Source organism: Heterocephalus glaber, unplaced genomic scaffold (assembly GCF_053883595.1).
Source record: "Heterocephalus glaber isolate CG9 unplaced genomic scaffold, H.glaber_assembly_v1.0 deba00001497, whole genome shotgun sequence".
Lineage (NCBI taxonomy): Eukaryota > Metazoa > Chordata > Mammalia > Rodentia > Bathyergidae > Heterocephalus > Heterocephalus glaber.
Genome location: NW_028258320.1, coordinates 282,856 through 741,295, shown reverse-complemented (window position 1 = coordinate 741,295; position 458,440 = coordinate 282,856). Strand labels below are relative to the sequence as shown.

The 458,440-nt window shown below is 46.9% G+C and overlaps 11 protein-coding genes, 2 long non-coding RNA genes, 2 other non-coding genes and 1 pseudogene across 48 annotated transcripts; 9 read left to right on the top strand and 7 right to left on the bottom strand.

Moving 5' to 3' along the window:
* Window positions 1-5,095: 5,095 nt before the first annotated feature.
* Pxt1 (peroxisomal testis enriched protein 1) lies at window positions 5,096-16,034 on the top strand. The gene is made up of 3 exons (XM_021259436.2): window positions 5,096-5,323; window positions 8,621-8,748; window positions 15,115-16,034. Exons 1-3 carry the CDS (start codon window positions 5,152-5,154, stop codon window positions 15,217-15,219), a joined length of 405 nt encoding a protein of 134 aa, XP_021115095.1. The 5' UTR covers window positions 5,096-5,151; the 3' UTR covers window positions 15,220-16,034.
* A 24,406-nt stretch (window positions 16,035-40,440) lies between these two features.
* Window positions 40,441-55,180, top strand: Bnip5 (BCL2 interacting protein 5). 6 transcript variants are annotated; one of them, XM_087184437.1, is made up of 13 exons: window positions 40,441-40,580; window positions 45,528-46,138; window positions 46,964-47,140; window positions 48,356-48,420; window positions 48,583-48,829; window positions 49,282-49,467; window positions 50,180-50,241; window positions 50,335-50,554; window positions 50,905-51,036; window positions 51,889-51,953; window positions 53,031-53,297; window positions 53,883-53,994; window positions 54,997-55,022. In XM_087184437.1, the coding sequence occupies exons 2-12, from the start codon at window positions 45,532-45,534 to the stop codon at window positions 53,985-53,987; spliced, it is 2,133 nt and encodes a 710-aa protein (XP_087040563.1). In that variant the 5' UTR covers window positions 40,441-40,580; window positions 45,528-45,531; the 3' UTR covers window positions 53,988-53,994; window positions 54,997-55,022. The 6 variants fall into 6 exon arrangements, with proteins under 6 accessions (XP_087040563.1, XP_087040564.1, XP_087040562.1 ...); XM_087184438.1 differs by having other exon boundaries at window positions 48,580-48,829; window positions 49,336-49,467; XM_087184436.1 differs by having other exon boundaries at window positions 48,580-48,829; window positions 50,338-50,554.
* A 503-nt stretch (window positions 55,181-55,683) lies between these two features.
* Window positions 55,684-93,841, bottom strand: Pnpla1 (patatin like domain 1, omega-hydroxyceramide transacylase). Of its 8 annotated transcripts, XM_021259924.2 has the most exons (11): window positions 93,245-93,835; window positions 73,630-73,862; window positions 72,038-72,103; window positions 71,426-71,635; window positions 70,634-70,694; window positions 65,327-65,869; window positions 63,111-63,189; window positions 61,591-61,716; window positions 59,014-59,189; window positions 56,122-56,234; window positions 55,802-55,970 (listed from the first exon to the last, which is right to left on the bottom strand). In XM_021259924.2, exons 1-10 carry the CDS (start codon window positions 93,447-93,449, stop codon window positions 56,164-56,166), a joined length of 1,770 nt encoding a protein of 589 aa, XP_021115583.2. In that variant the 5' UTR covers window positions 93,450-93,835; the 3' UTR covers window positions 55,802-55,970; window positions 56,122-56,163. The 8 variants fall into 8 exon arrangements, with proteins under 8 accessions (XP_021115580.2, XP_021115583.2, XP_021115581.2 ...); XM_021259922.2 differs by lacking the exons at window positions 55,802-55,970; window positions 56,122-56,234 and adding an exon at window positions 57,268-58,506; XM_021259926.2 differs by lacking the exons at window positions 55,802-55,970; window positions 56,122-56,234 and adding an exon at window positions 57,268-58,510 and having other exon boundaries at window positions 93,245-93,834.
* LOC147825516 (U6 spliceosomal RNA) lies at window positions 67,032-67,138 on the top strand. Its single transcript, XR_015440624.1, has one exon. It is a non-coding gene; the product is annotated as a U6 spliceosomal RNA (small nuclear RNA).
* Window positions 93,842-114,547: 20,706 nt separating the features above from the next.
* On the bottom strand, window positions 114,548-149,142 carry Brpf3 (bromodomain and PHD finger containing 3). 8 transcript variants are annotated; one of them, XM_021259929.2, is made up of 13 exons: window positions 149,081-149,142; window positions 142,980-144,447; window positions 139,927-140,083; window positions 137,442-137,573; window positions 135,060-135,188; window positions 134,454-134,766; window positions 133,458-133,763; window positions 131,303-131,809; window positions 128,560-128,653; window positions 124,281-124,375; window positions 121,453-121,550; window positions 117,599-117,753; window positions 114,548-116,579 (listed from the first exon to the last, which is right to left on the bottom strand). In XM_021259929.2, exons 2-13 carry the CDS (start codon window positions 144,419-144,421, stop codon window positions 116,396-116,398), a joined length of 3,612 nt encoding a protein of 1,203 aa, XP_021115588.1. In that variant the 5' UTR covers window positions 144,422-144,447; window positions 149,081-149,142; the 3' UTR covers window positions 114,548-116,395. The 8 variants fall into 8 exon arrangements, with proteins under 8 accessions (XP_021115588.1, XP_004846746.1, XP_087040560.1 ...); XM_004846689.4 differs by having other exon boundaries at window positions 124,281-124,378; window positions 149,081-149,140; XM_087184434.1 differs by having other exon boundaries at window positions 124,281-124,378; window positions 142,980-144,426; window positions 149,081-149,100.
* LOC106009533 (uncharacterized) lies at window positions 147,995-180,977 on the top strand. The gene is made up of 5 exons (XM_087184389.1): window positions 147,995-148,000; window positions 148,168-149,084; window positions 173,851-174,106; window positions 176,805-180,056; window positions 180,368-180,977. The coding sequence occupies exons 1-3, from the start codon at window positions 147,995-147,997 to the stop codon at window positions 173,936-173,938; spliced, it is 1,011 nt and encodes a 336-aa protein (XP_087040515.1). The 3' UTR covers window positions 173,939-174,106; window positions 176,805-180,056; window positions 180,368-180,977.
* LOC147825515 (small nucleolar RNA SNORA1) lies at window positions 158,537-158,672 on the top strand. Its single transcript, XR_015440596.1, has one exon. It is a non-coding gene; the product is annotated as a small nucleolar RNA SNORA1 (small nucleolar RNA).
* A 2,539-nt stretch (window positions 180,978-183,516) lies between the features above and the next one.
* On the top strand, window positions 183,517-188,585 carry LOC147825514 (uncharacterized). The gene is made up of 2 exons (XR_015440232.1): window positions 183,517-184,046; window positions 188,179-188,585. It is a non-coding gene; the product is annotated as an uncharacterized LOC147825514 (long non-coding RNA).
* A 382-nt stretch (window positions 188,586-188,967) lies between these two features.
* Window positions 188,968-196,752, bottom strand: Mapk13 (mitogen-activated protein kinase 13). Its single transcript, XM_004846694.3, has 12 exons — window positions 196,501-196,752; window positions 195,964-196,093; window positions 194,623-194,681; window positions 192,684-192,792; window positions 192,539-192,568; window positions 191,873-191,920; window positions 191,620-191,734; window positions 191,474-191,545; window positions 190,571-190,650; window positions 190,352-190,430; window positions 190,104-190,280; window positions 188,968-189,878 (listed from the first exon to the last, which is right to left on the bottom strand). Exons 1-12 carry the CDS (start codon window positions 196,617-196,619, stop codon window positions 189,796-189,798), a joined length of 1,101 nt encoding a protein of 366 aa, XP_004846751.1. The 5' UTR covers window positions 196,620-196,752; the 3' UTR covers window positions 188,968-189,795.
* Window positions 196,753-211,426: 14,674 nt separating this feature from the next.
* Mapk14 (mitogen-activated protein kinase 14) lies at window positions 211,427-280,940 on the bottom strand. 7 transcript variants are annotated; one of them, XM_087184431.1, is made up of 13 exons: window positions 280,418-280,581; window positions 263,008-263,145; window positions 255,426-255,555; window positions 248,786-248,844; window positions 235,640-235,751; window positions 235,216-235,245; window positions 234,831-234,878; window positions 233,619-233,733; window positions 232,798-232,869; window positions 225,352-225,431; window positions 219,521-219,599; window positions 214,713-214,886; window positions 211,427-213,693 (listed from the first exon to the last, which is right to left on the bottom strand). In XM_087184431.1, the coding sequence occupies exons 3-13, from the start codon at window positions 255,438-255,440 to the stop codon at window positions 213,626-213,628; spliced, it is 852 nt and encodes a 283-aa protein (XP_087040557.1). In that variant the 5' UTR covers window positions 255,441-255,555; window positions 263,008-263,145; window positions 280,418-280,581; the 3' UTR covers window positions 211,427-213,625. The 7 variants fall into 7 exon arrangements, with proteins under 7 accessions (XP_087040557.1, XP_087040559.1, XP_004846752.1 ...); XM_087184433.1 differs by lacking the exon at window positions 263,008-263,145 and having other exon boundaries at window positions 280,242-280,940; XM_004846695.4 differs by lacking the exon at window positions 263,008-263,145 and having other exon boundaries at window positions 280,418-280,922.
* Window positions 280,941-281,040: 100 nt separating this feature from the next.
* On the top strand, window positions 281,041-350,502 carry Slc26a8 (solute carrier family 26 member 8). The gene is given in 22 exon segments (XM_021259934.2): window positions 281,041-282,855; window positions 288,598-288,964; window positions 289,981-290,171; window positions 290,896-291,082; window positions 297,580-297,719; window positions 303,893-304,009; window positions 306,467-306,648; window positions 308,180-308,344; window positions 310,646-310,795; window positions 324,597-324,710; window positions 329,454-329,531; window positions 332,131-332,226; window positions 333,614-333,720; window positions 333,799-333,868; window positions 334,431-334,523; window positions 334,606-334,737; window positions 339,897-339,926; window positions 339,929-340,282; window positions 343,140-343,194; window positions 343,286-343,470; window positions 348,438-348,467; window positions 349,666-350,502. Coding segments are annotated over 19 exon segments (2,760 nt in total). The 5' UTR covers window positions 281,041-282,855; window positions 288,598-288,964; window positions 289,981-290,171; window positions 290,896-290,897; the 3' UTR covers window positions 350,143-350,502.
* Window positions 332,340-353,371, bottom strand: LOC110349618 (uncharacterized). Of its 2 annotated transcripts, XR_015440231.1 has the most exons (4): window positions 352,576-353,371; window positions 339,778-339,901; window positions 333,619-334,626; window positions 332,340-332,785 (listed from the first exon to the last, which is right to left on the bottom strand). It is a non-coding gene; the product is annotated as an uncharacterized LOC110349618 (long non-coding RNA). The 2 variants fall into 2 exon arrangements; XR_002395704.2 differs by lacking the exon at window positions 339,778-339,901 and having other exon boundaries at window positions 352,576-353,368.
* Window positions 353,372-362,469: 9,098 nt separating this feature from the next.
* On the top strand, window positions 362,470-436,020 carry Srpk1 (SRSF protein kinase 1). 5 transcript variants are annotated; one of them, XR_015440205.1, is made up of 18 exons: window positions 362,470-362,586; window positions 363,085-363,145; window positions 386,087-386,205; window positions 387,456-387,564; window positions 388,796-388,883; window positions 389,828-389,915; window positions 399,108-399,214; window positions 400,117-400,282; window positions 401,874-401,899; window positions 402,321-402,534; window positions 402,916-403,335; window positions 403,661-403,761; window positions 410,424-410,531; window positions 418,302-418,371; window positions 421,893-421,985; window positions 427,551-427,616; window positions 431,528-431,642; window positions 435,426-436,020. XR_015440205.1 is itself a non-coding variant. In XM_087184366.1 (17 exons), exons 1-17 carry the CDS (start codon window positions 362,574-362,576, stop codon window positions 435,458-435,460), a joined length of 1,884 nt encoding a protein of 627 aa, XP_087040492.1. In that variant the 5' UTR covers window positions 362,470-362,573; the 3' UTR covers window positions 435,461-436,020. The 5 variants fall into 5 exon arrangements, 3 of the variants coding, with proteins under 3 accessions (XP_087040492.1, XP_087040491.1, NP_001297236.1); XR_015440206.1 differs by having other exon boundaries at window positions 431,531-431,642; window positions 435,426-435,487; XM_087184366.1 differs by lacking the exon at window positions 431,528-431,642.
* Lhfpl5 (LHFPL tetraspan subfamily member 5) lies at window positions 431,187-445,786 on the bottom strand. Of its 3 annotated transcripts, XM_021259939.2 has the most exons (4): window positions 445,375-445,786; window positions 438,038-438,274; window positions 433,849-433,875; window positions 431,187-432,054 (listed from the first exon to the last, which is right to left on the bottom strand). In XM_021259939.2, exons 1-3 carry the CDS (start codon window positions 445,784-445,786, stop codon window positions 433,865-433,867), a joined length of 660 nt encoding a protein of 219 aa, XP_021115598.1. In that variant the 3' UTR covers window positions 431,187-432,054; window positions 433,849-433,864. The 3 variants fall into 3 exon arrangements, 2 of the variants coding, with proteins under 2 accessions (XP_021115598.1, XP_004846756.1); XR_015440230.1 differs by having other exon boundaries at window positions 433,849-438,274; XM_004846699.3 differs by having other exon boundaries at window positions 431,187-438,274.
* Window positions 438,271-443,018, bottom strand: LOC147825513 (coiled-coil domain-containing protein 112 pseudogene; annotated as a pseudogene). The gene has a single exon (XR_015440229.1). The product of XR_015440229.1 is annotated as a coiled-coil domain-containing protein 112 pseudogene (transcript).
* Window positions 445,787-446,004: 218 nt separating the features above from the next.
* On the top strand, window positions 446,005-453,607 carry Clps (colipase). The gene is made up of 3 exons (XM_004846702.3): window positions 446,005-451,803; window positions 452,921-453,043; window positions 453,385-453,607. The coding sequence occupies exons 1-3, from the start codon at window positions 451,699-451,701 to the stop codon at window positions 453,511-453,513; spliced, it is 357 nt and encodes a 118-aa protein (XP_004846759.1). The 5' UTR covers window positions 446,005-451,698; the 3' UTR covers window positions 453,514-453,607.
* Window positions 453,608-458,440: the final 4,833 nt, after the last annotated feature.

Here is a 458,440-nt window from a genome sequence, read left to right as displayed (position 1 = left end):
GAGTTTTAAATAAACTGCATTTGAAAAGGCAGAACAAATATTCAAACCTCAAAATATACATTTGCAAAACTAGGATTTGAGCCAGTGAGACCTAATGCTCCCAAACATTCTGGTCACCGCTGAGCCACAGAACACCCTCAAGTAGCCCAGGCTGGCCTCCAACTCATGGTGATCCTCCTGCCTAAGCCTTCCAAGAGCTGAGATTACAGGCGTGCACCACCATACCCAGCACCTAAGTTTCTTTTATCTTCTCAAATAATACTTCTCTTAAAGCCAAGTTTTCAATAACTGAAAACATGCAAAATCTGTTTACCAAAGCATATGTGCTGGCATTTTAGCTCCTCTCTGAGAAACTTCATAATGAAAAGCAGACAAGGCCGGGGAATGTAGCCCAGTGGTAGAGCAGTCCCCTAGCAGATCTGAGGTCCTGGGTTCCAGCCCCAGTCGAGCTAATATTTTAAATAGAATCAAACATTTTCTAAGGAGGTACTTGGTTTTCTAGCAGATATGTCTTGTTTAGTTCATTTTTTAATGATACACTTTAAAAACTTGGCAATAAAGGGACCGAGGATGTAGCTCAGCGGCACCACCGCTGCCTGGCAAGCACAAGGTCCTGAGTTCATTCCCCGGTACTGGATAAAAAACAATTACGCAAAAAATTAACAATAAGGTATGTGACAGAAAGAGGTAAATTAAGAAAGGTTTCCTCTGCTTGTTAAGGCAGAGCTTGGGCAAGCTTTCTCCCAACGTATTCACTACTCTGATGCCTCCTTAGAAATGAGTCAGTGACTATGAATGTTTGGGTTAGGCACACAAACCGGAAGTGGTCTCCATGTGCACAAGGCAGTGAATACAATATTGGGAAAAAGAGCCAGGTGGCTTCCGTTTGAGGCTCTTCACCTCTTACTGACTGCGGAGGTCACACGGAAGCTTGGGTTTCTTAGTCTGTAAGGTGATCACTGAACTATCTTTGCCATGAGGTTATTAAGAAGAACAAAAAAAAATCATCAAAAGTTTACATTTTATTACCTCGAAGCAATAGATAAATTTAGGGTGCTATTAGTATGAATGCTATACTCACACCCCATCCAGACTAATACTGTCTCTAAAAGGAACATCCCAGGATCGTTTGGGGAGGTAAAAATCCCTTCCTTTTAAAATTAAAAAAAAAAAATTTTGAAACAAGGTCTTGCTATGTAGTCCAAGCTGACCTCAAACTCAAGGCAATCCTCCTGCCTCAGCCTCCTGAGTGCTAGGACAACAGGCGTGTACCACCACGCCCAGCAAAAAAATCCCTTCCTTTGTGGCAGCCTTCAATTACTTTTTAAAAATCCAAACATACTAGTTTCCTTAACATCTGTTACACAGAAAAGAAAGAACATGTTACCGTGACAACATTTTCAATATTTTCTCCCTTTATCCATAATCACTGATAACAGTATTAACATTTTAGAGAGAATTAAACATTTCTGAAGGGGGAGTTGGTTTTCTAGCAAATATGTACTGTTTAGTGCATTTTTTATGGTACACTAAATAACTGCCTCCCAGATTCTTATTCTTTTTTTTTTTTGGTACCGGGGATCGAACTTGAGACCTTGTGCTTGTGAGGCAGGCAGCGACACCACTGAGCTAGATCCTGGGCCCTGGATTCTTACTCTTAAAAGGTTGCCAAACATACACACACATACACACACACACACACACACTCTGTCACACTGTGCCTATGTCCTGTGCTGAATCTGGAAGGAATTGTTAGGAATTTGCTAGCTCTCGCTATGTAGTCCAGGCTGGCCTCAAACTCTCTGTGATCCTCCTGCCTCAGCTTCCCCAGTGCTGGGATTCCAATCATGTGCCACCACACCCGGCTCAAATCTCCCTTTTGATGACACACACCCCCAGTGTCGCCCCCCCCCCTCAGGTCACCTGCACTTGCTGCCCCAAGCTCTGCCGAGTTCTCAGGGTGCCCTCTCGGCTTCTGCAAGCACCCAAAGCCCGACCCTCCTGGCCCAGCTAAGTTCTCTCATCCGCTGTTCATTTCCCATCTCCGTGCCCTGTGGTTTGGAGCCGCTTCCAGTTCAGTAAGTTGCAATGTGTGTTTCTGAAGGGTTGTGGGTTTTTTTGGTACCAGAAATCGAACTCGGGACCTTGAGCTTGCAGGCAGGCTGTGGAACCACTGAGCTAAATCCCCGGCCCTGAAGGATTTTTTTCTCTCATAATTTTTGGGTGATTTTTGAGAGTGCCAGGCAATTTTTGAGGGGGAAGTCTTGAATAGGAAGGACTTCGTGTTTTTATTTTTAGTTCTTCGAATGCCTTGAATCCTTTCCTGCCTTCCAGCTTCGCACTTGGCTCCAGCTCTTTTTGGGGGTGGGGTGAGACCGGGTCTCCCTTTGTGGTCCAGGCTGGCCCTGAACTCACTGTGTAGCCCAGGCTGGCCTCGAACTGGCAGCAATCCTCCTGCCTCAGCCTCTGGAGTGTTGGGATCACAGGCGTGTACCACCAGAGCTTCCAGCTCTGTTTTTGTTGTTGTTTCTGTTTGGTTTGGTTTTTGGAGACAGGGTCTCACTATGCAGTTCAGGCTGCCCTTGAACTCACTGTGTAGCCCAGGTGGGCTTTGAACTTGCAGTGATCCTCCTGCCTCAGCCTCCCGAATGCTGGGATCACAGGCCGGCACCACCACGCCCAGCTGCTTTTTCAAATATTACTTGTTTCTCTATCAATATTCTCTCCACTGAAATGCAGCTCATCCTAATTGAGATGTCCTTACGTTAAGTGCAAAATACATACTAGGTAGCCAAGACTTACGCTAATAAGAATGTAAAATATTTCATTAATAATTTTTATATTGATTATGTGTTGAAATCTGCCTTTATTTTGGGATATAGTGGGTTAAAATATGTCATTAAAATTAATTCCATTTGTTTCTTGTAACTTTTTTAATGTAGCTACTTGAAAACTTTTAAAATTTCAGACATGAGTCACTTACTGGCCGTATAAGGCTGCTCTCTGACCTTCGTGGCCGCTCATAATCTTTTCCATTCCTTCCCCTTCTAGTTACAGCTTAGGCTTAGAAAGCAGAGTAGAAATGTGACAGCTACTCGAGGCTGAAGCGGGAGGATCGAAAGTTCAAGGCCAACCTGGGCAACTTAGTAAGACCCCAATCTCAAATGTTTTAAAAGAGGGAAAGGGGTGCTTGGGATGTAACTCCTGGGTCAGTGTTCTTTTGTTGTTGTTGTTTTGGTTTTGGTTTTGGTACCGGGGATCGAACTCAGGTCCTTGCGCTTGCACAGCAGGCAGGGAAACCACTGAGCTAAATCCCTGGCCCTGGGTCAGTGTTTACTAGAGAAACAGACATAACACAAGATAGATATTCCACTAAATGTGAATGTACAAGACTGGCTTAACTATGGCCACCCATGGAGTCGGATGAGGAGGAGGACAGAGGGTCCAGTCGCAGGCCTGGAGCTCACTGCAGTGTCCCCTTCGAGTCCATCTCAGGAGGCTGATGGGTCTGCTCGGGAAGCCAGGAGATGCCGTCCAAGGTGAAGGCGAAGGCTGGAGCTCCTCTGAAGAACAAAGGCGATCCCTCCTTCTTTGTTTCTCCTTTATACCATCAGGGTACAAACTTCTCAAGTTGACACAGTCACTTAACCTTCACAGGAGGTTCAATCCCAATACCTTTTCCCCCCAAAAAGTTGAACTCTGCTCAATATTGTTATTTTGTTTTGCAGAGCTGGGAATCGAACCCAGGGCTTCACGCAGGCAGGGCAAGTGCTGTACTACTGAGACACGTCCCTAGCCATGTGGCCAGGCTTTAAATCAAGAGAATTAAACGGCCAGGAAGATAATGAAAGTCTGACTTCAATTTTTCATCTCATTGGATTGATGTTAGGGGGATTGGGCTGGTAGAAGACAACCTTCATTAGTACAGTGGACCCTTGACTTACAAACTCAATTCTTTCCTGAGGGCTGGTTGTAACTCAAGTTGGTCAGCTGAAGGCTCGGGCTCCTCTACACAGCCTTTAAAGTCTCTCTGCTGTGTACAGGCAGATCTCAGTGTCCTTAGAGAGACATTGGCCCAGGATTTCTCTTTTTTTTTTTTCTGGTACTGGGGATCGAACACGGGACCTTGCGCTTGCAAGACAGGCATGATGCCACTGAGCTAAATCCCCGGCTAGCCCAGGATTTCTCAACCCCACACAGGAAAGGATGCTGTCATGTTCCTCCCAGAACTCTTTAAGAGTTAAATCTGTGTCTGAGACCATCTGGAAGCACAAGCAGCCGGCATTCATGTCGTAACTCAAGACTTTGGTTGTAAGTTAAAACTAGAATTCCAGTTGTAACCCAAGTTGTTCATATGTCAGGCTGGTTGTAACTTGAGGGTCCACTTATCTGTAAATATAAGAATGTTCTGGGTGTAAAACACATGTGAGGATGTAGAACAAATAATGTCTTATATTTCACTCCTCCTGGTTTTGATCTATTTTTCTTTCGGCTATACAAACCTCCCCCCACCTTCTCGTATTGGGATTGAACCCAGAGCCTTCACACCAAGGTATATTTTTTATATTTTACTTTGAGACGAGGTCTTACTAAGTTCCCCAGGCTGGGCTTGACATTATGATCCTCCTGCTTCTGCCTCCCAGAGCGCTGAAATCTCAGGCGAGCACCACAGTGCCCAGATCTTTGCTTTTTCTATGTGTTCCAATGTACACTCCTCCCCTGGTGGAATATGACTGTTGAAGAGATGAAGAAAAACTAAGTGGGGAGGAAAATGTAGGGTGGGCAGCAAATCTGATGACCAAGAAACCCAGAAAAATGTGAACTTGAAAGGACCTTGGAGATCACCCTGTTCCACACCCAAACCCATAACCCATTTATTTGTGGAATAAAAGCAGTTGAAGGAGGGGTGGGAGTGGTGGCATACTCCCATAATCTTAGCACTCAGGAGGCTGAGGCAGGAGGATCACCACCAGGTCAAGGCCAGCCTAGGCTGCATAGTGAGTTCAAGGCCCACCTGGACTACATAGTGAGATGCAAAAAAAATTAATAAAAATACATGCAGATGAAGGATCACTATTCATCTAACATCCAAATATTTACTAAAATATCAGGAACATTCTCTGAAAATACATTTTCCAACAGGGAAAAAACATGAAGAAGCAAAAGCAGCATGGGATTGTTTATGATCCTAAACAAGTTGTGATTCCATCTCTCAATGTAGCAAGTTGTTGCCACTTGCTGAAGGCAAAGTACAGACCTCAGAAGGCATACAAGACTGGACTTGTCTGCCCCCAGCCGATTTCAGCCATGACCGGGAGCCCAGGTAAGATATTAGCATCAAACGAGGATAAGTATGCCACGTAGCAAGAATTTTTCTTGATACTGAAGACATAAAACCGGCAGTTAAATATATGGCTTAAAAATTAACAGTGGGAGATCTATTAATCCAAGTTCTTAGCTTATGAAAATCCAAAGCTGATTTGACCTCGTGGCCCTAACTGTTTTACTTTCTTTTTGGTACTTTGGATCGAACTCGGGACCTGGCACTTTCAAGGCAGGCGCCAGAACCACTGAGCTAAATCCCTGGCTGTCTTACTTTTATTAGCTCTGAGTCACTGATGCAACACTAATTATAATCAAATTGACTAAAATGGGTCACATTTATCTTTTCATTGAAAAAAACATTTTTTTTGTTTTGAGACAGAGTCTCACTAAGTAGCCCAGCCTGGCCTGGAGCTCATAGTGATCCTCCTGCCTCAGCCTCCAGAGTGCTGGGAGTACAGGCACGCGTCACGATGCCTGGCTTTCCATAAGAGTTTGTCTTTTTTTTTTTCCTTCGGTACCAGAGATCGAACTCAGGACCTTGCACTTTTGAGGCAGGCAAGGTGCCACTGAGCTAGATCCTTGGCCCCACGAGAGTTTGTCTTTAAACTTGACCTGGCAATTTCTGTATTATTCAGGGAGGGAACATTCACTTTCAATTCCTTCTTGATTTTGCCAACATAGGAGAGAACAGGGAGGAAAGTTAGATTTGCAAATTTGATTTGCAAAAACACGATTCCTCCATGTCCCAAATGTTGTCAAATTAAAGTCTTACCAAATTAAAGCTGTATGTTTTGTAGAGGTTAAAAAGAGTGTTGGAATTAAATGTATGGGATTTAGACCTTTATATTAAGCAATCCTCCCGCCTCAGCCTCCCGAGTGCTGGGATCTCCAGTCTTCAGTGAGATTCTCTACCGAAAGCTGTGTACATGGATGCGCGCAGCTGTTGCTCTTGTAGTTTGGGACAAGCTGGCTACAAGACAGCGGGAGAGGCAGGGCCGTCTAGGGGAGACTCCCAGAGCGATCTGCCTGTTCCTCCCGGCTCTGGCATTGGAACCAGGGTCTGTGGAGTGCCCTGTGGTGCCCAGGACCACGTGGGTCCTGGCGTTTCGAGATAGAGATGACCCAAGCTCAGGCCTGTAGGGCTCCCGAGTGGTGGCTGAGACTGGGAGGGCAAGCGCCCTCCCGTGCTGTCGCTCCCTCCTCTGCCCCTCTGCCTGCCTAACTGCCCTGGGTGTATTTCATTTTTCCAGGGCAGAAACCAGATTTTGTATTTCCCCTCTAGTAAATGGCCCATCGATATGCTTTCCGTCGGCTTCTGGTGCAGGCTGGCCTGGCCCTGAGCTGTTTGGAGAAGCGAAGTTTGCTTCCTGCTTAATCCCTCTTTCTCCTCGCCCTCCTGGCGCCTCGTCTCAGGCGAGCTCTCAGCCCTTGCTGCAGCTCACTTTTTCTAAGGAGTCTAATAACCCTTGCAGGAGTTAACTCAATATTAGGGTGTTGTTTCAAAATGGCATGCGATGAGAGGCTCGTGAATGTGCATTTGTTTCCAGATCCTTGTTTTCTTTTGAGGCAGGTGTGCGCCACCGCACCTGGCCTATGTTTGAAAACAATAGAAAAAGGAAATAACAAGGGGTAGGGTTGAAGTTTTGATGAAAAGTTCACCTGTCTCTCCTGCTGGGTAAGCCACCTTTTCAGGGCCTTACCCTGGGCAGAAGTGAATTCATTAACACACAGAGCCCCTGGCCCCTGCCTGGGCTGTCTGTCTTCACATTTTTTTTTTTTTTTTTTTTGGTACTGGGGATTGAACTCAGGTCCTTGTGCTTCCAAGGCAGGCAGTGGAACCACTGAGCTAAATCCCTAGCCATGTCTTCACATTTTATGAAAATGAAACAGACTCTAGGCAAAACTTGCTTTATTTAGAAAGCCGTACCTGTATCGACTTTAGCCCAAATTGATTCCCTTCTCCTCTGTATTCCCAAAGGAACTTGGGAACTGTATCATCTCCAACCCACGGGTTGTAAGCAACCACCCAGCAAGTAGTTTATACAGTGTTGCTTAGAAACACTCAGTGGGCCGGGGTGTGGTGACTGTCATCCCAGTACTCTTGCAGGCTGAAGCAGGAGGGTCGCAAGTTCAAGGCCAGCCTGGGCAACTTAGTGACTTAGCAAGGTCTTACCTCAAAAATAAATAAATAAATAAATAAACAAACAAATAAATAAATAAATAGGGCTGGGATTGTAGCTCAGTGTGAAGGCCCAGTACCACACACACACACACACATACACAAGAAAAGAGAAAAAAAAAGCAAAACAAAAAACTCCACGATCACTGGAAGCAAATAAGATTTGGAGGCCTCAGTCAAGGAGAGTGGGCAGAAATACTAAATGGAAAAAAAAATAAATTTCAAAACACTAAAACTCCAGTCCTGCGTGTCCCATGCCACAGCTGCCAGCCACATTAAGTTATCCAGCACTTGAAATGTGGTAATTGAAGAAGCGAATAGTAAGTTTTACTTAATTTTGCCAGGCATGGTGGCGCACCGCTGTAATCCCAGCACTCGGGAGGCTGAGGCAGGCGGATCACTGAGTTCAAGGGCAACCTAGGCTACATAGTGAGTTCAGGGCCAACCTGAACTACAAAGGGAGAGACCCTGCCTCAAAAAAAAAAAAGTTTTACTTAATTTTAATTTAATCCCAATTGATTTACTTTTCAGCAGCTTTTAAGGGCGTTTGAAATAACTTAAACATGTGCATCTGCTTTTCTGTCAACTCCATGACCTCTAAATACAGTTCTAGGTTTTCCAGTGAGAAGTTAACACTTGAATTGAAATGTACTAGAAGTATGAAAATAAACACTGGATTTCAAAGACTTGTGTATAATGAAAAGGATGTAGAGTATATTACTAATAATTTTGTGTTGATTATACGTTGTAATGATAATATTTTGGATATATTTGCCTAAGTAAAATATATTACTAAAATGTAATTACACCTGATTTTCCTACATAAAATTTAAAATTGTATATGTGGGGGTGCAGCTCAATGAAGAGTGTTTACTGAGCATATGTGCTGTTCCTCTTGTTCCTTCTCCTCCTCCTTGCTCTTTTCCAGTGCTTGGCTTGAACCTGGGCCTTGGGTGTGCTCACAGATAGTCAAGTTATGGCTTTTGACTCTGAGCTTTTTTTTCTTGGTACCGGGGATCGAACTCGCGTCCTTGTGCTTGTGCAGCAGGTGGTGAAACCACTGAGCTAAATCCCTGACCCAAGTTATGGCATTTGAATTCTTTTCTATCAATGTAGACCACAGTCCGGTTTTTCAACCCAAGGAGAATGGCGTTGGCCAGAATCATCACCAGGAGGAGATAGTCCGGAAGTTGGCCATGCAGCTGAGACGCATCGGGGATGGCATCCACCGCAGGACAGTTCAGGTGAGACCCGGTTAACAGAGCAAGGCCCCACCACGTCGGACAAAGAGCGAACTGGACCATGGCTGCCCGTGCCCGGGATGCCCAGGAAGGGCCGGCACTGTGCACGAGTAGTGTGTGGATCCGAAAGCGCCAGACCTGCACCTCCGACAGGGGAGACCTGGCCCTTCATGCGCCCCCACTCTGTGTGCGTGGGGTGTGAGGAGCTGCTCCGCACCCTCGGAGTAGGATGAGGGTTCGGAGCACCTGGGCAGTTTAAGGAATTACAGCTCACTGGGCCCAACACTGAGAAATTCGGAGTTCATTGGCATGGGGTGAGGCCTGTGTGTCCAGCATTGTAAAAGCTTCCCGATGCGCTTGCTGCCTGGGTGGGAGGAGAACCTGGGCCTTAGCTTGGGGCTGCCCTCGAACCAGTCAGAAGGTTTTGATGTGAGTCCTATCAATTGCTTAGTTTCTCCGGACTGTGATGAGCAATAGCAAGGGGCACCAGGAGAGCCTGATGATCGCTGCTGGGAATCTCGGGGTGATGGACTCGCAGCTCAGTTTTCCTCCGGCACAGCCTGTAGTGGGGCTGCGGTGGGAGGCTGGCTGCCTCGCTCCCTCCTGGAGCTCTGATGATTCCTGTGCATCACTGCCGCTCCCGCCACGGCCACCGGGCTGTCTCCAGGGGGTGCCGGGTCCCCTTTTCTCTGCTGGTCCAAATGTGGACGGCACACAGCCCTTCCTTCAAATCAAACATCCCTAAGACAAAGCATAAATGAGAGGTCCCAACACGGATGCTGTAGACAAGAAGGAAACAAAGAAAAGAAACACAGATGATCAAATGACATGTGAGATAAACGGGTTTCATTTGAATGAGTGTTTATTGAGTGCATACTGTGTGCCAGGCCCAGTAGCTTGAGCAGTGAGCAGGACAGAAGATGAGTCAGTGCTCCTTAAACTCAGAATGTAGGGCGAGCAGATGATGAGGCAGGTGAACAGGAAACAGTAGGGTCAGGCGGGGAGGTGGGCTCCGAGCAGGAAGAGGGGTACTGAGTGAAGTAGAGCCTACAGGACCAGCCGATGGCTGGGATGTGGGCAGGGAGAGGAGTAGTCATGGATGATGCCTTAGTCACTTTGCTCCTGGCTGAGACACGTAACAACATCTGCAATTTCAAGCAGGAGAGGTTTGTTTTGGTGCGCCCTTCAGCCCATGGTCAGCAGTTCCAGAAAGAAACAGCATAGCAGAGGGACCTGAGAGGAAAACTGCTCACATCATGACAGCCAGGAAAGAGAGAGCTAAGGGAGGAGCCAGGAAGGGAGATAAACACTTCCAGGTCACTCCCATGGTGACCTTCCTGTTAGGAAGTCAGCTATAAATCCCATAATCCAGTCATCTTCCGAAAGCCTGGCCTAGGAGTGCGTGAGACTTGTGGGGGACATTTAGATATAAACCATAACAGACGACGCCAGTGTCTGGGGACTGAGCATCTGAAGGGATGGTGGTGCTGTTTACTGAGATGAAGGACAGATTTGGGGACAAGACAGGGCCCTATTTGAGCTTGAAATTCCAGTTAGACAAATGAGGAGAAGTTTTGGAGTTGTGTAGGAGTTGGAAGAACCAGTCTGGAGTTCAGGGTGTTGCAGGTCAAGATAAGAATTTGGGTTTGTTTGTTTGTGTTGAGACAGGGCCTAGGTATGTATGTAGCTCAGGCTGGCCTCGAACTCACAACAATCCTCCTGCCTCAGCCTCCTGACTGCTAGAATGTAGGGAAGCCCCATTACCCCCGGCTTAAGAATTTGGGTTTTAAGGTGTTTGCTTCTCTGTAGGCTCACAGGCTGCATCAAGTCCTAGTTCTCAGGTTAACTTGATATAGAAGAAAAACCAAAGCTATATAATAATATTTACTGAGCCCTTGCTATTTGCCAGGGGTCATGCTAAGGACCTTACTAGCATTGTTTTCTTCATTCTTACAACCACTAATGGAGTTGGGACTATCATTCCTGATTTTCATATGAGGAAGGCTGGTCCTCAGAGAGGTTGAGTAACTTCCTAGGTTGCACAGGGGAAGCTACTGATCTAGGGCTGGAAGCCATGTTAGGCTTGTTGCCAAACCCATATGCTCCTCTGCCCTGCTGCCCCAGCTACCAGAGCCAGCTCCAGTCACCTGGGCCCAAGAGCATGGGACCTAGAGAGGGGTGGGCTTACCCCCCGCCTCTGGAAGTTTTCCGCAGGGGACCCCTTTCGGCAGGCCTCTTCTTGGGTGGGATATGAGGGGTTGCTGGCCTAATACGTGAAAAACCCTGGGTTCAATCCCCAGTACCACAGAAGAAACCTCATTCGGAGGCTTTACCTACTGACCTCAATGGACAACCATAGAGGAATGCTACCCTGGAAGCTTAACGTACACGGAAGAAACGCTCACACATGCCCTTCCCACTCAATGCCTAGTCAGCTATGGCATAAGGAGTTCAGTGTGCTGGTTTTAGAGTTGAAAGACCAGTTCCAAAGCTTGGCTCACTGCTTCCTTATTGTGTGACTTTGGAAAAGTTACTTAACCTCCCTGGGCCTCTTTATGACATGAGGTGACAGCCAGGCATGGTGGTTCATTACTATAATCCCAGCACTCTGGGAGGCTGAAGCAGGAGAATTCAAGTTTGAGCCCAGCACGGGCAACTTAGTGAGACCTTGTCTCAAAATAAAAAAGGGCCGGGGATGTAGCTCAGTGTAAAGGCCCTGGGTTCAATCTCTACTAGGCAATATATCTATAAATCAATATCACCTGGGATTTAGCTCAGTGGTGCTGCTGCCTGCCTCACAAGCACAAGGTCCCGAGTTCAATCCCTGGTACCAAAAAAAAAGTCAGACTTATATAAATCAATATCAAATATGATTGTGAAAATCAAATGAGGCAATCTGTGTTTGTCACTTAGAACAGAGGCTGATCCACAGAAAATGATCACTAAGTATTATCTCCACAAAAAATTTGATTTTTTTCCGCTCCTGCCCTTTCAGTATTCAGAGCTGAAGCCCTCTTTGCTACGTGTCACGTATTACTGCACACGTGTGGTGGTTACTGAACTGCCAGTTTCTCTGTAGGAAAGTTTTCATGTATGCCTGTACTTTATAAATTTTAGGCAGTCTTTACCTCAGCTTTCCTGCTTTTTGTTCAGCTATTTGAGTACTCATGTCTCCTTTATCTGAAGGGAAGATCGGAGCAGGAGGAAGTGCAACCCTCCACTTCCGGTGCCTCCTCAGCCCGCCCCACAAGTGACCCTCTCATAAACCCCCCGGTTTTCTTCCTTTACACTTTAAATGGGAGTTGACGCCCAAGCCATACATTTAATCCTTCCAGCTCAGTCGGTTGATGCTGAACGCTCCCAGCTTTGCTTTCTTTCTTTCTTTAACGAACAGCATTATTGGGAAAACAATGCATATACTGTATAACTCATCTATTTGAAGTGTACAATTCACTGGTTTTCCGTGTGGTCACAGACTTGTACAGCCATGAGTATGGTCCAGTTTAGGACATTTCCGTCACCCTAAAGAGAAACCCCAAACCTATTAGCAGTCGCTTCTCATTTCCCCTATGTTCCCCACCAATCCACCTTTTTCTCTGTGGATTTGCCTATTTTGGGCTTTTCAAAGAAGTGGAACACAGGAAGGCGCCTCTCACAAGACACTTCCATTTAGCGTATGTCCCTTTCACAGTTCGTTCATGTTGCAGCGTGTACTTTGCTTCCTTCCTTTTTATCGCCGGATAATACTCCATTGTTGGTCTGCACCACTGATGCATCTGATGGCATCTGAGTTGTTTCCACTCTTTGCTCTGTTAGAGATGATGAGGCTGCGAACATTTCTGTATCTGTTTTTGTGTAGACAAATGTCTCTGATTTGTCTAAGTGCTGGCTCCTATGTCAATTCTGTTTTGCTTTGTGGGAATTTCCCAAAGTTTCAGTTTTTCAAAGCAGCTTTACCATTATACCTTGTGGCCCGCTCACAGTGTGCGAGGGTCCAGTTTTGCCACATCCTCTCCACCGTTTGTTGCTGTCTCTCTGATGGCAGCTGTCCTGCTGGGTGTGACGTGGCATCTTATTTTGGGCTGTCCTGATGCCTAGATGCCTGATGTGTCTCTTCGCATGCACTTATCAGTCTTTTATTTATCCCCTCTATTCAGACCCTTTGCCTATTTTTTTTTTTTTTTGGTACCGGGGATCAAACTCAGGTCCTTGCGCTTGCACAGCAGGCAGCAAAACCACTGAGCTAAATCCCCGGCCCCTTTTTTGCCTGTTTTTCGCATGTGGGTTTCCAGTTTTCCCAGCAACATTTGTTGAAAAGGCTACTCTCGCCCTATTGAACTGTCTTGAGATGTGATGATTCACTTCTGGATTCTATATATCTATCCTTATGTCTGCAGTAGCTTTCTTTGCACCTGGCTTTACCTAGACTATGAGCTATATCTTCTTTTATACTGTAAAATTGCATTTTAGAACACTTTGTCTAAACATTTTAAAAAAAATTTCTCCTAAGTTCCTCTCTAAGGCATTAAAGCCTTTGGTACTTCAATGAGAACTTCAGTGAGCAACTTTCACGGAATTCCAGATGTGCCAGAGCATATTTCCCTCACAGATGGTCATCGTTTATTTAGCGTCTGTGCTCTGTTAAATCTGGTGGTCACGAGGACCCCAGAGGGCTTCCTGCTGCGGCTGTAGTTAGACCCCATTACCCCACTGTTGGGACCGCCAGAGGCACGCACCAGACTGCACTTCCATCTGCTGAACTGACTGTTTTGTTCTTGCACTGCCCGCATTCTTTTCACTTAGGCAAGTGTTGTGTTTTCAGAAGGGATCTGTGTTTCTCAAAAGAACATCTATTTTACCATTTAGTTGTGTGGGATATGTGTTCAAATGCTTATTTTTCTTGTTGCTATTTTTTAAAAAAATCTGGGACACATTGTTTCTCTAGATATAAAGTGTATTTTCATATAACATACCTTCAGCTTCCAATTGCTTTTAGGATCTTTTTTTTTTTGAGACAGCATCTTACTATGTAGTCCAGGCTGGCCTTGAACTCACTGTGTAGCCCAGGCTGGCCTCAAACTTTGCAGCAATCCTCCTGCCTCAGCCTCCCAAGCGGCTTTTACAATCTTAATTGTGGCTCTGCAATTCTATTCCACAGGACTCTTTCCTTCTGAGTGCTGGGAACAGTGGCTTCCTTCTAACCCTCCCAGAAGTAGCCTGATTTGAGTATTGTACTGTTTCCTCTTGGAGCCTGAAAGATCCAGTCATGCACAGGGAAATTCTTAGTTTGATTTTTTTTTTTTTTTTTTTTTTTTTTTGGTACCAGGGATCAAACTCAAGACCTTGTGCTTGTGGGGCAGGCATGGCGCCACTGAGCTAAATCCCCAGCCCTGGGAAATTCTTAGTTTGTTAGAAAGAGGAATAGAAACTAACATTTCTTGAACAGTTTCTTCCAGATACTCTTTGAGATACTTCCACGTGTTTCCCTTAATTATCCCAACAGTCCCACAAATTACAGACACACAGGAGAAGCGCTTGGGTTTCAGAGAGGTTGTGTAACCTCCTTAAGGTCACTCAGCACCTGAGTTGCAAATTATGAGCCTCTGATCTGGTTTCTGTACTTTTTCTCACCTACCACACTGGAAGGAAATGCATCTGATTTTCCTGACTGATATCGTTATCAGAAGGGGAAATATCCTTTCGTGATTTCCAGCTAATGGAAGAACAATGTCTACATTCCTTATCCTGCTGCTATTGGTTTCTCACTCACTCATTCATTCAACTAATATTTATTGAGCACCTGCTATGCGCCCCGAGCACACTCAATTCCTTCTTTGAGACCAGGAAAGTGGCTGGGAAGCCACTAGAAGCCAGAGGAATGGGTCATCAGCCCTGAAAACAGAGCTGCAATTTCCTGATGGTCAATATGGAGAAGCTGGGCACACGCCAGTAATTCCCCTGCAGTTTTGGAGGCTGAGGCAGGAGGATCACAGGTTTGAGCCCCATCTGGGCAATTTAGCAACTTCGCAAGACCATGTCTCCAAATAAATAAAGAAAAAAGAAAGAAAGAAAGAAAGAAAGAAAGAAAGAAAGAAAGAAAGAAAAAGAGCCGAGGACGTAGCTCAGTGCAAAGGCCCTGGGTTTAGTCGCCAGTCCAAGGGGGCTGGGGAGGGGCAGGTGCACCGAGAAACTTCCAAGACGTCGGGGAGGATCAGGACAGACCTGGCTGCTTGCGTTCAGCTCGTGCGATTCTTAAACTGTCTGTCTGCTGTATGGATTGAATCAGGATTTTCCAGGGCATCAGATTTCTAACTTGGATTATTCTAATGCTCTTGTTTTGCGACCTCTCTATTTCTCTTTTGTGAACAGGATCTTCGACAGGAAGACAGAGACGCACTGGCTCGCTTTGTCTTGTTTGTCTTTGGAAGACTTCAGGTGATGCTGCGCCTCTTCTGGAATAACCATTGGCTGTAAAAGGAACGTAAATGTCAGCTCTGCTTTCCTCCTCCTCGTGAGAGCCTGAGGCCTGCTGGGCTCCACGCCTTCGCTTTTCACAGCCTTCTCCGCGAGTACGTGGAGAACCGCAGACTCCCTGGCCGCTGCCTTTCAGTCGGGGGCAGCGAGCTGTGTGATGCCTCGATGCCTTGTGGTGAAGCCCAAGGAGTAACTGGGAGCCCGGGACCGCAGCGCTCCTGCAAGGACGCTCCACGCCCTTGCTTCCAGCAGTGGGGTAGGGCCTCATCCTCAAACCAGGGCCCACACAGGGCCCATCTGCCACCCCATTTCCACACCATCAGCGCCGCCGCCGCCGCCGGGGCCTTCCCAGCCCTTCTCCGGCTCTGACGCCACGTGTCCTGTCTTTCCTCCTGCTGTTTATCCTTTCTCCCTCTGTGACCCTCCATGTCTTCCCTAAGCACCCTGAGCCTTGCCCAGCACCGGCCTGCGGCCTGCCCGTGGGCGGCTTACTCTGCTGTTGACCAATCAGGTTCCTGAGCACCAGACCTGAGTGAGTTCCGAACTCATCTCCAGCAGGAACTGGACTCCTATCCTACCCCTGAGTGGTTCCCCGGGTCTGATTAGACCCTGTGCTGGTTGAATTTATGGGCTCATTCTCTATGCCTCTGAACTTCATCTTTCTCTTTCACTTTTAAAAAAAATCTGTCTCATAGCCTCCTAGCCCCTGTTAAAAGGATTGTATGTATTAAGAACATTTGTTGTTATAAATTAAAAGTTTTCTGTGTGCATCTTGAGTTCTTCATAGGAAAACTGTTATTTAAAAAAAAACTAATTTAAAAATGAAATAAATATTGTTTTACTGAGCATGCAACCTCTGAGCATATGTCTTTTGTGAAGGGATGCCACATATCCCTGCTCATACGGGTTTGTAATTTTGTAGATACTGTGTCCCATTTGTCCTTCCAAAGGGAACTGTCCCTGTTTTTTAATGTGTCTCAGGCAAACTCCATTTATTTTGATCAGTTTAGGTTATGGCCAGCTGGCATAGAACAGATTCTGATATTTCCTTTTCATTTATTTAAAAAATTCTTTTGAATAGGTATTTATTCATTTGGTTCAAAAAATCAAAACAACATAAAACAGTTTAGAGTGAAAACTCTTGCACTTTTTTTTTTGTATCAGGAATCAAACTCAGGACCTTGCACTTGCGAGGCAGGCGGCAGAACCACTGAGCTAAATCCCTGGCCCTTTATTTTTTTGAGACAGGGTCTCCCTATGTAGTTCAAGCTAGCCTTAGACTACGTGGCCCAGGCTGGCTTCAAACTCAAAGCAATCCTCTTACCTCAGCCTCCCAAGTGCTGAGATTACAGGCATGTGTCACAGTGCCAGGCACTTGCTCTTATGTTTTACCCTGAATTCCAGTTAGTTTGTTTGTTACTCCTCCTTCCAGAGTTTCTTTGTACATACCAATGAAACATGTATTCTTATCTGAGAGCAATTGTTCCAGAATGCACTGTGAATACTCATAAAATAACACAGTGTTTGCATATAACCTATGCAAACCTTCCTGTACACTTTAAATCATCTCTACATTACTTATACAACCTAATGCAGCCAGGTATTTAGCTCAGTGGTGCGCTGCCCACCTTGCAAGCGCAAGGTCCCAATTCAATCTCTGGTACCAAAAGAAAAAAGAAAAAAAAACTAATGCAATGTAAGTAGGTTGTTATACTGAATTGTTTAGGGATAATGACCAAAAAAAGTCTGTACATATTAAGTACAGAAATAATTTTTCCCTGAACATTTTCAGTCCTAGGTTAGTTGAATCTGAGCATATAGACTCTTGGATATGAAGGGCTACACACACACACACACACACACACACACACACACACACACACAATGTATGTATCATCTTTTGTGTTGCTGGTACCAAATACCCAACACCCACAACTCAAAGGAGGACAGGTTTATTTGGACTCACGGTTTCAGAGGGTTCAGTCCTTGGGAGAAATGACATGGTGGGACAGCCTGGTGGCGGACAGCTGCTCAATCCATGGCAGCCAGGAAGCAGAGGGAGAAGGAAGAGCCAGAGGGAGAGATGTACCCTCTGAAGGCCCCCAGTGACCCACCCCCTCCTACAGGGCCCGCCTCCCACCAGCACATTCTGCCATGAACTCATCAATGGATTACACTGATGAGTGTAATGTCCCACAAACACAGAAGTAGCATATAATATACACTGGGGTACCTCAATTTTTTTTTTTTGAGACAAGGTCTTGTTATGTAGTTCAGGCTGTCCTTGAACTCACAGCAGTCCTCTTGCCTCAGCCTCCTGAGCGCTGGGATTACAGGCGTGCTCCTGGCTCTAATTTTTGCTTAGCATGGTGACCAGGCACTGTTCTAGGTGTTTTACAAATGTTAATTCATTTGCTTTTCATAATAATGTGGTAGGTATTATTATTATTATTATTATTATTATTATTATTATTATTGGCTCCACCTTACCATTAAGGACATGGAGGCAGCAGTTAGTAGAGAGATTAACTTGCTGCAGGGCTCTAGCTGGTAAGTCAGGTAGCTGGGATTCCGAGCCCTGAGCACAGGTCTCAGCTCCGCGCTGTCCTGACTGTAGCAGCGCGCACATGGCCTGCAGGCCACCTCATCCCGTGCTATTCGGAACTTGGGACCTGCCTTCAGCCCCCTTGATGGACATACGTTATTTCTAGCCATTTGCCGTCATAAACCTTGGTTAAACACAAAAGCATGTGTGTGCTGGGTGTGTGCTGGTGTATTGGTTGAGTTTCTAGTGCTGAGATTGCTGGGTCAAGGGTCAGTGCATTTGTAACTTTGCCACATCCGGCCTTCGGCCTCTGTGGGGCTGCACCACTTAGAGCCAGCTCTGCCTCTTCACGGATGACATCATTACATTTTTGAAGTTTTCCCAAATTAAGGGGTAAAACCTGATATCTTAGAACAACTTCAGTCTCTCTCTCTTTCTCTTTTGGTGCTGAGGATTGACCCTGGACCTTCACAATGAGCTACATCCTTGGCCCTTGTTTTATTTTGTCTTTCAAAACAGGGTCTTGCTAAGTCACTCAGTTGCCTAGGCTGGGCTCAAACTTTCAATCCCCCTGTCTCAGCTTCCCAAAGTGCCAGGGTGACAGGCGTGCACCTTCATGCCCAGCTCAACTTGTACATTGTAAAAGCTGAGCACCTTTCTCTAGCTCAGAGGCTGTCTGCCCTTTGCTTTCATGCATAGCGTCTGCTCCTGTCCTTTGCTTTTCTCTTTTGAGCGGGTGGCCTAGGCCCACCCTGATCCCCAGGAGTCCCTGAGCAGGCCTGGTCCACTGACCGGACAAGCGGGGACCCCGCTGGGCCCTCTGCACTTGCCCCTCTCCCCCAGCCTCAGAAGGGACAGCAGGGCTGCCCTGTCTCCTAGACCCGGGCCCCACAATGAGCCGGCATCTGACCCGGCTGAGGTCCCACTCCAGCTCATGGGAGGGGAGCAGTGGTGGCGCGGAGCCCCTGGAGTCCTGGGCCTCGCGCCCGCCCCAGTCTGAAGCGTGGTTTCCAGGGGACCCGGTGGGGAGCTGGCAGGGGACAGGCCTCGAAGGTGGACACAGTCTGTTGGCAGAGATGAAGGAACACTATTTCCCACTAAAAATAGTCCTTAATGCATTTCAATACGGCTGAACCTTCGCCCGCCCCCGGGTTTTCCTCTCTCCAGGAGGCCACGCTGGCCCGGGACCTCAGCACAGCCAGGCCACCTGTGGGCACCCGGGTCCTAGGCAAATGTGAAACTCTAGCCAGGCTCTTGGGCTGCCAGGGCGACTCTGTGGGTAGAGGGGGAGAAAAGCTGACTGGAAAATAAAAAAAGTGACTCACAAACTCTTCTTATTCAAGGAAGTGCCTTCCTTCAGTTCCCATGACTCTGCTGGGTTTTACCTTTTCCGTGGTGAGGAAGTGAGAGGAGGTAGACAACCAGCTGAGGCGGCCGAAAGGCCTCGCTGTAAGACCAAGGTTGGGATTCTGAGTTATTGGCTGGAGAGTGCACTGTTGTGTGTATCTAGAACCTTCTTTCAGGGAACTATGTTTAATTTTTATTGTTACAAAAGTACCAAGTGCTTATGGTCAAAAATTAGGAAATGACGGAGAAATGTAAGAAAAATACAGAAACCCCAAAATACAGCCAAATCCACCCAGAGATGACCACAGGGCCATCTCCTTTCCACTGCCTTTCCTGGGTGCTGTTCCTCCCTCAGGAACACGGAGCCATGCAGCGCCTGTAACTGAATGTAACCTCTCCTGTGTTTCACTGGCAAAGCTGGGAAGCCGCAGAGCTGGGTGACATCTTCAAGGTCACAAGGTTCCAAAGGCCAGGGCTCCACGAGGGCTCTGCTGCTATGTTTTGTCCCATTGAGCATGTCGCGGACTGTAACATGGCGACAGCTCGCTGTCACCTGTCACCTCGGGAATTCCCTAGTATTCCAAATGAGGAAATGCAAGCCCCTTCCCTTGTGCTGGGGGAGAGGGTAGGGAAGGAGAAGTGAAGATCAAGAAAGTTCAGTCAGCACTGCGGGGAGCACAGATGGGCAGGCCTTCTGGGTTTTTAGAGGCCACCACGTGTTGCTCAGGGAAAGGGGAAGTTGAGCCTGGCAGGTGATGGCGTTGGATTGGCAGGGTTGGGGGAAGAACATCTGACCCCAGGAACTTAACCCTACCTACAAGGTTGAGTGAGTGCCCTTTCAGATGCTTTGAGAAAAGTACCCTGGTACCAAAAAAAAAAAAAAAAGGGAACAATTTGATCCGATTTTGAGATATCTATCATCCTGTCTGTTGACTAAAGACCTAAGGATGGAAATCTAACACAACTGTAAGAAACCCTCCTCAAACAGTGCTCGCTAGTCTCCCTGGGTCCCTGGAAGATCAAATTTCCCTAAGACCCAACTTGCCAAGCTGGGAGGCTCACTAAACATTTGTTGAATGGATGACTGAGTGACCAGGGGTCTTCAGTGAAGGCACCAGAACGTCCAACCAAGACAGGAGCCTTTCAATGGAATGCTTCTGAGAGGGCCACCAGGTCCCCTGTGTCCTTCTCGTGATGGGAATTTCCTCTTCGTGGCTTAGTGGGCAGCACAGCCCCCAATGAGGGTCACTGTGGCCTGTGATCCCCTGCTCGAAGCCTTGTTCTTGTCCCCAGCAGCAGATCCTGGAGTACTAGGGACTGAAGGAAAGAGATAGATGAGAGAGGGAAATCCAACATGCATTCTCTCTAGTTCCACAACTCCTATTTAGGTACAGAGATCGAGTGCTCGCTTTGGCAGCACATATACTAAAATTGGTACAGGGATCGAACTCAGGACCTTGCGTTTTCGAGGCTGGTGTGGCGACACTGAGCTAAATCCCTGGGCCACAACTCCTGTTTATTGACTCCTTGGAAGATATTCAGACAACACACTTCTGACCCTCAGTAAACACCTCCCAGTCTTAGAAGACAGGCAGCACCAAATGACTCCTTTTCCTGCCAGCAACATCCCAAGTAAGCAAACTGCTGACACTAGATGAAGGCTTGGCTTTTCAGACAGCTGGGGCGATGTCAGCCCCCAGTTTCCCAGTTATAGAAACTCAGTTTTCATCCCTGAGCACCACATTCCCTCCTCCACCTCCAGCTTCCGGTCTGATAGTCAGGGCCTATTGGCCTTGGTATGAAGGTGAACAATTTTTCTTGGCTTTGGGAAGTGCCATGTCCTCCCTCCCTCCCTCCCTTCCCTTGTCTGTCTGTCTGTCTATCCCCCCCCGCCCCGTGTGTCTCAGGATTGAACCCAGGGCCTTTGCACATCCCTAGCCGTTTTGCTTTTTTCTTTTGAGGCAGAGCCTCACAGAGTCACTAAGTGGCCCAGGCTGGGCTACACAAGCCACATTTCTTTTTTTCTTTTTTTGATACCAGGAATTGAACTCAGGGCCTTGTGCTTGCCAGGCAGGTGCTATGCTGCTGAGCTACATCACTGGCCCCAACAAGCCACATTTCTACCCTGCAATTTGCTCTGCCCTTGGTCTGACAAACCAAGGTGTACAGTAGAGCAGTAGCAGGCCCATTCTGGGGACAATCATGATGTCCTGATTTGGGGGAGAGGTAGGAGGTGGGCTGGGACGCAGGAGTGGGCAAGGTTCGGCAGGGTTCGCCCCACCAGGAAAAGGGTTCCCAGCTGACTCTCCCTGCCTGCAGGTGGGGATGGAAGGTCGACCCCACCTCCCCGCTCTGGGCCGTGACCGCCAGGGGGCGCTCAGGCCTCGGTTTGTCACGCAGGGCCGGGACATCTTATCTTTCCGCTGCTCGCCATCTCTCCTGAATTCTGTCCTCTCTTAGTTTTGTTTTGGTTGTGTGGCATACACTCAGAATCAGTGTAGTCAAATGCATTTTTCACTTTTATTAGACCCGTAATGTCGAGAGCAATGCTACATAATTTTAGGGAAAAACCATTTGATTAGGCCTAGTTCTCCTGCCTACAGGCCAGCTATGGCATCTCGAGAAATAATTCCATTTTGGACTCTGGTCACAACTGAGACCTCAATGATCCAGTGATGCTGTGTTGCTCCAGGACAAGATTACACCGGCTGAAGACATCCTGGGAGGAACCAAATCTTCATCTGCTCAGTTCCTCATTGTTCTTGGATTGTTACACTTCGTTTATCCTGATGTACTGAAGTCTCTGCAAGTCATTTGTTACATCTGTTTCTCCCGATTGGTAAACTGGGAGCTTTCGTCTTTGCCGCCCAGAGCAGCGCTGATCAGACCCAAAGCTCAGCTTCTTCTCAAAGTCTCATTTTTCTACCTCTCCTGTATAATAAGTTAGTTCGCCTTGTGCTGCTGTGGCTCGCAGGAGACTAGGACTCACTGCAGAGGTTCTAGTAATAATGTCCCCTTTCCCTGTTGCCTACACTCTGTCCTGGGCCAGTGGTCCAGCTCTCCCCTCCCCTGGCTTAGAGTTCCTGATTTTCTATCTTTACTTCAATTAAGATTTGCATCGTTCTCACTTGTAACTCTTTCACCAACGTGGAATTGGCTTTGTAAACTGTGGGAAGTGAGGGTCCACATGTGCATCATTTTGGGGCTCAATTGTTGTGCCTAGATTGCAAAGTCCCCAAAGACCACCAAGGAGCTGTTTCCGATGTAAACACACGAGGGTCGTTTATTCAAGCTCGAGCGGGGCACTCAACCGTCACTGATGCAGCGGATCAGGATTGAGAGCCCCGAATTCCAAATCAGCAGGGTTTTTATTGTGGCTACTGCAAGGTTTAGGGATGTTCCATTTAGCAGTTACATGATTGGTTGATATTTAGCAAGCATGGGGGGTTGAGGGGTGGCTACATGTAGAGTTCATGGAAAAAGGAACAATCAGCACATTGACAGAATGTTCTATAGATAATGGGCCCGGGAGCATCTGTTTTCTGGGCAGACGGTGGATTGAGTTAGGAGCTGTGTCTCTTTTTTATCTGTTGTCCCACAGCAAGGACATTTTATCATTAGTTTATGGGCACAAAGGAGACTAGGGGAATAGTTGACTTCAGTGAAGTGGAATTTATGTCAAGGCCACTTTACTGTCTTATATTTATGATGGAGTCAAACTTTAAAATGGAGTTAGTTAGGTCTCACACGATGAAGGAAATACAGTTTTTCTAGATAGAGAGCCCTTTGCACCTTCCACCATATCTTAGACCAACTGTCTTTCCCACTGCTAGGGCTGGATCTGGACATCCCTCAAAGCCTCCAGTGCTCTCAGGTGGGGCTTTGGGTGTGGCTGGATCTAGGGTGTGGCTGCTGGGATTAAAGTGTCTCGCCCTGGGTGTGGGTGGCACCACCCAAAGGCGGGTAGCCTGGAAGGGGTAAAAGGGAGGGCCGGCTGTGGTTTCGCTGTCCTCTGTCCACCACGGACTGTTTTTCCTCTGCCAGGCCACCCTGCCTTGGAGCCAGCCAGTTATGCAGTGAAACCTCTATGAACTGTGAGCTACAATAAACCTTTTCTCCTTTAACTTTGTGTGTCAGATATTTTGTCTTGCAACAAGAAAAGTAACTAAGACACCCACTGAATTAAAATCCTACTTCTGAGCCTCCTGCTGCCTTTAATCTCAGCACTCTAGGAGGCTAAGGCAGGAAGATCGAAAGTTTGAGCCCAATCTGTGGGGCTCTGTAGTGATTTTGCAGGATTTTGTCTCAAAAGGAAAAAGAGAGAGACCTGTAGGGAAGAGGGAAAGGGGACGTTACTAGAATCTCTTCAGTAAGTCCTAGTCTCTTGCGAGCCACAGCAGCACAAGGCGAACTAACTTATTATACAGGAGAGGTAGAAAAAATGAGACTGAGAAGAAGCTGAGCTTTGGGTCTGATCAGCGCTGCTCTGGGCGGCAAAGACGAAAGTCCCCAGTTTACTGCACCTCTTATTCAGTCCATCGGGAGAAAGAGATGTAACAAATGACTTGCAGAGACTTCAGTACATCGGGATAAACAAAGTGTAACAATCCAAGAACAATGAGGAACTGAGTAGATGAAGATTTGGTTCCTCCCAGGATGTCTTCAACCCGTGTAATCTTGTCCTACAGCATCACAGCATCACTGGATCATTGAGGTCTCAGTTGTGACCGGGGGCCAAAATGGAATTATGTCTCGAGATGCCATAGCTGGCCTGTAGGCAGGAGAACTAGGCCTAATCAAATGGTTTTTCCCTAAAATTATGTAGCATTGTTCCCGACAGAGACCGACCCTGTTCTGCTCGGTATTAACCCTCCCCCCTTTACTGTTCCTGGAGGAAACCTCTTCTCACTGTGGACCTCAGCTACATCCTTGCTTTCTGCCTCTGTGGCCACCACGCCTGCCTCTGAGCTGCTGGCCGGGTGTCATCAGGCTGCTCTTGGGTCCTTCCCACCTGGGTGTTGGCTGCCCCGTCCCAGAACTGACAGGTGCCTGGCACAGCTGCTGCTCTCTGGTTACTGGTGGCATGAGCGAGACAGTGCACATGAAGCCTGCTTCTTGTGTCTTTTGGCGACAAGACGGAGGTGGGTTGGTCTTTGTCATTGCCAAAGTGTGGTCTTGGATAATTCTCTCTTTTGCTTCATTTTTTTTGGGGGGGGGTTACCAGGGATCGAACTCGGGACCTTTTGATTGCAAGGCAGGTGGCAGAACCACTGAGCTAAATCCCCGGTCTTCATTTTTTTTTTCTTGGTGTTTTGAGACAGGGTCTTGCTATGAAGTTCAAACTGGCCTTGAACTCATGAAGATCCTCCTGCCTCAGCCTCCCACGTGCTGGGATCACAGGTGTGCGCAACCACACCCAGCATTGTTTCAGTTATTGCTTTATTTTGTTTTGGGGGTGCTGGGGCTGGAACTCAGGTCCTCGTGCACACTGGCAATCTGTCCTACTGAGCCACACGCCCGGCCCCATTTTCTACCTGTGGAAATAACCCCATGGAGCTCTGATCTTTATGGCACGCAGCCACCAGGTGGAATTTTATGGATTGATTGATTGATTGGTTGTACCGGGGATCAAACTCTGGAATTTATTTTTTTTTTAGATGGTTCCAGGCCGGGCTGTCTCATGTGTGACCTTGGACTTCCCACCGTGACTTGGAAGCCTTGATTTCTCACTTGATAAAGAGTAACAACAGCAGCTCTTCATAGGACTATGTAGCCATCCAAGCACTCATTTATTGAGTTCTAGGTGCTCCTGGCCCCAGCGCACTTGCTCAGGACCCAATGACAGAGAAGGAGGGGCCCGGGCAGGGCAGGGGGCATGGAGCGGGTTGCTGTGAGGAGGCGGCCTGGCCTGGAGGGGCCGCGGGGTGTGACTAAGTCAGGCCTGCAGCGGGCTCAGTGCAATGGCAAGGACGCAAGGCTCTGGCTCCTGCTGTGCTACGCCCGGCGAGAGCTCTACCCGCTCAGCAACGTCGATTTGCGCCTGCGCGCCCCGGGCTCAGGTCGGCCCGGGGACCCTGGGCATGGGGGGACCTGTCCTGGATTCTTCCTCCTGGTGCTGCCCTCTCCTCTTCCTCCCACAACCTTCCCCAGCACCTGTTACTTAAAGAACAAACAAGCAAGCAACCCCGCACCAAAAAACCCCTAAAATGTTGAAGCACTCTGGGAGGCTGAAGCAGGAGGATCGCCAAGTTCTAGCCCAGCCTGGGTCCCCTGGTGAAGGCCTATAATCCCAGCTACTCGAGAGGTTGTTTGAGGCCAGTTGGGAAATTTAGGGAGACTCAATTTAAAAAAGCAGGGATAGCCTTTTAGTACAGCCCGGGGAATCCCATGAGTCTTAGAACTGTCTCCACCCACAGGAACGCGAGGTACAGTTGTCCAGTGTGTGCACTGCGCATACGCCCTCAGCTGAGGATTTGTGCAGGAACCTGGAAGCAGCCTGACTTGCGCGCTGGGCGCCCCGCTGTGCATCCCCTCGCAGGAGGGATGTCTTTTTAAGTTTGTGCACCAGAGGGCGACAGGGCGCTGCTTGGTGCCAGCCTCATCCCCGTCAGTGGTGACCTCGGGCCTCGCGCGCCTCCACCTGCCCAGGGGCGTCAGGCACGAGCTGTTCGGCTCTGCAGGACCAGCTCGCGCCCTGGAGGTGCCGCGATCATTTTACTCAGGGGGACACGAGGGGCAGCCGTCACCCCGGGGAGCTCACCCCGGTCCGCAGACTCATTTGTTTTCGAACTAGGATTTAAAACACGCATCCGACTCGCCAAGGTAATGGTGCGCAGGGGCGATGCACTGTGTCCTTTTTAATCAAAGTTCGTGAGGTAAAAAGAGAAAAGTCCCAGTGTCTCCGGAAACGCATCAGTGCCTGGTCGCCCTCGCTTAGACCCTGGAGCAGCCTTGCGAAGCGGGTGCTTCAGGTGTGGAAACTGAGGCACACAGGTGAACAACTTGCCCGAGTTTTCCCCCCGTGAGGGGCTGGCAGGAGGCAAATGACTAAAGTTCAGGGTTGCTTATTTGGTTCAGTCCCCCAGTAGTCACAGGCAAGGAAATGAGGCCCAGCCAGCAGCAATTCTGTTTAATGAGCTCATACTACATTGTGCTGTGTGCCTTCGTGGGTTAAATCCTCACAATGACCCCATGGGACGGGAGTGTCCCAATCCACCTTTTCCGTGTGTGGACAATGAATCCTAGGAAGTGCGGGGTGTGGGGTGGAGGCTGATGTAGACTGCTTTGCCTTCCAGAACCAGGCGAACATGACCTATGAGAGAATGTCCCTTGCTCCACGCCACTGTCACAAACTGAACATCAGTAGGAAGGCACGGGGCAGAAACTCCGGTTTGGGCGAGCAGCCTAGGGGCCAAGGTGAAAAGGGAAAGCAGTGCTGGATTGGGTAAACTGGAAGCCTCCTGCAGCTGGGCCAGGGGCTGATTTGCACCTGGGGCCTCAATTCCAGATCTGTAAAGACCTCGAAGAAGATGGTCTAGGACAGGCGCAGCCACTCTGAGAGCAGAATGGGATGGATTCCACAGATTGGATGCTTGCGGGCGCTCTGTGAGGAGCCGATGGGCCCCTATGGAGCCGCCTCCGGACATCAGCGGGGTCCCGGCTAGATGCTCTGCTCGCGGGGACCGGGAGGGCCTGGAGCTCCCAGCCAGGCGACACAGGGCACAGGGGTGGCCCCTGCCCAGCTCCTGAGCGCGCGTTCAGCCGGGGCCTTCCGAGCGCGTTGAGGACGGAGGCTCGGCCCAAGCCGCTGCTCCCCCGTCTAGACCAGGGAATCTACGGAAAGGCCAGCAGCTCACAGCCGCGTCCACCAGGTGGCGCCAGGCCTCCGTGTTGGGGGCGTCAGCGCCGGCCGGTTACCTTCTCTTGCGGGCGGTGAGAGCTTCCCCCGGCAAGCTCCTCTGCGAGCGCTCAGCCCGCCCGGACACCTCTGCTGGGGAGCAGCTCACCACCTACAGAGGGCTGGGTGAGGAGCAGGGGTGGGGGTGAGGCCGAGGCACCCAGAAGCCCCCTGTCCAACCTTAGTGTCCCTTTTCCTCTTCCAACCTGCGGGTCACTGTTTCTGAAATTCCTATCTTCCCAGTCTGCTTGCTGGGAAAACTTATCTTCTTTTCTTATCCTCAAGTTGTCTATCAAATTTCTGAGCAGGAAGCCAGGTGCAGTGACGCGGGCCAGTAATTCCAGCGTCCCAGGAGGCTGAGACAGGAGGGTTACAAGTTCAAGGTCAGACTGGGCAATTTAGCAAGGCCGTTTCAAAATAAAAGGTGCGGGGCTGCTTCGCAGTAGGAAGGCCCTGGCTGGGGACGCAGAGGACCGAGCGTCCTTCCTCACCTAGTGCCTGTTAGGGAGCTGGGCCTCAGTTTCCACTTCTGTAAGGCGAATGACTGCACCCTCTGCCCTGCCTGCCGCATGAAGTCGGGAGATAAAATAATGTATTCCTGAGCTGAGCACCTACTCTGTGGCTGGTGCTGTTCTGCAAAGCGAGGCCAGAGGAGACAAATACAGAACGGACGTCGGGAGCGGGGCGCGGTGCAGCCGGAGATGAAAGTCCGCGGGAGGAGGCTGTCCTCGCCTGGAGCCTCTGTCCCCTTCCGCTCAGCCGAGTCCCATGAGGGGCCATCAGTGTGGGCCTAATGAGCACACGCGGTGCTCGGGAAGGCTGCGGGGGGCAGCGTGGGCCACAGCTGTCCCCGCCACACCTCAGAGTAGGGGGCTCGCTAGGCGGGGTGGGGTGACACACCCGGGCAGTCCCAGCACTCAGGAGGCTGAGGCAGGAGGATCCCATGGGTTAAGAGGCCAGCCTGGGCTACACAGTGAGACCCTGTCTCAAAAAACCAAAAACAGAACCCAAAACCCTCCTGGGATCGCCATCCCCACCCAGCGACCCCCGGGTTCAGTTCAGCTCTCCACGCCCCAGAAGGTGCAGCCGGCGGGGATTTCCCCAGTCCAGGGCCGCCCTCCCGGCGGCGTGACAAGCGCGGGTCCCAGCCGCTGGCCGGGCCGGGGCTGCGGGGCAGGCAGGGCCTGAGCGGGCTGGAGGCCCCCGAGGTCGAGGCGCCGGGGCCTGGGACGCTGGCGGGCACGGGGCGCTGCCTACGGGCGACGCCTGGTCGGGTTCCAGCCCTCGAAGGCGGCTCCGAGCCAGGCCTGTGGTGAACCGGGCCGCGTGGAGCTTCCAGGTAGGAATGGGCCCTCGATGGATGGGGTGCTGCCCCCAGTGGCGTCCCCCTCCTCGCGAAGCCGCCCGGGCACTGCCAGCACCCGGCCTGGGCCTTGGTCTCCCTCGGCCCCAGGCGATCCGGGATTCGGCGGCAGAGCCCCGCCTACTTCTCCGTGTTCTCGGGCATCTGGGACAAGGGGAGGGGCCTGCGACTCGGGCGGACCAATAGGAGAAGCCCCGTGGCCGTGGCCCCTGTCCAGCGAGCCCCCCCGCCCCCGCTGTGGGCGGTGTCCCTGCCCGGAAGTGAGGGTGGATGGGAGTGAAACCCTGCTAGGGTCTGGTACTAAAATAAGGATACAGATGATGGAATAGAATCAAGAGACCTGAAATAATCACAAACATCAATGGCAACTGATTTTTAAGAAGAGTGTAGCATTCAACAGGGAAAGAATAGTTTCTTCAACAAGTGGTATTGGGACAACTGGTATCCACGTGCAAAAGAGAGAAGTTATAACCCATACCCACACCATGTACAGAAATTAACTTAAAATATATCAGACATAAATGTAAAAGCTAAAACTAGAAACCTCCTAGAAGAAAATATAAGAAAGAATAGGGCCAGGAATTTAGCTCAGTGGTTCTGCCGCCTGCCTCTCAAGTTCAAGGTCTTGAGTTCGATCACTGGAACCAAAAAAAGAAAAAGAAAAGAAAATATAAGAATAAATCTTTATGACTTTGCATTGTGCAATCATTTCTAAATATAACAGCAAAGCACAAAAAGAGAAAGAAAAAAATGAAGTGAACTTCATCAAAATTAAAAATGCTTGTGTTTCAAAGGACAACATGAAAAGATTTCTTTCTTTCTTTCTTTCTTTGCTTCCATCTTTCCCTCCTTTCCTCCTCCTTCTCCCTCTCTTCCTCCCATTCTTTCTTTTCTTCTTTTGGAGATAAGGTTTTCATTATGTTGTTCAGGCTGTTCTTGAATTTGTGTGCTCAAGTGATCCTCCTGCCTCAGCCTCCCCAGTAGCTGGACCATAACTATGCACCACCAATCCTGGCTCTATTTTTTAATTTGGAAATTTGTTTAAAATATAATTTTCAAATAAAATGGTAACTGAGCATTAAAAAAAGAAAGTGAAAAGACAACCCATAGAATGGGAGAATATATCTTCAGCTCATATATCTGAATAAGGGACTCATCCAGGTTATATAAAGAACTCTTATAGTCAGGCATGGTGGTGCATGCCTAAATGCCTCCTTCTGGGAGGCTGAGGCAGGAGGAGCACAAGTTCTAGCCCAGCCTGGGAGACCTCGAAACTTAGCAAGGCCTTGTAAAAAAAAATTTTTTTGTTTTAAGTACTGGGGATTTAGCACAGTGTGAAGGCCCTGGTTCAACTCTCAGTGCTAGGGGGAAGAAAACCAAACAAACCTCTTTCAACTCAATAATAAAGACAAATAACCCAAATTAAAAAATATATAAAGGGCATGAATAGACATTTCTCCAAAGAATATATATAAATAGCCAATAAGCACATGAAAATCACTAAACATTAAGGAATGTAGCTCGTACCGCGATGAGATGCTACTTCACACCCCCTACAATGGCAGTAATAGAAAGATGGGTTTTCTATATATATATATATTTTAAATTAATTTATTTTTTGTACCAGGGATTGAACTCAGGACCTTGTGCTTGTGAGGTAGGTGGTAGAGCCACTAAGTTAAATCCCCAGCCCAAAGATGGGTAATATTAAGTGTGAGAGACAATTTGGAGAAATTGGAGCCCTCATATGCTTTGTTGGTGGGAATATAATATAGTGAGCAGGTCGGAAAAACATTTAACAATTTCTCCAAAAGCTAAGAAATTTACCACATTACCCAGCAATCCTACTTTAAGTAGAAACCCAAGAGAACCAGCAACATACGTTGACACACACACACAAAAAATGTGTACGTAAATATTCACAACAGCAACATTTGTGATAACCAAAAGTAAAAGCAACCTAAACTTTCATAGACTGCCAAATGGCTGCTGCAAACGTTCTGGAAGAAGATACACAACTCTGAATAGAAAGAAAGAGAGAAAGAGAGAAGAAAAAACACTGAATTGTATATTTATTTATTTGGAGGTGCTGGGGATGGAACCTAGGGCCTTGTGTGTGTTAGGCAGATGCTCAAGGATTTGTGGCTCTACCACTGAGCCATATCCCCAGCCTGTTGTACACATTTAAAGAGTGAACTTTATGACATGTGAATTCAATCTCAATAAAAGTGTTAAGAAATATTTCCTGGCTGGGGATGTAGCTTAGTGGCCTCGCACCTGCTTGGCAAGCCCAAGGTCCTGAGTTCAATCCCCAGCACCAGCCCCCCTCCAAAAAAAAAAAGAAAGAAATATTTCTGAGCAGGTGAGGTGGCACATGTCTCTGATCCCAGCACTTGGGAGGATGAGGGGATCGCTGTGAGTTCGAGGCCAGCCTGGGCTACATAAGAAGACCCTGTCTCAAAAAACCAAAAAAAAAAGTTTTTGAGGAAACAGAGGTCTGTGTGGAGTAGCAGCATCCCTAAAGGGGGCATAGGTGCTGAGGCATCTTCCTAGCCCGGGGAGGATGGGGTACAACAACAAGATGAAGAACTCAGGCTTTGAATCCTGACAGCTGTGGGTTCAAATCCTGCTTCTGCCTCTTATAAGTTGGTAAATGTTAGAAAATTGACTTGACTTTCCCTGAGCCTGTCATCTATAAAATGAGAATATTTCCTCTTTTTTTTTTTTTTTTATGATTCTGAGAATGAACTGCTTGGAAGCTGCTCAGTGTTCAGTCAATGGCAGGTATTTTTATGGTTCTTTTCTCCAGCATATAAAGAAAAGAGGTCTCAGAAGGTGACTTTGGCCTTGGACTAAAGGTGGGGTGGATTTGCCCAGTTGAAATAAGCAGACAAATGGGTTTTGGCTCCAGCAAGTGACCCTCTGCTGGCCTGGGCTAGGGGGTGGCAGGAAGGCCAGATTCTCAGCCTCTGCACTGTCACCAGGTGGGGACTGGGAGTCCCGCTGTCAGGGGCTTGCGAGGGGACAGACCAGGTGCCTGGATGTTTTGTTTCCTCCCTTGCTCCTGGGAAGGAGCCGGCACCACTGCAGCCTCAGATGTCAGTGTGGCCCCCAAGTCAGGCCAGACCCCCTGGCCACGCACTGTGTTCAGACAAATAACAGCCGCTGACTGGTGTCTGGAGGGGGTGGGGAGGGCCTGGGAGGCTGGGGGTTTTCTTCTCATCAGTATTGCGTTCTGGGGATTAATGAATGATTTTTAGTTCATTCTTTGTGCTTCTGTGTACTTTCCAAACTGTCAACAGGGAAGAGGGCCTGATTCAAATGCTACCAGGAAAACCAGAAGTGTGACTCAGGATCTGCCACTGCCCTTTATCTGGGGTTTGCTTTCTCTTATCTCCCCTGGGTGAAATCAGCCAGGGTTCAGTTTTGGGAGAGCCAGTTTTAGCAGGAAGGGGTCAGAGCCTTGCAAAGGCTTTGAAAGGTATGTCTGTGCGGATTCCATGAGGGGTCCCCCAGTGGTGCGACAGCAAGGAGCTACCCTGGCCCAGGAGAGACAGCCAGCGTGCTGGGACATTGCTGGGATCCCACAGCTGCTCCTGGGGCTGGATCCACAGGAGAAAGCCCTTGTCTAGCTCCTCCTGCCCTATCCTGGCTAGAGCATTTCCCTGTCAGATCCTAAGTAACAGCCCAAACGAGCTGCAAAGGAGTCTGGGAAATGTACTTTCCAGCCTCTGAAGGAGAGGAAGGGGCTCTCAACAGAGGTTGAGATGGATATGAAAGGGCCAACCCACAGGGACTGGCCTTCTCCCTTCAAGATTGTAACATTTAATTTAGTCTAATTTTTGAGATAACTGCCAAGACTTTTATTTTTGTCTGTATAAAAATTGCAGTTTAAGCCAGGTATGGTGGTAGTATAGATCTGTAATCCCAGCCCTCTGGGAGGCCGAGGCAGGAGGATCACTTGAAGTTTGAGGCCAGTCTGGTCTACATACAGTAGTAGTTCAGGAAGCAAATCTAGTAGCCAAGAAGCATGCGGGAAGATGCTCAAGTTCAGAATAATTAAATAAGGCAAATTAAACATCAGTGGCTCTCAGGCACAATTGTAAGGCTCCACAGTGTCCACCGTGGGTGCGAATATGAAAGCCACAGCTGGAGGTGGTGCAAATATTTATTCATTTACACAGAGACCCACTTTGTAGTTCAGGCTGGCCTCAAACTCGTGGCAGTCCTTCTGCCTCAGCCTCTTGAGTGCTGGGATTATGGGCGTGCACACCATGCCCAGCTAAAAGGTGCAGACTTTTAGAAAGGAGTTTGGCAGGGAATTGTGGAATGGAATTTTTAAAGTTTTATTTTGTTATTTTATTTTATTTCTTTTTCAGTACTGGGGATCAAACGTAGGGCCTCCCACGTGCTGGGCACATGCTTTACCATGAGCTACAGTCCCAGCTCCGGGAGGGAAACTCGTCTCCCTTGTGACCCAGCCGTTCTCTTTCTGGGAGTACACCTTTCAGAAGTGTTCACACACGCACATGCACACGCACGCACACATTGACAGAGACCCTCCGGCTCACACTCCCATGGAGAGAGGGTGGAGGTCTGGCTGTTGGCTGTCGTGCCCCCATTTCCCTGTGCTCCCCATGGCCCCATGAGGGACTGAGGCAACTTTTTTCAGGGGCCCCCTTGGCTGTCTGTCTGTCATTTATCTATCTCCCTATCCAGTCTCCTCCATGCCACTCCCACACCGTTGCAGCTGGACTATCAGCACGCTGCTCCTGCCTCTTCAGAAGCGACTGCTACCTTTCTGAAGAAGGAGGAGAGGACACCCTGGGGAGGCCAAGACCAGGGAGGGAGGCTCGGGGGCCATTGTTAACATCCTCAACCTCCCCAGCTAGCCTTCCAGAAGATTCCCTGGCTTCAGCCCTGCCCCCTCACCGGATCATTGCCCTGACTGCTGTGGCTCGGAGCCCTCCACTAACCACAGACCTGCACTTGGACCAATCACAGGCTTGAAGCTGCTGTTCAAGCAGGACTCCCAGCTGCGTCTCAGGTTTCTGTGGGAGGACTCTCTCCTGTGTACCAAGCCCCGGTGCTGCAGCACAGCTCTGTGAAAATCCCCTCTTTGTGGGCCTGTAAACCTACTCATGGTTTATTTCTGTGGGCTCCCAAAGTCCTGTGAATCTACTCAGGATTCACAGCCAACTGTGTCAACTGAGGGCATTATCCTGTGTCATCTGGTGACATCAAGACTTCCGGCCAAGCTGCACTTTGCCAGTTCATGATTTCCTTCTGACCAGGAATTCCTCACTGGAGCTGGGCTGATGACAGCACCCAGCCTCCTCTCCTGCCTCGAGCATTTCATTATAGTGACGACGGGTGACCACTGTGAATAACAGCTGTCACTGGATGTAAGGCCCACTCCAACCCAGGGTGATCTCACTCTGGCAGCCCCCCTAAGTCACAGATCTGCAAAGTGCAGCTCTGCTAGCCGTCTGGATGTCGCCAGGTGACACCAGGTGATGCTGGGCTCCAACAGTTGACACAGCCAGCTGCTGGTCACTGCCGCTGCTGACTGGCGCGATCCACTTGCGCGGGACGCCGCAGGTGGACCCCGCCGGGCACTGTCTCTGCGCTGCTCTCTGCCGGCTGCTGGCCTCTGGATGGAGCTCTTCGTGCTGACAGCTCCTCGTGTTTACTGCTTTCTTTTGGGACAAGGCTCTGTCCACTCCGCTCTGTGAAAGTCCCAAGTAGATCTACAGGACTTTGGGGGCCTCAGCACCCGAGAATGAATCAGGAGGGGATTACAGGAAGGCCAGGGCCTCTCCTCGGGAATGGGTGGGTAGCGGGAGGGAGCGTCCTAGACCAGCGGGGCAGGGCTCCGATAGCAGCTGCGGCCCGGGCCCAGTCAGAGGGCGGGGCGGGAGCTTGCCTGAGTGTTGGTGTGTGGAGGACCGGAAGTGGGGAGTGGGGGGCGCCACACGCCTGTCCGGCCGCACCCACGTCAGAGTGCAGGGTGGCGGCTTGATAGCCAGGGGGACACCAAAGCAAGTTGTCCCCGTCCAGGGGAGGGGTGAGGGGAGCAAAGGGAAGCCGCTTCCAGCTGGCATGGGAAAAACAAGGGGGCTTCGCCTCTGTCTGTGCAGAGGTCCCTTTTCAAACAAGTGCGGCAGTCACGGGCCCCAGGCCTGGGACCTGGATGTACCCTGTGGGGGCCGCTGTTCAGCGAGGACAGCTGCTGCCGCGCCGCCCTGGCCGCTGCACTTGCTCACGCCTCTCCGGTCGCCTGCATGGCCTCACCCCGGCCTGTGCGGGTGGGGACCCTCCCTGCACCCTGCAGATGGAGGGCGTGGTGGGCTTCGCCCAGAGTCCAGAAGGCGGGATTCAGTCCTGGCAGGCTCTCTGGGAAGGGGGTTCAGTGTAGAGGGCCGAGGCTGGGGGCTTCTCCACATCTGCCTGAGACCCCGTGAGTGAGAAGGAATGGTCAGATGAGGAGGATGCAGGACGTTGGAGGAGGCAGGAGGACGATGTGGGCAGTGAAAGCCTGTGTCCAATGGGCAGGAGCAGGGCCGGGTGCGGGAACCGGAGATATTTGCTTTATCATTTGCATCATGGGCTTGTTTGTAGTTAGATTATGTTTAATTTGGGTATGAATAAAATGGGCTCTTTAAGGCTCTTCTTGATAGAAACCGGAAGGGGGAGTTCAAAGCATTGACTGATTCATTCATTCAGCAAGCACGGGTTGGTCGTCTTCAAAGGGCTGAGCGCAAAGCTAAGTTCTGAGGATGTAGATCTGTGAGGGACTGGTGGCCCATAGCAACATGGTCTCCACGAGTATGAGGAATGCCCTTGCTGCCATGGGAGGGAGACCCCACTCCTTTTCCAACCCTTAACCTTCTTCCACTCCTTTTCCAACCCTTAACCCTGGCCACCTAGTCATTTCCCCATTCTCCTTTGCAGCTAGGGCTGGACATAGAACTCAAGGTTGGCCATTAAAATACAGGAGAGGTCCACTGAGAAGCATCTGGGAAAGCTCTTCAGGTTAAAGGTAATGCCACAAATGACAAAGTAACACCATCTCTTCTGCCTTCTTGACTGTCTTTGAACGTGATGGTGGCACAGCAGGATCTGTGGCAGCCACCTTGTGATCATGAGGTAATGATCATTTTAACAAATTTGGTCCTTGTTGACAGCACTGAGCTGCTGCACCAAGCCCCTCACTGCCTACGGTTGGGGACTACTGGCTACAAGGAGTGATCAAAATATATAGTGAATGTTTACATTTTAAAAGTGTGTTACAGTAGAAGACACATTGCCTTTAATCTCCCTCAAAATATCCCCCTCCGCTTTGAACACACTCATCTCATCATTACTGCCACTTTCTAGAGCAGTTGTGAAGTCCTCTTTCTTTAGTTGTGCTGTCTAGCTGCCTCAATGTCCTGATTGTTATTCAAAATATTTACCTTTGCTGGTCATTGTGACTTTGGGGAAGAGCCAGGAGTGGCACGGTGCCAGACCCAGTGACTAAGATGGATGAGGACACAGCGTCATGGTTTTATGACCTGCCTTTCTGTTGGATGGCGCTTGGCAGCTGCATTCACTGTTTTATTCGTTTTGTAGCCAGATTGAACTCAGGATCTTGCGCTTTCGAGGCAGGCGGTGGCGCCACTGAGCTAAATCCCAGGCCCTCACCATTGTTTTTATGGGTTTTTTTTTTTTGGTTTTTTTTTTTTGGTATCGGGGATCGAACTCGGGTCCTTGAGCTTGTGCAGCAGGCGGCGAAACCACTGAGCTAAATCCCCGGCCCTCACCATTGTTTTTAAATTACACCTCCTAAGGACACTCCAGAAAGAGGACGCCAAGATGACACTACAGGCCAGGGATGCTGCTAAATAAACATCCTACGACACCCAGGGCAGCTCCCTCCCTCCAAAAATGAGCATCCGTCCAACATGTCAACAGAGCCGCGTGGGGACACTTGGCTTTCTCAGCTGATCTGCTGATCCGAAAGCCGAGGGGGGGTGAGCAGGCCGAAGTCCACCCCAGGGCACAGGAAAAAGGAGTTTGTAGAATTATTCCTTCAGGCTGCACCGTGAGAACTGTCAGGCTCAGAGCGCGATCCCTGCCCCAGATGAGATCGCACCGTGGGCCCCTCTAGAGCTAACACTGCGCCCCCCGGGTGCCTGTTGGTGCCCTGTGAATCACTTTTTCAATTTCCTACAGCGCTGCAAGGCTGGGATCATTAGCCCCCCCCCCTTTTTTCTGAAGGTATAGTAATGGGATGCTTTTAAAAGACTGGCAGGTTCACAGTAGCAGCATCACTTAAACAACTTATCATTTTGAGGCTCAATTTCTTGAACTATAAAACAACAACATATACCTTCTAAGTTTTGTATTGTAGGGTTTAAAAATAGTGTATGTAGAAGCTCTTAACCCGGGCCTGACGCACGGTGAGCATTTTGCAAATGGCTTTTGCTATTGCAGCGACCGTGCGCCCCCTGGCGGTGAGAAGCCGGGCTGCAGGCCCCACTCTTCCACGCCCAGATGCCCACGTGCAGGTACCCACAAACAGCTGAGGGAGGGAGATTCTGGGGGTCACTGGAGGGGCAGGGACGGTCCTGAGGAAGGGGTCGTTGATGGGAATTGAGACTCGCTGAGCAATTCAGTCATTCTATGCAGCAACCGAAAGAATATTCTGAGACCACCTTGGGGTCGGCGGACTGTGGTCTTGATCCTGACAGGCTCGAGACAGAGTGAGATCTTCGCGTTTCGGGGTCCCGTGAAACTGGGTCCCTGGTGGGGCGGGAGCTGACCCCATACCTTGATTGGCCAAGCCTGGGAGGGGCGTGGCCCGCTGGGCGTGGTCGCGGGGGCGTGGTCCACCACTTGCTCTTTGCCCGGGGAAGGGGGGAGCCGCTGGCTCCAGCCTGATCCCTATGTAAATACCCTTGCCAGGATGGGGACAGATTTCTGGGAAGCAGAGTTTCATACAGAGAATTTCTCTTGGGAAAATTTGATTGTTCCTCAGAGCTGCCCCCGAGATAGGGCCTCCTCCTCCTCTTCCGATTCCTTCATTTTCACCCAGGGCCAAGTTCATCCGACGTCCCAGGTTGCTCACGTGGGCCACGACAACAGGGCAAACGACCTTTCCAGACTCATTCGCAGATCCGTGGGAGAAGAAACGATTCTTTCCACTGGTGATTATACGATTGTGGGCTTAATCAATTTTCCTGTCACTGGGCATCTGAATAGCTTCAAGTTTCTATCCATTACAAATACTGCTGACCAACACACGTGTGTCGTGGGGGACGCAGGCTGACGCCTTTCTCTGGGGTGTGTCTAGAGGTCTGAGCTTTCACGCTGAGCTACATTCCTAGGCCCTGTTTGTTTGTTGATAGACAGGGTCTCCCTACATCACTAAAGTTGCTCAGGCTGGACTCCAACCTGCCATTCTCCCTCCTCAGCTTCCCAGAGTGCTGGGATTGCAGGTGTGCACCGTTGTGCCCGGTGCCACCCAAGTTTGGAAAAGAGTTGTACAAACTGTGGGAGATTTCTCGTTGCCTGTGTCCTCGCTGACACGGGGCCTTGTCAGTCTGAGAGCAAAAACCACAGCTGTACACAGCAGCCAGGCTGAAGCATGCAGACACGAAGTAGGGCGAGCACAGCCAGGGCTGGGAGAAGCCCCTGGGCCAAGTCCCATTTATGCATGGCTCAGAATGGGCAGACTCCTGGGGGGCAGCGGGGGCTCGGGGGTGCTCTGAGTGTGCAGTTTCTTAAACTGGAGCTGGCTACGCAGATTCATCTTCTTAGTGAAGTTGACCGGGCTGTGTACTTGGAGTCTGTGGTCTTTTCCATTTGTTGGACTCTTTTTTGGTGCTGGAGGTGGAAGCCAGGGCCTTGTGCCTGGTAGGAAAGCACACACCACTGAGTGACAATAACAAACAACGAGAAGGAATCTCACAGAATATTCTCTGGAGTTCTCCCTCCCTCCCTCTGCTGTCTGTCTTTGCCGAACTTGGTTGGGAACTGTCACGGTCAGAGTACCCTTCCTCGCTGGGTGACCTGCTTGGGGCTTGGCTGGAGGCTTGGTTGTCTGTCTGACGTTCCAGGTGCCCTGTGAACTGGCTCCTTTTTCTTCCTTTGGCGCCGGCCCTGTCTCCAGATCCCCTGCCCAGGGCTTGGCCCAGGACAGCGCGAGGGCCCCTCAGGTCCCCTGAGAAGAGGTGCAGTGTCTGTTCTCCTTCCAAGCGGGCACCTAGCAGCGGCCATGCCCACAGGTGGATGGCTGGTCACGAGAAGGCCCTGCACAACCTTCCCTGGGGCGCCTGCCCTCCACCTGCTTAAAATTTGTGATCAAATCTATATGACAAAGTTGACCATTAAGCACTTTAAATGCATAGCCCAGTAGCATCGCATAACCAGCTCCGCTGTCCATCATCAGAGCCTTCCATGCTCCCAAACTGAAACTCCATTCCCACTGAACACAAACTTCTGTTCCACTTGCTTCTGTGATTTTCTCTTTTTGTGGACTTCAAAGGGCCTGGCTGAGCCTATTTCCCTCTGATAAGAAAGAGCACACATTGGGAGGCTGAGGCAGGAGGATCGCTGTGAGTTCAAAGCCAGCCTGGGCTAAAGAGTGAGTTGAAGGCCAACTTGAACTACATAGTGAGACCCTGTCTCAAAAAACCAAGAGAGAGAGAGAGACAGAGAGACACAGAGAGAGGAAGAGAGGGACAACACACATGCTGGAGGAAGTCGTTAGCATACGGCAATTTCACTGAATAACTAAAAGATGTAGAATATAATTTAAGCCTGGGTCGCCCCTTGGGCTAGTAAATTCTCTATATTCAGTGCTGTGATGATATCTAGCAGGTAGCTGGGTCCAAAATCTGTTTGTTGACTGATTGGAGCATTAAAAGCTCTCCTACCAATAACGAAATATTGGCTCTTCACTGAGGATTTACCCCATTCCATGCACTGTTACTACTCAGAAAGGACTTAAAAATTGGGCTGGGGATTTAGCTCAGTGGTTCCAGCACCTGCCAAGCAAGCGCAAGGTCCCAAGTTCAATCCCTGGTACCAAAAAAAAAAAAAAAATGCATCTGGCCCTCAGTACCGTTTCTTCTTTTCTTTATAAGCATTTCATGTCTAGCCCTGCCTCAGTTACCTGCTCAGATAACTATTTGTTTTATAAGTGAGAAAGAAGCTCAGAGACATTCTGTTTGCTCAGTGTGCCCCTAAGTATTTTGCAGTGCCTTCCCATGTCAGTTGACCCAGAGATTTCTGACCAGCTTTTTGCTTTTATTTAAATAAAACTCTTTTTCTTCTCTGAATTTTGGAAACATGTGTGTACTCTTTCTTATATTTATTTCTGATTCTCCTGCCTCAGCCTCCCAAGTAACTGGGATTAACAGGTGTGCACCACCATGCCTGGCTATATAAGCACTCTTAAAAAAATAAATTTGGGCCTGGGATGTAGCTCGGTGGCCCCATGCCTGCCTCGCAAGTACAAGGTCCTGAGTTTGATCCCCGGTACTAAAAAAAAAAAAAAAGGCAGACACTATAGAAAGTGAAAATTAGACTTTTTAAGGCTTTTTAGGATGTTCTCTCAAGATTCATGGCTACTCTGGCCATGGGTGGCAGGATTGGAAACCAGCTTCCAAACAGGCTTTGTCCCCAGGTCCAGAAATGTGCGTGTTCTGCCAGTAACTTTTCTTTCTCCATCCTGCCCTCCCTGCTGATCTTCAGAGAGAACAGAGGGAGGGCAGGGGCCACACCTGTTTCCCATAAGCGCTTGTTTTCAGTGCCTCCACTGGCCACCCTCGGCCAGGCGCCGGGCCGCTTTCTAAGCAGTGGTTTCTTATGGGGACCTGGATGCAATAAGGAAGCCGTCAACGGAAACTGTTTTTTTTCCAGGGTAGCTGAGCTAAGTCTCCTATCTCTGGTGCGACGGGCAGCCTGGGCAGGGGCGGAGACCTGCCACACCCTGGCTCCTGGGATTGGCTGTTGGAGCTCAGTTTCTGGGAGACAACGCTATATAGACCCAAAGGGTCCCGATGCACAGCAGCACCAGCACCATCTTCTCCCTGGGGAGTGGGGCCTCCCCTCCCAGGCCCAGCTTCCAGCTAACAGGGCACATTCCCCGACCCAGAGCCCTTGGTCTGGAGATCCCGGCCCAGAGTGTCCCCAGACAGGAGCGACTTCCGAGCTCCAGGGTAGGTAAAGCTCTATCCGCTTCCTTAGGGGCTGGAGGAGTGGGTTGGTATCTTGGGGTCCTGAAAGGAGAATAGACCCAGGAATCAGACCCTGGGCCCAGACCCCCAGTTCTGCTTTTAGCTGGCCAGGTGCTCCCTGGGCCTCAGTTTCCCCATCTTTACAGTGATGGAGCAAGACCCAGTGGTTCGACCCCTACTGGATGTCACTAGAAGAGCTCAGAACTAACTTGGATTTAAACCTCTGAACTCAAGTCCCAAGCCTGTGCTCAGCTACCTCCCTGGGCAAGGAATTTCATGTCCCTGGGGCTCGGTTTCTTCATCGGCCCAAAGCGGGCAGCAGTATTTACTTCTCCCCCTGGTGACAGACTTGCTGCGCAGCAGGTGGAACGGAAGGCATTGTCATTACCTGTGGCTGTGGAGGTTCTGCGATTCCTGAGGTCCTTGCACCTTGGTTTGAGGACAGGGAGGTTTTATAAAAAGGGCTCTGGTGGCCTGCTCTTCCCTTCGAGGGGGACCCAGTGAGCAGGGCTGGATAAGCCATTGCCCGACCAGTCCTCGTGTGCCCTTGTTTGTGGCCTTGGGTAGGGTCAGGCAGATCCAGGTCCTCTGTGTATCCTGTGTGTCCTCTGTCCTCTCTGAAGTAGGACAGGGCCGGCCCTGAAGAGACCCAGGCGCCAGGGAAGTGGGCTGGAATCCAACGTCCCCAGGGGCAGGGTGGCCTCTCCTGGGTACGTAAGGGACCATCACCACCAGCCTGAGGTGGCGGCCCCCAAATCCAGGCCGGCACGGTGGCCTGTCCTGCCTGGAAGGATGGTGACCCCCCTGGAGCTCGTGTCCAGGAGAGGCTGCAGGCCTCGCTGCTGGGCTTGTACCTGGCCCCAAGGGTTCCCACAGCACAGGAGGAGGCTGAGACCCTTCAGGGTCCCCTCCCTGGGAGCCTGTGAGGGGCCCCACGAGAGAGAGGTGGCCCCTTGAGTTGTCACTGTGGAACACCTGGGAGGCAGATGTGGAGCAGATGGGCAGTGTCTCGGGGCAAGCTGACCCCTCGTCCCCACTCCAGGGCTTGTCTGGAGGTTGAGGGTCCCTTAGAGGCCAGGTGGGGGAGGGTCGGGTGCAGGTGGCCAGGCCTGGGGACACAAGGATGTGTGACTGCAGGGTGATGGGAATGTGCATGTGGAGAGGTCTCTCCAGCAGACAGCAACACATTTGCTGTGTGTGTGTGCATGTGTGTGTGAGTCCGCATGTGTGTGCCACACGTGCTGTCTCTCACAGCAGCCCCACAGTGTTACCTCACTGCCAGCTGTGTGAGGACGGGTGGAGGAGGCAGTGACACCAGCAGGACACAGGGCCAGATGCAGTGCTGGAGAACAGCCCACCGATGAGGTCAGCGCTCAGCTCAGAAAACAAACGAAACCCGGCCTCGTGCTTGGGAAAATCAGCTGACCTTTGTGCTTGGGAAAATCAGCTGACCTTCCTGCTCGGGGAGCCTCCTGCGACTGCCGCACTGGCGTGACGTCATGTCTGAGGAGTCCTGTGACCTGAGGGTCACCCGGGTATTTCTGGGTTGATTTGGACTTTGCTCAGGAATCTACTCTCTGCCAAGGCAATAAACATGTTTACAAGATCAGTTTGGTTTCCAAGTAGGACTGGCCAGGGCAGCAGGGATTCCCTGAGCGACTTGGACCCAACAAGAAAAAGAGGAAGGAGAAAGAAAGTCTTTGGCTGAGTCCTGGATAAGCAGGATTTTATACTCAGAACACTCAGACTGAATTGTGGCCATGTAGGGTGGGAAAGGTGGGTCCGACTAAGTCTCCTCTCAGCCAGGCGTGTGGCGGTGCACACCTGTGATCCCAGAGTCCCGGAGGCTGAGGGAGGAGGATCGCCATTTCTCCCTGCTTCTGGGGCAGCAGCAGCTCCTGGGCCTGGGTCTTGTTCTTAGCTTCTCTCACCTCTGCTGGGTCAGGCCACGGGTTGTTCCAAGGAGGGGGAGACCAAATCCAGGCAGTTTTCCTGAAAAGCCATCAAGAATGGACAAGCGGGGAACTGGGAAAACCTGGAACATAGACATTTGTCTGACCCACAGCAAATAAGCGGGGGAAACCTTTGGCGGTGGAGCTGTTACTGCTCTGAGGAGAAGTGCGGCATGTTCTTTGAAGGTGATAGGATACGGTACAGGCAAAAACAATTTCCACAGTGACAGCAGCTTTTTAAAAGATTATTGTGCCTCTCTTCCCATTAGCTGGGTAAAGGTGTTCCAACTCTCCCTGACACTGTTTTGTAAATATCTCTGGTTCGGGTCACTTTGATCTTAAAATCAAATAACCCTCAGCCAGTTGTGCTGGCACACACCTGTAATCTTAGCACTCAGGAGGCTGAGTCAGGAGGATTGCTGTGAATTCAGGACCAGCCTGAACTACATAGCAAGACCCTCTCTCCAAAAAACAAACAAAACAAAACAAAAAATCAAATAATTCTGCAAATGTAAATTTATCTTCTTTAAGACTGTGTGGTGCTAAAGAGACAGCAGACAGGGGTGGAGCATTTTGTGGGCAGTGCTGACAGCATCCCTGGTCTCACCCGTCCAAAGCCAACATATTCTTCAGCTGCTAATTCGAATCTAGATTCCCAGCGTCAGGCATAATTCCTGATGCATGGCAGGTGCTTAAGAAACCTTTGCTGAAAGAAATAATAGGAACCAGAACAAATATTTCCCTCTGTGATTTCTTCTTATCCCACCTGTGCTGCATTTCGGAAGCACAGCCAGGCTCCGAGGCTTCAAGAAAGCTAGTCCATGTCCACGCTGGGTACAGGTGTGGATTGCTGAGGTCCCCTGCAGCACAGCTGACCCTCTTAATGAACATCAAAGAACAAATACTGCCTTCTGAATCACCACATCCTCCTGCCTGACCTTTCCTCCAAGGTCATCCACACTGCTGGCACCGGATGGCCTCTACCTCTGGTCACCCCGAGCTGCAGCCCTGTCCAGTCCGTCCTCTGGAAGGAGGGGGGGGGCGTCCTTTTGTCACCTTCGAATCTCTCTGTGGGAAATAGTGTTTTTCCTACGATTTGTTTACTTAGAGACAGGGTCTCGCTATGCAGTTCAGACTGGCTTTGTACCTGCTATGTAGCCCAGGCTGGCCTCGAACTCATGGCAAGCCTCCTGCCTCAGCCTCCCAAGTGTTGAGATCACAGGTGTGTGCCACCACGTCTGGCTGAGGGCTCTTTCTTACTCTTTATGTGCCTTTATGTGCCTCTCACACTCTTGTACCTTGTATGAAATTGCAATTACAGATTCTTTTGCCTCCGTGCTGGACATATTCATAAAGTACATTAGCTGGTCAAGACAGGGGATACGATTTAAATACATAATGTACACCTCATACCACTAAATACTACACAGTCAGGGCATGAAAAAGCTGTAATGGCAAATTGGAGTAGGCAACCTGGGGAACCAAACTCCACAGGAATCTCTGGGAGCTCAGGTTTGGGATTCAGAGCCACATTTTATTTCTCTTTCTATTTCTATCAAAGGGCTTCTGAACACATTTGGAAAAATTAGAAAGCCCCAGGAGTTTCAGACTGAAGACACAAACAAAGCACCGTGCCTCCTCCAGGTGCTGCCAGCTTTGGGGCGGCGTCGACCTTTCCCATTGACAGCTGCTTTGCAGGGCCGGGGATGCTCTGAGAGGGGAGTAGCCTGTGTGTACTTAGCCCATGTTAAGCACGTGTCAAAGCCACTTCCATGCTGCACAGTTTTCTGTCGGTGTTGCCTGTCTATTCATTTGTTTAGTAGGTGCTTATTGTGTGCCAATCATGTGCCAGATGCTGTTTGGGCTCTCAGGATACGAGGTCTAAACAGACAGAGGGGAGAGAGTACAGCTCAGGTATAAATGCTCAACGATACGATGTGTGATATTAAAACATCAGGGGGCTAAGTAGGGGCAGAGCACACTAGTGGGAGCTGAAAGGGAAAGGAGAAGGTGGCGTTTGTGCGTTTTAGCGGAGTCCTGAAGGAAGTGAGGGAACAAGCCACAAGGCTGCTGGGGGCAGAATGTTCAAGAACATTCTGGTCAGAGTGGAGCCCCCAAGGGGACCAGGGCTGAAGGACAGCAAGCTGGCCTGTGAGAGGGGTGAGTGAGGGAGTGAGTGAGGTGTTTGGAGGCCAGGCCGTGTGGGGCCTGCTGGCCTCTGAGAAGCCTTGGGCTCTGAATGGAAGGGGCGCCCGGCCCACGGAGGGTGGCAGGAGAATGACACACTTGAATGTGTTTGCAGAGCCCCTGTGGCTGCGGAGGGGACATTGCTGGCAAGAGGACAGCAGGAAGCCCTGGGGCCTAGACGGAGGTGGTCGTGGCATGTGGCATGCTTGGGACATGAGGCCAGGAGTCTTTGTCCATGGGTCAGATGTGGGATTGAGGAAGGAAGGAGTCAGGCATGACTTCGCTTTTGGCCCGAGCACTCAGGATCCCAGAGGTGCCATTTACTGAGCTGTCCCAGGGAATATTCAGGCGGCCAGGGGCCCTGGGCCAGCAAAGGTGCATGAGCCTCCCAAAGTTGCAAGAGGAGTAAAGGTGGCTCTGGCTCCAGGGTATCAGTTTCTTGTTGCTGCTGTAACAAAATCCCACTCACTGGGTGGAATTAAAGCAAATCGATTATCTTTAGTTCTGGAGCTGGAAGTCCAGAGTCAGTCTTAGTGGACTGAAAGGAGCCAACAGCAGCACCGTGTTCCTCTGAGAGGCTCTCGAGGTGCCAGGACCAGGGTGAGAACTTGTTTCCTCCTCTGGAAAGGGGAGCAGTGACACCCCTTCCCCTCGGGGTACAGAGGGCTTCACATGCAACAACAGCTTGGGGAAAGTGTCAGCAGGAGAGGGTGACGTCATTTACAGCAGCACACGGAGCAGGGCCCTGCCTGTGGGCCTCTCCTAAGGGAGCTGTTTGTTTTGCTTATAGCCAGATGGAGACCCTGGGGGACCCTTGGAGAGCCCAGTCTTTGGATAGGTCGCACACCCCCAGGAAGGATTTGCAGTCGACCAGCTGCCAGTGCCTCTCACTGCCCGGCACGCCCTGCAAGAAGGCGCCCTGCTGGGCCATCAGCCACGGGGCTAGATGTGCCCAGAGCCCCACCCCATCTTCAGGGGCTCAGGGTGCTGAGGCTGCTGCAGCCCACACTCTAGAGGAGATGAGGATGTTTCTCCTCAGTGAGCAGAGGCACCCACCAGACACCAAGAACAAGGCCCAGAGGCAGGCCCAGCAGGGCTGGCTGAAGACCGTGCTGAACTTCTTCCTGCGGACAGGCTTTGAGGAGCCTAAAGACAAGGCCAGCAGGAGGACAAAGGGGAAGGAAGAACCCCCAGATCCCCCTGAGGCAGCTGAGGAGCTGGCCCTCAGGAAGAAAGCCCAGGACAAGAAGGCCAGCCACAGGAAATGTGGTCACAGAAAGCATGGTGCTGAAGAAGACAAGGGAAACCACCACCGAGAGGCAGGAGGCCATGATGCCCGGCCACCCAAGGTGGCTGCCACCTTGCGCTCTGAGGAAGCTGAAGTGGGCCCAGTTGGCAGGGGTGAGCAGACTGGCCGTCCCTGGGGTGACCCACTGTCCCAGCCTGAGGGCCAGGGTGCTCTGAGTTTGCTCCTGAAGCCTCCTGACAGAGGGGAGGTGAACTGTGGGGGCCTTTGTCTGAAGCAGAACAGCACCACGGCCGACTGCTAGAGGCCAAACCACCTGGAGGTCCCACTGTTCGATGGCTGTGTGGCTGGGACTGGTGACTTTCTTCTCTGAGCCTCAATTTCCTTTTCCTCCCACAAAATGGAAATGCAACAGTTGCTGTCTCTGGGGCGGCCACCGCCCATGCAAAAGTGCTCGGTGCATGGTGTTTTATATTACTAAGGAGCCTTCAGTTTGAGGAGCAGGGATGAAAAGTGGCGGGGTGGGGTGGGGTACGAGGGTCAGGGAGGGAAGGTCCCCCCCACGGGTCCACATTCGGGTCCCGGGCTTTGGGCTCTAGACCTTGTTTCTAAACGCGGTTCCGCCAGGCATAAATTGCCGCGTGAGTCTGAGTAAATGGCTGCCCCGTGGAGCCTGGATCATGGGGTGACCCGGTCCCCAGTGCCTTCCTAGCCTGGTGCCCAGCGGCCTCGGTGAACGTCCCAGCCTCCCTGAAGCACACAGAGCTCTGCCCTGCACCAGAGCTCGCTGTGGTGTGACAGGAAGAAGAGACTCTAGGAAGAGCCAGGCTTTGGGGTGCAGGGAAGGAGTTGAGGGGGTTCCTGGCATGAGCCTGTTTTTGAATCAAAATCTTGGCACATCTGAGATTTTTTTGGTTGAGCTTAGAGCTGGCCATGGCAGTGCCTGTGGTGCTTGAATTCTGTGCTGCTTTCTCGTGTAGGTGCAGTCAGGAGAGTGCCGCTGACACACACTCACACCCCCACTCGAGGCACTCCAGGTGGACACGATTCTGGTGGCCCCCAGTCCTTGCGCGCCAAAGGGGCCCGAGCTGGACTCCTGGATGTTTCTCCCCCAGCCACAGGGCCCAGGCTGGAAGAGGAGCCCAGGAAGCTGGACGGTGAGTGTGAGCCCCTCGTGTCCTTTTGTCTGTGGCTGGTGGCTGTCACGTGCACACTCTGATCTTTCCTGGCTTCTGCTGTTTCCGACCACGCTTACTTATTTTAGGACCTCACAGAAGGGAGTCCTAACAATCAGAAAGGCTGCTGGGAAATGTTCCTGCCTTCTGTGCTAATGGGAATGAGACTTTGTCTTTAGACTTGTAAAACGTATTTTATTTTAAAAATATATGGATGAGCAAGGACTGGGGTATGGCTCTGAGGTAGAGCGTTTGCTTAGCCTGTAGGAGGCTCTGGGTTCAATACCCAGCACCATTAAAATAAAATGTGCAGAAGAGTGGAAAGAATAGCTCAATACACATTTGCGTTCTTTGGCTGCTTACGTGTGGATGTGTATCTTTGCAGAATCATTTTAGAATAAAATAAACCTTCTTCTCTGAATACTTAGACACAGGTCCATAAGAAATAAGGCCAGCCTCGGACACAGCCACAGCACCATTATCCCTCCTAATAAATGGGTGATAATGCCCTGCTCCCTGAGTCCTCTGTTTTTAAAAAGCCGGATTTTGAAAGCGAGGAAGTAGAGGAGCCCTGCACCCGTCAAAGAGTAACTACAAAACAGGGTGTTAGTTCTTCTGTAGGGCATTTAGTTACTTTACAGGTAGCGGTTCTCTCACCGGAAAGGGGATCAGCTGGCAGACTGAGGCGAAGAGGAAGAAGCCAGACAGGATTGCTAAGCGGGAGACGCGAGTGAGGCCGGCAGGGACCACAGCAGCCGGGGACAGGGAGTCTTGCCCAGGCCTCTTGCTGTGTAGACAGGCAGGCTGGGCACCCTGCCCTGGGTGAGGCCAGTGGGGCACCGATGGTCTGTGGCTGCTGAACACCCCTGGGCTGTTCGGCTCACACTGCCGACATCCTTCCCTCCTTCCCCTTAGCCGGGCGAGGGGACCCACCATTCCCCCTCCTGGAACTCTGCAGCTTGGAAGACTAGCTTTAGTCTCACGAAGTGTTTCCAGGGCCCAGGCACTAGGATCCTCGTTCCCAGGAAATGAGCTGAGGCCCAGAGAGGATAGGAGACTTAGCCAGTCACACAGCTTCCCGGACCCAGAGCAGTGCCTACAGATATGTGAAGTTGAGGAAAGTTAGTGGGGCCCAAGTTGGAAAGCAGAAAGAGCGCTGAGTGCCTTGGGAGTGACGGGCGCCGTGCTGTCTTCCAGAGGAAGCTGTCATCCAGATGACCGTGGAATTCCTCAAGAAAGTGGGCGACCAGTGGGAGGACGAGGTGAGGAGCAGCACCCCCAGAGCCCCTAATTTTCCTCCTCCTTCCAGGCCCATGCAGGGGCTCAGCACTGTGCTCCCCTTGCCTGGGGCCACCCTGCAGGGCTGGGTTGCCTTCCTCAAGGCTAGGGCCCTGACTCAGTTTCCCTCTTGTTCCCCACAGCAGCTTCAAGCTCCCCAGCCAGAAGTACTACTGCAAAACCCAGAACCGGCCTGCAGAAAGAAGTCCCAGGAGAAAAAGCCGGGCAGCGTCAAGAGAGCCTTTTCCCTGAAGAAGTGCGGCCCTGAGGAGCCCAGGAGAGCTCGTGCTGCTGCCGCCGATGTGCCCAGCCCCGAGGCCCGGCGGCCCAAGAGGCCCAGCTTCCTGCCCCTGTGTGTCCGCGGCCCCTGGCCCTCCACCTCCAGCAGCCCTGGTGAGCCCTCCACCTCCAGCTGCCCAGGGTCTGGTGGTTGCCATAGCAACACTGCACTCCAGCGCCTTCTCAGGGCTGGGATTGGCCACATTCAGGGCTGTCGTCCTGTTCTGATCTCCACCTGGCACTGAGCAGCATGGGAGGGAGCACCGGGGCGGAGAGAAGGACCGGCAGCCGGTGACCTCCCATACCATCCCTGAGGTCCAGGCCGCCCAGCATAACAGCACCTGAGGCCTGGGGAGGTGGTGGAGCCTGAGCCGGGGGAGAAGGGGTCACAGGGGGAGGTGGTCCTGGCCAGGGGACATAATGTCCAGCGCGGAGGTTCAGGCGCACGGGAGGGACAGGCACCTGCTCTTTACCTGCAGCACCTGGGGTGGTGAGGCTGGGAAAGTCAGCTTTCGGGAGCCCGAGGTGGGGTGCTCGGTGTGACCCAGCCGTGGTTTCCACTGCAGAGTCGGGACACCCCACACCCACAGACACACCCAGAGCTCCATTCTGCTTGCCAGGCTCAGAAGGACCGGGAGCCCACGAGGCCCTGTCTTCGGACAGCGATGGCCCCAGTCCCCGGGGGCTCCCCACCTGCACCCAACGTCGGGGACCCGAAGAGGAGCCGCCACTAGACAGAGCCTCGGAATCCAGTCAGTGTCCCGTGGTTCACTCAGAGACCCCCTTGGGAGGCTCCTGGCCTGAACCCTCCCCCTTGCAGAAGGGAAACTGAGTCAGAGAGAGGGAGGGGCCTGTGGGCCGAAGGCTGAGGAGGCAGCCCGGGCCCAGTGCTCGACTGTCCTGGGCAGCAGGTGTCATTTGAGGGGGGCAGACAGCACGTGATGGGGGTGCAGGGCAGGTTAGACAGCGTGACCTGAGGGGGGGCCCAGCCTGGGCTCCCACCCCTTCAAGCCACCTGGGCTTGGGCAGGCCCCTTCCCCGCGGGTCCCAGCTTCCTGTCAGGAAGATGGGGACAATCACGGTACTTCCTTCCTGGGGTGGTCGGAGGCTCGGATGAATTGGGCCGGGTCAAGGAGGGATGCTCCACCCTGGAAGCTGGCAGCCCACTTAAGATTTTATCTTTGGCAGAGCCAGGGCTAGACACATTATCACTGTCAGCTCGCTGAAGGGGGCCGGAAAGGCCCTGTCCTGTGGTGATGAAGGAGGGGGCAGGGCGAAAGGGTCTTCTAGGTCAGGGAAGGAGACGTGACATGGTCACCAGAAGCCAGCTGTGCCCTCAGGCCTCCTGTCAGTGCTGTAGCACCCAGGAGGCCTGGCGATGAAGCACCCCAGAAGCTGCCAGAGTGGTAGGAAACAGCCTGACTGCATAAAGCTTCATTCACTAAGCACTCCCATCTGTTCTAGATGACTTCATGCAGAAGATCCTCGCTCTGCTCCAAGATGCAGAGGAGCTGGTGGGACAGCAGGTGAGGGGGACATTGCTGTACCCCCGCCCCTCAGGGGTCCACGCTGCCCTCCCGGCGCTGCTGCCTGACTCAGTTTCTCTCCTCTCCCCACAGCAGCCTCCAGGGCAGGAGACTGAGGCAGCTGTAGAAAGCCTGGCCCCAGCATGCAGGAGGAAGTCCCAGGAGAAAAAGCCCAGCAGCCTCCGGAGAGCCTTTTCTCATAAAAGACACAGCTCCAAGGAGCCCAGGAGAGCGGGGACTGTGGGGGCCGCCACCCCTGAGCCCCGGCCACCCAAGAGGCCCAGCTTCCTGCCCCTGTGTGTTGGCGGCTCTGGTGAGCAGGTCTGGGGTTACCATGGTGATGGGAATTTCCATCTTGCTGCTGCTTTCTGCTCTGGCCGAGTGGCTGGGGACTGTGTCTGACCACACAGGCGCTGAGGCCCACATGTACACAGTGGCTCCCTGACATTTATGGAGCGCCTACTGTACCCCACTGCCTCACATGGGTCTCATTCGGATGGAGGAAGTGGGTTCAGACAGGCTGAGGGAGCCCAGCCTTGCAGAACCGAGGGAAGTGTTCATGGGTGGACTCATCCATGTGGCTGTGGCTTTCTTGACTGCCCTATTCTGGGCTGTGAGGCTCTGAGTCCTTCCAATCGCTCACACTGGTGCTTTTGCCCTCAGACCCTGAAGGCCTGGAGTTCCGGGAGCCCTGGGCCGCAGAAGAGACAGCATCTGGGTTCTCAGAAGCAGCCTCCCAGGCCAGGAGCTGCACACCGGACGGGGGCCATCAGCCGGAGGGAGCACGAGAATCTAGTCAGTACCTCCCCTGCCCTTGGGGGGCTTCGCTTGTGCACAAGTGCCACGGGCTGATCAGCAAAGGGGGGCAGATGCAGGTAGAGACACCTGTCTCTTTTGCAGGGAGGTGGGGGGACCTTGGATGCCCTCTCATGGGTTTGCTTGAATGCTACATATAAGACCCTGGTCTAGCCGAGCGTGGTGGTGCACACCTATAATCCCAGCACTCAGGAGGCTGAGGCAGGAGGATCGCTGCAAGTTCAAAGCCAGCCTGGGCTACATAGTGAGATCCTGTCTCAAAAAACCAAACTCCTGGCTTGCTTGGTCTGGTGACCATACTGTGTACCTGGGTAATAGATGGTGGGCGGGGGTGTCATTTGATCTGCAGCATTGGCAGATTTCAGTGGTACAAACATTTCCACCCAGTCAATTTCAAAGTGCCAACAGTCGGCAATGGCTACGCCATACATTTCCTGCCTATTTCCCAAGACCTTCGTGTGAGCACCCAGCTCCCAGTGGGCTGATAACCCAGGTGGGAGGGCACGTTCCTGTGTCAGTGGCCGAAGTGTTCCCTCCTCGCTTTCAAGGCTTGCATTCCCAATGTGGGGAGGCCTCGGTTTCCCCTTCTGTCAAATGGAGCTGACTGTGGGTACTGGGGAGGCCCGGCAGGCCAGAGTCCCTTCTGTCTCCATGAAGCAAACCACAGCAAAGCCCGAGATTAAGGAAAGATTTTTCCATCCCGGCTATAACTGATCTGCATGCCGCATGGCCGAGAAAACACAGTCTTTATTGACGGTGTGTTGTGCCAGTACTCAGCAGGGGGATGTGACACCACCCACGGGCAGCCTCATCCTTCCTTCCTTCCTTTAGAGGAGCTCATCATCCACGAGCTGGTGGCGCTTCTCCAAGACGTGGACGGCGAACTGGCAAAGCAGGTGAGCACTGCCCAGGCCTCCCCAGCCTGGTGCCAGGGCCTCATCTGCCCTCCCCTAGCCCTGGGTTCCTTCCCATCCCCATCTCCACACTGGGTATATCCCTTAACTTCTCTGAGACTCAGTTTCCTCTTTTGCAAAATGGGGGATGTATCGGTCAGCTTTGCTATAGCTTGACACCCACCACTTAAAAGAGAGGTTTAATTTGGCTCACGTTTTAAGGGACTCAGTCAATGGCTAGTTGGCTCCAAGGCAGAAACATCACGGCGGAAAGCAGAGCAAAGCTGCTTAGTTCATGGAGCCAGGAAGCGGAGCAGAGGAATAGCACCAGAGAGGAAGGGTCAAGGGGCCAGACATAGACCCCCAGGCCACGCCTCTGTGGCCCACCAGACGCAGCCACAAATGCACTCCACCACACCCTGGCAGATCCCAAAGCCAATCAAGTTGATAGTATCAGTTCCACCATGAGGGATAATTACCTACTTGACCAAACAATGCCCACTTAGAAAATGCCAGATAAATAGCAGAAGAGGCAAGTGTTCCTTACAACATAGTTTATAACACTCATGTGGCTCCCCTGCCACACAGGACCTCCCGGTCCACATCCCTCACCTGGAGCTCAGCCCCATGGACCACTGCCCTGGAAGTCTCCTTGTGCCAGTTTGAGGGCCAGCAGTGCCGGAATCTCCTCCTCTTCAAGGCCCTTGGTATGGGTGTGCCCCAGTTCTGTAGCATGAGGCTCCCTGCCCTTGAGAAGGAGTCTCCCTGGGGAGACCTTTAGGTTCCACATGAGGGGGACAGTTTACAGATGGGACATTGGTGCCTGTGCCTCGCCCCATCACCCAGGGCCCCTCTGCCGCCTCACGGTAGCCCACGAACACCCTCTGCTTTCCCGGGAGCAACCCGGCCTTTTCTCTTCTGGCTCACCCTGCCACTGTGAGCAGGATTCTGCAGCAGGGAATTTTTGCAGCAGGGGTGGTAGAGGAATTTGACAAGAGGGGGCTTGACCAGGGCAACCGTGCCAGGCTGGCTGCCTGGGGAGGGAGCAACACTAACGGCAGCCTTCATTTCTGCTTCCAGATCCAGAGGCACCCCAGCTTTAAGAGGTGTTTTTACGAGTTCTCAGACCCCTCCCTCAGGAAGCTGGTGGCCACCCTGCGCAGCCAGAAGACCTGCCCGCCGGATGGGGACAGGAGCCTTCTTCCCGAGAGACTCTTCCCGTTTGCCTTTGGCGTGGGTAACAAATATGCTGATGGTCAGAGCCGCACCATCTGCAGCCTCATGGGCTCCAGGGCTCACTTCAGCCAGCACGGCGATGCCCAGGACCCATTCAGGGAGGCCCAGCTGGTGAGAGAGGGCAGGAGAGGCAGCAGCATTGTGGCCTGGGTTCAGCTGAGAACTTGTAGGATTCCAATCAAATGCCACCACCTCACTAGGGCCCCCGGGACAATTCTAACCCTTGAGGACTTTTCTCGCTCCCAGACTGTCGCTGACGACTCCGTGGCTAGTGTCTTCTTTACTCAGCTCTGCTCTCCGATCATAGGCACCTGTTCCTACTGAGCTAAATCCCTGGCCTCCTACATCTTGATATCAGCGTGGGAGCTGGGCTTGGCTACTCTCTTAGCGGCCTTGCTATTATTTTATGGGTTCTCAGCTCTAGACTGTTGTAAAATGTAAATAACAAACGCAGGAAGGTCATATTTCAAATAAGGGGGGCTGAGGTGGATACGAGGGCTCCATGGGCTGTTGGTTTTGGAAGGCTCCCAGACGTGGGTCACGTGACCAGTGAAGATCACTGTCGGCCCCTGGCACTCTTTCTTACTTTCTTTTTCTTTCTTTCCTTTTTTTCTCCCGCAGCACTGGGGATTAAGCCCAGGGCCTTCACACTGACCTACATCCCCAGCCCCTTTTAAATTTTTTATTTTGAGACAGGGTCTCACTAAGTGGCTAAGTTGCCCAGGCTGGACTCAAACTTACAATCTTCCTGCCTCAGCCTTCCAGAGTGCTGGGATTACAGGCCTGCACCATCACGCCTGATTACTTTGTAAGTGGCTTTCATGTTTTGCCGGAGGCTCCCCCACAGGCTCTGAGATATTCCTGTTAGAGGTAACACTTGACACGGATCTTTTAAGAATCCTGAGTTTTCATGTTTTCTGGTGGACTCTGATGAGCACATTTCCTCATCCTTCTCAGAGTCACAGAGGCAATCTGCCTCCCAGCCCGGCCCACAGTGCAGAATCTGCTGAATGAAGGGGTGGCTTTAAAAGAATGAGTTGTTCTCTAGTTGCTGGTGGACAAACAGGACCAGGACTTGTACATGCAAGAGGTCCCCTGGCAGGGCAGACCTTTCGAGACGTTGCTGTCTCGACACGCTCTGTCTTCCTGGTCTTACTGCCCGGTAGTCGGAACTCACAGACGCCCGGCTCTATGCTGGCTTATTTTCCTGGTGCAGACACCGCCTGACCTCAGGCCTCTTTTCTTGGCTTTTCCCCCAGTGTGGGGACATCATGGACAATTTGTCCTCTGGGGTGGGTTAGATAATGTCTTCAGGACTGATGTAAGAGATGCTATGGACCGCAAGGGCAAGGACTCAAGTTTGATCCCTGGTACAAAAAAAAAAAAAAAAGATAACCAAGAGATGCTATGGAAATTTCAGTTTTGACGTCCTTAGTAGTCCTGAGTCCAGCTCTTGGTTTACTAATCATTCATTCATTCATTATTTGCCCACACATTTGTGCAAAGTGCAGCGAGGTGTGGGCAGGCCTGGCCTTTGGGACTTCATGAGTTAGTGGAAGAGACAAGTGTTCACTGATGACAAAATTTAATAGCAATCAAATTCCACACGTTTGGCAGCTGAGGTTGACAAAACATATTAGTCCTGGGGGCTCCCAGGAGGTGGCAGGCATTGATTTTGGCCAGCAGGGCTGGGGAGGCAGTGGATGGGGAGGGAGGTCGGGAACAGCCCTGTAGCAGTGGCAGCCAGAGGTGGTGCTGGCCCACAAATCGCTGGGCTGTGGCTACACCTGATGTCCCTTTCTCCCCCCAGAACCTCACAAGTCCCGAGTGTCAAAGTCCAGATTAGAAGCGGCGCCTCAACTCCAGTACCTTGGACCTGGCCGAACAATTGGCACCTTTAGCCAGGACGCCCTGAAGATGCTGTCTAACTTCCTGACCCCGAGCTTCACAAACATCCCGAAGACCATACAGCGTTGCCCGAAAATGTTCGAAGTCTTTGGCCATGAAACTGCACCTGGAGACCTCCCTGGGGAGTCGCTCTGGCTGGCAGCGGGGAGACCCCCTCCCGGCCCTCTCCTCAAATGCCAGGCCACCATGCAGGAGGCCGCCCACACTTCCCCTGTGTGGCCAGAGAAGCTGATTCCTTGTCCCTCTCCCATCTCATGGGACTTGCTAAGAACCAGGGAGAAAACAGATGTGAAGAATGATGTAAAAAGTCCCAAAATTATCCACTGCCATGCCCAGCGTACAGATACGCTATTTTTACTAGAGCCAGCTCTGGGCAGTTTTCGGGAAGCGGAGGACTCGGGGTGGCTGCAGTGTGTGAGAGGTGCTCAACACATCCTGGGCAGTGGATCCGGAGACTCATGATGAGTTTCCAGCTAGTGGCAGTAAAGGGTCTTGAAAGGGTCTCCTTTATTCTGGACTTGTATTTGCATTTGCACAGAGGTGAGCTGTGGGATGACAGAGGCTCTGGCTTCTTCACCACTGAGCGGTTTCAGGTGGGCCACAGGTCCAGGTCTACGTGCAGGCTGCCGGGCTCCAAGCAGACCCCAGCTCCCGTGCACAGGCCCTGGGACATGGGCCATAGGGGACAGGGTGTGCAGACCCACATGAGCCTGAGCCAGCACTGGGGCAGAGTTAGGGACTCACCAACTCGCCGCCTTCCTCGCTCTTGAGAGGTGGGGAGGGCTGAGGACTTTGTGGGACCGCTGTGGGTGGAAGTCGGACCGCGGAGACGGCCACCTTCACGGAGAAGGTCAGGAGCCTTTTGTACATAGTTTCCTATTCAAGCGAGGAACTTTTGTTGTATGAGTCCCTGATGCTGGCATCTGAGTCTCATTTTTTTTTTTAACTGCATTATTTGAGCAAATAAAGAAATCGATTGTGCAGGGCGTGAGTTGGTTATTCTATGGAGGCAAGACAGACTCCCCACCTGCCGCACCCAGGACAGCTCCTCGCCTTCGGGGCTGTGGGCTCAGCCTCCCTGGCCCGCCTGGAGTTCTCTCTGGACCCTGTCCCTGCGTCCCACACTTGGGTGGTGAATCCCTGTGACAGGAAAAAAAATAAAGGTGCTGGGTTGAGTGTCAGGCGACCCGGGTTTGGGGCAGCTGCTCACGGGGTGCTGACCTTGGGGACAAGACCCTTGCTTGCCCCACCTGATGTTCTGCAGCTCTGTGACTCTCACGATTCATTATAATCCCCCAAAGGTAGGCCAGCCCTGATTTCTTATTACTCCCCAAACTCTGGTGCCCAAATTCTGCCCTCAGAACGATGGAGGACGCCCTCCCCCTCCAGCCTGCATCAGCATCTTCTTTTCAAACCTGGGTCCATGCCCCGTCCTTGAAGGTTCAGGTAACACTCGGAGGGGAGCAGAAGAGGGTGTTGGATTTCTCAGCTCAGAGAGGAGACCCAGGCTCTGAGGGCCCCTCCCCTACACCCAGGACGCTTTATGGGGGCGCCCAGTGCAGCGGGACCCTGTGGCTTTGAAAGTCTGCTGAAAGGTGGGCGCGACTTCATGACACAACCTAGTTCCCTCCCCTGAGAAGTCAGAGATGATGGGGCCGGTTGAGTGGGAGGTTGTAGGTGTTTTTCAGACCACTTTGTGGGGCAGAGCAGCATCTGGCCTTGCCTTTGGGACTAGCAAGGCCTCTCGGTCTAAGCTCATGGCAGCCTCATCAACACTGACCTGTGCATGTTGGTTACAGAGAGGAGAGCAGCCGGGTGTGGTGGAAAGCACCTGTAATCCCAGTGCTCTGGGAGGCTGAGGCAGGAGGATCACACGTTTGAGCCCAGCCTGAATAATTTAGCACAAGTCTGTTTCAAAAAAGGGCCGGGGACATAGCTCAGTGCAAAGGCCCTGAATTCAATCCTCCGTACTGGGGGGGGGGGGGGGGGCGGGGCGGGCAGGGACACAGACAGACAGCCAGAGACACAGAGAGACAGAGACAGAGAGAGAGACTAACTAGGGTTGGCAGATCTAGCCAATAAAAATATGATGCCCAGCTAAATTTGAATTTCAAATAAACAACAAAGAATTGCAGTATGAGGGACACATTTCTACAAAAACAATTACACGGTGTTGATCTGAAGTTTTAATTTAACAATATGTCCTGTGTTTTATCTGGAACTAATGCAAGAATAATCTTCTTAATTGCCTCAAAACGTGGGAAATTAACCAAAATTTAGAGAAACCTGCAGGGGATTTATTGATTCTTGTAACAGAACTGATATTAAAGCACGCGGATTCTGCACAAAGGTAATAGTTATGAGTGAGTTCGATTCCCAGGTGTGTCTGGGGACAAGACAGAGCCCCTCTGTCCCCTGGGTGGATTCCGGGCCACAGCGATGAGAGGCCTGCACCTGGGGACCACTCCAGTCCCCACCACGTCCCCAGCATGGAAACCTTCAGGTTCTGCCCTCGACCGGCCTGGGTGCAGACTCAGTCAGAGCAGGTGAGGAATGGGAGACGCCTGTGACGGGATTCTCCCCGGGCCCCATGCCCACCGTGTCCCCTGCGTCCCCTGTGGTGTCCGGCTAGACGTGACTCCCCCAGCTTGGCTGGCCACAACCTGCACCTGCCCCCCTCGACCTCCCAAATCTGCTTTGCCGATTCTTCCACCTTTGCGCTGGGATTTGCATCCCGGGATTTGTTAAGCAAATGCAGCTGGGGTGCGGGGAGCCAGGGATCCTAGTCGCATTGTGGCTGGGGAGCAGCTTGGGCTCTCTGGGGAGCTGGGCGCATCTTGTCTTGGATGGGCTGCAGAAATCGAGGCTGACGGTGTCTTTCTCCCAGACCATTGTCACTGGGGGGTGGACAGCAGACGGTCTGCTCTCGTTGGTGCCTGGGAGGGGACATCTCGTGTCCCGCAGGCTTGACATTTTCCACAGTCACAGTGATGGCCTTGACACTGCAGGGCCATGGGGGCTTTGAAAGACCCCACAGCCCAGGCCACATGCCAGGCTGACTCCAGTAGTTCCAAGGGGACCCTTGGGCACCCGGGGGAATGAGAAACAAAATAAAAGAGGAACTCGCTCTCTGGACACCATGGGGAGCAGCAAAGGGAGTCTCTGGCTCAGTCCTGCCGGACCTCCGAGCTTTGCCCCATGGACGGGGTCCCGAGGAGGAGGGAAACTGCAGTGGAGTGTGAGGGGGCCCCGGGAAGTGGGGAGCTCTCTGGACAGGAGCTGCTCAGGGAACTGAGCCCAGGCACTGTCCGGGTGGCTCAGGCCTGGGAAGGTGTCAGCAGCCGGGTCCCCAGGCCCTCGGGGCCACTCACGCTGTCCAGCTCCAGCTCAGGTTTTCTCTCTGGGCTCACACCTTCCTAGGCAGAAGTCATGGAAGTCATGGTTTCTGAGTCCTCCATCTCCAACCTCCCCAACCTCAGCCCCCCAGGCAAGCTGATGCAGAGAAATTGGAAATCTGGGTTACAGCAAAAGCTGATTTTGGGGTTCACAGGGATCCTCGGCTACTCTGTAAGTGGTGTCTCCACTGGAAGGTATTTGGGACCTCACTCAGTTTATAAAGTTCACTTGGTGCTGAATTCTCCAAGAAGGGTGTGGGGTGGAGGGATCTCTAGAGATCACTGAGTACAGTTGTGCAGATTGTGCACTGGACAAGTACGGGGCCATGTAAAGCGAGTATTCAATTCATGGACATACAAGTGTCTCTGTAATTATTGGTAGTTCAGTCCACTGCCTTGTTCTAAGAAAACCAATACAGCAAATTTCCAGCTGCTGGTAGTCAAGTCCCTCAGGAAAGGCACTATTTCCCCAGTGCTTATGGGATGGCATTGACTTTGACCGTGACTGGGGGGGGGGGATGCACCTGGGTGAACAGGCCGGGGGGTCACCACGGCAGCCTGGGACAGGACAAGCGGCGTCTGTCCTGGGGGACACCCCCGGCCAGCAGACTCTTGGCTCCGGCTGGGATGAGGCCCGTAGGGGATCCACACGGTCTCAGGGGCGGAGAGCGGAGAGAAGTCGGGTGTGCAGGGCGCAGACCTGGATGTGGGAAGCACGGGACGCAGGGTGAGGGGACCCGGACAAAGAGGGGCATCGGAAGGCCAGGCTCTGAGGCCGCCTTCCGGGCTGTGAGACTCTGGGATGGCGGGGCCTCTCTCCGCCCCATCCCTCCCGAGCCGCTGCCTCCCAGACTGCTGGGCAGCCCCGGCTCCTGGCTCAGGAAGTCTCCGCTGGCCCCAAGAACTGGTGGATCTCCATGCTTTTGGTACTGGGATGGAATCCAGGGCTTTCGCTTTGAGCTCCATCCCCAGCCCTACCTCGGGCCAGAGCTCCGCAACTGAGCTGCCTGTCACGTGTCGTTCTCCCTCCGGGCCGCTGGGGGCGCTGTAAAGGCTGCATATCCCCCAACGCCCACCAAGAACAAGGTCTAACTGAAAGCTGGCTGAAAAATAGGAGTCAGTGAATATGAGTGCGTGCGAGGGAGGGACCATAGACCCGTCAGGCGCTGTGCGATACTCAGGTTAAAGTCAGCCTTCGCCCTGGACACAAGGAGTGAATGGGTATAGGTCAGGTGTTAAGTTCGACGGTAGCTTGCGCTGCCTGCTGTGGACCCGGCGGACGGGAGCAATACCCACTGAGCCCTGCACGTGGAAAGCTGCAAGGTTAAAGCCTGGGCTCTAATGAGAAGCCAGGACGTGACACGGGGCCACTTACAGCAGCAGGGAAGGGGCGGGTCATGCCCTAGACCGCCTGAGAGCCGCCCTCTGGTGCAGGTGACATTTAAGTGTGTTAGTTTGCACCAGTTTGAAACCATACAAAAGGCAGCTCCACAATCTCTTTATCTACGGCCCTTGGTGGCAGAGGCTTTTGGGAATTTAGAATTTTTTACATTTTAGAAAAAGAAAAATAATGCGTTGTTCATTAGTTTTGTATTCCCTGAAGTAGGGCCTGGGGGTAGAGCACCCCACAATGAAAAACATTATTACTTCTGCGGCAGGGATTTGAAAATTCATACTAAAATAATGGGTTAAATAAAAGCCATAAAAAACTTCACATCTGAGCAGGGAGTGATGGCCCACACCTGCAATCCCAGCACTCTGGGAAGCTGAGGCAGGAGGATGGCAAGTTTGAGCCCAGCCTGCACAAGTTAGTGAGTTAGAGAGACCCTGTCTCATAATAGGGAAATCCACTCTCTAGTTCATTTGCTGGTGGGAGTATAAAACTCTATAATCCCATGGGACTGGGATGTAGCTCAGTGGTGCCTCGCCTGCCTTGCAAGCGCAAGGCCCTAAGTTTGATTCCTGGTTCTGAAAAAAACCAGAACAAAACCATGTAATCCTCTTGAAGACAATTTGGTAACATGCGTAAAAACTTCCCCATATCTTTGGACCTAGCAATTCCAGTTCTAGACCCATACACCATGTGGACAGCTGAGCCTGTCTGTACAAAGATGTGTTCATGGGGATATTTATGCCAGCAATGTTGATTATGGCAAAAAGTTGGAGACAGTGTAAACATCCATCTAGAGGGGATTGGTAACATATGACATGACATGCTCACACCCACAGAATACTATGGATCTGTTACAAACTCAATAAATCCATATTTGCCAGAATCACAATATATGGTTTGTTCAAAAGCAGGCAAGAAAACAGTATGTAGCATATGGTGTCATGCTCATAAAATAAAAGTACATGTGTGTCTGCTATGCTTAGAAAATATGGAAGGATATTTACCTACATATTAACATATGGCTGCTGGTGTTTCCAGAAAGGTTTACTTTCTATTTATGCTCCTCTAAATTTGACACTATTCTTGATAATGAGTACATATTGGGTTTTATTTTTTTTGTACCTGGGATCAAACTCGGGATCTTGCACTTAAGAGGCAGGAAGCGGAACCACTGAGCTAAATCCCCAGCCCATATTGGGTTTTAGAACCAGAGAAAGCAATAAAATTGATCATTTTATAAAAATGTAGGTATAAAACAAAATATACAGATAATTTCTCTTTCAAGCAGGCTAAAATAGAGACTGCCCTGTCCTGAATCATGAAATGACTTGTTTCTTGTACCCACAATCACTGTGTCCCGTATACTGTTTCCTGTAGGAGGAAGATATCGCACCTATTTATTTTTTTTAGTACCGGGGATCAAACTCGGGACCTTGCACTTTCGAGACGGGCGGCGGAACCACTGAGCTAAATCCCAGGCCCAGCACCCATTTTGAAGATCCAGAAACTGAGGCTCAGAGAGACCAGGTATCCTAACCACGACCACTAAGTAAGATTGGTGAGCAGGCACTCTGTGCCAAGGATGCCTGACTCCAGAGCCCAGGCTCCGTGCCCTCTTCCTCCTGGTCCCCACTGTGCTCGAAAAGTGCCTGCAGTCAGTTCCTGAAGCTGCCGCTCTGGGGACTTAGGACGCCTTAGTCACACTCACTGCACTTTGCTGTTAGGTGTTTTGGCTGGAGGATGTCTTGGGAAGCCTTTCCGGGAGCTGCTTGTCTTTTGTTTGTTCCTCTTGAATACTTTGTTCGCCCAGTTCGAGTCTGCAGTGGGGCTCTCCCTGGCAGAGAGGCGACACCACCCGCAGTTTGTTAGGGGCCTGCCCTGTGTCTGCCACTGTCAGGCTGCCCTGCTGACTCGGAGGCAGACGCCCAGTGCAGCCTGACCCCGGAGCGCCTCATTGTTTGCTTATCCACAAGTATTCCTCTGAGTGATGTCATGCCAACTTGGCAACTGAAACCCCCACTTTCATTTGCTTCTGGATAGATGCAAAAAGTTTACATTATGTGAAATTAATGCATCCTTAATGCCTAAGCTCAAAATTACTAAATTTATACAAATTGTCTAAAAGTTTTTCACATAAATTATCTGCCACGTAGGAAGCAGGTAGGTACATTTTAATAAGTTGGATATAGTATGGGGTGCAAACATCAAAATTAAGAATGTCTTGCTGCTCCCCCAATCCTGCAGCTGTGACCACGGAGGGCCTGCCACAGTCAGAGCTGTCCCAGGGAGGGACCAGGCCACAGCAAGGGGGAGGCAGAGGCAGCTCTGAGCCACGCTCTACACTGCCACTGGTTCAGGGGAGCCTGGGTAATGTAGTCCCCAAGAGATGCTAAAAAACTCCAGATTCTCAGGCCTGTCATAATTGCTCCAAAGATAATAAAGGAGTACAGTGGTACCTTGGTTCATGAACACTTCTGTCTGCAAACAATTCAGTTCTCAAACAAGAGCATTTGACAAAATTTTGCTTCCATTCACAAACTCCACACTGGTTGACAAACAGAACCTTGGTCACCTTCCCCAAGATCCTAAAACAAATTAGCTTCGTGAACCGAAGTACCAGTGTACATGTCACACAGCCAGGACAATTGGTGCACATAATAAAAGAGATTTCCTGGGATGATCAACTAGGAATATCCAGACCTTAACACGGAAATAGGAGATCATTTGGACTAAGGCAGCCCCTGGAGAAAGGCCGGTTGGAGAGAAGTGAATTTGTATCAGGCAGGGCAACCTAAGGCTGGGCTAGGCTGGCTGCTAACCCTCTCCCACTGCAGCCTCACCAGAGAATGAAATACGGGGGCAGCGGTGTGGATATCTCCCGCGGCACTCAAAGGAGATGCATCTTCAGTGGTACCAGAGAGAATTACAAGAATGGCCTCTTCCATGCACACAGGCTCATTTCCGCTGGGTGCCCTCATTTGGGAAGAGAGAAAGGGCTGGACTGTGAGCTATGAAGGGGTGGACTGTAAGTGCACACACTAGAGCAGGACCCCGTGTGCTAGCACAGCTAAAAGGGTGGAAAACATCACCTAGCTGGGCCCCCTTAGCCAGGACGAAGGGAAAGAATACGTTCCCAAGCTGAGGGTGTAGCTCAGTGTGAAGGCCCTGGGTTCAACCCCCGGGCAGGGAAAAAGCCACATACGAGTTCCTGACAACGGAGAAACTTACATCACATTGGACTTGCTGACAGTTTCCTTCACATTAGTTGGAGCTGTGGCACTTTTTGGATTTGAAGAGGCGAGGAGAGCTAAGCAAAAAGGGAGGAGACATGAGTGAGATGGGAGGCGTACTTGGTCACTTACAAAGAAACAAGAGTGAGTGGGTGAGCACGTGGGCTGAGAGAGTTTCTCAACCTCAGTACTGTGGCCACGAGGGTGAGATAATTAATTCTTTGCTGGGGGGCTGTCTTGTACACTGCAGGATACTCAGCAGCATCCCTGGCCTCCACCTGCTAGGCAACAACCACAGAAATCTCCAAATGTTGCTAAATGTCTCTCCCAGACAAGAACTGCTGGATGATCAGGTTGCACAGGCATCTGAAGATGGCCTTTATGTTCAGGTGTGAGGTAGCAAAGAAATGCCTTGCACTGAGCTGCATCTCCAGCCCTTTTAATTTTCTTTTCTTTTTTTTTTTTTTTGGTACCAGGGATCGAACTCGGGACCTTGCGCTTGTGAGGCTGGTGGCAGAACCACTAAGCTAAATCCCCGGCCCTAATTTTCTTTTTTTAAAAAAAGTTTAAGACAAGGTCTCTCTAAATTGCCTAGGCTGGGCTAGAACTTGCAATTCTTCTGCCTCAGCCTCCAAAAGTGCTTGGATTATAGATAGGTGCATCATGCCCAGCTTTGGCTTGTTTTCTGGCTCTTAATGTCCTTGGGTTGGGTCTTACTGTGATGAAAAGAATCGAAGTACACCTATTGCAGAGAAGAGGGGTCACCTTAGCCTTGAGGCACGTCCCCAAAGATGGAACCTTGCTGCCCTGTGCTGCCTGCTGGAATAACAGTGGAAGTTCACCTTCAGTCCATCCCCTGGGTCCCTCTCCCCTGCCCCTACACAGCCATTTCCAGCGGCCATGCCCATGTCCTCTTCTAACTGAATGTTCTCAAACTTTCCTACTCTGCACCTGAATATCAAGACAAACCGAAATGTCTGCTCTACTCCATCCCAGCCAATCCCACCAACTGCAATCATCAAAATCCTGGCCATTTTAACTCACCTGTCACCCCCTAAAAGCCTCTCTGTCCCCCTGAGAGAAGCGGTCTTACTATGTGAACACCCTCAGCACTGTTTTTGTTTTTTGGTTTTTTTTGGTTTTTTGGTACCGGAGATTGAACTCAGGACCTTGTGCTTTCAAGGCAGGTGGCAGAACCACTGAGCTAAATCCCCGGCCTCTCAGCACTGTTTTTGTTAGATATGTGCACTCAATATTTGTTTCTGAGGTCAGTACCGATGCTGGAGAGATTTCCTGGGCATAAGGAATAAGAACAGCTCACCCTGGCACCCCCTATAGCAGTGCTTCTCAAACTATCTGTAGTGAAGAAGCAGTTTTTAAAAAAAATATATAGACCACCAGGCATGGTGGTGCATGCCTGTAATCCTAGCACTTGGGAGGCTGAGGCAGGAGGATCACTGCAAGTTCAAGGTAGGCCTGGGCTACACTGTGAGTTCAAGGCCAGCCTGAACTACATTGAGAGACCCAGTCTCAAAAAAATGTGGTATTAAAAAATACGTAGGGCCAGGGATTTAGCTCAGTGGTTCTGCCGCCTGCCTTGCAAGCGTAAGCACCCGAGTTCAACCCCTGGTATCAAAAAAAAATCTGTAGACTATGTATAATGGACTAGTGCCCTTGGGAAGTACCTCTGTAGAAAAGTGATCGGGCTTCTGGTTGCCATGCAATCGGATCGCTATTGCCATGTCTAAGTGCTTACTCTGAGTCTTCACCTTCATCTCATGTGAACTTGAAACAGTGTGGAAGCTGGCCCTGGTCCGAGGGCCACTCTGAGTATCACAGCCAGCACGGTGGCTTTTGCAAGAAAAATCAGCTGCAACGGCAGTTCAACAGTTCAAACGTGACTAGGCCAAAGAATCACGTGATAGGCTTGTAAAAAGGCCAGACAGTGGAGGCCCAGCGCCAGAGGCCGGGACTCTGTCCATCTGTGGAAGGGCCAGGGAACTGTCATTGCCAACAACTCCCCAAATGATACTTTTGCTGCCCTTGGGGGAACCACCTGCTCCAGAATCACTGTAGCAAAGGAACAAATGACAACTGTGCTGCCCCCTTGTGGTGGTCTGAGGTTATAACATGCAGAGCTGCTGAAGATCACACCCCTGTGTTGTCAGAGATTACTGACAGCAGGAAGCCTTGAGAAGTCAGGAGGGTCCCTACCTCGGGGTTGCTCTGGGCCTAGCAACTCCACGGGTGGCCGAGCAGGTGACGCTGATGGACAGCCTCGGGGTGACGTTGGAGGTGCAGGGACAGCCGAAGGCCTTGGGGACGTAGATGTGTTGAATGGGACTCCAGATGGTTGTACCTGCTGCCGAGGTGACACAAGTGACCGCCCAGGGGGTACAACGGGTGGTGATGACCCAGGTGTTGAGCTGGGGATGAAGTGCCCAGGTGCTAAGTCACCTGGAGAACGTGGCAGTGGTGAGCCCGGCAGCAACGGAGGTGACGGCTTGAGTGAAGAGACAGGTGACCCCAGGGGCCCCTCACTCATGGGCTCAAGCATCTGCACAGGTGGGGGCGCAGATGGGTGGCTGCCCTTTCCGGCCCCCCGGGGAGCCCAGTGTGCATGGAGTGGAGCAGGCTCCTCTGGCCGGGGCCAGGGGCTCTGGGGACACTTAGGGCCCAGCGCCAGCTCTATCTGGGAGTACACCTCCACGCGCGGGAACATCACGCTCCTGGAGGGCGAATTGATGTACACAGCATCTAGGAAAGACGGCAGCATGGTCACAGGTGCTTCCGGCCCTGCCTCCCCGCGACAGCCCGGCACCCCACCTGTTCACAGCTGCGAATCCTTGCTCTACTTACTTGAAGTTATAGTGACAAATGTGACGATTCTTGAAACTTTTTGTTTTTTAGATTTTTTGATTGGTGCATATTAGTATACAGAATAATTAGATGCAGTGATGGTATAATGGTAGAGGCCTATAATGTATTTGGATTATGTTCATTCCTGTTAACCCCCTTCTCCATCACTGAAAGAGCACCTTCTAGTCTCCTGTCCTTTCTTCTCTGCTTTCATAGGTTCCTGGATTCTTGGAACTTACTGGGTTTCATGGGAAGGGCACACAGTGCTGCCAAAATAACAGAAAGAACCCTAAGAAATCACTGTGGACTTCAGTTAATAACGGTGTGTATATTCATTCACTCATTGTAACCAAACCATATCATACCTGTGCTGCACTGTAACACCTGACAGAGTGGGGCATTAATACTAGGGTGGGAAGAGCACAGAAACACCCTGCCCTATTTCACAGTTTTTTTATAAATCTAAAACTATTATTAAAAACAAAGCAAAGCAAAAAAACCAAAACAAACAAACAAACAAACAAAAAGCTTATTAAAAGTCTAGTGGGGAAAATGAGAAAGAAGTTAAATAGACACTTCACCAAAGAAGATATAGTTGGCAAACAGGCAAATGAAAAGATGCTCAAAATCATTAGGCATCAAGGAAATGGAAATTAAAACCATGATAAGATACTACCACACACTGTTAGAATGTCTAGCATTGAAAGACTCACTATGCCAAGTGTCGGTGAGAATTTAGGGAAACCCAACCTCTCATCTGATACTGGTGGGAATGTAAAATGTCACATGGTTTTGAGAAACAATTTGGCAGTTTCTTAAAGAGTCACACATATATTCTGGTTATATACTTAAAAGAATTGGAAAGAAAATCCTGAGGAGCAGGACATAACCTATGTGTCCACCAACAGATGAATGGATAAAGAAAATACAACCTTAAGCAGGAAGAGAAATTCTGTCACATTCTACAGCATGTATGAACCCGAGGACACTGTGAGCAGTGAAACATCAAATACTGTCTGCTTCTGCTTCTATGAGATATCTAAAGCAGTCAGTGGGAACAGTGCTCTCTTCAGCAGCACATGTACCAAAATCAGAACCATACACAGAAGATCAGCCTGGTCCCTGTGCAAGGGTGGCGTGTAAATTTGTGAAGCTGTCCCTATTTTTATCAACCATAAAGAAAGATAAATTTGAGTCCTTTGTAGGGAAGTCAGACCATAATGCTAAGGGAAATAAATCAGGCACAGAAGGTTAAATATCACATGGTTTCTCTTATATGAGAAACCCAAAGTATATATAATTTAAAAAGCAAAATAGGGCCGGGAATGTAGCTCAGAGGCACCACGCCTGCCTGGCAAGCACAAGGTCCTGAGTTTGATCCCTGGAACTGAAAAAAAAAAAAAAAAAAGCAGCAAAATAAATGACAGATATAAAGAAACAAGGAAAGAGACTTTTGTGGAGGGGGGAAGAGACCTGGGGGTGAGGGAGACAGGAGGCAGGGGAGGGGACAAGGCCATACAAAGGACCCCGATGCAGTGTGTATATGTGCAAATTCCCCAGATAGAGTGTGGTTCTTAGGTGTCACAAATCTCTACAACAAAACACAGTGGAAAAAGCCCTCATGGAGACAAAGTGGAAGGGTGGTTACCAGCGGGGGGAGCAGGAAAAACAGGGCATGGCTGACCACCGGGATCGAGGTTCAGGTTGACAGATGAAAAGTCCCAGTGTTCTGTCACACACCGATGTGAGCACAACTAATGCTGCTGAGCTCATGCTGAGAAGTGGCCATGACAGACGTGTGTCTTTTACCACAATTAAAATATGTGTGAGTGAAATACGCACGTACCAAGCAGTCCGGTTATTCCACTGCTCGGTCTTTAGTCAAGGGAAAGCCAAGTGTCCAGGCAGAGCCTTAGGCGTCAGTGTCCTGGCGGCCTTGTCCTGCGTAGCCCAAAGCCTGAAACCACCCGGGAGCCCAAGCGAGGCTGGAGGATACAGGGGCTGCGGTGTTTTCAGGCGATTGGAATGGAAGGTGAAAAGGAAAGGCATGAACTATTCATATTTTCCACAACATGGAGGAATCTCAGGAAAATTACGCAGAGCCAAAGGACCCAGATAAAAGAGAGATCGATCTGTAAGGCTATGTTTACCCAGAGCTCTGGAAAATGCAAATTAATCTATGAGGACAGGAAGCAGACTTGAGCTGGCTTGGAAATGAGGGGGCAACAGAAGGAGACTGCGGGTGATGGATTGCTCGCTGGCTTGATTGTGGCAGGGCCTTCACAGGTGTAGGGTGTGTGTGTGTGCAAACTCATCTGGCTGTGAAAAAGAGGGAGGGAAGAAAGATAAGGAGGGAGGGAAGGAGGGCCGAGGCGGCCTCTTGAGCACACCCGGATGCTGGGTGGGTACCTAGGCCTGGCACCCGCTCACTGCCCGCACTGCTCCCAGTGTGGATTTCTCCGGTGCCAGCCAGCGGTGCCCTTGCCTCAGGCAGAGGGACTGCCTGGCAGCAGGAATAATCAGGTGGATGCCAGTCCTTGGGAGGGGGGAGAGCATGAGATGAGGAGTCGAAGGTGACATCTTTCGGGGTGCAGCTTTCTGCTGGAGGCGACCCCCACCCAGAAATCAGGCAGGGATCAAGAGTGGGGCTCTGGGCACCAACCGAGGTTTCTCAGGAGGTATCTGGGGCTCCTGTCCACATGTGGGGCCAGAGGAAGATGGGGTCCCAGCACCCCAGGAGGACTGAGGTGGGGTAACCTGTGTGCAGCACTCATGCTCGCCTGAAACCCGCACCCTGCAAGGGCTGCTGGACTGGCAGCTGAGTGTCTGGTGCTGGGCTGGGGTTGGGGCAGGGGCAGTGAGGCCGAGGTCCATCCTGCACCCGTGCTCCCCCGGACTTGAGAGGACTAAAAGGGAAAAGCCTTCTGGGCCAAGAGGCGGGTGGGAGAGGCGTGCAGTGGCCGGGCTGTGCCGAGGTGTATCAGGGTCTCCTGAGGCATGGAAGCGAGTCTGCTCCAAAACTCAGCTCTCAATCACTTTTTCTTTTTTTTTTTCCCAGTGCTGGTGGTGGGACCCAGGGCCTTGTGCAAGCGTGGGGCGAGCGCTCTGCCCCTGAGCTACATCCCCACCCACCGAAGCCAAGTCTTAGATCAGGGGCCTCCACACCCCGGGCCCTCACCACCCACCACCCTGGCTCCCCCAGGGTGCTGCCAGCACTTCCTACTCCCACAGCGCCATGGGTGAGGCCCCTGCCAGCACCCGGGACACTGCTCAGGGCACCCGTGCTTTGCACATTTGGGGTTCGGCCCTCACAGCTGCCACCTGCATGGATGGGGGGGCCCTGTCACCAGGGCGGGTGGACTGGACTGGCCCTGGCGTGAGGCCCTCAGTAGGAGCTGCCCCCCTGTGGGCCCTGGTGCTGAGGATTTGTGTGTTTTGCTCCTTTAACCTCCCAGCAAAACTCTGAGGTGAATTCTGTTATTAGCCCACTTTACAGATGAGGAAACTGAGGCCCCAGGAGACCAATCCAAACCCTGCACTTAGTGGGTATCAGTAGCAAGGATCAAACTTTTCCTAAAAAGGAAACCCTGAGAGGGCAAGCAATGATCCCAGAATCACACAGCTTAGGGGGTGGGGTCGGGCCTGGGCCTACTTGCTCCAGGCCCAGGTTCTCCCCATCCTGCTGTCCTGTCCCCCAAGATCCCAGCCCCCTTGTTGGGAGAAAGGACTTGGAAGAAAGTAAGGAGACAAGATAAAGGCAGCCGGAGAAAGCAGGAGGCAAATCTGAAGAAGGAAAACAGAGCAAATATAGCCCAGGAAGAAAAGTTTGTTCACCCTTTAATCTCACCTCCTGAGTATTTTTTTTTTTGGTACCAGGGATCGAACTTGGGTCCTTGCACTTATGGGGCAGGTGGCGAAACCACTGAGCTAAATCCCCAGCCCCATCCTAAGTATTTTTAAAGCTACATACACAAAGCATTCACAACACCATTACTTACAACAGGGAATATTCAGAAACTCAAAGATATGAAGTCCAGGTTTCTGTGCAACTGTGATGGAATATTATACAACTCTGAAAAACCACATGGCAACAGAGAAAGCTCCTGGGAGGGCACTGGGTAAGTGCCCTTCCATCTAGGAGTCCTTTTGTCTGAAGCCCTGTTCCATCTAAGGAGCTAATTCTAAAGCTGGAAAAGGTCCTTTCATTTCTTTTAACAAAGATATTTGCCAGGCCTTCCTGGAGCCCGAGTGTTTAACATGTGCCCTTGGAGTCATTCTGCCCCGATAGAGCCCAGAGGGGACCCAGACACGCGACCCTTTTCCAAACCACCACAGGCCAAGGGCCCTTGTCCCTGACTGGTCAATTAATTCGTCCCTCGAAATCTTGCACAGATTCAAACTTCTCACGTTGATTGAAAACAAGGGAAAGACACAGGAGTGAAAGAAATGAGAGCAAAATGAGATTCTCAGCAGAGATTTGAATACGAATTTCCTAAGTGCAGGTCTGAAATCCAGAAATCGGCCCACAGTTGGGTCCTTGTCCCCGTTTCCAGCTCTCCAGGCCAGAGGTGAGGGCTGCTGCATCCTCAGCCTTCCACTTTCTGTCCCGGTTCCGCTCTGCAACCCCGCTTCCCCCGCAGCCCCCACCGCCGGGGTACTCACTCAGCCGCCTCAGGTATGCCACCGCGTCCTCGTAGCCTCGGTAGTAGTAATCCTGCAGGATCTGGGGGTGTGGGCACCAGAAAACAACCACGCTGCGGCGCCAGAGAGTGCCAGCCCCTTCCCACCCAGAGCTGCTCTTGAACTTTATTTGATGGACTTTAAAATGCACCCATCCAGGGCCCATCGCTCGCTGTCTGCTGAGAACTGGAGAGCAATTCCTGACCGGCAGAGGCCCCAGTGGCACTGTGTTAGCATCTTATGCTGTTCACAGTGCATCCTCAGCCCCCTCTGTATGCTTACGGGAGAACTGGAGAAGATGCATTTGGGCCATGGGACAGGCAGAGTTTGGGGTCTGGGTTCAAATCCCAGTACTACCACTTATTGGCTATGTGGCTGTCACTGCTCACAACCTCAGTTTCTGCATCTGTAAAATGAGGACAGGAGTAATATCTACTCAGAGGAGGCCAGAGGACCAAGTGAGACATTGCCCACAGAGCCTTTCTGGGGGCTGGATTTGGCCCGCAGGCCATATTTTACTGCCCTGCATTGGTCCACTGCCCGTCGGAGCAGAAGCAGGTGGGTAACATTCCTGTCTTCGGTTCTGACATGGACCTGTTTTACAGGGGGGAAACAGGCTGGGAGCGCTCAGGGGACTCATTCAAGGTCACATAGCCAGTTAGCAGCAAGGCCAGGTTGCAGGTCCGAGAGCAGGTGTAAGGGGTCCCCAGAGGGCAGGGGACACAGATGGAGCCCAATCCCTGCCGACTCTCCCAGCCCCGTCCTGCCCCTCACCACCAGGTCCGGGGGGAACAGGGCGTGGGTCATCCGGGTGATGTTCTCCAGGGAGAACTGGAAGGAGTAGTTGAACATGCGGAAGTCGTTGAAGATGGCGGGGCAGTCCCGGGGACAGATGTCCTGCTGCCCGCTGAAGGTGGAGATGGTGATGGAGTCTGTCCAGAAGGGGCAGGGCTGCATGCTGGTGAAGCCGCCGTCGATGTACCTCTGGGGGCAGAGCGGGGGTGCTCGGGAGGCCCAGGCGGCATGGAGGCACAGAACCTCCGCCCCGCCCAACCTACCGACCAGAATCCCTTACTTTGTGAGACCGAGTCCCTCATGGACACATGAAAGACGGCCTCCAAGATCCCCACGTTACGGGGCCATATTTCCGCTCTGTGGGGCTTGGGACGTCTAACAAGCTGCGGAACAGGTTAGAGTTCCGAGAAGCCCGACCCGAACAGGGAGGCTCACGGGAAGGCCCAGGAGCCCCGACACCAGGGATTCTGAGTAGAGAAACACGAGCGACCTTCCAACTCTGGGTCCTCGCTGCATTTGGAGGCCACCCCTCTGCTCTCCCAGGTGTGGTGTCCCAGGTCCCAGCTCACCCCCAGCACCTGGATCACTCACCACGCCGCGGTACGTTGGGGGGATGAAGCCGCAGTACACGGGAACGAAGCAGCTGCAGTACAGGGCCTGGAGGGAGAACAGGATTTGGGGGTGGTGCGGCTCCCGGGGGGCGTGTGGAGATCACTTGGCATCGCTGCCCCCCACCCCAACCCCGACTTCCTTCAACCAAGGTGAAGGTGCCAGACTGGCAAGTGGAGCCCCAGTTCCATCATGGCCTGGTCCTAACTAGTCCGGGCCCTTGCTAAGCTGTGGGATCAGTAGGGGCCTGACGTCCCAGCTCCACAGGGAAGTGGCCTCCGCGTCTGCAGGCGCCAACTTTCCACGGATCAGGTGGAATTCGGTGGTCATTAATCGGTATGTCCTGGGCCAGGCCCTGGACCCGCAGAAGGGTGAGATGCCCACATTTCAAAGATGGGGAGCAGCAGGAAGGTGACAGTATAGTGCAGTGACAGGGGCGTCGTGGAGGTGCACATGGGCATTGGGGAGGGCAGGGCAGGAGGTGATGACCGCAGTGCCCCGGCTGGGGGACTGGGGTTCAAGCAGGTGAGGTGAGGTAGGTAGGCAGGCAGGAGCCCCGGGCACAGCGTGTGTGGTGCAAAGGGTTGTGGTTTTGATCTCAAATGTCCCCCAAATCCTCATGTGTTCGGAAGGTGCGCGCGCGGATCACGGGGCGCTGTACTCAGCTGTGGATCCACCACCACTAAGAGCCCAGCAGCCGTGAACCGGGAGGAGGCGGGGCCTGTCTGGGGCGGGGCCTGGGAGGGCTCCTCCCTCCTCTCGCTGCTTCCGGTGCGCCCTGCAGTGAGCCGCTCTAGTCTGCCGGGCCGGGCCGTCTGGCCTGCCTTCCTGGGTCGGAGCCGGCCAACTTTGGACTGAAACGCGAGCCAAAATAAACTTGTCTCCCTTCAAGCTGCGGGTGTCAGATGGGACAGTGACTTAGGACTGGGGCTTGGGCCCGGCGAGGGCGTGGCGGGCCGTGGCTGCCCTGGCAGGAGGGAGACAGGGGCTGGGGAGCGAGCGAGGCTGCGGCCGTGGGAGGCGGTGAGGAGCTGTGGGGGAAGGAGCAGCGAGGCCCGGCGACCGGGCACGGGGCTGCCCACTGCCCGTTCACCCGCACCCGGACCAGACCCGTGGGCCCGTGACGACGGGGTGGCGAGGCCCACATCCGGGGCACGGAGAAGACGCAGCTTAAGTAACCCCACATCCCTGGCGCTGTCCCTCAACAGATCGCGACTAAAGCGTGTGTGAGTGAGCTTAGCTGGGTGCGTGGTCTGGGAGGCTCCGGCCTCTCCAGTGATGAGCAGCTGGGGAGGACTTGTATTTAGAAGGGGGAGTCAGGGCACAAACGGAGTAATCGGGAGGGGCCGCGCTGCAGCCCAGGCTGGGCGGTGCCTAAAGGAGCCCAGGGACCTGCAGGCCCCGCGCAGGCCTCTGCGGAGCAGCTCAGGGCAGGACCGAGGGTGGCGGCCGCGAAGGCCCCGGCCAGCCGGTCCTGGGCTCCCAGCGCCGCCCCGCACTGCGCCTGGCGTGGAGAGGCGCACGGAGGCCGGTGGGGAGGGTGATGGGGGCCTCCCAACCCCCGGGATCCTTGCCTCGATGAGCTCCTCCTTGGATGTGAAGTCGGACACCACCACGCTCTCCCCGTCCTCGAAGCGCGTGAGGCCCACGTGCAGCTTCCCAGTGGTGACCTTGTAGGCGTCCTCCGGCAGCGCGGTGTACAGGAACCGCCTCATCATCTGCACCATCCTGCAGGACGGCGCGAAGGGGCCCAGGAAGTACTTCTTCACCTCGGCCAGGCCCAGGTTCAGGACGCGCAGGTACTCCTCTGCAGAGGGGCAGAGCGGGCGGGGTCACCCCAGGCCAGGGGCCAGGGAGGGTCTCAGGCGACTTTACCATCCCATCTGCGTCCCAAGGGTCTCGGGGAGGGACCTGCCATTGTGCACCTGAGCAAAGCCGGGCGGGGAAGGAGGAAGGCACTGGCTTCACAGCTCCCCAGCCAGGCAATGCAGAGCCGGACCCAGGTGTCCTACCCCCGTCCACAAGTGGCTACATGACAGAGACTTCCATCTTGACCCCTAACAGAGCCATTTCTCATCCCAAAATAGCTTTCTCCAGCTTTCTGCTCCCCCTGGATGTCTCCTCCAGGCTATGTTCTTTGGGGGTCTTGTATGAGATTCCTCTTAAAACAGGGATGGTGAATGCCTGTAATCCCAGCCCCATGGGAGGCTGAGGCAGGAGGATCCCAAACTCAACCCCAGACTGGGTGACTGTCTCAAAGTAAAAAATAAAAAATTGGCTGGGGATATAGCTCAGTGCGAAGGCCCTGGGTTCCATCACCAACACTGAGATAGTTAAAAGACATTAAAGTGATACCCTGAGACGCTTGTCCACTGGCCTGGAGGCAGGTGAACGGCGAGGAGGTGAACAGTGCCCTGATGCCATAGCATTGTCTTTCCTGTGTACAGCGGGGAGGAGGAGCCTGGTGCTCAGTGGAGCTGTACCCCCAAGCCCCCAGAACCCCACCAGGGGTGTAGGAAGAGCATCGTGCCAAATTCCCACACCGATACCGTGCGGCAGGTATTCTACCATCGTGCTTTCCCAAGGTCCGTCAGTCAGTCGGTTAGTCAGACAAACTGAGTTCACACTAAGGTGTGTGACCCCAGAGCCTACACGGTTCTACAGCACTTAACCTGCTTCCTGCTGATCGCTGCCGGTTCCCACCCTGCGCAAGCTCCTGGGAAAAACGATGGAAATAGCTCTGAGAAGGAGGCCTCAATTTTTAAAGCAAATGTATTTATTTCTTGGTGCTGGGAATTGAACCTTCAGCTTCATGCATGCTAACCATGACTCTACGACTGAGCTGCAGCCCTGGCCCTTAAACAAATATTTGATTGTAAAACATCCTATGTAGACAAACTTCCCCTTGATTCGAACACATTGATTCCATCATTCTTGCCACTTTCTGAAGCAGTTCTGGAGTCCTCTTTTCTGAGTGTCTATATGATGTGATCAAAAACATGGTGATCGGTGCTGTCAAGTGCCATCAAATGGAAAAGCAGGCTCATAAAAACATGATGCTGTGTCCTCATCCACCTTATTCCCTGGATCTGCCACTGGGTGACTTCTGGCCGTTTCCTAAAGTCAAAATGACTGTGAAAGGGAAATGTTTTGAATTGATTCATGACATTGATGCCACCAGGACAGTGCAACTAAAGATATGAAAGAGGACTCCCAGAGCTGCTGCAGAAAGTGGCAAGAACAATGGGATAAGTGTGTTTGAAGAGAGGGGGAAGATTTTGAGATTGACAGCAATATTTTTTTTACTGCAGTACATTTTTAGAAAGTTAAACATTCCTTCTATTTTGGGGGGGGTACTGGGGATTGAACTCAGGTCCTTGCGCTTGCGCAGCAGGCAGCGAAATCACTGAGCTAAATCCCCAGCCCTATTCCTTGTATTTTTAAAATCAGACCTCATATCCAGGAAGCCATCAGGGTGTACATTACCCTCCTATTCACAGAGTGTCGAAGGCATAGAGAGGTTTAATGATTCACCTAAAATCACACCCGGCAATGAGGACAAACCAAAACCAGGAACTTTTTTTTCCTTTTGTTACTCGGTTTACAGATTATACCATCCTGGAGATGGGCAAAATACAATAAATAACTGGGGACCATTGTACGGATGGGAAAACTGAGGCAGAGAAAAGCTTAGTGCCTTGCCTGAGGTCACACAGCTGGGCAGCAGGTTTTTCTGCCTCTAAACCCTGCTCTTGAGAAATTTCTCCAGGTACTGGACTGAGGGGAGGGAGGAAGACGCTGAGCCAGCCTAGTTGCCATGGCAACAGCCTTCTCCAGCCAGTGTTCAGGATCAGACCTGCATCTTCGAGAGGGAACGTCTAGGCTGTCCCTCTCTCCGGGGAGGGGGCCGGGAGGTGAGGCCGCCAGGAGGCGAGGCCCTGTGGTTTTAGGAAAGTCAGCTCTGCCCTTCTAGGACTTGTACAAACAGCATTTCTCTCTGGGGAGATCAGCAGCCAGCTGGAGAGCAGGTTATGAAACAACTGGGTTCTTGCACACTGCAGTGTTGCATCACTGAGGTCTGACATGATTGACCAGTTGGGGCAGGGAAATGAGCCAGGATAGGGACTCATTCTTGTTGGAATTCTTTTCTTTTTCTTCTTTGTTTTTTTTTTTTTGTGGTACTGGGGATCGAACTCGGGTCCTTGCGCTGGCGCAGCAGGCGTCAAAACCACTGAGCTAAATCCCTGGCTCTTGCTGGAATTCCTAATGAGCAGCCTAAAGCCTCCCCAAGGTCAATGACCTCTCCCTCCAGCTCGGGGCCAGGGCACCCGACTCAGTTTCTACACCAAATTTGTTCTTGTCGTACAAAGCACATATACTCTTGGTGGATAAAACAGTTTTTTTTTTAAGTGAAAACAAATGAAAAGGAACACCATGTCTTGGAATTCCTTCATCCAGAGATTAACGTTTGGTCTGACTTCTTAGACTATGTATTTTATTTTTATTCTTACAAGGAATCATGCTATATACTAATTATACTTGGTTTTTTGCCTAATTCAAGTCTACTGCGTCTTTCCTAGTCAAAAAAATTTGTATTCATAATGTCATTTTAGAGAAGCATGAAAAGCAATTGTGAAGTCACCTCATTGCTTATTGAGAAGGTCCCCAGTAGGGTTTGGCTGAATTAGTTTATTTCTTTTGTTGTTGCTTGTTTGTTTGCTTTCTTTTCTAAATTTTGCTTAATTACTTTCCTTGGAATAAATTCCGAGGAGTGGGGATGTTAGGTGAAAGGTATTTAAAGCCCTGTAACACTCACTCTCATCCTGACTCTAGTGTATTCTTCGTGGCCCGGCAACTCGGCTGCTCAAGGGTGGAGATGACGGACAGGGACAGAAAAGCAGTCAAGACAATGGAAATAGTGTTGGATTTGCAGTGCTCACATCTGGAAATTACTGATGCCATCCAGCATCATCGTGCTGCCAGGGTGGGCGGGGCGGGCCGTCTGATTTCTCCCAATCTGATGCCCAATGTAAAATTCTCTCTTGTGGCTTACTCGAGCTATAAACCAAAGGAGGCTCTTATCTCTGCATCGTCTTGCTTCTGTGTGCGCATGCGCATGTGTCTTTGTCTTCCTCTTCAGAGCCTGCCCCTCCCTCTCCCTCTCCCCCCCCTTTCCCTCTCCCTCTCCCTCTCCCTCTCCCTCTCTCTCTCCCTCTCCCTCTCCCTCTCTTTCTCCCCCCCCCTTCCCCACTCTCTCTCCCTTCTGACCCTCTTTTCCCACCTAGGGGAGAAATAACTAATCTTCTGGTCAAAACAAATCTCCACTAGTATAAAGTCAAGTTTTAGGGTTAGGGTGAACTAAGAGGAGGGATGCATTTAGCTTTTTCTTTATGCATCTACATGCTTCACAGCCCGTCTCCTATTTCAAGGCCTGCAAGCTGCAGGCTGCCGGGCTGCAGGACAGAGGGTCCCACACTGGCCAGGTGGAGAAGAGATTTTCGGAGGCCAGGGCTCCACTGCCCGCCCTCCTCCTCAATGCCCTGTCACCATACCTTGCCCAGACGTCCCTTCCGAAACCTTCCCTGTAGGCTGAGCACCTTCTAGCCCCGCACTCCCTTTCCTCACAGAGCCTCCTAGGACATTTGTGAGTGCTTGGTGTTTGTTTGGGGAATGAACAAAGGAAAATAAAAACCTAAATGGAATGGGGATCCCCCAGGGAAGGGCTGCTTGACTTTAATTATCCAGTGATAGCTGGAAGGCAAGATCATCCCAGATGATGCATAGGCAAGAGAATTAACTCTCTGGATTCTTGTCGTCAACTCACCGGGTTTTTTGAGTCTATTATGCCTAGAACTTCAGTAGGGAAATAAGCAATTAAGATGCTAGGATGAAGAGATTTTGGAAGGACCCTTGAAGCCTGTCTCCAAACCATTCAGGGGCTTTCATTCATTTCTGCTGCTTGGGAAAACATGGCCACATACTACCTGGGTTGTCACTGGTCAGTTAAATAACTCTTCACCCTCAGTTTTGCCACCTTGGAGATGGGACAGAAAATGCCTGCACTTTTGAGCCATGAGGCAGGCAGTTTTTAAACTACCTGCCCTGGTAAGTGCTTGATTCTGGTTGTGCCGGTAATTCCTGTGTGACCGTGAATGAGGCTTCCGATGTTTCAGCCTCCTCACCTGAAGAGGAGCAATGATCCCTGGTGTGGGGTGGCATGGAGAGGGGGCACCCCTCATTCACAGTAGTGCAGGCTTAGTGGCAGGCATACCCCTCCCTTGTCAACTCGGGGAGACCCTACAGACTTAGTATGGGGGGATGCTAGAAAAATCACTGAAGGAGAAGAAAAGGACATTTTGCGTGCATCTTATTTATGTGTGTGACGACCACCCCTTCATGGGAGCAGGAAGGGCCTCTGTCTTCTTCGTGCTTTTGTCCCTAGCCCTCGATATCAGCCCGGGACACTGGTAGGCACTCGATACACGTGAATGCGTGCGTTCGTGAATCATGAATAAATAAACTCCAGAAAGCAAAGAGAGAGAAGTAGCTATTCAAAAATGGCCCAGAAGGTCAAAAGAGGCCTTCTCTTCTCGCCTCCACATTACCTCCTGCTGAGTGAAAAAAAATCCTAGAAATACGGGCACTTGGAAGTTGATAATTTAAGCTGCTGGGGATCCCGTTCCCAGGGTGCTCGAATTAGGTCTGCTGTTTGAGGTGGAACTGGGTGGAGAATGAGGCTGCGGGGCTGCGGTCTCTGTGGACTGGTAACCTAGCAACAGCCTCCAACTCAACCAATCACCGTGAGGCACCACGCAGTCAGCCCCTCCCCTTAGCAACACGTGCCCCAATGCAGGGGAAGCCGGGGTGCAGTGGCCCCTGGGGGGGTGCAGTGGCCCCTGGGGAGGCGGGGAGCGCCGCGTCCCCAGGACAGCCCCGCTGTCTCCAGATCTCCGCATGAAGAACCTAAGAGACCGCTCGCTGCTCCTACCTAGTCCCAAATTGCAGGCTGAATTCTTGGCTGTATTTCCCTGGGGGTAAATCTTGACTACCAGACTCCACAATGATAATAATTACTATCGTCTCAAGGACCCGGCTGGCCGGAGCAGGCTTTCCCACCTCTAATCTGTTTATCTTTTGGGTGACAGGATAAACCCGAGGGTCTGTGATCCTGGTTCTGTCACCGTTTTATTTCTACACCCTGCACAGCGGGTGCATTGATTAAAAACAATTTGACGTAGACCATATATAGAGACCTTCAGGGAGGTTTTGTTAAGATAAATCTAAAGTGGAAATCTAGTCAATAAAATGACTAAACACACGGCTTTCTGGGTTCAAGAAACCAGGTGTGATCCTCGACCCTGCCCCGTCTCCCTGTCCCCTGCCTTTCAGAAGGAAGCCCTTCAAGGTACCCCAGAAACTGAAAATTCTGACAGCCTTGGTCAAGAACACTAGTCAGATGAGTTCTCTCATTTTGCAGGTGGCAAATCCTCCCCAGGATAAAAGTTAGGCTCAACAAATATTGGATGGATGGATGGACACAGGATGAATAGATAGAAAGAGGATGGATAGATGAGTGGACCTTAGATGGATAGACGGATGGACATAGGATGGGTAGATGGATGGACAGGGGATGAATACCTCCAGGTCGCATAATCAGTGTTAGCAGAAACAGAATTAAAATGTATGTGAAAACTCACATTTTTCTGCTCTGCTCTGAATGTATTACAAGCTTTGGCCAAAAGCAAAACAACTCTGACCTATTTAGAGCTTATTTACAACAAAACAGAACAAAAGCCATACTTTTTTATGGATAATAATCTTCCGTGCAGACTTTTCCTTAGCCGCATGAGTTTATTCAAGAATTGAATTTGAAAGCTGAGATTGTCTTATATCACATTGCCATGGCAACAGAAACGCCTCCTTTTGTTCATCCCCTGGGCTTCTAGCCAGGGCCCCCAGGCCTCTTCTCTGCCCGAGGGTACAGAGCCCAGGGCCACACCCCATGCTCCTCTTCCTCAAAATCCAGGGACAGGGTTGTAGATGTAGCTCAGTGGCACTGCGCCTGCCTGGCAAGCACAAGGTCCTGAGTTCGATCCCTGGTACCAAAAAAAAAAAAAAAGTCCAGAGACGATCTCCCATCATGCATCCCATCGGAAGTCTTACTGATCACCCCCAAGGAAACAAGGAGAGAGGGAACACGTTTAGAAAGTTCTCTAGAATCACATAATATTCTCAGGGCTACTGCCCTCCCCTCTTGTTTTCTTTGTGGACCCAGAAGGCCTTTCAGGATCCTTCTCCAAGGTAGAAATCAATCCTGCCCCCTTCCAAGTCCTCCCTGCACTTCTGAGGGGACACAGGACATAGCGACAGCTGAGATCACTTCACACCAAGTCTGAAGGGTTCTTCACGTCGTGTGTGTGATCAGAAGACCCTCAGGAGGGCTCTGCGGAGAAGAGGTCGCCCTGAGCTCCTCTTCACTGGGGAGACTCTCATCAGGGCACCCCACAGAGGAAGGCCCAGGGCTCCCTGCCCAGCTAGCCCCCCACCACGCAGCCATGAATTTGGGCTCGTTTCCTGACAGAAGTGATTCATAGCCGCTCCTCTGGGGCACCCCCATGGTGCCTGCTGCTGTGCCAGGCTCTCTCTGGGGCCTCATTGTCTTGTTGAATCCTAGCAATGCTCTTTCAAGGTAGTTCCTGTGGTTCTCTCCACTTCACAGATGAGGAAACTGAGTCTCAGCCAATAACTACGCCACATAGCCAGAAAACAGCAGCTGGGCTCCAAGAGCCCCAGAGCCAGTGTGGCTCCCGTCACCGCTGGGTGCCACTGTGAGGCAGCATGTGGAGCCAGAGAGCTCCGGAGACTGGGCATCTGCCCCTCTAGCCTTCGGGTAGAGCCCTCCGGGGGCTCAGGTGGCCCTGGAGGACAGGAAGCCGAGCTTCAGAGCAGCAGGACAGAAACTGCACTTCTGTGTGTACGGTGGGGAAGGGCGGGAGCTTACTGGGGACTGAACCCAGGGCCTTTGCACTCAAGTACATCCCCAGCCCTTTTTTTTTTTCTTTTCTTTTTAAAATTTTGAGCCCAGTTGCCCAGATTGCCCTCGAATTTTTAACCCGACTCCTGCCTCAGCCTGCCAGCGTTGTTCTGGGGTCATAGGTGTGTGTCGCCATGCCGGCTGGTTGGAGATCACCTCTTCATTCGTGGGCTCCCCAGACTCAAGGCCTATCAGTCTTGGGTCACATCAGACTCTTATCTGATGCACAAATCCTCTGTACACAATGCTGCCTTTCTCTCCCCACCCAACCGCTCTTACTTCTGCACCATCTCTCCAGACCTGGCCCTCGAGCCAGCTGCAGGTCTGGGTCCCCTGTGAAGCCTTCCTGGTCACGAGTCTCCGCTCCCTCTCCCCTCCCTGGCCACAGCTCTGGCACCTGCAGTCTGCACAACTTGTCCCCATGGCCTGTCTTGCCTCTGGCCAGCTGCATTCCTATAGCAGGGTTACCCTCTCCCTGTTACTGCCCAGCTCAGTGCAGAACATTTCAGAGGAATCCAAGAATGATAAAAGTAGCTATGGATGCCTTCAAGAACAGAAACTTTCCATTCTGGAACTAGCACTTAATTTAGGCCCTGACACATGGTTGAGAAATGCTTGCTTCATAAATAAACAGCGAAAGAGTGACATAGGTGAATGAATGAACCAACGAAGGAATGAATGAACTGCAAAGAGCATTCTCTATTCCACCAGGCTGATGGGACTCTTTCCAGTAGGGCCCAGAAAAGTGGAATTCTTCAGGTTCCTTGGCCTTGGTCAGGTCGGATGGGGTAAATCCCAGAGCTCTGCCAAGCCTGCTTCTAACCCTTGCCCCCATGCAGATGGGCAGGAGACCACGTGCTGGGCTGCGGAGGCACTGCTTCCTTACACAGCTCTGAGGGCAGCACGGTCACCCTCAGGGTCCATGGGTCACCGCCTACTCCCCATGGCAGCCAGACAAACCTCTGAGTTATCATTTGTTTGCCTGCTTTGCCCACAGAATTGGAAGGGAGGCTTTAACTCCCTTTCTTGAATTTGATCCTAAAATGAACAATGAAAACTAGGTGAGTTTAATACTCTCTGGGTGTGCCAGTTTAAAAATGGATCCAACCAAATGCAAGTGTGGGGTCCTGGACTGGATCCTGGGACACAGAAAGATGTCAGTTAGTAGGAAAACCAGTTCAATCCCAACACAGTCTGCAGTCGGTTCATAGCAATGCACAGGGGTAGAGGTCTTAGCGTTGGCGAAGGTCGGTCCCCTCCTGATTGCTCCAGGAAATTGAGTGAAGGGTGTCCAGAACTATGGGTCCCATCTTCACAACTTTTCTGTAAATCTAATATTATTTCAAAATAAAAACTTTGTTATTCCAAGATGCAAGGCCGTTAGACACAAAGCGCCTGCTGATATTGTAGCGGAGCTGATGAGTTGCTTTCATAAACGGATGGTCCCACTGGGCAGCCGACACCTTCAGAGCTTCGCCAGGTTTCCCATTTAATGTTCTGCTGTGTGACGGTACAAAGGATTGTTTGGGGAGAATAAATCTCTATCCATTCGTTTGGATAATGTTGAAGCCAGCCTGGTACTGGAGTTACTACCACCCAGGTCATTTTTGTAGCATTTTATAAAGTGCTTTTTGTCTCTGTCATGTCATCTGATGTCACCATCTTGACCAATAAGTGATTAACTGCGTGGCCTGTGGAGTTTAGGGAGAAAGCTCCAAAAGCAACTTCTGAAATCGTTATGAGGAAGGATGGAGACCTTAGGAATTTAGAGAAGTCCCAGTGTTGGGTCTGCTGGGAAAATGATTTAATTTAATCTCTCTAAATCCCAGTTTCCTCGTTTGTCAAATGATTATGAATACAGTATCTACTTAATAAGGTGGTTGGGGAATTAAAATAAAGGCTGTATGTAAAACACTTAGCATGGGACCTGGTAAAAAGCTATTATTAGCAGGACAGTGTGATGTGAACCTGAACAGAACGCCTTTTTACATAAATACCTGCTTTCTCGGGCAGACAAATAACTCTGGGAAGGGCTTTTAATGAAGGCCTCTTTTGTTGTTGTTGTTGTTGTTTGTTTTGTTTATGAGACAGGGTCTCACTGTGTAGCTCAGGCTGGCCTTGAACTTGTGATCCTCCTGCCTCAGCCTCCTGCATGCTGGAATGACAGATGTGCGCCACCACACTCAGCTTTAATAAAGACATTTTGATTCTGAAAGTTTACCCAGCAACCAGGATTGAAATCCAAGTTACATCTGGGCACATGTACATGCACACAAACACACACACACACACACACACGTGCACATTCACACACTCACATGCATGCACGCACACACACACCTATAACAGGAATAAATGGAGGGTCTCATTCACATCTTAAAGGACATCAGAGAGACTTCCGGCTCTGGCAACACGGTGGGCTGATCTACAAGGAACCTGTCTAGCTTCTAGGACAACATTAATAACAAAATGTCCAATACAGAATAAAATGCAACATGAAACAAAATTGCACCTCATGGTTGAACTCACAAAAAAGATAAGGAAGAAATGGGGAGGGACCTGGCAGCTGGTGTGGGACATGAGGAGGGAACGCCTGAGGCAACCGTCAGACCAGAACGGGGCTAGGGGCGTGTTTTGGGGTGAGGCAGATGGGGTGTAGGGGCAGGGGTGGGGGTGGGGGTGGAATTCAGACCACTGCCTAAAGATTCCAACAGCCTGTGGCTGCAGGGATTCTGCGTTTTGTCTCCCCCAAATGAAAGTCCCAATCCTGCACTATATTTAGTCTGAGCTTGAATCAACACAGTGACAGAAGAATTAATATAAATCGGTCCCAGGTTGGCATAACCCTAGGGTGCCTAGCCGGGCCAACATGAACTGCCGGGGTCCACAGACAAGCTCATCGCTATGACGTTAGACACACTTTGGGCCAGGACTGGAGTCCAGGCACTCTGTTCCTTTGTTTTAATCAGGTGAATCTGTTTCCTAGGATATTCAGTTAAGTTTGAAAAGTCTTTACCGTTGGTGTTCTATTTCCAGACCACTTTCTTTCCCCTTATTGATCCAGTAATTCAACATGCATTCATCAAAGCATATTTGCAAGGAACGCGCATGCGCCCCTCCTGCCCCTCACCCTCTCATCTGAGCTGTGCGCACCAACCCCAGTTACCCATGGGAACACAGAAGAGCCCTACCCCCCAGGAACTAAATTCACCCCCAAAGCTGAGTCCTCCAGAGGTAGGATCCACGGTGGGCCCACTGCCCAAACACACCTGGTGCCACCTGGCCATGACGACACCTCCACCGCAGGGCCCAGGAGACCTTTGGATTCTGGAATGGTGGGTGCTGCCCCACGAAGCCCTGGACGGCAGACCTCACACCCATAGCGTCCTCTGCCCCCGGGGAGGAGCGGCCCTGGGTCCTGTTGTGCCCACATCTGTGGGCCAGCGACCCCCACTGCTCCTCTGGCTTTGCTAGGTCCTTTTGAAGCCTCTGTGGAAGGAAGACAAGCTGCTTCACATGCGTGCTCCTTGGTGACAGAGGCCAGCCTCCCACTCCTCCCAAGACACACAAGGCCCTCTCCTACCTCTCCCTGACCAGCCCCCCAGACCGCAGCCTTGCTGTGCTCCTCTGCCCTCAGGCTGCCTCCTCTCTCCTTTGAGCTGCTTGCTGACATTTCCTGTGCGCTCAGCTCCCTGTGGTTTGTTGGCACAGCAGAGTGCCCGCTTCTGTGTATGCGAGTCCCCAGGCCTGGAACGAATGGACGGCTGAACAGTCTATTTCATGGCTAACTTGGCTCGAACTGGAGTGTAACCCTCTAAAATTCACACACTGGAGCTGTAATTCCCAATGCAGGATCCAGAAGATGGAGCTCTCATTAGCAGCTTGACACCTTTACTGTGGGCATCACGAGGACTCAGCCCCCTTTCTCTTCCCCCTCTGCTTTCTGCCATGAGCTGAGAAGACAGGAAGCCCTCACCAGAGACAGGATGGATGTCAGTGCCACACTCATGGATTTCTCAGCCTGCAGAGCCAAGAGCCAAAATAAATCTCTATTCTTTTTAAGTTACCCTATCTCACGTGTTCTATTATAGCAACAGAAAATAGACTAAGACAGGTGGTTTTCAAATTTGAGAAAAAAATTACTGGAAAACTTTCTTTCTTTTTTTTTTTTTTGGTACCAGGAATCGAACTCAGGACCTTGCACTTTCGAGGCAGGTAGTGGAACCACTGAACTAAATCCCCGGCCCTTGGAAAACTTTCTTGAAATGAAATTTTAACGAGGCCCTGTGCATCAGATAGGGAGGTACTAGTTAAAGTCAGGGCTCCAGGCCTGTCCATCTTCCTCCTGATTCCTCTCCACAGGTGCAAAACCACAGGGCTCCTTGGAACACAGTTTAGAGACCCCTGGACTAAGCAGGGTGCATCTCTAACCACTCGCTTCCTGTTCTGGGATCTAAACATAATTATCTGTAAAATGAGGGCATTGGGCTTGCTGATTTCCTTCTATGACATTCTAGTGTCACAGATCATATCTGCAACAGCAGAAAATTCTCTACGAGCCAGGAAGACTCCAAAATAGAATTTGCAAAGAGACATTCAGTGTCACCCCTGCCAACAGCTGGCAGCTCTCGTTTGAGGAGCAGTGTGCATAAGCCATGGGACCCAGGAGGCTTCGTGTGCTCATCCGTTCATCTGGATGATGAAATGAGACAGAAATGCGCAGCCACTAGGACAGGACGTGGGGCTGGAGGACGGGTGGAGAGACCCTCTCAGTGAGAGGGTAGTGGGGTGCTATCTTGGGAGGTGGGGACCTCTCTGCATGGGCCGACAGAGCTCCCTCGAGGCAGGGCACGCAGTGAGTGCTGCCCAGGTCCCTGCAGGATGGGTCACCTGGGCCCTTCCCCCACCGACAGATGGACCGGGCCAGTAGTTGCAGAGCCAGGGTGCTCGTACTGGGTGGGAGACAGTGATTTCATCATCTTCTGTCACCAGTTACGGTGTGTGGCAGGTCTGCTAGTTGTCCCTAACATCTCTTCTCTCCTCCTTCATTAGTTTTCTGTTTGTTTGTTTGTTTGTTTGTTTGCAGAACTGGGCATTGAACCCAGGGCTTTGCACTGAGTTACATCCCCACCTCCTTTTATTTTTTTTATTTTTTTTCTCGTATTTTTAAATTTGAGATGAGGTCTTGGTAAGTCACTAAGTCACCCAGACAGGGTTCAAATTTGTGATCCTCCTGCCTCAGCCTCCCAGAGCGCTAGGATTACAGGTGTGCACCACCACGATTGGCTCTTCCTTAGTTATTGAACCTCCAGTGTTTCACTGGCTGTGTAGCCTCCCAAAATACGCCTGCATTTCCCAGCCTCCTTTGCAGTCAGGTGAGGCCATGTGACTGAGCGACCCATGGATGTGAGCTGCTGGGATGCGTGTCCCCTCTGAGTCCCGCCCTTAGGGGAAAGGGCACATCCGGCCCCTTTTCCCTTTGCAACCAGGGACGCTCCGGAGGAGGTGACATCTGAGGACGGAGAGGCGGAGCCTAGGTAGAAAAGCCAGGGGATGCCCCCCCAGGACCACCGGGGACAGCTTGGGCCAAGGCACAGACATGTGATACCACTCAAGACCACAGTAGAGGAGAAAAGCAGAGTGCAGGGCCTGGCCCAGACCCTCAGCTCCACCCTTCTGTGTTGTTGTTTGGTTTTTTGGTACGGGGATCAATCAAACTCGGGACTTTGCTCTTGCGAGGCAGGCGCTGGAACCACTGAGCTACATCCCTGGCCCAGCTCCGCCCTTCTGGACCTGACACGGGTAAGGTTTTGTGTGTGGGGCAGAGGGGCCAGGTGGTGCTGCTGAGAAGGTGAGGGGTACCGGAAGGCGGTTTCTTTCCGAGGACGAAACACTGTCACCTGAGGAGCTCAGCTCACTGCGTGGGCCCTGCCTGCCCAGCTCCACTCTGTGCTGGGTGCAAACCACCACCCCTTTCTCCCTGGGCTCCTCCAGGGACCAGCGTCCTCATCTGCAGAGATGGATGCTTAGAAACGCCCCGCAGAAGCAGGGCCATAGGCAGTGCCCATGTGACATCTAGGGGAGTTTTACCTTACTCCAAAATGAACATTATTTTAGTAAACCCATCACAACCACAAGGCAATGCTGAAGGGATACAAGTATGACCCCATCCTGTTCCTGCAGATAAATGTTGCAGTTAGATGATGAGGACTTGGGGATCCATTATATTATTCTGTCAAATATGCTTGAAAATTTTTCCCTAATAAAAAGTTTTAAATTGGCTGGGCGTGGTGGCACACACCTAAAATCCCAGCACTCAGGAGGCAGAGACAGGAGGATCACCACGAGTTAGATGTTAGCCTGGCCTACATCATGATTCCAAGGCCAACCTGAACTACAAAGGGAGAACCTGTCTTAAAAAAGAGAGTTTAAAATGGACATAAATGTTTGCAGAAGCATTATTCATAAAAGCCCAAAGCAAAAACAACTCAAATATCTATCATCTAATGGATGAATAAACAAATGTGGTATATCTATTCGATGGAATATTACTTGGCCATGAAAAGAAATGGTGTACTTGACCCATGCCTTGACTTGGTGAACCTTGAGAATATAATGATGAATGAAAGAAATCAGATGCAAAAGACCACATATTGTGTGACTTCTTTTATGTTAAGTGTCCAGAACAGGTACATCTAAAGAGATAGAGAATTTAGTCGTGGCTGCCAGGGACAAGAGAATGGAAGAATTGAGAGGTGACAAGGGTTTTTTTTTAAAAGAATAATTAAAATGTTCTAATACTGTGATGATAGTTTCACAGCTCTGCGAATTAATTGTACACTAAATGAGTGAATTGCATGGCACGAGAATTTTATGTTAATACAGTCTTTTTATAGTTTCTTTCTTTTTGTACCAGGAATCGAACTCGGGACCTTGCGCTTGCATGGCAGGCGCTGAAACCACCGAGCTACATCCCTGGCCCCTATAGTTTCTATTTTAAGAGAAGGAAAGAAAGAGAAACAACTATGAGGGGCTCTGGGCCTGAGTTGGCTGGGGTGGGCTCAGGGAGGGGGAAGCCAGCTCCTTGTCTACGACAGCCAGGGGAGCTCTGGAAATAAATCCAGCCTGAAGCTGCTGTAGCAAAGCTGTTTTTCTCTACCCTGCAAAACTCCACTCCCCATTCATGACCAGGCACAGAGCCCTGGTTAGTCTAGAACGTGGTGGGCGTTTCTTCATCTGCCTGAAACGCTGGCCTGGTCATTTCCGCTGCCACCCAGACAGGAAGCGCTGATGCCCCACAGGAGTCCAGAGCACACTGGGCTGCCACTCTGCCTGCCCAAGAGGCCCACCCAGGAGCTTTAATAAACACTCGGCCCTGGGCCCAGAAACCCCAACTCCATTAGTGCAGGAGGAGCCTGGGGCACGATCTTCCCAGGGGTCCTGTCGCCAGCCCAGCTCAGGAGCCCTGGATGAGTGGATCCTAAAGGACACAATTTTTTCTTTTTCTTTTTTTCCCACAGTACTGGGAATTGAACCCAGGGCTTTCACACTGGGCTGCACCCCTAGTCCTTTCTATTTGGAGATATTAAAGTCTCCAAGTTGCCCCAGCTGGGCTCAAACTTGAGTTCTCCTGCCTCAGCCTCCAGAGTGCTGGGATCACAGGTGTGTGCCACCACGCCCGGCTCTGATGGACACTTTTTTGTTTGTTTGGTTTTGGTTTTTTGGTACTGGGGATCAAACTCGGGACCTTGCACCTTTGAGTCAGGCAGTGGAACCACTGAGCTAAATTGAAGGAGCACCACTGAGGTAAATCCCAGGCCCCTGATGGACACTTGTTAACAAGGAGAGCATATCACAGTTATGGCATGGAAGACAGCAAGCGTTCTACCGGGCAGTGCGCCTTCTTTATCTGATGCCAGGTCGCAGGATAAGCAAGTCTGTCTCACTGTGAGTTTCAGGCCTTTAGTCTGAGCGGCTCTGTCACGTCACCGTGTCGCTACCTTCTCAGGGGCCTGAGCTCCTGCCCAGCCTGTCTCTGCCTGTCCAGCTTCCCTCAGCCTCAAGCGCTAGCTCAGCTGCCACCTCCAAGAGCCCCCCTGTGACTGCACAGCCGAGAAGTGCTTTCTTGCATTAGAATACTGAGGGGCTGCCTGCAAGTTCAGTGGATGGGAAGCCCCTCGTGGGCAAGAGTGGGGTCTGCCTAGGTGTTGCACCTCTGTCTCTGGTAGGGCCCAGTGTATGCCCGGCACCTCTGGGAAAAGAAGGAAAGGACTGAAGAAGGAAGGGACAGAAGGCTCCCATCACTGGGGAGAAAGGTGCCAGGCAGTGGTTCAAGGAGAAAGGGGTTTCGAGGCTATCAGATCTCCAGTCTTTGCTAAGAGAAACATTATTTTCCAAAATTATGCAAGGGCAGCTTTGAGGGAATTTTCTAACCCCACTTCCGGCCAATTGGACATTCAGGAAAATTCTGGTTGTCATGGAGACCACCTAGCCTCAGCTGAATGAATGAATGAATGTTGACTGCATCTCTTTGAAAACCTCCACTGTGTTGAGTGCTTTGCCAAAGGTTTTCCTGTGCCCCAAATTGGGCCTACCCTAGACCTAGGCCCCCTGTCGACACAGGGGTCTTCTCTTGCCTCAGCTTCCCCGGGAAGAGAACAACTTCAGGACGGGAGAACCTGGAGGCAGAGGAGGGCAGGCGACCTCACGGGGAGAGGCCCTGGGGCCCGGTGATTAAGAATTTTGTCTAAAACAGAGAGAAATTTCCTGTTGTCTGCGGGTCATGTGGTTATTTACACATAAAACCTCAGATGATCTAACAACCAACTTACAAGGTCGCTCAAGGCAAGTGAATTTTGTGTTTGGATCAAAATGCGAAAATCACCCACTTTCTTTTCTATCAGCGATCATTCATTAGATGTGTAAAGGCCATAGGAAAAAAGATGCCTTTCCTCACAGCAACCAAAACTCTGAGACCCTCGGAAGTAAATCCGATAAGAGACCTGCAAAATCTGTATCAGAGGACAAAAAGACCAGGAGCAGGGGGCTGGATTTCTAAATGGGAAGCTGTCACTTCAATCCAAATCCCAGCAGAGGTTTCTGTCTCCAGGGGTGGGGGCCCAGGATATGTTATATTTGAAGAGGAGAAGCGGAGGCAAGTGCTTGCCTTGTGCAATGTGCTCCTTATTACGAGGCTGTCTCGATGAAACAGGGCCATGTGTGCAGAAATGGACAAGCCCGCCAGCACGGGAGAAGACTCCACAGCCAGTCTCAAGCGTCCCACCACTTGGACAACCAGCAGTAGCATTTGGGGGCCGCCCCCAGTTATGCAGCCCATGGAAAAATGATGAAGAAATTGGACCTCAGCCAGGCACTGTGGGGCACATCTGCAATCCCAGCACTCTGGGTGGCTGAGGCAGGAGGATAGAAAGTTTAAGTCCAGCCTGGACAATTTAGTGAGACCCTGTCTCAAAACAAAAACTAAAACAGTGGGATGTAGCTCAGTGTGAAGGCCCTGAGTTCAATGCCCAGTACTGCAAAATATAGATAGATGATAGATAGATAAAGATAGATGGTAGATAGACAAATAGATGGGTAGATAGGTATAGACATATAGAGATAGGTAGATAGATCGATGATAGATAAATTGGATCTCTATCTCAGCCCCACGGCCAAATAAACTCTACCTAGGTTGATCTAAATATGCAAGAAGAATTTGAAAAAAATCTGAAAGGCAAAATAGAAGAAACCATTGTTACAAAGATTTAAAATCACAAATTGTAGCCGGGGACTTAGCTCGGTGGTTCCACTGCCTGACTCACAAGCGCAAGGTCCTGAGTTCGATCCCTGGTACCAAAAAAAAAAAAAAAAAGTAAATAAATAAAATCACAAATTGTAAAAGATGGATACATGTGACAACGTTGAAGTTTTCAGAATGACAAAAAAATCAGAAACCAAATAAAAAGATAAGCCACGGAGTTGGGGGAGAGAGAAGCAGGATCCATAACAGACAAACGAGTCACATACAGATTGTGTAAAGAACATTTAGAAGTTAAAACAGAGTGACAGTAATAAAAACAGGACCCGGTCAGGCAGGCATGTTCCGGAGGCGGAGACAGATACACACAGCAACAATCTGTCCTCGGAGGCAAGCGGGATGCGCAGACGCCGCTGAGGTGGAAGGGCTTAGTCACTTTGGACAGAGCTTCTGCCCAGTTAAGGACTGAATGCCCTGGAATAACCACCTGAGGGCTGTGGGGACGTGGGTGGCAGTGTCGTTTACAGTGAACCTGCTACGCCCACCTGCCAGGTGACAACTGAACTGTGCCACAGTCTTGGTGGGACATGGAGCCTTAAAGAAACTCAGCAGACCCAGCCCTGGTTCTTGTTCTTTTTTGTTGGTTTGTTTTTTTGAGACAGGGTCTCACAATGTAGTCCTGGCTGGCCTTGAACTCCCAGAGATCCTCCTGCCTCGGCCTCCGGAGTGCTGGGATTACAGGGTCATATCACCAGCACACCTGGCCTCATTTTTGTTCTGCTGCTAACTGAAGCTAGAGCTCTACACAAGTCACTTTTCCTTCATCTTAGAATGCCAGCCCCAAATACCCTTGGGCCCTTTCCTCCTGCCCATCTGTGCGCAGATTCTACCTGCTCAGAGAGGCCTGTGACCCAGACCTCACTGTCCACACAGCCCGCGGCCTACCCTGGCTCTGCTCTGCCAAGGAACAGTGTGGTTAGGGCACAAGTGTGTAGACTGTGGCCAGACTGGGACCCATTCTGGCCCCCACTCCAGGTCGGTCTGTGTGGCCTTAGTGAGCTGTGTGTGTCCTCCTCTGAATGGAGGGATAACAACATATTTCACCTCAGAACGCGTTGGGAGGACTGAGTTAGCGCGCAAAGACAGAACGGCCCCGATACAAAGGCAGCGCCGGTGGATGGTGAGTTACACCGCAGTCAGGGGACTGAGCTGGACAGAGACACAGGCATGGCGTGCAGAGGCCCACACTGCCACCTCTCCCTGAACTTCTCCGGGCCCCGGCCGCACAGACAGGCACCTCCTCACAGCTTTCCTTCCCTCCTGCACGACCCGCCCTGTCACAGCCCGCCCAAGCAGGTTCCCGGCACTATTTAGCCAACTGAAGGAATTGAATTCATTCTGAAAAGTCTTTGAGAGCCAGAGGGTGAAGACACCATTGATGCACCCAGACAGCATATTTTCAGAACTTGATATATACAGCCAGGCATGGTGGCACACACCTGTAATCCCACCACTTGGGGAGGCTGAGGCAGGAAGATCACTGTGAGTTCAAGACCAGCCTGGACTACACAGCAAGACCTCGTCTCAATCAAAAAAGATTTCCACCCAGCGTGGAAGCACCTGGCCCAGAGGTGGCCTCTAGGGCTGGAATGAGGTCCCCGGTACCAAGTCCTCGCTTGGGGCAGCTGCCCGCATGCGTCTCCTTGACTCTGCCATCGAAGCATAGACTAGCTCCAGTCTCTCGAGTCCTCCCGAACAGTAAGCTTCCCTCGCCTGGTTTCTCCCGCCCCTCCAAGCCGCTCTGCCTGCCAAGGAGATCTCACTCCCTAGCATTCGATTAGGAGATTCCTTATGATCTGTCTCGTCTTTCTAGAATTTCTGCTCCATGGAGGCCTGGATCCCGCCTGGCGCTGAGCAGGAGCTTGGTCAGGAGTGACTCTCCCACCCCACCCCACCCCACCCCAAGGAGCCGAGGGGCCGGGCTGGGGGGACACATCCAGTTGGGGACAGCAGTGTGGCCCCACCTTGGCTCAGAGGCCCCGGGACCTTCCAGGCAGAGATGACACCAGGGCTTGCATATTCCGCCCGTTCTCATTCCTATCTGCTCCCTCTCCTGTCCCCTCCTGCCGCTCTCCCGATTCAGAGCCTTCATCTTTCTACAGAAATATCCATTCCCACCCAGTGGACACGGGCCTCAAGTGCCTCTCCAGGGTGCATCTGCATCCTAACGAGGCCACACTGAGCCCCTTCGCCCGAGTGTGACTGCAGCTCGGTGCCCGAGACCTCGCAGCTGCCCCGTGCCCTGACCACCCCTCCTCCCTGCCGCCGGCCTGGCTCTGTCCCCGACCCACCCACCGTGTTCCTCGGGCTCTGCTTCTCGGGAGCCACCCGGACTCACCCATCTCGATCCCGCAGATGACCAGGGCTGCGATCACCGCCCCTGCCGAAGTCCCGGCAAAGCGATGGGCCGTGTCCAGCATGCGGGGAGCCAGGTCCCGCAGGGCGTCCACAGCCCCGGCCTGGTAGTAGGAGAGGAACCCACTGCCCGAGAAGGAGATGGAGTGGGGCGTGTCCGGGTCCCCCTTGAACACCTGCTCCTCCATCTCCTCTGCCTCTGGCCTCCGGCAGGGAGGAGAGATCACCCTTCAGCACCCGTTGGCCTCTGCCTGGCACCGCTTCCTGTGGGCACTCCGCTCGTGTCACTGCCGCCCCGAGCTGGAATGTGGCCGTCTCTACCCAGTCGGCTGGGGCACCCACGGCTCAGTCACTGCCTGGGCCTGTTGAGCTCCGCCAGGAAGCAGACTCGAAGGTTGGCAAGGAGCCCGGCCCCCGGGGTCGAGGTGCAGACCGCCCCGGGGTGCTGGTCCTGCGCGGTCCCTGCCGCTTCACAGCTGGGCTGGGACTCTCTGGGGCTCGGGCTCCTCAGCCTCCCACCGTCCTGGGCGCCCCCGGGAGCACGCACGGGTCCCGAATGGGGCCACGCCCACAGAGGCGGGCACTGCTCAGCCCAGCTCCACAGGCCCTAAGCATCCAGTTGCAAAACCTCTGCAGCTGGCTCCGTGTGCGGCTCCCTCCCGGCCTGCTGCTGCTACTAAGAGAAGCAGTGGTATGTCACCTCCTCCAGGGAGCCGGGAGTCCCCTCCGAGGGAGGCCAGGCTGCTGTGTGTCTGCACAGGGGACCCACAACACCCAGGGCCCTCCCACCCTGAGCCCTGCCAGGCTATATGGTGTTTGTGTTGGGTCCCATAATTATTTTTCTTTGTTCTTACAAAGGCACCCCTCTGTTTATGTGCTTGTTTAGCCTCCATTAGTTCTGCCCGGCGGGCAAAGCTGTAAAGAGAAGGTCGGCCTTGGGGCCCCAGGTAACACCTCTGCCCCTCTTGGCCCCTTCTCCTTCCTTTGACCCCCATCTGTGCCTGCTCATCAACCTCCACACCGCACACTGCCCAGGAGGAAGTCAACCTGAAATCTAGTCATTCCGGGCGGCTGGGACTTCCTATTTGCTCTTCTTCCCACTCTGAAGTGAGAAGCCTGAGGGGTCCATATTTGGCCCCAGGGATAAAGAGTTTGGGAGGTCAGCAGCCTCGGGGCGGGGGTCGGGGCAGAGACACCCTGTGCTGCGGGAGCTGCTTTGGCAGGGGAGGTGGCCCGTGGGGACAAGGCTCTTTCCGGAGGCCACCTCGTGAGGGAGAGACCCTGCACCGCCCCCAAACTTCATAACCAGGCCCTGGTGTGCAGGACCACTCTCCCCGTCGCCTCCTCTGGAGATGACCCTGCAGCAGGGCCATAGTTAAAATGGAAATACCAAGTCCCTGCCCAATCCCCAGTCCAGCCCCACCTCTCTGGGTGACATCAGCGGTCCTGATGCTGACCCCTGACCCGGATGCCCCCCAGCTCTGGTGCTCCCAAGTGGAATTCCACAGGAGGGAGGCTCTGCCCAGGGCTCGGGTAGGAGGGAGCTAGTGTCTTGGCTAGTGTCAGGCATACAAGTACCTCGCTTTGGGGAGACGGTTTTTATGAGATGCATTCGTGGCAGAGGACATGCATGCATGCACACACTCATGTGCGTGTGTGTGCATGTGTGCACCAGGTGTAGCACTGCTGGGGTAGAGACCAGGGGCATCACCGGGTGGGGCCATCAGCTTGGGAGCAGCCTGGACCCTGCTGAGAACCTGGGGATGGGAAGAGGCTGGGGAAAGAGGGGGTGCCCGGACGAGGACTGCTGCACACTAGCTGTGCTCGGTGAGGTAGGAGGATCGAGTTTGAGACCAACCTGAGCTATTTACCGAGGCTCTGTCTCAAAATAAAGAATAAAAAGGGCTGGGGAGCTAGCTCAGCCCTCCCTGGGTTCAAGCCCTAGAACCACAAAAGAATAAAAACTCTTCAAAAGAGGGAAGGGGTGAGGGGCTGGGAGCAGAGAATGAAGGGCTCTGATCAGATGGACCTGAAGCTGTCACCGAGCTCTGCTGTTTACAGGCAGGCAGCCTCTGCTGTCCTTGTCTGGAAAAGAGACAGGTATTCCTGTGCTCCCAGCTGGTTGTAAAGGTGAAAGATAAAGGCTGTAAATGCCTGGCAGCTGATAGGTCTGTCATTAGCAGAAGGTAGTAAAGTCTAAGGGGCTGGAACCGATGGACCGGGAGATAAGGCAGGACAGACTGGAAGGCTTGCAGAACCCTCCGGGCAGGAGGACCTGGGAGGGGAGATGAGACCAGGGCTGCAGGTGAGGGCGGGCGGAGGACTGCGGTGGCCCAGCCAGGGTTATAGCAGGAGGAGGACCAGTGAATAAAGCCATTGCCAAGGAAGACGCTGAGTGCAGGGGACTGGTTGGATGGGCCGGGTGAGTCACGGCTGAGCCTGGTTTTCTGCCTGCAGGTAGGAGGCAGTGGAGGCGCCTTCAGCAGAGGTGGGGAAGCAGGGCTAGACCCAGGAAACTGGGTGGAGGAGGATTTTACTTTCAAGATTCGTCCAAGGTGACAGCCAGACATTGGCAGGGATGGGTCTGGACGGGGGACAGGAGCCAGGGACCCTGGCACTGAGGGAGGTGGGCACAGGTCCCCTGGAGGGCAGGGCAGCCACGGTGCGCCTCTCCTTCCAGCTCACCCCAATGCCTGCAGTGTAATCAGAAGCAAGGCCACCTGGTTCACATGGCTGGCAGGGGCCTGCGTTCGGCGGGCGCCTCGGTCTCCAGTCCGACAGCGTCGCTGGAGACCACAGTAGCACAGCACAACCTCTGTCCAGACCAGGAATCCACACCGGTGCACCCCAGGAGGCCCCCAAGGAGGAGCAGAGCCAGGCCTCTCAGTGTTTACCCTCAGAGTGGCTTCCACAGCTGATGAGGTCCTCAGTGCCAGAATCTTTTTCTCACCTGTCCCGGTTCCTGACATCGTACTTAAAGCCAGATGTGGTGGTGCACATCTGTAATCCCAGCGCTCTGGGAGGCTGAGGCAGGAGGCTCACAGGTTTGAGCCCAGCCCAGGCAACCTAGCAACCCTGGTACCAACAAAAAAAGTCCCAACAACATGAAGCAAGAATCATTTCCCGACATTTCTGTATTTGATTTCTAAAACCCTCTCCTAGTCATCTGAGGTGATTTTTAACTGAGCTGTGATTCCTTGTATGACTCATCAGTCCCCAAGGAAATCACATCTAAAAAACTGAGATTGCTTACCACACACCCTTCCAAAAAGACAGCCCAAGATAAACACACAGAGGAACCCGGAGTTGCCACAAGCATGAGATGTGTATGTATAAAGTGTGCGAAGCCACCCGGGCTTTTCTTGGGGAGGAAAACAGGTCTAGCTTCTGGGCTGGCCTCTCAAGGGTGGCAAACCACCTCTGTTTACCTCGTGAAACTTGCTGCAATAGAGTATGAAGGTCATTCCATGCCCAAAATATTTAACCTGAATTTAACTGAGACTTAACTTCCCATTTCCAGTAAATACAAAATATGAAGAATATGCAGGAACAAGTTAAATGCTGCCAGGTGGAAACTATCAGACGAAGTGAGATTGTGGGGGACTGGCAGAAACCATGACTGGCTACACAGCCACCATGCCCAGCCCACTTTTTCTTTGCCCGATTTCCTATCAAGCAGCTGGGAAGGCTGATACAATACTTGATTTCCCAGCCTCCTTTGCAACTAAGGGTGCTCATGAGGCCCAGTTCTGGTCAATGTTTGAATCTTTTCTATAAGTCAGGAATTTAAAAATGTACAACTAGAGGGAGAAAGGAGAAAGTCTGGCCCAGTTGAGATGGGACAGAGCTGTCAGGTTGTCCTTTTGTATGACCTTGAAATCATTCATGCGGTCTCATAGTATCCTTTTGCTTGATGAAATAGCTTGAACAGACTGTAAAGTACCAAAAATAACATAGCAAACATCCACGTACCTACAAGCCGGATTGAACAAGTCTTTTTTTCTTTTTTTGGTACCGGGGACCAAACTTGGGTCCTTGTGCTTGCGAGGCAGGCACTGGAGCCACTGAGCTAAATCCCTGGCCCCTTAAGCAAGTCTCAATACAAAATATTTACTATGATTTACTACAAACAATGCAAAATATAACTGCAAATATTTTAATAAATCTTAATATTTTACTACATTTGGCCAAGTATTTCTTTGGTTTATAAAGAAATGAAATATCACAGATAGAAGTGAAACCTTTGAACTGTTTCCTGATCTCACCTTCTCCCTCCCTCCCATGGGAAACCAGGTTCCAAACTGTAAGAATCTTTCTGTTCCATGTTTTTTTTGTTTAACTTTTGTTATATGAGTGCTTCGTAAACAATATATAGTTTTGTTTTATAAATATCCTCAAATTTCACATTAAAAAACACATTGCATTTATTTTATTTATTTTGGTACTGGGGATCAAGCCCTTGACACACTGAGCTGCATCTTCAGTCCTTTTTAATTTTTTCATTTTGAGACAGGGCTTCACTAAATCACTAAGTTGCCCAGGCTGGGCTGGAACTGGAGATCCTCCTGCCTCAGCCTCCCAGAGTTCAGCTTGGCAACAGAATTCATTTATTTTGGGACTTCCTGCTTTTCCTCAGCCTTATCACACATGGCTCAGTCTTCTATAATACTGTTTTTGATAACCTATTATGGGACCCTGAGACATGATTACTGCTCTCCTAGAATGGTCATTTATGTTGGCTCCAGTGTTTTGCAGTAACCAACAAGGCCACTCTGCATTGCACAGAAATTTCTCTGGTCACAAAGTGGGTGTGTCCATTGTACCTATAAGATTTCAATTTACCTCGGTGACTGGGTGACACCATACGGCGGTTAATGCTACTGAAATGTTTCTGTCACTTACATTTCCACTACACAGGGCCACAGGAGGAAGCACTGGGTTTGGGCAAGGGGGGGTGGCAGAGCCTTTGATTGGTTTCCCTGGGACAGGTGGGCAGGGCAGCAGGCAAACCGCCTAGGGTTGGCTACTTGAAATAATGTGGGTGGGCTGTAGCCCCAGGCCCTGGCTGATTGGGGCTGAGGAACAAGGCCTCCCTAGATTGGTTGGGTCATCCAACCAATTGGTTGAGCCTTTTGCTACCTGGCTCTAAGGGAGTGGTGGGGACAGCATCTCCCCAGACAGCGAGGCTGCAAAGACTAGGGCATAGAGAATCCAACTGAAAGAGTATGAAAAATGTTATCTCACAGTCCCTTAATTTCTATTTCCCTGATTATTCGTGAGGCCAGGCGTCAGATCACTGGTTGTTCCAGGTTTCCTCTTCTCTGCGTTGCTTGTTCTTACCCTTTCCCCATTTGGGGTGGGAGGAGGGTTGCTCTTGGTTAATAACGCGTAGACCTTAGCCTGTTGTAGTGGTGCACACCTATAGTCCCAGCATGCAGGGAGGCTGAGGGAGGAAGATCACAAAGTTCAAGCTTAGCCTAGGCAATTTAGCAATTTAACAAGTATTCTGTCTCAAAAAATATATATATATTAAAAAGGCTGGTATGTATCCCAGTATGAAGGCCCTAGATTCAATCTCCAATACTGCCCCCCAAAAGAGTGTAAACTTTGTACCAATATTAGTGCCATTTAATGCACTGAAAATATTCTTTTCCACTCTGTGCCTTGTCTTTCCACCTTTAATGTCTTCCATGGTACAAGTTTAAATCCCAGCACTTGGGAGGCAGAGGCAGGAGGACCACTTTGAGTTCAAGGCGAACCTGGGCCACAAAGTGAGTTCGAGGCCAGCCGGAACTACATAGTGAAACTTTGACTCAAAAAAAAAGTTTAAAATTTTAAAGTCATAAAAGGCCTCATTCTTTTCTTCCACGGTTTACGTTTTTGTATCTTAGAGGCATTAGTGTGATCTGCCATGTAATAGGGTCTAAATTATCTTAAATGATTCAACCCCCGAAGTTATTTTAAATTATTTAAGTGAAGCCTGGGCTATTTGTTCAATCCCCATGGAACAGCTGCAGTTGGATGGGCAGTTTGGCACTATTTAAAAATCAATATTCAAAAAAAAAATTTTTTTAAATCAATATTCAATAGGACACACATGTATAAATACCAAATAATTTCTCTGGTGTGAAAAACTAAAAGTGTGAATAAGGATCAAAATGTATAATTGATATCGTGAAATAGGAAGAAAAGGTCTAAAGGAGTAGGGGAAGTGGGAGGGGTAGGGGAAAGGAAAGAAGGGAAAGGAAAAAATATGAGAAAAGGAGAAAAATGGAAACAAAGTCTTTGTAAATAGGGAAGGGTGGAGGGGGCGAATGGAGGGCAAGGGAAGGGGACAAAAATAAGAACCGAGGGCTGGGGATTTAGCACAGTGGTTCAGCCACCTCCCCTGCAAGTGCAAGGTCCCGAGTTCGATCCCCGGTACCAAAAAAAAAAGAAAAAAGAACCAAGATACTCATGTAAAGGTACAAATTCCCAATTGATGAAGAATGTAACTGTATTGTATACCTAAAATGTACCAATAGGGCCAGGGATTTAGCTCAGTGGTGCGGCTGCCTTCCTCGCAAGGACAGGGTCCCGAGTTTGATCCCCGGTACCTAAATAAATAAATAAAATGTACCAATAAACTTAATAGAAAACAATCAATATTCACAGGAATTTATACTTCACACACATACAGGTCTCCCCCCCAAAATATATGCATAGGGTTTAAATACAACATCAAGTATAATAGCAAAGATCTAGAAATAATCTAGATATCTATCCGTGGAAAACTGATTAAATGAATTATGGTATAAACTACATAATATAATTCTCTTCAATATTGAGAAGAACAAAGCTGATGGGATATACTCTTAATTTTTTTTTGGTACCAGGGATCGAACTCAGGTCCTTGCACTTGCGCAGCAGGCAGCGAAACCACTGAGCTAAATCCCCAGCCCAAGATTGGATATACTCTTAGGGAAAGTTCCCCAAGATACATTGTTAAGTGGGAAAAATGAAAATAGAAGCAAAACAGGCCATGGATTTAGCTCAGTGGTTTCGCCGCCTGCCTTGCAAGTACAAGGTCCCGAGTTCGATCCCCGGTACCAAAAAAAAAGCAAAGCAAAACAAAACAAAAGGATTCAAATAGCAAGTATAATATGCTACCAGTGAGGTCCAAGAAGGGAAGGGAGGCTCCTCCAAGCACGCAAGTGTGAAATTCAGAGATAAAACAGCTCAGAGAGGTTATTTTACAGGGCTGGAAGGGGGAGGGGACCAATCCCTAATCCCTGTGCTGTTTTCATTGGTATCGCTCCCAGCAAACAAAGAAGGGTTTCTGTGGGTGTTCACATTTCCTGTGGGCTGCTGCTGCTCTTGGCGCCCGGAGTCCTCCTAGGTGAAGCGGGCCTTTCGTTCCAACAGCTAAGAAGAAACTGAATTATTGGAAGTGGGCGGGAGGCCGGGCAGTCTCGTGAGCTGTGTCGGGGTGTCGGGGCCGCTGATGACCGCACGGCCAACAGACCTGGGCTCGCTGGTCTCTGCGGAGGGTGGACGGTTGTGGGAGAAGTGGGGTGCGTGGGGTTGGGGGCACAGCGGGGTGTGGATTAAAAGCGGGGCATGGGCCGGGGATTTAGCTCAGTGGTTTCGCCGCCTGCTGCGCAAGTAGAAGACCCGAGTTCGATCCCCAGTACCAAAAAAAAAAAAAAAAAGCGGGGCAGCTGTGAGCCGGAGTGTTTGCCTGGGCCCCTGAAGCCCCAAGACCACCCCAGGCTCAGAGTCGCCCTGCACTGAGGGGCAGGAGAGGCCCTGCAGGCTTCTTCCTTGGGGAAGCAGAGCCCCGATGCCAGAGGCTCCAGCAGCAGAGTCTGTGGCCAGTGAGGCCAGCAGTGTCCAGCCAGGAGGGGTCTCATCTGACACAGGAGCAGGGAGCGTGCCAGGTCCACCCTTTTGACATGAAGGAGGCACACAGGGGACCCGGCACCTGCAGACGCCCAGACCTGCCCCCACCCCATCGGGGGGCTGTACACAGTGCTGCTTTAGGGCTCAGATCACACCTGCTTGAGGGGCACAACTGGAAAGTTATTTACCGTCTCCATGGCTTAGTCTTCACGTCTAAGGAATGGAAAAATAACGCTACCACTCTCACAGGGGCTGCGTGCCCAGTCAGGGTGTGCGAAGCATCCATCGCGGTTGCTCTCTAGTATTTATCACCTTTGTAAATTCAGCAGCTCAAGCCTTGACGGAGGGATGAGCACTGGGGGCTGCCGCTCCTCACCACCCGCCCCCCAGGGCAGCGCAGGCTGCACTCGGGGCCCCAGGGAAGGGGACACAGCTGTGCTCTTTCTGAGACCGGGCAGCTCCTCTGAACCCCCGGGGGAAGACACCACGCCGTGACGCAGCGGGCTCCCAATGTGTGAATATTTGCTGAGTGCATAAATGCGGCTGCTGCTCCCTGTAACAGCAGGGCCACCTAGCTCTCCTACAGTGGGGACACTTTACACGTGGGCCAGATGAAAGCAAACTCCCAAAAGCAAACCAGTGTTGAAAATCATTGACAGAAAGATAGAGAAATGTGTGTGGTGCAATCTTAGAAAAACAAAAGAAAGCAAAATGGTGCTGTTTTAAAACTGATAGCTTTTTGGTTTTTTTGTTTTGTTTTTGAGACGGGGTCTTGCTATGTAGTTCAGGCTGACTTTGAACTCATTATGTAGCCCAGGCTGGTCTTGATTTGCAGCAATCCTCCTGCCTCAGCCTCCTGAATGCTGGGATTACAGGCATGCACCACCAAGCCCAGGCTAAAACTGGTAGTATTTTATTTATTTTATTATTTTTTGGTAGCATTTTAGAATCAAGGAAATAACATACAAAATTGGTGCGCATGTAGAGAGGGACTGTACAATGGAAACCGTTGTGAAGTAGGACTGGGAATTCTCTCTTTTTCACAGTGATATTTACTGGTATATTGACATCTTTTAAAGTTTTCTTTTTGTTGTTGTTTTGTATTTTGTTACTGTTTTGTTTTGTTTTTGAGACAGGGTCTTGCTTTGTAGTCCAGGCTGACCTTAAACTCACTATATAGCCCACGTTGATCTCAAACTTTTGGCAATCCTCCTGCCTTAGCCTCCCGAGTGCTGGGATTATAGGCAAGCACCACCAGCTCAAATTTTCCTTTAAATAGAGTTTAAACTGTTTTCAGGGGACAGTCAGTGGTTCAGAAGGAGTTTGCTAATACCAGGAAGCAGATAATCAGCGAAGTTATAACCCTGGGAAAATCATCACTTCTGCAGCTTGGTTGAGCTTAAATCATTGACATAGCAAAGGCCCAGCCCTAAAGTGAGTTGTGTCACAAGGAAAGAGCCCTGTCCCTTGGCCACTCTTCCAGCTATTGTTCAGGCCTGAATTACTTAGCTCTCCAGGCCATGGCTGAGTGGAGATGCTGGTAAGGCCTGGCGCCCGCTGCCCAGATGGCCAGGCCGTCAAATACACTGAGCGTGCTTCCAGAATTCAGGGCAGCCCTGGCCTGCGCCCTGTGGATAAAGTCTTACTGATCAAATGAACACAAGCCGGAAATATTGCAGGGAAGCTTGAGATAAGTCTGCAGAGTCACCACACAAGCCTCCATATTACAGGCACTGAAGAGTCCAGTGTGGTGAGTCCCATCAGTTTATAGCCTGATTCCCATTCCTCCTCCTTCCTGATCCTTCCTGATTAACAAACCCTAATCATGTTTACCTTCTGTCATCCAGACAGCACACAGGCTCTTTCTAGATTTACACTGTGATATCCTCAGCTTTGTATGGTTTCCTACCTGTGATTTTGCCTCATGGTCACAAAACTGTTGCCGCAGCCCCAAAAGACAAAACACATTCATATTTTAGATAGTAAGAAGCAAAAAGGGCTACGAGCACTTTCCTCTTCCACTGCCTCTTGTGACTGTCCATCACAGCAGGAAACAAGAGCTTTCCCAGGAAATCAATCACACGAATTTCCTGACTATTTTTGCAGCCCTATGACAGAGGTATTACCAGTCTCTGTTTTACATATGAAGAAATTAAATCCAGCGTCCTTAAGCACCTTGCCTGTCTTGTTCTTTACTAGCTGGCGAGCGATGCAACTGATGCTTTGATCCCCAGCGCAGAGCTGAGATCTTTATTTCCACGGCGATGGAACCGAAGCCCAGAGACAGGGCTAACCTGCTCACGGCACACAGCAAGCCCAGCTCAGAGTCCCCAGCCCAGGACTTGGTTCTTCCTGTCACACTGGGCAGTCTGTCTGGACACTTCCCATTAACCTACTGATCCATGGAAAAACAAAATGCCAAAGTTGGGATCCTGTCAATGATTTGTTTTTTTTTTTTTTTTTAAATTGTTCTTGACTTAAGGCTTAGCAAAAATGAGAACAAGTAGATTTCTTTTTTTTTTTTTTTGGTACCTGAGATTGAACTTGGGACCTTGCACTTGTGAGGTAGGCACTGGAACCACTGAGCTAAATCCCTGGCCTTATCTTTTCTGGAAGTCAAAATTTGGTTATAGGGCCAGGGATGTAGCTTAGTGGTGCCGCTGCCTGCCTCACAAGCACAAGTTCCCAAGTTTGATTCCTGGTACCAAAAAAAAAAAAAAAAAAGTTGGTGATAACTTGGTTCAAACTCTTCCCCACCTCCCTGGAAACTCTAGTCTGTTCTCCAGGGAGGCACAGAAGGAACCCGATGGCCACGCCTCTGACAAGTGCCAGCGCCAGCCCCAGGCCCAGAAATCTTGCTCCCTTGCATCTTGGCTAACAGGAGCCTCCGGAGTCTCTTGGTACAGTAGACAGCGAGCAGCTTCTACCTCCTGCTAGCTGTGGCCCTTGGTGGAAAGGAAGCAGAGCAATGCACGGTAGCACCCGAGACATGGGACTCTGTCGCTGTTTTACCCCACTGGGCTTCTCCAGGGCATAGGTGCAGCCATCGTCCATGGCCCACTTATATTAGCCAGTGAGAGGCGCAGGGGAGGGGTCCTGAGCTTTTCCTGGAACAGAGACGCAGTAAGGTGAAAACGGGTGGTAGAATGGGGAACAGGTTTAGCATCCCAAAGGAAACAAGTTAAGATCCCTCCCCACCCCTTCATTCTTGCTTTCTTTGTGCTGTCCTCAGCAGATGTTATCTTGGTTTAGGAGCTCCAGGGTTAGGGGATGGTGCCCACCCAGCTGGGAGGCCTGCAGCCTTCAGCCAAGATTTCCCTATTCCTTTTTTCTTTGGTACCGGGGATTGAACTCGGGTCCTCAGCTTTCGAGGCAGGTGGTGGAACCACTGAGCTAAATCCTCGGCTAGACTTCCCTGTTCCTGAAGCGAGTAGATGTGGACGTCAGCCTTGTGGCTGTGGGGCCTGTCGTCTGGCTCCCACCTACCTATGCACAGCCTGGCTGGTCCCCGACACTGAACCTGGGACCAGTTGGGAAATGCTATTTTCAATTCTCATGAGAAATCACACAGGTTTTTGATAGGATAGCATAGATCTGACCTCCGAATGGGGGATATAAAGACAGTACCTGTCAACTTCATGGCTGGTGTGAGTCTGTTCTCCCCCTGCGGGACGTACTTCTTTTCCTACCTTTAATAAATATAAAACCTCACCAAAAAAAAAAAAAAAAATTCCCCCCTAAACAAATTTAGTTAAGTGTTGCCAGGCATGGTGGAGCACGCCTGTAATCCAGCACTTGGGAGGCTGATGCAGGAGGCGGGCAAGTTTGAGTCCAGCCTGGGCAACCTGGCAACATGGAGAGACCCTGTCTCAAAATACAAAATAAGAGAAGAGCGGAGGGTGTAGCCCAGTGCAGAGGGGAAAGGTTTGCTTAAATTGAAAACTCATTTTGGTGCGGCGGCCCGCCCATAAGATATGTACAGAACAAAGCCGAAGGAGGTGCTCTTGAATCCAGGGGGGCTTGAGTTTGGGCCTTGTCACTGCTGCCGCTGGGTGTGGCCCTGTATCTGACGCAGCGATGGGATGGGATGTGTGTCCCGTGCAGAGCGCCCGGGGCAGTGCTGCCCCCAGTGAGCACATCCCACTGGAGCCTCAGAGCTCGCTGGACCCTCGACCTCTTCTGCAGAGACGTTGTCTAAGAGTTCAGCATGGCTTAGATGACACATTTTCTCTCTCTCTCCCTCTTTTTTTTTTCTTCCCGTAGTGGGGGTTGAAACCAGAGTTTTCCCACTGAGCTACAGCCCCAGCCCCTTTGTATTCTTTGTTTTCAATCAGGGTCTCAATAAGTCACTAAGTTCCCTGGGCTGGGCTCAAACTTGGGATCCTCTTGCCTCAGCCTCCCAGAGGGCTGGGATTACAAGCCGGAACGACCGTTCCCAGCTCCTCTACTTCTTTTAAAGCAAATGGCTGCACGAGAGCAGAGTGGGGCAGCGTGGCTATAAGTAGCAGACAAGTAGGAGAGCTGGGTTCAAGTCCTGACTCCCAACAGCACCTGGCGCCCTTCTGCTCCTGGAGCCGGGCTCCCTGCTCGTAAGAGGCAGGGGTTGGATGGAGTGATCAGCTAGGTCACCCCTGGCTTCCGACATCTGGAGAGATTGCTGGCCATCCAGACTGCTGCTTGGAAGCCTTCGGGAACCGAGACTGGCTGGAAACAATTTGGTTGGCAAAGGTTGGGAATCCTGTAACCTGGGCTTGTGAATGAAGAACTCTCCCAGGATCACCTTCCGGAGCAGGAAGAGCCACCCAGACTCCTCCTGCAGAAGCCCAGTGCTCCACATCCTCCTCCTCCTCCCAGCCTGCCTGCCTCCCCCTCCCCCAGCCCCTGGTGCACAAGGCCGCTTCCTCCTCTTTCTTCCTGCATCCTGGGGCAGACTTGCTCTCAGGTCCCTCTCAACCCTCAGAAAGAGATGCACCCCTAGAATGTGCACCTACTGTGTGCCAGGCTATCTCCAGAGCAGGACAGAGCAGGGGCCAGACGTGGTGGGCTGATGCGGGCAGAGCAGACAGGTGAGCAAAGGAAGAGAGGAAAATACTCAGGGGAGCAGGGGAAGCAACCTAGGGCTGGGCTTCACTGGGCTGGGGTCGTGCCAAGTGAATACAAACCAGCACTCTCGAGAGCCGGTGTAGAGGAGACCGGAGCTGTGTCACCATGGAGTCCAGGCTGAAAGGGAGGAGAGAGCCCTGGGAAGGGTGGGGAAAGGAGGTGAAGCCAGTGGACACTGGCCCCAGGGAAGAAGGCTCAAAGGGATGCGCTGGGAAGAGGCTAATGGTGACATCGTTGGAGGACTCAGCTTGACCCAGGGACTGAGTAGCCAAGGCAGGGAGACAGAGAGCCCTGGGGGACAGGCAGGAAGGACTGGAGAGCCAAGGCATCCTGGGGCGGCCAGCGGATGGAGAGGCGCTAGGTGTCCAGGCAGGAGGAGCTGGGGGAGGACAGAGAGGTGGACACGGAAGCCATGGGGACTTCAGAGTGGCACTGGGCCAGCGTGGGGACCCCCAGCCCTGGGGAGTCTGTGAAGACAGAGTTCCTAGGACAGCACCTTGCCAGGGCTCCACAGGGTGCTCTGAGGACCAAAGGAGATGGCAAAGCATTGGGAAACTGCACAGCCCGCTGTGCTAAGTGACCTCCTACTGTGTGCTGGGCGCACAGGAAGACTCCACCCGCCCCTCCAGAGCAGCCCCGGAAGACAGGGCCTGTGCCCAGTAGCTGAGAGTGTGGATAAGGGAACACAGTGGAGGGGCCAGGTTGCAGAAGGAAGAAGTATTCTTAGGGCTAAGGCTGCACAGATTTGGGACAATAGTGGGAAGGGCACTGTGTGCTTTGGGTCCCCTCCCAGAGCGTCTACTGACAGATGTGCCTGCAGAACAGCCTGGAACGGAACAAGGTCGGAAGGAAGCTCCCAGGTCAGCCACTGCATGAAGCCTGGGTTGGACATGTGGGCCATGAAGCAGGCAGGAGAAGGAAAATTTGCCGGGAGCTGACAGGGAAAGATGGCAAGAGACACTAAGCAAAGAAAAAGGCCCTTTCGGGCCGGGGATTTAGCTCAGTGGTTTTGCCACCTGCTTTGCAAGCGCAAGGACCCGAGTTCGATCCCTGGTACCAAAAAAAAAAAAGAAAAAGGGCCGCGTGTGAAATAGCACATATAAAACAATGGCATTTTTTTTTTTGGTCCAAAAAATTGGAGGAGAATACCTATAGAATATACTTATTTATATATCCACAGAATATTCTAAAACTAGTTATGAGAAACTAGTGCACTTAGCTGTCGCTAGGAAGGAAAAACTGGGAACTGAGAGTAGAGCAAGGAATGCCACCATCTGTCCCTTGTGCCCTTTGATTCGGGGACCACATGGAAGTTATACATGTCTGAGAAAGAGAGGTGGAGACAGAGAGGCAGAGAGATCAAAGAAAGAGGAGGAGGGAGGGGAAGACTGATGGCTCTAGGGTCAGAGAGACTTAAGAATTCCGGCCTCACCACCTCCCCAGCTGCATGACCTTGTCCAGCTGCTCCGCCTCTCTGAGCGTAGAGTGATGTCACAAGGGCTGGCCCGGCGGGAGAGTCAAGCCCTTGGCTGGCATGGGCCCTCCCACTGTGTGACCAGCCAGGGATTCCCACTGTGCACAGCAGCCCCCAACTTCCTGCAGGGCATGGACAGCTCACCCCGTTTGCCACATCTGATGTCCCTGGCACCCAACCGGGAATGCTCACACCTGCAGGTCAAGAATGATTTCCATGGGTCAGTCTGGAAATGTGAAAATCGGTCCAGAGGAAGTCTCCGAGCACTGGAGGGTATGTGGACGGTTACAACCACTTTGGAAAGCGGTTTGCCACTGTCTCCTGAAGCTGACGGTGTGCGGTCGTCCCTCGGACCCCAGAGAAATTCATACCTGCCTGGGAGAGGCAGTTTAGAACTCACACTGGTGCTGTCCCTAGAATTGAAAGCAAACCCAAAAGCCCTTAAAGAGCACAATGAAAAATTAAGCAGGGTGGGCCGGGGATTTAGCTCAGTGGTTTCACCGCCTGCTGCGCAAGCACAAGGACCCGAGTTCCATCCCCGGTACCAAAAAAAAAAAAAAAAATTAAGCAGGGTGTCTTCACATCATGGAATTCTGTAAGGGAGAGAGTGAACTTCGAACAGCTGTGCTTCAGTGTGCTGAATCTCAGGACCCTAGTAAGAGTAAGTTGCAGAGAGCTATTTATTCAAAATCCAGAAAGCCATGGAACTATACAATATTCATTATTATATTTATTTTCCTTAATATATTTATTATATACAATGTACATTCATAATAGATACATTAACTATTATGTAATAATGTATATAATAGTTAATGCATCTATTATATATTATCTATTTATAATACTTATTTTGCTGATTATAGTAAATACATATTTATTATATCTCACGTAAGTGACAGGATTACAAAGGGAAAAAAAGGAATGATAAGAATAAAACTCAGCATAGCATTTAGGGGAAGAGGAATGAGGTTAGGAAAGGGCTCAGAGTTCAAAAAGCCTGGCGTAAGGTGTGGTGGTACACTGCTGCTTAGGAGGCAGAGGCAAGAGAATCCCTGGAGCCCAGGGATTTGAATCCAGCCTGGGCAACATAGTCTGGGTGGGTTTATTGTACCATAAGTGTTTTTTCTTTTATAACTCCTGTTTTATCCCTGTTCAATATTTAATTGTGACAATTTTTAAAAATGAGGCCTACAACAGTGTGAGCAGGGTGCTACCATTCATATAGAAAAAGGAGTCTCCTTTCTCTCTCTCTCTCTCTCTCTCTCTCTGACTCTCTCTCTTGCTCTGTCTCTCTCTGTCTCTCTCTCCAGGATCTCTGGAAAGTTCTATGTGCAGCTGGAGAAACTGGCCACCTCTGAGGAGGGAAGTGAGGGGCTGAGGACCAGGAGGGAGACTTTCCTGAATTTTTGGAATTCTGAATCACATAAAAACCAACTGGAATTAAAGTCATAAATTTAAAGAGAGAAGACTGAGGGCCGGGGATTTAGCTCAGTGGTTCTGCCGCCTGCCTCGAAAGCACAAGGACCCGAATCCGATCCCCGGTAGCAAAAAAACAAAAACAAAAGAGAGAAGACAGAGAGAGAGAGAGAGAGAAAGAGAGAGAGAGAGAGAGAGAGAGAGCAGAGAGGGAAAGAAGAAGGAAATGGAAGGGAAGGCGGAGAGGAGGAAACGAGTTCCGGTCTCAGGAGGAACAGGGCAGAGGTGAGGATGGGCCAGGCTCTGGCTGCCACTGCCTGGGTGCACCAGAGCCGCGGATGGAAGAGAAGCCCGGCTGCCAGCCCGGAGGCTGTACCTAGCCCTGGGTAGACCCCCCCCAGGACCCAGCCCTCAGTCCCAGAGGACAGGGCCAAGCCCAGTGTTCCAGGCCGACCCTGGCTCTGGAATCTTTTGTTCCCAGAGCTGAGCTTCCAAGTGATGCTCCCTCTGCTCTTTCCCTGACCTTGCTTTTTAATCCGTGAACTTCACTCCCCTACAAGGTCCCAGGGATGCCTTTGAAGTGGCTTCAGAGTTTTCTGCGCCTTGGTCCTCTGTCCAGGACTGGGGGTCGGCCAAAAGTGGGCGGCCTTCTCCTCCGCCTTTTGATCCTCCCCTCAAGGATCCGGTGTCCTTGCTGCATGGCCTCATTGAAACCAGCTGCCACGTCTTCAGCCACCCTGGGCCACCAGTCCTTGAAAGAGAAACAGCCCCACCCTGAAGGTGACCGTGACTGGGGTCACCGGCATGAGCCCAAGGGTCTTGGCCTTGACAGGTAAAAGCATGCATGCTAATGGAGGGACTTAGGGCGCCTTCTGCCTGCCATCACTTCGAGGCCTGAGGACAGAGTGCTCAGAGCCCCGTGGGCAGGGAGAGGGCACTGGGCCATGTGGCAGGACCTTATTTTGCCAAGCCAAGGTGGGGACGTGGGTTGTGCTGAGAGGAGACCCCTCAGTGTCCCCTGCCCTGTGTTGGCTGGACTTGGACAGCTGGACTCACCCTGATTCGGATCTCCCCTGCCACGAGAGTGCAGAGCACAGTGCGTGGGAACCAGGCAAAATGCTCGAACTCGGTCTGGTTTTCTCCCTGCTCTCCGCCCTCAGACTGCCTGAAGTGGGCAGTGCCCCTCTGCTAGGCAGAAACCTGAGACTGAGCCATAAAAGAAGTGCTCCTTCAAGCTGTGTGTGTCAGGTATTTGGTCACAGTGACAAAAAGCTGACACACACAAGCCCCCAACTAGAAACCACCACCTAGTTTCCCCCAGCAGCAGACATGACCAGATTCGGAACAGATTGGCGGATTTGGACGATGGAAAGCCCCCGCTACAGCGTAAAGGAAGCTCTGGCCCCCAAACAGGGTGGAGCCCAGGAGCTAATGCTGAGTGAAAGGGGCCAGACACAAAAGGGCACAGGCTGTGGGACTCCACTAGGTCAGGTTCAGGAGCAGGCAGCTGCCCTCCGAGCAGGGGTATGGACTGGACAGAGGCAGGAGGGCCCTGGGGCACCGGAAATGTCCTGTATCTTGATCTGGGCAGAGGCTTCCCACATGGACACAAATATGGAAACTCTGACTCAATTTCAGGTTTGTGAACCTTAGTTCCTGTATGTGAGTTATGCCCCTAAAGCAAAATTATTCAAAGTTTAGGCCCAGTGTGGTGGCGCACACCTGTAGTCTCAGCACTCAGGAGGCTGAGGCAGAAGGATCACTGTGAGTTCAAGGCCAGCCTGAACTACATAGCAAGACCCTGTCTAAAAGAAATCTTCACAGTTTAGACCCATTGCTCCTGCTCGCCAGCTGACCGAGCGGCCACTGACTCTTGCCTGCACAAGTCTCGTGTCCGCTGGGAGCGACCTTCATCCAGTGCTGGTGGCTGCACCCATGGCAGGGAGCAGGAACTTCTCGAGCTACAGAGAAACTGGTCTTTCTGTGCCACCCCGCACGTGGGGCAAAGCTGGGTCCAGGATATGCCCACGAGCAACCTGCCGGGAGGAAGATACAGGGTGGCCATCTCGTTTCAAATGTGGTAGAGACCACTGACGTTTTAACAAAACAAAAATACAACAACAGGCCATGCCTGGCTTAGCAGTCCAGTTAACTAAGGCAAGGGGGAGGAAGAGCTGAGGAGGCGTTGAGCCCTGTGTTCAAACTGCACCAAGAACACAAGAAACTAAAATGCACGTTTACCCAGAGAAAATAAGACACTGGAAGGAATTATATTAAAATGGTTTTCTGGGAAATTAGAATTGGGGAGTTTTTACTTTCTTCCTTGCTCTTAAAAAAAAATCCCCAACTAGATGGTAAAGAACAAACCATATCCTCTTTCCCGATCAGCCTGGATAAAATCTCCTCCAGAGGTCTGTGAATTGGGGGGCCCTTCTGGGGGCCCCATGCATGCTGCATCGCCACCAAGCAAGAACCATCAACACTGCAACCCCAACATGGCCTTGGGGCTCCAAGAAGGGGCTGATGCACAGCAAAAAGGGACAAGGGGTACACACGGCGCTGCAGGGGCCACTGAAGCCAGCCGCCTCCAGCCAGCCTTGGAGGGACCAGCAAAGGGCGTGTGACATTTCTGGAGATAACACCACGAAATTTGGGGACAACTGACATTCTCTACTCCATGTTGCCTCTGGGTCCTGGCCCCCTTAAGGGAAGGGAATGGAATTAATATGAGAAAATGGAAAGATAGGAACAAAATCTTTGTAAATAGGGAGGAATGGAGGGGTTGAAGGGAGGGCTGGGCAAGGGTGAAAAATAAGAACCAAGAGAGACTATGCAAAGGTGCAAATTTCCAATGATGAATGTCATTATATTGTATACCTAAAATATACCAATGGTTAGAATGAATAATTGATAATGCCAAATAGGAAGAAAAGGTCCAAAGGGGTAGGGGTACTGGGAGGGGCAGGGGAAAGGAAAGAAGGGAAAGGAAAAATGATGAGAAATGGAAAAAATGGAAACAAAGTCTTTATAAATAGGGAAGGGTGGAGGGGGTGAAGGGAGGGCTAGGAATGGGGAAAAGATAAGAACCAGGATGCATCATGTAAAGGTACAATTCCCAATGAGAAATGTGTAATTGTGTTGTGTACCTACAATGTACCAATAAAAGAATTTATGAAAAAATCGTAGCATTTTTAACTATTTATCTTTGCCCACCTCAGTCACCCTCTGCTGCCCTTGAAGGGAAAGAGCAAACAGAAGGTTTCCCAAGTGCCCAGGGTGAGTCAGCTCCCTGCCGGCTCTGGCCCTTCTTCCCTACCGAAGTCCATTACAAGGTCGGCCCCATCTTCTGCCCCATCTTCTGCCCCATCTCTCCTCTCCTCGTCCTCCAGAGACCTCCTTCCCTCTTCCAGCTCCAGCAGGGGCTGGGCTGGCTGCAGCAGGCAGGCCCCGGCCCCACCCCACTGCTGTCTGCACCTCGGCCTGGCAGCCTGAGTCCTCGCTCAGAGCAGAGTTGTCAGAGTACTTTTCTGAAAGGCAGGTTCACAATCAAGTGTGAAAGGCAACTAATACAGTCGTGGAAGTAGCCAAACGGACCGGTTTTGGTTCTGCCCCAGAGTCCCCCCACTGCGAGCTCCAGTAACATCGTATCAAACGCTGTTCTGAAGCTTCGGGCAGCACTGGTAGAATTCAGCCCTGGGTTCCACTCTGTGCTGAACACACTCCACCTGCGGAATGACCCGAAGGCGTGGCACTCCTGACACCGTGTCCCTCAGGGCTGTCTCTGTTCCCTCTCCCAACTGTTTCCCGCGAGGGCCTTCCTAGCCACCCCCCTGCCCTCCTCCTCGGCCATTCTGCTGCTCTGGTGGGTTCCGCTGCCCACATTCCTGCCTTTCCACCTTTCTCTGAAGCTCAGGCCCAACTCTTGTTCTCAGATTTTCCGGAGACCTCACAAACTTATCCAAAATTAAACTCCACCTCCTCCCCAAGCCCTTGGCCCCTCTGGTCACTCAACCCCTGCCTGACTCTGGGGCCTAATTAGTAGCCAAGCTCTTGTGCCAAGTCTCTTCCTGTTCAAATCCTCCAGTGGATGCCACCATCTGCTGTGAACCAGCGCGCTGTCCTAGCTCCAGGGTACTTTATGACATTTGTGGTACTCCAGGTCACACAACTGGCGACAAGGCTTTTAGGGTAGACACCTCGCCGCATCGCCACCAGCTTCCTGTTAAATGGTTCTGGGTCATCCCGAGTTGGAATTAGGCACAGTGCTTCCCTGAGGCAGGACTGCTTACACGGGATCATCCAGCTCGTCTTCCCTTGGCTGTGCCTGTAAAAGCCCACCATCTGGCCATTTCCCTTTCCTTTGCCTCCAAGAGTCTAGAGGGATCTTGTCATTTCACGCTAAATATTTTCTGAATATTTTCGTGATTGTCTGTGTAACTCAAAATCCAATTCCTAAGTCAGGATGTCGTTTTTCAAGGGTTAAGAATTAATTGCTTCTTGCTTCTGAAAGTCTTTGAGGTCAACACATCTGGGACCTTCAGATGGGCCGCAGCGGTGTCTGAGATGTCATGAAGTCAGGTTGAATGTCTGAGACAGGACGTGGACCTCTGCACCCCTAACATGTACCACACGGATTACCTGCCACTGGGGCACTTGGTCAGTGTCACACCAAACCCACTTCACATCAGTGACCTCAACAGCAAGAATGTCACAGACCTGTGTTCTCTCCTGTCCCAGAGAAAAGCACAGGAGCCTGGTGAACCAGTGAGGAGGATCCATATGGGAAGGATGGATGGGGGAAGCTGCTAGGCCAGCAACCAAGCCCTTCGTCTCTGGTCTCTGGGGGTTTCCCGTTTCCACGCTTCAGCCTTGGCTGGGTCCTTGTCCCATCCCCGTATCCTGCCACCATTTACCTCTCAGCTGGGCAACCTTGGTCAAGTGTCTAATCCTGCTGGCTGGTTTCCTTGTTTTGTCCAGTGAAAGCCAGGCAGGTTCAAGGATTCCTTCCAGTGCTGGGATTGCATCTGTCTGTCCCAGCCGCCCATCTACAGAATGGGAGCAGCAACAGTGGCAAGGCAGGCCTGAACACCCTGGGGTCCCGGATTTGGCGAGCTCGGCAGAGGTGCCAGAGACAGGCAAAGGGCCATGACTCCCAGCGAATGAGGGCAGGGCTCTTAGAGGAACAGGGGTAGAGGGAAGCCAAGGCTGAGAAGGGGGGCTGGGCCTTCCAGAGGGCAGCGGCAGCGCTGTCTGGGGGGAGGAAGGAAAGTCGGACATGGTCTCCACAGCCTTGCCCAAGGCAGAGGCCTCTCCAGCCAGGGGCCCACGCAGCTGGATGGGCCCACCTGACAGCCCTGGCCTGCAGGAGTCAGGAGGCCCCAGAGACCACATCAAACGCAGCACAGCAACTGCTGCCCATTAGAACATTTATTTCTCAGAGAGAAAATAAGTTTCCGACAGTCATATTATAGTAGGTAAAATTAACTTCTGTATTCTTTACAGGCATAGATTTTTGTTTATCATCTCTTATACCATCTGTTATAAACAATTCTAGAAAGCAAATAAAGTCACTTTCTACAATAAATAGAGCATCATGTGCTTCACAGCAGACGCGACAGAGACACGGAGGCCCCGTGCCACAGCAGGTCTGAGCCGTTTCCCGTTCTAAAAGAGCATTTTTAAAAATGAGACTCAGAGACTGAACGACTCAAAGAGACTGAAAAATAGAGACTAAGAAGAGAAAGTGTGAGGGAAGAAAGATCTAGATACATAGAAAGAGGGAGGGAGCGAGCCCTGGGATCTTACAACACAGGTTCAGACAAAGCTCACAGCGTCCACAGCTGGCCAACTACCTGGGGGGAGGACGGCGCCTTTACACACCACACCGTGCGGCGGAGGTGGAGGACTCCAGGAATGGAAAGTGTAGGCCTGAATAATTCAGAACAGTATTTTACAGTTATATACACCATGTCCTTCCCTAGCCATATGCTGTATTGTTTTTATTATTGTACAAAAGCCCAAATCCCATTCTGTATGTTAGAGCTGCTGGTTCCCTTTTGAACTCTGGCTCGTGTCCCAAATGTGTAAGAAGTCGGTGTGTGGCTGGCTGTAGTTTTAAAAAGTTGAGTGTGTAAAAATGGCAGTGATCTCCCCTGTGACTTTTTGTCCAAAACTCCCCTATGAAAAATTTAAAACAATTAAAAAGAACGTCGAGTTAAAAATCAACATGGCGATCAGTGGCCTGCAGCTGGGCCCTGCGACTTTGGTGCTCAAGAGGTGAAGGAAACGTCCAGAGAACAGACGTTGAGGCCTCTGAAAGTTACGTTGCTTTGTCAGTCAGCATTCCCCATTCACAGTTTTTTCCTTCCATTTTTGAGAAGGTGAAGGTGGGGAAGAGATTAACAAGAAAGAGGGAAGGAGTCGGGTTGAAATTGGAGGGCTGCGTTCCCTGGTAGGGACCAGGGCAGCAGAGCTGCTGGCGGGTGGGAAGCCGTGCCAGGGTGGTCCCATGCTGCCCACCGTGTGTGGTGAGGAGGGCCGGGCCCAACCCCTCTTGAAGGCCAGTAGCAGCCTGCCCTCCCACAGCAAGCCGGGCAGAGGGCGTGGGTCCACCAGGCGTGGCGGGTCAGCAGCGAAAGCGGGGGTCTCTGGGTATGGGGGCAGTGCTGGGGGACGGGGTCCTCGGGGGGTGGCCCTAGCACGACACCCACCTAGCAGAGCAGCTGGCCAAGAGGGGAATGGGATGTGAAAGAAAAGGTCAAGTCTGGTGATGTTTCTGTCAGTTTGGCACAAGAGAGAGGAAGGACAGGAACGGAACGTGGGCTCGAGAGCCTGGGCCTCGGGGTGGAAGACAGACAGACAGGAGGGGCGGGGAGGGGAGCTCAGGGGGAGTCCCGAGGGCCCAGGCACCCACGGCATCTCTGGGATCAGTGTGGGCCTTGGCCGCCCTGGGGGGATGGAGGGAGCCAGGCAGCCCGAGGAGCGCAGGCCTTCTCACCTCAGCCTGGCCCGGGCCAAGCCCACAGCAAGTGGTTCTTCAGTGGAGCGTCTGGAGGGACCCGGGCAGGAGGCTTTGGCACACAGCAGCCCTCCAGGGAACCACATGAGCGGTCAGAATGGGGGCCTCCCCTCCATGGGGACACAGTCCAGCCCCCGCGGGGAAGCTGCCGGCCACATGTCTGGCCAGGGCAGGAGGGGCTTCTCGTGCCCCACGGATGGCAGGCGGGCGGGCGGGCGGACGCAGGCCCAGCTCGGCCCTCACAGGTAGCTGGAGGTGACGAAGGAGTGGGGGCCCCGGACGCGGCTGAGGTGGATCATGGCGCGATCATAGGCCACCTGTACTGACTTGCGGATGCTGGTCTTGCGGCCTTCTAGCATCTTGAGCTTGTCCACAGTGTCTTCCACACCCAGGGGCAAGACTTTGTCCCTTGGAAGCCACTGCCTGAAATGCAAGTGCGGTTAAGAGGCTGGGCTCTGCTGGGCCCCAGGCAGGTGAGCTGGCAGGGCTGGCCGCCAGGTCCTTCCCTGGGCCCTCATTGTGCTGAGAGTTGTCAGGGTTCAGGAGAAACCTGCCATCCCTAAGAGCGGGGCCTGAGCCTCACCTGCCTGGGGGAACTGCAGGGCTATGGCTGGAAGGAGACTTGATGCCAGGAACCCCGGGTCTCCTGGGCCCGTACCGTGTGTGCATGTGCCTATGTGTACACGTGTGTACGTGTGTCTTTAACACTCCCCGGCTGAATATGACACATGGCTAGGAGCACAGCCTTGAGTCGGATCTCGGTGTGGATCCCAGTGTGGGCAATGGGGCCTCCACTTCCTCATGAAAAAACAGACCGAGGGCATGAAGATTTAACTAAGAATAAGCAGTGTGCACAAGGACACCAAGCGACTCCCCAGTCAGTGGTGGCTATCAGTATCTTTCTCACCAGCCAGTCCTTGCTCCTTACTGTGGAAGCAGGGGCGATAGCGCGCCCCTGCTGGTGCCAAGACTCCTTAAGGTGCAGAAACTGGTGAACGAGTCCCTTTCTCAGGCCACCATGCTGCCGGGCCCTGCGGGATTGACATGCACCTTCCCACAGCTGCTGGGAGTGCTGGCAGCTGTTGGGCACCGCTGAGTCCCTCTCCAGGAGTCACCTAGCAGGGAGCTGCCTGGCCCGAGGTGAAAGGCTCCCCGGGGCCAGTGGCAGAGGGCAGAGACATAGGCCTGACTGCCAACAGCTCTCCTGAGTGCACCAGAGGCCTCTCTTTGTTCAAGTCCAGTGGTTCTTCTTTCTCCACTCAGGGCTGCGATCCTCACTGGGACGCACTCTCTCCAGCCAGCCTCCCGACAATCTCCACTTGGAAGGCTTCCCGGAGTCCCACAGGCCACACCCCTGTAGCTGTAATGCTAGTAAAGCACAGCGCCTGTCCCCTCCCCTGGGGCGGGCCTGCACTCTGGCAGGGGGCGGCAGTAGCACTCACCAGGTGCGCTTGTTGTCAAAGAAGAGGACAAGGAAGAGCTTCTCTCCAGCCTCTGCCTGCTTCTGTTCTCCCAGCTTCAGCACGTCCAGCGGGGGGACAGGTATGGGGACGCCATTGTGCAGGAGGCCCTCCCGGGGCATCTTGGGGTCGATGATCTGGAGGGAAAGAGATGGGCGCTCAGGAGGGGGACTGGGTGAGCAGGGCTCCCCGCTACAAGACTCACCACTGCACACCCCGTATCTAAGCCGCAGAGGCTCAGCCCTGTCCACATGAGTGATGGATGGGCTGGCATCTCCCTGGCCCCCAGCTCAGCACACGCTCAGTTCACGGTCCGGTCCTCTGGCCCTGCCCAACCAGTCCTGATGAGGGGCCTGCTCCACGAACTGTCAGGCCCTGAGGCCACAACAGCAGTGGGAAACCTGGGGGGAGGGGAGAAAGTGGGGCTCTGACGCCCAGCCAGGCAGATGAACCCCTTCTCAGGCCTCTTGGGGAGAAGGGAGAGGTTGTTTCCTTGCCTCTCCCACCTCAGGTGCTCAGGGCCTTGCCTGGGCACCGTGGGGGCTTGGCATCAGCAGGGGGATGCCCTACAGCTTAGAGCAGAGCCCCTGCTGCCCACCTCAGCGCTCTGCCCCCGCCTATGGCAGCTGGATGTCCACAGGAGCTCGGTGCACAGCTGGTAGCCTGACCCTGGAGGCTCGGGAGTGCACGGCAGGGCCTGTCTTGGTCGGGTTTGTTTCCAGCACCCAGCACCCCCTGCCTAGCTCAGAGCAGGTGCTCAGCAAAATGCCCGGCAGCACCAACACGTCAGTAATTCTCCAGGTCTGTGGCGCACTTTCCAAGTTCCCAATGCTCCTAATTATCCAACTGCATCTCATTCAATCACTTGCAGATGCCAGGAAGTCTGCGGACAGGTGTTTGCTGGCAGAGGAAAAGGCCAAGCACAGGAGAGGCCTGCTGAAGCCACAGCCAGGACTCAGGCCAGACGCCTGGGCAAGCTGGGCCTCTGCTGCTGCAGCCCTGCCCAGCCCAAGGCCAGAGCGGCCAGCTGAAGACGCCTGTGCCTGGTGCAGAGGCCTGGGAAATGTACTGAGGGAGCAGCTCCTCCAGAGACCCAGCAACCCTACTCCTATACCTGTCCCGGCCGGCCTTTTCTCAGAATGAACTGCTCTCGTGATTCCCCTTTGGGCACCTACCAGCTTCCTCATACCCTTCTCGGGACGGGCAGCTCGGGCAGCTGCTCTGTGAAGAGCTCACTCTGACAGAGAACCACGAACTCTCCCAGGGTGCCCGTCCGGCCTGGGACCCAAGCAGAGGGTCCTAATGAGGACAGCCACACAGCCCTCCCTCCGAAGCCTCCTCAAGGACCAACCCACTGGCTCCCAAGAGGGCGCTGGGGAAAACTTCCTGAGGCCCAAAGCAAGGTGGACAGGGCTGCCCCCAGGAGAGCTTTCGCATCCCCAAATAATAATTAATGGTCCATTCACTCAATGAAGGCTATGCAGATGCAGAACACATGAAAACAAAGCTTACGATAAATTTAACATATTAGACAATAAATGTGTACACACACTATGGGCACAACTGTAATATGTGAACAACCAGTAAAAGGAATGATATAAAGGACCTGAATCAACATGTTAGAATGATGAGGTTTGTGTTGCTTTTTTCCCCTCTATATTCCTAAAATGTTTATACTGTAGTACATATTACTTTTACAAAACAAAAACATGAATACCTTATTTGTTTAAAAGATAAGGACTTAAGCCAGACACGGGCATTCACTGGTAGTCCCAGCTACTTGGGAGGCTGAGGCAGGACAGTCACTTGAGTGCAGGCATTACAGTCCAGCCCAGGCAACTTAATGAGAACCCCCATTTTTAAAAAATGACAAACGCAGGGCCAGGGATTTAGCTCAGTGGCCCAGCGCTTGCCTCGTAAGCTCAAGGTCCTGAGTTTGATCGCCGGTACTCAAAAAAAAAAAAAAAGACAAAGGCTTAAAATAGAAGGTTGAAACAATAGAATATGCAAATATATACTGAAGTCTGCACAGGAGAAAGACTATAGGAGAGTGCAGCAACATAAAAAAAACACAAGTTACATTCAGGCGGGGACTGAATTTCTTTAATCATGAATGAAACTGTATGAATTCGAAGACTGACTGGGGGTAGCTCAGTGGTAGTGCTTATCCAGCTTTGTGGAAGTCCTGGCTTTGATCCCCAATGCTGCTGTCATCCAAAACGAGTGATTTTTAGAAAACACTAGTTTTGAACTGTTTTTCTGTGCATTATGAAATTTAAAAAGTCATGATGATAACCCTAAACACGGACAGCCTTGGTCACTTCCTTAATGACTCAGCACTGAGGGTCTCTGGCCCTGTGAAGTCAGGCAGTCCCGGGCCAGCTTCTAGAGCCGAGAGGCCACAGTGCGACTTCCCACGCTTGCTCTGCCAAGGAAAGGAAGGTAAGCAGGACGGGGACTACGGCTCCGAAACTGTGCAGCCTCCAGGAGACACTGTCCTCATCTGTCCGGACAGGGTCAGAGTTCCCGGCCCATTTAGCTTGGGAGGCTGCTGTTGGGCTCAAAAGTCACATACAGAAACGGGCTGGGAGAAGCACAGAGCTCTGAGTGCACGGGAGAGGCGGGCAGGGCGGTTCCCGCCCCAGGCCTCGAACCACCCAGGAAGCTTTGGGAAAATACTCATGCCTTGTTCTGGCCTCGAGAGTCTCCCTCGGTAGTTTTAGAGTGGAGCTGGCTGCGTGTAAGTGTTGCTTTAAAAATTCCTCCATAAGATTCTGATAGGCCCCCGAGGCTTAGAATCAGTGGCATCTTCCACAGCTGGGTGGACACTCCCTTCCCTACTGAGACCGAGCTCTAAGAAATAACAAGGTGGTAAAACTAAAATCTTTAGATACTGCTACTGTGGAAGAAATGGAAATTTTAGCTATCACTGGTGGGACTATAAATCGGCACTTTCAGGCAACTTGTAGCCAACTTTTGTCCAGACTGAGCCCCTAGAAGGCACTCGTATGAATTCACCATGAAGAACTATCGTGGATGTACACAAAGATAAAGCTACAATAATGCTTATGCTTATTGCCAACTGTTTATTATAGTGAAAAATTCAAACAATCTAAATAACCAACCAGGGAATGATTAAACTTTGGTACATAAATACAAATGAAGATGATGGAGTCATTAAATGATGTTGACAAAGAGTGTTTAATGGCATGGAACGTGCATGTTCATTGTATGTTGTTTAGTGAAAAGGAGGTTAAAAACAGTACGGTCTCAAATATGTGCATACTACGCCTTAAGGCAGGCTGGTTATGCACCAGGTCATCCCTGAACAGATGGAATAATTCTAAACTCCATGGCTCAGAACACGGGCTATTCGGAGCCACGGGCTCAAATTCCCACCTTGCCACTTACTAGGTGGCTGACCATGGGTAATAGATCTTTCTTGCTTACAAAACAGGAACAACTTTGCCTTCCTCAGCATTTCAAGGACTCAGCATGATAGATGTTTAATCAAACATCTAAGCAATAAGAGGGTTTTCAGTCCTCCACAATAAGCATATATTACTTTAATGCATAAGCAAATAAAAAATGCTATTAAAATCTTAAGCACCCTAGTCTCTGTCTGCCTGCTTTTAGCCTTTTAAAAGTTCTTCCAGCTGGGAGCCTTGCTGGTTTGCCCCATAAAAGCTGGGATGAGCTCCCCACCCCTTGGCAGCTAAAGGCACCCTGACCCCCACCACACTCTGCTGGCTTGATCAGATCAGATAAGCCCCCGTGGCAGGCAGGGGGCAGAGCCGCCCAGGGACACAATAGGGTGGCGTCTGGGGCAGACTCACCAAGGCAGGGTAGGAGGGGTAGCCTCGGCACTTGGCCCACACCAGCTCCAGGGGCTCCAGGTCTCCGCGGTCTTCAAAGGGCATCAGGAGGCTTCTGCCTGGGGGTGGGGGAGGGGAGGAGACAGTGCCCAGCGGGGACTCGGAATGACGCCCCAAGCCCTGCCGGTGGCCTCCATTTGACTGGGGCAGCCCAGGAAAGAGTCGGCAACATCCCCTCCACCCTTCCTTTTCCCTACCCTTCCTTAAGGAGAAACTCATAGGCTGGATCAGAGGTTGGCAAACTAGCTCTGCAAATGGCCAAACAGCAAATAGTTTAGGTTTCAGGAGCCACCGGATCTTGGACCCAACTACTCAACTGCAGCTGTAGCATCAAAGCAGCCACAGGCAATCTGGAAACAAGCAACTGTGGCCGTGTAACCGATACAACTCCATTCTAGACACAGAAATCTGAATTTCATGTAGTTTACAAAACATTATGAAACATTCTTGATTTTCTTTTAAATCATTTAAAAATGTTAAAAAAACAAAACAAAACAAAAACATTTTAAGCTCATCAACCATCTAGAACCAGGCAGCAGGCCATAGTTTTCCAACCTCTGAGCTTGAACCCTCAGATGACTTTCCTGGGAAGATGAGACAGCCTCATCCTGGCAGAAGGCCCTACCCGGCTTGGGCAGAGCCACACACCACTCTCCGGCCCCCGAGTTCGGAGTTCTCATGACGGAGGCTTCGTGGACAGAGAGGCCTAGGAAGGGCATCCCAGGAAAAACACTTGCTAAATAGGTTCTGACCAAGGCACGCTGGGCCATCCGGGACACTGGGCCGCACTGCACTCAGAACCACCAGCTGTGCAGGGCCTGCTGTCCCTACTGCTGTCCCACCTGCAGCAGACGCGGCTCTCTCCGCTTGCTTTACTCTGCACCCCGTGCAGCAGCGCACAGGAACGGGTGCTTCACGAGGGCTCCTGGACCCTAGAGGAACCTCTCTTTCTTCCCCACATCTACACACTGGGAACACAGTGGTGACTGCACTCGATTGAGGGAAAAAAGACCCAAATCTCAAGAGTGGCAATTACATTTCCAAGGAAAAATTACCACCTTTATTTTAAAAATGTACTCAGCATAATGAGGCACTGTTCTGACTCCCCTGGACCAGTAGCAACAACAATAAAAAGATAAAACCCAACACTAAAGAAGAAGGCTGAGGGCAAGCAGTGTCACCTAGGGCCGGGGATTTAGCTCAGTGGTTCCGGTGCCTGCCTCGAAAGCACAAGGTCCTGAGTTCGATCCCTGGTACCAAAAAAAAAAAATGTACGAACCACCTCCTCCCCAGTAAATTCCTTCCTTGGTGATTTATTCTAAGAAAAATAACTTTAAAAACAAAAACATGGGCTCACTACATCATGTATAACGTCAGAAGTCAGAGATAACCAAACGTCTAACAATAGACCAGTTAAGTAAATTAGCACTGTTAGATATAGTGTTCTAATAATGAGACAGAAAGGTCATGTGTCCACACGAAAAAAGGATGAGGTAACAGTAAAAAAAAAAGGATACAAAAGTACATGTATTTTAGATTAGCACTTCGTTAAAAATGTGCCTAAAATAAACAGAAGGCAACACAGAGAAATGAAGACAATTGTGTTAAGATGAGACAACTATGAGAGCTCAATTTCCTTTTTAAATCTCTTTTGGCATCATTTTAAGTGAGTTTTAAAAAGAAGAATAAAATGTCACCACCAGAAGCATAAAGTGGGCCAATCCACTCCTGGTTCTGAGCTTGGAGGTCACACATTCATCTGGACATGAGTCCTGCCTTCTGGGGGCCGACAGTCACAGGGAGGAATGAAGCGCACAAGCATGCATCCATCACCACCCACTCCAGAGCCAATGCTGCGGGAAAGGAAGCAACTGGGGAGGAGGGAGGGGAGAGAAGCCCAACAGCCTGTGCCTTAGGGGGAAACTTCCAAAATAGCATCTAGACCGCCCGGGCGGGAACAGGGTGGGCTCAGTCCACTCTGTGCCTGCTGTACCTGGGCACCACCCGGCCCTGTTCTGCCCTCTATACCACTGCTCCAAGGAGACAAGATCCATAAAACTCCAGGGTTACAAGTGAGCTTCAGTGATACAGCTATCACTGACCACTCTACTGAGAGCAGACAAGCAACAGCCATCAAAATCACAAATGCACATTTCCCTCAAGTCAACAATTCTGCTTCCACAGGTATGCGCCCCACAGGGGCAGGACGACCTCTGCACACAGAAGGCTGCTCCCTGCAATACTGACTGTGATAACGAATAACTGAAAACAACCTATCTATCTTTATGGGTGCCTATGCAATCACAGGCCCTCCTGTATAACGGGACAGCCACTCCAAAGCACAGAAGGATCTCTAAGGTGTTCTATTAACTGGAAACAAGGAACAGGATCACGTAGGAATGTGCATATTGGACTTCTCTACCACTTTCCTCAGCATACACGCAAGTTCTAGCTTGTATATTCATGGATCACCTCCGGAAAGGCGCAAAAGCAAATGCTAACAGTGAATGTTTCAAGGAAGAGAGTGCTGGCTTTCATCACATGCCCCTTGCTACCTCTTTTGGGTTTTTGTTACCATGGGCAAGTATTACATAGTCAAACTTCAGGCGATTATTTTTAAAGGAAGGATGCTTGGCCTGGGAGCTCAGGCCATCTGTCCAGCCAGTGCCCCAGGGTTTGGGGCACTCAGGGGTCAGGTGACGGGTTCTGAGCTCCGGCAGCACAGCAGCTGCAGAGCTGGCTCCTGGGAAGGCCTGGTCCCCTCACTCTGCCCGGACCCCGTTCCTCACCTGAGCCACTGTAGTCAGAGTCTCCGTTCACACCTTCCAGGAAGGGCACTCGGGATAGGGCAGGCTTCCCACGGCTGCGCTTGGGAGGTGTCAGACTGCTGCACACAGAGCAGGGGGAGAGGGGTCAAAGGAGGAGTTCCAGCGACCGACTCGACACTCATGGTTTCCCATCTCAGGTACGAAAAGCAAAAAAGCCCTCAGAGAGGCCAGGTATGTCGGCTCACACCTGTAATCCCAGCACTCGGGAAGTTGAGGCAGGAGGATTGCTGTGAGTTTGAGGCCAGCTTGGGCTGCACAGTGAGACCTTATCTCAAAAAAAAAATCTCAGGGAGGATGGTTTCTCAACTTGCCCCCATCTCACACTAAGCCACGACATACTTCCCACCTGGAAGGTCCTTGTCAGAGAAGGTCACCCCCGTAATTTGTCAATGCTTCCAGAAGCTCACGAGGAGTGGCTGTTATGGCTTCCATATAGATGTCCCCTAAATCCTTATGCACTTAAAGGTGGGGTTTTGGGGGTGACTAGGTCATGGGTGTGTGATGCTGGATTCACCCAATAACTGGTTCAGCATAGCTGTGTGTGTGACTGAAGGTGTTTAGTGAAGATGGAAGACCCACCCTGGGTGTGAGTGGCACCAACCAATAGGCTTGTAGCCTGGATGGAATAAAAAGGGTAAGAAGGAGGGCTGGCTGCTTCCGGTCTGCCACACAGGAACTGTTTCTCCTCTGCCAGGCCACCCTGCCTGGGAGCCAGCCAACCATGGACTAAAACCTCTGTGAACCGAGACGAAATAAACTTGCAGGTGTCGGGTATTTTGTCCCAGCAATCAGAAAGTAATTAAGACAAGTAGCCATATCGTATGTCCCCAAAACTCCTTACTCTGTGGTTCACATGCTGTTCTTTAAAAAGCATTTTATTTTTGAGGTATAAAAATTTGCCTCTTTCCCAAATTTTCTATAATGGACATGTCATACTTCCAGAATTAGAAAAGACATTTTTAAATTGAAAAAACAAAAAATCAACTTTTCATTTCCAAATGGTTTATGTGTGAAGTTTTTCTTGGACAGAGATGGCTTTTTTTTTAAACTAAAAAGTACACTTGGGACCAGGGATTTAGCTCAGTGGTTTCGCCGCCTGCTACGCAAGCGCAAAGAACCGAGTTCGATCCCTGGTACCAAAAAAAGTACACCCAATTTTTTGTTAACATGGCTACAGCAGAGGTAAAATATATACTAGACAAAGACTAGAAAGGAATAAACAAATCTGTGAATAGCAATACCAGAGCAATGATATAACTGAGGCCACCCAGCCCAACCATCTGTGTAGCTCTGTGCACAATTCTAACGCACAACCAAGTCGAGAGCTCCTGGGCCAGAAGGATGTGGCAAGGGCCAGCTTTTTGCTACTCAAACGTTACATAGTATTACTGCTATATACCTTTTTCAACTAAAAAAAAGGCTTAGACAGTAAGTTAACAATCCGTATAAAAGTAGAAAATGCTTAGAAAGCCCTGAGTTGGGTTAAGCAGCAGGCAGGGTAGGAATGGGTGGAGAGTGGGATATTCTGTTTCACTGGGTCAGAACTCCCTTATCATTATAGTTAGAAAACTCTATGGCCGGGCATGGTGGTGCATCCTGTAATCCCAACATTCTGGGAGGCTGAGGCAGGAAAATCACAAGCTTGAGCCCAGTTTGGGCAATTCAGAGACTTAGTAAGACCCTATCTCAAAATAAAAAATTTAAGAAGGGCTGGGGATATAGCTCAGTGTAAAGGCTGTGGGTTCAATCCTCAGTACTGAGGAAGAGGGGAAAAAAATGAAAAGGAAAAATTTGCTTAATCCAAACCCATGAATCATAATCCTTCAGTAAACAGAGGTCAGGTTGGAAATCTTGTTCTTATTAGTCAAAATCCGCTGAGAGACTTTGAGGTTACATACAGATGTAAGGTGCTAGTAATTTTATTAGGAAGGCCTCTCAAAGTTCATCCTGAATCTGGGAAAACACCTCCAAATACAACAGAAAAGAGCACAGCAAAGTGGTCAAGAGATTAAACTCTGGAGCCAGACTACCTGGGTTGAAAACCCAGCCCCTCTGCTCATTGGTTCTGTGACCCTGAGTAAGCAACTTACCTTCTCTGAGGTTTGTGCTCCCCAGTGTTGTGGGGAGTTAATGAATCAATGCACGTGAAGTACTCAGTACAGCACCCACCCAGTACTCAGAGAACGGCAGTGGCAATTATTACGTGAAGGGCAGTAATTTCTAATGCCTCATTTAGAGTGATGTTGTACTACAGAGCAACGAGCTCTGAGAAGGTGAGCTCAATAAAATACAACACAATATCCCAAATGCCTGTGTTTCCAATCCACAGGAAAAACACCACTGAGTCAATCCTGACCTGCATGTCAGGCCCCTGCCCAAGTGACTCAGGCCCAGGCAGGCTGCCCCGTCTGTAATTATCTTGTTTGCTGGTTTAACTTCCAACCCCTCAAAACTCCATGCGAGCAGAGGCCTTATCATTGCTCAGAAGAGCTTCTAGCGCAGTGAGGGCAGTCATCAGCAGTTACAGGATTGACCCACAGGAGGAGAGTGCAGCTCTGACTTGCTCAGAAAACCATCGGAAAAGACCAACCAAGGGGCAGGCTGGGAAGAGGGAGTGGGCCTGGGTTTGACCCAAGGTTTCTAATTCTGGGATGACAAGGTTTCAGTCTAATGAGCAATTTTCCTTTATGTTCTTACTATGATAGAAGAGGGAAAAGACAGAGGAGAAAAAACACTGCTGTTCGGTCCTTGAATCTCATTCTGAATCCTGAAATTCCACTGAGAACCACTGAGCTGAAGGAGAAATGCCTTCCAAGGGCACGGTTCCCACACCAAGCAGGGGCCCGGTGGCATCAGCGGCACTGAGTTCTGCAGAAGGGAAATACCCCGGAATCGGCGGGTTAGCCTCAGCCTGTCCTCATCATACACAGCAGAAGGGTCCTCGTGGAGGCAGACCTTCAATCAAGGGGCAGAGGGACAACTGGATGACCTTGCTCCTACTCCAACCCCGACAGACTGGGTTTCCAGACACCTTCTCGCTGAAGGAAGCCAGAAACTCCAACCCAGAACCAGACCTAAGGCATCTTCTAAGATTCTGAACTCTCACTTCTGTCCCGTGTCTGATAATGGTGTTTTTTCTCCATCTACTTCCTGTGTCTCTCTGAAGGCTTCAACAGGGGGAGGTGGGGGGAGAGGGAGAGAGAGGGAGAGGGGAAGCGGGGAGGAGGAGAGAAGGAGAGAGAGAAGGGGAGGGAGAGTGTGTGCTAGGGCAATTTTGAGGCTCTGTGGGGAGAAAAATCTCAAAGGAACAGAAGCAAAGAATCAGTCTAGGCCAGGGTTTAGCCAGCGGTCCCATAACCCCAAATGGAGCCCAGTGGCCAGGGCAGGGCTCACTAAACCGCCATGTAAGCGCCCAACACTGACAGGTAGTCTTTTGGTGCTGCCAGGAACTGTCCTCCCACCTTGGCTCCCAGCGACCATGACATGAGCCTTCAGGCAGGACTGGTCATTTTTCCTCTGTGGACTGAGCCTCTCTCATTTCCAAGAGTCCCACTCTCCCTGAGGTCTTGCTGAACACAGAACACAGAGCAGGGGCTCACTAAACTTCTGGACTTGGAAGAAACTCTAAGGTTCTAGTCTCAGAAATCCTCCCTACTGGTTAAAGAATGATAAAAGAAACCCACCCCTTCTCAGCTCAAGGATGGGAGACGAGCTGGGGCTTTTGTCTGAGCAAGAGGCAACCCCGAAGTACTCTGCACTCATTCCTCATTTCCACGCCACACCCCAAGAGCCCACTGCTTTGAAACTCCAAGAGGCCTGGGACAAAACCAGCGGGGTGATGCAAGTAAGAGGGAGTAGGTGATGGGGCCGGGGATTTAGCTCAGTGGTTCCACCACCTGCCTCGAAAGCGCAAGGACCCGAGTTCGATCCCCGGTACCAAAAAAAAAAAAAGAGTGGGTAGGTGGGGTGCTTCAAGAGTTAACTTTCCCGCCAAAGGAGATTCAGCCAAGCCCCGCCCTCCAGAGCCCAACTTCAGCCTACTAGCCATGCAGAACAACAGCACAGCTCCTGTTAGCAGGAGCAGACCTGGGAGACAAGGGTCACCCAGTTTCCTAGGGGACCCCAGGTATAGACCAGAAGCCTCAGGAAGTAGCAGGGTGAGAACCAAGCTAAGAAGGAAGACGCTTGGTGAGGGAGAGGTGGTGACTGCTGACAAAGCTTTGAGTACAAGGGTCCTTACCTGCAGGCGTCGAATGCCAGGCCGCCACTGAGACCCAAGCTACATTCTGAGTCAGACCCACTTTCCGTGTGCTTTCCAAAGCCGTTGGTCACACCTGCCAAGGACACACAGTGTGAGCCTGTGCACAGTTCGAGCAGGGCGCAGGCCGAGGAGCTGTTCCTGCCCTTGAGAAGCGGGTGGAGGAGGGAAGCGGACAGAGACAAGGTGGGGGAGCACTGCTGGCTCCAGCCATGAGCAGACACTCCATTGCCCTTCCCAGCTTTTTACTAGTTCGGCTGACTCTGGCTCCTGGCATTTGGCTACAGAGGAAAATACTGAGGCTTCCTCACCCTCGGACTCAAAAGTCCCCGATCTGCTTCTAATGTGAAACCCTGCTCAATTACCAGGGAGTCTCCGCCAGGGGAGGAGCCCACGGGCCTTGCCTGTTCAGATAAGCACTACTGAACAGCTGGGAACAGCTGGCCCCATTCTCTGGGGATGGTGTCAGGAGAGGCTGGGGCACGATAGGGGCTCCGTGCGGACCACACCCGGGCCACCTCAGGGTGGCAGTCCGAGCCGAGGATGGCGTGCTTTTCAGGAGAGCCAGAGCAGCTGGGCATCCCCAGGACAGGGAGTTGGAACCCGGTTCTAGACTGGGCCTTGAAATACTGGTCCCTTTTCTGCACTAAGCCTTGGCTTCTTTTGCCTCTGTCCTTGTGGACGATGCCATGCAGCGTGAGCGAGAGAGTCTGTTTACACAGGAGCCTCCTGAGTCGGGTGAGCCGGCCAACCTGGGACACGACCTTTCTGCGTCCCGCGTCCCGAGTCCCACACTCCTGGGCCTGGTGCCCGATGGAGAGCCTAACAGGCACCTTGACCTTTGCACCACTGGCTGCAGAGTCAGTCACACCTGGGAGAGCAGGCATCAGCGCCCAGCTGCCGTGCCAGACCGGGCCTGGCCTCTCGCATTGTGACCTCGATTTAGACCACTAAAGCTGCTGGGCCTCCCTGCCTGGCCTGGAAAAAATCTACACTTGTTTTTGTGAGTCAGCTAAGGTTGTGTGGAAGTGTTCCTGGGTGACGGCAGGGAGGAGCAGGTTCCCGCAGGACCCCAGGCGGCAGCGCCCTCGGGCAGGATGGGCCTGCTGGCCACACTCAGCTCCCAACAGAGGAGCTTGCATTTTTAGCTGTCTGGCTCAGGCAGATATTGTGGACGACAATAACTGCTATATGCCGAGGGCTTGGTAGAGACCGCTTCCCATTCCTTAGAGCCCTACAAGGTAGCTACTGCTAGTTTCATATCAGAAATGAGGAAACAAGCTCAGAGCAGCGAATTACTTTTCTCCAGGTTACACAGCTCAGAAGAAGTTGCAGTCTGAACTTAGCCCCAGGCCTCAAGCTCTTGCCTCTCTATCCACCGACCTTCTGGCCTCACAGAGGCAAGTTTGGGCCAGATGGGAAGGGAATGCACTGTCGAGGTACAAAGCAAAAAAAAGCACGTGCTGGACACATAAAAGCATGTGACAGAAACATGAGGTGCTCCCAGCACTCGGGAGGCTGAGGCAGGGAGATCGCTGTGAGTTCGAGGCCAGCCTGAACTGACAGTGAGATCCTAACCCCCAAAAAGAGAAAGAAAAACACGAGGAGTAAGAGCCAACAGTAACCCATCCCAGCCAAGCAAGCTGACCTTCCCTATCCCGGCAAGACTAACTCCTCTGCCTGGCACTTGCTTCCCCCATGGAGCCCTGAGAGCCCGACTCACCCACGCAGCATGGCTCAAGGCTGGCACCCCCAATTCCTCTGGCCAGCTCACCCCTCCTTGGGAAGCCTTCCCAGCCCCTTCAGCTCAGGTTCCCTGAACAGCTCCTGCAGTGTGTGGAGATTTCTCTGGGCCATGTGAGACAACCTTGTTTCCCTACTAGATGTGCCGCTTCCGGAGCTGGAGCTGAATCAGACTTACTTTGAGTCCCAGATCCCCAGTGACCAGCTTGGGCTGGACATGGAAGTCCAGACCCCGTTACCCACTCACCTGCTCCCACCACCTCTACACCTGGCCACAATACACTGGGTCCCTTGCTGCTCCTTGGACGGCAGGCTCGATCCCACCCCCAGGGCTGCAGCTTGCTAATCTATCTTCTTGCAGTATATGCCCCCCTAGATACACAAACCGCTCATGCCTTCAGCTCCTTCAGATCTTGATTCAAAGGTCACCTCCCTGATCACCCCAGCACACCCTATTCCCCCCTTCCTGCTGGATTTTTCTCCAAAGCTACTAATATAAAATATTTCATTGGGCCAGGGATTTAGCTCAGTGGTTCTGCTGCCCGTCTCACAAACGCAAGGTCCCAAGTTTGATCCCCGGTACCAAAAAAACAAACAAAATATTTCATTTGCTTTAGGTCTAGTTCCCCTCTAAGAGAGATTTTTGCCTGTTTTGTTCACTGCACCTAAGATAATACCTGATGTAAGTATCTGACGAATGAACTAAAATGAAGGTAGGAACCGTGTCATCACATACAACCTACATCCCCTCAGAAGCCAAAAGGGCCACGGACACACCCCGGGCGCTGAAAGCACCCACTTCCCCTGCTTCCCCAGGCCATGGCTCATGTGCCAGGCCCAAATGCAAGCTACAGACCCCCCAATGCTACCACTGGCACCCCCGGAGGCCACTAGGGAGGTGGCCCACTGGGGAAGGCGCCGGCTGGCAAGGCAAAGCGGAAAAGCAGATGAGAAGTAGCGAGAGAAGTACAGGCAGGGTCACCTGTCTCTTCCTCCTGCTGTGGGGACCTCTCCCCCTCGCTCTCACTACCGCTCCTGCTCCTCGGCCGCTTCCGGGAATGGTGCTCATCCTCAGTGCTGGCAGGAGAGGCCGGAGAGCCCGCCGAACCGTGGTCCTCGCCGTTCTCCAAGGCCCTGTCCGGGCTCCTCTGGAGCTTGACCCCATTCTTGGCCTTCCTGAACAGAACCGATGTGCGACGCCCCACGCCACTGAGTGGGGCATCGGCAAGGCTGTCGGGGGCCATCAGAGACAGTCTGTTGCTGCTGTTGTCACTGAGCAAGTGTTGCAAGGGCTCGCTCCCTAGCTGCAGAGGTGATTTCTCCAAGAGCTCATCTTCTTCTACTTTTCTGGGCTTTAGGAATCGGCTTGGAGGTTTGCTATCACTGATGGGTTTCAGGGTGGGGGGATCCGGGGGGGATTCTTGCTCAGACAAAGACGGTGCAGGCCCAGTGGGCTCTAGGGTTGGTGGGGGAGGCAGTTTGGAGTCATCTGTTAGAGAAAAAGAGAGCCTGCTTGAACATTTTAGAAGGAGTCTGCCCTCACAAGCCAGATACCGACACTGAGAACCACAGACTGAAAGCGTGGGCTGCCTTATGGCTCGGGACGCAGCTCAGGTCTTTGACATAAGGCGAAGAGAAAGTAAGGTGAAGTTTCACCTGCACTGAGAAGTATTTCTCCACTCTAGTTATATATGAGAACCACCTAGGAAGCTACCGAAAAATCCTAATGCTTACAGAGACCCAGACCAACTGAAACTAAATACCAAGCGAGTCTAATGAAGTGAAGGTCACAAACCATCACTCTACACCTGAGAAAGCCACCTGCTTCATGGATAACTGGCTATATCTCAGCTCGGCAGATGAGTGGCCCACGATTCTCACTGCACTCGAGTGTCTTCTCATCTGCCATCGATTTTGTTTCACATTACCCAAGTGAGAGTAAGTAAAGAGGGGAGGAAGAATAAATGCACAGACTTGGAAAACTGAGACCCAATCGGTTTAAATTAATGGTGCTCCAACCTGTCTGCCTGCCCAACTCCTTGAAACTTTAAAGAACTGAGACTTCCAAAACACAGCCCAGGCCACCCCATCTGAATCTCTGAGAAGTGAGACAGGAAATCCCGAGGGCAGCGGTGGCAAACCTATGGCACATGTGCCACAGGAGGCTGTTTCTACCACCAAAAGCTCTGAAAGGTTCACCATCACCGCCCTAGGGGTGCTGTTGACAGCTGGTCCACTGGGCATGGCTGCCCTGCAGCCTACAAGTGGGACACAAACAGCATGTTGGCTGCCACATGGCAAGCTGGGAAGAGTCACAGATAGACACAAAGCCTCCAATGCCAAATGTAAGCCAAGTACCCACCCATTCCCTGCCAATCTAAAACAAAATGGACCACTTCCTGCAATTTGGACCCCTGCCTACCAGAAATAACTCCCAAGCTTTGGGACTGTGTGGGTGACAAGCCCTTCTAAGGCCTAGGCTCAGATCCAAAGGCAGGGACAAGGGTGACAATTCCGTCCTCAGAGAAGGATGCGAACAGCTCAGCTGAAAGGCTCCTGGATTTCTGGGGATCATGTCCCCAGCCACTCTTGCAGCCCGGCCTCTCTGCCTGTACTCGGCCAGCTGAGGTCAAAATCATGAGGCAGCTCCAGCATCCAGGCCATGTGTAGGGTCTTTTCCTCCCTGCTGAACCTCGGCGCCCCAACCTAACCTGCTCTAAGGGCCTACTCTCTCCATGGTGGTAGAAAGCAGGCTGATATTTAACTGGAATGCTCAACACAGCTATATCAGGTGCAAAATACTGTAAGATTTCATTAAGTGACTAGTAAACAGCTGTTGGGCTCTGGCACCTGAAACTCCCTGAACTCCCCACCATTCAGCAACTAAACATTCCCATCAGGGGCCATCGGGTGCCCAGTCTCCTATAACAGCCAACTTCTACTCTGACAGATACATTTTGTTCTCTTACTGATTACTATATGTTCTTAATATCATCCCCTAAGCATGATATAGAAGGGTGACTCTTCCAAGGGCTTCCAAGCCCCCTCAATGTGGGGAAGGGCACTCCCAGGAAACCTCGGCCTGGCCTCTCTCCCCCCACCTCCCTGGCATCCTGCCACCCATGCCTCTCTCTTACCTCTGTCCCCATCATCTTCCAGCTCCTCCTGCAGGACCTGCTCCAGCACAGCTGCATCCCCCCGGGGCCCTGCGGGCAGCTCTCCATTGGACACAGTCTTAGTCAGTGAGGGTGGCTGTGGTAGTGGCAGCGGCTGTGCCAGCTTCTGCCGAAGGGTGTTGATCTCCCGGCGCAGCAGGCGGACGCGGCGGGTGCGGGCCCCGCTGGACCGCATGGCACTCACCACATCCAGTTTCTCCAGCAGCTCCTTCAGCTGCACCTCTGGGGACAAATGGGCCCGGTTCTCTGGGATGAGGATGTTGTCCACTGCCAGGGAGAAGGAAGGACAGAAGGGGCTGAAGGACCTGTCCAGCCCAAGGCAAGGGAAAGGGACTGAGTCCTTCGGATGCAAAAGACTCTCCTGGAATGCCCGCCCAGTGGCTTCCAGCAGCATCACTGCGGGTCCTTGGCCCTGTGACACCACTTTCCAGAAGGCAGCCATGGGGGAACAAGGTCAGAGTGTGGGAAACATCTGCAGGAAGCAGTTGACAGTCGCGATTAGGGTTCCATGGAGCAGGCATGAGAAGCTTGGCAACCCCGGCCTGAGTGACTGCTTTGCTGCTGCCGTGGAAAAGCAGAGAGTGGGGCAGGCAGTGTGGGCTTGGAGGCAAGTCGGTGTTTCTGCTCCTCTGCCTGCACTCTTCTGAATGAGGCCCACGCACACCAGCATTGTACTCCCCCTGCCCCACGCTCCAGGCCACACTGAGGGGATCCAGGAGAGGAAGACCCCTTAGCTTTCTTAGACGGCAGCACCTGACTCCCCTTTCCTACCACTCAAAGTACTCAGTAGCCTGGCTCCACTTTAACCTTGGAACTACCCCAGCCACAGGCCGACAGACCCCAGTCTGTGCCTACCGGCTTCCGGAGTCCGCGGCCTACCCCTCGTCCCTGGCTCTCTGGGCTCTGTCCCTGTGCTTTTTCCTGGTCCCTCTCCTCCCACCCGTCCAGACTTCTCACCGTCTTCCCAGGAGAAGCGGTAAAAGTCTTCTAATTTGGGTGATTCCGGCAGGTGGGTGCCCCTCTCGGGGTCATAGCCGACGTTCTCTGCCTGCCGCCGGGCGTGCCGTAGGATGGCCCCTCCCAGGTCCCGCAAGCGGACAGCTGCTCGGTGGAAAATTGTGTCTTTAGCATTATACTTCATGCAGTTGGTAACTATAAGGTTAAAGTCCTCCTCAAACTCCTCCAAGGTGCAGTACAGGTGGGACTCCAGCTTCCGCCTCATAGTAGAAAAATCCATTGGCTTGGATATGAATTCCAGGTAATCTGGAACCTAAACATATAACACCTGTACAATTACAACAACCATTTACTAGCCAAACAAGCGCACCCTTCTCCGGCACTCTTGGCCTCCCACTCCCAGGTGTTGCCATGCTCGCCTCACTCGCAGCCTTGGGGTCTTGGCCCACACAGCCTCCTGGTGCCCCTCACCTCAGCCAGCTCTCCTGGCCTCGCTGGACACCACACCCACTCAGTTCTGTGCTCCCCATGGCCCACCCCCTCCTGGCCTCCAATGACTCTGTTTCTAGTTCAGGGGGTACCCCTTGGGAATTCAGGGGAACTTGCCTCACTCAGGTTGACAGGTTCCGCAAAGATGTGTGCAGGATCCTTCTCCTGCAGCAGGTCCAGGGTGGTCCTCAGCAGCACATTGAAGGGCATCAGCTCCAGCTCCATGGCGGCCTGCTGGACCTTGACCTGGGGGGAGGCGGGAGGTGACCAGGGCATCCCTGCTACAGGCCACTGAAAGTCCTTCTCCAGAACTTGACTGCCATCAATCATGGTCACAAATTTCCACAGGGTACTGAGCTGACTGCCACGGGAGCTCTCACCCACCCGCAGCCCGCAGCTGAGACAGAGGAGGTAGCAGCGCCATGACATGCCCCAGCCCTGGGCGGAGTCTCCACACCAGGCCCAAAGCTGCTCAGGGAGTGCTGGGGGCTCCGCTGTCCAGTCCGGCTGGGGAGGCCTGTTCCCCACCCTCCTGCTGTCTCACCGGAGGCCATGCAGCACAAGGGCCCTCCCCTGATCTGGACTTGGACTCTCCGGCCGGCCTCCAGGATCATGGGCCATTTTAAGTAAAGCTCTTCTCTTTACAAATTACTCAGTCTGTGATATTTACCAAGAGAAGCAAGAGAAGACAAACAAAAACAGCTGCCATTTTGTGACTGCTTTCTAGGTATCAAGCCTCATACCAAGACTTATTAACACTGCCATAATCCATACTAAGTATCAGGTAATGTTTTAACCACTTTATGTAATACAAGTGAATGTTTGAAGCAGGTACAGATGAGGTATTTTAAAAAGAAGAAGCACAAAGAGGCACAGAGAGACTAAGCAACTGGCCGAAGGTCACACAGCTAATAAGGGGCAGAGGTCAGATTCAGTCCCAGAGGCCCTGGCTCCATGAATGCTCTTTTTTTTTTTTTTGGTACTGGGGATCGAACTCAGGTCCTTGTGCTTGCATAGCAGGCAGCGAATCCATGAATGCTCTTAATCGATATATCACAGTGTTTCTCTACTTGTTTTACCTCAGGTGACCACCACAATAGCTCTGAAAGAGAAATTACTAGCCCATTTTACAAATATGGAACCTGCCATTTAGAAAACGATGGCGTTCCCGTCTAAGGTCACCTGGCTAGGAAATACAGACAGCATTTGAACCTGACTGACTGAGGTCTGACTCAGACAAGGAGCATACAGATAAAGTCAAATGTGCCTTGGTCAGAATCTCCCATAAGGGGCTCTGAGACCCTGGTCCCATCAGCACACAGAGGGCCTGGCTCAGCCTATGGTGACCAGAGCCCCTGACAGCCTCACGTTTACGGTGGTTGCTGGTTAGATGTTACTCTCCATGTGTGCCTGCATGAGAAACAGCTGGGAAACCGTGAATTAGACTACAAAAAGTTCCTGCTTCGAGGCCACATCAAAACAAGCCGGCCAGGGATTTAGCTCAGTGGTTCCACTGCCTCGAAAGCGCAAGGTCCTGAGTTTGATCCCCGGTACCGAAAAAAAAAAAAAAAAAAAGAACCAGAGACAGGAGGAGAAGTTGGCTATGGGTCCAGGCCTGTGGTGGCACTGACTCTGAACCTAGGAGAAGGTCACAGGATGCCTTTGATGGCACCCACACTAAGTATGATTGAGGGCTGCCCACGACTGGAGGTGGATACTCAAGGCTCTCAACCTGCTGGAGAAGGACTTGGGTTAGAGCTGAACAGTGATACAGGGATGGAAAAAGAGAAAAAGGAACATTTTTAACCCAGGCCTCTGGAGCATGTGAGTAACAGCTGCTATTCCTGGACCAAAGAGAACAGTTCTGGTGCCATCCATTCAGTTAACAGTACTCGCTCTCTGTCATGTGCAGAGCACTACAACAAACACCAAGAACCTCAGTGGAAACAATAATGACAGCAACTGACCACCCGCCACTGTCCGGCGCTCTTTCTCCTTACACAGAGTCATCTAATCTTCACAAACGAAGGCCTTCATTAGCCCCGGATTACAGATGGGGATATGGAGGCATCAAGAGATCATCAGTTCCCAAGCTCGGGGGCAGAGAACCTCCCTGAACTGAGGTTAGACACTTCAAATGATTTAAGACCGGAAGTGTCTAAGGGCCATGTGAGAACCCTCAGGAGCTCCCGGGCCACAGCTTCTCAAACAGCAATGCCCATTAGAACAGCCTAAGAAGCTCTGCAAGACACTCAAGGCTACCTCCCCTGGAAACTTTCTCAATCAGAAACCCTAGGAACGGGTGCAGGCTTAGGGTATCAAGCTTATGCTGAACCACAAAACCACACCTACGGAGGAGTGGGCAGACCTTGAAGCCTGTAGAGCTGGGCAGAAAAGGGGAAAGAAAGCTGGCACCAGGCAGGGGCTCCTGGGTCTCCACACGAAGAGTGGGAGAAAATGACCTTGAACAAGAGCCCGGGGGCGGGGGCTGCTCCTTACCTGCTCCCGCTTGAGCTTTTCTCTCTTCCGAATCAGCTCAATCAGCAGCCGCGCCCGCTCCAAGTCATGCCGGAGCTTCTGCCAGTATTTCAGCTCTTCCTTCACTGCACTCGTCTTCTCGTCTTGCTCTCGCTGCAGGAGGCCAGAGAAGGAGGAGCTAGGAGCCTCCGTCCTGCTCAAAGTCCTCTCCCTGTTCCAGCCTCAGCCAGCTTCTGCAGCTAGGAATCCTATCTCCTTCCTTGACCCAGGCTCTCTCACCCACGCCCTCTACTCCCCGGCCCTTCCTCTAGCCTGTCTCATGGCTTGTAACATTTCTTCACTGCAACACAGCAAGGCTGCTGGAGAGGGGCTGGGACTCCTTCCACCTACCTCCCAGGACACCCGGCTCCTCTGTGGCCCCAGGGCTGCAGGGGATTTCAGAGGAAAACTAATAGACACCTCAGGGGTGGAAAGAATCTTACCCTAGAGCTTTGACTTGGCTACAAAACAAAGCAATTGTTTTTTCTATTAACTTGTACTATGCGCTCGAACATACTTTGGTAAAAACAACAAAAAGCTGTGGATGCTGTCCTAGAAGAGTTGTCATCGGGAGAAGGAAGCCCCAGGGTATGAAATACAAGCACCTATTAGAATAATAACATAAAAACTGATCATGTAAACGGAATGTAAAATGATGAGAGGATACAAAATAGAGAAAGGGCTTGAGTAGGCAATGCTTCCAGGGGAAAGCAATCTCCGGAGAGTGGAGATCCACTGTCTACAACGGTAGACACGAATAGGCAAAAGCAAGAAGCAAGGCCTCTTCTCGAACTAACAGGCCAAGATGGGCAGAAACGCGGACGCAGAATTAATGGGTCTGCTTAGTGAGCAAAATGGGCTGGCCAGAGCAGAGAAGCTGGACAGCTACGAAAGCCACAAAGCCCCAGGATCCGGCTGGTAACAAGCCTCAAATGCCAGGCAAAAGAGTCTGGACTCAGCCTGCCTGGAGCGGAAGAGTAAATTCTGGAAAAGGAAACGACAGACAGTACCAGCTGCAGAACAAAGAAAGAATTAGAAGCCGATGATCACCTAGAACTCTACTGCTGAGATTCCGGGGCCCTGGGGAGGCTGGGTAGCTGCAGAATGGAACAAAGGACCATACTGATAAATCCCTCAAAACAGCCTGGGGATGATTAACTGTGACCCATTACGGGGAGGAAGAATCAAAAGCCACTCCCAGGTGGGGACCCCTTGATAAGAGGTTGGAAGGGAGAAGGGTCTGCCAAAAGAATAGGGGAGAGTTTACTAAGAGTAAGATAATGGATTCGGGTTTCAGGACCCAGTTAAAGGTAACAGCATCCACATGGAAATAACCCAGAGGGACAGAAGGCAGAAAAAAGGCTAAGAACAAAACCAGGAGCTATCGCTACACAGTTATATTCAATTATGACAGCGGCCATGTTTTCCAAGCAAATGAGCAGGCAGTGAAGCTGTAGGGAATGTTCAAAGAGCAAGAAGTAGGATCAGCCCAGCCCAGGGTGCACTCATGGGGACAAAAGTGGGAAATGGTGTCACACAGAAGCTCTTAGTCTCGGTGACAGGTAACGTCAACTGTACCTGGACACTCAATATGGTGACAATCTGAGGAAAGACGTGCTGGGAGGAGGTCGCTGATGTTTTAGGGGAGGCTTCAGGAAGGCACATGGACCAGAAGGTTCAAGGGGGACCAGATAAAGGTCTGCCCTTCGGAAGCTTAGTTACAAAAGCAAAGGCAATTTGAGATGGAATGTTCAAGGCACCGAGTCTCGTAAAGGCTCACTTCTTCTCTGGAGCAGCAGTGTGGACAGATTTAAAGACAAGTAACGCAGCAGGTGAAGGAGGACAGAGAACTGAAGATATGAAAAACAGAAGGGAGCGCCGGGGATTTAGCTCAGTGGTTCCACCGCCTGCCACGCAAGCGCAAGGACCTGAGTTCGATCCCTGGCACCAAAAAAAAAAAAGAAAAATAGAAGGGAAATTAGGAACAAAAAACATTAAACATACAGCAACTCCAGATGCTAATGGCCACCACAACTGGACAGGCTGTGCCTCACGACTAAGATCATAAATTTGTGTATTTACTATGACACAGTTTTTGGCAGATGGCAGTTTAGTGTCTTGAGAAAAGAGAGTTGTTTTTTTTTTTCTAATACACGCAGTGTAGCAGCCCAGGTCTTTGGCCTTTCTGCCATATCTGGAGCAATTTCCCTCTACACAGGGAAGCTGGGCTGGCTCTCCATTTGAGCCCAGGACTGCTCCTCAGTCAAGCCTCCCACCCAGAAAGGGCTGCTACCGGCTCTGAAGACCTCTGTAGTGGTGGAGGTTGTTCCTGGGATGGGTCACCCAGAGAGAGGGGTGGCCCCCTATAGGCAAAGGTTCTGCAGAGGGCTTGGGGACAGGTGGCAGCCCTGCCTCCTCCTCTACTCTCCACCTCCCTCCACCAGCCTCCGCTCACCACTGCACCTACCTGCTCAGCGTTTCTCTGGGACTGCAAGTGGGAATGTAGGCGCCGGATGAGAGGAACGCCATTCCGCGCCTGCCGCTTCAACAGCCAGTAGTTGTGAAGCCGCTGCATGAACTGGTTTTTCCTCTGAAAGGAGAGACCACTACAGATCTTGTTCAACCTTGAGTAGAGGCACAGGGAAGTGAAAGACAGGGTCAGTGGGCAGCCGAGATGACGGCCCATGCCTCCTATCCAGAGCCTGGTTCATTTCTGAACCCTACCCAGAGAAAGACAGAATAAAATGGCCAAACGCCTCACCTCAGAGAAAGCCTTGAAAAGGACAGCAAAGTTAAGCAGCTCAGATGCAGCAAGAGGTACTTCACTTGGTTTTCCACCTCCTATCTTGTAGCCCTGACCCTCCAGAAGAACCCTCTCCTAGAACCTCTGTTTCCTGTGGTCCTGGACCCCTTCATTCTATGAAACAAGCCTGCACTCCAACTCCCCCACCTTTCTCTTCATAAAGGCAGCAAAAGGTAACAGGAACTTGAGTAAGCTATGGAAAATGGGGCCACTATTTCCTGCCTCCTGTAGCTGACAATTCCCACCAAGGCGGGGGTGGGATTGGGGGGTGGCTTACAACCAGGCTGGAAAGAAAACATACATCAAATTATTGTTTTCTGATCCCAGATGCAACCCCTTACAGTTGTTTGACCTCTGGCTTTTCATCATAAAAATCTCAGCTGCTTAAAGATATTATCTAATTTGGATCCAAATTGAAAAAAAAAAAAATGGATCTAAAGGTGTAAGAGAATGGAGGATCTGAAAACTTAGCCAAAAGAGAAGTCTTAGGGTCAGGGTTTAAGCTATTAAATAACACCTGGGGGATAGGGAAAAGGGTAAAAAAGGAATTAAGAGAGCACATAATCTCCATCCTAACACACATACTAAAAGAGGAGTATTATTCCTACATTGCAAAAGATGGGAAGACAGCTTAGGGTCAGTGATTCAATTACTTGTCAGAGCAATGAATGTAGCCAATAAGAGGGCAGGTTCTGAGCGGGATCTGAAATCTATGATTGCTCTGCTATGGTGCATCCCCACACTGGTTATCCACAGGGTAAGCCAGGCCTTAGGGCTCCTATGGTATTCCCTCTGCTTCTATCTCTTCCCCCAGTCCGCTGCAAAGAAGATAAATTTGGCTAATCGAGACAGACAGGACCTGGGAAGGATGGGCACACTGGGCAGGACTCTCTTCACCTCTGGTCACACATTCCTGCCCCAAAGCCAAGCTTCCAAAATCAAGGCCTGGGCCTTTCCCCAAAGGACAGATCCCCATCCATACCCATGCCAAGCACACCTGCCCAGATGCAGGCAGCCCCCCTCCCACTATACCTCTTGGCCATGGAGGGTTCCGACAGCATTTGTGCAAGTAGGGAAAAGAATAATAATAAAAAAATAGCAGCAGCAGCAGCCACCATTTATTGAGCACTTACTATCTGCCAGCCACTGTGCTAAGTGCTTTATTTATACTCTCGCATTTATTTCTCACAATTCTATGTGAAGGGTTCATTCACAAATCAACGACGGCTGAGAGCAGTTTGGATGACACAGTCCCAAGTGATAGGTCTGTCTGTCTGTTCTTGGCCAGCTCAGCCTGTCCCCAGGAGAGGGATCTAGAGGAGCAGACAGGACATCCGGACTCCACCCTGGGGCACAGCGACTGTACAGATGAGGACGAAGTGGAGACACAGCTCAGGAGAGAGGCAGCCAGAACAGCTCTGTGTCTAAAAGACACATTCAGAGTCACCAAAATTCTCATCTGAGCCACGGCACACAAGAGCCTCCCACGCTGGTCTCCCTGTCTTCTTCCCAGCCTGCACATCTGGCTTCCTACTCCCCACCCCTACAGCTGGTTCCCTGCCACCTTCCCGTACTCCTTTCTCCCTAACCTTCCCTGCAAGAGAGCCAGAGAGCAAGAGCATAGCCCAGAGAGGCAGCAGAAGCCTCAGCTGGGTCCAGGGCCTGTTACTTTCCACCTGGTCCCTACCCTTAGAACAGAATGTGGCATGTAGTAAGTGCTCGATAAATATCTCGTCGAATGAATAAAGGAGTAACTTTACCTCCTGTGGCCGTGGTTTCTTCATCTGGGGATGTGGGAGAAGGTGCAAGGACTACATTAGATGAACAATCGCCAACAGTGCTCCTGCTCTAACACTGCACACCTGCTAGGGAATCGCCCTTGAGATGACCTCTCCTGGAACATCTTCCCTGACTCTCGCCTCTGCCCAGCTCCCATCCCTCCATCAGCTCCACTTCCTTCACTGAGTTTGAAACAGGTACAATGATCTCTCTGCAGACTCAGCGGGGCCCAGGTGGCTTGGTTACCCAGCCCCTAAGTCTAAAGCTTTATCAAAGAAGGAATGAAACATTCTCCCCACACCACCACTCCCTCACACACAGTCCCTGTCATACACAGGACGGAGCTTGTTGGCAGATGTGTCAAGCCCCAGACAGGTGGTTCCTTATCAGGAATAGTTCTATCCCCCTGGGGCTTTCTGGGAACTATTTGGGAGTGTTTGTCATTGTCACAAAGATCAGCTAATGGGAGGGGAGGTAAGAAATGCATGGGACAGTTCTAGCAGATGAATTATCCTGTCCAAAATGCCACTTGGTGCCTTGCTGAAAAACACTGTCTGAGACATTTCTTTTTTGAGACAGTCTCACTAGTGGTTCAGACTGGCCTTGAACTCACTGTGTAGCCCAGACTGGCCTCAAACTAGTGGTGATCCTCCTGCCTCAGCCTCAGAATGTGGCTGCCTAAAATAGCTTGTCACCTGAGTTTCCAAGCAATTTAAATGTTTTGTTTCACCCTAAGCCAAAGGAAACACATTACCCTGCCGGCACTATCAAAATCACAAACAGGGCAGATAAGCCCAGGCTCCAAAAGAGACGTCTACATTTAGAGCACAGAAGGGTATAGATATCTATCAGCCACATTTGGGGAAGGGCCCAAACCTTCCCAGGGCCACAACCAAATGAAAAAGAAACTCTGAAGAGCCCTCCCGGGCAGGCCTCACCTGTGAGAGGGTATCTGTGACACAGTGACAGCAGGGACGGTGGAAGGTGTGTCTCGGCCTGCTTCCTCTGGCTCCTTCTTCATCTTTTGCTTCACCTTGTTCTTCTTGGGCCCTGCCTTGGGGGGGCTGCCCACTCCGCCTTGGCCTTCCTGCTCCTCTTCCGCCACTTCTCCCTCTTCTTCCTCCCCTCCCCCACCCTCCTTCAGCCCATCTTGGTCCCCTGCCTCGCTGAGGCTTCTGGGGGAGTCGCCCTTCCTCCTGGCAGTGGCGGTGCTGGGCGGGGAGTGGGCCGCACAGTAGGCGGTTTTGCGCACTGTGAAGATGGTGCCATTGAGGCTGGTCTCCCGCATGGGCTCGATCTTCATGAAGAGCCCAGCCCGCTGTGCGCATGTCACGTGGAAGGCTGTGTAGCAGTTCACTTTATGGCACTGGATGGCTGCGCCCAGCCCCTTCTGCTTGCAGATATAGCAGGTCAGCTTCCAGCGGGCGGGTGGGATGTTGTCGATGCCCTCGATAGGCTCCAGGAACACAGTGTTGGCGAAGCAGACTTCAGGGATCCAGATGGCACACACTACGTGGGCCCACTGCCCATCGCTGGTCTGTTTGAAGGCACCACCCTTATTGGGGCAGAGGACACAATCCACAGGCCGGGAGGGAGACTGCAGGCAGCAGCGGCACAGCCACTGGCCCTCGGGGATGTAGGGGACACCGTAGCATTCCTGGTGCACAGCCAGGTTGCAGATGTCACAGAAGAGGATGACGTTGCTGTTGTGGCACTCGTCGTCCAGGCAGACGCAGCAGAAGGCGTCCTCGTCAACGAGCGACTGCTGGGCCCCACTGCTGCGACTCTCCAGGTACGACTCCTTCTCCAGCCGGTCTACGAGGAGCTCGAAGGTGTCCGCTGACACTGAACTGTACCCATCTGCGCGCCGCTTCTCGTTCACCATGTCCAGCCAGGCCAGGTCCTCCTCATCCATGTCGTACTCCACCTCCGCGTCCAGGTCTTCAGGTGGCTTCTCGATGTAGCGGTAATAGGCGGCGGGCAGCGGAGGCGCTTCCGGCTGGCTGCCTGCATCCACCACGCGGAAGCTGGGCTGTGGGAGATGGAAGGAGGCGCCGGACGCATGCTTGGAGCAGGACTCCTTCTTTTTGCCCTTGGATGAGGGTTTCTTGGACTTGCCAGGGAACTGAGGCTGCTCACTGTTTTCCTTGTTACTGTTGCATTCGGTGATGTCCTGAGCAGTCAGCTCATCCTCAGTGATGATCTTGAGCGGGTCATAGATGCTGATACGGTGCAGGCGTCCATCAATGTCCACCTCGACAATCCGCTGGGCCTGGGCATACGTCAGCGTCTCTCGGGTCGGGGAGCACTTGAGACTGTAGGGGGATGGCGAACGCCGGCCCTCGGCATTCTGCCGCAACTTCCGGCGGGGCTTCCTCATGGCACCTGGGAAGCCAGGAGACAAGCCTGAGGGGTGAAAGCCAGGAGACTGAGCTGGACGCTCACATACGCCATATCTGCTCGCCATTCCATCTGACGGAATGGCCACAGAGGACGCCTGCTCCCTCAGCCTCCACAGCCTGCCCTCAGGCACCCACACAGCTTCTGCTTTGAGTCTTTCCACAAACACCTCCCAGGGAGACCTTCTCTGAGTACTCCATCTAAAACTGCGACTCCCTCTCCTCCGTCAGCAATGGACCTCACATCCTGCTCTATTTTTCACTGTCACACCATCTTCTACCACGCTATGTAATTCACTAAGGTTTATTTTGGCTTCCTTCTGCTAGAAGGTAAGCTCCATGGAGTTGAGGACTTTTGCCTGCCTGTTCACCAATATATCCCTCATACCTGGAGAGATGCCTAGCTCCTTAGGTAAGTACTAAGTAAGTACTAGGTGAATGGAAGGAGAAATCCAACACTTGGGATCCCTGTCCTCAAGGAGCTCTATCTGATAACTAAAGGGATACAAAAGTAAAGAGATCCTTACAACCGGACATAAAGAAAGACCTAACGTGGGCCGGGGATTTAACTCAGTGGTTTCGCTGCCTGCCTTGCAAGCGCAAGGACCCGAGTTCAATCCCTGGTACCAAAAAACAAAAAAAGATGGAGAGGCTGGGCATGGTGGCATGTGCCTATAATCCCAGCACCTGGAAGGCTGAGGCAAGAGGATTGCCATGAGTTTGGTCTATATAGTGAGTTCAAGGCCAGTGTGAACTACATAGCGAGACCCTGCCTCAAAAAAAAAAGATGGAGAGAGAGAGAGGGAGGGAGGGGAGGAAGAAAAAGGAAAGGAGGGGAGAAAAGGAAGGGAAGGGAGAAGAGGGGAAAGAATAAAAAAGGAACAGAAAAAAACAAGAAGAGCAGCCACTTCTAAGTGCTGTATATTAACACTGGTCCCCAAGAGATCAAAACTTTGCAAGACTGGGGCCCTGTCCCAACCCATCTCACCATGAGAACCCCTCTCTCTAGGCCCTGCCCATGGTTAAGGCATCTGAAATGCCTATCACATGTGGTCTAAGGGCTTCAAACTAGAGTATACAGGGTATTTCCTGCAAAAAGCAGCATCTAGGATAAATGGCTAGCACATTTCCAAGCAGAAACTGAGAACTCTGCAAGTGGCCGGTCTGGGATCCTCACTGGACTAAAAGCCAAGACAACTGGAGCAGAATCAAGGTAAACTCTCAATTCATTGTTATCTCAAAAAATCTCTCTCTCCCAAAATACATACATCTAGGCAGCCCCTGTCCAGCACAGAGAAAGCCTTAAAGTTTTCTACCTCATTCTCTGGATGGAGGGAATTATGATGAGCTACTGAGCTGTGGTAGGTGGTTATCAAAGCCACAATCACCAGAAAGACTTTTGGGGATACGGTGCCCCACAATGTGGCCAGAGACTCAGAAAGGTATGAACAGAGAGGATTTCACAGAGAAAAACAGTTTGTCACCTTGGTTGCAGGATCTACCATCTTTACTTAAAGTGGAGACAGTAACTTAGCATAGTTAACAAACTACAAAGCCCTTTTAATATTTTTCACAACTCCCTTGGGAAACAGTACACATATTGTCATCTCCCTTTTGCCGGGGATTTAGCTCAGTGGTTTCGCCGCCTGCTGCGCAAGCTCAAGGACCCGAGTTCAATCCCCAGTACCAAAAAAAAAAAAGAATGGATGCAAAGCTCTAACTAGGTGGCTTTTGGGGCTGGGGATTTAGCTCAGTGGTTCCAGCGCCTGCCTTGGGAGCGCAAGGTCCTGAGTTCCATCCCTGGTACCAAAAAAAATAATAATAATAATCCCTTTTACAACATGAAGAAACAAGTTCAAAAATGTGTCACTCGAAGGGAAGTCAGTAAGTGATAAAGCTACTGTCTGCAGCCAGACCCTCTGATCCGTTCCACTCCTCTCACGGAGACATAAGAACACCACAGGGATGCCCCAGTCTGGTACAAAAAGACGCTCTTGGGCAATCTAGGTTCTCATCTTGGCTTCATGTGACCTGGAAAAAGTCTCAATCTCAAGCTCTCTGTGCCTCTGTACTCCCTCAATAGAATATACCTCTTGGGGCTGGGGCTTTAGCTCAGTGGTTCCAGAGCCTGCCTCCCAGGCGCAAGGTCCTGAGTTCAATCCCCGGTACCAAAAACAACAACAACAACAAACTAAAATCTACCTCTTAAAGGTTGCTACTTGTTAATAAGGTGCTACTAACATCCTGACTTTGGGGGGGGCAGGGAGGGAGTTGAAGCAGGGTCTTTCTATGTAGTCAAGGCTGGCCTTGAATTCACAATCCTCCTGCCTCAGCCTCGAAGTCCTGGGATCACAGGTGTGCGCCACCAAGCCTGGCTTAACATTCTTACTTAAAAGGTCTTCTGGGCCAGGAATTTGGCTCAGTGGCACCGCGCCTGCCTCGCCAGGTCCTGAGTTCAATCCCCAACAACAACAAAAAAGGCTTTCGAATCCTAAGTGTGACTGAAACAAACCAAACAACGTGGCTGAGGAATGGTGGGTGCCAGGCAGGGAAGGAGGTTCCCAATCCGCTGGAGGCAGCCTGGGCCAATAGACCTGCTTTATTGTCGCCCTCCAAAGGCAAGGAGGCAGTAGAAGAGTTGGGTTTTGGTTTTTGCTTCTTAAAAAAAAAAAAAAATTCTTGAGGCAGAGTCCTATAATGTAGTTCAGGCTGGTCTTGAACTCACTATGGAGCCCAAGCTGGCCTCGAATCTGCAGTGACCCTCCTGCCTCGGCCTCCTGAGTGCGCTGGGATTACAGCCAGGTGCCCAAATCCCCGAGAGAGAGAATGCAGAACATCAAACTTCAATACCAACTTTCAACAGTTTAGTCACGCCACTCTACACTCTTCCTCCCACCTTCTGCCTCCCGGGATGCTCCGGAGTGGCTCAGGCTGCCTAGCGCAGCCAGCCCTGCAGGGAGGAAGGAGGCGGGGAGCGGGGAGAGTCGCCCACAGTGGGCTGACAGTCTACAACAGCCTTCTTCTGGGAGGAGTTTTCTCAGCCTCCACCGCTCCTCCCAGATACGTACCTCGAAAATACCCTCCGAGATGTTCTCAGCAACCCCTGCGCCCCTGCTCGCCCACCCCAGCCGGATGCCCCAAGACTGAGTTTCTGCAATTAGACTGGACCCGCTGCGCTCCACACAAAACACTGAAGAGACAAGGGAAGAGCGCAGTCAAGGTCCCTGCCTCTCGAAGGGGCACGTCTTGCAGAAGAATCTTCAACCTCCAAGCAGGAGAAAGGAGGGAAATAACATCTCCTCTCCACAGGGGAGGGCGAGCGCACCAGAGACTCTCTGACGCGGGAGTCCTAGCCTCACAGAAAGCGAGCGCCAGCGAAGGAGCCGGGCAGAGAGGTGAGCGCCTATTGGCCGCCTGACATGCCCATCATAGGGAACAGGGAGGCCAAGGGACCCCCACAGGGGGCGGGACTCTCCTCTGGCCCAGCCAATTGGACAGCGTGGCGGGGGCGGGGCTTGGCAGCTCGGCTACCAGAACCGGGGGGGGGAGACAAGATGGCGGTTGCGGGAGGGGGTCCTCGCCTTTCAGCCACCCCCCCCCCCGCCCGCCTTCACCTTCCCCGCCGCCACCCTCGCTCCGGGGCAGAGTTTTCGCGCCACCCCCACCCCGCTCGCGAAACCCTCCGCTTCCCCCGGACCCCACCCCGCGCAATCGCTGGTCCCCGTAGGCCCCGCTACTCCCGCCCCCGTTCGGCGCGGCCCCACTGCCGCCCCCATTACCTCAGCCACCGGCCCGGCCCCACCGTGCGGGGCCCCTGGGCGCCGGCGGGCCGGCCGCCGAGCAGATCGGCGCGGCCTGGGGAGCGGAGCGCGGCCTCCTTCCGCGACTCCTCCGCCGTCCCCCTCCCGGCCCGCGCTGGGGCCCCGGCCCGGCCGCCGCCGCCGCTCCCGGGGGAGGAGGAGGGGGAATGGAGCCGCCGCCGCCGCCACGGAGCCCAGCCGAGGGGAGGAGGGATGGGCCCCCAGGCAGGACCCGCCCCTCCGGCCTCCCCCCGCACCTCCACCCCTTCCCTCGCTCCCTCCCCGGCTCCGCGGGCTCTCCCGCCGCACTGGAGCGAGAGCGCAAAAGAGGGGGCACGGGGCGGAATACCCCCGCCCGGGCCGGCGCGCCGCGGAGCCGCCGCCGCCGCCGCCGCCGCCGCCGCCGCCACGGGGCAGCGTCCCTGCTCGGCCTCACGGGGGCGGTGCGGGCGCGGGCGGGCCCCGGGCGGAACCGGGTCTGCGGCCCGCGATCACCCCGGCCCTGCCCACCGAGCGAGCCCGGGCGGGAGCTGCTGCTGTGGGGTCCCGCTGGCAAAGCCTGGCCTGTCGGTCTTGGGCGGTCGGTCGTCATCTTCCCCAGTCCCTGCGGGGGTTTAGGGGAACCACCCCTCTCCCCGAACTGGAGGGTCCCCAGAAAGATTAAGCCTGGGCAGATAACGAGATCAAAACCGGTATGTGGTTTCTTGGGGTGCAGGCTCTTGCTGCACGACCCCCCGCCCCCGAAAGTCGCCCTCACCCCTGGATCCCGAGGACAAAGGTCTGGAGAGGTCCGTCCCCTCCCCCAGCGAGGAGACCGGGAAAGACCCGCGGGTGTCGTACCCAGGTGAGCGTCCAGCTCCTTTCTGCCAGACAGACCTGACTCCGCGCTAGGCAACCTTTCCCTTCTGTATTTAAGACGAGTAAACATAAAAGTTTGACAGTCTGCTTAAGGACGTCTGGTAACTCGTTTGTCACTGTAGGCACGGGAAACGCTTCTTAAACCTGATTTGGCTAGAGTCGGTTAATTTAATGCGCTAGGCGGCTTGCTAAAAGATGCGTGACAAATGGCAACTTCACACTCAGATGTAATCAAACTGGCTGTTTTGATTTTGAAAAATAAATTTAAGAAAAACAGGTTCCTTTGCCCACCCCTTTTTGCCTATAAATTGGAAAGCTTACCTCACATGACTGAAATCCCAAGCGCCAATATTTAATGATGTTTATAGAGGATGTATGGATAGACTGCTTTCAAATGTAAAGATGAATGACATATTTTGAAAGCGTTTCCTCTGCCGGCGCTGGCGATGTAGTTAGGCTTTCTCAATTTCGGGCTTGGTTCTGATGATCCAGGTTACAGGTTCTAGGGTCAAAAGAATGAACAATGAAATCTTAGGATCCAAACCTCCTAAATGTTAGATATGACCATATTGCTAGTTTTGACAGGTATTCGTTACCCTAAGAACTTAAATATCTAGCTTTACATTTAAAAGTTTGATTAAAGCAAAGAAACTAAATTGCACTACAGAAGTCTTTCTGTCTAGATAGCATCTTCTGGCAAAGAGAAGGGCAAAAATACTGTTAACCAATTTTGAAGAAGAAAGAACAGTGGTTTAAAGAGCTAAGCAAGGGCAGGATAATGTTTTGAAAGCTAGGAAGATGAAATTGTATGAATTACTGTCAAATGTTCTAAAGCTAGGGGGAATAATCCTTTAGAGGGAAGGTGTGGAAGAAAAGATGATTAATTGTGAAAGGGAAAGCCCCAGAGGCAAGAGAAATTGCAATTACTTTAGGTTAAGGGGGGAAAAGTGTGTATCTAAAGACTTAACAAAAACAAGAATACTGAATTTCATTTCTTGTTCTTTTACAATGTGAAATAAGCATTTATACATGATTAATATATTTCTTGAAGAATGTTCTCTATTTAGCACAATCCCCATTTATGTGATTGGGAGATGCCTTTTTTCTACTGAAGTGAATGAATAAATACCTTGAGAAAATGCCACGGTTTCTACTTGGTAGTAAAATAATGATTTAAATGCTGTTGAAAATGCATTGTCAACCTAAAGCTTGTGATTTCTAGGTTTTTCTATCCAGTGCCTTCATATTAAGACCTTATTCAACCAAAGCGATTATCTTCCATTTTCAACTAACACTTTTTCTAATGGTAACATTATAGTTGTATTCATTTTTGTTTTTGACACTTGGAATTGGCTTCTATTAGTGTAACTGCATATGTAAGCAGTTCACTGTGATGTAATCTTGAATGTAACATGGAACAATTATGTCATTAAAAACAAATTTGGAACATGTATCAACAATCCCAGAGGCACTAAATTTAATTCCCTTTTATCTTTAGCTATTTTAAAGGGTTTAAATTCTCCTGCTTCTGGTATTTCCATTAAATCTTACAGCAATTAGTTTCAACAGATGGGACCTGGGGCTTTGATTCCAAATAGTTTTTTTGTTTGTTTTTTTAATCCTCCATTTCTAAGTAGAAGCTACTTATTTGGAATAGGAGACTTTTACCATTTTGAACTAAAAGAGGAAACAAATATAAAAAGTCTGCGTTTCCAACATATACCCTTCTTCCCTTGTGTCTCAGGATATCTTTGTTCATGCTTCACTATTATCGTTAGTTTACCAGGGCAGGAAACCTCTGAAGTGGTCAAGATACTACACCCAGTGGATTAATAAAATATGTATGATAAGAAAAAATAGGCCCTTTACTAGTTGCTAAATCATTTTAAATAGAATATCCTTTCCTTAAACACTTGGCCAGAAGAATCTTGAAAAACCATAGTTGGGAGGAATGTTGGTGGTTTGGAATCATATTTTTGTGCTGTAATGTAAATGTTTTAAGAAAAAGAAAAAAATTGAGCTTGATTAACAGTGGGTCTTAGATTACCACACCCTCTAAATTGAAGTCCATTCATTCTTAAAACATATTTGTTGACCAATACTGTACAAGTTTCTTTGGAAAACAGTGACAAAATTCCAACCTAGGAAGGGATGAGTGATCATATGTAGAGAATTTTTTTCTCCTTTCCTCAAGTAGCATAAAATCAAGAAGCAAGCTGGAAAAAACTAGAAAGCACATCAGGAAAAATTAGATATGGCCGCAAACAATGTGGAGGCACCGTTATTCAGAGGATTCTTGGAGAATGGAAGCTTCTTCAGCTAGGTTCTAAACAGTGATAAATGTGAGTCGGTGAACAGTGTGGAATGTCATTGTTAGGCTGGTGACAGGGTGGCCCAGGCAAAGGGACAACATGCAGGGAATAATAAGGGAACAGCCACAAATGGTCTGTATGGGCGGATGTTGGGCCTGTTGTCTCAGTTCCTTGGGAGACTGAAACAAGAGGCTCACTTGAGCCCAAGACTTCAAGACCAGCCCAGGCAACGTAAGGAGACCCCATCTCACAAAGGTAAGAGGGAGAGAAGAGGGAAGGGAGGGGGAAAAGTTGAACTGGGTATGGCTATAACAAGGGAAGAGATGAATATATATATATATATATATATATATATATATTGGGGCTGGGGATTTACCTCAGTGGTTCTGTCGCCTACCTCGCAAACACAGGGTCCCAGTTCAATCCCTGGTACCAAAAAAAGAAAGTCACTTAAAAAAAAAAAAAAATATATATATATATGCTTTACATACACCATTTATCCACAAATCTTTGTTGTTTTTAACTGCAAAAGTCCAGGGGTGCAGGTGCATTTGGCTTTAGGCAAGGAAGGAACTCAAATTACAACACAGGCGCTCCTCTCTGGATGTTTCTCTGCCTTCCTGCCCCTGTAGCTATTCTCTGGGAGGTCTGATCACGTGCTGTGTGAGTTGCTTTCCCGTCGCTGAGACAAAATACCTGACCCCAAGTTAAAGGGGGAGAGGTTTATTTGGCTTACTGTTTGCAGAGATTTCAGTCCATAATTGTCTGGCTCCAAGGCAGGGTGGCAGAGGGGCACCAGTTCAGGGAGGTGGAAGACACTAAAAACAACAAAGGACCTTATGTCAGAGGGACATCACAGAGGAGAAACAGTGCATGCACGGTAGCCAAAGCAACAAGGGACCGTAACAGTGTCTTTCTGCTCCTTTTATCTTATTCAGAGTACTGGGATTTGGGCAGTGCCAAACCAGTCACTCACATGTAGTGGCTTAGTAATCACACGCCCTTAATCCCAGCATCACACACTAGATTCACCCACCTCCGACTGCATGAAGCTTCAGGGGGACTTCCAGACCCAAACCATAATATGTGCTCACTGCCAGAACCAGAGGACGTGGTCAGAAAGTGATTCTCCAGAGGACTGTGGGCACATGTACAAAATACAGTAGGCCTGGCCAGGGGATTTTGCCCAGTGGCACCCCGCCTGCCTGGCAAGCACAAGGTCCTGAGTTTAATTTCCGGTACTAGAGAAAAAAAAAAAAAAGTTTCCTATAAACATAAGAACAACCAAAATACAGTAGGCCCAGTATGCATACTGCATTTCACTTACTAATTTATGAAATAAGTATCATTATTATCCTCATTACCCATATAAACTAGAGCCAAGAAATTTGGATATACCAAGAAGAATTGACTATAGGTAATTAAGCATTAGGAAAATAAAAAGGCATTAACCAAAATGATGAAAGAGGTAGTAGAGAAAAGGGAAGGGAAGGATCGAATTAGAAGACAAATCAGCAATTTGATGTCTGATTGAACAAAAAGATCAAAAGTGAATCTCAGTTCAAACTTGAGAGGTTTTCTTAAAAAGAAGCAGCAAAGGGTTGGTTGTTCTGTCGGAGTTGGGCCTGAGGTTGGAGGAGATTACAAGATCAGCTCAAGTTTTCTGAAGCCTCTTTTGGTCACCCTAAAATACATGTCCATTCTCTGGCTATGTATGAACTGCTGTCAGGTTCTGTTTTCTGCATGTGAAGGCCACACAGGTGAAGAGGGTGAACCTAATCACAAGGAGGAAGCGAGCGTGTCAGTAAGTGGAACATGCCACAGGATATAAACACCTCAAGAGAGGCAGGCAGGGCTGGGAGGCGAGGGAAAGCTGCGAAGAGCAGGGGCCAGTTAGAAAGATGGCTGAGGGAGGGTGAGCCGCCAGCACGAGCAACATTGCAACAGATTGAGCTTCGGAGATCTCGTTGGCTTTTATTAGCAATTTGTGAAGTGGACAGCTTCCAGTCTACAAAATAGAAAGCAGCTCCAATGAGCTAAATGAGAATGGGTGAGTTTTATTGGCAGAATAAAAAGCTGAGGAAAGCAGGAAGAATGAATGAATAGTGGATTGGTCTTTTCATAGTTACTTTCTTTATGGGGATGTAAACAAAATATGGTTGGTTTAATGGGATTTGGTGAACACCTCCTGATTTCTTTGAAGATCACATCTTACAAGTAAACAGTTAAAAAAAAAAAAAAAAAAGCAAGTAAACAGTTTAAACTGGGTGTGGTGGCCCAGGCCTGTAATCCCAACACTTGGGAGGCTGAGGCAGGAGGATCCCTGGAGTTGGAGGCCAGTTTGGGCTACACAGTGAGTTCAAGGCCACCTGCACTACAGAGTGAGACCCTGTCTGAAAAAAACCCCATAATAGGCCTGGGGATTTAGCTCAGTGGTGGTGCCGCCTGCCTTGGAAGCACAAGGTCCTGAGTTCAGTCCTTGGTGCCAAAAAAAAAACAAACCCAAAAAACCCCCAAAATAAATAAAAAACAAGTGTAGGCTCAGGTCGGCTTGTGGCTTCTCCACAAGTAAACGGTTTAGGTTTGGGTTTGGTGATATGGAACCTTAGTGTGAGTGACTCCATTTGGGGCCTGCTCTCTTTAACAGGCAGAACACCCTAAAGGTGGTTCGGGAAACCCTCGGTTATCCTGTTTGATGCAAAACTGAGTGATGTGGCGGGGAAGGCTGGAAAGGTGAAATCAAGTCGAAGCATGGAGCCTGCCAGCTAGGGAAACAGACCTGAAGGAGTAGTAGGTAGTACAGGGAACAGGAAGTGACTGGAATATTTTTTTCATGCTTTAATATTCGTGAAGATAAGAAAACGTGGTATAAGCAAAATATGTGCACCCATGTTTATAGCGGCACAGTTTGTAGTAGCTAAACCTTGGAAACAGCCCAAGTGCCCATGAACTGGAGACTGGATAAAGAAGATGTGGTCTTTATACAATGGAGTACCACTCTGCCATAAAGAAGGACGAGCTTCAGATATTTATAGCTAAATGGATGCGCCTTGAGACCGTACTCTTAAGTGAAATAAATCAGACACACGTGTGTAAATACTACATTGTTTCTCTGGTGTGAGAAACTGAAAGTGGACATAAGGACTGAGATGTATAATGGATGCTGGGAAATGGGAAGAAAATGTTCAAATGGGAAGGGGAACAAGGGAAGAAGAATGGAGGAAGGAAGTGACAAGAAAAAAAGTGAAAGTAGAAGGAAAAAAATGGAAACAAACCTTTTGTACATAGGGAGGGGAGAAGGCTTAAGGGGGGAATGGGATAAAATAAAATAAAATTTTTTAAAAAAACAATGAAAAGAAAATGTGGTACAGTATGGTTTAAATTATCCATCTAGTATGGCTTAGATCATCCTCTTTGGACTTGAATCTACCATATACTCTGTGGAACACTAAACTACAGCAAGCAAGCAGCATGTAACAAGCATAGATCATTCAACCTGACCTAGTGTCTTTTTTCAAACTTTAATTAGTATTTCTATTAAATCCTAAGTTCCTAACTGTGAATGAAGCCAGGAAACCCTAAAATATCTTACTCCCATATTTTAGCCAAAGAACCAGTCCTACAAGTAGCCATGTTCTTGATGTCATTTTGTTAATAAGAGAAGAAAATACCCAACAATAATAGCACGTACCAAGCCAGCACCTGCATTTTAAACAAGATTCCCTTAGGTGATTCATATGCATATTAAAGTTGAAAGATGGTAGATTAGAGGGTATTAGAGAATTCCAGGATGAAGCTATTTTAAGGCCCTTGCATTGTCTGGGAAGAGGGTAACACTAGATTCCTATTAGCCTTTGATTAGTTAAGAATATATAATGTGACAAAATGCATGTTCCCATTTATTTGAAAATGCAAAGTGGAGGTGGTGGAGAAGAGCACTGTCTTAGTCACTTTCTTTTCTCTGGGACACGATATCTGACACCCAAGACTTAAAAGGTAGACAGAGATTTATTTTGGCTCACGGTTTCCGAGGTCTCAGTCCATGCATGGTCAGCCAGCTCAAAGGGAAAATGACAAGGTGGAAGGTCTGGTGGAGCAAAGCTGCTCACGTCATGGTGGCCAGAAAGGAGAAGGGAGGAGCCAGGGAGGGAGATGTACTCTTGCAGGTCACGCCACAGGTGACCCACCTCCAACCAGGCCCCACCTCCTAACATCGGCTATACCACCCCTGTAATACAACTACCTCCCAGAAATCCTGCCTCTAAATGCATGAGGCTTTAGGGGATATTCTAGGTCCAAACCATGACCAGCATCATAAAGGGCATGCAGGACCCTTTAGGAGTAGTGTGTACATGTGTCAAAACCGATCAAGCTACAAAATAGCTTTTTTTGTTTATTTTATATAATTTTACCATAAATAAGTTGCAATATTTAAACTAAATAAAAGGATGAAAAAATAACTGTATTTCACAAGCTAATAAGAAGGAAAAGTGAATCACAAAAACAAGCCAAAAACCCCTCAACCAAACAAAAAGACCAGGAAAGAAGAAAGAATAAGGGCCGGGGATTTAGCTCAGTGGTGCCACTGCCTGCCTTGCAAGCACAAGGGCCTGAGTTTGATTCCTGGTACCAAAAAAAAAAAAAGAAAAGAAAGAATATAAGAGCATAGTAAAGGTAGAAAATAATAAAACGATGGCTGATTTGTTTGTTTGTTTGTTTGTTTGCAGGGCTGGGGATTGAACGAACCCTGGAGCATGCTAGGCAACATCTAAGCCATACCCCAGCCCAAATGATGTCAGATTTAAACTCAGTTTTTATCATCTACTTTTTTTTTTTTTCTGGTACCAGGGATCAAACTCGGAACCTTGTGCTTGTGAGGCAGGCGCTGGAACCACTGAGCTAAATCCCCGGCCCTATCATCTACTTTTTTATAGTGTAGAAAAGAGCAGTACAATGAGTGAGACATTTCTGGATAAGTTTAATGATAGATGGTTAAGATAGGTGATTTGGGCGCACGCATTAGAGAATCCCCCCCCCGCCAAAAAAAAACTTCACTTAATATGTTAGTAAAGAAAAATCCACAAGAATAAAGCAAACGAGGGAACCTCAGTGCTTGAGCCAATGCCAGCACTATGCCCTTGAAATTCCAAAACAGTAAGTCAAAACAAACCTCTTTATTAACTACCCTCAGGCATCTCTTTATAGTAGTAAAAAGTGGACTCATAAAAACTCCAGCACATGGAATCACAGAAGCACTCTGTGGTGAGATCTAGCAGGAGAAATGGTTTGCCTTTCCTTTCTCAAACATTCCTTTAAACTGATGTGAGGGATTTGTTCTCTAAAGTTAAGCCATTCTTGCATCCTTGGAATTAGCCTGGCTTCCTCATGATTTCTTAAATTTTTTTACACACCTCTGTCTTGGTTTACTAGTATTTTAATATTTTTGCATACAGACTATCAGATGAGATTGGCTGTAATTTGCTTGAGGAATTAAGTTTCATTGATCTCATAGAATGAGTTGGGAATATTCCCTCTCACTGTATTCTCTTTTCTGGAAGAGATTGTAGAAGATTGGAATTAACTCTTCAACTTCTTCTTTCTGTCAGTGAATTGGTAGAACTCACTGGCTTAGTCCATTTCTGCTGCTATAACAGAACAGCGGAACAGGGAGATTTATAAAGAACAGGTTCTGGAGGCTGAGGAAGTGTACATCAAGGCTCCAGCAGGTTTGATGTCTGGTAAGGGTGCTGTCCCTGCTCCCAAAATGGCACTTTGTTCCTTCAAATATCCCTCTCAGAATGGAAACAGAGTCTTTGTAAAGAGGGAAGGGTGGAGGGGTGAAGGGAGGGCAGGGAATGGGGAAAAAATAAGAACCGAGACATCATGGAAAGGTACAAATTTCCAATGATGAATGTAACTGTATTGTATAGCTAAAATGTACCAATAAACTTAATGGGAAAAAAAATCCCTGTCTTTTTTTTTTTTTGGTACCGGGGATTGAACTCGGGACCTTGCACCAAATATCCCTCCTTTTTTTTTTTTGGTACTGGGGATCAAAGTTGGGACCTTGCGCTTTCAAGGCAGGCACTGGAACCAATGAGCTAAATCCTCGGCCCAAAATATCCCTCTTAAACCCTAGTGACCACTAATCTGCTCTGTTTCTATAATTTTGTTATCTCAAAAATGTTATGTGAATGGAATCATACATTACATAACATTTTGGGACTGGCTTTTTCCCCTCAGCATAATTCTCCAAAGATTCATCTAGAGTGTTGGTTTTATCAATAATTTGTTACTATCACTAAGTAACAATCCATGCTATGAATGTACCACTGTTTAATTGTTCACCCATTAAAAGACACCCGTACTATTTCCAGTTTGAGGTTTTTATGGATAAAGCTGTTATGAATATTTGTGTACAGGTTTATTGTATGAACATAAATCTTTATTTCTCTGGGATATATGCCCAAGTGTGCAGTTGTTGAATATTATGATACTTGCATGTTTAGTTATGTTTTTTAAGAAACTCCCAAACTGGGCGTGGTGGCCCATGCCTGTTATCCCAGCACCCAGGAAGCTGAGTTAGGCAGATCTCCATGAGTTTGAGCCCAGCCCCTGAACTACGAAGCAAGACCCTGTCTCAAAAAAAAAAGAAAAGAAAAAGAAAAAAGAAACTCCCAATCTGTTTTCCAGAATGGCTGCACTAATTTACATTCCCACCAGCAATATATGAACAGTCCAATTTCTCTGCATCCTTGCCAGAATTTTATACTGCCAGAGTTTTTTATTTTAGTTACTATAAGAGGGGATGTTGACATTTTTATTGTAGTTTTAGTTTGCACTTCCCTAATGGCTATAATATTGAGCATCTTTATATATACTTGTTTGCCATCTAAATATCCTCCTCAGCGAAATATCTGTTAATCTATTTACACATTTTCTAATTGGATTATTTGGGTTTTTTACTGTTGAGTTTTGACATTTATGTATTATAGAGACTGAGCGCTTTGTTGGCTATGTGGTTTGCTAATATGTTCTTCAGTCTGTAGCCAGTGTCTTCATCTTAACACAGTTTTAGCAGGGCGAAAGTTGTTTTATTTTGACTGTAATTTATCAAACTTCCCAAAGCCTCATTGTCAATTACAATGGGCTCTGCTGATTGGTGTCCAAAGTTGGTCAAGGTAGCTAAAATTGCAACACAGGTCACTCCGTTCCATCACAGTAAACATGTTACAGTGGTGACAGTGAGATCTGCAACATTTTGCTGAAGAATAATGAAAAATGTTGATTTTCCATATTAGAAATGAATGATTAAGGAATAGTACAGAATCTTGATCCTGTGCCACAATACCAATACTATGTACAATTCAAGTTCTAGGCTCTTGGGCCAGGGATTTAGCTCAGTGGTGCCCCCACCTGCCTGGCAAGCACAGGGTCCTGAGTTCAATCCCTGGTACCAAAAAAAAAAAAAGACTTGGAGGACAGGTTTCTCTGAGCAGTCTAAAAAGGGCTGTCTTGACCCAGGTGTGGTGGTGCATGCCTGTGATCCCAGCATTCAGGAGGCTGAGGCAGGAGGATCACCGCCAGTTCGAGGCCAGCGTGGGCTACATAGTGAGTTCAGGGCCAGCCTGAACCACAAAGGGAGACCCTGCCTCAAAAAGCCAAAAATCAATCAATCAATCAATCAATAATAAAAAGGGCTATCTTGAAAACAAAGAACCTCAGTAAAGTGTCTTTGATAAGTATTGAAGGAATTACATGTGAAATTCCTTAAATGAAAATTTATTTAATTTTTAAAAATTTATCAAACTTCCTTTTAAGGATGTTTTTGGTGTCAAGTCTAAGAAATCTTTCCCTAATGCTAATAGTTTCCCTAGTGTCAAATACTTTGTATTATATTTTCTAAAAGTCTTTCAGCTTTATGGTTTACATTTAAATCTATAGTATATTTTGAGTCTGAGATTTTTTTTTTTGGTACCAGAGATAAAACTCAGGACCTTGCCCTTGGGAGGCAGGTGGCGGAACCACTGAGCTAAATTCCCGGCCCTCAATCTGAGATTTATGTCAAGGTTGTTTTGTTTAGGTTCAGTTTGTTTGTTTTTTGTTTTTTTGAGGTGGGGTCTCCCTTTGTAGTTCAGGCTGGCCCTGAACTCACTATGTAGCCCAGGCTGGCCTCGAACTGGCAAGGATCCTCCTGCCTCAGCCTCCCAAATTCTGGGATTACGGGCTTGTGCCACCACACCCTGCTACTTGGTTCAGTTTTTTGCCGGTGAATGTCCAATTACTCCAGCATCATTTGTTTAAAAGAGGTTTTTTTTCCTCCATTGAATCACTTTTGTGTGTTTGTCAAAACCTGATTGGGCCAGGGATTTAGTTCAGTGGCACTGCGCTTGCCTAGCAAGTGCAAGATCCTGAGTTTGATCCCTGGTACTGAAAAAAAAACCTGGTTGGGCATTTTTGTGTACTGCTATTTCGGAATTCTCGTCCTGCTCCATGATCTATGTGTCTGTCCCTCTGCCAGGGCCACACAGTCATTAGTGCAGCTCCATTAAAAGTCTTAAAATTGGGTACACTAGCCCTCCCACATTATTCTTTTTTCAAAATTATGTTGGCTAGTCTAATATCTTTGCATTTTCATATAACTTTTAGAATGATTTTGTCTATCCTACATTAAAAGAAACTTACTGGGCCGGGAATTTAGCTCAGTGGTTTCAAGTCCTGCCTCACAAGCGCAAGGTCCCAAGTTCGATCCCTGGTACCAAAAAGAAAAAATAAATTACTGGAATTTTAATAGGAATTGCATAAAACCTGTAATCCATTTGGGAAGAATTGACACCTTTACAAATATGCTTTTAAGGGGTTGAGGATTCAGCTTAGTGGTTCTGCCACCTGCCTTGCAAGCACAAGGTCCTGAGTTCAATCCCTGGTACCAAAAAACAAAAGAAATATGCTTTTAAATTTCTAATGATATGGAGAGATTATTTTTCTCTTTATTCATTTTTATTTTTCTCTTTATATCCCTTTGTTATTAACATCTAATTTAATTCCATTGTAGCCAGAGAATTTTATCAGTACTATGGCAGTTCTTTAAAATGTGTTGAGGCTTGCTTGCTTTATTACAATTATAAATTTTATGATCTTTTCCATGTGTTTGAGAAGAATACATGTTCTTCTAATTTTTAGGTTCACAATTCTATTGTGTTCCATTGTGTGACCAACAATTAATTGTATTCTTTAAACTTCTATTTTTATTTTTTATATTTTATCTGCTTATTTTGTGGTAGTGGGGATTGAACCTAGAGCCTTTGCACTGATCTACCTCCTCAGCCTTTTTTACGTTTTCTTTTGAGACAGGGTCCTCACTAAACTGCCCAGGCTGGCTTCAAACTTGTGATCCTCCTGCCTCAGCCTCCCAAGTGCTGGGATTACAGATGTGTGCCACCACAACCTGCTTAAACCTCTATATTTTTGCTGATTTGTTTGTGTACTTATAACTTCCTGGTATATTTTTCAGTTATGTAATGAGCAACTTTCTCCCTAATTGTGTTTTTCAGTTTTTGTTTTTTTGGTACCGAGGATCAAACTCAGGACCTTGCGCTTGTGAGGCAGGCGCAGTGCCACTGAGCTAAATCCCCGGCCCACCTCTAATAGTATTTTTGTCTTAAAATCTATTTTTCTCTGCTATTACTACTACTGCCTCAGCTTTCTTTCGTTGGTTTTAGTCTGAATAAGTCTTTTCTATCTTGACTTTCAACCTCTCTGTGGCATTATGTTTTAGATAAGACTATTGTAAACAATGTATATTGGATTTGTTTTGCTTTACATTTAATTTAAATATTTCTGTCTTGAATGACATTGTTATTAATTTTATTGGAATTATAATATTCTTGGCCTTCTTTCTATCGTCTTGCTTTGTGTTTCTTATTTGTCTATTTTTCCTATCCTCTATTTTTCCTTCTATCCCCTCAACACACAGGTACCTCAGTTTGGATTTTTTCAAATTTTTCAGAAAAAATTTTTTCTCCCCTCTTCTCCCAAGTGTCCACTCTATAATGGTTTAGAAATTATACATTCTGATTTTATTCTTTTGTGGTTACCATTGATGTTTTCCCATGCATACTAATAAAGTCTTCAGCTAATCAGTACTGTAAGGTTTCTGACCAGTATAGAGCATACAGTGCTTTATTCCAACCACCCAAACTTCTGATTACATTTATAATTTGCCAGTAATTTACACCTGTCCTTTTGGATTTAATGTTTGTGACTTCAGTGATACATTCACATGGTTCAAAGCCAGCAGTTAGAGTGGTCCCCCGAAAAAGTCTTCATCTCATATTTATGCCCCATCTGCTCAGTTCTCTCTCATAGCAAGTCACTGTTCTTAGTTTACTGTGTGTTTCTTTAGAATTTTATTAGGCACAAGCAAATATAAACAGACTTTTAGTACTCAAGCCTGCCCTTTTAATGAAAACGTTAAATGTTTTACATTAGCTGTTCGGCATCTTGCCTTTTTTCACTTGGGATATGTTCAAGATCTTTCCATACTAATGCCTAGAGGTCATCTTTATTTTAAACAGCTATTCATATTTCACCATATGAATTACCATCATTTACTTACCAGTCCCATATCAATGAAATGTGGGTTATTTCCAGCCTTGTTACTGCAAGCAATGCTGGAACAGAATAACCGTACACACGCATCATTTCACACACGCAGACGCGTCTGTGTTGGAAGGCGGGACGGGCCCCAGAAGGCTGTGCCAGTTCACACTCACACTCACATGAGCCACGATAGTGTTTGTACACAGCCTCTTCAGCAGCATGTGCCACCAAACTTTGGATCTTGCCAGCCTCACAGGGGAAAAAGTGATATGTTGCTGAGGTTTTCATTTGAATTTCTATTATAATGAGAGAACTTACATATCCTTTCATATGCTTAAAGCTGCCATTTATTCCCCTTCACCTGGGGCCTGACAAGGGTCGGCATACATTACCCGGATTTTGCAAGTGTCTGTAATCTTTATACCTGCAAGACAGCTTGTCTGGAGAGAAAACCCTTGGCTCACATTTTCTTTTCCTGACTGTCAGGTATTGCTGCACATCCTGCTGACAGTGCATATTGCTGGGAAGAAACGCAAAGACAGTTTTAACTTGTTTTTCTTTTATTTTTGTAGGGAGGGGTACCTGCTTGCCCAATCAATTCTTTATCTTTATACTCCAGTAGTCCTGCCAGGATAAGTTTGAATCACTTTTCCCTGGCACATTAGGTATGACTTTGACTTGAAAAGAAGATTCAAGTCTTTTTTTATCTCAGGAAGGATTTAAAACTTTATATCTTGGAATAGATCTTGATCGAAATCAGAAGCACTTGGTTTGGTTTTCTTCAGAGAGATGAAGATGATCATTTGTGGGCTTGAGTCTCCTTCACTTGTCTTTTATAACTGCCATTTTCTTTCCACTCCTGCATGTCCAATATGGTGGTCATTAGCCACTTATGGCCATTTAAATTAGTTAAAATTAACTTAAATTTAAAATTCTGTTTGGCAGTCATAGTAGTCACATTTCACGTGCCCCACAGCCACAGGTGGCTAAAGGCTACCATGTTGGACAGCACATATAAAAACCATTTGCACCATCACAGAAAATTCTGTTGAACAGACCCATCCATTTGAATTTCTTTGTTCCCATTTCATTTTGTTTGCTTTTGCCATTTCTACACTCTGTGCCCCTTTTGGTGAGAAGTTTCCTCTCTTCCTTGTCTGGCTCTCTGTCTCCTAATTTTCGCCATTTCTCACCTGGTGACGGAACCCAGGGCCTTGCACGTGCCAGTGAAGTGCTGACACTGAGCTACATCTCCACCCGCATCTTTTTTTTATTCATAGTATCTTCACCATGATGATGGGCCAATTCCTTTTTATTACCTTTAATGCAATGAGCTGGATTTTTTTTCTGGCCCAGCCATTTGGAAGAAGTCTCTTCCACGAGCCTGTCTGGTGGGCATTTTCTGAGAGCTTTTGTTTTTATTGTACTTCTACCCACACAGTTTCTGACCAGTTGCTTTCTGCCCCGCGGTTTCCAGTTTCTCAGCTCTTGTGTTGGGTAAAGGATGTGAACTGCTCATGTCAGGGTGAGCCCTTTACCCACAGGAAATGCAGTTCTGCTGATGTTTTTCAAAATCTGCCACCTCTCGCTCCTTCGTCCCCTTAGTCACCTGTGGTGTCTGCCACACTTGACTCCCATGTGGGGGCATCTGTGATGCTTCTGGCATCACATCTTTGGTGTTTAGTTTTGTTTTGTTTGCGGTACCAGGGATTGAACTCAGGACCTTGAGCTTGCTAGGCAGGCATGGTGCCACTGAACCAAATCCCCGGCCCTGTTTTGTCTTGTTTTGAGACAGGGTCTCCCTATGTAGTCCAGGCTGGCCTTGAATTCACTATGTAGGCCAGGTTGGCCTCAAACTAATGGCAATCCTGCTTCAGCCTCCCAAGTGCTGGGATTACAGGCGTGTACCACCACACCTGGCTGGCATCACATTTTTGAGTTGAAAGATTGTTACCCAGTCTTGCTGAACCTGTATACTTCTTCTTATCCCGCAAGTATTCTACAGTTTTTGTAAAACATCTTCAAGGACAGAAATGGCTTTCACCAATCCCTTTTTACTACAAGACTTGACCACTGGGGATTTATTCAGTGGTTCTGTTGCCTACCTTGTAACCACAAGGTCCCGAGTTCAATCCCTGGTACCAAAAAAATAAAAGACTTGACCTTTATTTAACACCACATATTAGGGTTGGGGATTTAGCTCAGTGGTACCGCGCCTGCCTTGCAAGCACAAGGTCCTGAGTTCAGTCCCTGGTACTGCAAAAAAACAAACAAAACCCCACATATTAGACATTTTTACTGTTATCGTTATACAAAATGTCTCTTCAGACTTGCCTACCCAGTACTGGGAATCGTACTGGCCAGCAAGCTCTCTGCCACTGTACTACATCACTGGCCCATTTTTACAGTTTTTTAAACCCACCATTCTTTCTTGAATCTCAGATCTTTTAATGGATCATTTTTCCTCTTCCTGCAATACACCCTGTAGAACTTCTTCAGAGAAGATCTGTTAGTTTTTGTCTGAAAATATCTTTAATTCATCATATATATATTTTTTTTAACCGGGGATCAAAATCGGGTCCTTGCGCTTGCGCAGCAGGCGGCAAAACCACTGAGCTAAATCGCCAGCTAATTCATCATATTTCTTTCTTTCTTTTTTTTTTTTGGTACCAGGGATCGAACTCGGGTCCTTGTGCTTTAGAGGCAGACAGCGGAACCACTGAGCTAAATCCCTGGCCCCTAATTCATCATATTTCTTGGAAAAACAACTTTCTGGTGTACAATTTTAAATTGATAAGTTATTTTTTCAGCACTTTGAGCATCATGCTAATGTTCTGGAATTTATTGTCACTACTGGGGAGTCTGTTAATGGTCAATTTATTTGTTCTCTGTGGTTGATCTACCTTTCCTCTTCAGCTACTTTTTCTGTTTGTTTGCTTTTTGAGACAGAGTTTCACTGGGTAGTCCAGGCTGATCTTGAACTCACTATGTAGCCCAGTCTGGCCTTGAACTTGTGGTGATCCTCCTGCCTCAGCCGCATGAGGGCTGGAATCATAGGCGTGTGCCACCACACCCAGCTTCTTCAGCTACTTTTAAAGCCTTTTCTATCTTTGGTGTTTTGAGTTGTACTTCATTATGCTTAGACATAATTCTCTTTTTATTTATCTTGCTTGCTGTGCATTTCACATCCTGGATCTGAGGATTCACAGTTTTCACCTGGTCTAGAAAATTGTAATTGCTTTTCCAAACATTGTTTCTCTCTTTAATTGATTAACGGAGTGATTATTTTGGAACATTATGGATTGAACGTTGGCCCTTGCATGTGCCAGGCAATCACCGTGCCGCTGAGCTACACCCCAGATCCTCTCTTCACTCTCTTAGTCTCTGACCGATTATACATTGGACCCTCTCACTCTCTCTGTCAAACTCTCTTTCAGAGGTTTTCAATTTCTGGGGCCAGGGATTTACCTCAGTGGCGCTGTGCCTGCCTCGCAAGTGAAAGGTCCAGAGTTTGATCCCAGGTACAGAGAAGATTTTGCTTTCTATTTCTTACTTTTTTTTTTTTTTTTTTGGTACCAGGAATCAGGCACTGCTACATCTCCAGCCCAATTTTTATTTCTTTAAACGTCTTATACACTGAAATATATTCTATGCTAAGTGAAAGATGCCAGACACAAAGCAGTTTATAAGGTTTAATTTCATTCATGTAACATTTTGTAAAAGCCAAAGGTACAGAGTCAAAAATCAGAGCAGTTGTTGCCAGGGCTGGGAGCTGGAAGAGGAATCTGACCTCCTAGTGACATTGAGGAATTTTGAAGGTGAAGATCACTGATACCTGGTTGTGACATTGATGACATGATTTACACTTTCCAAATGTACTCAGCCATACACCTAAAAAGGGTGAATTTTATTCTGTTAAATTATACCTCAGCGAGCCAGAATTTTTTAAGAAGAAGGAAATTGCATCGTTAACCTGAGTTAACCACTCTTACATGCCAAATATAAGTAGTGGAAGTGGGGAGAGGAGGGAAACAAATTCACTAAAATGTACAAAGATGGAACAGAGCAAAGAAAGACAAGCAGCGGCCACAGTTCCCTCCCGGACTTAGCGGTGAAGCTGCAGTTGGTCCCAGCTCCCCCCGCAGCAGGCGCTGTGCTCCCTTTGCCTCTGAGTTGGGGTCTCTGGAATTCTGTCCTTACGCCCAGTAGCATTCTGTTCACTCTTTCCCTGGCTGTGGTAGTAGAAGATCCACCCAGGACGACAGTGCTGACTTCTGTGAAGACCCCTTTGCCACTTGGAAAGTCTCCTTCTTTCCCATTTGTGCACATAGTTATTCAGGGTCAGGCATCCCAGTCAGGATCGTGACCCCTCTTCTGTGTGATAGAGGATCCCCCGATGACCAGCAGTGTAAGCATTGTTGTGCCTTTTGATAGAAGCAGTGCTCTCTCAGGTCCCCAAATTTCGAGTCAGCAGAGCCCCAAGTCATAGAGATGAGAAGCAACAATCTGGTGAGTAAGCCATTAGGCTTCATCATGAAAGGTGTTCTCCCACCTCCACCCCAGTTTCCACACCTATATATTCTAATTATAGAAAATCAACATACACACAGCACGGCCGGTGATTCACACACACGTCCTGCATGCCAGCATGCCAGTCTCATGGGGTGCTGTCCCAGCTGTCCCACACCTGGCTCTTCGCTAAGGCAGCCTACTGCACCAAGGTCAGGCGCGGCAGAGGGTGACTAACACGTGCATGGAGCTTATTGTGTCTTCAGAGATGGCTGGAGCCTGACCTTGTATTTATGACGCTTACAGCCAATGCTAAAATGCTGGAGACACTGGGTCATAAAGTCCAGTGGAAGCTTCCTGCACACTTCACAAGTGTGACCTGGGTGGATTGCCCACCTCGTCCATCCCAGGGGCTCAGTCTGGATCCTTTTGGCTACAAAAATCCCCAACCCAAGACGGGTGTGGTAGCACACACCTGTGATCCCAGCACACAAGAGGTTGAGGCAGGAGGATCTCTGTGAGTTCTAGGCCAGCCTGGGCTACATAGTGAGTTCAAGGTCAGCCTGAACTACAAACTGAGACCCTGTCTCAAAAAACCAAACCAAACCAAAACAAAACAAAAAAAACCCTAACCCAAATGGTCTTACGGGCATAAAAAACTATATTACACAATTGGAACTTGGAGGTAGAGAGGTTCTAGTACAGTATGATCATGTGGTCAGTACTGTCATCAAAGAAGTTCTTTCTCTTGCTCTGTTTTCCATCCCTCTGTTTGGTGGCCCTGGTCTCAGACCAGCAGTCACAAACAACTACGGTCCTTGTATGTGTGGTGTCCTTGTATGTGCTGAAGCCCAAAGAGAAAAGAGAGCTTCCTTCTTCTGCCCATTTCCTGTGTAGTTGTGGGCGTTTTCTTTCTTTCTTTGTTGTTGTTGTTGTTTTTAAGAATTGAGACATATCCTAGAAGCCTCCAGAAGTCCTCAATACCTCCCTGTGAGAATGGGTGTCGCATCAGGTCCTACACTCAACGCTGAGCTCTCCACCGACTTGGGGAACCACTCTGCCTTTGCTTCTGATGGTAAATGCCGCTGTCCAGCCCTTGCCACAGCGGAAGCTCCCAGTCTCATCAAATCGAGGCATCCATCTCATTTCTGTGCTCCAGCAACACTGGTAGCCTCCAAAGCAGAGCCATTAGAGTGCTTTGCAAAAGCGCAAGAACTCGAGTTTGATCCCCAGTACAAAAAAAAAAAACAAGATGGACTGAGAGTCAAGGTTGGTTTTGGAGCCAGAGGTTTAGCTCAGTGCCACCAGTGCCTGCTTGGCAAGCACAAGGTCCTGAGTTTGATCCCCGGTTCCGAAAAAAAAAAATCAAAGTGCTTTGCAAAGACAATAGCACCCCTCCCCCGAGATGTCTTGAGCTTTTGGTGAAGGGTATATAATCGTTTGTATGTGCTGGTCACGGGAGCCCTTCCATAGGAGCAACCCTCCCAGCATTCTTGTCTTCCCAAGTCTAGAATTTCTTCTGCATCATTTCGAGAAACTTCTGGCACCTTGACTTAGTGTGGCCCCTTGTATCTGGAAACCAGGCTGGGTCTGGGTTCTGGTTAACCAGCTGAGTGGATTGTTAGAACCACTCTCAGCTGCTAGCTCAATGAGTCCAGAGCCACAAGGACACCCACATCAGTGAATTCAGTTCCAAGCTAAAATCACATTCCTTCTCATTTGGTGGGCAGACACAGTTCTGCTACAAATTAGCAAAATGCCTCTGCCTGTTTTTGTGTGTAAGCCTTCTCTTAGATTGGATTTGAACTTTTATCTCCCAGAACAATGCTGGGATCTGCCTGTAGTTACACAGGATTGGGTTGCTTTTTTTTTTTGAACAAGTACTTCATTTTAATGTTCTTGTTCAGGGAAAACACTGTCCTTACTGATGATTAAATTTATTAAAGAATGATATTTTCATTCAACGATAATATTCCTCCAAAGATATTTTAGATTCTCTCCCTCTCCACCTCTGCTTCTCCATCTATAATCCTCCTCTTCCCCCTCCTTCTGTCTGAATCCTCCTGTCTCCCTCCCTCCCTCCCTCTCTCTTTCTTTCTTTCTTTCCTTCTTTCTTTCTTTCCTTCTTTCTCTCTTTCTCTTTTATATTTTAAAGCTTATACCAAACAAATCTACAATCAGTAAACAGTCTTCATTTGGTTTTTATCTTCCTAAGATATTTTATTATCCTTATCACAATTTGTTTATAGATCTCCAGTGTATTAAGTCATACAGTTCCAAGTAAAAACTCCAACCCTGCCATATAAATGTATTTTTATTGTTAGAATTCTCTTTATAAATCAAGGTCTGAAATTTTTCATGAATTGTTTCTTTATGTGCTTACTTTGATTTAATACATGTTTTCATTTCTTCTCTCAGATTCCTTTCTTCCATGTCTCCTACTTTCTTTTCTCTTGGTCACTTTTCTTCATTGTTTTCCTTTCAGTTTTTCTGGTAGTGCTGCATATTATGGTACTAGGTGTAAACATTATGAACTATTGTATGTTCTCCATTAGAGATGTTTGATGCAGCATATAAGCATTTCAGGACAGAATTTTTCCATGCAGATATGAGTGAAGCCAGACATAAATGAACCATGATTCTTCAGCATGTATATGTAGAGTCGTCTAATTCCACAGTAAATAATGCGAAGTGAGTATTTGTAAGTGGCGACCCTGTGCCTCCACCTCTGAATGTTTATGTGAGTGTATATGTAGGAGGTGAGTCTCAGGATTGGGTTTCTGTGGTGAGGAACGGGGTAGATGTGTTTTCAAGCCAGGGCCACGCTTGCTCAGCAGATGTGGGTGGACGAGGCTGCTTCGATGGGAGTAAAAGCGGAAGTGACTACTGGGGCTAAACATGGGCGGGTGATTGCATGCAGATCTCTTCCGCCCAAGTTCTAGCTCAGAGAGCACAGAACAGTCCTCTGAAAACTGAAAACAAAACAACAACCACTAAAAGGCAAATGCAAAGTCTGGAAGGAGCTGGGGCAGCCAGTGTGGTTTGGGCACCGGAGTAAACTCCTCCCTCATTCTAGAATCCAAGTTTGACTTTGACTTCCTAAAGCAAGATTCCCCTCACTTTGCCCCAGAACAATCCAGGCCTCCTGTTTATATGAGTTGAGGCCTTGACTTTTCCTCTTTTTTCGTCCCTTCCATCTTTCCTTCCTTCTTTTCTTTTTGTGGTACAGGGGATCAATCCTATGGCTGCTCTACCACTGAGCTATATCCTCAGCCATTTTAATTTTTTTTTAGTTTGAAAGAGGTCTCACTAAGATGCCCAGGCTAGCCTCAAACTGTCTCAGCCTCCTACGTACCTGGGATTACAGGCATGTGTCACTGCCCGAAGTGGGGTACTGTCTTTCCTATTTTTACAATATGAGCAAAAAATCAAAGATCATCAGATGTTGAGAGAAACCTATACCCTACAAATGGAAAACCAAGATTTAAAGAAATAGAAAAAATCTGACATTAGAAACAATTTAGGAAATAAAATGGAAAACAAATAATTCATATTTTCAAAGATGCAGCTTTTTATAACAAGGAACAAAGAATAAGAATGAATTATTGGCCGGGGATTTAGCTCAGTGGTTCTGCCACCTGCCTTGCAAGCGTAAGGACCCGAGTTCGATCCCTGGTACCAAAAAAAAGAATGAATTATTGAAAATTAAGAATATGATTTCTACGGGCTGGAGATTTAACTCAGTGGCAATGTGCCTGCCTCGCAAGCGCGAAAAAAAAGAAGATGATTTCTAATTTTAGGAAGATTATGGAATCATACTTTTTTTTAAAAGGAGCCTTACTGAGGTATTGTTGATATAAAATAAACTGCATGATTTACAAGTTTTGATACATACATATGCCCATAGAAGCCATCATGAAAACTCAGGCAGCGGAACCACTGAGCTAAATCCCTGGCCCCGTACATTGTCTTTTTTGACTGGCATTTTTACGCTTCATAATTGTGTGTGTGTGTGTGTGTGCGCGTGCGTGTGTCTGTGGTACTAGGTAGGAAATGAACTCAAGGTCTTCACACTGAACTACATCCTAGCCCTTTTTAAATTTTTTATTTTGAAACACAATCTTGCTAAATTGCCTAGGCTGGACTCAAACTTGCAGCCCTCCTGCCAGGTCCTCCTGGAGTTCTCAGATTTCAAGCATGCAGCACAATCAGCAACATAATGTTTTTAGGGTTTGTCCCTATTGTTGCCTATATCAGTTCTTCATTCCTCCCTTAAAAAGCTCAAATTCTAAACTGAGTGTGCCTGTAATCCCAGCACTCAGGAGGGTGAGGCAGGAGGATCACCGTGAGTCCAGGGGCAGCCTGAACTACATAGTGAGACCATCTCAAAACAAAACTAAACAATGGGCCGGGCATTTAGCTCAGTGGTTCCACTGCCTGCCTCGCAAGCGCAAGGTCCCGAGTTCGTCCCCCGGTACCAAAAACAAATCTGAACTCTGAAATAAGTGTAAGTTTACAGGAAGTGGCAAAGAGGGCTCTAAGCACCCCGACCTGGTTTCTCCCCCGTGGCACCTTCATAGTTCCAGTGCGCCCTCAGGTTCCGCTGCTGCACCCCAGATACAGAGCCGCCCTCACCCCAAGCTCTCCCTGTCCCCCAGCCCAGCATCCCTCACCCCTGGCAACCATGAATCCAGCTTCATCTTGGCAATTGTGTCATTTCAAGAATGTAATTTAACTGGGATCACACAGTGTGCGACCTCTTGAGATTGGCATAATGAATTTCCCCCAGTGTTCAAGTAAAAACAGAGTCGCTGGATAATAAAACCCAAACCTCGAAGATACTTAAAACAAAACTGGGTGAGAAACCACAGATACCAGGGGCCGGGGCCAAGACAGCACCTGCAGCCCAGCACAGTAGCAGCACTGGTGTGAGAGAAAGCAAAGGGAAGAATGGGGTGTCGGGAGGACCCCAGGAAAGGAGAACCCATATGCCTGGAAAAGTAAGACTAGGAGGTGAATCAGGGCTCGCTGAGAGCAGCCGCAGAAGTCTGCAGAGTTCCTCTCAGCGCGGAGCTGGAGCCGGAGCCGGTAAGTGAATGCCAGCCAGCCCTGACTGGGGCTGGGAAGTGTAGGCCCAGGATCCTGGGACCTGCCTGCCACACCCTCCACAGCAGGGAAACTGTGGTCTGGAATCAGAACTGAGCACTTCAGGCTGAGTGTAATTGTGCACAACAGGAATCCCAGCTACTTGGGAGGCTGAGGCAGGAGGATGGCAAGTTCAAGGCCAGCCTGGGCTGCTTAGTGGGACCCTGTCTCAAAATTTAAAAATTTTAGCCGGCTATGGTGGCACTTGCCTGTAATCTCAGCACCTGGGAGACTGAGGCAGGAGGATCACCATGAATTTGAGACCAGACTGGGCTGGGTACACAGTAAGTTCAAGGCATAATGAGACCCTGTGTCCAAAAAGAAATTTTCTTTTGGAGACAGGGTCTCACTCTGTAGTCCAGGCTAGCCTCGAACTCACGGTGCTGGGATTCCAGATGTGCACCACCACACCCGGCAAAAAACAATTTTTAAAGGCTGGGGATGTAGCTCAGTAGAGTGCTTGCCTAGCATGCACAAGGTCCTGGATTTGATACTCCAGTCCTTCAAAAAAATAAAAAAAAATGCTAGTCAAGGACAATTTAAGACCCACAGGAGACATAAGGACAAAAAGAAATTTGGAGGAAGGGGGCGATGGAGCCAGAATCCCAGAAAGTAAGTTCTAATTTATATAAACACTAAGCAAAAAATGGAAGCAAGAACACCAAACCCAGAATGACTCCCGGAAAGGCATACCTATGTGTCTTCAAGTTTGGGTTTGGATTTTTTTCAAAAATAATAATACTATTCCAGTAAGGACTGAAAGAAAAGGCACTTGGCCAAGCATAACATGCACTTTGGTGTACACCTCCCAAGCTCAGGTCAGCAGGGTGTGACAGCCATGCTCACATTGGGACAGTAATATCTGCCCCTGTGTCCTTATTTAGAAATAGGGTCCTCGGGGGCCAGGGATTTAGCTCAGTGGCACCATGCCGGCCCCGAAAGTGCAAGTTCCTGAGTTTAATCCCCAGTACTTAAAAACAAAAATAGGGTCCTTAGCCAGGCATGGTGGCACACACCTGTAGTCCCAGCACTCAGGAGGCTGAGCCAGGAGGATCCTCATGAGTTCAAGGCCAGCTTGGGCTACATAAGGAGTTCAAGGACAGCCTGAACTGCATAGTGTGACCCCCATCTCAAACTCCCCCCATCAGAAAAAAGATGAGTTCATACTGGACTGGAGGGACCCTAAACCCAGTGGTCTTGTAAGGAGGAGATCTGGAACAGCAGGTGCACAGCAGCAGAGTGGCCATGCAAAATCTGGGCACCCCAGCTGGCAGCCAGGGGACACAGGACTGCGGGAAGGGCTCTGCCCTTAGTGCCTTCACAGAGAGCACAGCCCAGCTGATACCTGACTTCAGGCTTTTGGCCTCCAGGACTGTGAGTGAATACAGTTCTGTTGTTGTGTGGCAACTTGTTATAACAGCCCTGGAAACCCACATCTACCTGCTGCCTTAGCTTGTCTAAATTAAACACGCTAGACAGAAATTATGTGAATGACTTAGTGGGTTGTCCTTGTAAGCCGCATACTTAATCATAACCAGCAGTTATTTACAAAATCAGTCCCTAGCAAGTGCATCAAATATATATCTTACTAATATTATTTACAGATGAAATGAGAGTGGAAGTGTTAGAACCATTAGGAACTCAAATGCTCAGTGACAGAAAGGAAAGGCAAATGGGAAGGAACCAATTAAAATTTCCGTTCTGCTAGGAGAGATGTTGCCAGTTTAAATTCTGTCATAGAAACTTGTTACTAAAGTACCCTTGCTGAGGCTGCAAGGAAATCAGTACAGAAACTGTGACAAGGGTGTAGACTCTGTGTACATTAAGGTCAAACAGGCAGGAGTTGCAAAGTTGGAAACTGTTTGCTTCTTTATCTCCTGAGGTTGCTTCAGGAAGCCAGTGACTGCTACTTTCACTTCATATCATTTGCCTTTTTGTTTTTCGGTTTGTTTTTGGTATCAGGGAATCGAACTCGGGACCTTGCGCTTTCGAGGCAGGTGGCAGAACCACTGAGCTAAATCCCCGGCCCTCATTTGCCGTTTTAAAAAGACAGTCTTACTATGTGGTTCAGGCTGGCCTTAAACTCACTATGTATCCCAGGCTGGCCTCAAGCCTGCAGCAGTCCTCCTGCTCAGCCTCCTGATCTCCATTACCACATCATTTGCTTTCCCTCCGTTTATACAGTGAAGGGAATCACTGTGAAAAAGTTAGAGAACACAGCTGTGAAACCAGAGGCTCCAGAAAACTGAAAAAAGAACGAACCTTTTACTGACCGAAAGAAGCAAATGCCCAAGAGAGAAGAAAGCGGAGAAGTAAGGGATTCAGAATGTGGCTGCTAAAATGTGGAAAATGAAAATGAACGGCCCACAAATTTCTGAAATGAAGTTAAAGGAAGATCATGCTATGAAAAAGCGTGGGAAAGGCACACATTTCAAGTCAGGTGAGTATATCACACGGGAAGAAATCCAGGTGACTTGGGCTTGGGGTGAAGTTTTAGATATAACACCAAAAGCACAATCCATGGAAGAAAAGATAGGTTGGACTTCATTAAAATTGGACCTTTCTGGACATGTACCTGGGGCTGGGGATTTAGCTCAGTGGTTTCGCCGCCTGCTGTACAAGCACAAGGACCCGAGTTTGATCCCCGGTACCAAAAAACAAACAAAGGACATGTACCCAAAACATACAAAGGACTTTTAAAATTCAACAATGAGAAAATAAAGAGCTGGATGTGGTGTGCACGCCTGTCATCCCAGCACTTGGGAGGACCCTGGTATACATAGTGAGTTTAAGGCCAGCCTGGACTATGTAGCAAGACCCTGTCTCATAAAAAACTAAAAAAGGGCCGGGGATTTAGCTCAGTGGTGCTGCCGCCTGGCTCGAAAGCCAAGCGCAAGGTCCTGAGTTTGATCCCCAGTACCAAACAAGTAAAAAAACAAAAAACAAAACCAAAAAAAGGCCGGGGATTTAGCTCAGTGGCACAGCGCCTGCCTTGCAAGCACAAGGTCCTGAGTTTGATCCCTGGTACCAAAAAAAGGAAAGAACCCGATCTGTGTAAGAGATCTGAGGACACCTCACTGGTGCAGATAAACAGGCAGCCAGTAAGCGTGTGAAAAGACACGCAGCACAGTGTATCATTACAAAATCGCAAATTAAAACAAAATACCACTCTATAGCTATTAGACTGGCTAAAACCCCAAATACCAAGAATAGCAAAAGACAGGGGTGACGGCTTTCACTCTCTCTCTTTGCTGGCAAGAATGCAAAATGGTACAGTCACTTTGGAGGTAACTTGGCAGCTTCTTTGTTTTGGTACTGGGGATTGAACTCGGGGCCTTGCACTTACAAGGCAGGCAGTGGAACCACTGAGCTAAATCCCTGGCACTTGGCAACTTCTTAAGAAGTTAAACAATATCATACCACACAACCCAGCAATGAAACAGTTGAGCTAAAAATTTATGCCCACTCAGAACCTCCACACAAGTGTTTATAGCAGCTTTATTCATAATTTACCCTGAATGGATGCAACTAAGATGTTCTCCTGGAGGCGAGTGGATAAACAAATGCATGTGTCTGTGCCAGGGAATATTACTCTGTGCTAAACAGAAATGGGCTTGCCGGAGATTTAGCTCAGTGGTTTCGCCCCCTGCTGCGCAAGCACAAGGACCCAAGTTCGATCCCTGGTACCAAAAAAAAGAGAAAAAAAAAAAAGAAATGGGCTGTCAAGCCACAAAAAGGCATGGTGGAACTCTGAATGCATATTGCTAAATGGAAAAAAAAAGGATGGAAAGGCTGCGGACTGCATGACTCCAACTACCTGACAGTCTGGAAAAGGTAAAACTATAGACGGTTAAAGATCAGAGGTTGCCGGGCACGAAAGAAGAAAGAGCAATGAGTGGGTAGAGTGCAGGAGAATTTTAGGATAGCAAAATGATTCTGTATTATCCTGCAAAACTCAAGAAACTGTACGACACAAAGAGACAATCCTAATGTAAAGTGTGACTTTAGTTAGTAATAACATATTGATACTGGTTCATATATTGTAACGCCGGGTGTGGTGCTGAGCACCTATGATCCCAGCACTCGGGCAGGAGGAGTGCCTGAGTTCAAGGCCAGCCTGAAGTACACAGTGAGACCCTTTCTCCAAAACACAAAAAAATAAAATATGAAAATATTTATTGTCACAAACATACCACACCAGTGCACCAATGTGAGGTGTTCCTAATAGGGGAAGCTGCAGGGGTAGTGGGATGAGGGTTAGGGGAATCTTTTGCATTTTCTGCTCAATTTTCCTGTAAACCTAAAACTGCTCTGAAAAATAAAAATCAGGCCCAGGGATTTAGCTCAGTGGTTCCGCTGCCTGCCTCACAAGCGCAAGGTCCCAAGTTCGATCCCCAGTACCAAAAATAAATAAATAAATAATAAAAATCAATTTAGCTATGTAGCAACTTCTTTGACTCTGTGCAGTTGAATTGAAATGAATAGGACCAGGGATTTAACTCAGTGGTTCCCCTGCCTGCCAAAGTCCCGAGTTCGATCCCCGGTACCAAAAAACCCCCAAGAAAACAAAAACAAAGAAATGAATAACAAAGGGATTCATTTTAAATCTCAAATGTTTAGAAATGTAAAAAAATTATTAGAAATAACTTATGGGCCCCCAAAGAAATCATAATGAAGAAAAATGGGAAAAAATGTTTACTACTAAGCAATAGTGTATCACATATCAAATGTTAGGGAGTGGCCTTAGACACGTGCACACTCATTGCTCAGTACCTGGGGTGCTGGGACCCCACACATACCAAAATCTTCCCAGGTTCAAGGCCCTTGTATAAAACGACATATTTGCTTATAACCTGTGCACATTCTTGGGTGTACTTTAAAGCATCCCTATAACCCAGGGATGGTGACCCATGGGTGTAATCCCAGCACTCTGGGAGGCTGAGGCAGGAGGATCACTGGGCAACTTGGCAATTTAATGAGACCCTGTCTCAAAATAAAATATATAAAAGGGCTGGGGATTTAGCTCAGTGCAAAGGCCTGGGGTTCACTCTGAGTACCACAGTAAATAAGTAAATAAATAAACCTCTTACTATAATACCTAATGCAAATGCCTATTATATTGTATTCTTTTTTTTTAGGTACAAAGGATCGAACTCAGGACCTCACACTTACCACTTATGAGTCAGGTGCAGTGCCACAGAGCTGAAGCCCCAGCCCTATTATACTGTACTCTTAAGGAAATAGTGAAAAGAAAAATCTATAAATGTTCAGTACAGATGAAATTTTTTCCAAATATTTTTCATAAATGGTTGCTTGAAACTGCTGATGTGGAACCCATGCATACAGAGGCCAACTGTATTAGAAAAGGAGAAAAATAGAAAATTAATGAGCTAGGCATCCAGTTTACGAAGTCAGAAAAGGAACAGTAGAATAAATCTATAAAAGAACTAAAATTAAGAGCAGAAAGCTATTTTTTAAAAAAACACATTTAAATATCCAGTAGAAAGGATCAACAGAGCCAAAAGTTGATTAAAAAGAAAAAAAAAAACCTATGGTCAAAATTGAGAGAACAGAGATTTAAAAATTCCTAAGACAGCACTACAAAAATAGTTATGCTGCTCTGTCTAAATCTAAGAATATATATGTGCATATGCATATAATGCCTGTCCTATACACGCCCACATATTTATTATCTACAAAATCTCCCTCAAGACTGCAGTTCACCGAAACTAAATGATGGTCTCTGTCTCTTCAGCACACATGTGCTCCCCACATGCACTAAGAGAGCCCCAACTCACTCCGACAGCACAGGCCAAGGCCCAAGGCCTCAGGAAAGATGGCTCTGGACCCTGCAACAGCTGAAGGGACACAGCCTCCCAGCCTCTTCCTGCTGGGATGCACACGGCACCTGGGGTGCTGCGGCTGTCTTGGACCTCGAAGTGACAAACCTGCAGCTGAAGGTCACAAAGTGAAGGGACTGAGGGCCTGCACCCCAGAAGCTACACCATCCTGACAGTGTCCGCCCTGCACTGACTCCTGACTGCCGTGTGCAGGGCTGTGGGGGAGGGGAGGAGAAGACCTCTGCTTAGGCCACTGATTTTAGGTTTTGTAGTTCTTTTCTTCATCTGAAAACATCAACATCTCATCTCCGTATTGGAGGAATCTCCTTGCTGTACATACAATCCTAGGCCCGCAGGGTTTCACTTTTAGCACATTCAATATGGTATTCCATTGCCTTTTGGCCTCCATTATCTCGGAAGAGAAGTCAGCTGACTTTTACACTGTGAATCCACTGTATGTACTATGGTGTGATTATTGGTCACTTTCCAGATTTTCAGCTTTTTTTCAACTTAATTATAATGTGTTTCAGAAGTATGTTTACTTGTATTTATTAAGCTGTCAGCTTGCTGAGCTTCTTGGATCTGTAAGTTTATAGTTTTTGTTAAACTTGGCAAATCTTTGGCTGTTATTTCTTCAAATACTTTTTGTGGCCCATTGTCTATTTCTTCTCCTTTTAGGAATTGGCTTATATGTATGTTAGAGACTGCATGCTGTCCTATGAGTCAATGAAGCTTTGCCCATTTTTCAAATACTATTCTTCCCTGTTTCTCAGATTATTATAAATTTTATTAGTTTTTATTCAGGCTGACTTTTCCATCATCAATAAATTTAGTGATACTTTTCTCTTTAGTGTACCATTTTAATTCTTGAGTTGGTATTAGATTCTTTTTTATAGTTTCTAGACCTTGGGCTGAGGAAGTAGCTCAGTGGTAGAGCACTTGTTTAGCATCCACAAGTCCCTTAATTCAATCCCCAGTACTGCAACCCCCCCCCAAAAAAAACCCCAAAACCCACACTAGTTTTCTATTGAAACTGGCCATCTGATTATTCATCATGATTGTATTTTCTTTTAACTTGTTGAACATATCTATTATATTCTCAGAAATCTTTTTTTGTTTTGTTTTGTAGCTCTCACTGGCCTCGAATTTGCAGTGATCCTCCTGCCTCAGCTTCCCAAGAGCTAGGATTACAGGAGTGCACCACCACACTTGGCTCTTCTTCCTTTTGAACAGGAATTGCTTTTCTAGGTTGCTTTGTTTTGTTTTTAAGAAATACAGTGACACTTCCGTTTACCAATGCTTTTGTCTGAGAACAATTTGGTTCACAAAGAAGCGTTTAGCAAAATCTTGTTTTTGTTTGCAAACTGCATCTGATGACAAACCACTGCCATCTTTCCCACATGAACATGAATGTGGCTATCTTTTCCAAAATTGTGGAACAAATTAAGTTTGTGAACTGAGGTACCACCGTAGCTTGAAGCTGGGCATGGAGGCATGCATCTATAATCCCAGCATTCTGGAAGGATTGCCAGGCCCGGGCAATTTGGTAACTTAGTGGGACCCTGTCTTGAAAAGTAAGCAAAGGGGCTGGGAGTGTGGCTGGTGGAGAGGCCCTGGCTTTAATCCTCAATGCTGCTGAGACAGTGAGGGTTGAAAGGTCCCCAGGGCTGGGCACAGCACTGGATGACTGTTTAGTCTTTGGACGATGCTGAGGATTCTGTGCTCAGAATAAATGGGACCTGAGCAAAGTGGACACCAGAGGTATTTGATGTGCCACCGATTTATGTCTACAGTTTTTATACTAGGCATTGTGAATAGCCCATGAGAGGGGACATGGATTCTGTTGTCTTCCCCCAAAGAGTATTTGTCTTCAAGAAATTCACTTGGCAAGCATAAAAATCAAATTCTGGGTCCCTTGAGATGGCAGTAGCTAAACTTTCTGCTCAGTTCTTTCAGCTTCCATTCATTTTTTCTGCTTATTTCCTCCTATAGGGATTTGGTCAAGTTTTATCGTACTTTTAAGAAGCCTCCACACCTTCTTCCTTTCCTGGATTTCTATTCCAAACCCCACTCTCTAACTTGTCAAACCAGTAAGGCCTGCAGCTCTGTGCCAGAGTTCTGGCCTCCCATGCTCCTGTTCTGGTCCAGTCCTCAGGCAAAGCCCTTATGATAATCACACATCCTTCCTGCTGCCCGCCCTTCTTCCACTGGTTCTTTCTCCCTCTTTCCACCTGCTTTGGGTCTCTCAAGTACGTTAAAGAATGGAGTGTTTTATTTTGTCCTGGGGCTTACAGTTATTATAACACAACACCTGCTTCTCCATCACTCCTGGAAGCAGAGCTGCGGAGTCTTTTAAACATTCGAGTGAAGGTGTTGGTGTCTCTGAACTTTATTGTTTATTTATTTACTTATTTTTGGTACCAGGGATCGAACTCGGGACCTTGCCCTTGTGAGTGAACATTGATGGAAAGATCCAAGGTGGAGTCATGATCCGGTTATTCCTCAACCTGGAGATGGTACTGAAAACCATGGGGCAGAGACCACCAAGTGGTGAGCACACACAGAAAGGGAAGCTGGGCTACAGTGGCGGGCTACTCCCTCCCTGGAGGAGGATGAGACTTGGAGGAGCTAGTGAAGGAGACTGGGAAAGAACAGGGTGTGCAGTAGGAGGAAAACCTAGGGGGAAATTTAAACTCTAAGACACGTGGCTTCCATGTCTATAAGACTGGAATGGTGATTACTTTGTGATTAGTGTGAAGATTAGAATTTATATATTTAAAGTACCCAACCAAGCTCTTATAGGAAACTATACACTGTGAATGATACTTGTTGTGTTTAGCTTTGTTATTTCATGCAAACAGAATGAAGATCACCACGCTTCTTACCAGGGGTGGGGGAGAATTGACTCGGAAGAGACAGGGAGAGCAAGAAGGACTTCAGGGTGCCCAGATGCCTGGTAGGACTCTGAGGACAGATCAGCATCCAAATGGAAGAAGGGACAGGCTGTGACGGAAGGGCACTTCACCCCGAGGCCTAACTCCCCAAGACCAATCATGAGAGAAGTGCCAGACACTCCTCAATTGAAGGACTCTTTACAAAACCCACGATCAGTACTCCTCAAGATTGTCAAGGTCATCAAAGAACGTCCAAGAAACTGTCCTGGTCAGGAGCAGCCTCAGGACAATGTACACATCCGACAGGGGGGCCCTGGGAGGGAAAGGGACAGGTGAAGACTCTGGAAGTGAGCCTGACCTTAGAACTTAGAATTAAGGAGATCTGAACAAAGTGTGCCCTTCAGTTAATAAGGTGTTGATACCAGTTTGTTAGTTATGAAAAATGTTCCACACTAATGTTCCTCTTACTCGTGTAAGACTTCAACAAAAGGAAAGTAGGTTTGGGATATATGGAAATTCTCTACACTCTCTTTGCAGCTGTTCTTTATATCTGAAATAAATGTTACTATATATTTTTTCTTTTTCTTCCTTTTTTTTTTGTACTGGGGAGTGAACCCAGGTCCTTCACACTAAGCTATATCAACAGCCCTTCTTGGATTTTTTGACACAGGGTCTTGCTAAGTTGCCCAGGCTGGGCTCAAATTTGTGACCCTCCTGTCTCAGCTTCCCACAGTGATAAAATTAAACTTTTTTTTTTTTTTTTTTGTGCAGGGGATTGAACTTGGGACCTTGCACTTGCGAGGCAGGCGGCGGAACCACTGAGCTAAATCCCTGGCCCCCAGAATTAAACTTTTAATAGTGTGCACAGAGAAGAGTTTTGGGAATCATTTTATTCCTGGGTATGAATGAGGTGGCTAAAGTAATGGTTTCACTGTAAAAAGAAGACAGAAGTCCGGGACAGCAAGCCTACTCCTGGTCAGGCAGGGAAGGGTGTCAATTAGTTGGATAGAAACAATGGAAAGGTCTCAGAAAGTGGAGAGGGACCATGTCCCATCACACCCATGCTTGGGCTGAACACATTAGAAGTAGTCAAGCCGCCCCTTGCCCCCTCCCGGCAGTTGAGGTACCTCTTCAGAGAGACAGCTGAGTTAGGTGGAAATATTCTAGGCAGTCAGACAGGGCTGGGCCCTCGAGGGAGCCAGGGCAGAAGATGAGAAGACATCACGATGTGGCTGGAGGCGCATCTGAAGATCAAAGTCTCAGTGGCCAGACCTGCATGCTTCCCTGGGGATAAAGGGAAGCTGGAGATGACTGGGACCACCCTTTTGAGACCTCCCGCATAACGAAACTGTTACCTCATTAGAGGTGGGCCATCCTCTCCCACCCACCGAGACTGAGAGGGCAGATTACTGACCAAGGTGGATGATGCCATCCACATCCCTTGTTACTCCTGGGTCACTATCACCTAAGTGGCTGTGCTTGTAATCTTCTTGGGTTTTTTGGTACCGGGGATCGAACTCGGGTCTTTGTGCTTGCGAGGCAGGCGGCAGAACCACTGAGCTACATCCCTGGCCCTGTACTCGTAATCTTATTGGTTGACCATAATCTTGACCCACATTGTACCCACCTCGAGATTTTGCTCTATGAAACTTCCTTTGAGAAGTGGGCTCATTGGTAACCCACTTTCCTGGTCCCCTCCTGCCTCTCAGAGGCTGTTTCTCCCTCAATAAAGTTCCTACTCTTAAAAAATAAAAATAAAAAAGTAGCCCGGTGTGGTGTCACATGCCTGTGACCTAGCATTCAGGAAGCTGAGGCAGGCGGATTGCCTCGAGTTTGAGGCCAACCTGGGCTACATAGTGAATTCAAGGTGAGGATGAACTACATTGCAAGACCTTGCCTCAAAAAAAAAAGAAAAAGTAGGGCCAGGGATTTAACTCAGTGGTGCTGCCTCCTGCCTCGAAAGCGCAAGGTCCTGAGTTCTATCCCCAGTACCAAAAAGAGAGAAAGAAAAAGTAGTCAACCAGTGAACACCATCAGAAAGAGACAGAGAGGGAGGACAGGGGGAGGGGGGAGGGGGGAGGGGGGAGGGGGGAGGGGGAGGGGGAGGGGGAGGGGGAGAAAGGGAGAAGGAGGAGGAAAGAAGGAAGGGGGAATTTCTATGACAAAGTCACTCACTCTTTGCTGGGATGTTTGCAGCAGTATTTCCTGATGCCAGCATCCCAGTTTACTTCCTGATTCCCAGGAAACCTAAGCCATCAGCTTCTTAACCAGCTGCTTACTGGTGTGAACACGCGGTTCCTACGAGATATGAAAGGCTGCTGAGAAAGTGACATTTAATGCTCTATGACAAGCCCCGCTGCCACGTGCTGCCTCGCAGATGAGGGGAAGAAGCGGAGAAACTGCCTTCCCGTCACCATGAGAAAGTGCAGGGTGCCTCTTGGAGTGTCTTCACCTGAACTGCAGGGTCTGAGGCAGCCCCGTTGGTCGGGGGTGCAGCTGGGACAAGTGCAGGTCCCCCCTGTGGTTTGCTGCTGTACCTGCCCAGTGTCCTCCAAGCTGGAAAACAGTGGCTGTGTTTGTATTCCCAGGGTCCCCGTGAGTGTCAGGAGCATGTACATTTTAAGCACCTAGTAGTATAAGCCCAGCATTCCTTAAAACAGTAGCCCTTGGGCCGGGGATTTAGCTCAGTGGTTCCGCTGCCTGCCTCACAAGCACAAGGACCCGAGTTCGATCCCCAGTACGAAAAAAAAAACCAGTGCCCCTTCCCTGTACCCCCGTGTGGACTTCACCTTCACCACTCCTTGAAGATTCTATGTTAGAGAAGGAAAACGGAGGGCTTAAATACCCAGCCCCCAACAACGGCATGATGGTTACTGTGTGCCACTTGGCCAGGTCATCCATGCAAACAGCTGTTTGGTGACACAATAGTCCAGATGTTACCTCAAAGAAATTTTGTAAGTGCAATTAACAGTTACAATCAGTTGGTTGTAAGTAAAGCAGATAACTCACCACAACGTAGGTGGGGCTTGTCCAATCGGGTGAAGACATTAAGAGCAAAGCTGAGCCAGGCATGGTAGCACATGCCTGGAGGCTAAGGCAGGAGCATCACTGAGAGTTTAAGGTTCCAATAGAAGGGGTTCTGACATAAGAGCGTGGCCTTCACATCCTGCCTGAGTCTCCGGCCTGTCCGGCCTGCCCTATGGATTTTGGATATCTGACGTGCCTATCTGAAGTGCCAGATTTCAGAGTTGCCAATCCCCCACCATCGAGGAGCCAAGTCCCTGAGGTAAATAAGTTTCTGTAGATAAGTAGCTAGAGATGGAAAAGACTGGCTTTGATGGATGAGAAAGAGATCCTGCTGGATCTGTTTCCACTGACACGTGTAGCTACTAAGTGGCACTGCCAAGACTCGGGCCCAGGTCTTTGTGAACCCAAAGCCTTTGCTCTTTCTTAACTCTGCGCTCCGCTGCCCAGGAGGCCGGAAGTCAAGAGCTGCCAGGACCAGGCTGCGTCCTGAAGTGGAACTACATGGCCAGGCGGGGTGCGCTGCTTGGGCCTGCGGGAGGAAAGGGCTGTCTTAGGCTCTGAGCAGGGGCCGGATGTGTCCATGTCTCGGTGGGAGAAAGAGGACTGTGGCAGAGAACGGGTAAGAAGAGGGAGGGGACCGTGGAGTTGCAGACACTGGAGAGCCAGCAGGGACGCGGTGAGGAGAGCCACACAGGAGGGTCCCGAAGACTTCAGAGTGGGGACGCAAGGTGGGGTCCGAGGAAGCCAAAAGGCCCAGCCGGGAGGGGACAGTGGGCCACAGGGACAAGCTGGGCCAGGCAGGTCAGTGTAAGTGGGAAGAGATGAGCCCAGGAAGTGCAGCCCGACTGCAGGGAAGGCCCAGCGTCGGCAGGTGGGCAGGGGAGGAGAGGCAGCGGGCTGGGGCCCTCACTGTGAGCCAGGCCACAGGAGAGGAAAGCTCAAGCAGCAGCTGGAGCTGGGAAATGGGTCGGGCAGCGCGATGGATGGGAAAGCTGAATCTGGGGCGGAAGAAGCCAGGGAGTGAGGACCGGAAACCCCGCCTCCAGGAAGACAGGGGGGCAGGTAGCTGAAGACCCCAGATGGGGACTAAATGGGAGGCTTTCCCGTGGACAAAGCTCCCAAGGGAAGCAAGCTGGGTAATGGGAGGCTCTGGGTGCTTTTCTTATGTTAATTTCTTTAGCATTATGAACTATTTATTTATTTATTTAACACGGGAGAAATCAGGGCCAGGCTCACACTGCTGCAGATGCCACTCAGGAAAGGGGCAGAGTCCGCAGGAGCGCCACTTCCTCTGGGGATACAAGGGAGGTGGAGTGGGCTAAAGTCCTTCCAGAAGCCCAGCACCATGGCTGGGCCAGGGCCCGTGGGGAGCCGAACATGGTCCCAAATGAATGCGCACTCTGGCCTCCGCCGTCAGGAGAAACTCATCCAAGCCATGCTTCCCAGCTCCATCTGCCACCTCCCCTGTCCTGGCGTCCTGGAGAAACATTCCCAGCACTGAGGCCTTCTGGGAAACAGGAGCAGCTGTCTTGCTGGAAGCTTCTCTTCTCGGCCTGTTGACACAGCTTGTCCCAAGGTCTGGCAGCTCCTTTGTGCATATGCTGGTTGGGGAACCAGGGGCAAGGAAAAGATTCACACAGTGATCAGCTGGGCGTGGGAACACACACCTGTCATCCCAGCACACTAGGAGGCTGAGGCAGGAGAACCACAAGTTCAAGCCCAGCCTGGGCAACTTAGCGACTTAGTGAGACTCTCTCTCAAGATAAAAATAAAAAAGGGCTCAGGAATGTAGCTCAGTGTGTGAAGGCCAGGAGTTCAATCTCCAGCACTAAAAACAACAAAACACCTCCTCCACACACACAATCCAAATAACCACTGTAGGGAAAGAACAGTGCAGTGAACACAAGAGGAGCTCCGGCCTGTCAGGCCCCAGGGCCTAAATGTTTCCATGGGTAAAATTGAAGGCACACTGCAGGGAGCGAGCCAGGGCCACTGGTTTTTTGAGCTAGGCAGAGAGGCTCCACAAACCCCAGTGATCCCCCTTGGGCCCAGCCCACCTGGACAGGGGCAATCGGTGTGGCCAGAGGCTTGGTGGGGAAAGGTGGCCTCGTCCGGTCCCTGCTCCCTGAGCAGCCGGAGAGCAGGGCCAGGCTCTGTGCAGGGCCATTTCCATAGCTAGACCGGGGCTCCTAGCTACAGTCCCTGAATCGCCGAACCCAGATCTGTGACCGAGACTGGGGAAGATCCCGACTTCACTTCCTCAGTTACCAGTAAAAGCAGCCAACTGCTAGCCTCTCAGTGCCTTCCTCCCCTCTCTGGTTTGCTGCAGACACCTGGAAACAGTTCACATTCACCTCTACTTCAGATTCACGGGGTCAACAGGCCCAGCCCAGCCGCAGGTCTTGTTACTTACATGTTAGTAAGGATACTGAGGTTGGGGTGCGGCTCAGTGCTGACACATGTGAGGCCCTGGGTTCCACCTGGCACCACGCACAGACGCACAGACACACAGACACACACACACCCATCCCTGGGTTACCACATCACATTTTAAAATAAACTGACAACTCCATAGAGATATGACTAACTTCCCCTACAACCCTGTATTATTTTATTTTTGTGGTACTGGGCATTGAACCCAGGACCTTTGCATTGAACTACATCCCCAGCCCTTTTTTTATGTTTTATTTTGAGACACAGCCTCACTAAGTTGCCCAGGCTGGGTATCCTCCTGCCTGTGATCCTCCTGCCTCAGCCTCCCAGAGTGCTGGGGTTATAGGTTCATGCCCCTCAGCTTTATTTTGAGAAGGGATTCATGGTGCAGAGAAAGGTCAGGAGCCCCCCGATGAGCCGGGTCCTGTGGACACTCAGTGTGCTTTGGCCCAGAGGGAGGGAGCCACTCACCTGGAACTACCCTGCTCCAGGACCACCTCCTGGGGGCGGGCAGTGACCATAACCATGACAACTTACTGGGCCAGAGCTCCAGTGAATGGTGTCGGGCCTCTGTTTCCCTCGGTGAGGAGTCAGAATCCAGCATGTGGCACATGACAGTAATCCCAGTACTCTGGGAGGCTGAGGCAGAAAGATTTCAAGTTTGAGCCTAGCCTGGGTAGCTTAGTGACACCCTGTCTCAGATAAAAGTAAGTTGAAAAAAAAAAGGAGTTAGAGAGCTGGGGATGTAGCTCAGTGTGAAGGCCTTGTGTTCAGCCCTCAGTACTGCAGATAGATGGATGGATAGATAGATACAGATAGATAGATGGATGGAGTGAGTCAAAACCCTCAGCTTCCAGTGCTTCCGCTACCTGCCTTGCAAGAGCAAGGTCCTGAGTTCAATTCCCCGTACCAAAAAAAAAAAACAAAAAACCACCCTCAGCTTCTTCCCTCAGTACAGTGGGACTCAGAGAAGAGGCCAACAGCACCGAGCTCACTCCAGGACAGGAGAGGGCACGACCCTCGGAATTGCTTACCCAGGGTCAGGACAGAGGCCCAGAGTGGGAGAGGGGCTGCAGCGGCCAAAGTGCTGCTCGGGTCCTGGGAGGATTCCTTCCCCTCCCTGGAGGACGCGCCCAAGCGACGCTGGGCCCCTCCAGAACTGGCTTCTGGCCTGTGGGCAGCTGGCACCTGTGCACATGGGCTGGGGCTGTGCCTGGCAGGGACAATTCCCCATCGCCTCCCTGTGTGCATGCTCCACCCTGGGACAACTGGCTGTCACTGTTTGCTCCAGGACCCAGGCTTGGTGGCCCTGAGGCAGGAGCTGGGATACTGTGCTAGGGACAACCCTCAGGGCACAAAGGAGGGAAGGGGCACAGCCCAGTCCTGGCAGTTCTGCCCCTTCCGTGTCTCTGGGTGAGACAATGGGTCCACCCCTCGGCCACAGGGCAGAGCCCCACCCCGTCCTCAGACCTGCCCAGCAGCAGGTCCTCAGGCCAGATCCGGCCAGCAGGAAGTGGCCAGGCTTCCTGGCGCTGCCCCAGCACCCACTGGGGAGGGCCCAAGCCAAAGCGTCCTTCCCACTGCTGGGCACCTTCCCGGCCCATGGAGAAACCTCCCAGGTCTGAGGTAACCCTGAGAGGAAGTGGAGGGGCAGGGAGGGCAGAGGGCAGGACCATGGGGGCGGGAGGAGAGAGGGTTTCTCCCAGGGACCGGCCAGGGCCACCCATTTCTGCCTCCTGCTGGGCTGTCACGCCCAGGGGCCTTTGGTGCCACAACAGGGTGGACCAGAAAAACCAACAGGGCCCGGGGCCATCATTCATTGTCATAGCTCAAGGTGGCCCAAGCACCCCCTCCCCAAACACTGCCCACAGAGGGCCTGGGGGAGGGAGCGGCCTGTCCTTCGGGGAATCCTGGGCAGAGTCCTGAAGGGTGAGTGGGGCAGGATGCAGGGCCTTCCAGGGAGAGGGCACCCAGGGGGCCCGGCATGGGGAGGGGTGCAGGGACCCACCTCTCGGGGGCCTAAGGGTCTTTGTCGTTTCCAATGCTTTATTTTCCGAGTGTTTCACGCCTGCAGAAAGTAGAGGGTCCCCAGACACCCATTCCACCCCCCCTTTGTGTGGCACACGTGTGCAGTGGGTGACCTAACACTGCGAGGTTGGTGCTAACTCAAGTCCTCGGGTCACTTGAGGGTCACCGTGGTGCCGCATGGCCCTGCAGATATGAATAAAATGCAGATTCGCTCGGCCACCCTGACGGCATCCCACAGCAGCTTCACTGCCCTAAAAATGCTCAGCCTGAGCCTCAGTTTATCTCAACAGGAAGCCCACCTGGCTCACGCTGGACATTTCTGACACAGGGAGTGGCGCTGAAACCAGCCTGCAAGTTCCCCAACATGAGTCACAGGGCTTGGGTCAAGGCCAAGACATTCGGAGAGACTCCAAACCTGCTGAATCAGATCCCTGGGATGGGCCGAGGCCGGGGAATCAGCATTTCAACAAGGTTTCCAGGTACACAGCAGGCTCCGTGCCAGTGGGCATTTGCTGAACGAAAGATCCTGGCCACTCCCAGGTTAAACTCTGGAGAGTCAGGCCGTCTCCCAAGGGGAAAGGGACAACGGTGCTGTGCCACAAAGACAAGAAAAAGTCCACTTCTGCCTTCTGGAGCTCCCAGCCCACAAGCCTGCTGCATCTTCCTGGTTTTTTTGTTCTTGGTACTGGGGATCGAACTCAGGACCTTGCTCTTTCGAGGCAGGAGGCGGGACCACTGAGCTAAATTCCCGGCCCTCCTGTTTTTTTACTTGATTAGGTTTACTGGTACATTTTAGGCACACATAATGAGCACATTCACCCTAGGAAGCTGTAGCTGCACATGATGCATCTTGATTCTTTTTCCCATTCCCCTCCAACTCCTCTTCCCCTCCATATTTACAAAAGCTTGGTTTCCATTTTGTTTCCTCTCTGCACCTAAATTGTCTCAGCAGCTGCAGCTCTCTCTGTACCTCGCTTGGGTAGCAGCTGGGTACTTCAGGGTCCACCACAGCACGAGGGCACCTCCCTCACGGCCATCCGTAGTGAGCTGAATAGTCTTCCCCTGAAATTCATGTCCCCTTGAACCTCAGAATGTGACTTTATTTGGAAATAGTCTTTGCAGATGTGAGTAGTAGGGACCAAGACGAGATCATACTGGATTCAGGTGGGCCCTAAATCCAATGACCGCTATTCTTGCAAGAAGATAGAAGGATGGCTGGGCAGGGTGGCCCACCTGTAATCCCAACACTTGGGAGGCTGAGGCAGGAGGATCACCCAGAGTTTGAGGCCAGCCTGGGCTACACAGTGAGTTCATGGCCAGCCTGAACTACAAAGGGAGACCCTGCCTCAAAAAAAACAAAAAATGGCCAGGGATTTAGCTCAGGGAACCACACCTGCCTTGCAAGCGCAAGGTCCTCAGTTCAATCCCTGATACCAAAAAAAGAAGCCAGAAAGATGGAGATGGGAAGAGGGTGAACACACACGCAGAGGCCAGAGTGGCAGCAGCTACAGCCAAGCAATGCCAAGGGCTGTCCAGAGCACCAGGAGCTAAAGGAAGAGGAGAAGCACTCTGTTCTAGGCCCTTCTGAGGAAGCAGAGCCTGACCAGCACCTTCACCTTGGGCTTCAGAACTGTGAGCCACAGGTTTCTGTTGTAAGGCACCAGCAGGACACAGAGGGTCACAGCAGCCCAGGGAAATGGATCCACCGCCGCCGTCAGGGAAGAAAGGCCCTGCGCTCCAGACAGACGGACCGATGGCCTACTAATGCAGTCCAGTGTGCTCGGACCTCTTCCTTCCTGAATTCTGCAGCAGCCAGGCCCAGGGCAGGCCCTCTGTCCTGGGCTTTGGGGTGCTCTTTAGTGGTGACAAATAAATATTGGCCCCAGGGCAGCATCTAGGGGTGGCAGTCACTGCAGCTTCAGGCCACTCGGGCGCCTCGAGTCCTTGCGGGCGACGGGGCTGAAGCTCATGATCTCCTTGTAGATGTGCTCTGCGGAAGGCGGCAGCTTCAAGGAGAGGAAGGGGCGCTGGGCGCAGGAGGCAGCCACCCCCCCCCCACTAGCGGGCAGCAGGAGAGCAGTCCAAGGAGAGAGACACCCAGCAGATAGGACCAGCTCAGAGAGGGGCAGGGGTCTCCCGGCGACAGACAGGCAAGGCTGGCAGCCACAGAGGAGGAAGGAAGCAAAGGAGGCTGCGGGCTGCTCCCGACCCTTACGCTTCCACTCGTCCACTGTGAGCCTCTCATGCTCCAGGGGGTCGCTGAAGGGCTGCTGCGCCTCTGTCTCCTCCTCAGGGTCCCGGAAGGGCTCGAAGAAGGGGTGGGCGAGGGCCTGGGCGGCGGTCAGGCGCTTGTCCGCGTCCAGCTCCAGGATCTTCTCCAGCAGGTCTGTGGCTGCGGTGACACAGCCATGAGCCCCCCAGCCGGCCCGGGGTGCCGGGGCCCCGGAAGCAGCATGGACTCACCCTGGGGGCTGGCGCGAGGGAAGAGCTGAGTGAAGTCCTTCCTGGGGCTCTGTGGCAGGGACTGGATGTAGGCTTTGGCCTGGAAGAGGGAAGAGCACCAGGCCCCTCAGGGCTCAGGGTACAGGGCAGGCAGAGGCCAGCAGGATGAAGGCCGTGGGGGTGCAGTGAACCCCAACACCCCCCCCCCCGGTTGGCCAGCTGGGGCCCATAGCCACCCACCGCTTTGTCGTTCAGCTTCTGCACGAACTCGGCACCTGGGACCCCAGTCACTTTGAGGATCTGGGTCAGCTGGTCCAGGTCTGGGCAGCGGGTTAAGGCACAGCCTCGCTGTTCCCTTCCTGCAGCCCAACACCATTCCCCGGGCACCACGGCCCGGCCCAGGCCCCAGACAGCTTCCCACCTCCACAGCCCAGGAGAGAAGGCTCAGCCTGCAGAGCCAGAGCTCCAGGGCAGCAGGCCAGGCCGGGAAGGAAGGGCGACCTCCTGACACCCATCCCGGGCGTGGGGACTCCCTGCCCTCCCACGAGGCTGCCTGCCTGCTTCCCATCTCTCCTGACCCCTGAACCTCGCAGAGCCCGGCAGAGCCGAGTGTCCTCACCAAAAGCCTGCCAGCGCACACACCTCCCTCCTCTGTGTGCCAGGGCCAAAGTGGGAGGAATTATAAGGGGCTCATTTTCTGTTTTTTCTTTTTTTCCTGGTACTGGGGATCAAACCCAGGGCCTCAGGGACACACAGCAAGTCCTCTGCGACTGAGCTACATCCCTAGACCTGGGGGCTCATTTCATCATTTTGTTCACCTACAGTTTAAAATTCCTTTACAAGGAGCATGTATCACTGAGCAGGGTATGGTGGCGCACGCCTGTAATCCCAGCACTGGGGAGGCTGAGGCAGGAGGATAGGATCACAATGAGTTCGAAAACAGCCTGACCTACGTAGCAAGGTCCTGTCTCAAAAGAAAAAGAGCATCTGTCCCTGTTGCACAAAGGAAAAGTATTTTCTGTGCAAGCGCAAGGACCCAAGTTCGATCCCCAGTACCAAAAAAAAAAAAGGAAAAGTATTTAAATAGAGAGTGCATTGAAGGAATGGTCCCCAGATGGAGCCTGTGTTTCTGGCAAAGGATACAGTCCTTCCCCTTGAACAGGGTTTTCCCAGTCAGCATCTCCGCCATGATGCAGCCGACGGACCAGACATCCACTGAGGGGAGGCGGGCGCGTCACTGCCATCTGCCTGCTCCGCCACCCCTGCCTGTGGGCTCTGCCCTCACTCACCCGTCTGGTTGTAGCGCATCCAGCTGAGGATGACCTCGGGAGCCCGATACCAGCGTGTCACCACGTAGCCGGTCATCTCGGGATCCGCGTGCCGCGCCAGCCCGAAGTCCAGGATCTACGGCTCGAGGGACATGGGAGACGGTGCTTGTGGAGGCCAGGAGGGTCTGGAGCAGCTCCGAGGGGCTCCCACTAGACCCCCATTCCTACCCCCGCTCCACCCTGCCTGGTGGTCGCCTGCCGTGCAGCCACTCACCTTCAGCTCACAGTCCTCGTTCACTGCCAGGTTGCCCGGCTTCAGGTCCTGGGAGGGAGGACAGAGAGGACAGGGAGGAGCACCAGGCTGAGGGGTGGAGATGGGAGATGTCCTGGACCCCAGGCCCCCTCCCCTCTCCAGGCCCCAGTGTCCTCTTGTATAAAATAAGGATTGAAGCAGTGTGGTGGTGCATGCCTGTAATCCCAGTTACTCAGGAGGCTGAGGCAGGAGGATCACAGGTTAGGGGCCAACTGCTCGGGCAATTTAGCAAGACCCTATCTCAAGTAAAATTTTATGAGGACTGAGGGTGTGACTCAGTGATACAGTGCTCCTCTACTACGACAAGGCCCTGGGTTCCACCCCCAGGAAAGGCTGGGCTAGGTATCACCTGCGGCCCATGCAGCTCTACAGGGACCCGATTCTTGCTGCCGAGCCCCGAACTCAGGGCTCACTTGTCTAAAGCAACTCCCCACCCAGCTTCCCAGGACACAATGATTCTCCCATGTTACACAGGCCTTCCTGGGCCAAGGCTGGGTCTGAAAAATCCTCATTCCCTGTTCCCAAGAACTGTCCCTTCCCACCACCTTTTCCAATTCCCTAACCCCCAGAGAACCCCAGTTTCCCCGGAGGTCAGGGGCCCGAGGACCGGAGTAAGAAAGGACTCACCCTGTGGATGACGCCAGCGGAGTGGATGTACTGGGGGGAGAAGGAGAGGGGGTGAATCCAGTGCCCCGGTTCCCTTGCCTGGCACCACAGGTGAAGCCCTGCTGGCTCCCCCAGATCTCTGGGGGCCCTTCCAAGCCCCGTGCACCTTGAGACCCTTGAACATCTGGTACACCAGGTACTGGATCTTGTCCTCGCTGAACTCCATGCCCATGATCTTCTGCAGGTCCGTCTGCATGAAGGGCATCACCAAGTAGCTGGAAGGCATGGGGGCTTCTAGGTGCGGGCCCCAGCCTCAACCAGGCCAGGTCTGAGCTCTGATGCCTTGGAAATGACTCAGACAAGAAGGGGTAGGAAAAACCAGCCCCTCGTGGATCTCAGGGCTCAGGGCTCCCTGTGTGTAAGGCTGCTCAGCTGGCACAGCTAGGGACAAGTACTGGCACTGAAGCAAGGGAACCAAACGGGAGCTCCCGCTCTTCAGAGGGGCCTGCTCCTCACCCGCTCCACTGCCCACAGCCAGCCCAGCTGTGAGCCCGAGCACCTGCCCGCACTTCCTTCCCTGCTTCCCTGTGCTGTTCCCAAGGGTCATGGCCGGCTAAGCTGGCTCCTCTAACAAGCTGAGTGTCTCCCCTTCCGAGAAGGAAACAATAAAACCGCTCTCAGGAAGGGGAGGAGGCTGGTGGCTGGGCCACTGCATCTCTTTATGGGATTGCAAAACAGGTCGAGGGCAGCAGAATGGAACTGTTATTCAAGGTGGGAGCAGCAAAGTCCAAAAGCAAAAGGTAACAGATTATAAAAGGAATATTTTTGAGAAAAGGATTCGTGGAGGGCAGCTCCCTGAGCCTTCTCCCTCCTCCCCCAGACCTCCAGCATCTTCCACCTCTTTGAGGACCCTCTCACCCCTGCTCCCCCGTCCTTTTTTGTTGGTACCGGGGATCGAACTCGGGACCTTGCACTTGTGAGGCAGGCAGCAGCGGAACCACTGAGCTAAACCCCGCCCCCTTCTTTATCCTGGCTCACAAACTTGCTGAAGTCTCACTGTACGAGTCACCTTCCCTTTGTTTCAGTTTTTAAAATTTTATTTTAAAACGGGGTCTTGCTAAGTTGCCTGGGGTGGCCTCGAACTCAGGTTCCTCCTCCCTCGGCCTCCCGAGTGCTGGGATTACAGGTGTGCGCCACCGCACCTGGCTATGGTAACCTGGTTTCTGCTTCCTCCCTTCTACCACACTGCTTGGCTCAAGGTCCCCAGGGACCTCCCCACACTGACCACAGCTCCTCTCCTGCCTGACTGTCCCCCAGGTCCAAGGCTCCCTCAAAACCCTCGGGTGGCTCCCACTGACCAGGCTTACAGTGACCCACCCTCAGGCCATCGCTCGGCCCTAACCCACATTGCTAGCCCAGCCTTCCTCTGGAGACCCGTAACTGTGCTATTCCTAACTGCTGTTGCACAGATTCCACAAAAGCCAGGGGCTGCGTGGAGCTCATTATCTTTCCCCAGGCTGGTTCTTCCTCCACCCTGAGTCCCGAGCAGGAGCCCAGGCATCACCTCCTGGCCTCCCCAAAGATACGGCTGTCTGGCCTGCCTCCCAACAGTCTCCCGTCTGCCCTCGGCATCCCATCCATCCCTGGTTGCAGCCCAAGGCTGGGTCCTGAACCCTGACCTCGGCACTGTCCCTCCTCCCAGGGGCGCTCCCCGCCCCTCTCCCTGCCACCTGCCCACCGGAGTGCAGAGCTGGACAGAGCCCCTCCACGCTGAGGACCTGTGTGACTCTGCCGGGGCAGCCAAGCTGCGATCCTTGCTTTGTGCAGAAAGAACCCCACGCTCCAGAGCCATGTCTGGGCCACAGAGGGGCTGGGGGGCTGCGGCAAGCCCTGAGGACTGGCAGGTACCCAACTTGGCCATGGTGAAGCCGGTAAAGGTCCCTGCCACCTCTTCCCGCCTGCCTTTCTCTCCGGCACCTCCATGGCCCAAGGCACAGGGGCTGCAGGGCGGGAGGCCAAACCCACAAGCGAGAATCTGACCCTGTCTCCTGCCCAAGCCCCAAGTGAGAGCTGCAAACACTCCGAAGCCAGGGCGGCCGACTCACAAGTCCTGGAAGTGGCGCAGGGAGGAAGCTGGGGTGAAGACATCCAGGAGCCCAATGACCTGTGGAGGAAGCCAGGTGAGGGCTGGACAGCCGCCGCCCTCTCCCCCCAGCTCCCTGCCACCCACCTGGGACCACCCACCCTCTGCCAGTCAACCTCTTCCAGCAGGAAGCAGCCCTGGGCTGCTTGGGGCAGTAAAGGGGGCAAAACGGAAGCAGAGGGGCCCCTGTGGGAAGGATGATGTGCTGCAGTCCGGCTGGTGGGGGTTGCCCAAGGCTTGTGTCCAGGGCAAGCGGCACAAACTCCTTTCTCAACTCACAAGCCACCAGGACAAAAGGAGTCAGGCGCAGTGGTGCACACTGGCAATCCCAGCTACGTGGGAGGCTGAGACAGGAGAAGCTCAAGTGCTAGGCCAGTCCAGGGCAAGTTAAAGAGATTGTGTCTTAGAATAAAAAGTACTAGGGGCCGGGGATTTAGCTCAGTGGTTTCGCCGCCTGCTGCGCAAGCGCAAGGGCCCGAGTTCGATCCCCAGTACCAAAAAAAAAAAAATGTACTGGGGCGTAGCTCAACGGTAGAGCTCTTGCCTAACATGTGTGAGCCCTGGGTTTAACTCCCAGTACCACAGAAAGGGAGAGGGGGTGGAGAGGAGAAGGGCCCTCTCTGCTGGCCACATCTGTCCTTGCCTGACGCAGGACTGGCTCAGAGCCCCAAGATCACCGCTGCTTGGAAGTCACGTGGAGGGCTTTGCTGAAAAGGGATGGGGCTCAAAGTACACACAGCACTTTGAAATCACTCTCTGAAATGCTCGAGCTCCAACCCCGGTCCTGGGATCTTGGTTGCCAGGCCCGAGCTGGGTCACTGGATTGTCCACCCTGTCCCAGCAGGCAGGAGGTCTCATGGAAATCCCAGCTCTGCCACTGACTGACTACATAATCCAAAAGCCATTCTGTGCCTCCGTTTCTCCAGCTGTGATGGGGGCAGTGGTATTTATCTAGGCGACGCTGGGAGGACTCCACAAGTCAGCGGGCACAGAGCCCCTACGTCTGGCACACAGTGACTGTCTCAGCCCCACCCAGGAGCTCTGAGATGCAGAACAAATCGCAAACTTCTCCATGCCCGTTTCTTCAAAACAGCCAGGCAGCTGTACCTCCCGAAACTCCTCTACCGGAAATGCCCTCATACCCCGCACCCCTCATCTTACTAATGAAGAAAGAAGCCAGGACCGGGGAGCAAGAAGTTCTCCCTTTTCCCGCCGGCCAAGAGCTCCTGGCACGGGCCGGCCAAGCCCAGCCTGGGCCTCCCTTCCCCCACCCAGAGCTCGGGCAGCTGAGAGCCCCGCCTACGTTCTCGTGCTGCATGTGCTTCAGCAGGCACAGCTCGCGGTAGGCCCGCCTGGCGAAGATCTCGGACTGGAAGGGTCGGCTCAGCTTCTTGATGGCCACCTTCTCCCCTGACCGCTTGTCGACGGCGGAGCTGCAGGGGACAGGCAGGAACCTCTCAGGTCGCCTGGACCCTGTGCCCTGCCTTGGCCCGCAGGCCGGGCTGGCGGGAGCGATGCCCACCACGGCGTGGGACGTGGAGTGCGGGACCCAGGCAGGAGGCAGAGGGGCGGGGTGGCACTCCCCGGGGGTTCGGCACGCTGATGCCAGGGCTTCCGGAGCAGGCAGGGCCTCGGTGCCCTCCTCTGCACCAGGGGTCCCCCCAGGTGACAGCCTGGAGAGCCCGTCGGAATCCGACCTCGGGCTCTGAGGTGGGGAGACAGGAGCGCCCTGCCCCCCCCCCCCGCGCCGCGCTGCTCCGCCCCACTTCCCGGTGAGAGCTGGGGGCGCCGGCGTGGGGTCCTCGGGCGGGGCGGCCGCGAAGAGGCGCCCGGGTCTCACCACACGGCGCCGTAGGCCCCGCTACCGACGTGCGTCGGGGCCGCGTAGGTCTTGGGCAGCTCCCAGGCCGTCTTGTTGACATCCTGCTTGTAGAAGCCCTTTTTCCGGACGAGGCTCATCCCGCGCACCCGAGCTCGGCGGCCCAGCGCGGCGGCTGCGTCCCGGCCCGCCAGGTTCCGCGCCCCGCGCCACCCGCTCCGCCCCGGCCGGGGCGGGGACACTGCGTGTCCCACCTGCCCCGCGGCCGCCAGGTGCTCGGAGCGCCGCCCGCCCCGCCCCGCCCCACTTCCGCCGGCGGCAGGTGCGGGCCTGGTGGGAAGAGCTCAGTCCTCGGCTTCCGCATCTCCGGCAACTCAGAGCCAACTTCATGTTACCCACATTTCTCTTCCCCCGTTATTGTGAAGCCAAACTCGGGAACAAAATTGTTTCATCTTTTTTTTTTTTTTTTTGCCTCTACTTGATACGGATTTTTGCCTGGCGTGGTGGCACACACCTGTAATCTCAACACTAGGGAGGCTGAGGCAGGAGGATCGCCATGAGTTTGAGGCCAGCCTGGGCTACATAGTGAGTTCAAGGCCAGCCTGAGCTACATAGTGAGACCCTGTCACAAACCATCCCCCCCCCCAAAAAAACCCATTTAAAAAAAAATCATTCTTACACCTAAAATTGATAGCACTGATTTTCTTTCTTTCTTTTTTTTTTTTTTTTTTGATACTTGGGATGGAACTCGGGACCTTGCACTTGTGAAGCAGGCGGCGGCACCACTGAGCTTTAGCTCTGATTTGATAGCACTGATTTTCTAAAACCAATGTCCACACAGGTACAAATTTCCGGTTTTCAACAGTTTTTGCTGGCTTCCTAATGCCCTGTGAGGAAATGACACGGGTCATTTGCCACCTGTGCCTAGTGGCTTGTGAAACCCAAAGGAGATTCTGTTTTTAAATTAAATTGCAAAGGCTCTCGGGACAGGGGGAGAGGCTGGGAATGGACGCAGTGCCCTGGATGCCCTGACCCAGAATAGGATGAGGCGGGGCGCATAGCTTCATTTGTCAGAGGCAGACAAACGGTACTGGGTTCTTCTGTGGTACTGGGGATTCGACCCAGGGCCTGACATGTGCTGGGCAAGCACTGCCACTGCTATCACTCCTGCCTAACATTTTATTTTATTTATTTATTTTTGGTACCAGGGATCGAACTCAGGACCCTGTGCTTGCCAGGCAGGCGCTGTGCCCCTGAGCTAAATCCCTGGCTCCTACTTTTATTTATTTATTTATTATTTATTTTAAAGCTCTGCCTGATCATTTTTAATTTTATTTCTTTTTTTTCGGTACCGGGGATTGAACTTGGGTCCTTGCACTTGCGAGGCAGGCGGCGGCACCACTGAGCTAAATCCCCAGCCTGCAACCGTAGCTATGTCTTTTTTTGTGTGTGGTACCAGGGATTGAACTCAGGTCCTTGCGCTTGCGCAGCAGGCGGTGAAACCACTGAGCTAAATCCCCAGCCCCCTTTTATTTTTTAACTGGCTCAAAACACCTTAAAAATTGTGTTCATTATTTATTTTGCTATTCTGGGGATTGAATTGAAGGTCTTCACACAGAGCTACGTTCCCAGTTCTTTTCTGGGTTGTTGTTGTTTTGGTTTTAGACACAATCTAAGTTGCCCAGATGCCCAAGCTGGGCTTGAACTTGTGGTCCTCCTGCCTCAGGCTCCAAAAGAGCTGGGACTGTGGACATGCACCACCATGTCCGGCTGAGAGGGCGTCTTAGCAAGGAAAGGAACTTGCAGGTGGCCGGCAGCAAGCTAGGGGGTGCACTAGGGCCCTGGAGCCCTGGGGCTGTAGCCTGCCACACGGTGCTGCCTTGCCAGGCCAGGCGTAACCAGAAACACCATTCAGGGCCGGATCACCAAGGGAGGCCTGTGAGTCAGTGCCCCATGCCCTCACCTGAGAGCCTGGGAGCCGAGGTCCGGAGGGGTGCAGTCATTGCCCGAGGCCCCAGAGGAGAAACTGCTCCTGGAAGAACATGGTCTCGCTGCTGACCCCCCGGGTGTCCCCAGCAGAGGACAAGCCTCCTGGCCAGACTGGGGCAGCCGGCTGGTCCCCTCTTCCCTGCCCAGTCCTCCACCCCAGCCCAGAGACCCTGAGGAAGAGGAGGGAGGAGGTGCCAGGCCTCCTAGTGATCCTGAAGCTGGTCTGGGGTCCCCAAGGTCAGATGCCAGGGCTGGACACAGGTGAGGAGACGTCTGGCGACCCCAGGTCCTTTCCGGTAGGGAGAAGCTGGGATTTACGCCTGACACAGGCCAGGGCTAGAGCCTCTCTGTGGGTGACAGGGATGAGCCCAGGAGGGTGACAAATAGGAGGTCCCTCTGCCCACGCAGTGTCATCCTTGCAGGCCAGCTGGACACCGCAGCTGTGACGGGACATCTCTTGGGCAAGGGTCAGGAAGTGACTCAGGCCTCAGGCTCGGCTGACAATGACCCCCCTCTCAGGCCCTGCTGGGCCTGTGTTTGCTCAGCAGCCTGGCAGCTGGGAGGGAAGCACCTCGGGGTCCAGTCAGGGCTCCCATGGCTGTGGGAGAGGAGGAGGAGTGGGAGGAGGTCAGCAGGCCAACCTGGAGCCCCGCCCCGGCCCTGGGCTCCTCTCCTCCCTGCGGACTCCATGCCTCTCTGTCCTGTCTGCCCCATTAAAGCGGAGGCGGGCTGAGGAAAGCAACCTGAATTTCCAAGCTGGCTCTGTCTCCTGGAGTTTCCCTGTCCGTAAAAAATGGTGACATTAAAGTATGACAAGTAGGCCTGTGGCTCAGCCTAGGCTGGGTTCTGTCAGATAAGCCAGGCACCTTGAACACACCTACCCCGCCTGGAGGACTCGCCGCCCGAGGCTCACGACCGTGTGACCAAGTGGGAGCTGGGGCTGACAAGAGAGGATCAGAGCACACCCCACCAGCCTGGGCAAAGAGCAAAATCTGAAGCGTGGCGGCTCCTGAGAGCACGTCAGCTGTGCTACGCTGTAAGGGAGGAAAACCCTAAGCAGAGCCAGTGCAAGGTGGGGACTGTGTGTACATTAAAGAGGCTGAGAATGGTTCCAGGCCAAGCCCGGCTCAGTGTCTTCCCCACAGCGCCCGGCCAGTGAGGGAGGGACAGAGCTGGGGAGCCAGTGCCCGGGGAGCTCAGGAAGAGGCATCCAGAAGGACTTTCAAGGTTGTGGCTGTGTTAGGTCTTGTGGGGCAGGAGTCAGGAGATGGAGGTCATTCTGGAACCCGGTACCTTAAAAAATCTTGCCCTGAAGGAGCCCAAAACCAGCTGTTAGATTAGCCATCTCAGAGAGGGACTTTTGGTCCTTTCTGCCATGGGGACACATTCATGTCTCGTGTGTGTTCAGAATGACTGTGTTCAGAGGGAATGGCCTGGTTTTTGTCTCGACCTCTCCTGGTGACAAGTGGCCCTGTGTGATGTTGATGTGTGTGACATGCTCCGTGTCCACAGAGCACACAGGGACTGTGCTGTGCTGGCTGAGAGGACCCAGCAGCTCGTGTCTGTCCCCAAGCACACACGGAGTGACCGAGGGCCAGAGAGGTTAAGGAAGTGGCCTAAGGTCGCACATGACCGCACAACCTGGCATCTGGCTCCGAGGTCTGTCCTAGGTTTCCGGGTGCCCGGCAGGTGTCAGGAAGTGACTGTCACCTTCCTGTCTGGCTGGGGGCTGTGGCAGGGTGGGGGCGTGCTCGGGAGAAGAGGCCCCACGTGATTCTGAGGCCATAGGCAGACTCCACTGTCTCGGGGATACAACGCAGCACCCCCCAAGTGCCACCTCTGTCCCAAATGACAGGGCCCGCACACACCCTGGCCACCACTAGCCCTGAGAAGAGAAATCCTGATACACCCGGCTTCCACAGCATAGGACAGGCAAGCAGCCAGGAGTGGGACCCAGAGATGCCAGCAAACCCCGAGTTGCAAGAAGGCGGGAGAAGCAGAGGGAATTCTGCCTGTGCTGGCTGCTCTGTGACTGGCAATGCTGTATGAGTCTACATAAGGGCCTGGCTCAGTTCTGGGGACACAGGAGGTGCTTGATAGATGCTGGAACTCACAGGGAGCAGGCTCTGCCCTGCCCAGCAGCCTGCCCTGTGTCTGCCCCGGGGGTTGGCCCTCCATTCCACTCCAACTCACATCCAACTCCTTTGTTTTGTTTTGTTTTGTTGGTACCAGGGATCGAACTCAGGACCTTGCTCTTAGGAAGCAGATGCAGTGCCATTGAGCTAAATCCCTGGCCCTTGAGTTTTTTTTGCCATGAACCCACCCAATCCACCCATTCATTCAACATTTGCCTACTGAAGGTGTTCCAGGGACTGATCCAGGCCAGGGGATGTCACAGAAAAGGAACAGATAAAGATGTCTGCCCTCGCCGGGCCTGATGGCACACACCTGTAATCCCAGCCCTCAGGAGGCTGAGGCAGGAGGATCGGTGAGAGTTTGAGGCCAGCCTGGGCTACATAGTGTGACCCTGTCTCAAAACAAAACATTTTGTTTTTCGATACCAGAGATCGAACTCAGGACTTTGCACTTGCCAGGCAGGTGCAGAGCCACTGAGCTACACCCCTGCCCCCCCCCCGCGGTACCAGGGATTGAACTCAGGACCTTCCACTTTCAAGGCAGAACTGGGACCTACAGGAGTGGAGAAAGCCACCAGCCCAGTTGGAGTCCCCACTCTTGTGATCCTGCACCACGTGTCCCTCATCTGTTAGGAGACTGGAGCACCCGGGGACAAATGTGTGGCCCCTGGAAACTCGAGGGGGCGCCACCCCGTCTCCCCACTACTTCTTCCTCATCTGGGGGGCTCGGGCTGGTCAGCAGGATTGGGGTCGCAGCAGCGCACCCCTCGCAGGTCGTGGGCCTCAGCCCAAAGCATCTCCAACAGTGCGGACGCCTCGCCCTGCGCCCTGCGCCCTTCTCCATCCGCCCTCCGCGTGGGCGCCCCCTAGCGGAGAACGCGGGCGGGGACAGCTCCGCAAAGGAGGCGCCGCTCAGCCGGCTCGGGGCTGGCACCTGGGCGGGGCAGGTGGGAACCTTGGCCATGGCCAGCCTGGACCTTGGCCTTGGGCTTGGTAACCTTCATCATAATCTTTTTCTTTTTTTTAGTACTGAGGATTGAATCCAGGGACTTCACCCTGAGCTACATCCCCAAGCCCTCTGGGGTCTCGCTAAGTCTCTACCTTGCCCAGGTTGGGCTCCAACCTGCCATCCTCCTGCCTCAGCCTCCCAGAGTGCCGGAATCACAAGTGCCCCCAAACTCTGCTCTCGATCATAACCTTAATCTGTCGTGTCCTAGTCAGTATCCACCTCTGCCATTAGACAGTGACTGAGGGTGAGGCAGCGTCCTTGTCCCTGCCGGGCCCCATAACCCTGTCTGCCCTCCAAATGCATGAAGAGCTGACCGCCTCCTCCAGGTCAGAGCAGGAGTGCGGTGAGGTTGGAAGGCGAGGGAGGAATCCAGGAGGCTGTGGTGAGGTGCGCTGGGCTCAGGCCTGTGGCGGGGCATGGAGGGGTGACACTGTCCGGTTGCTGCAGCCTGCGCTGGGCCCTTCCGGCTTTCTCGGTTCTGTCCTGGCTTCGCCTGTGACGGCTGTCAGCTCCCGGCCCCTAGCACGCGGCTGGACCTGTGTGGGTGCCACAGGGACCAAGTGTGGGACCTGCACTTGTGCCTGGAACTTGCAGCCCGCCCGTCTGCACCCACTGCTCCCTCTGAGAGCTCTGCAGAAGCAGACCCTCTGCCCTGGACTGCTGCCTACTCCCTTCCTCTCCTCCGCTGTGCACACCCTCCCGATCCCCGGCCCCTCCAGGGACTGGGAGCAGGGCTGAGTGTGAAGCTCCCGTCCTCAGGCAGAGCTGCACGACTCCAGGCGGGCCAGAGCCTGTCTCCGAGCTTCCCCGCTGGGGAGACGGGAGGATGCCGCCCACCTGGCCAGGGACGCGGTGGACGCCACAGATGACACACGCCAGGTTGCAGGCGCAACCTCCCACCCAAGGACACCACAGAGGCACCTGGCCCAGGCCTCCTCCTCCCTGCGCTGCCCCGCACCTGCACCTGTCTCCCGTTTCCTCCCGGCCCTTCACTGCTGCATTCCCAGAACCTAGAAGCGCCTGGCATGCAGCGACCGGCTGACTGGCAGACGGAGCCGACCTCACCCCTCCTGGCTGGGGTGATGGGGTCTCAGCCCTGCTGCACCCGAGGTCGGCCTGGCAGCCTGCCTTCAAGGGCAGAGGCCGGCACCTGGCTGCGTCGCTCCTCCCATGTAAGGTCCCTGTCAGGACACAGACTGTCCCAGGAGCCAGGGAGCCACGTCAGCAGCAAAGACATCAAACAGGACCAGCAGGGCTGGCTGCCGGGCAAGATCTGGGCTCTGCTTCTGATTTGCTGTGTGACCCCAGGTTAAGTCGCTCTGCCTGCCTGGACACATCAGTTTTCTAATATGTGTATTTAACAAACATTGACAGAGCCAATTACTTGCCAAAAATTGTTCCAAGAGCTCTTCATATATGTAACCCATTTTAATTCTCCTAGGAACGCCCTGAGATGGGTTAGTAGAACCTCCCACGTTACGAATAACAAAAGGAGGCCGAGAGGTCACAGTGACTTGCCCAAGGTCACACAGCACAGCTGAACCTCCCTGCTTCCAGAAGGAAATGGCCAGGCTGTTCCACAATCCTGGCAAATACCTGGCTTGGCCACCTTCCGGCTGCCAGCTCCAGCACGCCACTGCTGGCCGACAGGTGTGACAGGGGCGGAGGGCGTGAGCGCCAGCTGGTCCCAAGGTGAGGTGACTGTGCCTCTCCCAGCCCTGGCGGCCCTGCCTGGCCCCTCCCGTCCAGGCCCAGAGCCGGTGACGCATGGCCAGGCGCGATTCACTCCATGATGTGGCGGGGACACTCCTCGCCCCAGAGCCGCCAGGCCAGAGCGTCAGCTTCCCACCTGCGGGACCAGGCCGGCTGATCCGGCTCTGTGCTTTGGGGTGAAGGGATCCTTCACGCCTCCACACAACGCCTCCGTCCTCACTCACAGCCCGGGACTGGGCCTGACACGGCTGGGTCAGGGGCTCCTCATTGTTCTCCATCTCTGCTACCTGCCTAGCAAAGCTTCAACCCAACCGGCCGAGCTTTGCTGGGCATCGAGGGCCCGAGGGTCTGTGGAGAGAGGCCACAGTGCCCACCCCGGGGCCCCTGTCCTGAGTGAACAACACCTCATTGCCTGTGGGTGGAGCAGAGCCGTGCAGCTTCTGGACCAGCCAGGCCATGCTGCCCTCGCGGTGAACACATCCCCTGACCGCCAGGACAGTCGCGCTGCCTCCATGGACGGATGGGGTGCATGCTCACCGCCCAGTTAGAATCTCCAGCAGAGAGGCGATTCTGCATCACGGGGAAAAGGAAAAGGAAAAATGAGTGCAGGGCAGGTGTCTGGGGTCTGGGGGAACAGGCGGTGCTGAGGGAGAAGGCGCCAGGCTGATGGGTGGCAGAGGGACAGGCAGGCCGCCGAGGCACCCCAGGCTCGCCACCTTCACCCACGCTGCCTTAAACACAGAACATTCGAGACGATGAGACCCTATGGCCAACGTGTGCACAGTGCTGGGGATTGAACCCAGGGCTTTTGCACTAAGCTACTTCCCTACGCCCGAGTTTTTTTTATTTTGAGACAGGGTTGCTAAGTTGCAAAGCTGCCCAGGCTGGGCTTGAACCTGGGTTCCTCCTGCCTCAGCCTCTGAATGCTGGGATGGCAGGTGTGCGCTGTCACACCCAGCAACTTCTACAGTTCTTACCATAGCCACATGTTGCTCTGAGGCACTGTACTTTGGTTAACTCATGCAATCCTCGCCACAACCCTATGAAGGTGCTATCATGAATATGAACCCATTCTACAGAAGTGATAACTGAGGTCCTGAATGCTTAAGCACTTTGCCAAGTTTGCACAGCAAGGAAGGGGTATGCAGTTGTACTGTACATGCGTGTGTGTGTGTGTGTGTGTGTGTGTGTGAATGATGGCAAACTGGGTCATTTGGTACCTTCCTTTCTCAGTGGTTGGTGAGATCTGCCAATGCTGTTACCTGGCACTATGGACTTCCTGTCTCATTTTATTTGTTATATAGCAGCATTCTTGTCAGTACTCACTAGATGCCAGTGGCTCACTGCCTCTCCCAAGTCTGACAACTAAAAACATTTCCAGACACTGCAATTTGTCAGTTATCTCAGGCACAGACAAAACAGGGGTGGGTGGAGAGCAGGGGAGCCAAAATCAGTCTGCTTCACTTTTCTCTGCTGTGTAATATTTCACTGCAGTTTATTTTCTGTTCTCCTACTGGTGGACTTCGCAGTTTCCTCCAGTTTTTTTTCTGCTATTACAAATAAAGCTGAAGGCAAATGCTGCTCAGTTCCTTGTGAGTCTATGAGCAAGCTTTTCCAGAACAATTACCTACATACATGCAGCTTCCACCCTTACTAAATCCTACCCCACTGCTTCCAGTGTATGAAAGTTTTACAGCGTTAGTGTCATGAAGTTCATTAGTTTTTTCCTTCATGGTCTTGGGGCTGAAACTTTTTTCAAAGCCCCACTCTACATCTATCTGGAAATAACTGTAGCTAAAAGAGGGAAGTATCTGGGCTGGGGTGAAATTTAGTGGCAGGGTTTCATGCTTTCGTGTGAAAGTTGTGGATTGTTTGCATACTGGGAATCGAACTCATGACCTTGGGTGTGCAAGGCAGGCATGGTGCCACTGAGCTAAACTCCTGGCCCCGAAAGTTGTGGATTTTTACAGCAGTAGGACATTTTCTAGGATTTATGCCAACCTGTTAAGTGCCATTGCCAGGTAGCGGGACAACAGATCTTACTTAGCTACACCGAGCTTGCTGTTTTAAAACAATAAACCTGTTTGATTTATGTCATGAAGGACAGTAGTTAGGAGAAGCAATGTGCCGAGTGCTTTGCCACCTGCAGGCTCAGTGCAGGTCACAGAAATGCCGCTGCGCCGGCCCAGAAACTGGGGAGGAGGTAAGACTGGCAGGAAGGAGCAGGTTTCCTACTGAGAGGCAGGCTTGAGGGGCAGAGCAACGCTCGCCACTGCCTGGGGAGGGAACTCCCGGGGCAGGCAGCACGTCACCAGCTGTTCTCCTGGCGTCACTGCTGTCTCACCAGGCAGCCCAGCTCTCCGTGCAGGACCAGCAGGTCTGTTGTGCCGGAGCAATGGCCCTGTGGGAGTGGGTCTCCGTGTCCGGGTGGTGGATGATGACTTCGTGGCTCACGCCGGAAACACACAGCCGAGCCGGTGGCCGGGTCGGGGGGAGCACCCGGGGGGACATGGCCCGGCTCCCACGCCCCCTCCCACTGCCTGTCCCACTTGCTGGGCCGGTACAGTGACCAGAGGTGACCCAGCCCAGGAACGGTCTCCGACGAGGTGCCCTGAGGTGCTGTCCTAGGGACCTTGCGGCAGCCTGCTGCTGCCATCAGCTCTACAAGGAGACAATGTGACCTTTATTCTCCCGTATTTCCCGTGCCTGACACACGGAAGGAACCGATAGATATTTGTAGACTGGTTGAACGAGGGTGCAAGGTGGCAGGCATAATGACTTCCACTGCTTTCCTGTCTTTTCCTTGATGTTTTCATTTTAAAGCAGCAGATGGATGGGGAAATGGGAATTATCTGGATCACAGCCAACGGGTACCTTCAATCACCTTCCGGTCCTTGTCCTAATTCACTGAATTGCTGTGCACCCAACTTGATTTCTACAGCTGACTCTCGCCTCTCAGACAAAAACCTTCCAGATGGCCTTATTTCCTAGGCAGGGCAAAACCCCGCATACACTGTGCTTCATTTCACATTAGATGCTCTTTGTTTCTAAAGATTGTTGCTGCAAAGACAAGAAGCACAAGACAAGGTGATCTATCTGCGAGTGATTAAAAGCCAGGGCTACACAGCGAGCTCAAGGCCAGTTTGAACTACATTGCAAGACCCCGTCTCAAAAACAAAGCAGAAAAGGAAAGAAAATATTTATTACCATGAGACACACTGCCATGAATCCCCCTCACGATGCTTCCCTTTGCTTCAGACACTTATCCCACTGTTCTTGCCACTTCTGAAGCAGCTCTGGAAGTGCTCTTTCATGAGTGTCTTCAGGTGCTGGGATCAGACATCTGGTGAACGCTGCTAGCAAGTGCCATCCAACAGAAAGGCAGGCTCATCAAAACATGGTGCATCCTCTCCCACCTTAGCCACTAGGTCTGGCACGTCCGACTTCAGGCTCTTCCCCAAGTCAAGGTGACAGTGCAAGGTAAACATTTGGACTCGACTGAGGACATCGAGGCATTGGCAGCAGAACTAAAGACACTCAGGAAACAGCACCTCCAGAACTGCTTCAGAAAGTAGCAAAAACAATGGGATAGATGTGCTTGATGTGAGAGGAAAGATTCTGAGGGGAATTAATGGCAATGTCTTTCATTGTAATAAATTTTTAAAAAAAATTTAAAAACTATGTCTTGGGCACATCTTGAATCTGACAGGAAGTCAAGCTGAAATGTGTACCCAAGTCTGTGCTCCAAAAGCCAGTGTGTACTGTATCCTTCCTGGCACGAGAACGCCTTGTAGTTATACTCCAGTAAATCACTAGGTTGTCCATCTATAGATACTGGTCAGAGCCTCTGAACAAAGGATAACTTAGTTCACTCTACACCCACTTCTCTTGTTTTGTTTTTTGAGAAACAAAAAGGCCTTAATCCAGTGTTGAATATGCTTTCTCCTGAACTGCTTTAACATAATCCTTTTCCTCAAAAAAGAGATGTACCCATTTTTAAAGTCTTTCCAAATTCGTACTTTGCTTCTGAGATACCAAGCCATTTCTTAAAGTTATAGCAGGTTAGTAGCGTTAACCTTTAAGTGTATTTTCAAGAAAAGAGGCTTGGGCACTCCACAAGATGGAGAGGGAGGGAGCTTGAAATTAGTTTTTAAACAGGGATGATTTTGCCAACTGCAGGACTTTTGGCAATACCTAGAGACGTTTCTGGCTGCTCTGGCTGGGGTTGAGTCCCGTGGCTACCGGTGTCCAGGGGCAGAGGCCGGGATGCTGCTCAACACCCTACAGTGCACAGGAGCCGCCGGACACATAGACAGTGCCACGTGGAAAAAATCCCGTGTTAACCCTCGGCGGGGGAGCACTGAGCCTCCCAGCTGGGAGGGGAAACTGGCAAGGCAGTGATCGGAGGCTGGACAGGTGGGTGCAGTCCATTTCCACAGTGGTCTTGAACTCACTGTGTAGCCCAGGCTGGCCTGAGACTCGTGGCTATCCTCCTGCCTCAGCCTGCCAAGTGCTGGGATCACAAGTGTGCACCACCAGGGCTGGCCAGAAAAAGCATTTCTGATAACAACAAAATTACAAATCGCTGCCTGCTGGGCAAGCACAAGGACCTGAGTTTGATGCCCCGTACCAAAAAAAATCCCCCAAAACAAGACAAAACAAAAAAACCCAACAAAATTACAAAGTCATAAAAAAAATAGAGATGACAGAAATGCCCCCAAATGTTAGATCCCACAATCCCACTTCCTGGAGATAGTGGCTAATGATTTCATGCGTGTCCTTCTAGGTTTTTCCTAGCTACACACAGGTTGAGAACTCCTAGAAGATCCACAATCAGACGTGTCTCTCACGTGGCACAGTTGACTCAGCACTCAAGAAGCCTCAGGTTCCCAGTTTTTGGAGAAGGACATAACCAGTGAGGTCTCTGTGAATATTGCTAAATCCCAAGCATTTTGCATAGAAGGGGTGTGGCATACAGTCTGCCACTGCTTTTTTCTCCTGCAGTGTCTCGCACCTCCCCTGCCTGCTGGGTGCACCGCACAGCACATGTGGATCACAGGGCACACATGGCTGGCTCACACTGCGGTCCTGACCTGTGGATGCGCAGTGACCGAAGGTTTCCTATCACAGAGCACAGGGCTCTGAACCGCCTTTTACATTTCCCTCTGTGCACTGGTACAGACCTCTGGAAGTGTGCATGCTGGTTCAAAGGACGTGCTCATTATGAAAACATCTGAATTATACATAAAAGGGGTCTTCATTATTTGCATATTTGTTAACCTAGTCCTTACAGCTACCAGGTTGCAAAGAAGTGAAAGTCATCACAACACAGAGACATTCACTAAGGAAGTGATTACTTCTAAATTAGTATCTGAATCCAGTTGTGTATCCACCCTTGGATTCTAATCTTTTGTTGGTCTTTGTAAACACCAATAAGCGATATAAATACAATGTAGATAAATTGCAGTAATTGAGTCTTGCAAATGATGGTGGATTCAATGAGGTTGATAACGCTAGACAACCACTGTAATCTGAAGCAAAGTTCATAGTAAAAGGAAAGGCAAAGAGGGGTATGTGAGGGCATTTTTTTTTTTCTGGAGGTGGTAGTAGTGGGAATTGAACCCACAATCTTTTTTATACTTTTATTTCATTGTATTGGGTTTTTTTTTTTTGAGACATGGCCTCAATATGTAGCCCAGGCTGGGCTTGAACTTGTGGCGATCCTCCTGCCTCAGCCTCCCAGAGTACTGGGATCCCAGAATGTGCCGCCACACTGGCTGCAGAGTGGTACTTATATAAAAAACAGTATGGAGGGTGGGGATTTAGCTCAATGGCACTGTGCTTTCCTTGTAAGTGCAAGGTCTTGAGTTCAATCCCTGGTACCCCCCCCCCAAAAAAAACCCCTGAATATCAAGACATTGAGGGCCCTGTTGAAAACAGATGAAGACTTCAGCTATGTTTTGCTGGGCCAGGGATTTAGCTCAGTGGTTCCGCCGCCTGCCTTGCAAATGCAAGGTCCCGAGTTTGATCCACGGTACCAAAAATATATATATACGTTTTGCTAAAGTTCCCCCTATGGTTATGTTGCAAAACTGAAATAAGTTATTAAATTAGTTTCACTTGAAAAAACACTTATATCATAAGAATACATATTTGAGCCAGTCATGGTGGCGCATGCCTGTAATCCCACTACTCAGGAGGCTGAACCAGGAGGATCCCTGTGAGTTCTCAGCTACATACTGAGTTCTAGGCCAGCCTGAACTGCATAGCAAGACCCTGTCTCCAAAAAAAGTTGAAATTGGGAATGTTTTAATAACTTTGTTTTCATGATAAAAGTCACAATTAGCTGGGCACAGTCAGGTGCACAGTGGTGCACACCTGCAGCCCCAGCACTCTGGGAAATTTGAGGCAGGAAGATGACAAGTTAGAGTCAAGCCTGGGGAACCTGGCCACTCAAAAGAGACCCTGTCTCAGAAAGACACACAAAAAACAAAAGTCCCAGTCTGACTTCCTTTAGCCTCTAATCCCATCGTGTTGAATAAAATTCTGGCCCCATTTTAAGTAGGTTCCCTTTTTTTTGGTATTGGGAATGGAACACGGGGCCTTGTGCTTGCCAGGCGGGTGCCGCGCCACTGAGCTACATCCCGGCCCTAAGTGGGCTCACTTGAGGCGAGCGTCTTCTGGTGTCAGCTCTTCCTAGGCTGCGTCTCACAAGCCTGGAAGGAAGGCTGCACTCATGCCTTGGATGTGAAGGCAACAGTCTGATCTCTGCAGGAGCAAGTTTCTCTTGTGATACTTCAGGCTGGGTCCTCTCCCCTTCCTAAGAAGTCACTGGGACTGGGAACCAGGCCGGGTGGTGCATACCTATAATCTAGCTACCTGGAAAGCTGAGGTGGGAGGATCATAAAGTTCAAGGCTAGCCTGGGCAATTTAGGGACACTTTGTCAAAATTTTAAAAAAACAAAGTTAAAATTGCTGGAGGGTGTAGTTCAGAGCTTTCTGGGTTTAGTCTCCAGGGAAAAGAAAAAGTGGCCAGGGATAGGAAGACAGCCTGTGGCTGGTTTGCCTTTGATCACGGCTATTATTCCCAGGTGCTGGGTGGGGCAGGCAGCACAGGACAAATACCCGCCGCAGGCTCTCAGTGTCCCCTAGGCACTGCGTGGTGTCCCTCCCCGGACATAGGAAGTTCCTCTCCAGCACCAGCACAGGCCCTGAGAACTCAGCGAGGAGACCCTGTGGCTCTTTAATCCTGGAGTCCAATTCGGTAGTTTGAAGACTATTTTCAAGGGCCATGGAGACAAGACGGAATCATAAAATACATTTGCTTACAACCCTACAAACAGTATGCAGATACATACACACCCAGCCTTTTCAGTGGCAATTTATGTTTTTTATTTTTTATTTTTTTGGTACCAGGGATCAAACACGGGACCTTGCGCTTGCGAAGCAGGCGGCGGAACCACTGAGCTAAATCCCCAGCCCTTCAGTGGCAATTTAAAAACCAAAACACACAGCTTACAGACGGTCTCCGGATGTCCAAGCTGGAAGGAACTTGAACTTCACCATACAGAGATGAGGTGGCCAGAGCGAGTCTCTGTTGCAGCTACTCAGCTCTGTCAGTGCAGCACAAAAGCAGCCACGCAGACAATATGTAAACAAATGAGTGTGGTTAAGTTCTGATAAGTCTTTATTTATGGACACTGAGATTTGAATTTTACATTATTTTTCACATGCTGCAAAAAATATTCTTCTTTTGATCTTTTTCAACCATTTAAAAATGTAAAAACCATTTTTCAGCAGGCTACACAAAAACTGGTGGCGGTGGGATCTAACCCTGTCCTGGGCCACCCTCACACCCAAGTATGGTAACCCTGCCACTTAATACCTGGCTTGCTCTTTGCTTTACCCATCCACATCAAAGGCCCAAACTACTCACCAAAGATACACAACTAACGAGCTCTATACATATTTTTTAAATTTAGGAATAGTAGGATCTGTCAGAAATATGTGCCAGGCCACAGTTGAAAAACACTGATACAATGCCATATTGTATATTAAATTAACAATCAAGAGAAAAACATAATAAATTTGAGGAACTCACTGAATTTGAAAAATAGGCTTTATTTTAACCAGTGGTATTGTCTGACATCCTATAACTGATTACAGCTCGGTTCAGGAATACAAATAAAACAGCGTGTTTCCCACCGTCCCTCCGTGGTTCCCTAGCAGAGAACCAGAGGGGAGCTCTTCCGCGGCTCCGGCTCAGAGTCCAGGCACGCGGGGCGCGGCCTCCTAACTCGTCCACGGTCATGTGTAGAGACCTTTCTAGAAGGGTACTCACAGCAGCCTCCCGACGGGCAATCACACCAGCATTCACACCACGCACGCCGACGAAACCCACCCTGCTGTGGACGGTGAGCGCTGGCGCTGCACACAAGGAGCTAAGGCCTGGTGTCTGCTCTCCTGCGGGGACGGGGTCCCGGCCAGGGGCTCGCCCTCAACCCACCTCCGTCCCTCGGGCTCCAGCGGACTCGGGTCCTCCCTTCCCTCTGCAGTGCGTGGACCACTGCACGAACAGAGAGCGGAGACGACGTGGCCCAAATACGATCTGTCACACAGCCAAGTCTGGAATTGGCTCTGCACTTTCTCATTACACAAAAGGCTTAAATATGTGGATCCTCGCTCAGCACAAAATGCCTGAAATTCAGAAAGTTATGAAAGCAACTCTTCCCCACCCCTGAGCACAATTCAACTATAAAGGTGAATATACAAAATAGTAAAATAGTTTGCCCTTTCTTCCCATCAAAAGGAATCACACTCTCAAAGGATTCCTGCAATGTACAAAATTCTGAGAAAATTTATTTCTCCCCAAACCAAGATCAAAAAATCAATGGTAAGCTGCCAGGAAGACCCTTTCCATAGAGGGCTGGAAAAGACACCTTGTAATTAAAAAAAAATTTAGAGAAAGATAGCAGTAGGAGTTTCTGACCTCATGAGGGTTTATGTTTGCACTTTGATTTTCAGCATTTCTTAGCAATGGGAGTGAAGAGAACAACTTGTTTGCCAGAGTTTGGGATACTCCTGGACAAATCCCTGATCATCTGTCTCCACGATGGCTCCCCAAAAGCAATTTGTTGAAAATCAGATGACAAAAATGAAAATGCACTCATCCACCCGCCCCTCCTTTTTCACATCAACAGCACCTGGAATATCAAGCATATTCCACACAAGACAGCACTGTGGCTGAAGAGCAGATGAAGTCCCTTGCCCCTTGCATCAGCTGAGGTGATGTGGGCTGGATCCACCCAAGTCTTCCTGGGTGGCCGTGCCTGGCCTAGGGCCTCCTAGGGCCTCCCGGAGAACAGGACGGGCGGCTGCGCATGCTCAAACAGCAGGGCGTGCAGGACACAGCCTCGCTCTGCTAGGAGACAGCACACACACTGACAGCAGGAACCTGCGTGTGACTGAGGCCTAGACTCGGGAGACCTCTGCACTGAGGGTGCGGAATAAGCAGAGAAACGGCGACACTTGGGAGCGAAGCCGGAGGATGTACATCTGCGCGCGCTCAGACATGGCCGCCTTCACGCGCTTCCTGGTGACTTCCGGCTCGCAGTGGCCGTTCACTGCCCTGCTACTTGCTTGGCTCAGAACTCAGCAGCTGCAGTCTTTGAACTATCTACACTGACTTCTCTCCTTTTAAGGCACAGACATATTTACAGTTTCAAACATAAGCAGTCAAGTTCTGAGAACCATACTGAGCAAGTTCATCATTGGCTCGTGGACAGAGCCGGTTGGTCCTTTTTGGCTGAACGCATGGCTGGGGGGACTGCTGCACACCTGAAGCAGCCAGAAGGCAGAGCCCTCTCTGTGCGCTGTGGTGTGTGGGCAAGGCCAGAAGGCTTTCCTTCACCGGGGACGGAATCTCAGGTGCGCGGCCTCACGAGAGGCCAGGGTGGTAAAAGCATAACTGGGATTGGGGGCATTTAATATTTTTACTTTGCATTTAACACATCCCTAACAAGATGGCAGCCCTTGTCTCCCTGAGTCAGGGGAGGCTGCTGTGGGCATCTGTAACTCCATGTAATGTCACTGTAATCATAACTGCTCTTATTACGCTCCTATCCTTCCACAAAGACAGACATGCGCGCGCACACACACGAACACACACACACATGCTATGCGTGCACACACACCCCTTCCACCATGGGGGAAGTCTTTGCAGCAAGAGGCACTTGAATGAGATTTGGAGAGTTCCCTTCCCCTCACAGTGAAGTGGGTGGACAGGACAGGGACCAGGCGCTCAGGACTCCATCTCTTCTTGGTCAAGGGGTGCTGGCACAAAGCTGATGACCTCGTCATAGGTCAAGCCTGGAAGTCAGGAAGGAGAGGCCAGATGTCAGAGCTCAGACTCTCTCTGCTGGCTGCACTCAGACTTCTAAACTCAAGCTCCTCCAGCTGAGGCTAGCACTGGAGGGGCTACTTCGAGGGACTGCCGCATCACTCGTGTGTGATGTCCATGAGGGACACAGGACTACACAGGTTCGAGGATCCATGTAAACCACTCATTTCTTCTCATTTCCCTCATCACTGAGTGCCTCCTCTTCACAGCTCTCTGGAGAAAGTGCTCAAGGATAACAGAGCACTTGGAGCTGCAGCCACAGGGAGTCCTGGCTCTGGGACATGACTAGAGTTCTGAACTGGTGTTTTAAGGAGAAAACATGAACTGGACATGGGAGACGTAGTTCTCTCCCCAGCTGTGTTCCTGACTCTACGGCAACAGCTAAGATACAAACTCTCCCTGCCTCAGTCCTATCAACTGGAAAACACCCTATTCGCTACTGATCTCAGACAGATGTTGCAAATGCAAAAACTCCAGAGAACCTCAAAGCTCTAACAGATGTGAAGGGCTGTGCACAAAATCAGACCACAATAGCCTCTCAAAGGTCCAGAGGGTCATCATCTACGACAGATTCCATTAGAGGAGCACACTCATCCTGCAGGCTCTAACTGCAAGTGTTAGTGAGCAGGTTGGAACCCCTTCATTTTTATTTTTCAAATTGGTTTGGGTAGTGATTTGTGTAGAAAAGGTTTCCTCTTTTTTGGGGGGGGGGGTTGGTTTTTTGTGGGGTTTTTTGTACCTGGGACCCAACTTGGGACCTTGCGATTGCGAGGCAGGCGGGGGCAGCACTGAGCTAAATCCCCGGCCCTGGTTTGGCTTTTTGAGACAGGGTCTCGCTATGTAGCCCAGGCTGGCATTGAACTCACAGCAATCCTCCTGCTTCCACTTGCCAAATGCTGAGATTACAGGCGTGCACCACCACACCTGGCTAAAAGGTTTTTAAAGAAGCGTTCCTAATGTGCATGTTAACACTGCCCTGAGGACTTACTTTTCCATTCATCTATGAGGAGGTCCCGGCTTTCAAAGGACTGATCATAAGGATCGGCCACTGGTTCATCATCAGGATCATGGTACTGAGCAAAGTAGGCATGTGCAAGGGCTTGGGCTGCCGTGATTCTCTTATCCGAGTCCAACACAAGCATCTTCTCCAGCAGGTCGACAGCTATCAGTACCACAGGTTGGAAGGAAAAATTGAGAGGTTTTAACATATTATAAAAACTAGGCTGTATCAATACACAGACACAGTTTTGACCCTTCATGTCCAAGTAGAGAATTCTCCAAAGTATCTGCTCTAGGAGATATTATCCCTTCCCCCATTGTTTGACTGTGTGTTTATTTTATATTTTTTAAGAATATAGCTAGGCATAGTGCTTATAATCCCAGCATTTAGGAAGCTGAGGGAGGAGGGTCACGAATTAGAACCCCATCTGGGCAACTTAATCTCAAAATAAAATATAAAAAGGGCTGCTGGGGATGTAGCTCAGTATGAACGCCCTGACTTCAATAAGCAGTGCCAAAAACAAACATTACTGGACTAAGAGTATCACTCAGTAGTAGAGCACTTGCCTCCCATGTATGAGGTCCTGGTTTCAATCCCCAGTTCAGTTCACTAAGAACTGAAAAAAATAACTGGGATTCTGTTTGAACAAACTTTTCTAGAATGTCAAGCTGCTACCACTATAAAGCGGAATCAAAATGTAAACCAAAGGGCTGGGGATGTAGCTCAGTGGTGCCGTGGCTGCCTGTTAAGAGCAAGGTCCTGAGTTCAATCCTTGGTACCAGGGGGGGAAAAAAAAAAGTAAACCGATAGCTGAAGTAACCCATTAATCAGATTTTTGTGTGTGTGGTTCCCCTCTACTGTTTATTTACTAACATATACAAATATATGTTCACTGAACAGAGCTTCAAACAAGGAACATGCAGAAGATTTTTTCCACGGGAATGTGTAGGAGACACTGTGTTGGGATAAAATAAAATTTTAGTTTTAAATATTTCACTAGGAAAACATTCAAATTTACAGAAATAAAAAAGTAAAAACAGTACAATGAACATCATATATGCCTACTATGTAGACTGAACAATTTACATTTTCTATTTTATTTATATGCATTTTTCTAAAGTTTTAAAACATTATAAAAGATGTCATTTTATACCCTATTTTAGCACAAAAACATCTTTCTGTATAATCACAATATTTTTATTATACCTAGCAAATAATTGTCAAATATCATTTAAAATTCTATTCAGTTAAAATTTCTCTGTCAAACTTGTCTGTTACAACTCTGTGTTCAAATGCCATGCATTTGATTGTTTCTTTTTCCTCTTTTATTTTTGGTACAGGGGATCAAACTCAGGACCTTGTGCTTGCGAGGCAGGTTCCAGAACCTCTGAGCTAAATCCCTGGCCCCATGATTTTTTTTTTTTTTTGGTATCAGGGATCGAACTCAGGTCCTTGTGCCTGTGCAGCAGGCATTGAAACCACTGAGCTAAATCCCTGGCCCATGATTTTGTTTCTTTATTCTCAATCTAGAATAATCTGTAATCTGTTTTTTCTTGTTTTTGATCTGAAAAGATATTCTAGTTGTCTTGAGAATACTCCTCATGAGGAATTGTCTGGCTGTTTTGAATCCAGGGCTTCTGCATTGAGCTATATCCCCCACCCCTTTCTTTTTTTCGAGACAGGGTTTCACTAAATTGCTGACTTGTGCAGTCTGGGCTTGAATTTGCAATCCTCCTGCCTCAACCCCCTAGAGTCCTGGGATTACAAGTGTGCACCACCACGCCTGGCCACCTGGCCGCTTCTCAGTGCATCGAGTATCTACACCCTTGCTTTCCTCTATCCCCAGATTTCCCGAATCTGGTAAGAATCAGCTTAGATACTTTTGGCAAGAATATGACAAGATGATGCTGTGTTCTCAGTGGTGCACTCAAGCCCTTTGTCTCACAGTTAATGCTGGGAAGTTTGATCAGCGGGTTAATGTTTCTCCTTTTGTCCCAAGCAAGTAATCTGAGGGATTTTTGGCACCAGGTGAATATCAGCTCCTCAGTTAGGGGCTTTAGCACCCACTGAGTTTCCTTCCCAAAAGCACTGATTCCAGCGGGAGTTAGAAAATGATAGTTTCCTAATCCCACCTTTCTGATGAGGATCTTCCGAGTTGCAGCACGGTGGTGCTCAGGAGGATAAATACTGCCACACCCTCAGTACTGCCAAAGAGAAACACTTGAGACCCTGCCAATCCTTTTTTTGTTTGGTACTGGGGAATGAATTCAAGACCTTGCACTTGTGAGGCAGCCAGTGGAACCACTGAGCTAAATCCCCAGCCCCCTCCATTTTTTTAAAGCTTTCCTCTACAGAGATTTTTTGAACATAAAATTCTTTTTTTTCTTTGGTATTGGGGATCAAACTCGGGACCTTATGCTTGCAAGGCAGGTGCCGGAACCACTGAGCTAAATCCCCAGCCCTCTATGGGTTCTTCATTGTATCCTGCAAGTGCTGCTCTAAAGTCACTTCCATCCTGCCGGCAGCCGTCCACCCTAACCCAGGACCTGGCAGCCAGTCCCTCCCTACACAGCAGGCCTTAGGCACATCTGCCAATCCATTCTTGTTTGTTTGTTTGTTTTGGTACCAGGGATTGAACTTGGGTCCTTGCGCTTTCAAGCCAGACAGTGGAATCACTGAGCTAAATCCCAGGCCCTGCCAATCCATTCTTTTGTTTTTGTTTTTGGTACCAGGGATCAAACTTGGGTCCTTCTGCTTGCGAGGCAGGTGGTGGAACCACTGAGCTAAATCCCCGGCCCTGCCAATCCATTCTTAATGTGGGCAGTGGGGAGGGTGAGGAAGAGGAAGCTTGCTGAAGAATAATTCCGAATTCCGGAATAATCCACGGGAGAAACAGGAGTTCCAAGGGACTCGGAAACAAATGACTGACACTTGTGTTGACTTAAGTCCCTACGTTTTTAAGCAAAGTAGTGTTTGTTTGGGTTTTTTTGGTACCGGAGATCGAACTCCAGACCTTGCGCTTGCAAGGCAGGTGGTGGAACCACTGAGTTAAATCCCTGGCCCCTTAAGTCCCTAAGTTTACACTTCAGCGGCCTGGGAGAACTGCAGCATAGATATTCTTTTCTTCTGAGAAAGACAACCCTTTCAGCTGTTGGTCTTATGACTGAACATCTATTATGTGATAGGCCTTAAGGTCAGAGGTGAGAAAGGGATTTCTCAAAGATCTGGACAGATAGCAACATCAAAGATCCACTGAAGTTTTGATTCAGGTTTTGAGACTAACAATGAAAAAGTTAGTGGCTGGCAGGCAGAACTGCTAATAGTTCTGCTGCTGCTCCTGCTCGGTTGACACGCTGGGCACGAGCTTGTATGTGACCAGGATGTTGTGCTCCAGCTGCCCAGCTAGGGACTTGGACGATGATGCTCGGCAACGGACTGTCAGGCACATTTGAACTGAGAATCGCAGAGCTGAGCACCACATGCACCAAAGCATCCACTCTGCCCGTCAGCAGTCTCTACTGCTAAGTGGACCTAGTTCCTGTCAGGTTTAAGGTTTGGGTCCCAGAGCACGGGTGTGCATGTCCTCAGTGACTGCGGGGACACACACACCTCCCACGCCCCCGAGAAGGGAGTAATGAGTCTGAGAGTCTGTTCACAGGGGGCTGGTGAGCACAGCCAGGTCTAAGGCCCGGGGCTGCTGAGATCTCCATGAGAGCTTATTGGGGATCCCCGGTGTAGAACACGGCTTAGACCAGACACACAGCCATACAAGGCCCAGGGCAGTGCACCCCGAAATCAGTTCCAGTAGAAGCCTCTGCATGCGATGGGTCTGTGGCTCCCTCCCAGGACATGAGTGTGACCCAGCTAAGATCCTCAAGGCTGAGGCAAATTCACCCACAGCGGCCCCTAGCACGAGCATCTCTGCTATTGTAAAACATAGCGACACTGAACTATCTTTCACAGAGACACTGAATCGCCCCTTCACAATCATATGGATGAAGCTCTTGATAAGGAAAAACTACCTAAGCCTTTACCCAGCATCTGAAGAGGTCGCCGTGGCCGTCACCTCTGCAGAGCCAACACTGAACCTGAAGTGGGGTCCTGGCCCGGTCCTTCCGGGCTGCCCTCAAGCACACACCCACCACCCAGGGAACCGAGCTGGAAGCGCTTTCTAGGGCCATGTGGAGCACACTCTCAGCCTTGCCTTACGGGACAGAACGACTCCTTGGCGACCCAGGACAATGCACATGCTCAGTGCCCCGTCCCTCCCCTTCCCCAAGGATCCTGGAGGTGACGGGGGACAGCGAGGACGATGGAGCCATTCTTTGAAGTCTGAGGTGGGGAACCGCTCTGCAAAGAGAAGATGGCTTAGCCTCTGAGAGGAAGAGGAGAGGGGACGTGCGTGAGTTTGGGTGTGGAGCCCTGAACACTGCTTGCTCGGGCTGGTTGGCTCTGCCCTCAGCTCGGGACCCCGCAGGTCAGCAGCAGTTGAACAGGTCACAGGCTGCCTTCTGCACCTCTTCTCACCTCCCTAACCTTTTCTCCCAGTTTCCTTGTTATTTTCTCTTTTCTTCACTGTAACGGCTATTTCCCCCACCAAATTCTATGATTGTACAATACACTTGTCACATGGTTCTCAAAAACCAGAATCCAACAATACAGACACAGATGATAAATGCCATTATCACATTCCAAGATTTAATGGTGCCTTATTTGGTCAAAAGGAAAAACTTCAAATCCCTCTTACAGTCACAGCCAATTTGATACCACAGCATGAGGATATACGGTCAACTTACCCAGGGGATTGGCACCAATAAATACATTTGCAAAGTTCATCTTCGGCATCTGGGTCAATGACTGAATATAGTTTCTTGCCTATAAAAACAAGAGTTTTCAGAATGACTTTGTGTAGCAGTGTCACAGTCTTCCATCTTGATTCCGAGAACAGTGCTGACTGACAGAGTCTGCTCGCTGAGTGCCAGGCCGCTGAGCATCCTACATACCCATGAAGACTTCTCTTACTGCTGCCCTGACTTCTGAATGTGAGCATCCTCTTCATTCCTGGCATCTCTCAGTTATATTTTACATAAACGAGACTGCTATCCATTAATTAAGTCCATTAGCTTTCTGATCACAGAATCAGAAGTTTGAAAGCATCAGTTGGTCAAGATATCTAAGAAGTAGCCCTTTATGAGAAATCCTCAGCTGTCATTTTTTAAAGAGCTAAAAACTGGCAGGGGAGTTCTACTGAAAAGCAGTCAAGAGTGGAACAGGACGTGCACCCAGCTGTAATCCCTTCCTACTTCAGCATGTAGCTAAGGGAAAGGAACACACACGTAAGACCCGTCAAATCCAGAGAAGAGCAATCCCTAAAATAAAGTTAAATACAAAGACTGCTGAGATATAGCCGAAATATTGTAGAGACAAAGTTTGGAAAGGACCTCTGCGATATTAGCTGGTTTCTCACAATATTGAGGGTACTTTAAAAAGCAGTATCCCAATGACCCTGATCCTGCAAGCAGAATTAGATTAGATGGTTAAGAATTGGGAAAGAAAGCACCTAGCCCTACCTAAGTGTTCATATTTACTCTATATTATTTGTGTATTTGCTTTTAAATATACTACACCCATTAGTATTGGGTGTTTTATGATGTTTTTCTTTTAATGAAAAGTCTTCTTTTCATCACTACAGTAAAAAAGGAAAGTACGCGCATAAACGCCAGTTAATGACACCTCTGGTCGTTACCACACGGCAGCGTACTGTGACCACGGGCTCAGACCTGGGAGGGACAAATAGCCCCTTGTGCACTAAATTTAAAAAGCCAAATATAAAAGGATCATCATTTTCCGTTTACAAGCTTGTTACGTTTTCAGTCTCACAAACTGGATGCCATTCTATCCCAATGTCAGCATCTTGCAGTAGCACGTAGGCGATCACTGCCTTAGACCCCAGGCACATGCAAGCCTTCGGGACATTCCAGACTGTGCTGGTTAGACAGGCAATAAAACGAGCACGGCTTCTTCATTAGCCTTTCCTGTGCAGTCTGCTCGGTTCTCACCTCATGGCTTGGCATCCTGTTAATCAGATAAGCAGGGGGTGTCCCCGTCAGGCGCATAATCTGCTGAAGCTGGTTAATATCTTAGATGCCTAGTCAAGGGCATTGTTAAACATACAGTGCAGAAAATGACTTTCAACTCAATTAAAAAAAAAAAAAGATTAAAAAAACTACCCCAAAACAAAACAATACAAAACAAAAGCTCTACTCTCCCCCACCCCAGGCCAGAGCCCAAGGCTGCATTATTAAGGCATGCTTCGGTGAGTGGCAGGAGTTATTAACCAGTGAGTGGTCATGCAGATAAGAAAAATTAATTTTCTTTGGTTTTAGTATCATTGTACTGTTAAATATTTTAGGTTCCCTGAAAACAGATTGCTTTTGATCCAGGATGCCAGCCAGAGAACTGTTTTCAAGTTCTGATGGCCAAAACTTGTTTGCCTATTTTGTAAATATAAAGGATTGAGACAATTTTGACTCAATTTTGGATAATATAAAATATCCAATAGATCAATTCAGAAAGAGGTTACATTTCTATGGCACAGGTTCTCCAAGGAACCACCCTTCCAGATTAAGACACGAGTGGGAGTGTGGGTTGATAAGCAGCACCAAGTTCAAAGACATCAGCAGTGGTACACTTTGAATACATGCCACAAACACACAATGGTAACTGCAGAAAGAGGAGATGGGGTTGGGGGAGTTAGAGGCTAACGGCAAAGGCAAAACTGAAGGCGCAAGCTGCCAACAGTATCAGAGCATGCCGCAATGGTTACTTCCGTGAATTCTAATGAGTAAATAGATCCCTTACCAAACTGCTGGGAGAATTATCTTGCAAGGGTAGAACCATGAAGTTTTCCTTCTTTTTTTTTTTTTGGTACCAGGGATCAAACTCTTCCGTGAATTCTAATGAGTAAATAGATCCCTTACCAAACTGCTGGGAGAATTATCTTGCAAGGGTAGAACCATGAAGTTTTCCTTCTTTTTTTTTTTTGGTACCAGGGATCAAACTCGGGTCCTTGCGCTTGCGAGGCAGGCGGCGGAACCACTGAGCTAAATCCCTGGCCCCATGAAGTTTTCCTTCTGTACAAGCATGCGTGCAAGTTGCACTCCGAATTCTCTTTTAACTGTGCCATAAATATTAACACAATAACCCCCCCACACAAATTAAAAGAATTGTTAGTTTATCATGCATTCATTCTGAAAGCAGAAATGATGATTTTTTTTTTAAAAGAAAATCTTCAGCATAATTTAATAAACCCCTTTTCTATTCTCTTTCTTGTTAACTATCCAATATGCACCACTGCCCAGTCAGTTCACGTCTTTGTGGTTTCCCTGAATCATCTCCCCGCTCTGGCTCATCCTCTGAACATACTCCCTACTCATTAGATTCCTGCTGTTGCACGCCTCAGGCTGTCCTGGGACCAGAGAGCTGTGCCATGTGCTCCACTCTGCCTTTTCTGCTTTCCAAGCCCAAAGACAGAGCCCAGCAAATTCAAAAGGTGGTGATATGTGTTATGGTTTAGATTTAAAATGTCTCCCCAGTCTTCAAGTCTTCTGTGTTCAGAGGTGGGGTTTTGCAAGATCACTGGATCATGGGGGTGCGACACTTAGTGGTGGATTAATCCACTAATGAGTTCACAGCTGAACGTGCTCGTAGGAGGTGGCGCCTACCTGGAAGATGGGTCACCAGGGGGTGCGACCTGGGTTATTTTTGTCCCCACTTCCTCCATTCCCTCACTCTCTCCACTTCCTGGCTGCCATGGATGAGCAGATTTCCTCTGCCATGCCATTTCTGCCTTGGAGCCAACCAACCATGGACCAAACTCTCTAAAACCATGAGCCAAAATAAACCTCTCCTCCTTTAAGTTGCAGGTGTCATCAGGTATTTTGTATCAGCAATGGGAAAATCACTAATAGAGTTCTTTGTAAAAAATTCTTCAGGGTTCTTTTAACATTCTCACAACAAACTATATATATATAACAAACAATGCTTTGCATGCCAACAGAAATAACAGAGAGGGTTTACAAAGCAAATCTCCAACAGCAGTTTACTGCACAGGTTTTAAAGTGTTAGAATCCTGCAATCTCTCTTTTCCTTTCTATGAGCAGTTCTTGGCCTGTACATGTGCTGATTTTGCCTCCTTTAGTCGAATAAGTGATTATATTTCCTTCCTGTCAGGAGGTTAGGAGATTATATTTCCAGAGAAAGTGTAAGTCAGGCTTTTGCTTTCTTAATATGATTTTTGCTCTTTCATTGGTTACTACAGATGCTGGCACAGCAACCAAACTCTGTCCTCAGGTACATGACCATGCACCCTTCTCCTAGGGCACATCCTAACCTGTCCCCAAGCCATGACCATCTTCTACTCCCAATGTCCCATTGCATGTCAACTGGCTTTCCTCATAAATGCCGGCGCCACTACTTTTCAGGGGCAATGAAAACAGCTCTTGGCTTTCTGTTTACTGGATTTCTTCACTAATGACTTTTGAAATTTTTAAAATCTTTGAGCACTTTCACTCACCTGGCTTTGCTGTTTTTCCATTCTTTGCACCACATATCACATGCTTTTAAGATAAACAGGTACTTCGACAGTGTCATAAACATCAAATTAATCTTGCATACACTTTCGTTTTTTGGTACCGGGGATTGAACTTGGGACCTTGCGCTTGCAAGGTAGGCGCCAGAACCACTGAGCTAAATCCCCAGCCCCTCTTGCATACACTTTTGAATACTAAAAACTTTTATCTACTCACCGCAATTATGGAGGCAAACAATTCCTTCGTATTCCTATGCTCAATACAGTATTACTCGAGCAAGCTCTGTATTCTGGTACTCAATTTCATTTTGCACAATGCTGCACTAGAGCTGTCAAAGTGTATGCTGTTCCTGCCCTGCTTCCCATCTCATTAGGTCATGCACCCACTGTTGCTTCTTTCTTACAAATAAATGACAGAGCGTGGTAGATAAATACTGCTTTACCACAGTGGGTGCTCCAGACCGCCTTCTGATGAACAGCACATACCTATGGGGCAGATGGCTAGGGTGCAGGTGAGGACAGATAGCTGCGGCTAGTAGTCATTTCCACAGGGAACGAATTCACTGTCTCAGTCTCGTTAGCACCGCTCATAAATTAACTGAGCTCCTTCCCAACCCTCCTTCTGCCCATGTCCTCTTAAAAAGCCAATCTTTCTAAGCAAATGCATTAAAATAAAAAAGCAAAAAAAAGAAAAAGAAAACAAAAATACCCTGCTCTGCCTTAGCACCATCTCTCCTATCTTCTTTATTCACTCTAATCCAGCTTCTGCATTTCCGGAAGCAAAAGAATACATTCCTTCAGAGGGCCTTACGGTCAGCGACCAACAGCGGCCTTCATGGGGGTGCAACTGGCAGATTATGAGGTCACGTCATCAGGACATCTGGGTCCGTACTCAGCTCTGCCAAATGACTCATCATATGACAAGGGCACGTCACAGGTTTTCTGGGCTCTGGCTTCCCAATTGTAAGAAAATGAAACAAAAAGAAATAGGGCCAGAACAGCCCTTCCCGTCCGTCAGAGTGGGAATGGAGAGACCGCACCGGGCTCTGTGCTCCTGAGAGACGCAGGCTACGGGGAGGGTGGTGGTGAGCTCCGCGGGGTGGGGACCCATCACACTCACCTGTTCAGCCCGCCTCCACCACCCAGCAGTTGTCCCAACTGGGCCCAGGGCCCCTCTGTCAGAGCTGGAAGGCAAATCCAGGAGGCACAGCTGGAGCTTGGCTCCAAAGTTCTTTTTCCTCTTTGTCCAACTGCTTGGCAGCAGACAGAGGGAAAATGAGCTTTCATGGCTCCTCTTACGTCTCTGGCCGGTGTGAAGGACCAAAAGCAGGAAACCACAGCCAGAGTAAGCCAGAGTCACATTCTCTTTGGCTTCTGTCTCAAGCCCTGTTTGGGAGCAGGAAAGCACTAGCTCCAAAGACTTTTCTCAGGGTCTGCAAATTGTAATTTCCCAGGAAGGCCGATGACCATACCCTGTGGGACTGAGGTAACAGGAGTTTTCCTGAGCGGTTGAGGGCTGGGGGGCGGTTGGCAGCCTGGTTGGGAACAAACACCTTCTGCAGGATGTAGGAGCTGTCTATTCTAAAATAGTGATAAGCAAGTGACTTTTGGAGAGGACCAACAGCGTGCAGATAATGCACACCTCATTCTTTTAGTGGTGAAGTTAGACGGATACAATGCAAAGTTCCTGCTCTCAGGTCTAACACTAACCGACAAGTGCGTGAGGGGAACTTCTGAGAAAGACGAAGTCAGGGCTTGAGAACAGACCCAGATTTTCCACTGATCTCTTGCAATGAAACAGAACCTCCAATCTCATTTTCACTAGGGTTCTACTGCCCAGGAGAGGTTCCTGTCATCATCGAAGTACATACCCAGATAAAGAGAGAACACAACACGCTCACACACGCAGGGAGGCAGGCAGGCACATGCACGCACACATGCACGCGCACACACACCAGGGTCGAAGGACAGACTGAGGAAGGGAAGTGGCAGGGGCTCCCACCAGGGCAGAGAATTACAATCAAAGCATCAACTCACAGACTCTGAGGAGATTTTCTTCAAAAGCTCAGCCCCTGGGGTTCCAACGAGTCTTAAAATGAGCTTCAACTGATCAATATCTAATGGTGGACTATAAAGGAAAATGTTGGGACAAAATAAAAATGAAAAACAAACAATAACAAACAAAAGGAAACAAAAAACAAGGAAAATATCCCAAGAACGTAAATTAAAAACCCAAACCAAGCCAGCAGGGTCCCTCATCTAGGCCAGGGTTTCTGCAGGGCGGTCACTTCGGCGGGACGCGCTCCCCTGCACACGGTTCCGAGCATCGCCAGGCGTCCACCCGGGGGCGTTCTGTGCCCGTCAGCATCACACACCAGGGCAGTGAAGCAACGTCGGCCAGGTCTTAGCTGACAGGCGGTGGACGAAAACACAGAGGCTGGCTCGGTCCACAGCTTGGGCTACACTTACCCCTCACCGCCCACCAAAGCGCAGGAGCGAGTCAAGAAGGGAGCACTGGAAAGCACAGGGCTACAGAGGAGAAGAAAGCGGCAGGGCACAGGTGCTAGGGACGGGGTCTATTTGTGCACATCCTCTTCAGGCCTGACCGCTTGAGCCTGGAGTGTGACAATGGAGCCTGCTAGGAGCCCAAAGCCCGACGGCCGGCGCTCGCCTTCCGGAGCCTCTCTTGGAAGGCAGAGAACGCTGAGGAGGAGTCTGCCGGCAGAGGGCGCTCTGCACCGCGCCGTGTGCAGGAGTTGGTAAGGGGGCTGCTGGATGCGGGTTTCCCCTGTACACACAAAATGCATGCAGAATGCCTGAGAACTTCACTCATCCTAAAGCCTGAACTCTTTCGGTGGCCTACACTTCCGTGTATACTCACAATGTATGTGCACGTGCTAATCAGAAGGAAAACATTTCTATTTGTTTTCAATGCTCTTAGTCTTGCCTTAAAAAAAAAACGTGCGCCGGGGTAGTAGCTCAGTGGCACCCCGCCTGCCTGGCAAGCACAAGGTCCCGAGTTCGAGTCCCGTTACCAAAAAAAAAAAGTTAAAAGAAGAGGGAAAAACAGTTCCTGAGGAGATTCGAATAGTTCAACCATATCTATGCTGACACTGTGGGGAGGACTGGGAGGATGACGGACCACACGATTAGGTCTCACCTCTCAGCACCAGGCCCGATGCCCGCGCAGTGCTAATCACAACCTAGAATTACTTTGCCTGCTCACTGTCCGAAGGCCCAGCCACTCTGCCTGTTCGCCATCCATGCCCAGGGCTCAGGGTAACATCCGGCACATAAGGGCCATGCAGGATACCTGAGAACACAGACCTGGATGGAAAAACACGCTTTTGCTTACCATTATATGTATAAAAGCAAGATGACATAACTGAAAAACAATGGCTTCTGCAAGCCATAGTTGCCTAAGCTACAGGAATTGCTTATGCAATACACGATGACTGGCATCTTGCCTTGTTTTGTTTTTTGGAAATGAAATCTACTTAAATGGAAGAAAGTTCTAGACAGGAGTCAGTGAACCCCAGCCCGCTGCCTGCTCTCTCTGTAACGCTGCGCTGGAACACAGCCAGGCCCGCTCATTTATACACTGCTGTCCCAGCAGCTTCCACAGCACAAGGGCAGAGTCCAACAGAAAGCACGCGGTTTTGAAGGCCTGAAATACTGAGAAGCTGCGCTAAGGCCATCCCAGACCCAAGCAACTGGGTCCTGTGGAAAATAGAGAAACAGTAGAAACACATCCACTCACATAAGTTATTTCTACAGTAAGCATAGTAGAAAAAAAATTGTCTCCTGCAAAAATCAGTGTGTTCTGAAGGTTAAAAGTTTACTCCTGGTTTCTTAGGTACTGACAAGAAATGTCTTTTCAAGCATACAACTATGGGGACAGGGCAGGATTGGGGTGAGATGGATACCGCCCTACTCCAATATACTCAGATTCATTATCAGTAAAGGAGCTTCTTTGTCCATTCAGAATTACTCAGTTCACAACACTTTTGCTCCCTCACACTCCAGGAATCACAAGACGGAATGAATGGATCTGTCTCTCCTATGAGAAATCCCTGGACTACGTCAACCCTCCAAAGGTGTTCTGGCGACATATGCATCAAAATGATCCCACAAATAAAGCTGTTGAAATACCTATTCTTGGTTAAGAGACTTTGTTCTGATCACTTGAAGAGAAAATCCTAGCTCCAAGTTTTACCCTAGCCCCAAGGATGACAGAAACTCTCCAACCTTAGTTGCTCAGCTGCCCAAGGTTCCCCCAACCTACCTGGAGGACCACAGCTCCCGCCGGCTACGGCAGCTCCCTGGGAGCTGGGGCCTAGGTCCTCCCTCCAGCTCCCGGTATGAAGCAAATCTCAGCCTCAACTCCTCAGCCTCGCATCCTGGCCCTCCACAGCTGACATCCAGCTTCTTTTCTGCCTGTGCCTCTGCCTACCACTTCTGAATACACACACTAAACACCCCAGGCAATTCTGCGCTCCCAGGCTCTTACTGGTGCGGGGTGTAAACAAGAATATTGTCCACTCTCTCTTGAGGGCAAGCCATTTCCCTTCCTAGTAACTGTCAAGATCCACGCAAAACAAGAATCTGCTGTGGAGGCTTCCTGACTACCTTGAGCTCAGATTAATTCTTTACTTTTTAAAATAATTTACAGCTCTATTCCAGGGTTTTTTTATCGCTCTACATTGCTTAACAGCAGGAGGTGGGCATTTGTCCAAGCAACTCCTGTAAATCACTTTCCACTCCGTCTCATGATCCTGGTGTTGGGCACGGGGCCACCCTACTCTCAGTGCCTTCAGGGAGCAGGCTGGCGAGGACTGCCCGGGAAAAGACTCGCTGCAATAAGCGTTTCACTTCCTCTCTACGCCTCCAGCTTGCCCTCAAAGCCCAGAGCGATCGTATTCTACTGAAAGTTTATATCCAAAAAAGGAGTCGGAAAAGGTGCTTCTCTAATGTTGGGCTTCATGAAGTTCTCAGATACCCTGCTCCGAAATGTTTACACCAAAGACAGCAAACACATACAGAGCGGGAGTGGTACAGGCTGTGGACAGACAGCCAATATTTACAAGCTTAGGACACAGACAAAGTGAAAGCATGCAAACCTCAGCAGACATCACCATGAGTTCTCCAAAAGCCCAAAAATCCACTGAAGCAGCTTCGAGTAAAAGCAAAAGGGACTACAGCGTGGCACACAGCTATTTCCGCAGCAAGCCATCCTTTGTAATTGAGCTTACCCCTTCTTCCCTAGGTAGAATTTTTTTTGGTACCAGGGATCAAACTCAGGACCTTGCGCTTGTGAGGCAGGCAGTGGCACAACTGAGCTAAATCCCTCGCCCAGTAGAAGATACTTTTGTTAGTGTAAAATGCATTTTAATTGTAATAATCACAATTTCTAATATTACTAATATTTAGGCTTTTAGAGACAGGGTCTCACTGTGTAGCCCAGCCTGGCTGCAGAATGCAGTGATCCTCCTGCCTCAGCCTCCCAAGTGCTGGGATTACAGGCGTGTGCCACCATGCATAGCTAAATTTTAAAATCATAAGTTTCCAAGGCCTTTCTAAAATAAATAAAGAAGAGCGTGACAACTTAGGTTTAAGAATTTTTTTTTAGATCAACCTCTTTGTAACAGAAGCAAAAAGTAGTGAAAATGAACATGTAGGTAAGGAAAAAAATGAAAAGTAATGGAGCGATTAGAGGAATGTAAAAGAGGGCCACTCCAGTCACTTTGAAGCACTCTAGGCAACTCCTCGAAAACCTCCACAGGCCAGGGAGGTGAGTAACAGGCAGGGCAGCCTCCTGCTTGTGAGCAGCAGCCTTCCCACTGGTGTTTGGGAGAGCAGGAAGCCCTCCTCGTGACAGACAGCAGGAGCTGGGATGAAACCCAGCCTATTTCCTGCTCCTGGGGGTTGTCAAAACACTCATCTTCACTGTCACACACACAGTCTCTTAAGGTAGCCTGAGTTTGTGCACAAACCTGAGAATTTCAGGGAAAATATATTCTCAAGTTAGAGAAGCAAGTAGGTAAATAATCGAATGAAGTACTTTTTCTTTCTCAACATTTATTAAGACACTTGCTCTTAGTATCTCCAGGAAAACTGCTTTTTTGGAAACGAAGAAGAATATCTGAAACCAATGACTGACAGCAAAGAGCAGAGGTGGCGAGAGGGCTCCCACTTTCTCACATCCTCCAGGCAGAGCGGACACAGGTCTTCCGTACATCATGGCTTGTGATGTGCCCGGAATGCTTCCTTAACATGTGTGGGGAAGATCAAAAGAAGAAATGAGTAACAGTAGAATTAAGGAGCCGATTCACAAGCCAAGGCTGTGATCTCTGGTAGAAAACACCACTTTTGACACATTAACAGGGCTGCAAAACTTATTTTCTCTCTCCTGTATGCTGTCGTGTCAAGAGTCGGTAACATTTCTAACTCACTCATTTTAAAATCGGTGGCACTTGGGGCCGGGGATTTAACTCAGTGGTTTCGCCGCCTGCTGCACAAGCTCGAGGACCTGAGTTCGATCCCTGGTACCAAAAAAAAAAAATCAGTGGCCCTTGAAGTAAGCTAGTGCTACCCTCGGAGACAGCCGGCCACATCCTCTCTCCCTCCTAGTACCCGGTCTGTGTGCTGGGCCACTGGATAGACCGGGTCCGCTCGCCTCCAGGGAAGGTGTGGGCAAGTCATGGGAGTAACAGTGGTGACACTCATCCAGCATCCTGAGGGTAATTAACGTGACTGGATTATGAACTTAAAAGTGGTTCCAAATGACAAATATTTCACTACAATACGAAAAAAGTGAGAGTGGTAAATTTTATGTTATGTATATATATTTTTTTTAATCACAAAAATACTTTCAATTCCGTTTCTGAGTCACACTAGCCATATTTCAACAGCCACACAGGCCAGTCTGGACAAGAGACAGAAAACATTTGCAATACCACCAAGTTCAGTTGGATAGTTTTGTCTAGGCACTACAGCATGCATAGTGTGTTGGCAAGGGAGGAAAACAGGCAGAAGACTAAGCACTCTCTGGAGGCTGCCTTGGGAGTGAGCTACGTTTAAGTCATCAACAGTGTAGCTGCGTGTTTGCTGCCTTTGGAGCCGAGGAGAGGGTGTGGGGCCAGCACAGGCTCCAGGGGCCCTGAGCAGGGAAGCTCTGGAAGTCAGAACAGTACAGATCAAAACACCGGAAAGAAACTGCTTGATCCTGCCGGCACCTGCAGAAAAATGATGGAAGACCGCTAGACTAACCTTTCAGGATCAGCCAAGATTAAAACTAAATTCAACTGAATTAAACTCTAGTTGTTCTCAACCCTGATGCACACGACAGTCATCTGGAGACTTCGCACCACAGGGCCCGTGACTGGCGCACACCACCTCCACTGGAGTCTTTGGGGTGTTGTTCAGGCATCTGGAGATTCTGAAGCTCCCCAAAGTGAGTCTGATGCACAGCAAGGGTTAAAAAACACTGTGCTAGAACACAAATGGGGTGCTCAGTAGGCAAGAAAAAGTACTGGGCAACACTTCCTTCCCTCCTTCTTGTCAGGCAACCAAAGCTGTATCTACACAGCAGGCAACCAACAAGAGGAAGGTTAATTATCCTCCGAATCTCTCATTTCTTATGGGCTGAAAGCATTCTACAAGGGCCATGCCACCAGAGAGGAGAGAGAACCATAAAGGCACAAGAACCACAGTGCTCTGAAAACTTTCTACTGCTAACCTGCCAAGGGGTTCTAGTCTGTGCTGCCTGTCACAGAATTTTCCTCTGTATTAATCATCAATGATTCAAGGGTAAACAATAAAGTCGGTGGAGAGGGAAAGACTGTTTCCAAGACCAGTAACGAAGAAGATGGCTACCATTTACGGGCAGGTTTCAGACTAAGTGCTTTCCAGATAGCACCTCACTGATTTCTTACAACCACCTTGCGAGTTATGTACTGTTATTATCGTTTTATGGTTAAGGAAATTGAGAGACACAGAGATTGGAAAACTCGCTCAAAGCCACCAGCTGGATGTAAAAGAGCTAAGATCTAAATGTGGAAAGTCCGACTCCAGGGCACAGGCTCCATCCAGCGGGCTGCACTGTCCCTGCCACTGTGTGTTGAGGCAGGCAAGCGCGTCAGCAGCTGGCCAAGTGGAAGCCGGAGGTGCGGACACTACCAGCAGGAAGGGGAGGGGACAGAAGACAGCTCAGGACAGCATCTGCTCCAGAGGACAAGCCGGGGGAATCACAAGTCTTCCCTAATTCTCTCAACTTTAAACAGCAATATTTACAGCAGGTTTTGAGAAACAGATATAAAATGAATGAAACAAAGGATAGGGAGAAATACTAGGTATTAAAGTAACTTAAAATCCAGGGGGAGTAGTGTGGTGAGCTAAGTGGAGGGCAGCTGAACTCTGTACTAAATCAGTAATGTTCTGAGAGAAGGAACAGCTTTACCTGAGCCACAGGCTTCTCAGTTTCTGAGGAAGTGTACCGTCTCTAGCAGAAGGTGCGATGCACAGAACACACGACAGACGACATGAACATCACAGTCACAGAAGCAGCACACCCCACGCTGTAAGCAAGGTCACTGACGTGGCTTAAAACCCAATGAGTGTGTCTAGCTTAGGATTACACCAGCTTTCAGTCAGGACAGATGGAGCTGCAGCGTTTCTAAAAGCATGACCACAACCACCTGGCTTACAAAAACCCCTCAACCAATTCTAGACATACATTTTAACATTATTTCCTCCCTAAACCTTTTCCCCAAATGGAACTGATAAGAGTTCCAATAAATCACATTTTGATGACATTAGTACTCAACCAAGAAAGACGCACACAGCAGAGAGGAGAGGGGCTGGAAAGCCGTAGACTAGTCTGGTAATAAAGTGAGGTTCAGATGCAGTCTGGGACAAAGCTGTGTTAGAAAACAAAGGCACATGACAGGATGACCTTCTCCCTTCTTGCTTTTACTATTTGTTGTTAAACAATAAGCACAACAAGAGTCACAGGTAGGTCATTACAGGGATCAAACAGAGCCCTTTTGGGACACAAACATACCAGCAAGACACCCCTGATTTATAGGCCAATATCTGTGTGTACTAAGGGTCTGTACAAGTAGACTAAACCCATCACTGGGATCTAGAACCTCTCCCAAGTATGCTCGGGTCTCAGAACCGTGTGGGTTAATACGATAAGGGACTCACTGCCAACATTTGGCACATGAGAGGGGTTTTCAGTGTATGAAAAGTCTTTCCTTTTATTTTTTTATTTTTTGAAAAGTCTTTCCAACTCCCAGAAATAAAATGAAGCCTTTTCTTGGCCAGGTAAGCTACTCGGCACGAGTGCAGACCTCATAATGAATACCTGGACATAAAAGCAAGAAATGGAGAGGCTTCCCTACAGGTAAGCAGAGGTGATACACATCTGTGGACACTGGAGTGCAGAGAAGAAACAAGAATCCAAAACTTCTTAAAGGATACGGTCTGTACCAGGAAACAATGTTCTTCCAGTCAACAGCTCGGCCATTATGCATCCCACTGACCAGATGTCCACTGGCAAAGTTAAAGAGGAATAAAAGTACATAGGGCGAACACAAAAACATACATAAAGTAAAAATACATACATCATCACTATTATTATACCAGGTCACAAATGACACCATAACTAGGGGCAAAATATTCAAATTAATACTTAAGACATCTCATGTTCAACATCATACTCACGTTTATAGAAATAAGTAAGCTTATTAAGACCCTTGCCTTTAAGGTCTTAATAAAGGGCTTTATACATAGGGCAAATCAAAACATACTTAAGTTATAAGAAATAAGCTACTTGTAAGGAGGAAAATGTTTTTTATTGGTAGCATAGTATATTCTCTCAAGTAATTTTTTTTTTCTTGAGCCAGGGTCTCACTATGTAGCCCAAGCTGGCCTTGAACTCACAGCGATCCTCCTGCCTCAGCCTCCTGAGCGCTAGGATTACAGGCGTGCACTACCATGCCCAACCTTCTCAAGTAATATTGAGGGTTTAAGATTATGAACCCATCATCTCAGAAAGAAGTACTCAGAGAATTACACTGAAAATATACACAAATAAAACCCCAATTGCTAAAACATGAAGTTTGGAAGCTGTGTATAAAAGCACACGTCCTTATCTAAGCAAGTGAAATATTTTCTATTTGTGGACATTAAAAGGATCACGAAGGGAAGAAAGATGTTCATCCCACACCCACCATCTACTTCTCTACCAAATACATTTGAACTGGTATTGATAAGGCAGAAAGAACCAAGGCAAGCAGCACCTGTCTGGTTGTAATGCATCCAATTCAGCATGATCTCAGGAGCCCTGTACCACCTGGTGGCCACGTATCCTGTCATTTCGTCATCAGTGTGCCGAGCCAGTCCAAAATCCAGAATCTAAGGGGAAGAAGAGAGATCAGGCACCGGGACAGATAAGATGCTTAGACCTCTAAAGCCGGCAGGGAATAATCTGATGTCCTAGGAAAATAACACAGCACTTTCATAAACGGATAATGCACAGTAATCATACTACTAGAACTTTTAAAAAATAAAACTAGTGGAAAATACAAATGTGACTCCTAGGTATTGACTTAAGACAATAAAAACATACATGCAACAGCTTGCACAAGAACAGCCTTAGTAGCTTTACAAAGCCCCTAGAATGAAGCAAATACCCGTGTAACAGGTGGATAAACAACTTTTGATAGCCTCGTAAAGTGGAATACTACTCAGTGATAAGATGGAAGAAACTACTGACATACATAGCAACACAGGAAAAAACATTATACTAAGCAAAAGCCAGATGCACAAAAATACATATATGATCCCATTCATTTGAAACGTTAGGAAAAATGAACCTATAGTATCAGAAAGCACAGCAGCGGCTGATTGGAGGCAGGATTAAGTGTGGAAGGATTACCAGGAAGGGGGCCAGGGAAACTTCTGAAGTGATGGAAATATTCTTTGTTATAATAGTGGTAGTTACGTATGTAAATTTGCCAAAAGGTACACTTAAAACAGTGTACTTTATTGTAATTGTTCTTTAAAAGTTGATTTAAAAAAAAAACACAACAAAAAAGTTCCAAAGTTGTTTGCTCTTTTATAACAACTAATTACCTAATCTCATATTTTGATTATTCCGAGTGAGTGCGTTTCTGCCACACTCTTCTCAGGAATCTGTCTAATCTAATAATTAAAGAGGACTGCTTACTTGGAAGTCAGACTGTAATTATCCTGTATTATAATTAATGAATTACATTTCTGATTTAATTTTATTTTACAGTGAAAACAAGACACCCAACGCCACTTTAGATGTCACAAAAACAGCTTCCTCAGTCTACAGCTTAAATGTCAAAGTCTGATATTCCTAAGAACAATACGAATTTTCAGATGAAAAGCCATGGCTTACAAATTCATTCCCGGTGAAAGTTTGCCCGGTTAGCCAAACAAATATTGTCAAGATGGGACCAAACAGTCACTACCGAGGCCCCTACCTTCAGCTCGCAGTCTTCATTCACAGCTAGATTACTGGGCTTGAGGTCCTGGAAACCAAGTGCAGAGAGGACGGGGTCAACTGTGTGATGCAAGACAAGTTACCTCCTCACAGGGTCGCAACGATGAAGACCCGGGCGTAAAAGTCAAGGCCTCACCCAGCTCCACACAGCCCATCCTCACCCTACCATCAGTATGCGGGCCAGATTGGCCTTAAATAGGTGCTGATGATAAATTTCTTTACTCAGTCTTAACCTGGAGCAAAGCTGCAATGTATCGATCAGTACCTCAATGGTCAAAAGTAAGTTTCCCTGAAGACGTCAGCTAAACGTCATCCCTCCGCCCCACCTCCCACCCCACGGTAATAGAAACCATCACAACACGTACCCTGTGGATGATGTCGGCTGAATGTATGTACTATGAAAGAGAGAAAAGCCCGTGAGATGAAAGTTATCTCCAACTCCCCTCAGTCACGTTCTAGGACAGGCTGTGGCACATTCTCACGCATCAGTAGGAACTGCTGGTGTTCACAGTGGGCTGCGAACTGGTCTGGCTGCTGGCTGGATTATGAACTTAAAAGTGGTTCCAAATGATAAATTTTTTACGTATATTTTACCACAATATGAAAAAAGTGAGAGTCGTAAGTCCTTTTTTTTTTTTTTTGGTACCAGGGATCGAACTCAGGACCCTGAGTTTGCAAAGCAGCCAGTGGCACCACTGAGCTACATCCTGGGCCCTTGAGCCCTAAATGGAAGGGAGGGGAGGGAGGGGAGAGTTCATTTCTCAGAAGTATTGCTGATGCTGCCTGTACCTTGAGACCTCGGAGAATCTGGTAGATGAGGAACTGAACATGGTCATCCGTGAGCTTCTGACATTTCACGATGTTGTTCAGATCTGCCCCCATGAGATGGGTCACCAGATACCTAGAAGAAGAGAGGTGTGCAGTCATCTGGAACCGAGGGAAGCGCTGATCTTCTGAAGCTTTTCAGGAAAACCCACCCAGAGAGTATCATAACAGCAGGCGAAAGCTCAAAACCCCTTCTTGGCAGAGTTGGGAGGTGGCTCCTTTTCAACACCACTATTCTACTTTTTCCACCTGTCATCCAATCTAAACATTTATACTCAATCCTACTTGTATCTTTTCCTGGGTTCCCTAAAGAAAAAAATGAAAAGTAAGGAAAGAGCAAAGATGGAGACTGGAAAGATGTATGTGCTGGTGTTGGCTTTCTTAACAAAAAATGTTTGCAGGAGAAATATACAGTATAACTAAGTGTGTGGCAAAGTAAAGTACCTTTTATTTTTAAATCTACTATTATTCTATTTTCATCTTATTACAAACCTTCCATATGGTAGGATCCAAAGTAGGAGTATCTTTAGATTTTTTTCAAACTATTATTTCTTTTTCAGGAGTGACTGGGAATAGGATATTGTTCCCTGACAATATCCCTGCATTCCCCTTAAAGGGAGGAGGAACACATCTGATCATGGGCAAGATGCGGCAGCCCATGGCTGCGCATGGGCGTGGCACTGGTTATTAATCCTCTGTATGCAGTAGGACGAGGGAACAGCTACTACATTCAAGTCTGACAGGTTCACCCCTGAAATTCTAGACCCAGTGCCATAACCCACTCATTACTGAATTATACAGCATGGGAACACAACTACCAGGCTAGGACTGAGATGAATTTTTTCTCTAGCACAATGTCCCTGTAGGCTGCTGTTCTCAATTTCACCAAGATCAACGGGATTAGCCTAGTTGTAACCTTAGACCACAGGGTAGATTTTAGCATTTATCTTTTAACTTCAGTCTCTATATTGCTTTGAGGAAAGGGTGAACTCTAGAGGTAATTTAAAGAGTAAATGAGACTCCACAGTGTTTTCATCAAGGCAGTTTTGATAGAAGAGATGTTCTAAGCACAACACAACACAACACAACCAAAGGCAGCTGGCAAGGACTGCCAAGGACTGGCTCCTGCACACTTCCCAACGGCTCTACAAGTAAGTCCCATCGGGGCTTCAGAAATGAAGGCTCAAGGACAGAACAAGGGTAAATAACCCGCTCAAGGTCAAAAGGAATAACAGTGTCACGAGCAGAGAGCACACACTGCCTCCCAAGTCTTCCACAGAATTCACATCAAGAAAATGACCTTTTACAAAGCTTTATAAGGACCGGGGATTTAGCTCAGTGGTTCCAGCACCTGCCTCGCAAGCGAAAGGTTCCGAGTTTGATACCTGGTACAAAAAAAAAAAGCTTTATCAACCAGGCATGGTGGAGCAGGCGGATCTCAAGTTCAAGCCCAGCCTGGGCAACTTAGAAACTTGATAAAATCCTGTCTCAAAATTTTAAAAATGAAAAGAAGGCTGGGATAAAGGTCAGTGCAAAGGGCCTGGGCTTAATCCCAAATACTGGGGGGCGAGGGGGGGGGTGTTTGAAAATGTCACAACAACTAGGGAAACATTACCGCAACAGTTTTTCTTAACAATTCTCTATCATTATTATCAGAATCAATCTTTAATGAAGAAAAGCTAGCAAAAACCTAGCATAATCCCATCCTAATCATAACTGCCACATTTTTAAACCTTGAACTGGTACACAGTCTGACAAATATGAGAATACTGTGAAAAACTGGTTGTCTTGAAATCAGGAGTTCCTTCAAAAATCTGAGATAATGGTTGCTATAGCCATAATGTTAATTCTGACAAATTTCAAGGCTCAGGCTGAAGAAGGATTCAATTTCAGGGTTACAAGAGTATGTTTTGGGGTAGACCATTCCCCCACTCTGTAAGTTCTCTAACCCCTTTCTCCATCTTATCTCTGAGATTTCCAGAATGCAATGAGACGACAGAGCCGTAAGTACACAAGATCAGTTGGTCCGTACACTAGCAAATATCAACATTGCTGCCACTTTACCGTGAAATCAACTGAAAAGAATTATTTACGGCGGAAGTCTCTCACAGAAACTCCCCTAATCACTGTGCACTGTTTCCCTGAAGCCCCCCACCAATCCACAACCATCAACTGGCAAATTTCAACCTCATGTATATAAAGACTTCCAAAATAAATCAACAGAGGGCGAAAGCCAGCACTCTGCAAAGCTAGTTTATGGATAGCATCTCAACTTCTAAAAACAGTAAAGAAGATAAGTGGGCAGCGCATAAATGAACACACTTTGAAGTCAATTCCAGGCTTAGGGATGAGGCTCATCCATCTTCTGTGAGTTCCTGGGTTCAATCCCCAGCACGTCCCCCCAGAAAAGCTCAATCCCAAAATGGGCACTGACAGCCACACAATATCTATAATATCTGTCTCTAAAAAGCGTATTTAACTACATTTTAGTAAGGCCATGCCTTATACTGTCACTGCACTAAGTGTCAAATTCCCAAAATTAAATTCTTAAAATGTACTAAAAGTTAAACTCCTTAAACAAATTAGGGAAGTATAGTTGCAAAGCAATCTAGTTCTCCTATCCTTTAAAAGGAATTAAGCCAGACTTCAGGAGCCTAAAGACTGAAAAGATGATTCCACGGCCTAATACAATCTTGGTTCTCACTTACAAAGATGTTCTCCTTTAAATTTAATCAAAGTATAAATAGCAGAGGGCCGGGGGATTTAGCTCAGTGGTTCCACCGCCTGCCTCGCAAGTGCAAGGACCCGAGTTCAATCACCAGTACCAAAATAAATAAATAAAAAATAAAAATAAATAGCACAAATCACCCACAATGTGGGAAAAAATTTTCACCAGCGGTCCCTCAGACAAAGGTCTACTATCTCGAATCTATAAAGAACTTAAAAAGATCAGACCTCCCAAATTTAAAGACCCAATCCGAAAATGGGCATCTGAAATGAACAGACATTTCTCAGACAAAGAAGTAGAAATACCAATTAAATATATGAAAAAATGTTAACATCACTGGTCATTCGAGAGATGCAAATGAAAACAACACTGAGATTCCACCTCAATCCAGAAAGAATGGCTGCTATCAAGAAATCAATCAATAACAAATGCTAGTGGGGGTGTGGGGAAAGAGGAACCCTGCTCCACTGCTGGTGGGAGTGTAGACTGGTGCAACCACTGTGGAAATCAGTATGGAGATACCTCTAAGAACTAGGACTGGAAGTTCCGTTTGACCCAGCTATTCCCCTGCTGGGTATCTTCCCCAAAGAATTAAAAGAATCATACCACTGTGATATATGTGCGCCCATGTTCATAGCAGCACAGTTTGTAATAGCTAAAATTTGGAAACAGCCCAAATGCCCATCAACTGGAGACTGGATCAAGAAGATGTGTTTTTTTTTATAAAATGGAGTACTACTCAGCCATAAAGAACGAGAAACTAGAGACATTTATTGCTAAATGGATGCACATTGAGGCAATACTTTTTTTTTTTTTTTGGTACCGTGGATCGAACTCAGGACCTCCCGCTTGTGAGGCAGGCAGCAGAACCACTAAGCTAAATTCCCAGCCCTGAGGCAATACTCTTAAGTGAAACAAATAGGACACACATGTGTAAATACCAAATAGTTTCTCTAGTGTGAGAAACTGAAAGTGTAAATAAGGACTAAAAGGTATAATAGATAATGTGAAATATGAAGAAAAGGGGCAAAGGGGAGGAGGAAGTGGGAGGGGTAGGGGAAAGGAAAGAAGGGAATGGAATCAATATGAGAAAATGAAAAAAAGGAAACAAAGTCTTTGTAAATAGGGAGGAATGGAGGGGTTGAAGGGAGGGCAGGGGAAGGGGGAAAAAATAAAAACCAAGAGAGTATGTAAAGGTCCATATATCCAATGATGAATGTCATTATACTGTACACCTAAAATGTACCAATAAAAGGATATACAAAAAAAAAATAACACAAATCACATTTTTTCTTTTTTAAAGAAAATAGTTTTTATTTTTAAAATATGATAAAATGTTTAAATTCATATTTTAAAGTTGGTAAAAATCTCAAATTTATATAATATTTTGTATCCAGTTTTTTTTGGCAACAAAAACATCAGTATGGTCAAATATTAACTCATTTCACTTTTGTATTAATAAAAAATTAATTTATACAGTAGTCCTGAATAGGCATAAGAACTTCTTGGCATTATTTTGTTTTTAAAAGAAAACACTATTTAATAAACTATATCACAACCCCAAAAGTATGCTGGAAAAGTATAAATGGTTAGAGGGAAAAAGAGCTTCAGTTTGGTCCCACTTTTTGGTATGTCCTGAGGCACCATTCTTTCCTGTTCCTAAGATTACGATTTATTTTTTTTTTTGGTAATGGGGACTGAACTTGGGTCCTTGCACCTGTGAGGCAGGTGGTGGAACCACTGAGCTAAATCCCTGGCCCCTAAGATTATGATTTTTATTGTAATTGGTCTACTTTTAAGATGGCAACATATTAACAAATTATTATTGATGTAGGCTTTTCAATTTGTCCAAAATTATGCATTGTAAGTGGAATGAAGCAGTATTTTCATATGACAAATGGATCTATGAGTAATGAGGTATCTCTTAAATACAGCTTGTGACAATTAAACCAACAAATGGTGAAAATGAGAAAACTATTGACAAAGTACGACCAGGGAATATTCAACTCAATATATGCAGGAATCTGTACTTTAAGTAAAAGAATGAATACCTGAAGCAGTATAAATGGTAACCAGGTACCAAGAAAACAGACAATGAGCTTAGGCAAGAGTATTCTTTAGCATTTACAATGTTAACTAGGGAGAGATGAAGAAGGAAAATATAATATAAGATAGACTCATTCCTGTAGGAAGTTACTCAAATAGCCTGACCAAGAGGTTATAAAAGCCCTAGGTAAAATTATCATCATGGAAAGTGAAAGGCAGTAACTGAATGCTGACACAGACAGGACATTGCTAAGAATAAGTATTCTGTGCCTTCAGGCTTTGGTAGATACCTGGTTCTCCCAAAACATAAGCAAGGACTGAAATCCAAATAAAAATTACTGCCAAGAAATAAAACGCCTTCTGACATTTAGATGATAGCTTGGCAAATCACATTTTTCAAAGTGAGTCTTATGAGTGGAGCTTTGCAGTAAGTGGCTTCCGTCCCCCGAGAGCGCAATTTCAGAGCCTCGGTTAGTAAGCACCTCTCGGCTCACAGCACATCCTCACGATCGCTCCTCCTTGGAAGCACCGCACAATCAGAGGCTGCGTATAAACAAATGTCTTCAGTACCGCTGGCCGGCACCTCTACACTAGTGTCAGTCCTACTCAGGACAGTTATCAGAGGGCAGAAGCGCTTCTTCCATGTACTACCAGGTGTTTAGGACACTCCCAGAATGGACAGTCCGTAACTGCGAGCATCTGAAACCTTTCCTGTGATCCCGGGTCTCAGCGCGGAAGGCAGAGTGATTCTTTTCAAAATGAAACTCAGGCCGTGCCACTCCTAGCCTCCAAAGGCTCTCTATTGCATCACAGTAACGTCAGAGAGCCTTGGGTGGCGCAGAGCCCCGATGGCTACGCTGGGGCACCACATTCCTCTCCCCGGCCCCAGCGCCATACTGGCCGCCGGGCTCTCGCTCTGCTCGCAGCGCTCTGCTCAGCTCCCTCTGCCTGGAAAGCTCCTCCCCTGGACGTCTAGTGGTTCTGACTCCACTTCAGAGCTTTGCTTAAAACTTACCTCAGTGAGGCCCACCCTTTCCACTTTGAACTGCATCCCCCGCCTTACACTAACGCCTCTTCGTGTTGTGCTTTCTTTTCTGCAGCGCTGCCTGCTAACATGCTGTATCGTTTCCTTTCTGTATGCTCATTATTGCTGTCTGCCGTATAGTATTGGAGGAGGGCAGGGCTCCACGCTGCTTGGTGCAGCACCTAACATACCTAGAGCCATGTCTGGCAGACAGCAGGCACTCAATTACTACTGGGAGGGTGACTCAAGACAAGTCACATAGTAAGACAGGGCGAGGACATATCTGAGGGAGACATACATGCCACGATCTTATCTGGTAAGCAGACCGGCTTGTTCTAATGCAAGGGGTAAAGAACCATTCAGCATCCAAGCAGGCAGCATAGCAAGCTTATTTCACAACAAACTAGTCTCACTTAAACCAATAGTTACAAAGATGTACCTCTGCTGGGTGTGGTGGGGCACACCTGTAATTCCAGCACTCAGGAGGCTGAGGTAGGAGGATTGCCTCCAGTTTGAGGTCAGCTTGGGCTACATAGTGAATTCAAGGTCAGCCCGAACTACTGAGTGAGACCCTGTCTCAAAAAACAAACAAAAACAAACAAACAAACACAAAAAATGTACCCTCTACATTATCGGCATCAGCCAAACTAGGCTTAATGTTCTACCACATGGTCTACATTAGAGGATAAAAACAAAAATGCTCGTTAAAAGATAGAGCATTGAGCATGCTATCAGCCAAATCAACCAGTAACACAATGACAGCACAAGATCATTCATTCATTCTTTTATTCATTCTTCTATTATACCCACAAATACTTTTTTTTGGTACCGGAGATTGAACTAAGGATCTTGCACTTGCCAGGCAGGTGTGGTGCCACTGAGCTAAATCCCCGGCCCACCCACAAATACTTCTTGTTGGGAACTGGGGAGGCAGCATGAAAAAACAGTTTAGATAAGAAGAAGGGATTTTTAAACACATCATAATACAGCACGATCAGAGCTACACTGAAGACACCAGGTGCTGGAGAACACACGAAGGACCCACACAGACTGAGGAAGGGGTTAGTATGGAAAGATTTCTCGAAGGACTCAAACTCTAAGCATGACCTTCAAGTTTCTTTGCCTATTTTAGAGAAAAAGGTGGCATTTTACTATTGTATCAGACAGAAACTGACGGTATTTCCTTGAAGAATGTGCAATTCATGTAGATTCCAAATGTGACTCAGTGAAGACATATCTACAAGGCACTTTGCTAGCCACCACTGGCACTGCCACAGACCTCTCTGTAGGGAAAAAGCCACAGACGAAAGCTAGGCACAGGGTACACGCTGCAGTCTATCTACTTGGGAAGCAAAGTTGGAGGACTACGTGACCCCCCAAGTTGGAGACCATGGACAACACAGCAAGACCCTGTCTCAAAAAACAAAACCAAAACCCCTGCAAAGATGAACACCAATACAATTAACTTACTCATCCTTCCCCAGACCACTTCTTTTCCTATATTACCTATTTTGAGTACTCAGTCTGATCTCAAAGAATAGCAGTATTTCTATAAGCCCAAACGACTGGACTGGGTATTTCTTCCCATGAAAGAAGGAAAGTATTATTTCTAAGCAGACAGACAGACACTCACACACACACATACCTCAGAATTAATGTACAATTTACCCAAATACAAAGGAAGAATCACTGGTTATCTACCTTTTTAATACTTCTCCATCCTGTACAAATCTCCTTTCTGCAAACTTCACACATTTCCTTCATTCTGATTTACAAATAAATTTCAACCTCCACACCCCAGCCCTCTCTGCTTCTACAAAGTTGTTGCTTTCTTTAGAAGTGTTCCCACTCTAAGCTTCTCTATAGACTGGTTCACTTTGCATTGTATGCTGTTTAGACACTACCGATCTGACTCCATCCTTTAGTTATTTTAAGTATTATAAGTATTTATGCTTTATCTCTCTCTCTTTTTTTGGTACTGGGGAATCGAACTCAGGACCTTACACTTACAAAGGCAGGCAGCAGCACCACTGTGCTAAATCTCCGGCCCCCTTATGCTTTATCTTTTCAATGAGACCTTAAGCAACTGGAAGACAGAGTGCCCAGCATTTTGTCTTCCATCCACTCTGACACAGTATTTATTCAATAAGAAGAGTCAGTATGCTTTCCAATGATAATCATAGTCTTTGGATTAAAAAAAAAAAGCTGTGGTGAGAAATAAATTTAGAGCCAAAAAACCTGGGATGCAACTTTGTAGGTATTAGTGCATAATTAGGTTCATCTCTGGCAACCTTAGTTTCCTCATCTAAAATTAGAGATAATAATATGTACTTCACCGGGTGGTTGTATCAGATGAGAAAATGTATGTCCAAGCCCTTGTAAAACATAAGATGCTAATGAATAAAATAACATTTGTATTACAGAACTGTCTATGCACATGTTTTTCAGTTTCACCCACACACATAAAGCCCTGCTTTGAAAGAAAGGACATAGCTGTAAAGTCAAGAATTCAAATCAAGCCAGGAATGGTGGTGCACACCTGAAATCCCTAGACTCTAGGAGGCTGTGGCAGGAGGGTCACAAGTTCAAGCCCAGCCTGGGCAATGTAGTGAATTAGTGAGACCCTGTCTCAAGAAGTTAAAAAAGGGCAGGGATGTAGTTCACTGCAAAGGCATTGGGTTCTACCCTCTGTACAGCAAAAAGAAAATTGTAATCAGATATTAATAATGAAGAACATCATTATATAAATTCTAGTTCCCAGAAAAGCCTTGAATCCATTTTAGATTTTGACCTGGCACACTCAACTGAAAAATTTTCTAATGTGTTAATAAAGACCTAGGAGAAACTGCCTCTGCTAAAATTAAATCTCTTTCTTGCACATTATAAAATGTGTTTGTGTGGGGAGAAGGGAGGAGAGTTGTCATAGCACATAAAAGGAACCTTCCCTCCTGTCTCAATCCCACCCCACTGCCCAGGACCCTCTGCTGTCACCTCTCAGGCAACCTGCTTACAGCTTAGGACAAAGCCCCGGATGACCTGGTCCCTCCCCAGTCCAGCTCCTCCTTCAATGCCCACTTCCCTCACCTTTTTGATGCCCACTAGGCTTTAAGCTCAGGGTGCACAGGCCTCTTTTGCAAAGCCTTCTCTGAAGACACCTCATAGCTAGGAGTAGGCGGTGGTGCTGAGATCCCTGAGCACACTGTACCTGCCCTGCCATCACAACCGCACACCCTCTGTTCACTAAACAGCCGCTGCCTGCTGTTCTCAGTACAAACAACTTAGAAAAGAAGAACAGTCTCTCTACCCCCATAGAGCTTAGAGGCAGAGAGAGGAGAAAGACAGTAATGGCAGCATGATGGTAAACATTGCTACGAATAAAGCAGGGGAAGGACTCATCAGTGATAGCATGGGTAGCAATTCAGGTGGGAAAAGGGCTTCCAAGGAGAGGACCCCAGGGAGGGGCAGGAAGTGAAGTGGAATGTGTTGCAGGCTGTAACTAGAAACCCGTGCAGCAGTCCTCAGGAACGTGGGTGAGGGGCCTCGGGCCAAACCACACAGGGTCTCCCCAGACTCATCACACTGTCTTCTGCTGGATCTTCTGAATTGTTCTTTTCCATCATTAGAAGTCTTAACGCAACAGTTAGGGATTATGTTTATTATATTCTTCACATATTAGTATTATAACTAATAGAAGGTGGATAAATATTTATTGAATAAAATCAATAAAGTAGAAATCCAGAGATTCTCTTTACCAATTCAGGGCTTTCACGTCTGTTTATAGTGAAACAAGAAGCTACACTTACTAGTTGAACACTTGGGCCCAGCAGGTGCAAGGCTAGGCTGGGTGAACATCTGCCTGCTGGCCTTTCACTAAAGTGAAGGTGGCCCAGTGACCCAGCTGTGGGTCTTTTGCAACATCACAGCAGAATCCAAGACCCCTCTTCAAGAATGAACCAGAGAGGTCGAGGCTTTAGCTCAGTAGTTCTGCCACCTGCCTAGCAAGCGCAAGGTCCCGAGTTCGTTTGCCGGTACCAAAAAAAAAAAAACAAGAATGAACCAGAGGTAAGAAATTCACTGTAAGAGACCTGGGCTGGGAAGCTGTAAAATAGAGAAAACATGACAGAAGGCTAATTTCTATCTAATCTACGAAAGTTCAATTTTCCTGAAATTTGAGAACATAGTTCCCAGAAAAGTTCAAAAACCCTCCAATGCCTAAGCTTGATAAAAAAAAAAAAGCAATTAAGAAAATCCCACACTATGGTTGGCAGAAGTTGTAGCTCACTCTGAGTTTTGGTTCTAATACTGGCTATTTTTTGCACTTCTAAATATTGGCAGCATGCAATATGCTCATAATATGTGGCCTCCAGCCATATATTACTATCAAGAAGCCAACAGAACCCCTGGGAAACCAAATGATTAATGTGCATAGGATGTTACTTTTTCAAGGATACACACGTGTTTTTATTTTTATTTTTTTGGTACTGGGGATCGAACTTGGGACCTTGTGCTTGCGAGGCAGATGGTGGAACCACTGAGCTAAATCCCTGGCCACATGTGTGTTTTTATATGTGTGTGGTGTGAAATTTTGAAATTTCCTATTGGCTTCAGAAAGTTCTCAGTTATCACTATCAAGGACTTTGTTTCCTGAGGTAAAGACTGTTTCTCAAAATAGAAACTATTCAATAAGAAGCTTAAAATCATCGGGACTCTAGATGTACTTAGCTATAGGAAGTTAAATTCCATGTTCTTATCATCTTTTCCCTTCTACATATTTTCCTGGAATGATATATCAAAACCAGGATTATTTTTACATTCATGTAATTTTCTCTTCCTAACTTCCTCTTTCTAGGTTATTATTACATTTCTGGTAACACTGAAGCTGAAATAAGCTCATAAAAGAAGGAAACATTAGAATGGGTAGCCTCAAATAAGTGATCTTACTCCTTATTACTCCATCATCTCTAATGAAATTTTCTTCATGTCTGTGGCTCAGTCAGTATATATCTTGAAAGATTCATTGTGGTGAATATTTTGAGTCCTAACAGTAAAGTTTTTTTTTAATTAAAAAAAAAAAAAGCCAATAGAGGGGCGGGGATTTAGCTCAGTGGGGCCTCGCCTGCCTCACAAGCACAAGGTCCTGAGTTCGATCCCCGGTACCAAAAGAAAAAAGCCAATAGAAATGTCCCAATCATTTTCAGCCATTTACAAGACCTAGATATTTTAACTGCACACTTTCCAAACACCATTTCCATCTGTAAGATTCAGCCGCCTCCTATTGTCCCTAACGAAGGAAACTCACTACCTACTGTCCTTTCTCAAAGATGTACCCTTACAAAAGAAGTCTGCAGGGTGCCTGCTAACCTCGACATTTAAAAAGCAGTACAAATTTGAATTGCATGACTGCGGAAAACATTGAAATAACCATAGTCCTGGTCAACTGCTAATTTTTTTTTTTTTTTTGTACCGGGGATTGAACTCGGGTCCTTGAGCGCTTGCGCAGCAGGCGGCGAAACCACTGAGCTAAATCCCCGGCCCCAACTGCTAATTTTTTAATAACATAAACATCATCTAAAAAAGTAAACAGCCGCCTCCTGCCTTGCAAGTGCAAGGACCCAAGTTCAATTCCTGGTACCAAAAAAAAAAAGTAAACAGTAAAACATTTTCCCAAGGGCAAGCTTATCACTCTATTTTCAGAGGTTTTATGATATCAGAAGCTAACTACCTGGCTTTTCGTCATCTTACAGGGAAGTTCACTGGGGCTAGAGAAGTACATCGAGTCATCAAGGTCATCCACTTGGTGGCTTGGATACAATTCTGAATGTTCCCTCTAACCAGACTGTGATTTCATCAAGGGGAAAAACTGGTGTTTTGATTATCCTAAGCCTCTTTCCCACACTCTGCTAGGTGTTTTGTACTCAGGGTGCATTCAACAAATAGGACAGATTTTTTCCCAAGAGATGTTCATAAAGAATCATCAGAATCCAGCTACAGTTAAGTAGAAAGAGTAGATTCCTGTTTAGTAGCTGTGGTACTTGTTGAATGAATGAATGAATGAATGAATATTAGTTTAGTAGGTACATCTGTAGTTGGTATGCCCTCATTTGAACGTAGGAGCCTCTAATTAATAAAAATCCTCTAAATACACTGTGGTCTTTCTTTTCTTTCTTTTTTTTTTTTTTTATAGATATACGGTTTTTATTTGAACAGTGGTCTTTCTTAATTAAGGTCTTTTCACACAGGAAAAGCAGATTCATAATTCAGCTCCAGAATTTCTCATTAAGCCAAAATATAGCATTTGCCCAAGTCAGAAAACAGCAGCAACACCGGCTGGGCTTGGGCTGGCGCTCACACATGTGCAGCCTGGTGTGCGAAGGCACTAATGACCCACAGAGCCAGCAGGGTCAGGAGCTGGAGGAACCCCCCCACACACTGAGATGCACTCCGTGTGGCTCCTCATCTGGGCAGTCTCGGCCCAGCGGCCCACAGTGGTGACTGCTTCACTAACGAATCCTGTAGCAGCTTTCTTCCCTTCTCTGTCTCATTTTCCCCAGTCCCCACTAGCGGTTCCAGAGATGCAAGCTCTGCTTTGTAGGAGGACCCCAGCCTACAAAAACAGGAGGAGGATTTCCCAAGCTGGAGGGTCTGCCCCTTGTCCCAGTCCAAAAAGCCTAATACTTCAAAGATCAACATGTAGTTCTAGCATCTTCTCCCACATGTGCCAGGCGATAAAAGAGCAAAAAGCCTATCTGGAACAGGGGCTAAGGTATATTTCTTTTCTTTTTTTTTTTTTTGGTACCGGGGATTGAACTCGGGACCTTGCGCTTGCAAGGAAGGCGGAAGAACCATTAAGCTAAATCCCCAGCCCCTTAAGGTACATTTCTTGAAGAGTACCTTTAAAAGCTAGGATAGGCAGGGCCAGGGATTTAGCTCAGGGGTTCTACTGCCTGCCTCACAAGTACAAGGCCCCAAGTTTGATCCCTGGTACCCACCCAAAAAAAATTAAGGAAAAAAAGCTAGGATAGGCAATTTGAGAAGAAAATTCATAGTCAAAACTCCCTCTACTCTCTTCTCCATGGATCTTTTGTAAAGACTCAACATTGACACTCTCCAAATGGGCAGTGTGCTGGAAATGGTGGAAATACTAACATGGACCACACATGACATAATCTTCCACATCAACCCCACGCTGCAGGCAGAGGTGGATAATAGGAACAAGGAATCTTTTGAAGTCTGGATACTGCTAAATGGTTCAGGGACAGAAACACTAATCCTCATCCTCCAGTAGAGGAAGGCAAACAAAATATTTACTCACACATCACTGAACTCCTCCAGAGACCTTGCAGGTGTAAAGACGTCCAACAGACCAATCACCTATTAAAAAACGAGAGAAAGATCAAGCAGTAAATAAATATCACACTTCCCATCAGGTCTTAATCACGTTAAGCAGAACTAATTCTGAATCCAGCTACCTCAGGCAATAACATCACAGTATCATATATTTAATAATTCCAGCTGATTTTCTATCCAAAGTATGCTTTTGATCTCTACTTATTAGTATCACTTCTCATAACAACCTATTTCATCATTACAAATCTTTATCTCAGCCCCGGGAATTAGCTCAGTGGTCCGCTGCCTGCTTCACAAGCATAAGGTCCCGAGTTCAATCCCTGGTACCAAAAAACAAAACAAAAAACCAAAAATCTTTATCTTATTAGGATCTCTTTGCATAACAGCCAATAGTTTATCAGAAGGCAAAAAGAGTTAGAATCATCCCTGCACCTGTGCTAATGACCTAATGAATTAACAAATGAAAAGAGTGAGTCACATTTCTAAAGTTTTCATTGTAGTAATTTTGCTTTTTTTGGTACTGGGGATGGAACTCAGGTCCTTGCGCTTCTGCAGCAGGTGGCAAAACCACTGAGCTACATCCCCGGCCAGTAAGTTTGCTTTTTAAAATGTATCCTACATTCCACCACCTGCCTCACAAGTGCAAGGACCCGGGTTCGATCCGCAGTACCAAAAAAAAAAAAAAAAAAAAAAAAAAATCCCACAGAAATGCAACCTTTAAAATCAACATTTGTAAACTCCAAAATATTTTCTCACTATATTCTTCATAGTATTTTCTTTTTTAGTAAATGTGCCACCAGAGGGAGAACAGTATTTTCTTAATACTAAGATAATTTTCTTAATTATTATCAGGCATTTAGATCAGATTGTTTGAAATTAACACAGGTGAGGCCAACTTTATATCAGGATAAAGCGAAGAGCTACTTAATGGTAACCTGTGGTGTGTGAGCAGGTTTTCTGGTCATAGATTTACACTGCTGACTTATCCACGTAAGGTACCCCAACTCTGTCAGCTCCCCTTCAAACCCAGACCACTTATTTCAACAGTGAGACACCAAAACAAGAAATAACATACTTCATTTCTAACGTGCCCAGCCAATTTTAAGGGTATCTTAAAATGAAAGCTAAATGATCTTCATGAAAACTGAATCCGACCGGCCTCACTACCAAGCTGCCCTAAATCAAGTGAAACAAATCACTCTATAGACACACTAAAGCTCAAAGCACTGTTAGAAAAGAGAAGACTTATTAGGATATTACTCCATCCATCCACACATCATACTTTTTTTTTTGGTACCAGGGATCGAACTCAGGTCCTTGCACTTGGGTTGCAGGCGGCAAAACCACTGAGCTAAATCCCCGACCCTTAAACATCAGACTTTTGACAGCGACTTGAATCACACAGCTCAACCTAAAAGGGAACAAGTGACCTTGGAATTCAAGCACAACAGTTTTTCAAGTCCATATAAACTGTTCCAAAGGAAACAGAGTCACCCTTCAGACCCTTGCCCACACAACTACAAGCAAGAAAGCCACAATTAACCACAACTGTACCAGCCATTATAATTGTCATTCACATTTCAGAATATTTTGATTCTTTTGCTGTACATAAATTAAAGAGGGGTTATACTCTGCACATAATTTTATATCCTGCCTTTTTACTTAACATAAATGACTATTCTTGCATTTCTTTCAACAATATTTATATATACTGTATCTATCATTTACATAAGCCATAATTTGACCTTAGTGTTTGGTAAATAGATAACATTTAGTAAATGAACATGGTATCTTCTCTGAACCCCATTTACCTCAAATGAAAGACACAGAGTTATCACTGATTATTTTTAAAGTACTCTGGGGATGGTAAGGAGATAATGTACCTGAGGATACCTAACACAAAAGACTAATAAATAAGCAGTTCTCATACCCCACACAATTACAAGGTGCAACACACAAATGCAAGCTCTTTGAGGCAGCTATTTACAGTGACAGAATTTGAAGCATAAAGCTAAACAAAATTATTCAAATGGGTAATGGCTTCAAGAAACACAATGAATTAACTTGGAAATAATAAGAGAAATAGTTACAATATTTACTGTATTTAACATAAGCACCATAAGCAATTTTGTGAAGTTATCCACATTACATCAAAGCACCTTTAATTTTTTTGGGGGGGTTACTGGGGATCGAACTCAGGACCTTGCACTTGTGAGGCAGGTGCGGTGCCACTGAGCTAAATCCCCAGCCCTCACTTTTAATTTTTTTGTGCGTGGACTTTTACAATATACCCCTCTTCCATTCACTGTATTTACAGAGTATTAATCATAAGGAAAATACTGTCATACAAATTTTTCCCAGCATTAAAATAGATTTGGAGACCATTTTAGGAATATTTCATAATCCATTCATTTCTTAAGTGGAAATTTCTTTTTAAGTCATATTTTAGCCTATTCCTTACTCCTGCCATTATTTCGGTCAACTAAAAGTAACACAGAAACCACATCTTTTGAAAGAACCTTTATAATACAAACAAGCAGCAAGTATCTCTAATGGTCTACAGGACAAGGTCAAATCTAAGACTCTCAAACGAAACTTAAGAAAGCATTTTCTTATATTTTAAATTTCAAGATGTACAGATCTCCAGGCCCAGAAGTAACTTCCCAGACAGCAAAAGGATGCGGCTGGAAGGCTGCCTCCCTTTAACTGTCCTTCAAGCAGGTGTTAATGGGAGCAAGATCACAAATTCAATCTGGACAGAGGAGCCGCTGGCTTTGCTGAGAGACTACCTCTCAGCCACTGAAGACAGCCCCTAGAGCCAGTCACCACGCCCTAACTGGGACTCTGCCCTTCATCACCAGCAGGAGGAATAACTCAAAATGTGGGGCAGAGGCATTTGTGTGTAAAACATCACGTGGAAGGCTGGGCGTGGTGGTGCACACCTATAATCCCAGCACTCGGGAGGCTGAGGCAGGAGGGTTGCCATGAATTTTGAGGCCAGCCTGGGCTACACAGCAAGTTCAAAGCCAGCCTAAACTGCATAGTTGGACCCTTTCTCAAAAAAACAAAACAAGGGGGCCCAGGGATTTAGCTCAGTGGTTTCGCCGCCTGCTTCACAAGCACAAGGACCCGAGTTCGATCCCCGGTACCAAAAAAAAAAAAAACAAAAAAACCCCCAAAAAACAAGGCCCGGGGATTTAGCTCAGTGGTTTCGCTGGCTGCTTCACAAGAGCAAGGACACAAGTTTGATCCTTGGTACCAAAAAAACAAAACAAAACAAACAAAAGATCATATATGCATCCTAAAAATTCTACTTGTTATTAATACCCTAAATTTTCAAAAAACTTTAAAGCTACTCTTGTCATCTCTGGACGCTTGGCAGCTAGCAAAAAAGTAGGTAGTGACCCAAAGCTCCCATTTAAAAAAAGCAAAAAAGTACAGTGAAGAAGAAGAGAATGAAGGAGAACTGCTTTGAAACATCCTTAAACTTACAGGAAGTCTTGGTTCTTTACCCGTGAAACTACTTCCACATCGTAAGCACCTAACACAGTCTACAGAACAGGCTGAAAGGCAGGAGATTTCCTGCAGTCAGTCACAGCCCTCTGACCTCTTCCCATCTCCCCTTCCAACATATGTCCAAAGAATACAGAGCTATGAGACATTCGACCATGTACTTGCTTTTGTTCAAATATACAAATCCTAGGGCCAGGGATTTAGCTCAGTGGCACTGCGCCTGCCTCACAAGCGGTACCAAAAAACCCCCACAAATCAGCAATATCTGATATATGAGATGACCTCTGTGGCCGAAACCTGAACATCTTAATATGAAAAAGATGGACTGCTAGTGAGCAAGATACTTATAAAACAACTTAGGTAAATTAAAATTCTATTTTTCTAATGCTGTCAGCAATCTTTTCAGAGTACTGCAATCTTTCCTAAATTAGAACAACTGAATCGCATCACTCTGCAGCCTCCAAACTTCCAAAGCACGTTAGGTTCCAAATGCAACCAGTCTGCTATCATATTAGACATCTTCACGTAAGTATCTCATTACAGAAAACTAAAGCATACAAAAACTAAAGAAGGTTGATTCCTATGGTTACTAGAAAAGCCAAAGCATGGGTGCAAATAACCCAAAATAATTTTTGTCCTAAACATTGGATTAAATTGTCTGTGGAAGAAACTACCAGTAATCTCCTAAACCAGATGTTCTTAAATTAGAATAAGCTACATTAGTGGGATCCCAGGGCCTCCAGAGGTGCTCTGGGGTTCCATAAATGTTTGGTTTGCATTCTATTTTTGAAATATTCTTTATGCTTAAAAACCTGTGACAATGTCTGTGTCACATTTGTTAATGGGCAATGAAAAACAGCATACACACTCAAACGTGTTAGAAACCAAGCATAAACACATCCGTTCGGCTGCCGGGACACTTTGATTTTACGCAGACCTAGGAATTAACTTTCCCCTGCCAGCTTTTTCCACATCGCCACTCCTTGTAAACAACGTCAGTGATTAGGATGGCTGCAGCTCAACACTGAAGGGTGGGGTGCGTGTGCATGTGTGTGCGTGTGTGTGTGTGCGCGCGCGCCTTGCACACACTAGGCAAGCTCTCCAGCGCCGAGTACATCTCCGGCTCTTTAAACTCGCGTCAGGGTCTCTCGGACTGGTCCTCGCCAGCTTCCGCTCTCAAGCCTCCTGCCTCGGAACCCTGGGTGTGCTCCACCGCACACAGCTGCATGGGACTTTTTTAAAGCTCGGTTCTGTACACAGCTGCTCACGAAGATTATAGGAATAGCGGCTATCTGCACAAAACAGGGTTTAACAGTATGCCATCAAAACAAAACAGGGAAATAAACAAAAAGCTGCACCTGTGATTTTAACAGCAGCCATCATGTAATCACAAATCTGTTTCCTGTTATCAATTAGGAAGAAACTTGTGCTAATAAAGCTATACCAATAAAGTATCACTTAATCTGAATTTTCTCCTACTAGAGAGAAAAAAGTCCAATTATGAAAAGAGTCTGAATAAGCAAGTCTAAGTCGAGTCTCAAATCTCTCTGCCCATGATTTCTACAATGGCCTTGAACTCCCTATTAACCCAGGCTGGCCTACTGAGTGCTGAGACTACAGGAGTGTGCCACCACAGCCGGCTCAAGAAACTTTTTTTTTTTTTTGGTACCAGGGAATGAACTCGGGACCTTGTGCTTGCAAGGCAGGCAGTGAAACCACTGAGCTAAATCCCCGGCCCTCAAGAAACTTTTTAACTTGATTCTGAAAGTCAGAAAATAAGTATCCTCGGTCAATAGTTTTTCACTTTGAGTTATTTTCCAATTATAGACACTGATTTACCACGTTAGGATTCATAAATCATTCCTTTGCAGAATGGCACTGTTTTCAAATTACCAAACTGGTAGAAAAGAAAACGTTACATTTAACTTAATTCTCTGCGACACTTATTAAAATAAGAGCTGTCTCTTGATGGTTAGAAAGAAAAATTATATTAAACAGCTGTCCCTGGGTATCATGAGGGTTGGTTTCAGGACTGCGCCCTCACTGTGGATACCCAGATCTGCCGCTACTCGACTCCCCTGTATAAAATGGAACTGTACTTGCATGGAACCTGCACACATCCCCCATTCACTTTAAATCATCTCTAGATGGCTTACAGTCCTAGTATACTGCATTTAAGGAATAATGGCGGGAAATGGTCTGCACATGCACAGTGCAGTCATCATTTTTTTCACAAAAATTTTTTTTGCAAAAACATTTTGTTAGTTCTCTGATATTTGAGTTAGCCATGCTACAATAGTTATATTTTTATATTTTAAAATCACAAATAAATAAAATTTTTGATCTGTGGTCCATTGACTCTGTGGATGCAGAATCTATGGATATGGAAGGCCAAGGGTACACATAAAATAATGTCCAACTTTCAGGGGACTTTCAGTGAGCCAAAGATAGTATTCATTTTTTCCAGTTTAATAGCCATAACCCTCCATATTCTGATAATGTAACCATATGCAAATTAGCCAAAGAAAAGAATACAAATTTTTCTTTTAACATTTTCTTTTAAACACCCTTTTGTTTTTAGCCAGGGATTTAGCTCAGTGGTTCCGCCGCCTGCCTCGCAAGCACAAGGTCCCGAGTTCGATCCCCAGTACCAAAAAAAAAAAAAAGGAGATAGGATCTCACTATGTAGTAGTCCAGGCTGGCCCTGAACTCACTATGTAGCCTACCCTGGCCTCAAACTTAAGGTGATACTCCTACCTCAGCCTCCTAAGTGTTGGGATTATAGGTGTGTACCACCCACCACACCAGGCTAAACATCTTTAAGAAATTATGTACTTCTCTTTTTATATGAAACTTTGAAAAGGAGGTTCCCTGTACAAATCTTTGAGTGAAACCAGAACTCCAAAAAGAGGCACGATTTTATTCCAAGACGTTGTTCACCTGACATAACCCAGTGACCACTAATACCCCAATACCCAGAGAAGCAGGAACCAAACTTGGAACCACTCCAATGCACTGCTGTTTACAGTGATTAAAACAATTTTTCAGTGTATTCAAGACCAGAGTGTATTCTCCTGGAATGAAGAACTTACATTTTCATGTTTCATATGTTTAAGTAACCGCAGCTCTCGGTAGGTCCTTTTGGCATGAATGATGGACTGAAATGGTCTGGACAGCTTCTTCACTGCCACACGCAACCCAGTTTTTGTGTCAAAAGCAGCACTACGGGGGGAAAAAGAAAAAAAAGTCCCACCATTAAAAGTGCTCTAAATACTAGTTTTAAATATTTACAAGGCTATTTCATTTCCAAATTAAGTGGGCTATCACAAAATACAAAAAGCAAAAACAAAACAAAAAAACAGAAAAAACTAAACAGATCTATAATTCTACTATTCAAAGAAAGCTTCTACTTCTTTTGGCATTTTCTTCTAGTTTTTTCTATGCATCTAAATCAGGGACTGGCAATTTTTTTAATCTGTAAAAGGCCAGAGAGTAATGTCTCAAACTTCGTGCAGCCTAAAGTCTGTCCCAACGTCAGCTTGTGGTTGCAGGCAGAAAGCAGTCAGGTGGTAAGATAAAAAAATGGCTGTGGCTGTGTTTTAATACTTTGCAAAAACAGGCAGTTGCTTAATCCAGATGAGCCAACGTTCTGATACACACAGGGTTGGGTTACGTCTATCTTCCTGCCTCAGTCTCCCTGTCACCTTGTCACCATACACCACCTGACCAGAGCAGAGGCCTCAGAAACCAAAGTTTTCAGGAAAATGAGCCCACACAAAAATTTCTTGAGGACAAAGTATTTGGCACCTTCCAGAGGCTGAGATACAGTAGGAAATCAAGTCACAGCATCCTTTCCCTCAGGGGACAGGGAGAGAGAGCAGAGTAATAACATAATTTCACACAGCCATGGATGCTGCGATGAAATATGACAAGATGGATAAAGAGACAGAAAGCCTGCAGCACGTAACTGCAGCAGTTACGTTACTTTAGCGAGGACAAGTGAGGAAACACACTGGGCTCCAAGGTGAACAGTGAAGAGGTAACCATGGAAAGATGAAAAAGAAAATAACGAGCTTCAACCAGAAGAATTAATAATGGTAAAATTAACATTTTTGAGTCTTTACCACATACAAAGAACTGTTTTCAGCTCTTTCCATTATTTTTCTTTTAATCCTTCTATGTATTATTTCCTCACTTACAAATAAGGACACCGAATGGGCAAAGCAGGGAGACTGGATCCAAAGCTCACACTATGAACTGTTTCTCTCTGCTGCCGCTCAGAAAAGCAAGTGCAAGCAAACACATGAAAAAAGAAACAGGGGAGGAGGAAGTTCTCGCTGTTGAGACAGAGCAAGGGGGCTGTGGGGGGGCCGGGGGGGCAGGGATGAGGTCAGAGTGGGGGTCCGCAGGTCAGCCAGGCAAGAAATGTGATGTGGGGCCGGGGATTTAGCTCAGTGGTTCCGCCGCCTGCCTTACAAGCACAAGGTCCCAAGTTTGATCCCCGGTACCAAAAAAAGAGAAATGTGATGTGCATTCCCACTATTTTTAGAAATTGGGCCAAGCCTACCATGCCTCATCTTCCTGTCATCCCAGTCTATCTGCCACCTGAGACTTTCTGACCATCTATTATTACCAACTCTTTCCCCAACAAACAGGATTTACGACTCCACTTAATCCAGGAAGCTCCCTTTCCTTCACATGTACTCTCGCTCTCCACTATGGGTGTAAGACACATTCCTCTCCATCTTCAACCTTTCTGAACCTTCCTGCTGCTGCTTTGCAAAAACTAGGCTGTACTGCTCTGCCGACCCTGCCATTAGAGGGCGCTCTCTCACAGCCCAGGGGCTCTCTGCTTAGCCAGCCGGATGGGTGTTTTCAGGGCCAACAGACGCCTCTTCAAAACCAGTGCTTCCCATTTGCTTTCTAAAAGCCCTGCTCACAATCCTGATACACTGCTCCTCTCTGCTGCTGTTATCTCCTGACCTGGAATTTCCCGTCATTCAATAAAAAGTTTGTTCCTATTTGAAAATCTCTCTCCACTCCCAACTTCTGTCATCATTCTTGGCAATGTCCATATCCAGATGGAGGGCACATCCAGGATGCTATTTCCTGACCTCTCTAGGAAACTCCACCTCATTCGGCCTCCTCTATCCCCACCAAAACTGCCCTCCTTACAAAACTCTCACAGCCAGCACGGTTGCGGTCACAATCTTCCCATCTCTTTTAGTTCATTTCTAGTTTACTGTTCTTGACTACAATGTGTTGCCCTAGTCATCACTGCTCGCTTCTGTCCCTCAGCCCTCTCCTGTCCTCATTTCTCTTCTTGCTCAATGGTAACAGTCACTTTTCTCTCTCTTCCTCCTTCTCCCCATCCAATGTTCTCAGCAGGATAAAGTCTAACCTTAGGTGACCTCAACCATTTAATTCCCCATGTCTGAAAGCAAAGAACTAACTGTGGTTGAAGAAACAAGAATGCACAATCAGGGCTGAGGATTTAGTTCAGAGGTTCTCGAAAGTGCAAGGTCCTGAGTTCAATACCCGGTACTGGAAAGAAAAAAAAAAAGAATGCACAATCAGGCAGACTGGTTGCATTTTTAATTTCCGACCTTAACTTCCAATAGGCTCTCAACAGAGTCGGTCTTCCCTAGCAAGCACATTTGCCTTCTCCCAAGTGACCATTCCACATCTTCTCAAAATCCCAACTCCTTCCCTCCCTCAACAGCTGCTCCTGCCCTCGTTGAGGAAACAGAAACCATCAAGGGGAGCTCCACCTGCCTGGCACCAAATCTACAAGCCCGTCTGCACTTGGACCATTTCTCCATCTTCCCATAACTAAGGAAGGGCTCACGCCCCGACTCGGCAAAGCACCCGAGACCTGGACGTGCTCAGGACCCACCCCATGCTCTTCTCCAGGACTTCACTCCTTCAGTGCTCTACTCTCTAGCTCCCGGGTCACTGTCCCAGCATTAGTATGTTCTAGTTATTTCCTCTGCCTGCTCCTGATGGCTCATGTCACAAGCTCTCCAGAGATCCCCGAAGCACGGGAGCCAGCAGCAGGTCCCACCTGGACATTTACAGGAATGACACATTCTCAGGCAGCACGCAGAACTCCTGACTCAGAAACTCTGAGGTGGGAACAGGAGTCTATTTTCTCAAGCCCTTTATGTAATTCCAACGCACACTGAGCTTTCAGAACCACCAACTGCTATTCAAAGTGTACCAGAAGCATTAGCAGGATCAGAGAGGGTGACAGAACTGCAGAATCCCGGATGCTGGACAAGATCTACAGGTTATTCATACCCTCTTAAGGCTGAGGAAGTGCCCATCTTCACTGACTCATTTCCTCCCAAACTTTCGTCAATCCATTCTACTGAAATTGCTCTTCTCAAGGTCATTCAAGACCTGTTAACAAATCCAAGAGCCACTTCTGTGGACTACCAAGTGACATGCTTACCACTTCACTCCCTCCACACTCTCTCTCCTGAAGTCTATACTAATACTTCCATTGGTTTTCCAGGACCTCTCCGGCAGCTCCTTCTCTGTGTCCGCTGTGTGCTTCCTCTGCTCTAGCTCCCCATGATGAAGTTCTTCAGGACACATCCTGGGCTCTCTCTCCTCTCCCCAATGCTGTCCTCTCTCTACACCCAGGACTTCAAATTCAATGCCACCCAGACTCTGAAAACTCCCTAACCTACGTCTTACTAAAATCTCTTCTGAGCTGACTGCCAGACATTTTCACATGAAAGACACGTAAGCACTGTAAACTTCGCAAGTTCCAAACACCCAAACCATTCCTCTCCCTGTCTCTGTCATCTTACAATAAATGGACAGTCCATGCAGTTGTCCAAGTAGAAATCTGAGCGTTATCTTTCCTTGTCCCCTTCCCTCCAGCCCCCTGGCTGCCCCCATCCAAATCTATCAGCAAGTATTATGGTTTCTACCTCCAAACCACACAGATTCAACTTCTAATTTCGCCACCATTGGTCCACGTGACTCATATCATTAGCCTGCCTTCTCAGGCTGGACTCTCCGCTTCCTGTTTTGTCCCTTCTGATATATTCTGTACTGGCCCCCAATACAATCTTTCAAACATATCAGGGCCTTCAAGCCCTTCCAGGAATTTCTCTGGTACACAGAGTAAAATGCAGATTCCTTCATGGCCTGCAAGGTCCAGGCAGTCAGACCCCACCAACACTCTGCCTACTCCTGTGCTGCTCCTCCCTCCCCCTGACGCCTGCCACTAAGCTCCGAACACGCTGGCTCCTCTCGGTTCCTGGAACTATTCTGGACCGGCTGTTCCTGGTTCCTGAGAGTCTCTTCAACCTTGTCCTCATCCCAGCCCATGACTAAAGCCCCTCATCATTCCAGCCTTGGCTTAGTCACACCCTGAAAGGGCCCAGGCGGTCCACCACAGCACAGTCACTGGCCCCTCTTTACCTCAAATAAAGGGAGGGGTTCTGCTCCCCCCCCCCCCCTTGCTCCTACTGACCCACAAAACAGTGACTTCTCTCGAAGAAGTATGGAGTACGTTTTTGGTCTTCTCTAAACTCAGTTCTCTAAACTGGCTCGCAAGTGGGGAAATGCGCAAGGCTCAGAAGTGACGCGGCTTCTTCAACTCCCCACCTCCAAGTGTGCCCGCCTCTAAGGGCGCCTTCTCCTCTCCCCGAGCTGACTGAGTGTGCAGGCTCAGTTCACTGAGGCAGGTATTTAAATAAGCCCGCCTGAATGACCCGTCCATGCATGCCCCACACCAGCTTTCCCGGAACAAAGTACATGTTTTTATCTCTATTTGTCTCCATTATCTACCACTGAAAGGCAAGCTAGGATTCATCAGTACCCTACAGACCCCAGCAATCACAAATTATAGCATACATTTACTTACCATCCAGTAAAGCGGTTAAATATCAGCAAGGCTTTAGAATCGGACTACCTGGGTTTTAGTTCCAGTTCTGCCACTAATAGCTGTATAATCTTGAAGGATTTAATTAACTTTTTAAAAATCTCATATATGAAATGAAGGTAATATTTGTATCTAATCTGTAGGGAGTCTGTTAGAATTAAAGGTGATAACTTTTATGGCAGATTTGGGAAACAACCTGATCCATGCTCAAGCTCGAGTATTAGATAATAATGTCTGCCTTTCCTACCTGTCCTAAGCACCTCAAGGGCAGCAAGTTGACCCATTTCATTGACTGCCATAGTACAGAGGAATTAGTATATGGCCTAGACTGTGGTTCATTAACAAAAGCTAATAACGCAGCTATTTCAAAATAAGAAAGAAAAATGTCATCATTTAACTACCACTTTTCTAAATTCAATAGTATTCAACAAGAAATTTATATGAATGCTTAAAAAGTAACATTACTGAGCGCTTACCATTGCTAGGCACTGTTTTTAAAAATGGCAGAGCTGATATTCAAATCCAGGTGATGCGCTTCAATCATGAACTTTCAACCCCTGTCCCACAGTGGATAAGCAGGCTCCACTCTGCTCACAGTTCAGCCCGTGTGAAAGTTGTTCTAGTAGCACAGGCTGCTTCCTACTGTAACTACTGTTCTTCACAAAGAAATGATATTTTCCATCTTAATTAAACTCAGGATAGAATAAAAAATACTTCATAAGAAACAACTTCCACTTTACCTATACTACTTAACCTTGGCTAAGTTTTCATTCCCTAATGTTTTACTATTCTTTGTGAACCTAAAAGTCAATGATGAGGGCTGGGGATTTAGCTCAGTGGTGCCACCGCCTGCCTCGCAAACACAAGGTCCCGAGTTTGATCCCCAGTACCAATATATATATATGAATTTGGCCTTTCAAATTTATGTATAAAAATATATAAGATGGTTTCAAGAGTTGGGTTTAAAATAATAAATGTCCATTAAAATCTGTTTACAAGAACAAAACCAGAAACTACCTGAACATTCAACAGGGAATTATTTAAATAAATTAGGGCAGGGCCGGGGATTTAGCTCAGTGGTTCTGCTGCCTGCCTCGCAAGTGCAAGGTCCCAAGTTCAATCCCCGGTACCAAAAAAATTATGGCATATTTTCATGCCCTATATATTGCAACAATCAACAAGAACCTCCATATAGCTATGTGTAATGTTATATTATTTATGCCAAAAAGAACAAGTTTCAGAAGTAAAGAATGATCCTATCTCTAGGAAAAAAAATCTGTACTCTTACATGTATACATACCTACTAGAAGAAATGTCTAGTGAACTCCAAACTTTTAACTTATTATATATTTCTATTCTTTGATTTTTTTTTAAAGTGAGCTTACATCTTTTAATGAGGTCATTAGTAAAGTTAAAAGCATAAATCATCTTTGTTTTTGTCAAAGAGGTGCTCTAATAAAACCACATTAACAATTATATTTCCTTCAAATGATGCTCGCGTGACTATAATAATAGTACATGAATTTGTATTCTGTATCTCTAAAGCATAAGTATTTTTATTTTACAAACAATTTTTTTTGGGGGGGGTACCAGGGATTGAACTCTGGTCCTTGCGCTTGCACAGCAGGCAGCAAAACCACTGAGCTAAATCCCTGGCACAAACAATTTTTAAATCTGTCACAATAACTTCATTGAATATATATCCAATTACATGATTATTCTTATCGATAGGCATTATAGCCATTCCATTCATATTCTCTCTCTTTCTCTCTCTCTCTCTCACACACACACTAATATAAATACAAGTATAATAGATAACTCCATGCACACTGATCCTTCCATAATTGTATGTTTCCCTTAGAACAGACTAATATTTACTTCAAAGGACAAACACTCTCACCTTTAAAACACTCTTACTTGCAAAAGCAGGAACTGTTCAAAGAAACTGCTGTCTTCTTTTGTAGTTGGCAATCCCTATAGTAAAACCCCAAAGCAAGGATATATGATCCATCCCTGCCCCACGCCAACTCCTTAAGCAGTTAAATGCTCTCTATCTTCCTGTTTCTACCACTAATCAAAGCAGTATTTGGAAAGGGAAAAGTACACATTTTGTCCTAAATTGCAAATCAGAGTTACCAAAAACATAATTCCTTAAAAAATGTTTTTTAATTTGATGAAGTAGTTATATTTATTTTCGAAGGGAGGAAGGAACCAAACAATGGTCGGAAACATTAACAAATCCCTTATGATCATGTATCTAGTATGCAGTTAGCGTTCAAAACTATGCCTAACTTCAATGTTCCTTCTCTTCCAGGACACAAGCTGGGCTGGGGAGGAGACTACTGGTTTTGCCTTTCATGATTCACTTACCAGTATTACCAGTTGGGAAGATACCTACCTCTTAATCACATTTTTAAAACTAGTACTACAAGTAGACCTCATTTTCATGAACAGCATCATAAAATGGAATTATCTTTATGATAATTAGGTTCTCTAACTAAAATGCAAGTTGCATTATTTAAAAAGTTTTTCTCCCAACTATGAATTTACACAAATCTTCCAAAGTTATAAAATTAACTCACATTTTATAAAATGATTGATATGATAAAAACACACACACACAAAAAAAATATAAAATTTATAAAAAGTGATTATTACAATATCAGGATGTCAATGTCACTCATTTAACTGCTGATTGTAGATCCAATGCCCAGAACATAATAATATTCATTAAATAAAATTGAATGTTTGTTGCCAGGTGCAGTGACACATACCTGTAATTCCTGCTACTCAAGAGGCTGAGGCAGGAGGATCAAAAGTCCAAAGCCAGTCTGGGCAAAGTAGCAGGAATCTTTTTCAAAATAAAAATGAAAAAGGGCTGGGAATGTAGCTCAGTGCTCCCTGGCTCCAATCTCCAGTACCGAAAGAAAAAAAAAAAAAAATAGCCTTGTTATACTTTCGTAGTTGCCTCAATTCTGCCATTCTTCTCCTCCAAAATCTGTCCTACTGGGGTTTGAAATATATTCTAATATAATTTTGCTTAACTTCTAAATTTACTTATGTATATATTACATTACTCTACAATAAATTTAAAGCAGCCTGGGACTGCACAGATGTAATCTGACAAAACAGAAAGTGACTAAAGGAGAAAAATAAGATAAATAGGAAAGAAGTAAGAAAGGCTATGGATGAGGTTAGCATATACCATGAGGCCCTTGCTAAATAAATATCCATTAGAGATGGACCTCAAATTGGGCCCCGAGCCCATGACGGCTGTCATGAAAGAGGACACAACACACAAAGTTAGGACATGAGTCACAGGAACCGTACAATAAATACAAACCAGGTGCTCAGGAGCACTGAAGAGAGGCATAATTATTCCTATAATAAACCAGAGAAAAGTTCCTCCAGTGTGTGTTTATAAAGGAGATATTGTATAATGTGGTTAAAATGCCCTAATCATCATCATTCAACATCTTTACAAAAATATAATAGTAGGTTTCAGAGGTTCTCTTCTTAGGGCATCCAGCAGTATAGACTACCATCATGAAGCCAAAGTCCCAGGGTTCATTATCAGTACGAGGGAGGAGTACAAACCAGCTACGGCAGAGGTAATCCAAAAGGACATCTGAAATATGTTCAAAAATTAGGTAATAAAAAAAATTGCCTAATAAGCTCTGTAATCCTCAGCTAAATCTCCCAAAGACAACTGCAGCGGTCCACAGAGCTTGGGTGGGTAGGGGAGCAGGGGGAGTAGGTGTCTATGCTCTACGACTGGCACTGGCTTGCAGGTTTCTTGAGCTGTAAGTGAAGGTAGAGCGACTGGCACCGTGACAGTCAGCTGTGGGGAGAAGGGACATGAACTCTTGAGAAGGGGGCTTGCTGCTTCAGTGCCAGGCCTATGAATGGCGGGAACACAAATGACAGCACCAAAAGTTTCCTCAAAGTAACAATTTGGGTTCTCCCCAACAGAATGAAGAATAAGCCGTCACCTGGCAAGATTCAGCGATGTGCAGGGATCATTAAGTGATCTTACAATTTCTTTCAATGGTCACAGATGGCTTCTCTAACCCCTGCTGATACTAAAGGACAAAAGAACCCTCAATAATGATTCAGCTAGGGGTGGGGAATAGCATGGTAGAGAGTTTGCATAATATTCATGAGGCCCTGGTGTTGTATCCCTAGTGGGGCAAATAATCATCATCATCATAATACACAATAATGGTTAAGAACATAATTTTATTTTGGGAAATTAATGGAAATATTTAAATACATTAAAATCTGTAGTTATTCTGAAGTAGTAAAGCCTCATTAGTACATCAAGTTCATTAAAATATCTAAGTGTGGAGAACTAATTTTTAAAAGCATGACATCTCTTCTCCAGATCATACAATTTTAGGCTTTTATCTGACTGAATCCAAGATAATCGGTAACAGCTTTCAAAACTTGCCTTCTCAATAACTAAGCAGTTCAGACTAACTTGCAACTTTCTCCTTACCTGTAATGCCTGACACAAATTTCAATAAATATCACACTGGACATATTTTTCTACACAAATCTTACTATGTTACAGTAATCTACTTTTTCTTCCCGTTTAAATTCAGATGAAGGGGTGTGGCTCATTGGTAGAGCACTTGCCTAGAATGTGAGAAGCCCTGGTTTGATCCCTATGCCAAGAATAAATAATTAGTTCGGGTAAATGTGCACAAATCACAGTACTTCTCAGGAGGATGCTCTGCCTCTCCATTTTGGAAATAATGTCAACTTATAAATGTCAACAAATAAAGGCAACTTGCAAAAACTAGAACTAAAGTCTCGACTGAGGAACCTCAAAATATATTGTCCAGAGTAGCAGGAGATTTAAGATTGACTTTAAAAATTTCTAATAAAGCAAGGTCCCAAGTTCGATCCCTGGTAACAAAAAAAAAAACAAAACTAACATTCATTATAGTTTTTGTTTTGCAGGCCAAACCATCAGCACTTCACCACTGAGCTACATTCCAGCTCCCATATTCCCAACATTTGAAATACAGTTATCTTTCTTCTACTCTCTTCACTGCCTCTCAAATTCTTTAACATCTATATATTAATAATGTATTAAAAATTACAAAATGATGGGCAGAGTGTGGCTCAGTGGTAGAGTGCTTGCTTAGCACGTGTGAAGTCCTGGGTTTGATTTCCAGCATCAACGAGGAAAAAAAGTTCAGAATGATTTGACTAATTCTCTCTCTCTCTCATTCATTCATAGTACTGGGGACCTCAAGGGTGCTGTAGCACTGAGCTATACCTCCAACCCTTTTAAAATCATTTTACATTGAGACAAGGTCTCACTTGCTAAGGTGCCCATTCAGGACTGTAACTTGCAATCCTCCTGCCTCAGCCTCCCTCAGCACTCAATTTCAGATAAATGTTCTTGTGCCCAGCTTACATATAGTAGCCTTAAATGGAATTTAGTTTCTTAAGATACAGTTTTCACATCAGCAAGAACATAAAATGTTACCAATATAATTGTTACAAGCACATCCAATCCCCAGCTTTTCAATTTCCAAAAATCCCTGTCAAAGAGACTTAAAACCTAAATGACAGTCAACAAATCTTATTAATAAGTAGCCCCCAAAATAAAGAGCCCAAAATGGAAAAAAAAAAAACCAAAACAGCAGTTGATCACTATTTGTACAAATTATGGTTCAAAAACTGTTATGTAGGGCTGGGGATTTAGGTCAGTGGTTCTGCCGCCTGCCTCGCAAGCGCAAGGACCCGAGTTCAATCCCCAGTACCAAAACAAAACAAAACAAAATGTTATGTAAGCCAGGTATTTTCATGAAAATCCATTTAGATAGGAAAAAATATTTGTGGTAAGAGTTACCGGGGACATTGTGGGCCTGAGGCGATCCAATTTCTGCTGCAAAAGTATCTAAGCTAGTGCAGCAAAAAATGTTCACAACTGCTTCAATTTTTTCTAGGGATAAAACGAATATTCGAGCAATGTAGAAATTCGCTGACATATACAATCTAAAAATCCAATTAAAATGTGAAGTGCAATTAATCTTTATTGGTGCAAGTTCCATTTGAAAATACAGTAATTCTACACAATATTTCTTCATTTAAAACCTACACCAGGGGCTGAGGATTTAGCTCAGTGGTTCCGCCGCTTGCCTTGCAAGGACAAGGACCCAAGTTCGATTCCCGGTACCAAAAAAAAACCTACACCAGTAACAGTTAACATATTTCTTTGATTGTCATGTGACGTGACATACTTCTGCACTAAGAACAACGGCCAACTCATATGACTGCAAAAATACCACACATGGACTGTTTTTCTAAGAGAGATTATTTTCCAAAGATTCATTACAATGTTATCCCGATGGGCTCAACTTCTCTAAGTTTGCATGCTTTAAAATTTCAATGACAATTTTTTTAATTAAACAACTGTTAATGCCTTTCAAACCAATATGGAAGAGTAAACAGACTAACCATACGCTGCGCTGTAATTGTGTAGTACTAACCTGCTGCTACAATTAAAAGTCCTTTATAGCAAGTGTTTATAGGCTTCATACCATGTTACAAATATATGCTCTGAACGTGACTACATATGCACACACCAGGCATTAGTGTCTTCACTCAAGTCTGTAACTCTCCACCATATACGCCGTGCATGCATTTTTGTGGTAACACTTAGTGTGTTAGCTATCTGATCTCACTCACAGTCTTCAGGGTTAGGGATTTGTATCTGAATGGTTCCGGCTCATCACCTGTCACAAATCTGTAGGCAAAATCCCGGCCAGAGCAAAAGCCACCTGAAAACCTGACTGAGCTGGAGGATCCCCTTCCAAGATGGCTCACGGTCACGGCTGTTGGCAGGAGGTCTGTTCTCCGCACGGATGGTTTTTCTGTCCTCCCAACATGCCAGGTGGCCTCCCCTCAAGCAGAGGTTCTCAGCAGGGGGCCATTTTGTCCCTCAGGGGACACCGACAGTGCCTGAAGCACTTATGGCTGTCACGACTGGTGTGTGGGACGCGCTACTGGCATATGGCAGGAGAGCAAGGGTGCTGTGAACACCCTACCACGGATAGGACAGCCCCACAGCAGTGAATTATCTGGCCCCAGTGCCAATTAGTGTCAAGGTGGAGAAACTGCTCTGGAGCAAGTGATCTCAGACCAAGGGCAAGATAGGAAGCACATGTCTTCTTGGAACTATCCTCCCAAGCCACACTCCATCACTGCACCCACGTCCTATGTATCAGAACAGAGAGTCACCAAGCACAGTCGCCAGGCAAGGGAAGGGAATTGAGCTCTACCTCTAACGCCATCGCATCAGCATCTCCGTTCTTTTACTGTAGTACAGAGGGTCCCAAACTCATGACCGTGTGAGGGTGAGGACTCAGCAGAAACTGGACTTCACAGTTGAACTGTGATCTTCTCCCAGGCTCCTGACAAGTGGCACAACACTCTCTCCTGATGCTGGGCAGCAGCAGAGAACCACAGCCCCCAGCCAGCCAAGTGAACACGAGGGTAAACAAGCCACCCTCTGCTGGGCGCTGTGTTGCTAAGCTCTGGTGTTGGATTGATCAGTTGTATTAAATGTAGTGTATTTTTACTTAATTATATTTTCAATTTATGATGGGTTCATTAGGATGCAATGGCAGTGTAAGTCAAGGAGCACCTATACTACCATTTTCAAGGTTATCTCACTTCTGGGTACTAGATAAGAATCTGTTTATTGCATCCCCCCACCCAAAAAAGTTAAAATTTCATTTAACAAAGCTACTTTTGTATTCTAGTGAATGGTCTCTGCAGTATTTTGATGATCTGATCTTAATAAACTTTATTGAGTACAAACACAGTGTGATGGAGGGAAGAGTAAACCAACAGTTATAGGACTTGAGTCCAGTTTTGCTTTTGGCACTTCCTAACAGGTGACCTCGGCCAAAGCTTCCATAGAGCTGCTTCCAAATCCATAGGACAAAGATGTCACCAGCCCTGCTTATCCCACAATACTGTTTGAAGGCTCGACTAAGTATGTGAAAGTGCTTTATAGACTATATAGAAGAATGTTAAACACTCCGCGTCAAAATGAACATGCTAATCTAAAATACTTCCATGTGTGTTTGCAGCTTCTAGCTGCTTTTCCCATAGTGAACTCCCAATATACATTCACATCTCTTACTCTTGAACTGGAGGTTGAGTATATCTCTGAAGTAATAGAAAAACAGACAGATTATTAAAATATCCCTGAGAGCCAGGGATGTAGCTGTGGCACATGCCTGCCTAGCAAGCACAAGGTCCTGAGTTCGATTCCCAATAATGGAAACAAATAAATAAATAAAATATACCTGAGGCTCCCAATACTTAATGATTTGTCAATCTTTGGATAACTATGCTATGTGAAATATAGTTTCTACAAGTTAAAATACACATTTAGTCAAAAATTCTTAGACAGGATCTAAAAACTACCACAACCAGCAACACAACATTGCCAGTACTTTAGACACTGACCATTATTCCCATATGTATTCTGAGCAAATTGCTCCAGGCTCTTAACAAGCAGCTCATTCGCTTCCTCCCATCCATTCTCTCTGCATGTTCCAGCCAAACTGATTTTAAAACTTTTCCTTCTATTTACAACTCAAGAAACTATAATAGCCCTCTACTGTCTAACGTACTTCCACAAACCAGAAACACCACCGGCTCTCTAAAAACGCAACTGCCTAGTCCTCCAGGCCTAACTCTAACTCCTGGGCATAGAATCCAAGCATCCACATGTTTAGGACTTCCCCGAGTGATCCTGAAGCAGAACCAGAGTGAGATCCACGACTGGGCCAGTCCACTTGAGACATTCTTGGTGTCCACCCAGTCCTTTTCCTATGTATCTCCTTAGGCTATGTTTTCTCCCTTTATTGGAAAACTTCTCCTCCCCGGTTCCCCAAACACTGTCCATCCTTCAAATCCTTCCTCCTCCATGAAACCATTCTAACAACTCTAAACCACAATGCCCCCACTTCTGCACAAACACCACAACCTTATATACACGGTTCACTAATACTTTGTCTTTTTTTTTTTTTTAATGCACACTGGTGGGCATTGAATCCTGTATGACAGATGATCAACAAGTTTCCATCACTATGGTAAATCAACAATATAAACATAAATGTATACTCCCACACACTTCAAACTTTCAAATGATGTTGCCTTGATATCTGGAGTTATAGGAATTTTCAGGTAATTGGTTCATTCTCTGATTGCAATTTTCATGCCCTCGGTCATTCATCAGTGCTAATGGTAAGAGTCATTCCATTATCAGCTTCTCATAATCTAAGGCTGAACCAACAGGTATGTAAAGTCCATTCCAAGGGAAATTAGTGTCTTCCAACAGCATCCTTAAGAAACGTGTAGAGAAGTAATAAAGAAAAGCATGAAACATAGCATTTTGATAGACATGGAATCCACAAGTTAGACATTCTTGAGATTAGATTAAGATGAATAAATATGGAAACACGTTCCATGAACAAGTCCACTGTTGAGACTGTATCAGGTAATGAATTCAAATACCATGCACAGAAAAAAAAAAGAATCTAAGAATGGGTTATGGAGTAGAAAAAAATAAAAATTAGAAAACTGACTGAAAGATGAAAGGAGCTGGGTGTGGTGGCGCATGCCTGTAATCCCGACACCTGAGGCGAGGGAGATCACCACAAGTTCGAGGCCAGCCTGGGCTACATAGTGAGCTTTCTCACTCACTATAGTGAGTTTTCTCACTATGTAGTTCTCTCACTATCTCTCAAAAAAAGAGATGAAACAAGACAGAGAAAAGGAAAAATCAGAACAGAGTACTTTAAAGAAGCGGTAAAAAGATATAAAACACAACATTAAATATTAAAAGTTGCATACTGTGACACTAAAGTACTATGCCACTGATAATTTAGGAAAACTGCAATGTATCTGACAAGGTACCAGTACATGTTGTGTCTAAATGACACAAACTAAAACAAGAATGAAACTGAACTCCCTCGGTGACTGCTACCTGCGATCCACAATTACTACTGTCTAATGTTTTTAAAGCTTAGGAAGAACTTTCAAAAATGCAGGTAAGATGAATTTATAATACAGAGTACTACTCTTGTTTCTTAATTTCATGCAATTTTTTATGGCTTTCTATGAGCATTATGGGTCTAAGAGCTTGAAAGAGCTAGATACTGAAACAAGAGAGATGGGCATGGAAAACACACAGAAGAGACACCAGGGAAAATATGACCTACCAACCTGGACTTCATGCTAATGCCCTAAAATAGTTTTCCTTTCCAGAAACATTCAAAAATCCTAAAATGGGTCACATAATAGCGAAAAAACAAAAACAAACAACCCCGCAACTGTTCATGAAAATCTGCTCTCCCTCATCCGTCACTAGCTGCTTCTCAGTGCCACCAGTGACTCGCCGTATAAGCTCTTCAAGTTCTCCCAAAGGCGACTCGACTTACCAGGCTGTATCCAGGGCCCTGCTCACCAGGAATGCTGTTGTTATCCTGGAAGTTATGAAAATATGTGGCAATGTCTATAAGACATTTTTGGATGCCCAAACTAAAAATCGTTATTGTTATCTTGTGAGTAAGAGACATGGGTACTGCTGAGCATACGCACAAATCAGACCCTAAGAAAACTATCATCCCACCCGAAATCCCCACAGATTAAGTAACACTACGCTGTGTTCAGGAATATAAACACAACTTTGTAAATTCTCATAGTACTCGCTGCTTGTTCTCTTGCTAATTTTTCCCTTCTGTTCTAGCATCAATATGACTTCATACCAAATCGCTAATTTCAAAGCAGAATCTGAAAATGAGGCAAATCAAACTTTGTATAATATCAATTTAAGGGGGTGACAGAAGAAATATATTCAATATAAGATGCCAACACCAATATTTCACTACAGTGTAATAAAATGATCATTAGGGAGTCGTGCTTTATTATACTGAATGAGGAAGATAACTAAGATTTCCATCAGTATCTGGTAGCCTGGAATTGAAACCATTTGTTCAAAAGCTTAAGTTCAAGAAGGTTCAAGCTAGCTAAAAGCTCTAAATAAAAGATTTAACAGGGAAGGAAAAAAGGAAGTTGCTACTGGAGATATGAAGAAGAAAGCAATTATTTCTGGGAATCAAGTTCGATCTACTACAGGGATGAGGAAATACAAGAAAGATAGGTCCAGTATGCACTTACATAAGCCAGACACCTCAAAGCTTAGTGTTACGGGAAAGAGGACAGGATTACAGCACACAGTTTGTAGATGAGAAGACTGTCAAGGCGGAGACCTGAGGCACTCGCCAAAACAGTCAGGGATGGATGGGTGAAGGACCTTTGGCAGAGGACCTACACTCTCACCATCCTTCTCTCCTCCTGCTACAGCCTCCCTGAGCCCTCCACCGGTCAAACAAAGTTCTGGCCTTCAGCAGTCACACACTTTCTAGATCTGTGTCATCAGATGGAAAGCTTTTCTCAGAGATTTCCAAAGCATGTCCTTGCACAGTTGCCCTGTATGTTCAAAGTGACCACTACTTCACTAAATTTGAGAGACACACAGAAGAATTTTAAGATTTCCAGTAGTTTGAGATGACAACTTAAGTTAAAAGACAACAGAAAAGCTAGCAAGGACCTCCCAAACAATCTGGGTTGCTTCCTACTTTTTTCATCTTCATAAACCTAATATTGACGGCAGTGCCTAGCACTGGCAATATGAAATGAACGTACAAAAACAAAGGGGGGCAGGATTTAGCTCAGTGGCACCGTGTCTGCCTCGCAAGCTCAAGGTCCTGAGTTCAATTCCCTATACTGAGAAAAAAAAAGGAAAAAGAAAACGAAAGGGGCAACCTTTTGTGTGGTGTTTTTTTTTTTCCCTTTGCAAGGCTATGTGTTGTGTGATGTCTACACTCTGGACTTAACGCTGTTTAATTCTTTTTTTTTTTTTTTGATACTGGGGATCGAACTCAAGTCCTTGCGCTTGCACAGCAGGCAGTGAAACCACTGAGCTAAATCCCCGGCCTCCTTTTTAAATTTTTAAAAAATTTGGGCCAGGGATTTAGCTCAGTGGTTCTGGTGCCTTCCTCGCAAGCACATGGTCCCAAGTTTGATCCCTGGTACCAAAAAAAAAAAAATTTTTTTTTAAATTTTATTAGTGAGCTGGGGATTTAGCTCGGTGGTTCCACCACCTGCCTCGCAAGCTCAAGGTCCCGAGTTTGATCTCTGGTACCAAAAATAAAAAAATTTTTCATTAGTACCTGTTTACAGTACATAATGGACTTAATGCTTTGAAACGAAGTAAATGCATGCTTCTGGGCATGCACACTCACCTCCCTTTGTCACAGCACAGTGTGACAGTACCACCAAGGCCTAAAGAAGGAGGTTTTGAGGAAAACAAGGAAATCTGTAACCACATCATTCAAAGTTAACAGGAGCCAACATGTTCAGGGTCTAGAGTTAGTCAGACAGCAGCAGGTCTAGACAAAATAAACATTTGTTCTATTACCTTTTTGTTATGTTTCCATGGGAATCTATGTTTGCAGGGAAACTTAGTTTCTACAACCAGAGGACAGAGCTTACAGTAAAAGGGGGACAGCTCTGATCAAAGGCAGAGGGATCAATAGATAGTATAGGGTTCATAAGGTCACCCATCTGTAATATCTTTCAATCTGTAAGACCCATGGAGACAACAGAAAGGTCCTTAGGGTCTCATAAGTGAGACAGCACAAGGAGCAACAGTCCAACCTCTACTAAAATCTGTTAACAAAGGAAACTTGGAGGAAAGCAAAGCAGATACAGGGCCAAGTAAAATAAATAAATGAGACTGTAAATGACTTTTAAAATATGACCCAATGGGGGGAAGGAGAGGGGGGAGATCATATATATTAAGTTATTGATAGTTAGTCTGGATTACCAAAATCACTCTTCAGCCCTGCCCGCGGCTGGAAGGCCGCAGCCCTGGTCCCCACCCACATCCCCCTGCCTCCTGGCTCCCCGAGAAGCCAACTGTGCAGCCCACCAGCAGGCCCTGGGACCGGTGGAAGGCAGGCAGCACCCTGGGCCCCGGGAGCAGTGGCCCCTTGACCACCTGGGCTTTGCCATCGCCACCCCCCCATGCCCTTCTGCCATCTGCTGGGACAAGGAAACCAAAGGATTCTCCCCACTCCCTCTCCCCACTTCCCTTACTCCCCAGCCAGCCCAGAGAAACACTGCCCAGACCAGAAAAGACTATTGAAAGATGATTTATTTTATTTTTCTCTGACCTTTCCATCCTTGGGAACATTTTTTAAAAATTTTTTTAAAAAGACAAAATTGACCATTAAAAAAAAACCAAAAGTAAAATAAAATATGGCCCAATAGTAAGAAAAACCTACAAGCCAAAGGAGTTAGAATCTAACAACCTGTCAGCAAGCTAGTCTTCGTTTTGGCAACAAAAACCTGGAAAAGTAAAGTAAGCCTATGCAATTTAGAAAGGCGGAACGAGGTACACCGGATTTCTAGGGACCAACAAAAATACTGGCTCAGGAACTCTGGGGCTGCTGGGATGGGCCGTGGGTGTGAGTCAGATCTCTGCACCATCCGTGTCTCTCTCTCTCTCTCTCTCTTCTTTCTTTTCTAACCACAAATAGCACCTGTAATGGCTAAGGGGCAGAAATGGGACGGTACAGGCCCCACAGCAGAGCAATGTTAAAGCCTGACTAGGACAGTACCTCTCCTCTGGCCATGACCCTCTGTGGTTCCCCTCCTCGCTTAGAGTAAAAACCACAGTACAAAGGCAAATAAGACCCCAAAGGATCCCTGCACAGCTGCAGCTCTTGCCCTTCACTTCTCTCCTAGTATCTGGCCCCTGCTTCATTCAGCTCTGGCTGTCCTGGTCTCCCAGCTATTCCAGCACAGGGCCTTTGCATTTGCGAATCCTGCAGCCCAAGATTCCCTACCTTCCCACCTGCTCAGGTGTAGCCAGGGTTCTACACCACCTCCGCTGGGTCTTCAGGCAATGGTCACTTACCAGTGAGGTCTACTCTGCAAACTGCCTGTACGTGCAACCCGGGGCTGGGGGTGCAGCTCAGTCTGACATACTGTACACTGTACTTGTGGTTTACTTTCACAGTCATTTTAATAGTTTTTTAAGGGAGCAAGTATTTGTATTTCATTCATATGCTCCGTCCAGCACCTCTGTACACATGGTAGGTGGTGAAGTTAACTATGAAGGTAACTGGGCCAGGGATTTAGCTCAGTGGTTCCACCACCTGCCTCACAAGCACAAGGTACCGAGTTCGATCCCTGGTACAAAAAAAAAACACTATGAAGGTTACTATGTACCACACGGACTGAGGTCCTCAAGAGACAATGGACCCTCTTCATTCTCCCTTTCCGAGTAACACTCTGAAGTTCAGGAAATGGCACTAATATCCACCCATTTGTCCTAGCCCTGTCACTCACCTGTACCCTTTCCCTTCTGCAATCACCTTAGGCGTCAAGCAAGCCCAGAACCCAAAACCTATTTGTGAAGTACAGAACTTGTACCATCACTTTCTTCACTAGAATAAATTCTTCAAAGACTTAAACACTGGAAAACCGGCCAATTCTTAACACAAATGTACTCAATTTACAAAAGCACTATGCAGCTGGGTGTGGTGGCACACACCCGTAATCTCAGAGCTCAGGAGGCTGAGGCAGAAGGATCGTTGTGCGTTTGTAGCCAGCCAGGGCTACATAGTGAGACCCTGTCTCAAAAAAAAAGCACTATGTAAAAATAAAAATAAACTTCTTTCTTTTTGGTACTGGGGATCGAACTCGGGACCTTGTACTTGCAAAGCAGGCAGTGGAACCACTGAGCTAAATCCCTCGCCCTTAAAGATAAATTTCTAATACATAAAGTTTTTCTTACTCCCCCAAAATTTATTTTTTCAAGTTTAGAGATTTTTAGTTTTTGTTTTTGTCCTGAAAACCCATGAGCTTGATATCCAAATACAGAGCAACCATTAGAAGAAATCCCAAGGGGGAACCTACTTTATAGTGAAATTTTATGAGCACTAGAGTAATTAAACCTCTTAGGAACAAATCGGCTTTATACCAAATTTCATCGTAAAGAACAGAAATCTGATGTATTGTCGAAGGTCTAGAGAAGCATGGTTATTTCTCTTTACATCCTGCAATTATATAACACAAGCACGACAGACAGTGCCAACTACAAACGCACACTGAAGAATTTAAAAGCAGTAGGATTCATAATTCAGGAATTGACTATTTGTACTGCTAATTCTTTCAGAAAAAAACTAGCTGAGCAATGAGTTCATTTTTGATTTATCAACTCTGAGAAGGAGCAGACATGACGGGAATGGGTTGAGTCATCACCCTCACATTGGCTGGACAAGCGCACAGTGGGACTGCTTTCCTACAGTCAGACCTCTGTCGAAAGTGCCTAGCATCTCTTTTCTCCACAAAGACAAACTGCACAAGAGGTGGTGGCAGCATCACAGCTCAGCATCAGCCTCTGCAGGACAGGACACTGTGGAAGTGCTGAGACCCCAGACCCAAAACCAAAGTGGTGCTGACAAGCATGCCCTTCCTTTAAAGAGCAATCCAACTCCTCACCTATAAAACTGAGTTAATAGCCCTCACCTTCAGGCTGGGGGTGGAGCTCAGTGGCAGTGTGGATGCTGAGCACCAAAAATAATAATCATAATCATAAATTGAAATAAGTCAGCCTTCATAGAACTAGAGATCACTGACTGGTAACGCTTGGAATGAAAACACTTTATAAAATATAGGCCAAATCCCATATGAATGTCAGGTAACACCAACACGAAATGATGTACCCGGTGAGTTCTACTTAAGAGTCCCAGGACCCAGGAGCTCAGCACCATCTGTGCAGCTGCCCATGAAAGGCAAAGCCAACACAGATCATCTCCGAGGCTGAGCTAGAGGGAGATCCAAATCAGAATACTGGGCCTGACATGAAGAGATTAAACTGGCAGATCGAGGCCAGAGACTTAGCAGATTCTTTATTTTAAATGGAGACCAGTGGAAAACTATCACTGGAAAATGGGACTCGATAAACAAAATAGGAATATAGAACCAACTTGACCGAGCTTTTTTTTTGAGTTCGCTTATAAGTTTTATTGCATCAATAATACAAATATTTTGCATCAATTATGTCCAAATGTATCCTATTGATTGGCACAAATAACATTCTATCACCTTCTTTGCTTTTAGTTACAAAGAAAAGTAAATGGAAGAAAGATCAGCATGGAACTATTATCAACCCAAAGGAAGTAAGGGAGTCAAGAGGTCATCTCTGCAGGCCTAATTGTGATATGGCCCCTAGCTCATTAAAAAAAAAAGATTTAAAATGCTGAATTGCTATGAATAATTTTTAAAATTTAGCTTCATTTAAAAAATTGTATTTATCAGAACAATCTTGTTCCACAAGACACTTAGGGAAATCGATTTTGTTTCTTACAAATTTTGCTGTCCTCTCACTAGAAGTTTTGTTCTACACTTTATATGCTAATGATAAATACAAAAGTACACAGCCTGAGGCCTAGAACATAGTAAGCGATCCATAAAATGTTGTCCTTAAACACTGTATCCTATAGGTTCAGCACTTTATCTTAAGAACTTTCCCCACTATTTGGCAGATTTGGTATTCAAAAAATACTGTTGAATAAATGGTTGAACATGATCTGAGAGTAATTCTCAACTCTCACCTATTTTATGGCCGCCATAGCCCTATCTCCTCTAATTAACACCAAGGACTGGAAACACTGCACCCCAAAGGAAAGGCACTTAAAGTTCCTGTTTACATTTCCTCAAACTCACCACAAAGACTCTCCCCTTCTGTCCAAAACCACAAAATCAATGCTTTGCAACAACGTATTCTTAAACAATTTTGCTTCATTTTCCCCTCAGAGACAATACAGAGTTCCTTAAAACTGCAAGACTTGTTTTAGTTCCTTTTACCCTTCAAAAAAAGAAAAGAGGGGCGGGAATTTAGCTCAGTGGTTCTGCGGCCTGCCTCACAAGCGCCAGGTCCCAAGTTTGATCCCCAGTACCAAAAAAGAAAAAGAAAAAAAGAAAAGAAGGGCTGGGGATTTAGCTCACAAGTGCAAGGTCCCCAGTTCAATCCCCAGTACCCAAAAAAAGAAAAGAAAGGGGCTGGGGTGGCAGAACGCTTGCAGGTGCAAGGTCCTGAGTTCGACCCCTGGTACAAAAAAAAAAAAAAAAGACGTATTTGCAAAACCCTACAAATTCTCAAATTTCTAGTCTGACTCCTTGATCTTTGAGACTCATAGTTGGTTATCACACAGGCTGCTACTTGTTCCTTTTCACAGCTATACTCATTACAAATGGAGATAATAATAGACTTAAACGTTTTTAAAAATTTAAAATGTTATCACACTGCAGAGCAAAAAAATAAATCAGGCAACTGATACATATTTCAGTGATGTTGCATTTCTTAAAATAAAAGTCAGAGGTTCTTTTTAGGAACAGACTTCAGGTCCAGTTTACCAAGTTACACAAAAAATTTTTTGTGTCATTACAGTTACACCTCTTACGGGTATTTGACCTAAAACAGTGTCACTAACCTGACTAATCTTTTTCATCAGGTTTGGTTGCAAATTCTCTAAATCATTTGGATTCAAAGTTTCAAAAAATGTTTTCTGTCATATCTGAAAAGATGCTAACTGAAAGAACAACTTCAACAACTACAATATCAAATGAATCTAAATTCTGGTATTTTCATTCTGAAATCAATTTACATTTCTTTTTTTTTTTTGGTACCAGGGATCGAACTCAGGTCCTTGCACTTGAGAGGCATGCAGCAGAACCACTGAGCTAAATCCCCAGCCCCAATTTACATTTCTTTAAGTCAATAGTCATATATCATTTCAGTTATCTTTTCTTCCACCAATATGTTATAGGTTATATCTTAAATCCCTTTTAAAAAATGCTACTAAACCCAAAAATTCTTTCTTTGAAAAACACACCAGAAACTTAGGGGTTATCTCTCAGGAAAAGAGTAGTAAGGCAGGAAAATAAAAGGAGATTTGTCACTAAATACCTTTATAAATTCTATGCAAAGTCAACGTATTGCCTATTTTAAAAAATTAAACAAGGGCCGGGGATTTAGCTCAGTGGTGCGCTGCCTGCCTCTCAAGCTGAAGGTCCCGAGTTCGATCCAAGGTACCAAAAAAAAAAAAATTAAAAGTATTTTCAAATTCTCAGACACTGCTGGGTTCCATACCACATAAAAGTAATGCACTAAAGACACGTGGATTTTATCTTAATGCACTTCACTATAAAACTGGGCAGGAGGACAGCAAGGAGACCCAGTATCAAATTTTTAAAAAGGGAGGACAGCTGGGGGTGCAGCTCAGTGCCACAGCCTTGGGTTCAATCCCCAGTACCATAAAATAAAAATAAGGGCCTGGATCCTCTGTTCCCATGCAGAACTAGTCACACCAGAAAGTAAGAAAACTTACAAGGAGTTCTATAAAAGCTCACCTAAACTTCCTGTACTTCATGTACTGTATCATCCCATTAAGGTTTAAGCATCATTGGAAACAAAAAAAGAAAAAAGAAAAGAAAAACCTGATACTGTAACAATTAATGTGTCAACCGAAGAACAAAACATGGAGATACTTTAACAAGCTATTAAATACATCTTTCAAATAGATCTTTGAAAATTACCAAGTCAACAATATTGGACGTAAAATACTGCAAATTCTTTTAAAATGTAAACTGTCATACTTCAAAAATGTGAGAAAAATGTCAAGCGCAGTGGCATCTGCAACATAACTTAAGCAGCTTGAACAAGAAAAAGCAATATGATTTGTTGCTGGACACAATTACACAATCTCAAGCACCCAGAAGATTCTAACAAACAGGAAATGCACAATATGACTTTAAGAAACACAGGAATCACAAAGACTAACACATCCAAAAGCCTGGAATTTCTTTCAATAATAATAGTAATTTTACAGGCTCCTTTTCAAATAATGCATGCACACTAAGTACTAAGACATAGAAAAAGCAAGTTAAATCCGACACTGTTTCAGATCTGGAGCTCTCAAATTACAGTAAACCTAAAATACACTTTATAAAATCTTGAAAGTTAGAGAGAAGTTCGTACTTCGTATATTTCAGGCCTGGAAACTGTATGGCATGGATTTCATTTAAAACACACTCACGGTGTAAATTAAAGCTGGAAAATATTTCTTCCCTTCCTTTGCTCTGTCTGCTAGATCCGCAGGAAAAGCACTGCGTACCTCGGGCAATAAATGTCGATAAAGCTTCGTACAAACTCTCTATGGGGCCTTAAAAAAAACTATTCACGGAAACTGTCTCAATTAAAAAATATTTACAATACTTCCCAGCACTGTTAATAACTTTTTGATCCTGAGGGCGCCGGGCGGATCTGAACGTCTTTTGCTCCATATGAGAAAATTGTTTGGTCCAACAATACTAAAATTGAGCAGTGGTATGTGACTAATCAGCGAGGCTAGTTTCTCAAGCTCCGGTCTTCTGGCAGGCACTAACCCTGCCTTACTCCACCCCCCACCCCCACCCCGAAAAGGAAATACGCTTTCAACCGAATCGGAAACACACCACTCAAGCTGGCATGGTGCTCGCCGAGATAAAGTCGGTATTTTAAACTCTATGGGTGGCTTCTAATTCAAGTGCCAATTTCAAAAGAATGCTTCTCAAAACGGGGGATTTCGACAGAAGGCTTGCAAAAAAGTCCTTGGCTCGCCAGTTTTGTTCCGTTGACCGCAGTCTCCGGCGGCGTTTCGCCCTTCTGCTTCTCCAGGCAGCTCCCGAGCCCCAGGTGGGCGCACCCCGGGAGCAGAAGATCCTGCTGCTCGACTGCAGCAGGGAGACCTCCGGGAGCGCCCCTACCCGGTACCTGCCCCGCGAGCAGCACGGAGTGTGTGCACCACCACCTACAGCCCGCGGCGGCCCTGCGCCCTGCACACAGCTGACCACCTACCTGGTGTGTGCAAGTCGAGGGCTGCTGGCAGGCAGGGCTCAAAGGGTCAGCAGTGGCCACCCCCGGAGAAAATTCCTGCCGCCTGGCGCATCGCTGAACTCTAGGGACAGACAGGCCTGGCCCTCGGGCATGGGGGGCCATCCTGTCCCCGTGGCCCCAGGTCCGGCGACACTCACCACACAGAGCCATAGGCGCCGGAGCCCACTGGGGACAGGTTCTGGTAACGCTCGGGCACCTCCCAGACCGTCTTGTTCAGCTCCTGCCTGTAGAACTTGGGCCTCTCCTGAGACATTTTCCAGCGGCCGCCGCGGTACGAGGCGGCGGCCCTGCGGGGTCCCTGCCTGCACCCGCGCCCGCTCCCCGGTCCTCGGTGCACGGCGGGGCGGCGGGGACCCCGCGCTGGCCGCCCGCGCAGGTGTGGCTGCTGCGACCCCGCAGGCTCCCTCGCGCGGCCCCTGTCAGCTGTGGCGGCGGGACACGCTGCAGCCTCTGGAGCAAGCCCACCCAAGAGAAAGAGGACGCTCCGGGGCTCCACGCTGCGCCCGCCGCGCTCCCCCTGCACCCGCTCCGCCAGTAGGCTGCCGGCGGGCTACGCCGCTGGCCACTCGCTCCAGCTGCAGCGCCCGCTCAGGCTCCAGTGGTCGCAGTTCCAAAGCCAGCGACTGGGAGCCTCCCGCCGTACTCTCGCGAGAACAGCTCCCGGGACTCTCCGCGAGCCGAGATTTTACCCAATATGGAACCTGCCAATGGGAGGAGAGGAAGGGAGGAGCAGTTCTCGCGAGAAGAGAGCAACAGCTGGAGCCCAGAGGCACAACTCCCAGAAATTGTTCTAAGGGCGCGAAGGCCGACCTGGGAAGGAGGAGATAAAGCAGCCGCTCTTGCCGCGTGCGCCTCGCGGTGGTTGGCGAGGCAAATCCCTGGCTCCATGGAGGAAAGCGGTAGTGACAAATAGTGCCGGGAAAAGAGCCAAAAGGTCTTTGAACTGCGAGTAGTCACCAGCAGTCCAGCACCTGCTCAGCGTAAGCGGCAATTTCCAAGAAATATTTGCACTAAGAGGCAGTTCTGTCCAGAAAACCGTTGCGTTCCCATCTGTTCAAGGACAAATGGCTTGCCCTTCGGGATTCTGACAAAATCAGCCCCAGAGGCAAATATTAACCCTGCACCAAAACTAAGGTTTTCTATGCAGACTCTCCTAAGCAGTCCTTAAACTATTACGTGCAGAAAAATCACCCTGGGAGTTTGTTTCTGAAAGCCTAGTCCTCGGACCCTCAGGGAGTTTATTTGCATACGTCTGAAATAGGCTTAGAGAATGGGCAGCTTTGTGCACCCTGAGACCATAACGTTAAGGGAAATAAATCAGACACACAAGTTTAAATATCGCATGGTTTCTCTTATGTGAGAAACTCAAAGTATAATTTAAGAGCAAAATAAAGGGTTTTTGGGGTTTTTTGCAAATGGGAATGGAGTCTAGAAATGGGGGAGGAGAGGGAGGAGGTGGGAAGGGTAGCAAAAAGGATTAAGATGTATTATGTACATGTATCAACTCCCCATGTTGAATGTAATCGTTATGTACTGCAAACATGGACTAATAAAAAATTTAAAAAACAATGTATCTTTAGGCTGCAGATGTAGCTTAGTAGTTCATGTTTGCAAAGCATATGTGAAGCCCTGCACCCAAGTGCTTATAATTCAGCAAAGTGTCTGCCCTGTTTCCTTTTTGAAATTAATTAAATTTTCTGGTACATTTTAGATACACAATGATCACATTCATCATAGGGAATTTATACCTGTACATAATACATCTCTAGTCTTCTTTTTGTCTCCTTTTTGAGAATTTAAAAAACCATATCCCTGGGGCCGGGGATTTAGCTCAGTGGTTTCGCCTGCTGCGCAAGCGCAAGGACTTGAGTTCGATCCCCGGTACCAAAAACAAAAACAAAAACAAAACCATATCCCTGACGGTTTGAAACTGACTCTTGCCCTGAAGAGCCATTCAATGAAAAGGATTTTAAGAGAACAGGATGGGTCTTAGGCAAATCAATTGACCTATCCCAGATCTTAGTTCCAGTTTCCAAGATTTACTGCTCTGCATTCCCACCTCATGGTGTCCTTTGTAATAGCTGTGCTAGATAATAAAAGGAAATGAGGCCGCCGGAGATTTAGCTCAGTGGTTCTGCCGCCTGCCCTGCAAGCTCAAGGACCCGAGTTCGATCCCCGGTACCAAAAAAACAAAAAATAAACGGAAATGAGCAAGGTATTGTAAGTCCATAAGTACACCCACTATTACCAACCCGTCCCTATGCTGAGTGTGTCACAATGAGCAGAAGAATTGGACCGTATCTTATTCTTCTGGAAGTAACTAGGTCCAAGCTAGAACAAGTACCGAGAGGCTTCCCCTCCTCGCCCCACCCTCGTCCCCACCTGCCTGCCCGGAACGCCCGCTAGTTCGGAGGCAACGGCTGGGGAACCGCCCGCCTCTGTCTGCAACGCCGCCAGCCAGGCCCTAGCAGTGTGCGACCCCAGCGCCTGCACTCCGGCCCTCGCTGGGGAGCCAGGTGAGCCCTGCCTCTGCGGGGGACGCCCGGGAACCCAGACTGGGAGCGGCGAGGCAGAGGTGAGTCCTAGGGAGGGAGGGGACCGTCGCCTGCAAGTCCAGGCACTCAATATTTGTGCAATGAATGAGTGAATGAAGGTCGTGCCTAGGAGCGTATCTCTACTTTGAAAGGCCACGTGGAAGGACAACAACTAGAGACCCTCTAGCAAGTAACACCTTTCAAATTCCCTTGTCTTTGTTGTAGGAGGCCCATGAATCACGGCACACCCCGTCCAACTTTTCCTCAAACCTCGGCTGTGGTTTATTTTGTTCCCTCGGGGGGATGATATCCTCTACCCCTTCCCCCTTTCTCTTCCTCTCAAACCCTATTTATGCTCTGGACCCCTCTATAAAGCCTTTTCCAACTCCTCATCCCAATAATGAGTATCTCTCAGACCCTGGCTGTTGTTATCCCACACACTGTCATATTAAGGGGAGTTGTCCACTGTTTGTGGCCGAAAAACTCACAAAACTTATTTCCAGACACTAGATGCAGTGACTTAAAGGATACTAAAGGTAAAAGCTTATGCTTTTTCTAAATTCCCAATACATTGCCAGTTAAAAAAACAAACCTAGATAGTAACAGCCAAAGGGTTATTTCTGATGGAATTATAAGTGCTTGTTTTAAAATTTTGGAAATGGGGCCGGGGATTTAGCTCAGTGGTTTCGCTGCCTGCTGCGCAAGTGCAATGACCCGAGTTCGATCTCCAGTACCAAAATAAATAAATAAATACATACATAAATTTTGGGAGTGAACTTTGCTTTCCCATGATTGCAGAGAACTTATGAAAGATGACAATGTGAGGAGAAAAATATTCTTGGGATTTAAGTAATTTTCAGTAATTTTCACATCTATTGGGGTCATAGTCAGGGAATTGGGTTGTATATTTATTTATTTATTTATTTGCATCTAAAATGAACACAGATTCTGTAAGTGAATCCACGGATGGTGAATGGAAGGATAAGGGTAGTATGGGGGGTAAGTACCTGTATTTCAACAGTGCCCCCAAACTTAGTACTGGAAGGCCGACCAAAGATAATTTGCTTAGTTTACAGAGGTCCTCATAGTCTACTTTGCTGGGCCACTTTCAGAGTTTCTGATTCAGTAGTTCTTTTTTTTTGTACCTGGGATTAAACCCCAGACCTTGCGATTGCGAGGCAGACAGCAGGTACCACTGAGCTAAATCCCCAGCTTAGTAGATCTTGGTAGGTGAAGACTTGTCTGGAAGTGTCCTGATAGTGTGCAGAACAAGTTGCTAAGAAATCGTGAAAAGCGGAATGGTGCTAGAGAAATTCCAAATAAGTCAAATAAATAAATAAATAAATAAATAAATAAATAAATAAATAAGGAAATTGTGGTTTTGCCCTTGCTGCTTTAGCTAGACATTTGATGAGTCCTTTAAAACACCTTTCCGTTTGCCCCTCCAACCCATCCCACATTTTTATGACTTGGTAGCCTCTCCCCTAGACGAGTGTAGTGTCAGTGGTCTTTGGAGGGTCTTTCTACCTTGGTCTCCTCCCCTATGTCCAGCATATTCCAATAGAACTTTCTGTAATGATGGACATGTTTTAAATCTGCAGTGTCCACAAGGAAACCGCTAGCTACATGTGGCCTTTGAGCATTTGAAACGTAGCTAGTGGGACTAAGGAGCTGAACATTTTATTTTAATTAAGTCAAACTCAAATGGCCACCATACTTCCAAAACTACTATATAGATTTAATCCAATGCTGATTGAAATTACAACAATATACTTCACAGAACTAGAGATAACAATACAAAAATTCATTTGGAACCAGAAGAGACCTAGAATAGCAAAAGCAATTCTAGGCAACAGAGATATGGCAGGGGGTATCATAATCCCCAACTTGAAACTATACTACACAGCTACTGTGATAAAAACAGCATGGTACTGGCAAAGAAACAGACCCGAGGATCAGTGGAATAGATTACAAGATGCAGAAACAACTCTAGACATACTCAGCCACCTCATCTTTGACAAAGGAGCCAACTGCCCTCATTGAAGGAAAAATAGCCTATTTAATAAATGGTGTAGGAAAAACTGGATTTCAGCCTGCCAAAGATTAAAACTAGACCCATACCTATCACCATGCACTAAACTAAGATCAAAGTGGATTAAAGATCTAAATATTAAGACAGAAACACAACTTGCTGGAAGATAAGTTAGGTAGAACGTTTGAAGACATTGGCATAGGAAAAGACTTTATGAACAAAACCTCAGTAGAAAAGGAACTAGCATAAAGAATCAACAACTGGGATCTCATCTTATTTAAAAGCTTCTGCACTGCAAGAGAAACCACCAACAGAGCTAAGAGATAACCTACAATATGGGAAAAATTTTTTAGCAGCTGTACCTCAGACAAAGGTCTACTATCTAGAATATATAAAGAATTGAAAAAAATCAGACCCCCTCAAATTTAAAGACCCAATTCAAAACTGGACATCTGAAATGAACAGACATTTCTTAGACAAAGAAGTAAAAGCAGCAAATAAATATATGAAAAAAAATTCAACATCACTTGTCATTCAAGAGATGCAGATGAAAACAACACTGAGATTCCACCTCACCCCAGAAAGAATGGCTGCTATCAAGAAATCAACCAATTAAAAAACCAAAAAACAGGGCCGGGGATTTAGCTCAGTGGTTCTGCTGCCTGCTTTGCAAGTGCAAGGATCTGAGTTTGATCCCCAGTACCAAAAAAACAAAAAAAGAAAGAAATCAACCAATAACAAATGCTGGTGGGGGTGTGGAGAGAAAGGAACCCTTCTCCATTGCTGGTGGGAGTGCAGACTGGTGCAACCACTGTGGAAGACAGTATGGAGATACCTCAAAGAACTAGGGCTAGAGGTCCCATTTGACCCCGCTATTCCTCTGCTGGGTATCTTCCCCAAAGAATTAAAAGAATCATACCACAGCGATATATGTGCACCCATGTTTATAGCAGCACAGTTTGTAATAGCTAAAGCTTGGAAACAGCACAAGTGCCCATCAACTGGAAACTGGATAAAGAAGATGCGGTTTTTTTATAAAATGGAGTACTACTCTGCCATAAAGAATGAGAAACTAGAGACATTTATAGCTAAATGGATTCATATTGAGGCCATCCTCTTAAGTGAAATAAATAGGACACACATGTGTAAATACCAAATAGTTTCTCTAGTGTGAGAAACTGAAAGTGTAAATAAGGATTAAAGTGATTAAAATGAATAGTTGATAATTTGAAATAGGAAAAGGTCCAAAGGTGTACAGGTGGTGGAAAGGGAAGGGGAAAGGGAAAAAGGGAAAGGAAAAAATTATAAGAAAAGAAAACAAAATGGTAACGAAATCTATGTAAATAGTGAAGGGTGGAGGGGGTGAAGGGCACACAGGTAATGGGGAAAAAAAATAAGAACCAAGATACATCATGTACAGGCACAAGCACCCAATGATAAACGTAAATGTATTATATACTAAAATGTACCAATAAAAGAATTTTTTTTAAAAAACCAAAAACTCAAATGGCCACCTGTAGCCTGTGGCTTGGTTAGCACACTGGACACCACAGCTCTGGACCACATCACTGACACAATTCATCTCCTTAAAGCACATTTCCATGAACAGTATTAGGCCTGCTCAAAGAATTTTAAATAGCTACAAAATCCCAGTGTTCAAGCCAGCTCAATCCTGCATTCACAACCTTCTGGGAACAGGTTTCAACCTACTTTTTTAGACCTTAACGTCGACTTTACTCAGAACTGTTGGGTGGCTTGCCTTCTATTACCTCTTTTTTTTTTTTTTTTTTGGTACCGGGGATCGAACTCGGGTCTTTGCGCTTGCATAGCAGGCGGTGAAACCACTGAGCTAAATCCCCGGCCCTATTACCTCTTATTCTATTCCCTCTCTGAAATACATGTTCCTCTTCTCTGTCCCCACTGAGATAGAGCTGAAGTAGTGTCTTCCCCCAAGAGGCCTTTCCCACATCTCCATGCTGGGATTATTAGTACCACTCTGTAGGTCCAGTGGTCTTAAGATGTGGCATGTTTTGGAATCAGAAAGATTGGGCTCCGATTCTGGCTCTGCTATTTAATTGTTGTGAGACTATGAGGAACTCATTAAACTCTTTAGAAAATGAGTGTAATCATTGGGAAAATAGCACAGACCCTATAGAAAAGGCTGGTTTAGGCCGTGCCAGCAGTAAGTGTTAACCTGTCTTCCCCACCACTTATAGCACTATATTTTGGTATCTTTATTCTACTAAATTGTAGAGCTTTGTTCTTTTGTATCCCTAGAGCATCTAGCATTCAACTTTTGTGCAACACAAAGTTACTTGACTATGGGTTAAGTAGCATTCTTCAATCTGAAATAAATGAAGGCCTTGAGTGGATACAATAGAAATTTATAAAACTCAAGAGCAGACAAGCTCACCAAATCCTACTCTGGTAGATGGGGCCCACCTCTTGAAATACATATGGAGTAAATAAATACAAGACAATAAAATGAAATGCTCCTTTCTATAAGTAAACTAATAGGATATAATATCTCCAAACTATACAATGACAGAATACAAGTACTTCTGCTTCAAAAGAGAATTACAGAAAGCTGGACTTGGTGGTACTCGCCTGTAATCCTAGCACTCTGGGATGTTAAAGCAAGAGGATGACAGGTTTGAGTGGACCTGGGCAATTTAGCAAATTAGCGAGACCTTGTCTCAAAATAAAAAGTAAAAAGGGCTGGAGATGTAGCTCAATGGAAAGCCCTAGGTTCACTCCCCAGTGACTAAATAAATAAATAAGAGAGAATTACAGGAATTCTTTGGAGATAAACTTATAGTTCATCGTGGGAAGAGATGACGATAGTTTTATGTTTTTGATATAAGTATCTTGATACAGAACTCATATACTGCTTAGAGATATATTTTGTCAGATGTACACTATGTTCTTAAAAATATGTAACCAACAACATTTAAAAGTCAGAAAAAAACAAAAAAGATAAATAAATAAAAGTCAGAAGAGGGCTGGGGATTTAGCATAATGGTTCCGCCGTCTGCCTCGAAAGTGCAAGGTCCTGTGTTCGATCCCCAGTACCAAAAAAAAAGTCAGAAGATTCCACATAATTCCATAAAATTATGACTTCTCCTGGAAAAAAAGCCAGCTCTGGCCACACTGGGCAACAATTCCTGGGCCTAAGCAAGGTGCTGTAGTCTTTGCCAGTCACCACCAGCCTTGTACCCTGGGGTGTTCATATGCTGCCTGTTTCACACCACCATTGCCTTGGGATTCCAGACTCTCACTCTCACCTCGGATAGACATTTCTACCATCTCACTGTGATTACCAGGTTAGTTAGATTGCTGGGAATAAGTATACCCTAGTGGTGGAAGTTTATTTGTAAGATTACATGGAGAAAGTAAGAAAGATTGGCTCAATATTCCAATGGATGGAGGAAAGAAAGAGGAAAAATGTTACTTACATTTGAACACAATCCTACTGCTTTTTGTCAAAGACTTGAGACTCAGTGGAATCTTTTTCTCTTCCTATAACCTTAACAAGGAACCTATCCAATAACACTTGCTTTTGCCTCCTTTTGAGGATTTTGCAGAAATGTGACATTGCATTGTCATTTAACAGATTCATCACTCACACTACTACAGCCTTATTTGAGTGATGCTTTTCAACAAAATTTTTTAGTTACCCACATTTTACACATATCCCTGATCCCATTTGAAGTGAGGAATTCCTCTGCCTTTTTCTCCTCCTCCTCTGCAGATGAGCTCTCCTCCACAACCTCTTGCTGTTGAGAGACAATCACCCACAGTCCACAGTCTGAGAGAGAGCGAGAGAGAGACAGAGAAGAACCACTGGCTCAGTTGTGATCATGTGACTTCAGCATCACATGCCACTCTACTGCAAGACATTGCTCATTTATCACGTTAAAATGTATTAGAAACGTGTGCTCATCTTGTGGAACACTCACAGAACAAGTTACTCACAATCCAAGGTTTTACTGTATTGTAAAATATCTTTCCCATCCTGCTCTGGATTCCTGAAACCATTCTCTTAGTGCTTTCCTGAATTTGTGATCTTTAGTTCATGGATGTCATCCAGCATACAACTGCTACCTGATGTTTTGAGGGTAAATATACAGTATATAACTGTGACCCAATTACTTTCCTAAAACCTCAGTTTTACCACTTGTAAAAGAGTGGAGATAGTACTAGGATTGTTCTAGGAATTTAACAAAGTAATTCATTAAAAAAAATTTAGTTGCCATGCTTAGCATATTATAAATGCTTAACAGATGCTGCTGCTGCTACTGCTGCAGCTGCTGATGAAACACGGTCATTCTGAAGGAAAACAAAGTTTCTGACACATTAAGCTTGTTCACAGCCTTGCCCATAAAATAATTTTTTGTGTGATCTACAGAATTTGAGTGTTTAAATATATCTTATAAAGGTCTAAATATTTTTATGTAAATATATTTTATAGCCTTGTAATATGCATATACTTTTTCTCATCTGCATGAGATAGTTACAGAGCTTATGCCTTTTTATTATTCAAAAACACAGATGATTAATAGTAGTTATACTTTCTCCCAGAGATGGATCCCTGACTATCTTCATGAACTCCATCTTCTCATTCTCTCAAAAGAGCTAAATAAAGTTTAAAGTGACCTTTTGGGGTCATGCTGTCCAATCATGTCATTTTTGGTCAAGGAACCTGAAATTTAGTTTCTAAGAAACTTGCCTGCATTTATACAGCTAGCTAGAAAATAAGCCAGGACCGGAACCCCCATCTCCTGGCTTCTGCCATGCCACGAGGCCACTACCTGGACACTCAACAATTACTTTGTGAGAGATTTGTTGAGGGCCTGCTAAGTGTCAGGCAGGATTTGGGCCCCTGAGGGCAAAGCCATGAGTACTCAAAGTCCTTCTGCCTGGTCTTCCTTTATGGAGCGAAGCCAACGAAGGACAAATAGGCAGCTGTCCAGTCAGGTACTGGCAAACACTGTGGAGAAAAGTACAAGGTAAAAGAATGGTGGATGCTATTTCAGATATGGAAGGGGTTGGAAGACACTGTATTGGTGTCTGGAGCAATTTAACCTTAGCATTTTCGTGAAATTTGGTGAATAATACTGACTTTGGTTTATAGCAGCACAGTTTGTAATAGCTAAATCTTGGAACAGCCCAAATGCCCACCAACTGACAAGTGGATAAAGAAGATGTGGGTTTTTTTATACAATGGAGTACCACTCTGCCATAAAGAAGGATGAGCTTCACACATTTATAGCTAAGTGGATGGACCTTGAGACCATACTCTTAAGTGAAATAAATCGGGCACAGGTGTGTAAATACTGCATTGTTTCTCTGGTGTGAGAAACTGAAAGTGGAAATAAGGACTAAAATGTATAATAGATATTGGGAAATGGGAAGAAAATGTTCAAATGGGAAAGGGAACAAGGGAGGGGGGAGGGAGAAAGGAAGGAAGGGACAAGGAAAAAAGTGAAAATAGAAAGAAAAATGGAAACAAAGCTTTTGTATGTAGGGAGGGGACAGGGAGGGATAAGATAAAATAAAATTTATTACTAAAAAAAGAAAAAAAATACTGACTTTGACTTCTAAATCATTTTCCTACAACATAGCAACACATATAAAGGAATTTGGGCTGCCTGGCAGGACACATGAGTTCTAGCCCTGATTTTAATGATTACTATACAGGCAAGACTGTTTGAACTTCTGAGTTTTGTTTTCTCCACTTGGAAAATGAGAATAGCATGCTCCTTGCATTCACAATAGGGTGCTTTTGAGTCTAAAATTGCACCACACTGAGAAAGAGTTTTGTATAACTGCTATGCAAGGGCAAAATACTATTGTGTGGAAATTTTATTTCCTTAAAAATGTGCTGAGGAGGGCCAAGGATGTAGCTCAGTGGTGCCGCCACCAGCCTCGAAAGAGCAAAGTCCTGAGTTCAATCGCGGGTACCAAAAAAAGAAAAGGAAAAGAAAGTGCTGAGGATCTAGATTTTTAAAATTGCTTTTAAAAATGTGATCTTTTTCTGCTCATGCAGGAATGGTGCGACCAGAGAAAAGCAACCAGAGTTCCACCTCTAAAAACAGACTCAATTCATTCCTGTATAAGATTAATGGAGATGTGTACAATGAAGAGAATTTTCAACAGGAATACAGAAGGAAGGCCTCTTCCTCAGGGACCACGAACACCGATGTCACCCCCATCAGACACCAAGTCCTGTGCCAGTACGTGAGTCCAGTCACACAGCTAGCCAGGCAGGACCGAAACGTATCCTGACTTGGGGCGGGGATTTTGTTCAGTGGTTCCAACACCTGCCTCACAAGCCCAAGGTCCCAAGTTCAATGCCTGGTACCAAGAAAAACCCCAACTTATCCTGACTCCTCTGCTGCCAGCTTCTATCTTCCTTTTCTGCGTTTCTATCACCAGACCTCTAAAGTTTATTGTGTAACTTTTCTTTAGTTGTTTTTCGTGGTTTGTCTTGCAGCACTCTCCTGATTTTCAATTTCTTGGGCATTCTCTTAACCCATCTTCTGTTGCTACAATAAAACGCCCAAGGCTGAGTAGCTTATAAAATAAATAGGTGGCCCACAGTCCTGGTAGCTGGAAAGTCCAGACGAAATGGTGCTTTTTTCCTGGCAAGGGGGGCCCCGGCCACATCACAGGGCAGTGGAGAGGTTGTGTGCAGAAGCCAAGGCATAGGGCGGCCTCACTCTGCAGCTATCTTTTCTCATGGTGCTAATCTAGTCCCACGAGAACTAGAGCTCCCACACCAGCGTTAATCCACCCACGAGGGTGGTGTTCCCAGAGCCTAATTACCTCCCATGAGGCCTCACCTCTTACAGGCTTCATCACCTCCTGGCACCAGCACTCTGGGTACCAAGCTTCCACCACACGAACCTCGGGGACGTCCCGTGCAGGCCACAGCCTGCAGAAAGACCTGGCTTCCCCCACAGTATCTGGGGATGATGTCTAATACACACATCGTTCAATGAACCCCACTGCCAGTCTCCTCGTAATGTAGAAACCAGTCGTGGGCGGGGGATTTAGCTCAGTGGTTTCACCACCTGCTGCGCAAGTGCAAGGACCCAAGTTCGATCCCCGGTACCAAAAAAAAAAAAAAAAAAAAAAGAAGAAGAAAGAAAAGAAACCAGTCGTGCCGGACTAATTAATGGTACCAGAGTGAGATCCTTCTAGCTGCCCACCAACACTGTCCACACAGTGCACTGCACTCATCCCCTTTGACCCCACTGCCACCGCCTCTGATCTCTACTGTGACTAGCGAAGTCCCATAAATCAGGGGCCCATAGCCTGCTTTTGTGCTATGAACCCTTTAACGATCTAATAAAGCCAATGAGCCTCTTTTCAGAATTTTTAAAACTGTAAAAGATGCACAACATCAAATTGGCTATTTTGACCAGTTATATCTAGACAATTCAGGGGCGTTCTTGACATTCACAGTGTTATGTAATCATCACCACTGTTTATTCGCAAAACTTTTTCACCAATTCAAACAGAAACTCTGTACTCATGAAGCAATTTCTCCATTTTCCAACCCCCTTCCCGCCCCCATAACCTCTCTCCTACTTTCTGTCTCTGTGAATCTGTCCGTTCCAGATACTGAATTAAGCAAAAGCACACAGTATTTGTGTTTTTTGCTTGTGGCTTATTTCACTTTGCATAATGTTCTCAAGATTTACCCATGTTGTAGCATGTGCCAGTGCTTCATTTCTATTTGTGGCTGAGTAAAAATCCATCGTGTTATATATGTGTTTATCTGCTCACTTGCTAATGGACATCTGGTTTGTTTCTATCCTTTGACTGTTGTGAGTGATGCTGTGAACATTGTAGAGATCTGTTCGAATCCCTGCTTTCACTGTTCCTCTTTTTCTTTTTACAAAACACAGTATGTGACTTTAGAGACTTCCCAGGAAATCCTCCCAAGCTACCGTATGCCCAGAGTTTTGTGTGGAGGTTATTTGGAGGCTGGACAGGGAAAGATGTGTTCAAAGAGACCAGTGCTGTAAGCCCAAGTTACTCTTTGGCTGTATAATGTTTGTGTCCTCTTTTCAGTTTTTCTTCCAGTCCCTTCACACTGATCTACATCCCAAGCCCTTTTTTTTAATGTTTTTATTTTGAGTCAAGCTCTTGCTAAGTCACTAAATTGTCCAGGCTGGGCTCAAACTTGTCATCCTCCTGCCTCAGCCTCCCAGAGTGCTGGAATCACAGGAGTGAGCCAACACACCCAATCTGTTTTCGATTCCTAGAACTGCCAGGTCATCTGGTAACTCTATGTTGAACATTTTGTGAAACTGACAAACTTTTTCACTCTGCTTTCACCCTTTTACATTCCCACCAGAAATGTACAAGGACTCCAGCTTCTCTTCACCCTCTCCAGTGTTTGTTATTTTCCCAATTTTTTCTGATCACAGACATCTTAGTATGAAGCAGTATCTCACTGTAGTTTTTGTTTTGTTTTAGTTTGTATTTCTCTAATGACTAAGGATGATGAGCAACTTTTCTTGTGCTTATTGGTCACTTGTGTATCTTTTTTGGAGAAATGTCTCCTCATTTCCTTTGTCCTTTAAAAAAATTAGGTTGTGGGCTGAGGATTTAGCTCAGTGGTTCCAGCACCTGCCCCGAAAGCGCAGGGTCCCAAGTTCGATCCTCGGTACAAAAAAAAACAAACTAGGTTGTTCGTCTTTTTATTGCTGAGTTGTAGGAGTTCTTTAAATATTCTGGCTATCATTTATAACTACTTTTGTTCATTCTGTAGGTTGTCTTTTCTCTCTGTTGATAGTTTGATGCCCATTTTTAATTTGATAAAATCCAATTTAACTATTTTTTTTATTGCCTGGATTTTTGGAGTTATAGTTAGAAAACTACTGTCAAATCCAAGGTCATGTGTATTTTCCTCTGTGTTTTCTTCTAACAATTTTATAGTTTTAGCTCTTAAATTTGGATCTTTGATCCTGTTTGAATTTTTTGTTTATAGTATAAAGTAAGGTTTCAACTTCATTCTTTTTTTTTTTTTGGTACCGGGGATCGAACTCGGGTCCTTGCGCTTGCGCAGCAGGCGGTGAAACCCCTGAGCTAAATTCCCAGCCCTCGACTTCATTCTTTGGCATGTAGATATTCTGTTTTCCCAGCACAATTTTTTTTTTTTTGGTACCGGGGATTAAACTCGGGTCCTTGTGCTTGTGAGGCAGGCGGTGAAACCACTGAGTGAAAACCCCGGCTAGCACAATTTTTTGAAGAGACTATTTTTTCCCATTGAAGAGTCTTGGTCAGAATAATCTAATATATAAAATAAATAGAATTACAAAGAAAACTAGCTGGGCGTGGTGACATACGTCTGTAATCCCACACTCAGGAGGCTGAGGCAGGAGGATTGCTACAAATTTGAGGCAAAAAAAAAATTGAGTCCTGCCTAAGCTACATAGCAAGACTCTGTCTCAAAAACAAAAACAAAAACAGTTTTGGGCTGGGGATTTAGCTCAGTGGTTCCACTGCCTGCCTCGCAAGCTCAAGGACTTGAGTTCGATCCCCAGTACCAAAAACAAAAAAGAATCCTTTGAGACACACACAATGACACTAACCCTAAGTACTCAAGTTGTCCTCGGTCACACTCTGGATTTGTCAGTCCCGCTCATCCCTTGGTTTGTCACCCATAAGTGGCACATATCGGTAACAGCATGGAAGGCCCTTGGTGCCGAGGCCTCCTTTGTTTGTGTCCTGCCTGCTGCAAGTCCAGCTCTTGAATATCCCTCGCCAGTGCTGTTACCACTCCTGTTTCTCCTGCTCCCGGGTGAGAAAGAGGATACGGTCCAGGAGTACATTTCTCCCCATTCGCTTCATTTCCACAAAATGATACTCTTTTCCTAGCTATACCCTCATCACAAACAAACCAGGATCATTAAAGAAATTTCAGTGTGGCCCCTTCCACCTGCCCTGGCCTTGTTACCTGGGCGCTATGCTGCCTCCTAGAGGTTTTGATAGCTGTACTTATTTCCTCCTAGTTTTGAAAAAAAATTTTAAATTCTTTTTTAATTTCCTTCTTTTTATATTCTCCACTTCAAAAACACAGTTCCAGGCTGGGGATTTAGCTCAGTGGTTTCATTGCCTGCTGCACAAGCTCAAGGACCTGAGTTCGATCCCCGGTACCAAAAAACAAAAAACACACAGTTCCCTCCATTTCTGAATTTTAACCAGAAAGGTAGTTTAAAATAACCACAACCCTGAATCCAAGCTGCTTAGTTTTTGTTGTTTGTTTGTGGTACTAGGGATGGAATCCAGGCCTCTCACAAGCTAGGCAAGTGTTCTTCCACCAAGCCAAACCCCAGCCCAAGGCTGCTTAGTTTTGAATCCTATTCCTGCTGCTTCCCAGCTATATGACTTTACTTGAGCTCTCCTACTGTGCTAGGCCTTCCTTTCCTCAGCTGTAAAATGGGTACGATAGTAACACCTACCTCAAAAGGTGATCACAAGGATTTAAAGAATAAATAATTGTGAAGTACCTAGGTAGCAATAGCTAAGTGGGGTTTTCTTAGTAAATAAAATAATCTTTTAACTCCATCTCTTCCTTTCTGCAAAAACCTCTTATCTCCTTCCTCATTTTCTTCCTCTTAGCAACAGCAAATATTCCCTTTTATGTTAAAATCTGTTCCTTCGCATCAACTCTTACATCCTCATTCCAGAGAGGCCTGAACTGAAATGCAAATTCATGTCAAAATGCTCAGCCTATTCCCCCTCATCTTCAATTTCCCTTCCTCAGCCCCTTCCTCGATCCCCTTCGCCCTTGGTCCTCCCTCATTCCTCCATTTCCACTTGACTTTTTCCCAAGCCAAAGAACCTTGATGAATGCACAGGGTGGCTGGCCGTCAGCCGAGCAGCACATGGTGAGCAGGGGACCCTGCACCGAGGAAGAACAAATCCCAGTGCAGGGCTCCAGGTCTGAGGCAATGGTCGCTCTCTCTAATCCCGTCTCTCTGTGCAGCCTCCAGCCCAGGAACTCTCATAAGAATAGCAATGTGATGTTTCTTTCCAGCCAGTGTTCTGGCTCCTGGCTCCTGAGCAGCATCTAACAGCTGTCGGTAGGCATGACGAGGTAGTGGAGAGGACAGAGCACTGACCTGGGAGCCAGAAGACCTGGCTTCCGTCCCCAGCGGTGCTCACATTCACTGCTGTGACCTTGGAGGAGTCCTAGTGTGTGGCCCTGAGGATCTTAGAGAAAGCGATGCCTTCTTTCCTGAGCACAGATTTTAGCACTGCGTCCACTAAAGCTACATTTGCTGTAGCAGTAAAATCCCAATGATCTAACACAGCTCACTAGTGAAAGAAAATCTTCATATTCTCTGCTTTTAGCCCACACCGAAATGTAAATAGCAAAAGGCAGTTTCAAACCAAATTGGTTTTGCTGATTGATTGGTGGTGATGCTGCTCTTTTAGAAGATCTAAAGGTGAAACCAGGTTTTTTCAGGCTCAGCAATGTTGTCTTGTTTTGTTTTGTTGTCGTTGTTCTTTTGAGTCAGGGTTTTGCTATGTTGCCCAGACTGAAGTCACGGGCTCAAGTGATCTGCCTCCACTTCCTGAATGGCTGGTGCAGCATTGCTTTAAACACTGAGTTTTTGTTTTGTTTTTTGTTTTTTAAGACAGGATCTAGCTATGTAGTCCAGGCTGGCCTTGAACTTGCAGAAATCCTCCTGCCTCAGCCTCCCAAGTGCTGGGACTACAGGTGTGCACCGCCATACCTGGCCAAACACTGACATTTGGGACCAGAAAGTTCTCTCTTTAGGAGAGATGTCTTGTCCATTATAGAATATTTAGCGGTATTCCTGGCCTCTACCTGCTAGATGCCACTCATGAGAATTGTACTGTCTCAACGTTCCAGTTATCCCCTGGGAACAAAGCTACCCCTGATTGAGATGTACTGGGTTAAAACCTTTAAAAGTATATACATTATAAAGTATAATTTATAATTGCAATTATAGATATATTTGATGTAAGTATCAATTAAAATTATATGTATAAAGTCTTTTCTTTACATGACTAACTCCTCAAGCCTCTGTGTCATTAAAGATGCCATATTCTATATTTTCTATAAATTTCTATGTACCACAAATCAAAGCCCACAGAGTTAATATCTGGTAAAAATTGTATTATATGAGAATGAGGTGAACGTGTGAACTGCTCCCCAGCCATCAAAATCACACCCAAAAATCTGTCCTTAGCAGGAGAAAGCAATAGCAATTCATTTTCTACTAGAAATTAGTAAGCTTTATTCTTTTCAAATATTTAATAAAAACAAGAAAGTTGCCAAGCAGGGTGGCACACGCCTATAGTCCCAGCACTCAGGAGGCTGAGGCAGGAGGATCACCACAAGTTCAAGCCTAGCCTGGGCTACACAGTGAGTTCAGGGGCAGGCTGGAGTACATAGCAAGACCCTGAGTCAAAAAACAAAAAAAGAAAGACAGAAAGAAAGTCATTGTATACTGCACACACCCGTTTTAGTTCTTGCCGTGCACACAGCACTGGTTCTCAAGGTTGATGGCCACAACTGGGGGAGCAGGGACTACTGACATCTAGTGGACAGACAGAGGCCAGCGATGCCACTGAACACCCTCAGGGCACAGGGCCACCCCAGAGCAGAGAACCCTTGCGTCCAACAGCACAGCAGGGCCCCTCCCTGACAACCCAATCAAGTCTCTGCTCTCCTTTCTCTCAGCTGCTCCTGGCACAAGTTCCTGAGATGCATGGTTACTATCTTTCCCTTCCTGGAATGGATGTGTCTGTATCGATTCACGGACTGCCTTCTTGGAGATTTACTTGCTGGCTTAAGTGTTGGCCTCGTGCAGGTTCCGCAAGGTAAGAAAGGTGCAAAGCCTTGCAACCCCAAGACAGTTTGTTGGCTCTTAACCCCTGTGCAGAGCAAACAATGACTCGAGCCAGATGAACAGAAAAAGGAGAATTTCATTCACGTAGTTACCATTCGTTCCCTGGACTGGCAGATTTCTAACCCTTCTGGGATGCAGCCGAAAGACTTGGTTTGGTTTACAGCCTGGGCTGCTTCGCAGAGTAGCTGCCGCCCCTCCTCTGGCTCATGTTTTGGTTTCACCAGTCACATCTTACTCCTGGCTGCAATAGATCTCACTTGGCATTGCTTTTTTCTTAGAAAGGCAAAGGCTGGGAAACAGCATGCTGGTATCTCTCCAGCAGGTGACAGCCCAGGGGCCAGTGCAGAAGTAAGACAAGGCCGCACGGTGGGAGTGGCAGCTGTCTGGGTTTGGGAATCTCATTTCCCACACCATAGTCTGCTAACAGCGGCCTGCGTGTCACTTCCAGAGCCCCACAAGGAACCAAGTTCCAGGAGTCTCTTCTCTGCTCAGGGGAGCCCAGAGCTCAGGCCTCCTGTGAATGTTTATCTTCCCTGCACACTCCTCCTGCTCCAGATGGAGTGTATTAAGTGGGATCATTTTCACCATAAGCAACTCTGCCAGGTAGCATGGCTGACGTTCTCCTGCTACCACATCTCCAGGGAAACAGGAGAAAGTTTACCTGAAACGGAGTTTGTCCACAAAGGGGACTTCATAATTCTGTGTGAGTGTGAGTGTGTGTGTGTGTGTGTGTGTGTGTGTGTGTGCAGACTAGGGAAGTGAGTGCTCAGCCACTGAGCTACACCCCCACAGAGTCTAAACACCTCCATTGCTGTGTTCTTCTGGGGCCCACTTGCAGGACTAAACCTTGTGACTATGCAGGTTGTGCAAAAAGGAGACCAACCAAGAGGGTTGCCCCCTCCCCGCAACCCGTACTGGGGATCGAACTCAGGACCTTGCGCTTGCCAGGCAGGCAAGGCACCACTGAGCTACATCCTGGCCCCAGAAGGAGACCAACCAAATAGGCAAGCAATGGTTAAAATACAACTCTGGCACAGGGAAATTAATTGGGAAATTAAATGGAATATTTACCTATTTATAAATTATCATACAATAAACTGTACTTTTTTAGCCCAGCATGGTGGCGCATGCCTGTAATCCCAGCACTCGGGAGGGAGGATCACCTTGAGTTCAAGGCCACCTTGGGCTACATAGCAAGACCTTGTCTTAAAACAACAACAGGGCGGGGGCTTTAGCTCAGTGGTCCCACCGCCTGCCTTGCAAGTGCAAGGACCCAAGTTCGATCCCCAGTACCAAAAAAAAAAAAAAGACAACAACTTCTTTACATTTTTCTTTTGATGTATGGTTCCATGAACCTTAACACACACTTGTAAAACTTCCACCACACTGGACACAGGAAAGTTCCACCACCCCCAAATCTCACTTTATAGTCTGGTCCTCCCCAGACCTTCCACCCGAGTACCACTGCTGTGGTCTCCAGTCCCACGGTTCTGTCTTTGAGAATGTCATGTGAATGGAATCATACAGTGTGCAACTTTGGAAGGCTGACTTCCCTCATTTAGCATTATGCTTTTGATATCCATCCAGACTCTGTGTATCGACAGTTTGTTCCTTTTTATTGCTGAGCACAACTATTTTAATCTATTTTCCATAGATGTGTTATGATTCACAATGAGATGGGGATAATTAAATTAATTCCTAAAACTATTACTAAACAAATTACTCAAAAAGCAGTTAAGACAGCGTGGTATTGCACAGAGAGACAATTAGCACAATGGGACAGAAAAGTGACACATATATGAATCACCTGATTTGTATAAGATATGTCACTACAAAAACACGCTTTTAATGGTAAACAATGTGAAACAATTGGATTCAAATAAGAAAAAATTATTTTAGATAGCTATCTCATACCATGTACGAAAATGTGTTCTTGGTAGATTAAAGACTTAACTGTGAAAGACAAAACAATAAAGAATTTTTTTTTTTTTTGGGTGCCGGAGATCGAACTCGGGTCCTTGAACTTGCGCAGCAGGGAGCGAAGCCACTGAGCTAAATCCCTAGCCCCAAGAATTTTTAATAATATAGGAGAGTATCTTCATGATCTTGAGGTTCTTAAACCAAATACAAAAAGCAAAAGGAAAGGCCCGAAGGAAAAGACTATAAATTAAATTAAGTAAAATTTTAGAATTTCTGCCTATTCAAAGCCACTGTAAAGATAGAAAGGGCTGTGGGCTAGGGATTTAGCTCAGTGGTTTCTCCACCTGGTACATAAGCCCAAGGACTCGAGTTCGATCCCTGGTACCAAAAAAAAGATAGAAAGGGCCAAGGCTATTGCTCAGTAGTACAGCACTTGCCTAGCATATGTAAAGTCTTGTGTTTGACCCCAAGGAGAGAGAAACAGAGAAGGAGAGAGAGACAGAGACAGAGAGAGAGACTGAAAGAATGGGAGAAGATATTTGAGATATATATATCAGAGGATTTATTTGTGCTCCTAAAAATCCATAAAGAACTAACTAGAAAAGGATGCTGAACATTATCAATAATTAATGGAGAGCTTAAAATTAAAATGAATTGCCACCATACACACTAAAATTAAAAATCTGGCCTTACCATGTGCTGTAGCACAGATGTGAACAATGGGAACTGCTATTCATTGCTGCTTGGAGTTTAAATTGTGCAAACATTTGGAAAAGCAGTTTGACATTCTCTAAAAAATGCCCCAGAAGTTATAATGAAGGAAACTGAAGAAGTTGTAATCTTGAGGAACTTGGACTTTGGACACTCAATACATTTCCTTTTTTTTTTTTTTTTTGGTACTGGGGATCGAACTCTAACTTGGGTCCTTGCACTTGTGAGGCAGGCGGCAGAACCGCTGAGCTAGATCCCTGGCCCTCATTTCTTATTTTGCTTATGCCAAGTTGAGCATGTTTTCTGTTTCTTGCAATCAGTGCAAACTTTTTTTTTTTTTTGAAGAGAGAGGGTCTTGTTATGTAGCCCAGGCTGGCCTTGAACTCATGGTGATCCTCCTGCCTCAGCCTCCTGAGTGCTAGGATTATAAAGGTGCACCACGAGGACTGGCCCCAATCAGAAGAAACTTGCTTAACAACAACAACAACAAAATATGAAGGGAACTTGTAGATTGTCAGAGAACAAAGAGATATATCAACCCAAGCGAGGACCGAGTTTAGGGTCCTGATTTAAACACGAAGATGGTAAAACAGCACGGCACATAACAGGACAAAACACACCATACATCCAATTCCAGTTCTCCCCAGAGGTCGCCTCAAGCTGTGGGCATGACAAGGGGCTGCTGAGGCTGAGGATCTGTTTCCAGGCTTGGTCCTGGGGCTGTTGACAGACTGAGCTGCTCCTCTTTCAGGCCCTGCCTGGTGTTTGCTGACCGGGCTCTGCCCCACGGGATCCTGCTTCCCTGCAGCTGCTGAGTCCCTTCCCACATGGCCGCTACTTGTCTGGGCTCCAATACGAAATGCAAATGCAGGGCCCCTGGGTCTTGCTTGCTCAGAACCTCCATACCATGAGAGCAGAGCACTAAACCAAGCATGAGGCCTCCTAAGCCCCGATGCCATGGGACCACACAGGTCAGCACCTTGGAGGCCAACCCTGGAGGCTGGTAAGCTGGATGAGAAAGAGCCAAAGAGCAACCAAAATCGAAGTTGTAGGGTTTTTTCCATAATATGTGTTTGCAGCACATGCAGTTTACAGTCATCCTGGGGAGTGGGTGCATGGACATAATACAATGTGTTTCTTTTTAAAATTCCCTTTCCCTCCCGCCCACCTCCTTCTCTAATTTCCCTTTCCCCATTTTCACTCTTCTTATTATTAGTCTTAGCTCATGCTCAAGGCATATAATGTTTCCGTCATTGAGGTTATTAGGTCCCTATACATGGAATATCTTAATTCTACTTATTTCCCCTTCGCCTCAGCCCTCACCCTTGATTTCTTGGACCCCTTCCCATTTGCAAGAGATCCACCCCCTTGTCCCCGCTATCCATCCTTTACTAATCTTTTTGTTTGCCCTTGGCCTTACTCAAATGAGAGATCCCATATGGTATTTAAGCTTGTGTGTCTGGTTTATTTTACTCAACATATTTTCCAGGTGCATCCATTTTCCTACAAATGTCTCAAATTTGTCCTTCTTTATAGCTGAGTAGTATTCCATTATGTACAGACATCACATTTTCTTTCTCTGGTCACCTGTTGATGGGTACACAGGCTGCTTCTATCATTTAGCCATTATGAATTGTGCTGTTATAAACATTGTATACATGTATCACTATGCTGTAAAACTATGCTGTTTTAAACTATGTGAATGAAAACAAAGCTGAGATTCAATCATACTCCAGAAAGAATGGGAGTCATCAAGAAATCAAAAAAATAACAAATCCTGGTGAGGCTGTGATGAAAAAGGAACCCTCCTACACTGTTGGTTAGAAGGTAAACCAATACAACCATTATGAAAATCACATGGAGATTCCCCAGAGATCTAAAATTAGAAATTTCATAGGACCCAGCCATCCCCCTTCTAGGTATCTTCGCCATAGTTTGTTTTTGCAGCTGTCATGGCTTGTGTCTAGCTGCTCCCCAAAACCCTCATGTGCTCACAGGTGGGGCTTTGGGGAGGCAGCTGGATCATGGATGTGTGATGCTGGGATCAAGGGTGTGTGATGACTAAATCGGGTCAGCATGGTTGTGGGTGTGGCTAATAAAGGCCCACCCTGGATGTGGGTGGCACCAACCAATAGGCTTGTGGCTGCCCTTTCCTCACCTTCCCGCCCGAGTTCCGGCTCCTGCCAGATCAGCGGGGGCCTGAGATTCTCACAGGAGCGTGAACCTTACTGTGACCCACGCATGTGAGCCCTAGGTTGCCTGGTCCTTCCAAGAGTCTAACGCCTCATGAGCCGAAGCGGAGCTGAGGCAGCAGTGCTAGCGCTGGGTAATCACCATGTATCGAAAACATATAGCAATAAAAAAAGAAACTAAAAAAAAAAAAAATTGTCTCCCACAAAACAGTTTCTGGTGTCAAAAAAAAAAGGTAGGGGCCTGCTACTCTACCACAACCACCATTTATGAGGCAATCAGGGGTCCCCGAAAATTGAGTGGTGGGCCAGGGATTTAGCTCAGCAGTGCCACCTCCTACAAGGTCCTGAGTTCGATCCCCGGTACCAGGAAAAAAAAAAGTCTCTTGTGTAAGATAATAACCCAGCTCACTAGACTCATAAATAAAATTAGATGAAATGTAAGTTGAGGAAAAGCCCTCAAGGTAAGAGATGCGGGCTTAAAAACATCCAAAGCCTGACACCATACACCTTAGTCCATTTGCTTAAGAGATTCCAAACTATCTCGGTGCCTCTGAGAAAAGAAAGTGAGGGCTGGCAAGGAGTGGACAGTATCCATCACCCTGCCCAAGTCAGTCCAGCACCAGTTCCGCCCCCAGTTCCCTAGGGTTTCCCCCAGGGCTGGGCATGGGGCTGCTTCTGAGATGTTAGAGTTGGACCTTACCATTGCGGTGTTGGCTTTCCAGGTCTCAAAAGAAGACCTTGAGTGAGAGCTGGGACAAAGCCCAGGATAAAGAACAGAAGTGGGCGTGGTTGGCACATGCCTGTAATCCTGGCACTCCGGGAGGCTGAGCCAGGAGGGTTGCAAGTTTGAGCTTACCCTGGGCAACTTAACAATTTAGAGAGACCCTATCTCAAAATAAAAAATAAGAAAGAGCTGGGATGTAGCTCAGTGAGAAGGCTCTGAGATCAATCCCCAGTACCAAAAACAAACAATCAAACAAAAATCCTGAGACATAAAAGCAAGAGAAGGTAAGAATGAGAAATGATACAAGGTATTAATTAAGGTAAAAGGATACTGTTATCACCATCATCCTCAGTCACCTATACACATGACTTGGGCCTTGTGGTTTTGTTTGTGACGGTTTCTCACTAAGTTGCCCAGGCTGGCCTCTAGCTCAGTACCTTCCTGCCTCAACCTCCCGAGTAGTTGTGATTACTGGCATGTACCACCATATCTGGCTTCACACTCATCATTTTTATTCTAACCTTCTTTACAGTTTTTATTTAGAGTGACTTTAAAAGCCAAGCTACCTTTTCTTACTTGAATTATCTTGCTTTTCAGGTCTGGTACTTAGTTTGCTGACGAGGCAACTGATTCCCCCTCTCAATGTCGCCTATGCAGCTTTCTGTTCCTCCATAGTGTACGTAATTTTTGGATCATGTCATCAAATGTCCATTGGTGAGTTCAGTACAGAACCACAGGTGGCAGATAAAGTTTCTACCTCAATCATTTACTTACTGTTGAGAAATCAGATTTCAAGGTGTGTTTAAGAAAGGCAGCAGAAGTTGGACATTCTGTCCAGGTGGCTGATGTTCAGATTGTAGAAATAAATACTTCTCCTCGTATGTCATTATTAATGTCACTACCAGAAAAACAAGCCAGCGCGCTGTTTCCCAAAGGGATTAAAGGCCAGTGGGAAGTTTCCTTGGTGAAATTGCCACACACTGCAATCTGTCTGCCCTCAGCCCAGAAAATCCAACACTAGTTTGGCCAGTACTCCGAGAGTAGATGCATTTTTTAGCTGGACCTGTAGCCAAGCTCCATGGGGCTGGCTTACCGTACAGCTTGACAGTTTATTAATTTACAAGGAGAAAATGCTGGCAGAGTACAGGCATTCCTCATTTAATGACCGAGTTCAGCTCCTGAAACTAGGTCATTAAATTATTTTGTCAAAAAATGGAAACGAAGTCTAGGTAAATAGGGAAGGGTGGAGGGTGTAAGGGGTGCACAGGTAACGGGGGAAAAAATGAAAACCAAGATACATCATGTACAAGTACAAGCACCCAAAGATTAATGTAAACATATCGTATACCTAAAATGTACCAATAAAATAATTTAAGGAAAGAAATTATTTTGTTGCTAAAGGAGGAATTATCTGAGTATGTACATTGCAATGTTCAGAACAAAGGAATGGCCAGAGGACACTCCACCTTGATGACCTTGGTTTTGTTTGCATAACTTCCATGCAGTACTGTAATGTATAACAGGACATAAAACTACAGTGCTGTGCTGTACCGTGCAGTCAGCACAAATTACAGGGCCGCATAAACAGGTGTGCTGTACAAAAAAAGACATTGAGGCTTTAACAACAAGATGTACAGAACTGTACACACACACACAAAAGGACGGATCCTAAGTCTGAGCACCAAGTCCTAAGTCCAAACAGTGGTTAAACAGTAGGTCCTGAAATGAGGAACGTCTGCAACCAGAACACTCAAGTCCACAGGATGAGCCCTTTCCCTCTCGGAGTCAGAAGTCCACGTACTAATGTATAATTAGAAATGACCATCACGGGCACCAGAATAGTTGAAGGTCGTGCAATCGGTACATTTACGTAACCTAGGGGAACCGGCACAGAAATCAAATCACAAAATGCCCAAGAGGCGTGGAAGGCATTGCCAACGTTCACTCGGTGAGGAGCTTTCTCCTGGACGTCCCCACTCTACACCTGACCGGGCCACTGATCGTGAGCAACCCCAGGAACATGCTCTCTGCAGGTGTTTGTGTTCTGCCTGGCTGAACCCCTGCCTCCTGTCTGTGGAGTGTTCCTCTGCCTGTTTAAAAGGCAACACTGAGCTGGGCATGGGGCATCTGCCTACTGTCATCCCAGCACTCTGGGAGGCTGAGGAGGTGGAGCCCAAGTTCAAGCCCAGCCTGAGCAATTTAGCAACTTAGTGAGGTCCTGTCTCAAAATTTTAAAAAGCTTACAAGGGGTGGGGATATAGCTCGGTATGAAGGTCCTAGGCTCAATCCCTAGTACCACAAAAATAAATGAATAAATACATAAATGGCGACACTGCCTACTTTACTCAAAGCTATCATGTGTTGATTTTACATCTGGACACCAAGGGAACAGTTTTATCCCCATAACCCCAAGTTCCTGGGCACCTCGATCATTTCCGAATGCTGATAGTAAGGGCTGGTCAAGCTTTTGTTGCCGATACTTTAAAGGTAAGATTTGTGTTTGCCCTCCCATGTGTGCCCAACAGTGCAAAAATTAAGTGAATTACTCTTTGCAACAGGGTCAGCTCAGTGTCACCTTGCACATGGTAAATTTTCAAAAGTATTATTATTTTCTTTCTCTTTCTTTCTTTCTTTTTTTCGTACTGGCAACCACCGTGAACTCAGGGCCTTCACACTAAGCTACATCCCGGCCCCTTTTTCTTTCCTCTTTTGAAACAAGGTCTCCCTAAGTTGCTTAATGGTACAGGCTGGAGTCCAACTTGCAGTCTTCCTGCCTCAGCCTCCTAGAGTGCTGGGGTTGCAGGAATGCTGTTCCTATTATTGTAGCTTTGGCTTATGATCCTTTGGCTACCATCTCACTCTCTCTAAGGGCAGCCACAGTGGCTGAGGCTCATAGCTCTCTCTAGCCCATTTCTCTTTGAATTCCACTCCGCATGTCCATGGTCCATAGAGACTCCATAGCTGGACGTAGCATCTAAATCCTGGGAGTCAGTCACAAGGTATGGATCTCGGTTCTCTTCCTTGCTCTTTCTTTCTTCTCAGTGGCCCCTTTCAAGTGTGTGCCTCAGATCAGAACCCACGCGCTATCAGACCATGTGTTGCTTTTTCTTTCAGTGTCTGTCCGCTTGCATGGACTCGAACTCTGACCTTCGCCTAACATCCTCTCCACAGGCCCCTTCTTCCTCGTGAGTGCCCTGATGATCAACGTCCTGAAGGAGAAGCCATTCAACGAAGGCCACCTGCTCTTGGGAACGTTCCTCAAGGATGACTTTACTGTCCCTTCCTACTTTGACAACTACAACAAGTCCTTAAGTGTGGTGGCAGCCACATCGTTTCTGACTGGGCTGATTCAGGTAGGGCCTTGTAACCCTGACACAGAGCCAAGTACAGGGACCTCTTCCTTTCACTGCTTTTGTGGCAGGGATGGAGCTTCTCTCCTGAGAAATCCTCCACCACTGACCTAGGAAAAGACCTGCAACTTTCTCACCAGTGCCTTCTCCTCTAAGCCAGAGAAGAGTCTTAGAATCTAGAGCTCCACTCCAGATTGTATCTTTTTCAAAATAATTTATGTTCTTTTAACAGGAATAGCACTCCTGGGTTTGCAAGTTGTATTTCTGGTTTGTAAACACCACAGTCAGGCCTGAAATCCTTTTTCTGCAGTGACAAGGAACACAGCTTAAGGACAATAATATGATGGCTTATTAAAGTCTCAACATTGCTGTGTGCAGTAGTGCACGCTTATAATCACAGCACTCTGAGAGGCTGAGGCAGGAAGATCATAAGTTTGAGCCCTGCCTGAGCAATTTAGTGCCTTAGTGAGACTGTCTCAAGATTTTAAAAAATCAAATAAAATTTAATTTAAAAGGATTGGGGATGTAGCTCAGTGCAGAGGTCCTGAGTTCAGTCCCCATTATTGCAAGAACCTCAAAACTCATTTTTGGCAGTGTTTTAAATTTCCTCTGAGAGTCTCCCTGTAATCCCAGATACTCAGGAGACTGAGGCAGGAGGATCAACAAATTTGAGGCCAGCCTGGACAACTTAGCAAGACCTGATCCCAAAGTAAAAAAATAGAAAGGGCTGAGGATAAAGCTCAGTGGTAAAGGGCCCTGGGCTTAATCCCCTGTCCTGCAAAAAAGCAAAGGAAAACTAAAGAAATAAAAAATATTGCAGATAAATGAAAGTAGAATACTGAGAGAGAGAGAGAGAGAGAGAGAGAGAGAGAGAGAGAGAGAGGGAGAGGGAGAGGGAGGGAGAGAGAGAGAGAGAGAAAGAGAGAGAAAGAGAAAATCAGAGAGAGGGCCGGGGATTTAGCGCAGTGGTTTCGCCGCCTGCTTCGCAAGCACAAGGACCTGAGTTCAATCCCTGGTACCAAAAAAAAAAAAAAAAAAAAAAAAAATCAGAGAGAACAAACAGAAAAATGACAGACTTAAGCCTTAATATATGAACATTTACATTAAAGGCAGAGAGGGCCAGGATTTAGCTCAGTGGTTCTGCCGCCTACCTCGAAAGCTAAAGGTCCCGAGTTTGATTCCTGTACCCGCTCCCCAAAAGTGCTGTCTATAAGAAATTAACATCAAATATAATGATACAGGCAGACTGAAAGTAAATGAATGCAAAGATACATCATCCAAATGTTAATCAAAAAAACAAACATTAATTGAAAATAGAATTTACGTGATGCAGGACTCCATGTATGCGACATTCTGGAATGACAGAACTGGAGAACAGATTGCTGGTTAAGGATGGGGGAGCAGGAAAGTGGAGGTGTAGTGGGGGAGAGGAAAACAGGGGCAACTGTAGCAGAGCACGGGAGGGGCCCTGGGACGGGGGAACTCTTCTGGTTTGGTGACCTCCTGCCCTGCCTGGTTCTCTTCTGCCTACCAGCTCTCCATGGGCATGCTGGGGATGGGCTTCATGGCCACCTACTTCCTGGAGGCTATGATCAGCGCTTACCTGGCTGCAGTGGCCCTGCACCTCGTGCTATCCCAGCTGCCTTGTGTCTTCGGGGTGATGATTACTTTCCACGCTGGTCCTGTTGCCTTCTTCTACGTGAGTAACTTCACCCCTTACCCAGAGTTGCAAACGCCCCTCCAGTGGCCTCTAAGGAACAGTGGACCTGAGCAGAGCCTCCCACCTAAAGACAGGATCAAAGATGCAGCTGAGAGGCGGCCTAGTCTGGGAAGTCCCAGAAATAATTTCATCTTATGTAGATTTAAGCCAGTTGGACCATGCTTTGCTTTCCAATAACCATTTCAGCCTAGCCTTTTCAGGAAATATTTAATGATTTATATTAAAATTTCATCTTGAGGGCCAGGGATTTAGCTCAGTGGTTTCGCTGCCTGCTGTGCAAGCACAAGGACCTGAGTTCGATCTCTGGTTCCAAAAAAAAAAAAAAATTTAATCTTGAAGTTACTGTCTCTATCATTAAGTCTTCCTATTACATGCCTCCTAAGAAACATGTATCCTAAAACATTTAAAGGTTATAAAACTCAAAGTTGTCCCTGAATGCAAGAATAAAACAAGCTCAGCTAAAGAATATATATGTTCTGAGAAAATTAATAATGAATAGGCTAATAAATAGAACTCCCAGGCCCTTTCTGTTACACAGAAACACAAAAAGTATATCCTCTTTTTCTCTCTTTTGTGTTTTGTTTTTTGAGACAGGGGCTTGCTATGTAGTGCAGGCTGGCCTCAAACTCATGGCGATCCTCCTGCCTCTGGCTCCTGAGTGTTGGGATTGCAGGCATGGGCCACCACATCTGACTATTCTCTCTTTATTGAATATTACTCTTTTAATATCCCTTTTTCAATGTAAGAAAATGCATATCAGCAACCTCTCCTCAACCTCCATGCTTGTCCTCACTGTTGTAGTAATGTAATTCTCACAAACATCTTGGTACCCACCCAGGCATGGTAGATTATGCTTGTAATCCCAGCACTCTGGGAGGCTGAGGCAGGAAAAGATCGAAAGTTTGAGGCCAGTCTGGGCAACTTAGAGACTTAGTAAGACCCTATCTCAAAATAAAAAATAAAAAGGGGGCTGGGGATATGCAAAGGGTTGTCAAAACATATGTTGAATGGTTACGTTTTTAAAAATGTATTACAGTGAAATATACATTACCATTAATCCCCCTCAAAATCCTCCCCCTTGCTTCAAACACATCTCATCATTCTTTCCATTTTCTTTTCTTTCTTTTTGTTTTTGTTTTTTGAGACAGGGTCTTGCTATGTAATTCAGGCTGGCCTTGAACTCACTATGTAGTCCAGGCTGGCCTTGAACTCTTGGTGATCCTCCTGCCCCCAGCCTTCCAAGTGCAGGGATTACAGGCATGTGCCTGGCCATTCTAGCCACTTTCTGAAGCAGTTCTGGAAGTCCTTTTTTTGTGTCCTTATGAGATGTAATATAAAATTTGGTGAATGCCCCTGCCAGTGCCATCCTGCCAAAAGGTGGGCTCATAAAAACATCGCAGTGTGGGTGGGAAATTTACCTCAGTGGTTCCACGCCTGCCTGGCAAGCACAAGGTCCTGAGTTCGATCACCAGTACCAAAAAAAAAAACAAACAACATTGCAGTGTGCCCTCATCCACCTTACCCACTGGATCTGACACTGTGTGACTTCTGACTCCTCCCCAAAGTCAACGTGACCAAGAAAGGTAAACATTCTGAATCAGTTCAGTACATTGGGACATCTACAACAGCACAAATAAAGACGCTCTAGAAAGAGCACTTCCAGAACTGCTTCAGAAAGGGGCAAGAATTATGGAACCTATGTTTAACATGAGGAAGAATATTTTGAGGGGCGTTAATACGAATATGTCTTTTACTGTACTTTTTTTTCTGGTCCCGAGAATCGAACTCAGGACCTTGTGCTTTCGAGGCAGGCAGGGTGCCACTGAATTAAATCTCCGGTCCAATTTTTTTTTTCTTTTCTTTTTTTTTTGATACGGGGGATTGAACTCAGGACCTTGTGCTTGCTAGGCAGGTGGCAGAACCACTGAGCTAAATCCCCAGCCCCCAGCTTTTCTCTCTGTCTTTTTTTTTTTGGTACTGGGGCTCGAACTCAGGACCTCATACTTGCAAGGCAGGCACTGGAACCACTGAGCTAAATCCCCTGCCCCCCAGTTTTTAAAAAGAATTTAAACATTCACCTGAGTTAGATCTCCATCACACCTCATGTGCAAATGCACAGTACCATAAACAAACAAAAACACCTCCAACAACAAACAACCTTGGTGCCCAGTATCCTCGCCTAGGGACTTCTTTTTTAACTTACGTAGAGGAATATCCTTCTCTAGATTTAGGCAATTATTAGACCCCTTCATGAGCCTCTGTAATTTTGTTTTCTTTCAGAACATACTTAACTACTGTGTGGCTCTCCCAAAAGCTAATTCCACCAGCATCCTACTCTTTCTAACTGCTATTGTTGCTCTGAGAACCAACAAGTGTATCCGAATCTCTTTCAATCATTATCCCATCGAATTCCCCATGGAATTATTTCTGGTAGGTGTTTCTGATGCCCCAATTTCATAGCTCAGATTTTTTTTTTTTAAGGTCTCACTACATAGGTCATGCAGGCCTTGAACTCACTATGTAGCCTCGAACTCAAACTCGAGGCAGTCCTCCTGCCTCAGCCTCCTGAAGACTGGGATTAGAGGCATGCACCACCACGCCTGGCTGACTCAGACCATTTTAAATACCCACTTAGAAAATTGAAATAAAAACACAAATAACTCAAGAAAGCAGAGATTCCTAGGAGCTGTAAAAGTAAGAATTTTGGGGGCTGGGGATTTAGCTCAGTGGTTTCGCTGCCTGCTGCACAAGTGCAAGGACCGGAGTTCAATCCCTGGTACCAAAAAAAAAAAAAAAAGTAAGGATTTTTCAGAAACATGTTGGATTGTGTGAAAGCTGAATGTTCACTAGTTTTAAATGTATGCTATCCAGGTACAATGGTGCATACCTGTAAGCCCAGCACTCTGGGAGGCTGAGGCAGGAGGATTGAAAGTTTGAGCACAGCCTAGGAAATTTAGCAACTTAGCAAGACCATAGATCAACATAAAAAATAAAAAGGGCTAGAGATGCAGCCTTGTGTTCAATCCCTTGTACAGAAAAAAAAGTATGCAAATATTTATAAAATGCTTGTTTTCTTCAAAGAGTTTTTTTACTCAGGTATAGTTGACAAAATTATATAGATTTACTCTGTACAATATGATGTTTTGATATATGTACACATTGTGAAATGGTTAAACAAAGATAATTAACATATTTATCACCTCACACACTTATTTTTTTTAATTTTATTTATTTTTATTGTGAGAACATTTAAGATCCACTATTTTAGCAATTTTCAAGTATATGATACATTATTAACTATAGTCACCATACTATTTGATAGGCCCGCCAAAATAATTCTTATCTTCAAAATACCTTTATCTATTGCCTCTTTCTTGTAATATTTTAAAAACTGGGATTTTCATGCCTATAAAAGTAATACAGGCTCATTCTTGAAAGTTTGAAAATCTTAAAGAAGTTTTAAAATGAAGGGGGAGCCAGGCGCAGTGGTCCACACCTGTGATTCCAGCACTCTGGGAGGCTGAGACAGGAGGACAGCAAGTTTGAGCCCATCCTGGGCAACTTAATGACTTAGCAAGACTCTGTCTCAAAATAAAAGTATAGAAAAGGGTTTAATTCCCAGTAGCACATAAAGAATAGGGGAAGAGTAGAGAAGGAGATACATTCCTGTACTTGTACAACTATTATTGATACTTTTGTATTTTGCTTTATTCTTCCAACCTGGCCCTGCTATGCTCAGAGTTGGTGAATAGCCATCATTTTCTACACAGAAGTTTTGCTTCTATTTTAGTATAGTTGCAACCATACTGTTATTAAGGCTCCTTTTATTCTCGTGACCCTGCAGTAAGGAAAGTGAAGCAGCCAAGATGGTCATTTGTCTAATCCATCGCGCTAGTAAGTAGCAAAGCTAGAGCTGGCTACTGCCTAGTAACAGCACTTCTTGTTTCTTTCTTTAAGTCTCCTGATTAAATTTATCTCTTGCAGTCATAATTAATATTTCCACAGACATTTTCATCTATAAGGCTCAGGGTCTTTTGTTTTGCTTCGTGTTTATGGTGTTGGAGTCAGAGCCCAGGGCTTTGCTCACGTGCTCGGGGTTTTTAGTGTCACCACGTCTCCTATTGGGGGTGCTGGACTATTGGGTACACATGAGAATTATCCCACATGGCCTCTGCATCCCCCAGGCTCCCTTGTAGTTAGGAGGACTCTGTGACTCAAGCCAAGGGAAAGGCGAATAGGAGTGTGTTCCAGTGTCCTTGTCCTGAGGTCGTGATGGCAGGAGCTGTATCTAAGATGACCCAGTCACCAGCGGAATGACTCTGGATCCCTGGATCCGCTGTTTGCAAAGAGGCTGCCCTGGAAGCCACTGACCCACGATGGACTCTCATGGCAAAATAATAACAATAATAATAGTTGTTATTTCTGTATGTTCCGATGCTAAGATCTCTATGGTTTGTACACTGCCACAGCACACATTACCTTGTACTAACTAATCCAGACCCATCTCTCTGAGACTGAAAAGCACTGCTGCGAGTCCAAGCTGTGTCTCCTACCAGTCATCTGTTCTTGTGGAGATGTGTATTCTTTTTTCCTTTGGGTAGTTGGAAAGCTATTCCTTTATAAAGGCCAGAAACTGAAAGGCTGCTTTTACAGGGGGCTTCTCAGAACCCTGCATGAAGTAGTGGTGCAGGGAGCAGTGTACGTGGAAGCAGGGGTAGCCTCTGCTTTTCATGGAGCCTGGCCCAGCTGTGTCTCTGGAGTCACCAGTAGACAGCATCTGTTCCTTGAAGCAGCCTCAAAGCCAGTGGGCATCAACCAGGGTCATCAAAGAAAGGACAAAAGCAAGTGCATAGAGGATGCAGTGGGTTGACGATGGCTGGCAGGTTGGTTTGTAACCCACGGTGAAGATGTTCCTTTGGGGAATGTTGTAAATAATTGTGAGGAACCACGGGGTGACATGGGGGAGGAAACCGAGGCCCTGCAGTACAGTGGGCGGGGTCTTAGCTTACTGCATTTAGACAATCTACTTTTTGCTTTAACAGGTGATTAAAGCCTGCAGCATACTACTTAGACACATGTTAAATCAAGTGATGAGATACTCGGTTTACCACATAGCAGGGATTAGAGCTGTAGATTGGAGCAGGAAAAAGACCTTCCTGTCTCCCTGGCAGCAAAGACATAAAAAGCTTAGGAGAGACAAACTTCTCCCAGCACCTGCCAGGCAACTGCAGCCTAGGTGTGCTGGTGGGAACTGTTCCCACCCACCAATCTGGCCTAAAGATGCTAGTCTCAAATGTTTAGGAAAAATTTCAAGTCACTGTCTGGGATCCAGGCAAAATATATTGACAATTTAAGAGTCCCTCAGCTATACAAAATTATACATACTATATGTTCCCAATTTGTGTGTGTATGTGCATTTAAACTATAGAGCAAACACAAATGTGAAGAGTAGTTGCCTTTGGTAGACTTATTTCTGCTTTTCACTTTTTCATATTTTCTTTATTTGCCTTTAAGAGCAAGTATTACCTTTATACTGGAAATAAGAACTCCCTGGCCACTCACTGTACTTCTTGTCCGTTAACTTCCTCCCTGACCCAAGCTGTGATCCTGATTCTAACTTCCATTGGGATCTGGAGGCTTCCTGGGGCCTTCATCTGATCATAGCATCACAGCTGGGCCAACTGCTCTGCTGCTGCTCAGCGTCTCGCAGAACTCTTCCAGTAGATGCTGGGAAAAGACTGTATGTGGGGAGGAATAATGGGGTAAAGCAACTATGTAGTTAATATTTTAAAACCTGTTTTTTGTTTTTTGAGACATGGTCTCAATGTGTAGTCCAGGCTGGCCTTGAACTCACTACGTTGCCCGGGCTGGCTTGAAATTTGTGGCAATCCTCCTGCCTCAGCCTCCTGAGTGCAGGGATTACACGCATGCACCACCATGCCCAGCTGAAACCTGGGTATTGAGGTGTCTTGTCTCTTGTTTAGTTAGCTCTGATGCAAGATCATGATGAGGTGTATCTGCTTCTACCTTGTCTGTTTTCCCTCTAGCTGAAAGTCAAAACTAAAGAGAGAGTTGCCATTTTTAGAATTAAATGAAGGGGGGAACCCCAGATAATTGCTTCACTAAAGATCTTTTCATTTTATTTATTTATTTATTTATTTATTTATTTGGTACTGGGGATTGAACTCAGGACCTTGTGCTTTCAAGGCAGGTGGCGGACCGCTGAGCTAAATCTTTGGCAAAGACCTCTTGTCTTTGTGCTTCCAAATGCCTCTCCATATTATTTAGGGTTAGTCAGTGATTTTCACTCAATATACCCCAGCCATGCCTTAAAAGGCTCATCTATATGGTGCACTGTATCTGGATCCAAAAAGTATTAAAAATGAGACCCTGATACAGGCCTTACCTGGAAACACTTTCTTTTTTTGTTTGTTTTGTTTTGTTTGGTATCTGGGATCGATCTTGGGACCTAGTGCTTGCAAGGCAGGTGCCAAAACCACTGAACTAAATCCCCTGCCCAAAAACATTTGCATTTGACCTGATGTCTAAAGTTGGTGGGGAAACCGAGGCCCATGCCCCTGTTTGTTCCCATCATTGTGTCAGAGACCAAGGGTGACACGCTTTGGCTGTGTTGCCCCCAGGAGCTCCGGAGAACTGGCAGGGCTTTGCTGCCTCGGAGCTGGCCCCACCCGGCCCTCAGCTGTGTGCAGAGTCTGCTGTGGGCCCCTTCTCATTTCCTGCCCTACCAGAGACCAGAGTGCCCCTGCTCCTAGAAGCGATGCTCAGTATGTAAATAATCCTATGCCTTTCCCCCTGCAGATTCTTGGCTTCACTGCATTTGCTAACAAGATAGACATGGCCACAGAAAATAGCAAGACATTCATTGAGATGATTCCTTTTAGGTCAGTAATTGTACTTTTCATGACTGCTTCCCCTTCTCTGATGCTATCTCTCAGCCCCCAACCACCACCTGATTGATGTTGGGCCACAGCCAAATGCATCTTTGAACGCAGAGGCCTGTGAAGGCCAGAGGGCTGGGACAGCTCCTGTCTCCTCTCTGGTTGGCCTCTGTCTCTCCTCGAATAGCTGAGCCTGTTCCCTAACCCGACACCCGTGGTATGCATGGAGTACCTTTCTCATAGACTTCACAGGTCTTCCCGAGCTCTGTGCCTGCCTAATTAATTTCCAGGGGTGGACCAAGGGGTCCCTCTGCCAAGCCCCCCTCCTGGGGCTCTGTGTTCTGAAAAGGAAGGCTCTTCTGCCTTCTCCCCCTTCTACCGGATCAGTGTCCTGCAGAACGTCACTTTCTTCATTTAGCCATTAGTCTATCATAGGACTCGCCATCAGTTCGCATCATTGTTCCTAGAAGTGACCACGGGATACACTCTTGCTTCTGTTGGAAAAGTATAATGTTTTATCCTCCATCAAACAACTCACATTAGCTAAGAGAGGAAAAGACTGTAGTCCCTTGACTCACAGGTGACTTTTGCAGAGCACTGTTCATCTCCTTGTGTGGAACACTGGGGAGCCCACAGAAAGCAGGGGGCCCTGGCTGAGCTCCACCCTAACAAGGTACAGGCTACTTAGACTCAGTCAGATTGAACTAGTCTAGCCTCAGACTCTACCAGTTCTCAGTGAAATCGGATGACGGCTAAATCCACTTGGGATTCTACTCAGATAAGAATGTGAGCAGATACCTCGCTACCAGGCGAACACAAAGATCACCAAGATGTGGTCTCTGCCAAAAAAAACAGCCATATGGTCAACACTTTACTGTATTTATTGTGTTTCATTTGCTCCTCTCAGTAATACTATGAGGTGGATATTTTCTTCTTCTTATGGTTGAGGAGAATAAGGCTTCCCACATTTCAACGACTTATCCAAGATGAGACAGCTGGACACTGCCAGAGCTACTGTTTGACCCCATTTCTATTTAATGCCAAAGTTAGGGTTGGGGCTCAGTGGCTCTGAGGTGTGCTCAGGGCCTTGGGGTTTAGCCCCCAGTTTCTGCAAGAAGTCAGCGATGTATAATCCTGAGGAAAAAACAGTGCCTGGGTCCATAAACCCCACAGCCAACTTTTGCTTAATCTTTTATCAAAAGATTCAAGGGTATAGTTAGACTAGTGAGGATTTCAAAAATCTAATTTTTAGCACTACTTTGAACTTTCTTTTTTCAGCCCTTTAAAAATTTCTCCGTAGTTGCTAGTGACTAGTAAAAGGGAATAATTTAAATTATCTCCCACCGTGTCCACGTTTCCCTTTAACCTAATTTGCTAACAAGAACTGAATGCTGGGAGGGGATATGGGGAGGATTATTGGGAGGATGAATATGATCAAAATATACGCGTGGGTGAAAATACCACATTGAAATACAGCATTTTGTAAAATTAATAAGCATATACATATATATATATATGTACTGGGGATCGAACTCAGAACCTTGCGCTTCCGAGGCAGGCACCGGAACCACTGAGCTAAACCCCTGGCCCAATAAAATAAATTTTTAAAAGAATAAAGGGTTAACAGAGGACAGTAGGAAGTAATACAGTCATTTGTGTCAGCATACTAAATATTCAATACTAATATCAATTTGGGTAATGAGCTACACTTACTGTCTACCTCTTAAGAGAGCCATGTTCTTACCTAACTTCTGAAAAGGACAAAAGCGTCAAATTTAACAAAAACTTAAATATCTACATCTGCCCAGTCAGTTGGTTCCTATTTAGGTTATTACCTGGAAGCACCAAATGCTTGTAAGTTACAAGGAGGAAATTAAAACAGACATGGAAAAGGATATTCAAAAATAGGAATTTAGATTCATGTACACAGTAATGTGAAAAATTGAGAAAATAGGAGGCATTTCTTCGAGGGTTAAAAGTGGATTCTTTCTTCTTAAAGGAAAATGAAATTTAAAATCCATGAAGTAATGAGAAATTTTAATTAGATAAGCTATTACTTTCTTTATAGAAAAATATACCACAACTCTTATTTTTTTATTTTATTTTATTTTTTTTGTACCGGAGATCGAACTTGGGATCTTGGGATTGCGAGGCAGGCGCTGGAACCACTGAGCTAAATCCCTGGCTACCACAATTTTTAAAAATATAATTTTCAAAAAAATAAAAAATAAAAAATAAATATATAATTTTCTCAAGCATGTTAATAGTTCATTTTACTGAATTTGGATCTTTACACAATTTTTCAGAAGTAAATCGACTTTTGAGTCATATGTATTTGGGTGTACCATTAAAACTCAGAAGATAATAAAAAGAATAAACATTGCAAATAGCAAACCTTACCTAAAACATTAGAAGATAGATTTTTTTTTTTCTGACTTAGAAAGTAGTCTAAGGAAATGGAAAATGAAGCCGGCCTGTGCTCCCAAATTAGATTAAAAGGATTATGCCGGTATGGGTCTATGAAAACACTTCCTCCAGAATCATCACCATTTCTTTTCCTTTTGAAATCTGCTAATATCATGATTGAATGTTAAATCGCTTTACATTTTTAAACCAATGCTGCATCCTGGGAGATAAGTCCCGCTTGGTTATAGCATATTATCACTTTATATGTTGATTTGCTAAAATGAGAAGAATGTTTGCACTGATGTTCATGAGAAATATTGGCCTGAGGTTTTCTTTTCTGGGTAATGTCTGTGTCTGGTTTCGAACTATGCGGACATTATCGAAGGACTTGGGAAGTGCTCCCTCATTTTTAGTTTTTGGAAGCATTTCTATAAAATTGGGATTATTTCTTCCTTAAATATTTGGTAGAATCTGTCAATAAAGGTATTTGAGCCTGCAGTTGTCTTTGTGGGAAGATTCTTGGCTATAATTCAATTTTTAATATGCCATTTATTAAATAAAATTCTTAATAATTATGTAATCATTGTCCATGATTCAGCCTATCTATTTTTTTTTTTTTTTTGGTACTGGGCATCGAACTCAGGTCCTTGGCTTACAAGGCAGGCAGCAGAACCACTGAGCTAAATCCCTGATCCAAGTTTATCTATTTCTTCTTGGGACTACTTTGTTAGTTCTGGTCATTCAAACAACTTTTCCAGTTAGTCTAGGTTGGCAATGTATTGTCATGAAGTTATTTAGAATATTCTCTTATCTTGTTCACATACCATAAAATTCACCATTTGAAAGTGCACAGTTCAGTGAACTTTAGGATATTCTCAAAGCTGTACAACCATCACCACTATGTATGCCCACCCAGAACAGGGAATCAAACTCAGGACCTTGCACTTGCCAGGCAGGTATGGCGCCACTGAGCTACATCCCTTTTTTTTTTTTTTTTTTGAAACAAGGTCTCACTGTGTAGTTCAGGATGTTCTTGAACTCACTGTGTAGCTCAGGCTGGCCTCGAACTCATGGCCATCCTCCTGCCTCAGTCTCCCGAGTGCTGGGATTACTGGCATGTGCCATAACGCCCAGCTACCACTATGTTTTGTTTTGGTTTGGTTTTTTGTTGTTGTTTTTTTTTGTACCAGGGATTGAACTCGGGTCCTTGCACTTGCAAGGCAGGCGGTGAAACCACTGAGCTAAATCCCCAGTCCTACCACTATGTTTTTTGTGGGGTTTTTTGGTACTGGGGATTGAGCTCCAGACCTTGCACTTTCCAGGCAGGCACCAGAACCACTGAGCTAAATCCCCGGCCCTACCACTATGTATTTTTGAAAGATTTTTTTTCACCCTCAAAAGAAACCCTGAACTTATTAGCAGTCACTTCCAATTGGTCCTCCCCAATTGTATAGATTTCCTTATTCTGGACCTCTCATATAAATGGAATCATAAAATACATGGCCTTTTGTGTCTGGCTTCTTTCACTTAGCATAATGTTTTCAAGATTCATCCATGATGCACTATAGATCAGCATATTCCTATTTATGGCTGACTAGTATTCCATTGTGTGGATCTATACATTTTGTTGATCTGTTTATCAGTTGATGGACATTTCAGAGCTTTTCAACTCTCATGAATTGTGTAACTGTGAACATTCATGTGCATGTTTCTGTTTGAACACCTGTTCTCAATTCTGGGGGTACACACCAAGCAATGGAATTATGGGATCATTTGGTAGTTCTGTGTTTAACTTGGTGAGGAACTACCAAGCTGTTTCTTAATTCCAGCTGCACAGTGTTACATTCTTATCAGCATCGCACAAGTATTCCAATTTTTCTGCATCCTCATCAATACTTATTTTCTTTTTCTTCTTTTATTTTAGGGATCCTAGTAGATATGAGGTGATGTGTTGTTTGGCTTTGATTTGCAACTCTCTCTAATGACTAATGACGTGTGGCATCTTTTCATGTGTTTATTCGCCATTTGTATATCTCTTTAGAGAAATGTTTTTAAGTCCTTTACCTGTTTTTAACTGGGATGCCTGTCTTTTTGTTGTTGAGTTGTAGGTATTCTTTATACATTCTGGACCACAGAGCCTTGTCAAATATAGGACTTATAAGTATTTTCTTCCATTCTGAGTTGTCTTTTCATTTTATTGATACTTCAAAGCGTGAAATTTTTTAATTTTGATGAAATTAAATGTACTTTTTTCTTTCATCATTTGTGCTTCTGATGTCAAATCTCTAAGAAATCCATGCCTAAACTCATGAAGATTCATCCCTATGTTTTCTGCTAAGAGTCTTGTGTCTTTAGCTTTGGGTTAATTGTATATGTCATGCTACAGGTGTCCAGCTTCATTCGTTTGCATGTGAATACTCTGTCGTCCCAACACCGTTTGGTGAAGAGATTGTGTTTCCTGATCAATTGTTAAAAGTCACTTAGCCATAAATGTTTGGGTTTATTTCTGAACTCTCAGTTCTGTGCCATTAATCTATGTGTCAGTCCTGATGAGAGAAGTATGTAATAAGTTTTGAAATCAGGAAGTGTGAGTCCTCCTACTTTGTCCTTCTTCAAGATCACTTTGGCTTTCAGGGTCCCTTGCAGTTCTTTATAAATTTTGAAGTCAGCCTCTCCATTTCTGTAAAAAGGGACAGTGAGAATTTAACAAGATGGCATGGAATCTGTAGACCATTCAGAGGTTCATACTGGCCAAATACATCAAATATGTTTGAATTCATGAATATATCAATATTCTAAACTATATGAATATATAAAAATTATTAAAATTACATATACTAAAAATAAATAAAAACCAAAATAGCTTCAAAAAATTAACTACCTAGGAGTCAACCATTGCCAAGGATGTGAAAGACCTCTGCAATGAAAATTCCAGAATATTGAGGAAAGCAACTTTAAAAAGACACTAGAAGATGGGAACACCTCCTTCCTTCACAGACCAGAAAAACTCATATTGTGAAAATGGCTATATTACCAAAAGCGACCTTCAGGTTCAATGCAACACTTATCAAAATATCCACTACATGCCGCCTGCCTCGAAAGCGCAAGGACCCAAGCTCGATCCCTGATACCAAAAAAAAAACAAACCTTCCAAAACAACTTCCTTTTTGCACCATTGGAAAGTGCTAGGGAACCAACTCATTGTTTTGAAAATTGTTAAATAAAGGGAAAGAATTTAGACATTTATTATATTTTTTCTTTTAAGAACTCTTGTTTGGGGTATCCAAAGAGTTGACAGAGCAATTTCAATTTCAATTTCAATTTCAACTCACAGAATTTTTCCATCCAATAAAGAGAGAAGATATTATGGAGTCAGAATACCACCATTAAGGAACACTATTACATCATCTGCTAATATCACAAAAAGAAACAGCTAGCCATTGTGTGCCTCAGGACAGACCTACAGACCACCACCTGGAAAGTACTTTTTCCTTAAAAAACAAACAAAACATGGACTGGGGAATTAGCTCAGTGGCGCCATGCCTGCCTTGCAAGCACAAGGTCTAAGTTTGATCCCCAGTACCAAAAAATAAATAAATAAAACAAAACAAAAGCTCAATCATATATCCTGCCAAACTTGAAGGATTAACTACCAATTTACAGGAAATACAAGGTACAGGAGAATATAGTAATTGCAACACAGGGATGCAGTCAGCAAAATCTAGAAACTCAATAGGACTGATGACCAGGTTTCTTTAGCAAAAACAAACAAACAAAAATTTCAAGGAAGGAAAAAATATAGAGAGAGTGTAAACCTTTAGTTTAAAAGAGATTTAAGATACATAGCAACCAGTGGTTATGTACAAACTTTATATGTATTTTTTCCTTTATGTTTTTTTAGACAGGATCTTGCTATGTTGCCCTTGGCTGGCCTTGAACTTGCAATCCTTCTGCCTCAGCTTCCTGAATAGCTGGATCTTATTTGGATTTTTATTTGAACAAATTATAAAATATATGTTTATACGCTATTTGGGAAAACTGAAAACTTGAACATTATTTGGATATATTAAGGTACTGATAATAATTTCTGACGTATATCTTTTAGAGAGGTACACAGAAATATTTATAATCAACATGATATAACTCCTAGGATTTGGTTCAAAATAATCTTGCAACAGGCAGTGGAAATGTGTATACATAAGATTGGCCATGTAACTGTTGAAGGTGGGTGACAGGTTCAGAAGAGCAATTATACCATCCTTCCTTCTTTTGTGACTCTTTGTGGAAATTTTTCTACTTTAAAAATAAAATATCAAGGGCCAGGGATTTAGCTCAGTGGTTTCACCGCCTGCCTTGCAAGCATAAGGACCCCAGTTTGATCCCTGGTACCAATAAATAAATAAATAAATAAATAAATAAATAAATAAATAAAATATCAAGGCCAAGCATGGTGGCACATGCCTGTAACCCCAGCATTCAGGAGGCTGAGGCAGGAGAATCACCATGAGTTTCAGGCCAATCTGGGTTATATAGTGAGCAACCTTGAACTGTCTCAAACAAACAAAACAAAACAAAAAGTCAGGCATTTGTGTGTGGTTCCAAGAACACAGTCTCTGACCCTGAAAAAGTTACAGCTTAAAACTGATCACACAAAATATGACTTAACAGATACTCTGGACAGCAATCAGATGGTAACAACAAAAAAGTTTATTGTGTTAAAGAAGTAGAGCTTCCTAGCTAAGAAGAGGGTGGGTGATAATACCTGGGAAGAGGTTTGTTTTTTTTTTTTTTCTAAGATCATAATTTTATTGTAATTGGTTTAGTTTTAAGATGGTAACATATTAAAAAATTATTATTGATATAGGCTTTTCAATTTGTCCAAAATTATGCATTGTAAGTGGAATGAAGCAGCATTTCCAGTTGACAAATGGATCTATGGATAATGATGTATTTCTTAAATAAAGCTTGTGACAATTAAACCAACAAATGGTGGCAATGAGAAAACTATTGACAAAGTACAACCAGGGAATCTTCGACTCAATATATGCAGGAATCTGTACTTTAAGTAAAAGAATGAATACCTGAAGCAGTACAAATGGTAACCAGGTACCAATGAAACTGGGAAGAGGTTTTGATCACAACATAAATGTATTGGGCAATGTCTTGTATGACAAGACCTTAGCACAAATAGACTGCATTTAACTAGTAAAATTAGGTAACATTGATTGTCAGCAAAATGAATGGTTCAGCATTCTGGTGACCTCAAAACTATAGGGAAGTTAAAAAAAAAAATTTAGGGCCAGGGATTTAGCTCAGTGGTTCTGCCTTCTGCCTTGCAAGCTCAAGGACCCAAGTTCGATCCCCAGTACCAAAAGAAAAAATTTAAAACTATAAGGAAGTGTTAGTAGAATTGGCAAGCGATTTATATGAAGAACAGTGAGTAAAATTACACCCTGAAGAATGTGAATGTGAAGAGAAGGGAATGCATTGAGCCTGTTACCTCTAAAACACCTTAGATGTGCTATCGGCCAGTACAATCACAGTGGCAAGAAACCGTTTTCCACAAATCCTTGTCCTGTTTCTTGCCATTGCTGCAAATAAGTTGTCTTGGCAGCTTTTGTAGCTTGGCTTGGTTTGCTGGTAGTTCTGGCAAGCTGCTGCCTGGGTTGCTCTACTTGTCCTTTATTACGTGCCTGAAATTCTGGCTACTCTGGTGGGTGAGCCTGGATGATCACAAGTTCTAGGCAGCTTGGGCAACTTAGTGAGATGCTGTCTCCAAATCATATAAAAAGGGGTAGGGGTAGGGGGATAGCTCAGTGGGAGAGTATTTGCCTAACATGCTCAAAGCCCTGGGTTCAACCCCAGCACTGCAAGAAAAACTAGCGAGATAGCATCGGGCTTGCTTAGTACGAAGAGGGTGGAGTGGGGCTCCCCCTCTCCAGGAATAATTCCATTCCAGGTTCATGTTTCCTGCATTACCAGATTTCACCATTGTTGGTGATGTTGTTTTACAATCCATCTCCCTGTTATTAGTGAGCTCCTTTCTGCTCATATTTCTGGGCAAGAGGATTGCCAGTTTCCATAACTACAGAGTCAATTCCAACCAGGTGAGAGGCCCATTCTTTCTCCTGACTGTAAGTCTGTGTGCTCTCTCTGAGCCTCCCACAGCACGAAGGCTGGCCTCTTCCACCAGGAGGGCACTGGACCGTGCATTGCCCTGTTACCACAAAAGGGTTTTCCAGCAGTGAGGGTACTTAACTTTGAAGCCACCTGAATTAACACAAGGGTTTTCCCCCTACAACAGATAGGGTCCAGAGAGGCAAGAATATGATATATAGCATCATGCTGAGGCAGCAGTTCCTCTGTTTTATCTTTCTGGAACATGCTTAGAAGTCAACCACATACTGAGGCATAATAAGAAATGCTGTGAAGATCATATAAAAAGCCAGGGTACTAATACATGTAATTAAGTTGGCCTCTTTGTCCTTTGGTCTTTGTTTTTGTTTTTTAGGGAAAATCTCCAACTACTCTGTTTGGTGCTTTCCTTAGAACTGAAGAAGGAAATATGAAGGCAGGAAGTCCTACTTTGACTTTTAGGGTAGCACAGAAATAAGGAAGAACAGTAGCATTGCGATTCTCCCTGTTGTGCTAAGTCCTGGTGCTCAGGAGAAAAAGTAAAAACACAAGGGTCTCATTTTACCATCTCGAGAAGGGTGCTCTTGTGACCACTAGGCAACATGAAGATGTGATTTAATCTAGATCCTCACATTCGCCATCCTTTAATTCTAAGTATATCTCAACCTGTTTGAAGTGATATAAACAGCACAGTTTTCATACACTAGAAATAAACAGTATATTTTTAGCTCAAAATAAAATTAACATTCTTCAACCAAAAGCAGCTGTCAGGTGTGTGCATTTCTTCACAGGATTTAATAGCCATCGGCCTTTGCAATGTCATCAGCTCCTGTTTCAGAGCTTCCGTGTTTACTGGTGCTGTGGCCAGGACTATAATCCAAGATAAATCTGGAGGAAGACAGCAGGTATGTCAAGAAAGAATTAGCTCTCTAATATACAGATGTATGTCAGTTCATGTGTGTGTTCACAGAGGGGTTACCTGGGTTTAATCTTTTTTGTGTGTTTTTTTTTTCCTTTGGTACCGGGGATCAAGCTCAGGTCCTTGCGTTTGCGCACCAGGCAGCAAAACCACTGAACTAAATCGCCGGTTTTTTTCCGTTTTTTTGAGGCAGGGTCTCCCTTTGTAGTTCAGGCTGGCCCTGAACTCACTATGTAGCCCAGGCTGCCCTCAAACTTGTGGTGATCCGCCTGCCTCAGCCTCCCAAGTGCTAGGACTACAGGCATGTGCCCCCAGGCCCGGCTGGGTTTAATCTTGTTTTAATGTTGTATATAATGGAAAGACCTCTTATACAGACTCCATGCTTGATTAAATTCTTGTTCAGGTTTTATCTTAAAAGTTACTGGCCAGTGTGAAACTTGAAATTCGTTTTCCATAGAAGTTTTTTTTTTTTGATACCGGTGATCGAATTCAGGACCTTGTGCTTTCGAGGCAGGCACTGGAATCACTGAACTAAATCCCTGGTCCCCACAGAAGTATTTTTATGAGTGGTTTCCATATGTTCGCCCACAGAAACCCCTTTTGCAGCTAACATACCCGAAGAAAAACAATATTTCAGGTAAACTTAGCATCAGCTGTTATTTTTTTCCCCTTTAGGGGGATGCAGCCTCATACCCAGCCTGGGAAAGTAAAAATATAATTCTCCTCCCCCTGGCAGCAAACCAAGCTGGCTTCCTGGCTTCCTCCAAGGCCAGGCTGGGCAAAGGACTCTGCTGGGAGGGGTCAGGTGCTTGTCTAGGAGAATCTTGGGAATTTAAGACCATCTGTGTATAAGAGAAAATGGCCTAGGTCAGATTCTCTTCAGGTACTCTGAATTAATAACTCAATGTTTAAGAAACTAACTGTGGGTGGCAAGGGAGAAAGAATGGTGACAGAGAAGACTCTAAAGGCAAACTCTGACCAATGGCAGGCGCAAGGTTTTATGTTTAATTTTTGTTAGTATATGTTCACAGTACATAATAGGTACATGCAGCAGGGAGTCCAATGTTTACAAGTTTCGAACTGACTAAATAAGACAAGACCCATGACAGGGACCCTGTCTCAGCCGTGCAGTGGGACCAGATGTCAGAGTTATCAGAGTTGGAGCTGGGAAAAGCCAGGGAATGAGCCAGGTGCAGATGGAGAGAAAGGGTGGCAGACGTCGAAGCCAACCTGTGCCACAGAACCACAGGGAAAAGAGTCAGGAACTGATGGTTCAGAAGAACGGACATTCAGTTTTTGGGGGTTTTTTGGTCTTTTTTTGTACCGGGGATCGAACTCGGGTCCTTGCGCTTGTGTAGCAGGTGTTGAAACCACTGAGCTAAATCCCCGGCCCGGACACTCAGTTTTAACGCGGGAAGGTAAGTGTCACAGCCCAGGGCAAATGTAAAGTGCAGTAGAAGATGAAAGCTAATAAAAGGCAGATTATGAGCAGAGGTCTTGAGTAAGACGACATCCTGCCGTTGTATAGGGACCGAGTTTTGTTGTCACAGTGGCCTTTTCCTCTTCTGCCTGAAAGAGGGCTATGCTAAAAGGATGTGGCCGGGTGCAGTGGCCCACGCCTGTAAACCCAGCACTCTGGGAGGCTGAGGCAGGAGGATCACAAATTCAAGCTCAATGTGGCAACTTAGTCTCTCTTTTTTTTTTCCTGCTACCAGGGATCAAACTCAGGACCTTGCTCTTGCCAGCCGGTGCATCACCACTGGGCTACATCCCTGGCCCCTTGGCAACTTAGTCTCTTGGCAAGACCTAGTTTCAAAATAAAAAAAGAAGCTGAAGATGTAGCTTAGTGCAAAGGCCCTGGGTTCAATTCCCAGTACCAGAGGAAAAAAGAGAGATAGAGAGAAAGAAAAATGTTCTATGCAAACTCACAGAAACTCTAAATGAAAATGAGAGCGTTTTATGATGCATAGAAATGGCAATCCCAAAGAGTGGTTCTGCTAACTTTGTATGCCATAGTTTGCTGATTTGATATGCAGCATAGGGCCGGGGATTTAGCTCAGTGGTTTTGCTGCCTGCTGCACAAGCGCAAGGACCCGAGTTTGATCTCCGGTACAAAAATAAAAAAGAATATCTTAGTCTTTGTTTGGGCCAGGGATTTAGCTCAGTGGCACAGCGCCTGCCTTGCAAGCACAGTGTCCTAAGTTCGATCCCTGGTACCGCAAAAAAAAAAAAAAAGAATATGATATGCAGCATAAATGGGGGAGACAAGATGCACACAGTTGACAATGACTGAATCATAGTGCGAGGAAAATTGAGTGTAGAATGAACAAAAAGTTCCATAAACGGTGTGAGAAGAAGGGCGGAGCGAGTGGGCATGTCAGGGAGTCCAGCAGGGGTAGAATGCATGTGGCCTGAAGGGAGAAGAGGCCTGTGGTCTGCCTCAGGGCTGTGCTACAGGCAGGATCCTGCCCTGTGCGGGGACACTGGCTGGGAACGCAGCCCAGGCTTTGGCAGGGCCCTGCAGACGGGGCAGGAGTTCCAACCTCGGAGCTGGCCTGTTACTCCACTTCCATGTGGCACATTCCCTTCCAGTGACACCTTTCACCGCACTGCAGTGGCCCTGCCTGGCGAGTCAGGCACCAGGGATGCTGGAAAGCTCTTCCCTGACATCCTGCAATGCCCAGCGCAGATGGCTGGCTCAGACAGACAAGAATGCTTCCGACTCAATGCCCCACATCCAGGCTGCCAGGCTGCTGGGGACCAGGAAAGGCCGCTCAGCCTTCTCTAACCCAGGCGTGTGTGTGTGTGTGTGTGTGTGTGTGATCTCCCCATTTCTCTCTCTCTCTGTCTGCTCTCTCTCTCTCTCTCTCTCTCTCTCTCTCTCTCTCTCTCTCTCTCTCGGCTTTTGATTCACTCTGGACAAGAGCATCCTCACTTTTCCAAATTTCCCAGAACTCTGGGAGAGAGAGTTCCCTGACACTAAAAGTCACTCGTACTTTTGATCTGGCCTAAATGGGAACTGTGTGTATGTGCCTGGATTTCACTCAGTCATTTCCTAGTCTAGAGCCCATTTCCCCCAACTGGTTGCAGTAGTAAGCGAAACCTAGTGGCCCTTCTGGCCACAGGCTCAGCCTGAGGTGGGGCAGATCGTGCCCTTGGCAGAGGGGATGTGACAAGCCCTAGGCCTGCGGCTGGCTGGACTGTCCCTGGGTTCTTCCTGCTCATCCAGTTCTGACCGCTGCACTCCACAGCTGGGCCCCTGTCCTTGTTCCTTGCTCTCCAAGGATTCACCTTCTTGCCTTCTCCCCAGGCTCCCAGAATGCTTTAAAACGAGTTGCAACAAGAGAGAAATGTGCTTGTTCTTTTTTTTGGTACCGGGGATTGAACTTGGGACCTTGCGCTTTCGAGGCAGGCAGCAGAACCACTGAGCTAAATCCCTGGCCCGTGTGTTCTTTTTACAGCAAGAAATGGAGCAGTGGAGAAAGCCTAGTTTCTAGAGTCTAATGGTCAGGGAGGCTGAAGCCAGATACTGCACTTCCTGGGTGTAGGTGACCAAGGGCAAATTTCTTTTGCTCACTGAGGCTCTAGTCCTGAGGACTGGTTGGAGGGCTCATGAGCTCAGTTACCTCTTTCAGGTCCACAGTGTATGACAGATTCTGAGTTCTTGCTTGGATATGCCATTCTTTTGATATGTGGTTACAGCGTTACCCTTATTACAGTGGGAAATGACACTGCTTTATAATATTTTTTATCACTAGGGGCTTAAAAAGTAGAAGTTGACCTACTAATAGAGGATAAAATAATTCAAGACTATTTCCAGAGAGCCTTGGGACCTATTTCTTAGCCTTGTTAAATGAGAATCACTGCTTGCAAAATGACATGGAGCCCAGAGTAGCAAGCCCAGCTGGGACAGGCTCAGAACTGCAGTGTACAGCCTTAGCTTGTGTTGGTGGGTTTTTAAAAATTGTTTTTCTTTCATTTTGTGTGTGCGTTTGTTGTAGTGCTGGGCCTTCTGCATGCTAAGCAAACTTTCTAACACTGAGCCTCAGCCTCAGCCCAGGTAGCTTTTCTGTCTTTCTCTTTTTTGGTACCGGAGATCGAACTTGGGACCTTGCAGTTTTGAGGCAGGCCGCAGAACCACTGTGCTAAATCCCCGGCCCAGGTAGCTTTTCTTGACTGCACCTAAGCAGAGAAAAATGAAAGCAAGATCATTTGGGAAGTGATTGTCATTGAGGTTTTTAAGATGAAGAAACACTGCACTGTGACATGGGAAATTATCCAAGCTCCAAATGGGACAGTGAGGGGTGAGATACTTATTTACATGGGAAATAAAATGGGGAGAATTTTAGAGGTGTCGGTGAGGACCCCACTAGGAATTTTGTAAATTGTGTGAGGAGAGGTGAAAGTTTTGAAGGAACGTGAGCCATATTTTAGGAGACTTCAGATTCATAGCACAGAGCTGTGCCAATAAGGATTCAGATACCCAGGAAAATCTGGAACTTTTCAGAATGCATTCATGCATTCATTCAACAGATATTTCCTGAGGCCCTATATGTGTTTAGCACACTGATAAGACCTGAAAATGTCAGCTCAACAAAAATGCAGGTAGGCTGAACCCAACTCCTTTTAAGAAAAGATGGCCTGCTTCTCACCAGGCCTCAGGCCTCAGGTGCAGATGGGGCCATGTTTGTTCCTGATGGTTTCTCTCCAACTGGCTCTGTCTCCTCAGTTTGCATCTCTGATAGGCACAGGTGTGATGCTGCTCCTGATGGTGAAGGTGGGAAGCTTCTTCTATGAACTGCCTAATGTAAGTAGAACTGTTCATGTCACTAGGTCAAGGACGGAAGCTGGGTGTGCTCAGGCACGCCTGCAACCTCAGCATTCTGGGAGGCTGAGGCAGGAGGATTGCAAGTTTGACCCCAGCTTGGGCAACTTCACAAAACCCTGTCTCAACGCACAAAAATTTTAAAAGGGCCAAGGATGTAGCTCAGTGTGAGAGTGTGAAGGCCCTGGGTTCAATCCCCAGTACCCTACACACACACACACACACACACACGAACCAAATCTCTGGGGTGCATCTTGGTGGCACATCTCTGAGGAAAATTACATTCTATGTGTCCCCAGTGGTTACTCTAACATACAGCTTGTCCTTTTCCTCTAAAACAATAACATCTACATCACAGGTTAAGAGTTAATATATATAATGTCTATTTATATATAAGATATATATATATATATATATATTAAACAAGGTACTGTCAGACAAATAGTAAGCACTCAAGAAACATTATTCTTAAGCCGAGGGCATGGTGGTGCACACCTGTAATGCCAGCCCTTGAGAGGCTGAGGCAGAAGGATCACCATGAGTTCACGCAAGGCCAGCCTGAACTACATAGCAAGATCCTGTCTCAAAAACAGAAAGGAAGGAAGGAAGAAAGAAAAAAGAAATTTTTTTAAAAATTTATTTTTGTTTTTCAGTGCTGGAGCTAGAACCCAGGGCCTTGCGCATGCTAGGCAAGCACCCTACCATTGTGCTGGTAGAGCCCAAGGAACAGTATCTTATTATCATTCATTGATCTTTTTACTGCCTAAGCTATAAGTGAGCTTTATAAGTAAGAATTCCACGAAAGAGGACTAAGTAGGCTTCAGGCGCCAGACCTTGCCGTCACCCCAGGTTGGACACACACTGACACATTCGTGCTGCTCGAGGGACGCCCTGTTCCGGCTCCCATGTTCAAAGTCACCTGCTTCTTGGTTTTCCCCGGCACTAGACAGCAGGTCTGAAAATGGAGTTTTAACTCCACGTCCACCAGGGTGGCTCTCGGTGCGAGGGTGCCATTTCTTCCCTGTGAGTGAGACTTAGAGAGGTCCTGTGTGTTAATTACTGGGTACGATCACTATGTTCTCAGTTATTATCTAGATGGGTTCGTGCTCCGTTACCATTGCTTCTTTTAAATTTTCTTCATGTTCCTGGGAGCTATTACTATAATACACTTAGGGAGGTGGGAGAAGGCCTCTTTCCTGCTGTGACAGTGTGGTCACGCTAGGAAACAGCTTCCCCCGGAGCTGGAGGAGTTGTAAACACGGTCCCCATCCTTCTCCCCACCTCCTCCAGGAAAGCCCAGGTTTCACTGCAGCAGGACCGAATTAGCTCTCCTCTTGTGATTCAGGGATCTTGGAGCCCAACCATGGAACCGATGGCAACATGGTGGGATCAATACGCGCATGTGCAACGCACAAGCTGCTCTCTGATTCTTAGCAGAGCTCATTTCCAGAACTCAGCTTACACCGCACGTGGTAACCTCCGGAGTCTATTTTCAGAGAGTCACTCACTTTGTTGTTGTTGTCATTTTTTCGAACTGGGCCTTGAACTCAGGACCTTGCACTTTCAAGGCAGGCGGTGGAACCACTGAGCTAAATCCCCAGCCAGACAGGTTCATTTTTAATACCTTGGAAAATTCACAATGGATAAAAAATGTCCCCCATAATTACAAATAAACCACTACTAACATTTTGCATTTATCTGACCAACACTGTTTTTTTCTATGAATGGTACCACTTTGGATATTTGTAACTTCACTGTCCATAAAATTTTGTTTAATACAGAGCATGATATGCCAAATTTTCTATATGAAAACATATCAGCATTTTTTGATATGCTGCCAAATGATTTTTCCAAAAGGGCAGTGCCCGTTTATACGCATAACCATGTATATGGGTCTTATCAATGGTTTCAGTTTGCTAATTTAATTTCTAAAAACATGATCTCCTTAATGAAGCAATTGTAGCATATCATAATTAAACTTGAACGAAAGCCCAACTGGAACTAATTTAGAGTTTCTGTGAATACAAGCGTTTATCATCCCATCTGATAATGATTTCCAGGCAATGAAAGTAACACAGATTTGTCACTCAAACTAGACAAGGCCACACAGATAAAGTGTCCAAAGTGGCAAGAGGGAACTAGGGAGGAGGAGACGAACACAACCTTTGCCTAGTCTTTCTCTCACCACTCTCAGAATTTGAAAGGGGCGGGCCGGGGATTTAGCTCAGTGGTTTTGCCACCTGCCTCCCAAGCGCAAGGACCCGAGTTCAATCCCTGGTACCAAAAAAAAAAAAAAAAAAGAATTTGAAAGGGGCTGTCGTAGCTTCACTGGGTGGATCCCTCAGAACCTGGCCTTGGCCTGACCTTGCCTTGTGTGTTTGGCAAATTACGGAGGGGAGTACACAGAAGTGCGGAGAATATTTGATCAAACTGTGAGTGAGTTGGAGCATGTTGTCGTATTTGTATGAAATATCAACATAAAATATCTCTGAGCGGCAAGGCTGACTTTTGTGGTTCCTCAGTGAGAATTTGGGAGTTTTATTGCAAATGGAAAATGAGGAGAGTTTCCCTTTCCCCGCAGGCTGTGCTGGCTGCTATTATTCTGAGCAATGTCATTCCTTACCTTGAAGCCATTTACAACCTCCCCAGCCTGTGGAGGCAGAACCAGTATGACTGTGTGAGTGCTGCCAGGGCCCAGGAAGGGAAGGTGGGAGACAGAAAGACCACGAGGGAAAGAGACCAGTCACAGCCACAGCCGGGAAGAACACCAGCAACTCGGAGGCCTGGTCCTCTATTTTTCGTTACTATTTATTTATTTATTTTTGGTGCTGGGGATTGAACTCAGGGATCTTGCGCTTCCGAGGCAGGTCTCCGTCTATTTTTATTTTTTAAAGGAGAGTCAAAGTTGGTACATAGAGACATGGAGACTTCCTTCCAACTATGTGAAATGAAATGAAATTGAGTGGCAACAGCCCCTTGCAGATCCCAGTAGAAGGGGCTTGTCATCCACTGCACGTTAGAATGACTTTTAATTCAGTTAATGTAAATATCTTCCAGGATAATATACACAGATCCTTTCTTAAAACTTTTTTGCTGTTTTCTTTGAGTCAGGGTCTTCTTGCTTTGTGGTTCAGGCTGGCCTCGAACTCACTAGGTAGCCCAGTCTGGCCTTGAGCTTGCAGATTCTCCTGCCTCAGCCTCCTGAGTGCTGGGATCCCAGGCGTGCACCACCACACCTGGCAAGAGACACAAATTTTAATAAGGGAAGGAGGAGGGGCCGAGACTTAGCTCAGTGGTGCCACCACCTGCCTCACAAGTGCAAGGTTCCAAGTTCTATCGCCGGTAGCAAAAAAAAAAAAAAGGGAAGGAGGGGGATCTTGCCAGGCAGAATGGCAGCTAGAGCACTGTCCTTCTCTCTAGAACAAAAGTCAAAGGAAAGAAAGGGAAAATAACCAGAAATAAAATATGAGGGATGGACTGTTAGGCGAGAAGGGGCCAGCAGAGACAGGGAAATAGGAAAGGGGTGCCTTGTGCCACCAGTCTCTGAAGGGGTAGGAGGAGGTGCAGTCCAGTGCACATTCAGAGCTCCTGGCTCAAGACCCACTGGCCTGGAGACAGCCAGCAAAGCTGGGGGCAGAGACCAGCAAGTGGCAGGGGCTGAGGAAGGAAATATCTAAGGGAGCTTCTACCTGTTTCTCCTGGGAAGAGGAAGGCTAAAGCCACCACCGAGACTAACACAGAAGGTGGTTGGGTAGGGGCCTTGAAACAGCCATTAAAGATTTGCAGAAACTATTATAGTTCTTAAAACAACTACTACCATCTGGCGAGGGTGCATATGAGGAACCTGCAGATCAGAGAGAGGACTGGCGAGTGATGACCAGGGACACTGAAAGAATTGCCAGGTAGCCTCATGTGTGATGGCACCAGGCCATCTGGCTGTGGGATTTGTCTCTAAATCCAGGTGCAGAGGATGAGGGTGGGGGGAAGGGGGAGGTGCCACCATTAGGTTCTCCATCCTGTGAGTTTTTGTGGCCATCATTTTCCCACTGACACTTTTCCACAAGGTTACCTGGATGGTGACATTCACATCCACGATCTTCCTGGGACTGGACATTGGACTGCTCATCTCGCTGCTTTTCTCTTTCTTCATCATCACTGTCCATTCGCACAGGTACTCTGCCTCAGGTAGGAGGTTGGCCACGGCAAGGTGAGGCCCCCACCACCTAACAGCAAGTGCACTTCCTTCCAGGACAGAGATTACCCGCCTGGGCCAGATCCCCAACACCAACATTTACAAGAGCATCACTGACTACTGGGAGGTAAGAGGCCCCCTCGGCCCCACTGCCTGGGCAAGGGACCAGGTACAGTGAGCCTGGCGCTTCATTTTCCCACAAACACCTCTGCAGTTGTCAGCTGTCCATTCCCAGAGGAGGAGGCAGGGAGCCACAGGGGAGAGGTGGGGTCTTAGGGAGCTAAATCCTTACAACACTGTGGCAAGAGGTGAGTTTTAAGTGGACTTTAAAGACTGGCAAGCCAAGATAAAGAGAAGAGAAATGGAAGGGAAACAGAAAAGAAAAATGGAGGGCAAAATGGAAGGAAAGAATCTCCTGGTTCTTGCCTCTAACAGGGAGAGATGCAAATTTATTATTTTTACTTCATTCAAGAACTGAGAGTCAAGTGCAGTGTTGGACATCTATAATCCCAGCACTCTGGGATGCTGAGACGGCAGGATTGCAAATACAAGCCCAGTTAGAGCAACTTAGCAAGACCCAATCTCAAAGTAAAAAATGGGCTGGGGATGTATCTCAGTGCAAAGACGTTGGGTTCAATCCTCGATACTTTAAAAAAAAAGAATGGAGGACTTTACATTCTGTCTTGCAGTTCACAAATATTCCTGGGGTGAAAATCTTCCAGTGCTGCAACGCCATCACCTTCATAAACGTGTACTACCTGAAACACAGGCTGCTGAGAGAGGTAGGCCCGCTCCTCCGTTTGTCCACTGCTCCCTTCCGCACGCTCAGCCTTCCTTTCCGCACAGGCCCCTCCTGTCTTTCAGCTCGGCATGGTGAGGGTGCCTCTGGAGGAGGAAGAGATGTTCAGCCTGTTTAATCAAAGCGACACCAGCCTGGGGGAAGAGAAGATCTGCAAGTGCTCCTGTGACTGTGAGGACCTGGAGCCGCCACCCAGGGTTAGAGAGCTTCAGGCTTTGTCTGTTTTTCCGGTACTGGGGATTGAACCCCGGCCCTCTGCACTGAGCTATCTCCTCAGCCCTTTTTAGTGTTGAGACAGGATCTTGCTAAGTTGCCCAGGCTGGGCTCAAACTTGCGATCCTCCCATCCCAGTCTCCCAGAGTGCTGGGATTACAGCTGTGTACCACCATGCCTGGCTAATGGCTTTTTTTAAAATTGGAAATGAAAGATTTCCAACCAGTTTCCCTTTGAGGTTCAGGTTTTGATAAGAACGCAGGCAGAAGAAGGTATACTGACTACTGTGAGTGATGAGAACAGTTTGCCTTGTTGAACCTAGTTCTCTGGCTTTTAGCTTCCTGGCTTTAGCTTTCTGAAAATAAGTGACTTAAAGATTGTTTTCTGATTCCAACTTGGGAGGGTCAGAGTGGCTGGCTTCTGCTAGTGTCTTCTGTGAATTCTTTTCTTTCTTTCTTTTTTTTTTGGTACCGGGGATCAAACTCGGGTCCTTGCACTCATGAGGCAGGCGGCAGAACCACTGAGCTAGATCCCCGGCCTTGCCAGTGTCTTCTGATGTCTGCCTGTAATCCAGGACATGATGGTGGAGGAGAAGAGGGGGAGTCAGAGGAGATCACCACAGGCTGCATCTCAAGGTTACTGTGGCTGATGAGATCACAAAGTATTGTTATTTCCAAACTGAACTGGGTCTAAAGAGCCCTTCCCTCCAGACACAACTGCTCATTTCTAGCTGTAGGGCCTTGCCGTGATAGACCAGTGTATATCCTACACCCCGGGAGCAGCATCATCTACACCCATCCACAGACATGTGCAGGCACACGCACAGGCGCACACCCCTCCTGTCCCCTGCCATGCAGGGCCCTGAAGAACTCTTGTTCCCATACTCTCACCAAGCAGAGCCTCTGCTGAGCTCCCTGGAGGCTCTGACTTCCCTGCCAAGATGACCGAATCCACACTTGCTGGTCTTCAGTTTGCAGCCACCCTGTGCTGACCACTGTGGAGAGCGTTTGTTTAAAGGACATCATGGAATACACTGAGAGTAAGGAGAGTAAGATCGTCCAGTATTTGTGGAGCTCCTACTGTGTGCTCCTACTGTGGTCTGTAGCATTATGAAAGGATAAAGGATGTCTTATAGCTTTATCTTATTTTTATCTTTTTTTTTTTTGGTAGCTGGGATCGAACTCAGGACCTTGCACTTGCAAGGCAGGCGACAGAACCACTGAGCTAAATCCCTGGCTGTTTATCTTATTTTTAATTGACAGATGACAATCACATATATGTATAGGAATAATGCAGCATTTCAAAACGTGTATGCATTGTAGAATGATCAAATCGGGTTAATTAACATTTCCGTGGTCTCAAATACCTACCTTTGTGGTAAGAACATTAAAAAAACCTCTCTTTTAGCCATTTTGAATTATGCAATACCTTGTAGTCACCCTGCTCTGCAGCAGAACACTAGAATGTTTTCTTCCCATCTGACTGCATCTTCTTCCCTTCCCTACCCACCCTCCGCCCCGCCCCAGCCTCTGGTCAGCGCTGCTCTCTAATTCTATGAGTTCTGCTCTTAGAGTCTGTGTATAACTGAGGTCATATGGTATTTGTCTCTCTGTGCCTGGCAAAGTTAACATAATTCCTCTAGGTGCCTTCATATTGCCGCGGATGTCAGAAATTCCTGCTTCTAAAGGTTGAATAGAATTCCGTTGTGTATTTAGACCACATTGTTTAATCCCCTCATCTGTTGCGGGATGCTTAGGTTGTTTCTGTGTCTTGGCTACTGTGAATAACCATCGTCCCACAATGAACGTGAGAGCACACATGCATCTTCAGCACAGACTTTAATTTCTTTGTATATGTACCCAGGAGTGGGATTTCTGGATCATACGGTAATTCTGGTTTTGTTTTTCTTGTGCTTTTTTTTTTTTTTTTGGTACTGGGGATCGAACTCAGGACTTTGCGCTTGAGAGGCAGGTGCTGGAATCACTAAGCTAAATCCCCAGCCCTGGTTTTGTTTTTCTTGAGTAGCTGCCATAGTGTTTTCCAAAATAGCTATACTAATTTACAGTACCAACAACAGTCTAGAAGGGTTCTTTTTCCCCTATACTTGTTATCTTTCATCTTTTTTTTTTGTACTGGGGATCGAACTCAGGACCTTGCACTTTCGAGGCAGGCCACTGAGCTAAACCCCAGCCCATCTTTCATCTTTTTGATAACAGCCAATCTAAAGGTATGAGATATCTCATTGTGGTCTTAACAGGTGTTTCTCTGATGATTAGAGATGCTTAGCATTTTTTCCAGATGTCTTCTGCCTATTTATATATCTTCTCTCCAGAAATGTCTATTCAAGTCCTTTGCCTATTTTTAAAGATTATTTTCTTGTTAGTAAGTCTTTTGAGTTCCTTGTATATTTTTGATATTAGCGCCATATCTGATGCATGATTTGGGGATATTTTCTCCCATTCTGTGGGTTGCCTTTCTATCCATTTCCTTCCCTTTACTATTTCCTTTGCTGTGCTTTTTACTTTGATGCAATCCCATTTACCTATTTTTTTTTCCTTTGTTGTTTGTGTTTTGTGGGTCACAAAAAGAGAAAAAGAAGTTTTAAGAGTCTGTTTTCAGGAAATTCCTTTTTTTCATTGTGGATATATATATATAATAAAATATACCACTCTAACCATTTTTAAGTTCACTGGTGTTAAGTATATGTATACACATTATTCTACGATCACCACCACAATTCACCTCCAGAACATTTTCATCTTACAGAACTGGAACACTGCATCTATTAAACAAAGACTCCTCATTTTCCCCTCCTCCCAGCCCCTGGAATCTACCACTCTACTTCCCGTTTCTATGAATTTGACTGTTCCAGCTACCTCATATAAGTGAAATCAGATAGTACTTGTCTTCTTGTGACTGGCTGATTTTACTTATAGTCATGTCCTCAAAGTTCATCCAGGTAGTTCATTAAGAATGGTTTTTCATGGAAAATCTCGAACATGCACAAAAGCAGAGACGAGCTTAACAGGCACCAGTGTCCCATCATCAGCCTTTAAGATTTATCATTTCTGATATTTGTTCTTTGGGGTTTTTTTTTCTTTTGAGACAGGGTCTCACTATGTATTTCAGGCTGGCCTCAAACTTGTGGCAATCCTTCTGCCTCAGCCTCTTGAGTGCTGGGATGACAGGCATGCACCACCATGCCTAGCCATTCCTGATATTTGGATGCTTTATACAACCCCCCAAAATAAGACCTAACTAGAACATAGGCCCTAGCATGATTTTTCAGGATGCTCATAATACAAGCCCTACCTTGTAGAAGCAAGTCTATGAGCTCGAACCTGACTGGGGCGGGTGTGTGTGTGTGTGTGTGTGTGTGTGTGTGTGTGTGTGTGACAAGGATGAAAAGCAAAGAGACACAAAATCAGGTTAAAATGTGGAGGGTCAGGGGGCTCTCATCTCCCCTCAACAGAGAGCCCTGAGTGACTGGTGCGCCTAGGCTTCATTCAGACCCAGGTATGAGCAATTAGAGTTCCACAGGATCCATCTGTCTCCCACTCTCCATGGTACTTGTCTGGGCAAACAACATGATCTCAGCTGCTTTTACTTTTCCTTGCAACGTGCTTGCGTGTCGCCTTTCTTCTTAGTGCTTACTGAGGAGGCCAGTTAGGCCTCAGTCTTCCTGATCTCCCACATTACCCCAAAAATAAGCCTCAGTTTAAGATCGTCAACCAGAGAGATGCACGTAGTATGCCCATTGCAACACACGACTGATGCATTGAATTATAAAATAATAATGCTAACATATAATTAAGTATAAATAAAATTATTGACATTAATACTTCAATAAGGGCCGGGGATTTAGCTCAGTGGTTCTGCCGCCTGCCTCGCAAGCACAAGGGCCTGAGTTTGATCCCTGGTACCAAAAAAAAAAAAAGGACTACTTCAATAATATAAATTATAATTAAGTATTTGTAAACTCCTATCAGGTGCCTTTGGACAAAAGGTTGAACTCAGATGAAGTCAAGACTTACTGCTGAATGACCAATTGGAACACAGACACGTTGCATGAATAACATGCACACTTAATAATGACCAGACGTGGGCCGGGGATTTAGCTCAGTGGTTCCGCTGTCTGCCTCGCAAGCGCAAGGACCCAAGTTCGATCCCTGGTACCAAAAAAAAAAAAGGGCCAGGGATTTAGCTCAGTGGTTCCAGCGCCTGCCTCACAAGCACAAGGTCCCGAGTTTGATCCCTGGTACCCCCCCCAAAAAAAAGAAAAGAAAAAATGAACAGACCTAGTGGTGTCTAATAAAAATCTCACTTAATTGCTTCTTGGCCTTTTGGCTAAGATCAAGTGTAAAAATCTCACTTAGAATTACAGTGCTCAAGCAAATGAATTCTCTTCACATTTCCATGTATGTTGAGTTCTTGTCCACACATGTCATTCCCTATCCTTTTTTTTTTTTTTTTTTTGGTACCGGGGTCAAACTTGGGACCTTGTGCTTGTGAAGCAGGTGCTGGAACCACTGAGCTAAATCCCTGGCCATTCCCTGTCCTTTGAATGGATATGTGGCCTCCTCCCGGGAGTCTGACCTCTGTGAACACACGCCCATGGCTGTATCTTCCACGTTCTTGTATCCCTGCTCCTTGGTACTGTCCTTAAGTTTTAACAGGCTCTCAGGGCCTTTTAGGGGATTGAAAGGCGTGAGAGACAAAGTCGGCCCTGCTTCAGTGATGTTTGTCTTAAGGAACGCTGGCAGAAAATTAAGGAAAGGGACCTAATAGAAAGAGGTGCTTCCCATAAAGTATTAGTTGGCATTGGAGACTCATAAGGAAAAGGAATTAATCAAAGGCCATTTCAAGCCCAGCTCACTAGGACAATAATGACATCATTGATGGACACAGGCACTTGAGAAGGGGATGCTGTGGGTAGTGAGGATGAGGAAAGATGAATGTGGCCTTAGTCATGACCTTCAAGTGACAGTGAAGTATCCAAGTAAAAGAGAAATGTACATTCGAACCTGGTCTGGGGCAAAGTTTCAGGAGAGGGAAGTGAATCCAGAGACAGATCCAGTGTAGCTGCAAGCGCTTCCGGGTTGTGGTTGAGTCTCCCCACCCTGTCTGCCTCTGTTGTTCCCAGATCTCCTACACAGAAAGATATGAATACAAAGGGATTTTGACTCATCCTCCAATAACCTGATTCATTGCACACCTCTGGAGCCCACGACCCTAAGCCAAAGCACATCCGAAGGGCGTGATGAGGAGATGCCACATGCAGGGCCTTCCACATCTCAGAGACATCACGGGGAGACCTATGAGAATGTGGACAAAGGCTGGCCTTCCAGCAACACCTTACAGAAGGCCTTGGCCTCGCTGCGGGACACTGGTGCAGATCCAGACCCAGCAAAGACAAGACTGGATGCCCCTCACTCCGATGTGGCTCTGCGACCCAGCACCCACACCATCATCCTGGATTTCTCCTTGGTGCACTACGTGGATTCTCAGGCCTTGGTCGTATTAAGACAGGTAAGTACTGGGGAGGCTTTGCCACAATCTCTGACCCCTGCCCATCACCCACACACACATACAGGCTGTCCCGAAGTAACCCCGCCTCTCATGGATTAGCTGCTGTGTGATTGCAAGGTTACCAGAAACTTGGACACGAGGTGGTTTAAGGTCCATCAGAATGAAATGAAAATGAACCAACTCTGGCTTGTTGAACTGCAGTTGGGTGAACAAGCACGAACCATTTTATTATTTCTCACAGGAATGAAACAAGCAGGAAACTCAACACTACTGAAGCAGTGATCGGTGCTACATCCACTGTATGATCCCTAGTGCGCCCTTCTAGACTTGCTGCACATCTTTTCAGTGCATAGGCTCCGCCACTGCAGAGACAAGCTCGCCGAGACTCCTCCATGGTTTGGCCACTCTGAGCCAGGCACTGTAGAAAGCACTGGGCTGGACTGTTCTCAGATTTGAAGAAGTCGGGACAAATGACACCTCACACCTGGGCTTCCCATCCAGAACTCGCAGGGTCTTCCACACTTTCCCCTTCACTTCCTGCATCGTTAGGTGGAAAAGGACAGGGAAAATGATTTTCATTCAAAACTTCTGTCCCCAGGTCCTGATTTCTACTCTCGAATCCTTTGACAGCTCTCATTTCCCACTCAGGACATTGTAGATGCACAATTAACCAGGATGGTGTCATTGCACATTTTTGCCCAGCCAGCTTATCTCTGTGTAGAGCACTCTGTCTGACTTTTGCCCATTCACTTCCCAGCTTCTGAACACACGCACTCTTTTTTTTTTTTGGTATCGGGGGTCGAACTCGGTTCCTTCTGCTTGCGAGGCAGGGGGTGGAACCACTGAGCTAAATCTCCAGCCCCACATGTACCCTTTTTTGAGGTATGCTCCTTTGGTTTGCCTTCTTCTATCTTTGGATCTTGCTTTCTCATGCCTTCCTATTCCTAAAGGACTGTGATCATCAATTAAGTGACTCAGGCTCCTCTTTGGTCTGAGCCATATGAAGCTTTCCATAGCAGGAGGAGCTCTGGCTGCTGGCCCAGAGATCTGTTCGCTGCCCTGGCTTCCCAGCTCCCTCTCCATCTCTCCTGAGGTGACTAACAAATGGTGCAGGGTCTCTGTCTCCTCATGTGTAAGAGGAGAGCGTTGGAAGAGTTTAGTACCAAGAACCTTCCCATCTATTACATTCCCCGCCCAGCTACCAGACACCACTTTCAGACCCAGGCATATTGGATCGTCTCTTGTTTTAGGAGCTTTTCCATCTTGGGTCATTCCACTGTGTTGTCTCCTCTCAGTCTTGTGTGGTAGTTTCTATTTGAGATTTCATTCCCTCACATGACTGAATGCCCACGTACACGGATATACATTGTCTCTTTTAATTCTCACAACAGATCATATTTTCCTCTGTGAGTCTGAAGCGCACGACTAATAAGGGGCCTGTTCGGTACTTGAACTCCAGTATCTGACTTCATTTCACTCTTTCACCCTTGTTCCATGGTATGGTTCCACCATCCTCTCCTCTCGTCTGCCTTCCGTTCCATGTATTTTGATCCTTGGCATCACCTGGTCTCTGGGGATGATTTTCTGTTCCATCCTCATGGAGCCAGTGTTGCTATCTTTACCCTTCCAGCTGCAGGACATTTGTGGTACACTTTTACACCCTGAAAACAGTTTTCCTCATTCCCTTTGGAAGTGTTCTGTACATGTCCTTATTAGAGGAATTCATTATATTTTATTTGCCATATAATCAAAAACTTAAACCTACTAGAAAGTCCCATTAAGGGCCGGGGATTTAGCTCAGTGGTTCCACTGCCAGCCCTGAGTTCGATCCCCAGTACCAAAAAAAAAAGAAAAAGGAAAGTCCCATTAGTCCATTCATATTGGAGACAGCCACTCAGTTTAAGCTTCTTCTTAACTCATGGAATTTCCCTTTCCCGTTGCTTAAGATGTAGTATATCTGCTGTGGCCTTTCACTAGGTGATTTTATGGCTTACCACATGACCAAGAATGGCTGTCTTGTTTCCCCCAGTATTGACAGGAACAGAGTCTGTTTTATTTTTTCCTTTTGACATTGTAACTCTGTGCTTGGGGTTGAAGTCTACTCCATCCTAGTATTAATTGCTTCTAAGTGGGTGTCAAGATTTATTTCCCAGAGCGTATGTACTGGCTGAAGCGAACGTGAGGCCAGTGTCTGAGGTGTACTTAGCTGGCACTAAGTATCTGATGTTGTGCCAATGTGCAGAGCTGCTCTGGAGGGGACTCTCAGGGTTTCTGAATTCCCCTGCCTTCTGCGTTGCCAGGTCATCTCTAGCCCGTATCTTGCCTCCTCTTCGTGGTGAGCTCCAGGGGACAAAGCATCACACACACACACTGAATGATAACACCGAGATGTGGGTGCCATGCCAATGCTCCCAGGCACCCCCACTGCCCCTGCTCCTCCTGCCATCCTCGGCCTCCCTTGTGCCAGTGTGCTCTCTCTCTCTCTCTCTCTCTCTCTCTCTCCACGATGATTTTCCTTCTGGCCTGCAAGAGATGTTCTCGTTCTTTCTGCACATTCCCAGCACTGTGGATGTTTCCAGTACACACAAGTCCCCTCACCAAATGTTTGGAGAGCAAAACTGGGAGGCAAAGGTACATAAACTCCAGACAAGTGGATGGCCAGTGAGGTTTTATTTTTATTATGACTTTTTCATGTGTGGTGCTGGGAATCAAACCCAGGTCCTCATGCATGCCAGACAAATGCTCCACACTGAGCTACACCCCCAGCCCCCCAGAGGGGGTTCAAACTCAGCTAATTAGAGAGCCCCTTCCTAGTGAGCGTGAAGCCCCCTGACCTTGATCTACTCTGTCCCTGCAGATGTGCAGTGCTTTCCAAAATGCCAACATTTTGGTGCTCATCACCGGGTGTCACTGTGAGTAGGCTTCACCCGGGAGAGGGCTATGTGCACCCCGGGGCCGGGTGTGTGTGCCTGACTGTGTGCTCTGGGCTTGCTTGGTTTGCAGCCTGTGTGGTCAGGGAATTTGAGAAGAATGATTTCTTTGACAATGGCATCACCAAGGCCCACCTGTTCCTCACCCTGCACGATGCCGTGCTGTTCACCTTGTCCAGGAATGCTGTGGATAGCTCTGAGCTGAGCATCGATGAATGTGAGACAGTGATCCAGGAAACCTCCTCCAACTCAGACAAGGTTGGGTGATGTGAAGCTGGAGGCTTGGTGGTTGGGAGGATGGAGTGGGAGGCGTTACACGATCAGATAGAGGTGAGCAAGGTCCAGGAAAGGCTTTTTAAGTGTGGCTGTGCCCGAATTTGAGGTATTGAAAATGTTCTCTTACCAGCCAGTAACTAGCAGTGAATTGAGCCTAAGTGGCCTCATGGCCAGGGCTGCTGGGTCCCATCAGGGACACTTCCCCAGCTGCAGAGAGGGTTTACCTAACCCAATGAAGGCCCCAACCATCCTTTTACAGCAATCTTGGTTGATACCACACTAACTGCTCCATTTTTTATTTTTATTTTTATTTATTTACTTTTTTTTTTTGAGACAGGCTATGTAGTTCAGTCTGGCATCGAATGTACTGCATAGCCCAGGCTGGCCTCAGACTCACAGCAATCCTCCTGCTTCAACCTCCTGAGTGCTGAGATTACAGGTGTGAGTCACCACATCCAGCCTAACTGCTAAATATTTTAGATATCGCTTTAGATATACCTTTAGAACCAACCCATTCTTTGGGATGAGTGTCTTAGTTAACTCTCTTGTTGCTGAGACAAAATACCTGACACCCAGAGTTCAAGGAGGAAAGGTTTATTGTAGCCCACAGTTTGTAGAAGTTTCAGTCCATAGTCGGCTGGCTCCATGGCAGCAGAGGGGCATTGCAAAGGAGAGACAGTTCTTGGCAGACAGAAGGCAAGAAAACAGCAAGAAACAGCAGTGACAGAAGCAGCAGCCTGCCTTCTTTGTGTGCTTTTATAATCCATCCAGGCCACCCACACCCAGGGTGGGGCACTCTTAGCTCAGCATCGCACTCAATCCCACTATCACATCCTAAATCCCAGCGTCACACACCTTAAGCCAGCCACCTTCAACTCCCCTTCTGTGACCCTATGAGGGGACATCTAGATATAAGCTGAAACAGATGAGTGATAAAAATGATGAGCTAGCACAGGTAAATATCTGCCAGTCTAATATATTGGCTACTTTACATCGCCAGTAATGTAAGATTTATTCAACCTGGCCAAGTGCAAAAGAGAAAGATATGGAAGTCAAAAGTTTTAGTCATTCAATACTAAGCAAAGATTTGGGTCTTCTTTAATGTTTTCAATGTTTCAAATGTTTAATGTTTAATATTTTCAAATATTTGTGTAGGTTAAAGGTTTCCCAAAATATGAAATTATAACATAGATGGCCATCAAATGTTTTTGGTGTTTTATTTTGTTTTGTTTGAGACAGGGTCTCTCTTTGTAGTTCATGCTGACCTTGAACTCACTATGAAGCCCAGGCTAGCCTCGAATTTGAAGCAATCCTCCTGCTTCAGCCTCTCAAGTGCTGGGATCCTAGGTGTGCGAGACCACAGCCAGCTCTGACCATCAGATATTATCTAATGACTAGGAATTATTTTTCAGTCAAATCCCCAATCCTTTGATTTATTAGATTTCAGTAACATTTTTATTTTTATGACAAGGAAAATGTTATTATCATAGGTTCAAGGGAGTGGTTTGTTGTTTGTTTTAGGGGGTGCTGGGAATTGAACCCAGAGCCTTTGCACTGAGATGCATTTCCCAGCCTTCCCACTTTCTTTGTTGTTGGTGGTGCTATGTTTTGAAGGGGTCTTGCTAATTTGCAAAGTTGCCTAGGATGGGCTCGAACTCGTGACCCTCCTGCCTCAGCCTCCTAGAGTGTTGAACTTACAGAGCTGTGCCACCATGCCCAGTTTCGTAAAATTCCAGAAGAAGTATCCAAGCTTATAAAGCACAGCCTTTTCCCTTTCTTCTTTTTAAAGCAATGTATTACCAATGTATTGTTCCCTGTGCTTTGCTGAGGTTCTTTATAGTTTATATGCCTCTGTTTATCCAGATCAACTTCTTCCTGATGGCTAGATCTGAACATATCTTATCAGGTCTAGTCTGAAGTCCACTCCCTTTTATAAAATCAGAATCAGGAAGTCTTTGACTCATCAGGGTCATCCCCACCAGCAGCAAGAACTCTTCTGACGATATCTCTGACCAGCTGCTGGTTCTCTACTTGGGAGACTTCAGTGGGTTCCCAAACTTTTGCGTCCATCAGGATCACCTAACTGTGCTGTGAACACAGAGACGGCAGAGGACCTCTGTCCCAGGCTCCAGGATTTCTCTTTTAGTGAGTCTGGGGTGGGTCCTGAGACTGCTTTGCTACCCAGTGATCAGGTAACTTCCCAGTGACTGGGACAGGAACCACACTTGGGGAGTTATCATTAGGGATTCAACACACATCCTTCACTGCCCAGGTCTAATATGCCTGGCAGTCTTTGGGTATGTACCAGGACATTGTATCTGGAAAATGTTTATAGAAATAATTTGTGGCCTAAGATATTTTTCTTCCAGAAAGATTTTGATTGAGTTGCCAGATAGCTGGAGGCACTGGCAATCCAAGGTCCCTTTGATCTGACTTCAGGACTTGAGGTTTTCTAGCCATTCAAGTGACCAGAGGCCCAGTTATAGTTTGTGCAAAGGTTTATCATAGCCCTGGCCCCCATAGGCCCTGGAATCCAGTTTTTGCAATCCTAAGCCCTTAAACCTATCAAAAGCACTGCTCAGCATGAATGTGCCACCTCCAGGTCATCAAATAGCTTCGGGATGAAAGTGGCCCCAATGCCAAATTCATCTCTCTAGATCTTCACCTTTTCTCAAGTCTTGGCCTCATCATTCTTCATGATCTTGCTGGCTGTGTTAGTCAGCTCTCCATCACTTAGAGAAAATACCTGAGAAAATCTTAAATAATCTTAAAATAGTGAAAGTTTCTTTTGGCTCACAGTTTCAGAGGTTTCAGTCCATGGTCACTTTGGACCTAAGACAAAGCCAAAGATCATAGCAGAGTACACAGCAGAACAAAATTGCTCACCTCATGGCCACCGGAAGGAGAGAGAGGGAGAGGGAGAGAGGGAGAGGGGAGAGGGAGAGGGAGAGGGAGAGGGAGAGGGAGAGGGAGAGGGAGAGGGAGAGGGAGAGGAGAGAGGGAGAGAGAGGGAGAGGGAGAGGGAGAGGGAGAGGGAGAGGGAGAGAGGGAGAGGGAGAGGGAGAGACAGAGGGAGAGGGAGAGACAGAGGGAGAGGGAGAGGGAGAGGAGAGGGAGAGGGAGGGAGAGGGAGAGGGAGAGGGAGAGGGAGAGGGGAGGGAGAGGGAGAGGGAGAGGGAGAGGGAGAGGGAGAGGGAGGGAGAGGAGAGAGGGAGAGGGAGAGGGAGAGGGAGGGAGAGGGAGAGGGAGAGGGAGAGAGGGAGAGGGAGAGGGAGAGAGGGAGAGGGAGAGGGAGAGGGAGAGGGAGAGGGAGAGGGAGAGGGAGAGGGAGAGGGAGAGGAGAGGGAGGGAGAGGGAGAGGGAGAGGGAGAGGGAGAGAGGGAGAGGGAGAGGGAGAGACAGAGGGAGAGGGAGAGGGAGAGGGAGAGGGAGAGGGAGAGGGAGGGAGAGGGAGAGGGAGAGGGAGAGGGAGAGGGAGAGGGAGAGGGAGAGGGAGAGGGAGAGGGAGAGGGAGAGGGAGAGGGAGAGGGAGAGGGAGAGGGAGAGGGAGAGGAGAGGGAGAGGGAGAGGGAGAGGGAGAGGGAGAGGGAGAGGGAGAGGGAGAGGGAGAGGGAGAGGGAGAGGGAGAGGGAGAGAGGAAGGGGCAGAGGACCAGAGATACCCTTCCAGGGCACCCAATGACTTACTTCCTCCAATCAGGCCCTGCCTCCTAGTTTCCTCTACTTCCCAATAGTCCATTCTATTTGAATGTATCAAGGGACCAGTCCATTGATGAAATCAGAGCTTTCATGATATAATCATTTCCTTAAAGCCCCCACTTCTGCACATGGCTGCATCGAGGACCCTGCCTTCAAACTTGGGAAAGTATTCCAGATCTAAACTATGATGTTAGTGTCATAGGAACTTTAAGCGAGGTTTTGAAAAAAATATTTTACCCAGATCTTCTAGTTATCCTCAATGGGAGGGCTGGTCTGAATTATGTAGTCTGCTTTTACTGTTAATGGGAGTTTCTCTGTTTTAGTTTGTATTTGTAATTCTTTTTTTTTTTTTTTTTTGGTACTGGGGATCGAACTTGGGTCCTTGTGCTTGCACAGCAGGTGGCAAAACCACTGAGCTAAATCTCCAGCCCTTGTATTTGTAATTCTGATTTTCTTGACATGTTTGTTTTTACATATCATGTGGTGACATCATTAATCTATTTTTTTTGGTTAGAAAGTCATTTCCACTTGGAAAAAAAATGGATAATAAGACATTCCCCTAGATTTTTATGGTTTCATTTTTTTATGTTATACTCTTCAGTACATTAGAGTAAGGGTAATTTTTATTTTTTTTTTTTATTTTTTATTTTTTGGTACCAGAGATCGAATTCAGGACCTTGCGCTTGCGAGGCAGGTGGTGGAACCACTGTGCTAAGTCCCTGGCTATAATTTTTTTTTTTTTGGTACCAGGGATTGAGCTTGGGTCCTTGTGCTTGCGCAGCAGGCGGCAAAACCACTGAGCTAAATCCCCGGCCCCAATAATTTTGTTTTGTTTTATTTATTTATTTTTTTGGTACCGGGGATCGAACTTGGGACCTTGCACTTGTGAGGCAGGCGCCAGAACCACTGAGCTAAATCCCCAGCCCCCTGACTCTATTTCTTTTAAAGTACTTCTCATAAAAAAATACTTCTTTAAGTCAAGTACAATGGGTCACACCTGTCATCCCAGCACTGAGGGAGGCTGAGGCAGGAGGATCACAAGTTCGCATCCTGCCTGGGCAACTTAGCATGGCTCTGTCTCAAAATAAAAAACAAAAAGGGCTGAGGATGTAAGTCAGTGGTAGAGCACCTTAGGTTTGATCCCCAGTACAGCAACCAAAAAAAAAAGAGGGGTTTTCCCCCCCTTAATTTACTGACATTCTTTTTAGGACTTACATTAAGAATTGGTACTGAATATTTAATTTTTTCCAGGCACTTAAGAGAGAGAAGACTCAGAGAGAAGTGAGTTTCATTTCATATGTAAATCTCATGTTCTGTATTAAATTCAAGATGCCTACTAAACATCCAAGTGGAGATATGAAGAACAGAAGTGGGCCTATGCACCTGCAGATGACAGGAAGCGCTATCACCAGTCACTGGCGTGTCCTGTGGATGGCAGTGGACGTTATGGGCCTAAATACAACTAGCTAGAGGGTGCATTTAGGCAGAGAGAAGAAGGGTCCCAGAGGCAGGGCCTGGGCATGCCGAGATCTAGAAACCTAGCTGGAGAGCAGAGGGCAGGGAGACTGGAGGGCAGCCAGCAAGGAAGGAAGAAGGAAAAGCAGAAGAGTCAGATGAAAATAGGGCCGGGGATTTAGCTCAGTGGTGCTGCTCGCTGCCTGCCTTGCAAGCACAAGGTCCTGAGTTCAATCACCGGTACTCCCACAAAGAGTAGATGAAAATGCTTTCGCGTGGGTGAAAGTGGTGAACTTTGTGGAATGCTGCTGCATGGCTGATCCACGGGGCCTTGCAGGCACCTGCGAGGTGATAGGAACTGGGCATATCAAGAGCCAGGTGCTCCCCTACCTCCAGATCTTGGCGCCTTTCAGGGGCAGGTTTGTAAATACATAAGGGATGCACGAACGGCACAGGGATAGCAGTGTGAGCGAGGTGGCTGGGACCCCAGCCGTCCTCTTCGAACTGCCCTTGGGGTGATGAGGACGTGTGTGTGGGTGAGATGGAGGCTGAGGCAAGTAAAAGGAGAAACACACACGCAGGTGAGCGGAAGTCGGGCAACGCGGGCAACTGGCGCTAGCGCAAAGGTTGGGTGCCACACTTAGGAAGCTAAAGAAGAGGGCAAGGGACCAGGTCACAGAGAGCCTTAAGGCTTTGCATTGAGCATTGGCAAAAAAACAAGATCAAAGAGACAAGATGTTTCCACATGACGTCAAGCCCCTCGCTGTTTAAATGTTGAATCATGGCGTCCAGTCTAGCTAGAGGAGCCAGAGGTCTCAAGTTAAAGGGTGACTGAACTTGAAGGATAATGAGTGAGAAACCAAACGTGCAGGAATGAAAAGCAGATTCAGGCAAGAATTGTTTTCTGCTTTGCCGGGAATTCCTGGCTCCGGTACCTTAAGTGCCATGGTAATCTGAAATTCCTTGACTGCTCAAAAGCTAAGTGAATCGGAACGTTTAACCCATCTGATTTTGTGTGTTTCAGAATGACAAGTCAAGATATGAGAAGAGTTGTGGTTTTCTAGAAAGCTCCAGAAACGCAAGCCAACGCTTCCCCAAGGCCCAGGGACCTGAAGAGGAGTCGCTGGCATTTGACTTGGATCTGGACACCACGAGGGAGTCAGAAGAGCCCAGTGGGCTGGGTCTCAGTATAGACCTGGACCAGCCCCTGCACAGCGGGCCTGAGCTGGAGCCTGAGACCGAGCCGGAGTCCGAGACGGAGCTTGAGAAGGAGCCTGAGCTGGAGGAGTCCCAGACAGACCTGGAGTTGGAAAGGCAGCCGGAGCCCAGGTCGAGGCCTTACACGTACCCTCGGCAATACTACCAGCCGGTGTACCACGCTCAGGCTCCCGGCTCCCAGCCCCCGCTTTCCCCTCGGATGCGGTCAGCCGAGAGGAGACACAAGTATCTGGACCCAGACTCACCTGAGGGCAACACGGAGGAGGCCTGGGAGGTGAACTAGAAATAAGGGGTCCGAGGACCTGGCAACCCCCCCCCCTCGCTCGAGAGGTTGCTTGTTCATAAGTCCCACACTGGGCACATGCTGGCAGCCTTGCTTTGTGACTTGTCCACCTGCTGCCATTTTCCTCACTTGGCAGCAGGGTCACATGCTCAGGCCACACTGCCAAATGCCAGCACTCACCCATGCAGGCCCACTCAGGCTCCCCTCATCCCACCTTCAGCTGACATTCCAGTGAAGGATTCCCTTCTTCACGTGCCTGGTGCCTCTGGGGTTTGTGCCAGAACATCTCTCCCTTACTCCTCATTTCTGTTCCCCATGCCCCAGAGAGAAGAGGCTCAATAAAACATGTAGCCAGTTACATTTGCATCCTTCTTGTGCCTTCTCTCCTCTCTTTATCCTGTGTCCCTAAGGAAATGGCAAGTGGGAGGGATTCCAGCAGGGGGTGCCTATGGTGAAGAAAGATGAACAAGCATGGTGGCACACTCCTGTAAACCTAGCGATTGGGAGGCTGAGGCAAAAGGATCGCTGTGAGTCCTAGGCCAGCCTGGGCTACATAGTGAGTTCAAGGCCAGCCTGGACTACATAACGAGACCTTGCCTCAAAAAACAAACAACAACAAAAAAGCAGAATTCAGGCCCAGGTTGGATTCCAGCTTGGACTTTTTTTTCTAATCCATGTGCTGCTTCTTAGCTGTGTAGGAAGATGATCTTTCTTTGCCTTTGGACTGAGAAACCCAAAATCAGTGCACTGGCTGCCTCCTCTCCTGGCATCCAACGCACACCCAGGTGCCGGTAACATTGCGTTCTTTCATAACATCCCAGGGACATTCACTGAGCACCTCTTATCCATCTGATAGCTTTCAAGGCCCTGGAGATAAAACAAACATCCCAGCCTTTATGGAGTTACCTGCCTTCCAAGGAGTAGGGGCGCAAGTGCAGACAACAAGCAAACCAACAGCAACAAAGGCGTGAAGTGTGAACATCCCGGGGGCCAAACAAAGGCACATAGTGAAAAACAGGTACCTTGGCTGAGAAAGTAAATTTAATGATTGGGTAACACATGTTTCTCAAATCAGGTGACGTCCAGCTGGGTTTTTTTCTTTTCTTTTTTTTTTTTTTGGTACCGGGGATTGAACTCCGGTCCTTGCGCTTGCGCAGCAGGGGTTGAAACCACTGAGCTAAATCCTGGGCCCAAGCTGTTTCTTTTTCGACAAAATTGAATCAGGACCTCCTGGAATTGTCAGTGATAGGTTAGGTTAAGTGATAGGTTAAGTCAGTGATAGGTTAAATCCTGGCGATTACTATGTGATTTTTGGCACATTAAGTGGAAAGAGTTTCAAAAGATCTGAATAGTACTGCTATAGCAAAACCTTTTCCATTCCTGTCTGCTCATTTTATGTGAACAAATTTCTTAGGGAAAAAAAAAAGTATGATGTAAGACTCCAGGAAAAATCACCACTGCACTGAAATGAATTTGCAATAAAATTTCATTTAATTAAAAATAAAAATCATGGGCTGGAGATTTAGCTCAGTGGTGCCCACCTGCCTCGAAAGCGCAAGGTCCTGAATTTGATCCCTGGTACAAAAAAAAAGTCATTTTAAATAATGCTAAATATTACTTCAATTAATCATGCAGTAATAATATTTACAATGATAGGTTAGGAAATTTTTTAGAGAATTACAATCCTGGGGCCAGGGATTTAGCTCAATGGTTCCGCCACCTGCCTTGCAAGCGCAAGGTCCTGAGTTCAATCCCCAGTACTCAAAAAAGAAAAAAAGAGAGAGAGAGAGAGAATTACGATCCCAGGGAATATCTTTAAAATTAAAGTTCTATGTAAATACATATTTACAAGGCAGGGAAGTATAATAGGATTTTATATAATAAATTTATATTAGCTAAGGATAAGCCTCTGTGAAGGGCAAAGGGAATAAAAAAATGCAAGTTCAAGGAGAAAATGGAATTGGTTATGTTAAATTTTTTCATAGCTAAAAAGGGTCGTTTTATGTTGTGTTTTTTGGGGGGTTTTTTTGGTACTGGGGATCGAATTCGGGTCCTGTGCTTTCAAGGCAGGCAGCAGAACCACTGAACTAAATCCCCGGCCCAGATTTGTGTTCTTTTTGGTTTTTGTTTTTAGTACCGGGGATCAAACTCGAGTCCTTGCGCTTGCGCAGCAGGCAGCGAAACCACTGAGCTAAATCCCCGGCCCTTTATGTTCTTAATACATATAAATGGATGGTGGTGAACTGGGACATAGCTCAGTGGTAGAACATGTACAAGGTCCTATATTCATTGTCTAGCCCTAAAATTAAAAATAAATACACAAATAGGTGGTTGTTAGAATTTGGATTGAGAATGTTCCCTAAGGGTCTCAAGCGCTCACAGACGGGGCTTTGGGGAGGTCACTGAATCATGGGGGGGATATGGCTGACTTACCGGTAGGAGGTGGGACCTGGTCTTAAGAGGTAGGAGACTGGGGTTGTGACCCGGAAGGTTTTATTTCTCTTCCTGGTCACTTCCGCTCGCTTCTTGGCTGCCGTGATGGGAGGAGCTTTCCTCCGCTCTGCCCCTGCCTTTCTGCCTTAGAGCCAGCATACCATGGGCAGAAAGCATTAGCCAAAATAATCTTCTCTTCCTTTAAGTTGTAGGTGTCAGATATGTTGTCCCAGCAATGAAGAAAGTGTCTAAGACAATGGTGCATATTAAATTGCTATAGCATTTGAATTTTGAATGACATTCAAAACTGTAATATAACTTTTATTTTTAAAATTTCTGTCAGGTTAAAGGGCCGAAGACCAAGACCAGACCAGGCCACAACAAGCCTTTATTAGGGGAATAGATCTGCCGGGCTGTCTCTGAACAAAGGAGAGACAAAAGCAATATGGCTGGGGCAGGGAGAGTCTTTTATAGAGACTGGGGTGGGGTTTGTAGGGGCTGAGGCGGGGTTGAGTGAGGTAGTGACTAGGGAATGGAGGAGCCGGTGATGTCACTAGGTGGTAGGAGGTGAGCGAGTGTTAGGTTACTCTCTAGGTGGGAACAGGGGCATGCTGGGAAGAAGGGTTTGTTCTTTGGTGGGAGCACCCATCTTGGCATGACGTCACACAGGGGAAGGGGCAAGGCACCATAGGAAGAGGGCAGCTACTATACATAATAGCTGCTGAGGTGGTGGGAGACCTATCAATTTCAATCTATGCCTTTTAATTTTCTAGTCAGTGGTACTGGCTAGGAGCTCCAATACAACACTGTATTTCCCCCAAAATAAGACCGAGTCTTATATTAATTTTTGCTCCAAAAGACAAAATCAGGCTTATTTTCAGGGGCTGCCTTATTTTTATTTTTATTTTTTTTGGTACCGGGGATCAAACTTGGGTCCTTGCGCTTGCGCAGCAGGTGACAAAACCACTGAGCTAAATCCCTGGCCCTGCCTTATTTTTTTATGTACAATAATCTACACTTATTCGTTTATGTACAAAAGTCTACATTTATTGATATTCATTCATTTAAATTTCTACATTTATTCAAATACAGTCGTGTCATTTTCTGGAACATTGTCATAATTCAATGTGTCTGTCATGTGTTGCAGTAGATGTACTAAATGTACCATCTGGCCAACAGTGTTAACTGGGGCTTATTTTGGGGTAGGGCTTATATTACAAGCATCCTGAAAACTCATGCTAAGGGCTTATTTTCCGGGTAGGTCTTATTTTGGGGGAAACAGGGTATTAAATAGGGAAGGCAAGAGTGGACATCCTAATTTTGTTTATGATCTTAGGAGGAAAGCATCTGGCCTTCCATCATAAAATGTGATGCTGACTGTGGGTGTCAGGTTGAGGGAACTCCTTACTGTTCCTAATTTGTTCAGTGTTTTGCATTCGGGTACATTTTTACAAATTGTTTTAGTGGGTAAGGGAGAAAAATGTATGAAGGCTCAAGTTCCTTACATGCTCCGTCCCTGCTTTATCACCAGCACCAAATACAGAGCCTGCTCAGAGAAGGGGCTCAGTAAACATCTGTGGAGCAAACTATCTGCCCCAACTCCCCTCTCATCCACCCCACACTGGGGTTGGACCCAGGAAGCAGTGAGCTACATCCCTATCCCTATTTATTTATTACAGCATAGAATTGAACCTAAGGCCTTTGCACTGAACTACATCCCCAGTCTTATAAAGAAAACTTTTTTTAAAATTGTGAGACAAATTCTCCCTAAGTCTCTAAGTTGCCCATCTGGGCTCCAACTTGTGATCCTCAGCCTCCTGAGTAGTTGGGACTACAGGTGTGCACCACTGAACCCGGCCCCTTTGAATCTTATATTCCAGTGGTACTAGTGTTTGGTTTGCCCCACATACCAGGGCTTAGTTTACTTTCCTCTTCAGTGCATAGCTGATGCCCATTCATAGTTTCCAATCTTCCCCAAGTATCGTATCAGAGATACCGCTTCCCTCTTTTTCTGTTCTCACAGTACCCCATGCACCATACACTGTGCTGTGTATTTAATTATTTTGTTTCTATAGCCTTCCTCCACTACACTGGATAGGTACAGCAATATGGTATAGAGTTAAGAGTACCAATTGCAAGCCAGGCGTGGTAGTGCACCCTATAATCCAAGCACTCTGAGAGGCTGAGGCCAGAAGATCACAAGTAATCACGAGCTCAGCCTGGGCAACTTAGTAATTTAATGAGAACCTGTCTCAAAATAAAAAATAAAAAAGGGCCAAAGATGTAGTTCAGTGTGAAGGCCCTGGGTTTGATATCCAGTAGCATAAAAAAAAGTACCAATTCCAGAACCCAACTGCTCAGATTCAAAACTCTGCCTCTCCCTGGCTCATGTGACATTGTTTGGACCTCGGTTTTGTCATCTTGTCCAACAGAGATGATAATAACAGTACTTATCTCACAGGGCTGTTCGCGGATGATGGACAACAGTGTCTGGTAAACAATAATTGTTATATAAGAGCCAGCTATTAGGTACTACAGGGCAAAGCCAATTTTTTTCTTCTCTGTATCTCAGAGCCCTTAGTCCAATGCCTAGAGTATAAATGCTTGTTATAAAGGTAAGCATGCAGGAAAGTATTTGAGAGAGAAAAAAAGGAATTCAACCTTGTATAGGAGGTAGAAGTCAGCACTTGAATGTGTGAGCCAGATTATCCATTTTTATATATTTCCTGAATTTCCTTCACCTTGACCCTGACCCTACCAAGTTGCAGAAGTGAAATCCTTGTCATTACAGAATCCCTCTCCCCAGGGTCACATAAGAGTCTGGGAGACCTATGCACTGCTTGAAAAAGACTTTTTATCATCCATCTTTTTTTGTTGTTTTTGAGACAGGGTCTCTCTACATAGCTCAGGCTGTCCTTGAACTCACTATCTAACTCAAGCTAGCCTCAAGCTTGCGGCAATCCTCCTGCCTCAGCCTCTTGTGTGTTGGGATTACAGGCATGTGCCACCATGCCCAGCTCATCATTTTATTATTCTTATTGTCCAAGTCCACATGGCCTCTTGGATATGCCAGGCATAACAAGCATCTTGGCCTGACCTCCTAAGAACAATGCATCTCATCATGTTTATAATTTCTCTTGAAATACCTTGATATTTGCTGTTGGAATCAAAGCAGTAAAGCATATTCTAGATGAGGATGTTTAAGGAAGCTATTCTAGTACTTCCAGAGCCTTAGACAGGATCCAGTGTGTCCCTGTTTTGGCAAGTCCTATGGAAGGGAAGTGCTGTAAAATTTCTTAAGCATTCTCCTAGAGTCGGAATCCCAGATTGCTTCCATCCTTTTTCTGTTTTGAGGGGTTTTTTTGGAGGGTGTGTGCCGGGGGATCAAACTTGGGACCTTGCACTTTCAAGGCAGGCAGCAGAACCACTGAGCTAAATCCCTGGCCCTCCTTTTTCTATTATAAACTGGTAAAGAAGTAAGTCTCCTTAGAACAAATACTTGGGAACATTATCAAACTTTTCACAAAGACGGAATGAGATCTGTGGGTGCCAGTGACTTAAAGTTACACCCAGGTACAGTCTGTGGTATACTCAGCAATTTCCACAGCTAGTAAATTATCTAATCTGAGAGTGACTCTCACAAAGTAGTTCAGAAAAATCCAACGCCAGAAATTTCACCAGCAGCAGCTCTCTTCTAACATCCATTATGCAAATTGCCAAGCAACCCTTTTCACTGCCAAAAATCCTTTTCTGATAACACCCATGCCATGAGTTGGGTGTGGGACAGTGAAGTCTAAGGCTGACTGTCTCTGGTTGGCTGCCACCATGAAGGCCGGAGCTCTGACTCTGCAACTTGAATATAGCTTCCATTCATGCTGTGGCCACAGCCCCTAAAGACCCAGAGCTGGGACCTCTAAGATCTTAGAGACTAGATCCCAGGACCTGGACTGTGCCTGCCTGCTAATGACTGTTCTGACCAGATGTGCACTTGGTAGATTTTAGTGTGGGGTTTGTTTTCTTATATCCTGGGACTGATGCTGTGGGGAAAGCCAAGCTGCACTGTGTCAGGCTTCTCTGCCAGCGGTCACTGCCAACCAGTGGGAGCTCAGAGCTTCACAGGATCAGCTCAGGTCACTTTAGATCATCTTGCTGCTCCTCCACAGACTTCCAGGAGCAGAGCAAGGGCCCCTGATGCCTCAGGAATCACCAGTCGCTCCAACCTCCTCCTCGGCCTCCTCCTCCTTGTCTCCCAGCTGCTGCCTCTTTCCATCCCACCAAGCCAAGGACTTTATTCTTTTGTCCTTCATCTACTTCACCCAACCTTTCACCCAAGCACAATTTTCTTGCAAAGCTTAAGCTTTTATAGAATGAAACCAGAAGGGGGATTGTTTCCAAGTAGCTTTAATTCTCAACTGTGTCCAGTGATCAGGGCACCCAAGGGTGGACTTACTAGCTTGGAAAGTGCCAGCTGCTCTGGGTGTACCCACTGCCCAGACAGGCTGTGCTGGATCTTCCGTTGGTGGCTCCAGATCCACACCCCAGCCTTCTCTGCTCTGCCGTGCCCTGGGAGGCTGCCTTTAGGACTACATACCCCAAGGTCCTTTGCTTCCTAACTTCCAGCGAGGTTTGATCGGCATGAGCCACTAGCCCAAGAGAATGAGGGGAGAGAGGTTAGGTATTCACCTCCTGGCTCTCTCCCTGCTGGGCTTATCAAAGGGCATAGCTACAGCCTAGCAGCTTGTTCTTACACCTTTGTTCCTCCCTCTAAAAGACGAATTCTAGAGTCTTAACCCCCAGGACCTCCAAATATGTCCTCAGTTAGAGAAAGGCCTTTACAGTGGTATCAGTGTTCAGCGGGGTTACTAGGATAAGCCCTGATCCAGTATGACCTGTGTCCTCATAAGAAGAGATAAAGAGGGCCGGGGATTTAGCTCAGTGGTTTTGCCGCCTGCTGTGAAAGCGCAAGGACCCAAGTTCGATCCCCGGTACCAAAAAAAAGAAGAGATGAAGACACAGTGAGAGACACACAGGAAGACAGCATGTGGTGACACAAGGGAGAGACGGCCATCTGCAACACAAGCAAAAAGGCTGAGACAGTCTCCTCTACAACTCCCAGAAGGAGCCAACTCCTTCAACACCCTGTTTTCAGGCATCCAGAACTGTGAGACAATACATTTCTAGAGTTTCAGCCACTCAGTCCATGGTAATTTCTTATGCCAATCCTAGCAAATTAATGCAAGCTCTCCGTGGGTTCTGGCAATGTCTCCCTCCCCTTGTCCCTTTAGATCTAGGTGGGTAAAAATTTCCTCTGGCCATGGTCCCTGGAAGCCTCAGCATCCCTGGTTTCTGTCTCTTAATCCTACCTACATATTCATCCCTTCATTAAACTATCGTCAATTATCCTTTTGAATGTGCCCTGTATTTCCTGATACTCAGGCTTAGAACAGAATTAGATTTTCCTGATATACTTCACAAAACTCTCACTAAGGCAAGACGAAGTTCTGCAGGAGTTCTCCAACTATGCAGAGAGCTATTGGGAATCTCCTGTCATTCAAACTAAAGCATCTGATACATTCCCATTTTCTCCTGTTGTTCATTCCATCTCACAGGATTTAGGGAGAGCCTTTATAAGGGGATGTCCCACTTTAGATTTAATTCAGATCAAAACTTCTGGACAGTGTCATAGTTTGTCATAAGGCATGGAATGCTGGGTGCAAGGATATACAGGTCATCGACCTTAAGGGATCAGACTGTAGGAATGTCAAAGAAGTGTTAGAGAAATACTTCTTAAAAAGTAAGAAGTATCTCAAGAGGAATGAGATCTCTTTGGAAATTAAATTTTATGCTCCACACAAGCAGCCCAAAACACGATGCTTAATGCTCTCTGGGTAATTCTTTTAAGAGGCCTTGCAGAAAAACAGCTGGGGGAGAGGGGGTGGGTGACCACATACATGTAACCCAGCGTGAACAGTAAAGAATAGCTACTACTTTTAAGAATAATTTTGGGAAAGGTAAAGTTCAGGATAGGCAAACTTTGTGAGCTGTGGAGGGAAGGTTAAAGTCACCTTTAAACCGAGGATAAAAAAATAGGGATGGCTAGAATGAAATAAAGGGACTGGTGAAAATAATAATGAAATAAAGGGGGAGGGGACAAGCTTATGTGAACTTTTATTGAGATCTTAGAAAATGTTGCATAGAGAACTGAAGCATGATGAGAAAATGGAGAAAGCCAAATTTTAAAAGAGAAGAAGTGCTCAATTCTGGGAAATTCATCTACTGAATTTAATACTGAATCCCCAAATTTTCTCAAGTGAGTTATTAAACAGATTAATTACTAAGCTCTTAGGGAGAGAAGCAATATAGTCAGAATAGGATAACTAAATCATGGCAAGCTGAACATTTTCTTTCTCTCCTTTCTTTCTTTTTGTTTTTGTTTTGAGTCAGGGTCTCCCTTTGTAGTTCAGGCTGGCCCTGAACTCACTATGTATCCCAGGCTGACCTTGAACTTGCAGCGATCCTCCTGCCTCAGCCTCCCGAGTGCTGGGATTACAGGCGTGCACTACCACACCCGGCTTCTTTTCTTTTTTCTTTCCTTTCCTTTTCTTTTCTTTCTTTCTTTCTTTTTTTTTTTTTTTTTTTTTTGGTACCAGGGATTGAACTCGGGTCGTTGCACTTGTGCAGCAGGCGGTGAAACCACTGAGCTAAATCCCTGGCCCTCTTTTCTTTTTTGATATTGGGGATTGAACACAAAAAGGGCCTGTTGCACTGAGCTACATCCCTGGCCCTTTTTTACCTTTTGAGACAGAGCCTCAGTAGATTGTTAAATTGCTCAGGCTGGGCTCAAACTTACTTGTGAGCCTCCTGCCTCAGCCTTCCAAGTGCTGGGATTACAGACGTGCACCACCACACCCAGCTCATATTTTCTTTTTGATGGATCTGCAGTACCCATTTGGGTCTAAGCAGGGCTCTCGTATTGTCCCTCAGTGTTTCCTCTCTCATCTTGATGTTTCTCATTAACTGCAGATCATTTATTATTTTCTTAGACAAACATTTGGGCACCCACTAAGCACCAGGCCCTGGGTGAGCAGGCAGGGTACAGCAAGCAAAAGTGAGACGGGGTCCCTACCCTCATAGAGTTTACTGTCTGGTGGACAGTCTTTCCCAACTCTGGGACTTTTCCAAGCCACCTACAGTGTTCCTGAGCTAGCACAAGCTTCACAGTCTTCACATCCTGCCCGTCCTCCTTTGCTTCTGAAGTGCAAAGGAGAGACTGTGCTGCAGTCTTTCTTGGCCAATAAGCGCTGTCTCTTTTGCAACATGCCCAGAAATGCTATCGTTCAGGTTCATGCAGCAGATATTAATTATCTAAATTTCAAATTGGACAAAGCTCCCTTGCCAGCCTCATCTTCTATTGCAGCTCTGCAATCATTAACAGCCCTGGCACCCACCCACGTCTCCTCATAGTGCCTTTTTACTCAATTGATTTTCACATTCCTTCCGCACCCATGGAAATCCTACACTTTTCCCAAGACCCAGTTCAAAAACTGCCTCCTCCCTCCTGGACTTAATTTCTGTCTGGTAAGTCCAGTGCGAGCCCCACACCCAACCTGACTGTGCAATTACACTCTCATCTTCTTTTCCCAATCAGCTGACTGCTCGCCTGTCTTCCGCTGGAGTCCTTGTTCTTTTAGAGTCAGGTTCTTCAGAGCCTCCTCCCTGTGCAGCTGCGGTGCAGAAATGCAGCACACCCCAGGGTGCTGTCGTTGGAGTCTATATCTAGGGCAGCAGTCCTCCACACTGTTGCCTAGCGACCTCTCACCTCTCTGATGGTCATGTGACAAAAGTGCCTTATGGTGCACTTCTCAGGACATTATCTCTGTATTCTTTTTTTCCATACCAGGGATTGAACTCAGGGCCTTTGCAATGAGCTACCTTCCTACACATTCTTTACTTTGAAACAGAGTCTTGTTAAGTCACCGTGCTGTCTAGGCTAGGGTTAAACTAGTGATCCTCCTGCCTCAGCCTCCCAGAGTGCTAGGATTACAAGGGTGTATCACCATGCCTGGCCATATCCGCCCCCTTTTTTGGTACCGGGGATCAAACTCTCCACCTTGCACTTTTGAGGCAGGCATCGGAACTACTGAGCTAAATCCCCGGCCCTACCTTTTTAAACTATGTGTGACTGCACTTTACAACAAGGTTGGAAAACTTAGGTCTGATCTAACAATGGTTGAAATGGCTGAAAAAATATCAAAAGGACAGAAATATTTCATAACATGTGAAAAGTATATGAAATTCAAATTTCAATGTTCAGAAATAAATGTTCATAGGAACACAGACAGCCCATATTTTCTATGACTGCTATTGAGTTCCAGTGGTAGAGCTGAGAAGTCCAGCAAAGACCTTCGGGTCTACAAAGCCTCAATTTTATTTTTTCAAATGTAGTAGGGATTTTTATTGGTTTTGCTGTTTTTTTTTTTTTTTGTACTGGGGATTGAAAGTAGGGATTTTTATTAAAATGGCTTACTAGGCCCAGGGAGTTAGCTCAGTGGTCCTGGCGCCTGCCTTGCAAGCACAAGGCCCTGAGTTTGATCCCCGGCACCAAAATAAATAAATAAAAATAAAAATAAATAAAATAAAATGGCTTACTGGGGCTGGGGATTTAGCTCAGTGGTTTTGACGCCTGCTCCACAGGCTCAAGGACACGAGTTCGATCCCCGGTACCAAAAATAAAATAAAATAAAACAATAAAATGGCTTACTGGTAACTAACACTAAGCACTTAGTCTGCTCAGTGTTTTACAAAGCCTCAATGTTGACGCTATGGCCCTCTTTGCTGACCCTACTTCACAATATAAGTTTGACGACTGAAGCACTGGTTTGGGCAACCAAGATTCTGAGTCTGTGTCCTCTCCAAGTTTTAATGTCTTTATATAATGGAAGCTGTAACTATCTTGCCTTTAAGTTCTCATAAACATCAAACAAGATAATGCACTTAAAACATCAAAACATCCGGGCTGGGGATTTAGCTCAGTGGTTCTGGCGCTGGTCTCGCAAGCGCAAGGTCCTGAGTTCGATCTCTGGTACCAAAAAACAAAAACAAAAAAACCTCACAAAATATCAAAACATCCTATAAGCTTTATCATGCACTGAACAGATGATAGTGATATGAGAAAACATTAACCGCGTTTTTCCCCATTTCTTCTTTTTTATTTTTTGGTACTGGGGCTCAAACTCGGGTCCTTGTGCTTTCGAGGAAGTGGCAGAACCACTGAGCTAAATCCCCGGCCCTCCCTTTCTTCTTTTACAGCTTTCGTTTAAACTTGAAATTTTAAGAGAAAATTCACTTTTGAAGTTTTTACTTTTAAATGATGATAGCGTTACAGGTTCCTTCTTCCAGTTGTGTGTGTGTGTGATTCCCACTTCCTTATCTTACACTTTTTTTTGGCTTTTTTTTTTTTTTTTGGAGACAGTCTCGCTATGCAGTTCAGGTTGGCTTTGAGTTTGCTATGCAGCCCAGGGTGGCCTGGAACTTGCAGCAATCCTCTGGCATATTCTTTAAGTATGTTCATCGGCTCTCACGATAGCTCAGGGAAGCGACCAGGACGTGCCTGATTAATCCATTTCATAGGCTAGGAAACAGAGAGACTACAGCTCATTGCGAGGGTCTGACTCAGCACTCAAGGAGTTGCCTTTTCTAAGGAACTACCTGCGGCCCGGAAAGTAGAACAAGCCATCCCAGGCCAGGCTTCCACGGTTGGAGCTTGCACGCGAGCTCGCACTCACGCTCGGAGCTCCTCCCTCACGCTCCCCGCGCGACCCCCCTCCTCGGGAGCAGGTGGTAGGCTCCGCGCCCAAGGCGCAGGCGCGCGGCGCCGTGAGAGGCGGGGCGAGGCGGGAACGGGGCGGGGCCTGCGCGGGCTGGGTTTGGGTCTGCGGCTGGAGCCGGAGTGCCCCGCCACTCGAGTGCGCAGGCGCCTGGCGGTTACCGGTCTCGCCATGGAGCGGAAAGGTGAGCGGTGGAGCGGCCTCCGCCACGAGGGGCAACGGCCGCTGGAGCGAGACCTGAGTCAGCTCCGGGAGCCTCGCTTCTTCGCCGCAGTCCGGACCCCGGGCGTGCGGCGCTCTCCTTGGAGGTGGCGCCGCTGCACAACCCCCGCCTCTGGGCTGTGGGTCCGCGCCGCTCAGCCCCGGCGTCCTGGGGCGCCGGCCGTCACCGCCCCTTATTCCCCGCCAGGCCAGCTCGCGCCTTGGGGCCACTTCAGGGTCCGGCCGTCGTAGGGCGAGGAAGACCCCCGGCCTGGCCCGAGCTCCCTCGGGCGCCCCCCGCCTGGGCGCCCCCCGCCTGGGCGCCGCCGTGCGCCCCGCGGGCCGCCAGCCCCCTCGCCCCGCAGCCGCCCATCAGGCAGGCCCTGCGGCCGGCCTGGCGCCTCTGCTGGGTCTCCACCCTCCCCTCGGTCGCCTCCCCCCCCCCCCGCACTTGTCCTTCATCCATTCCTCTCTCCTGCAGTGCTTGCGCTCCAGGCCCGAAAGAAAAGGACCAAGGCCAAGAAGGACAAAGCTCAAAGGAAGTGAGTCTTGCACCCCAACGTCGCGTTCTTTGGATTTCCTCGGGCACCTCCTCAGCTCTAGATTCGTGTCTCGAACGTGCACCGGGTGTGGGCCCCCCGCCACATGGCCTCGGGGCTGCTCACCGGGGCGCTCTCCCGGAACCATGTGGAAGGGGGCTTCTTCCTGTTGCTGATCGCCAGGCCGGGGTCTTCTTAGCTGCCCCAGGCCTGCAGGAAAGGGCTGCTGGAGGAGGGCCCGAGCCCGCCCGCCACCTCTCCTCCCCAACTCCACGAGGAGGAGGCACGAGCTCCCCGAGTTTGGGGCCCCCACCGGAGCTGGTACCTCATTACCAATCTGTCCGTGAACTCTGGTCTCTTGCTAACTTGCTTCCCAGCGTCTTAACTTGTCTCCTGCGTCTGCACGGTAGGCCATCAGGAAATTCTTAATGAATTTTCCGTGTTTACTTTTGGTTCTGCCAGCCACACGCTCCCTTTCATAGAAAAGGGCACAGAGCTTTCCCCTAGTTAGTCAACTTCCTGAGCCTGCATGGCGCTCCAGCTTCCTTGCCTTGTGCATGATCGGGGTGTGTGTGCTAGCTAGCTCTTCTCTTCCTAAACCCCAAGCCCTGAACGGCGTTATCGCGGCAGTGCTGGAGAGCTCTTCCTACGCTGTTGGTGATTCTAGTTTGGTGTGTTCAGTGCCACACGTCCAGTTTATTCCGCGGAATGCACAGCGGCGGTTTAGCGCTATTGTGGGAAACACAGAATTTGTTCACAGCCTGGTAGAAACGCCCCGGGTGGAGGGTTTCCGCAAGTGAGGCTTAGCCTGAAGAACTTTTGTACTGTGTTTTACTTGCAAAGGCTCTTGGAAATCAGCTTAGACAATTTGCATTCCGGAAAAAAAATTCATCCAATTCTTAATTTTAGATGCACTATTTTCTGTACAGTTTTCCGTTTATTTGATGTTTTGTGGTGTTTTATACCGTCTCATACTGTAACCCATTTGAGAGACCTTTCTAGGTTGCCCTACTGAGTGACAATACCAGATGGGCTGGGTGGGTGTTGTTTTGGGGCTACCTGTTTGGGGAGAGCGTGTGATGACTTCTCTCAAAAGAACTGTAGAGACAGGTGACCTCACCTCTTGCTCCATTTTCTCTTATCTGTCTCATGAAATTTTTTTATTTTGTAAGTACTTGGCGTTTACTTCTTCATTACCCATTTATTCAAAGCCAGTTTTTAGTCCTAGACTGACTGGTTTAATAGAAAGAGTAAGGAGCTAACCCAGTTGTAGTACGCACTGGGACTTTAAAGGTTGCTTTTTCCTGTCCCTGAGTTTTGTTTTGTTTTTTTTTAAGTCCCTGAGTTTTGTTATTCTGTGTGGAATTGATAAGACTGTGTTAGAAAATGTTTTAATTTTACTGATTTAAAGAAGTAGTAATTTTATTATTAACTATTTTTTAGAAGTCCTGGTCTCTCAAGCCATCTGTCCTGGTCACTCATACCACTTGGAATTTAATCTTGATATTTGTGTGAATCAAACTAATTTAGGAAATAAATGTATATGTGTGATCATATACATTATATTTAACACTAGATAAACATGACTTTGGGTTATCTGTATCACATGCTTCATTTCTAAAGGTAGCATTGTACTGTGTTACTCCTCTGTTCATTCCTATGGGTAACCTTGAGTTGTGTTCTTTTTCTTTTTGGTACCTGGGATCGAACTCAGGACCTTGCACTTTTGCACTTGCGAGGCAGCCGCCGGAACCAATGAGCTAAATCCCCGGCCCTGTGTTCTTAATTATTATAAGACGCACTTTTGTGACGGTATGAATTACAAATACTACTAGCAGTTATTTTACTGAAAAATTCATTTTGTACAGCTTCACCTCCTGAAAATATATGTGAATGAATTGCTTACATTTGCTTACAATCTCGCAGGTTTCTTTTTTTTTCCTCGCTTCAGTTAATAGTTTTTTCTTTATAATTTTAACCTCTTCCCCACCTTGTTTCACCAGCCTTCTTTTTAAGTAGCTGAAATACCTAAGTTGGTTAGGTAACTGTTTCCGAGGTTCAAGCCCCACCTGACTCAGGTCCCTTCACTCCTCCATGACTCCTGACTGCATCCCAGCAACTTCAGTTATTTGCAAAAGCAGGCTAGTAGTTACCAGGTTAGGAAGGAAGAAGCACACGGTACAGATTGGGGTGTTTTTTGCTACTTTGTATCTGACCTTGTAGAAGTTATAGAAACAGTCTTACCCACTGTTGTGAGTGGTAGTTTAGTCATAATGAAAACTGATCAGGACCTAAAGATACAGAAACCAAGCACTCAAATGTAAATTTTAGAAACTTGTGAGTGGTCACAGATAATAGCATCCCTGGTAATTTAGTCATGGTGTGGCACAGGTGGAAAGGATTTTCTGACTTGATTTTGTAGAACCCGCACAATGAACCCAGGGTTGTCGAGCTGGTTGCAGTAGAATCAGGTTCTGCCTTCCTCTGCAGGATACTTTTGAATTTCCTTTGGGTTATTTCGCTGTCTTACTTCACTTCTTCAAAAATGTTTTATTTTCTAACATTAACTAGTTGGTAATAACCTCCATGTTACTTTACAGATAAGGAAATTGAAGTTTTGCCAGATTACTTCTCTAGAAATTATAAACCTGGGATTTGAACCCAGCCCTGGCTACTAACCATGATGACCGTTCCCTTTTTCTTCTTCTTTTTTTTTTTTTTGTGATACCGGGGATCCAACTCAGGTCCTTGCGCTTCCGCAGCAGGCGGCAAAACCACTGAGCTAAATCCCCTGCCCAATGACAGTTCCTTTTGATGTGTCTGAGGCCAGATAAGGTAGACACTTGAGTGGAGAGAAGATTCTGACTGAGGAACTTCTGGTTGCCAGGGTATTTGGCCCTTTCATCAGCTACCATATTATGTCTCTGAAAGGCCACGGTGTTTTCTTCCTTTGAGCATTCAGTTTTCAATGTGTTCCAAAAGCTGTGTCCTTTATCTGCTGTCAGAAGCCTTTATAATTTAATACTTGACTGCTTTTGAAATTTTCTGAGGAACATAATTTCAAAATGGATTTCATACATAATTTGTTATTTACCTTGGAAAGTTAGACAGTAGTTTTCATTGTATTTGCAGTTAAAGAACTTTATAGATTTAGTGTAAATTTTGTAGTAAATTTATTTAATGGAACAAGAAAGTACAATACTTTTGCTCATTCTAGCACTTACTTGATCTGTGGAGTCAGAGCAGATGGGGATGGATAGTAGCTTTATTTCTTAATTTTCCCAAACTGAATTGTTATATTGAAAATTTAGGGAGGAAGTGCTTAACAATTTCTAAAACTTTTGTCTGGTGGGACATAGAATCATTATATTTGGAATATTTTAAAAATAAAGTAATATTGGGTGTTTTTTTAATACTCAATGATGCACTTTGGAAATTTGTTCTGTGTTCCGTAGTACAATCTTACTATATTTTTCTAGATCCACGTTTTTGTTCCCACTGTCTTAAAATGTTTCCATATTGAGATGCGGAGAGTAATCTCATTTAGCATTCCATTTATTTCAGTTTCTATTAAGAAACATGTTTATTTTTTTCTTTAGATAATGTCTCACTATATTGCCCAGACTGGTCCTGGATCTTGTGATCCCTCTGCTCCATCCTTCCAAGTAGCTGGGACTACAGGCACATGCCACAGACCCAGTTAAACATGTACACATTTTTGCTGGCATGGTCGTGGGGGTACCTGTAATCCCAGTACTAGGGAGGCAGAGGCAGGAGGATGGCTGTTAGTTCAAGGCTAGCATGAGATACATAGGTGAGTTTAAGGCTGGCTTGAGCTACATAACGATACCTTGTCTCCAAACAAGTAAAGCACCTTTAAGATAAAAATAGAATCATTGAACATATTTTTGCCCAGTTAACATTGCTAAGACTATTTCGCATAACATTGAATGTTCTACTATGGGTTGTTCTGCAGCTTTTCAGTTAATTCAAAGCTAAGATGAATAATCTTTTGGATAAATCATTGCTCTTCTCAGTGATTATTTTCTTAGGATAAATTCTTAGAATTTTTTTTTTTTGGTACCAGGGATCAAACTCGGGGCCTTGTGCTTGTGAGGCAAGCAACGGAACCACTGAGCTAAATCCCTGGTCCAGAATTGTTATTATTGATATGTATGTTTTAAAGATTTTGAATTCAGAAGCGGGGTATGGTGGCACACACCTGTAATCTCAGCGCTCAGGAGTCCCAGGAAGGAAGATTGCCCTGAGTTGGAGGCCACCCTGAACTACATAGTGAGACCCTATCTCAAAAAAAAAAGATTATGAATTCATATTCTCAAAATGTTGTCTAGAAAGATTTTTTGTTTGTTTGTTTGGTACCGGGGATCAAACTTGGGTCCTTGCAGGGGCAAGCGGCGGAACCACTGAGCTAAATCCCCGGCCCTAGAAAGATTTAACAAGCCTTAACTCGAATTTATGAAAATGTTTACCATATTCTAATCACTGCTTTCTATCCTTGGAATACAGCAATGAAGGTTTAAAAAAAAATCCTTATTCCCTAAGGAGTTTTATTTTAGTAAGGGGGAGACGATAAACAACAGAGATAGTGCTAAGTAATTATACAGTATACTATGTGATAAGGTGGAAACATAAAGAAAGATAAAGAGGATTGAGAAGTGGGGATACGGTTGCATTTTAAATGCAATTAATTTTAAATAGGGTGATGGAGGCCACTTTGAGAAGGTAGCATTTGAACAGACTTGAAGGAGGACTGAGCTTGGCAGAACAGTGGGCGTGTTCTTGCCTTTGCTGAGTAGAGACCAGGTCTTTGGAAATTTGGTGATCTGAAAAGTATCTTGTGGTTTTTGGTTTTTTTTTTTTGGTACCAGGGATCGAACTTGGGACCTTGTGCTTGTGAGGCAGGTGGCGGAACCACTGGTCTAAATCCCGGGCCAAAAAAACATTTTTAATTAAGTGGTTTCTTTAAATTTAAATGTGTGCTTCAGTAAGTTTGTGCTAACAAATTTCACTTACATTAGTGTTTTGACTACAGTGAGGATAAGTCTTCTCGCTAAATTATTTGAAACCAGCAACTTGTTGAAGTGCTAATGTGAATAAGATATAGGTGCTTAGGAATTCCCTTGTTAAAAGCAAAGATGTGGTCATCTATAATCAATTTAGACCTTATGGAATAACTGCCAGCTTTAGAGGGTTTTTGGTTTTGTTTTTTGGTACCAGGGATCAAACTCAGGACCTTCCACTTATGAGGCAGGTGGCGGAACCACTGAGCTAAATCCCTGGCCCAGCTTTAGGTTTTTTTCTCCTGTCTTAGGTAGTCCTTTGCTTGTGGTCCTCTGGTCATCTCTACCACTACAGCTAGTTTGGGGACTAAGTTCATTTTTTTTTTTGAGACAGAGTCTCCTTATGTAGTTCAGGCTAGCCTTGAATTTATGGCGATTCTCCCCGCTCAGCCTTCCAAGTGCTAGGATTACAGGCATGCAGCACCACACCTGGCCAAGTTCATTCTCTTTTTTGTTTGTTTGTTTGTTTGTTTTTACCGGGGTCGAACTTGGGACCTTGTGCTTGTGCAGCAGTCGGCAGAGCCACTGAGCTAAATCCCCGGCCCGCCAAGTTCATTCTTAATGTGCCTAAAGTTCTTTTTTTTTGGTACTGGAGATCAAACTCAGGACCTTGTGCTTGTGAGGCAGGCAGCAGCACCACTGAGCTAAATCCCTGGCCCCAGTTGCCTAAAGTTTTAATTTTGATGACTCTCAGTTACCTTATTTTTAATGTAATTGAATTAATTCTAAGCAAGTAAGAAGATTCAGATAGTTGAGAGAGCTTTTTAGAACTCTTCTAGGTATAATGCAAATGATTTAGCTAGGGAGAAGTATATATATGTGTGCGTGTGTGTGTGTGTGCACGCGCGTGTGTAATCTTACAATTATTTTTTTCATTGAATTTAAGATGTAATCAGTTTTAGAAGATGGCATTTTGTGTACTGCTAAAAATACTATCAAAGGGCCAGGGATTTGGCTCAGTGGTTCCACTGCCTGCCTCGTAAGTGCAAGGTCTCAAGTTCGATCCCCGGTACCAAAAAAGAAAAAAAAAGATACGTCTTAATTTCAGAGATGTGAAATAGTGAGATACATAAATGCAGTAATGATGTATAGACTTGGCAGGACTATTGTCTTTTAAGAAACTTTATTACAGAAAATTTCAAATATATAGGTAGAGAAAATGGCAAAATAAACTTCTCCATATCCATCTCTCAACTTCAGCAATTAAACTACAGTTAATATTATTTTATCTGTATCTTTTCTATCTTTTTTTTTGTTTTTGTTTTTGTTTTTGTACCAGAGATCAAACTCGGGTCCTTGAGCTTGTGGGCCAGGTGGCGGAACCACTGAGCTAAATCCCTGGCCCTTTTCCATCTTTTTTTAAAGACAGAGTCTGTTGCCCAGCCTAGCCTCAGCTTCCCTAGTAGCTGGAATTACAAGTGTATGTCACCACGCTTGGCTTTCCCTCCATTTTATTTTGAAGCAAATTCCAGGTGTCAAAAAGTGTGGATTCATGGGCTGGGGATTTAGCTCAGTGGTTTCGCCGCTTGCTGTGCAAGTGCAAGGACCCGAGTTCGATCCCCAGCACCAAAAAAAAAAAAAAAAAAAAAGTGTGGATTCTTAATTTTTAAAAACAGTACTATAATCACACCTTAAAATTTTTTAAAATAAGTCCTTAATGTCAAATATCCAATCAGTGTTCAAATTCTCCCTGCTAATTTTGTTTGAATCAGAATCCATAAAGTCCTTACATTGCCATTGTTTGAAATAGCTCTAGTCTTTTAATCTAATGTTCTTTTCCTTGCAAATTTGTTTCTGCCAGACTACTTCATAGGTGTCATTGTATTCTGTCAGAACGAATCTGCTCTTTAGTTTTATGTTTTTTTTATGTGATTTTAGTGGCCATTGATAATTGCCTAGATCCATTACTTAGGGTTCCAAAATGATAATATTCTATTCCTTAATTTACTAATTATAATACTTCTGTAAAGAGAAACTTCATTTCCTCTCTTTGATTACCCAGGACAGTTTACATTAGGATTCCTGATTTCTCAAAATGACCAATAAAGGTTTGATTATAAAGTCACAGGTTTAAACTTTTTTATAGTTCAATTCATTGAAATTGGGTTTTTTCTCTTAGAGTTTTATACAGGTATGATATATTTACCATAAAACTCAACCATTCAAAGTGTGCAGTTCAGTGGTTTTTAGTGAACTAAAACAGTTATGCAACCATTATCAGCATAATCTAAGGTTAGAATGTTTCTATCACCCCAAAAAGAAACCGTGTACCTAATAACGTATCATTCTCCATGTGTTCCCTCCACCCCATGCTACCAGCTTCCAATTGCAACCACTGATGTTTCTTTCTCAATGAATTTGCCTGTATGCTCTGGACATTTCATATGAATGGTATTATATACTATGTGGTCTGTTGTGATTGGCTTCTTTCACCTAGCATAATGTTGTAGCATGTATAGCCATTATTTTTTATTGATTTTTCCCTACTTAGTTCAGTGGGAGTCCTGAGGATTTTTACTCAGCCTGAGACACTTTTTGACAGTTTTTTGCTCTTTAACATGATAGTCCAGATTTATCTTGGGGATTTTCTGCTTCAGACCAGAAAAGAGCCTTTTCTCCAAGAAGCCGTTTAGTGAGGCATTTGGAGACCATAGTCCATGCAGGTGCTTAGAGAGCTTATTCCTACTGAGCTTCTTGTTATTTGTAGGCCTCTTCTGTGATTAGACGTAGGAAATAGTTTTGTTTCTTCTATTAAAAAGAAATAATGAAAAAAAAGGAAATAATGAGCTTATATTGTACTTAAAACTTATGGCTGGCACAGTGGTACACCCCTGTCATCCCAGCTACTAGGGAGGCTAAGGATGAAGGATTGGAAGTTTGAGGCCAGCCTGGGAAACCTAGAAGAACCTGTTTCAAAATAAATAAAAAAGGCTGGGGATGTAGCTCAGTGATAGAATACCTGTGGGTTGGATTCCCAGTACACACACAGACAGAACAACAAAAACACCAAATTGTAGTTCCTAGAGGATGATGGCAAACCTTTTACAGCTTTCAGTGATACAAACAGCCCGCCACTGGGCCTAGAGGTTTTTCTTTGATTTTACATCTCCCTCTTCCTTCATGGAAGAGAAACCCCAGTTTTCAGCACCATCACAGTGATTATTCTTTCTCCCATAGTCTTTGCACAATAGTCTCGGGATAACAGTGCCAGCACTGCTGCCATTAATCATATGGTTACTGAAGAACATTATTTTGTCAGGATCTACTTCAATGGGGATATAGAATCAAATTACTGAGCTTTATAGTTACATAGATTTGTTCCTTGCTGTATGATTCAGTTACCACCTGGTTGCACAGATTCATTTGTTTTGCTTTCATTTTACATCATCTGGCTTTTTAAAGATTCCAGATCTTACAGAAATATTTGGGTCATCTGTGTTGATGGCTTAAATGTAATTTGTAATTGTGTTCCTTTTTAGAGTCTGGCTGTGAGGCATGCTGTGAGTAAGCACACGATGGTGGTTTTAAGAATGTGTGGAATGGAAGATGAGGCCAGTGTTCCTATGTCTTCAGATTTTTTTAGAGAAGCTAGAAATTTTATTTTTATGTGATTCCTCAGATTATTCAGTGTTTACAACTTTATTTGTAAACAGAACTTTTAGGGCCAGATTTCAGGGGTTACAGTACTTTGTAATCTCGGCCTTGGTCTTCCGGGGAAGGTTGGGCATCACTGGGCCTTCTGTCTCAAGCACTCTCCCCAGATTGATGGTAGTAAGCACAGTTGGGAAAGAGTGTGCTGCCTGCTCAGGTCTCTTATCCCAGGGTAAATGACACCCAAGCTTGGTGGCCATCTTCTGTGAGTTCTGAGGCCTTTAGTTGGGGCTTTGTTTGTTGTTATTTTGTTTGGATTTTGCAGAATGTAATGGGACAAACTTGGTAATTCGCCTCCTGTTTCTAGGTGGGCGGGTAATACAAGCATATGTGCTTAGGCTGTTGATCTCGACCCATAGCCCCAAGTTCCAGCCTGCCCCAGCACATTTGTTAGATGAACTTGGACAGTTCCCGAGTTGCCTTACCATTAGGGGGCAAGCTTCCAAGGACAGTAAAGTGCTGCCTTTGCTCAGTACTGGCCTGGTGCAGAGCAAGAGTGAAGCGCACCCTTCCTCACTTGCCATACTCAGGCGTGTCCAGCCTGTGGCCCAGGTTTTCCTGAGTGAAAAGGAATTGGCTTGGGTCACATACAAAATGTATAATGTGGGTTATGTATATATGTAATAACACTTCCTTTTTAAACATTTTTATTAAAACATTAAAAAGGGGGGCAGTGAGGCATGGTAGCACATGCCCATAATCTCATTACTCTGGAAAGCTGAGGCAGGAAGATTGCCAAATTTGAGCCCAGCATGAGCAGCTTAGTGACTTAAGGAGACCCTGTCTCAAAATAAAAGAAGGGCCAGGGATGTAGCTCAGTGTCATGACCCTGGGTTTAATCCTCAGTACTACAAGAAATTTTAAATTTTTAAAAAAGAGAGTAAGACTACAGGTTGGACACACCTGCTATAAACCTGAATTTATGTTTGACTTTTATGTGACATTTCTTTTCTTTTTCTTTTTTTTTGCTCCGGTACCGGGGAACGAACTCAGGACCTTGCACTTTCGAGGCAGACGGTGGAACCACTGAGCTAAATCCCCAGTCCTTATGTGACATTTCTTACCAGTGTTTGTGGGTCAAACCGATAGTTATAATTCATCTATTTGTTGAAATTTCACATACATGAAATAGTCATATGTTATGATTTGTGTCTGTATCAGATCTAAGGTCAGGATGGATAATGTGTACTTATTTGTGTGTAATCCTTGCTATATTTTAATTAATTTATTTTTTTTGGTACCGGGGATCAAACTCGTGTCCTTGCGCTTGCAAGGCAGGTGCTGGAACCACTGAGCTAAATCTCCAGCCCCAAATTTAAATTTTTATTTGTTACTGCCAAACCCTATTGCTCTATTTCTAGGATTTCTAAGTTGAGTAACGTAGACTACTTGAAAATGTCTAAGAAGTTAAGTTCAGGGCCAAGGATTTAGCTCAGTGGTGCCTCATAAGCGCAAGGTCGTGAGTTTGATCCTGGGTACTGCAAAAAGAAGTTAAGTTCAGATAAAATTAGATATGTGAAGAATTATGTCAGTTTGCCAAAGAAAGTATCTTTCAGGAAAAATATATATGGAAAAAGTAGTGGGAGAAATTTGGCATTTATTGAGTTTCATGTGTGTGTAGGTGCTAGAACTAAAATAGTGTCTTGTTAAAGCTTTGCCTCCGATATACATGTAGTACTTTGGAAGGGAAATAGAGGACCAGAGCACAGCCCTTCCTTCCAAGGGGGTTATGATTTCTTTTTTGGCGGGGGGGTTATGATTTGTTAAGGGAAGTAAGTATACAAACAGGATTTTCTTTAGTCTGTCATAACAAAGTACCACAAACTGGCTGGTTTATGCAGCACAAATATATTGTTTCACAGTTCTGAAGGCTAGAAGTCTAAAATCAGGGCGTCCGCAGACTTGGCTCCTCCCAGGATGGTGGAGAGAACCTACTTGAGACTTTTCCGTTGTAGATGGTCGTCATCTCCATGTCTCTAGACATTGTCTTCCAAACTCTATTTCTCTCTACATTCATATCTCCCCTTCTTATAAGGACACTAGTCATTGATGACTCTTCATCCTAATAACCTCATTTTTGTTTGTTTACTTGGGCCCTGTGTCCAAATAAGGTCACATTGTGAGGTACTAGAGGTTAGGACGCTAGCATCTTGTTGGGAGGGTCACAGTTTAGCCCCTAACACGGGCCCTGAAGAGAATTTTCTGCATTAGGAAATCCTACACTCTCCCATTGCCCGCAATAGAGAAAGAGTAAAGTTCACATGTAAGTAAGCTGAGGTCTCTAAGGTGCTTTTTCTAGTCAGCTTTTAGCTTGCCTGCCTTTTGAAGCAATAGCTAAGTTATTTCTTTTGCCAAAATATCGTCTTCAAATCAGCTCTTCTTGAAGTTTAGCTTTTTTTGTGCAATCATTATTCTAGATTAACCTCTAACACTTCTCACTTCCTTAATAAAATAGCATAAGCACACTCTTATCTCCTGGTCCTACTTAATTTTTCTCACTAGCCCTTCCCACAACTTGATGTTATAGAACATGCATTTCCTGGAAAGAGAGTGAAGTAGGACTTTGATGGAACTCGACCACTATTCTAGCCCTTGCTGTTCGCCATCTGAAACTCAAGAACTGGGTAAATTCAGATAAATTAGGGCCTTTTTTTGGTCCCCTTGTGATATAATGTAAATACAATGAAGGCAGCAATTCTCTGCTTATAGTTGCATTTCCACTGTAAATAGTGCCTGGCATAACTGTATGTGCTCAGTAAAAATAAATTGAATAAATGAAAAAAACTTGCTTGTTCCTTCTCCCATGTACATTGCTAAGATTTGTGTTCATGCACTACTTAAGCACTGGATTGTCATTGTCACAACTTCCCTAGGTTATTATTCCTGCCTGCATTTTACACAGGAGGCAGCTGAGGCACAGAGAACTTTGTAAACCAGCAGTTTATCCAAAGTTAGGGAGCTTTTCTGTGAACTCTGGAACAGGATGAGCCTAGGTCTTCCTGCTCCAAAGACCTTGGCTTTAACTACTGAACAGTCTGCAGAGTCTCTTGCAGCTTTGCTTTCCAGTCCGGCTGTTTTTCCAAACATTCTCACCAAGGGATCTTCTAAAGTACTCTTGTAGAGTCACTCTGATGGCCCCACCTTCCACATAAAATGCTTTAAGGCTTGGCATTTAAGGCTCTTCAAGGTCTAGTTCCATTGTGGGGCTAGTCAAGGGCAAAGGTACATAGACTTCAATTGAGGAATGATGAATAACATCTAAAGACAGAAGAGAAGCAAGTGTGTATATCCCTGTTGTAGGCATTCATTCAGGAGAGCAAAGTCAAGTCCACCTTATGAAACTTACATTCTGGGGGTGTGGGGAAGAAGGTAATAAAATATCAAGCACCCAGGAAAAATGACTGAACAAGAGAGTGTCGGGGACATGTAGCAAAAACTGTTGTTTTAGGGCCGGGGATTTAGCTCAGTAGTTCTGCCGCCTCCCTCGAAAACACAAGGACCCGAGTTCGATTTCTGATTTCCGGTACCGAAAAACAAAACAAAAACTTGTTTTAAGGAAGGTCAGCCTGGTTCTCTGGAAAGGGGCCCTTGATCTCAGCCCCAAGGAGATGGGTGGAGAGAGGGCTTCGGAGGGCAGTGAAAAGTCAGATCATCACTGTGGCCCACTGCAGCTGTCTAGTATTCGTGCTTGTGCTTTATTAAAGATTGCCAGTCTTTTGTTTGTAAAGTAGAGTTTAGTGTACAGGTGTGCTCTCCCTGGGGACCTAGGCTGTGGCAACACAGGCAGTGCCACCTGGTGGTATTTGTCATAAATCAAGGTGATGAGCCTTCCAGAGAATAAGCAGCTTCTACAAGGTTCCTGTTGCTGGCTCAGCCCTGTATGTGGGAGCTGTGGGTGCCTGGTACAGAACCTTCATGACAAGCCTTGAGATTAAATTACAGCCTGTCCCTTAACACCCAGATACTTGGTGTGTCCCCTGGAATACACATTACATAACCACAGCAGTTATCAAAAGAGGAAATAGAGCATCCATACAGTGTTACTAATCTAGATCATATTCACATGGCCAGTGTTGCTCTTTTAGATGCTCTTTATAGGAAAAGGGTTTTGGGGGGGCCGGTTTCCTGGTACAGTGCCCAGCCTAGGATCACACATTGCATTGAATTTGTGTGTTTCTAAATCCAGATTGGTTTCCTAGCCTGCTTGTATCTTTCCTGACATTGACAGTTCTGAAGAACATAGATGATTTATAGAATGTCCCTCAGTTGGGTTTTTCCGTTTCCCTATGAGTCAGGTTGTACATGTTGGCACTACCCAGGTCAGTTATATCTTCTTTAATATATCACACCAAGAGGCATATATTTGTCTCCTTACTGGGAATGCTTCCTTTGATCACTTAGTGAAGATGGCGACTCAAAGTAGTGATTATTTAATTCTTACATTTTCCCATAAGGTTATGGTCAGCGTTCTGTTATTGGAGGGAACTTTCTCTTTTTCCCATTAATTTGTTCCTCATCTTACTCGTCATTACTGGTATGAATTTGTGGAAGCCTATTGTATTCAGTGAGTTTTAATCTTTTGCACTCATTTTGATGCTGAAGTTCTTTCAGCTTTGTCCTTGGGAATCCCTTCAAGCTGACTCCTTGTTCAATTGTCATCTCTCGCCTGCCCCTCCCCTCCCCTCCCTTCCCCCCCCACCTCCCATCTGCTCTCCCTTGTTTGTTATGGGATCTCACTGACTTGCACAGGCTGACCTCAAACCCACGATCCTCTTGCCTCAGGCTTGCAAGTAGCTGAAATTGCAGTGTGAGCCACTGCAATGGGCTTCAGTCTTTGAGTACTTCTGTATGATATGGCACAAAAAGATGGTCCAGGTTGGTCTTGTACTTTGCCTGCCTCAGCCCTGGAATCAGTCATTTCTCAAGGAACCTTAATTCTTTTTAGTGAGAAACCAAGATTTTTGGCATCCATTCAGTTAAAATTTTATGTTGAGCAATATGTTGGTATAGAAAGAGATTTTTGTGATATCATCTTTATTTCTTATGAAAATGTTAGGTGGCAGAACCTGCGATAATTATTCCTGGGTCCATTTCTAGGTATTGCTCTATGCTGAGTGGATGACAGATGCAATCGTAATTAATGTTGTAGTGCAGCTCTATCTTTACTCTTTTTTTTGGTACCAGGGATCGAACTCAGGACCTTGCGCTTGCAAGGCAGGCGCCAGAACCACTGAGCTAAATCCCTGGCCCTATCTTTACATTTTTAAAGCAATCTTATTGTAGGGTATAATTAAAAAGTAATCTAAAATAGTTGAGTGCATGAAGATATACACTAGTTTGGGAGACTCATGTTTGTCTTCTAGTTTTCCCTAAATTATGAACTCCACTAAATATTCTGTTAAGAACAAAAGCAGATTTCAAATTTTAAGGAATATTAAAATAGGGGCCGGAGATTTAGCTTAGTGGTTCCGCCACCTACCTCACAAGTGTAAGGATCCAAGTTTGATCTCTGGTACCAAAAAAAAAAAAATTAAAATATAAAAACAGTGAAGGGGCTGGGGATTTAGCTCAGTGGTTACGCCACCTGCCTGGCAAGCACAAGGACCCGAGTTTGATCCCCAGTACCAAAAAGAACAGTGAAGAAAATTCTGAGAAGCTGAATGTGGTGGTCCATGCCTATAATCCCAACACTTAGTAGGCTGAGGCAGGAGAGTCACTGCAAGTTCGAGGCTAGCCTGGCTACATTGTGAGTTCAGGACCCACCTGAACTACATAGTCTCTGTCTTGAAAAACCTCCATCAACAAAATAATAATTTGAGAAAGTAATAAATTACCAGATACTAAAATATATTATAAAGTTATAATGGTTAAAATTGAGTGGTACTTACCCTTAAATAGACAAAGCATGCAACAGAATAGAGAACCCAGAAAGAGGACCAAACACAAGTGAATATAGTGCCATTAAGATTATGTTTATCTGTTTTTTGGTATTGGGGATCGAACTCGGGTCCTTTCACTTGCGTAGATTATGTTTAATGGGGAAAAAAAAAAGATTATGTTTCCCGGCCCGGGATTTAGCTCAGTGGTTCTGCCGCCTGCCTCGCAAGCACAAGGTCCTGAGTTCAATCCCGGTACCGAAAAGAAAAAAAAAAGATTATGTTTCAGATGAGTTCAGAAAAGATGGATAGTTGGCTACTGCTAGCAGAACTGGGATCAAAAAATGAAAATTAGGCTGGGGATTTAGCTCAGTGGTTCCACTACCTGCCCTGCAAGTGCAAGGACCCAAGTTCGATCGCCAGTACCAAAAAGAAAATTACATTCCTTCCCATTTCTCGGTGAAATTACTCATGGATCAAAGATTTAAACATAGAAAAATGAAACCATGAATGTACTAAGAAAAATACATGAAAGTAGTGCAAGCCTACTTCCTCCTGTGATCAGCTATATATATAAAGATTAGCATATTTTACCTCTTAAGATTATTTTATTTTATTTTATTTTGGTACCAGGGATCAAACTCAGGTCCTTGCCCTTGCAAGGCAGGCAGCGGAACCACTGAGCTAGATCCCCAGCCCTTAAGATTATTTGAAAATTATACAAGGCAACCCCCCCCAACCCTTAAAGCCAAAACCAAAAAAAAACAAAAACAAAAACTTTTCAACCCATGCTGGAAGTATGGTGATCATTTGGCATATAGCTACATTCCTTTGTTGGCATCTATACTATATTCAAACCTGTTTGGTTTTACTCTTCTGTTTTAGAAGATATACTGTGTGTCACATTATACTGTGGTTCTAAAGAGTCACATATAAAAAGATAGACTCAGAAGTGCCCTCTGCATCCCTGCCACTTGGTTCCTGTTCTCTTTTTTCCTTTTTCCCACTCACCCATTGTTTAGTTTCCAGATATTCTTCTATGTTTCTCTGCACAAATGAGCAGGTGCGTTTTCTTTTAAGTCCTCCTCTTTCTTCCAAGAAAGATAGTATACTGTAGACAATCTTTTGTACTTTGCTTTTTCAATTTCACAACATGTCCCATGACATCTATGTATTTATTCTTTTTTTGGTACCAGGGATCGAACTCGGGTCCTTGCGCTTGCGCAGCAGGCAGTGAAACCTGAGCTAAATCCCCAGCCCTGTATATTTATTCTTTTTTTCTCTGTAGTACATATAAAATAGTTTCACGATTAAATATCAGTATCAATAATCTGAGTAGTTCAAGATTGATCTCTCTCTCTCTCTCTCTCTCTCTCTCTCTCTCTCTCTCTCTCTGTACTCAGGATCGAACTCAGGACCTTGTGCTTGCAAGGCAGGTGAGGTGCCACTGAGCTAAATCCCTGGCCCTCAAGATCTTTTTAAAGAGCTTTTGCTCTATTTTCAAGATTTCTTTAATCTTCAGGATATATCCCAACAGTGTTTAAAATTAATTGAATTAATTTTTCCAATATTTTATCAATATACAATTATATTTATTTTTTCATTGGTATTCAGTTTTAGAGTTTGCTTTTTTCCACAGTTTTTCTTTAATTTTATTTAGTAATTAAAGTATATATGTGTTTCAAGAAATCTTCCTTATCCATACCTTTATCCCACTCCCACCCATTGCTTACAGGTAACCATTTCATTTGTTTCTGATTTATCTATTTTTCTAAAAATAAGTATTAGGTATTGTTTTTCTGTCTTTCTTACATTTAAGGTACCAAGCATGTGTATACATTGTTTTGCACAGTGCGTTTTTCCCTAAAGAGTATTTCCTGAAGTCACTCCATTTGAGTTTGTAGAGATTTTTTTCATTCTGTTTTATGAATCTCCAGGTGTTTTTAAGTTCATATTTTACTTAAATTCCAATTAGAAGTTATAGTTGATACACATGTCATAGGTGTTACTGGTGCAAGAAAGGTGACTAGGAACATGAGTCAGTACATCCATATGCAAAGAAGTGACTTGTTTACTTACATGTTTTAGGTTATAATTATAATAATTTTTAATGATTATCTGCTTTAACCATCTTTTTCATTTAATACAGCTACCAATGTGATCACTTTGAATTATAGGGCTTTTACCATCCTTTGAGATTCTCTTGTTTCCCCGCCACGTTGGCAAAGATCAGAAAGTTAGTAACACTGGATATTGAAAAGGAAAGTAATGGAGTATAAATTGCCATAACACTTATGAAAGACAATTAAACTAAATGGCAAAAACATTTTATCTAGTTAAGGTAATGAAGCTTAGTTTACCTTAAAAATCCAGATATACCTTAGTTCCTTTGAATGCTGCTACTTGCAGTCACTTGAGATCACCAGATTGCAAGTGACCAGAGGACACTAAATTTTAGATCTTAAGTTTTTTTGATGTAGAAAGTTTTTCAGGTAGGTTTTATTAAAGAACTCCCTGTAGTCATAGAAACTCAGAATCATTTCAGACATAGGAATTTTCCCAAACAAGATTATAAAAAATTGTTGATGTAGCCTCCTGAAGCCATAATCTTGCAGGATCTCAGGCTGACCCCTGTTTTGCTCTTGTGAGTTTTTCAGGGGCTTCTTGCAAACTTAAGTGCTTGTGCTCTGCTCTGCTGCCATTTTGGTTCCTTCTTCCTGTCCTTGGCTCCATTCTGGAACCTTCCCTGATAAAGAGCTTCTAGTTTTCAGTTATTGACCAGAAAGCAAAAACTCAATAGGCAGAAGATCTTTTATTTCTTGGCTTTGGGTGAATCATGGATAGCTTGATTTTTCCTGGAGAAAGAGGAAGGAAATAATCATTATTTTATGAACAATTCTTATTGAGGCAAAATTTATAACAAAACACAGTTTATTCTGACAAATTTATGGATCCATGTAGTCAACACTCCAGTCAAGGCTAGGACATTTTCATCACCCCCTGGAGCTTCATTGCAGGCCCCTTTGCACTCAATCTCCCTCTTAATGTCTTGGGTCTCGGTGACTGCCAGCCATCCCTCAGTCATTGTAGATTAGTTTGGGCCTTCAGCAGTTTCATGTGAATGGAATCCTACAGGGTGTATATTCGGTATCTAGCTTCTTTTGCTCAGCATGGTGATTTTAAGACTTGTCTGTCTTCACTGCATGTATTATTAGTAGTTTGTTGGTTATCTGCAGGGCTGGAGATTGAACCCAGAGCTCTCACATGCATTTGTCTCCATAAGCAATTTTCTCTCCTTACACACATTCAGGGAACTCAATTCTATTTTCTAAAACTTTTTTCTTACTTTATTCATCTTTTATCCCATTTTATTATATTGGGGCATCCTCATAATTTAAATTTTCTCTGCTCATGTTAAATGTTGTAAGATTTGTCTAATCTTTAAAATTTTTCACTAGTACATGTTTGTAATACCTAATCATTACATTCATAGTGAGGAGTTGGTACATATACATAACACATCTTAATTCTTTCTGCTCCCTCTTCCCCTCTCCAAGATTTGTCTTTTCATGAATGCGTCCCTCTCCGCTAGGGTCAGTTTTCCTGTTAATTATCTCTGTCTTTGGGATTGTAGGCTCTCAAATGTTCAGTAGTTCTTTAGCCGTCTTTTCTTATTTATGGATGAATCATTACAGACCTGATAGACCTGTGTCCCTCAAGGCTTTTTCTGTAGGGTGAATAGGTAGGGAGCTGGCTGAGATGCCAGCTTCCACCACAAACCCCAATGTGGACAGCTGTACCCTGGGCTACTATCATCACTTTGTTCTTTCTAGTTTTGTTCATTTTCTTCAGGGAGCAAGCAACCTTTTTTCCCCTGCAAGATAAATAGCAGCCTGTCTGCTCTGTGTCGTATAAGAGGTCAGGTTCTTATACAGCCATTGAGTTCAGCTCCTTAGCCATCCTTCTTAAACCCACATGCATCATACCTAAACATTGAGTTTTATCAGGCAGCACAGCTTGGCTTCCTCCTCCTCCACTTCAGTTTACCCTTTTTTCCCCTAGGTTGCTAGGAGCTTGCTCTGTTTCTCTGGTTTTTCACAATTATATACTTTTCATTTACCCGACACAGGCTTTTTATTTATTTATTTATTTATTTATTTATTTATTTATTTATTTTGTTACCGGGGATCGAACTCGGGACCTTGTGCTTCTCGAGGCAGGCGGCGGCACCACTGAGCTAAATCCCTGGCCCTACAATTATATACTTTCATTCATTTCTATTTGTTGGCTTTGAGCATGGAGACAATGTAATGCACTTGTGCAACCCATTGTTTTTAAGTTTTTGTTTCTAGCTTTTTTCTGTGATATTGTGCCTAAATCTCTATGTACATCTTAATTTTTCTCCACAATTAAAAAAGCTTTTTATTTTTGAAATAATTGAAGATTCACAAGAAGTTGCAGTTACATTACAGAGGTACCCCATATCCTTCAGCTGATTTCTTCCAGTATCTACTGTACTGTACAGCTACAGTACAGTATAAAACCCAGGAGATTGACATTGGTATAAAGTATATATAGTTGTCTTAATTTTTCAGAGTATTTAGAAGTGAAACAGTTCAAAATTGTTGTGATTGCTGCCAGATTATGTATGTGTATTATTTAGAACAGTTCTTGCTGAGTAACCAAATTCAAATTCGGGCCACATTGAGAGAGGTTAATGGGTAGACGGCCATTGTGATGCTGAATGTATCTCTCTAGATTTGCCTATCTTTTTATTCTAAGACAATGAAATGTCTTTATTTTCTTGCAGTTTTTACTTCATTGTCAGAGATTCTGCCTCCCTCACTGGCTGCAGTCATTGCCTCCTCCAGCAACCCTCTTGTCCTTATTGCTTAAGATTCCTCAGTTTTCCCAGCCTCTAACCTTTCCCTCTGAGGAGTTCTAATTGATCTTGTTGGACCTAGTTGGGTGGGAGTGTCAAGCCTGCGCCCGCCAGCTTATTTAGTTGAGCAGTTCTGGAGGGAATACTACCAGGCAGTTCCGTTTGAAGCTAGTACTCCAGTCTCCCTGCAACACAACAATGAGTGGTACTTTAAAAAACCTTTTGTCAATTTTTTAAGTGATGTATTTCATGAGTAGTTCTCCTTGGAAAAGATTCCAGCAGTTCAAAATTGTTACATACAACAAAACATAAAAACTGGTTTTACATTCTCTCACTCCTTAGGCTGCACTCTATCCAGGGGGAAACATATCAACAGTTGACTCCACCCTTGTATTCCCCTTGCATTGTGATTGTCTGTGAATATATTTAGCTGTGCACCTCTGGGGAGGGGATGATAAATGAACCACAATCTATTCAGCTACTTGTCTTTTTCATTTTACTGTTGTGTCTTATGAAACTCTCCAATATCATAATTTACTTAATTGCTACTGTGGTTTATAAATTATATTCATTTGATTTATACTAATAATAAAGGGATGATTTTTTTCTTTTTTAGTATTTTTTTCCTACTAAACAAAAAGTAAAAACCTACATATTATATGACCTCACGCCCATATTATACCAAAGCACTGTTTCAAGTTCCTGCATAAATTTTTGGGTTATTTTTTCTTCTTTTGGAAAGAATACATACAAAGTTTTACAGTACATACAGGTATATCATTTAGATAAAGCTTTTTCTTAGCCAGATTGTCTACATACATTTGTCATTTATTTGGACTGCTTTTTTCCTATAAAACAAAAGTCAGCTATCTAGAAGAAAGATTTGTAGGTAAAAATGTTGTTTTGGGGTTTTTTTTTTGGGTACCGGGGGTCGAACTTGGGTCCTTGTGCTTGCGCAGCAGGCAGCGAAACCACTGAGCTAAATTCCCAGCCTGCAGGGAATTAAAACATGTAGCCGGGTATGGTGATGCATGCCTATAATCCCAGTTCCTGGGAGGCTGAAGCAGGAGAATCACTGTGAGTTCAAGGCCATCCTGAACTACATAGCAAGATTCTGTCTCAAAAAAAAAAACCAAACCAAAAAAAGAATTAATAAATGTAATTGTATTCCCTTTGCATTTGCATTTTATAGTAATCGTGTGATCAGTATCATCAGAGAGGTAAAGTAAACAAAAAGCCCTAGGAGTGTTGAATTCTGTTTGAACCTGAACACATAGCCAGTATGTTTTAAATAAGATATTTGAGATGGGGCCAGGGATGTAGCTCAGTGGTTCTGCTGCCTGCCTCGAAAGCGCAAGGCCCCAAGTTCGATCACCGGTACCAAAAAAAAGATATTTGAGATGTACTCAAAGAATAATATAAATACTTTAACTTCTACCCAGTTTAAGAAATAAATTACCACCCAGAGTGGTAACGTACACCTGTAATTGCAGTATTCTAAGAGGCTGAGGCAGAAAGATAAAAAATTTGAGCTGAGCCTGGACAGCTTAGTGAAAACCTGTCTCGAAATAAAGTAAGAAAGGGCTAGGGATGTAGCTCAGTATGAAGGCCCTGGGTTCAATCCCTAGTGAAAGGGAAAAAGGGAGGGAGGAAGAAGGCAAGGGGAAATTACCGTAAAAGCTTATTATGTGCCCCTTGACCACATCCCTACATTACAGTTTCTCTGAATTAATAATCCTGATTTTTAAACAGTCTTGTGTTTGTGCAATTTATTCATGCTGATGCATGTAGTTCATTCATTTTTGCTGTTGGGAAATAGTATTTCATTGTATCGGAATACTGTAACATTCTTATCCACTCTGTTGATGGGCATTTAGTTGTTTCCAGCTTTTGATTATTAGATTGTTGCTGTGAACATGATCACACAAGCTTCTTCTAGGATGATTCATAATCGTAAAGAGAAAGCAACCCAGAAGTCCATCACCTGATGAAGGGATAAATAAACTGTAGTGTATCCATATAGTGGAATATTATTCAGCTATTAAAAAGGAATAAGGTACTAATACATGTTACAACACACATGAACCTTGAGAACAGCTAATGAAAGAAGCTGGTCACAAAACACCACGCACTATATGACTGCATTTGTGTGAATGTCCAGAGTAGTTATATCCATTGACATGGGATAAAATGGAGCTGTGAGACGTCTTACTGGAAGGGAAGTCTGGGACCTCCAACTCGGGAGAGGGGTGCCCTAAGCAGTGCAGACCTAGGACACAAAGGAAATTTAATAGTTGAAAATAGAATTTTCCCTCTTATACTCGATTTAGAATAAATATTGGGAGAGCCAAATATTTAAGTAATCAGTATAGAACAAGAAGCTTTTGTCTGTACTAACAGCGGTGTGGAGACCACGTGTTATGGTTTATGGCTTTGCTCCTTTCCTTGGGTTTGTTCATTGCTTTGGTTTGACTTTTCCAGACAGAGTCTCACTGTGTATTTCAGGCTGGCCTTGAACTAACAGCCCAGGCTGGCCTCGAACTTGCAACGATCCTCTTGCCTCAGCCTCTAAAGTAGGTACCAGGATTACAGGCAAGCACCACAATGCCTGATTTGCCTTGTGACTTATTATTCAGTCTTGAATCCTTTAAGTGGAAATGGTACTTCCTTGTGTTTTATAAGTAAAAATAACCCTTCACAAAAAATGTTTACTTCTTTTTTTTTTGGTACTGGGGATCGAACTCGGGTCCTTGCGCTTGCGCAGCAGGCGGGAAAACCACTGAGCTAAATCCCTGGCCATAGAGAAATGTTTTGATCCCTGCCTAGTAGTCTGTTTCAGGGAAATCATTCTAAATACAGAATGACTTACCCAAAAATACTGAATACCTCTAGTTTTAGTGAAGAAAAATTAGGAACAAGTTAAACGCCCAGCTGAGTAGGCTGTGCCAAAGTAGATGGTGACTGATCTAGAGCGGGGACAGCGAGCCTTTGGGGCCTTTAGTGACACAGTCAGCCCACCACGGCGCACCTGCCATAGCTTCACCACCACTGGTCTAAGCGTGCTAGGGTTTAAGAGATTGCGTAGAAACAAGAAATAAAGTTTACACTAGAATTAAGATACAAGTTTGTTTAGTATGTGATTACAGAATTACTTTTTCATAAATATTCAGCAGAATTCTGGAAGAAAATCCAGTTGTTTGCTCAAAAACTGTTTTTGAATATTAGAGTTCAAGCGATTTTTCCTCTTAATACCTTTATGTTTCCCAGCTTTTATTTAGTCATCATTCACGTACTATGAGGTAAAGTTATAGCTAATGTCTTCCTTAGGCAGCCGCCTAATAATTCTGTTGAAATTATCTGAAGATTACTGAGTAAAAGAGATGATAGTGATATTTTCTTAAATCCTTTTTTTCTTCCATCCATACGGAACGAGCATGTTTGTGTTATTTCTTAGAACTGAAACTCAGCACCGAGGCTCTGCTCCCCATTCTGAGAGTGATCTACCAGAGCAGGAAGAGGAGATTCTGGGATCCGATGATGATGAGCAGGAAGATCCCAATGACTATTGTAAAGGTAAATGAGTGAGGAGATACTTGGCAAGGTGCGATCCATCTGTTTCCCATTTCATTATTTGAATATTTGGTCTGTCAGTGTAAGCACAGTTTTGATGACTTTTGCATCTTATTCTCTAAGATACAAGAAGCAGTATTCTTAAATTTATCCAAGTCTAATTTTATATTAAATGTTCACTTTTTTCTCTTTAAAAATGATACTACATAATTACCTTAGAAAATTTCAGAAACATATTAAAAAGAAAAGAAAAGCTACCTGCAGTGCTATACCCAGAAGTAGCCAATTGTGGTATTTTGTTATACAGATATTTTGAAAGAAATATCTTCTTTTTTTTTTTTTTGGTACTGGGGATCGAACTCAGGTCCTTGTGCTTGCGAGGCAGGCGACAGAACCACTGAGCTAAATCCCCAGCCCAAGAAATATCTTCTTAATACACCCTCCCCTTTTTGAGGTACTGGGGATTGAACCCAGGTCCTTCATACTGAGCTATATCCCCAGCCCCACTTTTTTTTTTTTTTTTTGGTACCGGGGTCCTTGGGCTTGCACAGCAGGCGGCGAAACCACTGAGCTAAATCCCCGGGCCCCCCAGCCCTGCATTTTTGAGACAGGGTCTCAGTAAGTCACTAGTTGCCCAGGTAGGGTTCAAACTTGTGATCCCCCCGCCCCCCGCCTCACCCTCCCAGAGAGCTGGGGTTACAGGTGTGCCCCAGCACCCCAGATAAGTGGTAAAATTCCCACCAGTTTGGGCAACCTTTTCAGACCTTCCTGGTTTTTATTTTTATTTAGAGAAGAAAATCCTCCTGTTTCTTTTTTCAACTAAACAGAAGTTATTATTCTTCTGGAAAAAATCCTGAGATTGTAACTAAAAGCAGATTCATATGTTTAGAGAAATCGGTTGCAGTTTTGGGGGCAGGGCTGTTGTGATACACAACCTCATTTTTGTTTGTTTGTTTTGGTACTGGAATCAAACTTGGGACCTTTCGCTTGCAAGGCAGGTGGTGGAACCACTGAGCTAAATCCCCAGCCCTACAACCTTTTTTGTTTGAGGATGAGATTCTAACAGACAGACATCACTTGCTCAATTTAAAATTTTATTCACTAAGATTATTTTTTTGTAACATGAGGTCAGTTTGACTGATACAAGGTATATGGACATGGATAAATGGAATATAAGATCCCTTTCTTACTAATGAAGTGATTGTTTCTTATCTTGGTGGTTCTGATTATATTCCTCTTGTTGCTCCTTCCAGGAGGTTATCATCTTGTGAAAATCGGTGATCTGTTCAATGGCAGATACCATGTGATCCGAAAGTTGGGCTGGGGGCACTTTTCAACAGTGTGGCTATCATGGGATATTCAGTAAGTTTTAGTAGTCTTACAAACAAATTACTTGGATGATGCCTCCACATTTTGGTCTGATTTTTCTCTAAATTGATTTTTTGATTATAATTTTATTATTGTAATCTTTATGTTCTTGGACAAATCATGTTCTTGTCATGAAAATCAGACATATGAAAATTCCATATACATGTCTATGTCTAGATATATATCTGCCTCTCCATTTTAGAGGCCTTAGAATCGACATATTGATGAAATTAGCACCAACAAAGCACTTAGAACGCCCAGATTCAAAGCTTTGCTTATGTTCAGTGGTATGTAAATTAATAAGTCATCTTCTTACTGAAGGTAGAGTTAAATTTTTATATAATGTTAAACCAGTGTGAAATTTTTTATTTTTGTAACAGATTTACTCAGCCATGCAGTCTAGAAATTTTCTCTAACATAAAAATTACAGGCAATAAAAATACCTCTTTAACATTGAGTATTTACCTAAACATGTACTCTGTCTTTGATGGAACAGTAATTGCTATCTATGCATTTCATGTATTATCATTTAATTTTTATGATGTTATTTGTTTTCATCCTAGTATGTCTTCAGCCTTCTTACAGGATAAGTAGCTTTTAACCTTGTATCTTTTATTATATAGATATATAAAGGATATTTCTGATTTAGTAGTATTTTTTTCCCTTATGGTTCCCCATTTCTTAGTATTGGGATTCCAGGAGCTACTCTGAACGTAGTTTTAGTTGTTTTGTTTTGTGGTGCTGGGAAGGAAATCCAGGACCTTGCACATGCTAAGCAAGCCATCTACCACTCAACTACTTTCCCAGTTCAAAAGGTAGATTTTAATTTAGAGAAATTTTTCAATAACTGAGATTATCTGAGAACAAACAGATTTTTTTTCTTCCTATAAATGAAATCTAGCCAATTGTGCCAGTTAACAATTAGAAGTGACCACATAGAAAGTTTGGCTACAGGGAGACATGAAATCAATACTATATTTATATTTGCTTACCATCTGCCAGTATAACCAATTCTTACCTTCTCATATATGGGTAGGGCATTTAGTCTTTTCCCCCCGTCCCTTTTTCTTTTCTTTTTTGGTACCAGGGATCAAACTCGGGACCTTGCACTTACAAGGCTGGTGGCAGAACCACTGAGCTAAATCCCTGGTTGGGCATTTAGTCTTTTTTTTTTTCTTTTTTTTTTTTTGACATTTAATCTTAATTGCCTCTGTTTGTTTCTTAGGGGAAAGAAGTTTGTGGCGATGAAAGTAGTTAAAAGTGCTGAACATTATACTGAAACAGCGCTAGATGAAATCCGGTTGCTGAAATCAGTGAGTATTACATCATATGTGTGAACTGAAAAGCATTGTGTAGTTTTAATTAGACATAGCATCTAGTAGACTCTTTAGCATGGGTAAATTTTTACTGCATCTACTGTAAAGTCCTAGTATTCATAAGGTGTAGAGGAAGATAATATTTCCACAAGTGTGTGGTAGGGAATTGGTGGGATTTAGTGTAATTAGAATTCTGTCTGTATACACTGACACTCCAAAGAATTGTCAAGCAAGCAAAAAAATTTTATCAGATATGTCTTATGTGTCAGATAAGCTACTATTAAGAAGAAAATTGTGTGAATTATTGTATGTCCATTGTTTTTAAATGTTATAAAACAACAAAAAATAAATGCTGTATTCATTAATTCCATTTATACTTGACAACTTAGGTAAATTTTATCAGGACATTTATTTCAGTTTTGTTATAAATGAAGGTGTCAACACAGTAGGAGGAGCTTTAACTCAAGGGTAGGAAACCTGCATTTAGGTACATCTCTGTCCCAGTGTGCCCTCCATCTCTCATTTTATTCCTGCTGCTCTTTAGTCATTTTGTTCATAAAATGTGTTGTACCTTGAAATCTCTGAGGCAGTGCTTTTCAAAGTTCAGTTTGTGATAAGGAGCGTGTGCCCCAAAGTAAATCAACATATACTGCCTCTTTCATTGAGAGTTTTTCTATTAAAAAAAAAATCAACTCAGTAAACAGTGTGGTTAGTACTGTGATAGATTCACATTCTGTAAAAGTGCCTTAGTTCCTGATAGCTTGGTAACCAGCAGTTAATTTCTAAGCCACACTGTGAGTAGCAAAGTGGTTAAATTAGAAATCTAGTATATAGATTTTTAGAAGTTCTTTCTTGGAGTTAGTTTACTGCATTGTATATTCCATTAACATTTGGCTTGTTTCCATGCTTTCCCTTTGCCAAATTCTCTCTCTTCCTGACAGGTTCGCAATTCAGACCCCAGTGATCCAAACAGAGAAATGGTTGTTCAACTACTGGATGACTTTAAAATATCTGGAGTTAATGGAACACGTATCCTTTTCAAAACTTACTCTTTATAAAATAGCATCCCAGGGAAAGGACTGGAGTTGTACAAATAACTTTGACATCTTTCCTTTGTAAACTGTGATAAAACTACCTCTGTATCAGTTAGGGTTTGTTGGTGGGTCAGATTTAATATAAAATACATACATATGACATATAAAGGATTTACAAAGTACACTCACAGTGGCTGCCTGTGGAGTTGGGTAGGGGAGTGCAGAATGGCCATCTGCATGCTGAGGAGCCCAAAGTCAGGAGCCTGGAGCTCACAGCGCAGCCTGGTGGGGGTCTGTCTGCATCGGAAAACCAAAAGGTCTGCGTGGCAAGGCTGAAGGCACTGGAAATGAGCATCCAAAGGCAGTGAGAAAGTGAGATGGGAGGCTTCTTTCACTTTTTATGTGATCAGGCCAGAGGCTAATGCCACCCACATCCAGGGTGCATATTGTCTTCCCTGCTCATCCTGAGTCCCGCATGTCAGTCATCCACAGGCATGCCCGAACTCTGCTCCAGGAGTCCTGGGTACTTCCTGACCCATTCAGCTGGGCCTCACAATTATCCTTTTTTTTTCCCTTGGTAACAGGGATCAAACTCAGGACCTAGCACTTGCCAGGCAGGCACAATGCCACTGAGCTACGCAGTCATACCTTCTGTTGTGCACTTTTGAATACAGACCTGAGTTTTGTGCAGTGTGCTTCTTCAGATATTGCTTTGGTTCCCCCATCTTTATTCCCTTTTCAGGTGAATTAAAGCAAAATCAAAAAAAACTTTTAGAAAATAGCTATTACTAAATGAAGGTTGTATGAACTTTACCTATTAGTACAGACATTTTCTTTTGTTGTGTATTCACAGGCCTTCGTATTGAAGAAGCTTGTCAGTGCCAGTTACATTTAGAATTTAAATATTATTGTTCACATTGTTTTATATTTTTAACCTGAAGTTTTAGAATATTAGAGCTGGAAATTTGAACCTTAGTTCATTTTCTTCACAAGTTAACTGTTGTTGTTCTGTGCAGATACTCAAAAGGTTATCGCAACAGGCAAGTTTATAAAGGCCTGTTAGACTTTCAGAGTAAAAGCTAAAATAAAGTATCTTACTTAGATGGGAGAATCTAAAATTATTCACTCATGAATGATTTTAAAATGTGCAAAGAAAGACATTTCATAGATCATCCTACTTGCCATTCCTGTTTGGCTTCTCTTAGCACACATTCTTAATTACCATTGATTCCCCTCCCAGAGTGGGGTACAAGTGACTGTCATTCTGTGTAGAATAGACTGTGGGAAGAAATTTGATAGAAACAACATATGAGAAAGGAAAGAAAATAGGTGGTAAATGTGAAAAGACTTATTCTGAAGTTCTAAGTCATTTCCTTAGGGAAATAAAACTCACAATCTCCAGATCTCTAAGGAAAATTATTGCATCCATCTTACAATAGTGTATCTTTTACCAGTTGTGGACACCTAGATTATTTACTGTGTGTGTGTTTGTGTTTGTGTTTATGCAGAGTAGTAAGAAGAAAGGTAAACAAGAAATACCTATACAGAATGTCATGGTAGCCATTGATTCTGTCTTCTATTTAAGTTTGTAATGTTTGTCAGTGTCATTGTGCCAGATGGGCACTTTTGGCCCTAAGCAAGAACACTTTATTCTAACCATTAACTTAGGTGTGAATTTCAAGCTCAAGGTATTTTTGAAACACTACTAGGTGGTTTATGTCCACTGAGTCCTCTTTTAATTATTTTCTCCTCTTGTCCTTAGCCATTCTCTCTGCTGTTCCTTCTACTCATCTCCCAGCTGGCGTGGCCCCTGCTTTGTTTGCTGCAGTTAGAGACTGAGAAGGCTGTTCCTCAGAGTGCTGTGTTAAGGGTCAGCAGGTTATGCTGTTTACCTCAGGACACAACGCACCTACACATGGAACTGTGGATCCGCTTTTTTTTTTGGTACCGGGGATCAAACTTGGGTCCTTAGGCTTGCGCAGCAGGCAGCAAAACCACTGAGCTAAATCCCCAGCCCTGTGCATCCGCTTTTGCTGTGTGTCTGGGTATAATTGCCTTTGCTCCAGATCACTGTTCTTTCTCATTAAAATATAAAGTAGACTTCAATATTAACCTGGTTCACTCCACTTCCGTGAGGGTTGAGGGAAAAGGTTGTAGACACCTGATCTCTATGTAACACTGACATTTGCCAGGGAGTCATCATTGGCTGCCTGCATGACTAAGGTGTTGTGATAATTCTTTTACTATTGACCTTTCCTCTTTTGCAAGCTCCTCTTATGTATAATGTATCCTAAATATGGTTCTTACTTAGTAATGTTTTTAGCTCGTTTTTTCTTTGGTACCGGGGATTGAACTCAGCCCAGCTCTTTTTTTTCTTTATACCATCTCTAGATTTTTTTTCATGTGTTAATTTCACATCTCTTTCTTCTGACTCTTACCAGTCTTCTTTGACCCCACGCTATTTTGCTCTATAACTAATTGATTATGATAGTCTACTGAGATCTTTTTTATTTTTAAGCTATCAAATATTTTATATCACTGCTTACAGATTAAATGTTTGTCAAATTATAGTGCTTCTCAACAAGTAAAAGTTAAGGTTGAAACTACAAACATAAAAGAATAGCTTGAAGTTCTAGTTTATGTTTACTTTTTAAAAGCAGTCTTGGGCTGGGGATTTAGCTCAGTGATTTCACCACCTGCTGCACAAGTGCAAGGACCCAAGTTCCATCCCCAGTACCAAAAAAAAAAAGTCTACTTTTTAAAAAAACTTATTCTGGTAAATTTCAAACAAAAAAGTAGAATAGAGCCAGATGTGATGTCACATGCCAATTATCCCAGCACTCTTAAGAAACTGAGGCAGGAGGATCACAAGTTCATGCCTATCCTGGGCAACCTAGTGATTCAGCAAGACCCTGTCTCAAAATTTTAAAAACACGCAACGGTCTGGGCTCTAGCTCAGTGCAAAGGCCCTTAGGTTCAATACACTACTACCAGAAAACAAAACCATAGAAAAGTTTAATGACTCACCACAGATCCATTACCCATTTTACAAGTCATCAACTTAAAACTAATCTTTTTGTCTATACTTCCTGATAATTCTGTTGCCAATCTTAGATATGTTCTTCCATTCATAGTTATTTTAGAATATCTCTGGAAAACATTTTTATTGTGTTTATTTGTTGTACTGGCCATTGAATCCAGCCTTTGCACTGAGCTGTAACCCTGTACCTTTTTTATTTTGAGATATGGTTTTACTAAGTTGCCCACGCTCGCCTTGAATTAGTGATCCTCTTGCCTCAGCCTCCCAGAGTGCTGGGATTGTGGCCCTGGGACAGCATACCTTCTCTTCTCTCTCTTTTTTCTTCTTTTCCTTTTTCTTTTTCTTTTCTTAAACAAGGTCTTGCGGTGTAATCGCAGACTGGCCTTGAACTCATGATCCTTCTGTCTAAGTCTCCAAAGTGCAAGGATTACAGATGTGCAGCACACCCAGCTTCAATATCTGTCTTTGGACTGGAGAGTTTACTGCTAATGAAGTCTGTCATTTGTCATCTGTTTTCTGTATGCCATACAGGTTTTTATTTCTATGATTAGTTGATTTTTTTTTGTAATGAAACATTTAAATTCCTTTTTCATTTCCTTTTATATATAGTCTGTGTGATTACCACAGGATTAGATTTACCATCCTAAAGTGTTAACAATGCTGACTTGTATTTTAACCCTGTATAATTTGAATTTTTGCCAGTTTTAACTTCAGATATAAATTTCTCTTTAACAGTTCAATACTCCTTTCAATTATTGATGCTAAAGAATAATGTCTTTATACATTACATACCCAGAAGTAGAAACTAAAATTCTTATGAAAAATTTGTATCTTTAGGGCTAGAGGTGTAGCTCAGTGGTAGAGTACTTGCCAAGCATGTGCAAGGACTTGGGTTCGATGCCCACCCCCCTCTGTCTTTAAATGATATAGAAAACAAAACATGGAGTTACAAACCAAAGACACAGTAATATTATCTGTTATAATTGCCATCTATTTACCTTGAGGTTATTTCTTTGTATGTCTTTGAGTTAGTGTTTAATATCTTTTCATTTTACCTTCTGGAACTCCCTTGAGCATTTCTTACAGGACACATCTACTGGTGATTAATTCCCTCAGCTTTTGTTTATATGTGAATGTCTTAGTTTCTCCCTCATTTTCAAAAGACAGTTTTGCTGGATATAGGATTTTGGTTGAGGGTCTTTCTTTCAGCACTTGGAACATACTGACCTTACTGCCCTTTGGCCTCTAAAGTTTCTGATGAGAAATATGCTGACAGTCTTATTGAGGATCTTGATTGATTTCATGTGACAAATCTCTTGCTGTTTTCAAGGTCCTTTGTCTTTTTCTTGTTTGATTATAATGTATTGTGGTGTGGGTCTTTTTGAGTTCTTCTTACATGGAGTTCACTGAGCATCTTGGCTGTTTATATTTGTGTCTTGCATTAAATTTGGGGTGATTTCAGCCATTATTTCTTTAGATACTCTGCCTCTTTCTGTGTCTCTTCTGAGACTGCCACAGTGTGTGTGTTGGTCTGCTTAATGGTGTCCCACAAGTCCCTTTAGGCCTTGTCCACTTTCCTTCTGCTCAGTCACTTCATCTGTTTCTGCTTATTCCTCAGACTCAATACATCATTTACATTTCCCTATCTGCAAGTTTACTAATTCTTCCTTCTGCCTTCTCAAATCTGCCTTGGGATCTCCTATGAAGTTTTCATTTCATTGGTACTTTTCACCTCAAGAATTTCTTTATGGTTTGTTTTGGGTTTTCTTATTCTTTAGACTTAATCCACATCTTTTAGTTCTTTTTTTTTTTTGGTACTGGGGATCGAACTTGGGTCCTTGCGCTTGCACAGCAGGCGGCGAAACCACTGAGCTAAATTCCCAGCCAATTCTTTGAGTATCTTTAAGACCTGTGTTTTAACTACTTTGTGTAGAAGACTTGCCACCAGATCTTTTTCAGAAAGCTTCTGTTGATTCCTTTTCTTCGAATGCACTGTACTTCATTCTTTCCTTTTAGATTTTGTTTTTGTTGTTGAAAATTTAAACATTTGGATCTAATGTGGTAACTAGAAATCAGATCCTGCCCCTTTCTCAGAGTTTGCTGTTTTTATTGTTGTTTTGGTTATGGTTTTTGTTTTTTATTGTTGTAGACTCTCGACCAGAGATTAGCCTGAATTAAAGTTCTTGTCAGGTCTTTTTTTTTATTCAGTACCGGGGATCAAACTCAGGACTTTGCACTTGCAAGGCAGGTGTGGTGCCACTCAGCTAAATCCCCGACCCTTGTCAGGTCTTTCCTGAGATCATGTGCCTTTTTGTGGGCAGACAGTCACCTTCCTCATATGTGCAATTGCTTTTGAACATTGTAGTCTTTATGTCTGGCTCCCAAAGGGAATAAAGAGGAAAATGGCACTGATTTAAAATCCTCCAGAAGTCAAGGTTGGAGAGGGCTTGAAACATTGGGTAGGTGCAGAATTTGCCACTTGCCTGTATGCTGCACTTCTTTTGGGTTGGAGGAGCAATGAGGACACAAATTCCAGATACTTAGGACAGAGAGTTCTTTTTGCTCTCCCTGGCTGTGTGCAGGGCTGCCTGTCCAAGGTCAGAAGTAGTAAATAGGAAGCTGCTATTGTGTTAAGAGCTGAAGTTACCCCACATTAACCAGTTTATCATCTAAGCCTTCCCTAGATTTGGCAAGCCTTCATTCAGTATACTCCCGCGTTCCAAGTAATTACATCAGAGAGACTCTGCTGCTGCAGTGATTGTCTGGGAAGACAGATTTCTGCTGACTTTCTTCTACTCCACTGTCTTCCTGGAATCCTTACTAGTATGTTCAGGACTCATAATTTCCTCCTCTCTGCCTTTCCTTTTTTGAGGGTGACTTGAAGTTGTCTCCATAGCCTACTCTTACAGTTGAGTAGGTTTGTTTGTTTGGATTATCTTTCCTTTATGAGTTTCATTTTAGATTATCTTTATTGCTATACTTTCAAGTTAAATAGTCTTTGGCGGGGGTGTGGGGGGCTCCTACCAGGGATTGAACTCAGGACCTTGCTTGTGAGGCATGTGGCACCACTGAGCTAAATCCCAGGCCCTCAGGTTAACTAGTCTTTTTATTCTAACTTGCCATTTATTCCACCCAGTATATTTTCACTTTCTGTATTGTACTTTTCATTTCTAGAAGTTCATTTTTGGCCTTTTTTAACATATCCTCTATGTTTCTACATAACTGAGTATGTGGAGTATAACTGTAATACCCAGTTAATGTTCTTGTCTGCTGGCTCGAACATCTGTCTTAGTTCTGAGTCAGTTTCAAGTAATTGCTTTTCATTTTGGATGTTTTCCTGCATCTTTGTTGCCACTTGAAGATTAGTAAAGATGTAAGCCATACTTTGTTGGCTGTTGGATATCTTCCATTCCTGTAAATCTTGAACTTCATTCTAGGACACGATTATGTTATTTTCAAACAGTTTGATCTTTTCAGATTTTACTTTTGGGACTTATCAGATGGAGCCAAATTAGTGCTTGGTCTAGACCTAGCCATTTCCCACTACTGAATCAAGACCTTCCCGAATATTCTGTCCATTACCCCATGACTGAATTTTTCATGGCTTTTTGTTGGGAACAGGCAGTCTTCCAAACCCTGGGGAAATACTGGGTATGATTTCCTTTAATCCTCTCAGGTAGTTTTTCACCTCTACTGCTGTTGGTTTCTTCAGATTTCTTTTTAATGCTCTGCAGAATACTTGAAGAGGACCCTCTGTGAATCTCCACATTTCTTTCTATAGCTTTCTCCTCATTGGTACCTTGCTCTATGAACTGTAGCTGCCTTGGTTCTACCCTGACTCAGCTCCTTTCTGTCCAGCTCATAAGAGTCTGCCTGGAAAACCTCAAGGCGGTAAGGTGGGGCAGTCTTAACGGCTCAGCTCATTGATTTTCAGGGATCACAGCCCTTGTGGCCTGGTCCCCAGGGTCTTCTGTTGTTCTATGTATTGTGTGTGTTTTGTGTTCTTTTTTTCAATAAAGAGGATGAATCTAGTCCCTATTATCTTGGCTAGGGCAGAAGTTTCTAGGTTTATATTTAAGAAATCGTCATTTTCCAAAGTGATTTTACCATTTTACGCTCCCACTTGCATAGTGTGAGGATTTAATCACTCTGTATTCTCATCCACATTGATAATGTTAATCTTTATTTTAGTCTTCCAGTGAGTTGAAATGGTATCTGATAATTTTGATCTGTTTTGACCTGTTAATATAACTTGGAACAGTTCCTTTTATGGCACCCACATTTTTTATATTTCTTTTTTCTTTTCTTTGTGTTTATTTGTTTGAGGATCCAGGCTGGTTATTTGTCCCTTAATTTGGATTTGTCTGGTTATTTCTCCAGGTTAATCAGTTTTGTCAGACATGGCTGATGCTTTGTCCTCTCAGTGTATTATATCAGAAGACAAATGGTGCAAATTTGTGCTTGTTGTTGGTAGTGGTAAGTTTGATTACTTGGTTGAGACAGGGGTTTCCCCATTGTAAAAGTACCTCATTCCTTTTATAATTAATAAGCGATCTGTGAAGTGATATTTTGACACTGTAACAATCCTTTTCCCCAATAGTCTTTTCATGTAGTAGTTTTAGAATTTATTGATTCAGTTATTCAGTGATTGTAAAACTGATTTTTTCCATTGTACCGAGCTTTCTTCTCTAAAGAAGGCATTTCTCTTCTGCCTCCCTCACACTTACTATTGAGCATCAGTATGGAATCATTCTAATTGTATTTATTTTATTGTGTGTTCATGGTACTGGGGATCAAACTCAGGTCCTTGCACTTGCAAGGCAGGCGGCAGAACCACTGAGCTAAATCCCTGGCCCTCATTCTAGTTTTTTGTTTGTTTGGTTTTTTTTGAGATAAGGTGCTTGTACATGTACTCTTTTTTTTTTTTTTTTTTTTGCTCATTCTAGTTTTAATTAGTATATTAACTCATAACTTCATTCTTTAAAATGCGCTCTGCTTTGGCCAGTGGCCTCCTCTTCAAGATGGTTCCTGTTCTTCCTCACTTGTGTCCTTATTTGTTGGCATAGCAAGGTGTTCCAAGGATACCCTATCTAGTAGCCTTGGCTATGGCCATTTTTCTAAGGAGCTCAGGCTTTTGTTTAGTGACAGATCTTATTTAAATGTTTTGGGGTTTTTTTTGGTACCGGGGATTGAACTCGGGTCCTTGTGCTTGTGCAGCAGGCAGCGAAACCACTGAGCTAAATCCCCGGCCTGACAGATCTTATTTAAAACAAAAGTCTGGACAGTAGGTCATTATGTATGTCTTGGTACAAATACACACTGTGTGCCAGTATGTGTAGAAGCTTCTGGTGGGAAAGACGTCAGCAGAACCTCTAACACTGCAGTCTTGCACTCTTGAAGAGTGTTCCTGCTGCAGTGTGAGCAGATGTTCAGACGTAAAGAGAACCGTGGTGGCACCAAAATGAAGATGAGTTTTGTAAACTACAGAGCATAAAGCAAGTCAGTTTTCTGTTTTTAAAAAATGTCGGGGGCCCGGGGATTTAGCTCAGTGGTTCTACCGCCTGCCTTGCAAGACAAGGACCCGAGTTCAATCCCTGATACCAAAAAAAAAAACAAAAACAAAAATGTTGGGGACTAGGAATGTAGCTTAATGGGAGAGCACTTGCCTGGCATCCATGAGGCCCGAATTCCATCCCTGTACCGTAGAAAAGAGGAGGGGGAATGTTGGCATTTTGTGCATTGTCTTCTCCTGCCAAGGAAGAGTGTGTTTTTTCCTACTTGGAAACAGTATGGAAGTCACTTCCCTGGACATGAGGGAAGAAATTTCTTGAGCCTGTATCTAATCAACAGGTTGAGCCTAGTGCTTTTACTGTTTGCATGTGTAGGTTTATTTGTTTTTACCACTGTTCAGTGTGTATAATTTTTTTAGTAAACCAGCTCCCACACACAATTTTCTGTTTCATGAATGCTTTCATTATCTATAGCATTAGACCTAAGAATTTCTGAATATTAACAGCTACATATTTTTTCAGTAAAGCTCTTTATATTGAAGAAAATAACTTAGGAGATTTTCATTGAGTTGGAATTCATATCTTGTCTTGCCTCGCTTTTCTCGTGTTCTTTTTTTCTCCCTTAATGAATTCCCAGATATCTGCATGGTGTTTGAAGTGCTGGGGCATCATCTGCTCAAGTGGATCATCAAGTCCAACTATCAGGGGCTTCCGCTGCCTTGTGTCAAAAAAATTATTCAACAAGTATGTATCTGTCTGTTGTGAGGTGATATTTCAATATTAAAGGGTTGGGACTTTCCTGTTTCCAGTGGAATTGTATTCAGCCCGTAGGGTTTATTGTATGTATTCTGTTTAAAAATGTTTCAGTATAATGATAATCTCCCTAGATTTATCTCCTATAACAATTATTAGAGGGGAAGCTAGGTGGGGTGCCTGATTTGGAAAATGGAATATTAAATATATATTGATATGGCATTGTTATGTCAAATTAGTATCATTTCTTATACAACATTGTGGGCATTTTCTAATTTTCTAAATAATATTAGATAAACATTATAGAATCCAATTTACTATCAGGAAAATACTATTACTTCAAGGGACAGATACTTTGGATAATATGTTATGTAAAAAGTCTGGACTGGGAAACAAAAGACTTACTTTCATCAGTGAGGAAATTTGCTCACCTACATGTCAGCATTTAAAGGGTGTCTTCAACATGTATTCTCAGTCTTTGTGATATACCTAGTTAAAGAATATCTCCAAATAGAATTAGTTTTGGGAACCTTGGAAGTTTATAATTAATCTTTCCAAGAAAGTTTCTTTGCGCTTTCATTTATTTATTTTTGTTTGAGTTTTTTGTTTTTGTTTTTGTTTTTTGTACCAGGGATCGAACTCAGGACCTTGCGCTTGCCAGGCAGGTGCCAGAACCACTGAGCTAAATCCCCGGCCTTATTTATTTATTTATTTATTTATTTATACATACCGGGGATCGAACTCAGGTCCTTGCACTTGCACAGCAGGCGGCAAAACCACTGAGCTAAATCCCTGGCCCCATTTATTTATTTTTGAAAAATGTTGCATTGTGATTTCTTCCCCAGAAATGCTTGTATTTTGTGTTTGTAAGTTGACTAATCTATTCCATTCAGGTGTTACAGGGTCTGGATTATTTACACACCAAGTGCCGTATCATCCACACTGACATTAAACCAGAAAACATCTTGCTGTCAGTGAATGAGCAGTACATCCGGAGACTGGCGGCAGAAGCAACCGAGTGGCAGCGATCTGGAGCGCCGCCACCTTCTGGGTCTGCGGGTATGCTGGGGGTGGGGCAGAGCACTTTGCTCTCATTATTCTATCACCAGGGAATTCAACACTACTCAGTCATTTAACTAAAACATTTAAGAGTAGTATCAGCCTTCAAGAGACTCTTTCCTCATTACTGTTACATATGGGAAGAAGATTAGTGACTGCAGTGTCCTTTAGGTATAGATATGTTGTACTGCATATTAAAATAGCGACTTGTGCAAGGTGTGGTGGTGCACACTTGTAATCTCAGCACTTGAGAGGCTGAGCCAGGAGGATCCCCATGAGTTTGAGCTCAGCCTGGGCTACATAGTGAATTCAAGGCCAACCTGAACTACATAGCAAGACCCTGTGTCAAAAATCCAAAAATAAAAGAGTGACTTGTTTACAGATTTTTTTTTCTTTTATTTGGTGACCATTTTTGATGTGCTTATCTCTTAGCAAGATCACATCTGCTGACTCACAGATTATTGATCTGCATAGGGACAAGATAACACTGGTGTTAGGAGCTTGGGTTTAGCACTGGAATAATCAAAGCTGTTGCAAATCCTCACCTCACTGTGCTGACAGATCTTGGCTGAGTTACTAGGCATCATTTTCCTCTTGCAGGAGTTAATGGGATTGACTTTTATGTTGAAGCAGTTTCTAGCGTGCCATATAGTTTTGAATGTTAGGTAAATTGTGCTTGCTGTGATTATAATGATTCTTTTTCTATCTGAGGTACAAGGTTTTTTGTTTTGTTTTGTTTTTTTGGTACCGGGGATTGAACTTGGGTCCTTGCGCTTGCGCAGCAGGTGACGAAACCACTGAGCTAAATCCCCGGCCCTGAGGTACAAGTTTTAATTTTAATAGTTTAATCACATTTGAGGAATTTTCTTGATACTCATGTTGAAACCGACTTCCTTTTTCTTTTTTCTTTTTTTTTTTTTTTTTTGGTACTGGGGATTGAACTCAGGTCCTTGTGCTTGCACAGCAGGCAGCAAAACCCACTGAGCTAAATCCCCAGCCCAGCTGACTTCCTTTTAAAGAAAGGCTGGAGAAAGAGGAACCAGGGTGGTGGTATTGAGAGGTGTTAAGAAAGTTCATGACATCTATTATGCAATAATGTGGGTATAGTTAACAGTACATCTGACCTAAACAGCACTGTACAAGTATGTAGCAAATTACTATGGCTCTTGGTGTTTCCTAGACTCCCTTTTAAAAGCTGACACATGCTGAGGGGGAAGAATTAAGAGAGTTGTAGGACTCCTGGATGTGGATGAGAAGGTTGTGTTGTCACTTGCTCTATTAAGCACTACATGGGAATGGAAAACAGGTGACTTTAGCAACATTAGTAGTAGAAACCAGAAGTAAGAACTTGGCTGTTTGTGTATGCTGACTACTACCTGGAAAAGGATTTGACTTTTTTAAAGTTTGGCAGATTTTGTGTGCATTGTTTGTTTTCTTTGAAAATAAAAAGAATGTGGCTTCTACCAAGGTCAATTAAAAGCAATGTAGACTATGTAGGAAAGTTTCTCATTCTGATAGAGCTCTTATCTAAGCCTTAGGTTGTATTGCCTGCTGGATGCTAGATTCTTACTTGGTCTTCTTTTCTTTTCAGTCAGTACTGCTCCCCAACCTAAACCAGTAAGTATAAGGTGTTTCTATATTTAATTTTGATCAATGGGTTATAAGCATGGGTTCTTGTTATGGTCACAATTTGTTTAGAGTTTGAAAACCAAAGGGAAAAAATATTCCTGCGCTTCTATAATTTTCTCCAATAAATTCCCATGCATCTTCAGCAAGTTTGTACTGGTTGAGGTTTCCATGAATTTGAGTGTCTGAGAGTAACACCCCCCCCAACACAGACTGCTCAGAAAATCAACATTTATTGTGAATTTTGTTTTTATTTGGTTTCATAAGAATACCTGCAGCTTTTAAAGTAATGAAAAATATTTAGGGAAGGAGTGAAATTTAATTAGGAAATAATTAAAGTTAACAGTTATCTCCAACTAGGAGTGATGGATTAGCCACCTGAAGGCTTTATTTGTTTGTAATCTCCGCCCAGGCTGACAAAATGTCAAAGAATAAGAAGAAGAAATTGAAGAAGAAGCAGAAGCGCCAGGCAGAATTACTAGAGAAGCGAATGCAGGAAATTGAGGAAATGGAGAAAGAGTCGGGCCCTGGGCAAAAAAGACCTAACAAGCAAGAAGAATCAGAGAGTCCTGTTGAAAGACCCTTGAAAGAGAACCCACCTAATAAAATGACCCAAGAAAAACTTGGTATAAATAGAGCATCACAAAAATCACTTTATGGCACACTTTAACATTAGTTTATTGTTGTTAATATAACATAGTGGTTTCATACATACAACACGTCTCTGGGGTTGTCCTTATAAGAAGTCAGATCTTGTTGTAATGTTAGGCAGGAAACATTCAAATGTTATTTCTCACTTTTCTCAGGAAATGGAACATAGACTTAATTTAGCCATTGGGTAAGGATGAGAAGATCTTTGTCCTTCCATAAATAGGTTTTAGATGTTTAGTCATGTTTTTATGTCATTCAGTATCAGCTCTAGAAAATGTTTTAATTTAGTGAGAATTTTCCTGTTCTTTCACTCACACATACACACACATATCTTTTTTTGTTTGTTTGTTCCTTAGAAGAGTCAAGTTCCATTGACCAGGATCAGACACTTACGGAGCGTGGTGTAGAGGGTGGTGCAACAGAAATTAATTGCAATGGAGTAATTGAAGTCAGTAATTATACTGAGAACAGTAATAAAGAAACATTGAGGCTTAATGAGGATCTCCATAATGCTAATGACTGTGATGTCCAAAATTTGAAGCAGGAACCTAGTTTCCTAAGCTCCCAAAATGGAGACACCAGCACATCTCAAGAAATAGACTCTTGTATACCTGAGACCTCTGGAGTGTCAGATACCATGGTGTGCCAGTCTTCTGCAGCTGGAGACCAGTCATTCAGTGAACAGGACATCAGCCAACTTCAAGAAAGCATTCGGGCAGAGATCCCTTGTGAGGAGGAGCAAGAGGAGGGACAGAATGGACCACTGGACAACAAAGGTACCCCTGCGATAGCTTCCCCAGCCCTCACATTCATGCATTGCTAAACTAAAACACCACTTGACACCGGGTGTCCGAGCTGCCTTCCATGTGCAGATCTGTAGATGGCTTATGGTTGTGTTCATTAGGGATGGGTACACAACACCTCACTGGGTCCTGTGAGCACAGGCATTGTAAATTCTACAAAGGGCGCTGCTGTGTTCGTAGAAGTTTTATGTTGCCGACTGGGGGCCTTCCTAGAACTCTTTTCTTGGAGGACTTCATTACCCTTTGGGTATTTCTGTATTTATTGAACAATTTTATTGATGATACCTGTTGTCTGTAGGAAAATCCACTGCTGGAAATTTTCTTGTTAATCCCCTTGAGCCAAAAAATGCAGAAAAACTCAAAGTGAAGATTGCTGATCTTGGAAATGCCTGTTGGGTGGTAAGTTAAACTTGTCTCAGCCTGTTTTGAAGTGACTGTGCATGAGTGAGGATTTGGACTTGGTTATGCCGAAAGAAAACATCTGCAATTCTCTATGCATAGGATCACTTAACATTTTCATGAATATTTTTTCTCTCTTTTAACCTTCTGTTATGGAAAAGTTGAAATATATTTGTGAAAATAGGAAGAATAGTGCACCCCAAAATAACCAGTAAGCCATCATCCTAATTCAGTGTGCCATTTTTTGGCCAATCTTATTTTATCCCTCTCCTCATTCATTTTCATACTTACAGCCTATGTTCATGTCCTCCACCACCCCATTCCCATTTCCAAAACTGGCATCAAACCTAAAAATGGTAACGTTCTAGACACTTTGTCACCAAGAATTTATGTAAAATTCAGTTGGTTATTTATAGTGTAGACATAGTTACACATATTTATAATCTCATACACAGTAGCTCTTTGTGATGAGACTCTTTGCTTGGGAATCTCTGTGTAGTTGTCCTCAGGATGTGTCCTAGATGTAGAATTATTGAGTGATATATTTTTTTAAGCTTTTTGATATATAATACTGTATTTTTTTCTCTTTGAGACATGTCTTTCTGCGTTTCCCAGGCCTGCCTCAAACCCAAGATCTTCCCACCTCAGCCTGCCTGCTGAGTGGCTGGGATTATAGGAATGCACAGCGCCTGACTTGCTTATTTTTAACTGTGTATAATTACATCTAATTACAAACAATTACGTGCTACATTTTTTTGTGTTTAATATCACATTCTCTCAAAAAGAGTACATTAGTTTTTCTACCTTTAGCAACTCCGAAAAGTATTTTTCCTCTCCAGTCTTTAGGCTAAATGATGCAGTCTTCATTTTAATTGGCAAATTGTTGTATTAATAGTTTTGGTTTTTATTAATTAGGAAAGTTTTGGGAGTTGGTTTTTTTAAATTTACAATAGAATGATTTGCATATAAATGACTACTGAGAGAGCTCTGTAAATTGGAAATGGTCCAAACCCCTATAGGAACTCATTTCCAGTATTTATTGTGGATCTTGCTCTTGCTCTTTCTTTTCTTTTTCTTTTTCTTTCTTTCTTTTCTTTTTTTTTTTTCCTGAGATGGTCTCACTATGTAATTCAGGCTGGCCTCAAACTGGCAGTGACCCTCTGGCCTCAGCCTCCTGAGTGCTGGGATTACACCATACCTCACTCTTTACTGTGGAATATTATGAGAAGCTTTTAGGAGAAATTAACATTCGAGGAATGTGGAGCAGCTTTCCAGGTGATGAGTGTTGATCCTCTCCACTAGCGTCCGGGCCTAGCCACTGTGTGGTCTCCCTGGATGGCCCTTCTGTACTACCCTGGGGACTGTCTATAGAGAATAAGTCAGATATTTCTAACCCTTGTAATGACCCCTCAAAGTGATGGCCAGAGTGCTGCCCACACACCACCGAGGGAAGAGCACTTTGTGTCCCCTCTGCCTGGGGTCTTCTTCCCAAAATGCTGTGTCCCGCTTGCTCTCTTGTGTTGAGTTCCATCATAGGGAAATCGCTCCTGAAAGCCCAGTGCAGTTGAACACCACAGTCTGATGCTGCTTCATATCCCTCCCTCAGGGACGCACATGCAATGTACGTATTTTTGTTCACTTCCATTATGCGTAGTACTTAGAGCAAAGCCTCATATGTAGCAGGTACTCTGTTTTTGTTGTTGTTTTTTTTTTTTTTTGGTACCGGGGATTGAACTCGGGTCCTTGCGCTTGCACAGCAGGTGGCCAAACCACTGAGCTAAATCCCTGGCCCCGTAGCAGCTACTCTGTAAATATCTAAGCAAATGAGTTGTGGAGAAACACTAGCTCTGTAACGAATGTCACACTAAGTGCACATCAGATGCTCTGCGGACTCTTGCCTGTCACCCTGTGGCATACTTTATTCTGGTAAAATCTTTCCCGTCCCTTTTACTACAGCAGACATAATCTCTCTTCAGTTATTACATGCATGTCCCTCTCTCTGTTGAGATGACTTTATATTCTTTTTACCCACTCGCTTATCCAGCGGACACACTGGTACATATGCATGACCTGGGTACCAGGGCCAGCCAAGAGCCCGACGTGAATGTCTCCACTTGCGGAGTACTAGTCCTAGTTTTAGCTCACTTTCCAGTGGTCTTTTCAGCATTTGGCATTCAGTAGTGGACTTCTGCGTGATTTTCAAGGAGCTTAATTTTTTTCTGTAGTTTTTCTTCTGCTATCAGTTATACATGTAAGTAGTTCAGAGATAGTTGCACAGATTTTCACTTAAAAACTTGCCACCCCCTTTGCCAGTTTTTCACTCCCTATGACAGGATTTACTGTCATCAGTAATACTAGGTGTGATCAAAACATAAACAGCAAATAGGGCCAGGGATTTAGCTCAGTAGTTTCGCCGCCTGCTGCCCAAGTGCAAGGACCCGAGTTCGATCCCCGGTACCAAAACAAAAAAAGAAAGTGAATATTTACCTTTTTTTATTATTATTACAACAAAAGATACATTGCCATTAATACCCCTGAAAGTACTTACTTGGAACATGCTTATCCATTGCCCTTTTGATGAATGTCTTTAGGTGCACTGTCAGGGCTGCCTCGATGTTCTGATTTGATCTTAAGTGTTTACCTTTCGCGGTCATTTTGACTTTGAGGAAAAGCCAGAAGTCACACAGTGCCAGATCCCAGTAAATAAGGTGGATGAGGACACACTGTAGTGTTTTTATGAGCCTGCCTTTGTATTGGATGGCACTTGGTGGGAAATCACACTTTGTAAGGACATGCTCTAGACTTCCTAATTTTTTTTTTTCAATTTTACCAATTTCTTCCTGGAAAATAGGCCCTACCTGCCTCCACTGCACTGGTCACCCATATTCTAAATGTCATAATTTTTGGCTAGATAGTCATTTCATGTTCATATTATCAGGATTCTAATGCTGTCCTCAGCTGAACTGAATATATATTGTGATTTCCTTTCTGTATAACATTGTCTGGTTTGCTTAGTTTTCTTTATAATATTTTTCACTTAATTTAGTCCCTTACTTTGACTCGGTGAAATAAATCCATCTTTTTCCTCCAATGCTAGAGATCAAAACCCAAGAACTCAGACATGCTAGAGCTGCAACTCCAGACTGTTGATTCTTGTGTTTTGTGAGCCCTTTCCCTCCTGCAGGCATCTGTAGGATCCCCCTCACAGTTATGTGCCCCATGAGGTCTGTTTGCACCCTTGTGCTAAAGAGCTGAGGTGCCTTTTAAATACTGAAACTATGATTCTTTGGTTTGGAGTCTTTAATTTTTAAAGTTCTCTTCTTCTTGTTCTCTGCCTGGTACTTGTGAAATTCTGTTACTCGGATGTCAACCCTTCCGTATAGGTCTTTTCCTTTTACCTTTCTTTCCATTTTTTTTTTTTTTTTTTTGGTACCGGGGATCGAACTTGGGTCCTTGTGCTCGTGAGGAAGGCAGCGAAACCACTGAGCTAAATCCCCAGCCCCTCTCTCTCCATTTTTGATCATTTGCTTTTTGCTGTATTTTATGGAGAGATTTCTCAACTTTTTCTTATAATACTCATTGTTTCTCATTTCTCCTATTATATTTTTACTTTCTAAAGTTTTTTGGGTTTTTTATTTCTTTTTTTTTTTTGGTACTGGGGTTCGAACTCGGGTCCTGGCACTTGCGCAGCAGGTGGTGAAGCCACTGAGCTAAATGCCCGGCCCATGGGTTTTTTATTTCTTAAAAACTTAACATTTAAAAAAAAATTTTTGTACCAGAAATCAAACTCGGGCCCTCACAAGGCAGGTGCTACTCCACTGAGCTGCATCCCTGTCCCTCTTTTTAATCTTTCGGAGGGTATTTTTCCTTTCTTGAGATTTTCTTTATATGTATAGCTGTTGCTTTCTTTCTGTTTAGGATCACTAAACAGAAGACTATCTGACTGAATGAATGACGTGGGCCTTGTTACTCACTGTAGAAAGACATATTTGGAGCTGGGCTTGCTGGCCCAGGCCTGTACTCCCAGCATTTGGGAAGCTGAGGCAGGAGGATCGCTGGAAGTTCGAGGCCAGCCTGGGCTACATAGCAAGACCCTGTCAAAAAAAGAGAGAAAGAGAGATAGATGTGTTTGAGATGTTTGATTTCATCCTCACATGTCATTATCTTTGGATCTTTCCTCTTGGGTAGGTCATATTCCCCCAAAAAGACTTACAATCTGCATATCTCCTACCCAGAGAGCAATTGCCTGGCTGTTAGTGTTCTAGCAGCTGAGTGAAGTAAAAAGATGTTTCGACATAGGTAGTAAGGTCACTTAATTTCCTAGTTTTCAAAGTAGTACTCTCCCTTTGAGTGTAAGTCTCCTCCAGAAACCCTTATTTTGTCCACTCCAGAGGGCAATCCAAGTGGTCCATTGGGGATATTAGACAATATCACGTATTCTTTTTCCTGGAGCTCTGCTTCTTAAAAAGATGTTTTAGACCATTTTTCCTGCCTGGGTTGGATCCCACCGTCACCCCACCTCCAGAAACAAGCAGATACCCCTCATCCTGAGCACTATGGGGAGGAACACTGTGGTGTAAATCACATTGCTTCTCAGCTTTTGTCAATTGTGGCTTTTTGGGATCCAAAAAGACATTGACCAATGATCCCTGTTTTCTAACTTCTAAATTTTATTGCTTTCATTTTGCTCTTCTCTGTTTTTGTCAGAATTAAGTTACTTCAGATTCATTAGCTGACCCCACTGTTTTCTTATAAAAATTATTTTCCTCTCTGAGTTTCCTATCTCTGTTTTTTTTCAGGAGACAGCCAGCTCTAGGCCTCTGGGTCAGTGTTCTTTAAGCTTTTTCTGTAGTCTCCCAAATGTAACCACTGATTTTCCTTTTTTTACGTGTGGTACCAGGAATCAAACTCAGGATCTTAAGCTTGCCAAGCAGGCACAGCGCCACTGAACTACATCCCTGGCCCTGAATTTTTGAATTCTGCTTATTCTTAAGTGTCTTTGGATTTAACTCTTCCCTCCATTATTTCAACAGGCATTGTTCAGATTTTGTTTTGTTTTGTTTTTGTACTGGGGATTGAACTCAGGACCTTGTGCTTGCAAGGCAGGCACTGGAACCACTGAGCTAAATTCCTAGCCCATTAGTCAGATTTCTAATACCATCTTTAAAATCTGGCCACCAGACATAAGATTACTGAAATGACGTTCTCAGTTATCATGCCACTATGATTGACAGTGTGTTCTCCTGTTCACAAAAGTACAATAATACTCTCTCATGTCTGCTAGGTGAAATCTAAACTGCCCTAGTACTTGTTGCTATTTTAATGATACTTAGTCAGGTATCCTTTGCAGCTCTGATTGATACTGATTTTCTACCCGAAGCTTTCCCTTCCCAATTTCCCCTCTCCACAGTGCAGTTCCTTGTTTTTTTGATTTTCAGCAGGATTAGAGATTGTCATCATGACTTTCCTATACAGATTTTAATAGCATTTGAATTTATTTCCTGAGTAAAATTCATATTAAGCTTCTTTTTTTATTATTCATATATTTGCTTGTTGTGGAAAATTTCAAACATATCCAAAAGAGAAAGAATAGAATAATAATGAACTCCCATGCCTTTATACTGGTGTCACCTAGCAGTTGTCAACTCATTGCCAATCTATTTTCATCTGTATCTCTTTGTGTTTTGTTTTTTTGCTCTGTTTCTTGAAACAGGGTTTTGCTTTGTAGTTCAGGCTGGCTTTGAACTCACTATGTAGCCTAGGCTGACCTCGAACTCTTTGACAAACCTGCACCTTGCCCTTCTGAGTGCTGGGATTTTCATCTGTATTTTAACCTTACCATGTACCTCAGATTGTTTGGAAGTATATCCCAGCCATCTTATTTCATACATAAATACAACTTTTTGAAAAATTATACTTTTTGGTAACTGTAACACCATGGTCACACCTGGAAAAAAGAGGACGATTTTCCACAGTTACTTCATATGAATTCTTTTTAATTTTCTATGTTTGAAACAGGATCCAAAAAAAATCCATGAATGCAAAACTATGTACTCTGACTCTTAAATTACTGTTTCTGTTGTTTATTTTTGGTTTTTTGAGACAGGGTCTCACTATGTAGTCCAGGCTGGCTTTGAACTTCCAACAATCTTCCTGTCTCAGCCTCCCAACTGCTAAGATTAGAGGTGTGGGTCTCCATCCCCAGGTTTGAATTACTATCACTTTAGAAGTTTCTCCCTTCTTTTCTACATTTTATTTATTCATGAAACTCCAACAGCTTAATATGTTCTCTGTTTTTCTAAGGTTCACATTTAATTGTTGAGGAACAATTTATTAATTTTAGGCAAATGAACAAAACATCATTTTTATTTTCTGTGAAGCTATTATTGCTCACTAAATCTGTGTATCAAACAAAATAAATCTATATATGACTATTAAAATTTACCCTCGTGTGTTTGCAAAGATAATGTAGAGTGGTAATGAGTATGGCAAAAGATTGTTCAGGGCTAACATCAATGATATTTGAGAAATTGGCTGAATGGAACCTTTGTTTTGGGGAAAACATTAGATAATTTATTTTACTCTCCATTATTAAGCAGTCCTGACTTGTTACTTCTTAGAATATGAATTTCTAAATGTTGTTCCTTTTTCTATTTACTCAGCACAAACATTTCACTGAAGATATTCAAACAAGGCAGTATCGCTCCCTGGAAGTTCTGATAGGATCTGGCTATAATACCCCGGCTGACATCTGGAGCACAGCATGCATGGTAAGGTTTTATTCTCCCTTGGCCTTCGCTTGTTAGGTGGCAGTGTCAGACCTTGCCTGTTTGCTAATTTCAGTAGACCAGCATATTAAAAAAAGAAAAAGAACTGATCAGTGACTTATCATGGAAGCTATAAATCCTGTGTCTGGAGAAGTCTGAATTGAAAACAGTTGCTATAAGTAAGGCATGATTGGTTTGGATTGGGAAATTAAAGTGTCTGCACCCTTTAGGATTGATCTATTTGCAGAATTGAGCATCTCCACAGATACTTTTGCCTTTTCAACTCGCAAAGTGTGAAACACAATCATTCATGGATTCATAAATTGCTTCTTTGTCCCTAGCAAATAGCTACTCAAGTAGCCAGATTGAGTTGATGCTAAATGATTTCCCACAAGTAGCCTTACTTTGGAATGTGGTGTATCGTTTCCTGAAATGAAATATACTCCTCATGATCTCTCCTCCTTTATCAGTCTCTCTGTGTGTTTACTTGTTTCTCTCCCACAAGGTTGTAGCCCTATGCTGGCAGGAATCTGTTTTCTGTGTTTGGCTGGCATGTTTTGAGTAGGTACTTGCAGCACATTTCTAATGCCAACTACCCAGAGGTCTTGCAGAGCTCATTGGTTAAGGGCATAGTTTCCTATAAGTCTGGCCTCCAGTTCCAGCGTCCACAAGCCGCTGCACTTCTGACCAGCTGGCTGTAAATTTAGAGTTCCCACTACCCTCTGAAAAAGTGCTAGACTTAACAGTTTTATTCTAAAAGCTACAAAACAAGATGAGACACATGGAGTAGGGTAAGATCTGAGAGGGTACCAGATGGGAAGCTTCCTGGTGTGTTGCTATGTGTCACCAAAGAAGTTCACCCAAGCTTCAAATGTTCAGTGCTATTGAGATTTCATAATTAGACATGATTGACTTACTGACCGTGTGGCTGTGTCCAGTGTCCAGCCTCATTCCTTTCCCTGGAGATTAGGAGGCCAGAAAGACCCAACCTTCTAATCACATACTTGGTCTTGTCGCCATTTATCTAGGGGTCCTGCCCTGAGGTGACTTGTTAGAGTAAATGTAGGTAAGGTCCAAGAGGTCCACTGTAAATAACTAAAACACTCCGAACACTTGGAAATCCATGGGTCTAAAGGCTCTCTCCCCAGGAAACAGGGATAAAGACCAGACAATGTTTTTATATACCAGTACTTAAATAAATATTAGTGAGTGGTCAAATGAATTAACAGAAGCATGCTACCTCAGTTAATATTTAGTATTCTGGGCTGGCGTGAGCCCGCAGCAAGGTGCAACCCGGGGGAGCGCAGCCAGGTAAGGGGCGCGGGCCCATGGCTGGTGTGCAGCCTGGGTTCCCGCAGGGATGCCCAGGCCTAACCAGGGTGCTGAAGAGGCAGATGCAAGCGGAAGACCTTCGTAACCGAGTCTGAGCAGGTAGAATCTATTAGGGGAAGCCTTGGGCTCACCCACACTGACTCATTAACCAGCCACCACCCTTTGGAGAGGGAGAATGATGCCTCGAGTAACTAAGCTGCAGGCCCTGCTTCCTTCCAGCCCTGCCTTCTCCCTAGAGCGCTCTGCCAGCCCTGCCAGTAGAGGCTTCTTTCTGCTGTTTGCAGCTTCAGAGGAGTCGGGTCCTCTAGTGTTTGTAAAGCTCTTTCATCCTCAGATTTTTTTTCTTTTTTTAAAGTACTGGGAATATAGCTCACACTGAGCTATAGCCTCAGCCTCCTTTTTAATATTTTATTCCAAAACAAGGTCTCACTAAATCACTCAATTGCCTGGGCTGAAATCGAACTTGTGATCCTCCTGCTTCAGCCTCCCTAGTGCTGGGACTGCAGGTGTGCAGAGAAGTACTAGAAGGCTTGACCTGCTGAGATTGCGCTAGCTTTTATTCATTCATTCAATGATTGTCTACTCAAGAGCAGAGGAGAATGTGGGGGTGTGGCAGGCAGCTCACTGCTTAAGCGACTAACTCCTCGTGTAAAGAGGTCACTTAGTTCTCACCTTTAAAACAGCCTTACACAATGCCTTCTGCTCTTTTCTCTTGATGTCCTGACACAATAAATACCTACTATCAAAAATATATATATTTAGAATTCTGGGGAAAACTTGAGAAAGAGGAACTGTTTGTGTGCTGCGGAAGCGAGCACATCTCCAAACTGTTTTAGGTCATAGATTCCTTTTACTCCTGAAAACCTTGTCTTCAGATGTAGTTAAGACCACGATGTGGTGTGAACATATAAAGCGCTTTGTCGTGGAATAGAGCTCTAAAGATAGAGATCTGTCTGAAGTTAGGACTGTTTGGGTAAATAAGCACAAGATAAAAGAATATTGGAATAAAATCTCAAGTTTCTTTCTCACTACACTTTAAAGCTTTTTTTTTTTTTTTTTCCCCTGGTACCGGGGATTGAACTCGGGACCTTGCGCTTGCAAGGCAGGCACCAGAACCACTGAGCTAAATCTCCAGCCACTTTAAAGCTTTTTGTTTTTAGGGATTTGATTTGAATTGATCTAGAGAAAATCATAAGTGAGGAGATGCCACCATCTACAAAATAATACATATCACAGATGATATCTGATATATAAGGAAGACATATTAGCAGGGCTAATTAGCACTCTGAGAGGCTGAGGTGGGAGCATCACAAGTGAGCCCAGCCTGGGTGACTTTCAAGACCCAGTCTCACAACTAAAAAATAAAAAAGGGCTGAGGGTATAGCTCAGTGCAAAGGCCCTGAATTCAAACCCCTAGTATTACAAAAATGAACAAAGAGGAGGATTTATTACAATATGGTTCTTAGTAATGGGGGTTTTTTGTCTTTTTTTTTTATTTGGTACTGGGGATCGAACTCGGCTCCTTGAGCTCGCAAGGCACGCTGCAGAGCCACTGAGCTAAATCTCCGGCCCAGTAATGGGTTACTTGCTACAAGAAGATGAAGACTATGGTTTCCTTTTTTATATTCCACATTCCTGTTTTGTTTGACAGTGGCAGGTCCTGCTTATTGTTTTCAGTATCAGGCATAAGAAGGCAAAATAATAAAAGAGGAAATAGCCTTGATCCATAGCTCTGGACCTAGCACTCACATGTTGGAATTTTCTTCCCTAGTTTTTTTTTTTCTTTTTGGTACCAGGGATCGAACTTGGCTCCTTGGCTTGCAAGGCAGGCAGCGGAACCACTGAGCTAAAACCCTGGCCCAGTTGGAATTTTCTTAAGAAAGGGGTAGAAACCTCTTACCTGACATGAGAGGATATCATGAAAACTTGAGCCCTATTTGTTTCTTAATTTTCTGCCAATAAACATGGGAAATGCTGCTTTAGTTTTGGTCATACTCCAAGTAGAAATAAATCCTGACCCATCAGAATTGCCTAGAAAAATGGATCATCCTGCATCCAGTGCAATTAACTTTTAGAAAGATTGCTAAGAGGTAAAGAGACAAGTTGAAAGGTTACCTACCATGTTAGCAATTGAGACCTAGTTAGGAGGGCCGTTGTAAAAAGGAATAGGAGAGGGCCGGGGATTTAGCTCAGTGGTTTCACCGCCTGCTGCGCAAGCACAAGGACCCGAGTTTGATCCCCGGTACCAAAAAAAAATAGGAATAGGAGAAGCTGTCTGTGAAAAACATTAAGAATTAAACATCTCCAAACATTGGGGCAGGGTATAGAGCACCATAACTGACGGGATGGGGTTATCTTCTTCTAACCTTTGAATATCCTTTTCCCTCCTGCTATGGGGAAATGAGTGTGCTGTCCCAAGTTATTTACCTTTTCCTGCAATTCCTTTCTTGAAGTGATTACAGTCTGGAAGCTTTTCCTTTCCTTTTTTATTAATCTCAAATTCAGGACAGGATTTGTGGGAAATTCTGTGAATGTAGCTATACATATTTAGAAGATAGAGCAAATTACATGTCTTTTTATGCTCCATAAGTTGCTGTGTGGCAAATTAGTAGTATGTTAGGAGAAAAAACTAGTGGTAAAATTCAGTTTTTACTCAGGTATCTGGAGCAATGGAATGACTCTTCAGGAAATGGGAGAAAGGGGATTATCCTATTTTATCTGTCTAGAACCTGTAAGGATGCTAAAAGGCTGCAAATTATCAAAATTTGACCCATAGAGTTTTCCCCACCCTCGCTGGTCCCTAATTAGAGCTGCCTGAAAGAAAGGCAGAAATGTCTGTATTGAACAGTAGCTGGGGGGTTTTTTTGTTGTTTTTGGTACCGGGGATTGAACTTGGGTCCTTGTGCTTGCAAGGCAGGCAGCAAAACCACTAAGCTAAATCCCCAGCCCCAACAGTAGCTGTTTAGATTTCACCCCTTTTCTAGAGCAAGAAGTCACAAATCTAAATAGAATACCATTTTAATCATGAATATTTTGAGTTTTATATAAGTTTCTTATCCTATGCAGCAAAACCTGTAGATTTACATTTGTTGCTGCAGCTGCCACACCACAGTTTTCTGCTACACAGAGATAATACAACCTAAAAAATAAGCAAGCTTGTCTCTTTCACAGGTATTCTCTATAATAAAATGACTAGGATCTATGCTAGAGAATAGATTTTAGCAGTTGGTACGTGCAGAAGAATCTAGATTTCCAGCTGTTGTTGGCAGAGGGGAAGAACCAGGCATTTGCTGCACTTAAGGATGACACTGATAAAATGCACTGTTCTCAGAATCAGAGGACAGAGAAGAAAGCAGGAAGAACTGCAAGAAGTGAATTTGGTTCCCCAAGGATGAGTCTGTTGGCTTGGGACCTTCATTGTAATCCCGGTGAATAGCACACAATTGGGAAGGGGGCTTTTGAGTTGACACCAACTAGGGTGCCTCAGATCCCTGACTAAGATAGTAATTCTTTTTCCTTCTCACTCTCTACACCTAGCAGCAAGTTCGGTTTTCTGTCTTCAGAATATATCCGGTATCAAACATTTCTTTCCTTTTCCATTAACCTGTTACACCCCAAGGCATCATTGTTAAGTACATAGATCACTACGGTGGCCTCCTAATTTCTTTCTGTTTCACTTTTCTCACATGACAGCCTGCGTGATCTTAGTCACATTATATTACTCCCCTCTGTTAAGTCCTTTAATTGCATCTGTTCCACTCAGAATCATTCTTTTCCTAGTCGTGTCACTCATTCTCATCTTGTGAATTTGGCTGTGCTCTTCCCTTTGACTTGTGCAGTTCTGGGCTCACCATAACCTCTTGAGAAGGACCCTCCACTTTATCACAGTGGTGATCTTTTTAATGTGCTGTGGAATTCCATTTGGGTAGTGTTTTACATTTTGTTTTATTAGTGGTGCTAAGGATTGAACCCAGCACCTCACACATGCTAGACAAGCACTTTACCACTGAGGCACATCCCTAAGCCACCTGGTAGTGTGTTGGGGATTTTTGTGTATATGTTCATCCAGAATATTGGGCCATAATTTTCTCTTGTAATGTTTCTTTTTTAGCTTTGATAGTAAGACAGTGCTGCCCTCACAGTTTTGGAAATACTCTTCTAATTTTTTGGATGAGTTTGAGGACCGTATCAGTTCTTTAAATATCTAGTAGAATTTAGCAGTAAAGCCATCAGATCCTGGGCTTTGCTTTGATAGGAGACTTTACTGACTCAATGTCCTTACTTGTCATTGGTCTGTTCAGGTTTTCTGTTGCATCATAACTCAGTCTTAGTAGACTGATTGTAGCTGGGAATTTATCCACTTCTAGGTTATCCAGTTTGTTGGTATATATTTGTTCATAGTAGTCACTATGATCTTTCTTTTGAGAGGGGGAATTGAGACAGGATCTTGTAACTTTGATTATCATTACTGAACTCCATTTATAAGAGATTTTGAAAAAGTACTGATTTCAAGAGAAGTTTTGTTTTGAATTAGAAACAGTTTGTTTCTGTGCCTGTTGGGACTTTAACCTTCAACATATTTCAGTTAGAAAAGGTGTCTTCTCTTTTGGTGTGCTTCAGCTTCACAATAAGCTGATGGAATGTGAAACCAGCTATGCTGAACAGGAAGCCATAGGCTGGGGATTTAGCTCAGTGCTTCTGCTGCCTGCCTCCCAAGCACAAGGACCTGAGTTCGATCCCCAGTACCAAAAAAAAAAAGGAAGAAGAAGCCATAGCATCCCTGACATTTTAGTGACAAATGTTTGGTTCCTGGAACTTCCAGTTGTGTGGCCTTACTCTGGGTAGAAGTACAGACAGTATGGTTTTGAGAAAGGTTATCTTGTCTCAAATGCACCCACAGTTCTTGAAATGATTGGGATTACTTAACACCATCTGCTGAATCAAAATTGACCTATGACTAGTTCTTGGCTGTAACTGCACTTTCATATTAATAAGACCTGTTTTTGTTTGGTTGGTTTTTGGTTTGGTTTTGTCTTTGTCTTTTGTTGGAATACCAGTACTGGAGATTGAACCCAGGGCCTTTACACTGAGCTGTATCCCCCCGACCCCCTTTTTACTTTTTCATTTTAAATTGTCCAGGCTGAGCTTAAACTTCTGATCCTCCTGTCTCAGCCTTCCAGAGTGCTAGGATTACAGGTATGCTCCATTTTTTTAAACTGCTATTGTATTTTTTTGTTTGTTCTTTGAAAGTCCATTTATAATCAATGAGAAATTCCTGTTGGCCTTATTATTCAGATACTGCCCTTTCCTTACCTCTTGGCACTCCAAAAGAAATTACCTAAACCCCTTGGAAGGCTGATTGTCATGTGTAAGAGGTTTTGTGTCATAGGAAATGTGGGTCTTCTCCTGGCTGATGACCTGCTGGTCACATTGGATGGAGTGGCTTGGAACTCAGTCCGGCACAGTTTAGGGATTGTTTTCCGTACAGGAGTTTAAGGCTGTACTTACTGTCAAATACTAAAGAGTCATATAAGAAGATGTCTGAGTGTTTGGTTTTGATTTGGAGTACAGAATTTCGTTTTTTAATCATGTAAAGTTAGAACGCAAGAAAGACCTGCTCTTCTCATGAATAATAGTAAATCCAGAATCACTTTAATTTTCAGTTGTGTCCTTTTTTTACTATTAATTTTATTGGTACATTTTAGGTATACAATATAATGACATTCATCATTGGAAATTTGTGCCTTCACATAATATATTTTGGTTCTCATTTTTTTCCCCACTCCCTTGCCCTCCCTTCAACCTCTCATTGTGTCCTTTTCTGACTACAAAGGAAAACTAAAGAGGGCTGAATTGCTGTGGGGGTTTTGTTTCTGGGCTTGTTTTTTCTAACTGATGTGTAATAACTGAACACCTTTAGGGATTGCAGTGTGGTTTTTCAGTAAACATAATGATCAAATTTGAGTTGTTAGCGTGGATGTCTATCACCTCAGACATTTCTTTGTGGGAAAAACAGTCAAAATTGCCTCTTCTAGCTCTTTTGAAATACACAAAATATTATTTGTCACTATATTCACTACTGGGCCGTAGAGCACTAGATCTTTGTTGTATGACTGCCTTTGTGCCCATTGTCTAGTCTCCTCCCGCTCTGCTGGGCTGTTCTGTTTGTGCTTGTTTGTGTGTTTCTATTTTATTGTTGTCCTTTGTTCATTCCCCATGGACTAATGCAAACATTGGTGTAAAATGAAGTTTTTTTCCTGTTTTGGGTTTTTTTTAAATCCCATTTTATTAAAATACAGATGTGAAGGGAATCCTTTTAATCTTAAACATTTTTTTTAAATGGTCATCTGCAGGTTCTTTCAAGAAAAAAATTTAATATTGAGTCAGATTTCTGAAGGTGTTCTTTTTCTTTGATGCTTTCATATTTTTTCTTTTTTGTAGGCCTTTGAACTGGCCACAGGTGATTATTTATTTGAGCCTCATTCGGGAGAAGAGTACTCCCGTGATGAAGGTGAGTCCCCTTAAGATGTCTGTGCATGGTAGCTTCACTTGCCACACGTGGGTAACATCATTTGTTCACAGTGAAGAGCCTTAGTAATCTTAGTAGTGTGCTAAGTATCTATAAGCCCCCCAAAAACAACAGAAACATGAAAGATATTTTATATTGAGTACCAGCTAAACTGGGTATCTTAAAAGATACTGAAGAGCTCTACTACGGGGTTAGACAAAAGTCATGAATTGGTTAAACTGAAACTTCTTGTCAGTTAATGTTTTTCTTCACTATCTAGTTATCTTCCTTTATAAGTCGATGACTCAGTCTACCCAGTTTGAATTTACCTGTTCATCAACTTGTTGCTCATTTTTGCCTTCAACTTTATTTGGAAATCAGTAATTATAATCTGTGAACACTACCTGAATGCAGAGGCTATGTTCTCTTAAATCCTGTAACACTGTTTTTCCCCTTTTCTGAAATTAAAGCTATCTTCTTTTTTCTTTTTAGATGTTAATGACAATTAGAACTCCATTTTATTTTTTATTTATTTATTTATTTTTGGTACCTGGGATCAAACTCGGGTCCTTGCGCTTGCAAGGCAGGCTGCGGAACCACTGAGCTAAATCCCCAGCCCTAGAACTCCATTTTAAAACAAAATGTAATGGGTGTAAATTTGTGGTGCCTTGTAGGAAAGCCACACTGTTGGTTGCTCCATCTGAGAGGCCATGGAAGCAGACAGCTGGGCCTCATTTCCCGTCACGGGGTCCACATAACTAGATGAGTTCATTTGAATGAAAACAATACTGATAGAGAAGTGTTTGACCTTCTTTTCCACCCTCTTTGCGAGAGTAAGGAGGGTTGCCCTGCAGGAGCAGGCCCGGCACAGGCCAGTGTGAAAACATGTCCTTCCTGTGCTGTGCCCCAGGCTTCGTGTTCCAGGCACACTCTGCTACTCAGAGTGTGCTCCTCAAATAGTAGTAGTAGACACTGTTAGGACAGCCTGCTAGTGTGCCTGACAAACACTGTTTGAAAATGTTGAGCTAATTCCCATAGCTAAGTGTCTACTTTGGCAGGTGTGGTTTGAACATGTTCATATCTGTGTGTGATAGTTATGCATGCCCCTTGTTAGAGGATACTGCAATTGTTAACCATTTACATACCTGGTGGGGGTTTTTTCCCCCCTTTTCTCTGCTCGAATTTTTTGTGGGTTATAAGTTTGGAGTTACAATTTTATAGTGTTTTTTAAATGCCCTAACATATCTGTTTGGGAGGAGTAGTTCATTTCTCTTACTTGCGTAGACTATAAATATTAATGTGTGTCATAGAACACACATAGTGGCTAGAATTCCACTGAATAGGACCAGTCCAAAACTGCCAAACTGAAAATTAAATTATGTATAAAAAATCCTGGGCTGGGGATTTAGCTCAGTGGTTCCGCCGCCTGCCTCGCAAGCACAAGGTCCCAAGTTTGATCCCCGGTACCAAAAATAAATAAATAAAATCCCAAGTAAGAGAAAACCCCTTCCCTAGATATTTAGATCCTAATATTTTCTTCCTTCATTAATCGGTACTAGTAGTCATTAGATCAAACCTCAACCCCTTTGTAATATTTTCCTTCAAATTAGCCCAGGAGAGCAGGAGAAAATAATTCCTTGGTATAGGAAAAAATTTAAAAGAATCATTACTTCATGTGGAAGTTTACAGTAAAAGAAACTATAGTCTTATTTAGTCTGTGGTATGCTCATCTTGGTTGTTGTTAATGGTTATTCATACAAAGACGTTTATTTTCAGGCCTTACGTAAAATCAGAAGTTTCTTGGCAGCTAGGTACTTGTTACCAAACATAAAATCAATCAGTAATGCTCAAAAGTTGTAGTGAATTTATCAGGCTTTTTAAAAATAACACCACTAAATGCTTTGAAAGAGAAAAAGCGAGCGAGCAAGTTAATACCTACAGATTCCCAGATGATATGGATGCCTCTAGCCATGGTATTTGCCCTGGAAGATACATTGTTGGAAGTTTTTTAATGACTTCTTCTAACCCTTAATGATTTTATAACTACAGGATTAAAGGAATTTATAAAAGCTTTTTGTCTGACTGTGAGGCATCATTTTTCAAAACATCGTCATGTGCTTAATTTCTGTCACCTGAATTATAGAAAGGGCAGTAGAGCTCCCTGGAGGTTTGAGTACTGGCTGCTACCAGGCTCGCCCTGGGTAAGTCTGCCCACCTCCCTGGCAGTGCTCACAGTCCATAGTCATGCTTTGGCAGTCATATAGCTCACTGGGACTTGGAAATGTTAGTGGCCTACAATCCATTTGTACTAACTTCCAACTAGTTAAAAGTATGATAGATGCCCCGGGGATTTAGCTCAGTGGTTCCATCACCTGCCTCTCAAGCGCAAGGTCCTGAGTTCTATCCCCGGTACCAAAAAAAAGTATGACAGGTGGGAGGAGCTCTGGGCTAGACATGGTAAGATGTGCATTTTCATTTGAGTTCCAACATTTAACCCTGAAGTTTCAAGTAGGCCATTTAGTTTTTCTGAAGTTGCATTTGTCTCATCTTTAAAATAAGGTATTAATCTTTGGCCTGTTTACAGGTTGATTGTAAAAACTCATATGTGAGCTAACTGCATCAAACTATGAATTTGTCACGAGCATTTGTATATATGGTGATGTTTTACTCCTTGAAGCCCAGAACAGTATTATAAATTAATAACATTTCTAGGGGCCAGGGATTTAGCTCAGTGGTTCTGCCACCTGCCTCGCAAGTGCAAGGTCCTGAGTTCAATCCCCGGTACCAAAAAAAAAAATAATAACATTTCTAGAACTCCTTAAAGTATTTTGGCACTCTTGTTTCTATTTTTCAACCTTTCCTAAAAACCTCACCTGAACCTAGATATATAAACAAAATAAAAGCAAAGTTGTACATAGACCTCAAATCCAGAATGAGATCTGCCAGCTCTGATCAGGTGACCAGCCACCTGAAATAATTCCTACCTTTCCCATGCTCCCTTTGAGTATCCTTGGTTTTATTTGAGTTACTTTTAAACAGCTGGTCCTTGGAAAAGCTGTTCATAGTTAAACCTCTTTTGCACCTTGTCCTTGATCTTGTTCTTCTTATCCTATTTTAGACCACACTGTGCACATTGTAGAGCTGATAGGCAGAATTCCAAGACACTTTGCCCTCACTGGGAAATATTCATAGGACTTGACCAGTCACAGAGATAGAATTACTAGCATGAGTTTCCATCTAGACTCCAGGGATACAGCTTCAGGAAAACTGAGCATTCACACCAAGATTGTTTTTAGTAATCACTCAAGTCCTAATGGAGTGGTTCTCTAAATTTTTTACGATTGTTTTTGGAATCGGTATTAGATGGGTACAGCCCACTTCTTCCCATTGAAGACAGAAAGCAAGGTTGGAATGCATTACAAAGAGGTGTATATGCTATTCTTTCTACCAATGTTTAGAGCTCCATTTGTTATTCCTGTTACATGTGTCTTTTTTCCCCCTCTTGAAATGTCTGAAATATACAGATCACATTGCATTGATCATAGAACTTCTGGGGAAGGTGCCTCGCAAGCTCATTGTGGCAGGAAAATATTCCAAGGAATTTTTCACCAAAAAAGGTAAAACAAATGTGTTTGTTCCCAGACATTGAGGGGGCAAAAGTGTTTCAAAATGAAAAGGTAGGTACAACTGAGTACATGTTCCAAATAAGAAAGTGAGCTTACCATAAATGCTGAAGTGCGGCTTAGCAGAGAGGTGAGATAGCATGATCACGAGCAGAGGCGAGAGGCAAGAGTGTCAGATCCTAGCTGCTCCACTGCTTTGACACAGTCTCCCTGTGCATCCGTATGCTGGCTTCTAAATGGGAAGAGTGTATCCTCACTTTCAGTTAGTTAATACTGGTGTGCTACCGGAGTCATAGCTGGTTGCTTAGTCCTACTACAACACTTCTGCAAAATGGACAAATCTTTGCTGGCATCTGATCTAAGAGCTGCTCCTCCTGAAGGGAAAGAAGTTTAGTTTAAGCATCCGTCAGGAGCTACATCTCACTGGCCTTTGTACCCTAGCGTCACCTAACACAGTCACTGCCATGTCAGTCATGCAGACTAACAACACTTCAGTCTGTAAGATTATATGATTACATGCTAATGTAAGAAATAATAAAACTCCCACTTTGAGTTTTTGAATTGATAATGTATTCCTTATACACATTTTGAATAAAACAAATATGGAAACCTAACCTAGAGAATCTAGAATACTGTCTGGCCTCTTTCTCTCCATTGTGCCATGGTTCCCCTTTTCCTCTGCACAAGTGCTGAGAAAAATTTTTCTGAACCCTTGATAGGAGCATCCGCAGATCATTACCCTTTCCTAAACTTTTTGAGTGGGAAAATGGTGAAATGCTTCAGAGTTCTTCCTCATGTGCAGAAGTCACATTAAAGTGTGTGTGCCAAGTAGGTGATTAAATAGCTATTTGCTGCCCACAGAAGAGTCCAAATAAATGTCATATGTGAAAAAATTCTCGGCAGCCTTTATTTTCATAACCATTAATAAATGACCTACGTAGGCCAGAGATTTAGCTCAGTGGCACAGCACCTGCCTAGCAAACATGAGGTCCTGAGTTCGATCCCTGGTTCCGCCCCCCCCGCCCCCGCCAAATTGACCAATTCAGCTAGGCATGGTGGTGCACACCTGTAATCTCAGCACTCTGGGGGGCTGAGGCAGAAGGATCACAAGTTTAAGCCAGCCTGGGTAGTTTAGTGACTTAGTTGAGACCCAGTCTCAAAATTTAAAAAGGACTGGGGATATAGCTCAGTGCAAAGGCCCTGGGTTTAGTCCCCAAGACCACCAAAGAGGCTGTCTTTTAAAAATGCTCACTTCAGCTGGACACAAATGTGTGTGCTCATAGTGCCAGCTAATCAGGAGGATGAAGTGGGAGGATCACTTGAGCCCAGGAGTTTTTGACCACCACAGGCAACATTGCAAGACCCTGTCTCCTAAAATTGTCTCTTGAGGGCTAGGAGTGTAGCTGAGTGATAGAGCAATTGCTTAGCATTCGCAAGGCCCTGCATTCAATCACCAGCTAAAAATCACTTAAAAGAAGCAGTTATATTGAAGTTTCAGAGTATGATGATGTTGCTATATCTGAAATCCACATAGGGTTTGTTCTTTTAATCTTATTGCTTTTATTCATGTTGACATGGTGTTAACTCCATTTTTAAATCACTGCCGCATTTTGAAGCAACATTTACTAGATTATTGAGCCCCCCCCAAAAAAATACAGGCACAGTGGGGTGTGGGGGATTTGTTGTGGTTTTTTTTGGTACCAGGGATCAAACTTGGGACCTTGCGCTTGCGAGGCAGACGGTAGAATCACTGAGCTAAATCCCTGGCCCTGGGGGATTTGTTTTTGTGGTGCTGGGAACAAACCGAGTACAAGTACTCGGTTAGACAAGTACTCCATCATTGAGCTACATCCCGGCCCCCTTAATTTTTCTTTGAGACAGGGTCTTGCGATATTGCCCTGGCTGGCCTTGAATTTGCAATCCTCCTACCTCTGCCCTCTCAGTAACTGGGATTACAGTGCAAATTGTTCTTAATGTATGAAGGTAGACTGCCTCTGACATCGTGTGAGACCATATACAGACCTTACATACAAAGATGCAGGCGTTTAGTATTTACGCATTTAGAAAATAACTAATTCCTGATTCCCAGGCACAGCCCAGTTGAACTGGGACCAAAAATGTCCTGGAACAGAGGAAAAATGATGTCAAATTTTTAGGACTGTATGAAAAATATAGGCACTTCTTGAGATTCAGACTTAAGAGCAGTGCTTCATGAATGGAACATTAGATTCTGATTGCAAAATTTGGTTCTTTAGAGACCACCTGGATTAGCTCCTGGATTTCCACAAGAGGATCTTGTCACTTGTCAGTGTTGGTCAGCTTTCTTTGTACTGTCTTCACCACAGGTGACCTGAAACACATCACGAAGCTGAAACCCTGGGGCCTTTTTGAGGTTCTAGTGGAGAAGTATGAGTGGTCTCAGGAAGAGGCGGCTGGCTTCACAGATTTCTTACTGCCCATGTTGGAGCTCATCCCTGAGAAGAGAGCCACTGCTGCCGAGTGTCTCCGGCATCCTTGGCTCAACTCCTGAGCCTCTGCCCAGCCCCACAGCAGCAGAGATCACTACACTGACCATCTGCCCTCTTCTCCAAGCAGTTTCCTCTTTGCAGGGTGAAGCTCTTCAAGGGTTTCTAGATTCTTTTTTCCTTAATCCATCATGTTCATTTGGGTTTGCTACTTGACTCTGTAGAGATCCCCACTGCCATTGGGTGTCCCAGGTGAATTTGGCCTTGGTGGGGCTTTGCCAAAGACTAAACTAAAAATGTGAAACAGCCTCTTGCCCTTACCCCCCTGCCTTTACAACAGGGCATCCTTTAAATTATAAGCACCCTCTTTAAAAAGAGCGATGAAGATGTGTAGACCCATCCTTTTATTCACTGACTCTGAAAATCAAATTTTCTAGGGTACATAGTTTGCCAGCATAAGGATGAGGAAGGAGGGGAATGGGTGTTACTTCTGTGTACAACAGAGACATTAAACTTGCTGTATCCAGGCTACATCGTGTTCCTGGATTGTTTCTGTTGTTTGCTGTTTTTGTTTTTTCCTGCAACTTTTAGGGTACTACCTTTTGAAAGAGCTGTGTAAACACCAAATTTGGTACTATTTTATCACAGTTAAAGCACTGTCATATTCCTTTCATCCTTTAATAACTCTAAGATCCTCAAATCTTCAGTCTGACTCTTAATGTAAACAGCAGTGGAACCATTGAATACTAGTTTCTTGAGAACCTCAGGTGTTCAATCACTCCTTTCCTGTGTGTCCTGTTACCCTAAAAGCAAGAGTTACTTTCATTGGCTGTTTCCCTTTTTGTTTTTTAAATCCATGGACAGCACTTTACCCGATGCTCTTGAGTTTATTGCCCCATAACTGAAGAATCAGGATGACTCCAGAATGGAGGTCTTGGTTTCAGAGCTTTCCCATCTAAGGAGAAAATGTCCTAGAGGTCTGGTTGTTTTCCAAACAGTTCTCTGCCTTTATTTAAGTGTTTCATGTTACCCAAAATTGTGATTTTGAGCCGTTTCCCTCTGGGGCTTTGCCATTCTCATTTTCTCAATCTTGAGAGTCTTGTTTTGTTTTTTGGTACCGGGGATCGAACTCGAGACCTTGCGCTTACAAAGCAGGTGGCGTCACCACTGAGCTAAATCCCCAGCCCAATCTTAAGAGTCTTGAATGAAACGCTGGATAAAAGAACCAAGAGGAAGTGTGGAATGGCATTTTTTTCATTGGCTGTTTTTGCCCATTGACTTTTTAAGGTTAGCCATTCTCTGCTGCTATTTCCTTATATAATGTAAGTTTATAACTGCAGTTTTGAGATGAATGAAATGTACTTGAGGCTTTTTTCCCCTAATGCAGAAAGGCTTTGTTAATTTCATATTAGGACTGGCCTCTCGTAAACTTGCCCAACCATGACATACTCCTTGGACAAAACTGGGTAGCTAAAAGAAGGGCAGGATTGGGATCATAGCCACTTACTCAGCACAGACCAAGTGGACCTTGGAGCTGACAGCGTTCTCTGGAAGCAGCTGTGGAACTCTTTAATTTACAGAGCCAAGGAGGGGCAGCAGGAGGCTGTGCTGGCAAGCTCCTGGTGAAACTCAGCCACCTTTCTGTGTGGGAAGCTGGAATCCCTTCTGTCATTTACCGCCACGGAGGAGAAAGTGGTGGTGTCCATCGGCAGTCCGTTTAACGCATAAACATACTACTCTGAGGAACTGGCCAGCCATTGATCAGATCCTCGATTGGTTACTCCTGAAGGCAGACATGTTCCTGTAGAAAGAATTTTAAGTCAGGCTATCTATGCATCTATCAAGAACAGAACAGGTGATCTCAGACAACGGCAGGGAAATTCTTGCACAACCCTGATCTACTCTGGGTTGTCAGCTGCATTCATATCTAAAGCAATAGCAGACTTAACTGCAGTCTCTCCTACTTTGTAAAATCCCAGTTGTGGAATTACAGAATTCTGACGATGGTATTAATGTGAAAAAACCAAAAGACATAAGCAAACAGAAGGCTTGTGTGGCAATTGACATGGCAGCAATTTTTAATAGGAGAGAGAGCCTACAACTTCATTTTGGAAATCTTTCCCACCAAATAAGGACTTTGCTCCCTATCATTTAAGGAGCCAGATAAATTAGAAGACCTGAAAAGAGGCAGCTGGAGACCTTGATCTTACATGTACTCCCCAAATGTTTTTTGAGCTCAATCATAACACTGTCAAATTTCCATGATCTCCCTAAAGGATTTCTATTTGCTGTTAGTTAAAAATAAAGCCCTGATACATTTTTATTCTTTCTACTGAGTGCATTGTCTGTTTTCTTTACAAGTGCAGCACAATAAACAAATTATTCAATAACCTACATGTTTCCAGAAATTTGTTTATTTTTGCCCAAGTTGATCTGACCTAAGCAAGTGGAAGAATAAATTAGTTGAATATATTTTTGAACTTAAATATAAATTAACTTTTTTTTTCTTTTTTTGGTACCAGGGATCGAACTCAGTACCTTGCACTTGCAAGGCAGGCAGCAGAACCACTGAGCTAAATCCCCAGCCCCTATTTAAATATAACATTTGTAGAGTGCGTGTGTTTCAGAGTACTAACACAGCATGCGCAAAATGCAAATAACAAACTTCCTGAAGCATTAAGCTAATTAATACAACTGTACACAGGTTTTCACACACATGTCTAATTTATTCCTTAAAATAAATTATTTAAAATGGAGTGGTGAACCAGAGTAAGCATATCTCTAAGGCTTTTAATAAACTTACCCAGAGAGTGGGTGGACTTTGTATGCCAGTGGTGTGTGAATGGGCCTTGTATCTCATTTTATTTCTGGTAGCTACCTTGCCCCCCCTCAAAGAGTGCCTTGTTTTAATTTAATTTGCATATTAGATTGCTAGTGAGGCAAAAAAATTGTTTTATGGGTTTTACTGACCATTTACATTTTATTTGCCTAAATTATCCAGGCTTTCTTTTGGAGTTCCTTATTTGATGACTTAGGACTATTATTTATTAAAGGTAATAAGTTTTAGTCATTATTGTTTCCTATATTTTTCCAGGTGTTAAGTTGCCTTTTTTTAAAATCTCGGTACCAGGGATTGAACTCAGGACCTTGCGTTTTCAAGGTAGGTGTGGTGCCACTGAGCTAAATCCCCAGCCCTGCCTTTCATTTTTATTTGTGGTACTTTTAGCATTTTCATAGTGCTTTAAAAAAAAAAAGTGCTTTCCCACCTAACCCTGAACTACATAAACTGTTCTGGTTAATTTGTTTTAATTTTGCAGTCTTGAGACATGCAGAGTGTTGGCCAGAACAGAACCTATTGAGATTGTCCTTAGTCTTTACCAGACTGACAAATTAAGGTGGTGTCTCTAAACTCTGTATGAACCTAGGACTCCCAGGGTCTGAGGAAACCTTTAGTGCTGTTGAAAGAAAGCTTGTAGCTGCCTCAGAAGAACCAGGAAATCAGGTGTCCACAAGGAAACCACCTAGCTGCTCCAGAGCATATGGGGAAAGTGCTAAATTGACGGCTTACTGATAACAGAACGTGAACTTTTATTTACTTTTTTAAAAAATAGGCCCTCATGGGCTGGGGATTTAGCTCAGTGGTTTTGCCGCCTGTTGCATATGAGCAAGGACCGGAGTTCGATCCCCGGTACCAAAATAAAAATAGGCCCTTGTGATAGAGAAGTTGTATACTCAGTGCCTTGATAGTTGGCAAGAGCACTGGCAACTGCTCTTTCACAATCTTCAAGATTTTTTTTTTTTTGGTTCTGGGGATCGAACTCGGGACTTTGCACTTGCAAGGCAGGCGCCACAGCCACTGAGCTAAATCCCCGACCAAGATATTAATAGAGAAAGATAGCTATAAACCTTGAAGTCTATTGAAAAGGAAGTTTATTTTTTTGTCACTAAAGTTTTTAAAAGATGGAATCAACTCCATGCATGATAGGCACTTATCTTTATGTCCTTGCAGGAATATTAACCTGTATATCCCAATTTAAAATCTAGGAGCTGGGGACTTAGCTCAGTGGTTCCACCACCTGCCTCACAAGCGCAAGGTCCCAAGTTTGATCCCTGGTACCAAAAACTGAAATTAGGAATTTTGAGATTATGTTAAATGTTCAGAAATTTTAGCCAAGGAATTAAGTTTACCTTAGTGTCTAAGTCTGTTTATAGACTCCCCCATCCCCTTACCCCTGTACCAGGGATCGAACTGGGGACCTTAAACTTGTGGAGCAGGCGTGCTGCCACTGAGCTATGTCCCTGGCCCACCCTTTTGTGTGAGAAGAGTTTCTAATACTGCATGTAGATGTCCAGTTTGATTTGTGTAGCCTGCCATGTTGGCTTTTAATGATATTCTCCTTTGTCCTTAATTCAGATCTAGTTTTTGCCCCTTTTAATACAGAACAGCCTTATGCTCTAAATGGCAGAACTGGACTATTTACAGAAGCACTGTTCTTCATAGTTGCACCAGTAAGACAATGTGCCCTGCTTGCTTCGGATTGACTAGATACAGTGGTTGATGTTGGAAATACAGTGGGTCCCACTAGCAGTGGAGGTGAGCGTGAAGAATTGAAGCTCTTCCACTTTTATAACCAGTTTACCACAGAACAGACATGGCTCCATCAGCCTGTAGGCCTCCTAGATAACCTTTGGGCCAATAAGCCATTCTGATAAATGCTCATTTCAGCAGAAATTGGCTGAATAACTGAAAAACAGCCATTAAAAGGGCCCTAGTGATTCCCACCTCCAGGCTTTCATGTCCTTGTGTAATTTGCATACCTGGGTATGGGCTGTGCATTTTGACTGTCCTAACAAAGTAAGCTCAAAATGGGATAGCATTTCTAAAACCAAGGGGCTGTGGCTTTTTGTTCCCTCCCTCCTTCCTTATTTTTGTTTTTGTTTTGAGACAGGGTATTGCTCCTATGGTTCAACCTGGCCTTGAACTCACAGCAATCCTGCCACCTCAGGCTTCCAAATTTCAGGCCTGTGCCACACACCTGGCACCTGGCTGTTTCTCTTTTGGAACCTTTGTTTTAAGGAAGCTAGCTGCCACGTGAGTGGCCTCAGAGGGGCAGCCAGCCAACAAGGGACCGAGGGTCTAAGTCCCAACAACCCAAGAAATAAGCATGCAAACAACCAGGGAGTTTGGGATTGGACCCAGCATAATAACAGCCTTATGAAAAGCCACGAAGCTAAGATACTTAGCTAAGCCTTGCCGGAATTCCTCACCCACAGAAATTGTGGGGTAAGTGTGTTAAGCCACTGAGTTCTGTAACAATTTGTCAGAGAGCACTAGGTAACGAACCTGGGGCTGTAATACAATGCAAGTATTTAGGATTTCCTCTCTGTTCCCACTTGAGCTGCAAATGACTAGTCTTTTTGAACCAACCTGCCTTCTCCTGGCCCCAGCCCCAGGCAGCCAGGTAAGCCAGGGTGAGGAAAGAAACAGCTTGGTAAGAAGATGCCAATTTCATTGACTTTTTCTATATGCTTTCAAAGGTAATGAGATTCGAGGTGCCTTAATTTTTTTTTAAATTCATTTACAGGTAAACCCACTTGAAAAGAGAGCTGATAGGATACCTGAACCAAAATCACTGTTATTAATGGGGTTGAATTTAGTTTCCTTGAAGATAAAGCAAAAGGTGATAGGCTTCCTTCCCAGCACTGGCCACTGGTTAAACTGCTCTGGCCTCAGTGGAATTCGCTGTTCTGGTGGAGTAAGGAGTGGGTGGTCCCAGATGCACCACAACCCGGCCCTTCTGTGGACCACCATAGTTACCATAGTTACCATGTCAGGGAGGAGCAGTTTGAGGGTGGAGAGACTTAGAAACTTCTTGCATGGCTGGAAAGGTCAGGAAGCTACAGAATTTGTCGAATTCTGTTGTTTCTCAAGCTTGCATAAAAGAAATGCTTGTGAATTAAATTTTCAGCAAAAGAAAAATTTGGGGGCCGGGGATTTAGCTCAGTGGTTTCGCCACCTGCTGCGCAAGCGCAAGGACCCGAGTTCTATCCCCGGTACCAAAAAAAAAAAGAAAAATTTGGTCTTGTAAACCAAGACCAGCTGCTAGGGACCAAGTGACAGTCGGATTCCACGATAATAGTTCTCATCGCCAACTGTTTCACTGGGACAGCATGGGGTGTTTGTTCCTAGCCCACGTGAACTGAGCAAGGGACAACACGGTCAGCTGTTAAGATGCATTAAATGTATGACAGCCAAGGATGAGAAAATGCCCCACATCACTGGATGAAGCAGCAAGATTCATTAGTTCCAAGTGGCTTGGGAAATGGACAAAGGCTGGATCCACTCTTCAGGCCCATTCACTGCAGGTGGTCAACAACATCATTTGCGCACACCCTGAGGCAGGGCACTTACTGCAGTGAGGTGTGACCTACACTGAGGCTGGCAGGTAGTGTGCCATATCCAAAGTTTGTGTCAAGAAATGACATCTAGGCCAGGTGTGGTGGCAAGCGCCTGTAATCCCAGCACTAGGGAGGCTGAGGCAGGAAGATTGCCACAAGTTCAAGGCCAGCCTGAACTATGTAGTGAGACCCTGTCTCAAAAAAAATTTACTGTATTCTTATAACAAATGACTGGGATATAAGTAACAGATTTCTGAATCTGGTAACAGTTCTGGTTAGGTTAGTTAGGATGGACACTAGGATGAACCATGGTTTTTGTTGTTCCTTGGGATGGGTGTCTCAAATTAGTCTCAAGAGGTTTGTTTGGGTTTTGTTTTGTTTTGTTTTTTTGGGTACCAGGGATCGAACTCTTCCTTGTGTTTACGCAGCAGGCGGCAAAACCACTGAGCTAAATCCCCTGCCCTCAGGTTTTTGTTGTTACCGGAAACTGTTTATGGTGCTAGGATGGAATCCAGGGCCTCACCCATACTTGGCAAGAACTGTACCACTGAGCTATATACCCCAGGCCCCTGGAATTTTTAGAGCCTGTGTTTACCTAATCTTTAATAGACTACCTGATGGATGTTAAAGGATTCAAATTCTGGTGATCTCTCCTTACCCCTCTCTGAACAGCAGTAAGAAAAAAGGGAGAAGCAAAGGACCCCCTAACCCTCAGCCTGGAATGATCCAGCGCACTTCCAGCCGCCTCTTCAGTAGCCCTGTTTGAGTGGTTGGTGTCTCCAGTCAAGTGAGTGTCTCCATTAGCAAAGCTGTCCGAGGGCCCAGAGGCCCCCATAGGTGACATGGGGTGGCCCTGTGAGAGTGCAGTTCTCCCATGCTCAGTGGGCGCCCCCATGCTGCTCAGTCTGAATCGCTGCAGTTCTGCACCTGAAGTTTTCTCTGCAAGCAGCAAGAGGCCTTGTCTCAGGAGGCTTGTGCTCTGATCCTGTGGTGAAAGGCTTTGAGTCTGTGGTAGCCAGGGATAAGAAAGTTGGAAGGAAAGAATTTTTTTTTTTTCTGGTACTGGAGATCGAACTCGGGACCTTGCACTTGCGAGGCAGGCCCTGGAACCACTGAGCTAAATCCCTGGCCCAGGAAAGAACTTTTTATTTCTGAAGAATTAGATTCCTTTATTTTCCATTGTCTGGGAAATAGATGATCTGTGAGGTAAGAAAAACAAGATTGGCAGCGTTATGAAACTTGACATTTTTTAAAGCCTATTTAAAACAAAAACGTTTGCTCACATTTTAACTTCAGTCCTGCTCATTTGTGCATCAGGATGTACTCGAGGCCCCTCTCTGGTCTTTTCTACAGGGGTGGGCAGCATAGACACACAGTTACACTTTGATTCAATGATTGCACTTGGCAATTTAGCAGCAGCAGCAAAACGTTATTATCCACAATAATAACCCCAAATGTCTAATAACCAAGGTCTGATTTAGAAAACTGGTATAGCAGTGCTGCAGAATTTGTGGCTTTAAAAAACTCGTAATAATGAACATAACAAAAACATGAAGAAAGAAATGTTTCAGATCCTCTAATACAGTACTTTGCTTCTCAAAGTATGTTCCCCATCCCAGGAAGCTGGTTAGAAAGGCAGTGTCTGCAGCCCCCTTGAACAGCTGAGTTGGAATCCACATTTAACAGGCCCCACGGGGGACTACACACTGCAGTTTGAGAATCATGTTCCAATGGAGTGGGGGTGCTATTTATAATTACCCTAAGCAGTGTATCTGCTTGGTCAAGATCGGTACTCTGCAAAATAAAAATAGTTGAAATGGAGATAATGCCTCCTCCCTACACAAAGCTTTACCTGGCCTGCGCTAGGCCCTCGGCTGTTAGGTGACACTGATAGCTGGGCCTGCCTGCCTTTCTTTCTATTCCTTAATGTTAAGTCACATTTTGGAAACTAAAAGACAACAAATACGCTCTGCTTCCTTTTGAATCATATTAAAACAAGTTAACTCATTGTTTTTCTTTTTGCCTTAGCTATCAAGCTAAAGGTTTTTTTCTGTACCAGGGATTGAACTCAGGACCTTGCACTTGGGAATATCAAGCTAAATTTACTACTCAATATAGTAATTCTATTAGCCTAGATTCTCCCCCCCCGCTTGGTATGGGGGATCAAACTCTGGACCTTGTGCTTGTGAGGCAGGTGCAGCACCGCTGAGCTAAATCCCCAGCTCACCTTAGCTTTTTTTTTTTGGTACCGGGGATTGAACTCAGGTCCTTGTGCTTGCGAGGCAGGCAATGGAACCACTGAGCTAAATCCCCGGGCCTCAGCCTAGCTTTTTAATACTTTTGTTCTGCCTCTGATTTTTATTTTCTATTTTACTAGATTTTCTAGTATATTTCTTACAAAGCACTTAAATTCTTTCTGAAAATAAGAGCCTATATGACATACTAATTTCAAAAAATAATGTATTCTCATTTGCCAGGCTCCACCAAAAATGAGCTTAGGAAGCTAACCCAGTGCCTATTTTCAATTATTCCTTCTGTCCTTTCTGTCCTTGTTCTTTTTCCACATCTCAAAACACACCTAGGCTGGGCATGGTGATGCACACCTGTAATCACAGCACTCAGGAAGCTGAGGCGGGAGGTTCACCCTGAGGCCAGCCTGGACTATCTAGACCCTGGCTCAAAAAACCCTGCACACACCTTAAAAGCTTTCTGCCTGCCCCCAGGGGAGGTCTCTGATGCCAGATAACTCCTGGCGGGATCGGCTATTGGTCCTCTCGCCTGGCCACACGACGCCCGCCTCCACCAAAGCCCTACGAGTCATTCTGCCTGAGGAGCCACAAAGGAAGCGGCCCCAGCCCTTCCAATGGCATGCAGACCACCCTGCAATAGAAATATCACCGGGCCAGGAATGTAGCTCAGTGGCGCTGTGCCGGCCTGGCAAGCACAAGGTCCTGAGTTGGATCCCAGTACCAGAAAGAAAAAGAAATACTCACCGACCCTCCAGCTGCTTCAGACTTCCTCTGTAATGAAAGAACAGCGTGTGTTTACAGCCAAGCTTTGTTTTTAGAGAAGTTCCCACACACTACTCCGTCTCTGAAATAGCTCAGGTTCCTCTAACTCTAAAGAAAGTGTGCACATTTTGCTCATGCCATTTATCAGCTCATAATTCTGTATTGCATGATTGTCTCCCTTACCAGACTGCAAGCTCCAACTTGGACTTCTTCACTCACCTCTGTACCCCCAGTGCCCATACAGGTGTGGGCAAGAGGGGCACAGGATTTGCTATTGATTGGATAGATGGGTGATAAAAAAGGAAAAACTGGAAAGAAAACTAATTTATTAATCAGCTATTAGTGTACGCTTTGTTAGTGCTTTGCTATCAAATCCTCAGCACAATCTTTTATTTTTATTAACAAAATTCACTAAAGCATACAACTCAATGGTGTTTAGTATATTCACTAGATTGGGCAACCATTTTCACTTTCTGAGTCATTTCCATCACCCAAGGAAGGAATACTGTGTCCATCAGTAACACTCAATCCGCCCCCTGCCCAGCTGTAGAAACCCACTAATCTGCCTCTGTGGATTGGCCTGTTGCGAGTACTTTGTATAAATGGAATCATACATATCCCAATGGAAGCCAGTCTTTTGTGCCTAGCTTCTTTAACATAATGTTTTCAAGGTTCATCCACATCATAGCAATTAGCAGTACTTCATTCTGTTTTATGGCTAGTTAGTATTTCATTGTATGGATAAACACATTTGTGTGTCTTTTTATTGCTGAGTTGTAGGAGTTCTTAATATATTCTGGGTAATAGACCTAAGATTATGACTTGCAAATATTTTCTCCCAACCTGTGTGTTCTTTTCATTTTCTTATTGGTGTCTTTGAATCACAAATTTAATTTGATGAAGCGCAATTTATTCTTTTCTTTGGTTGCTTGTGCATAGGTATTATACCTAAGAAACCACGGCCTACACCAAGTTGATGAAGATTTATACCTATATTTTTCTCTAAGATTTTTATGGTTTTATATCTTACATTTAGGTCTTTGGTCCATTTTGAGTTAATTTTCTGTACATGGTGTGAGGTATGGGTCCAACTTCATTCTTTCGTGTGTAGCTATCCAGCACCGCTTATTGGAAAGATTATTATTATTTTCCCCATTCAACAGTCTAGGCACCCTTGTCGAAAATTAGTGTAAATGTTTGGGTTTATTTCTGGTGTGTCAGTTCTATTCCACTGAACAAATGCCTATCTTTATGCCAGTACCACACCATCTTGATGACTGTAACTGTGTAATAAGTTTTAAAATTGGAGGGGGCTGGGGATTTAGCTCAGTGGTTTCGCCACCTGCTGCACAAGCTCAAGGACCCGAGTTCGATCCCCGGTACCAAAACAAACAAAAAAGAATATAGTAAGTTTTAAAATTGGAATGTGTGAGTCTTCCAGTTTTGTTGTTTTTCAGCATTATTTGGACTTCTGAGTTCTTTGCATTTCCATATGCATTTTAGGGTTAGGTTGCCAATTTCTTTTTTTTCTTTCTTTCTTTCTTTTCTTTTCTTTTCAGTACCGGAAATCGAACTCAAGACCTTGCGCTTGTGAGCCAGGTGCAGTGCCACTGAGCTAAATCCCCAGGCCCTGGTTGCCAATTTCTGCAAAAAGCCAGATGAGGTTCAGGTAGGGGTTGCAAAGAATCTGCAGACCAGTTCAGGAAGTATTGCCATCTTAACAAGATTAAGTCTTCCCATCAACGAACATGGATGTCCCTCCATTTATTTAGACATTTCATTTTTTTTCAGCAATGTTAGTAATTTTTATGTTCCAGGCTTGCACTTCTTTCATTAGATTTATCCCTAAGTATTTTATGTTATTATGCATTAAACAGTTTCATTTTCAGATTGTTCATTGCTAGTGTGTACAAACAATAGATTTTTGTGTATTAGTCTTGTATACTGCAACTTTGCTAAGATTGTGTCTCAGCTGTAATCGTTTTCTAGTGGATTACTTAGGATCTTTCATATATAAGATCATGTCTCTCCAAATAGGCTTGTTGTTGCTGTTACTTTACATTTTCCTTTCTAAATGGGTTTTTTTAAGTTTCTTGCCTAACTGTCCTAGCTGTAATTTCCAGTACAATGTTCAATAGAAATGACAAAAGTAGATACCCTCATCTTGTTCCTGGTGTAATCTTTAGAATTCATTTTTTAGGTTCTTTTGTTTTATTTTTTCTGTGTTTTGTCTTTTACAAGTGAAGAAGAACCCTCCCCCATTGAAATTAAGCCCAAATGAGGAAATTGAGGCTCAGCAATCACATAGCCTCTGCAGGATCACAAAGCTAAGCTTATGCGGGCCGGGGGTTTAGCTCAGTGGTTCTGCCGCCTGCCTCGAAAGCGCAAGGATCTGAGTTCAATCCCCGGCACCAAAAAAAAAAAAAGAAACAAAGCTAAGCTTACACCCATTCTGTCTCCAAGCCTGTATGCATCACCTCTGCCCCCTAAACCCCCAAAGAGTGGATCAGCAACTCCATCCTTGCACTAGCCTTCGTGTCTGCCTTCATTCTTTCATTCCACACAAGGGAAGTGACAGAGCAGGGTCCGCGTTCTTTGTACTGGAAAAATGTGGAGGTAAAGTGACTGAGAAGAACTAGGACCACTTTGTGCTTTGACAGAAGAAATAGAGACCTTTAGTCAGGCACTGGATGTATTCAGAAAGGTTACATAGCTGTTTCCTCAAAGGTTATAAACAAGAATAAGGCAAGGATTCTTTTGTGTATTGTATGATAGTGAAGGAACTAAAATATGCAGAGACGAAAAATCTGAAACCACTGAGGACAAGATGGATGGGATCTGAGGGGAGGGTCGAAGGAGAGGAACATGAACTGACAGTCTGATTAGGAAGGGAAGTGTCAAATCACAAAACCATCTCTAACAAAGCAGAGGATTCATGTGAATGAAAATGTCTCCAACTGAAAGAATCTCTTCTGAGGAAGAAAGAAAGACTGCAGATGAAGACCCTCCTGGATATGTGTCCAGGCAGACTCCAGGGAGACCATGCCTGGAGCTGAGCACTAGGCAGGATGTATACAGTGGCGCCCTGCGTCCTCCCGGAGAAGCCCCCTCATCGGAGGAAGAGCTGGCTGTGCAGGTGCCAAGCCCCGACTCCAGCACTGCTCTCGGGGTTGCTGTGAGGAGTAAATAAAGATGGCACCTGTGGACAAATGCCCTGTCGCTCCTGCACGTGGAAAGAGGCTCAGTAAACCCCAGCTCTGCTTGCCTTCCCCACTGCATCCTCAAGGGGAGGCAGGAGGCAGCTAGGGAAAAGGCTGGAGAAAGAAGAGGGGCCAGCCCACTGTGCAGCCCACTTTCTGGCTCGATCTGAGGCAGAAGGTAACCAAGAAAGCAGCTGGGGGAAAGGGAAGGCCAGCTTGGAGTCTGCTCTCTGGCACTAGATCCACCTTCTGAGTGAAACATTAGCGCAGGACCAGGGGCCCAGGTCTGAACATAATTAGGAAAGTTACCAGGTGACTTAGCTTATGCCCAATAAGTACCTGGGCATGTGTGCCCAGAAGTCTGCCATGCTTGCCGACCCCAACCCTAATTATTTCTTGACTTCATAGATTGGACACAACCCCACCAGGCTATGGATACCATGACAGTTCCCTAACAGCTCAAAAACTCCACTGTGGGGCTGAGTCAGGCCTCGTTGGTAGGAGTCACACCTGAGTCCCAAGCCTCAAGGAAGTGTCCTTGGCCTTAGGGTGCAGGGCGTTTGGTGCTGCCACTAGTCCAGGTCCCAGGGCTGCCAGAGAGGGAGAGCCCTGAGGAGCACCAGGGCCCTAGCGGCAGCCACCTGCTGGGGGGAGGCATGTCAGGGTCCTAGGGGTGTGAGACAGGCCTATCCTGGGCCAAGAAGGTGACTGGTGACTGGAGAGAGGTCAGCCCCTCAGGACGGACGGGGAGCCCGGTGAGGCGGGAGCACAGCGCCCCCTACGGAGGAGGAGCTGGAGGGAGCGGTTGGCAGGGACTCCTGAGGGCCATCAGCTACGGCAGACCTTTAACTGGTCACAAAGCACCAGGGCTGCATCTGATTAGTCTTGGTGTCCCCGGCCCAGGAATCAAGACTTAGGTGCCTAACTGGGATGCCCGAGCAGGGGACCCCATGTGGCAGGAGGTACATTACCTTTTCCATCTGCCTTGTAGTCATCAGGGAGGAGCTTGTCCTGCCGGTAGCCCAGCACGAAAGCCACGAAGGAGAGGATGAGGGCGTCGCCAATGCTGAGCATGGCCAGCATGAAGGCCCAGCGGATGGAGCAGTGGCCCAGCGTGTACTTGCCCGTCTGCTCCCCACACATGCGCCGCACCTCGCTGGAGTCCCAGCCATCTGGGTAGACCAGGCAGCCAATCATTAGACCTGCGGCTGAGGGGATGAGGGGAGCAGAGGGTGTCAGGCTGGTGGGCTGGCGCGCTGCCTCCCACCTTGAGCTGCTCTTGTTACCTCCTGGTCCTTGGGTGACCTTGAGCGGCACAGGAGGTGGCTCCTAGCATCCTTCTTGCAGCACACATGTCAAAACCTGAGGCTCCAGAAGCTACAGTAGGAACCTCTGGGGCCCACAGTTGGGGTGGAGCCGAGCACCTCAGCCAGCGTGGCATCTGCCACTCACCAGGTGGTCCTGCCAGGCCCCCAGCCAGTGAGGCACCGCCTACCCCAAAATCTGACCTCAGCCCGGAGAGCACCGGGCCACAGCTTTAATTGGTGGTGTTTTTCCTCTCTGCAGTCCCCGGCATACTGGCGGGTGCTCTGCCTCATGTTCTTCAGTTCAGGGAGCACAGGAAGGCTGCCTAGCCCCATCCTGACTGCTTTCTCCGTGGGCCTCCCTCCTCCCCACCCACGTCAGCCGGTGGTGTTGCCCATGCGCCCCTGAACCTGGGTGCCTCTGATGAGCCTCAGGAACCCTGTTTCTATAGCACTCTTCCAGGGCTTCCTTTCCACAGGAGACACGGGAAACACCAGGCCACACCACCTGGATTTCAAGCCCAGCTCCTTGCTGACTAGCTGTGCAACTTGGAGTGAGCTACTTAGACTTTCTTTGCCTGAGTTTCCTTGTCTATAAAATAAAGACAATGCCGCCTACCTGTTAGGGCTGCCGTGATTTCAAATGAGTTGAGACTCGCAAAGCACCTAGGCCTGTAGGTCCATAACGGGCATGGGGAGAGTGCCAGCCACCCTGCGCCTCACTGCTTACACGGGAAATTCCATTCTCACTGCCTGCCCCACTTCTCCAACTTCGGCTTCACTGAGGTAAAGCACAGACAGATGACCATCCAGCGATATGACCCCATGCACAACTGCCATGCAGCAAGGCGCCTCCTCTCGTTGCACCCCTCTCCCACCTGGCCCTCTTTCCACAGCCTCGGAGACTCTCCAGTGCCCTGGCTGTGCCCAGAGAAGCACCTCAGGGGACCCAGATCTGCACTGTCTGAACCTAGCTCCTTCCTACAAGCAGGGTCAGTAGATCAAACAAAATACGAAGATCAGGGTCCCATCTCCCCAGCTAAATGACTTCCTTTGATTTTTTTAAAATACAAAATATTTATTACACAAAAAAGTAATAACTGACAAACTACCAATATGGTGAACTTAGAAAAAGTACTAAGTTATTTTGTAACTCTTTAAAAAAGACATTTTTGTTTTGGTACCGGGGATCAAACTCGAACTCGGGTGCTCTCGCTTGTGCAGCAGGTGGTGAAACCACTGAGCTAAATCCCCAGCCCAAAAAAGACATTTTTATTACTCAAGCTAACTTACTTCCAAGGTACAAAAGTTACAAAATTTTTATTTAAAAAATGCTTCTCAGGCCGGGGATTTAGCTCAGTGGATTCGCCACCTGCTGCGCAAGTGCAAGGACCTGAGTTTGATCCCCAGTACCAATAAGAAAGAAAGAAAGAAAGAAAGAAAGAAAGAAAGAAAGAAAGAAAGAAAGAAAGCAAGCAAGCAAGCAAGCTTCTCTATGACTGCCTCGATTTATTTTGCTATGCCATGACAAAAACAAAGTATCTTTGAAATGCTTTGGGTATTTAAATGGATGTTTATAACAAATTTATATAAATAACTTTTATATCAGTAACAGGCCAACATATACCCTCCCTAAATACCTTTTAGTAGAAACAGGAACCATTAATGATACAGAATAAAACTTACAGTACCTCTCAATTTACATACAGCACAATAAGCAGTCTGACTAGGGTAGTGATATTTAAAGAATATGGTTAGTCACACTCTCCTGGTATTGCTGAATATGCTAGCACTCTCATCAAGTGAATAGTATTTCCATTGTCTCATAGTTTCCTCTACATTCCTTGTCTCCAGGTTGGAATAGCCCTGTGTGGGATATGTAGAAGTGGCCCAGAGCCTGTTGGTCCCATGCTTTTGGTTCGTTCTTCTCAACCTTTGGTAGATTTGTAAAGCCTAGAGGGATCTCTACTAACATTATTTTCAACCTTTTCCTTTAATTTTGGCAATCTTCTTTGTTTTTCTGCCTTTACCTCTTTTTTTGCTTGTCTATCTAGAATTTTCAATTCAAGTTTATATAAATCTCCTTCTTGAAACCTGGAAATTTCATCACCAATAGTTTTCCTTTTTCTGCCTTTTCTGCCTTTTATCTCTCTTTCAAGCCTCAGAAATTCTTCTTGTCCTTTCCTCTGCTGGGTGTAACTTTCTAATAGTAATTTTAGTTTAATCTGGTGTTGGCGTTCTTCCTGCTGCTTTTTCTCTTTCACTTCCTCTTCTTTTAACTTAGAAGCGTATTTCATTGACAGTTCTATACTTTTCTGTTTTTTCCAAGCTTCAACTGCCAACTTCTGTTTCTTTCTTCCTCTTTTTGCCTTTGATTACCTTCTGGTTTATTATGAAAAAGCACAGGAATATTGTCTACCTTCTCTTTTAACTTGAAAATTTCTTGCTTCTTTTCCTGCTTTTTAGTTTTCCAATTCTGAACGGACTTCTTTTTTTCTTTCTTCTAGAGTCAGACATTTCTGATAACATTTCTCATGCTGTTGAACTTCATCCTGTGTTCTTCCTGGGAGGTGTTCTAGAACTTCTTTCATCAATGCAGGCCTCCCTTTACGTTTATTTCTTACTTTTATAAAGTTCTGGTGGTCATAATTATCCCAGCCCCTCATCGCCCTCCTGTTTGCTGCAGGAATTCTTCAAAATCTACCACTGCTGCTAGAAGAGTATTTGGTGTCATTTTGTCTACAGAAACTTTACTTGAGATTGCTCTGAAAGCTTTCTCTGTTTCTGAATTACTGAAAGCCCATGTGTCAATTTTTCTTGATATGGCACTCAACTCATTATTTGTTGTTTTTTCTTCTTTAATAAGATCATTGTATATCAGTCTTTGTTCTTCTTTAAAAGTGTTGATTGCATTTTCAATTTCTTCCATCATTTCTCTGAGCTTTTCAACAAAATCAAGGGTAGGCGTCACATCTTTTAACTGATGCTGAAGTTTCTTTACATCGTTATGTATTTTGGCTAATTGTTGCTGGATTTTTGCTCTTTCCATTTTCCTGCTGTTAATCAGTTTATTTTCCAATTCTTCCAGCATACTGTGCTCAATTCTGAAGTCATTTTTTTGGTTGTAGAAATGACTGTGTTTATCTTTCTCTATAATAACAACTCTGTTGCGGCGCCAACACTGGTCCCTGCAGCCGCGCCCGCCCCAGTGGTTGACCCGGCGACCGGCAACGGCGGTGGCCGCCACAGACAAGACCGTCGTCAGGGCGGCCATGTTTCCCCACCAAGTTGCTCCGGGGGCAGAGACAGGTAGGTCTGGGGATTCGGGCTCGAGCAACTCCCTGGGGTGTCCGCAAACCAGTCTATGAGGTGCGGCCCGCAGGAGTCTCCTTTGCTTTTTATAGAAGCTCATTTATGTAGTCCTCTCATAGACCACAAGTTAGTTCATGCACCAGCTTGACCCCGGCCACAGTTCTGTGAAGCAGGCCAGATACTAATGTCCTCGTCTTACCAAGGCGCCATGCCTGCCAGTCATCCAGCCAAGCAGAGCCAAGACCTGAATTTCTCTTCTTTCCTGACTTCAATGTTCATTCGCTCCACCCCAGCCCATGATATCTCTCCAAAAGGGCTGAATTTTTTTTTTTTTTTTTTTTTTTTGGTACGGGGTTCAAACTCGGGACCTTGTGCTTGGGAGGCAGGCAGCAGAACCACTGAGCTAAATCCCAGCCCAAGGGCTGAATGTATTTAGTGGCAACATTGCACACTTTGTGGGAAATTAAGGGACAGGACCCTTAGTGTGAGAGAGGAACCCACCTCTCCCACAGCAGTCTGGTGAGACCTGTGTGGCTGGGCCCTTCCCTCCAGGGGCTGGCCTGGCCCTTGGCCTAAGGGGCACCCACAAATGCTGAGTGCCTGGGTGGATGTGGGAAGGAGCTGTCCCAGACACCTCATGCTCCCACCTCTCCTCTGGTGGCCCCCTCCCCTTTCCATGGCATCTCCTACGGTGCTCTGGGAAAGAGCCCAGGACCTCTGTCTTGGAAACAGATGGTTGTTACCGTGGGTGACACAGCCCCCCTCTCTGAGTAGAGGCCAGCCTGGTGTTCTCATCTGCAAAACAGACTAATACCTGACTCACAGCAGGGGTGGGAGTGGGGAAACACCAATCATGGAATCTGGTACCTGCTAAGTGGCCAATTAATGTTGATCATTGCTATTGTTGTTGGCAATGGAGTCAAATGGAAGCCACCTGGGAGGATGTGATGTCATCAGAGCTCCTCACAGACATTCTAGCTGCAAGCTGGGACTGCACTTGCTGGCTCTCCTCCCTTGGCAGGGCTGCATGAATTCCTTTGGCCAATAAGAGGTGAGCGGGAACATGGTGTGCATGTCCAGGCCAGAGCCTTTAACTGCCAGTGGGAGATCTTCAAGGCTGTCTTCCCCTCCACAATAATGCCAGCCAGTGCCAACAAGCTCTGCCAGCCTGGGTTCAGTGGGGAGAAGAGAACCCCCAACTGGTCCCTACTGGGCATGCACTATAGGCAGAAATAAATGTTTGTGTCAACCCACTGAAGTCAGAGTTGTTTGATCCTGTGTTGTCACTTCTCATCCTGATTGATGTTTTCCATGTTTTTCACATTTACTATACAGAGTATTTTTCAGGCATTACATCATCCCATCCTCACAAGAGCCCCATGGAAGGGGGAACTGTCATGACAGTCTACAGATCAGGTACAATGGATTGAATATTTGTGTCCCCCAAAATGCATATGATGAAATCCTAACCCCAGTGTGGTGGTATTGGAAGTCGAGTTTTGGGAAAGGAACTAGGTCATGTGGGTGGAGCCCTTGTGAATGGGATCAGAGCCCTTGTAAAAGGGACCCCAGAGAGACTTCTTGCCCCTCTTCTTGTCCGTTGAGAACGCAGCAGGAAACCAGCAGTGCGTAATGAGAAAAAGGCTGTCACCAAGACTGAACTGCTGGCCTGATCTCAGACTTCCAGCCTCCAAAGCTGTGGGAAATGAATTTCTGTTGTTTAAACCCCATTCCCCGGGCCCAGACCACTTGCTAGAGCAGCCTGAACAGACTAAGACTGGGCTTGCCAAGACCCAGAGAAGACAAGCAACTCGCCTGGCTGTTTCCAGGAGCTGGCCCCACACTCAGCCCACATCTGGCATGCAGAAGCACAGCTAACTTACCCAGCTACCGCCCCACACCACCCCAGTGGCCAGTCCTCTGCTCCTCCTTTGTGGGCAAGGGGGTTTAGGGCTCCTCAGATCAACACATCTCCCAGCTGCCGACCGAGGGCCATGGCCCTCCTCCTCCCTGTCTCGGCTCACAGCAGACGGGAACATGACACCACTGTCACCCTCCCTGACATCAAAGTTGCATGGGCTGCCACCTGGCCCCTCTGCTCAGTGTCTCCATCTCTGTGACCCAGATAGGGACTGACTAAATGGCCAGGTGAGGCCCCGCTGGCACTACATGCTTAGCCAGCGGCACCTGTTGCAGGATATTGGGGAGGGGACAGCACAGAATGAGAGGGGCGCCATGTGCCCACTATCCCATAGCCCGGTATGGAGGGCCTGCAACAGGCACATCAGTGCCCATGCTCCTCCTCCTCCTCCACACAGAAAGGCTGAGTCTGCCTTCCCCTTCTTCCTTGCTATGGTGACCTCCACCTCCTCCCTACTGCCCACCAAGACTTGCCTCACTCCTGCCCCAGCCTCTCCCTTAGCATTAGAGATGACAGAGGACAGGGAGATGGTCAGGGGACTGGCCAGTGTCCTGGGTGCAAGAGTGGGAGCTAAGAGTGTGTCCCTCACTAACTGTGCTCACAGACAAGTGACCCACTAGCAACTGTCTCCGTCTAACCAAGGGACACTCACCTGTAGGGTGATGAGTATCCTCCAGACGGTATATGTGAAACTATTTTGTAAATCATTTACTTGTGTAAATATGGGCCTCAACGAAAATGTTTCTAGAATACACCTAGTTTCTCGACATGCACTGCCTTAGTTCTCCTAGTCCTCACCTGCCAGCTGATGGCTATAGTCTTGGCCAAATCTGACTCTCCCCCTCAGCCTGATTCTTCATCTGGGTTGGGGAGGGGGCACAGCTCTCTGGAGCCCCCTCCAGCTCTGCAGTCTTAAGTCTGTGTGTTTGGTGTTTTGGGACTCAGTTCCCTGTTCATTCCCCCGAAGAAAGCACCACTTCTCATTCTAACCAAGACATCTCTGGTCCCAGGCACTGTTCCCGGACATCTACCCCACATGGACTGCTTGAGTGCAAGGGACCAAAGGCTGCAGATGAAGTCTTATGCGTCTCTCCCTTGGCTCTAGCTGACAGCAGGACCAGCTGGCCGGAGGACCAAGAGCCCTGTGTGGGCCAGGAACAGGAGAAAGGGCCGGGAGGCCCGGTCTCAGGACGCCACCAGGGCCGCTGACCACGCACAGCGTTTCAGAACCCTGGGCAGCGCCCGGCCCCGCAAAATACCGCTCCCCCACACCTGGGGAACAAAGACCTCGGCTTCCCAAAGAAAGAGGACAATTGGGACGCGAGTTTCTAAGGGAGAGGCCACACCCAGTATGACAGTTCTACTCCAAAATTTAGGGCCGACCTGAGACCCGTCTGCGAGAGCAGTTTGAGGCAGGAGGGCAGGAGGGAGTCGCAGGGACGGGGCGGAAGAGCAATGCCCAGAAGTGGGCAGGAGGTGGTCTAGAGAGCAGGTGACTGGAATTGGCCTCACTTCCGGCCCCGCTGGGTCCCACGCCCGCAGTGCTGACGGCGGAACTTCCTTCCGTCCCTCCCAGAGCTGCACCAACCTCTGTTGTGGTGGCCTGAGAGGGTCGGGACACCCGGTGTCTTCTGTCAGGAGCGGTGGCCCCTGGACAAGTCACTTCCCTCTGGGCTCAGGACCCCAAAGCACGAGGGGATCAGCACGAGCGCGGCCCCTGGAGTCCTTCCTACCCCGGCGATCTCCCGGCCTCCCGCCACCGGTGACTCACCTGCCGCCAGCTGCATCCACGCGCAGATCTTGTACACAGTGGCCGAGTTGCACACGAAGAACAGGCTGAAGCAGACGATGGAGCCGATGATGAGGAACATGGCCAAGGCCACGAAGAACATGGCGGTCTTGAAGGCTCTGGAGGGGACAGAGGAGAAGTCGAGCGGGCCGCCTTTGCAGACGAGCTCGGAGGACAGCACGTTGCCCACGCAGTAGGAGAAGAGCCCGAAGTAGCCGGCCTGCGGGGTGTTCACGCTGTCGCCGATCCAGTAGGGCTGGATGAAGAGGGCCATGACCAGCACGGAGAAGCAGATGGTGAGCGTGCCCCACATCACGCCCACGGCGCGCGCGTTCCGCACGTAGCTGGTGTGGTAGATCCTGGCCGCCTCCTGCGCCGGCAGCAGCTTCGCCATGGCGAGGCCGGCGGGTCGGGCCGGGCTGCAGGCCTGCGGCTCCGCGGACGAGCCCCGCCGGGCCTGGGGAGGCTGAGTCAGGACACAAGGTGAGGTCTCTCCGGGGCAGGAGAAGTCGCCGAGCAGGACAAGGCCAGCCTCGGCTTCTTGGGGGCAACCTGCCAGGCGCCCGCACCCGCTCCTGCGCGGCCCGTCCGGCCTCGGCCTCCTGCCCGCACCTCAGGCCGAGCTGCCGGCGCCGCCCTGCCCGGAGCCCCGCCCCACCCCGCCCAGAGCCCCGCCCCACCCCCGCCCACAGCGCCGCTTCAGCACCGCGGCCAGCGCCCCGCGCCCGCCGGCCACGCAGCCAGGGTCAGCCGGGGTCAGCCAGGGTCAGCCAGGGTCAGCCAGCGGGGCGCCAGGGGCACCGCGGCCCTGCCTCGCCCTCCGGAGCTGGGCGGGTGGGACTGCGGCCTCACGCCCAGGAAAAGCGCCGACCATCTCGCCCCACCCATCCTCGGCTGCCCAAGCGCCCTCTAAACCTCCAACCTTCGCCCCCAGAGGTCCGCAAAACCCTCCCCGCGGCGTTTCCCGTCAGCGACTGCTAAGAGCGCAATATGTGCGAAGTCCCTGTTGGAGGGCGTCTTTACAGCAAGGTCCCAGAGACGATGACGATGGTAGAAAGACAGGCCCCAGTCCTCAAAAACAGCTGGACATTTCCACATAGGAGGCGTGCAGTGTGCATTTACCCAGTACGTGATGACCGATAGCCTTGTGATAATGAAGCGACCACAAAGCAGAGCAAAGAACATTCTTCGGAAGACTTCTCAGACCTTAACACGTGCTCTTAGCTCATTCTAATGCCTTTCTCCCCTTGTTTAAATATTTTTGTTGCATCTATTTTCCTTTGGAAAAATATAAATTTCTTCTGATTTCACTATCCATCCACTAACCACATGGCTAGTATAGAGAACTAAGAAATTTCAAGGAAAGTGTACATAAAAGAATAAAAATCCTTCCTAACCCCAACATAGGGAGCTAAGAAAAGATAAGATGATGATCTTAAAACACAGAATTTGGCCTTAGACAGACCTAGACTGGAGCCAGTCACTTACTAGTGAAAATAGGGGTGATGGAGGCTTAGATAACATCTGTAAAATGTTCAGTCCAAGGCGTCCCATACAAAAGAGTTCAGAAACGCTGATGACCAGCTGGGCGTGGTGGCACATGCCTGTATTCCCAGGCCTCTGGGAGGCTGAGGCAGTAGTATCTCAAGTTGGAACCTAGCTTGGTCAAGTTAGCAATTTAATGAGACCCTGTCTCAAAAACAAAGCAAAACAGGGCCAGGGATTTAGCTCAGTGGTTTCGCCGCCTGCTGCGCAAACACAAGGACCTGAGTTCAATCCCCGGTCCAAAAAAAAGCAAAACAAAAAGAAATAACAACAACAAAACAAAGCAAAACAAAACAAAATAAAATGGATGGGAATGTAGCTCAGTATGAAGGCCCTAGATCTGATCTCCACTACCATCCCCTTCCCCAGAAAAATTGCTGCTGATAGTTATTATATTTATTTCTGTTAATTTTGGCACATTTGCCTCCTTCTGCAATACCACCTTACCCAGTTACATATACAATTTTATGTAATTTTTTCCATTTAGTATTATACCATTAATATTTTTTCATATTACTTTTCCCCAAAAAGCATTACGTTAATACTTGTGTAGTGAGCCCGCGTGTGTACAAGCCATAACCATTTCCACTTCAGTGTGTTTAGGCAGTTTCTACTTTTTCACTATCCAGACAGCTCTGCCTTGAACATGTTCATACTGTTTCCTCTATGAGTTCTCTTTCTCTTGCATCCCTTCTTTGGTTTTGTGGTCATCTTTAGCGTCAGAACGGCAGTTCATGGAAGGCATCCCTGATGTCTCCATCAGACCGAGAGTTTCCCAGACCGAGAGTTTCCCAGACCGGTGGCCATGTCATCCCCCTTAGGCACCGGCCACACTCTTAGGAGCTGGCAGACACCCTTCCCTGACCGCCCAGCGCAGCCTCCCGGACCAGAGTGCAGCCTCACCTCCTTCCTGAGGTTCAGCTGAGACAGCCAGTCACACAGGGTACACAGATCCTCGGGACAGGGCTGAGTGGGTGACCCAGGCCAGGCCGTCAGATCTCCTGGGGGATCTGAATTCCTGATGGGTTGGCAAGAGGGGGGAAACCATGGTTGCTTAGTTGGCCCTTGGCCCTTGGCCACATCCCAAGAAGCAATCCGTGAGCTTTTACTACCAGGCTCAGAGTCATCCGGATTCCTGTGTCACTAAGACAGGTCATCCTGTTCCTTCAGCTCTGTGGCCACCCAGGGTCCGTCTACTTCCTTTTGCATGGATTCCCTGCCTGCTCTCTGCCCTAACTCTGGTTGTCGCATATCTGACCCCTGATGAGCACCTTTGCAGAATTGAGACATCTTTGTCTATGGCTTGGGGCAAGAGGAAGTGTTCTAGGGATACAGGGGAGTTTCAGGGACCCTGGAGGTAGGAATGCAGTTGTGCAGACTCTGTGTGTGTGCGTGTGTGTGTGTGTGTGTGTTTGTGCGCATGTGTGAAGTTCCTACCTGACTTATGGATCCGCCCTTCCTCCCCTCTGCGAGCTGCTCTCTCAGCACGCAAAATCTTTCTTCCTAGGGTCCCCTACTTTCCCCCTGTAGACCAGGTTGGAGGCAGCCACTGGACACAAGTCGACATCCCAGGAGAGGCCCTGGGCCCCTGAGCCTGCCTTCCCCAGGCTCCTTTGCCAGCACAGCCGCCAGGGCTCCTCCGGGGCAGGGGGACATGGCGGAGCGAGTGGGAGGTGTGAGGCCACCCCAGTGCCACCACCTCAACAGTAAGACATGGCCAGGAAGAATTTTGCTCTTTTCTCCTGAGATACGTGCTGACATGTATGCAGGAAGGTCTTGAATCTTCAGCAAGCACATTTTCTTTCTTTCTTTTTTTTTTTGGTACTGGGGATCGAACTTGGCTCCTTGTGCTTAAGGTGCAGGCTGTGGAACCACTGAGCTAAATCCCCGGCCCAAGCGCATTTTCAATACCCAGGTGGACATTTGGAACAATCCCAACAAGATGAGTTTTGCCCCCCTAACTTTCATATAAATGGAACCATGGTCTCCATTCTTTTTGTGGCCGTTTTCACTCAGTGTTATGCCAGCAAGATTGGCCCAGGTGATTCCGTGAACTTAGATTTTTTGAGGGGAAAATCCCAAAGCAAACTCTCTTTAGATTGGGAAAGAAGAGGGTTATTTATTTATGTACTCGTTTGTTTGCTTGTTTTTTGCTTGTGGTTCTGGAGATTGAACCGAGGGTCCTTGAACTGAGCTACATCCCCAGCCCTTCGGTTATTTTTTATTTTGAGAGAGGGCCTCACTAAGTCGCTTAGCTGACCTGGCTGGACTCAAACTTGCAAGCCTCCTGCCTCAGCCTCCTAGAATGCCAGGGTTACAGGCCCGTGCCATCTTGCTGGGGGTGTGAAAGAGGTGGTTAAACCTTTCGAGGTTTTGGTAGGAAAAGCCCTAATTCTTGCTTACAGTTTGGAAGCACACAGAGCCGTCAAGGGCCTCTGTCACACTCTGCATTTGTGATGGGCAGCACTCTAGTCTTTGTTCACGGGGAAGTTGCCTGTGGCCGTCTAGGGACAGGACTAGTGCGTGCTCAGAGCCCCACTCACTATCAAAATCGATCCCCTGGGGCCAGGCATGGTGGCGCACCCCTGTAATCCCAGAACTCTGGAGGCTGAGGTAGGAGGATCGCAGCAAGTTCAAAGCCAGCTTGGACTACACAGTGAGACCCTGTCTTAAAAAAATAGGTCTCCCGGGCTCCTACCCAGCCTGCTGGCTTGAGTTGGGAGAAGCACCTGATGACCTCCATGTGGCTTGTGCCCCAGGGGCAAGGGGGATGGGGACAGCAGGGAGAGAGAGAAGGGAGGGACCAGGATGAGCTCAGTTGAAACTGGCTTTGAGGGCGGAGACAGAGCAAGGACAAGTAAATGACAGAGAGCTGAGGGACAAGAATCAAGAAGCCAGACAGAGCTAAGACAGTTACGGCACAATATCAGAAAACCAGTAGGCAAAGGTCGCCCTGTCCTCCCAGGACCCTCAGGCACGGGCAAATCCACAAGAACGTGACCCTGGCCTGGGTCCTCCCTCAGCTGCACTGAACTACCCCCACCCCACACTCACCCCCGGCCTTCAGGCGCTGTGACACTTCCTCTAACATCTTACATGGGCAAAACTCCCCTCCTGACCGTGGTTCCCAGCTAAAGAGCCACCCACAATCCCAGAACGCGAGGAGGCTCAGCGCCTCTTCCCCCGGCCTGATCTCACCGAGTAGTGGGCCTGCTCTGCTTTCCTTTCGCTTATGCTTGTTACTGCTCTAAGTCTCATTCTGGCTACTCTCTCTGAGTAGCCAGCTGGATTCTGCATTTGAGTCACCAAGAAGAGCTGGGAAACAGTTCCCCCACACCCCATGGACAACAGCTGCAAACACGGAGTCCCTGCAGGCAAGGGCGGTGTTTCTGTACCTCTGCAACCACCCGGCCCACCCCCTCTGATTGTCAGGGTGCGGGAAGCGGTTGCTACATGCCAGACCCTTCTCCAGGTCGTCCTTTGTCTTATGTGATCCCAGCCTTATGAAGTAGGAGCCATTAGGTCCTGTAGGTAGATAAGGAACCGAGGCTCAAGGAATCCACAGAGTTTAAACAAGTTCTCCAAGGCCACAGAACTAGAAAGTGCTGAGCGTTGAAGCCAGGTCAGCGCAGATCAAAGCTATGCCCCAGGCAGCCCAGCCTGGGTGGCAGTGGTGGGTACAGGGGCTCAACCTGCAGGGAAAGGCCTGTGTTTGCACATCTGGGCATCTTGGGCACCTGTGCCCTTCCCAGCCTCCAGCCCTGGTCTGTCTGAGCCTCCCTGTCATCTGCCAGGCCTGGGGACAGGCGGCCTTGGGGCTGGGGTGGGGGCGGGGCAAGCAGAGCTGTAGTCACGACTGAGTCTGCACTGCCACAGTGTCGGATGCCGAGTGGGCTGGGAAGGAGGGGCCTCCTGGGGGCCCGCTCGCTCCCGGGGACTGACACCTGGGGTGAGGGCAGAGCGGGTGCCCCAGAGAACACACGTGAGTCCTGGAGGGGCTGCAGAGCTGACGACACCTGCCTGGAATCCCCAAGGGGCCCGAAGGAAGGCAGGGCTTGGGGACCTCACGGCTTCCTCACCTGCACCCCGCTCTGCCCTCATCTGGGCTGAGTGGGGCCAGAGGCAGAGCCTGGACCAGGGGATGTGCCTCGGACACGCTGCGGCCTGCTCTGGCCCTCACCAGCCCTGCCCTACTCGGAGCCAGGGCACCAGGGCCGCTAGGGCCCTCGGTCCCCTTCCAAGGGCCACCCGGTGTCCAGGCATACACATATGGTCGGTCACATACCTGTAGAGATGCGTGTATCATTAGGTGAATATACATACCACATGTGTGTTAAGTCTACCCACACAGGTCTTGAAGCCATCCCTGGTTGACAGATAAGAAGACTGAGCCAAAACAGGTAATTTGTCCAACAAATAACTTGTATAGCTGGGCATTCAAAGTCCACACTTGTTTTTCCGTGCCAGGGATGGAGCCCAGGGCCTCACGCATGGTGGGCAGACGCTGTTACTGAGCTGCCTCCACCCCGGGAGCCCACACGCTTAACCACAATGCACCAGCCACAGGCACACGGCGCACATGTGCTCCGCTCCCACATGCCCGCCCCGCACCTTATCAGTGCCCCCAGTCTGGCCGCAGCTGCGTCTCTGCTCACCGGAGGCCCCTGGCTTGCAGAGTGGGGTCACGTGTGGACGGGACCCCTTTTAAGGCCCCACCACCCCGGGACTATGTGTTCCGCCACCTGATCTGCCAGCCCACCCATGCCAGCTGAACCTCTCGTCATGGAGAAGGTCCTTGTCCTTCTGCTCATCGCCCTTGCTGTGGCCCACGCTGCTCCTGGACCCCGAGGACTCATTATCAACCTGGTAAGGGGCTCTGGGGGAGGAGCTGTCCCGTCCCCAGCTTGGATCCTGACCTCTGCTGTCCCCCGCCGGGACTGCCCAAGGCATCTCTTCCCTTGCTGCTTGGCCTCATCTTTTGCTTCTTCCTAGGTCACCCCAAGAGAGGCTGCCGGTCACCTCCTGACCTCTGGCGTGGGCATGTTCAGAGTAGTGTGGCGCCCTGAGCCCCGGGTCCTGGTGCCAGCTGTCCCATGACTGCGGGGTGACCCTGGCCAGGCCTGGGCATTCCCATCTGGATTATGAATAGGTGGCCCCAAAAGGGCTGCCAGACTGCTTTGTTCCCACAGTCCTTTGAGGGGCCTCAGGAGGTTGAGGACCATCTCCCTGCAGGGTGGGCACCCTTCTCAGCAGCCTTTCCCACAGAACCCCAGGGCACCCTGGGCCCCGCCTGGATCCCAGAGCCCACACTGCCACAAGGCCACAGTGAGACCACCTCCCCGCCTGACCCCGGTCAAAACAGACCAGGCCCTGCACAGCGGCCACAGGCCAGAGGCTGCACTCCTGGCTGGAACGGCGCAGGGGGCCAGTGTGCCCCTGCGGTTCTATGGAAAGGATGTGGGGTGGCGGGAGTCTTACAGGGAGAGGGTCCTCAACTTCTACAAAGGACTCTTCAAAGAATTGGAGGTGGGCATGGGCTGTGAGCCTGCAGTCCCAGCACTCTGGGGGCTGAGGCAGGAGAATCACAGGTTCGAGCCCAGACTGGGCAGCTCAGTGGCTTAGTGAGACCTTGTCTCAAAAGAAAAAATTTAAAAGGGCAGGGGGGTGGGTGGGGGGTGGGGCTCAGTTTGGAGACTCCATTTTGGGGGTCATCTATCCATATTCCAGATGGGAACCCTAAGGCCTAGGGAGGCCGTGCCTGCCAGGGTCACCCGGGAGTTGGTAGGACACCAGTTCTAGATCCCGGGAGTTGGGACTGAGCCCAGGGCTGCTTGTCTCCCAGTGCGCGGCTCACTGCTCATGGGGTGGAGTGCAGAGGGCCCGGAAGCTGGGGTGGAACCCTGCCCACAACCCCAGCAAGGGGGCAGGGGCTCTGAGTGAGGAGGGGCTGGAGGAGGGCCTAGGCTCACTGCTGTCCCCGCAGGAGGACGGTGAGCTGTGCCTGAACAGCGCCCAGTGTAAGAGCAAGTGCTGCCAGCATGACAGCTTGCTCAGCCTGGCCCGCTGCACCCACAAAGCCAGCGAGAACAGCAGGTGCTCCCCCAAGGTGGGTGCCAGGTGGCGGGCAGCACTCGGGGCCCCGGTCGGGGCGTGCTGGGGAATGGAGAGGGAGGCCAGGAGGCCTCATCGCACTGTCCCACCCCCACCTCTCTGGCCCTCACACCGGATGGTACGGAGGGGCCTCTTGCCCCCACTGCAGGGATGGGTAAGTAGAGGACCCCAGAGAGATGGGGCTCACATGAGTAAGCCAGTCAGGCAGAGGTCAGAACCCAGGCCTCCCGGTCCATCCGCAGCGCCCTCTGTCTGCTGGTTCCTGGGCGGGGCAGGGGACAAAGGAGGCCACAGCAGCCCTGCACAGCCGTGTCACCGCTGGCTCTGTCCCTGCAGACCATCTATGGCATTTACTACTTGTGTCCCTGTGAGCGGGGCCTGGCCTGTGAGGGGGACAAGTCGATCATTGGCGCCATCACCAACACCAACTACGGCACCTGCCGGGACCCGAGCTCCAAGCAGTGAGACCAGCACCCGGCCCCCCGCCCTGCTGGCTGCCACCTCCGCCAGTGCCTCTGTACCTGGCTGGGCTCTGGGCCATTAAACCACTGCAAACCTTGCCTCCCGCGTGCTCTCCTGATGGTCACCAAGCCTTGCCCGCCAGGGCAGGAGAGCGAGGGAGGGGTCTGGGCTGAGCAGCCTGCACACTGGAGACGGTGGTGAAGCAGGCCCTTGTCCATTTCTGGGAGCAATTACTCCTCCCTGGGGTGCCCTCTGTGTCCCTGAGTCCCCAGAGCAGAGCGGCAGCCACTGGGACCCTCCAGGGGAATGAGTGGACATTGTAGATAACTTAATTTTTGCTTAGATAAAAACTGTCTACCCTTGGATCCATCACGCACGAGGCACCTTGGGCAGTAGTGAGGACCCCATTGCCATGACGAGCAAGTGGAAGCTCACTGACCCCTGGGTGAGGATGCCGGAGAGGAGATTCTTACAGAGAGAGAGGGTAGTTGCTTTAATCTCTTTCCTCCTTGCTGGGACAAAATACCCGACACCCGAAACTTAAAGGAGAAAGGTTTATTTTGGCTCACATTTCAGAAGTCTCAGTCTTGCATGGTTGGCCGGCCCCAGGTGGAAGCAGCATGGTGGAAGGGTCTGGTGGGGGAGAGCTTCTCCTCCATCCTGCCCTGAGAAGGGATATAAACCCTTCCCAGTCACACCCCAGCGACCTACCTCTTTGAACTAGGCCCCATCTCCAATAAGCAGCTACAAGCCCCCATAATCAAATCACTGTCCAAGCACACGAGGCTGTTAGATCTAAATGATAACAATGGTGAACCATATGAAATTTAGATGTGGCAGCCCCTGACCTCATACCCTTATGCCATGCACTAATGTGGAAAACACAGCCGAGGGAGGGTGCAAGAGAGGTGAGGAGCAGAGCGGTTCTCCTTGCTCCCTTCTTATCTTTCCCAGAAGCCTCCAGACAGACTTCTCTTCATATCACAATGAGCCCAGCCTGGTCACCTGACCACTTCTAGCTGCAAGGGAGGCGGACAGCAAAGGGAAAGGATTGGTGTGGCTGATTAATCATCTTCTCTCTTCTGGGCACAATGCCCCACAAGGGTGCTCTAGCTTCAACCACAGCTGGACCTTGAATCCAGAGCTTTTGGCCCCCGAGCCCCTCAGCTGAGGGGAAATCACTCTGGCTCAGTCCTGGGTGCATATTTAACCAGAGGCGTAGGTGAAACAGTCACTTCCAAAGTGGAGCTAAGCATGCCAGGGCTGCCTCTGGGAAGACGAACTTAGCACAAACAAGCAAGTCTGCATCCAACTCAGAACACCTCACAACCCATGGCAAGACGTCCTGAACCTCTTGAGACCTGAACCTCCTGCCTCAGCCTCCCAGAGTGCTGGGATTACAGGTGCGAAGATCCCTCCCTTCCCTTAGCTCTTCTTCCTTCCCCTCTTTTCCTGCTTCCCAGAAGACTCAGGTTTGGCACTTCCAAGCTGTGTGACTTTGCACAAATGTCTCAGTTCCTCTTGGTTCTCCCATGGCTAAAAAAGATGTGGTGTGGGCCGGGGATTTAGCTCAGTGGTTCCGGTGCCTGCCTTGCAAGTGCAAGGTCCTGAGTTCGATCCCCAGTACCAAAAAAAAAAAAAAGAAATCTGGTGTCAGCTGGCCTTGCAAAGGATGGAGTGGGGGGAATTCAGAGAGGGCTTAGGGCAGGAGGGGAGCTAAGATCTTCTCTTCTCTGGGGCTTTCATTCACATAAGTAAAAGACCCCAAGGCTGAGCGGTCCCTTCCTACTTCCCCCCTCATCCAGCAATTCCCACCCGGCTCCGAAGCAGCAAACTGGGAAGCCCCTTGTTTCAGTGGTGCCACACAGTGTCCGCCCCTCACCTCCTGGCCAGGCTCTGGGCTGGGGCAGGAACACACAGTCCTGGGCAGCAGGATAGTGGGTGGCAGAGGAGGGAGCTTCAGAAGAGTGTGTTCTTCAATGGCTTCTTTTTCCATCTCTCTGACCACAGCCATAGATGGTTTTAAATGATTTCTGAGTCTTTGGAAATACAAAAGTCAGGATCCACACATAGGGCAGTCTGGGAAAGGCAAGACTTTGATTTTGACCTTGGGCAGCCCCAGCCCAGCCCAGCCCAGCTCCTGGGGCCTCCATCCCTCTCCCAGAGCCAGAAGCCAGGGCCCCCCACCCCCAGCCGCTCAGTCACAGCTCTGGAGGTGCCCGGTGCACACCTAGCTCTTGCCTGTCACACCCAGGAGCACCATGTGGGGCTCCTCACAGGGGGCTGCCTGGGCCCCTTCTGGCCAGGAGCACGTGGGGCCTGGGGGTCTCCCGGGGCTGGGCTAAGGAGCTGGGCTGAGGCCCTTCCCAGCTTCGGCCAGGTCCCATGCTACTTTGCGGGGCTTGGTGAGCCGATCTCTAGGGAGCAGGAATCCACATTCGAAGGTGACACCCTCTGGGATTGGAGGCCTGGGCATGGCCTCCCAGCTCGAGTGGGTACACGGGGTCCCCAGGACTTGGAGATCCAGGCCCTTTGGAGAATTCCAGCCCTGTTCCTTCTTCTCCTGGGCTCTCCTTGCCTCCAGCTGCTGACAGCCACCTGCATGTGACGCTTGCTGCCCTTGGACCCCTTAGGGGCCCAGTGTGACTCACAGATCTCGGGCGGCGCGGCCAGCACTGCCCTTGTCCCTCTTGCTCTGGTGGCAAATCTCCAGGTTGTCCAGCTGGGAGCCCAGAGCCTGAGAGACCTGCTTCAGTGAATGACGCCACTCCTGCCCCTGTCCCAATTCCACCGGCCCCACAGTGCCACGCTGGGGACCCGGGGATGTCTGTACAGTGGGACTCTTTAAAGCCATTCCCTCAGTGTCCCCAAAGCAGGTTGCTTCTCACACACACCAGCCATACAGACCTTCCTGTCACCACTCTGCCACCACTGCCACCTTCTCCTATGAGTGGCTGCTTGGCCCTCAAAGTCCCGCCTGATTGTCACCACCTCCCCCACCTCCCCATCACCCCGCACCACGTGTCAGCAGCCCCCCAGGGCGGGGCTTGGAACATTGATTACATTGATTGCATTGCCCTCACCACCACCCACCATGCTGTCGGACAATTTCAGTAGCCATTCCAAAAGCAAATTTTTTTTTTTTTGTACCAGGGATTGAACTCAGGACCTTGTGCTGGTGAGGCAGGCACTGGAACCACTGAGCTAAATCCCTGGCCCCATCCAAAAGCAAATATTGCTGGACATGGGGTGCACACCTGTAATTCTAGCACTCTGGGAGGCTGAGGCAGGGGGATTCCAAGTTTGAGCCCAGCCTTGGCAAATTATAGTGACTTAGTGAGACCCTGTCTCAAAATAAAAATGTAAAAGAGGGCTAGGGATATAGCTCAGTGGTGAAGGCCCTGGGTTCAGTCCCCAGTACTGACACCACCACCACCAAAAAAAAGGAATTATTGAGCTCCTTTGTCAGGCACACTCCCCAGCCCCACGCCCCCCACGCCACCCGCCACCCCAAGAGGTGCCTGCCCTGGACCCAGCCTGGCCCCTCCCACCCTGCAGTCCCCCCCCACACACACCAGCAGAGAAGCAGAGGCTGGAGGCAGGAAGGGACTTTAATGCTTCAAGAGTCAGATGTGGAGCATGCTGGGCCCCAGGGAGGCTGGAGGGGCTGCAGGGACCAGGCTGCACCTCCGCTAAATCCAGTGGCACCGGCGGAAACACATGAGGTCCTTGGACATGCAGATCAAGCCCAGCCGGCAGGGGCACATGATGTTCACGGCTCCCTTGGTCTGTGGGGAGCACGTGTGAGAGTTGGCATCACTGGGGGCAGGAAGGGGGGTCCCAGACTTCTTGGGGAGCAGGAGGCAAAGAAAAAGTGCTGCAGCTTGAAAGTGCACAAGCTGAGGCCCGTTGCGGGCTCTGGGACTCAGTTTCCCTATCAGTCAAATGTGGGTAGTGACAGTAGCCTGTCTCATGGGGTGGTTGTGAGGGCTGGGTGGGATGATAAAGACCCGGCTAAGTAGTCAGGGTCAGGCCACCGTCGGGGTACCGCTGGCTCCCCTAAGCATCGACCCTAGTCAGGGACGCTCAGGCTCAGCCGTCCGCCCCAGGAACAAGACATTCTGTGCTTGCATTTTTTCAGTAGTGACAGACACATTTGATGGGACAATGACTTTTGGGGACCATGGCCTCTTCGGAGCACCCTGGTGAGGAAGGGACATGTGCACCATTTGACAGATGAGGAAACTGAGGCCCGGAGAGGGAAGGAAACCTGTTTGAGGTCACAAAGACAGCCAGGATGTCTTTGTGAAAAGCCAGGATTTAAGCTCCAGTCCAACTCCAAAGTTGTGACCCTATGCCTCTCAACAAACTAGGCCATCATGGCAGGGAGAAGGTGATGGGTAGAGGAAGGTCTTTTCCTGCCTGCCCTGCCTCAGTGATGTTAGGGTAGAGGTTTCATTTATTTATTCCTTCACTCAACAAACATTTGCTGAGCACTTAGTATGCGAAGGCTTCTGAGAGGAGCGGGCTCATGATGAATTGCAGGACCAGTAGCAGTTTGCCAAAGAAGAACAGGAGGGTGTTCCAGGCAGACGGTGCAAAAGAGGGTGTCGCGGTGGTTTCTGTTTAACCCCCGCCTCTTCCCACCTGCCAGAAGGAGCAGCCCACCCCAGCCTCACCTGGGGCAAGCATGGCATGTATTTTCCAGCCTTAGAGGCACAGAAGGCTCCCCCGAACTCCAGGTTCATGAGACAGCAGTCACTGTAGCACTCAGAGTGATGGGAGCACTTGTCCCCATTGTCCTGTGGGGACAGCAGGAGACCCGCCAGGCTGGAGGCGGCCCTTGGTCACCTCCTTGGCTGGGTGGCAGGCTGGGGAGGGTTCCCAGCATCACCAAAGCACACAAGGGTCTGGGGGAGAAGCCACCGAC

Excerpts from the sequence above, each read along its gene's own strand:
- Clps (XM_004846702.3), top strand. The coding sequence starts at position 451,699 with ATGCCAGCTGAACCTCTCGTCATGGAGAAGGTCCTTGTCCTTCTGCTC. Across the intron at positions 451,804-452,920 it reads GAGGACTCATTATCAACCTG|GAGGACGGTGAGCTGTGCCT; the intron begins GTAAGGGGCTCT and ends CTGTCCCCGCAG. Across the intron at positions 453,044-453,384 it reads ACAGCAGGTGCTCCCCCAAG|ACCATCTATGGCATTTACTA; the intron begins GTGGGTGCCAGG and ends CTGTCCCTGCAG.
- Lhfpl5 (XM_004846699.3), bottom strand. The coding sequence starts at position 445,786 with ATGGCGAAGCTGCTGCCGGCGCAGGAGGCGGCCAGGATCTACCACACC. Across the intron at positions 438,275-445,374 it reads GTGGATGCAGCTGGCGGCAG|CCGCAGGTCTAATGATTGGC; the intron begins GTGAGTCACCGG and ends TCATCCCCTCAG.
- Brpf3 (XM_004846688.4), bottom strand. The coding sequence starts at position 144,508 with ATGGCGAGCAGATATGGCGTATGTGAGCGTCCAGCTCAGTCTCCTGGC. Across the intron at positions 131,810-133,457 it reads GGAAGATGATGGGGACAGAG|ATGACTCCAAACTGCCTCCC; the intron begins GTAAGAGAGAGG and ends TTTCTCTAACAG. Across the intron at positions 116,580-117,598 it reads TTTGACAACAAGCGCACCTG|GCAGTGGCTTCCAAGGGACA; the intron begins GTGAGTGCTACT and ends CTTGCATTTCAG.
- Srpk1 (NM_001310307.1), top strand. Across the intron at positions 389,916-399,107 it reads ATCTGGAGTTAATGGAACAC|ATATCTGCATGGTGTTTGAA; the intron begins GTATCCTTTTCA and ends ATGAATTCCCAG. Across the intron at positions 403,762-410,423 it reads TTGGAAATGCCTGTTGGGTG|CACAAACATTTCACTGAAGA; the intron begins GTAAGTTAAACT and ends CTATTTACTCAG.
- Bnip5 (XM_087184435.1), top strand. The coding sequence starts at position 45,532 with ATGGAGACCCTGGGGGACCCTTGGAGAGCCCAGTCTTTGGATAGGTCG. Across the intron at positions 49,468-50,179 it reads AGACAGAGCCTCGGAATCCA|ATGACTTCATGCAGAAGATC; the intron begins GTCAGTGTCCCG and ends CATCTGTTCTAG. Across the intron at positions 50,242-50,334 it reads AGGAGCTGGTGGGACAGCAG|CAGCCTCCAGGGCAGGAGAC; the intron begins GTGAGGGGGACA and ends CTCTCCCCACAG.
- Mapk13 (XM_004846694.3), bottom strand. The coding sequence starts at position 196,619 with ATGAGCCTCGTCCGGAAAAAGGGCTTCTACAAGCAGGATGTCAACAAG. Across the intron at positions 194,682-195,963 it reads AGCACATGCAGCACGAGAAC|GTCATTGGGCTCCTGGATGT; the intron begins GTAGGCGGGGCT and ends CTTCCTCCACAG. Across the intron at positions 189,879-190,103 it reads CACAGTGGACGAGTGGAAGC|AGCACATCTACAAGGAGATC; the intron begins GTAAGGGTCGGG and ends CGCCTTCCGCAG.
- Mapk14 (XM_004846695.4), bottom strand. The coding sequence starts at position 280,533 with ATGTCTCAGGAGAGGCCCAAGTTCTACAGGCAGGAGCTGAACAAGACG. Across the intron at positions 255,556-280,417 it reads GGCGCCTATGGCTCTGTGTG|TGCTGCTTTTGACACAAAAA; the intron begins GTGAGTGTCGCC and ends TTCCCCCCGTAG. Across the intron at positions 235,752-248,785 it reads CTGGAGGAGTTCAGTGATGT|GTATCTGGTGACCCATCTCA; the intron begins GTGAGTAAATAT and ends CTCTTCTTCTAG.
- Pnpla1 (XM_087184440.1), bottom strand. The coding sequence starts at position 93,449 with ATGGAGGAGCAGGTGTTCAAGGGGGACCCGGACACGCCCCACTCCATC. Across the intron at positions 70,695-71,425 it reads TGTTCCCCCCGGACCTGGTG|ATCCTGCAGGATTACTACTA; the intron begins GTGAGGGGCAGG and ends CCACACCCCCAG. Across the intron at positions 59,190-61,590 it reads ACACCTAACAGCAAAGTGCA|GTCTGCGCCCTGCACACCCG; the intron begins GTGAGTGTGACT and ends TCCCACATCCAG.
- LOC106009533 (XM_087184389.1), top strand. Across the intron at positions 149,085-173,850 it reads CCCGCGGGTGTCGTACCCAG|TGAAGGGAATCACTGTGAAA; the intron begins GTGAGCGTCCAG and ends CCGTTTATACAG.
- Pxt1 (XM_021259436.2), top strand. The coding sequence starts at position 5,152 with ATGAAGAAGCAAAAGCAGCATGGGATTGTTTATGATCCTAAACAAGTT. Across the intron at positions 5,324-8,620 it reads AGCCATGACCGGGAGCCCAG|ACCACAGTCCGGTTTTTCAA; the intron begins GTAAGATATTAG and ends CTATCAATGTAG. Across the intron at positions 8,749-15,114 it reads TCCACCGCAGGACAGTTCAG|GATCTTCGACAGGAAGACAG; the intron begins GTGAGACCCGGT and ends TTTTGTGAACAG.